The sequence below is a fragment of the Heteronotia binoei genome, chromosome 11, assembly GCF_032191835.1.
Source record: "Heteronotia binoei isolate CCM8104 ecotype False Entrance Well chromosome 11, APGP_CSIRO_Hbin_v1, whole genome shotgun sequence".
Lineage (NCBI taxonomy): Eukaryota > Metazoa > Chordata > Lepidosauria > Squamata > Gekkonidae > Heteronotia > Heteronotia binoei.
Genome location: NC_083233.1, coordinates 76,130,960 through 76,572,384, shown reverse-complemented (window position 1 = coordinate 76,572,384; position 441,425 = coordinate 76,130,960). Strand labels below are relative to the sequence as shown.

General features: G+C 48.7%; 8 protein-coding genes and 1 non-coding gene across 11 annotated transcripts; 6 read left to right on the top strand and 3 right to left on the bottom strand.

Moving 5' to 3' along the window:
* The first annotated feature begins 32,157 nt into the window (after positions 1–32,157).
* TMED2 (transmembrane p24 trafficking protein 2) lies at positions 32,158–51,425 on the top strand. Of its 2 annotated transcripts, XM_060249519.1 has the most exons (5): positions 32,158–32,472; positions 40,387–40,579; positions 41,751–41,771; positions 46,969–47,076; positions 49,518–51,425. In XM_060249519.1, the coding sequence occupies exons 1-5, from the start codon at positions 32,293–32,295 to the stop codon at positions 49,640–49,642; spliced, it is 627 nt and encodes a 208-aa protein (XP_060105502.1). In that variant the 5' UTR covers positions 32,158–32,292; the 3' UTR covers positions 49,643–51,425. The 2 variants fall into 2 exon arrangements, with proteins under 2 accessions (XP_060105502.1, XP_060105503.1); XM_060249520.1 differs by lacking the exon at positions 41,751–41,771.
* Positions 51,426–57,923: 6,498 nt separating this feature from the next.
* On the top strand, positions 57,924–87,146 carry DDX55 (DEAD-box helicase 55). Its single transcript, XM_060249241.1, has 14 exons — positions 57,924–58,065; positions 60,333–60,383; positions 60,498–60,584; positions 62,580–62,671; positions 62,862–62,924; positions 65,162–65,311; positions 65,501–65,690; positions 71,578–71,660; positions 73,947–74,078; positions 75,468–75,560; positions 77,010–77,124; positions 78,241–78,409; positions 83,653–83,936; positions 86,670–87,146. The coding sequence occupies exons 1-14, from the start codon at positions 57,958–57,960 to the stop codon at positions 86,835–86,837; spliced, it is 1,785 nt and encodes a 594-aa protein (XP_060105224.1). The 5' UTR covers positions 57,924–57,957; the 3' UTR covers positions 86,838–87,146.
* Positions 87,147–87,443: 297 nt separating this feature from the next.
* Positions 87,444–102,038, bottom strand: EIF2B1 (eukaryotic translation initiation factor 2B subunit alpha). Its single transcript, XM_060249243.1, has 9 exons — positions 101,998–102,038; positions 99,242–99,343; positions 98,738–98,874; positions 97,435–97,551; positions 96,497–96,609; positions 94,323–94,391; positions 93,263–93,338; positions 90,442–90,567; positions 87,444–87,603 (listed from the first exon to the last, which is right to left on the bottom strand). Exons 1-9 carry the CDS (start codon positions 102,008–102,010, stop codon positions 87,448–87,450), a joined length of 909 nt encoding a protein of 302 aa, XP_060105226.1. The 5' UTR covers positions 102,011–102,038; the 3' UTR covers positions 87,444–87,447.
* A 163-nt stretch (positions 102,039–102,201) lies between these two features.
* GTF2H3 (general transcription factor IIH subunit 3) lies at positions 102,202–128,350 on the top strand. The gene is made up of 13 exons (XM_060249236.1): positions 102,202–102,432; positions 107,092–107,171; positions 108,455–108,561; positions 109,437–109,603; positions 109,865–109,927; positions 111,932–111,961; positions 115,758–115,786; positions 115,893–115,967; positions 120,092–120,145; positions 121,370–121,438; positions 123,649–123,784; positions 123,888–123,924; positions 126,651–128,350. The coding sequence occupies exons 1-13, from the start codon at positions 102,423–102,425 to the stop codon at positions 126,718–126,720; spliced, it is 927 nt and encodes a 308-aa protein (XP_060105219.1). The 5' UTR covers positions 102,202–102,422; the 3' UTR covers positions 126,721–128,350.
* A 10,958-nt stretch (positions 128,351–139,308) lies between these two features.
* TCTN2 (tectonic family member 2) lies at positions 139,309–167,073 on the top strand. The gene is made up of 18 exons (XM_060249822.1): positions 139,309–139,473; positions 140,827–140,931; positions 144,188–144,261; positions 147,567–147,777; positions 149,035–149,135; positions 151,434–151,630; positions 153,928–154,051; positions 154,167–154,299; positions 157,299–157,364; positions 157,449–157,553; positions 159,022–159,099; positions 159,384–159,458; positions 160,661–160,772; positions 161,500–161,603; positions 163,693–163,849; positions 164,899–165,024; positions 165,419–165,507; positions 166,806–167,073. The coding sequence occupies exons 1-18, from the start codon at positions 139,404–139,406 to the stop codon at positions 166,919–166,921; spliced, it is 2,043 nt and encodes a 680-aa protein (XP_060105805.1). The 5' UTR covers positions 139,309–139,403; the 3' UTR covers positions 166,922–167,073.
* Positions 156,432–156,503, bottom strand: TRNAA-UGC (transfer RNA alanine (anticodon UGC)). Its single transcript has one exon. It is a non-coding gene; the product is annotated as a tRNA-Ala (tRNA).
* Positions 167,074–169,520: 2,447 nt separating the features above from the next.
* Positions 169,521–233,713, top strand: ATP6V0A2 (ATPase H+ transporting V0 subunit a2). Its single transcript, XM_060250126.1, has 20 exons — positions 169,521–169,854; positions 176,293–176,371; positions 180,727–180,824; positions 182,863–182,997; positions 186,275–186,375; positions 188,716–188,842; positions 190,939–191,021; positions 194,647–194,740; positions 196,253–196,465; positions 197,503–197,653; positions 202,519–202,658; positions 205,826–205,983; positions 214,307–214,394; positions 216,595–216,713; positions 217,967–218,180; positions 220,323–220,442; positions 223,525–223,644; positions 227,891–228,011; positions 230,988–231,159; positions 232,438–233,713. The coding sequence occupies exons 1-20, from the start codon at positions 169,738–169,740 to the stop codon at positions 232,535–232,537; spliced, it is 2,550 nt and encodes an 849-aa protein (XP_060106109.1). The 5' UTR covers positions 169,521–169,737; the 3' UTR covers positions 232,538–233,713.
* Positions 233,714–238,076: 4,363 nt separating this feature from the next.
* On the top strand, positions 238,077–406,938 carry DNAH10 (dynein axonemal heavy chain 10). The gene is given in 80 exon segments (XM_060249163.1): positions 238,077–238,398; positions 245,152–245,226; positions 247,517–247,653; positions 248,088–248,196; positions 250,649–250,764; positions 252,174–252,387; positions 252,490–252,647; positions 254,627–254,857; positions 257,701–257,891; positions 259,360–259,558; positions 260,613–260,807; positions 263,256–263,426; positions 265,747–265,923; positions 266,602–266,778; positions 267,537–267,700; positions 270,100–270,251; positions 271,165–271,329; positions 272,767–272,974; positions 273,220–273,376; positions 275,623–276,099; positions 278,759–278,917; positions 282,794–282,910; positions 283,045–283,147; positions 284,085–284,263; positions 286,578–286,789; positions 294,756–294,912; positions 295,176–295,409; positions 295,507–295,629; positions 297,277–297,510; positions 299,181–299,404; positions 301,661–301,930; positions 302,492–302,675; positions 305,502–305,636; positions 305,840–305,992; positions 307,008–307,196; positions 308,305–308,451; positions 310,092–310,283; positions 319,378–319,496; positions 320,615–320,773; positions 327,029–327,164; positions 329,665–329,787; positions 330,176–330,310; positions 339,544–339,760; positions 340,207–340,326; positions 341,313–341,458; positions 341,878–342,030; positions 344,520–344,780; positions 347,587–347,727; positions 347,729–347,760; positions 348,869–348,980; positions 350,523–350,690; positions 352,681–352,863; positions 353,543–353,714; positions 355,902–356,105; positions 356,729–356,809; positions 357,112–357,309; positions 358,537–358,698; positions 358,973–359,147; positions 360,267–360,448; positions 361,775–361,911; positions 363,873–364,090; positions 366,934–367,155; positions 369,565–369,712; positions 370,921–371,200; positions 373,091–373,320; positions 374,419–374,692; positions 376,587–376,691; positions 380,116–380,270; positions 388,996–389,150; positions 389,240–389,423; positions 391,228–391,428; positions 393,369–393,578; positions 396,131–396,226; positions 397,964–398,135; positions 401,522–401,653; positions 402,294–402,505; positions 403,406–403,573; positions 404,411–404,591; positions 405,874–406,019; positions 406,556–406,938. Coding segments are annotated over 80 exon segments (13,959 nt in total). The 3' UTR covers positions 406,703–406,938.
* A 1,698-nt stretch (positions 406,939–408,636) lies between these two features.
* CCDC92 (coiled-coil domain containing 92) lies at positions 408,637–438,968 on the bottom strand. Of its 2 annotated transcripts, none has more exons than XM_060250122.1 (4): positions 438,926–438,968; positions 414,427–414,580; positions 411,771–411,812; positions 408,637–410,074 (listed from the first exon to the last, which is right to left on the bottom strand). In XM_060250122.1, the coding sequence occupies exons 2-4, from the start codon at positions 414,554–414,556 to the stop codon at positions 409,299–409,301; spliced, it is 948 nt and encodes a 315-aa protein (XP_060106105.1). In that variant the 5' UTR covers positions 414,557–414,580; positions 438,926–438,968; the 3' UTR covers positions 408,637–409,298. The 2 variants fall into 2 exon arrangements, with proteins under 2 accessions (XP_060106105.1, XP_060106107.1); XM_060250124.1 differs by lacking the exon at positions 438,926–438,968 and adding an exon at positions 435,087–435,108 and having other exon boundaries at positions 414,427–414,573.
* Positions 438,969–441,425: the final 2,457 nt, after the last annotated feature.

Below are 441,425 nucleotides of genomic sequence, written 5' to 3'. Positions count from 1 at the left end.
AGCAGCTGCAAGCGGAGGAGTGGGGAATCAAACCCGGTTCTCCCAGATGAGAGTCCACGCACTTAACCACTACACCAAACTGGCTCTCTGGAGGGAGAGGTGGAAAGAAAGCAACATTAACTTTAAATGCATTCTTCAAGCCGCTGGCTGGCTTGGCTTGGCGAAGCGATTTAAAGAAAGAAATGCCTTTTCTAAGTTGGCTGATGGGGCGGAGGGCACTCCGAGAGCCACACAATATGTGTGAAAGAGCCCCGTGTGGTTCCCAAGCCACCCCTGCACTACGGTGTTAGAAAACAGCTTTGTGTTTCGTGTGCTACGGATGTACATGGAGCCTCAACAGATCTGAACGGATCACTGGTTGCAGTCCTATGGCAACTTCCCTGGGAGTAAGCCCCATTGAATAACGTAAGAAATACTACTGAGTAGACCTACTTAGGACTACCACTCCCTCTAAGCGGTGGAGTCTTGTGATCAAAAATTCTACCTCATGAGCTACCGACATTAACGGTGTGAGCTACTGCATAAATTAGTTTGCTTTGGGGCCATTTTTCCTGAGCGAAGACAAAAATGTGAGCTGGAGGCGAAGGAACCATGAGCTAGCTCTCACTAACTCTGCTTCGAGGGAACACTGCTTAGGACTGCTTCATCTGTTGTCTCCCCTCTAAAATAGGCAATGATCTTTCTCACTCTCTCTTTTGGGTATTTTTGTGGGGGGGTTTCATGTGCATATGTGTGCGTACGCACCTGGAACTCATGGCGACCTCTGGTGACTGACCCCTCCTGGGGGCCTGGAGGATGTTCATGGAGGTGGCTGAATAAAGCCTGCCCATGCCTCCCAACTGCTGGTATTCCAAGGAGGTCTCGCATCCAAGTACCTGCCAGAGTTGGCCCTGCTTAGCTTCTAAGATCAGGCTTGCCTGGGCTTTCCAGGTCAGGGCGAATAGGCAATGCTGTGTCATCCCAGAAAGGGAGCCGATTCGCAGCTGAATCCTGAGTTTACTCAGAAGTAAATCCTCCAGACTGGCTACCAGGGCAATGTGCAGCCGTGAAGCCTGATTCTTCGCTTGCTACCTCGGGAGTAAGTCATGCTGGCTTCCCCAGGACTGAATCTTGGTTTTCATTCCCTTTCCTGAACATTACTATTTTTCCGGGGGTGGGGAGCAAGAAGGACTCTCTTTATTATAGCACAGTTTAAAGCAAAAGATGCTGTTTCCAGATTAAAGCTTAGTGGGACTCAATCTAATTAATGGTAGTGTGGGGTAGCAGAGTTCCCCAATGTGACACCCGCCAACTGCTTTTAGAAACTGGGTGGGGCCAGTCAGGGCCTTTGCCAGAAGGGCTTCTGATTGGCTGCTCCAGAACTGATAGGCTGTGCTGCTACCAGGGGTGGAATTTTACATGAGTTCCTTTGCATATTAGGCCATGCACCACTGATGTAGCCAATCCTCCAAGAGCTTACAAAAAAAGAGCCTTGTAAGCTCTTGGAGGATTGGCTACATCAGGGGTGTGTGGCCTAATATGCAAAGGACCTCCTGCTAGAATTCCACCCCTGGCTGCCACCGCTACACAAAGACCTTCTTTGCAGTCATGCACTGCAGCTGTGTGTAAGACAATATTATCGACGATTGTTTCATTTTTAAAGGCATCTTGTTACAACTCTTGTTAAACAGAGTTTCTGCCTGAAATGCTGAAGAGTTACTAGTAGACTTCCGCAAGATCCTGACATTTTGTAGTTGGCTCCGCCTCTCTCAGCAGCCATTTTGTGGTTGTGCCCACCAGCGTGAATCAGAACTCCAGAGGTGCCTCAAGGCTCAAAATGGCTGGGGACTTGGATTGGACTAAGGTCTGAGAAACCCAGGTTTGAATTCCTCACTCTCTCATGGGGGCTTGCTGGGTGACCCTGGGCCAGTCACACACACTCAGCCTAACCTACCTCGCAGGGCTGTTGTGATAAGGAAAAGGGAGGAGAGGAGAACATTTGATGCTTTTGTGTCCCCAATGAGGGGAAAGGCAGGGTGTTAGTGAAGTAAATAAAACCTCTGCTTGGATGGGAATATTGTGTTCAGGTTTGGGTACCGCGTTTTAAGAAGGATATAGACAAGCTGATATGAGTCCAGAAGATGGTGAGGGGTCTGGAGACCAAGTCCTATGAAGAAAGCTTGAAGGAGCTGGGCATGTTTAGCCTGGAGAGGACGCAGCTGAGAAGTGATATGATCACCATCTTCAAGTACTTGAAGGGCTGTCATATAGAAGATGGGGTGGAATTGTTTTCTGTGGCCCCAGAAGGCAGGACCAGAGCCAACAGGCTGAAATTAAATCAAAAGAGTTTCCAGCTCAACATTAGGAAGAACTTCCTGACAGTTAGAGCGATTCTTCAGTCCAACAGGCTTCCTCGGGAGGGAGGTGGTGGGCTCTCCTCCTTCCTTGGAGGTTTTTAGAGGCTAGATGGCCATCTGACAGCAATGTAGATCCTGTGAATTTAGGGGGAGGTATTTGTGAGTTTCCTAAATTGTGGGGGGGGGGGGTTGGACTAGACGACCCTGGAGGTCCCTTCCAACTCTATGATTAGAAGGAGAAGGAGAAAAATCAACAGAGGAATCCGGCTCAACATTAGGAAGAACTTCCTGACAGCTAGAGCAGTTCCTCAGTGGAACAGGCTTCCTCAGGAGGTGGTGGGCTCTCCTTCCTTGGAGGTTTTTAAACAGAGGCTAGATGGCCATCTGAGAGCCATGCTGATCCTGTGAATTTAGGGGGAGGCGTTTGTGAGTTTCCTGCATTGTGCAGGGGGTTGGATTGGATGACCCCGGAGGTCTCTTCCAACTCTATGATTCTATGAGGCTCAGAGCCTCCTTAGGAAATAAAGGATGCCTGCTGTGTGATAAATCTATTGAATGCCCTCTGCTCACCCCTGAAAAAGAGGATGAGGGCTCCGGATGCCCTGTCTGGTTGGATAGAAGGTGGGAACAGCACAGAAGAACGGCTCTTTCTCTTGGGCGGAAGGATGATCCTGGGAAAGGAATGGTTAAGTCAGCTGCGAACGTTCCGTTCTGCTCCCCTGCAGCAGCTCAGCTCCGGGAGGAATTAATTCCCCCCAGAGCAGGTGCTCCTCCCACAGCTTCCGAAGGAGGTGATGCCAAACAGAAATAGTTCTCTGTGAAATAGGAAGCTGTCTGCTTGGTCCTGCGGAGGCTTGCAAAGAGCTGCGTGAGGCACTGCCGGATGTACTGGAGTGAGCCGGTCGGCACCCTTGTCAGTTTTGGCATCCTGTCGGCTGGTACGGCCATGAGTCTCGATGCCGGGTGCCCTTCAGAGAAGGCGAGAACCCTCCCCTCCCTGTTTGAGCCGGCATGCAATTCTTTCTTAGGAGCCTTTTGATTTCCTGGCCAGCTCGCTGCTTCTATCCATAAGACACCAATGGGGAGAAAGAATTCAACAGGCCTAGATCCTAAGCCTGCATGGCAAAAGCACAAATCCCTTTGCTTTAATCCTAAACCTGCATGTCAAAAACGCAAATCCCTTTGCTTTAATCTTAAACCTGCATGTCCAAAACACAAATCCCTTTGCTTTAAGAACTGGTCTGTGATTGATATCAGGGGTGGCCAACAATGTTCCCTCTGAGCTGCAGAGTCTTGTGAGCAAAAATTCTACTTTGTGTGCTATTGGCATTCAAGTTGTCAGCTGCGGGAATTAAAGTTATGAGCTGCTGCGTCAATTAGTTTGCTCTGGGGCCATTTTTCCTGAGCTGAGGCAAAAACGTGTGAGCTGGAGGCTAGAAAATTGTGAGCTAGCTCACACTAACTCAGCTTAGAGGGAACACTGGTGGCCAAGCTTGCTTAACATAAGAGCCACACTGAATAAACATCAGATGCTTGAGAGCTGCAAGAAATTAACGTCAGATATTTGACGGAAGGAAGGAAGGAAGGAAGGAAGGAAGGAAGGAAGGAAGGAAGGAAGGAAGGAAGGAAGGAAGGAAGGAAGGAAGGAAGGAAGGAAGGAAGGAAGGAAGGAAGGAGGGAGGGAAGGAGGGAAGGAGGGAAGGAGGGAAGGAAGGAAGGAAGGAAGGAAGGAAGGAAGGAAGGAAGGAAGGAAGGAAGGAAGGAAGGAAGGAAGGAAGGAAGGAAGGAAGGAAGGAAGGAAGGAAGGAAGGAAGGAAGGAAGGAAACAGACAGGGAGGGAGCAGTGGAAAGAAAGCAACTTTGAATGCATTCTCCAAGCTGCTGGTCAATGGGGTGGTGGGGGATTTGAGAGCCACATCTACTTCAAATCTATAGATCACCGCAAAATCTTATTCTCCTGGGGTGGGGTAACGATTAAACTGGGAGTGGGGAGACTTGAATACAGGTCCCCCCTCAGGAACAAAATTCACTGATTTTCAGCCAACCCCCCTCGTCTCTCAGCCTACAGTACCTTGCAGGGCTGTTGGGAAGATAAAACGGAGCTGGGGAGACCTGCTAGCGTTGTTCTTTGATGAAAAGGCAGCATAAAAATGTGACAGTATCTTATACACACACAAATATTTGTGTGCGGGAGTATGGAAGGGAGCCCAACCAGTGTTCTAAGCTGAGTTAGCGTGAGCTAGCTCACGGATTTTTAGCCTCCAGCTCGCACATTTTTTGTCTTAGCTCAGGAAGGATGACCCCAGAGCGCACTAATTTATGCAGCAGCTCACCACTTTAATGCCAGTAGCTCACAAAGCAGAATTTTTCCTCACAAGGCTCTGCAGCTTCGAGGAAACATTGGGCCCAACATACCCAAACAAACCTCAAACACACATTTACAGACTTCAGCGGCTTTCTCCCATGTCGGAAGGCAACTGTTTGCTACAGTGGAAAACCCAGTTCCAAACAACTGCCTTGGCGCATCAAAGGGCGCATCATCCGAAGATACCTGAAAGCAGCCTAAAAAGGGAGAGACAGCCGCTAACAGTACACGGATCACACTTGCTCCAGGGAAGCGAGGCCATCGCCTCTGCTAGGGTCGTCAAGTCCAACTCAAGAAATATCTGGTGACTTTGGGGGTGGAGCCAGGAACAAGGGTGTGGCAAGCATGAATGAAGGCCGAAGGGAGTTCTGGCATCATATTTAAAGAGAGCCAGTTTGGTGTAGTAATGTGCAGACTCTTATCCGGGAGAATCGGGTTTGATTCCCCACTCCTCCACTTACAGCTGCTGGAATGGCCTTGGGTCAGCCGTAGCTCTCACAGGAGTTGTCCTTGAAAGGGCAGCTGCTGTGAGAGCCCTCTCAGCCTCACCCACCTCACAGGGTGTCTGTTGGGGGGAGAGAAGATATAGGAGATTGTAAGCTGCTCTGAGTCTCTGATTCAGAGAGAAGGGCGGGGTATAAATCTGCATTCTTCTTAAAGGGACTGTGCTCCTTTTAAATGCCTTTTATAGAAAATAATGGAAAATAGGGCACTTTCTTTGGGGACTCATAAAATTGGACCTCTTGGTTCAATCCTTCTGAAACTTGGGGGGTGTTTTGAGGAAAGGCACTGGATGCTATGCTAAAATGTTGGTGCTTCTACCTAAAAAAACAGCCCCTCTGGAGCCCCAGAAACCCACAGATCAATTCTCCATCATACCCTATGGGAATCGGTCTCCATAGGGAATAATGGAGTTCCCAGCAGACATTCCCCCCCCCCCCCCGTTTTCTGATGACCCTGAAGTGGGGGGAGAGCCTCCAAACCATGGGATCCCCTGCCCCCACCTGGGGATTGGCAACCCTAGCCTCTGCAAGGCGCAGCTACGCAAATCAGCAGGAGGCATTCGAAGAGCACACAAGGCAGTCCTTGGAGGAGCAGGGCTGTACTTGCCTTCATGTTTCTGGAACTCTTCTTCCGAGAAGTTGACATCTTTGTGAGAGAGGTTGGTCAGCAGCTGCTTGTTCTCCTCCTGCAGCTGAGCGATCTGGGTGAGCAGATCCTGGGCTTCCCCTCGCCACACGTCTTCCACCAGCTCCAGTTCCTGAGGGAAGAGCAGACCACATGCCCTCAGGGCTCTGGCACCTCTGATTCAGCAGTCGGTCTCCTACTCCGCCTTGCTTGCCCACTGCCCTCGGGGCTCAGCCTGCTGCGGCGGGGAGGGCGGGATATGAAGCCAATAAAGAGCCAGTTGGTGTAGCGGTTAAGTGTGCGGACTCTTATCTGGGAGAACCGGGTTCGATTCCCCACTCCTCCACTTGCAGCTGCTGGAATGGCCTTGGGTCAGCCATAGCTCTGGCAGAGGTTATCCTTGAAAGGGCAGCTTCTATCAGAGCTCTCTCAGCCCCACCCACCTCACAGGGTGTCTGCTGTGGGGGAGGGAGGGAAAGGAGAGTGTGAGCTGCTCTGAGACTCTTCGGAGTGGAGGGCGGGATATAAATCCAATATCTTCATCTACCTCACAGGGTGTCTGTTGTGGGGGAGGAAGGGAAAGGAGATTGTGAGCCACTCTGAGACTCTTTGGAGTGGAGGGTGGGATATAAATCCAATATCTTCATCTACCTCACAGGATGTCTGTTGTGGGGGAGGAAGGGAAAGGAGATTGTGAGCCGCTCTGAGACTCTTCGGAGTAGAGGGCGGGATATAAATCCAATATCTTCATCTACCTCACAGGGTGTCTGTTGTGGGGGAGGAAGGGAAAGGAGATTGTGAGCCGCTCTGAGACTCTTTGGAGTGGAGGGTGGGATATAAATCCAATATCTTCATCTACCTCACAGGATGTCTGTTGTGGGGGAGGAAGGGAAAAGAGTTTGTGAGCCGCTCTGAGACTCTTCGGAGTGGAGGGCGGGATATAAATCTAATATCTTCTTCCTCTTAAAATAAAATAATAAACATATAGGGTGGCCAGTGGGGTCATTTCGTAGAAAAAGATGCGCCGGATCTCATTCGCACAACTTGTTTGCATATGCCCCACGCCCCTGGCATCACTGGAAGAGGTACTCAATTAGATCCAGGGCTTTTTTTGTAGCAGGAACTCTTTTGCATATTAAGCCACACACCCTGATGTAGCCAATCCTCCAAGAGCTTACAGGCTCTTAGTACAGGGCCTGCTGTAAGCTCCAGGAGGATTGGCTACATCAGGGGTGTGTGGCCTAATATGCAAAGGAGTCCCTGCTACAAAAAAGCCCTCATTATATCAGCTCAGCATTTACCTTAAAATGCCTCTTGCATTAGAATTGTCATTATAAAACCTGACTCCCATCATACTTTATAAATGACTTTCTCCTATGTGGCCACAGTGGCATGAGGAAGATTTCCATCACTCTGCTTTATATGTTTTGGTTCTTTTCCCATTTTTTTTTTGTGTGGGGGGGATATTAGAAAATTTGTCCAATCTTAGAGTTCAGCAAAATTCTCACGGGGGGGGGGGGGTGTTGAACAATGGAGCCCAGAATCAAGTATTTGGGGGAGGGGGGAGAAAGAATGAGCACAATAACGTTTAGAGGTCCTGGAGCTCCACTCCTATGAGCTCCTGCCCAAAATGAGGCCTGCAAATCGCCCAGAATTACATATGAACACATGAAGCTTCCTTCTACTGAATCAGACCGTGAGTCCATCAAAGTCAGTATTGTCTACTCAGACTGGCAGTGGCTCTCCAGGGTCTCAAACTGAGGTTTCTCACGCCTATTTGCCTGGACCCTTCTCAGTTGGAGGGAGATGCCGGGGATTGAACCTGGGACCTTCTGCTTATCAAGCAGATGCTCTACCACTGAGCCACCATTCCTCCCCTAATTTCCACACACTGATCTCCACACGCAACACAGGCCCGTTCTTTGGAGAAAATGGCTACTTCAAAGGGTGCACTCTGTGGCATTATATCCAACTGAGATTCCTCCCCAGGTTCTACCCCCCCACCCTAATCTCCAGGAATTTCCCAAACCAGAGCTGGCAACCACAGGACACAGAGTGGGAAATCACTGTGTTGCACCTTTTGGAAGAGAGCTTGCTTGGCACTAATGTTGCCAAGTCCAATTCAAGAAATATCTGGGGACTTTGGGGGCGGAGCCGGGAGACTTTGGGGGTGGAGCCAGGAGCAAGGTTGTGACAAGCACGATTGAACTCCAAAGGGAGTTCTGGCCAATGGCCATTACATTTAAAGGGACTGCACACCTTTTCAATGCCTTCCCCCAGTTTGGAGACCCTCCCCCTGCTTCAGGGTCATCACAAAGCCGGGGGCGGGAAGAAACATCTGCTGGGCACTCCATTATTCCCTATGGAAACAGATTTCCATGCATACCGTATAATGGAGAATTGATCAGTGGTTTTCTGGGGCTTGGGGGGGGGGCTGTTTGTTGAGGTAGAGGCACCAAATTTTCAGCATAGCATCCAATGCCTCTCCTCAAAACACCCTCCAAGTTTCAAAAGGATTGGACCAGGGGGGTCCAGTTCTATGAGCCCCCAAAGAAAGTGCCCCTATCCATTATTTCCAATGGAGGAAAAGCATTTAAAAGGCGTGTGGTCCCTTTAAATGTGATGGTCAGAACTCCCTTTGGAGTTCCATTATGCTTATCACAACCTTGCTCCTGGCTCCACCCCCAAAGCCTCCTGGCTCCACCCCCAAAGTCCCCAGATATTTCTGGAATTGGACTTGGCAACCCTAGACAGGCTCAAGGTCACCCAGAAAGCTTCCATGAGAGCGGGGATTTGAGCCTGCGTCTCCAAAATAAGGTTTGTGGAGCACATATCGAGGCAAAAAGTAGGGCAGCACAGAATCTCATCCAGAATTAATTTTTAAACGCAAGAGGAAGTCTGTAATGAGTCTCTTTGCCCACCCCCAGAGCCTTCCTCATTCCATTCCCCTTTGATTTTAGGGGTCCGGCTCTCCCTGCAGTCCAGCCAATCCCCTCCCCGCCACCCCTCTCGCAGCCTCTCCCCTCTCCTGGCCCGGCTTTCAAAGTTGCTGAGCAGGAAGGAACAGCGCAGTCATTTCTGCTGAGCCAGCAGGAAGCAGCAAACCTGGGCGAAAACAGGCCAGGGAGCGGACGGGGCAGGGCTGCCCTCTATCCCTACATCCTTGTGTGACTGGAAAGAAAAACCACCAGGCTTTTCACAGCCTTGCTTGGCTCTCGAGTGACAGCACGGAGGGAATCCCATCAATAAATCTGGTTCTGCCATCTCAGAAAAAAAGATCTTTTACTAGAGCCGGGGTGACCAAAATTGCTTCATGTAGGAAAAGGAAAGGTCCCCTGTGCAAGCACCAGTCGCTTCCGACTCTGGGGTTGCTTTCACGAGGTTTTCAGGGCAGATGTTTGAGAGCTGCAAGGCATGAATGTCCGATGTTTGAGAGCTGCTAGAGGAAGGAAGGAAGGAAGGAAGGAAGGAAGGAAGGAAGGAAGGAAGGAAGGAAGGAAGGAAGGAAGGAAGGAAGGAAGGAAGGAAGGAAGGAAGGAAGGAAGGAAGGAAGGGAGGGAGGGAGGGAGGGAGGGAGGGAGGGAGGGAAGTGGAAAAAAGCAATTTTAAATGCATTCTCCAAGCAGCCAGTTGGTTTGGCTTGGCAAAGTAACTTAGAAATCCCTTCCCCAACCAGGTGGTGGGGGCTTTGAGAACCACACAATATCTGTGAAAGAGCCACATGTGGCTCCCGAGCCACAGTTTGGCCACCGCTGTACTAGAGGGTTGTCAGGTCCCGGGTGGACACTGGCAGGAGATGAGGGGTAGGGTTGCCAGATCCACTCCTGGAGATTTGGGGGTGGAGCCTGAGGAGGACAGGGACCTCAGTGGGGCACAGTGCCGTGGAACCCACCCTCCAAAGCAGCCATTTTCTCCAGGGGAACTGATCCCTGTAGTCTCGAGATGAGCTGCAATTCTAGAGGCTGCCATAACTTGTACAGCCAGAAAAGAGCAATTGACATCACCCCAGGATTGTGGTGCATTCCCTAGGAAGAAGAAGAAGATATTGGATTTATATCCCGCCCTCCACTCTGAAGAGTCTCAGAGCGGCTCACAATCTCCTTTACCTTCCTCCCCCACAACAGACACCCTGTGAGGTGGGTGGGACTGAGATGGCTCTCACAGCAGCTGCCCTTTCAAGGACAACCTCTGCCAGAGCTATGGCTGACCCAAGGCCATTCCAGCAGGTGCAAGTGGAGGAGTGGGGAATAAAACCCGGTTCTCCCAGATAAGAGTCCACACACTTAACCACTACACCAAACTGGCTCTCCTACACCAAACTAGGAGAGAAAGCTAGATTCTTGAGATTTCTGTTGAGGAAAAAAAAGTGTCCAAGGGAGGGCATGGCTCAGTGGCATGCCAAAGGTCCCAGATTCAATTCCTGACATCTCCAGTTAAGAAGTAGTAGTAGTAGTAGTAGAAGAGACTGGATTTATACTCTACCCTTTGCTACCCAAAGAAGTCTCAGAGCGGTTTACAATCTCCTTCCCCTTCCCCTCCAGACAACAGACACCCAGTGAGGCAGGTGGGGCTGAGAGAGCTCTCCCAGAATTGCTCCTGAGCAGAACAGCCTTGAGAGGACTTGTGGCTGACCCAAGGTCACTCCAGCAGCTGCAAGCGGAGGAGTGGGGAATCAAACCTGGTTCTTCCAGGCAAGAATCCACGCGCTTCACCGCTACACCAAACTGGCTCTCAGTTAGAACAACCAGGTGATAGGAAAGAACTTCACCTAATAGCCTGGAGATCTATTGCCGGTCTGAGTAGACAATATTGACTTTGAAGGACTGATGGTCCAATTCAGCGCAAGGCAGCTTTATGTGTCCCCGTATCTGTTTTGCATGCAGGCATCTCCAATTAACAGGACCAGGCAGTGGGTAATGAGAAAGACCTCTGCCGGAGGCCCCAGAGAACTGCTGTCAGTCTGAGGAGACAATACAGACCCTCATGGATCAAGTAGGAGGCAGCTTCATGGGTCTATAAAATAATTAATGCATAATTAATTCTTGGCACTCAGTACCACATTGCGGTAGGCTTTCATTTAGACGGTTTGAAAAGGATCTCAGACAAATTCATGAAAACGAGGCCCATCGATGGCTACAAGCCACGACCGCCAAACGGACCTTCCATTTCAGAGGCTGTTCCCGGGGGACCATGACAGGGGGAGGGGTTTTGCTTCTGTGCCCCTGCTTGTGGGAGCATCTCATTGGCAGCTGTAGGAGGATGCTGAACTAAAAGGGATCTTTGGTCCAATTCAGAGGTGGTCAAACTGTGGCTCGGGAGCCACATGTGGCTCTTTCACACATATTGTGTGGCTCTTGAAACCCCCAATGCCCTGTTGGCCAGCTTGGAGAAGGCATCTGTCTTTTTAAATCACTTCTCCAAGCCAAGATAGCTAAGTGGCTTGGAGAATGTGTTTAAAGTAGCTTTCTTTCCACCTCTCCCACCCTCCTTCCTACCATCTAATTCCTACCATCCCTGCCTTCCGGCTTTCAAACATCTGATGTTCATGTCTTGCGGCTCTCAAACTTAAGACTCCCGTTATACTGTCCCCCTCAGCTGCTTCATGCTAAGGACCGAAAAGGGAACATGATTCAGGAGATGTGGCTTTTCTCAGACGCAAACAGAGCCCTGCCTGAAATAATGTAAAAGAGCTCGGGGGAGGGGGCCGTCCCCTCCTCCCACACTCTCCTGTTTCATCTTTCCAGGATGTGAAGTGAAGGTTAAATTTAGCTCCGTTCCTTTTATTCATACGGCTTGTTTACAGACGCTGAGGCTCAGAGGTGATTGAGGGATTGTTAGCCCAGAACGAAACGCTCCGATTGCCGAAAAAGAAGTTCCAAATTCCTTAACGTCTTCTCTGGAGTGGTTAACACCACCTTACCAGAAATGACATCTGCCATCATACGATCCCTTGTCGTTCTGGGTGGGGCAAGTCAAGCTCCGCCCCCCTCCGCCCCATCTTTTCAGAACATGTTGACTCTTTCTTGAACCTGGTTCAAACATCTTCATTGCATAAAGAAGGATAAACAAATCCAGAGCCGTTTCTGCAGCTCTGAGAGCTTCAGTTGCAGAGTCCTGTTCTCTAGAGCAGCGGTCCCCAACTCCCGGTCCGTGAACCAGTACTGGTCCGTGGCCTGTTAGCGACCGGGCCGTGAGTTGTATAGTTACTTCATTATATATTACAATGCAATAATAGAAATAAAGTGCACAATTGTATCATCCTGAAACCAGTGTTCCATCTAAGCTGAGTTCGCGTGAGCTAGCTCACAGTTTTTTAGCCTCCAGCTCACACGTTTTTGTCTTAGCTCAGGAAGGATGGGCCCAGGGCACACTAATTTAGGCAGTAGCTCACAACTTTAATGCCAGTAGCTCAAAAAGTAGAAATTTTGCTCACAGGCCTCCACGGTTTAGAGGGAACACTGTTCCCATCATACTCTTTACATTACAGAAGAATTAGGGGGGGAAATACTGAAAAAAATTACTGAAAAATTAGGAAAAATGGCCCCAAAGCAAACTAATTTTGGCAGTAGCTCACAACTTTAATCCCAGTAGTAGCTCACAAAGTAGAATTTTTGCTCACAAGACTCCACAGCTTACAGGGAGCATTGCTTGAAACCATCCACATCTTCCCCGTCCATGGAAAAACTGTCATCCACAAAACTGGCCCCTGGTGCCAAAAAGTTGGGAACTGTTGCCCTGAAGTCCTTCCTTTCCTCCTCTTTGGGGGCTCTCTCAAATGAAGGAAAGTCCTTCACACAATGGATTATTAACACGTGGAACTCACTGCGACAATATGAAGGGATGGGCCACCAACGTCAACAGCTTTAGAAGTGGATTCCTCATTTACTAACTACTTGTAATTTTATCATGTCTTCTGGTACCTTACCCAAAACATGGAAGGAAGCGAAAGTTATTGTGATTCACAAGACAGGCAACGATAAATTAAACCCATCATCATATCGTCCAATTTCTATTTTGAATCACGATTTTAAATTTTTTTCTACCATTTTAGCTGAAAAAGATCATTGCACAGGACACTGGTAGTGACCAATCTGGCTTTATCCCGGGTCGTTCTATTAATGATAACGTTCATAGAACTCTCAATCTGATTCACTATTGCAGGTCATCTAAGAGCCCCTCGTTAATACTCTCGCTAGACGCTGAGACGTTAATACTCTCGCTCGACGTTCCCCAGAGAGTACTGAGGTCGGGAACTCAAAACCTTCTCACTATCTCCAGGCCTAAAGAAGTCCGTCTTAAGTCAACTAGAGACAGGGCCTTTTCCATAATGGCCCCTACATGGTGGAACCAGCTGCCGGAGGAGGTGAGGGCCCTGCGGGACCTTATTCAGTTCCGCAGGGCCTGTAAGACAACCCTCTTCCGGCTAGCCTACACCTAACTGGGAAGCAAATGTAGCTTACTAGACTCCTGTTAATTATATTGTATAAGATTTGATGTTAAGGTTTTAAGGTTTTTAAGGTTTTAAATGTTCTGACTTTTTAAACTGATTATATATGTAAATGTTAATTTAAATTCTGTTTTATCGTCTGCTGTGAGTCGCCCTGAGCCATCTATGGGAAGGGCGGGATACAAATCATAGAATAAATAAAAATAAAAAAATAAAGCGTTTGACAAATTGCAAATCCCCTTTTTGAAATCAGTTCTAAATTGTATGCAATTTGGTCCCAACGTTATGCGCTCCGTAGATGCCATATATAACGCGCCAAATGCCCAAATTTCTATTAAGCAATTCAGAACGGATAATTTAATTCTAGGTAGAGGTACTAGGCAGGGTTGTCCTTTGTGACATGCCGTTAGAGAAGACCCAGGAGTGGAAGGCATTGTTCTAAAAGACAGATCCCATAAAATTAGCCTCTTTGCGGATGATACTGTGTTTTATCTTAGTAATCCCCTCGTCTCCTCAAATGCATTAAAGACAATAAATTGATCAATTTAGTATTCATTCTGGATTTACAGTTAAATTTTTTAAAGTCTGAGGTATACCCTATAGTACTTTCACCCACAATGAAACAAACCGTTTTATCTCATTTTTCTTATTAGTGGGTGGAAAAGTCTTGGCAATATCTAGGGATTAATATACCGTTGAATCTTAAAGATTTAGCTCAAGCTAATTATTCTCCCCTTTTTCTTTCCATTAAGAATTCGCTTGCTGAATGGTCCAGAGGTGCCTTTTCACTGCTTGAGAAAATTGATCTTTTAAAATCTTTTTTATTACCAACATTTCTATTTTTATTTCAGAATTTGCCTATTCAAATTGATAAGAAGATGAAGATGAAGATGATATTGGATTTATATCCCGCCCTCCACTCCGAAGAGTCTCAGAGCGGCTCACAATCTCCTTTCCCTTCCTCCCCCACAACAGACACCCTGTGAGGTGGGTGGGGCTGGAGAGGGCTCTCACAGCAGCTGCCCTTTCAAGGACAACCTCTGCCAGAGCTATGGCTGACCCAAGGCCATGCTAGCAGGTGCAAGTGGAGGAGTGGGGAATCAAACCTGGTTCTCCCAGATAAGAGTCCGCACACTTAACCACTACACCAAACTGATAGATGTGATTTGTAAATGTGGCAAAAAGCCTTTATGGATTTCCCATGGAACTATAAGCACCACAGACTCTCCCTTTCTATGATATCAAAACCTACATCACTTGGAGGTTTGGGTGTTCCCCTCTTAGATAAATACTATGTAGCATCTCAACCGAAGTACATACTTTTATATGCGAATCCGTACTACAAATCGTCGTGGCTCAGTATTGAAAAAGTCTCGCTAGGCGAGGCGTTGTTACATGAGGTCATGTGGTTTGGGAAATTTGAAAGACCAAAAATGATTTTGAGCAACCCATTTTTAGAACACAATTAGTTTATGGAATAAATATAGAGAGATTTTAGCACCAGACACCTCTCCTTTTATGGCTTTTCTTGGGCAAACATTGCAACAAAACCAGTGGCAGAAAGACTGTGGAAAAGTTTTCTCGGAAGAACAATGGAACTCAGCATGGAAAAGCTCTCTATTTAAATCAAGATTCTCTTATGTTAGAATCCAGAATTTTAGAGTCTGGTCCAGATGATATTGCACAGCGTATACTATGTTTCGTAGCAAACTAATCCCAAACCCATGTTGTTAGAAAGGTTGTGGAGAAATAGCCACATTCAAACATTGTTGATAAAAGTATTTTGGAAATCTGTGCTAAAGATTGTTACGAAAATAATAGGTTGTGTTATCCCTCTAGAGCCGGAGTTGATTCTGCTGAATATATGGAATAAGAAACCGTGTTCTAAGTTGAAATTAGAACTACTTTCTATTTTATTAATGGCGGCTAAAATCAAGGTGGCACAATGTTGGAAATCTGATAAAGCTCCTAATATCCGTCAATGGTTTGATAAAGTCTGGGATCTCTTGATTCATGATAAGTTGGCATCCTGCATATTGAAATTTGAAAATCCATTATTAGCAGATAACTTTGTCAAAAAAATGGTTTGGGTTCCTTGCATACATAAATGAAAATCCGTCTTCCAGCTCATCTAATCCAACTAAATATCTGGATTACATCCTGTACTAATTGGTTCTTTAAATATGTTGCTAGTATGTAACATGAGTCAAGGTTTTGTATATGTATAATTTATTTATATTTAAGTTTTTTTCACTGTTTCTGTATGTCTTATCTCTGTTAAGTGATTTTTTTTAATTCTAAGTTAAAATAATAAAAATGTGAGTTATAAAAAAAAAAAGTGGATTCCTAAACTGATGGAGGAGAAGTTCATCTATGGCTGTTAAGCTATGAGAGTTAAATGGAAACCCCATGTTCAGAGACAGTGTATCTCGGAATGGCATTTGGGAAGTCTACCATGTGTGGCTGCTGCAGAAGATGGTGGACTCACTAGATGGATATGGCAACTGATCCTGCTGGGCTATTTTTCCACCCAGGGTTTCAGCAGAGTCTCAGTTCAGCCTCCAGGACTTCACCCCTTGAATTTGTCTTTAAAACCACAACTTAGATTCACAGTGTGTAAGAAGCCCCTTTGGTCGTGTGCAGAGTACACTTTCCCCACTGGTCTTCTAGAATTTAGGACATTTTGGAGATCATTGATTCATCAAGTTAAGAACATAAGAGAAGCCATGCTGGATCAAGCCAATGGCCCATCCAATCCAACACTCTGTGTCACACAACGGCCAAAAAACACAGGTGCCATCAGGAGGTCCATCAGTGGGACCAGGACACTAGAAGCCCTCACACTGTTGCCCCCTTCAAGCACCAGGCACCAAGAATACAGAGCATCACTGCTCCAGACAAAGAGTTCTCACAATACACTGTGGTTAATAGCCACTGATGGACCTCTGCTCCAGATGTTTAGCCAATCCCCTCCTGAAGCTGTCTATGCTTGTAGCTACCACCACCTCCTGTGGCAGTGAATTCCACGTGTTAATCACCCTTTGGGTGAAGAAGGACTTCCTTTTATCCATTCTAACCCGACTGCTCAGCAATTTCATGGAGTGCCCAAGAGTCCATGTATTGTGAGAAAGGGAGAAAAGTTCTTTCTCTGCCTTCTCTATCCCATGCATAATCTTGTAAAACTCTATCATAACCATAGAGTCAGAAGCAACCGCAAGGCACTTCACTTACACACACTTCTGGAATTCAGCTCGGGGTGGGGTGGGGGGCTTCCAGCTGGGAAGCCAACCCTGTGCATACTAGGGAGTAGAGCTCCAATGGAAATTGATGGGATTACTTCTGAGTAAAATGCATAGGGCAAGGCGGTAATGAAAGGAAGAACAAGAGACACCCAGGCACATCACATGAATGACAGCTGTATGATGCTTGGTGGTCAGTGATGAACACATGAGCCTGCCTTATACTGACTCAGACTGTCTGTCCATCAAGGTCAGTCTTGTCTACCCAGACTGGCAGCGGCTCTCCCTGGTCTCAGGCTGAGATCTTTCCCATCACCTCCTGCCTGGATCTTTCCATTGGAGAGGCTGGGGATTGAACCTGGCACCTTCAACAAGCCAAGCAGAAGAAGAAGATATTGGATTTTTATCCCGCCTTCCATTCTGAATCTCAGAGCTCCCAATCTCCTTTATCTTCCTCCCCAACAACAGACACCCTGTGAGGTGGGTGGGACTGGAGAGGGCTCTCCCAGCAGCTGCCCTTTCAAGGACAACCTCTGCCAGAGCTCTGGCTGACCCAAGGCCATTCCAGCAGGTGCAAGTGGAGGAGTGGGGAATCAAACCCGGTTCTCCCAGATAAGAGTCCGCACACTTAACCACTACACCAAACTGGCTCTCCCTCTGAGCCACAGCCACAGAAGGCATTCCATCCATGCTCAGAAACCCCCTCTTCTTTAGTGAGGTTGTGACGAGAGGTTTCAGGTCGGGAGAAACACCTCTGGAAACCCTGAATCTGCTCAAAAGGATTAGCAGAACAACGTTTGATTCCAGAGGCGCTTTTAAGACCAACAAAGTTTTATTCTGGGTATAAACTTCCGTGTGCAACCCCTGCCATGCTGTTTGTGGCAGAAATAACTCCCCCAAAAATAAAGCAAAGGCGTCTCAAAATCAGCCACCAGGTTAGGAATGACGGTGGGACTCGCTGTGCCAAAAAGTCACTAACTCATCGAGTCGACACAAATCCACAGCACTTCACTCACACACACTTCTGGAATTCAGCTGGGGGGGAATGGGGTAGGCTTCCAGCCGAGACGGCAACCCAGCGCATACTAGGGGGTAGAACTTCTATGGAAATTGATGGGATTACTTCTGACTAAAATTCGTAGGGCTAGGCAGTAAAGAAAGGAGAACAAACGACGGAGAGCATGTCACATGAGCGATGGTTGTGTGCCAAAAAGGAAGAGAACCAGAAAAACCTTGGCACGTATTCGCTCCACAAATTCCCCTTTGCTATTTGCTAGCTTGCATCCAGTCAGAATAATAAAACTTTGTGGGCCTTAAAGATGCCCCTGGACTCCAACTTTGTGCTGCTGATTCTGTCTAAGGCTTTGAATCTATACCAGGGGTGCCTCTTTCACACATATTGTGTGGCTCTCAGCTTGGAGAAGGCCCTTCTCTCTTGAAATCCCTTCTCCAAGTCAAGCCAGCCAGCGGCTTGGAGGAAGTATTGACGTTAACGTCGCTTGCTTTCCACCTCTCCCTCTTCCCCCATCCACTTGCCTGCCTGCATCACAGCTCTCAAACATCTGATGTCCTTGTCTTGCAGCTCTTGAACTTCTGACGTTTATTCCATGTGGCTCTAAGCAAGTTTTGGCCACACCTGATCTGTACCAGTTCGGTACATAAATGTCAGATGTTTGAGAGCCACAAAATAGGAGGGAAATAGATGGGGGGGAGGGAAGAGGTGGAAAGAAAGCAACTTTAACTTGAAATGCATTCTCCAATTTGCCAGCTGACTTGGCTTGGAGAAGTGATTTAAAAAGGCAAATGCTGATGGGGCAGTGGGGGGTTTTGAGAGTCACACAATATGTGTGAAACTGCCACAGCTTGGCCACTCCCGATCTATACAATCAGTTTGTGTGATCTCTGGATCTACCCAGCCAAGAAAAGGCAGGCCATCTGCCCCTGCTCAGAGGCTCTCTTCCTCTGGTCTTTCCCTCTGCCCATGCTCAGAGGCCCCCTTTCTCCAGCCTTTCCCTCTGCCCATGCTCAGAGGCCCTCTTTCTCCGGCCTTTCCCTCTGCCCATGCTCAGAGGCCCTCTTTCTCCGGCCTTTCCCTCTGCCCATGCTCAGAGGCCCCTTTTCTCCGGCCTTTCCCTCTGCCCATGCTCAGAGGCCCTCTTTCTCCGGCCTTTCCCTCTGCCCATGCTCAGAGGCCCCCTTTCTCCGGCCTTTCCCTCTGCCCATGCTCAGAGGCCCTCTTTCTCCGGCCTTTCCCTCTGCCCATGCTCAGAGGCCCCTTTTCTCCGGCCTTTCCCTCTGCCCATGCTCAGAGGCCCTCTTTCTCCGGCCTTTCCCTCTGCCCATGCTCAGAGGCCCCCTTTCTCCGGCCTTTCCCTCTGTCCATGCTCAGAGGCCCCCTTTCTCCGGCCTTTCCCTCTGCCCATGCTCAGAGGCCCCCTTTCTCCGGCCTTTCCCTCTGTCCATGCTCAGAGGCCCCCTTTCTCCGGCCTTTCCCTCTGCCCATGCTCAGAGGCCCCCTTTCTCCGGCCTTTCCCTCTGCCCCTCTTTCTCCGGCCTTTCCCTCTGCCCCTCTTTCTCCGGCCTTTCCCTCTGCCCATGCTCCGAGGCCCCCTTTCTCCGGCTCCCGTTCCCGGGCTGACCTTCTGGTGCTTCCTCTCCTTCTCGATGCGGTCGGCGCGCTCGAGGCGGAGGCGGTCGAGTTCGAGGCGGAGCTCGTCGAGCTCGGGGCTGAGGTGGCTGGCGCGGCCGACGAGGCCCTCGAGGAGCTCCAGGACGCGCACCACCTTGGGCATGAGGCGGCCCACCGCCTCGCAGCCGTGCGCGTCGATCAGCCGCTCGAACTCGTGGCCCACCAGCGAGGCCAGGTCGTAGACGTCCATCACCGTCAGCTCGGCCGCGCTCTTCTCCAGCAGCGACGGCGGCGGCGGCGACAGGGGGGGACCTCCGCCGCCCCCGCCCTCCATGGCTCCGGCGGCGGACGAGGAGCCCGGCAAGGACGAGTCCCTCATAGGCGCCCGGCCGGCCGAGCCCGACGCCGCGCAACCGGGGCCAACTCGGCGCGCTCCTGGCGATGCGCCCTCGGCGAGGCTCAGCGGCTGCGGCGCAGGCCTCGGCGAGGAGGAGAGAGAGAGAGGACACCGCAGCCAAGCCTGCCCGCCCCCCGATGCCCAACCCGCGGCGCTCGCTCCCCGCTTCCCTCCCTCCCTCCCGCTTGCCCAGCCGCGACTGCAGCTGGCGGCGCTCTGCGGAGCCTGGGAAAGGAAGGGAGGCGGGTTGGAAAAGAAGGGAAGAGGAGGGGGGAAAGGCGGGACGCACGTCCGCTGCGGCGGCGGCTGTTGCTGCTGCTGCTGCTGCTCCGGCTCAGGGATGCCTGGGCAGGGCTGGATGTACAATTAGGCCAAGTAGGCACCCTCAGGGGTGGCCCACGGTTGCTCTCCAGATGGTTTTTTTTCCTTTTGCCTACGACTCCCATCAGCCCCAGCCAGGGGAGGGACGGTGGCTCGGTGGTAGAGCATCTGCTTGGGAAGCAGAAGGTCCCCGGGTTCAATCCCCGGCATCTCCAACTAAAAAGGGTCCAGGCAAGTAGGCGTGAAGGACCTCCGCTTGAGACCCTGGAGAGCCACTAAAAGGGGAGGGACGGTGGCTCAGTGGTGGAGCATCTGCTCGGTAAGCAGAAGGTCCCAGGGTTTCTGTTCCCGGCATCTCCAACTAAAATGGGTCCAGGCAGATAGGCGTGCAAAACCTCAGCTGGAGACCATGGAGAGCCACTAAAGGGGAGGGACGGTGGCTCAGTGGTAGAGCATCTGCTCGGTAAGCGGAAGGTCCCAGGGTTTCTATTCCCGGCATCTCCAACTAAAATGGGTCCAGGCAGATAGGCGTGCAAAACCTCAGCTGGAGACCATGGAGAGCCACTAAAGGGGAGGGACAGTGGCTCAGTGGTAGAGCATCTGCTCGGTAAGCAGAAGGTCCCAGGGTTTCTATTCCCGGCATCTCCAACTAAAATGGGTCCAGGCAGATAGGCGTGCAAAACCTCAGCTGGAGACCATGGAGAGCCACTAAAGGGGAGGGACGGTGGCTCAGTGGTGGAGCATCTGCTCGGTAAGCAGAAGGTCCCAGGGTTTCTATTCCCGGCATCTCCAACTAAAATGGGTCCAGGCAGATAGGCGAGCAAAACCTCAGCTGGAGACCATGGAGAGCCACTAAAGGGGAGGGACGGTGGCTCAGTGGTGGAGCATCTGCTCGGTAAGCAGAAGGTCCCAGGGTTTCTATTCCCGGCATCTCCAACTAAAATGGGTCCAGGCAGATAGGCGTGCAAAACCTCAGCTGGAGACCATGGAGAGCCACTAAAGGGGAGGGACGGTGGCTCAGTGGTGGAGCATCTGCTCGGTAAGCAGAAGGTCCCAGGGTTTCTATTCCCGGCATCTCCAACTAAAATGGGTCCAGGCAGATAGGCGTGCAAAACCTCAGCTGGAGACCATGGAGAGCCACTAAAGGGGAGGGACGGTGGCTCAGTGGTGGAGCATCTGCTCGGTAAGCAGAAGGTCCCAGGGTTTCTATTCCCGGCATCTCCAACTAAAATGGGTCCAGGCAGATAGGCGTGCAAAACCTCAGCTGGAGACCATGGAGAGCCACTAAAGGGGAGGGACGGTGGCTCAGTGGTGGAGCATCTGCTCGGTAAGCAGAAGGTCCCAGGGTTTCTATTCCCGGCATCTCCAACTAAAATGGGTCCAGGCAGATAGGCGTGCAAAACCTCAGCTGGAGACCATGGAGAGCCACTAAAGGGGAGGGACGGTGGCTCAGTGGTGGAGCATCTGCTCGGTAAGCAGAAGGTCCCAGGGTTTCTATTCCCGGCATCTCCAACTAAAATGGGTCCAGGCAGATAGGCGTGCAAAACCTCAGCTGGAGACCATGGAGAGCCGCTAAAGGGGAGGGACGGTGGCTCAGTGGTAGAGCATCTGCTCGGTAAGCAGAAGGTCCCAGGGTTTCTATTCCCGGCATCTCCAACTAAAATGGGTCCAGGCAGATAGGCGTGCAAAACCTCAGCTGGAGACCATGGAGAGCCGCTAAAGGGGAGGGACGGTGGCTCAGTGGTAGAGCATCTGCTCGGTAAGCAGAAGGTCCCAGGGTTTCTATTCCCGGCATCTCCAACTAAAAAGGGTCCAGGCAGATAGGTGTGAAAAACCTCAGCCTGAGATCCTGGAGAGCTGCTGTCAGTCTGAGTAGACTATGCTGACTTTGAAGGACTGAGGGTCTGATTCAGTATAAGGCAGCTTCATACACACACACACACACACACATACTGGCTGTGGAGCCTTGTGAGCAGAAATTCTACTTTGTGAGCGCCAACTAGCATTAAATTGGTGAGCTGCTAGCACTAAAGTTGTGACTCTGGCTCCTGACCGCCGTCACCTTGTCCTCTCCCATCCCCAAGCGGCCCTCAACAAAGCCAAGCCGCCCCCCCTCTCCCCAGTGCGTGACTTGGCCTCCCACCTCATCCTATCCTGCCACCCTCCTTCCTGACATGGCCGGCACGCACTTATTCTCATAATTTTTTGGATAACATCACATTTTTTTTAAATACAATTAAAAATCAGTAAATTAAAAATGTGAAAAGTTTCAAGTTTGGCGCTCCAATTTCCCTAAATGTTTTAATAATGGGGAGGGGGGACGCTAGTGGGTGATTTGCCCAGGGCGCCAGAAAGCGTAGCACCGGCCCTGACGGCTCAGTTGCGGGCTGTGCATGGAGGTGGGGAGGGCTGCAAGCGAGGAGGGGGAAGGGGAAAGCCAGCCTGGGGGCCCCTAAAAGTATGGGGGCCCATAGGCCGGTGCCTACTTGGCCTAATTGTTAATCCAGCCCTGGGAACACTGGGCAGGGACCTCCGCGGGGTGCAACAATGCCAGCAAAGGGGCCACCCTCCCAAGCAGCTGTTTCCTCCAGGGGAACTGAGCTGTGGAGTTGGGAGAGGAGCCGGAATTCCAGGGGATCGCCAGGCCTGGCCTGGAAGTTGAACCAATAATGAAACAACTCAAGTACAGATAAACAATTAAACTTCATCATAGATTGCATACATCGTGTTGTCATATTTATACATTGTTTTATATATATATATATAAAACAATGTATAAATATGACAACACGATGTATGCAATCTATGATGAAGTCAGTCATGTCCAATAAGATTGCACTTTTCACTTTTGCTTGCTGGGGGGAAAGGGTAGATGACCGGGGAAGGCGATGGCCGACCAACCCGTAAGAAAGGTCTGCCGTGAAAACGTTGTGAAAGCAGCGTCACCCCAGAGTCGGAAACGACTGGTGCTTGCACAGGGGGACCTTTCCTTTCCTTGCTCTAAAAGGCAATACTACAAGTCCACAAGGCTTTCACAGTTCACTCCAGAACACGCCGCCGAGGCAACAGATCTTTTCCACAGAGCTTGCATCTTACACCAGTTCAATTCGCTTTCAGTTTTGCCGCAAAGGGCAATGATGCAATTCCACAAGGCTTTCAGGGTTCTCTCCAAAACACAGCTAGGGTTGCCAGGTGCATGCTGGAAAATACCTGGAGAGGGCGGGGTTTGGGGAAGGGAGGGGAGGGGGCCTCAGCAGGGTACAATGCCCTAGAGTCCAAGCTTCAAAGCAGCCATTTTCTCCAGGGGAGCTAATTCCTGCCAGCTGGAGAGTAGCTGTAAAAGCAGGAGACCTCCAGGCCCCACCTGGAGGCTGGCAACCCTAGGACACACTGCAAGAGGCAAGAAATCTTATCCACAGAGCTTATATGCTTACAGTCATTACTATCCGGTATGGTCAATTTCCTGGACCATTTGACCATACCGGATAGTAACGACTAAGCATATTGGGTACAAGCGATGGTTAGCATCAGCATGTAAACTGCATGAGACTTTTTGTAAGCTCGTAGAAGCCTTTGCGAAACGCGTGGCCAAGTACTGCCGCATTGCGTTCTTTTCACTGTGCCTTGCTGTAGGGAAGAGAAATTCTTGGAAGCTTTGTTCTCTGTGGACTACTTTACCTTGGGAACTCCTGCCTGCACCTCTTCCTTAAAAAAGTTTGGACATTGATTTGTTTCAAAGTGACTTCGGGTGTGGGTTTGTGGTCTCCTCGTGTATCATTTCTCATGTTAATATTGCAACATATGAACATATGAAGCTGCCCTATACTGAATCAGACCCTTGATCCATCAAAGTCAGTATTGTCTACTCAGACTGACAGCAGCTCTCCGGGGTCTCAAGCGGAGGTTTTTCGTGCCTATTTGCCTGGACCCTTTTTAGTTGGAGATGCCGAGGATTGAACCTGGGACCTTCTGCTTACCAAGCAGATGCTCCACCACTGAGCCACCGTCCCTCCCCTTTAGTGGCTCTCCAGGGTCTCAAGCTAAGGTTTTTCACACCTATTTGCCTAACCCTTTTTAGATGGAGATGCCGGGGATTGAACCTGGGACCTTCTGCTTTACCAAGCAGATGCTCTACCACTGAGCCACCATCCCTCCCCTGGAGGGACTGTTTTGATACTTTTCATATTATTTGTGTGTATTATTTAGGGTTGCCAAGTCCAATTAAAGAAATATCTGAGGACTTTGGGGGTGGAGCCAGGAGCAAGGTTGAGACAAGCACAATTGAACTCCAAAGGGAATTCTCTGGCCATCGCATTGAAAGGGACTGCGCACCTTTGAAATGCCTTCTTTCCGTAGGAAATCATGAAGGATAGGGGCTCATGGAATTGGACCCCCTGGTCCAACCTTTTTGAAACTTGGAGGGTACTTTGGGGAGAGGCACTAGATGCTATACTGAAAATCTGGTGCCTCTACCTCAAAACACAGCTCCCTCAAAGCCCCAGATACCCACAGATCAATTCTCCATTATTCTTTATGGGAATAAATCTCCACAGGGAATAATGGGGTGCCCAGCAGACATTTCCCTCCCCTCCCCCCTCTGTCTGATGACCCTGAAGTGGGGGGAGGGCTTCCAAACTGGGGTATCTCCTGCCCCCACCTGGGGATTGGCAACCCTGGTATTATTGCCTTTGGAGGCTGGTTTTCGCGGAGGTTTGTTTGACCCTCTTTTTCCTGCTCAACTGGGGATTGGCAACCCTGCTCCACCCCCAAGTCCCCAGGGATTTCCAGATCCACAGCTGGAAACTCTGTACATGCCTAGAAAACAGGGTTCCCAGTTCCCAGTTGGGAAACTGCTAGAGATTTGGAGATAGAGCCTGAAGAAGACAGGGACTTCACTAGGCTACAATGCTGTAGGGCCCACCCTCTAAAGCATCCGTCTTCTACAGGGGAACTGAGCTCTGTAGTCTGGAAATGAACCGAAATCACAGGGGATTTCCAGGTCCCGCCTGGAAGCTGGCATCTTGATTAGAAGAGAAGGAAATGCTTCGTCCTGCGGCTTGCGCAGGAACCTGCCTGCGGGGAGTCAAAGGAACAAAACTGCCCAAGTCAGTTGGGTCGATGGCGACGCTTCGTGGTTTTTCATCTTAAAAAGAGACGGATGGGATCGAAAGGAAACGCACTGGTCTATTTGTGCAGCTTGCTCAACCATGTAATGCAGTGATTTTAGATTGGCTCTCGGCTGTATAACAGGGGAAGGCGGTTCATTGAATTTCCCAAGCGGGATTTGGTTTGTCGCACGCAAAGGCTGTTTTCAGAAGGGATGCCCGATGCTCTTTGTGTTCTCTCTCATCCCAAAAGGCTACAGTGACTAGACCAGACGCTCGACTGAACAGCTTCCTTCCTCTTTGGGTCCAGGATTAACAACATCCACAAACGCTGCATTCCAGAAGGCGTCGGAGTCTATATTTAGGTGGAAGAAGACTCTGGCTTCTGTGGCCCTTTTGCTCCCAAATAACCATGCCCAAGTAATCACGCAGTCTTGTATTCACTTAGTAGTGTGCGCTGAAGCTACCAAGGAACTCCTTGAGTAAGCACAGTAAGATTAGGCAAATTGTTTTAACCAGTGATTCTCAAACTGTGTGTGTGTGGGGGGTGGGGGGGAGCTGCCTCAAGAGGAACTCATGGTAACTGAGGGGAGGGGGTTGAATATATGAACATATGAAGCTGCCTTCTCCTGAATCAGACCCTCCCCCCTCGGTCCATCAAAGTCAGTATTGTCTACTCAGACTGGCAGCGGCTCTCCAGAGTCTGAGGTTTCTCACACCTGTTTGCCTGGACCCTTTTCAGTTAGAGATGACAGGGATTGAACCTGGGACCTTCTGCTTATCAAGCAGATGCTCTACCACTGAGCCACCGTCCCTTCCCAAGAGAGGGAGGATTCTTAGGTACACTGAGCTTTGAGTGCCAAGATATCCATATGTCATGCCCCCCCCCCCCCCATTCCCAAGCAAGTTCCAGTGGCCAGGCTCTCGAGTTTATTTTCTGTTGGCCCAAGCAAGCCTGATCTTGTCACATCTCAGAAGCTAAGCAGGGCCAACTCTGGCAAGTACTTGGATGGGAGACCTCCTTGGAATACCAGCAGCTGGGAGGCATGGGCAGGCTTTATTCAGGCACCTTCCTTGATATCCTCCAGGCCCCCAATAGGGGGCAGTCACCAGAGGTCACCAGGCGCACATGCAAGAACGCACATACAGATACCCCCTCAAATAATTCCTTTTGAAACTTTTGCCAATTTTTTCCAAAATTTGTAGGGTTGCCAACTCCAGGTTGGGAAATTCCTGGCCATATTGGGGTGGAGCTCAAGGGATTCATAGTTTGGGGAGGAGACAGACCTCAGAGAGACAGAGTCCACCCTCCAAAGCAGTGATTCTCTTCAGGGGAACAGACCTCTGTCCTTTGGAAATCAGTCGCCACCTGGAGGCTGGCAATTCTAGATATCTGATTGGTTGTATTTATTTGTATTCTATACAAGCAGAGCCCACTGGGAGGCAAACTCCTAAAAGGCAGCACACATCGGAAAGCGCATTCCTTCATCTGTGGACGTGTTTGAGGCTTTCAATGTTAGTTTTAATCTGAATTTTAATCTTAATTGCACCTGTTTATGTTGCAAGCCACCCTGAGCTCTGCTTGCAGGGAAGTGTGGCATAACAAATATAAATAAATATCTATTACCTCTAATCCAGGGGTGGCCAACGGTAACTCTCCAGATGTTTTTTGCTTACAACTCCCATCAGCCCCAGCCAGCACGGCCAATGGCTGGGGCTGATGGGAGTTGTAGGCAAAAAACATCTAGAGAGCTATCATTGGCCACCCCTGCTCTAATCTGATCCTTAGAGGGACTGATTCTGCACTCTCAGGGGCTTCACTTCCAGCTAAATCACAAGTCACTAACTCATCTCACAAAGTAGGGTTGCTAATCCCCAGGTGGGGCCAGGGGACCCCCCAGTTTGGAGGCCCTTCCTCCACTTCGGGGTCATTAGAAAGTGGGGGGGAATATCTGCTGGGCACTCCATTATTCCGTATGGAGACCAATTCACAAAGGATATAATGGAGAATTGATCCATGGAAATCTGGGGCTCTAGGGGGGAGCTGGTTTTTTTTTAGGTAGATGCACCAAATTTTCCTCTTCGCATCCGGTACCTCACCTCAAAACACTCCCCAAGTTTCAAAAATATTGGGCCAGGAAGTCCAGTTCTACGAGCCCCAAAAGAAGGTGCCCCTATCCTTCATTATTTTCAGTGGAGGGAAGGGATTTAAAAGATGTGCAGTCCCTTTAAATGTGATGATCAAAACTCCCTTTGGAGTTCAATTACGCTTGTCAGAGCCCTGCTCCTGGCTGCACCCCCAAAGTCTCCTGGCTCCACCCCCAGAGTCCCCAGATATTTCTTGAATTGGACTTGGCAACTCTAACACAAGTCAAAATTGCAAAATATTTTTCCTCCTGCATCTCCGCCTCCTTTGCTCGGTTGGAGTCTCTAAGCTCTAGTGGACAGCTCAGTCAAAAACAGAGATTTCCCCCAGGCAGGAGGAGACCATCTCTTAACTGTGAACTTCCACCGATGAAACATTACCCAGCCATCTCGGAATACTGACCTACAATCTACCAAAGAAAGGCATTGTCAGCTCCCAGCAGAGAGACAAGTAGGTGGAATGTTGCCTGAAAGGGGACCTTCCCTGATCCACCTTGGAGTCTATGGGAGAAATGCTCTCTCACTGCCCCATCATCTCAGCCTGTATGGGGAACAGCTGCTGTTGTGTTCTCCTGTTCCTGAGCATGGATGCCAGACGCCTCTGGTATCGCAGATGGTCACAGAAATGTCCTGTTCCTCTTCAGAAATCAGTTGTCCCTGATCCACTGATCCTTGAACGCAAGCATGCAGCTATGCACACTGTGCCACTCTAAGCACAATTATTCTCTTCTATGTCCATTGATTCCAATGGACTTGGGTGTAACTCTGCCATGTAGGGTTGCCCAGTCCAATTCAAGAAAAATCTGGGGACTTTGGAGGTGGAGCCAGGAGACATTGGGGGTGGAGCCAGGAGACTTTGGGGGTGGAGCCAGGAGCAAGGGTGTGGAGCCAGGAGCAAGGGTGTGACAAGCATAATTGAACTCCAAGGGAGTTCTGGCCATCACATTTAAAGGGACAGCACACCTTTTTAAAGGCCTTCCTTCCATAGGAAATAATGAAGGATAGGAGCACCTTCTTTTGGGGTTCATAGAATTGGACCCTCTGGTCCAATCGTTTTGAAACTTGGGGGATATTTCGGGGAGAGGCACTAGATGCTGTACTGAAAATTTGGTGCCTCTACCTCAAAAAACAGCCCCCCCAGAGCCCCCGATACCGACGGATCAATTTCCCATTATTCCCTATGGGAATCGTTCTCCATAGGGAATAATTGCCCAGTAGACATTTCCCTCCCCACCCCCCTTTCTGATGACCCTAAAGCGGGGTGGGGAGGGCCTCCAAACCTGGGGATTGGCAACCCTCTCTCTCTCTCACACACGCACTTACTGGGTCTGGTTTCCCCATGACATCTGAAAAGAACAGGGGTACACTGCTCTCTCTCTCTCTCTCACTCACACACACACTCGCTCTCTTAGTTGCTCTGAAATGAAAGCAAACCAAACCGAGGGACTGTGTTGCTGACCTTTCCCATGAAGTACTTCCTGCTCAACTTTAAAGGCACACAGATGCACACACATTTTGAAACGGACCTGTTCGCAGGTTTCTAAACCTGACGGAGATCTAGAGGAGCATGGTGGCTGTTGGGGCGTGGCTTTCCCCACCGGCCATCTGGCTGGAGGCAGAGGGAAGCCTGTAAAACCGGGGGATCCCCCGCTGGGACCTGGGGAATGGGAAGCCTACTGCTGAGGACTGGCCAAAAAAATTCAGGTGCCAACTCAGGAGGTCCACCAGTGGGGTCAGAACTCCAGAAGCCCTCCCACTGTTGCCCCCCAAGTACCAAGAATACAGAACATCACTACCTCAGACTTTCTTCCATGGAGCCAGTTTGGTGTAGTGGTTTAGTGCACTTATCTGGGAGAACTGGGTTTGATTCCCCGCACTCCTCCACTTACAGCTGCTGGAATGGCCTTGAGTCAACTAAAACTCTCGCAGAGTTGTCCTTGAAAGGGCAGCTTCTGTGAGAACTCTCTCAGCCCCACCTACCTCACAGTGTGCCTCTTATGGGGGAGGGAGGCAAAGGAGATTGTGAACTACTCTGTGACTCTAGAGGTTCAGAGTGAAGGGTGGGGTATAAATCCAATATCTTCTTCCATGCAAACTTGAACAGGCTGTTACTTTTCCAAGCTTAGTGGCAAGAAAGGAGGAAAAGACACAAAGTTATGATCATTGTCTTCTACTGTTGCAATCAGCTTCTGCTCTTCTCTCCCCCTCCCCCTGCCCTGTAGCTTTCCCACCTGTTATCCTGGTGGATCTATAATTGTACTATGAATACATAAAAGCTGTTTTAAACAGAGTCACAAGACTGAGTCAATGCCTGCCCTGTCCAGCAGTGGCCCTCCAGGCTGTCAGGCAGAAAGACTTCCCCCCAAAACTTTTAACTAGAGATCCCTGAGGCTGACCCTCTGAATGTAAAGCGGGTGCTTTGAGAGTTTTCTCCAGCGCTAGTGCTACGTGAAGCATTTCACGTTGTTGTGAAGACTGGGCTACGTCTCTTTGACAAAAAGAATGATTTGAAACAGTATTACAGGCAGCTTTACTGTCAGAGGCTGTTGGCTACCCACTATATACAAAAAGCTCGAACAAAGAATGAAGCTTTAATGCAGCGTCTTTGAGAACGATAAGCAACCTTTGAAAAATCCAAACTGACAGCATGCAAAATACTTCGGCACTGGCACTTTAATTAACCTTCAAGTCGGAAACTGACATGATGAACGGCAATTAACTTTTAAAATGTTCTTCTTGCACGTCAACTTTCGTAATCATGAACTGTCATCTATTGCAAAGCGAGATGGTTTCGTGAAATGTTTCTTCAATAATGAATGGGCATTTATAAATTCATTTCAGTGCTTTTCGTTAATTTTCCACAGTTTTCTTAGTTTATACACAATCTGTTTCGTACTGTGGGGCTCTTGGTTTCACTTCAACCTGCAGGGGGGGTCTGGAGATCTCCCAAAATTGTAACTGATCTCCAGATGACAGAAATTAGTTCCTTTGGGGAAAGTGGCTGATTTGGAAGTTGGCCTGTATGGCATTCTACCCTGCTGAGCTCTCTCCCTTCCCAAAACCCCACCCTCTCCAGGTTTCACCTCCCCAAGATCTCCAGGTATTTCCCAATGTGGAGTTGACAACCCCACGACTCCTACTGAATTGCAACCCCTTCCTTTGGATGTTGTGCTAGCTAGGGATATACACTGGAGCAGGGCATTTTTGTAGCAGGAACTCCTTTGCACCTTAGGCCACACACCCCTGATGTAGCTAATCCTCCAAGAGCTTACAGGGCTCTTATTACAGGGTCTACTGCAAGCTCCAGGAGGATTAGCTACAGCAGGGGTGTGTGGCCTAATATGCAAAGGAGTTCCTGCTACAAAAAAAGCCCTGCACTGGAGCAATGGTGGCAATTTTTAAAAATTGTTCTGAAATATGTTCAAAAGAAGAAGAAATTAGATTCATATCCCACCCTGTACTCTGAATCTCAGAGTGGTCATAATCTCCTTTACCTCCCCACCCCCCGCAACAGATAACCCTGTGAGGTAGGTGGGTTGAGAGAGCTCTTACAGCAGCTGCCCTTTCAAGGACAACTCCTACAAGAGCTATGGCTGACCCAAGGCCATTCCAGCAGCTGCAAGTATAGGAGTGAGAAATCAAACCCGGTTCTAAATAATGAATCATCGCTTCGGTCTGCTAGGTACTTACTCTTTCAATTTCATAGCACATTTAATTCCAGTAGTCTAGTGCTAGTGTGTGTGTTTCTGCACCTGGAAGTCATGTCAAGCTCTGGTGACCAACGTCCACTGGGGGTCTGGAGGATATTAGCAGGTGACTGAATAAGCCTTCTCCTGCTTCCCGACTGGATATTTCAAGGATGGCCTCTTAGCCAGGTACTTGCCAGAACTGACCTGCTTAGCTTCTGAGATCTGACGAGATTGGGCTTGCCTGGACTATCTAGGTCAGGGTCAGGAGACCCAGTTTTGAATCCCCACTTGTGCCATGGAACCTTGCTGAGTGACCTTGGGCCAATCATATATTCTCTAAGCCTACCTCAAAGGGTTGTTGCGAGAAAAGGCGAATGACAGAAGCTGTTTTTGAACCTTGCTGGGGTGAAAGCCTGGATAGATATAAAACCCAACCAACACTACAATCATTGCACCACATTAGTGCATACTTTTTACAGCTGCAAGGTCTGTGCTGGAAAATACCTGATGGCTTTGGGGGTGGAGCCAGGAGGGGGCGGGGTTTGGGGAGGGGCCTTAGCATGGCGCAATGCCATAGAGTCTACCCTTCAAAGCAGTCATTTTCTCCAGGGGAGCTGATTTCTGCCAGCTGGAGATCAGTTGTAAAAGCGGGAGATATCCAGGCCCCACCTGGAGACTGGCAACCCTACTCATTCTACCGAAGATAGAATGGAAACTTTGGGTCGGGAAATTCCTGGAGATTGGAGGGTGGAGCCTGTGGAGACCAGGGTACACGGAGGGGCCTCACAATGCCCTAGAATCCACCTTTCAAGGCAGCCATTTTCTCCAGGGCAGCTGCCCCTCTGCCAGCTGGAGATCAGCTGTAAAAGCGGGAGATCTCCAGGCCCCACCAGGAGGCTGGCAACCCAACAGCGCTCTTAAGATTTCAGGCTGCTAAAACCTTTTCCAAGAGCCTTTTTTCCTGCTTATTCAGAAGAAAACTTCCTGGGATCTAATGCAAACTACCCCGCGCATGCGCACTGAAAGGCAACCTTCTCCCTGCAACTCCAAAGGACGCTGCTTAAGCTACCAACAGCCCTACAAGCCTTCCCCCCGCCAAACGACGGGCGGATTGACCCTCCAAGGCCGCCGTCAGCGCCCTATTTCCCCACCCCCTGTCTTTCTCCCGCCCCTTTCCGCCTCTCGCCCAATGGGAATGCGCCTCGCGGCTCGTCCGCCGCCCTTCCTCGCGCCGTTCCCCTTCAGCAGCCGCCATCGCGCTGGACGTGGCAACGAGCCTGCCGGCGGCCTATGAGAGTGGGCCCCGTGCCCCGGAAGGGGCGTGGCCTCGGCCGGAAGCCGCCCGTCCGCCGAAGTCGATTCGCCCGCTTCTTCGCGGCTGGCTCCGTCGCCTCCCTGCGCCGCTCGCTCGCTCTCTCCTCCCTTCCTTCCTTCCCTCCCCTTCCCGCCTCGCGCGGCGCTTCTCGCCCCTTCCCTTCCCTCCTGGCCGCCATGTCGCCGGTGCGGGCCGTGCTGGCGCTGCTGGCCGCGCTCTGGGCCCCGGCGGCCGGCTACTTCGTCAGCATCGACGCGCACGCGGAGGAGTGCTTCCTCGAGCGGGTCCCGTCGGGCACCAAGATGGGCCTCATCTTCGAGGTGGCCGAGGGAGGCTTCCTCGACATCGACGTGGAGGCGAGTCAGGGCGAGAGCTGGGAATGGGGGGAAGATATTTCAGCATTGGGAAAAGTGCAGAGAAGGGCAACTAGAATGATTGAAGGGCTGGAGCGCTTTCCCTATGAAGAAAGGTTGAAACGCTTGGGGCTCTTTAGCTTGGAGAAACGTCGACTGCGGCGTGACATGATAGAGGTTTACAAGATTATGCATGGGATGGAGAAAGTAGAGAAAGAAGTACTTTTCTCCCTTTCTCACAATACAAGAACTCGTGGGCATTCGATGAAATTGCTGAGCAGTCGGGTTAGAATGGATAAAAGGAGGTACTTCTTCACCCAAAGGGTGATTAACATGTGGATCTCACTGCGACAGGAGGTGGTAGCGGCTACAAGCATAGCCAGCTTTAAGAGGGGATTGGATAAAAATATGGAGCAGAGGTCCATCAGTGGCTATTAGCCACAGTGTGTGTATGTATATATATATATATATATATATGTATATGTCTGTGTGTGTGTACACACACACATACACATATTGGCCGCTGTGTGACACAGAGTGTTGGACTGGATGGGCCATTGGCCTGATCCAACATGGCTTCTTTTATGTTCTTATGTTATAAAGAGGAGGATACCCGCCAGGAGCCGGGCATGGGGGAGTGGGGAGGGGTCCTGAAGTGACTCCGTGGCTTGAGCTTGGTTTGCGCCAGGGTTCAGCCTCGCTGGCATCCCTTGTTAGGTGAGGCCAGCATGCTCCTGAGCCAGGGCAGAGGGCGTTTTTCTCACTGTTGAGTAGTAGCCAGCCTCCAGGTGGGGCCTGGGGAATCTCCTGCTTTTGCTACTGATCTCTAGTTGGCAGAGATCAGCTCCCCTGGAGAAAATGGCTGCTTGGAAGGGTGGATATGGCATTGTACCATGCTGAGAGGCCCCCTGCCCAAACCTTGCCCTCTCTCGGATCCACTCCCAAAGTTTCCAGGTGTTTTTCAGCACAGAGCTGTCCTCTCTACTGCTGAGCAGCTGCAGGGAATGTCTTCACACCTAGGAAAAGCTCTAGGCTGTGAGGAGATGCGATGGGGTGCAAATATGGGACTGTGGAGTCATTCTGTGAGAACAACGGAGAAAGCCCATTAGAAGGGTTTTGTGTCCTACCTAGGTCTCAGTTTTTCTCTTCGATGTGGGTTCATTTGCTCTCTTTGGACAACCTGTGTTCTCTATGCCCTGCTATCCTATATACACAACAAAGTGTACATGGGTTAAATCTTGTCGGGTTTTGCCCTCTAATACGTTTTCAGCACTGTGCTTTCAGAATAGGAGAAAATGTTCTTATTTGTTTTAGTACTTTTCTGCCCCACCTATTTTCTGAGGATAAGTCTACACTTTACTCTTATAACATATATCTGAGGTCGGTTTGGCTTAGAGAATGTGGTTGGTCCCACTTGGTGCTTGGGTGGAGATTTGAACTTATGTCTCTCAGATCCTAGTCTGACTGTCAAGCCTCTACACCGTATTGACTGCTAATGAAAAGTGACCTTGAACAAGTAGGGAGAGCACTCTCTACATTTTTTTAGTGGAGACAGCTCCTCATGTTCATGCACTAACAATGGGAAAGGAGACCAGAAGAGTTCTCTAGATCAGACTTTTCCAGTTTGGGGTTCCCTTGTCTTCCTTGGAAATTAAGTAGTGGTTGCAGGGTATGGAAAGAGGGGGACAACAGTAGTAGATTGGTAAGGACTGCCTTTGCTTTTAGTCTTCTAAATCACTTTTTCAAGCAAAAGAACTCAAGATGGTAGGTGAAGAAGATAGTGGGGCCAGTTTGGTGAAGTGGTTAAGTGTGCAGACTCTTATCTGGGAGAACAGGGTTTGATCCCCCACTCCTCCACTTGCAGCTGCTGGAATGACCTTGGGTTAGCCATAGCTCTGGCAGAGGTTGTCCTTGAAAGGGCAGCTGCTGTGAGAGCCCTCTCAGTCCCACCCACCTCACAGGGTGTCTGTTGTGTGGAGGAAGATAAAGGCGATTTTACGCTGCTCTGAGTCTCTGTCTCAGAGAGAAGGGTGGGGTATACGTCTGCAGTCTTCTCCACTTCTCCACATGCACCTGCTGGAATGGCTGTGGGTCAGTCATAGCTCTCGTAGGAGTTGTCCTTGAAAGGGCAGGTTCTGTCAGAGCTCTCTCAGCCCCACCCACCTCACATGGTGTGTTGTGGGGGGGGGGAGAAGATATAGGAGATTGTAAGCCTTTCTGAGTCTCTGATTCAGAGAGAAGGGTGGCGTATAAATCTGCAGTCTTGTTCTTCTTCTTATACCAGTGATGAAAATTTTATGGAAACCCACAAGTTGTTAAGAGTGGGGGAGAGAGAAAATTTTTAACTTGACAGCAACTGGTAAGAAGGAGGATGGGCAGGAGAGGGCAAAAAACATTGGGCTGGCTTATGGAAGAAAGGACTGTGAAGCATTTTGGAGTATCGGCATGAGTGGAAGAAAGAGACGCAGTGGAGGAGAAGGTTGGTGTGCAAGGTGTTTGGTAATCAGGTGTGCTTTGTTAACAAGGGCACATGGAACTTAAGATCTCCGGGTTGTTTGTTGTGCTTTGGGAGCAGGTTAGCCTTACATGACATTGACACTGAAAAGAATTTAGATGCTACACTGAGCTAAAAGGCTGGGCTTGTTTTGTTACGATTGACATAGGTGACCAAAGCTTCCCCAAGTGTCCCTGGAGTCTTTTCTCACCCCCCCCAATCTTGAATTCATTTGCTGAGCCTACTTTGGGCTTGTCTGTCATTATTCATCGGAGGGGAGGAGGCTTGAAGAAGAGAGGGAGGGCTGATTTGTGAAAGAATAGGAAGTGGGATTGTGAAACGATTGTGGGTGAACAGAGAGGAGGTTCTGCCAGGTGGCAGTTTATCTTACTGCCATGTTGTGACACTCAGGCAAGGGTTTACCTGTATGTGCCATGGAAAATTTGTCTTTGAATGAAAGAAACCGCATTAACTCTGATGTAGTAGAAAAGTTGGATTTGTGTTGGTCTGAAGCAGCAGAACAAATGTTGAGTCCAGTGGCACCTTTAAGGCCAGCAAAGAGTTCATGTGCAAACACGCTGTATCCAAGGAAGCTTCATTTGTCTTAAAGGTGCCACTGGACTCAACTTTGTAGTAGAAAAGAGCAGGAGTCCAGTAACATTTTAAAGACTAACAATTTGTGGCAGAGGGTAGCCTTTCATGGATCACTGCTCACTTCTTCACACTCATGAAAGCTCCAACCCTGCCATGGATTTTGTTAGTCTTTCAGGTGCTCCCAGACTATTGCTCTTTTCTGCTGCTACAGGCAGACTAACATGGCTGCACATCTTGATCTTAATTCTTATGTGTAGTTTTAGAAGGACAAAGCGTAGAAAAGATCCAGGGTATGTGTTGGGGGCAAGGCATGGAACAGAATGCTAATTTTTGGTGGAAGCAGCAAGACAGTTGGCCGGCATGTTGGCTATAGTTTCCTAAAATGCTCACACTTTCCCGGTTGGGATCACTTGAATTCTTTTTACCGTTGGGATTATCTGTCAGAATTGGTTTTTAAAAAGTGTCCTCCGTAACAGATTTCTGCTGCTAGTTATACTGAACAAGGAAACAAAAAGCAAAAAGCCCCACGTGAAACCAGCTTCTATATCAAATTACATAAACAAGAAAAACCATTCATATATAAATAATTGCATTTAACCCACATATATTACTTTCATCAAAACAACCATAATACTCAGTCCTGAGAACAAAAGGAAGCTCTCTGTTAAGATGTCCATTCCAGCTTGAATAAGCTCTCTACCAAGAGGTGTATTGCAGCTTGAAGAAGTTCTCCGCTAAGAGGTCTTTTATAGCTTGAAAAAGCTTTTTGCGAAACAAGGGTATTAGTACAACCTTGTCCCTTTCCTCTTTGAAAATTTGGCTGCATCCATTGAGAGACATTCATCATTTGGAAGATCACACCAGGATTACATGGAAAAGCTGGATAATTTTACCATATAAAGGAAAAGAACTCTTGGTGTAAATGCTTCCTTTTGTTCTGAGGACTGAGTATTATGGTTGTTTTGATGAAAGTAATATATGTGGGTTAAATACAATTATTTATATACGAATGGTTTTTCTTGTTTATGTAATTTGATATAGAAGCTGGTTTCACGTGGGGCTTTTTGATTCCTTGTTCCTTTCTGCCGTGATACTCTTTGCATGTTGTGCTCGTTGTACTGAAGCAGCTGAAAATTTGTGAAAAAGGCTTGAGATGTTCCGCTAGATCAAGTTTCGCAATGCTATCAGTGCTAATCTCACTGTACAGAGTGACATGGGGAGGCGCCGTGACCCTTGGCTGCATTTGCCTTGAAGGCCTTTTCCTCTAATGCTCCTCCTCTAACTCACGCACACGTTTGGGGAAATGTACAGTCTGCAGATAATTGTTGACCATGTGGGGGAACTGGAGCTTAACCGTATTGAATTTTATTATTATTATTTTTTTTGCACTACATGCGCAGCAAGTTGCTTGTCTTAAATGCCCTTTTACGTTATGTAAAACATTGGATACCAAGCTTGTAGATACATGCGCATTGAGTCCTGGCATGCAGAATAAGGTGGTATAGACAAAAGCACACTTCCTCAGATAACAGTGTGTTTGTACACAAAATCATATACCTTGAATAAAACTTTGTTGGTCTTAAAGGTGCCGCTGGACTAAATGGAGTTGGTTGGTAGAGAACTAGGTATTGCTGTTGCTGGTAGAAATAGGCATTGCTGGTCTCGTGCTAGAGACCAGAGAGCACTGAGGTCAGCAGGGAAAGACCTGTTGACTATCCCAGGGCCGAAGGAAGCAAGACTGCAGAGTACCCGCACCCGGGCCTTCTCTGTTGTGGCCCCACACCTGTGGAACCAGCTCCCAGAGGAAGTACGGGCCCTGCGGGACTTTGACCGTTTCCGCAGGGCCTGCAAGACCTTCCGCTTTAGTGAAGCCTTCACCGACTAAACACTGAGAGACTGCTTAAATGAGTCTGTTATCTGTCAGAATAGCACCAAGATGTTAATTTTATTGTTTTACTGTTTTTTAGAATTTTAATCAATTTTTATCTACTGTTAAAGTATTGTATCATTTGTTATATTGATTAATGTTGTTAGCCGCCCTGAGCCTGCCTCGGCGGGGAGGGCGGGATATAAATAAAAGGTATTATTATTATTATTATTAGAAGCAAAATCCTGACCCATGCAAGCAGAAAACTGGCACAGCAGGAAATGGGTTAAGTTGTATTTCTGTCTCCCCATCGTGCTGGTTTTTACTTATAGAGAGCTCTTTTTTTAACCTAGAGGTGCTCTCCAAAATGGTGCCTTCCAGCTGCAGACTGAAGCGGTACAGTCCTTTCTTCTTAAGCTGTTCGTGTCAGTCAGTCCCGTACTTTGTGCTCGGAGGGCTGTCGAGACTCAATATGGCGCAACACCCTGGTTATGTTATGGGCAGCCCAGGGAGATGCTTTTCTCCCTTCGGTGTCAGGCCGTTGGAAGGAGCATGTTGTAACTGAACATTTTTAAGGTCCTTCAGCTCTGGGACAGCTGCAGGCAGGATTTAGAGCAACCGCAATTAGACAACGGATTGGTTGGAAATGGAATTCTGAAGACTGCTAGCTGGGGCAGTTCCAAATACCTGCTCCGATCTCTCTGTGAGATGGCTTGGCGTTCGCTTTTTTCTGTGCGCTTGTGCACTGCCAATTAATCTGTGAAGCTGAACTGAGCCTTTGCGATACATGTTTCCTGCACAGTGTCTCTGCCCCTCATTGGAATGGTTCCTTCTGTTGCCCTTTGCTTATCAAGCAGAGCTATTTACTTGACACCTCAGTGTTAAAGCGTGCTTATTTGAGAACACGGGCCTCCGTTCAGGATTAAGGACACATGAGGAGCCCCGCTGGTTCTCAGACTCGCTTCACGCACTGGTCAGCCAGATTCTCCTGGAGCGTGACGTGGAAAGTCCAAGCGTCTTCCCTTCAACACTGATGTTCTGAAATAGACTGCGTCTGAGAACGGAGGTTCTATTAAAGTCTTCAAGTTTAATAGCCATTGATGGACCTGTCTTCTATGGGTTTGTCTTTAAAATCAGCTAAACTAGCGGTCATTACCATATCCCAAGGCAGCGGCTCCTACAGGCATTTGTACTATGTGGCAAAGCACTTTCTTTTTGTCTGACCTGAATTGCGTGCCCAGGAGTTCTAATATTACATTTTTTTGTCATTAACTCGCTGCTGACTTATGGCTTCCCTGCGGGGTTTTCAAGGCAAGTGATATTCAGAGGTGCTCTGCCATCACCAGCCTCTGTGTAGCATCCCCGGGCTTCTCTGGTGGTCTCCCATCCAACTCCTGACCTTGCCTAGCTTCTGAGATCGGGCTAGCCTAGCCTATCCGAGTTGGAGCATCTCGTATTATGGAGAGGGAGAAGAGATGTTTCTTTATCCATTCTCTTCTCCCCAATTTCATGAAATTGTATAATGCCCGATGTTGGTTGCGTTTGCTTTTTTTTTTTGGCCGGGGGGTGGGACACATGGTAGATTTAAAAAAAATAATAATCCAGTTTTAGGATTGACCTTTCCCCAAAGTTTAGATGTAAAACAATTTTTATTGGTAACATATGGTAAGAAATCTATATCTTACATCATTAAAAATTTATCTACCCCATATATTACTTTCCACCCACCCCTCTCCCCGTTACTTGACCCCCGCCAGTGTTATTTACTTAAAAAAAAAACAAATATTAAAGGTACCCTTAACTATTAAAACACAAATTTATATTCTTCTTCTTTTTAAAACTTAATCATTGTCAAAAATTGTCCAATGTCCTTTTATTTTCCACTCTTTTTCTATATATCTTCTAAACTTTTTCCACTCCGTCTTAAAAACTTCTAAATCATAGTCTCTTAATATTCTTGTTAATTTGTCCATTTCACTCCATGTCATAACTTTTATAATCCAATCCCATTTCTCTGGTATTTTTTCTTGCTTCCACAACTGCGCACAACTGCAAATTTTAGCACAACAGTTGGAGTCACTCACAGTACGCTCCTCAGGGGATGGAAGCTGCAGTCCAAGGAAGCAGACAGCAAGGAGATGCCAAAGTTCTCGCCGAAGAGGTTCTTGAACAGGGGTGGCCAAACTGTGGATCAGGAGCCACTTGAGGCTTTCACACCTATTGTGCGGCTCTTGAAGCCCCCACCATCCCACTGACCAGCTTGGAGAAGGCATTTGTTTCTTCAAATCGTTCTGCCAAGCCAGCTGGCAGCTTGGAGAATGCATTTAAAGTTAAAGTTGCTTTCTTTCAACCTCTTCCTCCACCTGTTTGCTTTCTTTCCACATTTCCTTCGTTCCTGTCTTGAGGTTCTCACACACCTGACGTCCATGTCTTGTGGCTCTTAAACATCTGACATTTATTCTGTGTGGATCTTACGCTAAGCAAGTTTGGTCCCCCGTGTTCTAGACCTTCTGGTAACTAGTGTTCTTAGAGGGTCACTTTGTTGGGGGAAGGCCAAGACTTCAGTGCTTTGGAAAAGTATTCTGGCAACTCAGCTTGCCACGAAAACCATTCCTTCTGCGTCCCACTCTTGTTTTAGATCGGCAGCTGTGGGACCAGGCGGGCATTCCTTCATGCCTGACCTTTCCCTGGCCTTCCAATTGCCAATTTCTTTCTTGAGGCTGAAAAGCCAGTGTAAGTTAGATGCAGATCAGGGCAATTGAAATCCTGCCTCTTCCCTTGTCTCAGTGCTTCTCCTTGGGGTGAGTCATGTCACAGACGCTGTAGCTGCGAAAAGGGAACAATAGAGGTCTATTTCGCTGAAGTTGCGTGGGAGGACTTGAGGACCGTCAAGCGCTGTGGGAAAGGGGCTGCTGTGCGACGCCGAAGGTGAGAGTAACCACTTCCCTCCTCTTTCTTTCAGATAACGGGCCCTGATAACAAGGGGATCTACAAAGGAGACCGAGAGTCCAGTGGGAAATACACCTTTGCTGCTCATATGGACGGGACATACAAGTTCTGCTTCAGCAACCGGATGTCCACCATGACTCCAAAGATAGTGATGTTCACTATTGACATTGGTGAAGCTCCGAAAGGACAGGATATGGAGACGGAAGGTGAGGCTGTGCAGCTCGCGTGGCTCGTTCAGTGTATCCGACTCTGAAGAAGGCAGTGTGAATGGACTGGGAAATGGATGTTTCCTTTCCGATCTGGTTCCAGCCTTTGGTTGTCCTTTCTCAGTCCCGTGGTCTGTGGAATAACTGGACTGGCAGCTCTAAATTCCAAGCAACCTTCTAGATAAACATTTGTGCAGGCTTTTAGGAGTTGGCCGTATAAGTTTTTCAGACCTCTGTAAAGTTGGCTTCTAAATGAGAGCCAGTTTTGTGTAGTGGTTAAGTGTGTGGACTCTTATCTGGGGGAACCGGGTTTGATTCCCCACTCCTCCATTTGCACCTGCTGGAATGGCCTTGGGTCAGCCATAGCTCTGGCAGAGGTTGTCCTTGAAAGGGCAGCTGCTGGGAGAGCCCTCTCCAGCCCCACCCACCTCGCAGGGTGTCTGTTGTGGGGGAGGAAGGTAAAGGAGATTGTGAGCCGCTCTGAGACTCTTTGGAGTGGAGGGTGGGATATAAATCCAATACCTTCTTCTGTCTTCTAAATGCCAACGGGTCTGTCATTTAAACTAGGTAACGGGGCACCTGACAGCATGGGGTTTCTCTCATATCTGTTCCTACAGCTGTGCCTCCCACCCCATCTGTCTCAATGTCTTCCAGCAAGTCCTGAACTGGAAGGGGAAGGTTCAGCTGCCCGCAGCTGATTGGATTGGCCAGCCTCTTTCTCCCAGCTTCTTCTTGATTGTTAAAGCATAGGGTTCCCCCTTGCTGCTCTGCTCCGCTGTTCTGTTGTTGTCAGCTCCTGATCTGGAAAAAGCACCTTTTGCTGTGGCAGGTGTGGACCATATCCCGGCCGTGGCCGCAGCCATCCAGTCGCTCGCGTGCCATCTTTCTGTAGCATTGCTGTAGATTTTCACAGATCACAGTGTGAGCAAGGAGGCATCATGCATCTTTCTTCCTGGGCCAGGATATTGCTTTCGTAGGAGAGTTCAAGCAGCGGGAGCCTGTCTGGCACCCTTTCCTGCAATTTACAGCTCCGGTTCAGTGCTTTCCACCAGCTGCCCAGGCCAAGCAAACACCCTCGGCAGCTTCCAGGTGTAAAAGATTGGCCCTGCATGAGTGACGTATTTTGCTCGTTCCTCTGTATCTCTTGCTCATTTCTCATGCTTTCCTCTAGGTGGTGGAGATACCTGGGATGGTACGTGTAATGCTCTGCTGGTGCTCGTGGGTCATGAGTTTGCTAATGGCTACCTGTGTGTGTGTGTGTGTGTTTTGCTAACCTAAGTTAATTGGCATGGCAGTATCCTACCCCAACAAAAAGTGCCCAAGCAACAACACCCCTTTCAGCTTCAAGTCCCTAAAATGTCAGCATCCAGAGCTGCTTGGGTGGAATTTCAACTCCCCCATGAATGAGCAGGCCATGCTGTGCGTCGCACTGATTCGGAAATAACCTTCCGTTTCATAAATAGTTTTCTGTTTAGCATTGAGGCTTCTGTAGGAGGAGTGCAGGTCCGGAGAAGAGAACAATTTCCAGGTACCTTTTCCATCTATTTAGTACATTTTTTTATCCTCTCCGTTTCCCATAGAGGCTAAGCCAGCTCGTAGGATTCCTCCTTTCTCTGTTCTATCCTCACAACAACCCTGTGAGGTAGGTTAGGCTGCAAGAGTGACTGGTTAAGAGTTATCTAGTAAACTTCCGTGGCAGCGTGGGGATTCAAAGCTGGGTCTCCCAGAGCCTATTATGAAACTAAGCGCTGCATCCCACTGGCTCTCCTGGATTTTGAATGTGCTGCTCTGGTTGGAAGATGGCTGCCTTAAGGTGATGCGGCTTGTCGCCAGGAGAGATACAAGCACCTCTCATGTCCTCAACACTTCCCCTTTTTGCATATTTCTGGGGTCTTTGTTCAAGAAAATCCTGGGCATTTACCCTGGGAGCCAACACTTGGGAGACTCAGCTCGCTGGATATTGGCCGGCAGTTGAAATCTAGAACCTGAGGCTGCCCTTTTCCCTCTGCCCTACAAGCCCTCTGTGATTCTTCAGGAGTCTAAATATCCACCCATCATACACTGCGTGGCAATCCCACTTTTACACATTTGACTTTGTGTGTGCGTGTAGGCCTTGGAGTATTTGAAGTGTATGTAAGGCTTTTTTAAAACGAATGGGTACCTGCATTGGATTTTTTTGAGCAGTTCTGCTCACGGTCTTGATGCAAGTGTGAAGACTCTTGTTTTTAACATTTGGTACTAGTTTCCCCACCCCCCCTCTAAAAAGAACTCCTTTGGTGTGCTTAACTGAATGTGCAGATCGTGAAGAAGCTTGTGCCTTTGTTTCCCCAAAGGGTGGGCACTGAAGAGGGTGGGAGTGGGTTTTTATCCCCTAACATGGTTCTGCACAAATGGTATATTGCAAAAAGAAAGGACTCACAACAGATATTTCTAACCTGCGTCATGGCTGGCTTATTGAAACCTCAGCAGCTCTCCCATTTTGGATCTCGGCATCCAAGGCATGTTCTGGTAGAGTTAAATAAAAAAAAAACACCTGCATTCACGTTTCCTTGTCAGAACTTCATCCAGATTTTCTTCCTTGAATTGATCGAGGAATTGATTGCCTGAGCATTCAAAGGATTGCTTGGCTTCTTAAACCAACACTCCAAACCTGGAATAACACAATTAATTTAGAGATCTTCAAGGGCAGGGATAGAGAGCAGGTCACACCTGTTTGTATATGGTGCCTGCTGCTTTAGAAGCACTGGTTATATAAAAGTTAAAATGCATACTAGCAGGGTGGAAAACAAGCCAGCCAAGTGTATAGCCTTCGTTACCCATCTTGGAGTTCTGTTTGCTCCTGACCTCTGTGTGCCTGGGAGAAGGGCAAGTAGTCTGCTCCTCCAAGAATGTTTCCATTCACACTCTTCAGTTCTTATCTAGAAAGCTGACTTGTTTCCCTCCGCCACTGAGTACTACCAGGTGCAAGGTCTCTCAGCGTCTGGAATATAGCTTTGATGATGCTATTCTTGACCCAGTAATTAAGAGTATAAGATGTTTAGCTTTAGGTTCAGGTGGGTAGCCTTGTTGAGTCCAGTGGCACCTTTAAAACCAACACAGTTTAATTCGGAGCGTCGGCTTTCTTGCACTCATATGCAAATTAAACTTTTTTGGCCTTAAAATAGGGGTGGCTAAACTTGCTTAACGTAAGAACCGCATAGAATAAATGCCAGTTGTTTGAGAGCCACAAGACGTGAACGTCTGATGCTTGAGAGCCGGTAGGTAGGTAGGTAGGTAGGTAGATAGATAGAGGATGAAGGAAGAGGTGGAAAGAAAGCAACTTTAAATGCATTCTCCAAGCCACCAGCTGGCTAGGCTTGAATAAGTAATTTAAAGAGAGAAATGCCTTTTCCAAGCTGGCTGATGGGGTGGTGGGGGCTTCGAGAGCCACACAGTATGTGTGAGAGAATCATATGTGGCTCCCGAGCCGCAGTTTGGCCACCTTTAAGACTCTTAAAGGTGGCACTGGACTCAGACTTTGTACTGGTTTTAGCTATACCGGGGGTGTCCAACGGTAGCTCTCCAGATGTTTTTTTGCCTACAACTCCCATCAGCCCCAGCCATTGGCCATGCTGGCTGGGGCTGATGGGAGTTGTAGGCAAAAAAAACTTCTGGAAAGCTACCGTCGGCCACCCCTGAGCTATACATTTCATATTGAGGCCTGACTAAATTTCACTGTGTGTTTGTCTGAGACCCAGTGGACGGACGCTTAGCTTGTTATTTCTGTGAGCTTGACGGCGGCTTCTTGAAATCTCATTGTAAGCAAACCTGTGTCAGACAGTGGAATATCAAATCAACCAGACTTTGAGTTGATACAAAGTTAAGGCTTTATTCGAAGATCCATAGCATCTGAAGGAGGGAAGATTGGAACTGATACAGTGTTGCATACTAAGACATGTCTTAAGGAATTCTACATCAAAGGTTGCTATGCAAAACCCACATTTCTAAACATTGCTGGGTCGAGGTGCAAGGTTTCACACGGTCATTCCCTCTTATCTCACTGTTGTCCCCGGCTTCTCAGGGATGGTTGAACTGCCATCCCCGGAGGCGCTTATCTTCAAAGGAAGGTGGCTTTTGTTAGTTTCAGGGAAAGGAATGTTCACACCAACTGTTAGTAACAATCTAGGTCTCTACTTTGATATGCAAGGTCTTTCTCAGGATTAGTAACGTGGGTTAGAAAATGGAGTCAGTTAGGCTAAGCATCTCATCACGTTTAGGTTGCAGTGTCTGACAACCTGGATCTTGTATTGTTTCCTTGGGATTTTTGTAAACCTGGACCTCCTGGCCAGAGTCTCAAACACCAGAGTCTGAGATAAAAGATGTCTTTACCATTTTTCTTTAAAAGTCCCAGACATTGGGGCGGGGTCCCCAGCCTTGTTGGACTCATGGTCGCTTTTGGAACTTTTAAGAACAGGTAGCAAACACCTGTGACAAAACAACAAAATGATTGCCCCCAAGGGGTGAGAGCAGTCACAGAATAACTGACATGAGAGCACAGTCCAAAAACGAAATATTGTGAGGTCCCCCCCCAAAAAAAAGATTGGATAAAATTGGATAAATATCTGGAGCAGAGATCCATCAGTGGCTATTAGCTACAGTGTATTGTTGGAACTCTGTCTGGGGCAGTGATGCTCTGTATTCTTGGTGCTTGGGGGGGCACAGTAGGAGGGCTTCTAGTGTCCTGGCCCCACTGATGGACCTCCTGGGTTTTTTGGCCACTGTGTGACACAGAGTGTTGGACTGGATGGGCCACTGGCCTGATCCAACATGGCTTCTCTTATATTCTTAAGTTAGGAGAGTGCAAGCCAAGCCTTCCCCTGTGATGGAGGCAGATGTTTCTGGATGGGTGCTTCTTGCAGATGCAGAGATTGTGCCTCCTGGGCTGTTTGAAGCACCTCTTGCTTCAAGGATGTAAAGGAAATCAGGCTTGGCTCTTTGATTGGAGGAATAAATCCTTTGGGGAAGAAGCAAACGGGCACCAAGAAAGATGTCACTGGGCCGCCACACGTCAATTAGCAGGAACACAGAATGTAATTAGTACCTAGGCACATATCTCGTAGGACAAACTGTAACAGATGTACCGTAATTACTCAAATGATTGTCACGCTGTGGAAACAGTACTTAATTTAATCAAAGCTCCTGCAGAGTTTGCAGATGGGAGCAGATACCCAGGCAAGGAAGCTCCTGTATACATGAAACCCCCTTTTCTTCACCGCCCCCCTCCATGGACTATATCTCTTTGTAGAGCATGAGCTTTGCAAGCCGAACATCTCAGATTCAGGCCTGGGATCTGTAGTGAAAAGGATCTCTGGTAGTCTCTGTAGCAAGTGAGAAGTATAGCGTCCAGATCACGTGAAGTGATGGTGTCGCTTTACTCTGCTCTGGTAAGACCTCACCTGGAGTATTGTGTTCAGTTTTGGGCACCACATTTTAAGAAGGATACAGACAAGCTGGAACGGATGGTGAGGAGTCTGGAGACCAAGTCCTGTGAGGAAAGGTTGAAGGTGCTGGGGATGTTTAGCCTGGAGAGGAGGCGGCTGAGAGGTGATATGATCACCATCTTCAAGTACTTGAAGGGCTGTCATAGAGAGGATGGTGTGGAATTGTTTTCTGTGGCCCCAGAAGGTAGAACCAGAACCATTGGGTTGAAATTAAATCAGAAGAACTTCTGGCTCAACATTAGGAAGAACATCCTGACAGTTAGAGCGGTTCCTCAGTGGAACAGGCTTCCTCAGGAGCTGGTGGGCTCTCCTTCCTTGGAGGTTTTTAAACAGAGACTAGATGGCCATCCGACAGCAGTGAGGATCCTGTGAATTTAGGGGGAGGTACTTCTGAGTTTTCTGCATTGTGCAGGGGATTGGACTAGATCAGGGATGGCCAACGGTACTCTCCAGATGTTTTTTGCCTACAACTCCCATCAGCCCCAGCCAGCATGGCCAATGGCTGGGGCTGATGGGAGTTGTAGGCAGAAAACATCTGGAGAGCTACTGTTGACCACCCCTGGACTAGATGACCCTGGAGGTCCCTTCCAACTCCATGATTCTATGAAGTGTTGGGTTAGGACTTAGGAAGGCTGCGGCCACTCACAGCGGGAGGGTTGTAGTTGAGCGGGTGAGCCACGTTCTCTGGATCCCAGACATCCTCAGGATCAGTTCCTGGTATCTCAAGGGGAAAAAAATCTTGGGTGACAGGAATGTAATCCAAAAATTGCAGACAGTCAAGCGTAAAGTGGGCAAGACAGACAGACTCGGTCTGAGGGAGCATCATGCCTTCCAAACTGCGTGGAGCTGAAGTTGGCGCTTGTGTGTGTGTGCGCACAACATGATGATGCCTTGTGTTCATACCTGCAGCTCATCAGAACAAGCTAGAAGAGATGATTAACGAATTGGCGGTGGCCATGACAGCCGTCAAGCACGAACAGGAGTACATGGAAGTGCGCGAAAGGATACACAGAGCAAGTAGGTGCCTTGGTTTGGGGCCTTCCGTTCAGCCACTGCTTGCAAATCTTTGGCTGGTTTTTAGCAATAAAAGGGGAGGAAAAGCCCCCTTTCTGTTTGAGGGTTTTAGGAAATCACTGTCTCCCCCCCCCCCCCCTTGGTATTGACTGAGTTACCCACTTAATGATGGAACGCCCATAGCTAAGCCTCTCCCAGGCTAGACTAGAAACTTTGCTCTTTAAAGGAGAAGCTGAGATTCTCAGGAAGCTGAATTCTGTGGCCAGTATCACGTTCTGTAGGTTTTCTGAACTTTTGCAGAATTGTAGAACAGACATCATCCTAGAAGTGCTTCATCTTAGCACCTCTGTTCCTTTTCCCCTCTGGTAGCAGCTGTTCTTTCTTAAGCATTGGGGCGTGTTTCCCAGGACTGGAGGGCAGGGGGAGTGCACGAAATCTTCTATTTCCTCGGCTGGGGGAGACATCTACCATTATCTGGTTCTCTCCTCCGTTGCAATTGGGGGGTGGGGAGGGGAGGCAGAATAATCAAGGTGGGCTCTTGGTCTCAAGTGGGACAAGCTGCCTGTTTCCTTTAGGTGTGGTTAGAACTTGCTGTCCCTCAATGTGGGCCGCTTCCTGAGAGCCAGTTTGGTGTCGTGGTTAAATGCACAGACCCTTAACTGGGAGAACCAGGCTTGATTCCCCACTCCTCCCCTTGCAGCTGCTGGAATGGCCTTGGGTCAGTCATAGCTCTCACAGAGTAGTCCTTGAAAGGGCAGCTTCTGGGAGAGCTCTCTCAGCCCCACCCACCTCACAGGGTGTCTGTTGTGCGGTGGGGGGAGGTAAAGGAGATTGAGACCACTCTGAGATTCAGAGTATAGGGTGGGATATAAATCCAGTATCTTCATCTTTCTTCTTTAGGGCTCACCTTGGCATACATTGATGGGAGGGTAACTCTGGCCCTAAAAGACTTTGTGACTTCTTGCCTTCCACATAACAAAGAGGTTCTCAATGCAAACAATCAGTCTTAGGATCTTAAAAAGTCAGTGAACATTATATGTGCCCTGGGTGAGATCTGCAGGGGCTTCCTTCAGTGTGAGAGGGCATGTCTTCCACTGGAAGAAGTTTAATGTTGTCAAGTCGCAGCTAACATATGGTCACCCTGCAGGGCCAGTTTGGTGTAGTGGTTAAGTATGTGGACTCTTATCTGGGAGAACCAGGTTTGATTCCCCACTCCTCCACTTTCCAAGGCAGCAGCTGATGGGAGTTGTAGGCAAAGAACATCTGGAGAGCTACCTTTGGCCACCCCTGATATAGGAGATTGTAAGCCGCTCTGAGTCTGTGATTCAGAGAAAAGGGCGGGGTATAAATCTTCACTCTTCTTCTTTCTAAGGCAGCTGGAATGGCCTTGGGTCAGCCATAGCTATTGCAGGAGTTGTCCTTGAAAGGGCAGCTGCTGTGAGAGCCCTCTCAGCCCCACCCACCTCCGAGGGTGTCTGTTGTGGTTGGAGAAGATATAGGACAGGGGTGGCCAACGGTAGCTCTCCGGATGTTTTTTTTTTTTTTTTGCCTACAACTCCCATCAGCCCCAGCCAGCACGGCCAATGGCTGGGGCTGATGGGAGTTGTAGGCAAAGAACATCTGGAGAGCTACCGTTGGCCACCCCTGATATAGGAGATGGTAAGCCGCTCTGAGTCTCTGATTCAGAGAGAAGGGCGGGGTATAAATCTTCACTCTTCTCCTTTCCAAGGCAGCAGCTGTTCTAAGGTGGTCTGCCGGGACCTGCTTCTACACAGTGACCCTGGACTTCCTTGGTGGTCTCCCATCCAAGTAGGAATCAGGGCCAACCCTGCTTAGCTTCTTAGAAGGTCTGGTGAGATCTGGCTAGCCTGGGCCATCTGGGACAGGGCTAAATAACGAAGAGCAACCAACTTGCGATAGCCGAGTAGGGTTTCCAAGGCAAGAGATGAACAGAGGTGGTTTGCCATTGCCTGTTTCTGCATAGCAACCCTGGATTTCCCTGGTGGCCTCCTATCCAGGTTTCACCAAGGAATGACCTTGCTTAGCTGTTGAGGCCTGTTGAGATGGGGCCAGGCTGAGCTACCCAGATCAGAGCATCATTGGGGATGAAACAGTTTAAAGCAGGTTTTTAGAAGATCAGAAGCGAAACAAATCATGCACAGGGAAACAGCAACAAATGCAGAACTTAAAAGAAATCCAGTAACACAGGGGTGGCCAACGGTAGTTCTCCAGATGGTTTTTTTTTTGCCTACAACTCCCATCAGCCCCAGCCAGCATGGCCATGCTGGCTGGGGCTGATGGGAGTTGTAGGCAAAAAAAAAACATCTGGAGAGTTACCATTGGGCCACCCCTGCAGTAACAGGCAGATCGATAAAAACAACCTTACTGGTGTATTTCTGTGCATACTAAATGGTTTCTTCCCGTTTCCTGTTTTCCTCCGACAGTTAACGACAACACAAACAGCCGCGTGGTGCTTTGGTCCTTCTTCGAAGCCCTCGTACTAGTTGCCATGACACTGGGACAGATCTACTACCTGAAGAGGTTTTTTGAAGTCCGGAGAGTTGTTTAATCAAACATTTGATTTCCCTTCCCCCCCCCCCCCAACACCCTCCCTCCTCTCCCTCTCCGGCGAACCCCAGATTCTCCATCCACCGTCTACCAAACAACTTGGTCGCAAAACTCGCTTCGTTTTATCCCTGCTTTCTGAACGATAAAAGTTTCTTCTTAGTTTAATTTTTTTATATATATATATATATAGAAAGAGAGAGAGAGATTAGGCAATATGTGCTGGGAGCTTTTTGCTGGAATTGGCAGTCGCGTTGCCCATCAAGCTGGCGTGAGTTCAACCAAATTGCATTGGTTTTTTTTTTTTTTAAAGCAGCACCGTGGGTTGTCTTTAAACTCTCTCCCTTGGTTCTTTTTTTCTTTTGGTAAACGGAATGCGTTTTTTGTCCAGGAGCAACGGTAGGTCCTGAGAGAATTGCTTTCCAGACCCTGTGGTAAACTCTTCACTGAAGGATTTCTTCCCTGCTTCACATGGGCTGCCAAGAAAGAAAAGGGAGGGGAAAACACCTAAAAAAAAGAAAACGGCGCTTCACCATAACAGGATCCAGCCAATGGCTTTGTTCAGGACACGCGTAGTAGGTTTGGGTAAAACCTCCCGCCTCCTTGACTGCAACCACACCGATTTGTGCACCGCATTTCTTTTAAAGAGATAAAAGACGCAGCATGCGTTCCCATCTGTTAACTAGCACTGTCTTGAGTTTGCAAATGGGCGAAAGGGGGAAGCCCCTGGGATCAAGCTGATGAAAGAGTAATCTCTCCCCCCCCCCTCCACTTGTCGCTCACTGATCCAAAGCTCCTCCCGTTTTTAGCACTACCGAAGAGCTGGGGTTCCGGAGCCCAGTTCCCGATGCCAAATTTTGGGGCTAGGGAGACGGGGAGATAGGATTATGCTATGCAGCCTGTAAGTTAACGAGCAGTCATTTGGTTATAGTTAGGATTGCTTCCGTCTTTTCTGAGGGACGTCCCTGTGCCTTTTACATGGCTGGGAGAAACACGACAGGGCTGCAGCACTTCCCTGACCGTGCATCTAGCCAGGAGCCTTTTGTGTGGCGAATAGCAGCACCGCAGGGAGATGTTCAACAGGTGCAGTTTCTTCTTGCGATGGCACTTCCAGGATGAGATTTTCCCCACCGGTTGAATTTCTCCCAAGTTGTGGTGCCATTTTTTTTTTTAAAAGCACAGGAGCCTCCTTCAAGAAAGGTGCCAGCAAGCCCCTTTTTGGCTATCACGAAAAAAACCCAACATATTTTTGTGCTTTCTCTCTGTACAGACACAACGCTGGCTTTCAGTTTTTGTACAGACTATTTTTCTCGCTTACCTGTACGATGGGTTTAAAAATCGCAGTGTCTGTTGACGGGAGCGGGTGATGATCCCAAGATTATGTTGTGGCTAATGTATATTGGACTGATGTATATTGGTTGTAATTCGGGGTGGGGGCGGGGGAATCGGGTTCTTTTCAAGATCGGGGCGAAGGGGCATTCTATTGGTTACGCCCCCGCCCCAAAAGTTTTGTACCAAATTTAATTTAATTAAAAATTGTTACAAGTTTTCACGGTCCAAGCAATCTTTTTCGGTCTCAGGCAGGCAATTTTAACAGCAGATCTTCAAATCGAGGGGGAGGGGTGTTATCTCTCCCCCCCCCCTCCCCACGTTACCGTGACTGTTGTATGCCAACTCTGTGTGCTGAAACACTTGGAAATTTGAGCTAGAAGATGTACAAGTGCTTGCAAGTTGAAATATGGCCAGATTCGGTAAATAAACACCTTCTTTTAAAAGAACGAAATAAATCGGAGCCTGATGCTTGTCTTGCATTTGAAAGGGCACACTCTCTGCGTTCCTGCACTCGCCCCCCCTCAACCGTTTTTTTAAAAGAGCAGTTTAAAGAAGAACACTGTCTGATGTTAATAATAATAATACTTTTTATTTATATCCCGCCCTCCCCGACAAAGCAGGCGCAGGGCGGCTCACAACATATTAATTCAATATACAGTAAAATCATATAATTCAATAAATACTACATTATAAAACCATTGTTGAAGGATTAAGCAAAGCCTCTTGTAATTAAGCCACTTCACAGCTGACTGAAGTTCCCACCACGAGACAGAAATCTGGAGAGCCAGTTTGGTGTAGTGGTTAAGTGTGCGGACTCTTATCTGGGAGAACCGGGTTTGATTCCCCACTCCTCCACTTGCAGCTGCTGGAATGGCCTTGGGTCAGCCAGAGCTCTGGCAGAGGTTGTCCTTGAAAGGGCAGCTGCTGTGAGAGCCCTCTCCAGCCCCACCCACCTCACGGGGTGTCTGTTGTTGGGGAGGAAGGTAAAGGAGATAGTGAGCCGCTCTGAGACTCTTCGGAGTGGAGGGCGGGATATAAATCCAATATCATCATCTTCTACAAAGTTTAATCCAAACTGAACCAGATGCTGGGATTGTTTGCGACTGGTACTCCAGATGAGTAGGAGGGCAGGATGGGTTGCATCGTGCTGAGTTCTCGTGGCCCTTTGTTACACATCCAGTGCGATTGCCACTTCAGGGTCAGGCAGCAGTTTTTCTTCGGACCAGTTTGGCCGGGGATCCTGGAGGGTTTTTTTTTTTTGCCATCTTTTTAACATGGAACAGGGGTCATTGGGGTGTGTGTGTGTGTATTTTCTGCACTGTGTATTTTGTGCAAGGCTTTTTTGTAGAAAAAGCGCAGCGGGAACTCATTTGCGTATTAGGCCACACCCCCTGACACCAAGCCAGCCGAAACTGCATTCCGGTGCATTCCTGTTTAAAAACAAACAAACAAGCTGCCTCATGAAGTGTTGAGCTCTCCTTTGAAGATTTTTAAGCAGAGGCTAGATGGCCACCTGACAGCAATGCTGATTCTCTGAACTTAAGCAGATCATGAGAAGGAAGGCAGGAGGAGAGACTTGTGAATATCCTGCATTGTGAAGGGGGTTAGATTCGATGACCCTGGAGGTCCCTTCCAACTCCATGATGCTATGTTATTTGGCCGCAAAAGCTGCTGCAATGAGCTCAATATTGACTGAAGTTGTGATGCTGAGGAATTGTGGGGGGAGCGTTGACCCTTAGCTGCTTTTTATCTTCCTGACTGCTGGTACACCCTCCCACTTTTTTCTGTACTGTAGTTTAAGGGGAGAGGTTGCATTTCTGGTTGGGAAATTCTTTTCACTAGAGCTGATTAGAATCAGATTTTTACGTTTGGAGATCTGAGCATGGGGAGCCATTGTGGTGTTAGAGTGTTGGACTAGGATCCGGAAGGCCCGGATTTGAATCCCTGCTTGGCCATCAAAGCGCACTGAGTGGCCATGGGGGCAGTCAAGCACTCTTCATAAAGCATCGGAGAAGCCACATTGGGTCAGGCCAGTGGCCTATCCAGTCCAACACTGTGTGTCACGCAGTGGCCAAAAAATCCAAGTGCCATCAGGAGGTCCATCAGTGGGGCCAGGACACTAGAAGCCCTCCCACTGTGCTCCCCCCAAGCACCAAGAATACAGAGCATCACCACTACCCTAGACATAAGAGAAGCCATGTTGGATCAGGCCAATGGCCCATCCAGTCCAACGCTCTGTGTCACACAGTGGCCAAAATCCAGGTGCCATCAGGAGGTCCATCAGTGGGGCCAGGACACTAGAAGCTCCCCCGGCACCAAGAATACAGAGCATCACCACTACCCTAGACATAAGAGAAGCCATGTTGGATCAGGCCAATGGCCCATCCAGTCCAACGCTCTGTGTCACACAGTGGCCAAAATCCAGGTGCCATCAGGAGGTCCATCAGTGGGGTCAGGGCACTAGAAGACCTCCCACTGTTGCCTTCCCCCTCAAGCACCTGCTTTGTAGGGAAGATAAACTGGAGGAGAGGTGAATGATACAAGCTGCTTTTGGGCCCCCATTGAGGGGAAAGAAAACAAGCATGCTGTCGAGCTGCATTTGACCTAGGCGATCTGGTCTGGGGGCATTCCAGGGAAGGGAGGAGCAGAAGCAGCATGCTGTTGTCTTCCTTCATATAGCAATCCCAGTCTCTTCTCTCTTTCCCCCCCATCAAGGTTATGGAAAGTAGCAGTCAACATCTTGTTGCTTTAAAGATGAGCAGACAGCTTAAAATACAAATTCCTAAACAGGTTGCCTTGGACAGGGAGAGCTGCCAGGGAGGGACGGTGGCTCAGTGGTAGAGCATCTGCTTGGGAAGCAGAAGGTCCCAGGTTCAATCCCTGGCATCTCCAAAAAAGGGTCCAGGCAAATAGGTGTGAAAAACCTCAGCTTGAGACCCTGGAGAGCCGCAGCCAGTCTGAGAAGACAATACTGACTTTGATGGATCAAAGGTCTGATTCAGTATAAGGCAGCTTCATATGTTCATATGCGTCTTCATTGGTGTTCCCTCAAAGCTGAGGGAACTAGCTCACGGTTTTTTTACCTCCGGCTGACACACTTCAATGTCCTCTGCGCTTCTTAGAGCAGGGAGGCAGAGTGTGGCTTTAATTTCAGTTGGACAGGTCTTCCATGCCCACAGTGATCCCCACAGAGAGAAAGAAAACCCACCTTAATTCTAATTGAATAAAGGGCCATGTTTGTTGTTGTTCAGTCACACTGTCGAGTCTGAGTCTTTGTGACACCGTGGACAAAGTCAAGCCAGGCCCTCCTATCTTCCACCATCCTCCGAAGTCTGCTCAAATTCGTGTTTGTTACATCAGTAACGCTGTCCAGCCATCTCGCCTTTTGCCACCCCCTTCTTCTTTTGCCTTCTGTCTTTCCCAGCATCACGGTCTTCTCCGGGGAGTGCTCCCTTCTCATTGGGTGGCCAAAGTATTTGAGCTTCAGCATCTGACCTTCCAGGGAACGGTCAGGGTTGATTTCCCTTAGGACTGACTGACTGGATCTTCTTGCAGTCTAAGGGACTCTCAAGAGTCTTCTCCAGGGAGTGCTCCCTTCTCATTGCGTGGCCAAAGTATTTGAGTTTCAGCATCTGACCTTCCAGGGAACGGTCAGGGTTGATTTCCCTTAGGACTGACTGACTGGATCTTCTTGCAGTCTAAGGGACTCTCAAGAGTCTTCTCCAGGGAGTGCTCCCTTCTCATTGGGTGGCCAAAGTATTTGAGCTTCAGGTTCAGCATCTGACCTTCCAGGGAATGGTCAGGGTTGATTTCCCTTAGGACTGACAGATTGGATCTTCTTGCTGTCCTAGGGACTCTTCAAGATTCTTCTCCAGCACCGCAGCTCAAAAGCATCTATTCTGCGCTCGGCCTTCCTTACGGTCCAACACTCACAGCCGTGCATTACTACTAGGAATACCATCGCCTTGACTATACGGACTTTTGTTGGCAGGGCGATGTCTAGGTTCTTTGGATTTCCCCCTCTGCAGCTGACCTCATTGGGGAAGGTGGCCCCTCAGAAAATACAGTCCCATCCCTGAATGTGCAAAGGGGAGAAGGCTACGGATTGCAGGGTGTTGTTGCTGCAAGAAGGATGTCTGCCCGTGGGTTTGGGGGAAGTGGTCCAAGTCTGCCTCTGGGTTTAATCTAAGAATAGCCTTTGCGCTAAAGGTAAAAGTGTGCTGTTGAGTCTCAACCGACTCACGATGACTTCATGGAATCGTTCTTATTTTATTTTTTTATTTATTTGATTCGATTTGATTTATACCCCGCCCTCCCCGCCGAAGCAGGCTCAGGGCGGCTTACAGCATAAAATCCCAGAAACAATAAAATTAATACGATTTAAAAATACACATTCGGTAATAAAATAACAATGATTAGAACAGTTAAAACAGACTATTACGTCGGTGCTATTCTGATGGCGACGGTCTTCCACAGCTCTTAAATACCGGTGCCAGTCAATTGTATGCCAGCTGGAAGAGGACAGTCTTGCAGGCCTTGCGGAACGGCACCAGGTTCCACAAGGCCCTCACTGCATCTGGTAGTTGGTTCCACCAGCAGGGGGCTATGATTGAGAAGGCCCTGTCTGTAGTTGATTTCACTCGGGCCTCCTTCAGCCCGGGGATTACTAACAGATTTTGTGATCCCGATCTAAGTACTCTCTGGGGAACATGTGGGGAGAGACATTCCCTAAGAATCATGGGATTCTCAACGCAGAGAGGGTTTAGCCTGGCTGTCCTCTGCAAAACAGCCTGTTGTCATCGGTGGTCTCTCCCCATCTTAAGTCCTGACCTTGCTTACCTTCCAAGCTCTGGTTAGTGTAGCTATTATGTCTACTGCAAACTTTGCCCTAGGTAGATCCAGGTGGGCAGCCGTGTAGGTCCGAAGCAAGAGAACAAAGTAGGAGTCCAGGAGCACTTTTAAGACCAACAAAGTTTTATTCAGAACGGAAGCTTTTGCATGCATGCAGACTTCAGACAATGAAATGGGGCACAGTGAGCAGAGCTACATGTAGCTGGTGGGCAGTGCTTAAGAAGAAGAAGATATTGGATTTATATCCCGCCCTCCATTCGGAAGAGTCTCAGAGCGGCTCACAATCTCCTTTCCCTTCCTCCCCCACAACAGACACCCTGTGAGGTAGATGAAGATATTGGATTTATATCCCGCCCTCCACTCCGAAGAGTCTCAGAGCGGCTCACAAACTCCTTTACCTTCCTCCCCCACAACAGACATCCTGTGAGGTAGATGAAGATATTGGATTTATATCCTGCCCTCCACTCCGAAGAGTCTCAGAACGGCTCACAAACTCCTTTCCCTTCCTCCCCCACAACAGACACCCTGTGAGGTGGGTGGGGCTGGAGAGGGCTCTCACAGCAGCTGCCTTTTCAAGGACAACCTCTGCCAGAGCTATGGCTGACCCAAGGCCATTCCAGCAGGTGCAGTGGAGGAGTGGGGAATCGAACCCTGTTCTCCCAGATAAGAGTCTGCACACTTAACCACTACACCAAACTGGCTCTCCACAAGAATGCAAAGTAGCACAAAGTCGGGTACCCATTCTGAGGGAGACTAGTGAATTAAAGGAGCTTGCCAAACACATTTTAGGAGATGATATGATTATCATATGGCAGTGTGTGTAATAGAGCCAGGAAAGCCTAAGATGGTCTGGCAGACAGAAGTTATAGAGCGGGGTGTCGAACTCATTTGTTATGAAGTTCAGATCTGACATAAATGAGACCTGGCCGGACTGTTGGGCCGGGCCATGTATATACTTATTTAAGATTAGGTAGCAGAGATATAAACTGTTTAAAGGACACAAACACAACTAAATATTTTTTTAAAAAAAATATGCCTAAAATATTAGCACTTGCTGGTTTTAAAAGTGCTTTATTTTTATTTCTCCCAATGGGATCCAGGGAACTAAGAAGCTCTGGCTCTTTCCCTCCCTCCCCAGTGGAGCAGGAGGGGCAGGAGCCTCAGCCAATGGAGAAAATCAAGGTTTTGCTCTGCAGCTCCTGTGCAATTGAGCAAGCCTGGCAAAACAAGCTGTGATGCAGAAGGAAGCAAGAGAGAAGGAGAAGTAAGCAGACAAGAGCCAGTTGTTCAGGGGCCTGATAGGAGCCCTCCAGGGGCCTGATTTGGCCCCCGGGGCCGCTCGTTGTACACCCCTGTTCTAGATCTTTTAGCATTATGCAGCACCAGGCAGTAAGCTAGATTTGTTTTTAAGGCAAGAGACGTTTCAAGGTGGTTTGCCATTGCCTGCGACATTAAGACTCAAGAAGAACTGAAGGTGAAATTAGATTAAAAATTCAGTTTTCTTCCAGGCCAGTCCTTACAACTATATTAAACGCAAACTTTTTAAATTTTTATTTATTTAACACTAAGCAGTAAGCAATCTAAACAAAAGAACCCCCACCCCGTGGTGACCCCCCCCCCCTTCTCTGGGTTATTTTGCTTAATGGCTAACCCAGGGCTGGCCCAGTGGGTGAAGGATGTAGGTTCGGGAAGGGATTGCTGTGCCCAGTGGCGCAGAGTGGTAAAGCTGCAGTACTGCAGTCCTAAGCTCTGCTCACGACCTGAGTTCGATCCCGGCGGAAGCTGGGTTCAAGTAGCCGGCTCGAGGTTGTCTGAACCTTCCATCCTTCCGAAGTCGGCAAAAGAAGTCCCCAGCTTGCTGTGGAGGGAAAGTGTAGATGACTGGGGAAGGCAATGGCAAACCACCCCGTAAAAAGTCTGAAAGCAACGTCACCGCAGAGTCAGAAACGACTGGTGCTTGCACAGGGGGACTACCTTTACTTTTTAAGAATGCGGAAAAGGTGTGCGTGCTGCTGCGGAACCAATGTTTCACAGCTTCCGTTTCCTGCCGGTCCCTCGACGGACGGACTACATTCCCGTGGGGGGCCTGAGAGCGACGGACACAGGTCCTCCCCGCATGTGAGTTGCCTGGGCAAGATGGAGGCGGGGACGGAGGAGTTGTGGGAGTCTCTGCCGGTCCCGCTGAGCCCCGGAGTCATGCGAGCCTTGAAGGAGCTGCGCTTTTCTCATATGACCCCCGTACAGGTAGGGCTTGGGAGGGGAGAGGAGAGGCGGGCAGAGTTGGGGCACCGACTCAGAGGCAATCTTTCTTCAGCTGCCTCCCCTTGTAAGTGGGATTCTAACTCAAGGGTGACCAAACTTGTTCAACGTAAGAGCCACATAGAATAATAAACGTCGGACGCTGGAGAACCGCAAGACAAGGGTTGCCAATCCCCAGGTGGGGGCAGGGGATCCCCAAGTTTGGAAGCCCTCCCCCCCCCCAGCTCAGGGTCATCAGAAAGCGGGGGGGGGAGGGGAAATGTCTGTTGGGTACTTCATTATTCTGTTTGGAGACCGATTCCCATAGCGTATAATGGAGAAATTATCCGTGGGGATCTGGGGGAGGGCTGTTTTTTGAGGAAGAGGCACCAAATCTTCAGCATAGCATCCAGTGCCTCTCCCCAGAATACCCTCCAAGTTTCAAAAAGATTGGACCAGAGAGTCCAATTCTATGAGCCCCCAAAGTAGGTGCCCGTATCCTTCATTATTTCCAGTGGAGGGAAGGCATTTAAAAAGTGTGTGGTCCCTTTAAATGTGATGGCCAGAACTCCCTTTGGAGTTCAATTATACTTGTCACAACCTGGCTCTCTAGAGGTTTCTTGAATTGTACTTGGCAATCCCATGCAAGACAAGGAAGGAAGGCAAATAGATGTGGGGCTGGGGAAGGGAAGCAACTTTAACTTAAATGCATCCTCTACTGGCTGGCTTGGCTTGGCTTGAAGATGTGATTTAAAGCAACAAATGCCCTCTCTCCAAGCCAGCCAATGGGGCAGTGGGGGTTTTGTGAGTCGCACAATATGTGTGAAAGAGCCATGTTTGGCCACCCCTGTTCTAGACGGCTACTAGACGGTATTGCAACTACTGGCCTGAAAAATTCAGAGTGTCAAATAACTCTTGAATGTCAGGAAAACTCTACTGCATATGCTCACCCCACCCCCACCCCCCCAAAAAAATCTGCAGGCAGAAGCAGACAGTCTTCCTCATCTAGGGTTGTTGTTGCCAATTCCAAGGTTGCCAGGTCTGTGTTGAAAAATACCTGGAGACTTTGTGGGGCGGGGGGTGGAGCTGGGATTGGTGGGGTTTGGGTAAGGGAGGGGCCTCGGCATGGTACAATGCCATCGAGTCCACCCATCCAAGCTGCCGTTTTCTCCAGGGGAGCGGATCTCTGCCAGCTGGAGATCAGTTGTAAAAGCGGGAAATCTCCAGGCCGTACCTGGAGGCCGGCATCCCTAAAGTGAAGCTTGGAAAGGAACCTCAGAGGGCATAATACTATAGAGTCCACTCTCCAGAGCAAGGAATCTCTGTAATCTGAAGATCAGTTATAATTCAAGGAGATCTCCAGGCCTCACCTGGAACTGGCAACCCAACTCCAGGTTGGGAAATTCCTGGAGATTTGGGAGCAGTTCCTGGGGCTGGTAGAGTTACCATTTTGTCCTTTGGAATTGATCTCTGTCATTTGGAGATGAAGTGGAATTCCAGGAGCACTTCAGGCTCTACCGGGAGGCTGCGTAAACCACAAGGGAAGAGCACAGGAAGTTGCAAACCAAGAAAAATGTGTTCTTTGAAAATGAATCACAACCCTTAAAGAAGACTTTCAAATTCACTAATCTTATTTATAAAGTGAAAATCGCTTAGAGAACTAAACCACTCTTTCAATAGAGCACTTAGAGTCATTCACAAAACAAATATATTTACATAAACAAAACAACAATAAAGAATACAGTATACAGTAGAAAAAGTCCATCACATAAGAGTCCATTAGGATGCCCTACTCAAAAGTAGTTTTTTTGTTGACGCGCAGACTTGTAAATTATCTCTGAGCATTGGTTCCAGATTATCGAAGTAGATTGATCAGAAGAGTTATTGATCGAAACAGTACTTCTCTTCAGTATTTGAATCCTTCTACAGAACATTCATAGCATCATTGAATATCCTATCTATTTTTGCAAGGAAAAGTCTGTGTGTCAACAAAAAACTACTTTTTTTGTTGACACGCAGAAACAGAAATAAAACATATCTTCATAGTGGTAACCCACATTGTCTACTGCAATAATTTCTCATTCAGATGTTGATCAGATCTATACTTGCCTAGCCTCAGCAGTTCTATAGTATTGGGTGTTCTTGACCAACTCATGTTTTTAAAGAAGGGACAAACCTTTAGCAGCATCCCCTGTACATCTTCAGCTTTTATAAAAGCGTGTTCTTCCTATATGGTCCCCCTTTTGAATGGTGCATTTCTCTCTTTCTTTCAGTCTGCAACTATTCCTTTATTTGTGACCAATAAGGATGTTGCTGCTGAAGCTGTGAGTATTTTGCTATTCCATTTGGCTTTGATTTTGCTCTTCTGTTACATGCACAGCTAAAAAAGTGCACAGCTAAAAAAAAAACCTTTCCTAGTGCCTCCTTTTCCTCCCCAGGTAACTGGCAGTGGAAAAACATTAGCTTTTGTAATTCCTATCATAGAAATTCTTCTCCGGCGGGAAGAAAAGCTCAAGAAAATGCAGGTAAAAATTATTTCTCTCTCTCTGCTGCTCGATACGTAGAAAAGTTGCCCAATGTGATGGATTAAACAGAGAACCATATGTAAGGCAGTTCACAGCAAAGTAGGGAGGGAAACTATGTCTGAACATACCAAAGCAAAGAAACAGTGAGACTCTGAAGCAAATGCCAGTGTTATGTAGTGGTTAAAGTGTTGGACTTGGAGCTGGGGAATCCAGGTTCAAATCCTCCCACTTGTGCCATGGAAGCTTGCTGGGTGACCTTGGTCCAATCACAACACTCTCAGCCTAACCTACCTCACAGGGTTGTTGTGTGGATAAAATGGTGGAAAGGAGAATGATGTCAGCTGCTTTGGGTTCCCACTGGGGAGAAAGGTGGACCATCCTTCCGAGGTCGGTAAAATGAGTCCCCAGCTTGCTGGGGGGAAAGCGTAGTTGACTGGGGAAGGCAATGGCATACCATTCCATAAAAAGTTTGCCGTGAAAACATTGTGAAAACAACGTCAACCCAGAGTTGAAAACGACTGGTGCTTGCACAGGGGACTACCTTTACCTTTTAACAGTGAATAAGTAAAGCAGATGCCTGACTGAATAAAAAGCTCTTTTGCCCGTTTACAAAATGAGACCATGGAAGAGCACCCAAAAAATTGCCGTTGGAAAGTTCCAAAGCAACCACACGCAAACAAGCAATCCCACCCGCTCCGGTTCCTGGTGGATGACAACTTCAGTTTCCAAAGGGGAAAAAAATCTCCTTAGCTGGGGCCTTGTGAGTAATACTTACGACCCTGGTGGGCCAGTAGTGGGAAATGTGAGCCCTGTATAGAGCTTTAAAGGTCAAAAGAGACACATTGATTTGGAACTTGAACCGAGCTGGTAGCCAGTGCAAATAATGCAGGAAGGTGTAATGCGTTCTTGTAAACTTACGTCTGCTGGTAGACTGACAGCAGCATTCTTTGCAAAGTGTCATTTCCATATAAAGAGCAGCCCCACGAAGAGCATCTTGCAGATGTTTGATCCGTAGGTCACAGAGGCATGAGTGATAGCAGCCTGCTGGGTGTTTGATCTTGGTGCTTTTTCTTTACCTCTGTGTGAGGCTGGGATTACTGGATTCTTCTAGCCACCAGCCAGACCTGAGAGCCAGTTTGGTGTGGTGGTTAGGAGCACAGACCCTAATCTGGGAGAACTGGGTTTGATTCCCCACTCCTCCACTTGCAGCTGCTGGAATGGCCTTGGGTCAGCCAGAGCTCTCTTATCTGGGAGAACTGGGTTTGATTCCCCACTCCTCCACTTGCAGCTGCTGGTATGACTTTGGGTCAGCTCAGAGCTGTTACCTTAAGAGCTCGGAGCTCTCTCAGCCCCAGGGTGTCTGTTGTGGGAGAGAAAGGGAAGGAGATTGTAAGATTCTGAGTGAAGGGCTGGTATAAATCTAATCACTTCCTCTCTCCCCCCCCCCCATGTGAACAAGAACTGTTAATGCATCATTTTAGCATTAGAATACTTTTCAAGTATCTGAAGTTGCTTAATTTACAGGCAAGGTAACAGTGATTTTCTGGCCAAGAGAGTTCTGAGATAAGCTCAGAGTTTAATCTTCTTTGCCATTCTCTGCTGCACCAGCTTTCTTACATTCCACTGAAATCTACAGGAAGAAGACGACTGCAGATTTATACCCCGCTCTTCTCTCTGAATCAGAGACTCAGAGGGGTTTACAATCTCCTACATCTTCTCCCCCCACAACAGACACCTTGTAAGGTGGGTGGGGCTGAGAGGGCTCTCACAGCAGCTGCCCTTTCAAGGACGACAACTGTGAGAGCTATGGCTGACCCGAGGCCATTCCAGCAGCAAGTGGAGGAGTGGGGAATCAAACCCGGTTCTCCCAGATAAGAGTCCACGCACTTAACCACTACACCAAGGAAGAGCATTTCTTCAGAATAGAAGTGTTGGCAGCCTCAAACCAAAGCCCTTTTGAAATCCGTTTCTCTCTTCGTCTGTTTGCTGTTGCAGGTGGGTGCGCTCGTCATCACGCCCACGAGAGAGCTTGCGACGCAGATCGATGAGGTGATCTCCCACTTCACAAAGCATTTCCCGCAGTTTAGGTAGGCGCGGCCTGATCAGTAAGACATTGGGTGCATTTGCACGCACTAATTAACGTGCTTTGCAACTGGATTTTTGCTGTGTAAGAATAGCAAAATGCGCTTGCAAACCGTCACCGTGTGAACGCATCCATTGAGCGTGCCTGTTTCTGCTTGCGGTGATTTGAGGTCATATATGTGCTATTTTTTTCAGCCAGTGCCTTTTAATTGGTGGGAAGAATCCCATGGAGGATATAGAAAAATTCAAAGAACACGGGTAAGTGACTACCGGTCAGTACTGCAGAGTGGGGCTGTTAGGCGATGGCTTTCTCTTTTGATTCTTCCTTTCTCACTCACCTACCCCACCTGTCTGGACATCCGATTATCTGCAGTCCTTGCTACTTGAATTTACTCAAAGCTTTGCTGGTTTGTACGCCCCGCATTGAACTGATCAATTCCTGTCTCAGTAGCACTCTTACTTATCTGTATCTTGAATTATTAGTTGATTATTTCTGTTTTTATCCTTCCCCTTCCCTGGCAATTAGGGCTCAGGGCAGTTAATACGAAATGTAAATAAAAACACAAATTAGGGTTTGTAGAATCTTTCGGGTTCCAGTGCCGTGTTCTACTGGAGAAAGTTTTCCTTCCAGACGTTTCGTTCTCAGCTGCGGAGAACATCCTCAGTGGCGTTGCAGCCGGAGCAGGCGCTCTGACCTTTATGGCTGCTGTGCATTGAGTGGGTGCACACTCAATTGAGTGGGTGCACACTCGATGCACAATGCACAGCAGCCAAGAAGGTCTGAGCGCCTGCTCCGGCTGCAACGCCACTGAGGATCTTCTCCGCAGCTGAGAACGAAACGTCTGGAAGGAAAACTTTCTCCAGTAGAACACGGCACTTGAGCCCGAAAGATTCTACAAACCCTAATGTCGTTACCAGCCGTGAAAACCTGAAATCTTTAAAAACACAAATATTCTGTAAAACAATGTAACGCGCTAGCAGACAGTTCGGGTGCTCAGTGTGAGTTACTCAGGCAGCGTGGGGGCATGGATGAGCATATGGATGAGTCCGTCAGGTATAGTGCACCCCCAGTTCCCTTGTGCAGCCTCCCCTCCCCAAATGGTAACAGTTGGTTTGAACCAGCTTCTGTCCCTAGGATGTAGAGCAGCAGCATAGTGCCGCTGGTCTCTTCCTGGGTCTTAGTGCTTGCCTGGCCTGGTTTTGACTTTACCCAGCTCCACACGAATAAATTTGGGATGAGTTTAATTTGCACTGGGATCCAAGGAGATAACTTCCAGCATGCTGGGGAATGCTGCGTGCTTCTGCTGACATCAGCTTTCATTAATCCCACATGCTGACAGTCCCGGGGAAAGGTTGAGAAGCCATGAGGTTTGGAAATACCTCTGTTAAATCAATCAAAAATAAAAATAGTTCTCCTTTTTTTTTTTGGCCTTGGGGCTCCTACGAAGAGGCAGCAGAATTGGGGATCCAAGGGCAGGGACGAAGGAGGGGGTGGTGGGAATGTTTGCAGAAAGAATCTGGTATTTTGTAGTTTAAAAAAATACCATTTTTTTCCCTCATGTCCAGGCCCGGTGGTAGGGGTGCCTGCGCCCCTAGGCCGGACTGCGATCCTCTGCCCCCCCCCGGTTATTTTGCATGCGCTGATGATGTCACAATGATGTCACTGCCACTCCCTCCCCCCCTACTTTGCTGAGGACTCCCGACCCTCGGGAGCCCTGGCAAAATCTGGAAGGGCCCCCAGCGCCGTTTGCAGGGAGGGCTCGAGAGGAGGAGCCCTCTATGCAAACGCTTCCCACGTCGCGGGAAGGCTGAGCAGGGCCAGATCGCTCCGTTTGCATAGAGGGCTTCTCGAGAGGAGCTCTCCATGCTAATTGCTAAACCACCTTTTTCCTCCGCCCAAATATCAGGCGGGGGAAAGAGCCGGCGCCGGGCTTCCTCTTCACTCTTGGGCTGCCTTTCCTGCAGGGGAGGCAGCCCGAGAGTGAAGCCGAGTCCTCTTTACTTTACTTTACTTTACTTTACTTCACTTCACTTCACTTCACTTCACTTCACTTCACTTCACTTCACTTCACTTCACTTCACTTCACTTCACTTCACTTCACTTTATTTGATGTATATCCCGCCCTCCCTACCGAGGCAGGCTTTCCTCTGCCCGAGTCTTGGTTGGGGGAAAGAGCTGGCACAGGGGCTCGTTCTCGCTCTTGGGCTGCCTTCCCCGCAGGAACTGGCCGAACTGCCTCTTTCCTCCGCCCAAGTTTCGGGCGGGGGAAAGAGGCAGAGCTGCGCCAGCTGGCATGTGAGGAGGGGGCGCCTTGTGGCACCCTGTAGGCCATGTGGCATCCGAGGCAGCCGCCTACATGGCCTGCTCCCACATGCCAGGCCTGCTCTTGTCATTGTTCTCCATTTCAGATTTGGGAAAAATTGGCTTATTCTCAGCCTGAGATCATGCTCTCCTATCAGACTGTCCTGAGATGCCACTTTGCTGTCCCCAACAGCGGAAACATCCTTGTAGCCACACCCGGGCGTTTGGTGGACATGTTCAAAAGGAAATCGGATGGGCTGGATTTGGCCAGATCCGTGAAATCCGTTGACGTGTTGGTCTTAGATGAAGCAGACCGGCTTCTGGACATGGGCTTTGAAGCCAGGTATTTGTTTGGGGAGCAGAGCAGACCTTCCTTGACCGGTTTGCGGGCGTTCGGTCCTCTCTTCCCGGAAAGGAAGGCAGACTGGCGGTACCTCATCTGGAAAAAAAACAAACCAGCCCCTTCCCCAGAAAACTCCCTGGGAATGGAGACGAAAGGCCATCTCATTCTGACACTTGTGTTTGCTTGCAGTTTAAATACCATTCTGGACTTTTTGCCCAAGCAGAGACGGACCGGCCTCTTCTCGGCAACTCAAACCCAAGAAGTGGAGAACCTGGTGAGAGCAGGTCTCCGGAACCCGGTCCGCATCTCGGTGAAGGAGAAGGGGGTGTCGGCGAGCAATGCCCAGAAGACCCCGACGCGGCTTCAGAACTATTACATGGTGAGGAAGGAATGTACTTCCCCCTCCTGTGCCTCTCATCCTCCGGGGTTATTCTTGACCCCATGACAGTAAAGAGTCCAGTAGCACCCCCCCCCTTTTTTTAAAAAGCTTGAAATTTTTATTTAGAAGAATCATAAGTAACATATAAACTATTCAACATAAAATGATGTTTAAATCAGTACAGAAGGAGAAATCCACAATCTTCTTCAGGGCTTTTTTTTTTTTTTTTGAGCAGGAACACACAGGAATGCAAATGAGTTCCTGCTGGGCTTTTCTAGCGCCAAAAAGCCCTGCGTGAAACAATGGTGGCATCGGGGTGTGGCCAAATATGCAAATGAGTTCCTGCTGGACTTCTTCGGCCAAAGAAGCCCTGATCGTCTTACATACAGTAGCACCCTTAAGACTAACAAATTTCATTGTGGCATAAACTTTCGAGAAACACAGCTCTCTTCGTCAGATGCATGGATACTTGAGGACGCCCTTGCCCTCTGGGTCAGACCATTAGTCTTTCTAGCCCAGCCTGGCTCCTCTGAGCTGCAGCAGCTGCTGAGTCTCAGTAAGGGAGTGGTCTTTCCATCACCCGATACCACTGAGATCTTTCCACCAGAGATGCTGGGAATTGTAGAAGATCCCAGCAAGTTCACATCACCCCCGTCCTCAGTATCTCGATCCTTTTGGAGGGTGAGAGAGAAGGGGATCCCAGAGCTGTTTGATTTCTTCCTTCACTGGGCACATATAGGATTATTTGCACGCAAAAACATCCATGCAGTCATTTATATTTATTTATTTAAGTTAGTTGACTCATATTCTGTCCTTCCCCGCGAGCGGGCTCAGAGCAGAGAACAACATAAATTTAAGTCGCAGTCGATACATACGTATTAAAACCATGAAAACAATGTCATAAAGCCATTAAAACCATAACGTGTTCTTTTGGACTGCCCTTTTTATAGCAGCCCACGTGCGAGGTATCTAGATGCACTGCTTTCTGACCATCAAGACCTTTCTGACAATGCCAAGGTTCGTTTTTTACTCCACGGGAAACACAGCTTTGTCACGACTCACGTCGCTTGCTTTTTACAGGTTGCGATCCAAAGCAGAGAGGCTTTGACTCATGCATAGCCTACTGCTATTTTATGTCATTTAACCTTTGCTGGTTTTTTCTAAGGCATTGGTCCGCCCTCTCTTGAAAAAAACGTCATCAGACCCGGCCGAATTGGCACACTACCGGCCGGTCTCAAATTTGCCCTTTTTGGGCAAAATTATCGAGAGGGCTGTGGCGGTGCAGTTACAGGAATTTCTGGAGGACGCTTCCGTCTTAGACCCATGCCAGTCCGGCTTCCGCCCGGGCCATGGGACGGAAACAGTCCTGGTCGCCCTCATGGATGACCTCCGACGACAACTGGATCGAGGCGGCTCGGCGGTACTGCTGTTGCTAGACCTATTGGCTGCGTTCGATATGGTCGACCATCGGCTGCTGACCCGTCGCCTCGCCGACGCAGGAATTCGGGGGCTAGCCTTACAGTGGCTCTCCTCCTTTCTTGACGGTCGGGGACAAAGGGTGGCAATTGGGGGGGAGCTGTCTCAGAGGCACCCACTTCATTGTGGTGTGCCCCAGGGAGCAGTTCTCTCCCCGATGTTGTTTAACATCTTTATGCGCCCCCTTGCCCAGATTGCACGGAGGTATGGGCTGGGTTGTCATCAATATGCAGATGACACCCAGCTCTATCTATTGATGGACGGCCGGGCTGGTGAGGTCCCTATAAACTTGGACCGGGCATTACAAGCCGTGGCTGACTGGCTCAGGCTGAGCGGGTTGAAGTTGAATCCGGCGAAGACTGAGGTCCTTTGCGTGGGCCGCGGCGGACCGGGAGGGGAGATTACCCTACCGGCTTTTGACGGTGCGCCACTGGTACCAGTGCGCAAAGTCAAGAGTCTGGGAGTGCTACTGGAATCCTCTCTATCAATGGAGGCCCAGATAGCCGCCACTGCTAGATCCGCCTTCTTCCATCTCAAGAGGGCGAGGCAGCTGGCTCCCTTCTTGGAGCGCAGTGACCTAGCAACTGTGATCCACGCAACGGTCACTTCGAGACTAGACTACTGCAATGCCCTCTACATGGGGCTGCCCTTATACCGAACACGGAGGCTTCAGGTAGTCCAGAACGCGGCGGCCAGGCTGCTGGAGGGACTACCACGGTGGGAACCTGCGCGGCCTGGGCTGTGGGATCTGCATTGGCTGCCGGTTGTGTACCGTGTTCGCTATAAAGTGCTGGTTATTACCTTTAAAGCCCTATATGGCCAAGGACCTGCCTACCTAAGGGACCGCCTCTCCCCATATGTGCCCCAGAGAGCACTGAGATCTAGCTCTCAGAACTTACTAACAATCCCTGGGCCAAGAGATGCTAGGTTGAAGGCTACTAGGGAGCAGGCCTTCTCGGTGATGGCCCCTCGTTGGTGGAACCACCTTCCAGAGATGGTGCGAGCCCTGCGGGACCTGAACCAATTCCGCAGGGCTTGCAAAACATTTCTTTTCCAGCTTGCCTTTGAGATGGAACCCGATTAATCTGACGTATGCACATCTAGCCATCTTATAGATATTATGATCACAGTATTTTAGCACCCATTTATATTTTATCTATTTTAAATTAATTTATTATATAATTGATATATTAAAATTGTTTACATTGTTTTATATGAATCATGGGATTTCCATGTCTGTTAGCCGCCCTGAGCCCGCTTCGGCGGGGGAGGGCGGGATATAAAAATAAAGTTATTATTATTATATTATTATTATTATATTCTATAGTGTCACTGTTGGTTTTAAAGTATACTGTATTTTTGTATTAATGCCAGTAAAGGTCTATGGCTACATAATAGCATAGGCGGCAGTTCTAATTGGGGGCGCTCCGTGGATCAATGCAGCTACGGGCCCAAAGGTGGTATTGTCAGTAGCAAGATGCTAGTATTATCCAGGGACCGCAGCCAGAATAATCTATGCCAAATACTGGAAACTACACGAAATACCAAGAAAAGAGGAGTTGTTACCTAAGCTTTTAGACTTTGCAGAGATAGATATACTATCTGCCAGACTGAGAGATGCCAGTCTCTGTGAAACTAAGAAAATACTACTGCTGTGTAAAAATATATTCTTATCTTAGTAGGAGCTTTGAGAGAGATTAATGATTATTGTGTTACTGAATGATGAGATGTATTTGCCGAGAATATTATAAGATGACTGATGATGATACGAAATGAACAATGTAGAAGTAGAAACACTACAAAATTTTAATTCCTGTACCCCACCCTTTTCCCTTTCCTTCCATTTCCCCTCCCCATTCCCTTTCACCTGAAAATCCAATAAATCTATTAAAACATGATAGTATTATCTAGGGCGCTTTTTTTGTAGCAGGAACTCGTTTGCCTATTAGGCCACACCCCGCTGGTGTAGCCAATCCCCGAAGATCTTACAGGGCTCTTAGTACAGGGTCTGTTGTAAGCTCTTGGAGGATTGGCTACATCAGGGATGTGTGGCCTAATAGGCAAAGGAGTTCCTGCTACAAAAGAAGCCCTGGTATCATCAGAGGAAGAGCGTTGGGGTTCTGCAGAGTGTCAGCAGTCCACGACAGCTTCCTGATCGCCAGAGTTCCCGTAAGGGAGGGTAGGGAAAGGCAAAGGGGGTACAGGGAGAAACAACGAGCAACGAATCGAAGGGCTGCAGCTGATGCCAGAAATTGGATGGGAAGGCATTGTGAGTGTCGGAGAAAGCCCCCCGGGAGACAGCTCAGGGCTGAAGCCTCAGGGAAAGAGTGGGTCCAATCCAGTGCCTCCTATGGCCTCCCCCCCCCCCCACTCTCGAAAGCACTCCCACGAGAGCACCTCTGCAGTTCTCTCTGTTCTCAAGTGCCAGCTCTGTGGAATTAAACAGCTCCATGCCAACTTGAGAAATGGCTGCCATGTGTAAGAACCTTCAGAATAGCAGCACAGTGTTCAGACAAGGAGGCAAAGCTTAAAAATCTACTTGTTTATTCAATCCCAGTTAACGCTATATAAAGGGGGATGTTTTTGTTCGATGAGGCCCCGTGGCGCAGAGTGTTAAAGCTGCAATACTGCAGTCCTAAGCTCTGCTCACGACCTGAGTTCAATCCTGGCAGAAGCTGGGTTCAGGTAGATGGCTCGAGGTTGACTCAGCCTTCCATCCTTCCGAGGTCGGTCAAATGAGGACTCAGCTTGCTAGGGGGATAGCGTAGATGACTGGGGAAGGCAGTGACAAACCACCCCGCAAAAACTCTGCCGTGAAAACGTTGTGAAAGCAACATCACCCCAGAGTCGGAAACGACTGGTGTTTGCACAGGGGACCTTTCCTTTCCTTTTGTTTGATATTTTAATGCTGCAAGCAAGAGGATCAGGGAGCGAAAGGGTTAAGAGAACTCTCTCATTTGGGTATGCTTGGCAGTTGGCGCCACTCGCTAATGGCTTAGATGTTATAATAATAATAATAAATTTTATTTCTATCCCGCCCTCCCCACCTCAGCAGGCTCAGGGCGGCTAACAACACTTTATAAAAACATACAATAATAATAATAAAACCTTTAAGTTTAACAATATAAAACATCAACAATAAACTTAATAACATTAAAAACCAGTTCAATAAATACAGTTATTCTGCGGTATAGTTCTTCAACCGCGTTGGCGGCTCCTTAATTTCTGATCTTCCTAACAGTCCGGGTGTGCAAATTTGAAAAGGACGGTCTTGCAGGCCCTGCGGAACCTCCTTGGTCCCTGCTAGCCTTCAGTTTCATCATTATATAGGGCCTTTCTTCTCTCTCTATCCTTGGCTTGGAGCTGTAGCAAGTTAACCTTTTTTGGAAGTTACTATTCGCAGTAAGTTAAATATATGGACATATGAAGCTGCCTTCTACTGAATCAGACCCTTGGTCCATCAAAGTCGGTATTGTCTACTCAGACTGGCAGCGGCTCTCCAGGGTTTTCCAGCTGAGGTTTTTCACGCCTATTTGCCTGGACCCTTTTAAGTTGGAGATGCCGGGGATTGAACCTGGGACCTTCTGCTTCCCAAGCAGATGCTCTACCACTGAGCCACCGTCCCTCCCCTAATACACCTTCGTGTAGGATGTGCTTCTATTTTTGCGAGTAAAATTTCTTTCTCTTTTCATCGTCGGGAGTCAGGTCATTTTCATAATTTGTTTGAACAGCGTTTCCCCCTTCCCTGGGGAAATGTGGAGGATCAGGGGCACTGTGTAAAGCTTCTGTGGCAAATTATGCCCCCCTTCCTCCACTTAATGCAATCTATTTTTGGTTTGCTCTTTTGATCGCTGCATGCTGCTGTAATGCTGCTTGGATGGCTCCCACTGTTCACAAGGCTTGGCTGCCCAAGACTTACATTTCCTGCTTTTAGTTATGTCTAAATCAGGGGTGGCCAAACTTGCTTAAGGTAAGAGCCACAGAGAATAAACATCAGATATTTGAGAGCCGCGAGACATGAACAGCGAGTGTTTGAGAGCCATGAAGGAGGGAGGGAGGGAGGAAGGAAGGCAAATAGATGGGGGGAGGGAGAGGTGAAAAGAGAGCAACTTTAAATGTCACTGGCTCCAAGCCACTGGCTGACTTGGCTTGGAGAAGTGATTTAAAGAGACAAATGTCTTCGCCAAGCCAGCCGATGGGGGGGGGGGGTGCTTCAGGAAAGGAAAGGAAAGGTCCCCTTTGCAAGCACCAGTCGTCTCCGACTCTGGGGTGACATTGCTTTCACAATGTTTTCACGGCAGACTGGTGGTTTGCCACACAAATACGCGTGAAAAGAGCCACATGTGCCTCCCGAGATGCAGTTTGGTCACCTCTGGTCTAAACCGTCTTTTCCCCTTTCATTTCCTTAAAGGTCTGTAAAGCGGATGAGAAATTCAACCAGCTGGTCCACTTCCTTCGTCACCACAAATCAGAAAAACACCTTGTCTTTTTCAGGTAATGCCTTTTCCTGGTAGAGGACCTGGTTGCGGGGGTGCCCTCTGCTAAGGCCTGGATTATCTCTGTGGCTTTGGTTCAGCGCAGGCAAATTTTATTTGTTTATTTATTTAACCTTTAGCCCTCCCTCCCCTGAAAGTGGGCTCAAGGCAGATTGGAAAGGAAAGGTCCCCTGTGTAAGCACCAGTCGTTTCCACCTCTGGGGTGACGTTGCTTTCACAACGTTTTTGCTGCAGACTTTTTACGGGGTGGTTTGCCACTGCCTTCTCCAGTCGTCTACACTTCCCCCCCAGCAAGCTGGGGACTCGTTTTACCGACCTCGGAAGGATGGAAGGCTGAGTCAACCTGGAGCCAGCTACCTGAACCAGCTTCCGCTGGGATTGAACTCAGGTCGTGAGCAGAGGGCTCCGACTGCAGTACTGCAGCTTTACTACTCTGTGCCACGGGGCTCTTACTTCAAGGCAGGTTACAACACAGTTAAAACACAAAACTGGTGACAAAGCAACGTTTTTCAAAAATCTACACATTTTTCAAAAATCTGCACTTCTGCAGTGGCCAGTTAGAAGCCTTGCTGAGCAAAAACCCCACCTGGTCCTGTTCACTTGCTAAACATATTTGGGGAGCAGGAAAGATGTTAGCAGGAGCCCACTGGAACCATGTTGGGGATCCCTGTGATAGGGGCTGATGGAGAGGTCACTTGGTGTGGCCCTCGGGGATTGCTGGGCTGAACCGAGTCATGTGGCAGCCTCCCTGGGGCCTGGCTGGCCAGCAAGGATCATGGGGCCCAGCCGCGCTGTGCAGCAGCCTCCCCAGGGCCAGGAAGGGATCACAGGGCCCAGATGTACTGTGCGGCAGCCTCCCTGGGGCCTGGCCGGCCGGCCAGCATTGCTGCAGGGCCTGCAAAAGTTACTGTCACAGTTCAGTTTGCACTTGATTATCCCAGAGGGTGTGGCCTAATATGCTAATAGTGTGGTCTAATATGCTAATGCTAAAGCCCTGGACCTATGGATTTGCCTAGGGCAGCGGGCCGGGTGTGTGCGTGCCAGCTTAGGCTCTCCCACATGACTTCAAATAGAAAAACAATTGCATTAATTTTGCTGGCCTGAATCATTCTCCCTTGGCGGAGCGCTGTTTTTTCAGTTGATAATTTTTTATGGCCCGTGAATGATGTTATAAATATCCATATGGCCCTTGGCAGAAGAAAGGTTCCCCACCCCTGCTCTAAGCTGAGTTAGCCTGAGCTAGCTCATAGAGTTTTAGCCTTCAGCTCACACATTTTTGTCTTAGCTCAAGAAAAATGGCCCCAGAGCACACTTAATTTATGCAGTAGCCAGTGTTCCCTCTAAGCTGCAGAGTCTTGTGAGCAAAAATGCTGCTGGCATTAGAGTTGTGAGCTCCAGCATAAATTAGTGTGCTCTGGGGTCAGCCTTCCTGAGCTAAGACATAAATGTGTGAGCTGGAGGCTAAAAATCTGAGCTAGCTCGCGCTGACTCAGCTTAGAGGGAACGCTGGCAGTAGCTCACAACTTTAATCCCTGTCGCTCGCAAAGTAGAATATTTGCTCCCCAGGCTCTGCGGCTTAGAGGGAACATTGGCTGTGACCAAGGTTCTGCAGCGTTTGAAGCTATGTTTTTTTTTTTTTTGAGACCTGCGTATTTTGTACTGTTGCTGGCAGAGGTCCTGTAGAACAGGAAGGAGGGGGACATTCTCTCCCACCCACAATATATCCCAAAGCCCAGCTGCCGAGAACTGAGCTTCTCTCTGTACTACATGCAAGAGCCTGGCTAATGACATTTTTGTCTTTGAGCTGTAGACTGTAACCCCCTCCCCCACAGCAGGCTTGGGGACTCCCAATTCAGATCAGGGTTAGACAGGGTGGGGTGGGGCTTTCCCTTCCTCCTCCCTTGCCGTCTTCCCAACTTCAAATAGTCCCCTGGGTCTGGTATTTGCCCTTTTTGGGGAATCATAGACAACTGCTGGTATTTTCTCTGTGTGTTTTTCCCTTTACTGGACAAATAGGAGTTCCAGATGGCTGCTGGAAGCTGGGAAAACGGCATCTGTGTGTGTGTGCTGGAACGGCACGGTTAAACTGCCTCTCTTCCTATCCAGTGTTTCTGTGGCCCTGATCTATGAGGTTTCAGTTTAGCAATAAAAAGTCACTTCCCAGACGTCTCTTCTGGGCTCTCCCAGGATCTCCTTCCCTCATTCTTTAGCCTCCAGGCCGTTGATAACATCAAACTGAGAACTCCCAATAGCTGACATCTTGCGGCGTGTCTTCTGCTTACAGCACGTGCGCTTGTGTGGAGTATTACGGGAAGGCTCTGGAATCTTTGATTAAAAATGCAACAATAATGTGCATCCACGGGAAAATGAAGCACAAGAGGAACAGGATCTTCACGGAATTCCGGGCGCTCCCAAGGTGAGGAGGCCCAGCGGGCGTGGTCTGTTCTCACAGGAGCCACAACGAGACAATAGGTTGGGCGAGAAGACTGTGTGAACCCTTGGTGCTGGGGTCCCTGGTTTTTTTTTGCAGCCTTTTCTCCCTTTCTCACAATAGGAGCACTCGTGGACATTCAATGGAATTGCTGAGCAGTTGGGTTAGAACGGATAAAAGGAAGTCCTTCTTCACCCAAAGGACGATTAACATGTGGAATTCACTGCCACAGGAGGTGGTGGCGGCTACAAGCATAGCCGGCTTTAAGAGGGGATTGGATAAGCATATGGAGCAGTAGTCCATCGGTGGCTATTAGCCACAGCGTATTGTTGGAACTCTCTGTCTGGGGCAGTGATGCTTTGTATTCTGGGTGGTTGTGGGGGCACAGCAGGAGGGGTTCTAGCGTCCTGGCCCCACTGGTGGACCTGATGGGGCCATTGGCCTGATCCAACATGGCTTCTCTTATGTTCTTATGTCTGGGGCAGTGATGCTCTGTATTCTTGGTGCTTGGGGAGGGCACAGTGGGAGGGCTTCTAGTGTCCTGGCCCCACTGATGGACCTCCCGATGGCTCTTGGTTTTTTTGGCCACTGTGTGACACAGAGTGTTGGACTGGATGGGCCATTGGCCTGATCCAACATGGCTTCTCTTATGTGACACAGAGTGTTGGATTGGTTGGGCCATTGGCCTGATCCAGCATGGCTTCTCTTATGTGACACAGAGTGATGGACTGGATGGGCCATTGGCCTGATCCAGCATGGCTTCTCTTATGTGACACAGAGTGTTGGATTGGTTGGGCCATTGGCCTGATCCAACATGGCTTCTCTTATGTGACACAGAGTGTTGGACTGGATGGGCCATTGGCCTGATCCAACATGGCTTCTCTTATGTTCTTATGTAGGAATTGTCCTTGAATGGGCAGCTGCAGCAAGAGCTCTCCCAGCTGCACCTACCTCACAGAGTGTCTGTTGTGGGGTGGGGGTGGGGGGGTGGGAAGGTAAAGGAGATTGTGACCGCTTTGAGACTCTTGAGATTCATAGTATAGGGCAGGATATAAATCCAGTATCATCATCTTCTTCCCCAAGGGAGGAGCCTCAGCCACTGGAGAAAGCAGGGAGTTTTGATCTGTAGCTCCTCTGTGATTGAGCAATCCTGGCAAAGCAACCTGTAATGCAGAAGGAAGCAAGAGAGGGAGAAGGGAGGGGGGGGGGCTTATTTGGCCCCTGGGCCACATGTTTGACATCCCTGGTCTAAAGTCTGAGACGCACTTGTATCTTAAGGCAACTGCGTCTCTTCTTCCTTAAAATATGTCAGTCCTGCCTTTTCCCCTGGCTCAAGGCAGCTCCTTAACGTTGCAATTTCTCCTTACTTCCTAGCGGTATTCTGGTATGCACCGACGTGATGGCCCGGGGCATTGACATTCCCGAAGTAAACTGGGTTTTGCAGTATGACCCCCCCAGCAATGCAAGGTATGCCTCCTTTTTCTTAAGACTGGATCTAATCCTTGAGATGCTGAGAACTTTATGGATTAAAAGAACGTAGAGATGGAGGCTTCCTAAATTACCGTGAGTAGGGGATACTTAGTTCTCCAGCATCCGGGTTTACAGGTGGGAGGTGCCAAGCCGGAGCATTTCAGATATTAATAAATTAGAGTCAGATAATGTGATAACATAGAGTCAGATAACATAGACCCAAGAGGGGTTTGGATAAGCATATGGAGCAGAGGCCCATCAGTGGCTATTGGCCACAGCTTATCCTTGGAACTCTCTGTCTGGGGCAGGGATGCTCTATATTCTGGGTGCTTGGGGGGGCGCAGTGGGAGAGCTAATCGTGTCCTGGCCCCGCTGGTGGACCTCTTGATGGCAGTTGGGTTTTTTTGGCCCCTGTGTGACACAGAGTGTTGGACTGGATGGGCCATTGGCCTGATCCAACATGGCTTCTCTTAGGTTCTTATGGGACACAGAGTGTTGGACTGGATGGGCCTTTGGCCTGATCCAACAGGGCTTCTCTGATGTTCTTATGTGACACAGAGTGTTGGACTGGATGGCCCATTGGCCTGGTCCAACATGGCTTCTCTTATGTGACACAGAGAGTAGGACTGGATGGGGCATTTGCCTGATCCAATATGACTTCCCTTATGTTCTTATGTGACACAGAGTGTTGGGCTGGATGGGCCATTGGCCTGATCCAACATGGCTTCTCTTATGTGACACAGAGTGTTGGACTGGATGGGCCATTGGCCTGATCCAACATGGCTTCTCTTATGTTCTTATGTTCTCTGTATAGGTAATATACAGTCAGATAATTAATACTAAAAGTTAAATAGTGACTCTTCTCTCTCTCTGTCCCTGGCAGACCTCCCTCTAAGCTGAGTTGGCGTGAGCTAGCTCACAGATTTTTAGCCTCCGGCTCACCCATTTTCATTTTAGATCAGGAAAAATGGCCCCAGAGCAAACTGATTTCTGCAGCAGCTCCCAACTTGAATGCCGGGAGCTCACAAAGTAGAATTTTTGCTCACAAGACCCCGCAGCTTAGAGGGGAAGTATCGGTTCCTAGTTCTCTTGAGAGGTGATACTCTCTCACAGGGCTTTTTTTTGAGCAGGAATGCACAGTAACGCAGTTCCGACTGGCTTTATGTCGGGGTGTGTGGCCTAATATGCAAATGAGTCCCTGCCGGGCTTTTCCCACAAAAAACTCTATGTGAAACAATGGTGACATCAGGAGGTGTGGCCTAATAGCCAAATGAGTTCCTGCTGGGCTTGTTCTACCAACAAAGCTCTGCTCTTTCACAGTGCTGAGCAGGGTGCCCCAGTTCTCTGACTCTGCATACAGTTGCTTAATATGGTTATCCTCTCTAGCAGTCTGTGTTGCTTGAACAATCTTCCTCTCGCTGAGATGTGTTTCCCCCACATTTTCAGTGCCTTTGTGCATCGCTGTGGCCGCACCGCCCGCATTGGCCACATGGGCAGTGCCCTTGTATTTTTGCTTCCCATGGAAGAGGCGTACGTCAGTTTCCTGTCAATTAACCAAAAGGTGAGTGGACCGTTTGCTCCTGATGGAGGCGCAGCCCAGTTTCCAGATATTACCTGTTCCAGTGACCATCTAAAAAGAGAGAATGGACTGTTTCAATTTCTCCTGCTTCTGCAGAGCTCTTGCTGGGAGTACAAATCGATGGTGCAGTCTCATTTGGAGTACTGTGTGCAGTTCTGGTCGCCACATCTCAAAAAGGATATTATAGCATTGGAGAAAGTCCAGAAAAGGGCAACCAGAATGATTAAAGGGCTGGAACACATTCCCTATGAAGAAAGGTTGAAACGCTTGGGACTCTTTAGCTTGGAGAAACGTCGACTGCAGGGTGACATGATAGAGGTTTACAAGATAATGCATGGGATGGAGAAAGTACAGAAAGAAGTACTTTTCTCCCTTTCTCACAATACAAGAACTCGTGGGCATTCGATGAAATTGCTGAGCAGACAGGTTAAAACGGATAAAAGGAAGTACTTCTTCACCCAAAGGGTGATTAACATGTGGAATTAACTGCCACAGGAGGTGGTGGCGGCCTCAAGCATAGCCACCTTCAAGAGGGGCTTAGATAAAAATATGGAGCAGAGGTCCATCAGTGGCTATTAGCCACAAAAAAAATTTGCCACTGTGTGACACAGAGTGTTGCACTTGATGGGCCATTGGCCTGATCTAACATGGCTTCTCTTATGTTCTTATGTTCCTTTCTATATGTAACCTTTTAAATTAGATCTTTAAATATCTTGAACCATCCTGTTTAATTTTTCAAAGACAGAAAATATCCTGGAATATTGTTACGACGCTTTGCTTTCTGCTCTGTCTTTGAAAAACGTATTTTTATTAATGTAACTGATTCCCCTTGTTGTATGTGGCTATTCATTAAATCTGGATTTTTTTGATTAATTTTTATTTCCTCTTTCCTCCTCTACTCAACCCTCTTTAAAGAAAATTTTAAAAAGAAATTATGCGGAGAAAACTTTGGCCTGCAGAAATGCACCTTGCAAAACGTCTTTCAGTATTGAAATGAATGCATGGGGGGGGGGTGTCACATTTCTGCTGGCTGCCTGAAGATGAGCAAACGTGTCCAGGGGCTTGTTTCAGAAGGCTGACCTTCCTCTCCTTCCGTAGTGTCCCATGCAGGAAATGAAACTGCAGCAGAACGTGGCAGACGTTCTGCCCAAACTGAAGTCTCTGAATCTGGCTGACCGAGCAGTGTATGAGAAAGGGATGAGGGCCTTCGTATCATGTGTGCAGGCCTACGCCAAACATGAATGCAGCCTCATCTTCCGGATCAAAGGTAATCCACACCTGCAGCCTGTGTGTTAGTGGCGGTTTAAAATCTGTCCTCCAGCAGAGACCGAAGTTCAATGGCAGCTGCGAGATTGCACCCTCTTCCTTTTGGTTTGGGGAAGGCTCATTCAGACAAGGCTGCTGGTAGGTTTCCCCTCCCTCTGACCAGCAGTTCCACTCCAGCAGTGCCTGTTTTTTTAAAAAAACCCTCTTCTTTCCTGGTGGGCTGTAGTAGCGGAAAGTGCCGTCAAGTTGCAGCCACCTTATGGCGTTCCTGTAGGGTTTTCAAGGCAAGGGATGCTCTGAGGTGGCTTGCTGTTGCCTGCCTCTGCGTCATGACCCTGGTGGTTCCTTGGCGGTGTCCTCCCAAACTAACTAACCAGGGCTGACCCTGCTTCTGAGATCTGACAAGACTGGGCCACTCCACTCCACTTTCCTTTTGTTGTCTGTTCTTCTAAGATTGTAAGAGAAGCCCTTTTACTTCATTAGCCACCACTTAATGAGAGCCATCAGTAGAGAACCAGTTTGGTGTAGTGGTTAAGTGTGTGGACTCTTCTCTGGGAGAACCGGGTTTGATTCCCCACTCCTCCACTTGCAGCTGCTGGAATGGCCTTGGGTCAGCCAGAGCTCTCTTATCTGGGAGAAAGGGATTTGATTCCCCACTCCTCCACTTGCAGCTGCTGGAATGGTCTTGGGTCAGCCATAGCTCTCTTATCTGGGAGAACCGGGTTTGATTCCCCACTCCTCCACTTGCAGCTGCTGGAATGGTCTTGGGTCAGCCAGAGCTCTCTTATCTGGGAGAACCGGGTTTGATTCCCCACTCCTCCACTTGCAGCTGCTGGAATGGCCTTGGGTCACCCAGAGCTCTCTTATCTGGGAGAACCGGGTTGGATTCCCCACTCCTTCACTTGCAGCTGCTGGAAAGGCCTTGGGTCAGCCATAGCTCTCTTATCTGGGAGAACAGGGTTTGATTCCCCACTCCTCCACTTGCACCTGCTGGAATGGCCTTGGGTCAGCCAGAGCTCTCTTATCTGGGAGAAAGGGATTTGATTCCCCACTCCTCCACTTGCAGCTGCTGGAATGGTCTTGGGTCAGCCATAGCTCTCTTATCTGGGAGAACCGGGTTTGATTCCCCACTCCTCCACTTGCAGCTGCTGGAATGGTCTTGGGTCAGCCAGAGCTCTCTTATCTGGGAGAACCGGGTTTGATTCCCCACTCCTCCACTTGCAGCTGCTGGAATGGCCTTGGGTCACCCAGAGCTCTCTTATCTGGGAGAACCGGGTTGGATTCCCCACTCCTTCACTTGCAGCTGCTGGAAAGGCCTTGGGTCAGCCATAGCTCTCTTATCTGGGAGAACAGGGTTTGATTCCCCACTCCTCCACTTGCACCTGCTGGAATGGCCTTGGGTCAGCCAGAGCTCTCTTATACGGGAGAACCGGGTTTGATTCCCCACTCCTCCACTTGCACCTGCTGGAATGACCCTGGGTCAGCCATAGCTCTCTTATCTGGGAGAACCGGGTTTGATTCCCGACTCCTCCACTTGCAGGTGCTGGAATGGCCTTGGGTCAGCCAGAGCTCTCTTATCTGGGAGAACGGGATTTGATTCCCCACTCCTCCACTTGCAGCTGCTGGAATGGTCTTGGGTCAGCCATAGCTCTCTTATCTGGGAGAACCGGGTTTGATTCCCCACTCCTCCACTTGCAGCTGCTGGAATGGTCTTGGGTCAGCCATAGCTCTCTTATCTGGGAGAACCGGGTTTGATTCCCCACTCCTCCACTTGCACCTGCTGGAATGGCCTTGGGTCACCCAGAGCTCTCTTATCTGGGAGAACCGGGTTTGATTCCCCACTCCTCCACTTGCAGCTGCTGGAATGGTCTTGGGTCAGCCAGAGCTCTCTTATCTGGGAGAACCGGGTTTGATTCCCCACTCCTTCACTTGCACCTGCTGGAATGGCCTTGGGTCAGCCAGAGCTCTCTTATCTGGGAAAACCAGGTTTGATTCCCCACTCCTCCACTTGCAGCTGCTGGAATGGCCTTGGGTCAGCCATAGTTCTGGCAAAGGTTGTCCTTGAAAGGGCAGCTGCTGTGAACGCTCTCAGCCCCACCCACCTCACAGGGTACCTGTTGTGGGGGAAGGAGATAAATGCGATTGTAAGCCGCTCTGAGTCTCTGATTCAGAGAGAAGGGTGGGGTATAAATCTGCAGTCTTCTTCTTTACTTATACCAGAGCATTTTTTGGTAGCAGGAACTCCTCTGCATATTAGGCCACCCGCCCCCATGTAGCCAATCCTCCTGAAGCTTACAGTAGACCCTGTACTAAGAGCTCTGTAAACTCGAAGAGGATTGGCTACATCAGGGGTGTGTGGCCTAATATGCAAAGGAGTTCCTGCTACAGATCCGATCTTTTCTCTTCATTGGGGAACCCAGAATGACCTAAAACGTTCTCCTCTCTGCCTTATCCTTACAACAGCCCTGGGAAATAGTCTGGCTGAGAGAGAACGTCTGGTTTGAGAGCTCTCAATGAGCTTCTGTGGTAGAATGGAGATTCGGACATGGGGCTCCAGGATCCTAGCCTGATGCTCTAACCTTGCTTTAAGGCTGCTTTTGGCAGCAAGCTGGTGACTAAAGGAAACCTCCACCTCTGAATCCCAGAGCCAGGAGGCAACATAAGGGGAAGGCCTTGGCCTCTACAGCCTGTTGTTGGCCACTGTGTGAGACAGGATGCTGGACTAGATGGACCCTCACTGGTCTGACCCAGCAGGGCTCTTCTGAGGGGAAGGCCTCAGCCTCTCTGCCCTGTTGCTGGCCCTCCAGAGGAACTGGGTGGCCACTGCGTGAGACAGGAGGCTGGACTAGATGGACCCTCACTGGTCTGACCCAGGAGGGCTCTTCTGAGGAGAAGGCCTCGGCCTCTCTGCCCTGTTGCTGGCCCTCCAGAGGAACTGGTTGAGGCCACTGTGTGAGACAGGATGCTGGACTAGGTGGACCCTCACTGGTCTGACCCAGCAGGGCTCTTCTGAGGGGAAGGCCTCAGCCTCTCTGCCCTGTTGTTGACCCTCCAGAGGAACTGGTTGAGGCCACTGTGTGAGACAGGATGCTGGACTAGATGGACCCTCACTGGTCTGACCCAGCAGGGCTCTTCTGAGGGGAAGGCCTCAGCCTCTCTGCCCTGTTGTTGGCCCTCCAGAGGAACTGGTTGAGGCCACTGTGTGAGACAGGATGCTGGACTAGGTGGACCCTCACTGGTCTGACCCAGCAGGGCTCTTCTGAGGGGAAGGCCTCAGCCTCTCTGCCCTGTTGTTGGCCCTCCAGAGGAACTGGTTGAGGCCACTGTGTGAGACAGGATGTTGGACTAGGTGGACCCTCACTAGTCTGACCCAGCAGGGCTCTTCTGAGGGGAAGGCCTCAGCCTCTCTGCCCTGTTGTTGGCCCTCCAGAGGAACTAGTTGAGGCCACTGTGTGAGACAGGATGCTGGACTAGATGGACCCTCACTGGTCTGACCCAGCAGGGCTCTTCTGAGGGGAAGGCCTCAGCCTCTCTGCCCTGTTGTTGGCCCTCCAGAGGAACTGGTTGAGGCCACTGTGTGAGACAGGATGCTGGACTAGGTGGACCCTCACTGGTCTGACCCAGCAGGGCTCTTCTGAGGGGAAGGCCTCAGCCTCTCTGCCCTGTTGTTGGCCCTCCAGAGGAACTGGTTGAGGCCACTGTGTGAGACAGGATGTTGGACTAGGTGGACCCTCACTGGTCTGACCCAGCAGGGCTCTTCTGAGGGGAAGGCCTCAGCCTCTCTGCCCTGTTGTTGACCCTCCAGAGGAACTGGTTGAGGCCACTGTGTGAGACAGGATGCTGGACTAGATGGACCCTCACTGGTCTGACCCAGCAGGGCTCTTCTGAGGGGAAGGCCTCAGCCTCTCTGCCCTGTTGTTGACCCTCCAGAGGAACTGGGTGGCCACTGCGTGAGACAGGATGCTGGACTAGATGGACCCTCACTGGTCTGACCCAGCAGGGCTCTTCTGAGGGGAAGGCCTCAGCCTCTCTGCCCTGTTGTTGACCCTCCAGAGGAACGGGGTGGCCACTGCGTGAGACAGGATGTTGGACTAGGTGGACCCTCACTGGTCTGACCCAGCAGGGCTCTTCTGAGGGGAAGGCCTCAGCCTCTCTGCCCTGTTGTTGACCCTCCAGAGGAACTGGTTGAGGCCACTGTGTGAGACAGGATGCTGGACTAGATGGACCCTCACTGGTCTGACCCAGCAGGGCTCTTCTGAGGGGAAGGCCTCAGCCTCTCTGCCCTGTTGCTGGCCCTCCAGAGGAACTGGTAGAGGCCACTGTGTGAGACAGGATGCTGGACTAGATGGACCCTCACTGGTCTGACCCAGCAGGGCTCTTCTTAGGGGAAGGCCTCAGCCTCTCTGCCCTGTTGCTGGCCCTCCAGAGGAACTGGTAGAGGCCACTGTGTGAGACAGGATGCTGGACTAGATGGACCCTCACTGGTCTGACCCAGCAGGGCTCTTCTGAGGGGAAGGCCTCGGCCTCTCTGCCCTGTTGCTGGCCCTCCAGAGGAACTGGTAGAGGCCACTGTGTGAGACAGGAGGCTGGACTAGATGGACCCTCACTGGTCTGACCCAGCAGGGCTCTTCTGAGGGGAAGGCCTCAGCCTCTCTGCCCTGTTGCTGGCCCTCCAGAGGAACTGGTTGAGGCCACTGTGTGAGACAGGATGCTGGACTAGATGGACCCTCACTGGTCTGACCCAGCAGGGCTCTTCTGAGGGGAAGGCCTCGGCCTCTCTGCCCTGTTGCTGGCCCTCCAGAGGAACTGGTTGAGGCCACTGTGTGAGACAGGATGCTGGACTAGATGGACCCTCACTGGTCTGACCCAGCAGGGCTCTTCTCATGTTTTTATATTGATTTTACACTGGGTGGAGATGGTCTTTTTGTTTTTCTTGAATGCGCATCTCTTTCACTGTTGGGTGACCCTGAGTTTCAGTGTTAGGAGAGGGATAACCTTCTTCCCTCTTTACCATTTGTATTTTTATGAGCCTCTCTTCCAATCTCTCATTTTCTGAATTTAAAAAGCTTTAGCCATTTATTTTTAGAATATTTACCTCCCGCCATTCTGTTGTAACTGCTCGAAGGGCAAGGGCTTCACAGAGAGCCAGCCCCGAGTTCTACCTGTGGCTTCTGATGTTTGTAGAACCCAACGGCATCGGTGTTTTTTTGCCTTCCTCCAGTCTCTCGTTTCCCATTTGCCCAGACCTGGACTTTGCCAGCCTGGCCCGAGGTTTCGCCCTGCTGAAGATGCCCCGGATGCCGGAGCTGAAAGGCAAGACTTTCCTGGACTTCGAGCCCGTGGACGTTGACACAGACTCGATTGCGTTCAAAGACAAGAACCGAGAGAAGCAGAGGCAGAAGCTGCTGGCACAGCCGAGGAAGGAGCAGGAAGGGAGGAGGAAAGGCGCCAGGAATCAGGCCTGGTCCAAGCAGAAGGCGAAGAAGGAGAAGAGGCGAAAACTGACGGCCAAGCGTCAGAGAGAGGAGGTGAGCAGCCCTCCTCTTGGCGGGGCCTTGCATGGGAGAGCCAGTTCGGTGTAGTGGTTAAGTGCGCAGACTCTTATCTGGGAGAACCGGGTTTGATTCCCCACTCCCCCACTTGCACCTCCTGGAATGGCCTTGGGTCAGCCATAGTGGTTAAGTGAGGGGACTCTTATCTGGGAGAACCGGGTTTGATTCCCCACTCCTCCATTTGCACCTGCTGGAATGGCCTTGGGTCAGCCAGAGCTCTCTTATCTGGGAGAACCGGGTTTGATTCCCCCCTCCTCCACTTGCACCTGCTGGAATGGGCTTGGGTCAGCCAGAGCTCTCTTATCTGGGAGAACCGGGTTTGATTCCCCACTCCTCCACTTGCAGCTGCTGACATGGCCTTGGGTCAGCCATAGCTCTGGCAGAGGTTGTCCTTGAAAGGGCAGCTGCTGTGAGAGCCCTCTCAGCCCCACCCACCTTACAGGGTGTCGGTTGTGGGGGAGGAAGGTAAAGGAGATTGTGAGCCGCTCTGAGACTCTTTGGAGTGGAGGGCGGGATATAAATCCAATATCTTCATCTACCTCACAGGGTGTCTGTTGTGGGTGGGGGAGGGAAAGGAGATTGTGAGCCGCTCTGACACTCTTCGGAGTGGAGGGCGGGATATAAATCCAATATCATCATCATCTTCTTCTTCTGCTGGGGGCTGTTTTATTAGCTCCTGGATCCTGCCGTTCCTCAAAGGTGCACAGTCAATATGAGACTCTGACTCCAGCTCACTCTGACTCCAACACACCCCTCACCTCTTCCCTGGCTAAAATCTAGGACCAGGTGGCCAAAGTTGCTTAATGTTAAGAGCCACGTAGAATAAATGTCAGGTGTTTGGAAGCTGAAAAACATGAATGTCAGATGTTTGAGGGGAGGGAGGGAGGGAGGAAGGAAAATAGATGGAGGGAGGGAGAGGGGAAGAAAGCAACTTTAACTTTAAACTGGAGAGCCAGTTTGGCATAGTGGTTAAGTAGGTGGACTCTTATCCAGGAGAACCGGGTTTGATTCCCCACTCCTCCACTTGCACCTGCTAGCATGGGCTTGGGTCAGCCATAGCTCTGGCAGAGGTTATTCTTGAAAGGGCAGCTGCTGTGAGAGCCCTCTCAGCCCCGCCCACCTCACAGGGTGTCTGTTGTGGGGGAGGAAGGTAAAGGAGATTGTGAGCCGCTCTGAGACTCTTCGGAGTGGAGGGCGGGATATAAATCCAATATCTTCATCTTCTTAAATGCATTCTCAAAGCTGCCGGCTGGTTTTGCTTGGAGAAGCGACTAAAAGAGACAAATGCCTCCAAGCTGCCCAATGAGGTGGGCGGGGGGGGGGAGGGACTTCGAGAGCCCACAGTATGTGTGCAAGAGTCCCACGTGGCTCCTGAGCCACAGTTCGGCCACCCCTGAGCTAGGATTTCATCTACAGTGCCAAAGCTGGCTGGCTTTCGAGATGGATGCAGTGTGGGACTCAAAGCTTTGGCTGTCTTGCATGCGGTTTCTAAACCGAGAGAAGAAGAGCCTGCTTCAATGGGGAGGGCGGGATACAAGATTATTATTATTAAAAACCAGGCAACAAAATAATCCCAGCATGAGAATAAATTTCCTTGAGCGTATGGCACTGAAGTCAGTAATTTTTGATGCTCGGTGGAATGCTTCCAGGACTGGCTTGGCAGAGAGATCTTCCGTAGGGGGGAAATACCGGGGGGGCATTTGAGAAGTCAGTGATGTGTCTGCAGGTGTCCTAAACTGTGTCACTTGGCCCCATAACATGAATGGGGGGGTTATTCCTTTGAGAAGTGGGTAGAGCCCACCTGGAGACTTTGGTTGCATTTGTCTGTCCTAGGACCAATAGTTATAGGCTAATCTAGTGGGGAGGCTGGGCTAAGACTGTCCCTTGGAGCAAGCAGATGGCTGTAAACTGACTATAAGAATGTAAGAGAAGCCATTTAGATCAGGGCAACGGTCCATCCGGTCTAACACTCTGTGTCACCCAGTGGCCCAAACCAGCAGGAAGTCCACCAGGGGGGGGCAGAACTCTAGAAGCCCTCCCCTTTCCCCCCAAGCACTAAGACGACAGAGCATCACTGCCCCAGACAGTGTTCCGTCTATGTCTTGTGGCTAATAGCCACTGATTGGGCCTCTGCTCCATGTTGTTGGAACTCTCTGTCTGGGGCAGTGATGCTCTGTATTCTTGGTGCTTGGGGGGGCACAATGGGAGGACTTCTAGCCCCAATGGTGGCCCTCCTGATGGCACTTGGGTTTTTTTGGCCACTGTGTGACACAGAGTGTTGGACTGGATGGGCCACTGGTCTGATCCAACATGGCTTCTCTGACGTTCTCCAATCCCCTCTTGAAGCTGTCTATGCTTGCAGCCCCACCACCTCCGGTGGTGGTGAGTTCCACATGTTAATTACTCTTTGGTTGAAGAAGTATTTCCATTTTTCTGTTCTAAACCCTACTGCTCCTTAATTTCATTGACTACCCGTGAGTTCTTGTATGGCGAGAAAGGGAGGAAAGCGCTTCTTTCAGTGCCTTCTCTATTGCACGCTTAATTTTGTAAAGATCTGTCACGTCACCCCTCAGTCATCGTTCCTCCAAGCCAAAGAGCCCCGACCTCTTTAACCTTTCTTCATAGGGAAGGCGTTCCCTTTAATCATTTTTGTTGCTCTTTTCTGCACTACTGAATTTCTTTCTCCCCTCCTTCCCCCCCCTAAAAAAGGGTTCAGATGTGGACGAGAAGGACCTGGAGGAGCTCCTGAATGACACCCGCCTCTTGAAGAAGCTAAAAAAGGGCAAGATTAGCGAGGAAGAGTTCGAGAAGAAACTGCTAAACAGCGAGAAGAAAGCTTGGACTGATGGTGCCACTGACTCAGAGTCTGAAGGATGAAGAAAAGGGTCTGTGACCGAGCCCCTAAGACAGACCGAAGCCCCTCGCTTTGAGACGGGTTTTTAATGCTCCGGTCTGGATTTCTGGTTTTTCCTCCCTCTGTTGCTCAGCTCTTTCCTAAGCAAGAGGACATTCCCCTGTGAAGACTTTGTAACCGTTCCACTTGTAGCTTTCCTTGCTTTTCGTTCCGCTTAGGTCTGGGGACTGTTTTGGGCTAGTGGCTCACTTGAATTTGTGCCTCTATACCAGGGGTGGCCAAACTTGCTTAACGTAAGAGCCGCGTAGAATAAACGTCAGCTGTTTGAGAGCCGCAAGACGTGAACGTCGGATGTTTGAGAGGTGGCAGGCAAGCAGATGGGGGAAGGAGGAGGGAAGAAGAGGAGGAAAGAAAGCAACTTTAACTTGAAATGCATTCTGCCAGCTGGCTCGGCTTGGATTCAAAGAGAGAAATGCCTTCTCCAAGCTAGCCAATGGGGCAATTGGGGCTTCAAGAGCTACATGATATGTGTGAAAGAGCCACACGTGGCTCCCGAGCCATGGTTTGGCCACCCCTGCTCTATACCTTGCCATCCGCCTGTCAGCACCATTTAGCACAGGAGACGAGAGTTGTTCACAGATAGAGTTTAATGAGTTCGTCGCTCACAGCAGACGGGGTCAGGACCCCGAGATCAGTGAAGAGGAGGGTGATGAGAGACGGGGAGGTGTAGTCCACGAAGGGGTGCTCCGCTGTCAGGTCCTCGCTTCTCTTTAGAGTGTCTGCTTTGTACTGGGGAAGGAAAGAGAGTCGTTTTAGCAGGGATGGTATTTTAATACGAGGCTTCCGTGACCCAGAATGGGGTGGGGGCAGGTGCCGGAGAGGACGCGACAAAGGCAGTTGCTGTCTCCTTAAAGGCAAAAAGGCGGCTGTGACAAATCCCAAGCATCTGGTTGCAGATTACACGGTCACATTTTAACTTGCTTGTTCAAATTACGAGTCTGCTTTCTAGCAAAAATGTGTCAAGACCTGGTCACACAATACAAATGCCAGTTCTCTGTGTACTCGTAGAGGGGGTCACCTCATTCAAGTCTCCCACATCAAGTCCAATATGTGCTTTTAACGGCGCAAGATAAATGTACTAGAAATAAGTTTGTTAGAAGAAGATGAAGAAGATGCTATTGGATTTAAATCCCACCCTCCACTCCGAAGTCTCAGAGTGGCTCATAATCTCCTTTCCCTTCCTCCCCCACAACAGACACCCTATGAGGTAGATGAAGATATTGGATTTATATCCTGCCCTCCACTCCGAAGAGTCTCAGAGCGGCTCACAATCTCCTTTCCCTTCCTCCCCCACAACAGACACCCTGTGATGTAGATGAAGATATTGGTTTATATCCTGCCCTCTACTCCAAAAAGTCTCAGAGCGGCTCACAATCGCCTTTCCTTTCCTCCCCCACAACAGACACCCTGTGAGGTAGATGAAGATATTGGATTTATATCCCGCCCTCCACTCCGAAGAGCCTCAGAGCGGCTCACAATTGCCTTTCCCTTCCTCCCCCACAACAGACACCCTGTGAGGTAGATGAAGATATTGGATTTATATCCCGCCCCCCACTCCGAAGAGCCTCAGAGCGGCTCACAATCTCCTTTCCCTTCCTCCCCCCCACAACAGACACCCTGTGAGGTAGATGAAGATATTGGATTTATATCCCGCCCTCCACTCCGAAGAGTCTCAGAGCGGCTCACAATCTCCTTTCCCTTCCTCCCCCCCACAACAGACACACTGTGAGGTAGATGAAGATATTGGATTTATATCCCGCCCTCCACTCCGAAGAGTCTCAGAGCGGCTCACAATCTCCTTTACCTTCCTCCCCCACAGCAGACACCCTGTGAGGTGAGTGGGGCTGAGAGGGCTCTCACAGCAGCTGCCCTTTCAAGGACAACCTCTGCCAGAGCTATGGCTGACCCAAGGCCATTCCAGCAGGTGCAAGTGGAGGAGTGGGGAATCAAACCCGGTTCTCCCAGATAAGAGAGCTATGGCTGACCCAAGGCCATTCCAGCAGCTGCAAGTGGAGGAGTGGGGAATCAAACCCGGTTCTCCCAGATAAGAGTCTGCACACTTAACCACTACACCAAACTGGCACTACACCAAACTGTTAGGACATGCCCAGTTGTCCCCACTGAAAATATGCATCAGTGAGACACACAGCCTCTCCCATTTTCATCCTTCTCTTATTTCTAGAAGCAGAGAAAAGCCTGGAGAGTTCCCCCTTCCCCATTTCATCCGCACGCCAAGCCTTATTAGCATGAGAGAATATGCCCTTGAAGCTCAATGGCGATTGGAACCCAGGTCTCCCTGGTCTCCTTTCAACAATCTGGGCTGCTCCACCATATCAGGTCTCCTTCTCCCACTCTTCCCCGAGTGAGAAAGCAATGGAGAGTTACAGCTTCAAAATGCAGAGAGTTCCAGGCCATTACTCAGCAAGAAAAAGGGGGGTCATGAATCAGCAAAAAAAAATGGGGCCAGGACCATCCTTCCCTGCCTCCCCCTGCTGCAGGCAGAGCTGTCTGGTGCCACCAACAGTGTCTGTCACACCGGGCTGCTATACAGTTTAAGCCTGCTTCCCTGTTCTTTTTGATACTGGGCAAGAATACACCACCACAGAGCAGAAAGGGCAGGGAATACCAGTAGCCCCAGGGCTTCGAAGAAACCTCCATTAACGATTTGTTTCAGATCACAAATAGAGCCCTGCTGGATCAGAGCAGCAGTCCATCTAGTCCAGCATCCTGTCTCACACAGTGGCCAACCAGTTCCTCTGAAGGGCCAGCAACAGGGCAGAGGGGCTGAGGCGTTTCTAAGAACAGAAGAGTCCTGCTGGATCAGACCAACAGTCCATCCAGTCCAGCATCCGATCTCACACAGTGGCCAGCCAGTTCCTCTGAAGGGTCAACAACAGGGCTTAGAGGCCAAGGCCCTCATAAGAACATCAGAAGAGCCTGGCTGGATCAGACCGGTGAAGGTCCACCTAGTCCAGCATCCTGTCTCACACAGTGACCAACCAGCTCCTCTGGATGGCCAACAACAGGGCAGAGAGGCTGAGGCCTTTGTAAGAACATCAGAAGAGCCCTGCTGGGTTAGACCAATAGTCCCAATAGTATTTGTGTGCTTGTGGGGAGGGGCACAGTGGAAGGGCTTCTAACCCCACTGGTGGACCTCTTGATGGCACTTGGGGTTTTTTTGGCCACTGTGTGACACAGAGTGTTGGACTGGATGGGCCACTGGCCTGACCCAACATGGCTTCTCTTATGTTCTTAGGTGACACAGAGTGTTGACTGGATGGGCCATTGGCCTGATCCAACGTGGCTTCTCTTATGTTCCATCCAGTCCAGCATCCGGTCTCACACAGTGACCAACCCGTTCCTCTGGCGTGCCAACAAGAGGGCACAGAGGCCAAGGCCTTCCCCTGATGTTGCCTCCTGGCTCTGGGGTTCAAAGGATTAGTGCTATAACCTTGTGACAAGTACAGCCTGGCCACTACGTTGCTTGAAGGTTTCTACTCGATTTCAAGCGACACATGTTGATTTCACAAAACTTGAGAGCCCTTCCTGCTGTCCCCACCCCTTTACCTTAAATTTATTAGGGACATCCTGTTGGTTGAGAGGGAAAAGTCTGACGAACTTGAAGCTCTCGGCAACCACATAGAAGGGCTTGTTCTGGGCCTTGGCGCAAACGGCCATTTGGTTGGTCCCAATCTGCAGAGGGAACAAATCAACATTTATGGTTAGGCCAAAGTTCTGAACAGTGCTGTTTTCTATCATTTTTTTTTTTTAAAGAGCCAATGAGAAAGATTTGGCGAAACTTCACACACGATCCTGTGGATTTTGGTTGGGGAGATGGTAGCCTGTGTCTTTTACTCTCGCACTGAAAGCATTTCCTGCCCCCTCACCCCCAGCTTACTTTGCTGTCTTTCAAAGGTTAATTTGGGGATGGGGGGGGGGGTGGACTGCGTAATGGAGGAGCCACATAGAATAAACTTCAGATGTTTGAGAGCTGCCAGACAGGAAGGAAGATGGACAGAAAAGCAAACAGAGGGAAGAGGGAGGGAGAGGTGGAAAGAAAGCAACTTTAAATGCATTCTCCAAACTGCTAGCCAATGGGGTGATGGGGGCTTTGAGAGCCACAATTTGTGTGAAAGAGCCATATGTGGATCCTGAACCACGGTTTGGCTACCCTGGTTTAATTGCTTCACCAGCATTTTGTTTTGAATCATGTGCACCTCTATTTTTTTTAAAAAATATAAAGGCTACATAGTCCTTAATTTTGCAAATTAAAATGTATGCTTGCTTCGAAGGAGAAGGGAGCGAGCGGTGGTTATGTTATTTGTGCATGCTAGAAACCCCACAGGATGTGAAGATGTGGTTCTGGCCACACCTAGCCCAGCTTCCTGAGAACCTCCGCTTTTGTTAGAAAGCATCAAGTATCTAGCTGCGACACCTTGCAATGGGAAGCTCAAAAAGGTTTCCAGTGTTCACTCCAATGCACTAATGGTTGACCAGGATCTGTAGTGGGGCTGAGGTGTCAGGAGCATGATTCAAAACAGCAATATAAATTATGCAAAATAGTAGAAATTATCCAAATATACTTAATGGACATCATGTATGCAGGTTGCTTTCGCAAGACTCCCTGCCCAGCAAGCAAGTTTCTAGAAATGCAACTTGATTGGGTATTTAGTTGAATCAGAATGTATTTACGTTCTAAATAAAACTTAGTTGGTCTTAAAGGTGCAATTGTCTACTGCTTTGTTCTATTGCTTCAGACCAACATGGCTGCCTACTGGGATCTGGGGATTTCGTTGTTGCTAGTGCTAGGAAAAATATTCTTGTGCTTAGGCTCTGCTTTATCACATTTGTTTCCTGTCTGGGAGCTTCCTGGAGTCATCTGTGTAGATAAGAACATCAGAGAAGCCCTGTTGGATCAGCCCAATGGCCCATCCAGTCCAACATTTTGTGTCACATAAGAACATAAGAGAAGCCATGTTGGATCAGGCCAATGGCCCATCCAGTCCAACACTCTGAGTCACATAAGAACATCAGGGAAGCCATGTTGGATCAGGCCAAAGGCCCATCCAGTCCAACACTCTGTGTCACATAAGAACATCAGGGAAGCCATGTTGGATCAGGCCAATGGCCCATCCAGTCCAACACTCTGAGTCACATAAGAACATCAGGGAAGCCATGTTGGATCAGGCCAAAGGCCCATCCAGTCCAACACTCTGTGTCACATAAGAACATCAGGGAAGCCATGTTGGATCAGGCCAAAGGCCCATCCAGTCCAACACTCTGTGTCACATAAGAACATCAGAGAAGCCATGTTGGATCAGGCCAATGGCCCATCCAGTCCAACATCCTGTGTCACATAAGAACCTAAGAAAAGCCATGTTGGATCAGGCCAGTGGCCCATCCAGACCAACACTCTGTGTCACATAAGAACATCAGAGAAGCCATGTTGGATCAGGCCAAAGGCCCATCCAGTCCAACACTCTGTGTCACATGAGAACATCAGAGAAGCCATGTTGGATCAGGCCAATGGCCCATCCAGTCCAACATCCTGTGTCACATAAGAACCTAAGAGAAGCCATGTTGGATCAGGCCAATGGCCCATCCAGTCCAACATCCTGTGTCACATAAGAACCTAAGAGAAGCCATGTTGGATCAGGCCAGTGGCCCATCCAGACCAAAACTCTGTGTCACACAGTGGCTAAATCCCCCCCCAAGTGCCCTCAGAAGGTTCACAAGTGGGTCTAGAAGCTCTTCCACTTTGCCCCCCACCCCGAAGCACCAAGAATCACTGCCCCAAACAGTTCCCATAATATGCTGTGGCTAATAGCCACTGATGGACCTCTGCTCCATATTTTTATCCAATCCCCTCTTGAAGCTGTCTATGCTTGTAGCTGCCACCACCTCCTGTGGCAGTGAATTCCACGTGTTAATCATCCTTTAGGTGAAGAAGTACTTCCTTTTATCCATTCTAACCCGACTGCTCAGCAATTTCATTGAATGCCCACGAGTTCTTGTATTGTGAGAAAGGGAGAAAAGTCCTTCTTTCTCTACTTTCTCCATCCTGTGCGTAATCTTGTCAACTTCTATCATGTCACCCCGCAGTCGACGTTTCTCCAAGCTAAAGGGCCCCAAGCATTTTAACCTTTCTTCATAGGAAAAGTATTCCAAACCTTGAATCATTTTAGTGGCCCTTTTCTGGACTTTTTCCAGTGCTATAATATCCTTTTTGAGGTGTGTTGGTGGCCAAAACTGTACACAGTATTCCAAATGAGGATGGTAAACGATGCTGGTAAAGCTGGCTGCTCTTACCAACAGCATTTTCTAGGACCAGTAAAATTCAACATTAAACACGCAAAGCTACCGGTAGAGATGCTTCACCACACTTCACCTTGTTAATGATGCCTCCGTTTTCGACAACGCCTTCTGCGCCGACTATTACCAGGTCGACCTTTTCCATAATATAGCTATTGAGGGAGAGGAGAAAGGGGAGAAAACCACAGTAATCAATTGTCAGAGTAGGGGATGGAAATCCCAGAGCCTCTCTGCTAGTGGAGGAGCTTTCCTTCAGCTGAGGAAGCCCTTCTCTGACTCAAGGCTCAGTGGGCTTCTTCCACTGGAAGGCACCGTTTCCACTAGCGGAGAGGAGCTCTGCGATCCGATCCGTGAAGTAGTTATCGTGTTTTGTCATCCCCAGAAGCCTGCATGCACGCACTGATCCTGCCCCAGATTCTACAGCTGCAAAAGAAGTCAGGGTCCGTCTTCAGTCACCAAACAGAAGGGGGTTGGGGCAACAGGGCATCAAGGCTCTTTTCTTTGTGAGTTCTCTAAGAGGTTTGGGGGCTCTTCTTTGAACAACCGACTATTCCCCTACACCAGTTCTCTCAGATGTCCTGGGATCCCTTTTTCATTGCAAAAGTTCTGTGGGAATGATGATACTAAAGATATTGGATTTATTGATGTTGGATTGAATCTTACAATCTCCTTTATCTTCCTCCCCCACAACAGACACCCTGTGGGGTGGGTGGGGCTGAGAGAGCTCTCCCAGAAGCTTCCCTTTCAAGGACAGCTCGGCGAGAGCTACGGCTGACCTAAGGCCATTCCAGCAGCTGCAAGCGGAGGAGTGGGGAATCAAACCCTGTGAGGTGGGTGGGGCTGAGAGAGCTCTCCCACAAGCTGCCCTTTCAAGGACAACTCCTACGAGAGCTATGGCTGACCCAAGGCCCTTCCAGCAGCTGCAAGCGGAGGAGTGGGGAATCAAACCCTGTGAGGTGGGTGGGGCTGAGAGAGCTCTCCCAGAAGCTGCCCTTTCAAGGACAGCTCTGCGAGAGCTATGGCTGACCCAAGGCCATTCCAGTGGCTGCAGGCGGAGTGGGGAATCAAACCCGGATCTCCCAGAGAAGAGTCCGCGAACTTCGCAACTACACCATACTGAATAAGTGTTTGCTTACCCAATAGCTGCATCCAGGATTACAGTCACATGGATACCAAGTTTAGTGAGGGCCTCTGCCATCTTTTGCCTGTGTTTAAGAAAGGAGGGGGGGGGGGGAGAGAGAGAACTCAGACATTCTGCCCAATTTCATATCTTGAAGCTATGTACGTTAAGAGCCAGTGTGGTGCAGTGGGTGGACTGTGGGACTGGGATCTTGTCGATCCAGGTTCGAAGTGCATCTCTGCCCTAGAAGGTTCCTGGGTGACCTTTGCTGCCAAGAGACTAGCTGTGCTTCATCGGGAACCCCCCGCAGAGGGAAGTGACATCCAGTTGGTCCGTTGGCACCACAAGGGCTTGGGAGGAGGCCCCTTTTCTTCCGCTTTCGTTGTGGGCTTCAGAAAAGGAACAAGCCACTCTGCTTGCTTCTTTCCAGAGCTGCAGCCCAGTGTAAAAGGAGAGAGAGACCCCTCACTTTCCTTTGAGTCTCTTGCTGCACAATCACAAATCAAGTACAAAGAGTCTGGGAATTAAATTTGCACACTGATTTTTTTTTTAAATCAGTTCTGACTATGTTAATACCAAAGAATCAGCAGTGCATTCTATACCAGGGGTGTCAAATATGTGTCCCAGGGGCTGAATCAGGCCCATGGAGGGCTCCTATCAGGCCCCCAAGTACCCTATTTTCAGTCCATAAGGCACTCCGGACCATAGGACGCACCTTCCTCCTGGGGGGCAATCCGCTGCCTCCGCCTCCGATCCTGGCGCTTCCCCCGCGCCTGCCTGCCTGGCTCCAGCTCTGCTTCCAGCAAGCGCTGGGATGGCTCCACACTGCCCCCAACGCACACCCAGCATTTCGCAAGCACCGGCTGCGGAGGGGGCAGCATGCTTCCTCCGTGCCTGTCTGCCTGGCTCCAGCTCTGACGCTTACAGCAAGCACCAGGATCGCTCCCTCCGCCCTCCGATCCCGGCACTTGCTTTAAGCATCAGATCTGGAGCCAGGCAGACAGGCACAGAGGAAGCACGCTGCCCTCTCCACAGCCGGCGCTCGCAAAGCACTGGGTTTGCGGTGGGGGCAGCGTGGAGCCATCCCAGTGCTTGCTGGAAGCAGAGCTGGAGCCAGGCAGGCAGGCGCGGGGGAAGTGCCAGGATCGGAGGCGGAGGCAGCGGATTCCCACCCCCCCGGAGGAAGGTACGTCCTATCGTCCCTTGGCTCTATAAGACGCACACACTTTTCCCCCAGTTTTTTGGGGGGGCGAAAGTGCGTCTTGTGGTCCGAAAAGTATGGTAACTGGCTGTCATCTACTTCCTTTCCCCTCTTCTCTTGCTTCCTTCTGCATAACAGTTTGCTTTGCAAGGCTTGCTCAATCACACAGGAGCAAAACCTCTATTTTCTCCATTGGCTGAGGCTTCTCCTTTGGAGATGGAGTGGGGGAGGCAAAGCTTGCTTTGCTAGGCTCTCTCAATCCCACAGTAGAGTTACTGAGCCAAGCCTCTCTTCCTTCTATTGGCTGAGGCGCCTCCCCCTCCTGGTCCCCTGGGGAAGGAAGGAAAGTGCCAGAGCTTCCTTTGTCCAGTTCCCTGGACCCTACGGGAGAAATACAAATAAAGCACCTTTAAGACCAATGACTGCTAATGTTTTAAGCATGTTTTAAGGGTTTTTAAAAATCTTTTGTTTTGTTTGCCTATGCCTTTTATAAAGTTTCTGTCTGTTACCTAATTTTAAATAGGTACACAAATGGTTCAGCCTGACATGGCCTGGTCCGAGAAGGTCTCATTTATTTCAGATTTGGCCCTTATAACAAATGTGTTTGACGCCCCTATTCTATACCAACGAAGTATTTGACTTTAGTGTTATATTGAATAGAAGTTAGTACTTGAATTCTGTGTTACATTGAATAGAAGTTCACACTGTGCCGTATTGATAGAAAAGTATGATTGTTTACGAAAGCTTCCCCCTTCCCTTTTTTAAAAAAATGTAACATTATGCCTTATTTGTATGTGCAGTTTAAAAAAGTGAAATTAATTTTTAAAAAGTTAGTTAAAAAAAAATCAGTAGAAGCCAAACCAGCCCAGTAAGTGTTACGTTGCCTGTGATCGCAGGGAGCCCTGCTAGCTGCTGAGTGAAATTCACAAAAGGGTCAGACTGTTAACTGGTTCACTAGCGAAAAAGTCAAACGTTTTCCTTATACTTGCCCTGCTTGATCTGGCTGCGATTCCGTGATGTAGACGCTAAAACGTTTCTTTGCTTCGACGGCATCTTCTAACACTTTCAGGACTACTTTGGAGTAAGCGTGTGTTAATATTCTCTGTGGAGGTAAGTCACAACGTTCCTCAGTTTATGATCTCAACTTGTTTTAAAAAAATAGTGACCACACATGCCACTAGTCCCAATTTTTTTTAAAAATGCCACTTATTTGTTTACTCAAGGAAGTTTTGTCAGAATACATGAGTTCTCTTTTCTGGGCCAGCCTCTTTTCACCACATCTTTAAGTCTCTAACAGTTTTTTGGAATCTCTGTGAATTGACTTCGCAGGCTAAATATGGCATCCAGTAGTGATTTCTGTATTACTCAATATGATATGATGATTGTGGTATTTAAAAAAAACATTCTTTTTCTTGATCCCATAAAATGGCACCTGGTTTCTTTGGCCACTGTGTGACATGGAGTGTTGGACTGGATGGATCATTGGCCTGATCCAACATGGCTTCTCTTATGTTCTTATGTGACACAGAGTGTTGGACTGGATGGGCCATTGGCCTGATCCAGCATGGCTTCTCTTATGTTCTTATGTGACACAGAGTGTTGGACTGGATGGGCCATTGGCCTGATCCAACATGGCTTCTCTTATGTTCTTATGTGACGCAGAGTGTCGGACTGGATGGGCCATTGGCCTGATCCAACATGGCTTCTCTTATGTTCTTATGTGACACAGAGTGTTGGACTGGATGGGCCATTGGCCTGATCTAACATGGCTTCTCTTATGTTCTTATGTGACACAGAGTGTTGGACTGGATGGGCCATTGGCCTGATCCAACATGGCTTCTCTTATGTGACACAGAGTGTTGGACTGGATGGATCATTGGCCTGATCCAACATGGCTTCTCTTATGTTCTAATCTGGGTTGACTTACCCCACCATCTTTGATAAAGGTGCGACAAAGTTGGGCAATTTTGTTTCTGGAAAGAGAGATTCTCCGGAGGAAAAGTTCTCCTCGTTCAATCATGATCTCTTTACATTTGGAATAATCCTGGAAAAAGAGGTAAAAGCAAGATTTGGTAGACAAAGACAGTGTCAGTACAACAGAAACGAGACAGGATGTGTATCACATGTCATGCTTAGTGTCTAAAAAGTGGAACTGTGATCAAGCCTATCTAGGAGATAGAATCATAGAATCCTAGAGTCGGAAGTGACCTCCAGGGTCATCTAGTCCAACCCCCTGCACAATGCAGGAAACTCACAAACACCTCCCCCTAAATTCACAGGATCTTTATTGCTGTCAGATGGCCACCTAGCCTCTGTTTTAAACCTCCAAGGAAGGAGAGCCCACCACCTCCTGAGATGAGTTCTCTGACCTGGAAGCCCTCCACCATTAACCCCAAATGCAAGGTATCCAGTGAGTTTCAGGTGGGCAACCCTGTTCGTCTGCAGTAGAAGAACAAAATTCAAATCCAAGGGTGCCTTAAAAGACCAACAAGGTTTTCTGGGTAGGAGCTTTTGGAAGTCAAAGTTCCCTTTGTCCGATGAAGGGAGCTTTTTGGAGAGCTTATACCCTGGAAAGCGTGTTGGTCTTTAAGATGCTCCTGGACTCAAGTGTTGTTTTGGTTTGGGTTACGTTCTTTCTAGGATGCAAGTCTAACCTCACTTCCGATATCTGATGAAAGGAGTTTTGACTGTCAAAAGCTTGTACCCTGGAATTTTTTTGTTGTTGATTTTTAAAGGTGCTGTTGGACTTGAATTTCGGTTCTGGTTACTCACTGTTGAGGGAAGGGCTCTTACAATTAGCTGAGCTGAAGCTCTGACGTTTAAAGCTTGGGAGATTCAATAAGGTGCAGTGGTTAGAATGCCAGTGGAGTGACTTGAATGCAAACCTTCGCTAATGCCATGGAACTCACTGTTGCGCTGTGCCAGTTGTTCATTCATTCATTCGCACTCTCTCTCTCTCACATACAGCTCTCCTTAACCTTACAGGATTGTCAGGAGGATATAATGGGAAAAGGAGAATCACCACGTATGCCACCCTGAACTCCTTAAGAGGAAGGATGGGATTAAAATGAGATCTGTGGGTATTAAACAATTCCTTTAGCGCAAAAGGGGTTGACGGCATTGTGTTGTACAGCCTTCCTAGCCCTACTCAACATTTCCACAGTGGCAACATTATAAGGAAGATGGTGAAATTTCCCTCCCCTCTTTTACAAGCAGCTGATAAAACTTACTGGATTCTCCAAGGAGGTGAGGCTGATGAATCTTAGAAAGAGTTCCCCTCCCGAAGAGACAGCCACTGAAGAATCAACACCAGAGAGGGTTTCTATTGCGTTTTTGAGATTTGCTCTCAGCCCCTGAATTGTTTCGCCTGACAAAAGGTGGTAAGAAAGACAATGTGTTCAAAAAGACCAAAAGATCCTTCAGTAAACCACTGAACATGAACATATGAACATATGAAGCTGCCTTATACTGAATCAGACCTTTGGTCCATCAAAGTAAGTATTGTCTTCTCAGACTGGCAGTGGCTCTCCAGGGTCTCAAGCGGAGGTTTTTCACACCTATTTACCTGGACCTTTTTTTGGAGATGCCAGGGATTGAACCTGGGACCTTCTGCTTCCCAAGCAGATGCTCTACCACTGAGCCACCATCCCTCCCCTCCACTGAATTCACTCTCACCTGCCCATCCCTTCCTCCTCAGTTCAATCCACACCACTCAGGATCACTATCCTACTTACCTTTGTCTCTCTTCAAGAACTCGAGCAAGACACGGATGGCGGCCACAGCAGAGGCAACGTCAGGATCTGTCCTCATCTGGGTTTTAAATGCTTCCACCAGCTCTGAGAAAAAGAGGGGTTGGGGGAGCAAGGATAAGAGAGAGCCTCTGAATATCAATGTAATCATTGTCCTGTCTCCCTCTAGGATTTGGCTTCTGTGCCCTGCCATCTATATTATTAACTCTGTTACACTATGATTAAAACCAAGGTCTTACAAAAGTCATAAAGCATTAAAAATGAAACTTATAATTAAAGTTAAGAAAAATCTCTCTTCGGTTCACAGAAACAAATCTGTGAAACTGTTCCAACCATTTTTATGAGAAATGTCGGATCACATCAAGGTTATCTGCAGCCTTCATTCTGAACAACCCAATTTATGAAGATACGGTCTTTTTCTAGTTCTTCCTTGGCCACCTATCTTTTTTCCTTTTGTTGAAGGTTGAATGTTTTTATGGTTTGCTTGTACTTGGATGGGCTAGCGTGTTGATTTTTTGTATGGAACTTTATATGTATTGTGTTGTTGTGCGTGGTAAATAAAAAATGGGGTGGGAGGAAAGGGTTGTCTGCAGCCTGAAGAGGAGGAAGACAGTTTTGTTTGATAAAATAAAACTGGAGCAAGTTCATACATTGGTGGGATCATTTCCTGCCCCCCAAAAGGGCAAAAAACTGATCCCCAACCCCAAGTCCAAAAGATCCCATTGGAATTACAGTGTATGAGTTGGGATTGCCAATTCCCAGGTAGGGGCAGGGATTGCCAATTCCCAGTTTGCCCCTCCCCCCACTTCAGTGTCATTATTGCAGGGCTCGGTACTGGGTCCCATGCTCTTTAACTTGTTCATAAATGATTTAGAGTTGTGAGTGAGCAGTGAAGTGGCCAAGTTTGCGGATGACACGAAATTGTTCAGGGTGGTGAGAACCAGAGAGGATTGTGAGGTACTCCAAAGGGATCTGTTGAGGCTGGGTGAGTGGGTGTCAACGTGGCAGATGCGGTTCAATGTGGCCAAGTGCAAAGTAATGCACATTGGGGCCAAGAATCCCAGCTACAAATACAAGTTGATGGGGTGTGAACTGGCAGAGACTGACCAAGAGAGAGATCTTGGGGTCGTGGTAGATAACTCACTGAAAATGTCAAGACAGTGTGCGTTTGCAATAAAAAAGGCCAACACCATGCTAGGAATTATTAGGAAGGGAATTGAAAACAAATCAGCCAGTATCATAATGCCCCTGTATAAATCGATGGTGCGGTCTCATTTGGAGTACTGTGTGCAGTTCTGGTCGCCGCACCTCAAAAAGGATATTATAGCATTGGAGAAAGTCCAGAAAAGGGCAACTAAAATGATTAAAGGGCTGGAACACTTTCCCTATGAAGAAAGGTTGAAACGCTTGGGACTCTTTAGCTTGGAGAAACGTCGACTGCGGGGTGACATGATAGAGGTTTACAAGATAATGCATGGGATGGAGAAAGTAGAGAAAGAAGTACTTTTCTCCCTTTCTCACAATACAAGAACTCGTGGGCATTTGATGAAATTGCTGAGCAGACAGGTTAAAACGGATAAAAGGAAGTACTTCTTCACCCAAAGGGTGATTAACATGTGGAATTCACTGCCACAGGAGGTGGTGGCGGCCACAAGCATACCCACCTTCAAGAGGGGTTTAGATAAAAATATGGAGCAGAGGTCCATCAGTGGCTATTAGCCACAGAGGCAAATTTTTTTTATATATATATATATATATAATTTTTTTTGCCACTGTGTGACACAGAGTGTTGGACTGGATGGGCCATTGGCCTGATCTAACATGGCTTCTCTTATGTTCTTATGAAAGCAGGGGGGGGGGGGAGGGAAATGTCTCTTGGGCACTGCATTATCCCCTATGGAGACTGATTCCCAGAGGGTATAATGGAGAATTGATCCACAGGTATCTACACCTCTGGTGGGGGCTGTTTCTTGAGATAGATGTACCAAATTTTCAGCAAAGCAGCTGGTGCCTCTCCTCAAAACACTCTCCAAGTTTCAAAAAGATTGGACCAGGGGGTTCAGTTCTATGAGTCCCCAAAGAAGGTGCCCCTATCCATTATTTCCAGTGGAGGGACAGCATTTAAAAGGCATGCGGTCCTTTTAAATGCGATGGCCAGAACTCCCTTTGGAGTTCAGTTCCAGTTGTCACAATCTTGCTCCTGGCTTCCCCTCAATGTCTCCTGGCTCCACCTCCAAACTTCCCAGATATTTCTTGAATTAGATTTGGCAATTCCAATCTGAGCTAAAGTTTGCAGTGCCTACGGTTTTAGAGACCAGCGAGATTTTCGGGGTCTCTCAGCTTTTGAGGGTCAAAGTTTCCTCCGTCAGGTGCCCTGGGAATCAATCTTATTCTCTAAAGCACTACTGGACTTGAATCTAGCTGTTCTTCTGCAGAGCAACATGGCTACTTTCTGAACCAAGTCCACATAAGTCATTGCAAGAGATACAGCAGCACCTACCTAGTAAATAAACAATACGAAGCATTTATGTTAATATCATTAATATAGGATTAAAGAAGTAATAAGCGCTGGCCAAATCTGCTCTCAGAGATGACAGACTTCTAAACCAAAGAAGCGAGGCTTTGAAACAGGCTGAGCCCTGACAACTCTTCGAGCGGAAACCAAATCCTACACAAGGGCCAAGCGAAAGCCCCCAATCTCAGACCAGCAGCAGGGGACCGCATTCCCAGGTGAGGCTCACCTGCTTCGTTCATGGTGGCAAAGAAGATGCTGCTCAAACCCTCACGCTTCCTGGGTACCTTCCTCGGAACTCTTAACACAGCGCCACGCCACCCGGACGGAACTCTTTCCGCGAGGCACCCACTTCCGGTGTATTAGCGTGAGGGGAAGCATAGAGCTAGGAAAGGCTAGAGGTAATATAAACTTCCGGTGAGGATCGAACGCCGTCGAGTCTAGGCATCGTCGGCATCTCCGCAGTGACACCTAAGTGGCGACTTCGAGCGGAGAAGACTCATTGGGAGACCGGAAATGTTATGACGTCTTGTTCTAGCTCTATGGGGGGAATGAGAGACGACCTGCTGGTGACGTCAACGGAGCGCGCCGGAGCCGTCCGTGACTTTATTAGCGAGCGACGGCTCCCTGGGATTGTGGGTGCAGCTGGGCACCATGAGTGGGGGTGAGTGGGGGGCGCCGGGCGAGGGATGGCGGTTAATTTCCAGTCGTTTTTTTTTAAATGGCGGAGAACAATATGAGTGACAAGAGTGACTGAGGACCAGTGTTCCCTCTAAGCTGCAGTCTTCTGAGCAAAAATTCTACTTTGTGAGCAACTGGCATTAAAGTTGGGAGCTCCTACATAAATTTTGTTGCTTTCGCATGCTCATGCTACTCAGATCAAGGGTTTGCTCAATTTGTTAATTTTACTATTCTGTCATTGTACCATTTTGCATTCTAAACCACTGCCTACCAGATAATTTTACTTCACTGTCATTGGTTCCTAAATCTGTACCATGTTGCATTCTGGGCCACTGCCTACCAGCTCTGTATGGCTTTGCTCAGCTTTGCTCACTGTGCTGGATTCCTTGTCTGATGAAGTGTGCTTAAGAGCACACGAAAGCTTACGTTATAAATAAAAATTGGTTGGCCTTAAAGGTGCAACTTGACTCCTGCTTTGTCCTACATAAATCAGTTTTCTCTAGGGCCATTTTTCCTGAGCTAAGACAAAAATGTGTGAGCTGGAGGCTAAAACTCTGAGCTAACTCAGCTTAGAGGGAACACTGCTGATTTCGTAGTTGAAGAGAGCATAGCTTATCCATTAGAAGCTAAATATCTGTTTATTTAGACCAAGGGTGGCCAAATTTGCTTAATGTAATTAATGTCGGATGTTTGAGAACCACGAGACGCAAACATCAGATGCTTAAGAGCCGCAAGACAAAGGAAGAAAAACATATGAGGAGGGAGGGAGATGTAGAAAGTAAACAACTTTAAGTGCATTATCTAAGCCACCAGCTGGCTTGGCTTGGTAAGTGATTTAAAGAAAGAACTGCCTTCTCCAAGTTGGCTGACAGGATGGTGGGGGCTTCAAGAGCTGCACAGTATTTGTCTGAAAGAGCCACATGTGGCTCCTGAGCCACAGTTTGGCCACCCCTGATTTATACCTTCGATTTCTAACCCACCTTCCCTTCTTGTAAAAACAGATTTAGATTAAAAGGCTTTCCAGATAATGCATTTCCTGCCAGCACTATTTTGGATGCTGCCCATAGACATGGATTAAAAAATCGCCAGCTAAACTGAGATGGGATAAAACAGTCCAGGGTCTCCTTTGAGACCAACAAAATTTAATTCAGGCTATGAGCTTTTGAGTGCACGCACACTTCTTCATATGTATCCAGGTACGTGTGCATTTGCGTGAAAGCTTTATACCCAGAATTAAACTTTTGTTGGTTTTAAAGGTGCCCCTGGACTCAAGCTTTGTTCTATTGCAGGGGTGGCCAGCGGTAGTTCTCCAGATGTTTTTGCTTACAACTCCCATCAGCTCTAGCCATTGGCCATGCTGACTGGGGCTGATGGGAGTTGTGGGCAAAAAACATCTGGAGAGCTACCGTTGGCCACCTCTTTTCTATTGCTTCAGACCAACATGGTGACCTACCTGAATCAGATATGGGATAAATCGTGGATCAAAGCTCCCATAGAGCCCTGCGTACTTCCCTGGCTTTTAATTAAAAAGGTATTTTTTGGTGTATAGAAAGGAACAGTATGGCTATTGAGAATCCCACCCAGGTTTTAAGATGTCTCAGAATAGCTAATCCAAGAGCAGTGTGAGAAAGTAGAACGCGCAGAGCTGCCTTAAACTAAAGGAGACCTTCGGTCCATCAAGGTCAGTAATGTCTACTCAGATCGGCAGCAGCAGCTCTCCAAAGGCTCAAGCCTTTCTTACTGCCTGGTCCTTTTAACTGGAGGTGCCAGGGAATGAACCTGGGACCGTCTGCATTTCAAACAACAGCTTTATGACTGCACCATGGCCTCTCGCCACATAACATCTCAAAGAGATGTCCAAATTATTTTTGATATGTTTGGATTTCCCCCCCCCCCCCCCCGGATACTGCTTTAAGCCAGATGTGGCTCCTAAGAGTACACTTGTGCCGCCTTGAAGATGACGTTGGTAACAGCCACGGTGTACATGCCTTTTGTTTGGCTTAGATTGGTGGTATTTACTCCATGGCTCGCAAAGAGCCACATTGGCACTGATTCTCAACTAGCAGAGCCATTTGCCTCTGAAGCCACCTCAATCGCACGAGTCCAAGAATATGTGATACAGCTGCGTGTGCATAAAATGTCGTTGAGTCAAAGCCAACTTAACAGCAACCCTGTAGGGTTTTCAAGGCAAGAGATGAACACCGATAGTTCACCATTGCCTGCCTCTATGTGGAGACCCTGGACTTCCTTAGTTACCTCTCATCCAAATACTGCCCAGGAATGACCTGGCTTAGCTTCTGAGTTCTGATTAAGTCAGGTTAGCTTGGCCACCCAGGTCAGGACATAAGATGCAGCCAATAATATGAAATGTATCATTTCAACTTTTAATAATGAGATCACTTCTGAACTTGCAGGGTTGTCTCTCCCCGCTACTGCTGAACCTGGGGAAGGGCCTTCCCTCTCTGCCTTCTCAGTGTGTTCTCAGCATGAGGCTCAGCAGCCGGACCCTGAGATTGCAAAGGCTTCCAAAGGAGAGCAAGCGGGCTCTGGAGAAAAGGCAGTAAGCCACCCCACACATCCCAACTGTAGTCATTTTGCTCATTTCCAGGGTGATTGCTACTACAGGGGTCCCCTGCCACCTGACCGTGGACCAGTCCTGGCCCGTGGCCTGCTAGCAACTGGGTCGCATAGCAAGGCAGAGCAGCCCCTCTGCCCACCTGGGACCTGGGCGGACGAAAGAGGTCTTGCTCTGAGGCAGGGAGGCAGTGGAAGTGAGTTCCAGGCTGGCGGAAGGGGCAGTGCTGCTGCAACCTTAACCTACCCCTCATTTATCGACCCGTCCTTAAATGAGAGGGGGCGGCAGATTGGCCTTCTGCCACCTGGCCACCTAGCGGGGAGGCAGCAGTAACAGCCCCAGTCTCCCCCCACCCATTTAAAGACCCCCATGGGGGGCAAAGACAGGGTATGGGGGGCAGCTTGGGGCAGCAACCCCCCCTCCACCGGTCCGTGGAAAAATCGTCTTCCATGAAACTGGTCCCTGGTGCCAAAAAGGTCGAGGGCCATTGTGCTACTATGATGGCTTTTCTATCCTCTGCGTTTCAATTTGCTGTCTTCTCAACAGCTGCTGGAGTGCTGGGATAGGAGTGTGAAGGTTGCTGGGGAAGGTGGGCCTTTAATTTCCATCCCCAGAGGTCCACAGCGTGGGGAGATTTTACCCTCCCTCCAGTTCCTCTGGCAGCAGCCGTTTCAATGTAGGAACCACCTGCCAGCCGCAGGCCCTGCTGGGCAATGGCTTTGTTGCCTACTACCCTGTGTCAAGACTCCAGCAGTTCAAAGAGCACAAACAGTCCACTTCATAAATGGTTGTTTATTGACGCATGACAGCATGTGTATAGGCAGGACCGACTTTGCAAAGACTGGCAAGGCGGGCTTTTTGCCCTGTTATACAGGGTATCTTAAACCGTTACATTTTCAAAAGAAAGAGGGAAGCCAGAAAGCGGGAAGCAGCAATCCCTCCCCTGAAGACATTCCCAGGCCTTTTTCGCAGATGCTCCTAATCTGGAGGCGTGACCTTGGTTTCCCTCTCAGACCAGTGTGAAGGAATTTTGATAATTGTTGCAAGGAGATAGACGCAGCAGAAGTGAAGAGACAAAAGTGAAAGCACTCTTACCAAACAGAAAAAAATGGCAAGGCACTTGACACCCCGAAACATGTGACAAGCAGTGTTCCCTCTAAGCTGAGTTAGCGTGAGCTAGCTCAACGTTTTTTAGCCTCCGGCTCACACCTTTTTGCCTTAGCTCAGGAAAAATGTCCCCAGAGCAAACTAGTTTATGCAGTGACCCACAACTTGGATGCCAGTAGCATTTTTGCTCACAAGACTCCACAGCTTAGGGGGAGTATTGGTGGCAAGTGCCCCATTGGGTGATGGAAGAGGCAATGGTGGCTGCTGCTGGTCAGTCGGCTGTCAGTAGATCAGATCTTTCAACCCACCGGTGATTGGAGGCAGAAGAACAAATATGACTTTTCTTTATAGGCAGTAATTGTTCACCTGCCTATTTTATTATTTATTTATTTATTTATTTATGATTTGTATCCCGCCCTTCCCACAAAGATGGCTCAGGGCGGCTCACAACAGATAATAAAACAAAATTTAAATTAACATTTACATAAATAAGCAGTTAAAATAGTCAAACCATTTAAAACCTTAAAACATCAAATCTTATAACAGTATCAGTAGCAAGAATCTAATAAGCTACATTTGTTTCCCATCTCAGTTTAGGTGTAAGCTAGCCGGAAGAGGGTTGTCTTACAGGCCCTGCGGAACTGAGTAAGGTCCCGCAGGGCCCTCACCTCCTCCGGTAGCTGGTTCCACCATGTAGGGGCCATAACAGAAAAAGCCCTGTCTCTAGTTGATTGAAGGGGGGCTTCTTTTGACCCAGGGATAGCTTGAAGGTTTTGAGTTCCCGACCTCAGTACTCTCTGGGGAACATGTGGGGAGAGACGGTCCTTCAGGTAGGCAGGTCCCAGGCTATATAGGGCTTTAAAGGTAATAACCAGCACCTTGTACCGGACTCAGTATGTTATGCCTATACGGAAGCCATTGACCTGTGTTTTCTGATGTGCACGTCTTTTGTTTTTCCAGAGGACGAACTGAATCTGCTGGTCATTATAGTGGACACCAACCCCATCTGGTGGGGAAAGCAGGCGATAGCGGGATCTGAGGTAGGGCCACACAATATTTGGGTCTCATAAGGCTGTTGACTATGCTGGGTTTCTTCATAACTCATGACCCTCCTGACTGTCCCACTGATCAAAGAAGCTGAACTGGCGTGAAAATGAAGGATGGCCTTTTCAGTGGCAGCCCCGCAGTTATGGAGCAGCCTCCCCAGGGAGGTTTGCCTGACCCGCCTCATTTTCAAGTATTTAGGAAGCAGCTGAAGACAGTTTTATTTAGGATTGCATTTGACTAGCTTAGTTTTTATTTCTTGGTAGTCCCAGGACTGGAATTCTAGCAGGAGCTCCTTTGCACATTAGGCCACACACCCCTGATGTAGCCAATCCCCCGAGAGCTTACAAGGCTCTTTTTTGTAAGCTCTCGGGGGATTGGCTACATCAGGGGGTGTGGCCTAATATGCAAAGGAGTTCCTGTTAGAATTCCACCCCCTGGGCAGTCCTAAGACAGATTTTAAACTGGTCTTTTTATTTTGAATAATAAGTTGTTTTGTTTGTATGGTAAGCTTTCATTGAGTTCTGCAAGGTAGAAAGGCAGCTAATACATGCATTAAATAAACAGACAACTGGATTTAGATGTGACAGTCCTAGTGGAACTTGAAATTTACTTTTATGATGTCTCTGCTGCTTTCAGAGTAACTTCCTTGTAGGGATGTAGTCCTAAGCACACTTACTTGGAAAATATGTCTTCCTGCACACTTGGAACTGATTTCTGGGTACACCTGGATACAGTTGAGCTGCTGGGGGTGCTTCGGAATTGCGGAAGGCACCCTGACCTGGATAGTCCAGGCAAGCCTGGTCTTGTCAGATCTTGGGAACTGTGGTTAGTACTTGGGTGGGAGACTGTCCTTGAAATACCCAGTCGGGAGGTGGGAGCAGGCCTTTTTGAGCCCCTTCCCTGAATATCCTCCAGCCCCACCAGAGATTGATATGACTTTTGGGTGCAGACGCACACATAAAAAAAAGAAAGAAGAATACAAAAAGAAAAGAAAGAAAGGAATTGAGGAAGTCTGTTTCCCACGCAGAGAGCCCGTTTGCACATGCAGCCTGGTCAGAATGAAATGTAGGGAGAGTGAAAGAAAATCTTCGCATAAATTCACAGCTCTGCAACTAGTGATCACTACACAGATGCTCGTGGTTCCTTAAAATAGAATGAGTCTCTTAAAAATTGTAATCTATCTTTAAAATATATACAAGTTGCAAGATGCTCTCTTTTTTTTTACCATCTCCGTGTGTTTTGCTCCCGTTAATCTATTTGTTTTCTTTTCTTGCAGTTTACGTTGTCAAAATGCCTCGACGCCGTCATGGTTTTGGGCAACTGCCACTTATTTATGAACCGTAACAACAAGCTTGCTGTGATAGCCAGTCACATACAAGAAAGGTATTGCAGTGTTTTGGGTTACAATAGGGTGGGCCCCCGGGACATAGCCTGGGGAGCAGGGGAGAGATGCGTGGCTGGGGGAGAGCAGATATAGTTAAGAGGGAGAAATTTCGGACTCCGATGCTCTATATTGTTGTGGCTGCCCAGGGCTTTTTTTTGTAGAAAAAGCCCAGCGGGAACTCATTTGCATATTAGGCCACAAACCCTGGTGCCAAGCCAGCCAGAACTGCATTCCTGCTTAAAAAAAAAAGCGCCGAAGTATATTAAAAAAAAACAAACCCAAATGATAACTCTGAATGCCAGATTCTAGGGAAGGCAGTGTATTGCACACTGCATAAGGAGGAACATCTTTTGAAAACAGAATGTGAAAGTAGGTGGGTCTTCAGTCCATTTCAGCAAGACAGTTGCTGGAGTTTGACTGCAGCCTTGCTGGTGTTCTCCCAAGATAATCCTATAAACTTGTGTAGCCGGCCTAACCTACCTCACAGGTTTATTTATTTGCCCCGTACATTGTCTGTCTTGTTTACGGAGACTTAGACTGGAATACGCAGCTTAAGTCAATGCATTCAATACGATGAGACATCTAATAAGCAATGGGCTACGATTACAGAAATCTGAACAAGCACAGACTATTAGGTTTCACTGAATGCAGCTATGATGCAGGAAAGTGGTGTTACGTCAGAAGACAAGAATGCAGGCGACAGCAGGTAATACGTGCAGCAAACAGAAATTTTATCTGGGGACGATGATATGTAGAAATGAACGGCACGCTCTCTCTGAAATACCTGTTGTTTCTCCGGAATCTGATTTCCCCATAAATATGTATGGTGAAGTTCTTTATCACTAAATGTACCTCGGTTTTCTGTTTCTCGCAGTCGCTTCTTGTTCCCGGGAAAACGCTGGGCAGCTGCCGATCTCTTTGGGGAGGCTGCAGGGAACACTCTGGAATCCAACATTTCCGGCAGCAAAGACGGGAAGTATGAGTTGTTGACCACCATCAATGAAACCATTGCGGTGGAGATAAAGGACCTCATAACCACAAGTGAGATGACTTTCTGGTTCAATGAGAGCCAGTTTATCCCGACCTTCTGCATCTCTTTCTTGCTTTCCTGGTTTTTTAGACTCCTCTTTGGGCAGGCTTCTCTAGCTGCCCAGGTGGTTTACCTGTGGACATCATGACGAGCAACAGAAGATGGCTTTGTGGCCCAAGGGAGGGGAAACAGCGCTGTTAGCAAGTGTGCAGTATTCAAGCCAAGGAATGAACTTATAACAGTTCTTTTCTTTTCTCTCCCTTTAATTGCAGCTGAACTTAAAGGCCAGCAAACAGAGACGTTACTTGCGGGGTCCCTTGCCAAAGCACTCTGCTGTATCCTTCCAATTTCCCAGATATTTTCATTCTTCAATGCACGAAGCTGTTCTCTGCAATTACTCTCGGCTGTAGGGAGTTTAGATAATATTTAATTTGTGAATCTCACAATGGTTCAGAATTTCATAAGAAAATAGTGTGGTGTGAGAGAGTCTTCTGCCCCCGGGGAGCTTATAGTCTAAATTTCCACAGCGGAGAAGAGAACTTGCCTTGTTGTGTTAGATGGCGCCAGAATAGAAGAAAAAGAATTGCAGATTTATATCCCGCCCTTCTCTCTGAATCAGAGTCTAAGAGCGGCTCACAATCTCCTTCTTCCCCTACAACAGACACCTTGTGAGGCAGGTGGGGCTGAGAGCTTTCACAGCAGCTGCCCTTTCAAGGGCAACTCTTACGAGAGCTATGACTGACCCAAGGCCATTCCAGCAGGTGCAAGTGGAGGAGGGGGGAATCAAACCCTGTTCTCCCAGATAAGAGTCTACACACTTAACCACTACACCAAACTGGCTTTCAGTTCTTCTACTTCGGTATTTACTCTGAAGTTCTTCTACTTTGATATTTACTCTGATAGGAGTTCTTCTGCTTCAGTATTTACTCTGATGGGCTTTCCATGGTCTCAGGTGGAGAAAGGTCTTTTCCTCCTTGAGATTAGGGAAGGGGCCGTGGCTCAGTGGAAGAAGAAGAAGATATTGGATTTATATCCCGCCCTCCACTCCGAAGAGTCTCAGAGCGGCTAACAATCTCCTTTCCCTTCCTCCCCCACAAGAGACACCCTGTGAGGTGGGTGGGGCTGGAGAGGGCTCTTACAGCAGCTGCCCTTTCAAGGACAACCTCTGCCAGAGCTATGGCTGACCCAAGGCCATTCCAGCAGGTGCAAGTGGAGGAGTGGGGAATCAAACCCGGTTCTCCCAGATAAGAGTCCGCACACAACCACTACACCAAACTGGCTTGTGCTTGGCATGCAGAAGGTCCCAGGTTCAATCCCTGGCATTTCCAGTTGAAAGGAGGTATTTCCAGTTGATAGGAGGTATGAAAGACCTCTGCCCGAGATCCTGGAGACCCACTGCCAGTCTGAGTAGACTATACTGACCTCAGTGGGCCAGCTGTCTGTTTCAGTGTAAGGCTGCCTCTTGTCTATTCCTGCCTGTGTCTGCTCTTTAGCTGGCGATGTTGGGGAATGAACCTGGGGGAACATAAGAGAAGCCAAGTTGGATCAGGCCAATGGCCCTTCCAGTCCAACGCTGTGTCACACAGTGGCCATAGAAACCAGGTGCCTTCAGGAGGTCCATCAGTGGGGCCAGGATACCAGAAGCCTTCCCACTGTCCCCCCCCCTCCCCCGCCAACACCAAGATTACAGAGCATCACTGCCCCAGACAGAGAGTTCCATCTATACTTTGTAGGTTATAGCCACTGGTGGACCTCTTTTCCAGATGTTTATCCAATCCCCTCTTGAAGCTGTCTATGCTTGTAGCTGCCACGACTTCCTGCAGCAGTGAATTCCACGTATTAATTACTCTTTGGGTGAAGAAGTACTTTTTAAAAAATCTGTTCTAAACCTAGTGCTTGTTAATTTCATAGAGTTCTTGCATTGTGAGAGAGGAGGAAAAGTGCTTCTTTCTATCTTCTCTGTCCCATGCATAATTTAATCTTAGTCTCCCCAGCACTGAATCAGGAAGGAAGTGGGCTAACCATTTCGACTGGGTTTCATTTGATATTTATTTAGAACCTTTTAATGCTGCCTCTCTAAGAACATGCCAGAGGAAGCTCACAAAGGACAAAGGGTTTCTGTTGGATCACGTTTTTGCCTGTTTACAAGGCAGTGATTAGTAACATCGACTTCTGAGGGAGAAAGGAAAAATGGTTACATCACATCTGTTAGGGAATGCAAGTAACTAATTTTCTTTCCGCAACAATGCTCCCAAGCGCAGGAGGCCCTGCTGTGATGTTCCTCAGATGTTCTCAAAAGTATCATCAAAACTTTGATTCCTGAACGTTGTGCGCCTCAGATATTCACAGAATAACTAAAGAGGGAAAAGGTACTGTGACTTTTAAATTGTCGCTGCGCTTTTGGAAATGGGAGCAAACGGAGAGACTTCTGCTCTCAACATTTTCCCGTGGTTTTTGGGGAGGGGGATGGTCAGTGTTGTCATAGTGATTCTGGGTCCCTGGGCAAAGCTCAAAGATGGCCTCTCAGAATCACCAGCCGCGGGGGTATTTTTCTTTTTCTTTGACCATTCTTTATTTCGGTTTGCTCACTTATTGTGATACTGCATTTAGCCTTGTATTGCGATGGCCGTTGGCCGCATACAATAAATTGGTTGCTGATGTTTTGCACCAGCTGTGGGAGTAGACTCACCTGCATTCCTCCCCCCGTGGGTCCATCGTCGCCCACTGCTGTGAGATGGGAGGGACTTGCTTGGAGCCGGCAAGTCTGAGCCAAGCTGTTCTCCGTTTCTCCTCCTCATTGGCCAACTGCAACTCCAGAGGGTGATGCCGGCCATGGCTGGAGGCTCCATGCGTTCGCATCTTCGCCTCACCTGTCACGGAGCCCGTTTCCCCTGCTTGAAGCTGGGGGGGTGGGGGGTCCACCTACCAAGTTTTCTGCCCACCTGCTCTTTCTCCCTCCACTGTGCGGGGGACAGGGCTGCCCCAACTCCAGAACTGGTGGTTGGATGGGAACTCCGTTCCTTGACATCTTTCTGGGAAGTCACAGAGTGCAAGAATTTTCTTTCTATTGGTCGTTAGGGGAGGGCATGGCTGTGGCTGCCACTATTCCAGAGGCGATGCCCATCCTTCACTGTCTTTGCTTCTTGAAGCTGTAGCATTACCAGGGCTTTTTTTGTAGCAGGAGCTCCTTTGCCTATTAGGCCGCACATCCCTGATGTAGCCAACACTCCTGGAGGTTACAGTAGGCCCTGCACTAAGAGCCCTCTAAGCTCCAGGAGGATTGGCTACATCAGGGGTGTGTGGCCTAATCAGGGCTTCTTTTGTAGCAGGAGCTCCTTTGCATATTAGGCTGCACATCCCTGATGTAGCCAATCCTCCTGGAGCTTATGGTAGGCCCTGTACTAAGAGCCCTGTAAACTCATGGAGGATTGGCTACGCCAGGGGTGTGTGTCCTAATCAGGGCTTTTTTTGTAGCAGGAACTCCTTTACATATTAGGCCGCACACCCCTGATGTAGCCAATCCTCCTGGAGCTTACAGTAGGCTGTGGAAGAAGAGCCCTGTAAGCTCTTGGAGGATTGGCTACATCAGGGGTGTGTGTCTTAATCAGGGTTTCTTTTGTAGCAGGAACTCCTTTGCCTATTAGGCCACCCACCCCTGATGTAGCTAATCCAGCTGGAGCTTACAGTAGGCCATGGAAGAAGAACCCTGTAAGCTCCTGGAGGATGAGCTACATCAGGGGTGTGTGGCCTAAAATGCAAAGGAATTCCTGCTACAAAAAAAAAGCCTTGTGCTTCACTAATAATAATAATAATAATAACAACAATATTTAATTTATATCCCGCCCTCCCCACCGTAGCAGGCTTAGGGCGGCTCACAGCATAAAAACTTCCAACAATCACAATACGTGTGATAGATCATTAATACATATTATAAATCATGCATTAAAATCATATATTACAAGTCAAACATTAAAACCATTTAAATCGGTTTGGAATGAAGGCGGCTGAAGGCTTCTACACCCATCACTTTAGGTGACTGGCCGAGGGGGCCCCCTCACTCCACTGAGAGAAGCAGGCAGGGTGGGACGGGGTCGCAAGGTAGTCTGAGAGGACGATTGTCTCAGCAGCGGTCAGGAAGGAGCAGCCAGCAAAGCCTTCACCCCCAGAACGGGACCCAGTGTAGAACTGTTCCTGTTTTTTCTCTTTCGGTAGCAAAATACCCATACATGAGTTAACCACGGTTAGTTCCCCGCGTGGGTTAAACTTGGCGAGGCCCCAAAATGTAGAGTGAAACCAGGGCCTTTTTTGGTCGCAGGAACAACTTTTGCATATTAGGCCACACCCCTGATGTAGCCAATCCTCCAGGGGCTTACAGGGCTCTTCTTCCAGGGCCTACTGCAAGCTCCAGGAGGATTGGCTACATCAGGGGCGTGTGGCCTAATAGGCAAAGGAGTTCCTGCTACAAAAGAAGTCCTGATTAGGACACACACCCCCTGATGTAGCCAGTCCTCCAAGGGCTTAAAGGGCTCTTTGTACAAGCTCCAGGAGGGTTGGCTACATCAGGGGCGTGTGGCCTAATAGGCAAAGGAGTTCCTGCTACAAAAGAAGTCCTGATTAGGCCACACACCCCTGATGTAGCCAATCCCTCAAGGGCTTAAAGGGCTCTTCGTACAGGGCCTACTGCAAGCTCCAGGAGGGTTGGCTACATCAGGGGTGGGTGGCCTAATATGCAAAGGAGGTCCTGCTAGAATTCCTTACAGGGCTCTTGGTACAGGGCCTACTGTAAACTCCAGGAGGATTGGCTACATCAGGGGGGTGTGGCCTAATAGGCAAAGGAGGTCCTGCTAGAATTCCTTACAGGGCTCTTCGTACAGGGCCTACTGTAAGCTCCAGGAGGGTTGGCTACATCAGGGGTGGGTGGCCTAATATGCAAAGGAGTTCCTGCTACAAAAAAAGCCCTGAGTGAAGCCATAGCCTAGCTTGCCAGACTGAACTCTTGAAGGCATGTGAGGGTGGCATCAGTGAGACCTAGTTGGTACCCTGCAGGCAGAGATGCTGAGGAGAGGGCAAAATTGACTTTAGCATCATCTGTTTGGTGCCTATCTGGCATTTAATGTGGTTGATGCTGACCAGGTTCTTAAAACCACGGTTTCACATCTTGGTTTGCAGCTAGTTCTGATCTAGGTATTTAGACATACCAGTTTAACCAGGGAAGAAGAAGAAGATGATATTGGATTTATATCCCGCCCTATACTCTGAATCTTAGAGTCTCAGAGAGGTCGCAATCTCCTTTACCTTCCTCCCCCACAAGAGACACCCTGTGAGGTAGGTTGGGCTGAGAGAGCTCTTACAGCTGCTGCCCTTTAATGCCCTTTGATGGACCAACAGTCTGATTCAGTATAAGGCAGCTTCATCTGAGAGCTATGGCTGACCCAAGGCAATTCCAGCAGCTGCAAGTGGAGGCGTGGGGAATCAAACCCGGTTCTCCCAGATAAGAGTCCGCGCACTTCACCACTACACTGAACTGGCTCTCCAGCCATGGTTACAAGTTCCAGTGTTCCTTCTAAGCTGAGTTAGTGTGAGCTAGCTCACAGATTTTTAGTCTTCAGCTCACACTTTTTTGTCTTAGCTCAGGAAGGAGGACCCCAGAGCATGCTAATTTATGCAGTCGCTCACAACTTTCATGCCAGTAGCTCACAACATTAATTCCAGTGGCTCACAGCTTTAATGCCAGTAGCTCACAGGTTTAATGCCAGAAGCTCACAGGTTTAATGCCAGTAGCTCGCAGGTTTAATGCCAGTAGCTCACAGGTTTAATGCCAGTAGCTCATAACTTTAATGCCAGTAGCTCACAGGTTTAATGCCAGTAGTTCACAGGTTTAATGCCAGTAGCTCACAACTTTAATGCCAGTAGCTCACAGGTTTAATGCCAGTAGCTCACAACTTTAATGCCAGTAGCTTACAGGTTTAAAGCCAGTAGCTCACAACTTTAATGCCTGTAGCCCACAAAGTAGAATTTTTGCTCACTAGACTCTGCAGCCTAGAGGGAGCACAACCATGGTTACATCTCCATACGACTTTAGTGGACAGAATGATTCCAGAGGATACTCTGTGGAATGGCTTGGAAGCGCTAACGTTCTCTTTTCTTTTCTTCTCCATTGTTTAGCCAGCCAAGAAATTAAGTCAAGGATTTTGGTAAGATGCTCCGCTTCCACCCCCAGTTCCCATAACAAATCTTGGCAACCTGCCGTCTCGGCTGAGCAGAGCACACGGACTAACGGCCGCCGCGTGTCTTTCTTAGGTCATAAAAGCCGCAGAGGACAGCGCCTTCCAGTACATGAACTTCATGAACGTCATCTTCGCGGCCCAGAAGCAGGTGATTTCCCCGGGCTGATTATACCCGCTGCCCGTAAACGCCCTCTTTCATCCTGAAGAGTTTCGCTGAACTTCATCCTGGAGTACCTGGGTCTAGTTATTTAAAATGATATTAACGTCATGCGGTCAGAGGAGGGTCGCTAGTGGAGTCAGGGGGTCTGGGAAACTGGCCTTACTGGAGAGCCAGTTTGGTGTAGTGGTTAAGTGCACGGACTCTTACCTGGGAGAACCGGGTTTGATTCCCCACTCCTCCACTTGCACCTGCTAGCATGGCCTTGGGTCAGCCATAGCTCTGGCAGAGGTTGTCCTTGAAAGGGCAGCTGCTGTGAGAGCCCTCTCCAGCCCCGCCCACCTCACAGGGTGTCTGTTGTGGGGGAGGAAGGGAAAGGAGATTGTGAGCCGCTCTGAGACTCTTCGGAGTGGAGGGCGGGATATAAATCCAATATCTTCATCTACCTCACAGGGTGTCTGTTGTGGGGGAGGAAGGGAAAGGAGATTGTGAGCCGCTCTGAGACTCTTCGGAGTGGAGGGCGGGATATAAATCCAATATCATCTTCTTCATCTCACAAGGAACGGTTGAAGAAACTGGAGATGTTGAACCTTGATGAGGGTGGCGGGGAGAGGCACGGCTCTATTCAGGGGTGGCCAAACTGTGGCTCTTTCACACATATTGTGTGGCTCTTGGAGCCCCCGCCACCTCAACGGCTGGCTTGGAAAAGGCATTTGTCTCTTTGAAGCGCTCCTCCAAGCCAAGCCGGCTGACAGCCCAGAGAAAGCATTTAAAGTCACTTTTTTTTCACTGCTCCTTTCCCCCATCTATTTGCCTGCCTGCCTTCACTCCCTCCCCCCCTCTCTCCCTCCCTCCCAGCTCTCAAAACATCTGATTTTCATGTCTTGTAGCTCTTAAACATCTGAGTGTTCATATCTTGTGGCTCTCAAACATCTGATGTTTAATCGATGTGGCTCTTACATTAAGCAAGTTTGGCCACCTCTGGCTATATTCATCAACTGTCTGGAGGGCTGCCCCATAGAAGAGGGCGAGGGCTTGTCCTCTGCTGCTCCAGAGAGGATTAGACCTAGTGGGCTTGATTGAGTGTTAGGTGTTGATTGAGCATTAGGAGAAACTCCCTAAGGGTAAGGGCAGTTTGAGTAACTAGCTAGGTGGACTGTCCCTTCCTGCAGGTCTTGGAGCGGAGGTTGGGCAACCATTTATCAGGGATGTTCTGATTTTGGATTTTCTGCAGTGATCAAAGCCAGATGGGTGTAGTGGTGAAGTGCACGGACTCTTATCGGGGAGAACCAGGTTTGATTCCCCACTCCTCCACTTACAGCTGCTTGAATGGCCTTGGGTCAGCCATAGCTCTCAGCCCCACCCACCTCACAGAGTGTCTGTAGTGGAGGAAAGAAATAAAGGAGATTGTAAGCCTCTCTGAGACTCTGATTCAGAGAGAAGGGTAGGGTATAAATCTGCAGTCTTCTTCTTCTTCTTCCAGCCAGTTTGGTGTAGTGGAGAGAGGCAGTTGGGTGTAGTGGTGAAGTGCGCGGACTCTTATCTGGGAGAACCGGGTTTGATTCCCCACTCCTTCACTTACAGCTGCTGGAATGGCCTTGGGTCAGCCATAGCTCTCAGCCCCACCCACCTCACAGAGTGTCTGTAGTGGAGGAAAGAAATAAAGGAGATTGTAAGCCTCTCTGAGACTCTGATTCAGAGAGAAGGGTAGGGTATAAATCTGCAGTCTTCTTCTTCCAGCCAGTTTGGTGTAGTGGAGAGAGGCAGTTTGGTGAAGTGGTTAAGTGCGTGGACTCTTATCTGGGAGAACTGGGTTTGATTCCCCACTCCTCCACCTGCAGCTGCTGGAATGGCGTTGGGTCAGCCATAGCTCTGGCAGAGGTTGTCCTTGAAAGGGCAGCTGCTGGGAGAGCCCTCTCAGCCCCACCCACCTCTGTCTCCTGAGAGCCAGTTTGGTGTAGTGGTTAAGTGCGTGGACTCTTATCTGGGAGAATCAGGTTTGATTCCCCACTCCTCCACCTGCAGTTGCTGGAATGGCCTTGGGTCAGCCATAGCTCTTGCAGAGGTATCCTTGAAAGGGCAGCTTCTGGGAGAGCTCTCTCAGCCCCATCCACCTCCCAGGGTGTCTGTCATGGCGGAGGAAGGGAAAGGAGATTGAAGGGTGTGGTATAAATCCAATATCATCTTATTTTCTATTGGGACCAGAAGGCCTGAGAGGCCGCTTCCACCTCTTAAGACTTGGTGGTGTACTTTGGTCTTAAGGAGAATTACAAACGTTTCTTCCAGACGGAGAATTGAACTCCCTTTGAACCCAGGTCTCCCCAGTGAGAGCGTCCTGTTGCCTCCCACTCAGCTGAACGAAACAGGAAGCCCTCCTCCCAGCCTAAGAACCTTTCTCCAACTTTAAGCGCTTTGTCACCGGAGGAAGAGCTGCTTCAGCTGGAGGAAGAACAAGACCTGTCAAGCAGCTCCTTGAAGACCAGCAAGGTTTTAAAGGTGTAAGCTTTTGAGAGTCAAAGAGACGTGTCCCTTGAAAATTTATACCCAGGAAATCTTGCTGGTGTCTGAAATGCTGCAGGACTTGAAGCTTCCTCTTTTACTGCAGAGCCGCTCCCTTGAAATTAAATTGAAGGAATGCTCATTAAGTAGGAAGGAGGCGTCAAACTTTGCTGAGCGAACGGATGGAAGACAGGCCACTCTGACTACTACCCAACACTAAATCAGACCGTCGGTTTATCTAATGTAGCATCGTCGGTTCCAATAATGACTGTCTCTTTCTAAGTGGAGGCATCATAGAGGCAAAGAATTGGAAGGCACCTCCAGGGTGTAGTCCAACCCCCTGCAAATGCAGGAAACTCACAAATACCACCCCCTAAATTCACAGGATCTTTGCGGTCAGATGGCCATCTAGCCTCTGTTTAAAAACCTCCAAGGAAGGAGAGCCCACCACCTCCCGAGGAAGCCTGTTCCACTGAGGAACTGCTCTAACGGTCAGGAAGTTCTTCCTAATGTTGAGCCGGAAACTCTTTTGATTTCACTTCAACCTGTTGGGTCTGGTCCTACCTTCTGAGGTCACAGAAAACAATCCCACACCATCCTCTATAGGACAGACCTTCAAGTGCTTAGATGGTGATCCTATCACCTCTCAGTTGCCTCCTCTCCAGGCTAAACATACCCACCTCCTTCAGCCTTTCTTCATAGGACTTATATGAACATATGAAGCTGCCTTATACTGAATCAGACCCTCAGTTCATCAACGCCAGTCTTGTCTACTTAGACTGGCAGCGGCTCTCCAGGGTCTCAAGCTGAGGTTTTTCACACCTATTTGCCTGGACTCTTTTTTGGAGATGCCGGGGATTGAAGCTGGGACCTTCTGCTTACCAAGCAGATGCTCTACCACTGAGCCAGCATCTCTCCCCTAGACTTGGTCTTCAGACCCCTCACCATCAATCATAGATTGGACCTGAAAGGGTGCATGCAAGGGAGTCTAAGCTTGACCGATTGGACTAGTGAGTATAGACGTGAGGAGAAATCTGTCTTGCCCCTGTGTTCTGATCAACTCACCTGCCTGCCTGCCCTTCCTGGGGATGCAAGCAAGAGAAGGAACCTTCCTTTTTTCCAGAGAAACAGAACAAACAACCAAGTGTATCCTAGACGGTGCCAAACAGAGAATGACTCTAGCAAAGATTTCAGGTTTTCACGGCTGGTAACATCATTAGGGTTTGTAGAATCTTTCGGGCTCAAGTGCCGTGTTCTACTGGAGAAAGTTTTCCTTCCAGACGTTTCCTTCTCAGCTGCAAAGAACATCCTCAGTGGCGTTGCAGCCGGAGCAGGCGCTCTGACCCTCTTGGCTGCTGTGCATTGAGTGATGCAGCCAAGAAGGTCAGAGCGCCCGCCAAGCTGCAACGCCACTGAGGATGTTCTCCGCAGCTGAGAACAAAACGTCTGGAAGGAAAACTTTCTCCAGTAGAACACGGCACTTGAGCCCGAAAGATTCTACAAACCCTAGAGAATGACTCTGTTGTGTTATATTACTGTCCACCGCCCCACACACACCTGCTCCCTTCTATAAAGTTAAATTTTTTTTTTTTTTTTTTGTTCATTTGCGTTTTCAGAGCATTTTGATTGACGCCTGCGTTTTGGACTCCGATTCAGGGCTCTTGCAGCAGGTATGATCTATGTTTGGTTGCTTGTTCATCTTCTTTTCACGCCTCGAGGAAAGAACGGAGCTGGGGGAAGGTGGTGGGGTGATTTGCAAAGCTAAGAACAGTACGAAGCCGCCCTGTCACGTCAACAGAAGCACCGCGGGTCGTTAAAAAAGAAAAACCAGCATAAAACTTCAAGACAGCAGGAAAACCAGCGCAGAAGAGTTTAAAAGCCAATAAGAGCAAGCCACCAGGAGGAAGAGATTTTAAAAACAGGAGGACAGTCAGCAAAGAGCAGCAGGGAACAGAACTGTTAGAGGCTCCCCCTTCACCCATCCCTGAAACACCTAAAGCCAGGGGTGTTTCACCCATCCCTGAAACACCTTGATCACTTCCGCAGGGCCTGCAAGACTACCCCTCTTCAAACAAGCATATATCGACTGCTGAATTGTTGTTAATTAAGGATCCGTCAACACGGTCCTGTCCAAGGACCTATGTCAACATGGAACCAATCAAATTGGCAGAAACTAGCATCAGAATGCCACCGCTGCTGCCGGATGAATTTAAATTATGAATTTTAAATACATTAACTGGTTTTTAAATGATGTTAAATTTAAGTTTTGTCGTTAAATTTAAAGTTTTTATATTGATTATTGTATATGTATGAGATGTTGTTAGCCGCCCTGAGCCTGCCTAGGCGGGGAGGGCGGGATACAAATAAAATTTTACTTACTTGCTTACTTACCTAAAGCAGGGGTGGCCAATGGTAGCTCTCCAGATGTTTTTTGCCTATACCTCCCATCAGCCCCAGCCAGCATGGCCAATGGTTGGGGCTGATGGGAGTTGTAGGCAAAAAAACATCTGGAGAGCTACCGTTGGCCACCCCTGAGTCCTAAAGCAAAGGAGCCTAGTGGGTTTCCCTTGGGGTGGAGGGAGAGTTTGCAACTGCACCCAGCATTGCATCTTGCTCCAAAAGCGTCACAAAACGCATCTATATTTGGAGAGTCGTTCTGAATGGAAGATGCTAATTAATATTCTTTAGCTTTGCCTATTTCTAGCACGCTCCATGAGAATCTTGAGATAAGCTTCTAGACATCAAAACGTTTCCTGGTAGCTGAGTTTGTTATCCTTCAGTTTTTGATTTTTGTTCACAATCGTGGGATCTAGGAGCTTGCAAAGTGGCATGTTGACGCCTAGCCCTGTTGGTGTGGTGCTGCCATTTTTTAAAAAAGAGGACCTGTTTTCCAGGCTTGCGATATTACTGGCGGGATTTACTTGAAGGTGCCTCACGTGCCATCTCTTCTGCAGTATTTGCTGGTGAGTGTCTCTTTCAACCCACTTTTATAACTGCGGCTGTTCAGAATTGCTAGACGGAAATTTAAAGAAACGTCGTTGAGCTGACGAGTACAGTTTTGTCGAAAACAGATCCAGGCGGGCAGCCGTGTCAGTCGGAAGCAGCAGAACAATGTTTCAGTCCAGGGGCACCTTGAAGGCCAACAAAGTTTCCTGCGTTTATTTGATTTCACTCATCAACGTTTTCTTTTGTTCGTCTCAAGAAGTGTGCAAGCACACGAAACCTTATACCTTGAGTAAAACGTTGTTGGTCTTAAAAGTGCCACCAGACTCAAAACTTTGTTTTGTTGAAAACAGCTAAAGCAGCGGTGTCAAACGTGGCTTGGGGGCCTGATTTGGGCTCCTATCAGGCCCCTGAGCAACTGGCTGTCATCTGCTTCCGTCTTCCTCTCTCTTGCTTCCTTCAGCTTGCTTTGCCAAGCTTGCTCGATCACGCAGGAGCTACAGAGCAAAACCTCTATTTTCTCCATTGGCTGAGGCTCCTCCCTTGGGGAAGAAGGGGAGGAAGGATAGCTTGCTTTGCCAGGCTCTCTCAGTTGCACAGCAGAGCTACAGAGCCAAGCCCCTCTTCCTTCTGTTGGCTAAGGCTCCTCCCCCTCTTCATCCCCTGGGGAAGGAAGGAAAGAGCCAGAGCTTCCGTTGCCAAGCTCCCTGGATCCCACGGGAGAAATACAAAGAAAGCACCGTTAAAACCAACAAGTGCTAATGTTTTAAGCATGTTTTAAGATTTTTTAAAAAAACTTTAATTGTGTCTGTGTCCTTTATAAAGTTTATATCTCTGCTACCTAATCTTTAATCGGCACACACATGGCCAGTCCGACACGGCCCGGCCAGACAAGGTCTCGTTTATGTTAGATTCGGCCCTCATAACAAATGAGTTCGACAGCCCTAAGTTAAAGTATGTTGAAACGGAGGGTTTTTTGCTCTTTAACAGTGGGGATATGGAAATAAAGTAGCCAGACCTTCCTAGCCAGACATTCTGGACGATTGACATTTAACCACTATGTCATTATGAGAAAGCTCAGTACAATCAATCATAACCACCCCCCAAGTAAAGAAAAAGAATTGGCAAAGGGCTTGTATCTGGATGGCTTTGCATGCAAAATGCTTGCTGTCTAGCACAGAAGGATCGCAAGAAAAGGGAGCTGGAAAGGCCTTTCTCTGCCTGGGAGTCACTGCCATAAAGTATAGAAGGTGCTGAGTGAGCTGAACCAAGGATTTGACTCTGTATAAGACCATCTTGTTCAAATCAGCCACAAACTATTAGCAACATCAGTTTTCATGTAAATCGGTAAGTTTATTTCGTTCTAATATTTTGAAGAAGATGATGATGATGATGGATGATATTGGATTTATACCCCTCCCTTCTCTCTGAATCAGAGACTCGGAGCAGCTTATGATCTCTTTTATCTTCCTCCCCCGCAACATACACCCTGTGAGGTGGGTGGGGCTGAGAGGGCTCTCACAACATTTAGAAGATGATGATGATATTGGATTTATATCCCGCCCTGCACTCCGAAGCGTCTCAGAGCGGCTCACAATCTCCTTTCCCTTCCTCCTCCACAACAGACACCCTGTGAGGTGGGTGGGATTCAGAGGGCTCTCACAGCAGTTGCCCTTTCAAGGACAACCTCTTCGAGAGCTCTGGCTGACCCAAGGCCATTCCAGCAGGTGCAAGTGGAGAAGTGGGGAATCAAACCCGATTTTCCTGGATAAGAGTCCGTGCACTTAACCACTACACCAAACTGGCTCTCCATTTACCCTTTCAAGGACAACTCTTACAAGAGCTATGGCTGACCGAAGGCCATTCCAGCAGCTGCAAGTGGAGGAGGGAAGATTCAAACCCGGTTTTTCCAGATAAGAGTCCGCACACTTAACCACTACACCAAACTGACACTCTGTGGTTGGTCTTCATTTTCATGGAGTATCCATGAAAATCTGTTCATGTCCCTTAGCTAAATGGAACTTCCATGTTCAACAGCAGTATATCAGCTGCTGGGGGCAAGCAACAGAGGACAGCTAGGCTCCCACAGCATCTGTTTGGCTGCTGTTGAAGATCATGAAGTGCTGGGCTGGCTGGACCCTCTGGCCTGTTCCGGTGACACAGCCCTTACAGGTCCTCTATCCAGTGACTGCCTCCCCAATCCTAAAAAAACCCCGTTTCCTGATTGCAGTGGGTGTACCTGCCTGACCAAGAGCAACGATCCCAGCTGATCCTGCCGCCCTCCGTCCACGTGGACTACCGGGCTGCCTGCTTCTGCCACAGGAACCTCATCGAAATCGGCTACGTCTGCTCCGTGTGCCTCTCGAGTGAGTTGATCCAGCTGCGTTTACGGGGCTTTGCTTGAGTAGTGAGCTTGACGTGAACGACCTGAACCAAACTTCCCTTGTTTTTTTTTTGCTTCTTTTCTAGTCTTCTGCAGCTTCAGCCCCATTTGCACCACCTGCGAGTAAGTGTCCCAAAGAGTCTGTGAGATGTCAAGAGTCTGTGATTGTGTGAACTCAGGCGGATTATGAAAAGGAGGGCAGGAAGGGTTGTATCAGTGCTGTGTTCTTGTGGGTCTTCCTTACACCCCCAGGGAAATGCTGCTTGCCACTTTGAAGTCAGTCAGTAACTTTTTCCCCAGGCCAGATTGCCAAGGGGCCCTGGAAGTTTTTGCCATCTTCTGGGCATGGAGCAGGGATCACTGGGGATGTATATGCGTGTGTGAGGAGAAAGTATTTGTGAGTTTCCTGCATTATGCAGAGGGTTGGACTTAGATGCCTTTGGAGGTCCCTTCCAACTCTATGATGCTTTGATTCTATGAATCCATCGATAGTTGGGTTTGGTACAAGTTTTATGGGTGGAACAGCCAATAGAACAGGCTTCCTCGGGAGGTGGCGGGCTCTCCTTCTTTGGAGGTTTTTCAACAGAGGCTGCATGGCCATCTGACAGCGATGCTGATGCTGTGAATTAGACAGATCATGAAAAGGAGGGCAGGAAGGGTTGCATCAGTGCTTAGCTCTCGTGGCCCTTTCTTACGCCCCCCCAAGGAAATGCTAATTGCCATTTTGAGATCAGGCAGTTGTTTCTAGGCCAGTTTGGCCAGGGATCCCTGGAGGTTTCTTTGCCATCGAGCAGAGATCACTGGGGGTGGGCGTTCCCTCTAAGCTGAGTTAGTGTGAGCGCGCTCACAGATTCTTAGCCTCCAGCTCACACATTTTTGTCTTAGCTCAGGAAGAATGACCCCAGAGCATAATAATTTATGCAGTAGCTCACAGCTTTAGCAGCGGCCCCGTGGCACAGAGTGGTAAAGCAGCAGTACTGCAGTACTGTGATCTGAACTCTCTGCTCACGAACTGAGTTCAATTCCAGCAGAAGCTGGATTCAGGCAGCCGGCCTAATGTTTGACTCAGCCTTCCATCCTTCCGAGGTCGGTCAAATGAGTACCCAGCTTGCTGGGGGGAAAGCGTAGATGACTGGGGAAGGCAATGGCAAACCACCCCGTCAAAAGTCTGCCGTGAAAACATCGTGAAAGCAACGTCACCCCAGAGTCGGAAGTGACTGGTGCTTGCACAGGGGACCTTTCCTTTAATGCCAGTAGGCCACAAAGTAGAAGTTTTGCTCACAAGACTCTGCAGCTTGGAACATTGCTGGGGGTGGGGGTGGGGGCAGTGAATTTCCTGCATTCTGAATGTCCTGAATTGTGCAGAGAGTTGGACTAGATTACCCCGGAGGTCCTTCCAACTCTATGACGCTATGAAGTAAAGGGCTGTGTCTGTTCTGTGTATCTGTAATCCTGCTCGGTATCCTGTCCATCTCCACTTGATAAAAGCAACACAGGTTGCTGGCCCTCAGTGTTAATGGCAAGAGGTACAGGAATGCCTTGATGCCCTCTAGATCCCACAGTCTTCTCCCCTGTCTTTTTGGCCCTGCAAGGAACTTAACTGCTCCCTCCAGACCCTCTTTTCCATTCCCTTTTGGATTGCCTTTTCACCTTGGCAGTCCTTAAAAATTCTAACCCCCTAGAACCTGGCTAAATGAGCTCTGAGAAATCTCTGATCAGCTTGTCCAGCATTAAGATTAAAAAGATGATGATACAGGATTTATATCCCCCCCTATACTCTGAATCTCAGAGCGGTCACAATCTCCTTTACCTTCCACCTCCCCCAAAATAGACACCATGTGAGGAGGGTGGGGCTGAGAGAGCTCTTAGAGCAGCTGCCCCTTCAAGGACAACTCCTACGAGAGCTATGGCTGACCCAAGGCCATTCCAGCAGCTGCAAGTGGAGGAGTGGGGAATCAAACCCTGCAAGGTAGGTGGGGCTGAGAGAGCTCTTAGAGCAGCTGCCCCTTCAAGGACAACCCCTATGAGAGCTATGGCTGACCCAAGGCCATTCCAGCAGCTGTAAGTGGAGGAGTGGGGAATCAAACCCTGCGGTGGGGCTGAGAGAGCTCTGACAGAAGCTGCCCTTTCAAGGACAACTCCTGCAAAAGCTCTGGCTGACCCACGGCCATTCCAGCAGCTGCAAGTGGAGGAGTGGGGAATCAAACCCTGTGAGGTAGATGGGTCTGAGAAAGCTCTCCCAGAAGCTGCTCTTTCAAGGACAACTCCTAGGAGAGCTATGGCTGACCCAAGGCCATTCCAGCAGCTGCAAGTGGAGGAGTGGGGGAATCAAACCCTGTGAGGTAGGTGGGTCTGAGAAAGCTCTCCCAGAAGCTGCCCTTTCAAGGACAACTCCTACGAGAGCTATGGCTGACCCAAGGTCATTTCAGCAACTGCAAGTGGAGGAGTGGGGAATCAAGCCCGGTTCTCCCAGATAAGAGTCCTCCCACTTAACCACTACACCACACTGGCTCTCTACAACAAACACACACCTGCCGCAGGTACAGTATTCAACCTGTTGTGTCCCCTTTTAGCTGATTTCTACTGAAAGAATGGCAGGGAGAAAGGTTTCATTTCCTCTCCACCACAAACCCCAAGGAAATCCCCCCCCACCCCCCAACACATTTTACTCTTAAAAGTATAATGAAAGGCAGTCACAGGTCTGCGTACTCTTAAAAACCAGTTTTAGAGGCAGCGTTATAAATTACACAGTTTTCTTTGATGGAGAGTTTTGGGGCACATGGAATAAATGCATGCCTGTGGGAAGCAGTAACCCATCCGACACCTCTTTTCTTTTAAACTCATTCCAGGACTGCCTTCAAGATTTCACTGCCGGCTGTCATGAAGTCGAAGAAAAAGAAGTTGAAATTAGCCATTTGATGGACGGATCATTGCCACGGAGGGCCGTCTGCCATGGGGCATTTTGCCGTGGCAAAGCTACGAGTGGTGTTTGCGGGATTCTGAAAAAAAGAGCAGACCCTGAGTTAAAATAGACCTACAGAGAGCTCAAGCTTTCGGGAGACTCGTGTAAGTTGGGTGCAGTTCATCTGCTCGACGCCCGGTGGGTTGAATCCTGCTGGGCCGTGCCATTAATGGCAGCACACAGAGGCCTTCTGCTAAGGGGTTGGATCCTTGCATGTCTGTACAGTTAACAGCGGGCCCCCCCCCCCTGCCCCCAGCACATGGAGTGTTGCAGGTACCTCTTACAACAAGACTCTTTGCGTTGGGGGAGACACCGCTGTTGGGGGAACAGACCGGTGGGGTCCTACCCAGGTGCTAGTCATAACTTGAGTCGTAAAATCATAGGGTTGAATCTTATAGCTGTTCTGCTGATGGGAGGAGAGACCGTCTTATCTGACTCTTTTCCTCGCTGAAGCCTCTTGGCCGGTGATTTTTCAAGCCCTTAGCAGTGATTTCCTTTCCTTTCCTCAGCAGGGCTGCTGAGGAAAGGAAAGGAAAGGTGGGGAAAGGTCCACTTCTGCTAGCAGGACAACTGCAGGATCCAGCCCGAATCTGCAGCTAGTTGAAATGAGAAGACACATATGAAGCCAGGGGCACAGGCCGGTGCTCCTCTGACATCGCATCCTTGGACTGACGGTTTAAATGATTACATCCTCATTCCCTCCCCTCCCAAGCCCTCTCCCCCTCCCCGTTTATTTAAGCAGAACTCTTAATATTTTCCAGAGTTCAGGCTCTTGAGCTGGTCCTGCTGAGCTCCTACGTGAATTAAGAGAACCATGGAGTTTTCAAAACTGGGCAACTGTGAGCTCATCCAGTATGGCTAGCAATCCCATCTTTCCATTTCACTCTCAATAGCAATAACTATATTTTGTTTGGGTGTGTTTTCTACTCTCCTAAACAAGTAGTCCAGTCATCCAGGTCTTTCGTTCACCCAAACCAGTAAGCTGAACCAATCCTAGGTTAATATCCTGAGACCATCAGAATCCACTGTGGTGTAAAACACCCTAATAATGATGATAGCTTATGCCACAAAAAGCCTTCCATGGGTCTCCCTTCCCGGACGCATTGGAAGATTTCTCTGCTTTCTAGCTGGTTCTGGAAAGGGCTCTGGAGTGCACTGGTTTTTAAGATTGCGTTTTGAAAATTGGAAACAGTTCGGTCTTCCCCTGACATTTCATACTGTATAGCTAACCCTGTCTCCTGTCTGGCTGATTATAAGGAAGGATCAGCCTGGATCTTGTGTGTACCTCCAAAAAGGAAAATGTGAGTTTCTTCAAACACTGACTTGTCTTCAACAGCGCCAAAGCGCTTGTCCTGTCTTCCCTGGAAAGACCGCCTCAGTCTGTTCTGCTTCCCGACTCTGAATCCAAAGGGATTCTGTTTGGTGGCCCCGTGGAACTGTTGCTTCCTAGAGACTATATATTATTAACCGGATACAATCTGTTTTCTTTAAGTCGTTAGTACTCTACCAACTCCTTCACTGTTTTCTAGCTAAATCCCATTTTGTTTCAGCACCATTTTGTAACTTAATAAACTGTTACTAAGAAAATCGATGAGTGAGTTGAAAAAGAAAAAAAAAATTCTTGTGTCCAAGGGCACTCTAGGCATCTTTATCGAAGGCTGAGAAGACTTGATATTTTTTTATTCACGGCGAATAAGCAGGGGTGCAGTTCTAACAGGAGCTCCTTTGCATATTAGGCCACACACCCCTGATGTAGCCAGTCCTTCCCTTGTAAACTCTTGGAGGATTGGCTACGTCATGGGGTATGGCCTAATATGCCAAGGAGCTCCTGCTAGAATTCCACCCCTGAGAATAAGTCCATCGATCAGCAGCCATAGCAACAGAGGAGAACCTCCACATCCAGAGGCACTAATCCTCTGAATCCCAGAGTCAGGAGGCAGCATAAGGGGAAGGCCTCAGCCTCCATGCTCTGTTGTTGGCCCTCCGGAGGAACTGGTTGGCCTCTGTGTGGGACAGGATGTTGGTCTGATCCTACAGGGCTCTTCCTGTGTTTTTGGCCTCTATGCCCCATTGCAGACAATCCAGAGGAACTGGTTGGCCCCTGTGTGAGAAAATGGTGCTGGACTAGATGGACTACTGGTCTGATCCAGCACGGCTTTTCTTGTATTCTTATCGGGGAAGGCCTTGGCCACTGTGCCCTGTTGTTGGTTGTACATAGGAACTGATTGGCCACTGTGTGAGACAGGATGCTGGACTAGATGGACCACTACTCTGACCCATCAGGGCTCATGTACTTATTAGAGAAAGGCCTCAGCCTCTGTGTCCTGTAGTTGGCCCTCCAGAAGAACTGGTTGGCCACTGTGTGAGACAGGATGCTGGACTAGATAGACCACTGCTCTGATCCAGCAGGGAAGGCTTTTATCTCTTTGCCTTGTTGTTGGCCCTCTGGAGGAACTGGTTGGCCACTGTGTGAGACAGGCTACTGGAACAGATGGACCATTGGTCTGATCCAGCAGGGGTCTTCTTAAGTTCTTACATGTTCTTACGTATTGCACTTTGGGCTTGGCATTCCTGAACACTAAGAAGATGGAACGTTCCATTGCTAGAAGAGGTTAATAGCGGAGAGGTAGCACAGCTCTTTTAACATGGCTTCCCATTTCACTTGCAGACAATTAACAGGATTCTGTACCCAAAAGAACACCCTCCCACACATACAAAGTACTGGCATCAAGGGTTATCTGGCAATCAATGCCAAATACACAAAGTTACCTTCAGATTTCAAGCTGTTGATTCCCTGGACTGGCTGCTGCACTGAGGGGTGTGCAGAGAGCCCGTCTGACCGAGAAGAGGCAGGTTGTTTATCCTTCTGGTCAGCTTCTGCTTGCTGTGTAGATACAGGGGTATGTTGGGTGGCCCAACACTTTGGAAAGAAAGGTCCAATACCTGTGGTTTAAAAACACAACAGGGCAGGGTTCAGATGTTCGCCTTGGTGGGCTAGGCCCCAGAGATGAAGCCACCCTTGCCTTGTTGGGACTAATTGGGGGGGAACCCATAAACCCATAAGAACTTCTAGAACCCTCTTGCTAAGCGGGTCTGTGTTTATTTTAGTGCCCATGAATTGTTAGCACGTTCCATTTAGATAGATAGATAGATAGATAGATAGATAGATAGATAGATAGATAGATAGATAGATAGATAGATAGATAGATAGATAGATAGATTTATTGTCATTGTTCTCAAAAAAGAAAAATGAGAGCAACGAAATGAGGTGCTCTTCCACAAACATACCAACACATCAACACCCACAAAAGGACATATACATAAACCATTTAAATACATCTAAAAACACATAACCATTCATAACCCTGCATTTAGCTTAACCACGGCACTTGGATAGAAGCTGCCCTTGAATCTATTTGTCTTTGCCTTCAACACTCTATATCGCCTACCTGACGGTAAAATCTCAAATAGCAAGTGGCCCGGATGTGAAGGGTCCCTTAAGATCATTTGTATCTTCCTTCTACATCCCATATCATACAGATCCACCAATGAGGGGAGAGAACATCCACAAATCTTCTGTGCTCTCACCATCACTCTTTGGAGCACCCTTCTCTCTGCTTCCGTGCAGCTCCCAAACCACACGCAGAGGCAATAAGATAAAATGCTCTCAATGGAACTACGATAAAAGGCAACCAGCAGACTCCCTGACAGTTGTTGTGATCTTAAGAGTCTTAAATAGTATAGTCGTTGCTGGGCCTTTTCCTCTAGAGCTAAAGTATTTGCTCCCCATGTTAGATCCTGTTTCATAGTAATTCCCAAAGAACACTTGGAAATCCAGAGTCTTTAACTTAACAGTGATCACAGTGCTTACAAAGTAAGTTCCATAAATTAACCTGGAGTCGCCAACGTGGTGCTCACAACCATCTTGTTTTTTCGAAAGTGAGTGGGCCAAGTGGGGCTCTTGCCTAGCAGGGCCTTCTGATTGGCCACCGAAGATCCAATCAGCTGTGCTGATGAAAACTCTGCCGCCCAGTGCAGCCATTTTGTGATTGTGCCCACCACCTTGTGTCAGAATTCTAAAGGTGCCCGCAGGCTCAACAAGGTTAGGGACTCCTTAGTTAGCCCTTAGACATTTTAAACACTTTTCTAGCCTTACACTCAGGCTAGCTAATGGGGGGATCCTCTTAATTAGTGAAGGATCCTTCAGTATTGGAATGACTGAAAATGCCACCTAAGCCAGGGGAAGTATAGGCAGACAGAAGCGGGTGAGTTAGATAGAGTTTGAAGCACGTCTCCTTTTAGGATACTTTTGCCAACCTCCAGGTGGGAGCTGGAATAGGGGAGAGACGGTGGCTCAGTGGTTAGAGCATCTGCTTGGTAAGCAGAAGGTCCCAGGTTCAATCCCCAGCATCTCCAACTAAAATGGTCCAGGCAAATAGGTGTGAAAAACCTCAGCTTGAGACCCTGGAGAGCCGCTGCCAGTCTGAGTAGACAATACTGACTTTGATGGACCGAGGGTCTGATTCAGTATAAGGCAGCTTCATATGTCCATATGTCCTGGGATTACAACTGATCACCTGGAGAAAATGGCCACTTTGGAAAGCAGGCTCTGTGACATTATACCCCATTGAAGTCCCTCTCTCAAACCCCACCTCCCTCAGGCTCCACCCCCAAAATCTCCAAAATTTCCCAACCTGCAGCTAGTAAGCCTAGGAGGCAACAGCTCTCACAGGTAATTTTTCTTAATCCAGTAGTTGTTCTGTCAATCTAAGAAGTTTTATTTCTGGGGAAATTCTTCCGTGAGGCAAATCAGGGCACCCTCTAGCCCCACTGTGGATACAGCTTTGGGATGCGCACGCCTACCGATGAATGGCCGCCCAGTTTTGGAGTCATCTTTCCCACAAGTGCCTGAGGGATGCTTAATAGGACATAATAGCTTCAAAGTTACCTCGGGTTCTCCCTTTTTTTGGTGGGGCAAAGGCTTTTGAGAAGGCGCCCTTTGCTTTCCCTGGAACGCTAAAAGCGTGAATGTCTTGACTTGCCTCAGGTACTGAATTCACTTTGCAGAACTTCGAAATCCTGCTTGCGGGGAGCTCTTGGGTGACAGCAGAAGGAAAGCCGACGGCTGCTTTGGAACCGGACTTAGCTCCTGTGCTGTTCCTACCGCTCTTACTCGAAGCGAGAGAAGAAAATTTGATGCTGGAGTAAATTCTTTGGGAGCCTCTTTCCGTGGGCAGGGATGACCCTCTTCTGGCAGAAACTGTGGGGGCAAGCCGTTTCTTCATCAGGAGGCTAAATTGCCTTTTCTCTTCGTTGAGTTGCCTCAACCGGGTCAACTTCTGATGTTCTAGTTTCTTTATTGTCTGGGGAAGAGAGAATAGCATCCTTTTTAAAAGTTTCAGGCTTCGAAGTGGCAGAAATTCTGTGTCATAATTATATCAATTTAAAAACAAACACTAGATGCTTATTTGAACAAGGGTGCCAGCCCCCAGGTAGCCCAAAAAACAAATACTGTGATATACTGGCTAATAATGTTTAGAGCCCCGTGGCACAGAGTGTTAAAGCTGCAGTACTGCAGTCCTAAGCTCTGCTCACGACCTGAGTTCGATCCCCGGCGGAAGCTGGGTTTTCAGGTAGCCGGCTCCCGGTTGACTCAGCCTTCCATCCTTCCGAGGTCGGTAAAATGAGTACCCGGCTTGCTGGGAGGAAAGTGTAGTTGACTGGGGAAGGCAATGGCAAACCATCCTGTAAAAAGTATGCTGTGAAAACGTTGTGAAAACAATGTCACCCCAGAGTCGGAAACGACTGGTGCTCGCACAGGGGACCTTTCCTTTTCCTTTCTAATGTTTAGAAAAAACTTTTTAAAAGTCATATAATCTTTTGTACACATGGTAAAGAAGTACAATATTACAGGAAAGGTCTGTCCAATGAGCACCTGGATATAGGCTCATTTTGTCAAAAAACTTTCTCAGGATTATTCCTAATTCAGGTTTATCAGACTCATGTTACAATTCAGTATTAATGCCCCCCGCAACGTCCTTTATTTTCTTCAAAATCTCTCATTCTGGAATAAACCATCACACAAAGGAAGTGGATAATTCTTAAGTTTTTTAATGAATGCTTTTAAAAAATATTGTTAATTGTTGTTAAGAACGTACCTCTCAGTACCACTTAAGTGCTTGTATTTATATTAGGAGCAAGCTAGTCCTGAATTTCTTCTCTAACCAGATGCAAAAGCCTTCTGGATTTTGCTGGCAAAGTGCCCTCTACAATATTTTTATTAGGAGCAAGCCATTCCTGATTGACGGCAAAATGCTCTCAATGTCATTTAAGTGTATAGTTTAGGAACAAGCCAGTCCTGTACCTCTTCTCTAACCAGCTGCAGAAGGCTTCTGAATTATGCTGGCAAATGCTGTCTTCAAGAAACTTGGAAACTGATATCCTGCACACAGCTGCATGGAATTACCTAGAATAGGTTTCTTTAAGTAGAGTCAGTTTCCAAGTTTTTTGTAGAGAACACCTGGCTTAGAATGGTAATGTGAAAGGGGCCATTGTGTCTTCTCCTTTGTAGTACAGACCATAGTTCTTTTTGCAGCTCTAACCAAGTTGTGTGTGTTTTATACTAAATGTCCGCTATCTCCTTCATAAGAGCATAGAAGAGCCCTGCAAGATTAGATCCATGGTCCATCTAGTCCAGCATCCTGTCTCACACAGGGGCCAACTAGTTCCTCTGGAGGGCCAACAACAGGGTAGAGAGGCTGAGGCTTCCCCTGAGAAGAACATCAGAAGAGCCCTTCTGAGTCAGACCAGTGAGGGTCCATCAAGTCCAGCCTCCTGTCTCACAAAATGGCCAGTTGGTTCCTCTGGAGGGCCAACAACAGGGCAGGGAGGCCAAGGCCTTTCTCTGAGAAGACCATCGGAAGAGCTCTGCTGGATCAGACCAGTGAGGGTCCCTCTAGTCCACCATCTTGTCTCACCAGTTCCTCTGGAGGGCCAACAACAGGGCAGGGAGGCCAAGGCCTTTCTCTGAGAAGACCATCGGAAGAGCTCTGCTGGATCAGACCAGTGAGGGTCCCCCTAGTCCACCATCTTGTCTCACCAGTTTCCTCTGGAGGGCCAACAACAGGGCAGGGAGGCCAAGGCCTTCCCCTGATGTTGCCTCTTGTTACTGGGATTCAGACTGTGACCCTGTGATTTCAGTCGGCACTGGGATTCAGAGGCTGACTGCCTCTGAATACAGAGGGTCCCCTCAGTCACCATAGCTAGTAGCCACTGACAGACTTCCCCTCAGGCCACAGGGGGGCCTGGGGAGGGCACTGCCCCCTGACTTCTAGGGGGCTCTCCAGGGTGTACCTTTTTTTTTTGTCATGAGTGGCAGCCAGAGCAGGGAGAGCTGAGCAGGGCACAGTGCACTGAAGCAGCAAAACAGCAGGTGGAGAGGAAGAAGGCAGAGGAGGGAGGTGGACAAAGCCATGTGGAATGGGCTGGGGGAGAGCAAGATGGAAGAAGCCCCCTCCCCACCCCCAGTCCCTTCTCGACTCCAGAGTTTTAGGGGTGGCTGCCTTGACTTGGTCACTTTCAAAGCCTCCAGCTTTTGCCCCTACCCTAGAAAGCTTCTGTGAGGCGGCAAACTCAACAGTGGATAAGAAAGGGTGCGCCCCCGGCTTTTTAAAAAGCCCCCTGACTTTTAAAATCCTGGCTACAGCCCTGCTTCCCTTCCATGAAACTGTCTAATCTTTTAAAGCTGTCTTTTTTCCTTTGGGCATCATTGCATCCTCGGGCAGCGAATCCCACATTTTAATCGCTTCAAAGCCAAAAAATCAAACAATCTGCGTGCTGGTTGTTAATTCGGTTGTTACCGTTGATTCCCTGCCTGTAATGTTGAAAAGAAGCCTGAATAAGTTCCGATGCTTCATTGAACATCCCCGATTACATGTTTGGCCAGCTAGCCGTTTCTCTCGCCGTCGGTAACCCTAGACAAACGATTAGGAAGCACTGAGAGCCATATCAGTGATCCCAACAGAATGAATTATTTGCTAGGCTATCTCCTGTTACCATTTATGGCTCTTTGCACCATGCCACGGGCAGGGTCACCTGTGATTGTGCTGCGGGGTAATTCTGCCAGACAACGAGAGCGGTCCTCTTACCGTTGTGAGGTTCTTCTGCTCCTTGAGAAACTTGTTCTGGACCCTTTGCGGCGCCGCCATCAAGTCAGACAGGCAGAGCGAATAGAAAGGGTCGTTCTTGTACAAGAAGGACAAGCGGATCCTCGGATCGGCATCCATGCTCCTTCCTCTGTTCGCCTGCTTGTTTGTTTGTTCCCTCTTTGTGTGTCTGTGAAAGGGACATAAAACTTCACCAGGCTAGCGATGCCAGCACATTCCTGCTCCGGGAACGGGGCGGAAGGACTGACGATTCCCGTCCTTTGGAGCCACTGAATGGGCTCGATGTAATTGCTTGGCAAAACAGAGCTCTCTTGTAGAGGGACGGGATGCGGCTTCACTGGTTTAAACCAGCGGAGTGGATCGCTTTCGGTCGGCGCTACATCAGCTAAACATTGATTTGGCCTTCTCAGAGGGAAGGTCAAGTGAGTGACCTCTAATGTCTCAGAACAAAACACAGATTCCTGGCCCATGAAGGATGCAAGGCACAAATATATATATATATATATTTGATGTTTTCTGCACTTGTGAATTCCTGTTCTTTTTTCTGTTCCACTTGAAGCAAATCAAATAGGATTGAAGCAAATCAAATAGGATTGGCCACTTTTTGTCATTCCTAGGCAACGTCCCGCATATAGATACAACAGTTTCCAAACTCCTGCCTGAAAGAAGAGCACCTGGGAAGGAAAGCATGCATTTCCTGGGTATATCTTTAACTTGTCTCTACAAACTGGTGTACTCTAGTTGGACATTAGTTTGGGTCTGTGACCCTGTGACCATATTCATCACCCATACTGCAGTGCGTGACTGCAGGAGGTAATAATACCGTCTGTCATGGTTGAACAGCCAAGATCACATATCCTTAAGAAACCAAGAATGTTAAAGTGAATTTCCTGGGCTGTTTTTCTCTTATCAGCTTAGCACTGAAGATCTTTAGACGTAGGTCCGGAATTGTTGAAGGCTCTGGCTAACATTGTTTTTGACATTGGAACGATGAGGTTGAGAAACTTTAAGGGCAGTATCAAAAACATGTATGTGTTTTATTTGGGGGTCGAATAATGAAGGTTTGATGAACCTGTGCTCCGTGAGTTTGCCTCGACCCTTTTGAAAAGCTCTACCTGTTGCTATAAAAACATTTACAAGAATCAGTCCCGGTTTTTTTATACCTACCTGTTAAATCACTGTCCTCGTTTCATCTCTTTTTTTTTGGGTCCTCTGTGAATTCCTCGTTTAAAATTTCGCTAGTGTGAAGGGCTGCAACTGCCCTTCTATTTATGTCCTGCACATACTTCTTTTCTTACAGAAATTCAAGGTCTTTCTGAGGTTCCGTTCTGCTATAACAACCCAGTCCTTTTCTTATCGGGTCGAGGCAAACAACCCAGTCCTTTTCTTATCGGGTCGAGGCAAACAACCCAGTCCTTTTCTTATCGGGTCGAGGCAAACAACCCAGTCCTTTTCTTATCGGGGTCGAGGCAAACTCACGAAGCACATGCTCCTTTGTTGGGCAGCCTAGCCACCCTAGCTGCTCACATCACCGCCACCAACAACTATGGCATGTGTGTGGTTTGTGGGGAGGGCAGTGGATGGTGGTGGTTCCAGCTGCCCACTTCTGGTGAATAGGGACACTCCTTTATGTGCATCTCTTAGGTAGGAATTTAAAACCCTCCCCTTTCAATTTCCTTTGCACTTTTCCCAGCAAACCTGGTATCATCCAGGTCTCCACAAGAATGCCCCTATCTTGAACTTAGCTCCATCTTCTTGTCTTTTCTATATATATGGGGGTAGATTCAGAATGACGTAACCCAGACACCCATTCTACATGCTGGGATATTTGGAACTGCTGGTATTGTATCACGCTCACGTTTTTCTAGAACAAAGTTTGAGTCCAGTGGCACCTTTAAGACCAACAAAGTTTAATTCATTATTTAATTATGAACATATGAAGCTGCCTTCTACTGAATCAGACCCTCGGTCCATCAAAGTCAGTCTTGTCTACTCAGACTGGCAGCGGCTCTCCAGGGTCTCAAACTGAGGTTTTTCACACCTATTTGCCCTGGACCCTTTTTAGTTGAGATGCCGGGGATTGAACCTGGGACCTTCTGCTTCCCAAGCAGATGCTCTACCACTGAGCCACCATCCCTCCCCAAAGTATGCTTAACATATATATGAACATATGAAGCTGCCTTCTACTGAATCAGACTCTCGTTCCATCAAAGTCAGTATTGTCTACTCAGACTGGCAGCGGCTCTCCAAGGTTTCAAGCTGAGGTTTTTCACACTTATTTGCCTGGACCCTTTTTAGTTGGAGATGCCGGGGATTGAACCTGGGACCTTTTGCTCACCAAGGAGATGCTCTACCACTGAGCCACCATCCCTCCCCAAAGTATGCTTACATATATATGAACATACGAAGCTGCCTTCTCCTGAATCAGACCTTCGGTCCATCAAAGTCAGTATTGTCTACTCAGATTGGCAGCAGCTCTCCAGGGTCTCAAGCTGAGGTTTTTCATGCCTGTTTACCTGGACCTTTTTAGTTGGAGATGCCGGGGATTGAACCTGGGACCTTCTGCTTACCAAGCAGATGCTCTACCACTGAGCCACCGTCCCTCCCTTCACGTTGGTATTAAAGGTTGCCACTGGACTCAAACTTTGTTCTGTTACTTCAGACCAACATGGCGATCCACCTGAATCTATCTTTGTGCTTTTCTAGTATATATTTAAGTAAACGAACAAATACCTCTGGTTCCAGCAGAGTAAATCAGGGGTGTCAGTCATGCAGCCCAGGGCCAAATCAGGCTCCTGGAGGGTTCCTATCAGGCCCCTGAGCAACTGGCTGTTGTCTCCTTCCTTCCCCCTCTCTCTTGGTTCCTTCTGTATAACAGTTTGCTTTGCAAGGCTTGCTCAATTGCACAAGAGCTACAGAACAAAACCTCTATTTTCTCCATTGGCTGAGGCTCCTCCCTTGGAGTGAAAGGGAGGAGAGGTATAGCTTTCTTTGCCAGGCTCTCTCAGTCGCACAGCAGAGCTACTGAGCCAAGCCCCACTTCCTTCTATTGGCTGAGGCTCCTCTCCCTCCTGGTCCCTTGGGGAAGGAAGGAGAAAGCCAGAGTTTCCTTTGCCTAGTTCCCTCGATCCCATGGGAGAAATACAAAGAAAACACCTTTAAGACCAGCACGTGCTAATGTTTTAAGTATGCTTTATTTTACGTTTTTAAACAAAATCTTTGTATTTGTGTCATTTATAAAGTTTATATCTCTGCTACCTAATCTTAGCAGCCCTGTGGCGCAAAGTGGTAAAGCTGCAGTACTGCAGTCCGAGTTCTCTGCTCATGATTTGGGTTTGATCCCGGCGGAAGCTGGGCTCAGGTAGCCAACTCAAGGCTGACAGCCTTCCATCTTTCCAAGTTCGGTGAAATGAGTACCCAGCTTGCTGGGAGAAAAGTGTAGATGACTGGGGAAGGTAATGGCAAACCACCTGCCATGAAAACATCGCATCGTGTCACCCCAGAGTCAGAAACAACTTGGTGCTTGCACAGGGGACTATCTTTACCTTTTACCTAATTTTAAATACACACACACACACATGGCCTGGCCTGGCCTAACATAGCTTGGCTCCACAAGGTCTTAATTTTTGTCAGTTCCGGCCGTCATAACGAATGAGTTTGACATCCCTGCTTTAAACTATGATCTCTCTCTCTCTCTCTCTCTCTCTCTCTCTCTCTCTCTCTCTCTCTCTCTCTCTCTCTCTCTCTCTCTCTCGGCTACTCTAACTAGGATATTCCTCAACTTCCAACCCCAAAAGAGGCTATTTGCATCAGTTTAAAAAAAAAAAAAAACAGCCCAGAAGAAGATGGGCACCAAAAAGAGTGAATGTCCTCTACTAAAAGGACATCAGTGATGTAACCCTAAACTAGCTCCTTCTGCAGGTGTAAACTCTGCTTAAACGCTGGGAGTTAGCAATCCACTTCAGATGGCATTGAGGGAGCCTGGGGAGCCTTCAGAGCTTCTGTGCTGCGATTGGCTAGAAATGACGCATCTCCCGATAAACGCAGCAGCCGGCCAACCCAAAGGAGCTTTTAATTTCATGCTGGCCAATCGGATTCATTTACTCCACTTGGTGCCGCCCTGCGGAGAGGCATTCTGGGAGTTGTAGGAGAACGCGAAAACGGCGCCTGCTCCACTGGAACAGCTGGGGGGGGGGCGATGCTAATTTTGTCATCTCGTGTAACTTTATTTCCAACAAACACACCACCACCCAGCCTTAAATGTGATTAGAATAGGGGAAAAGCACATCGGGCTTGTTTTTTAAGCTTTTTTCTTTTGCTCTTGGAGTCGATAACCTTGTTTTGGTCCCTGCCTCCCCCCCTCCGGCCGTCGTTTCCATAGCAACCGAGAGCCTGTTGTCAAGATGGCGGCGGCTGCGTCTTTAGCGGGCCTTTTCCCGCCCTGCAGCGCCTTTTAGCGGCGACGCTGCCCTGCTATGGGCTTTAGGGGGCTGCTTTGGGGGCTGCTGATGCTCTCCGGGGCTCGGGCCCAGGATGGGAATCCCGGTGGGTGACGGTGGGCTAAAGAGCTGCCCACCCTTTTTTGCCTCCCGTATCTTTCATAACCTTTGGACAGGCAGAAATGCAACAGGCGGAGCTGCTCCCAGCGGTGCATCCCTGTGCCTGGAAGAGCTTAGCCCAGGGGTGGCCAAACTGTGGCTCAGAGAATGCATTTAAAGTTAAAGTTGTTTTCTTTCCATCTCTCCCAGTCCCTCCCTCTCCCATCTTATTTCCTTCCTTCCCTTTCCCCATCTTCTTTCCTTCTATCTTTGTTCCTTCCTTCAGTTTCCTTCCCCATCTATCTTTATTCCTTCCTTCCTTTTTCTTCCCCATCTTCCTTCCTTCACCCTGGCTTAGTCTGTTTTATTCCTGTCTGTTGCATTGGCTTTCTGAGAGAAACTAGTAGTAGTTTCCGCTTTGTGGGAATGACATCTAGGATTACTCTCCCCTGTGCCTTTAATGACCACGAGGCAGGCAGAAATCCAATAGGTGCATTTTCCCCGAGTCTTGCATCTCCACATGAGGCACAAAGTGCAAGAGGCCTGCCAAGGAGGCAGAAGGTGATGATAACAACTTTCCAACCAAAAGTACCTCTTGTTTTGTACCTGCAGTGCTCCTGGGCATATAAAGGACTGAGTGAACATATGAAGCTGCCTTATACTGAATCAGACCTTCGGTTCATCAAAGTCAGTATTGTCTTCTCAGACTGGCAGCGGCTCTCCACGGTCTCAAGCTGAGGTTTTTCACACGTATTTGCCTGGACCCTTTTTTGGAGATGCCGGGGATTGAACCTGGGACCTTCTGCTTTCCAAGCAGATGCTCTACCACTGAGCCACCGTCCCTCCCCAAGATGGATAAATGGGATTCAGTTTTGGCTAGCTTAGTTTTTACCAAAAGTCTTGTGGTTTCAGGTGGGTTTGGACAGAATGTGGCCTGTTTCTTAAGGAAGGATGGTGCTTGTGATTCAAATCTAATATCTAATTCCAGGAATTCTGCACAACATCACATTTCAGATGCACGTGGCAGGAGTGAATGCCATGTCCCTTACATCTTCTGTCAATCTGGTTTCGGTTGCTGCTACTTGTTGAGCTGTGTGGACATGTGGAATGACACACGCTTGGCCTTATTGCCAACTCTTGAGTTATCATGTATAACAGACAATAAAATATTTCATATTCTCAAATATTTCCCTAAACCAAACCATCGTTGTAACTCTGAAAGCAGAAAAGAAACTGAAGAACAGCTGCCAGTCTGAGCAGAATCTATTTCTAGCACGGTCTGAAATGGAAATGTATGAGGCCGAAATATGCTTTGTATAGATGGGTGTATTTGAAATGTAATGCCGGTTTGTTCTTTCAGGTTTTCAGCCTTCATTTATCTACATGTCTGGGCCCGTGGTCACTGCCACTTTTGTTGGCAGCCCTGGAGATATTTTTTCTCTTTCTGTAGCAAACAATGAAACAGGTAAGATTGTTTAGAAACTGCTATTAAATGTGGGTGGAAATGGTTCAACTGCTTTTTTGCCTTAAAGGTCACTTATTTATTTAGAACAGGGGTGTCAAACATGCGTTCCGGGGGCCAAATCAGGCCCCCAAGCAACTGGCTGTCATCTGCTTCCTTCTCCCTATATTTTGCTTTTCTGCATAACAGCTTGCTTTGTAAGGCTTGCTCAACTGCACAACAGAGCTACTGAGCCAAGCCTCTCTTCCTTCTATTGGCTGAGGCTCCCCCCTCCCCCATCCCCTGGGGAAGGAAGGAAAGAACCACAGCTTCCTCTGCCCGGTTCCCTGAATCCCGTGGGAGAAATACAAAGAAAAGCACCTTAAATGAGTGCTAACATTTTAAGTTTTTAAAAAAAATATATTTAATTGTGTTTGTGTCTTTTATAAAGTTTATATCTCTGCTACCTAAATAGATACACACATGGCCTGGTCCAACCGGACACGGGCCAGCCCAACAAGGTCTCATTTATGTCAGACCTGGTCCTCATAACAAATGAGTTTCACTCCTGATTTAGAACATTTTTATGCCGCCTCTTCAGAAACCTAAGGTGGTTTACAAACTAAAAATATTAAAAACGGAATACTGAAAGATAAAGTAGTTAAAATCCAGCATTTAAAAATGCTCCATCCTAGCATAAAAAAATAGGAAATAAAAATAGACTACAAGCAATTAAAAAAACCCCTTGGTTCCAGCCTAAAATAGTTTTAGAAATCAACCTTTTAACAGTGAGTTGCTCGTGGGCCTAAGTAAAAAGATGTGTTTAAGCCTGATGCCTAAAAGAAAGCTAAGTAGGTACCAAGTGAACCTCAATGGGGCGGACATTCCAAAGGCAAGGTGCCACCACAGACAATGCCCTGCCTCTAAGCTCCACCCACCACACCTCTGAAGGCAGGAACACACAGTGTAGAGCTTGAAAGACAGATCTTAAGTGGTGGGCTGGATAGTATGGAAGGAGACAGTCCTTCAAGTACCCTGTCCCCCAGCCATTTAGGGCAGGGGTGTCAAACTCATTTGTTATGTGGGCCGAAACTAACATAAATGAGACCTTGTCAGGCCGGGCCAGGTGTGTCATAAAACGTAATTCCAGATAGTGGAGATATAAACTCTATAAGGAACACAAACACAATTTTTTACAAAAAATTTAAATAAGACATGCTTAAAACTTTTGCAATATTTTGTTTAACAGTCTCTGATAATTGACACCTCTTGCTCTGACATTGCATCAAAATATTTAGACTATGTCTGTGCTGTAGCAAACTTGAGTATGCTGTACAGGTGTTGTTCAGGTGTGTATCTGTAAGTTGCAAACCGACTTTTGATTTACTGACGCTCATTACAGAAATCTCACGGTCAGTGCTTTGAGCCTAAGACCCAGAAGAAAATACGAAATGGCTGGGCATTGCAAGCTTTTGTACATAAGTTGCTTCACGTGCTAGTCAACCAATGGAGAAAATAAAGGCTTTGCTCTGTAGCTTGATTGTGCAAGCCTGGCAAAACAAGCTGTGATGCAGATGGAAGCAAGAGAGGGAGAAGGAAGCAGGCAACAGTGAGTTGCTCGTGGGCCTGATAGGAGCCCTCCGGGGGCCTGATCTGGTCCCCGGGCTGCATGTTTGACACCCCTGATTTAGGGTCTCAAAGGTGACAAACAGTGCTTTGAACTGTGGCTAGAAACAGCCAGTACAGGGGAGCTATGATCCCTGTATCCCACCCCTGACAGTAGCCTGGCTGCTGCATGTTAGACAAGCTGAAGTTTCTGGACTGTTTTCCAAGGAATCCCTGACATAAAGAGCATTACCTACTCTGGATCACTGTGGTCAGATCACACTTTTCGAGGAACGGCTGTGGCTGTCGTGTCAGCTGAATCTGAGAGAAGGGACTATATGCCACAGAGAACTGGGCCTCCAAATATAGCCAGGACCCTGTAATGCCTCCATGTTCCTTCCGGGAGACTGTCGCTCCCTCCAGGATAGGCTGACTCAGTCCTCTAGCAGCTTTGTCGATAACCAGCAGCAGCGCCCCTGTCTTGTCTGGATTGAGCTTTAGTTTATTGGCCATCTCACTACCGTCTTCAGGCACCTATTCAGGACTTCCACAGACCCACCTGACTTAGTTGTTATGGAGAAGCAGAAGAAGAGGAAGATGATGATATTGGATTTATATCCCGCCCTCCACTTCGAAGAGTCTCAGAGCGGCTCACGATCTCCTTTACCTTCCTCCCTCGCAACAGACACCCTGTGAGGTAGATGAAGATATTGGATTTATATCCCACCCTCCACTCCACAGAGTCTCAGAGCAGCTCACAGTCTCCTTTACCTTCCTCCCCCCCACAACAGACACCTTGTGAGGTAGATGAAGATATTGGATTTATATCCTGCCCTCCACTCCGAAGAGTCTCAGAGCGGCTCACAATCTCCTTTACCTTCCTCCCCCCCACAACAGACACCCTGTGAGGTAGATGAAGATATTGGATTTATATCCCACCCTCCACTCCGAAGAGTCTCAGAGCGGCTCACAATCTCTTTTACCTTCCTCCCCCCCCACAACAGACACCCTGTGAGGTAGATGAAGATATTGGATTTATATCCCGCCCTCCACTCCGAAGAGTCTCAGAGCGGCTCACAATCTCCTTTACCTTCCTCCCCCCCACAGCAGAAACCCTGTGAGGTAGATGAAGATATTGGATTTATATTCCACCCTCCACTCTGAAGAGTCTCAGAGCGGCTCACAATCTCCTTTACCTCCCTCCCCCACAACAGACACCCTGTGAGGTAGATGAAGATATTGGATTTATATCCCACCCTCCACTCTGAAGAGTCTCAGAGTGGCTCATGATCTCCTTTACCTTCCTCCCCCACAACAGACACCCTGTGAGGTGGGTGGGGCTGGAGAGGGCTCTCACAGCAGCTGCCCTTTCAAGGACAACTCCTGCCATAGCTATGGCTGACCCAAGGCCATTCCAGCAGGTGCAAGTGGAGGAGTGGGGAATCAAACCCGGTTCTCCCAGATAAGAGGCCTTACACTTAAGCACTTCACCAAACTGGCTCTCCAGTTTGAGTGTGTGTCATCCAAGTAGAGCTGGGTTTGAGTGTGTGTCATCCAATGGCAAAGATAGAAACCTTCCTGGATGGTAATGTCTCCTAGTTACTACTCGGGTGAAAGCATGAGAGAAGATAACAGATTTAAAAGCATGCATTGTTTGATCTTTGCTTTCCTTCAGGGGTGTTACCTCTTGAAGACTGTTGTGAAAGAAACAGGACTGGTGATTGGAGTTTGAACGTCACATTTAAAGGGGTTAGTAAAAAACTGGTCTTTTTGTGCAAGTTAAACATGCTTGTATGTATTTCTTAAGTGCCCTCTTTGAACCAAAGTAGTTAGGGCAGGAGTGTCAGACACGCAGCTTGTGGGCCACTGGCAGGATCAGGTCACCGGAGGGCTTCTGTCAGACTTACAAACAAATCTGCTTCCTTCTCCCTCTCTCTTGCTTCTTTCTGCATCACAGCTTGCTTTGCCAGGATTTCTCAATTGCACAGAAGCTACAGAGCAAAGCCTCTATTTTATCCATTGGCTGAGGTGCCTCTCTTGGGGAGGAAGCTGTGGGGGAGGGACATATGAAGCTGCCTTCTACTGAATCAGACCCTGGGTCCGTCAAAGTCAGTATTGCCTACTCAGACTGGCAGCTGCTCTCCAGGGTCTCAAGCTGAGGTTTTTCACGCCTACATGCTGGACCCTTTTGAGATGCCGAGGATTGAACCTGGGACCTTCTGCTTATCCAGCAGATGCTCTAACACTGAACCACCATCCCTCACCTTTAGTGGCTCTCAAGGGTCTCAAGCTGAGGTTTTTCACGCCTACTTGCCTAGACCCTTTTGGTTGGAGATGCCAGGGATTGAACCTGGGACCTTCTGCTTACCAAGCAGATGCTCTACCACTGAGCCACCGTCCCTCCCCTTTAGTGGCTCTCCAGGATCTCAAGCTGAGGTCTTTCACACCTACTTGCCTGGACCCTTTTTGGTTGGAGATGCCGGGGATTGAACCTAGAACCTTCTGCTTACCAAGCAGATGCTCTACCACTGAGCCACCGTCCCTCCCCTTTAGTGGCTCTCCAGGGTCTCAAGCTGAGGTCTTTCACACCTACTTGCCTGGACCCTTTTTAGTTGGAGATGCCGGGGATTGAACCTGGGACCTTCTGCTTACCAAGGAGATACTCTACCACTGAGCCACCGTCCCTCACCGTCTTTAGGGAGAGCTTGCTTTGATACTCACCACGGTATTGCAAGAGTGCTAATACTTTAAGCATGTTTTATTTTAGTTTTTTTAAAAAAAATCTTTGTGTTTGTCTGTGTCTTTTATAAAGTTTATACCTCTGCTACCTGGCACAGGTTGCACTGTGAATATAGCGAGTATAGAGAGGCAGTGCGGTGCAGTGGTTAGAGCTACAAACTAGGACTGGTGAGATCAGTCCCTACTTTGCCACGAAGCTCACTTGGTGACCAGTTATCTCCTTTGAGCCTAGCCTGCCTCGCAGGATTGGTAGGAGGCTATGTGGAGAAACGCCACTTTAGTCAGTGGTGGTGCTTCATTTGGCAGGGGTCAGTAAATCCCTCAGCAAGCTTTGTAGCCTTCCCCTCACTCCCCCCCTCCCTTCCAGAGCCAAACCAACAACGCTAGGGGGAAAATCTCCTAGAGAGGCAGGAAGTGCTGTTGTTCCTTGCATGTGTTAGGCAGGAAGAGAAGGCAGATTTGAACGGGGGCTCGAGCGAGCATGTGGTGAGCAATGGAGGCTCCTGCCTGGGAGGGCCCAGGCAGGCAGACTAAGTAAGTAATTCACAAGACAGGGCAAGTTTAGATCAGGGCCAGCAGGACGCGTTTATAATCAACTTTTCTTTGTTATGCTGTTTGCTGTGGTGTGCTGTGCTGTGCTAATTTTGTAAATGCAACTGTTTTTGGTTTGTTTTTCTTTTCCTATCATTTTTACTGTTTAAATAAATATATTTTTACTGTTTAAATGCTGGCAGTCAATCTCTGTACCACCTAGATCCCCAGACCGCTTGAGACCACGCTGTGTTGAGAAGGGGGCCCCGGGGAAGGGGGAAGGCATGCAGTTGGATAAGGTGCCAATCCTCCAGGGGTGCCCCAAAGAAGCGCTGAGGTCTCTGTGAAACCCAAGTGCAGGGTGGCAGAGGACCTTGAGGCCTGGCCTCACAGCTGGAGAGGGGGATTGGGAGTCCTGTTCCTCTCAATCTGAACCCCGGGACTGAGCAGGTGGTGGCAGCGCGCCCAAGGGGCAGGAGGAGAAATAGCTCCCTCCAGGAGTTGGCGACTCCATAGGGAGCTGACGGGACCGGGCCTGAAGGCAGAATCGGGCCGGTTCCGCCACAGGCTAAAACAGGCTGGGAAGAATTGTGCACCACTGACCTGAATTACAAGAAGAATGGAATTAAAATGTGGAACACAGATGTGTATGTACAGTGGCAGCCAACTTACAGCCAACTCTACATGGTTTTTCCTTTCCCTTTTCTGTTATATGAAACTTAATACAACTTTTAGTTGGGTTTTCAAGGCGAGCGATTGAGCAGAGATGGTTGGCTACTGCCTTCCTCTGCAGCGTCTCCCTTGGCGGTCTCCCATCCACGTGTCAACCTTGCTTTAGCTTCTAAGATCTAACAAGATCATACCATCCCACGTCCCAGGAAGTGCAGAGAAGGGCAACTGGAATGATTAAAGGGTTGGAACACTTCCCCTCTAAAGAAAGATCAAAATATTTGAGACTCTTTAGCTTGGAGAAATTTCAACTGGGGGATGACATGGTAGAGGTTTACAAGATTATGCATGGGACAGAGAAGATAGAGAAAGAAGCACTTTTCTCCCTTTCTCACAATACGAGAACTTGTGGACGTTCAGTGAAATTGCTGAGCAGTCGGGTTAGAACGGATAAAAGGAAGTACTTCTTCACCCAAAGGGTGATTAACACACGGAATTCACTGCCACGAGAGGTGGCGGTGGCTACAAGCATAACGGGGATTGGATAAACTTATGGAGCAGAGGTCCATCAGTGGCTATTAGCCACAGCTTATCATTGGAACTCTCTGTCTGGGGCAAGTGATGCTCTGTATTCTTGGTGTTTTGGGGGCGGGGCACAGTGGGAGGGCTTTTAATGTCCTGGCTCTGCTGGTGGACCTCCGGATGGCGCCTGGGTTTTCTGACCTCTGTGTGACACAGAGCGTTGGACTGGATGGTCCACTGGCCTGATCCAACACGGCTTCTCTCATGTTCAGATAGGCAGTCCCATTTATAATTCCAAATAACTTCTTGCTGTCGCTGGGGACTGTGCAGCCCTTTGCCTACCTCGATGCCACAAGAGGTCAGATGTTTGGACATGAAGAAGGCATGTGCTCTTCAGAATACTGCTGTTGCAATGTGAGGGTGAGGGGAGCGGGGGAAACAATGAATCCATCCGCAAAAGCAAATTCCTGTATTACAGACGGTAGAAGAGTCGCTAGCTGGTGTTGAAAGTCATTTCCGAGAAAGCAGTGCGATGCTTAGGGTGTGCCTAAACCATGCGATGCTTAGGGTGTGCCTAAACGATTTCCTTTCAGAATGTTTCCAGAGTGACCGTGCTCTTGACCAGGAACCTGCAGCTCTGCGCTCCTAACCGCACCGGCTGTTGCACGGAGGCCCCCTGCTTGGTCGCTGCTCTGCAGGTTTCTGCGTGTCGAAACTCCACGGTGGTGGCTCGTCTGTCGATCCAAGCAGAGATCTATGCCAACACGTCCTTGGGGAATGGGACGGGGAAACCGGAAACCTTCGGTATTTGGATCTCTTGAGCTTATTTGGGCTTGATTGTGTTTGCGGCATGGTGGCTGTGCTCCGGCGGAGTCCGTAGGAGTGGGGTTTTTTTGGACCCGATGCTCTTTATGAAGCTAAGGCAGAATGGACATGGACCGAGAGGAAAGCCCAGGCCCCTACCCCCAGTTGCTCCTCCTTCCGCATGCCCCTAGCTGTGTATTGGTTACCCCCATCAGCTACCTGCCTCACGCTGATACGAACATATGAAGCTGCCTTATATTGAATCAGACCGTCGGTCCATCAGGGTCAGTATTCGTTACTCAGCCTGGCAGTGCTCTCCAGGGTCATAGTAATAGTCATATTTATGATGATGATGATGATATTGGATTTCTATCCCGCCCTCCACTCCGAAGAGTCTCAGAGCGGCTCACAATCTCCTTTCCCTTCCTCCCCCACAACAGACACCCTCTGAGGTGGGTGAGGCTGAGAGGACTCTCACAGCGGCTGCCCTTTCAAGGACAACCTCTGCCAGATCTAGGGCTGACCCAAGGCCACGCTAGCAGGTGCAAGTGGAGGAGTGGGGAATCAAACCCGGTTCTCCCAGATAAGAGTCCGCACACTTACCCACTACACCAAACTGGCTGTCTTACCATCACCTTCTCTTCCTCCCCCACAACAGACACCCTGTAAGGTGGGTGGGGCTGGAGAGGGCTCTCACAGCAGCTGCCCTTTCAAGGACAACCTCTGCCAGAGCTACGGCTGACCCAAGGCCATTCCAGCAGGTGCAAGTGGAGGAGTGGGGAATCAAACCCGGTCCTCCCAGATAAGAGGAGGCGCACTTACCCACTACACCAAACTGGCTCTTCTTTATTACAGTCATTAGACCATCCATGTACAGAAGATTAAAAAAAAATACAAAACAAAAGTTAAAAATTAAAAGTATGCATTCTTATATACAAGCAGAGAGAGATGAAGCATACCAATTATTCAAGTCCGGTATTCAAACCTGGTTAATGTACATCTTCCGCAGCCTCATAATCAACACACAGAACCTGGCAACTTGATAGGTGATTTTAGGGTTTATGTCCAGGGTCCTAAGCAGAGGTCTTTCACATCACCACCGCCTGGGGCTTTTTTAACTAGGGGTGCTGGGGATTGAACTTGAGACCTTCTGCATGCCTAGCAGAGGCTCTGCCACTCAGCCGTGGCCCCTCCTGCTCCTCTCGTTCCATGTTGCTTCGTAGACTTAACCAAATCCTTCTTTTCTGTGTAAACCAGACAACGCAACGATCATCCCCAATCAAGTGTATCAGCCGTTGGGCTCTTGTCCTTGCAATCTGACTGCTGCCGCCTGCGATATCCGTTGCTGCTGTGACCAGGTATTAATTCTATGCGTAGGGTTTAAAGCTTGGTTAGAAAACTTTATTTTAAAAAAAATATTAAACATCCTTAGGGAAAGTCTCCTCAAGCGCTCATGAAATAATTCGTTAGAAAACTGCGGTTGCCTTTTCCGTAGCCTTGGGGAAAGGAACAAAGCACTTTAATACAGTCGTCGTCGTTCAGTCGCACGATCAAGTCCAACTCTTAGCGATCCCGATGGACCACATCATGCCATGCCCTTCCACCGTCCTCCTGTTTGCTCAAATTCATGTTCGTTGCAGCAATGACACTGTCTAACCATCTCACCCTTTGCCATCCCCTTTTACCCTCTGTCTTTCCCGGCATCAGGGTCTTCTCCAGGGAGTGCTCCCTTCTCATTTGGTGGCCAGAGTATTTGAGCTTCAGCTTCAGCATCTGACCTTCCAGGGAACAGTCTGGGTTTATTTCCCTTAGGACTGACTGACTGGATCTTCTTGCAGGCCAAGGGACTCTCAAGAGTCTTCTCCAGCACCACAGCTCAAAAGCATCTATTCTTCTGCGCTCGGCCTTCCTTATGGTCCAGCTCTCACAGCCATACATTATTATTTGTTGTTGTCCAGTCGCACAGTCGAGTCCGACTCTTTGCGGCCCCGTGGACCAAGTCACCCCAGGTCCTCCTGTCTTCCACCATCCTCCGAAGTCTGCCTTAATTCGTGTTTGTTAAATCAGTAACAGTGTCCAGCCGTCTCCTCTTTTGCCGTCCCCTTCTTCTTTTGCCTTCTGTCTTTCCCAGCATCAGGGTCTTCTCCAGGGAGTGCTCCCTTCTCATTGGGTGGCCCAAGGATTTGAGCTTCAGCTTCAGCATCTGACCTTCCAGGGAACAGTCTGGGTCGGTTTCCCTTAGGACTGACTGATTTGATCGCCTTGCAGTCCAAGGCACTCTCAAGAGTCTTCTCCAGCACCGCCGTTCGAAAGCATCTATTCTTCGGTGCTTGACCTTTAATACAGATGGGCTTATAACATTAGCGCTGTGCCCTAATAAATTGACATCTGGAAATATGTAAAGATGGGGCAAGCAAGTGGAGCCACCTTCCCAGTGTCACTCTGTTTGCCCCGTTTTGTCTTAGTTAAGAAGCATGTGTTGGCTTTGCTCCTGATGCCTCTGAAACGCTTGGGGCTCTTTAGCTTGGAGAAACGTCGACTGCGGGGTGACATGATAGAGGTTTACAAGATAATGCATGCAATGGAGAAAGTAGAGAAAGAAGCCCTTTTCTCCCTTTCTCACAATACAAGAACTCGTGGGCATTCGATGAAATTGCTGAGCAGACAGGTTAGAACGGATAAAAGGAAGTCCTTCTTCACCCAAAGGGTGATTAACATGTGGAATTCACTGCCACAGGAAGTGGTGGCGTCCACAAGCATAGCCACCTTCAAGAAGGGGTTAGATAAAAATATGGAGCAGAGGTCCATCAGTGGCTATTAGCCACAGTGTGTGTGTGTGTGTGTGTGTATATATGTATATATATATATATATATATATATATATATATATATATATATATATATATATATATATTTGGCCGCTGTGTGACACAGAATGTTGGACTGGATGGGCCATTGGCCTGATCCAACATGGCTTCTCTTATGTTCTTTTGTGACACAGAATGTTGGACTGGATGGGCCACTGGCCTGATCCAACATGGCTTCTCTTATGTTCTTTTGTGACACAGAATGTTGGACTGGATGGGCCACTGGCCTGATCTAACATGGCTTCTCTTATGTTCTTTTGTGACACAGAATGTTGGACTGGATGGGCCATTGGCCTGATCCAACATGGCTTCTCTTATGTTCTTTTGTGACACAGAATGTTGGACTGGATGGGCCACTGGCCTGATCTAACATGGCTTCTCTTATGTTCTTTTGTGACACAGAATGTTGGACTGGATGGGCCATTGGCCTGATCCAACATGGCTTCTCTTATGTTCTTTTGTGACACAGAATGTTGGACTGGATGGGCCACTGGCCTGATCTAACATGGCTTCTCTTATGTTCTTTTGTGACACAGAATGTTGGACTGGATGGGCCATTGGCCTGATCCAACATGGCTTCTCTTATGTTCTTTTGTGACACAGAATGTTGGACTGGATGGGCCATTGGCCTGATCCAACATAGCTTCTCTTATGTTCTTATGTGACACAGAATGTTGGACTGGATGGGCCATTGGCCTGATCTAACATGGCTTCTCTTATGTTCTTATGTTCTTATGCTCCTCTCTGTTTGTGTGATTAATCCCTTTGTGTTTGTTTTTCCTTTTGAAGGAATGTACGCCAGAAATGAAAGACCTGTTCAGCGGATCGTGTTTTAGTGGCGTGTTTGGCGGGGACGTCAATCCGCCTTTTGACCAGCTGTGCTCTGTCCAAACTGGAATCAACACCCCAGACTGGTTTCCCTTCTTATGTGTGCACTCTTCCCTGGACAATACGCCTTTCCTGGGTTATTTTTACCACGGCTCTATGTAAGTATGGAAGCTCATCTGGGACAAGCGTGCGGGCATGCGGTTTTTAGTCTGAACCGTGCAGCGGCAGCGTGAATCCTTCCTCCCGCTCCAGAGCTGGAATGCTCTTTTAGGAATATGATATTTTGATCTTACCTGGGAGCAGGGTGGAATTCTAGCAGGAGCTGCTTTGTATATTAGGCCATACACCCCTGACATAGCCAAGAGTTTACAAAAAAAGAGCCTTGTAAGCTCTGGGAGGATTGGCTGCATCAGTGGGGTGTGGCCTAATATGCAAAGGGGCTCCTGCTAGAATTCCACCCCTGCCTAGGAGTAAGATTTTTAATGACCAGAGCAACTTAGCTTCAGGAATTCTGTAGCATCAGTTGCTCCGAAAGGATCTACTATGGTCCTATCCCTCATTTTCATTTTTTCACCAGAGGCTGAGTATTTCTGTTTGGTGATGGAGGATATCCAAACGGGTTTTGTTTTTGTTTTGTTAAAGGTTTGGATGGGGAGGAAGTGGTAAGAGAACAGCATTGTAGCTGCCTTCCCCATCAAGTCTCTTACTCCCTTGTGATCCCTCTCCCATATGCAGAAGATGACCAAAAAAACCCCCCTCCAGAATCCCTGGCTAAACTGGCCTGGAGAAAAATTGCTGGCTGACCCCAAAGTGGCGACCAGCATTTCCCTGGGCGTTGTAAGAAGGGGTCACAAGAACTTAGCACTGCTGCAACCCTTCCATGCTCTCCCTCTCATTATCTGCCTAATTCACAGGATCTGCATTGCTGCATTGGAGAGCCAGTTTGGTGTAGTGGTGAAGTGTGCGGACTCTAATCTGGAAGAACCGGGTTTGATTCCCCACTCTTCCACTTGCACTTGCTGGAATGGCCTTGGGTGAGCTGTAGTTCTCATAGGAGTTGTCCTTGAAACGGCAGCTTCTGGGAGAGCACCCTCAGCCCCACCCACCTCACAGGGTTTGATTCCCCACTCCTCCACTTGCACCTGCTGGAATGGCCTTGGGTCAACCACAGCTCTGGCAGCGGTTGTCCTTGAAAGGGCAGCTGCTGTGAGAACCTCTCCAGCCCCACCCACCTCACAGGGTGTCTGTTGTGGGGGAGGAAGGTAAAGGAGATTGTGAGCCGCTCTAAGACTCTTCGGAGTGAAGGGCGGGATATAAATCCAATATCTTCTTCTTCTGTCAGATGGCGATCTGACAGAGTTTGGTGTAGTGGTTAAGTGTGCAGATTCTTATCTGGGAGAACCCAGTTTGATTTCCCACTCCTCCACTTGCAGCTGCTGGAATGGCCTTGGTTAAGCCATAGCTCTTGTAGGAGTTGTAGGAGTCCTTGAACGGGCAGCTTCTGGGAGAGCTCTCTCAGCCGCACCCACCTCACAGGGTGTCTGTTGTGGAGGAAAGAGATAAATGAGATTGTAAGCCGCTCTGAGACTCTGATTCAGAGAGAAGGGCGGGGTATAAATCTGCGGTCTTCTTCTTCGTCTAGCCTCTGTTTAAAAACCTCCAAAGAAGGAGAGCCCACCACCTCCCAAGGAAGCCACTGAGGAACCGCTCTGTCAGGAAGTTCAGACAACAGAGATCAGTTCTTCTGGAGAAAATGGCTGTCTTGGCAGATGGTCTGTATGGTCTTTTGCCCTGCTGAGATCCCTCCTCTACCCAGTTTTTTCTAGCCTCCAGCGCTCCCATTTTTGTCTTAGGAAAAATGGCCCCAAGAGCAAACTAATTAAGGCAGGAGCTCCCAACTTGAATGCCAGTCGCTCACAAAGTTGAATTTCTGCTCACAAGGCTCCGCAGCTTAGAGGGAGTATTGCCGGTGCCCCCTCTTCCCATGCCCAGAAGATGGCCAAAAAAACTCTCTATGAAGAAAGGTTAAGGTGGTTAACAAGGAGGCGAGGACATTGGATTTATATTCCACCCTCCACTCCAAATCTCAGCGTCTCAGACTCACAATCTCCTTTACCTTTCTCCCCCACAACACCCTGTGAGATGGTTGGGAGAGCTCTCACAGAAGCTGCCTTTTCAAGGACAACTCCTGCAAGAGCTCTGGCTGACCCAAGGCCATTCCAGCAGCTGCAAGTGGAGGAGTGGGGAATCAAATCCAGTTCTCCCACATAAGAGTCTAAGCACTTAACCCTTACACCAAACTGGCTCTCTGGTTAAGGGTCTTTAGCTTGCAGAAATGACGACTAACCCTGCTGCCTCTGCAGTGTTTGCAGTGTTACATGCTTTGCTGCTTCTGGATCTGTCTAAAGTCACTCTTTCTGTATTTCACCAGTGTGCTTTGAAAATGTATTTGCAGCACATCCTCTGAAGCGTCTTCATTTAAGATTCCATTTCAGACCCTCCCAGGGAAAGTTACTGGTGGTTACAGACAAGGAGATCCAATTATGACCATGCAAGACGAGTATTTTTCAGTTCCTCAGGTGATAAGATCTTCTTTGCATGAACAGTCCCTCTGCTTCTTGTGGGGACTTGCTTTTAATACCTGGGAGAGAGAAGCTGCATGGAGATAAATTCCTGAAATTAATCCAATTGCAGCCATTCCTCTCTGGGCAGTGTGCGAGGGACGCCCCCGTTGCATTCCTTCAGGACTTTGCCGTTGAGTGTCTGGTTACTTCCAAAGATGAGAGGACCCTGCTTCCCAGCGTGCCCATAAACAGCGGCACTGGAGGTACGTTGCGTTCTGACAATACTAGAACTCGTGGACACTCAATGCAATTGCTGAGCAGTCGGGTTAGAACGGATAAAAGGAAGTACTTCTTCACCCAAAGGATGATTAACACGTGAAATTCACTGCCAAAGAAGGTGGTGGTCGCTGCAAGCATAGATAGCTTCAAGAGGGAGTTGGATAAACATACGGAGCAGAGGTCCATCAGTGGCTATTAGCCGCAGCGTATTGTTGAAACTCTCTATCTGGGGCAGTGATGCTCTGTATTCTTGGTGCTGGGGGGGGCACAGTGGGAGGGCTTCTAATGTCCTGGCCCCACTAATGGACCTGATGGCGCCTGGTTTTTTTTGGCTGCTGTGTGACACAGAGTGTTGGACTGGATGTGCCATTGGCCTGATCCAGCATGGCTTCTCTTATGTTCTTATGTGACACAGAGTGTTGGACTGGATGGGCCATTGGCCTAATCTAACATGGCTTCTCTTTTGTTCTTATGGCCAAGTGTGGCTGGATTGCTAGAAAGGGTTCTGTGATATTTTCAGACACATGAAGCTGCCTTACATTGAATCAGACCAATGATTCATCAAATGTATTTTATTTATTTACCATATTTTTCGGTCCATTGGACGCTCCGGACCATTAGACGCAGGTGCCTGGCTGGGGGACAAGCGGCGAGATCGCTCCCTCCGCCCCCACCGCAAACCCAGCACTTCGCAGGGAGCGATCTCGCCACTTGTCTCCCAGCCAGGCACGCAGGCACAGAGGAAGCACCCGCCCCCTCCGCAAACCCAGTGCTTCGCAAAGCGCTGGGCTGTGGAGTGGGCGGCATGCTTTCCCCCTGCCTGCCTGGCTTCAGCTGATGCTTACAGCAAGCGCCAGGATCACTCCCTCCACCCTCCGATCCCAGCGCTTGCTGAAAGCAGCAGCTGAAGCCAGGCAGAGGAAGCACCCGCCCCCTCCGCAAACCCAGCGCTTCGCGAGCGCCGGCTGTGGAGAGGGCGGCGTGCTTTCTCCCTGCCTGTTTGCATGGCTTCAGCGCTGATGCTTAAAGCCAGCGCTGGGATCGGAGGGCGGAGGGAGCGATCCTGGCGCTTGCTGTAAGCGTCAGAGCTGGAGCCAGGCAGGCAGGCGCGGGGAAGCGCCGGGACGGAGGCAGCGGATCGCCCCCCCCCCGGAGGAAGGTACATACGCTACCTTCGCTCCATAAGACGCACACACTTTTTACCCCACTTTTTTGGGGGGGGGAAAGTGCGTCTTATGGTGCGAAAAATATGGTATTTACTTTAGTTTTGTATCTAGCTCTCTCCACAAGGGCAGCTAATAACAGCTAAAAATTACATTAAACATCTAAAAATTACATTTACTAACAGAGCTTACATTAAAATGGCTAACAATGTAAAACTAAAAGCATAATACGTCACCATGATGCTGATCACAACTTCCGTGGTGGTTCAAGAGAGCCAATTTGGTGTAGTGGTTAAGTGTGCGGACTCTTATCTGGGAGAACCGGGTTTGATTCCCCACTCCTCCACTTGCACCTGCTAGCATGGCCTTGGGTCAGCCATAGCTCTGGCAGAGGTTGTCCTTGAAAGGGCAGCTGCTGGGAGAGCCCTCTCCAGCTCCACCCACTTCACAGGGTGTCTGTTGTGGGGGAGGAGGGGAAAGGAGATTGTGAGCCGCTCTGAGACTCTTCGGAGTGGAGGGCGGGATATAAATCCAATATCTTCATCTACCTCACAGGGTGTCTGTTGTGGGGGAGGAGGGGAAAGGAGATTGTGAGCCGCTCTGAGACTCTTCGGAGTAGAGGGCGGGATATAAATCCAATATCTTCATCTACCTCACAGGGTGTCTGTTGTGGAGGGGGGGGAAGGTAAAGGAGATTGTGAGCCGCTCTGAGACTCTTGGGAGTGGAGGGCGGGATATAAATTCAATATCTTCATCTACCTCACAGGGTGTCTGTTGTGGGGGAGGAAGGGAAAGGAGATTGTGAGCCGCTCTGAGACTCTTCGGAGTGGAGGGCGGGATATAAATCCAATATCTTCTTCTTCTTCTTCAAAGTCAATACTGTCTACTTAGGCCAAGCAGAGGCTCTACTACTCAGAGGTCTTTTCCAACACCTGCTTCCTGGTGCTTTTAACTGGAGATGCCAGGAATTGAACCTGGGACCTTCTGCATGCAAAGCAGAGGCTCTACTTCTGAGCCACAGCCCCTCACTAAATCTCAGTCTCTGTGTGGTCTCAGGCATATGTTGTTGGCTTTATTCTAAGGAGGAAGCTCCCCCAAGCTCTGTGGGAACTTGTGACTGACTCAAGGTCACATCAGCAGCTGCAAGCGGAGGAGTGGAGACTCAAACCTGGTTCTCCCAAATTAGAGTCTGCACACTTAACCACTACACCAAACTGGATCTACGCTGCTTTTAGGGAGGGACAGTGGCTCAGTGGTAGAGCATCTGTATGGTAAGCAGAAGGTCCCAGGTTCAATCCCCGGCATCTCCAAAAAAGGGTCCAGGCAAGTAGGCGTGAAAAACCTCAGCCTGATCCTTGGAGAGCCGCTGCCAGTCTGAGTAGACAATACTGACTTTGATGGACCCAGGGTCTGTTTCAGTATAAGGCAGCTTCATATCTTCATACACTTTAGTTGACTGTAAGAGAGAAGCAATACAAAGAAAAGAAAAAGCCTGGCTGCGCTTCAGAACTGTGTTAGATTTAGGTTTGGTTTAGGCTAAGAGTTTGCATGGACACACCTGTCAACCATGTGGTCTGCCCTGAGAACACCAGGGACTTCCCAAGGGATTAGATAGGGCTGCATTTAGTATCCGTATCCTTCCCCTTCTGCCTGCCTCTTCACCTGATTAGGTACCCGATGCGAAAAGACGCAGGAATTTGGCAGCCGCACAAATTTCCACATGTAGTCCCCAGCGCAGGAGAATCGTGGAGCGAGGCATGTTTTTGTTGTTTCAGCGCAAGCCTCTTCATTTTGCATTCACAATTTCTTTTTCTTGTCAGATTCCATCAGTCCGCTTGTGACGTACGAGAACAAGACAACAGATATAGGAAGCTGTGCCGGCAGTGGTAAATATGTGGTTAATATAAGTGTAAAAATATGCACAGAGATGTGAAACCGCACATTCCATGTGAACCGTATCTTGTTTTCAGAACCCGAAAGTGTGATATTTGCAGGAGTTTATACAGTCATATGGGAAGGTAGGAGAATAACGGACTTGGAGGTCTCCATCCTTTATGGAAAGATCTGCCCAGAAGGTACCTTTGTATGTCTTATGTATGCTTAGACAGATTTCCTTTTTCTAGCGCAGGAGTGGCCAAACTGCAGCTTGGGAAACACATGTTCATTTATTGATTTGATTTGATTTTTTTAGCCCGCCCTTCCCATAGAACAGGCTCAGGGCGGGTGTGTGGCTCTCAAAGTCACCACTGCTCCGTTGGCCAACTAGGAAAAGGCATTTCTCTCTCTAAATCACTTCGCCAAGCCAGCTGGCAGCTTGGAGATGAAGCAGAGAAATAACGAGGTCCGCACATTGCTGTGTTGAAACGAATTTACTTTGGCACCAAAGCAGAACTTAGCTGGCCATAAGCCTCCAAAATGACTAAGTTAAAGTTATTTTCATACAGACCGTTTTTATTCATATAGGCACTGGCTTATCTCACTCAACATTCTCCACCCTCCTGTCTCCATGCATTATCAGCTTTAACAAGAAGCTTCTCGGAGGCCTCTTTGTTATCTACTTTACAACCTTGAATTCACACCAATTCGGGCTGTATGGGCTCTAACGAACATTGCATCAGACATTCTCTTTTTGAAGGCATAAGCATGCTTTTATTCATTATTATAGGGGTATTCATTAATTATTCAGGGATCCCCCTTCAGAGAAGAAGAAGAAGATATTGGATTTATATCCCGCCCTCCACTCCAAAGAGTCTCAGAGAGGCTCACAATCTCCTTTACCTTCCTCCCCCACAGCAGACACCCTGTGAGGTGGGTGAGGCTGAGAAGGCTCTCACAGCAGCTGCCCTTTCAAGGACAACCTCCGCCAGAGCTTTGGCTGACCCAAGGCCATTCCAGCAGCTGCAAGTGGAGGCATGGGGAATCAAACCCGGTTCTCCCAGATAAGAGTCCGCACACTTAACCACTCCACCAAACTGGCATTTAAAGTTGCTTTCTTTCCACACCTCCCTCCCCCATCTATTTTCCTCCCTCCCTCCCACATCTGACGCCCTCCAACATCTGATGTTTATCCTATGCGGCTCTTACATTAAGTAAGTTTGGCCGCCCCTGTTCTGGCATGCACATTGTATTGCCTTGACCTGGATGGCTCAAGGGAGCCCGATCTCATCAGACCTCAGAATCTAAGCAGGATCAGCTGTCGTTGGTGCTTTGATGGGAGATCACTGAGGTTGTCCAGGGCTGCTGTATAGAGGCAGCCAATGGCAAATCGCCTCTTAACGTTTTCTACCTTGAAACTTGCAGGTTTGCCATCAGTTAGCTGTGACTTGACAGCCCTTCACGCACACACACACACACACACACACACACACTCACTTTATTGAAATGACGCTTTGGAATGATCAAATTGTTCAATGGGTGGGGTTAAAGGACGTGTCGTCGCTACAAAGCGCACAGCTGAATGCACGCGTGGTGGTAGCAGGGATTGCAAAAGCAACAATGGTATTCGTGTTTTTATTAAATGTTGACTGCATTTTTCCCCTCTAGACACCCTGAGGCAGAGGTTCACAGTAAACTTTGTGAGCGTGAATGCGACCAGCACAGAAGAATTGTCCGGGAATCCAGGTGAAATCTCTTGTTGGCTCATGTTGGAACAAAACGTCATGTTGATGTTCAGCAGTTTCCCCCCCTTTATTTATTTATTTATTTGGTAATACCAGCATCTGTTCAGTTGTTCCCTGCCGTATCTGCTTGTTAATGAGTGAACTGTTCTCTTTAGTTTTGACTGGAGTCCAGAATACCTTTAGAGTGTCATTGTGGGAGCTCCAATACAATTGGTCGGCGGCATCGCTAGTAGGAACGGATGACATTCTATACAATCCCACACCATGTTCTCTTTGTTTAATCAGGTTATCAAGTTGGAAAACCAGTCAGAGCTGCAAGCCTGAATTCTTCAGTTACCACTTTAAACCTCTGGAAGCCAGGTATGACTATTTTTTTTTTTTACATTGAATATTAGATATTCCCTAAGCATGCCTTAGAGTAAGGCTGACTGCTGCCACAGTAGTTTTAGCCTTCTGTTTATCTGGGTATGGTGAGACAATCCGGCCAGCAGTAAGATATGATTTATTAAGTGCAACTTTAAAATACGCTGCCTAACTTTTACCTGTGCGACCTATGAAGAATAAAAGGGCAATCAGAACAGATGGCTGTCCTGCATCTTCTTCAAAGACTATAGCAAACAAGCTCGCAACCCAATTACTAAGAAAAACTTCTTAATCATTAACCATAAATAATTTGCTCAAGTTTATATGTCTCTTTCTGTGTAAAAACACCACAAATCTTCAAAAATACATAAATGCGACAACAATGTCCGCACTTCAGCCCGTTTCCCTTCTGCTTCCTCAGATACCGCAACAAAAGATCATTTACAATTCACCGTCCAATATAAATATCAAAACTTCTCGAGTCAAAATCTCTGCTGACTTCTTCAGACTGCATCTTCTTCAGGCATTTGTTTATTTCAGGGCTTTTTAAAAATCAGGATGCACAGGAACGCAGTTTCAGCTGGCGCGGCTTCTGGGTGTGTGGCCTGATATGCAAATGAGTTCCTGCTGGACTTTTTCTACAGAAAAACTCTGTATGAAACAATGACAATGTCAGGGGGTGTGGACCAATATGCAAATAAGTTCCTGCTGGGCTTTTTCTACCCCCCCCCCCCCCGGTTTATTTCATGGCAAAAATGTGGGTCCTTCCTTTCTGGCCTTACAAGGGCCACCAAAGCAGCTAACAAAAACATGTGATGAAATCACATTTTAAAACCACTCAAATCAACACACATTGTTAGAACAACTAAAAACAGAGTTAAACTACATACAGGACAGAGTTTAAATATGCACAAACGGTTTTTCTCCAGTAGATCCAGGAGAGAAAAGCTGAGCATTTAAAACTTTTCCCAGCATGAGAATATTGTTTTAGATCTCCGTTAAGCTGGATTATGGCCACTCGGGTCACCTCAAGCGGAGCAGCAAAAGCTAAATTAAACCTCTCTCAGTATATGTTGGATTAATGGAGCAGAATCATATTTAGGTATCGTTATTGTTCATTTGAGTGCTTTCATTAAATATTGTGTGTAAAGCTGCAAGCTAGAAGAGACCAGGCTGCTACAAGGTTTTCTTTATTATAGATGGCCGCGGTCTTTGTGCGTCAGCAGATCTCACTCCCGTTTTGTTTGGACTGAATGCTGTTTCCGGATGCATTTTAGAAGTTGATCTCAAGGAGAACTGCAGTCAGTTAAGGTGAGCCGTGGCCACTTCTCTTTCCTCATTTGTGGCATATTTGAAGGGATGCTAGAACTCAAGTCCCCACACTGCGGGTAAGAGATCCGCCTCCTTAATTAGTAAGTGGCAAAGAGGTCCTTCATCTCCTTCTGCATTTTACTTGGGGCCAAAGTAGACAAGACCCTGGAGGAGGGATCACCCATGTCTTTATTTATTCTTCTCTAAATAATGGCCTTACTGGGGCGAACAGTACTCCAGGAGTTGCTGGAGGCCTGATTTAAATGCGATGCTGGGAAGCCAAAAGACCTCGCCCATGGGACTCTGCATTCACACAGTGCTCTGTTTCCACTGGGCTGCTGCCTGTGCCTTGTTTCAGGAAACGGATGCAAAGGGAAAGTTTAATTCTGTCTTCCTAGCCCAGCACTTTGGTCCTGATCCGAAATGAGGGAGAGGCCTTTTTTTTTTTTTTGCATAACTGTGCCCTTGAAATAAATAAGATTTCCAAGCCGGGTGGTGAAAGTTAGCTGTGCTGTGTCCAAGTGATTCTAACTTTGTGTCCTTTCTCCTCTCATTTCCTATTCGGGTGGAAGGAGCTCTTATTTCCCCTCCCCCAGAAAAATCTCGCAAGTGGTACCTAGGAGTGTCTGCAGTAGAAGCCACCACCCTGCCAATTATACAATTTCACAGAAATGCTTTCTTTGTTGTATTCCCCGGAGTCCTGTTTTAACACATTCACCTTTTGCAGGGAGAATGTGGCCGACAGACTGAATTCCTTGGTGCCGGCGAACCTGGTCGGGAAAAGAGGCAATTCCAATTCCAGCATCCCCGATGACTGGGTGGAAATCATACGTGAGTAGCAGCAGTAAAAGGACAGGTCCTCTTGTGGATCAAAAACTGGCTGAGTAATAGGAAGCAGAGAGTGAGTATAAATGGGCAGTCTTCGCAGTGGAGGACGGTAAGCAGTGGGGTGCCGCAGGGCTCGGTACTGGGTCCCATGCTCTTTAACTTGTTCATAAATGATTTAGAGTTGGGAGTGAGCAGTGAAGTGGCCAAGTTTGCGGATGACACTAAATTGTTCAGGGTGGTGAGAACCAGAGAGGATTGTGAGGAACTCCAAAGGGATCTGTTGAGGCTGGGTGAGTGGGCGTCAACGTGGCAGATGCGGTTCAATGTGGCCAAGTGCAAAGTAATGCACATTGGGGCTAAGAATCCCAGCTACAAATACAAGTTGATGGGGTGTGAACTGGCAGAGACTGATCAAGAGAGAGATCTTGGGGTCATGATAGATAACTCACTGAAAGTGTCAAGACAGTGTGCGTTTGCAATAAAAAAGGCCAATGCCATGCTGGGAATTATTAGGAAGGGAATTGAAAACAAATCAGCCAGTATCATAATGCCCCTGTATAAATCGATGGTGCGGTCTCATTTGGAGTACTGTGTGCAGTTCTGGTCGCCGCACCTCAAAAAGGATATTATAGCTTTAGAGAAGGTGCAGAGAAGGGCAACTAGAATGATTAAAGGGCTGGAGCACTTTCCCTATGAAGAAAGGTTGAAACGCTTGGGACTCTTTAGCTTGGAGAAACGTCGACTGCGGGGTGACATGATAGAGGTTTACAAGATAATGCATGGAATGGAGAAAGTAGAGAAAGAAGTACTTTTCTCCCTTTCTCACAATACAAGAACTCGTGGGCATTCGATGAAATTGCTGAGCAGACAGGTTAAAACGGATAAAAGGAAGTACTTCTTCACCCAAAGGGTGATTAACATGTGGAATTCACTGCCACAGGAGGTGGTGGCGGCCACAAGTATAGCCACCTTCAAGAGGGGTTTAGATAAAAATATGGAGCAGAGGTCCATCAGTGGCTATTAGCCACAGTGTATGTGTGTATATAACATTTTTTTCCACTGTGTGACACAGAGTGTTGGACTTGATGGGCCGTTGGCCTGATCAAACATGGCTTCTCTTATGTTCTTATGTTCTTACTTTCCTAGCATAGGTTGCTAGAACTGAGGTAGAAAAGAGAAAGAGTCCAATATCACCTTAAAGTAGGGGTGCCGAACATGTGGCCCGGAGGCCAAATCAGGCCCCTGGAGGGCTCCTATCAGGCCTCCGAGCAACTGGCTGTCATCTGCTTCCTTCTCCCTCTCTCTTGTTTCTTTCTGCATAGTAGCTAGCTTTGCAAGGCTTGCTCAATTACACAGGAGCTACAGAGCAAAACCTCTGAGGCTGAGGCTCCTCCCTTGGGGAGGAAGGGCCGGGGAGAAGGCAGAGCTTGTTTTTCTAGGCTCTTTCAAGCACACAGCAGAACTACTGAGCCAAGCCTCTCTTCCTTCTGTTGGCTGAGGCTCCTCCCCCTCCTGGTCCTCTAGGGAAGGAAAGATAGAGCCAGAGCTTCCTTTGCCCAGTTCCCTGAATCCCAAGGGAGAGATACAAACGAAGCACCTTTAACACCAAGTGCTAACATTTTAAGCATGTTTTAAGTTTAAAAAAAAAAATTCTGTGTCCTTTATAAAGTTTATATCTCTGCTACCTTATCTTAAATAGGTATACACATGGCCTGGCCCAACGTGACCTGGCCCAACCTGACATGGCCCGGCCCAACAAGGTCTCATTTATGTCAGATTCGGCCCTCATAACAAATGAGTTTGACACCCCTGCCTTAAAGACTGACGAGATTTGTAGCAGGAGATGAGTTCACTTTTTCAGCAGTGACTCACGAAAGCTCCTTCCCCACCACAAATGTTGTTAGCCTTCAAAGCGCTGCTGGACTCCTCTTTTCCGCTGCTACAGACAGACTGACACGGTGACCCACCTCGATCTAGAGCTGAAGTGTATCCCACCATGTTTCCTTTGTAAGAAGAGAATTAGCTACTGATGTTAACTTCTGCTGCAGCCATTTTCTCAGAGTAACATTCTCCCGTTTCTTCCTTATAACAGGCTCAGATACTTTTAACTCCAGCTCAAACGCAAGTGCTGGGATCTTCAAAGGCCTGTGCCCAAGAGTTCCTGCTCACTTGAATATCCACATTCTTACAGCTGTTGTGGGCGCAGTAGAAGGAATTCCACAGCAGGAAATACTGGGAGTGCAAATCGGGTATGGCAACTTCATATCACATGATAGCGATGTTAGACCAAGTTACTGTCATAACTTTTTGAACCCTCTCAAGGTTGCCTGTTCCAAAGAAGGCTCTAGTCCACAAAGCTTACCCTAAAGTAAAAGTTCGTTAGTCTTTAAGGTGCCCCAAAAATTCCTATTTATACCTCTTTTGTAATTTCCTTTGTAAGAAGAAGATGATGATGATATTGGATTTATATCCCGCCCTCCACTCAGAGTCTCAGAGCGGCTCACAATCTCCTTTCCCTTCCTCCCCCACAACAGACACCCTGTGAGGTAGATGAAGATATTGGATTTATATCCCGCCCTCCACTCCGAAGAGTCTCAGAGCGGCTCACAATCTCCTTTCCCTTCCTCCCCCACAACAGACACCCTGTGAGGAAGATGAAGATATTGGATTTATATCCCGCCCTCCACTCCGAAAAGTCTCAGAGCGGCTCACAATCTCCTTTCCCTTCCTCCCCCACAACAGACACCCTGTGAGGTAGATGAAGATATTGGATTTATATCCCGCCCTCCACTCCGAAGAGTCTCAGAGCAGCTCACAATCTCCTTTCCCTTCCTCCCCCACAACAGAAACCCTGTGAGGTAGATGAAGATATTGGATTTATATCCCGCCCTCCACTCAGAGTCTCAGAGCAGCTCACAATCTCCTTTCCCTTCCTCCCCCACAACAGACACTCTGTGAGGTGGGTGGGGTTGAGAGAGCAAGGACTACTCCTGCAAGACATATGGCTGACCCAAGGCCATTCCAGCAGGTGCAAGTGGAGGAATGGGGAATCAAACCCAGTTCTCCCAGATAAGAGAGCTCTGGCTGACCCAAGGCCATTCCAGCAGGTGCAAGTGGAGGAGTGGGGAATCAAACCCGGTTCTCCCAGGTAAGAGAGCTATGGCTGACCCAAGGCCAGTTCTCCCAGGTAAAAGTCTGCACACTTCACCACTACACCAGACTGGCTGATTATAGTAATCAGTTGCTGGTTGAGGTTTCCTTTTTAGAATAATACAGTTAATTCTCTTCCACACTTCAGTTTTTCAACAATAACTTGGCAAGTTCAGTGTCCACTTACCTTTGAAGAGGAAGCTGGCTTTCTTCCTATCTCAGCCTCAGTCCAGTTCATCAAAATACCTGCGCAGCCCCCTGTTCCAAAGACAAGGTAACCCTCGGATGCATGCAAGTGTTATAGTTCTGTTATAAAGATGTGCTGGTAATGGTATAAATAGAAAGGTGGGTTTGATAGGCTGAAAAAACAAGTAAGGTCATGAGTAGATTGGGACTACATAGGCATCACCAGCATGAGAACCAGTGTGATTTAGTGGCTAGGATCTGGGAGACCTCTGCCATGGAAATTTGCTCCAGTCGCTTTCTGGAGGGGAGAATTTGCAAGCTACTTTGCGTCCCTGTTGGGGGGAAAAGTGGGGTGTGTGTGAAGCAGATAAGAAACAAAAATTACCAGGCTCTTGCCAAGTGAATGCTGTCCCTTTTAGTTGTCCTGTCATTGATACTCTGGTCTGTTCTTAAGATTTAGTTTTGAACTGGGTTTTTTGCAGATTTCAGATCAATTACACAGAATTTGACTGCAGGAGAAATGACGTTTGCTGGCCAGAACTCTTTTATCCCCTCACACGCTTCTACACAGGTAAAAAACAAAACTATAATGGAAGTGAGATCTTGCTAGAGATTCAAATGGTTTATCTGTGGCTTGGGCAGAAGAATCTATGGGAAGTGCAGGGCTTTTTTCGTAGCAGGAACTCCTTTGCATATTAGGCCACACACCCCTGATGTTGCCAATCTTCCCAGAGCTTACAGTAGGCCCCGTAAGAAGAGTTCTGAAAGCTCTTAGAGGATTGGCTACATCAGGTGGGGTGGCCTAATATGCAAAGGAGCTCCTGCTACAAAAAAAGCTCTGGGGAAGTGTTCTAATCAGGGAGCTTGACCCATCTTACAACTTCGTTGTTTTTGAGATCCAGAGCTCCGACTGAAGTCGATGGGTAGTGGATTCAGGCCAGGCAACAGAAAGCACTCTTTCATATAATGCACAGTTCACTTAAAAACTCACTGCTGTAGGATGTGGTGACAACCACTAGCTTAGTGGGAATTAAAAGGGAAGAGAGGTCCATCAATGCAGGCTAAATGCAGGGGGCAGATTGGGAGGGGAGAAAGGCCCTGCCCCTACCCACTCAGTGGCCTGCCCCACCAAAGGAGGGAATGAGCACCTGCCTGGCGGATCCCAAGCAGGAGGTACCCTCTCTTGGCTGGCATACTGGAGCCATGCACAGAGAGGGATGGGCCAGGTGCTTTCTTTGCTGCTTTGGGTGTAGCCAGACCTAGGTGCCTCCCCCACATCTCTGGCTTGCGGTGCTGGCATATAGCAGGGGCGGCCAACGGTAGCTCTCCAGATGTTTTTTTTCTACAACTCCCATCAGCATGACCAATGGCATATAGGGCTGGAATGGCAGGGGGAGGCAGCCCCCTAAATCATCAGACCATCATGACTTTTTCCAGTGGCTTTAATGACCCATTTTCCTGTGTTGTAAGGGGGCACGATCTATATGAGCTACAATGCTACATTACAATGATCCAAATGAGACTTCTGTATCTGTATGAAGAATACCTCTGAATCCCAGTTCCTTGAGGGCACACCATTCCCCTACTGTGGGCTTCCTGGGGCGTTTGGTTGGCCACTAGGAAACAGGATGCTGAACCATCTGGACCTGTTGTTGGTCTGATACTGTAGTATTGCTGTTACGGTCTTAGGCAGAGGTCTCTCATATCACAGACTATCTGATTTTTAAAAACTGGGGATAACAAGGAATTGTACTTGGAAACTTCTACATGAAAATCAGATGCTTCACCACTGAGCCACAGCCCCTTCCCTAAATCACATCAAAGAATTCAAGTGTCCTGCTGCTAATCTCTGTTTCAAACTCTTGTCAGGTGAACCCTACTCCCATTCTCTCGCCAAAGGCCTGGTCCTGGTGTTCCTCATCTTAATTGCCGTCTTGCTGAGTGATCCTGGGAGAAGAATCTGTGGAGTATGGAATAAAACATAAATCTTCAACATAAAAAGAACTGTTTTGATACTGAGGGTTTTTTAGTATTGAATAAGTGGTACTGAATTTGTAAAGAAAGAGGATGTGTATAGTTTTATGAGTTTTTTTAATAACTGCAAATAATTGTAAAATAAAAAGGTTATGTATTTAAATGTCTCAGTCTTTGTGATACCACAATATTTCTTTTTTTGTTTATTTAAGAAAGGTCCAGGAAATTGGGGGGTGGGATTTCAACAGCAATATTGCCCAAGTATTTTTTTTAGACTTCTCATATAGATGGTAAATGTCTTTTAAGTAACTGTTCTGCTATTAATTTTATTCTGCGGAGCTCTTAATTGTAATTTTCTGGATTATTAGTCTACTGCTTTTAAGCTTCTACTGTCCTACTGTATTTTTAATGTTTTTAGTCCTTCAATTACTGGTTTTTACTAATTTTATTTATTTGTACCATAAGTTGTCCAGATGGTTTCTTGAATAGAAAGCTGGGGTACAGTTGATCTAAAGTAGAAACAAATTGTATTTAACACGTTAGACAAACACACACACACACTACATGTGGCCTGTTTGAGATGGTTCAGGGATTTGGCATGCAGAACTGCAAGATCTTGCGTCCAGAATACTTCTCATCCTTCACAGGCCTGGTTCGCACATGCTGGAGAATGAGATGGTAGGCTCCCGAGCTGCTAGCTTGGGCTGTCCCAGTTAAGGGGGATAGCAGAGGATTCCATTTTGGAATTCTTCCCAATGTTAAAAACTCCCAGCAAATAGAAAAACAAGACAGCCCTGGCCCCACTCAATGCACAGCAGCCAAGAAGGTCTGAGCGCCTGCTCCGGCTGCAACGCCACTGAGGATGTTCTCCGCAGCTGAGAACGAAACGTCTGGAAGGAAAACTTTCTCCAGTAGAACACGGCACTTGAGCCCGAAAGATTCTACAAACCCTAAAAACAAGACAGCAAGCTAAGTAGGTGTGTAGCAGGGTAGAATTTTTTTCTACCTGCTTTGCTAGCCTTCTTGCCTCAGGAAATTTACTATTGCAAAGGAAAAGTCCAAGCCGGAGCAGCGTAGTCCTCTCTATCATCCTGGGGTTTTGCCGTTTCAGTCTGCAGCATATGGTTGCCAACTGGGAGTTGTAAAATTCTTGGGAGATTTTGGGGTGAAACCTCAGGGAGGGCTCTTACCAGGATATAATACCATGGACTCTGCCCTCCAAAGTAGTAATTTTCCTCTGCTGTCTGGAGATCAGTTTTAATTCTGGGAGATTTCCAGGTCCAACCTGGAGGGAGCTGGCCAGGCCACTTCTTGCTCTTCCTGTTTAATTTAATTAAGTCCTGTGTAATAATTAAGAGGGCGGGGTTTTGGATGCCACCTGTGCCCAACTTGGACTTTCTATCTCTAACACACAAGATTTGTGCATCTTTGATTGGATGCTAACTAAACCAGGTTTGAGTCCAGGAGCTGTTTTACAACCAATGGAATTTAAGTCTGGGTATCAGCTTTCACGTGCATCCCACACATCCACCTTCAGATACATCTAAACAGGCTTCGTCCACCATTACATTCGTCCACTTTTTTTTGTATCAGGAACTTCTTTGCATATTAAGTTACAACCCCCCTGATGTCGCCAATCCTCCCAAGAGCTTACAGGGCCAACTGTAAGCTCTTGGAGCATTGGTTACATCAGGGATTGCAGCCTAATATGCAAAGGAGTTCCTGCTACAAAAAAAGCCCTGCATATAGGTGGTGGTGGGGGTTTAGTTGCCAGTAAGGGGTAACTGGAATTAAGATGCATTAGCCCTTCCTGGCAACCAACTCCCACCCTTCACGTAATGGCTGGCAAAGTCTGTCTCAATGTATCTGGAGAAGAATAGCTGTTCACAATACCTTATACCCAGCATAAAACGTTGTTGGGCTTAAAGGTGCAACGCTGGACTCCAACTCTGTTAACATAATACCATTTACTTAATGGCAGCGTGGACGTTCCATTCTCAAGAACTTGTCCCTGTTTTTAAAAACCAAAGCTGGGCATTCATATAAAACCAATTGTGGTGCAGAAGGAAAAAGTCCAGGAAACGTGGGATTCCGCCTCTCCCTAGGAGCGCGCTGGCTCCATCCCCCAGAGAGCACGAGACAAGCCGGGGTGCCTTCCGGTAGACTCGAAAGTCGCCCATTGGTCGGTCTTCCTCAGCGTCTCCATGGCGACAGCCTCACTGTTGGCATAGGGCCGGAAGGAAGCAATCACCGACCGGAAGTGCCATATGCCTGAGGCGTCGCGTAGCTCTAAATACACTTCCGGTTGCCACCTCTATGGTCTTTTAAATAACTGTTCTGTTATTAACTTTGTTCTACGGAGCTCTTCGTTGTAATTTTATGGATTATTAGTCTGCTTTTAAGCTTCTACTGTCTTACTGTATTTCTAATGTTTTCAGTCCTTCAATTACTGGTTTTTACTAATTTTATTTATTTGTACCATAATTAAGTCCTGTGTAATAATTAAGAGGGCGAGGTTTTGGATGCCACCTGTGCCCAACATGAACTTTCTACCTCTCTGGCAAGGCCGGAAGTGCCCTATGCCTGAGGCGTCGCGTAGCTCTAAGGACACTTCCGGTTGCCACCTCTATGGTTTGGCCCGGTGGCCGCCTCCTTCCGGCTCGAAGGGCTTCTGAGGAAAAGCCCGCAGGAGCGGCTGCGGCGGGTCGGCGGCCGGTTCCGCCGATGGACCCCGGCAGGGAGGACCCCGCCAGCCCCCGCGGGTGGCGCCAGAGGAGCCGGGCGACGAGGAGGCGGTGACCAGAGGGCCGGGGAAGCGAGCTCCGCCATGGGGTCCCTCTTCCGCAGCGAGACGATGTGCCTGGCCCAGCTCTTCCTCCAGGCCGGCTCGGCCTACGAGTGCCTCAGCGCCCTGGGAGAGCGCGGCCTGGCCCACTTCCGAGACGTGAGTGGGGCGGAGGGGCGGGGGTGGCTCCGTCAGTCAGCGCTCGCGTTTCGGTTCAGACGTGACGTGGCTGCTCAACTCGTGTTGAGCGCTCGCTGGTTCGTGCTCGGCCTGATGGCTGTTCACGGGTCGCCGCCCTGTCGAAGGAGTTGCGGATTGTGTAGTAACAGGTAGTCAGTCCCCTGTGCAAGCACCAGTCGTTTCGGACTCTGGGGTGACGCTGCTTTCACAACGTTTTCACGGCAGACTTTTTACGGGGTGGTTTGCCATTGCCTTCCCCGGTCCTCTACACTTTCCCTCCAGCAAGGAAAGGAAAGGTCCCCTGTGCAAGCACCAGCCGTTTCCGACTCTGGGGTGATGTTGCTTTCACACTGTTTTCACGACAGACTTTTTACGGGGTGGTTTGACATTGCCTTCCTCAGTCATCTACGCTTCCCCCCAGCAAGCTGGGGACTCATTTTACCGACCTCAAGAATGGAAGGCTGAGTCAACCTCGAGCCGGCTAGCTCTTGATAAAAAAAAAGGGTAAAGGTAGCCCCCTGTGCAAGCACCAGTCGTTTCCGACTCTGGGGTGACATTGCTTTCACGTTTCCACGGCAGACTTTTTACGGGGTGGTTTGCCATTGCCTTCCTCAGTCATCTACACTTTCCCCCCAGCAAGGAAAGGAAAGGTCCCCTGTGCAAGCACCAGTCGTTTCCGACTCTGTGGTGACATTGCTTCAACAATATTTTCACGACAGACCTTTTACAGGATGGTTTGCCATTGCCTTCCCCAGTCATCTACGCTTCCCCCCAGCAAGCTGGGGACTCATTTTACTGACCTCGGAAGGATGGAAGGCTGAGTCAACCTCCAGCCGGCTAGCTCTTGATTAAAAAAACAAAAGGTAAAGGTAGTCCCCTGTGCAAGCACCAGTCGTTTCCGACTCTGGGGTGACGTTGCTTTCACGTTTTCACTGCAGACCTTTTATGGGGTGGTTTGCCATTGCCTTCCCCAGTCATCTACGCTTCCCCCCAGCAAGCTGGGGACTCATTTGACCAACCTTGGAAGGATGGAAGGCTGAGTCAACCTCCAGCCGGCTAGCTCTTGATTAAAAAAAAAAAAGGTAAAGGTAGTCCCCTGTGCAAGCACCAGTTGTTTCCGACTCTGAGGTGATGTTGCTTTCACGTTTTCACTGCAGACTTTTTATGGGGTGGTTTGCCATTGCCTTCCTCCGTCATCTACTCTTCCCCCCCAGCAAGCTGGGTACTCATTTTACCGACCTCGGAAGAATGGAAGGCTGAGTCAACCTCGAGCTGGCTATCTGAACCCAGCTTCCACTGGGATCGAACTCAGGTCGTGAGCAGAGAGTTCAGACTGCAGTACTGCAGCTTTACCACTCTGCGGCACGGGGCTCCCTATTATGTAGAGGGGGACAGATGTGTGGGGGGAGCCCGAACCTGGTCCTCTGCCCCGAGAATGGTACAGTGTAAATCAAGGGTTGCTAAACTGTGGCTTGGGAGCCACATGCTGCTCTTCCACACACATTGTGTGGCTCTCAAAGCCACCACTGCCACATTGGCTGGCTTGGAGAAGACATTTCTCTTTAAATCACTTTACCAAGCCAGCCAGCAGCTTGGAGAATGGATATAAAGTTAAAGTTGCTTTCCTTCCTGCCTGCCTGCCTACCTACCTCCAGCTGACATTCATGTCTTGCAGCTTTCAAACTTCTGACGGTTATTTTATGTGGCTCTTACATTAAGCAAGTATAAATAGACAGCAGAGGGGGGGCATGAATGATTACATGCCTTTGCCCTCGGGTAGTGCTTTCAAGCGTTCCGAGCTGTTTACAGACTTAATCTTCTTATGTTTTGTACTGTAGCCTATTTATTTGACAGCGTTTTCCATTTAGTATTTGACAGCACCCGCTTTTCTCAACGAGGATTACAACTCTTTGAGTTAGATCAGTATGGGAGGTAGTGGTGGGATAGAGCTGAGAGAGAGTTGTTATTGCGAAGCTCCCTGATGAATCTGTAGCCAAGGAGAGATTCAAGGTGTGGAGTTTAGCCCTGCCATTATACCCCATTTTATGATGTAGTGTATAGGGATTAAGATGGTGAGAGGTCACAAGGAGGCCCAGCTTGTTTTAGTGGTTAGAGTGTTGGACTAAGGCAGGGGTGTCTCAAGCTTGTTCAATGTAAGAGCCACACAAAATAAACATCAGATGTTTGAGAGCTGCAAGACATGAATGTCAGATGTTTGAAAGAAGGAAGGAAGAGGAAGAAAACTGCAGATTTATACCCCACCCTTCTCTCTGAATCAGAGACTCAGAGCAGCTTACAATCTCCTATATCTTCTTCCCCCACAGCAGACACCCTATGAGGTTGGGTGGGGCTGAGAGAGCTCTCACAGCAGCTGCCCTTTCCAGGATAACTCCTGCAATAACTATGGCTGACCCAAGGCCATTCCAGCAGGTGCAAGCGGAGGAGTGGGGAATCAAACCCGGTTCTCCCAGATAAAAGTCTGCACACTTAACCACTACACCAAAATGGCTCTCCGGAAGGCTGGGGAGGAAAGGAGAAGTGGAAAGAAAGCAATTTTAACTTTAAATGCATTCTCTGAGCTGCTGGCTGGCGTGGCTTGAAGAAGTGATTTCTCCAAGTCAGCAAACGGGGCGGTGGGGGCTTCAAGAGCTGCACAATATGTATGAAAGAGCCACATGTGGCTCCCAAGCCTCAGTTTGGCCACCACTGGACTAGGGTCTGAGGGAGGCTAGACTAGACCGACATTCTGTCTAACCAGTCTTACAGTGGCTGTGAGGATAAAATAGGAGGGATAGCTCTGTGTGCTGCCCTCAGCTCCTTGGTGGATGGTTGGATAAAAATGGGCTAGACTGGTAGGTAGAAGGGAAAGTTTGGCTTTTGTGGCAAGAATGGAGGAGGCGTTTTGCAGACGTTGTGCCAGTGTGGTCCAGGCTGGAGGATGAAAGAATGGCTGGAGCCATTTCAGAGAGTGAAAGCCCTTTGGCTTACTGGGAATGAGGGTGAGAGGAGCGGAAGCGAGAGGTGTGGCAAGGATGTTTATATGTACACATTGCTTAATTTCCGTAAACCAGATGGTTGGCAGCTGATGTGTGAAAAGCGTCACAGCTCAAATAAAATAGCGTAGAGCTGTGGAGTGGCCTCATTTGGACTACTGTGTGCAGTTCTGGTTGCTGTATTTTAAAAAAGGATATTGCAGAAACAGCTGCCTTCCCTTAAAATCTGTCATTTATTCTATGTGACTCTTATGTTAAGTGAGTTTGGCCACCCGTGCGATAGAAGAGTGAGGTGCTTTCTGACCTCATGAGACAGGCCACTTCACCAGCCTGGCGACACAACAGAGAATGCCGGGGGCATGGACAGCAAAGCTGTCTCAGAGAAGCGTCTCGAGAGCAGCGATTCTGTAGATGCGTGACTCTCTAATAACCAGCTCCTTTAATTGTATTTGTAAACCTTTTAAGGATATGAAATAGAAACAAAAAAAACCTTTTTAGCACTTACAGTTTTGAAAATGATCTTGAATGGGATTGTACTGTGCGCTCTAGATGTTCAAGTACCAGAAGATGAATTTTTGAAAAAAAAAACACCATTAAATGCAGCTGGTGACCTTTGAGCAGCATGCTGGCACTCAGACCTTTGCGACTACTCGTCATAATGTCTTTAATTATAGTTTCTGGACAAACTGGGTTGGCTGTGTCCCCTTATTTCCACACCTTCTGCTTAGAGCCAGGTCTTAGGGCAGCAGCTTCTGCTTACACAAATGAATAATTCAATGTGGTTTTTAGTTTTCATCGCACTGTAAGGCTGTACTTCTAAGCATACTTGCCTAAAAGTAAGCCTTATGAATGTCAGCAGAAATTCTGATAAGACCAGAATGTAAGTGCACAGGCTGATAATTAGGTGTTGGTTGGGATCTGAGGTAGCATCTAGCTAGCTCCACCCACCTGTGAATCCAACATCTTGAGTGTATCATTTTTGTTCTAATGATGGATGTATCCCTTAAAATGTGGATGTATGGTACTTTTACCATACTTTTATCTTCAGGAGGGTAGCTGTGTTGGTCTGAAACAAAAGAACAAAGTTTGAGTCCAGTGGCACCTTTTAAGACCAACCGAATTTAATTTTGGGTATAAGCTTTCCTGTGCATGCTCAGTCAAATGATGTGTGCATGCACACAAAAGCTAATACCCAGCATTAAATTTAGTTGGTCTTAAATGTGCCACTGGACTCAAACTTTGTTCTATACTTTATTTGTTGGTTAAGCAAGGGCTTAGACTAGAGGATGTTAGAATTAGTGTGCTGTAGTGGATTGAAGTTTTGAAATATAGGTGTTCATTTCAGTTCTAATCTGATATAGAAATATCGGATTAGAAGAAGAAGATGATATTGGATTTATATCCCGCCCTCCACTCCGAAGAGTCTCAGAGCGGCTCACAATCTCCTTTACCTTCCTCCCCCACAACAAACACCCTGTGAGGTGGGTTGGGCTGGAGAGGGCTCTCCCAGCAGCTGCCCTTTCAAGGACAACCTCTGCCAGGGCTATGGCTGACCCAAGGCCATTCCAGCTGGTGCAAGTGGAGGAGTGGGGAATCAAACCCGGTTCTCCCAGATAAGAGAGCTATGACTGACCCAAGGCCATTCTAGCAGGTGCAAGTGGAGGAGTGGGGAATCAAACCTGGTTCTCCCAGATAAGAGTCCGTACACTTAACCACTACACCAAACTGGCTCTAGAATTTAAATGAGCACTTTTTCTTTTCTTGGATATCCCTTTTTCTACATCCCTTATATCCAATTTTAGATTGTGAACACCTTGGGTCAGGGATCTCTCTAGTGTTCTTTAAATCATACATGCCCCAGTGAACATTATGGTCTAGCACTCAACATCTGCTGACCGTCCCTGGCCCGAAGGACGTCCGACTAACCTCAACTAGGGCCAGGGCCTTTTCGTGCTTGGCCCCAGCCTGGTGGAATCAGCTCCCCTCAGAGATCCAGGCCCTTACTGAATTGTTATTTTTTTCGTAGGGCCTGTAAGACTGAGCTATTCCACCAGGCATTTGGTGGAGGCAGCGGGCGTCCTATCCCATCGGCTGACCTTATGCTGCGATACCACCTCTACTGAAATACTGATTTTATACTATCTGATGTTCAGTATGTTATGATGTGCCCAACTGAGCCGCCCAATTGTAGTGTCTACTTTTATTGGTTTGAATTGCTGTTTTACTGTTTTAGAATGTTGTTATCCACCCTGAGCCCGTTTGGGAAAGGGTAGAATATAAATTATCAAAATAAATTAAAAAAAAAATAAAAATAAAGTGCCAGACATGCTAAGTATTGTATAAAGAAAAAAAAAAGATAAATATAAGCAAATGTTTTCTTGAGCATTAATGTCATGAATGTGTCCACTGTTCAGAAAGCTAGTTTGGTGTAGTGGTTAAGTGCACAGAAACATATCTGAGAGAATTGGGTTCGAGTCCCTGCTCCTCCACACGCACCTGCTGGTATGACCTCGGATCGGTCACAAGTTCTCACAGGGCTATTCCTCTCAAACAGTTTCTGTCAGAGCTCTCTCAGTTCTGCCTACCTCAGAGGGTTTCTTTTATGGGGAGGAAGGGAAAGGAGATTGTAAGCCGCTCTGAGACTCCTTCGGGTAGCGAAGGGTGGGATATGTATCCAATCTCTTCTTCAGTGTGTGTAACCCACAGTTACGTGCACAGGTTTGCGAACAGTGGGGAAGCGGACAGCTCCCACTTTTAAATTCAGAACACTGTTTGTTCTGTGTTTTACCGTGTAATTTGCAAATGAAAGCTAAATCTAAAATTAAAATGTTTCAAACCTTTCACTCACACACGTCTTGATTTTTCTGCCATAATCAAGGTCTCTTGCCACAGTACAAAGAGCCATACATTTTGTTCCATTTGCCCATGTAGACTGTGAGCTGCTTTTGTGGACAGTAACCCCTTCCCCCCCCCCCCCACCCAATGCCATGCTGCAGTCCAGTTTTGAAACTGAGAGCAGTTTCCAAAGTAGTTCCTAATGCTGTGGAGGTGAGGCCTTGCTGTTCACAGGGAGAAAGCAAGCACTTGTGTCCTCAAGTATTCCCAGAGTCGCTCTTACATTTACAAATTCCCAAGTGCAGGAAGAAGTATTTCTCTTGGCAGGAAGAGCGAGGGGGCCAGTATCAGAATCCGGATGCCTTGCTTGTTCTTGTGCATCACCCAGCTCTGCATCTGTCAGAGTGAGTTCTCATTCACAAAAGTTTATGCTAGAAGAAATACTCGTCAGTCTCTGAGGGGGTCGTAAGATTCCTGTGCGTTGTTTTGGTCCTAGCCGGAACAGAATTTTTGTATCCAGAATGACTCCTGTTAAGCTTAACAGAAAGGAACTTGAGCTGGGATGAGTAATGCATCTCCTTCTTTTCAGCTCAATCCAAGCACCAGTGTGTTCCAGAGGAAATATGTGGGTGAAGTGAAGAAGTGTGAAGAAATGGAAAGGATACTCGGTAGGTGCATGCGCGTTTCCCCTGCTCCCTCATGTGCTCAACAGGCTGAAAGATGATGGGGGCTTCCCCACCAGTGGCCTTAGCTGACTTAGAGGTGGCCCTCGGGGCTGTTTTACATATGGCAGGGGTGGCCATATTTTTTTTTGCCTACAACTCCCATCAGCCCCAGCCAGCATGGTCAATGGCTGGGGCTGATGGGAGTTGTAGGCAAAAAAAAAACAGCTAGAGAGCTACCGTTGGCCACCCCTGACATATGGCGTTTTTTCCCACACTGAAAATTTCAGTAGAGGGTGGGGGGAAGTATGTCTTTCCCTTGCCTTCCAGCATGGTTCTGAGCCAGTGGGAGAGCGACTTGAGCTAGATTGCTCAGTAAATGCATGGCTGGAGTACGATTTAAACTAGAGATCCAGCGTGCGATCCACCAAACCACACACAGTTCAGGTTCTGCCTTGCTTCTGTGCAGCTTTCCAACCTTTAAGAAATCTGACCTGGATTCACTTTATTTACTTCAAAAAAAATATTACTACACCCTGCCATCTCCTAACCAGTGTTCCCTCTAGGCTGAGTTAGCAGGAGCTAGCTCACAGATTTTTAGCCTCCAGCTCACACATTTTTGTCTTAGTTTACTCTGGGGCCATTTTCCCTGAGCTAATTGATGCAGGAGCTCACAACATTTAACGCCAGTAGCTCACAAAGTAGAATTTTTGCTCAATAGTCTCTGCAGCTTAGAGGGAATGTTGCTCCTAACTGAATCTTCTGGGCTGAATTCATCTCTCTCGCTGTCTGGAGTCGTGCCTTGCCGCACCCCCCAGAAGTGAGACGTTCCTGTTGACACGGAATGACTGGAAAAGCTTGAACTCTGTGGCTCTGCCAAAAATTAATAATAATACAGCGGTATGTTGATTGCCTGTGCCTCTTTCCGGGGACAAACTGTTACTCTGACAGGAGTCAGTAAACAAGACCTTCCGTTTTGGGAGGACATGCGATCTATGGTGATAAATTGTAGATAACTACTTCCTTACCCTCTTATCGCTGAAATATTATCACAAAGCCTGAGAGACAAAATGCTGAACCCTCCCCAGCCAAGCCTCTCTTCATCTCTGATGTGGGGAGTGAGATGATTGGAAAAGAAGTGCCTGAGTGGTGGGGCAATAAGGTGCAGGAAGGTTCAGTTCCCTTCTGCTGCAGGCCCTCTTGAGACTAAGATCATGCACACGCCTCTCTCAAATTCATGATAAAGATGGCGCCATCTATTAGTCCATTAACTGAGAGCCAGTTTGGTGTAGTGGTTAAGTGCGCGGAGTCTTATCTGGGAGAACCGGGTTTGATTCTCCACTCCTCCACTTGCACCTCCTGGAATGACCCTGGGTCAGCCATAGCTCTCTTATGTGGGAGAACCGGGTCTGATTCCCCACTCCTCCACTTGCAGCTGCTGCAATGGCCTTGGGTCAGCCATAGCTCTCTTATGTGGGAGAACCGGGTTTGATTCCCCACTCCTTCCCTTGCAGCTACTGGAATGGCCGTGAGTCAGCCAGAGCTCTCTTATCTGGGAGAACCGGGTTTGATTCCCCACTCCTCCACTAGCAGCTGCTGGAATGGCCTTGGGTCAGCCATAGGTCTCTTATCTGGAAGAACCAGGTTTGATTCCCCACTCCTCCACTTGCAGCTGCTGGAATGGCCTTGGGTCAGCCATAGCTCTCTTATGTGGGAGAACCGGGTTTGATTCCCCACTCCTCCACTTGCAGCTGCTGCAATGGCCTTGGGTCAGCCATAGCTCTCTTATGTGGGAGAACCGGGTTTGATTCCCCACTCCTTCCCTTGCAGCTACTGGAATGGCCGTGGGTCAGCCAGAGCTCTCTTATCTGGGAGAACCGGGTTTGATTCCCCACTCCTTCACTTGCAGCTGCTGGAATGGCCTTGGGTCAGCCATAGGTCTCTTATCTGGAAGAACCAGGTTTGATTCCCCACTCCTCCACTTGCAGCTGCTGGAATGGCCTTGGGTCAGCCATAGCTCTCTTATGTGGGAGAACCGGGTTTGATTCCCCACTCCTCCACTTGCAGCTGCTGGAATGGCCGTGGGTCAGCCAGAGCTCTCTTATCTGGGAGAACCGGGTTTGATTCCCCACTCCTCCACTTGCAGCTGCTGGAATGGCCTTGGGTCAGCCATAGCTCTCTAATCTGGGAGAACCGGGTTTGATTCCCCCCTCCTCCAATTGCAGCTGCTGGAATGGCCTTGGGTCAGCCATAGCTCTCTTATGTGGGAGAACCGGGTTTGATTCCCCCCTCCTCCACTTGCAGCTGCTGGAATGGCCGTGGGTCAGCCAGAGCTCTCTTATCTGGGAGAACCGGGTTTGATTCCCCACTCCTCCACTTGCAGCTGCTGGAATGGCCTTGGGTCAGCCATAGCTCTCTTATCTGGGAGAACCGGGTTTGATTCCCCCCTCCTCCACTTGCAGCTGCTGGAATGGCCGTGGGTCAGCCAGAGCTCTCTTATCTGGGAGAACCGGGTTTGATTCCCCACTCCTCCACTTGCAGCTGCTGGAATGGCCGTGGGTCAGCCAGAGCTCTTTTATGTGGGAGAACCGGGTTTGATTCCCCACTCCTCACTTGCAGCTGCTGGAATGGCCGTGGGTCAGCCAGAGCTCTCTTATCTGGGAGAACCGGGTTTGATTCCCCACTCCTCCGCTTGCAGCTGCTGGAATGGCCGTGGGTCAGCCAGAGCTCTCTTATCTGGGAGAACCGGGTTTGATTCCCCACTCCTCCACTTGCAGCTGCTGGAATGGCCTTGGGTCAGCCATAGGTCTCTTATCTGGGAGAACCGGGTTTGATTCCCCACACCTCCACTTGCAGCTGCTGGAGTGGCCTTGGGTCAGCCATAGCTCTCTTATGTGGGAGAACCGGGTTTGATTCCCCACTCCTCCACTTGCAGCTGCTGGAATGGCTGTGGGTCAGCCAGAGCTCTCTTATCTGGGAGAACCGGGTTTGATTCCCCCACACCTCCACTTGCAGCTGCTGGAATGGCCTTGGGTCAGCCATAGGTCTCTTATCTGGGAGAACCGGGTTTGATTCCCCACTCCTCCACTTGCAGCTGCTGGAATGGCCTTGGGTCAGCCATAGCTCTCTTATGTGGGAGAACCGGGTTTGATTCCCCACTCCTCTACTTGCAGCTGCTGGAATGGCCTTGGGTCAGCCATAGGTCTCTTATGTGGGAGAACCGCGTTTGATTCCCCACTCCTCCCCTTGCAGCTGCTGGAATGGCCTTGGGTCAGCCATAGCTCTCGCACAACTGTCCTTGAAAGGGCAGCTTCTGTCAGAGCTCTCTCAGCCCCATTCACCTCACAGTGTGTCTATTGTGTGTGTGTGGGGGGGGAAGGTAAAGGAGATTGTGAGCCGCTCTGAGATTTGGAGTGGAGGGCAGGATATAAGTCCAATAAAGAAAGAGAAAGGAAAGAAGAAAGATTAAGAAGAACTGGGGCTTGGTGGTAGAACATCTGCTTGGCATGCAGAAGGTTCCAGGTTTAATCCCAGCATCTCCAGTTAAAGGACTAGGCAGTGGGTGATGTGAAAGACCTCTGTGTGAGACTCTGGTGGGCTGCTGCCAGCTGAGCAGACAGTACTAATTTTGATGGACCAAAAAGTCTAACTCCTTATAAGGAAGCTTCCAGGTGTCCAAACCTTTCTCCTGTCTTTTCTTCAAGGAGCTTGGGGCAGCGTACCTAGTTCTCCCCTCCTCCCTTTAGCCAGTTTGGTGTAATGGTTAAATGTGCAGTCTCTTATCTGAGAGAACCGGGTTTGATTCCCCACTCCTCCACTTGCAGCTGCTGGAATGGCCTTGGGTCAGCCATAGCTCTCTTATCTGAGAGAACTGGGTTTGATTCCCCACTCCTCCACTTACACCTGCTGGAATGGCCTTGGGTCAGCCAGAGCTCTCACAGAGCTGTCCTTGAAAGGGCAGCTGCTGTGAGGGCCCTCTCAGCCCCACCCACCTCATTGGGTGTCTGTTGTGGAAGGGAAAAGATATAGATAATAAGCCACTCTGAGACTCTGATTCAGAGAGAAGGGCAGGGTATAAATCTACAATCTTCTTCTTTTGCCCCCCCCTCCCCCCAACAGCTCTGAAATGGAGAAAGCAACTGATCCAAGATCCTCCGATCACCTTCATGGCTGAATGTGGATTTGAACTTGGGTCTCCCAGGGGCATCTGCTTGGCCACTGTGTGAAACAGCATGCTGGATCAGATGGACCTTTGTTGTTGTCTAGTTCTTTTTCATTGCATAGAAGTGTATCCCTTGAGTTAGGATTATTATTTATTTTTTATTTTTTAAAAAAAGGTTCTCTGCTATGTTTTTTTCCAGGATACCTGGTCCAAGAAATTAAGAAGGCAGACATTCCTCTTCCTGAAGGAGAAGCTACACCTCCCGCCCCTCTGCTTAAGCAGATGTTGGAGATGCAGGTAACTTCGGAGAACAGGAATATTTGGAAACAGGAGGAGCAGGGCACTTCTTTTCCTGTATTTGGCGGGCAATCTAGAGAGCTTGGCAGGCTCTGTGTTGTGCAGTTTTTCACTCCCCTTAGGAAGCTTAAAATTAGCATGTTAAGCTCATGGTGACCCAAATGAGGCAGGAGCGGCTGAGAAATGGCAGCTGTCCTTGTGGTCTTCATAGCTGAGCCGAGGCTTCCTGGTTGCCCAGCAGAGCAAATAGATCCATTTAGAAATATTTGCTCCATTACGGTTATCTTTTATTTGTGTTTATTTATACTATTCATAGTCTTTCTCAGAGGGGCTTTGTCAAGTCCCCAAGTCCTTCAATAAAAGAGGCTCTTCGTAATTTCAGATAAGCATTTTAATGGAAGGCCGCATGGTATACTTCAGACACTAGGTCGGTGAAGAAACTGACCTAATTGAACATATGGACATATGAAGCTGCCTTCTACTGAATCAGACCTTTGGTCCATCAAAGTCAGTCTTGTCTTCTCAGACTGGCAGCGGCTCTCCACGGTCTCAAGCTGAGGTTTTTCACACCTATTTGCCTGGACCCCTTTTTGGAGATGCCGGGGATCGAACCTGGGAACTTCTGCTTCCCAAGCAGATGCTCTACCCACTGAGCCACCGTCCCTCCCCCAAATATGGCACAGGTTATATAGGCAGTTAATAGCGCGCATGTAAATCTGAGCGCACAAGCATTTCAAACTACAGGGGTTAAACAATTACATCAACAAGCCTAGTGAGGTACAAAAAGAGATAGGGGTATTCGGAGGTGGGAGTCGTTGGCCTTGAAGTGGGTACAGCTTTAGGTTTCATTTCTCGCAGCTACATTCCAGCAGAGACGCATAACAGACTACAGCAGTAAATAAGGGACTTGACGGGCTTAAGGCAGTTTACACGGAGCAAGACACTACAGTCGACAAAATGGGACAATCAGTAACCCACGCATTAGGACAGGGGTGTCGAACTCATTTGTTATGAGGGTCAGATCTGACATAAATGAGACCTTGTCGGACCGGGCCATGTGTGTCGCAAAATGTAATGCCAGGTAATGGATATGTAAACTTTATAAAAGACCCAGACAAATGCAATAAGATTTTTTAAAAAAAAAAAACTTAAGACATGCTTAAAAGATTAGCACTGTTACAATATTTTGTTTTTGATAACTGACCCCTCTTGCTCTGAATTATTGCATCAAAATTTGGAGACAATGTCGGTGCTGTAGAAATCTTAAGCATGCTGTTCAGGTGTTGTTCAAGTGTGTATCTGTAAGATGCAAGCCTGCTTTTGATTTATTCACATTCATTACAGAAGTCTCATGGTCAATGCTTTGAGCCTGAGACCCAGCGGAAAACATGAAATGGCTGGGCACTGTGAGCTTTTGTACCTAAGTTGCTTCCTGTGCTGGTCAGCCAATGGAGAAAACAGAGGCTTTGCTCTGTAGCTCCTGTGTGATTGAGCAAGCCCGGCAAAACAAGCTGTGATGCAGAAGGAAGCAAGAGAGAGAGAGAGAGAAGGAAGCAGATGGCAGTGAGTTGCTTGCAGGAACCATTCGGGGGCCTGATCCGGCCCTTGGGCCACACATCTGACATGCCTGCATTAGGATTTTAGAAGTTTGGAACTGCCAGAAAGAACTGAAGCACAGCATAAGTATTCATACAGCACATTAAGCGGCACAGAAATTACACAAATAGGGTCCTGTTTGCCATAAGCTATACATAGACCACTGTTCTTAATCATTTATCCAAGCAAGTTTGTAAAAGCATTTTGTGCAGTGCACTTGAGCAGAAAAGCCCTCCTGAATAGCTCAGTTTTGCACAGCCTATGGAGAGTCAGGAGAGTAGAAGCCCTGGTGCTTATTATCTTGCAGCCAAATAACGATTTGAATTCAAGGGCTAGCTGTTGAATGCTGTCCGGCACTTCCTTGTAAGGAAAGGGTTTGCCAAAGTACAGCCCCAGGTTAGAAACGATGACTGTGAGACCTTACTGTCTTCCTTTGCTGCAGGAGCAGCTGCAGAAGCTGGAGGCGGAGTTGAGAGAAGTGACGAAAAACAAAGAGAAGCTGAGGAAGAACCTGCTGGAGCTGACAGAATATACCCACATGCTCCATGTGACGCAGTCCTTTGTCAGAAGAACGGAGGTGCTGCATGTGTATAGCTCTGTCCTGTTCATAACTCTTTACATTTGAGGGGAAGAGGCTTGGCTGTAGGCTGCTGGTCAGCTAAAAGGGAACCGTCTTGTTCCCAGGGTTCCCGGAGAGGGTGTTGTGCTACAGAGACTTTGACCTGACCCTACCTGGCGTTGCTGGTGTTCTTCAACAGGTGCTCAGACTCAGGGTCTCTGTATTGTGACTTTATTTGTTTAAGAATTTATAGGCCGCTTCTCCAGTTAAAGGCTCCAAAGTGTGCATATAGCAGAAAACCAAATCGTTACAATGAAAAAAACTGAAATAACGAAGACATACAACCAATATCCAATGACAGGTGAAACAGTGGGCGTTTTCGCACTGACCTTAATCGGCAGCGACGTCCCTCTTCACCACGCAGGATCTGCGCGGATTTCGCACCAATTGCTGCGGAGCACCCGGAAAAGCCGCAAAGTCCCGCGGCTTTTGCGTCGCAAATGTAAACCGCCAAAAAACAGTTTACATTTGCGACGCAAAAACCGCGGGACTTTGCGGCTTTTCCGGGTGCTCCGCAGCAATTGGTGCGAAATCCGCACAGATCCTGCGCGGTGAAGAGGGACGTCGCTGCCAATTAAGGTCAGTGCGAAAACGCCCAGTGAAAGGGGCAGATGCTGAAACGGCAAATGGAAATCAAAGTTATCGCAGCTTTGCTTGCCGTAAGGACTGCGGCCACACGGTTCTGGGGGGAGGAGTGGCTGTTCACATGATTCAGTTTCCTGTTGTGTTTGGTTCAGTGAGTTCATTCGTTTTATTCCTTTTTTTTTTTTGTCCTTGAGGTCCTTCCTTTAAGGAATTCAGCGCAGATGGTTCCTGCTAAGCCATCTAGTGGCCAGTATGGAAAATCAAACTTTTACTGCTTATCATGAGGCATCAGGCAAGGAATTAATAGACAATGTAATTAAACAGAAGACTGGAAGAGTCTGAATCGGGAAATTATGTTTTCTCAAAGAGAAGTTGAGAGCAATTAATAGAAGAATATGTATATAGTTAGAAGATGGGATAAAGATACGATAAATGGGAATGGAAAACGGGAATTGAACTGTTAAAGCCAATGGATTAGCTAGGAGGTGGTGGGTGTGCCCTCCCAAGACCTCCGACTGTAGAGATTTTGCTGTAATGGAGGTAACACTGTCCAGCTTTCTTTTGCAGGCACGAGAGAAGATAGTTAAAGTTTTAAAAAATTAAGTGTGAAAAGTGTGTGTGGAGAGCCAATTTGGTGTAGTGGTTAAGTGTGCGGACTCATCTGGGAGAACCAGGTTTGATTCCCCACTCCTCCACTTGCACCTACTGGCATGGCCTTGGGTCAGCCATAGCTCTGGCAGAGGTTGTCCTTGAAAGGGCAGCTGCTGGAACAGCCCTCTTCGCCCCACCCACCTCACAGGTTGTCTGTTGTGGGGGAGGAAGGTAAAGGAGATTGTGAGCCGCTCTGAGACTCTTCGGAGTGAAGAGCGGGATATAAATCCAATATCTTCATCTACCTCACAGGGTGTCTGTTGTGGGGTAAGAAGGGAAAGGAGATTGTGAGCCGCTCTGAGACTCTTGGGAGTGGAGGGCGGGATATAAATCCAATATCTTCATCTACCTCACAGGGTGTCTGTTGTGGGGGAGGAAGGTAAAGGAGATTGTGAGCCGCTCTGAGACTCTTCGGAGTGAAGAGCGGGATATAAATCCAATATCTTCATCTACCTCACAGGGTGTCTGTTGTGGGGTAAGAAGGGAAAGGAGATTGTGAGCCGCTCTGAGACTCTTGGGAGTGGAGGGCGGGATATAAATCCAATATCTTCATCTACCTTACATGGTGTCTGTTGTGGGGGGAAAGGTAAAGGAGATTGTGAGCCGCTCTGAGACTTCGGAGTGGAGGGCAGGGTATAAATCCAATATCATCATCTTCTTCTAAAGATGGTAGTCTGTGAAAGAAGTAAAGAAGTTTTGGAAACAAAAAAGAATATAATTATGATTAAAACAAGAATTAGGATAAGTGGTATGGGGATCGGGTGAGATCGGGTAAAGAAAGGAAATAAGATAAAGAGGAAGGCGTTTATTTATCTGTTGTTAGTATTCAGTTTGATTGGTAGAAGACAACAAAAAAATGAAGTGCGTTTATATGAGATGTATAAATATGTTGATAGATGCACACTTAATAAAAATATTTTTAAAAAAATTAATTTGAGTCCTTCTAGTAACAGATCTCTAAATTCTCAATTAATTGTAGGCATCTGTTTGTGGTTTTTATACCATGGTAGCCAATATAGGTAAATAAATAAAGCCAGTAAAGGTAACTGAACTGCACTATACCATGGTAGCATTGGTTTGGCTCGGAATGGAACGATGTGGCCTGTAGTCCTGTGAACATGGTATTAAATTCAAAAAACATTAACCATCGATGCACACTCCATGTGATGGAAGGAACCTAAATTCTCCGTCACCCTCCCAGTTGCAAAATATTAGTCCTGGAGTTGCAGGTTCCCAAATGGACATTGCAAAAGCAAAGAATAGCTGGATGCTGTTCTACTTCTGGCACATTATTTATTTAACTCATGTGTGCCCCACCTTTCTCCCCAGTGAAACCCAAAGCCGTTTCCTCTCCTCCCTTTTATCCTCACAGCCACCCTGTGAGGTAGGTTAGACTGAGAGTGTGCGACTGGCCCAAAGTCTCCCAGTGAGCTTCCGTGGCACAAATGGAGATTCGAACCTGGGTCTTCCAGATACTTAACTACTACATCACACTAGTTTTGTTTATCTGCACAAAGTGGTGGTGATGGGGATGATATTGGATTTATATCCTGCCCTATACTCTGAATCTCAGAGCAGCTCACAATCTCCTTGTCCTTCCTCCCCCACAACAGACACCCTGTGAGGTGGGTGGGGCTGAGAGAGCTCTGACAGAAGCTACCCTTTCAAGGATAACTCTGTGAGAGCTATCGCTGACCCAAGGCCATTCCAGCAGCTGCAAGTGGAGGAGTGAGGAATCAAACCCGGTTCTCCCAGATAAGAGTCTGCCCACTTAACCACTACACCAAAGTGGTCTGGATGGTGCTGCCTCCTTTTCTAAGCTAGAGGTGTTTTTAATGTCCCAGGTGCTTTTCTGCTTCAGATGTACAGGAAAAGTTTCCTCCCAGTTCTGCTGTTTATGTCTGAAGGCTGGCGAATTCAGTAGCGCTAGATTTATTTCCAGTATTCTGCTTCGATTGAGCATTCTGAAAATGCGATTTCTTTTTACTTCAACTTTTAGTTTGAGTCCTGTTTACAGACCAATTATGAAGAATTCCCGTCTTTAGAAAATGATCCTTTGTTGGACTACAACTGCATGCACAGGCTTGGCGCGAAACTGGGGTAGGTGATGATTGAGCACGAAGCAGAATAGAACTGTTGGGCACAGCTGGAAATCAGCACGATGCATTCTTATACGCTTGGCTTATTTGTTCGCTTCTGGCATTTTGATGTAAGAAGAGATCTGGCCCCCTTTTGGTTTTAAAAAAGGGATCGTTTCTTGGAATACGTAGGATTGTTAGTTTCCCATACTTCAGATGAGAAAAGGAATCTGTTTAAATCCTATTTAATTGAGGGGGACTCCACGCATATTTGTGTATATGCATGGATGTAGGTTATTTTGCTGGAAAGTTTTAGGACTTCAGATTAACAGCATCTCAGTACAGATAAGTGACACGTTAACTTTTAAATTCAGAAAAGAGTATGAGTCCAGTAGCACCTTAAAAGCTAACAACATTTGTGGCAGGTTATGAACTTTTGTAGTTGAAGAAGCAAGCGGTGACTCATGAAAGCGCACATGCTGCCACAAATTTTGTTAGCCTTTAGGGGGCTCCTAGACTCTTGCTCTTTTCTGCTGCTACAGACAGGCTAACACGGCTACCCATCTTGTTTAAATACAGTTCCATGTGTTGTTGGTGCTTGTTAACTGGGAATGCTTCCTCCTAATTAGTGTTATTAAACGGGAGGAAGGGAGAATAATATTTTAAAGATTCTTCTATAAATGCTGGGATCTTTTAGTCCCCTGGGAATAATTTATGTGATTTGAATGGCTTCGTTTTCAGAGGGAAGCCATGTTGGCCTGCAGTAGAAAAGTTAGATTTGAGTCCTTAGAGCACCTTAGAGACCAACAAGAGTTTCAGGGTGTCAGTGAGGCCTACGGGCTCCGGGGAAGCCTCAATCAGAGTAGCTACGGGGCCTACATTTCCCAGGAGCCTCGGCGGGAGGGTGGGATATAAATCTAATAAACTAACTAACTAACTTCTGTCCCTCTGATTGGATGGGCAGCAGTTTTGGAGGGAAAACTGGTGGGACCTGGAAGAAGAAGAACATTTCATATTTATACCCCGCCCTTCTCTCTGAATCAGAGAGTCAGAGCGGCTTACAATCTCCTGTATCTTCTCCCCCCATAACAGACACCCTGTGAGGTAGGTGGGGCTGGGAGGACTCTCACAGCAGCTGCCCTTTCAAGGACAACTCTTGCAAGAGCTATGACTAACCCAAGGCCCTTCCAGCAGCTGTAAGTGGAGGAGTGGAGAATCATACACCAACAACACATGGAACTGTATTTAAACTATATTGAAGGAAGGAAATAAAAGGCCCAGCTAGAGAGGGAGGGTTGTTCTCTCTGGAATGGCTGAGCTGGAGAGAGGCTGCAGCAGGAGAGTTCCCTCATCCAAAGAGGGGTGAGTCAGTTGAAATCAGAAGGAAGAGAGTGTATAGTTAGTCACATCAGGGCTTTTATTTTCTTTGCACCGCCTTTTCTTTTTCACTGTTGCACTAATAATTAGAACCACTTTTTGTTCTTGAGCACTTAAAATACACTTATTATTGTTATACTGCCTGAATCTTCATGTCTCTTTGGTCCCAGCTAAAAGGTGCTTGCTGAGAAGGAAGACGAGGGGTTGGGTGGGCGCTCTGGGCCCTCCCAGACAGACCTGTATCCAAGTGAGGGCAGCCAGTAGAGGCCCTCCCTGGTCCCTCGCTTGTGACAAAGGTAGCAGCTTTCGAGAGTTGTCTGACAAAGGGAGCTTTGGCTCTTGAAACCCTGAAATGATTGTTGGTCTCTTAAGGTGCTCCTGGACTCAGATCTAACTGTCGAATTGCTTTGGCAGTGTAGCATCGATATGTATCAGTGCCCTCAAAATATTTTAGCTTGCAAATAGTCTTTTGATCGTCTACCCATCCTCACCCAGTTCAGATTTTTCTTACAAACAAAGTAAATAAATCAAAGATTTCAGGTTTTCACGGCTGGTAACATCATTAGGGTTTGTAGAATCTTTCGGGCTCAAGTGCCGTGTTCTACTGGAGAAAGTTTTTCTTCCAGACATTTCGTTCTCGGCTACGGAGAACATCCTCAGTGGCGTTGCAGTCGGAGCAAGCGCTCTGACCTTCTTGACCTTCACTCAATGCACAGCAGCCAAGAAGGTCAGAGCGCCTGCTCCGGCTGCAACGCCACTGAGGATGTTCTCCGTAGCCGAGAACGAAACGCCTGGAAGGAAAACTTTCTCCAGTAGAACACGGCACTGGAGCCCGAAAGATTCTACAAACCCTAAAGTAAATAAATAATTGGAAGAACTGAGTGAACTTCGGGAGAGAGTTCCTTATCCAATAAAAATCCAAGTATTTAACTAATCACATTTCAGGGTTGCATCTGTATTATATTTTGGCTTTTTTAAAATGCAGATTTGTATCTGGCTTAATTCACCGAACAAAAATTGAAGCCTTTGAAAAGATGCTGTGGAGAGTCTGCAAAGGATACACGATTCTTTCTTACTCTGAACTGGAAGAGTGTCTTGATGATCCAGATACGGTGAGTAACCATGACAGATGAATAACGCAACGGTTCTATGAGGGACTGAGCCCTCCCTGCTTAGAAAATGTCTGATGGCTGCACATGTGTTCCTATGTGGATCTAATGGTTAACTGTTGTTAGTTTTCTTTTATTATGGCGAAGCTTTGCGCTGGAATGCCTAACCATGGCTCAGTATTAACTGAAGCCAGGGTATGAAACTGTGATCCAAGGGTTTGCATATCTATCTCTCGTTAGTGTTTAACTCTCGTTAGCGTTTAAGTAAGTAAGCACAAAAGTAGGCTTGAAACTCAACATCAAAAAAACTAAGATCATAGCATCCAGCCCCATCATACCTTGGCAAATAGAAGGAAAAGACATGGAAGTCGGGACAGACTTCAAATTTCTGGGATCCAAGATCACTGCAGATGGTGACTGTAGCCTTGAAATTAAAAGACGTTTGTTCCTTGGGAGGACAGCTATGGCGAACCTGGGCAGTATATCAAAAAGTAGAGACATCACCCTGCCAACAAAAGTCTGTATAGTCAAAGCGATAGTATTCCCAGTAGTAACGTTTGGCTGTGAGAGCTGGACCATAAGGAGGGCTGAGCGCAGAAGAATAGATGCTTTTGAAATGTGGTGCTGGAGAGGAATCTTGAGAGTCCCTTGGACTGCAAGAAGGTCGAATCAGTCAGTCCTAAGGGAAATCAACCCAGACTGTTCCCTGGAAGGTCAGATGCTGAAGCTGAAGCTCAAATCCTTTGGCCACCAAATGAGAAGGGAGCACTCCCTGGAGAAGACCCTGATGCTGGGAAAGACAGAAGGCAAAAGAAGAAGGGGACGGCAAAAGATGAGAAGGCTGGACAGCGTTACTGATGTAACAAGAATTTGAGCAGACTTCGGAGGATGGTGGAAGACAGGAGTTCCTGGCGTGACTTTGTCCATGGAGTCGCAAAGAGTCGGACTCGGCTGTGCGACTGAACAACAACAACAGTGTTAAATCTGCAAAGGCCAGATCGCAGGTATTTATTCATTCATTCAATTTATATCCTGCACTCCCCGCAAGTGAACTCATGGCGGCTAGCTAAGGGAATTTGCCTTGCCTCGCTAGTTTGCTTGACCATAAGATCTGTTTGGTGTGAGTCAGAGTACCCATTCAGGAGGCGGGACTTAGCTCAGGCACTTAAACCAGGTCACACCCCTGGCTTGTGTATAAAATGTGTGTGAGTGTATGCGACTGACATGTCTCTACAAAGGTCAAAAGGCCTGCCCTCTGTTTTCCTAAGCATCTCAAAACCCATGTGTCATGTGCATACTTGTGCTGTGCTTCAGTTTTTCTTTCTTTCTGGTGTTTCCAGACTTCTGGAATCCTAATGGCGTTTAGTGCATGTCCCATTCTGTCAATTGCATTGGCTCGCTCTGTGTAATCCACCTTGAGTCCCTGTGAGAATGGCAGACTGCCACTGACATAAGCTTTAAAACATAAGAGACCAGGGGCACTTTAAGACCAACCTTTATTCAAAGTACAAGCTTTCATGTTCATGCACACTTCCTCAGAGGTGCACAAAAGCTCACACTTTAAATTAAGCTTGGTTGGTCTTAAGTGCCCCAGGACTCACACTTTGTTCTGCTGGTTCAGACCAACATGACAGTCCACCTGGATAAATAAAAAAAGTTAATGGAAGAAGAAGAAGACAAGAAGATACTGGATTTATATCCCGCCCTATACTCTGAATCTCAAGAGTCTCAGAGCGGCTTACAATCTCCTTTACCTTCCCCCCCCACCACCACAACAGACACCCTGTGAGGAGGGTGGGGCTGAGAGAGCTCTCCCAGAAGCTGCCCTTTCAAGGACAACCTCTGCCAGAGCTTTGGCTGACCCAAGACCATTGCAGCAGGTGGAGTGGGGAATCAAAACCCGTTTCTCCCAGATAAGACTCCGCGCATTTAACCACTACACCAAACTGGCTCTTATTTGCCTAAATAAAAACTTTAGGAAAATCCTTTAAAACCACGTGTATCAACTACGTACGAGCAGTTGTTCCATCAAACGTTAGTAGATTCAGTAGCGGAGTTGTAAATCAGAGTTCAGCGCTGACAATTTGTTCACATTCCAGGGAGAACCTACCAGGTGGATTTGTTTCTTAATATCTTACTGGGGTGAACAGATCGGCCAGAAAGTTAAGAAGATATGCGACTGGTAAGAGTCAACATGTATTTAACCGTAGATATCGTACTTACTCATGTTCTGTGTCTTTAGCCTTACAGAGATTTTGTTGTTAGCTTAAACACTGAAAAAATTTGTTGTTGCCTTCAAGATCAAAAAGTGACATGAGCAGTGCTGATGGGGTACAGCCTCTGCCTATTCTAGAGAGAGGGCCTTGTGTGAGACACCCTGTGTCCTACTGACCCCTGAGAGCCAATTCACACATTGCATATTTAGGTACACACTTGAAATATTCGTTGCACGCCCCACAAATGTAACATGTGGATAATGTAAAACAAAGCAATTCTGGAATGGTGTGTTTCGTATCAGTAGAAAAGAGCAAGAGTCCAGGAGCACCTGAAAGTCTAACAAAATTCATGGCAGGGTGTGAGCTTTTGTGAGTCACTGCTCACTTCTTCAGATGCAGCTTGAGTGTGAGCCTGTTTGTCATATATTGAAATAAAAGAAGACTGCATATTTATACTATAATCAGAGACTCAGAGCAGCTTACAATCTCCTTGATCTTCTCCCCTCACAACAGACATCCTATGAGGTGGGTGGGGCTGGAGAGGGCTCTCACAGCAGCTGGCCTTGCAAGGACAACCTCTGCGATAGCTATGGCTAACCCATTCCAGCAGGTGCAAGTGGAGGAGGCAAATGACAATAGAAGGGGGTGACTGGATTAGGTGTGATATACAGAGAGAAAATAGGCATGGAGAAATCAGCATTGGTAATGAGACAGGAAACCAAGGTCTCGATTCAGTCCAGGTGGGTGCATTGTCTTGAGCTTCATTATCAGTTGCAATTCAGCAGTGTTTCATATTCATCAGACTGCTGTCTTGGCTTCTGGTCTCCATCAAGTATACACACATTCTCTGTTGGGTTTGCTGCCAAGTGTGTGGAAAAACTCAACATGCAGTTGAGATGGCTTTCTCAGCTGAAATGCTGAGAAAATGTGTGATGCTTTCTTTTTTAAGCCTAGCGAATGGTCTGCACACATGGGTTTTAGATTCCCTCCGGGCACTGGCTGCATTGCCACGCTTCCTGGAAGGCAGAGGCAAGCCTCTCTTTGCTCTTTTTATATTGTGGACAGTATGTGTGGGAAACGAAGAACTGGTCCATACTTCATTGAGGCCTTTTTGGTTCTGTGCGTCTGGTGTGCGTTTTGGTTCTCTGCCACTGGTGTGACTTGAATAATCTTTTTTCCTCTTTCTGGGTTTTCTCTAAGCATCAACTGCCAAACATTGTTGCACTGGTTTGTGTGACCTCTCAGGATACGTAAATGGAGGCTTTAGTTAGAGTCCCCATGTCAGCTCCAGATCTGATCCACCAGCAGTAAAAATACAGATTCTCTCTTTTGCTGGTTTTTCAGACATTCTTCTCTCCAGGAATGCTATCCACTCTGACTTAAATCTCCTATGGAATTTCCTAATACAGAAGATTTGGGGGCATGTTTGAGATGTCACGCTTAGATTAGTGTGGACCGATGAACTGAGTGTGCATGGTACAATACCCCTCCAGTGTAGTGGTGAAGTGTGCGGACTCTTATATGGGAGAACCGGGTTTGATTCCCCACTCCTTCACTTGCACCTGCTGGAAAGGCCTTGGGTCAGCCATAGCTCTCACAGAGGTTGTCCTTGAAAGGCAGCTGCTGTGAGAGCCCTCTCAGCCCCACCCACCTCACAGGGTGTCTGTTGTGGGGGGAGAAGATATGGGAGATTGGAAGCCGCTCTGAGTCTCTGATTCAGAGAGAAGGACGGGGTATAAATCTGCAATTCTTCTTCTCTTCCATAAATACGTATGGAAAGGGAAAGTTGGGAGTGGTAATATTTCATATTTGTCTACCATTATTCATCCTAAGGAAACACTGGCCTTCAAAGGCAACCCAGAGAGCAGCCTGAAAAGCATCGCACCAGCCTTCCCGGGCCCAATATCCAGCAAGGTTGATTTGTTTGTTTCCAAGGCACTAACTTGTCTTGTGGGCCCACTACAGGAACCGAGAGTTGCTTTCTTTCAATGAACATATGAAGCTGCCTTCTACTGAATCAGACCCTCGGTCCATCAAAGTCAGTTGTCTACTCAGACTGGCAGTGGCTCTCCAGGGTCTCAAGCTGAGGTTTTTCATGCCTGGACCCTTTTTAGTTGGAGATGCCGGGGACTGAACCTGGTACCTTCTGCTTACCAAGCAGATGCTCTACCACTGAGCCACCATCCCTCCCCTTAGGCCTATGAACATATATGAACATATGAAGCTGTCTTCTACTGAATCAGACCGTGAGTCCATCAAAGTCAGTATTGTCTACTCAGACTGGCAGCAGTTCTCCAGGGTCTCAAGCTGAGGTTTTTCACACCTATTTGCCTGGACCCTTTTTAGTTGGAGATGCCGGGGATTGAACTTGGGACCTTCTGCTTACCAAGCAGATGCTCTAACACTGAGCCACCATCCCTCCCCTTCAGTGGCTCTCCAGGATCTCAAGCTGAGGTTTTTCACACCTACTTGCCTGGGCCCTTTTTAGTTGGAGATGCCGGGGATTGAACCTGGAACCTTCTGCTTACTAAGCAGATGCTCTACCCCTGAGCCACCGTCCCTCGCCTTAGGCCTATGAACATATGAAGCTGTCTTATACAGAATCAGACCCTCGGTCCATCAAAGTCAGTCTTGTCTACTCAGACTGGCAGCGGCTCTCCAGGGTCTCAAGCCGAGGTTTTTCATGCCTTTTTGCCTGGAGCATCCTTTATCAGGGGATTCCGTGTGATCCAAGCCCTAGCTTTGCAGCACTGTGTTTTATTTCCTTGCTTTTCTTTTTTCAAAATCAACCACTCCCCCTACCTGTGCTTTCTCCATTGTGGCTCCTGGCTAGTGGAATGACCTGAACAGGGGGGGTGGTCAGGAAAGCTCCCACTCTCCTGGCCTTATGCAAACGATGCAGAAGTAATAGGGTTTTCTGCACAAGTAATAGGGTTGCACTGCACAAAAGGGATTTACAGATGTGCTTGGATAAATGGTTAGGGACTGTGGTACGTACTTCTCTGCTAGCTTATTATAAGTAAGAACATCACAAGAGCCCTGCTGGATGAGACCAGTAGCCCATCTAGTTCAGTCTCCTGTCTCACCCAGTGGCCAACCAGTTCCTCTGGAGGCCTTCATAAGAACATCAGAAGAGCCCTGTTGGATCTGAGCAGTGGTCCTTCTAGTCCAGCCTCCTGTCTCACACAGTGGCCAACCAGTTCCTCTGGAGGGCCGACAATAGGGCAGAGAGGCTGAGACCTTCATAAGAACATCAGAAGAGCCCTACTGAATCAGACCCCAGTGGTCCTTCTAGTCCAGCATCCTGTCTCACGCATTGGCCACCGAGTTACTTTTGAGGGCCAGCAACAGGACATAGGGGCTGAGGCCTTCCCCTGATGTTGCCTCCTGGCTCTGGCCCTTTTAAAGCTGTTTTTAGAATCCTGTTATGTAATTTCTGTCCCACTTAATGTGTCATATGAATTCTTATGGCAATTGAATGTCTCTTTTTTGCGATTGTACTGGCTTGCTCTGTAATCCGCCTTAAGACCATGCGAGAAAAGCAGCCTATAAATAGCATAAATAAAATATATGCATGTATATTTTTGCCAGCTACCACTGTCACATCTACCCTTATCCTAACACACCCGAGGACCACCAGACAGTTATGGAAGGACTCCAAGTTCGTATTCAGGATCTGCACATTGTGAGTAGGAAGTCTGTAGCTGTTCCTTATTTTTCAGCTGGAGAAGCCACAGAACATATATGTACATATGAAGCTGCCTTCTGCTGAATCAGACCCTCAGTCCATCAAAGTCAGTCTTGTCTACTCAGACTGGCAGCGGCTCTCCAGGGTCCCAAGCTGAGGTTTTTCACACCTATTTGCCTGGACCCTTTTTAGTTGGAGATGCCGGGGATTGAACCTGGGACCTTCTGTTTACCAAGCAGATGCTCTACCACTGAGCCACCATCCCTCCCCTTAGGCCTATGAACATATATGAACATATGAAGCTGCCTTCGACTGAATCATACCCTCGGTCCATCAAAGTCAGTCTTGTCTACTCAGACTGGCAGCAGCTCTCCAGGGTCTCAAGCTGAGGTTTTTCACGCCTACTTGCCTGGACCCTTTTTAGTTGGAGATTCCGGGGATTGAACCTGGGACCTTCTGCTTACCAGGCAGATGCTGTACAACTGAGCCACCGTCCCTCCCCAATGTCCACTTTCGTGGAAGACTATGCCTGTAAACTTCCTTTATTCTGCCTGCCAGTCTGTCAGACGGAAAGGGCTTTTCCTGACTCTGCTAGAAACTGCTTTCATCAAAATGGGCTTTCATGTAAGCCGGAGATGTTCACTCTCTGTATTCTTGGGATGAAAGTGGTCACTTCACATCCGGGCCACATCTGTCCTGACAATGTTTTACGTATATATGTGTATTAAATGCAAATGAAATGTAATATTAAAGAGTGGAATGGCTTCCTTCTTACCTTGTGGAGCCACATTCCAGGGGCTAGGCAAAGGCCACCATTTGCCCGTTCCTGATACTAGAACTAGTTAGAATGCAAAACCTGGTTAGAATACAAATAATGGGAGACTCTCGCATGGCTGGCTGCTGTGAATTTGCCCTTTATGGAGACAGTGTCCTTCTGCACTGTGTGATTTATTTAAAATATTTATATTTCACCTTTCTACATTGCCCAGGGCAGCTTGCGAATTATACAAATATTATACACGTGCTTTCTATCTAGGTGCATAAGTTATGCGGAATATTACCAGCCTATATGTAGTTTTATGCCTGGTAGCCAATGACATGGATCCTGCTTTTTGATATAATCTAATAATCCTGTGATTATGATATCGTTTTGCTTGGATGTGGTTTATTTAATGTAAAGTTTTTAATGTTTAAGCCGCCCTGAGCCCGCTTGCGGGATAGGGCGGGGTATAAAGCGAAAAATTAAATTAAATACGTTTTAAAACATAGATTAAATATATAAATCAAGTTTAACCTGCAACAAATATCCCTACTAGCTGCCAATCAGAGGTACTCCATTAGTTACTTCTGCCAAAGGCTCATTGCAACAATTCCACATTGCACCTTTTACGGCAGAGAGCGAGTGTGTACTGTATCTAGTGGGCTATTCCAAAGTTTGGGTGTGGCCACATTTTAAATCCTTTAAAAAAATCTTGTTTCACTTTTTTTTAAAACCAAAAAATCCCAAAGGTGCTGCATAAAACGGAAGATTACTTACGGCAAGTTTTGTGTAAAGCGTCTGAATCCATCTATACCTGGGACGTCCAAGTGAAGAAGATGAAAGCCATTTATCATGTGCTTAACCTGTGCAGCTTTGATGTTACCAACAAATGCCTCATCGCTGAGGTCTGGTGCCCAGTCGCAGATCTGCCTAACATGCGTCGAGCCCTTGAGGAAGGATCTGTAAGTCAATTAATTAGCTTGCGGGGTGGCTGTGTGGACATAGAGTTATGTTCCAGGAGTTCATGTCATGTGAATGTTGGATATATTTGCAGCAGAGGTAAAGGAAGTGTTGAGTGATTCACATGGATAGATTTGGTTGAAGCAGAAGAACAGCAAGGATGAAAGAGGGTTGACTGTAGTGCTGTGCAGACACTGGGAATGCATGTTAAGTGGAGGATTGGGGTCATAAGAACATAAGAGCCTGGCTGGATCAGACCAATGGGCTGTCTAGCCCAGAGGACCAGCAACAGGACAGAGGGGCCAAGGCCTTCCCCTGATGTTGCCTCCTGGCTCCATGTCTCAGAGGATAACAAGAGCCCTCCTGGATCAAGTAGTGGTCCATCTAGTCCTGCATCTTGTCTCACATAGTAGTCCCTCTGGAGGGTCAACCAGAGGGCTTAGAGGCCAAGGCCTTCCCCTGATGTTGCCTCCTGGCTCTGGAGTTCAGAGGATAAGAAAAGCCTTGCTGGATCAGACCAGTGGTCCCTTTAGTCCAGCATCCTGCCTCACACAGTGGTCAGACAGTTCCTCTAGAGGGCCAACAACTGGGCACAGAGGTCAAGGCCTTCCCCTGAGGTTGCTTCCTGGCTCTGGGGATTCATTGATAGACTTCTCCTCCTTGAACTACTCTCTAAAGGTGCTTATTCCTGTGGACATCATTACATCATGCTACAGCTGTGATGGTTTCCCTGTTTCCACAGGGGCACGTACACTTAGCATTCTGATCTGTTCATTGCAAAGCAAAAGTGTAGAGAGAATACTTTTCTGGCCTCTGTTGTGTTCAAGAAGGCTGTGGTCCAGATGTGAAAGTTGATCTGAGAACGATGCAGAAGTGTCTGATGGAGAGGGCCAAGGTGCTGGCATCCTGCTTGCTTGTAGTGTGTACGCACAGGACATCTGCATGGGATTGACATTTGGATGACAGAATGTGGAAAAGCAACTTATTTCCCCAGTTTGCAAACATTAATCTGTGTTGTTGTCGTTCATTCCAAAATCAGAGAGAAAGTGGAGCATCTGTTCCGTCATTCATCAACACGATACCAACGACGGAGACTCCTCCAACTTTGATACGCACCAATAAGTTTACTGTGGGGTTCCAAAACATTGTTGATGCGTATGGGATTGGGAACTACCGGGAAGTCAATCCAGGTAGGTGTCGTTGCATGTAGACAAGTATTTATTGAGAAGCAAGGTATACCTGGAACCACCTACCTGGTTCCTCCTGCCTTTCCAAATGCGTAAAATAGTCTTTTCCAAAAATGTTATGTTGCATCACAAAAGTATATTCGTTCAGCACTGCCACTGCGTATTTTATTACAATATTTTTTATACTAGCCTTTCTGCAAAGACCAGAAGTCAGCTTTCATGCTTCTCCCCAACCCCTTTCTATTTTATCCTCAATCAACCCTCTGAGGGTTAACTAGGCTGACAGACTAACTAGCCCAAGGTCACCCAGTGTGCTTTGTGGCCCAGTGTGGATTTGAACTGGTATCTCCCTAATCTCAGTCCAAACTTGCTTCGTGTGAGACCCACATAGAATAAACATCAGATGTTTGAGAGCCGCAAGACAGGGAGGCAGGCAAATAGATAGGGGAGGGAGAGGTGGAAAGAAAGCAACTTTAAATGCTTTCTCCAAACCTCCGGTTGGCTTGGCACGGAGAAGTGATTTAAAGAGACAAATGCCTGCTCCGAACTGGCCAATGTGGGGCAGGGGGGCTTCAAGAGCCACATGATGTGTGTGAAAGAGCCACAGGTGGCTCCTGAGCTGCAGTTTGCCTCAGTCTGACAATTTAATGTGATTTAATCATTAGACTTACAGCTTGCCCTTCCCTGCATTGCCAGTTTGGTGTAGTGGTTAAGTGTGCGGACTCTTATCTGGGAGAACCGGGTTTGATTCCCCACTCCTCCACTTACACCTGCTGGCATGGCCTTGGGTCAGCCATAGCTCTGGCAGAGGTTGTCCTTGAAAGGGCAGCTGCTGGGAGAGCCCTCTCCAGCCCCACCCACCTCACAGGGTGTCTGTTGTGGGGGAGGAAGGTGAAGGAGATTGTGAGCCGCTCTGAGACTCTTCGGAGTGGAGGGCGGGATATAAATCCAATATCTTCATCTACCTCACAGGGTGCCTGTTGTGGGGGAGGAAGGGAAAGGAGATTGGGAGCCGCTCTGAGACTCTTCGGAGCGGAGGGCGGGATATAAATCCAATATCTTCATCTACCTCACAGGGTGTCTGTTGTGGGGGAGGAAGGGAAAGGAGATTGTAAGCCGCTCTGAGACTCTTCGGAGTGGAGGGCGGGATATAAATCCAATATCTTCATCTACCTCACAGGGTGTCTGTTGTGGGGGAGGAAGGGAAAGGAGATTGTGAGCCGCTCTGAGACTCTTCAGAGTGGAGGGCGGGATATAAATCCAATATCATCATCTTCTTCATCATCTTCTTCTTCTTCTTTTTCTTCTTCTTCTTCTTCATAGCGAGGCTCGGGTTTAAAACGCCTTAATTTAAAACATCTCGCAGCCATCTTACACAGTTATCAAATTATCATGTCGACGCACATGAAACTCATACAGCATAAATATCATCAGTAACCCTGGCGTCCCCTGAAGCAAAAATAACTCCTGGCACCAGAGGTTTAGTTGTTTGCATTATAGAAACAGAACGCGGGGAGGCAGGGAAGAGTTCCCCAGTCTGCCAAGGGAGGAGTGGGATTGGGGAGAACCAGCTTATGCTGGAAGCCGCAGGTATGAGGCAAAGCTCAAGTAGTTCAGGGAATGGTCCGGCTCCAGGGTAAGACTTGGAGTAGCAGGAATGCGGTCGGCTCAGATCTTTCAAGCACACGTGACCTCAAGCAGGGATGCAGCCTGCAGCGCGAATAAATGCTGTTAAAACAGTTTTTACAGTGGACGAGGGGGACTTAGCTGAAAATAAAGATTTCCAGGCAGGCTGCTGTGAAGACCACACACCAGTGCTGATGCACATTCTCCTCTGTGTGTTTTATCTGTTTTGCACATCTGCGTGTGTCTTTCACTGAGCACTTCCTCAGTTATCAGTCACCTGGCTGGACCCCTTATTGAGCAGCTCCAAGGGGAGTTTCTCTGAGGAGGAGGGAGAGGGAGGCTACAGTTACCTGTTGTAGGAAACCACCTGGGGTTTTTTTGGCCACTGTGTGACACAGAGTGTTGGACTGGATGGGCCTTTGGCCTGATCCAGCATGGCTTCTCTTATGTTCTTATGTGACACAGAGTGTTGGACTGGATGGGCCTTTGGCCTGATCCAGCATGGCTTCTCTTATGTTCTTATGTGACACAGAGTGTTGGACTGGATGGGCCTTTGGCCTGATCCAGCATGGCTTCTCTTATGTTCTTATGTGACACAGAGTGTTGGACTGGATGGGCCTTTGGCCTGATCCAGCATGGCTTCTCTTATGTTCTTATGTGACACAGAGTGTTGGACTGGAGGGGTCATTGGCCTGATCCAACATGGCTTCTCTTATGTTCTTATGTGACACAGAGTGTTGGACTGGATGGGCCACTGGCCTGATCCAACATGGCTTCTCTTATGTTCTTATGTGACACAGAGTGTTGGACTGGATGGGCCACTGGCCTGATCCAACATGGCTTCTCTTATGTTCTTATGTGACACAGAGTGTTGGACTGGATGTGCCATTGACCTGATCCAACATGGCTTCTCTTATGTTCTTATGTGACACAGAGTGTTGGACTGGATGGGCCTTTGGCCTGATCCAGCATGGCTTCTCTTATGTTCTTATGTGACACAGAGTGTTGGACTGGATGGGCCTTTGGCCTGATCCAGCATGGCTTCTCTTATGTTCTTATGTGACACAGAGTGTTGGACTGGATGGGCCTTTGGCCTGATCCAGCATGGCTTCTCTTATGTTCTTATGTGACACAGAGTGTTGGACTGGAGGGGTCATTGGCCTGATCCAACATGGCTTCTCTTATGTTCTTATGTGACACAGAGTGTTGGACTGGATGGGCCTTTGGCCTGATCCAGCATGGCTTCTCTTATGTTCTTATGTGACACAGAGTGTTGGACTGGATGGGCCTTTGGCCTGATCCAGCATGGCTTCTCTTATGTTCTTATGTGACACAGAGTGTTGGACTGGAGGGGTCATTGGCCTGATCCAACATGGCTTCTCTTATGTTCTTATGTGACACAGAGTGTTGGACTGGATGGGCCTTTGGCCTGATCCAGCATGGCTTCTCTTATGTTCTTATGTGACACAGAGTGTTGGACTGGAGGGGTCATTGGCCTGATCCAACATGGCTTCTCTTATGTTCTTATGTGACACAGAGTGTTGGACTGGATGGGCCTTTGGCCTGATCCAGCATGGCTTCTCTTATGTTCTTATGTGACACAGAGTGTTGGACTGGATGGACTATTGGCCTGATCCAGCATGGCTTCTCTTATGTTCTTATGTGACACAGAGTGTTGGACTGGATGGGCCTTTGGCCTGATGCAACATGGCTTCTCTTATGTTCTTATGTGACACAGAGTGTTGGACTGGATGGGCCTTTGGCCTGATCCAACATGGCTTCTCTTATGTTCTTATGTGACACAGAGTGTTGGACTGGATGGGCCTTTGGCCTGATCCAACATGGCTTCTCTTATGTTCTTATGTGACACAGAGTGTTGGACTGGATGGGCCTTTGGCCTGATCCAACATGGCTTCTCTTATGTTCTTATGTGACACAGAGTGTTGGACTGGATGGGCCTTTGGCCTGATCCAGCATGGCTTCTCTTATGTTCTTATGTGACTCAGAGGGTTGGACTGGCTGGGCCATTGGCCTGATCCAACATGGCTTCTCTTATGTTCTTATGTGACACAGAGTGTTGGTCTGGATGGGCCTTTGGCCTGATCCAACATGGCTTCTCTTATATTCTTATGCCCCAAAGCCTGCTTGTGTTCCTTAGCAACTGGGCTGCATTGAGCCAAAAAACAAAAGCACTTTGTCAGTGTCTTAAATAACGAAGTAGGAGTCCAGGAGCACCTTTAAAACCAACAAAATGTTATGCAGAATATAAGCTTTCAGATGCATTCATACTTCAGACAAAGAAATGGGGTACAGCGAGCAGAGCTGCATATAGCTGGTGGGCAGTGGTTAAGAATGCAAAGTGGTACAAAGTTAGAATCCAATGGCAAAAAAGTGAATTAACAAACTGAAAGAACATTTGGTCTGGATGGCGTTTGCGTGGGAAACCAATAAAACGGTAACATGTCAGAATGGGAGAATGACGGTGAGACCATCGTAAGGCAATAAATTGCTCAACGCGGCTGCCCCCGTGGATTTTAAATAACAAAGGATCCAGTAAGACCTTAAAGACTGACAAAATTAGCGGCAGGGCATGAGCTTTCATGAAGAGCAAGAGTCCCCCAGAGCCAAAGTCCCATTGGTGAAGAGCAAGAGTCCCTTTAGATTACTCATGAATCTTATACATGCCACAAACGTTAGTCTTCAAGGTGCTACCGGACTGTGGCTTTTTTTTCTCCTGTTTGGTGTAGTGGTTAAGTGTGTGGACTCTTATCTGGGAGAACCGGGTTTGATTCCCCACTCCTCCACTTGCACCTGCTAGCATGGCCTTGGGTCAGCCATAGCTCTGGCAGAGGTTGTCCTTGAAAGGGCAGCTGCTGGGAGAGCCCTCTCCAGCCCCACCCACCTCACAGGGTGTCTGTTGTGGGGGAGGAAGGGAAAGGAGATTGTGAGCCGCTCTGAGACTCTTCGGAGTGGAGGGCGGGATATGAATCCAGTATCTTCATCTACCTCACAGGGTGTCTGTTGTGGGGGAGGAAGGGAAAGGAGATTGTGAGCCGCTCTGAGACTCTTTGGAGTGGAGGGCGGGATATAAATCCAATATCTTCTTCTTCTTCTTCTGTTGCAGACACACTAACACAGCTGCCCATCATAAATAGCAAAGGTTGCCTTCTGTAGAATTCTGATTTAGCACATATCAAAATAGCTGTTCTGATTCCCCCCCCCCTCTCTCTCTAATTTTGAAGCTCTTTTCACCATCATCACCTTCCCGTTTATATTTGCCGTCATGTTTGGAGACTGCGGCCACGGCTTCCTGATGTCCCTCTTTGCTCTGTTACTGGTCGTGTTTGAGAAACACCCACGACTGATGCGATCGCAGGACGAGGTGAGGAAGGCTCGCTGTGGGTTTACAACCGATGTTTCTGTTTCTGGGCTTCCTGCGAGCGGGAATCTTGCTCCCCCACTCTTACCTGGAGAGCCTGTTTGCGAGGCTGTAGAACAGAGGAAGAGAGTTTGGTACCTCGGCCCATGTTTGGAGAAAGAGTTCCCACTTGCAGTGGTGATGCATGAACTGTATGGGGGAAGGTGGGTGGGGGGAGATTTCTCTCGATACTGGAACGTGGGCTCACCCACTGAAATCCAGGACAGGCAGAGAAGAAAGGAATTCGAGAACAGAAATCAGGAGCAGAGGTGTACACACAGAGATAATAATAATAATAAAATTTTATTTATACCCCGCCCTCTCCGCCAAGGCAGGCTCAGGGCGGCTTACAGGCATGGCAAAGCCATTGAACAATAAAACAGTTATACAATTCAATAAAATTACAATTTACTATTAAATTTTTACATAATCTAAAACAATCTAAAAACAGTCTAAAATATCTCGGTGTTATCTCAGTTATTAATATTTGTGATGGTGTGATGTTTATTTCAAGCTCCATCTTGAAGGGCTAGCCGGAAGAGGGCGGTTTTGCACGCCCTACGGAATTGACTAAAGGTAAAGGTAGTCCCCCTGTGCAAGCACCAGTCGTTTCTCGACTCTGGGGTGACGTTGCTTTCACCACGTTTTCATGACAGACATTTTGCGGGGTGGTTTGCCATTGCCTTCCCCAGTTTTCTACACTCCCCCCCCCCCAGCAAGCTGGGTACTCATTTTACCGACCTCGGAAGGATGGAAGGCTGAGTCAACCTGGAGCCGGCTGCCTGAACTAGCTTTCGCTGGGATCAAGCTCAGGTCGTGAGCAGAGGGCTCCGACTGCAGTACTGCAGCTTTACCACTCTGCGCCACGGGGCATGCACGGTACACAGAGATAGACACACACAAATTATAAATACTGAAGACACATGAAAGAGCCAGTTTGGTGTAGTGGTTAAGTGTGCAGACTCTTATCTGGGAGACCTGAGTTTGATTCCCCACTCCTCCACTCGCACCTGCTGGAATGGCCTTGGGTCAGCCATAGCTCTTGTAGGAGTTGTCCTTGAAAGGGCAGCTTCTGTCAGAGCTCACTCAGCCCCACCCACCTCACAGGGTGTCTGTTGTGTGTGTGTGGGTGGGGGGAAGTAGAGAAGACTGTGACCGCTCTGAGACGCTGAGATTCAGAGTATAGGGCAGGATATAAATCCAATATCATTATCATCTTATACTGAATCAGAGCCAGGGCTTTTTCCCCTTGGGGGAACGTAGGGGAACAGAGTTCCAGAACCTCTTTGTGGAAACAGAATTCTCAAATGTTTAAAAGTGCATGGGGGGCACTGGTGTATTTCTCAATTTCCCTCTTGAGAGTTCCGGGGGGGAAAAGCCCTGAATCAGACTGTCGGTCCTTCAAGGTCTACTCAGGCTGGCAGTGGCTCTGCAGGATCTCAGGCTGAAGTCTTTCACGTCACCTACTGCCTGAGCCCCTTTAGCTGGAGATGCCAGGGATTAAACCTGGGGCCTTCTGCATGCCAAGCAGATGCTCTTTCACCATGCCCCCCCAACCCCCCAACCCCCATGTTTGTTATGAAATATATATCCTTTTTAGGGTGCCATTAGTGGTGGAAAGTGCTGTCGAGCCACAGCCAACTTATGACCGCCCTGTAGGGTTTTCAAGGCAAGAGACGTTCAAAGGTGGTTTGCCTTTGCCTGCTTCTGCGTAGCGACCCAGGGACTTCCTTGGTGGCCTCCCATCCAAACGCCGACCCTGCTTAGCTTCTGAGATCTGACAAGATCAGGCTAGCCCAGGGCCATCTTGCATCGCTGAGTGCCAGAGCTGGTTTACAATAACCAAGTTATGTACATGCACACGAGGATACAGTTCATGCAGCTGTGGTCGTCAAGCCCTACTTGTAAGCTGCTGAGAGTCATATGGTTTATAGAGAGCTGGAAGAGTGTCTTTCTCGCTGTCTAGTTCAAACCTTCCCCCCTCCATTGCAGGAAATTTGAAGCTGTCACCTCCTTGACTGATGGCTGCCCAACTTGTTCCCTGGTAAGCCCCAGGGAGGGAGTGTCCCCCTCTGCTCCGTTATTGGTTCCGTTGTCAATCGTCCTTTACCATGTCACACAAAGGGTCTGGTATCTACTGCTTCAGAGTCAAGTACTCTACATCTGCTTGGTTAGTGTCGCTGAAAGGGCTCTGGTCTGGTCTGGTCCAGCAGACCAGCTCTTGTGTTTTTAAGCCCCAGGCACCCTGTGTCATCGAAAGTGGGGTTGCCCCTGCTTGCACAGACTTGTATACCAGATCGCCAGGGAGCCCCCAAGCTGCGGCGCAACAAATGCTGCGCATTAAACATCAGTTTCTTGTCAATTGGGAACGAATTCAAAGCTTACGTATCGAACAGAATTGGAGTCCAGTAGCACCTTCAAGGCCAAGTGTTTTATTGCGAATGTAAGCTGTTGTAAGTGTGTAAAAACATACTTCATCAGACAACAGTATGGGATGGAATGAGCAGTCCCACATATAGAGAGAGTGGGCAGTGAATTAGTATGCAAGATAGCGAGAATGTTTTTAGTAGACTGAAAGAATGACGAGTTGGGGGTCCGGCAATCTTCGGTTTGGGTTGACTGGGCAGAAAAGAAGAAGAAGAAGAAGATATTGCGTTTATATCCCACCCTCCACTCCGAAGAGTCTCAGAGCAGCTCACAATCTCCTTTACCTTCCTCCCCCACAACAGACACCCTGTGAGGTGGGTGGGGCTGGAGAGGTTCTCACAGCAGCTGCCCTTTCGAGGACAACCTCTGCCAGAGCTATGGCTGACCCAAGGCCATGCTAGCAGGTGCAAGTGGAGGAGTGGGGAATCAAACCCGGTTCTCCCAGATAAGAGTCCACACACTTAACCACTACACCAAACTGACTCTCCACACCAAACTGACTGAAAAAACAGCAAAGGTTGAATTGGAGACTGGTGTCAATGTCATTAGGTCTCTTCATTGTGAAGAATAATCAATTAGAGTCTGCTATAACGTTCCATCAGTCTCTAAGGCATGGGTTAAAATCACAGCATTTTCCTAAATCAAATGTTCTCGTCTTTAAAGTTCACCTGACCCTGACAGGTCCCGTGCTTTACTGTTTGCAGATCATGAAAATGTTCTTCGAAGGGCGATATATCATCTTGCTGATGGGCTTGTTTTCAGTGTACACTGGCTTGATATACAATGACTGCTTTTCAAAGTCGCTGAATATCTTCGGCTCCCACTGGAACGTTTCGCAGATGTTTGAACAGAAGGCGTGGAAGTAAGTGACTCTTGCGTAGTCCAACCTGGTATTGAAGCAGCCCGCTGTCTTTGGATAGGAAGCTGTTGACTGCATATGTGTGTGGAGCGCCTTATCCTTGCCCTGGCACACATATACACTGATTATATAGTTGCCGTTCCAGTGATTCATTTGACTTCTCAGTCCCTTAGAAGAGGAAGAAGACAACTGCAGATCTTCTTCGTGGTCTCTGTGCATTCACACATATGGGTAATCCGCAGGATTGGCCCCGACCTCGGAGAGTTCAAAGCAATCTTGATCGTAGATCTGGCGCGCCTCCCACTTGTCCTGGGAGGAGACAGCTACTGCGCATGCCTGGACAAGGGGGAGGTGCTTAGCCACTCAGTTTCTTCCTTACCGCCGACCGGATCGCATGCCTTGGAGAGGCACACCGTCCAGACTCCTGCGTGCACTGCAGCCAATTTGGTAAACAGGCCCGCAAGAACCGCGCCGCGAGACTCAAGAGCCACCTCATGGAAACCTCACTCCGACCGGCCATGCCGCGTGGCGGACAACAACAACCCGCGCCATCTTCCCCACACCTCGTGGGAGAGGCGCAGTCGGCAGCTTCCGTGGCACAGACTCCCTGTAAGCCTAAGACCGGCAAGCACTCTAAGAAGTCGGACGACCCCAAAAAGCGCCGCCACTCCGATTCCGCCCACTCGGACCCGACGGGTAGCACTAGCTCAAAAAAGCATAAGACCCGCCCTCTCGACTCGGCCTCGAACCCGACCACCAAACCGAAGGCCCCGAACCCGACCGCCACTGCCTCCGGATCGATGCCGAAGACTCCGACGTCGAAGTCGACGGCAACACCGTCAATCACTCCGTTGGAAATCATCCGCATCTCATCAAAGTCGCCGTCCATTCCGAATTCCCCACCAGACCAGCTGCTGGATTCGCACTCTACCGCATCCGTTAGGACCCACACTCTCGACCCCACTAAATTCATAGATCTCTCACAGCCGATAGACGCCCACGCGCTCACCAGAGAACCCTCGACCCCGAGAGATCCCCTGACTAGACCTCGATCTCACAGTCGCAGACGCACCAGGTCCCGCAGTCGCCGACACACCAGGTCCCGCAGTCGCCGCCGTACCAGGTCCCGCAGTCGCCGCCGCACCAGGTCCCGCAGTCGCCGCCGCACCAGGTCCCGCAGCCGCCGACGCTCTCGCAGCCACCGCAGGGGGAGACACTACTATTACTCCCCATCGAGATCTAGGTCTCCATCCCCACGGCACCGAAGACGGCACCGACGATCACCATCCCACGATCGCCATTACCACAGCTACCAAGAGTCTCCGCGCTACCGAGATCGCACACACAGACTCCAAACTGCATCGATCGAATCGCTTCACCACCATGACGACCCTACGGACCTCGGCGCCGAACCGAAGCTCCCGTCACCACTAGAATCCCTACACACGGCTCCCAAGACAACACCTCAGCCCGACCTACCTCAAGGAACCGACGACGGATCCGAGGAGGAACTCTCCGACTCCGACCACTCTTCGGGTTCGGACCTACAATCCCCAGACTCCGACATAGCCAAGCCAGCAGACTTATCACCGTCTGAAGGCCCAAGATCCTACCTCGACCTTGTAGCAAACATGGCAAGCTCGCTAAATCTAAAGCTCAATACAGACGCTCCCAGAGTCTCGGACGTCGTTTTTGATCTAGTCCACGCGGATCTTCCATCCAGCTCTTCTCTCCCAATGCTCCCCGTTCTACTAGAAACACTCAAAGAGGCATGGGACAAACCGGCATCGGTACCGCCAACATCCAAGAGGGTTGAAGCGCTGTACAAGATACACGCACCTGATTCCAAGTTCCTGTTCACCCACCCGGCTCCGAACTCGATCATTGTACATTCGTCCTCGAAGTCGAAGCAGACTAGACACCCGGTACCACCAGAACGGGAGGGCAAAAAACTCGACACGATCGGAAGAAAGATTTACGCCCTCACTACAGCCACAACCAAAATCCTCAACTACATGGCATGCTTCTCCGCATACACCCACAACCTGACCACCTCCCTCGCCGCATTGGTACCATCCCTGCCCGAGGCATCCCAAAAGTCAGCCACCACCACCCTGCAGGAGATGGCCAGAGTAACCAAACAGCAAATCAACACTGCCCGTCACGCTGCACAGTGTTCCTCCAGAACCTTGGCCTCAGCCATAGCACTCCGCAGACACGCGTGGCTCAGGTCCTCCTCCCTCCAACCAGACATCAAATACAAAGTTGAAGATTTGCCCTTTGATGGCCTTGGCCTGTTTAGCTCCTCTACAGATGACATCCTCACATCTGTAGACGATGGCAGGAAGAGGGCAAGACGACTGGGAGTCTCCCAACCTCTGACCCAAACCAATCGACAAAGGAACTGGAGGTCCAACCAATACAAAGGGAACAGATCCCCACGGCAACAGGAACCATGGAAGCGCAAACCACCGCAGTCCAAACCTTCCTTTCAACACAGACGCCAAACAACCAAGAAACCTTCAACCACACCCAAACCGTCTCTCTGACCTCCCTGCCCCGAGCCGTCCAGTCTCCCTCCATCAGCCAAACCCATCAACACGACTACAACCATTCTACACTGCCTGGAGGACCATAACATCGGACGCCTGGGTCCTCGCCATCATTCAAAGAGGCTACCTAATAGAGTTTACGTCCACTCCAAAGCACCACCGGTTCCTCACCACACCCCCGTCCGCACCCCTGCAGACGGAAATCGCGTCTCTGCTGGACAAAGGCGCGATAGAACCAGTCCCACCCCAATACCATCGCACCGGCTTCTACTCCCGGTACTTCCTGGTGCCAAAAAAGGACGGAGGACTCCGACCCATTCTCGACCTCCGCAAACTCAACCTACACATAACCTACAAGAAATTCCGTATGGTCACGCTTCAGGCAATCCTCCCGCTCATCCCAGAACGAGCATGGATGGCGTCCATAGACCTCCAGGACGCCTACTTCCACATTACAATCAACCATCATCACAGAAGATTCCTCAGGTTCGCCATAGGGAAGCAGCACTTCCAGTTCTGCTCCCTTCCCTTCGGTCTCTCCACAGCACCAAGGGTCTTCACCAAGTGCATGGCAGTAGTAGCAGCCACATTACGCCAGCAGCAGATATCAATCTTCCCGTACATAGACGACTGGCTGATCGTCGCCCATTCCAGGGAGCAACTACAACTGGACGTCTCGACCACCCTCTCCACCCTGGCCACCTTAGGCCTCCTAGTCAACCTCTCAAAATCCAAACTAGTCCCTACCCAGAGGATCCAATTCATAGGAGCAGACATCTCCACGCTCTCGCAAACGGCTTTCCTACCTCAGGACAGGGCACTCGCCATAATGTCACTGGCCAACACTATCATCGCCCAGCGCTCCCAAACAGCGCTCACCTTCCAGAGAATGCTAGGCCTCATGGCAGCAACCACAGCAGTTCTGCGGTTTGCGAAGCTGCACATGCGTCCCCTCCAAATGTGGTTCGTAAGAACTTTCCGCCCTCACACACAACATCAATCCACACTGCTCACCCTTCCACTACACATTGTACCATCCCTCAAATGGTGGACCAAGGAACGTCACCTCTACAAGGGCATGCCATTCAAGCAGACACCGCCCTCGGTGATTGTAACCACAGATGCCTCCAACTGGGGATGGGGAGCCCACTTGGAAGACCTCACGGTGCAGGGCCAGTGGACAGACTACGAACGCTCTCTCCACATAAACTGCCTGGAGCTCATCGCAGTGCACAAGGCTTTGCGGTCCTTCCTCCCATCGCTAAGGAACCAGCACGTCCAGATCACCTCCGACAACATCGCCACAGTCTTTTACATCAACAGGCAGGGCGGCACCGCCTCCGTCAGACTCTGCAAGAGAGCCCTAGCCCTGTGGCATTGGAGCATAAGCCAGGGCATCTTCCTCACGGCCGTACACCTACCAGGGGCCGAGAACACCCAGGCAGACGCCCTGAGCCGCCACTCCACCAACAACCACGAGTGGTCTATCAACAGCCGATACATCAGACAGATATTCAGCATCTTCGGACAACCGAAGATAGATGTATTTGCTTCACCGTCAAATGCCCAATGCACCCGCTTCTACATGAGAGGTCCTCCATCCCACCTCTCCAGGGGGGATGCCTTCATACAAACTTGGAAAGGAACACTCCACTACCTCTTTCCGCCCATTCCACTTATCACCAGAGTTCTACAGAAGATTCAGGTAGACCACACAAACTGCATCCTCATAACTCCATGGTGGCCGCGCCAACCCTGGTTTACGACCTTGCTGCTCCTGTCCAACAATACCTTCATCCAGCTCCCTCAAACACGGGATCTCCTCTCTCAACAGGGCGGCAGGGTCCTTCACCACAACCCGGCATCGCTCAAATTAACAGCCTGGAGAATCAGTTTCTAGACTTCCCTCCGGAGGTCCGTCAGGTCCTAGTGAACTCCAGAAAACCATCTACTAGGAAATCCTATCTATTTAAGTGGAAACGCTTCTCACACTATGCCTCACAGCACAACTTCGACCCCAACCTCGCCACTATACCTCAGGTACTAACTTACACCCTAACGCTCTCCAGAGCGGGTCTGTCGTATTCTTCCCTGAAGGTACACCTGGCAGCCATCTCTGCCTTCCACCCCCGCATCGATGGCACAACGGTATTCTCTCACCACGCGACCAGAGCTTTCCTCAAGGGCATCATTCGCCTACACCCACCAATCAAACAAGTTCTACCCACCTGGAGCCTGTCCCTAGTCCTGAGCCAACTCATGAAACCACCCTTCGAGCCCATGGCCTCCATCCCACTACACCTGCTGTCATGGAAGACGGCACTACTTACGGCCCTCACCACAGGCAAGAGGGCCAGTGACATCTGCGCATTCAGAGCAGACCCACCGTATACGATATTTCATAACAGTACGGTGGTCCTCCGACCTGACCCGACCTTCCTACCCAAGGTCGTCTCTACCTTTCACCTAGGAAGACAGTCCACTATACCAGCCTTCTTCCAGCACCCCGCGGACGCGGGACAAAGGGCACTCCACAACCTGGATGCACGGAGAGCCCTAGCCTTCTACATAGACAGAACCCGCCAAATCCGTAAAGACCCTAGACTCTTTGTCACCTACGCTACCCATAATAAGGGCAGCAGAATATCTACTCAGAGACTCTCCAAATGGATTGTTGCTGCCATCGAACTCTGCTACCAGCTGGCAAAACAACCAATCCCTCAACATATACGAGCCCACTCAACCAGAGCCGTGGCTACCTCGTCTGCCTTCATGAAAGGCATCCCTATAGAGGACATATGCGCTGCAGCCGTCTGGTCCTCCACATCTACCTTCGCCTCGCACTACGCTCTCGACGTCCGTGCCCGGCGAGATGCCTCCTTCGGACAAGCAGTGCTACGATCGATCTTCGACTAACCACTGTGAGTACCACTATCATTACGTTACGCTCTAACCCTTCATGTTCTTACAGGTCCAGCACCCACCTCCGAAGAAATGGCTCGCTAATCACCCATATGTGTGAATGCACAGAGACCACGAAGAAGATGGACAGGTTTCTTACCTGTAACTGGTGATCTTCGAGTGGTCATCTGTGCAATCACACAGACCCACCCAGCCTTCCCCGCTGCTGGAAGCTAGTAAGCACAGTTATTTCCACCTATCCGGCGGCGGGAAGAAACTGAGTGGCTAAGCACCTCCCCCTTGTCCAGGCATGCGCAGTAGCTGTCTCCTCCCAGGACAAGTGGGAGGCGCGCCAGATCTACGATCAAGATTGCTTTGAACTCTCCGAGGTCGGGGCCAATCCTGCGGATTACCCATATGTGTGATTGCACAGATGACCACTCGAAGATCACCAGTTACAGGTAAGAAACCTGTCCATTTATACCCTGCCCTTCTCTCTTAATCAGAGACTCAGATATCTTCTGAATGCATGCATAAGTTTTCCCACAAGGCAGAAAGGTAGTTAGCAAGGCATCTTCTGAATGCATGCAAAATCAAGACTGGTTTACTGGAAAATAAACTTTGACTGACATTGTAAGACACAATATGCATTAGTGGAATGGTGTCCTATCAGAATATGAAGCAAAGTCCACGAAGTACAGATGGAGCACTGTCTGGAGCAGTGCTGCTCTGTCTTCTTGGTCCTTGGGGAGCCACAGTGGGAGGGCTTCTGGAGTTCCGGCCTTGCTGGTGGATCTCTTGATGGCGCCTGGTTTTTGGCCACTGTGTGACACAGAGGGCTGGACTGGATGGGCCATTGGCCTGATCCCACATGGCTTCTCCTGTGTTCTTAACTGTGCTTTATCAGAACAGAATGGTAACTAGTCACAATAGTGATCTGCGATTATGGGTTTTGCTTAGTCTGGCCACTTCTGCACATTAAACATCATCTAATCTCCTGGTTTAAAAAATGAACTCTGTGTATGTCTTCTCTAGCATTTATCTTACTCACATCTTAAACCAGCCAGGATAGTCTTTCTCTGTAGCCTCTCATTCATTACAATGTATGATTGCTCTTCTGTTTACTGGCAGTTTTAAGTTACCAATTGTAACTAGTGGCTTTTGTGTATTGTATTTTATCATTTGCACTGTAATCCATCTTGGCAGCTGATAAATGTTTTAAATAAATTTATGGAAACAAGATCTGAGACCATGGAGCTGGGCCCTTCTCTTGTGCTCACTCTGTGTAACTCCCCATCCAGTGAGATCTGCCAAGCTTTAGACCTTAATTTAGTTTCCACTGAGAGATGAAGATGCCCGTGTTCTTGAGAGTCTTCCCCCCTGAATTCAGAGGGTGGCCCTAAAAGTTTCACCTCTTTACTGTCCTTGTTTGATGTAGTGGTTAAGTGGACAGACTCTTATCTGAGAGAACCGGGTTTGATTCCCCACTCCTCCACTTGCACCTGCTGGAATGGCTTTGGGTCAGCTGTAGCTCTCACAGAGCTGTGCTTGAAAGGGCAACTTCTGGGAGAGCTCTCTCAGCCCCACCAACCTCACAGGGTGTCTGTTGTGAGGGAAGAAGATACAGGAGATTGTGAGCCGCTCTGAGACTGATTCAGAGAGAAGGGCAGGGTATAAATACGTCTTCTTATTTTTATTATTATTGATGTTAATATTCTCGATTAAAACAATTTTTATTTGGTAACATATGGTAGTTATATCCAATACTAATTAAATATTAATAAACACTTATTACCTTCCCCATACATTACTCTTTTTCATCCACCCCTCCCCCCATATCTTGACCCCCGCCAGTGTCAATTAAAATACTATTATCAAAAGGTAACCTTAACTTTAAAAGAATCTTAATAATAATAAAAAAACTATATATCATTTTTCAAAAAGATACACTTTTCATATTCTTAAATAAACCCAACTCAGTTATTATAGTTCATCTTCGTTCTTCTTCTAAAACTTAATTATTATCAAAAATCACCCAATGTCCTTTTACTTTCCATTCTTTTTCTATATATCTTCTGAATTTATCCCAGTCCATTTTAAATCCTTCTAAATCATGGTCTTTTAAGATTCTTATAAGTCTATCCATTTCACTCCATGACATAACTTTTTTCAAGCCAGACCCATTTTTCTGGTATTTTATCTTGCTTCCATAACTGCGCATACAATGTCCTAGCAGCTGAAAGCAAGTACCATATTATAGTTATATCTTCTTTTGGAAATTTTTCCATTTGTAATCCCAATAGGAAAGTCTCTGGAACTCTCTTGAATTCATATCCCAAGATTCTAGAAATTTCTTGTTGAATCATTTGCCAAAACTGTTTTACTCTTTCACAAGTCCACCACATATGGTAGAAAAAACCTTCATGTTTTTTACATTTCCAACATCTATCTGGCATCTTATTATTCATTTTTGCCAATTTTTTAGGAGTCATGTACCATCTATACATCATTTTAAAACAATTTTCTTTAATATTATAACATGTCGAAATTTTCATAGAGTTCTTCCACAAGTGTTCCCATGTTTCCATCTGTATTTCTTTATTTACATTAATTGCCCATTTTATCATTTGAGATTTTACTACTTCATCTTCAGTAGACCATTTCAATAATAATTTATATAGTTTTATTATTGATGTCAATATTGAATCTTCTTCTGTGTTCTCGCTATATATTTTAGTAAGCTATCGTTATTCTAGCTTTGAATATTTTAGTAAGAAAACAACTTGTTAAACATAAAATGAGAGGAACGTTTTGTGGTAAAGTGTTAAATAAACGCCTCTTAAGTCCTGTTTGTGACTTTTATTGTTTTGTAGACCTGAGGATTTGAAGAATCATCATTTGATGCTGAATTCAGCTGTGGCTGGAGTGTTCAAAGGAGCGTATCCTTTTGGGATAGACCCGGTGAGTGTTTGTTTTGACAGTTCTATTTCTGCTGCCAATGAGCCTGTGAGGTTGTCTCCAAGGTCCCAGTGAACCGAATGAACTTCAGAAGGGAGTTCTCCCCTGCCTTCCCCACAGCAGCCTCCTGTGCCCCCAGAATGCTGCGGTGAAGGACTAAGAAGATCCACCAGAACAGCAGACCATGGAGGAGGAGGAGGAGAAGACTGTAGATTTATACCCCGCCCTTCTCTCTGAATCAGAGTCTCAGAGCGGCTCACAATCTCCTTTATCTTTCCCCCCCACAACAGACACCCTGTGAGGTGGGTGGGGCTGAGAGAGCTCTCAGTCACTGGTCTAGAGCCTCTCTTTCAAGGACAACTCCTGTGATAGCTATGGCTGACCCAAGGCCATTCCAGCAGGTGCAAGTGGAGGAGTGGGGAATCAAACCCAGGTCTCCCAGATAAGAGTCTGTGCCCTTAACCACTACACCAAACTGGCTCTCATCTTCAGTCAGTTCACCCTTCTTGCTGCAGCCCCCTGCTGTGGGCCATATTTTTACAGAGGGTCCCCCAGCCCTCAAAGAGTAGATTGTGAGGAAGGTGGGCTAAGCTGTGTTTCTACATCTTTTTTCCTGTCACGGGAAGCTTTGATTTAATCCTTTGTGATTTTTTAAAATAACTGTCTCTTTAAGTTTTTAAAGCCACCCCTGCCTTAGAGGCAGCTGGTTTTGGTGATAGCCTTCCTGCAGATCCCCACCAGCTGAGAGAAGAAGGTGAAGCGCTTACTTTAAATGTTGCTGTGTCCCCCTTACAGATTTAACAGTTTCCCCCCAGGGAGGTTCCAATTCAGATTCTCCTCGCTGCCTCCGGTGTAGCCAGATTGGCCTTTCTGTTCTTTCAGGGGTACAGCTGAGGGTGCCAAAAGCTTCTGCTCTGTAAGAGAGGCTCTAGACCAGTGGCTCTCCACTGTTGTGTGTTCTGGCAGCACCCGCTCGCTTCTTCCCCAAAGCAAGGAGCCTGTCTTGGAGAGCCAGTTTGGTGTAGTGGTTAAGTGTGCGGACTCTTATCTGGAAGAACCGGGTTTGATTCCCCACTCCTCCACTTGCACCTGCTAGCATGGCCTTGGGTCAGCCATAGCTCTGGCAGAGGTTGTCCTTGAAAGGGCAGCTGCTGTGAGAGTCCTCTCCAGCCCCACCCACCTCACAGGGTGTCTGTTGTGGGGGAGGAAGGTAAAGGAGATTGTGAGCCGCTCTGAGACTCTTCGGAGTGGAGGACGGGATATAAATCCAGTATCTTCTTCTTCTTCTTCATCATCTTCTTCTTTGTTCCGCTTCAGTGGAACAGAAGGTGGTTTGAAAGACCTTGGGAGGCATCACCTTTGTGGTTGCAGGGAACACCCATTCAGAAATATTTATTTTACTTCTTTCGTACTCTTCCTTTCTCCCTAGTGGGGACCCAAAGAAGTCCCCTTACCAGGGCTTTTCTTGCAAAAAAAAAAAAAAGCCCAGAAGGAACTAATTTGCATATTAGGCCACACCCCTGACATCACCGTTGTTTCATACAGGGCTTTTTGGGTAGGAAATGCCCAGCAGGAACTCATTTGTGTATTAGGCCACGCCCCCTGGTGTCACTATTGTTTCACATGGGGCTTTTTAATAGAAAAGGCCCAGCAGGAACTTATTTGCATACTAGGCCACGCCCCCTGACACCAAGCCAGCCGGAACTGCATTCCTGTGCATTCCTGCCCCCCCAAAGCCCTGCCCCTTACACTGTTTTCCTTCCTCCATTTTATTTTCCAAACAGCTCTGTGAGGGAGGTTAGGCTGAAAGAATGTAACTGGCCCAAGGTCACCTAGTGAGCTTTTGTGACGCAAGCGAGGATTTGAACCCGTGTCTCCCAGATACCAGTCCAGCGCTCCTAACCCCCACACCGCATTGACTCTCCCAAGAGACAGCTGCCTCACAATAACAGGATGGATCCTCCAAAGATTTTGTGAATAACCCCCATCCCAACATGGCAGCCCCTTTCTCAAAACTGAAAAAAATTCTTCGGGCTCAACTAGGTTTGAGTATCTCTGCTATAGAGTATTTGTGGAAAAGCTGCACAGAGTGCGAGAGCCGCTGCCACCTTCAAATTCTTGGCTATGGTTAAAATCCGCCTTCAGGACTGATGTCCAAGACAAAGGGATAACCTTGAATGTACATGTGCGCTTTCCCTTCCAGATCTGGAGCCTGGCAAGCAATCGGCTCAGTTTCTTAAATTCCTTCAAGATGAAAATGTCTATAATTCTTGGAGTGATCCACATGACTTTTGGAGTTGTCTTGGGGGGATTTAACCACTTGTAAGTATGGAAGCAGGCCCATACAATTGCAGCAATGCTTTGTGTGCCTTCTCTTTTTGTTTGGGGTGGGAATGGCTTGAAATTGCTGTAGGAGAAACGCAGCAAAGGCTGCACATTTTCACATGAGGTTTGTTGAGCATGTGGTCTTCCTGCTTCCCCCGCCCCTCCATAAGAGATACTGAGATCTAGTTATCAGTCAGCCACTCCTGATACAGCATGAGCATTCACATGACACATTAAACAGGACAGAAATTACACTAATAGGATCCTACTTAAAATAACCTATGCACAGCAGTATAGGCGAGTGCCATCCAAGTAAGTAGTAATCCATTTTGAGCAGTGCAGCCTGAACTACCTGGGCAGAAAAGCTTGGAGAATTGTCAACTGAAGGGTGACATGATAAGAGGTTGACAAGATTATGCATGGGATAGAGAAGGTGGAGAAAAGAACGAAATTGCTGAGCAGTCGGGTTAAAACAGATAAAAGGAAGTACTTCTTCACTCAAAGGGTGATTAACATGTGGAATTCACTGCCACGGGAGGTGGTGGCGGCCTCAAGCATAACCTGCTTCAAGAGGGGATTGGATCAACATATGGAGCAGAGGTCCATCAGTGGCTATTAACCACAGCGTATTGATGGAACTCTGTCTGGGGCAAGTGATGCTCTGTATTTTTGGTGCTTGGAGGGGCAACAGGGGAAGGACTTCTGGTCACACTGGTGGACTCCCTGCTGGTACCTGGTTGTTTGTTTGTTTTTTGGCCACTGTGTGACCCAGAGTATTGGACTGGATGGGCCATTGGCCTGGTCCAACATGGCTTCTCTTATGTTCTTATGTGACACAGAGTGTTGGACTGGATGGGCCATTGGCCTGATCCAACATGGCTTCTCTTATGTTCTTATGAATAGTTCAGCTTTCATAACAAATCCCAAGAAGACTGAGAGATTTCCCGACCTCTTTGGGCAGGCCATTCCCCAGGGCCAGAGCCACAACGGAGAAATGAGGTCTATGGGCAGTGGTTGGTTTTTGTCTGGTTGCAGATTGGCTTCCTCCAGAAGTCTCTGCCGACATGATTAAAGTTGTTGTGGCAGATCATAGAGAGAGAGAGAGCCATTGGCATATAAGAGGGGCCAAGGCCATGAAGGGTTTTGTATGTGATAGCCAACACCTTAAATTACTGAATATGAGAAATGCATTTCTGCTATGATTAAAGCAAAAAGTCTTCAAACTTTTCCTTTCTCTTTTTTGCCATCAGGTATTTCAAGCAGAAGTACAATATGTATTTGGTTTTCATCCCTCAACTTCTGTTCCTGCTGTCCATCTTTGGGTACCTTGTGTTTTTGATCATCTTTAAATGGCTGGCTTGTACCGCCAGCGACCCGGAGCCTGCTCCAAGCATTCTCATTCACTTCATCAACATGTTCTTGTTTCCTGCTGCGGAAGAAAAGCATCTTTTTTTCCAAGGACAGGTTGGTAATCATTACGATCTGAAAGGCAGCGTTCTCAGACATCATTCTTTCCTTTTGCCCATCTCGATTCTTAATAGTTCATGATTTACTGAAGGGGAAAGTTCACTGCTTTGGCTTCCATTTCAGCCGGAGCATTAAACGAGTGCTTAAATTTCTCCTCTTAAAAGGGTCTAATTTTGCACATGGTTGATACTTGTTTTTAGGAACGGGGTGGCAGCAGAGAGAGAAGTGAAGTGGGGACAAGGCATTCATAACTATGGTAGTACTTAGGGTTACCAGATGTTCTGGTATGAATGTGTCTGCTTTTTTGGTGTCCATCCTTATCTGGGCCCTTTTAGAAAACTGACGAAAATGTCCTCTTTTTGGGTTAGAAAGTTAGGAATGTTCCTAGTTAATAGTGATTCTCACAGCTTAAATAATGAGTGTATTTAAAATGAGATTTGTCACAGCGATCACTTGTTTGAAGTAGAAGATGATGATGATATTGGATTTATATCCCACCCTCCACTCCGAAGAGTCTCAGAGCGGCTCACAATCTCCTTTACCTTCTTCCCCCACAACAGACACCCTGTGAGGTGGGTGGGGCTGAGAGGGCTCTCACAGCAGCTGCCCTTTCAAGGACAACCTCTGCCAGAGCTATGGCTGACCCAAGGCCATTCCAGCAGGTGCAAGTGGAGGAGTGGGGAATCAAACCCGGTTCTCCCAGATAAGAGACCTCTGGCTGACCCCAAGGCCATTCCAGCAGGTGCAAGTGGACGAGGGGGGATTCAAACCCGGTTCTCCCAGATAAAAGTCCGCACACTTAACCACTACACCAAACGCAACAGAGCTGGGAAATATGTCCTCTTTGTTGCTTTTCAAAAGATGGCACCCTAGTAGTATTCTAGTCGGCTTCATGTTTATGCCATGTATTGAAACAATAAAGTCAAGGTAATCAAGCTGATAAGTCAGCCAGTTGTTATGCAGGGTTCCCGTTCTGCTAAGAATCCACACATATCTGATTCCTGCTGTGTAACTTGAGATTATCGTGTGCTGAGATATTTTCGTTGCATCCATTGGTTCTAGGGAGGAAAAGCAGAGGGGTACACCTTCCTGATGGATGTTTGGTGTTTTCTGACCATCCCTGGCCCAAAGGACGTCCGGCTTGCCTCGACCAGGGCCAGGGCTTTTTCAGCCCTGGCCCCAGCCTGGTGGAACCAGCTCCCTACAGAGGTTCGGGCCCTGCCGGATCTGTTGCCGTTCCGGAGGGCCTGTAAGACAGAGCTGTTCCGCCAGGCCTATGGCTCAGGCAGACGGACGTCCTCATTCTATTACCATCAAATTGGCCTCCCAACACTATTGCTTAAATCGGGACAATACAGCTGACATTATTGGACACCAAAGCTGTACTTAAATGATGTGTCCACACCATTCCATGCCTCTCTAAGTCAACTCTGAGCTAATGGAGAGCCAGTTTGGTGTAGTGGTGAAGTGTGCGGACTCTTATCTGGGAGAACTGGGTTTGATTTCCCACTCCTCCACTTGCACCTGCTGGAATGGCCTTGGGTCAGCCAGAGCTCTCTTATCTGGGAGAACCGGGTTTGATTCCCCATTCCTCCACTTGCATCTGCTAGCATGGCCTTGGGTCAGCCATAGCTCTGGCAGAGGTTGTCCTTGAAAGGGCATCTGCTGTGAGAGCCCTCTCAGCCCCACCCACCACAGAGGGTTCTGTTGTGGGGGAGGAAGGGAAAGGAGATTGTGAGCTGCTCTGAGACTCTTTCGAATGGAGGGCGGGATATAAATCCAATATCTTCATCTACCTCACAGGGTGTCTGTTGTGGGGGAGGAAGGGAAAGGAGATTGTGAGCCGCTCTGAGACTCTTCGGAGTGGAGGGCGGGATATAAATACAATAACATCATCATCATAATGGCTTAATTAGTTTAAATCTTAATCTGTTTTAACTGCTCGGTTGTTTTATTGTTTATTTGTTGACTGTTTTACTGCTGGTTTGATTGTTTCATTGTGTTGGAACCTGCCCTGAGCCCATTATGGGAAAGGGCGGGCTATAAATTAACAGAAATAAGTAATTAAATAGTGTTTGCAGGAAACTAATTTTAAAAGTTTTTTTCCTTTCATTTTCCCTTCCTGCCTTTCTGAAACAGCTGATTGTACAGAGACTCCTGCTTGCCATTGCTGTGCTTTCAGTACCTGTGCTGCTTTTTGGAAAACCACTTTACTTATACTGGTTGAACCACGGACGCAGAGGATTTGGACCGTACAGAGTACGTATCGGGATGAAACAAGCAGCAGCAGTTGGGTCCTGGGTTGGCGGGAAAATCTCCTTTTAAAAATAGGGCCAAATTCTGCAATCGCCAATAAACAGTTAGAAACAGATTGCAATTAAAAGGAAAGACACCGCAGTTTGAAGCCCTGGTAGCCCTGCAAGATGGCTCTGTAAGCCGAAAAGCAGGTATTAGTGCGTAATAATAACGTTTTCTATGCCGCCCCGTGGCACAGAGTGGTAAAGCTGCAGTACTGCAGTCCAAGCTCTCTGCTCGCGACCTGTGTTCGATCCTGGCAGAAGCTGGGTTCAGGCAGCCAGCTCGAGGTTGACTCAGCCTTCCACCCTTCCGAGGTCGGTAAAATGAGGACTCAGCTTGCTGGGGGGAAAGCGTAGAGGACTGGGGAAGGCAGTGGCAAACCACCCCGTAAAAAGGTCTGCCGTCAAAAGGTTGTGAAAGCAACGTCACCCCAGAGTCGGAAACGACTGGTGCTTGCACAGGGGAACTACCTTGACCTTTTACCCAAGAGCCCCGTGGCGCAGAGTGTTAAAGCTGCAGTATTGCAGTCCTAAGCTCTGCTCCCAACCTGAGTTTGATCCTGGTGGAAGCTGGGTTCAGGTAGCCAGCCCAAGGTTGACTCAGCCTTCCATCCTTCCGAGGTCGGTAAAACGAGTATCCAGCTTGCTGACAGGAAAGCGTAGATGACTGGGGAAGGCAATGGCAAACCACCTCGTAAAAAGTCTGCCATGAAAACGTGAGAGCAACATCACCCCAGGGTGGGAAACGACTGGTGCTTGCACAGGGGAACTACCTTGATCTTTTTACCTTCAATATGTTTTCTGCAGCAGCAGATGCAAAGTGTCATGTTCATGTTTGTACCTTTAGGCCTGAACTCACCCCGTAGTCACACTGTTTTAGATGGATGGCCGGCCTTCCGAGATGAATTAAGGCTAGGAGCGGTTGGTCCTTCCTATTACTAGGAGCTCTGTGCTCTGCAGAGTAGCCTTTGGCAGGCGTTCGTGACGGTCAGGAAGCCACCGCCCTTCCACTTCCCCGTCTGGCTGTGCAGCTTGCCGATTGGCTGCCGCTCAAGGCAGTCATTATGCCTTTAAGTATATATTTTTTCCTAAACTGCCTTGGGGCTACTATGGAGAGAAAAAGAAGTTCCTAAATATTTTAATTAATTAATCACAAATTAGTATGCTGCTTAGGATATTTAAAAAAAAAACTACAGATAAAAATCTTGTAAAGTTGTTACTTTAAAGATTGATTGATTGATTGGATTTAATCCCGCCCTCCTCGCCGTAGCAGGCTCAGGGCGGCTCGCAACAATAAAAACATTTAGAATTCTAAACTTTAACAGTTAAAACATTGAACAGATTAAACAGTAAGCAATTAAAACAGATTAAAACAATTTGGTGCTAGTGGCGTTAATTTCCAGTGTCTTCAGCCCTCTTGGGGATCCTCATATACTACTATCAGTTGAAGGCGAGTAGAAACAGAGTTGTCTTACAGGCCTTGAGGAACTGGGCAAGATCCCGCAAGGCTCTTACTTCTTCCGGGAGTTGGTTCCACCAATAGGGAGTTGCTATAGAGAAGGCTCTCTCTGGTGGTCTTCAATCTTGCCTCCCTCAGCCCCGGGATCAATAACAGGTTCTGTATCCCAGATCTAAGTACCCTCTGGGGAACATATGGGGAGATGCTTGATGACTCATGCAGAAAGGCAGCAGGTAGCCTCCTCTGAGGGTGGCGGATTCCCTGTTCCTGCGTATTTTAAGAGCAAACCTTTAGAGTTACGAGAGGAACAATGTTTAATTTGTAAACCAAAGCATCTTCTGCCTATCTGAAGTTTGGGAGACACCAACATTAGCACACAGGTATAAGCGCTGGAGAGTTTGAACAGATTGTATATCATATATAACGGGTGGCCAACGGTAGCTCTCCAGATGTCTTTTTGCCTACAACTCCCACCAGCCCCAGCCAGCATGGCCAATGGCTGGGGCTGATGGGAGTTGTAGGCAAAAAAACATCCGGAGAGCTACCGTTGGCCACCCCTGACATATAAGTTCTTGATTGGGCTATATTCCTCAGGGGGTAGATCACGTACTACATTTCCCTCCTATATTTCCTCCAAAGCAATGCATGTGATTCCTCACATTTTATCTCATGGGAGTCCTGTCTGCGAGTACCTGGCTCACAACATCACCCAGTGTGCTCTGTGACTTGAGCAGGGATTTGAGCTTTGCTTTATCAGCCCTAACCGGGCGCTAACTACTGTACATTCATGTATCATGTGCAGTGTTCCCTCTAAGCTGAGTCAGCGTGAGCTGGCTTGCAGATTTTTAGCCTCCAGCTCATACGTGTTTGTCTTAGCTCAGGAAAAAATGGCCCCAGAGCAAACTAATGTATGCAGTCGCTCACGATTTTAATGCCAGTAGCTCACGACTTTAATGCCAGTAGCCAGGGCCGGCGCTGGGGTTTTTGCCGCCCCAGGCAAGGCTCCTCCCGCCACCCTCCAGTGTGGGAAGGCCTCCAGAATTGGCCCAAATTGGGCCCTGTTTGCACGGAGGGCTCCTCTTGAAGCAAACGCCCCTCCCTGCTTGACCCTCCCGCAGTGTGGGAAGGCCAAGCGGGGACAGATCACTTGAACCTTCCCTTCCCCAGCACCCTCGGAGGACGCTGGGGAAGGGAAACGCTGCTCGGGGGAACTCCTCCAATCCCTCGGAGCCAAGAAAAAATGAACTCAGGGACGGTGTGAATAGGGAGGGCTGGTTCACCCGCCTAGTTCTCCAACTCTCACGCGCCGGCCCTGCCAGTAGCTCCCCACTTGAATGCCAGCAGCTCACAAAGTAGAATTTTGGCTCACAAGACTCTGCAGCGTAGCGGGAACATTGGTCCTGAGGACGCGATGCTCGTGAGCATTTCCGTAACCGATTGACTGCACCCGCCGCGATCCGCCTTCGTTCAGCTCTTGTGAGGGGACGAGTTTTGCAGCGCAAACCAAAATAAATGGACCGAGCGACGAGGCGACCGCTGCTCCCCAGGCGCTTAGAGGTCACCGCTTAACCTTCTCTTCCCCCAGAATGGTTACCAGTTGGTTCGAAAAGAAAGCGAAGAAGAGCTCGCTCTTTTGAGGACTCACGATATCGAAGAGGGAGCCAGCTCTCTGGACAGCAGGCACAAAGAGGAGGAGAAGAAAGAGGTAAAGGCAGGGAGGGGCGGCATTTGTTTTTGCCCCAGCTGCCTGCAGTTCAGGGGGAAGTCAAAGGAGTCTTATTATAAACGTCACTTCAGTGGGTAGTGTGTTAGTCTGCAACTCTGGAGGGCCAGTTTGTTGTAATGGTTAAGTGAGCAGACTCTTATCTGGGAGAACCGGGTTTGATTCCCCCACTCCTCCACCTGCAGCTGCTGGAATGGCCTTCAGTCAGCTATAGCTTCCATAGGAGTTATCCTTGAAAGGACAGCTTCTGGGAGAGCTCTCTCAGCCCCCCCCCTCCCCCTCACAGGGTGTCTGTTGTGCATGGGGAAGGTCAGGAAGATTGTGACCGCTCTGAGACTGAGATTCAGGGTAAAGGGCGGGATATAAATCCAATTTCTTCTGAGAGACAGTTTGGTGTAGCGGTGAAGTGCGCGGACTCTTATCTGGGATAACCGGGTTTGATTCTGCACTCCTCCACTTAACAGCTGCTGGAATCGCCTTGGGTCAGCCATAGCTGTTGCAGGAGTTGTCCTTGAAAGGGCAGCTGCTGTGAGAGCCCTCTCAGCCCCACACACCTCACAGGATGTCTATTGTGGGGGGAGGAAGATAGAGGCGATTGTAAACCCCTCTGTCCTTGAAAGGGGCAGCTTCTGGGAGAGCCCTCTGTCCCACCCACCTCACAGGATGTCTATTGTGGGGGGAGGAAGATAGAGGCGATTGTAAGCACCTCTGTCCTTGAAAGGGGCAGCTTCTGGGAGAGCCCTCTCAGCCCCACCCACCTCACAGGGTGTCTGTTCTGGGGGGAAGAAGATATAGGAGATTGTAAGCCCCTCTGTCCTTGAAAGGGGCAGCTTCTGGGAGAGCCCTCTGTCCCACCCACCTCACAGGATGTCTATTGTGGGGGGAGGAAGATAGAGGCGATTGTAAGCACCTCTGTCCTTGAAAGGGGCAGCTTCTGGGAGAGCCCTCTCAGCCCCACCCACCTCACAGGATGTCTATTGTGGGGGGAGGAAGATAGAGGCGATTGTAAGCACCTCTGTCCTTGAAAGGGGCAGCTTCTGGGAGAGCCCTCTCAGCCCCACCCACCTCACAGGGTGTCTGTTCTGGGGGGAAGAAGATAGAGGCGATTGTAAACCCCTCTGTCCTTGAAAGGGGCAGCTTCTGGGAGAGCCCTCTCAGCCCCACCCACCTCACAGGGTGTCTGTTCTGGGGGGAAGAAGATAGAGGCGATTGTAAACCCCTCTGTCCTTGAAAGGGGCAGCTTCTGGGAGAGCCCTCTCAGCCCCACCCACCTCACAGGGTGTCTGTTCTGGGGGGAAGAAGATATAGGAGATTGTAAGCCCCTCTGTCCTTGAAAGGGCAGCTTCTGGGAGAGCCCTCTCAGTCCCATCCACCTCACAGGGTGTCTGTTGTGGGGGGAGGAAGATAGAGGCGATTGTAAGCCCCTCTGTCCTTGAAAGGGGCAGCTTCTGGGAGAGCCCTCTCAGCCCCACCCACCTCACAGGGTGTCTGTTCTGGGGGGAAGAAGATATAGGAGATTGTAAGCCCCTCTGTCCTTGAAAGGGGCAGCTTCTGGGAGAGCCCTCTGTCCCACCCACCTCACAGGATGTCTATTGTGGGGGGAGGAAGATAGAGGCGATTGTAAGCACCTCTGTCCTTGAAAGGGGCAGCTTCTGGGAGAGCCCTCTCAGCCCCACCCACCTCACAGGGTGTCTGTTCTGGGGGGAAGAAGATATATGCGATTGTAAGCCCCTCTGTCCTTGAAAGGGGCAGCTTCTGGGAGAGCCCTCTGTGCCACCCACCTCACAGGATGTCTATTGTGGGGGGAGGAAGATAGAGGCGATTGTAAGCACCTCTGTCCTTGAAAGGGGCAGCTTCTGGGAGAGCCCTCTCAGCCCCACCCACCTCACAGGGTGTCTGTTCTGGGGGGAAGAAGATAGAGGCGATTGTAAACCCCTCTGTCCTTGAAAGGGGCAGCTTCTGGGAGAGCCCTCTCAGCCCCACCCACCTCACAGGGTGTCTGTTCTGGGGGGAAGAAGATATAGGAGATTGTAAACCCCTCTGTCCTTGAAAGGGGCAGCTTCTGGGAGAGCCCTCTGTCCCACCCACCTCACAGGATGTCTATTGTGGGGGGGAGGAAGATAGAGGCGATTGTAAGCACCTCTGTCCTTGAAAGGGGCAGCTTCTGGGAGAGCCCTCTCAGCCCCACCCACCTCACAGGGTGTCTGTTCTGGGGGGAAGAAGATATATGCGATTGTAAGCCCCTCTGTCCTTGAAAGGGGCAGCTTCTGGGAGAGCCCTCTGTCCCACCCACCTCACAGGATGTCTATTGTGGGGGGAGGAAGATAGAGGCGATTGTAAGCACCTCTGTCCTTGAAAGGGGCAGCTTCTGGAGAGCCCTCTCAGCCCCACCCACCTCACAGGGTGTCTGTTCTGGGGGGAAGAAGATAGAGGCGATTGTAAACCCCTCTGTCCTTGAAAGGGGCAGCTTCTGGGAGAGCCCTCTCAGCCCCACCCACCTCACAGGGTGTCTGTTCTGGGGGGAAGAAGATAGAGGCGATTGTAAACCCCTCTGTCCTTGAAAGGGGCAGCTTCTGGGAGAGCCCTCTCAGCCCTACCCACCTCACAGGGTGTCTGTTCTGGGGGGAAGAAGATATAGGAGATTGTAAGCCTCTCTGTCCTTGAAAGGGGCAGCTTCTGGGAGAGCCCTCTCAGCCCCACCCACCTCACAGGGTGTCTGTTCTGGGGGGAAGAAGATAGAGGCGATTGTAAACCCCTCTGTCCTTGAAAGGGGCAGCTTCTGGGAGAGCCCTCTCAGCCCCACCCACCTCACAGGGTGTCTGTTCTGGGGGGAAGAAGATATAGGAGATTGTAAACCCCTCTGTCCTTGAAAGGGGCAGCTTCTGGGAGAGCCCTCTCAGCCCCACCCACCTCACAGGGTGTCTGTTGTGGGGGGAGGAAGACATAGGAGATTGTAAGCCGCTGTGAGTCTCTGATTCAGAGAGAAGGGCGGGGTATAAGTCTGCAAGTCTTCTTCTTCTTAGGTGCTACTGGACTTGACTCTGTGGTGTAGCTTGTTAAACTCTTTGGGATTTTCAGGCAGGCAGCTATGCCGGTCTGAAGCAACCAAACAAAATTTGAGTCCAGTGGCACCTTAGTCCAGAGAAGTTTTATTCAAGATACGGACTGTTGTGTGCATGCACACTTAGCCTTCGATACTTCGTGGTTTGTAATTTGTAAATATATTTCCTTCCCTGTATTTCCCTTTGGAATCCAACGGAAAGAAATGGCAGCCGTATAAACCAAGCTTGTTATTTCCTGTTTGGTTCTTGACTCTGTGAAATATCCTCGTTGTGCGGCATGCTAACTTGCTGCTCACCAGTGTTCCCTCGAAGCTGAGTCAGTGTGAGCTGCCTCGCAGTTGTTTAGCTTCCGGCGTGCCCATTTTTGTCTTAACTCAGGAAGCATGGCCCCAGCACGCACTAATTTATGTAACAGCCAAATCACTCACTCACAACTTCCTCGCCCATTCCAGCAAATCATTTTTTGTGTGTGTGTTGCAGAGGGCAAGGGTGGCTCGAAGAATACACAACAAGACTTCCACATGGCTGCAAATAGTTGCAGGGCAAAATGTTTGCCTTTTCTGTAATTCTCTAGCAGGCAAGAAGCTTTCAATTCCACCCCAGTCCTCTGCTCGGGGTTTAACACAGGGGTGGCCAAACTGGGAGCCGCGTGTGGCTCTTTTGCACGTATTGTGTGGCTCTCAAAGCCCCCACCACCCCGTCGGCCATTTTGGAGAAGGTATTCCTCTCTTTAAATCACTTCTTCGAGCAGGGCTCACCCTGCCATTAGGCAAACTTGGCAATTTCCTGGGGCATCAGCCTTGAATTGGGCCACCCCCCCATGCGACTTGGTGACATTATCAGTGCCCGGGGAGGGGGGGCGCCTGAGGTCAGCCTTGCCTAGGGTGCCAGACAGTCTAGGGCCAGCCCTGTCTCCAGGCCACGCCAGCCAGCAGTTTGGAGAATGCATTTAAGTCAAAGTTGCTTTCTTTTCACCTCCACACTCCTTCCCCATCTATTTGCCTGCCTGCCTGCCTGCCTTCCCTCCCTCCCTCCTACATGTGGCATTCATGTCTTGTGGCTCTCAAACACCTGACGTTTGTTCTTTGTGGCTCTTAACGTTAAGCAAGTTTGGTCATCCCTGGTTTATCGCTTATAAGGCTCACTTACACGTTCTCTTGTTTCAGTTCATCTTTATAGATGTGTTCATGGATCAAACTATCCATACCATCGAGTACTGTCTCGGGTGCATCTCCAACACTGCTTCGTACCTGAGGCTCTGGGCTCTCAGTCTGGCCCATGCCGTAAGTATCCCCCAGAAGACCTTGGGCTTTGTTTGGAGCGGGTGGAGTCTTTTCAGAAACGTTTTCTGCTGATTGTTGAATGCACAGAGTAATATATGATGTATTCTGCCCAGAAGCATGAAACCTCCTCCCGCATATACTGCTCTGGAAAGAAGTGGTTTCACTGTCCACTTACAGCAGTGCACATGTGGTTGAGGAAGGGAGCGTTCCTTCCATTTTATACCAGCCCTCAATATTCTTTATTCGCTAATATTTATTAATATTATCTATAGTCCACCTTTCTCACCGGGACTCAAGGCAGCTTACACAGAATAAGTCACTAGGAGTGTGCCCCCCCCCCCCCAAATCAGTATTTTGTGGGTTCAGGTATATTGGACCTGGAAAATATCAGTATTTGCTGATATTGGTAAATACTTGGGATCAGTGTTCCCTCTAAGCTGAGTTAGTGTGAGCTAGATCGCAGATTTTTAGCCTCCAGCTCACACATATTTGTCTTAGCTCAGGAAGGATGACCCCAGAGCACACTAATTTACGCAGCAGCTCACAACTTGAATGCCAGCAGCTCACAAAGTAGAATTTTTGCTCACAAGACTCTGCAGCTTTGAGGGAACATTGCTTAGGATTGCCATTTGTTTTTTTGGCTCCACTATACCCTGGAGAGACCATAGTCAATGGTCCCCGTAGGCCATCATAGAGAATCATCCAGGGATATCTGGGCTCAGGGGGAGGGGCTGTTTTTGAGACAGAGGCAACGGATTTGCAGCATAGCTGCTGGTGCTTCTTCCCCCACAAACTACCCAAGCTTCAAAGAGATTGGAACAGCAGAAGGTGACCCCATCCTCCATTGTTTCCATTGGAGGGGGGAAAGGTGTTTAAAGGGATGTGGTCCCTTTAAATACCTTCTCTAAGCTATGGTGTGCCTCTGTGCTGCAGTGAGTGAACTCCAAATGCATATAAAGGGATTGTAGCCCACTTAAATGCCTGAGGGTTCACTCTGAAGGCATTTAAAGGGACTGAGTGCCCTTTAAATGCCCTGTAACTGTGGCTATGCAGTGGCTGCAAATAATTCTTAATTTTTTTTGGGGGGGGGAGGTTCTTGGCAGCTGTTTTTGGATAGCCAAATCACCAGCCCTCTTGGTGATCAGCTGGGAAAAAAGCTATATTTATTGGGTATTTTTTTCAGCTCGGTTTATACTTATCCCTATAAGTCAGTACCATCAACCAGGTGGAACTTCCAATAGATAGTTCCATAGGATGGGACACGTAGAAATCTGGATGCAACCAAAGGTGAAGCAAAGCATTAGCATTAACAAGACACATTAAAGGAATGCAAAATGACGTTGTAAGAGCCTCCTTACAGCAACAGAGTACGGTTTATACGCAGCAGTATAGTCTGTCCCTAGCCCTTTACCCCAGGCTCCTTCACGAACAACATTGTTACAGTTCAGTCCTGTTTTCTATACTAAAGAGAGCATAGTTTGGTGAGAGCCAGTTTGGTGTAGTGGTTAAGTGTGCGGACTCTTATCTGAGAGACTCGGGTTTGATTCCCCACTCCTCCACTTGCAGCTGCTGGAATGGCCTTGGGTAAGCCACCGTTCTCGCAGGAGTTGTCCTTGAAAGGGCAGCTGCTGTGAGAGCCCTCTCAGCCTCACCCACCTCACAGGGTGTCTGTTGTGGGGGAGGAAGATAAAAGAGATTGTGAGCCGCTCTGAGACTCTTGAGTGGAGGGATCATCATCATCATCATCTTGAATAAAACAGGAGAGGGGGGACCTTTCCTGACCTCATCAGGCAAGGCTGTTCCATAAAGCGGGGCACCACAGAGAACGCACCTGTACGAGTAGCTGTAGATTCTGCCCAGGGAGCAAAGCTGTTGCAGCAGGCCAGTGGCGGGGAGGAGGTCCTGCAGATATGAAGGATGAAGGCTGCAAGGGGCTTTGCATGGGATAGCTAGTCCCTTAAATTGAGCCCGACAATTGATGGTTGGCTCGCCCACTAGGCAAACTAGGCGGTTGCCTAGGGCGCCAGGAGGGTGGGGACACCACATTGAGCTCCCTCCCTCCCAGAGCCCCAGGCAAGCGCCTAGTTTGCCGGTCCCACCCACCCCTCCTTTTCCTTCCTTTCTCTTCCCGTCCCTTCACCTCCCCCCTACCCCCGGCGTGATCACAGTGCACCGCGCTTGGGCCCTGCTGGCCGTGACGTGGCGTACATCTTATCTTCCAAAGGACGCTCGGCTCCCCTTCTGCATCACGGCTGGAAGGGCCCAGGTGTGGCGTGCTGTGATCGCACAGGGGGGTGCGACAGGAAGGAGGGGCGCCTTGGGAGGGGGATGGAACGTGGTGCTGCATTGGGCCAGCAGTAGGAGTAATATGCCATGTGCTTGCATAGCATGACAAAGCAGATGGACTGCTTAGAGCAGGGGTGTCAAACTCATTTGTTATGAGGGCCGGATCTGACACAAATGAGACCTTGAGGGGCCAGGCCATGTCGGGTTGGGCCGAGCCATGTTGGGCTGGGCCATGTGTGTACCTATTTAACATTAGGTAGAAGAGAGATAAATTTTATAAAGAACACAAACACAAATATATTTTTAAAAAAACTTAAAACACTCTTAAAACATTCAGCACTCATTAGTCTTAAAGGTGCTTTCTTTGTATTTCTCCCATGGGATCCAAGGAACTGGGCAAAGGAAGCTCTGGCTCTTTCCTTCCTTCCCCAGGAACTTGGAGGGGGGGAGCCTCAGCCAATAGAAGGAAGAGAGGCTTGGCTCAGTAGCTCTGCTGTGCAATTGAGAGAGCCTGGCAAAACAAGCTATTATGCAGAAGGAAGCAAGAGAGAAGGAGAAGGAAGTAGATGACAGCCAGTTGCTCAGGGGCCTGATAGGAGCCCTCCGGGGGCCTGATTCGGCCCCCAAACTGCATGTTTGACACCCCTGGCTTAGAGTTCACTAAAATCAGTGTTCTAAAAACCTTTTTTTCCAGAGCTCTCTGAAGTGCTGTGGGCCATGATAATGCGGGTGGGCCTCCGCGTGGACGCCTCTTACGGGATCCTTCTCCTGATTCCGGTTTCAGCTTTATTTATGGTTTTAACAATATTTATCCTTCTGGTCATGGAGGGTCTCTCAGCTTTTCTACACGCCATTCGACTTCACTGGTATGTATTTCTTTCTGGTTTATAATCGTGAAAAAAGGGTGGCATACAACAAAAGCTTCGGGTCTTTCGTGCAATATTTAAATTTGGTGTAATGGTTAAGTAGGGCCCCATAGCGCAGAATGGTAATGCTACAGTAGTGCAGTCAGAGTCCTCTGCTCATGACTTGAGTTCGATCCCAGCAGTAGCTGGCTCCAGGTTGATTTAGCCTTCCATCCTTCCAGGGTCGGTAAAATGAGTACCTAGCTTGCAGGGGGGAAAGTGTAGATGACTGGGGAAGGCAATGGCAAACCACCCTGTAAAAAGTCTGCCATGAAAACATTGTGAAAGCAACATCACCCCAGAGTCGAAAACAGCTGGTGCTTGCACAGGGGATTACCTTTACCTTTTTTAGTGGCTAAGTATGCGGACTCTCATCTGGGAGAACCGGGTTTGATTCCCCACTCCTCCACTTGCATCTGCTGGAATGGCCTTGGGTCAGCCATAGCTCTTGCAGAGTTGTCCTTGAAAGGGCAGCTTTTGGGGGACCTCGCTCAGCTCACAGGGTGTCTATTGTGGGGGAGGGGGAGGTAAAGGAGATTGTGACCACTCTGAGACTCTGAGATTCAGAGTATAGGTGTGGGATATAAATCCAATATCAAAAGAAAAACTAGACATATTTTATAATGCAAGAATTTTTCCATAGCATATTTTTTAGAGATGGTTTGAAACTTTCCATTTTGTGTAGGTTCTGTATATTTATTTACTTCATTTCTCCTCCATGAGGACCCAAAGCCACTTACATCCTCCTCTCCTCCGTTTATAGTTTATCGCAGAATTGATTGTACATAAAATTTAGAGCAGGGGTCCTCAAACTTTTTAAATAGGGGGCCAGTTCACTGTCCCTCAGACTGTTGGAGGGCCGGACTGCCATTACTGTACAAGGCCGCGGGCCGTCAGTTCTCCGTCTTCTGCATCTCTCTCCCTTCCCCACACCACACACCCCGGCCTGGGAACTCACCTCACCTCGGTATCGCCTCACACTCTGTCTCCGCCGCCTCAGCCCAGTGCCGGAAGTGTGTGTTGCTAACGCGAGTTTAGGTCGAACGTCACTTCCGGTCTGATTTTGCCATAACCCGGCGGGCCACATAAACGTCCTCAGCGGGCCGCATCTGGCCCGCGGGCCGTAGTTTGAGGACCCCTGATTTAGAGCATGTTTGCGTGGCAATTTTGGTGGAGGAAGGATGTGCGTGCATGACTCCCTTTATTTCTAATGCGTCTTTTCGTTTGTCTTCTTTACAGGGTAGAGTTTCAGAACAAGTTCTACAAAGGTGAAGGATACAAGTTCACACCTTTCTCTTTCCAAGGCATTTCTTTACATTTTAATAAAGAGATTACATAATTTCCGTGCTGTAGGCACTCAGTCTGTTGTCTGTAAAAACTATCATGTACCTAGATATCATTCTTGTACAGCCCACTGTAGAAAATCGCATTTTCCCCATTGATTGCCTTATAATGCAGCCAAATACCTTTGTAATATGAATATACCTCTTTCACTTGAATTTTGCAAGTATGGGACCTCTTGTGAGCGGGCACAAAATATTAACTTATTCTCCCCCCCTCCCCCTCCCCCTCCCCACAAGCACGCACAAATTAACTTAAAAACATCTCTCTGTTAAGCATCCAATTGCTGCTCCTAAAAATACTATAGGTACTTTAAAGAGTGGCTTAGTGTCTTGAATAAACCTTTTCTCTCAGTACCACTAACATTACAGCACCTTTGTGAAAGATCATAGCTAAGCAAATCTGGAAGCAGTTTAGAAAGTAGTGTATGTTTTCAGTGTTTTCTAGGGAATTCCTAAGACTTTTCGTTATAGCATCTTAAAAGTTGGTATATTTTTCTGTTCAGACTTCCCTCTGATATGAACAAGAATTCAGTTTTGACACTGCACATTTTTGGCACTGAAAGATGGGAAAGTTGCCCTGTGTTTTCTGTAAAGAGCTTGAAATTTTTGGCCCTGGTTCTCTTTACGAGATGCCTGCTTGCTAGAATATAGGAAAATATCGATTCTGGGACCAATGCCCGAGATTTTCTTGCAGAGTGTTAAAGATTTTAGTCAAAAGATTCTAGTTGTAATTCTAGACACTTGCTTAGCTGTCAGTCATTTTCTTGAAATGAAGCAGATGCTTCAGTATTCCCCTCCCCCCCAGTATTACAGCTTAGATTTCTAGCATCTTGTTTGCTGAATTCAAATGGCAAGACTACTTGAATTAGAATAGGTTTTCTTAAGACACTCCTTTTGTACACACATCATTCCACCAACGGAAGTTGATATTTGCAAAATCGAGTTCTGATTTTTAATTTGCATGTTGACACGGCAGCCGATTTGGTTGCATATGAAACTTGTCTATGCTCAGTGAAGATAAGGACCCTTTAAGGGTTTTTTTTTAAGTATCAACTAAAACAGAGGTATTTTGCCATAAACAATCTTATGTAAGTGCCAACAGAATAATTTTGATCCTGTTTCTTTTGTACTCATCTTAAATAAAAGCTAACTCCTTACCTGAGAACAAATAACTCGGCATGTTTCATTACATCTCCTAATGAAGTCAGTTTGCGCTCTCGTGCTGGTGAAACACCAGAGGATGAAGGTGGGAGGGGGCACACAGAAGAGGGTTGTAGTGGAACAAATGACGAAAAAACTGTATGTGAACGGATGAAGGAGAATCGGTTGCAAGAACTTTTGGGTAGGGAGTGGAGGTAATCAGGGATTGTTTTGTAAAAAAAAATAGGTGGTAGAGCTTATTAGCATAACTCATTAACATATGCCACTCCCCCCCCCCCAACCTGATGCAAGAAAGGAGAGCCCCAGGAGAGTGAGGCCTGCTTGGGCTGGCTAGACATCCAGCCAGCCCAAGCAGGCCTCGCTCACCTAGTGCTCTCCTTGGTGTCCCCCCCCAACAGCCAAAAGGCCAGCAAGCCACCCGCCGCCCAAAATCACATAAGAAAGGGTGGCACAGGCTTCTCCAGGGGTTAATGAGGGCTGCTGGGGGCATGGCAAAGCTCCTGGTGGCTGCCTGCTGTCCTAATCCAGGGATTGTTACACAGCTGCATCTACTATTCGATGGAAAAGGTACAGGTAGGAGGGGAGGAGGGCTGTCAGAAAGGTTCAGGAGCTGAGCTCCTGTGAGTTCCTGCTGAATTCAAGGCTTGGAGGTAATGATCATGACAAGGTATAATAGTGCAAACTGAAAAGGGGAGCGGCTGTGGCTCAGGGGCAGAGTCATCAGCTTGGTATGCAGAAGGTCCCAGGTTCAATTCTCCCTCTACGCTGTGGACTCTTGTGAGCAAAAATTCTTCTTTCTGAGCCACAGGCATTAAAGTTGTGAACAAGCGATTTGACTACTGCACAAATTAGTTTGCTCTGGGGCCATCCTTCCTGAGCTAAGACAAAAATGTGGAGGTTAAGGAAGATGATGATGATATTGGATTTATATCCCACCCTCCACTCCAAAGAGTCTCAGAGCGGCTCACAATCTCCTTTCCCTTCCTCCCCCACAACAGACACCCTGTGAGCTGGGTGGGGCTGAGACAGCTCTCACAGCAGCTGCCCTTTCAAGGACAACCTCTGCCAGAGCTACGGCTGATCCAAGGCCATTCCAGCAGCTGCAAGTGGAGGAGTGGGGAATCAAACCCGGTTCTCCCAGATAAGAGTCCGCACATTTCACCACTACACCAAACTGGCTCTCCCTGTGAACTAGCTCACACTAACTCAGCTTACAGGGAACAACGTCCTGGTTCAGTCCCTGGTATCTCCAGTATAAAAGATGTAGTGATAGGGGATGAGAAAGACCTCTGCCTGAGACCTTGGAGTGCCGCAGCCAGTCTAAGTAGACAATAGTGACTTTGATGGACCAAAGGCCTGATTCAGTATAAGAGGTTTGTCTCTCTCGGCTTGACTTCGCGAACGAAGATTTAAGAAAGGTGCAGTAGTCCATGTCTGCTGCAGGCTCGCTGGTGGCTGACAAGCCCAATGCGGGACAGGCAGGTCCAGCCACAGTGGCTGCAGGGAAAAAAGAGGTTTGTAAGAGGGAGTTAAGGGGCCATACACTGTGAGGAGAGAGATCAGGGTGAGGATTCATTCCCTCTGCTATATTATGCCTGTTTGGGCAAACGTCATATTTGCAAATGTCATATTTACCTCCTTTCTTCTTGGTGGTGTTAACCACCACTTGAAAGTTAAAAAAAAAAAGGTAAAGGTAGTCCCCTGTGCAAGTACCAGTCATTTCTGACTCTGGGGTGACATTGCATCACGAGGCTTTTATGGGGTGGTTTGCCCTTGCCTTCTCCAGTCATCTACACTTTCCCCCCAGCAAGCTGGGGACTCATTTTACCGACCTCGGAAGGATGGAAGGCTGAGTCAACCTGGAGCCGGCTACCTGAACCAGCTTCTGCTGGGATCGAACTCAGCTCGTTTGGAGAAGTTGTCTCTCTTTAAATCTCTTCACCAAGCCAAGGCTTGGGGGAATGCATATAAAGTTAAAGTTGTTTTCTTTCTTTCTCTCCCTTCTTACTCCATCTATTCCTTCCTTCCCTCCTTCCTCTCCCCAAACATCTGATGTTTATGTCTTGCAGCTCTCAAACATCTGACATTTATTCTATGTGGCTCTTACATTAAATAAGTTTGGCCACCCCATTTTATGTACTTAATTCTGGGTCTAAGGTTGGAGCAAGAGAGCCAGTTTGGTGTAGTGGTTAACCGTTAAGTGTACAGAGAACCAGGTTTGATTCCCCACTCCTCCACTTGCAGCTGCTGGAATGACTTTGGGTCAGCCATAGCTCTCCCAGGAATTGTCCTTGAAAGGGCAGTTGCTGTGAAAACTCTCAGCCCCACCCACCTCACAGGGTGTCTGTTGTGGGGGGAGAAGATGTAGAAGATTGTAAACCACTCTGAGTCTCTGATTCAGCGAGAAGAAAGGAAAGGTCCCCTGTACAAGCACCAGTCGTTTCCGACTCTGGGGTGACGTTGCTTTCACAATGTTTTCATGGCAGACTTTTTATGGGGTGGTTTGCCATTGCCTAGCAGCCCCGTGGCGTAGAGTGGTAAAACAGCAGTACTGCAGTACTGTGGTCTGAACTCTGCTCACGACTTGAGTTCGATTCCGGTGGAAGCTGGATTCAGGTAGCCAGCCCAAGGCTGACTCAGCCTTCCATAAGAACATAAGAGAAGCCATGCTGGATCAGGCCAGTGGCCCATCCAGTCCAACACTCTGTGTCACATAAGAACATAAGAGAAGCCATGTTGGATCAGGCCAATGGCCCATCCAATCCAACCCTCTGTGTCACATAAGAACATAAGAGAAGCCATGTTGGATCAGGCCAGTGGCCCATCCAGTCCAACACTCTGTGTCACATAAGAACATAAGAGAAGCCATGTTGGATCAGGCCAATGGCCCATCCAGTCCAACACTCTGTGTCACATAAGAACATAAGAGAAGCCATGTTGGATCAGGCCAATGGCCCATCCAATCCAACCCTCTGTGTCACATAAGAATATAAGAGAAGCCATGTTGGATCAGGCCAGTAGCCCATCCAGTCCAACCCTCTGTGTCACATAAGAACATAAGAGAAGCCATGTTGGATCAGGCCAGTGGCCCATCCAGTCCAACACTCTGTGTCACATAAGAACATAAGAGAAGCCATGTAGGATCAGGCCAACAGCCCATCCAGTCCAACACTCTGTGTCACATAAGAACATAAGAGAAGCCATGTTGGATCAGGCCAATGGCCCATCTAGTCCAACACTCTGTGTCACATAAGAACATAAGAGAAGCCATGTAGGATCAGGCCAGTGGCCCATCCAGTCCAACACTCTGTGTCACATAAGAACATAAGAGAAGCCATGTAGGATCAGGCCAGTGGCCCATCCAGTCCAACACTCTGTGTCACATAAGAACATAAGAGAAGCCATGTTGGATCAGGCCAGTGGCCCATCCAGTCCAACACTCTGTGTCACATAAGAACATAAGAGAAGCCATGTAGGATCAGGCCAATGGCCCATCCAGTCCAACACTCTGTGTCACATAAGAACATAAGAGAAGCCCTGTTGGATCAGGTCAGTGGCCCATCCAGTCCAACACTCTGTGTCACATAAGAACATAAGAGAAGCCATGTAGGATCAGGCCAACGGCCCATCCAGTCCAACACTCTGTGTCACATAAGAACATAAGAGAAGCCATGTAGGATCAGGCCAATGGCCCATCCAGTCCAACACTCTGTGTTACACAGTGGCCAATATATGTGCGTGTATATGTGTATATATATACACATACACACACACATATATATACTGTGGCTAACAGCCACTGATGGACCTCTGCTCTGTATTTTTAAAAGCTGGCTATGCTTGTAGCTGCCACCACCTCCTGTCTTGCAGCCAGCTCGAGTGACTCAGCCTTCCATCCTAACGAGGTCGGTCAAATGAATCCCCAGCTTGCTGGGGGGAAAGTGTAGATGACCGGGGAAGGCAATGGCAAACCACCCCGTAATAAAGTCTGCCATGAAAACGTCGTGAAAGCAACGTCACCCCAGAGTCGGAAACGACTGGTGCTTGCACAGGGGACCTTTCCTTTTCCCTGCCTTCCCCAGTCATCTACACTCCCCCCCCCCCCCCCCCAGCAAGCTGGGGACTAATTTTACCGACCTCGGAAGGATGGAAGGCTGCGTCAACCTCGAGCCGGCTACCTGAAAGTCCAGGGAAAGAGCGGGGTATCAAAACCTGCAGCCGCCTCCTCCTTCAACCGCAGGCTGTTGCAATTCCTTCCTTGCCGCGGGAGGCGCTCGCGGCGTATCCGGGCTCGAGGTGGTCGCCATGGCGACGGGCGAGCGTCGGTTAGGCCGGGCCCGGGCCTACTGCTGCCGCCGCCGCTGAGGGGAAGGCATGGACGACGTGCGGGTGGAGTGGCTGGGAGAGCGGCTGCGGGCGACGCTGAACGTGGCGGAGGCGAAGCCCTTCGAGGAGCTGCTGAGCCGCGACGACGGCGAGCAGGCCGACACCCTCCTGCGCTTCCTCAACCGGCGCGCCGCCGCCGACGAGGGCGAGGCCTCCGCCCTCCTCCTCCGCCAGGAGCAGCGCCTCGACGAGATCGAGGTCGAAATCGGTGCGGCCGCCTCCTCAGCTCGGCTCGGGCCTGTTTCGTGGCAAGCGGAGGCCGCGGAGCATGGGCAGAGCGCCGCCCCCGTCCCCCTCTCTCGCTCCCGGGGTGGGGGAGTGCTGCCTCTGAGCATGGGCAGAGCGCTTTAGCTGCTGCTGGGCCGGGCGGTTAGCCCCCTTGCTCGGCCTCGCTGCCCGCTGAGCGTTGGAGCATGGGCAGAGCAACGTTCCTTCTAAGCTGCGGGGTCTTGTGAGCAAAAATTCTACTTTGTGAGCTACTGGCATTAAAGCTGTGAGCCACTGGCATTGAAGTGGTGAGCTGATGCAGAAATTAGTGTCATCCTTCCTGAGCAAAAATGTGTGAGCTGGAGGCCAGTTTGATGTCGTGGTTAAGTGAGTGGACTCTTATCTGGGAGAACCAGGTTTGACTCCCCACTCCTCCACTTGCAGCTGCTGGAACGGCCTTGGGTCAGCCAGAGCTCTCTTATCTGGGAGAACCAGGTTGGATTCCCCATTCCTCCACTTGCACCTGCTGGAATGGCCTTGGGTCAGCCAGAGCTCTCTTATCTGGGAGAACCAGGTTTGACTCCCCACTCCTCCACTTGCAGCTGCTGGAACGGCCTTGGGTCAGCCAGAGCTCTCTTATCTGGGAGAACCGGGTTGGATTCCCCATTCCTCCACTCGCACCTGCTGGAATGGCCTTGGGTCAGCCAGAGCTCTCTTATCTGGGAGAACCGGGTTTGATTCCCCACTCCTCCACTTGCAGCTGCTGGAATGGCCTTGGGTCAGCCATAGCTCTCTTATCTGGGAGAACGGGTGTGATTTCCCACTCTCCACTTGCATCTGCTGGAACGGCCTTGAGTCAGCCAGAGCTCTCTTATCTGGGAGAACCGGGTTTGATTCCCCACACCTCCACTTGCAGCTGCTGGAATGGCCTTGGGTCAGCCAGAGCTCTCTTATCTGGGAGAACCGGGCTTGATTCCCCACTCCTCCACTTGCACCTGCTGGAATGGCCTTGGGTCAGCCAGAGCTCTCTTATCTGGGAGAACCGGGTTGGATTCCCCACTCCTCCACTTGCACCTGCTGGAATGGCCTTGGGTCAGCCATAGCTCTCTTATCTGGGAGAACCGGGTTTGACTCCCCACTCCTCCACTTGCACCTGCTGGAATGGCCTTGGGTCTGCCAGAGCTCTCTTATCTGGGAGAACCGGGTTTGATTCCCCACTCCTCCACTTGCACCTGCTGGAACGGCCTTGAGTCAGCCAGAGCTCTCTTATCTGGGAGAACGGGTGTGATTTCCCACTCTCCACTTGCACCTGCTGGAACGGCCTTGAGTCAGCCAGAGCTCTCTTATCTGGGAGAACCGGGTTTGATTCCCCACTCCTCCACTTGCACCTGCTGGAACGGCCTTGGGTCAGCCATAGATCTCTTATCTGGGAGAACCGGGTTTGATTCCCCACCTCCACTTGCAGCTGCTGGAATGGCCTTGGGTAAGCCATAGCTCTCTTATCTGGGAGAACCGGGCTTGATTCCCCACTCCTCCACTTGCACCTGCTGGAACGGCCTTGGGTCAGCCATAGCTCTCTTATCTGGGAGAACGGGTGTGATTTCCCACTCTCCACTTGCACCTGCTGGAACGGCCTTGAGTCAGCCAGAGCTCTCATATCTGGGAGAACCGGGCTTGATTCCCCACTCCTCCACTTGCACCTGCTGGAACGGCCTTGGGTCAGCCATAGCTCTCTTATCTGGGAGAACCGGGTTTGATTCCCCACTCCTCCACTTGCACCTGCTGGAACGGCCTTGGGTCAGCCATAGCTCTCTTATCTGGGAGAACCGGGTTTGATTCCCCACACCTCCACTTGCAGCTGCTGGAATGGCCTTGGGTCAGCCAGAGCTCTCTTATCTGGGAGAACCGGGCTTGATTCCCCACTCCTCCACTTGCTGCTGCTGGAGTGGCCTTGGGTTAGCCTTAGCTCTCTTATCTGGGAGAACCGGGTTTGATTCCCCACTCCTCCACTTGCACCTGCTAGCATGGCCTTGGATCAGCCATAGCTCTGGCAGAGGTTGTCCTTGAAAGGGCAGCTGCTGTGAAGAAGAAGATATTGGATTTATATCCTGCCCTCCGCTCCGAAGAGTCTCAGAGCGGCTCACAATCTCCTTTACCTTCCTCCCCCACAACAGACACCCTGTGAGGTGGGTGGGGCTGAGAGGGCTCTCACAGCAGCTGCCCTTTCAAGGACAACCTCTGCCAGAGCTATGGCTGACCCAAGGCCATTCTAGCAGGTGCAAGTGGAGGAGTGGGGAATCAAACCCGGTTCTCCCAGATAAGAGTCCACTCACTTAACCACTACACCAAACTGGAGAGCCCTTTCCAGCCCCAACCACCTCACAGGGTGTCTGTTGTGGGGGGGGGAAGGTAAAGGAGATTGTGAGCTGCTCTGAGACTCTTCGGAGTGGAGGGCAGGATATAAATCCAATATCATCATCATCATCATCATCATCATCATCATCATCATCATCATCATCATCATCATCATCATCATCATCTTCTAAAAAATTGTGAGCTAGCTCACACTAACTCAGCTTAGAGGCACAAAGCAGGAGTCAAGTTGCACCTTTAAGACCTACCAAGTTTTATTTAGAAGGTGAACTTTCATGTGCTCTCTAAGCACCCAATCTGGACTACAACTAGGATATACGTGTCCTTTTGTGATTTAGCTAGATTTGCAGAAACACCATTTGGCAGGGAATTTTATTACCTTTTGTGGCTATCCAGACCAAATGGCCAAGCCAAGCCGTTTCATGTGACCATGTGATCCGTTAGTTTGCCCTCTTAATCAACAAACTGCATGTATTCCAGGCACAGTACCTGATCCCCTTGTCGGATGAAATATGCTTAGAGAGCACACAAAAGCTGACGTTCTAAGTAAAACTTGGTTGGTCTTAAAGGTGCCACTTGACTCGTGCTTTGTTCAACTGCTTCCGACCAACACGGCTGCCCGCCTGGACCTATCATCTTAGAGGGAACTCTGGTGCAGACTATCTCCTAGTGTGCCGTAACATTGTCTCTGTGACCTGCCTTGAATTACAGGAAGTAACGAGAAGGGTGTCTGTGGCAGCAGTGGCCACACTGCTGCTCGGGTGTCACGTGTGGCTCACACATATTGGGCACTTTCACACACACGAAATAACACACTCCCAATCCACTTTCAGTGCACTTTGCAACTGGATTGGACTGTGTGAAATGGCAGAATCCACTTGCGAATGGACACTGAAGTGGATTGAAACTGAAATATTCAGCATGTGTGAAAGTGCCCATTATGCGGCTCTCGAAGCCCCCACTACCCCGCCGGCCAGCTTGGAGAAGGCTTTTCTCTCTTTAAATTCTCCATGCCAAGCCAACTGGCAGCTTGCAGAATTCATTTAAAATGCTTTCTTTATACTTCTCTCATCCTCCTTCATCCCCCATCTATTTGCTTTCCTTCCTTCCAGCTTTCAAACTTATGACGCTCGTGTCTTGCGGCTCTCAAAACATCTGACATTTATTACGTTAAGCAAGTTTGGCCAACCCTTGTCTATGAGCATGAACTGAGAGCCCCGTTACGAAAGCCTTAGCTACAATATACTTCAAACACGTTACAAGGTTTATTCACGCAACTTTTTACCAACACGCTTGTGTCCTTGTAAGTTTTTTCAGTCTTTCAAAGTCCATTTCATTCCAAAAAAATCCATTCCTGGATGCCAAATTTGATGAAAGGTACCAACTCTTGCTGGCCGGTATAGCTTCTACTCGCAGGAAGTGCCGTTGCGTGCAGATTGTGAGTGGAGCGTGAAGCCAATGAGAGCGGTTGCCTGAGCACGGGTTCCTAGTACAATAACGCAGCCTGTTGAAGTATAAATGAAACATGGGAACAGCCGGAATCGTGTTGATGCCCCGGGTAGACAGCGGACTGCTGCCTGAAGAAATTTGATCTACGGTACTTCCTGCGAGTAGAAGCTATACCGGACAGCAGGAGTTGGTACCTTTCATCGAATTTGGCATCCAGGAATGGATTTTTTTGGGGGGGGGAATGAAATGGACTTTGAAAGAATCTGAAAAAACTTACAAGGACACAAGTGTGTTGGTAAAAAGTTGCGTGAATAAACGTTGTAACGTAAGTGTTTGAAGTATATCGTACAAAGCTGTGGTTCTGTGTGTTTAATTATCTGTAAGCTGTGGTTTCCTGTGATATTTGCTCAATCCCCAGTTGGAGGCAGGGGATCCCCTGTTTGGAGGCCCTCCCCCTCTTTCAGGGTTATCAGAAAGCGGCTGGAGGGGGGAGGGGAATAATGTTCGCCGGGCACTCCATTATACCCTATGGAGACCAGTTCCCAGAGGGTATAATGGAGAATCCATCTTTGTGTCTCTGGGGCTCAGGGGCCCCCTGTTTTTTGAGGCAGGGGCACCAGATTTTCAGCGTAGCATCTGGGGCCTCTCCTCAAAACATCCCCTGCCCAAGTTTCAAAAAGACTGGAACAGGGGGTTCAATTTTATGAGCCCCCCCAAAAAGGTACCCCTGTCCTCCATTATTTCCATTTGAGGGAAAGCGTTTAAAAGGCTTGCCATATCTTTAAATGTGATGGCCAAAACTCCCTTCAGAGTTCAGTTGTGCTTGTCACACCCTCGCTCCTGGCTCCACCCCCAAAGTCCCCAGATATTTCTTCAGTCAGACCTGGCAACCCTAGGAACTGATCTTTGTATTCCGGAGATTAGCTGTAATTCAGGGAGATCTCCAGGCCCCCCGTTATTGTGGAATAATGAAAGAGGGAATACATTGGAGCACCTACAGAGTGCCTTGCCTTCTTCATATGTAACCGATTTTGCCTCCTCCTTCCCCAAACCCTTGCCTGAAATTCTCACCATACACTGAGGAAGAAGAGTGCCTCTGGAAATACTCAATGTGGCCAAACTGCAGCTCGGGAGCCACATGTGACCCTTTCACACGTATTGTGTGGCTCTCAAAGCCCCCACCATCCCGTCGGTTGGCTTGCAGAAGGCATTTCTCTCTTTAAATCACTTCTCCAAGCCAAGCCAGCTTGGCAGCTTGGAGAATGCATTTAAAGTTAAAGTTGCTTTCTTCCCATCTCTCCCTCCCTTTCCTCATCTATTTCCCTTCCTTTTTCCTTTTCAACTCTCGAACATCTGACATTCATGTCTTGTGGCTCTCAAACATCGGATATTTATTCCGCTTGGCTCTTAACGTTAAGCAAGCTTGGCCGCCTCCGTTCCATGTGATGTGGGTTTTCAGATAAATTTTTGAAGGGAAAAATCCAAACTTAAATTACGTTAGCAAAGCATTTTGAGTAATGGTAGCAAAAAAAAAAGAGGCAAGCACAGCCAGGATGAAGAGCTGGGCTTCGACTGTGCTTTATATCCTACCTTAAGAACCTCTGGCATGACTGACGGGGAGTAGAGGGAAACGGTAGGCATGGGCAGAAAGGTAGCGAGACTTGCAAAAATGTGCACCATCACGGCTACAAGGCGACATATTGTCGGTGGGAACACGTGTGGCCTAGGCTGCGGGAACTGCACCGGCTGCCAATTGTATACCGAGTTCATTACAAGGTGCTGGTTATTACCTTTAAAGCCCTATATGGCCGAGGACCTGCCTACCTTAGGGACCGCCTCTCTCCATATGTTCCCCAGAGAGCACTACGATCCAGCTCACAAAATCTTCTGGAAGTACCTGGGCCAAAGGAGGCCAAATTAAAAACAACTAGAGAACAGGCCTTCTCTATAAAGGCTCCCCAATGGTGGAACCAGCTGCCGGAAGAGGTGCGGGCCCTACGGGATTTTAATCAGTTCCTTAGGGCGTGCAAAACCGCCCTCTTCCAACTAGCCTTCTAAGATGGAACCTGGCATAAGCATCTCGCCATCTTTAACACAACTGAGATAGTAGCACCACTAAATTGTATTCTTTTAGACTGTTTTTAGATTATTTAATGTTAATTGTGAATTGTATTTAATTGTATTATCCTGTTTTTATTGTTATAACATGGCTTATGCCATGTCCTGTAAGCCGTCCTGAGCCTGCCTCGGCGGGGAGGGCGGGGTATAAATAAAATTTATTGTTATTATTATTATCTTAAGATCTTGCCAAAACAAATTTGGGAAGGAGTACAGCAAAGCAGGGAAAGCCATGGGAAATTATGTTTGGGGCAAACCCTTCATGTGGAAGCAGCCCAAGGGAAAGCGAAAGATGTTACAAAGAATATTATTAAGAAGTTTGAAAATACCGTTACATGACAGTGTTGAGGACGTGAGAAAATGTTTGTCACTGTTTTAGATAAATGTGACTCCCAAGTATAGTACAAATTGCCGTTTATCCAGAAAGGGATTTTGCGTGTCTTTAGCTTTGTTTAACAAGAGCCCCCCGTGGCGCAGTGTTAAAGCTGCAGTACTGCAGTCCTAAGCTCTGCTCACAACCTGAGTTCAATCCCCGGTGGAAGCTGGGTTTTCAGGTAGCCAGCTCAAGGTTGACTCAGCCTTCCATCCTTCCGAGGTCGGTAAAATGAGTCCCCAGCTTGCTGGGGGGAAAGTGTAGATGACTGGGGGAGGCAGTGGCAAACCACCTCGTAAAAAGTCTGCCGTGAAAACATTGTGAAAGCAGTGTCTCCCCAGAGTTGGAAACGACTGGTGCTTGCACAGGGGACCTTTCCTTTCCTAACTTTATTTGGTCTCAAGTTTTGTGGGTTTTTTAATTGACTCTGAGATGATCCTCCACTGATTTCACCCACCTTGCATGGTTGGAAGAGGCATGCTTTTTCATTGGGCTGCTGTGTAACTGAGGTCTGATCTCCCTCTCTGCATCTTCCCATAACAGAAGTACCATATGAAGAAGAGGAAGAGGAAGAGGAGCAGCTTGGGGCGACTTCCTCCATCTCCCTGGCATCTGGAAGTGAGTATGGAAGGAGCCTGATGAGAGCTGGCGTGGTTAGAGGGTCAGATTAGGATCTTGGGAGACCCTGGTCTGAATCCCCACTTCTATCGTGAAAGCTCCTTGGGGGACCTTGGGTCTCTCACAGATATTCAGCCTGGCCTTCCTCACAGGGTTGTTGTTGTGAGAGACTAGGGGAAGGGGGAAACAGTGTTGTGGGCCGCTTGGAGTCCCAGCGGGGGAGAAAAGTGGCATATAAATAAGCAAATGCAGGAAATCCAGTGCGGTGAGGAAAAACCTTTCTAGTAGCTTGGGATCCGTATATGGAAATAATAAGAAGGGCCCTACAGATGGAGAGTTGGTTTTTGTTGTGTTGTTATTTTGAGGCTCAGAAGCCGGCCTGATCCTCGCAAGCCACTTGAGGGACAGTGCGAATCCCTCTGTTGCTTGCTGCTACTCCAACCAAGTTTTATTCAGAATGGAAGTTTTCATATGCACGTGTACTTCATCAGGCGATGGAATGGGGTGCAGTGAGCAGAGCTACATAGATCTGGTGGGCAGTGGTTAAGGATGCAACGTGGTACAAAGTTAGACTCCCGTGGCAAAATAGTGAAATTAACAAATTGAAAGAACATTTGGTCCGGATAGCATTGGCGTGGGAAACCAATAAAATGGTAACATGTCTGAATGGGAGAATGAGGCAATCAGTACTGTCTGCTAATGGCTCTATTGCTTGCAAGTCTGAGTTAAACTGAGGACACGTCCCTCCCAGAGGTGTTCCTGTACTCATATGACAGCTTCCGTTCTGAATAAAACTTTTGTTGGTCTTAAAGGTGCTCCGGGACTCCTACTTTGTTCTGTTGCTTCAGACCGACACGGCTGCCCACCTGGATCTTGCTAGCTAAGAATGGAAGCCGGTGGCAAGAGGGCCATCTGCCTCGTGGTGCCAGAGAAGGGCATAAGCATTGTGTGAGACAGGTCTGAAGGAAGGAAGTTCCTTGTAGAAAACAATCTACACTTCAAAGGGATAGAGGCAGAAGAGCATATGTGTATGAAGGAAGGGTCAGTGTGACTCTCTAGCTATCTGCTCTGTCCCCACAACGTGTGGAGGCTGATACAAGGGACAGCACCTTCACTTCCAACATGTGAACATATATGAACATATGAAGCTGCCTTATACTGAATCAGACCCTCGGTCCATCAAAGTCAGTATTGTCTTCTCAGACTGGCAGCGGCTCTCCAGGGTCTCAAGCTGAGGTTTTTCACACCTATTTGCCTGGACCCTTTTTTGGAGATGCCAGGGATTGAACCTGGGACCTTCTGCTTCCCAAGCAGATGCTCTACCACTGAGCCACCGTCCCTCCCATGTTGGACCCACAGCTGCTATTGACTCCTTACTCTGAGGCTGTTTTTTTTTAAACTTTTCCACAACTTTATTGAAAATACACAAAATACAACTATAGACAATTTGTCAGTAAATCAATAGATTAGCATAAATACGCTCCCTTTGCAGGGTAAATATCACAAAAGAAAAGAAAAAGGATTATAAGGAGCTTATTTGAATACGTACAAAATACCCAAGATAACCAAGGTAGCACAGTTAATTATAATTGTTTTGAGGTATAATTTATAGTTCGTACTTCCGTTCCTTCGATCTCTTTACCATAAGTGTAAAGCCGAAATAATATCAGGAATTTCACTTTGTTCTTGACGGTATTTCAAGATAGGAAACCACAATGCCACAAATAAATTTGAATCTGGATCCTCATAACTTTTAGACAGGTCCGTTAGTTTAGCCATAGTGTATAAATTCCAACTCTGAGGTTTTTTTGTAGCACCTTTCTGTAGCACCTTTCTCTTCAGTTGCAGGCACAGGCTGGCAGCCTCCACCTGCACTGGGTGGCCTTCCTCTGCCCCCGCTCCCTCTGGGGAACTGGGACTAAGAGCTGAGCCCTTTTCCCAGGCTGTTTTGGCCCAAATGACCACAGCAGGGAAGAAGACCCAGACATCAATGCCTTATTCTGGAGAACCAGTTTAATGTAGTGGTTAAGTGCGCGGACTCTTATCTGGGAGAACCGGGTTTGATTCCCCACTCCTCCACTTGCAGCTGCTGGAATGGCCTTGGGTCAGCCATAGTTATCACAGAGCTTGCCCTTGAAAGAGCAGCTGCTGTGAGAGCCCTCTCAGCCCCACCCACCTCACAGTGTGTCTGTTGTGGGGGAGGAAGCTAGATTGTGAGCCGCTCTGAGACTCTGAGATTCAGGGTGGAGGGCGGAATATAAATCCAATGTCGTCTTCTTTTTTTTGTCAGAGAGAGATCGGAAAAGCAAAGCATCTCTGGCTGAAACTGTGGGGAAACGCCAGTCTTCAGTGGCCTCCGTTCAACCCAGCTTGGCTGATATAGAGCGCGAGCTGGCCACGGGGATCTCCGCAGTTCAGACATACAAAGTAAGTGGTTAAGGGCACAGACTCTTATCCGGGAGAACCGGGTTTGATTCTCCACTCCTCTACATGCACCTGCTGTTGTGACCTTGAGTCAGTCATAAGGTGTTCATCTCAGCAGCAGTTTCTGTTCAAGCTCACAGGGTATCTGTTGTGGGGAGGGGAAGGAGATTGTAAGCCGCTCTGAGACTCTTTTGGGTAGTGAAGGACGGGGTATAAATCCAGTCTCCTCCTCCTCCTCTTCCTCCCTGGGTGTAGGCATCTTTTGTGGGTATCAGATGATTGCCAAAACGGGATTACCTGTCAGGCACATCATCTTCCTGAGGCTATCTCAGGTGGATATGCTCTCCCTTGCAGGTCTGAGAGCAGAAAGCTGGCTGAAACTAGCCACACATCCTTTTTCTTTCTGAGGCTGTGAATTTTGTTCTTGTCTATTTCAGCAAATAATAAAGCAGGAAGTTTATAACCTGTATTATCATGTGGCTTTGGATGACGTCCCAGAAGAATTTGTGGAGACTGAGACGGTGTTCTTTCTCAGGGACACTGCAGGTATTTTGCATGGTGATTTATGATGGAGTATTTCCACTAAAAACCGCTATGAGCTAGGGGTGTGTGTGTGTGTGTTTGTGTGTGTAGAGGGGGGCTTTTTCAAGATAGGCTCAAAGATTACCACAGAGGCCTGGAAACCAATTCCACGCCTTGATTTTCCAGTACAGCAATTCAAGATTTGCACTGGTAGCTCCAAGAACTTTTGGAAGAAAGAAGGGGACATGTTTGTGGAGATGGAGATGGAAATTCTTGCATCATGCAGTGTCTTTCCCCCCCCCCCCCCGCCCTCCTTCAGTCCTATTTCTGTTCTCAGACTCCCAGTCCTGGCTGACGGCCATTCCTTCTCCTGTTCGCACCAGCATGGTGCAGTTGCTAAGAGTGTCAAAGTAGGATCTGGGAGATCCAGGTTCAAATCCTTATTTGTGCCATGGAAGCTCACTGGGGGACCTTGGGCCACTCTCTCAGCCTAACCTGCCTCACAGGGTTGTTGTGAGGATAAATTGGAGGAGAGGAGAACTAGGAGGTAAATGGCTTTGGCTGCTTATCAAGGAGAGTTAACTAAATAAATAAAATGCACCCAGCATCATGTAATCCACCTTGAGTCTCAGCAAGCCAGTGTGGTGTAGTGGTGAAGTGTGTGGACTCATATCTGGGAGAACCGGGTTTGATTCCCAACTTCTCCACTTGCAGCTGCTGGAATGACCTTGGATCAGCCATAGCTTTCACAGGAGTTGTCCTTGAAAGAGCAGCTGCTGTGAGAGCCCTCTCAGCCCCACCCACCTCACAGGGTGTCTGTTGTGGGGGGAGGAAGATATAGGAGATTGTAAGCTGCTCTGAGTCGCTGATTCAGAGAGAAGAGCAGGGTATAAATCTGCAGTCTTCTTCTTCTTCAAGTGAATAAATATGTCCTTTCCTCCCTTTTCTTTTCTCAGTCCCCCAGTCTTTATCCAATAAAAATGCCCGCCGTCCAGCTTCCTGTGTGTTATCAGCTGCAGCGGTTAAAGTGTCAGGCACAGATCTGGAAGACCCAGGTTCAAATGCCCATTCTGCCAAGGGAGGCTTGCCGGGTGATCTCAAGTTAGTCACCCCCTCTCAGCATCCTCTTTTGCACAGTGGTCAACAACAGGACATGGAGGTCTTCATAATATGAGAAGAGCCCTCTGCTGGATCAGAGCAGTGATCCATCTAGTCCAGCATCCTGTCTCACACAGTGGCCAGCCAGTTCCTCTGGAGGGCCAACCACAGGACAGAGAGGCCAAGGCCTTCTTAAGAACATAAGAAGAGCCCTGTTGGATCAGATCAATGATCCATCTAGTCCAGCATCTTGTCCCAACCAGTTCCTCTGGAGGGCCAGCAACAGGTTAGAGAGCCCAAGGCCTTCCCCTGATGTTGCCTCCTGGCTCTGGGATTCAGAGGATCAGTGCCTCTGATTGTGGAGGTTCCCCTCCATCACCATGGCTAGGAGCTACTGACAGTTTTATCCCTCCATGAATCTATCTATAAGAACATAAGGAGAGCCCCGTTGGATCAGGCCAATGACCCATCTAGTCCAGCGTCTCGCCTCACAGAAGGGCCAACCAGTTCCTCTGGAGGGCCAACAACAGGGCAGAGAGGCCAAGGCCTTCCCCTGATGTTGCCTCCCGGCTCTGGGATTCAGAGGATCAGTGCCTCTGAATGTGAAGGTTCTCCTCAGCCGCCATGGCTAGTAGCCACTGATAGACTTACCCTCCTTGAATCTATCCAATCCACCTCGAAAGCTGTTTATCCCTGTGGCCATCAGTGCATCCTCTGGCAGCAAATCCTCCGTTTTAGTCACTCTTTGAGTGAAGCCGCGTTTCCTTTTGTCCGCCTTGAACCTACTGCCCATCAGCTTCCTGGGATGCCCTCGAGTTCGAGTCTTCCGGGAGAGGCAGCGACAAACCACCTCTGCTTTTCTCTCTTATTTTGAAAGCCCCTTAGTAGGCATCGCGATAAGCTGGCTTATTCATTTATTTCACTGACGTTATAGTGTGACTTGAATGCACTTAAACCCCTTCCAGACCTCCCAGCAATTAACACAGAACACAGAACAATGGTCACATTCAACAGCCAGTTTCCTTATCACTACCCTTCCAGGAAGCTCCACCAAACAACGGGCACATCCACAAACCAATTGCCCTTTCATCACACCCCCTCCAGCCTAGAAATAGCAGCTCTCCAGCAGCCCTGGCCCCACTCAATGCACAGCAGCCAAGAAGGTCAGAGCGCCTGCTCCAGCTGCAACGCCACTGAGGATGTTCTCCGCAGCTGAGAACGAAACATCTGGAAGGAAAACTTTCTCCAGTAGAACACGGCACTTGATCCCGAAAGATTCTACAAATCCTAATGAATGCACTTAATTCGCTTTCGTTCAGAAGCGCTGGGCTAGAATACCTCTTTAAGTAAACGTTTTTGTTTTTTTTTTACTGCTCAGAAACCGTTACTGAGCCTAACGACTTGACTGAAGCTAACGATGTCCTGCCAGAATTACTGGAATATGGCATCCTGAACGGTAATACCCTGGTGATGCTCAAGCAGATCTTCGCACTGGTGAGAGTTGAGGTTTTTTGTTTCTTTAAATCACACCTCAAAATGGGGTTTCTTTGTTGACCCAGGCTCTGCGAGTTCAGAGGCACAGAAACCACAGGCCTTTAGCTTATTCGGAGGGCAACTGGCTGCAGCCGTGAGAATCACTCTGAGCAGGGACTCAGGAGTTATCCTTAGGGGGAGGTTCAAGAGAAGCTCAAGCGGGAAAAACCATTGAAGAAGAAGATGAAGATATTGGATTTATATCCCGCCCTCCACTCCGAAGAGTCTCAGAGCGGCTCACAATCTCCTTTCCCTTCCTCCCCCACAACAGACACCTTGTGAGGTGGGTGGGACTGAGAGGGCTCTCCCAGCAGCTGCCCTTTCAAGGACAACCTCTGCCAGAGCTATGGCTGACCCAAGGCCATGCTAGCAGGTGCAAGCGGAGGAGTGGGGAATCAAACCCGGTTCTCCCAGATAAGAGTCCGCACACTTAACCACTACACCAAACTGATTGGCTTTATTTGTAGCAGAATGCAGAAATAGTGATTGTTTATAGCCAAAGGCCATCACAAAAAAAAAATAAAGAACTTGATGATTAAAAAAAGACTAAAAGCCTCGTAAAAAGAAAAATCAGTCGCAAGATAAGATATAAAAGCAAGTAATATTAAATTACAGAAATGCAATTACCATTAGGCCCTAATTAATTAAAAATATCAATATACGATAAAAGTATGGTCCTCTAAAATAAAACCAGTTAGTCATAAGATTTACTTACTGAAACTGGGAGCAGTGGCTCCCAGCCTTTTTAGCACCAGGGACCGGTTTCGTGGAAGACAATTTTCCCACAGACTGGGGGGAGCAGCACTGAGTTTTTTGCCGCCCCAGGCCACCCCCCCCCCCCCGCCTGCACCCTGCTCCTGGGGCTGCTTCTACTACCTCCCCACTAGGTAGGCAAAGGGGTAGGCGAAGGTTGCTGCCGCGTTGCCCCTTCCACCCGCACGGGACCCAAGCGGATGAAAGAGGTGGCGTGGCCTTGCTCTGAGGCAAGGGGAGGCAGCTTCGGGGTGAGGCCATGCTGCCTTTTTCATCCACCCGGGTCCCGTGTGGGCAGGGTCAGCCCTAGCTAGCATTTGGATGGGAGACCTCCAAGGGAGTCCAGAGTCGTGGCCTGGGGGCAGACAGTGGCAACCCCCCTCTGAGCGTCTCTTGCCTTGAAGACCCCGCAGGGTCACCGTAAAGTCAGCTGTGACTTGACAGCACTTCCCACCACAACTGGATATCATGTCAAAGGTGGCCCCTTTTTAAAAACACTTGAGCGAGGCTCTGCTCTCAGAAGCTGCACAACCGTAAAGCTGTATTTAAAGTTCTGAGCGCTTTTAGGAGGCAGAGATGAAATGGAAGGAGGAAAAAAAAATCTGTTTGTCTTTCAGGTTTATTTGCCTGCCATGTCCTACAACCCATACGAGGCAGAGTCTGTTTCTCACCCAGAAGCCAAAAAGGGCGAGGGTGACGATGCTCCTGTTGTCGCAAAGAAGAAAGAGAGGCCGGTAGAACTAGAAAGCTTCCAGATCCTCAGGAATGAGTTCCTAATGAATATGCAGAAATTCCTAGACCACATTCAGAGAACCATACAACAGATTGAAGGCAAGCTGACAGATTTCATGCCCGAGGCCATCTCCTCCCAGTGTTTCTCTTGGTAGAACATATGGCTAAATTTAAAACAACGACCGCACTTTCTTCCAACAGGGGAGATAAAGTTAGAAATGCCAACCATTCTCCTTGACGATGATGTGAACGACCTGGCTGCTGATCAGGAAGTGATTGAAGTACTGGAGCAGCTGGCAACAAACTGGCTTCTTCTCATATCCTCAGCAGATGAGGAGCTACAGAAGAAGGTCCCCCAGGTAATATCACTAGCACGGGGGTGGCCAAACTTGCTTAACTCAAGAGCCACATAGAATAGATGTGGAATGCCTGAGAGCTAAAAGACATGAACATCAGATGTTGGAGGGGAGGGAGAGGGGGAGAGAGAGAGAGAAAAAGAAAGAAAGAAAGAAAGAAAGAAAGAAAGAAAGAAAGAAAGAAAGAAAGAAAGAAAGAAAGAAAGAAAGAAAGAAAGAAAGAGAAAGAAAGAAAGAAAAAAAGAGAGAGAGAGAGAGCGAAAGAAAGAAAGAGAGAGAAAGAGAAAGAGAGAGAGAAAGGAAGAGAGAGGAAGGAAGGAAAGAAGGAAAGAAGGAAGGAAAGAAAGAAAGAAAGAGAAAGAGAGAGAGAAAGGAAGAGAGAGGAAGGAAGGAAAGAAAGAAAGAGAAAGAAAGAAAAAAAGAAAGAAAGAGAGAGAGAAAGGAAGAGAGAGGAAGGAAAGAAGGAAGGAAAGAAAGAGAGAGAAAGAAAGAAAGAGAGAAAGAGAGAGAGAAAGAGAGTGAGAAAGGAAGAGAGAGGAAGGAAGGAAGGAAAGAAGGAAAGAAAGAAAGAGAAAGAAAGAAAGAGAGAAAGAGAGAGAAAGGAAGAGAGAGGAAGGAAGGAAAGAAGGAAGGAAAGAAAGAGAAAGAAAGAAAGTAAGAAAGAAAGAAAGAAAGAAAGAGAGAGAGAGAGAGAAAGGAAGAGAGAGGAAGGAAGGAAGGAAAGAAGGAAGGAAAGAAAGAAAGAGAAAGAAAGAAAGAAAAAAAGAAAGAGAGAGAGAAAGAAAGAAAGAGAGAAAGAGAGAGAGGAAGGAAGAGAGAGGAAGGAAGGAAGGAAAGAAGGAAGGAAAGAAAGAAAGAAAGAGAAAGAAAGAAAGAAAGAAAGAAAGAAAGAAAGAAAGAAAGAAAGAAAGAAAGAAAGAAAGAAAGAAAGAAAGAAAGAAACTTTAAATTTGTGATTGAGCAAACCTGGCAAAGCAAGCTGTGATGCAGAAAGAAGCAAGAGAGAGAGAAGGAAGCAGATGATATTGAGTTGTCTGATAAGAACCCTCTGGGGGTCTGATCCAGCCTTCAGGCCGCATGTTTGACACCCCTGCTCTAGTTGCTTCCTAGTCTCCTTGTCCTCCCCCATGCCTCTCCTTTCTCTTGCTCTCTGTCTCAGACTGTTAACAGTATCAAGCAAAGACACACGTACATATAAAAGTCAACACAAGTAAATCAGCTGCAGAAATTCAAAAAGGAAGAAAGGAGTTGGACAGAAGCTCTGATCGATATTATTACACATTATTAGTGCAGAGGATATAAAAGAATAATACATCCATTAAAACCAATTAAACAATTTTAATCCCATTAAGGAGGAGACTGGAGAAACCAAATTGAGCATCTTTAGTACTAGCATGTATGGGACTCCAAAATTCCTTAAATCTCTTCAAATTACTTCCATGATTGTTGGCTCTTATCCACCCGTCTTCTACCCAGAGATACTAAGAACTTGTTTGTCAGTCTATCTGGTACACTTGTATCCCGCATGTATAATTCTCATTGGTGCCGCCATTTTATTCTGGTTTTTACTGAACTTTGTCAAACCCCATTTCCATTACCTAGTTCTTCAGGCTAGGTATGTTCCTGGCTTTCCAGTACCTAGAAATTCTAGCTTCCGCAATTATGTGCAAAAAGCTATTGTTTATTTCGGCACCTATTTTTAAAAAGCTAGTTAATAAAAATGTGGCTCAAAAGGTATCCTCTCTGCCAAAATGACATTGTCGTGTTCAAAATGCATCCTCAAAAACTCTTCACCAAAGGGCAAGACCGTCGGCGATAAATTAAATCTGCATCAATCCATGTGCAGCAGACAGCCGCATGCAAAAGCGGTTTGGTTTACAGGTTGGTGGAAAGAGATCAGGTGGCTGCCCAAGCACCGTCTCTGGGCAGGGGTGTCATCCTTCCTTCCAAGAGCGTCTCATGCCGCTTCCTGTCGCTTGCAGGGGAATGGGCCGCTGGCGGAGATTGACCTGTGGCGCGAGAGAAACGCTACCCTGAGCGCCTTGACCGAGCAAGTCAAACTGCCCACAGTCAAAAAAGTCTTGCAAGTGCTGGACATCGCCAACTCCGGGACGGTCGAAAGCTTGCAGGTCGCAATCAACGAGCTCTGCAAGCACCATGTGGAGGCAAACGACAACGTGCGGTTCCTTTCTACCCTCCAGCGACACTTAAAGGTATGTTTTGCTTGGCCTTAGAACTTTTGGTCCCTGACCTTTTGGGGCCTGTGGGATTCTAGCGGGAGCTCCTTTGGATATTAGGCCACGCACCCCTGATGTAGCCAATCCTCCAAGAAGTTACAAGGCTCTTTTTTGTAAGCTCTTGAAGGATTGGCTACCTCAGGGGTGCGTGGCCTAATATGCAAAGGAGCTCCTGTTAGAATTCCGCCCCCGAAGGTGCCCATGGGGACTCTGCTGTAGATGCAGTCTTTTAGAAGGAGGAGGTCAGGACTCAGCAAGGTCCAGAGTCCCGTTCTTGGACACACAGAGCTTAATCACCAAAAAAGCTGTGCTTTTTTTAAAACATAAAAATATACTTTATTTAGTAATAAAGCATCATAACAATGAAAAGAAAAAAAGAATGCAATACAGTACAACAACCCCAAAATTGTGTACCGGGTTCATTACAAGGTGCTGGTTATCACCTTTAAACTGCTATATGGCCGAGGACCTGCCTACTTTAGGGACTGTCTCTCCCCATATGTTCCCCAGAGAGTACTGAGATCTAGCTCACAAAATCTGCTGACCATCCCTGGGCCGAAGGAGGCCAAATTGAAAGCTATGAGGGAGAGGGCCTTCTCGATTACAGCTCCCCACTGGTGGAACCAGAAGAGGTACGGGCCTTGCGGAGCCTCAGCCAGTTCCGCCGGGCCTGCAAGACCATCCTCTTCCAGTTGGCTTTTTAATGTGGAATTATTGTACCATCGCCATGAAAACTATGTTCTATATCAAGATGGTAGCACCAAATCAAATTGGGGTTTTAAACGGATAGTTTAATTGCTGTTTTAAATGTAATTGTATATTTAATTGTTATGAAATTGGGGTATTTTGTTGTTGTATTACTGTAACGTCGTATTTTATGCTATGTAAGCTGCCCTGAGCCTGCTTCGACAGGGAGGGCAGGATATAAATTAAAAATTATTATTATTATTAAAAAAGGCAAATGCATAAATAGCAAATGGGACAAGTTTACAAATATTAATAACCTTGAGCGAGAAGGAGAGGAATATTGTCACAAGAATCAATGCCAGTGAAAACAAACCAATAACCTCTTTGAGGCCCCATAAGAATAAATACATACCTAAAAAAATAAGAGACCACATGCTCAGCAGTGGGAGATCCTGAGCCAAAAAAAAGGGGGGGGGGAGGGAAGGGAGATAGGAAAATTAAAAATATAACCGAGAATTATGTGTATAGTTAAAACCTGTACCGTTACATATTCCTTATGCAGCTCAACCCTGCAACAAATTGAGAACAGACAGGAAACTGTCATAAGGGAAGAGCTAACGGGGGCAAACTTAGATCCAGGTGGGCAGCCGTGTTGGTCTGAAGCAGTTGAACAAAGTAGGAGTCAAGTGACCTTTAAGACCAACCAAGTTTTATTCAGAACAAAAGCTTCCGCGTGCTCTCTAAGCACACTTCAGCAGACGAGGGGATCAGGTGTTGTGGCTTAGTATATAGACAGACTTCGTATATAGGCAAATGGCTAAACAACCACCAGTTTCAGGGTATTTCAGCATTTGAACAACTGAGGGATGAGGGTGGAGCAAAAAGACCTGAGAAAGATGCAGAAGAAACAGTCATCACCTTTGTGGCGATTCATATTGCTCTTGGCACGCATCTCTGGTACATTTAGTCCATTACTGCTTATAGCCAACCTTAGCTAAACGGCTCAGGAGGTGGCTTTGATAAGGGAACAGGATTGTCGTCTTTTCTGCTCTCTGCATTCCTCCTCCTTTCCAAACCTGCGCGAGGCATGCTTCCTCTTCCTCGGTCTGCAGCAGATCCCTGCTCAGGGCTAGCTCCTCCACTCCACCCTTTCGCCCAACCAGGAAGCGTCCTGGAGCTCTGCCTCAGGCACTGCTACCTCCTGGGCTGTCCCTTCCCCTGGGTAGAGCTTATAAGAACATCACAGAAGCCACATTGGATGGGGCCAGTGGCCCATTCAGTCCAGCCCTGTGTGTCACCCAGTGGCCTGAATCCAGCTCCACCTACCTGTCAGACTCAAGTTTCTCTCCTGCTCAGAGGCTGAAGCTTTACCTGGCCTGTTTTGGGTGCATCCTGGCTGGGTTGAAGCAGGTGGCTTGCCTCAGCTGAGACAAGCTGCAGTGGCAAGTCTGGGGGGCTCGTGTCGCTGGGCATCCGCTCGGTGTCTCAGCGAGGAAGTTGGGCTAGAAATGAAGTCAAAACTTAAACCTCTGGCATAAAAAGTTTTGGAGTACTTACATAATGACAAAGATCTCTGATAACATCAATCAACTTGAACGTCCTCTCTTATCTTTTACTTTCTCTGCTATCTGGTTTCCTATTTCAGAATATCTCATGTCGCGAGAATCTGTTCCTAATATAATCAATGACCTTTCCTTATGGTAAAATTTTATCTCATCTCTGCTGTTAGCACTTACAGTATGGCTTCCTTTAGTTCGTAGTCAATAAGTTCAAATATATGGTATATGTACATTTTCATATGAAGGCTAAAACTGCGTAATCAGTTTTAATGAGTAAACTACGGTATTTATTACTTATTATATGTTTGGTGCATGATCGTACTACATAATATGTATGACCTGTGTATCTGATTATTTAAATGCGATAAAATATATCTGAAAGTAAAGAAATGAAGTCAAAATAAACACAACAAAACAAAAGTGTCCGGAGGGTGGGCCAGCCCAGGTGACCAGCCCAGGGGGCCTTGCCCCTCTCTCAGCTTCGGGGCTGTACCTGTCTTTGCGGTCCATCACCCAAACCTCCTGCTCCCACCTGCTAACCTTCCTTCGCTCTCTTTGCCACTCGCCCAACAGAACTTGGCCCATGGCACTGGCTTCCAGATCGTCTTGGATACGATCCCTTCACTGATGAACGCCTTGAGGATGGTGTGGATCATCTCACGGCACTACAACAAAGACGAGCGCATGATCCCCCTCATGGAACGGATTGCCTGGGAAATTTCAGCCCGGGTCTGCAAAGCTGTGGACCTGCGGACTTTGTTCAGGTGGGCGGCGTTTCCCTATCGAAGTTAAGACACGGGGGACGTTCTGTCATCTTCCTGGGTGGGGGCTTTGTAGTGGTGGTTGTGACACGGTGCTTAGACCGCTTGGACGTAGTGGTTAAGTGCACAGACTCTTATCTGGGAGAACCGGGTTTGATTCCCCACTTCTCCACTTGCACCTGCTGGAATGGCCTTGGATCAGCCCGAGCTCTCTTATCTGGGAGAACCGGGTTTGATTCCCCACTCCTCCACTTGCACCTGCTGGAATGGCCTTGGGTCAGCCAGAGCTCTCTTATCTTGGAGAACTGGGTTTGATTCCCCACTCCTCCACTTGCAGCTGCTGGAATGGACTTGGGTCAGCCATAGCTCTCTTATCTGGGAGAACCGGGTTTGATTCCTCACTCCTCCACTTGCACCTGCTGGAATGGCCTTGGGTCAACCAGAGCTCTCTTATCTGGGAGAACTGGGTTTGATTCCCCACTCCTCCACTTGCAGCTGCTGGAATGGCCTTGGATCAGCCAGAGCTCTCTTATCTGGGAGAACCGGGTTTGATTCCCCACTCCTCCACTTGCATCTGCTGGAATGGCCTTGGGTCAGCCAGAGCTCTCGTAGGAGGTATCCTTGAAAGGGCAGCTGCTGTGAGAGCTCTCTCAGCTGCACTTACCTCACAGGGTGTTTGTTGTGGGGGGGGGAGATAAAGGAGATTGTGACCGCTCTGAGACTCTGAGATTCAGAGTATAGGGCGGGATACAAATCCAAGATCTTCTGCCTTTCCTGCATACCAAGTGGGAGCCAGCCTCAGACATACATGCTCCCCTATCCCTCCCCTCTGGCATGAATTCCCCATTCCTCCCCTTGTCCACTTTAACCATGATCCACAACAAAGGTATTAAGCATGCTCCTTCTGTGCAGTTTCTGCGTCATTTAATGTGTCCTGCTTTGTTTCAGCTCTCTTTTCAGATTTCTGCTTGCTTTCGCGTTTCTCTAATCCGAATCCCATCGCATCACTTATTAGGAAGTCTCGTGCCGTTAATCAAATTCAGGGCTTTGTTTGTAGCAGGAGCTCCTTTGCATATTAGGCTCCACCCCCCTGATGTAGCTAATCCTCCAAGAGCTTACAGTAGGCCCTGCAAGAAGAGCCCTGAAAGCTCTTGGAGGATTGGTTACATTAGAGGGGTGTGGCCTAATAGGCAAAGGAGTTCCTGCTACAACAAAAGCACTGATCGCATTGATTGACGCGGTGTAATCTGCCTTTATGCTCGGTGAAAAAGATGGATTGTAAACAACATACTTTTCAAAGAAAAGATAAATAAATAACATGGAGCCCAATATAGTTTCTTGATCGTCTTGTTCTGGAGTTCCTCTGATGTAAAGCCACCTTCGACTCAGAATATATTGGGTTTTTAAAGTATTGGGATATTTCTTTTCTTTTCTTGCATTGTGAATAAATTTGTCCCTGTGCTCTTTTTAGAGAAGACAGGCATATGGCAAAAGCCAAAATGATCGATGCCAAACGGACCCTCGAAACCTGGAAGGCATCTTACTTCGACATCCGTGCCAAAATCGAAGCTTCGGGAAGGGATGCGCGGTGGGAATTTGACAGGAAGCGGTTGTTTGAGAAAACAGACTATATGGCCGGCATCTGCCAAGACTTCTATGATGTGTTACAGGTGACAGCGTGGAAAGAAGACTATTTGTGGTCTTCGCCTAGTTCCTTGGGATTAATATGTATATGGGAATGCAGTGCAGCAAAACTAAGCAAAACCAGAATGCACTACATATAATTATGCCACCTTGAATATTGTAGTATGTTACTTAATTCAAACCTTTGTCTCATGGGCAATGCTCACGATCCCCAATAATTTTCAATAGCATCAAAGATCAGCTCATACACCATAGACCAAGCTCTCCTGATGTGGCTGAAACACAGGTGGAGACGCTCAGAAAACTGTCCTCACAGTCCCAGTCTTCTAATCAGTAGACAAAAAAAAAAATTCCAACGGGACTGTAAATGAGATATCAGTGATGTCCAATATGGTAGCAAATGACAAAGTGTATCCAGACTTTAGCCCTGTTTCTTAAATCTTCTTCCCGGTCCTGCTTGTTTCCCATGTTCAACTGGAGATAGATCGAGATGGGTAGCCACAGGGATGGAATTCTAGCAGGAGCTCATTTGCATATTAGGCCACACCCTCTTGAAGTAGCCAATCCTCCGAGAGCTTACAAGGTTCTTTTTTTGTAAGCTCTTGGAGGATTGGCTGCATCAGGGGGTGTGGCCTATTATTCAAAGCTCCTGCTAGAATTCTACCCCTTGGTAGCCATGCTGGCCTGTCTGTGGCAGTAGAAAAGAGCCGGAGTCCAGCAACACCTTTAAGACTAACAAAATTTTATGCCTGGGTATGAGCTTTTGCGAGTCTGAAGAAGTAAGCAGTTTTTTGTTCATCTTTAAGGTACCACTGAACTCTTGCTCTCTTCTTCCGGCACCACTGGGCTTCAAGGGGCAATTTTCCTCCCCAGCCAAAACAACTTCAGGAGGAGCCAGGTTACTTTCTTCAGCTGCTTTACGGCTTTTCCTCAATCCCAGACTCCCTAAACTTTTTAGCTGTTTTCAGTTACCGCCTCCGGGATTCCTTTTGGGGTCTGTCTCAAAAATAAAGCAGACGTTTAAAAACCTAGTAAAATAGCATCTGCTTCCGCGTGAATAACATTTTCTGGCCCCCACAGGTCATACAGGAATTTTACAACATCTTTGGTCCTGAGCTGAAAGCCGTCACCGGGGATCCGAAGCGCATCGACGAGGTCTTGCGTCGAGTCGATGGCCTGGTCACCCCTATGGAGATCCTGATTTTCGAGCCTTTCAACATAAGATGCTCAACTCAGTGGAGACTTGTCATGGAAAGCTTTAAAGCAGAAGTTCTGGTAAGGGGGCCAGATGGGGCCATGGAGGACGGCTCCCTCAATAGCTAATAGCCATCAATGTTCCCTCTAAGCTGTGGAGTCTTGTGAGCAAAAATTCTACTTTGTGAACTAGAATCATAGCATCATAGAGTTGGAAGGGACCTCCGGAGTCATCTAGTCCAACCCCCTGCACAATGCAGGAAACTCACAAACACCGCCCCCTAAATTCACAGGACCCTCATTGCTGTCAGACGGCCATCTGGCCTCTGTTTAAAAACCTCCAAGGTAGGAGAGCCCACCACCTCCCAAGGAAGCCTATTCCACTGAGGAACTGCTCTAACGGTCTGAAAGTTCTTCCTAATGTTGAGCCGGAAACTCTTTTGATTTAATTTTAACCCCTTGGTTCTGGTCCTACCTTCTGGGGCCACAGAAAACAATTCCACACCATCCTCTATAGGACAGCTCTTTAAGTACTTGAAGATGGTGATCCTATCACCTCTCAGCCGCCTCCTCTCCAGGCTAAATGTCCCCAGCTCCTTCAACCTTTCCTCATAGGACTTTGTCTCCAGACCCCTCACCATCTTCGTCGCCCTCCTCTGGACCCGTTCCAGCTTGTCTACATTGACCATGAGACAAACTACTGGCTTTAAAGTTGCGAGTGGGCAATTTGGCTACTGCATGAATTAGTTTGCTCTGGGGCCGTCCTTCCTGAGCTAAGACAAAACTGTGTGAGCCAGAGGCTAAAAAACTGTGAGCTAGTTCACACTAACTCAACTTAGAGGGAACACTGCTAGTCATGATGACTAAAGGGAACCTCCACGGTCAGAGGCCGTAAGCCTTGGAAGCTTGAGCAGCATCAGCAGGGAAGGACATCGGCCACTGTGCCCTGTTGGTTGACCCTCCAGGGCAACTGGTTGGCCACTGTCTAAACCAGCATGCTGGAACAGACGGTCCACTGCTCTGATCCAGAGGGCTCTTCTTATGTTCTTAAGCAGCAATTGATTCATTTGTACTTTTATAAGTTCTGACTAGACTCACATTTCTTTCTTCTGGCTTAAACTTTTGTACATTAAGCCCTACCTACAGTCTTCATCCATTCCATTGGCCTGTTAAAAGACAGAAATGTGTGCCTTGGTGTTGTGGAGGAGAGAACAGTTATATAGTCAAAACCCTTGGAGAAGCTTGGAGGCTATTTAAAACTACAATCCTAGAAGCTTGGATAAAATATATACCACAAGTTAGGAAAGGCACAAACAGGTATAAGAAAAGGCCTGCATGGTTAACAAACAAAGTAATAGAAGCTGTAAAAGGTAAGAAAGACTCCTTTAAGCGGTGGAAAGCTAGTCCAAGTGAGATTAATAAAAGGGAACACAGGCTGTGGCAAATCAAATGCAAGACTGTGATCAGGCAGGCAAAAAGGGACTATGAGGAGCATATTGCAAAAAACATAAAGACCAACAATAAAAATTTCTTCAAATATATTAGAAGCAGGAAACCAGCCAGGGAGGATTGTGAGGCACTCCAAAGGGATCTGTTGAGGCTGGGTAAGTGGGTGTCAACGTGACAGATGAGGTTCAATGTGGCCAAATGCAAAGGAATGCACATTGGGGCCAAGAATCCCAGCTACAAATACAAGTTGATGGAGTGTGAACTTGCAGAGACTGACCATGAGAGAGATCTTGGGGTCGTGGTAGGTAACTCACTGAAAATGTCAAGACAGTGTGCAATTGCAATAAAAAAGGCCAACGCCATGCTGGGAATTATTAGGAAGGGAATTGAAAACAAATCAGCCAGTATCATAATGCCCCTGTATAAATCGATGGTGCGGTCTCATTTGGAATACTGTACAATTCTGGTCACCGCACCTCAAAAAGGATGTTATAGCATTGGAAAAAGTTCAGAAAAGGGCAACTAGAATGATTAAAGGTTTGGAACACTTTCCCTATGAAGAAAGGTTAAAACGCTTGGGGCTCTTTAGTTTGGAGAAATGTTCTGTGGGGTGACATGATAGAGGTTTACAAGATAATGCATGGGATGGGGAAGGTAGAGAAAGAAGTACTTTTCTCCCTTTCTCACAATACAAGAACTCGTGGGCATTCAATGAAATTGCTGAGCAGTCAGGTTAAAATGGATAAAAGGAAGTACTTCTTCACCCAAAGGGTGATTAACATATGGAATTCACTGCCACAGGAAGTGGTGGTGGCTACAAGCATAGCCAGCTTCGAGAGGGGATTGGAAAAAAATATGGAGCACAGGTCCATCAGTGGCTATTAGCCACAGTGTGTGTGTGTATGTATATATATTGGCCACTGTGTGACACAGAGTGTTGGACTGGATGGGCCACTGGCCTGATCCAGCATGGCTTCTCTTATGTTCTTATTGCCTTCCTGTGCTACTGATTAGTGAAAAGGAGTGTCCCTTAATAACTCCCATGTCTCCCCCCTCCCACTTACATTATGTGATTTTTAGGATATAGAAAAAGAAGCAAAGAACTTCATCGATGAGTCTTTCAAGACTCTCCGTTCTGCAGAAGCTGCTTTTGACATGCTCTTAAACTTCAAGCACATCCGCTCTCGAGAGGCCATTAACAAGCAGATGATGATGAAGTTCAATGACATCCTGACACAGTATTGCAAAGAGGTATTTTTCAGGCGCCCTTAGACATTTGGAGGCTCTGCGTGGGAAATAGGAGCACACATTCCGGTTTCTCCCTGAGTTCCTGGCGCACCATCCTGCCTTGCTTGTTGAGGCGTCCTTTCCATTAATTGTACCGGTCAGCTGCATTCTGCTAAGGGCTGCTCCTAGTAGTGAAGTTGACCAGCTTCCGTGATTAACAGTTGGTGCAACCTTTACGTTGTACTCACAGGGAAGTGACTCATGCTTCAAAAGGCTAAACCAGAGGTGGCCAAACTGTGGCTTAAGAGCCACATGTGGCTCTTTCACACATATTGTGTGGCTCTCAAAGCCCCCCTGCCCCATCAGCTGACTTGGCGAAGGCTTTTTAAATCACTTATCCGAGCCAAGCCAGCTGGTAGCTTGGAGAATGTATTTAAAGTTAAATGCATTTAAAGTTGCTTTCTTTCCACCTCTCCCTCCTTTCCCCCATCTATTTCCCTCCCTCCCTCCCTTCTGGCTGTGAAACATCTAATGTTTATTCCATGTGGCTCTTACTTTAAGCAAGTTTGGCCATCCACTAAACCGTCCACTCCTGAATCCCGTTAAACACTTCTGAAAGCTAGAAATCAAACATGTGAATATAGCAGGTGCTAACTCTTGTACTTGGCATTACAGACACCGTCTAATAGGTCTTGTAAAAGAGAGCTGTGTTACAAATCCTCCATTCCAGTAACCTCAAGACAAGAGCTGGGGGGAGAATTCTTTGCAGAACAAAAAAATAATAATCATCTTGAATTCTGGAAAAAGCTGTTGTCCCAAAACAGCGGCACAACCTGAGGGGAAATAGCAAGTCTGAATCCCACACACCATCGAGGGATTTCCTTCTTTCCTTCCTAACTTGCATCCATCTTGGTCTTTGAGCCATCTACATAATCCAGGACTTTTGTATGAGAAGCGTGTGACACAGGGGCAGTTCTGTGAACATTCCTACAATCTCAGAATTGGGCAGTCTTATCATAGGGCCTGGTGTTATGGACCAAATATTCATTCTGGAAGTCAGGCCTCTAGGCAGAAAATTCTGGGTGGAGGGGTCCCCAAGGTAAAAAATTTGGTGGTGGTGAGGTGGGGGGGCCGCGGGGCCAGATGGCCCCGTTTGCATGGAGGGCTCCTCTTGAGGAGCCCTTCATGCAAACTCCACCCCTGCTGGGCTTTACCGTGGCGCGGGAAAGGCCAGCAAGGCCAGAAGAAGAAGATGTTGGATTTATATCCTGCCCTCCACCCCAAAGAGTCTCAGAGCGGCTCACAATCTCCTTTACCTTCCCCCCCCCACAGCAGACACCCCGTGAGGTAGATGAAGGTATTGGATTTATATCCCGCCCTCCACTCCAAAGAGTCTCAGAGCGGCTCACAATCTCCTTTACCTTCCCCCCCCCCCACAACAGACACCCCGTGAGGTAGATGAAGGTATTGGATTTATATCCCGCCCTCCACTCCAAAGAGTCTCAGAGCAGCTCACAATCTCCTTTACCTTCCCCCCCCCCACAACAGACACCCCGTGAGGTAGATGAAGGTATTGGATTTATATCCCGCCCTCCACTCCAAAGAGTCTCAGAGCGGCCCACAATCTCCTTTACCTTCCTCCCCCACAACAGACACCCCGTGAGGTAGATGAAGATATTGGATTTATATCCCGCCCTCCACTCCAAAGAGTCTCAGAGCGGCTCACAATCACCTTTACCTTCCTCCCCCACAACAGACACCCTGTGAGGTAGATGAAGATATTGGATTTATATCCCGCCCTCCACTCCAAAGAGTCTCAGAGCAGCTCACAATCTCCTTTACCTCCCCCCCCCCACAACAGACACCCCGTGAGGTAGATGAAGGTATTGGATTTATATCCCGCCCTCCACTCCAAAGAGTCTCAGAACAGCTCACAATCTCCTTTACCTTCCTCCCCCACAGCAGACACCCTGTGACGTGGGTGGGGCTGGAGAGGGCTCTCACAGCAGCTGCCCTTTCAAGGACAACCTCTGCCAGAGCTATGGCTGACCCAAGGCCATTTCAGCAGCTGCAAGTGAAGGAATGGGGAATCAAACCCGGCTCTCCCAGATAAGAGTCTGCACACTTAACCACTACAACAAACTGGCCCTGTTTGCACTGAGGTCATGCAAACGCCACCCCCCTGAGCAGCAGCAGCCCTGGAGGCCCTCCAATGGAGGGGCCCTACAGGGGGAAGGAGGTTTTTCAATAGCGGGGCCATGCCTCCCTCCTCTCCATGGCGACGGGCCTGCTGGAAGTAATATTTCTGATAAGATGATACAGAAGTACGCTTGTTTGTTTGCAGCTCGATCAGATCAACACCATATTTGTCAATAACCTCGCCAACCCTCCTCTGTGCAAGAACCACCCTCCGGCGGCTGGAGCAATTTATTGGGCACGATCCCTTTTCTTCCGCATCAAGCACACCATTGTGCGATTCCAGGAAGTAGAGGAGCTGTTGGCCAGTGACCGCGGAAAAGAGGTAGCTCGGAGTTTCATTGCTTCTTAATAATAAGCATTAGAATATTGGTAACTGAGACCGATTTCCCACTAGCCTCATGCCTCTCTCACTCTCCTCTTCTCCACAGGGCCTCTGTCGGATTTCACACTGTCTGCCCCCGGGGCTGCAACTCACCCCGCCTCTTTCACGCAGCAGACAAGATCCTCTAAAAAAAAGCAGTTTCTGTTTGTCGCGCGAGAAAGGCAAAGCTGGTTGCAGCCCCGGGGCAGATAGTGCGAAATCCGACGGAAGCCTTGCGGAGAAGAGGAGCGTGAGAGCGGCGTGAGGCTAGTGGGGAATCGGTCTGAGCGTTTCATTGGAGTGGGAAAATCTCAGGGCAATTTTCCCGTTAATTTATATGAAAAACCACAGGGACTTTGGAGGATCTGGAATAACGTCGTTTTAGAGCGGGAAGAAGCTAAATACTTTCTGTGCGTTTGAAGAACGAAACATTGAGGACACAGAATAGTGTAACGCAGGGGTCGCCCAGCTTTTTGAGCTAGCAGGCGCCACTGGAATGATGACCCCGCCGTGCTGTTTTGGCATCTGCCGCAGCTTTAAAAAAGCCCGCCACATCGATCAGATCTCCAGGGGCCGATGAGGGAACATTAACTCGTTGCTTCAGAAGTGGTGTTTCCAGCTTGACTTTATTTATTTCAGGTGAGACACAGATACCTTGAGGTGGCAAAGAGGATGAAGGAATACGAGGATATGAAGTATGACCAGTGGAGAGAGACAACGGAAGAGAGCCTCCCTATCCTGTTGAAAAAAACCCTGCTTGCTAAAATTCACGCTTCCGGAGCTATTATTCAGAGTAACCCAGAGGGCTACGATCCGGTAATTATAAAACCTAACCCAGAGGTGTCGAACTCATTTGTTATGAGGGCTGGATCTGACATAAATGAGACCTTGCCGGTCCGGGCCGTGGGTGTCATAAAATGTAATGCCAGGAAGCAGAGATACAAACTTTATAAGGGACACAGACAAACAGAGAGATTTTTTTTAAAAATAAAACAAGATTAAAACATTAGTACTCGTTGGTCTTAAAGGTGCTTTCTTTGTATCTCTCCCATGGGATCCAGGGAACTGGGCAAAGGAAGCTCTGGCTCGTTCCTTCCTTCCCCAGGGGACCAGGAGGGGGAGGAGCCTCAGCCAATAGAAGGAAGAGAAGCTTGGCTCAGTAGCTCCGCTGTGCAATTGAGAGAGCCTAGCAAAGCAAGCTTTTCCTTCCCCCTTCCTCCCCAAGGGAGGAGCCTTAGCCAATGGAGAAAAATGGTTTTGCTCTGTAGCTCCTGTGCAATTGAGCAAGCCTGGCAAAGCAAGCTGTGATGCAGAAGGAAGCAAGAGAGAGGGAGAAGGAAGCAGATGACAGCCAGTTGCTCGGGGCCTAATAGGAGCCTGATTCATCCCCCGGGCTGCATGTTTGACACCCCTGAAACCCATCTCAGACTTTTGTCTGTCCTTGGGAACAGATGCGTGTAATAGAAAATGTTTTAAGTTTCATGAATCTGTGTATCCTTTGATGACGTCCTTCTCGTTTTGTCGGTTTGACACGTTGCCCTCCTTTCCATTGCGGTTGGCTTCGCGGGATGTAGACGACACGTGCCGACGACATGGCAGAGAAAAATGCACGTTTCACAGTCAACTTTTCCCCCAAGCTTCGAGGGATCATCAATGAGACAAAATACATGGAGCAGCTGGGGTTCCCGATTCCCGAAATAGCGAGGAACGTGGCATTGCAAGAGGACAAATTCCTTAGGTGAGCCTTTGGTGTGAATTTGCTCCGACCTGAAAGAGATGTCATGGGAAGCTACTGGCGTGCCATGCTGCTTTGTGGGATGGGAGTGCTATGACTGGGCTGTTGTGCCAGTCCTAAGGAGGGGAGGGGGGAGTGAGAACTAACTGGCCCAGCCAAGCTGTGGCCTCAGGCAGTGGCAAACAAGATGATACTGAACTAAGATAAAAACCAAGCAGTTTCTGACAGCTCTCAAAGAGCAGAGGTCCATCAGATCTGCTCACGACCTGAGTTTGATCCCCAGCAGAAGCTGGGTTCAGGTAACCGGCTCGAGGTTGACTCAGCCTTCTATCCTTCCGAGGTCGGTAAAATGAGTCCCCAGCTTGCTGGGGGGGCGGGAAAGCATAGATGACTGGGCAAGGCAATGGCAAACCACCCCACAAAAAGTCTGCCATTGAAACACTGTGAAAGCAACGTCACCCCAGAGTCGGAAACGACTGGTGCTTGCACAGGGGACTACCTTTACCTTTATAGATGGAACCAGGGGTCGTTTTGTAGAAAAATAGGTGGTGGAGCTCATCCTGCAGTTGTTATGCAGCTGCACATGCTATTCGATGGACAAGGAGGTGGAACTCTTAGAAGGAGAAGGTGGAACTCTCAGAAAGTTTCAGGAGCTGCGCTCCTGTGAGCTCCCGCTGAATCTGAGGCCTGGATGGAACACTCTGCCTTGGGCAGTGATGCTCTGTATTCTTGGTGCTGGAGAGAGCAACTGTGGGAGTTCTGCCCCACTGGTGGACTTCCTGATGGCCCCTGGGTTTTGGCCGCTGTGTGACACAGAGTGTTGGACAGGATAGGCCATTGGCCTGGTCCAACATATGAACATATGAAGCTGCCTTATACTGAATCAGACCCTCGGTCCATCAAAGTCAGTATTGTCTTCTCAGACTGGCAGCGGCTCTCCAGGGTCTCAAGCTGAGGTTTTTCACACCTATTTGCCTGGACCCTTTTCTGGAGATGCCAGGGATTGAACCTGGGACCTTCTGCTTCCCAAGCAGATGCTCTACCACTGAGCCACCGTCCCTCCCCCACGGCTTCTCTTATATTCTAGTGTTCTTAGGAACCAAAGCCGAGCCAAGCTATACAGGACCTGGACAGCTCCCAGTCCAAAAACCCAGGAGATGGACATTGCCTTAACAAACTGAGTATCTCAACAGTGCAAGCCGCTGACAGTTTAATCCTATGAAGAATTATTCATAGAAGAGTTAAAAGCATAGACAGCTTCAAGAGGGGATTGGACAAACATATGGAACAGAGGTCCATCAGTGGCTAGTAGCCATAGTGTATTGCTGGAACTCTCTGTCTGGGGCAGTGATGCTCTGTATTCTTGGTGCTTGGTGCTTGTGGGGGGCAACAGTGGGAGGGCTTCTAGTGTCCTGGCCCCACTGATGGACCTCCTGATGGCACCTGGGTTTTTTTGGCCACTGTGTGACACAGAGTGCTGGACTGGATGGGCCATTGGCCTGATCCAACATGGCTTCTCTTATGTTCTTATGTCTGCGGCAGTGATGCTCTGTATTCTTGGTGCTTGGGGGGGGGCAACAGTGGGAAGGCTTCTAGTGTCCTGGCCTCACTGATGGACCTCCTGATGGCACCTGGTTTTTTGTGAGTGTTTTTTTGGCCACTGTGTGACAGAGTGTTGGACTGGGTAGGCCATTGGCCTGATCCAACATGGCTTCTCTTATGTTCTCTCTGTGCCCATTAACTTCAATGCATTAGACTGGCACAACTCTGAGTAGGGATGCACTATGAATGTCCAGCCAGGCTTTTCCCCTTTGCTGAGAACTACATAGAACTGAGTGGCAGAGCCCTCATTTGGAGCCTTGAATGCTGGAATTACTGCAGATGGCCTTCAGATACACACTCTGCTGAAAGCCTGGAATGAAGTGAAGGGCAGATGGGAGAAGTGACAGAGACATAGATTCTGTTCCTCGCTTGACTTCGAGGACAGAGTCAGAAGTTGACGCCTTTTCTTCTGGCTGGCCTCTGGGGTGCTCTTCAGGTTGGACCATAACCTGGCCTGAGGTTCTGTGGGATTTGAGAGGCGGAGTTCAACTGTGGGCCCACATCTGTATCTTGGTTACGATCGAGTTGTTTTGTAGAAAAAAAGGTGGTGGAGCTCATCCAGGGATTGTTATGCAGCTGCCCCTAACTATTCCGTGGACAAGGTGGGAAGGAGGATGCGGAACTGTCAGAAAGGTTCAGGAGCTGCATTCCTGTGAGCTCCCGCTGAATCTGAGGCCTGGTTACGATACTCCTGCTTTTTGACCTGCCAAACGCAGGCGGTTGATCAAGTCAGACACATTAAATCAACTGCTGGTTGCAGTGGCTCTTAGTGGTTTCCTTGTGCCACTCTCTTGCCTTAGATATACTGATGGCATAAAGCAGATGTTGGAGCACTATCACAGATTAATATCAAAACTGAATGAAGCAGAGTCCCAGCTTCTGGATGAACAGATACAAGACCTTTGGCGAGTTTTCAGGTCTGGCTATAAGAGGCTCAACTGGAACTCATTAGGTAAGAGAGCTTATGTTATAAACATTTTTTCAAGCAGTCTTTGTGATTGGAAACCTTCCAAAGTATGTCACGTCACCCTCTTTTATTATTCCATCCCATGAAAGCAGGTGTGCAGTTATTCTAGTCCAGACCATAATTCATGTTGCATTTCTTTCCAGTTTTGTTCCTCAGTTTCCTACTTCTAGTCTTCGTGCTTTTCCTAGATGTACACGCCTTCCGTTCCCAGTATTACACACCCAGTTTTTTTTATTTTTTTCCTTGTCCTTTAAACAATACTGAATTTGCTGGACTGCACATGTGAGAGTTGTCCTTGAAAGGGCAGCTGCTGTGAGAGCCCTCTCAGCCCCACCTACCTCACAGGGTGTCTGTGGGGGGAAGAAGATATAGGAGATTGTAAGCCGCTCTGAGTCTCTGATTCAGAGAGAAGGAAGGAAAGGAAAGGTCCCCTGGGCAAGCACTAGTCGTTTCCGACTCTGGGATGACGTTGCTTTCACAACGTTTTCACGGCAGACTTTTTACGAGGTGGTTTGCCATCGCCTTCCCCAGTCTTTTACACTTTCCCCCCAGGAAGCTGGGTACTCATTTTACCGACCTCGGGAAGGATGGAAAGCTGAGTCGGCCTTGGGCCGGCTACCTGAACCAGCTTTCGCTGGGATCGAACTCAGGTCGTGAGCGGGGCGTTCAGACCACAGTACTGCAGCACTGCTGCTTTACCACTCTGCAGCACGGGGCTGCTTCAGAGAGAAGGGTGGGGTATAAATCTGCAGTCGTCGTCGTCTTCTTTCTTCTCCCTTGTAGATTTAACCCCAAGAGATGCATTAAGGAGACGGTGCACAGACCGGTTTACCTGATCAGTGAACAAATTAACAGTTAAAAAAGAAATAGTGACCCTGGGTCTCTTTGCTCCTCGCAGGTATCGGCGACTATATTATCCGGTGCACGCAAGCCATCGGGAAGTTTGAATCCCTCGTCCATCAGATTCACAAGAATGCTGAAGACATGACCAATAAGCTTCTCTTAATAGAATCAACCAATCTGTTCAAAAGCCCTCCTTCCACTGGCGAAGATACGCTTCCTGGTATATTTTAGTAATTACAGTGTACATATATTGTACATATCACTGGCAGCATGCAGTAGATACTAAATGTAAATACAGATTTGCATTTCCTCCAGGGGAGCGGAGTCCTGCCAGCTGGAGATCAGTTGTAAAAGCGGGAGATCCCCCAGGCCCCACCTGGAGGCTGGCAACCCTAAATACGACATGAATTTTAGCTGCATTACAGTAATATTGGAACTTCTATTATATTTTCAAGCTGCTAAGAGGTCGTTAACATTTTTAACGTATTGCCGAATGTTTAAGGTGGGGGCCCGCTTGCCATTGGGCAAGCTGACACCCTGGCTAGTCCGCCACTGTTGATCTGGTCCAGCAGGGCTTCTCTTGTGTTCGTTAAAGCATGAACAGAAAACCATTCGTTTGCTCTCTGATGGGGGATAACGATTAAATGAACAAGGTTTCTGTGTTTGTCCCGAGAACGTGAATTTGGCTCACGTAATGTGCAATGGATTACTCACAAGGAGCAGCAATGTTAGCCTCCATCCCAGCCCCATAGCTAGGGGCCACAGGAGGAGAGGTCAGAGGGGGGCCATTGGGGAGGGGCCCATGGGGGTTACCGTAAGTGCAGGAAGCTGGAGAGGCTGGGGGCTATCTCTCTCCCTTCTGTGTGATTTAAAGAGCCTGTCGATCAGCTGATTGGCGGGCCCTTTAAATGGCACGGGAGAGGCAGGGGCGCAATTTAAATCTCACAGGAGAGGGTGGCCATGGGAAGGGGGTGAGGGGCCCCCAAAACCTGTCAGGGGGCCAGGCCTTGTGGGCCCTCGATTAACTATGGGCCTGCTCCATCCTGCTGCTCCATCGAGCTAACAAGTGCCAACCCTTCCAATCTGTTGGGGAGAGAATTGGGACTTTTGCTATTGTATTTTTTTGTTTTTTGCTTGGTATCCTTGAACCACAAGGAAAGGTGGGATACAAATGTTTTAATAAAGACAGTATTTTCATTGCAAAACCGCGATGACTTCTTGTTGTTGAAAGCAGTGCTGGCCTTGCTATAACCATAACACAAGAGAAGCCATGTTAGATCAGGCCAGTGGCCCATCCAGTCCAGCACGCTGTGTCACACAGTGGCCAGAAAACCCAAGTGCCATCAGGAGGTCCACCAGTGAGACTAGAAGCCCTCCCACTGTGCCCCCGCAAGCACCAAGAATACAGAGCATCACTGCCCCAGACAGAGAGTTCCAACGATAAGCTGTGGCTAAGAGCGACTGATGTGGCTAAGTGCCACTGCTCCATATGCTTATCCAATCCCCTCTTGAAGCTGTCTGTGCTTGTAGCCGCCGCCACCTCCTGTGGCAGCGAATTCCATGTGTTAATCGCTCTTTGGGCGAAGAAGGCCTTCCTTTTATCGGTTCTAACCTGACTGCTCAGCAATTTCGTTAATCTCGCTGCCCACCTTAACAGGCGTGAAGGAGTACTTCCAGTATGTCAAGCACGAGAGATCCAGGGACGTGGAGCACATGGTCCGCAAGTACATCGCCATTGGGCCGCTGCTCACAAAAATGGAGGGGCTTGTCTTGAACACCAACTCGGGCAGATCCCCGAGGCTGGCTCATTACTACGCCTACTGGGAAAATAAAGTTTATCAGAGCTTGACCAACCTAGTCCTCAAGTAAGTCTGTTTCAGCACCATTCCCCCCTCCCCCCCCGATCTTTAGCATACTTTTTATTGCAGTGTATTGTTTCCTGTTTGTTTATTTATTGTTCTTGCATTTTTTTGTAATTTTTATTTTGCCTTGGAACCCTATTAGGGAGATAAGCAGGGTAAGAAGCGCCTGAATAAATTGAAGAACAAAAGAATTTGTCTGTTCTGTGCTCCGAGGAAACCGATTTGATTGCCTCTTCTCCTTTCTGCAGAAATCTGCAGTCTTTCAATGCGGCGGTGTTGGGGAACACCCCACTGTTCCAAGCCGAAACGATTCTGTCTGCTCCTGAAATCATTCTGCAGCCGAACGCGGGTGAAATTGAAAAATTGTGTGTCCACAGCATCCGAGATTGTGTGGAAATTACTAAGGTGAGAATTCCACTTTTGCTTGTTACCAGATCTGGGGAGAATGTCTGTTCCCTCAGTTCATGCACAGATAAGTGGGGTCTACTTATGATTATTATTTGCATAGTGTATTAGGAATGTTACTGAAAGATGGTCCATCTCTGCATGCCTGCGTTCTACATCATTGCAGTCTAAATGCAAACTTGAAGCAGCTGGAGCTCATCGAGCTATAGATTTCCAGCTCAGAAGAAGTCGTATCAACATGTGAAGTTGCGTTGTGCCGTTGGTCCAACAGTGTGTGATTTGGAAGGCCGTACTCTCACTCAGCCACCATTCCTCAGTGCTCCAACTCCCCTCAGATAGGGAGAGGGGGAGGTGATGGCCATCTCCTGGGCAGTGCTCCCTCTAAGCTGTGGAGTTTTATGAGCAAAGATTCTACTTCATTATGAGCAAAAATTCTACTGGCATTAAAGCTGTAAGCTGCAGCATCAGCTAGTTTGCTCTGGGGCCATCCTTCCTGAGCTAAGACAAAAAAATGGGTGAGCCAGAAGCTAAAAAAATGACGCGCTAGCTCCAGGGTCGGTTCACCCACTAGGCAAACTAGGCGGTCGCCTAGGGTGCCAGAAGGGTGGGGGTGCCGAATTGGGCTCCCCCCTTCTGGTGGCCAAGACAACTGCCTAGTTTGCCTTTCCCCCCCTCCCTTCCCTTCCGCCATGCTCCGCCCACCCCCCGAAGCTCGCCGTGACGAGGCCGGGCCCTGCTTTCAGAGGGTGTGGACGATGGAGCATAGCGCTGCAGAGGGAGGGCAGGGGGCACCGGGGGGGGAGCGCTGGGCAGGGAGCCTGCCTGGGGCACCATGCACCCTAGGGCTGACACTGGCTAGTGTGGCTAGCTCACACTAACTCAGCTTGGAGGGGACATTGCTCCTGGATCCTCCTCCACTCTGCTCCTCACGCTCCCGATTCGCTCTCTGCCCCCACTCCGGAGGGGTATATAGCAACCAAACAGAGTGACGTGAAAAGGTAGAGCAGGAAGAGAGAGCCACACAGGCATTCACGTTTAATCAACCTCAAATCCTTAGAAATTCAGTTATTTATATAACAAATCATTCATAGAAAATACAGCGTATCACAAAGTGCAAAGATAAACTACTCCCGAAACAACCAGTCCTATATTGATGTCCGACAGTTTGTTCCTTGAGAATGGAGTCGGGAAGTGGCGTGCAATGCCGTGGAAACAGAGTCCAGTGCTCCAGTTCTTCTCCGTTAGCCAATATCTGGACGGAATGCAGCAAGGCAGTAAGACGCAACAGGGATGCGCTAAATGTCCCGTTTCGCGCGAGGCTTTGACGAGCTGCATAGATAAAAGTTAAAAATCACTAATACATAAATTCTGCAATTTCTGAAAATGGCATACATAATACTTGTAAATATGAATGATTTTGTTATATAAATATTTGCATTTTTAAGGATTTGAGGTTGATTTAACGTGAGTGCCTGCGTGGCTCTCTTCTCCTGCTCCACTCCGGAGGAGAGCAGGCGTGACACCTTCTCGTCAGCCTCTGTCTGGGGAGGATTAAGTAGCTCTCAGGAAATGAGAGCAGCAGTTCAGGAGCCTCTGTGCAAAAGCCCCCAAAGAGGTGGAAAGACAAGAAAAAGGTGGCTCAGGAGCATGAGGAGGAGGGGGGGAGCAGGCGGTGAGGAATTAGCAGAGCCTTGCAGGAGCTTCCCTCCTTCCCTGAGTTGCTGATACCGCTGACCAGTGTTTCCTCTAAGCTGAGTTAGTGTGAGCTAGTTCAGTTTTTTAGCCTCTGGCTCACACATTTTTGTCTTAGCTCAGCAAGGATAGGCCCAGAGCAGTGTTCCCCCTAAGCTGAGTTAGCGTGAGCCGGCTCGCAGGTTGTTAGCCTCCAGGTCACTCTTTTTTGTCTTAGCTCAGGAAGGATGAGCCCAGAGCACACCATGCGGTAGCTCACAGCTTTAATACCCGTCACTCACACAGTAGAATTTTTGCTCACAAGACTCTGCAACTTAGAGGGAGCGTTGAGCAAACTAATTAATGCAGTAGCCAAATTGCTCGTTCACAGCTTTAATGCCGGGAGCTCACAAAGTCGATGTTGTGCTCACAAAACTCCATAGCTTAGAGGGAGCACCTGCCCCTCCTTGCAGTCCCCATCCCCCTCTCCCAGTCCCCTGTTCAGCCAGCGTCTGCAACTCCACCACCCCCCCCGCCCAACGGTGCTCACTGACGCCTTTTCGCCCGCCCCGCAGCAATTTGTCCGCTGGATGCACGGCACCTGCGTCGACTGCCCGCCGCAGCACACCGACGACGAGGAGCTCATTGTGGTGAGCTTCTTCAACGACATCTCCCAGAACGCCCAGGTCATCGAGCAGGCCATCCTCATCACCCAAAACATGCACAAGCTGATGATCTCGCTCACCAAGTACCTCAACCGCTGGAAGAGGTACCGGCCCCTGTGGAAGCTCGACAAGGCCATCGTCATGGAGAGGTTTGCCGCCAAGAAGCCGGCCTGCGTCCTCTTTGACGACAAGCTGCAGTTCTACATGAGGATCTCCCAGGAGGTGGTGCAGCAGCCGCTGGTCAAGGACGAGCAGTGCATCCGGCTGCTGCTCGGGCCCCTGGCCTGCACTGTGCAGCAGAACGCCAAAGGCTGGATGATGTCGCTCGGGAGGCTGCTCAACGAGTCAGCCCGAGAGGCCCTCTACAGCCTCCAGGAGGACATCGAGGTAGGTGGCGACGCCTTGGGGCAGGGAACTGTTGGCCTTGAGCAAGTTCCCTTCCCTGAAGTCGTGAGGTAATAACTTGATTTGTTTGTGCACGCTGACGCCTTAGGTAGCTTAAGGTTACTGACCAATAGATCGGTCAGCATGTATTTCCCGCCAGAGCTGGGCGAGAGTATGCATCGTTAGCTTGTATTGGGATGCTTCGATTGACCATAAGAGAAGCCATGTTGGGTCAGGCCAGTGGCCCCTCCAGTCCAACACTCTGTGTCACATAAGAACATAAGAGAAGCCCTGTTGGATCAGGCCAGTGGCCCATCCAGTCCAACGCTCTGTGTCACATAAGAGAAGCCATGTTGGATCAGGCCAGTGGCCCATCCAGTCCAACGCTCTGTCACACAGTGACTAAAAAACCAGGTGCCATCAGAAGAAGATGATATTGGATTTATATCCCGCCCTCCGCTCCAAATCTCAGAGTCTCAGAGTGGCTCACAATCTCCTTTTTCTTCCTCCCCCGCAACAGACACCCTCTGAGGTGGGTGGGGGGGCTGAGAGGGCTTTCACAACAGCTGCCCTTTCAAGGACAACCTCTGCCAGAGCTATGGCTGACCCAAGGCCATTCCAGCAGCAGCAAGTGGAGGAGTGGGGAATCAAACCCGGTTCTCCCAGATAAGAGTCCGCACACTTAATCACTACACCAAACTGGCTCAGGAGGTCCACTAGTGGGGCCGGGACACCAGAAGCTCTTCCACTGTTGCCCCCCTTCCCAAGCACCAAGAATACAGAGCATCACTTGCCCCAGACAGAGAGTTCCATCTATACCCTGTGACTAATAGCCACTGATGGGCCTTTGCTCCATATATTTATCCGATCACCTCTTGAAGCCATCTGTTGGGTAAGCAATACATTGGGGCTGGACTGCAGATCAAGGACTGAGTTGCCTTTTATGGTGTTGGAGAATCTCTAGTCTTTCCTCACTTGAGGTTTAGAAGTCTGAACATGAAGGTGGAGAGTAGCCAGACAGGATATTTTCCTGCATCATATTGTTTGTTATTTTCAACTCCAAGTAAACCCTCCCTTTATTAGAAAGTAAAGCTGTCGTTTAAAAGCCAATACGTTTGCTTTGCTGCGTTTTTTAAGTCTTTGCTACATTTACTTTTAACCCTAATGGGAACTTGACATGTGTTCTATTGGTCACTTAATATCATTCTAAATCATGTCTGGTGTTCTATGCTTGTTTCAGATGTCTGTAATCCTAGTCCCAGGGTCACCATCTTGGTGTTTGCTGACACCTTTCCTGGTTTTCCTGGTTTCTTGGTCCATTGGTGGACCTCCTAATGGCACCTGTTCTTTTTGGCCACTGTGTGACACAGAACGTTGGACTTGGTGGACCATTAGCCTGATCCAACATGTCTTCTCTTATGTTCTTATGTAACACAGAGTATTGGACTGAATGGGCCATTGGCCTGATCCAACATGGCTTCTCTTAGGTTCTTATGTGACACAGACTGTTGGACTGGATGGGCCACTGGCCTGATCCAACATGGCTTCTCTTAGGTTCTTATGTAACACAGAATGTTGGACTGGATGGGCCACTGGCCTGATCCAACATGGCTTCTCTTACGTTCTTATGTGACACAGAGTGTTGGACTGGATGGGCCACTGGCCTGATCCAACATGGCTTCTCTTATGTTCTTATGTGACACAGAGTGTTGGACTGGATGGGCCACTGGCCTGATCCAACATGGCTTCTCTTACGTTCTTATGTGACATAGACTGTTGGACTGGATGGGCCACTGGCCTGATCCAACATGGCTTCTCTTATATTCTTATGTGACACATAATGTTGGACTGGATGGGCCACTGGCCTGATCCAACATGGCTTCTCTTATGTTCTTATGTGACGCAGAGTGTTGGACTGGATGGCCCATTGGCCTGATCCAACATGGCTTCTCTTATGTTCTTATGTGACACAGAGTGTAGGACTGGATGGGCCATTGGTCTGATCCAACATGGCTTCTCTTATGTTCTCTTATGTTCTTATGCCAGGTGGGGCTTTTGCTCAGCAAGGCTTCTGATTGGCCATTGGGGATTTGATCGGCTGCACAGACGTTTTAAAATGCTTTGGCAACAGTGGCCACCACAGCACGAGAATCATCATAAAGTAAGCTGTGGCGGCCATTCTGCGTCCGGCTCTGCTTTCTGTGGCAGCCGTTTTGTGCTGTTCCAAAATTCCAGAAGTGCCCACAGCCTCAAAAAATTGGGGGACCCCCTCCTACTTCTAGTACACTATTTATTACTGCTCTCATCCTGGCAATCACCTCAGCTCACTCAGTGCAATCCACTTTGAGTCTCTGCGTATGAAAAAGGTGCAGCTAGTCCCCTGATGAAGGGAGCACTGATTCTGGAAAACTCATACCTCCAAAACTGTGCTGATCTCTAAGGTGCTACCAGATCTGAATTCAGCCCTTCTTCTGTAGACCATCACAACTTTCCCTTCTGAAACTATGAGAAATGTGGCCTCGGAAGAGTTTCATTTGCATCTTGTTCGGCGTTTCTGAAGTCCTAGGGTTACTCCTGTACAAATGAATAGTTAAGTAAAAACACAGACCGTGGAAATATTAACCACTAAGCCTTCCTCTTAAAAACGAACGCTTCTTTCTAGAGATTGACCCAGAACCTCAGGACATCTCCCAGCACACTAGAGGACCTCAAATTTGTCCTGGGTACTATTGCAGAGATTAAACGCATGTCTCTAGAAGTGGAACTCAAGTACCTGGATATTCAAGAGCGATACCGAACCCTCACAATGTACAACATTTCCGTAAGTGAATTTTTTTTAAGTCTGAGGGTTCGTTTGAGGTAGAACAGAACTTCCCGGAATCCCTCCTGTAGGGTTTCTTTCTTTTAGTTGGTTTGTTTGAAAACAAATCAGCCAGTATCATAATGCCTCTGTATAAATCGATGGTGCGGTCTCATTTGGAGTACTGTGTGCAGTTCTGGTCGCCGCACCTCAAAAAGGATATTATAGCATTGGAGAAAGTTCAGAAAAGGGCAACTAAAATGATTAAAGGGCTGGAACACCTTCCCTATGAAGAAAGGTTGAAACGCTTAGGGCTCTTTAGCTTGGAGAAACGTCGACTGAGGGGTGACATGATAGAAGTTTGCAAGATAATGCATGGGATGGAGAAAGTAGAGAAAGAAGTACTTTTCTCCCTTTCTCACAATACAAGAACTCGTGGGCATTCGATGAAATTGCTGAACAGACAGGTTAAAACGGATAAAAGGAAGTACTTCTTCACCCAAAGGGTGATTAACATGTGGAATTCACTGCCACAGGAGGTGGTGGCGTCCACAAGCATGGCCACCTTCAAGAAGGGGTTAGATAAAAATATGGAGCAGAGGTCCATCAGTGGCTATTAGCCACAGTGTGTGTGTGTGTGTATGTATATATATATATATATATATATATTTGGCCGCTGTGTGACACAGAATGTTGGACTGGATGGGCCATTGGCCTGATCTAACATGGCTTCTCTTATGTTCTTATGTTCTTACGAAATCAAACCTGGTTTGCTCTTAATCACCACATCATGCTGGCTCTCTCAAGGCAGGGGTGGGGGAACCTTTTCTCCTGCAAGGGCCATATGGAAATTTATAACATCATTCGTGGGCCATAAAAAATCACCAGCTTAAAAAAACAGTGCTCCATTGAGGGAGAATGATTCAGGCCAGCAAAATTAATGCAAATAATTGTTTTTCTATCTGAAGTCGTGGGGACAGCCTAATCTGGCGCACGCACGCACCTGGCCCGCCCCCCTAGGCAAGTGCATAGCTCCAGGGGTTTTTTGTAGAAAAAGCCCAGCAGAAACTCAGTAGCATATTAGACCACATCCCCTAATATTAGCATATTAGGCCACACCCTCTGGGATAATCAAGTGCAAACTGAACTGTGACAGTAACTTTTCCAGGCCCTGCAGCAATTCTGGCCATCCAACCAGGCCCCAGGGAGGCTGCGGCACAGTACATCTGGGCCCTGTGATCCCTGCCTGGCCCTGGGGAGGCTGCTGCACAGTGCGGCTGGGCCCCACGATCCTCGCTGGCCAGCCGGGCCCCAGAGAGACTGCCACATGGCTCGGTTCGGCCCAGCAATCCTCGAGGGCCACACCAAGTGACCTCGAGGGCCGTACGCAGCCCTCAGGACAGAGGTTCCCCACCCCTGCTCTAAGGCGTCTAACAAAAAAGGGAGTGGAAGCCATCAATAAAAGAATGTAAAAAATGTTTCAATATTGCTTCTTGTAGCATATCAGGGTTTTGTACTGTTTGAAAGCCCGTCACGGACCTAATACGCTGTCAGATGCATACTGGGGTGTGTGTGTAGGGCTTGCTCTGGGTTACACTCGGCTCAAAACCTGGCCCTTCGGATGACAGGCTAATACGCTGTCAGATACATGCTGGAGTGTATGTGTAGAGCAGGGGCGTCGAACTCCTTTGTTATGAGGGCCAGATCTGACACAAATGAGACCTTGAGGGGCCAGGCCATGTCGGGCTGGGCCATGTGTGTCCCTATTTAAGGTTAGGTAGCAGCAGGGCTTGAATTCAGCAGGAGATCACAGGAGCACAGCTGCTGAACCCTCCAGCCAGGGTCTGCATGCAGTGGGGAGTTCTCTCCCCATTGCACACAGATCCCAGGGCATATGCCAATGAGATATACTACTGAGCTCCTGCACCTTTTCCCCTACAAAATGACCCCTGGATAGCAGAGAGATGCATTTTATAAAGAACACAAGGAAAGGAAAGGTCCCCTGTGCAAGCATCAGTCATTTCCGACTCTGGGGTGATGTTGCTTTCACAACATTTTTACGGCAGACTTTTTATGAGGTGGTTTGCCCTTGCCTTCCCCAGTCATCTACGCTGCCCCCCCCCCCCCAGCAAGCTGGGGACTCATTTTACCGACCTCAGAAGGATGGAAGGCTGAGTCAACCTTGGGCTGGCTACCTGAACCAGCTTTTGCTGGGATAGAATTCAGTTCGTGAGCAGAGAGTTCAGATCACAGTAGTGCAGTACTGCTGCTTTATCACTCTGTGCCATGGGGCAAACACAAATATATATTGTTTAAAAAACTTAAAATATGCTTAAAACATTAGCACTCATTGGTCTTAAAGGTGCTTTCTTTGTATTACTCCCCTGGGATCCAGGGAACTGGGAACAGGAAGCTCTGGCTCTTTCCTTCCTTCCCCAGGGACTGGGGGTGGGGAGCCTCAGTCAATAGAAGGAAGAGAGGTTTGGCTCAGTAGTGATTGAGAGAGCCTGGCAAAGCAAGCTATTCCTCCCCCCCTTCCTCCCCAAGGGATGAGCCTCAGCCATTGGAGAAAATAGAGGTTTTGCTCTGTAGCTGCTGTACAGTTGAGCAAGCCTAGCAAAGCAAACTGTTATGGAGAAGGAGCAAGAAAGAGGGAGAAGGAAGCAGATGACAGCTAGTTGCTTGGGAGCCTGATAGGAGCCCTCCAAGGGCCTGATTTGGCCCCCGAACTGCATGTTTGACACCCTTGGTAGAGCTTGATCTGGGTTAGACTTGGCTCAAAACCTGGTCTTTTGGATGTTGGGCTTGGTGAAACGCCTACTGGCTGAGCTGTCATCCAGGTCTGGTGAGAGGCAGACTGAACCCTTTTTCGACTTTTTCAACTTGGCCTAGTGGCCCAACCACTACGTTGGGAAGGGGCTGCAGTTCACTGGCAGAGCATCTGCTCGACATGCAGAAGATCCAGGTTTCAGTCCCTGGCATCTCCAGTTCAAAGATCTGCCTGTAGGTGATAGAATCATAGGGAGGAATCCCAGGGTCATCTAGTCCAACCCCCTGCGCAATGCAGGAAATTCACAAATCCCTCCCTCCCCCACACCCAGTGGCCCCTACTCCATGTCCAGATGATGGCAAAAACCCTCCAGGATCTCTGGGCCAAGCTGGCCTGGAGAAAAATTGCAGCCTGACCCCAAAGTGGTGAACAGCTTTTCCCTGGGTGTGTAAGAAAGGGAAAGACCTCTGCCTGCAACCCTGGGGAGCTGCTGCCAGTCTGAATCAGTGTTCCCTCTAAGCTGAGTTAGCGTGAGCTAGCTCACAGATTTTTAGCCTCCAGCTCACACATTTTTTGCCTTAGCTCAGGAAAGATGACCCCAGAGCACACTAATTTATGCAGCAGCTCACAACTTTCATGCCAGTAGCTCACAAAGTAAACTTGTTGCTCACAAAACTCTGCAGCTTAAAGGGAACAGTGGTCTGAATGGTCTGAATGACTTTGATGGGCCAAGGGTCTCATTCAGTATAAGGCAGCATCGTATGTTCAACCACCTTGGAGTCCTTGGAGACTGACGGGCCAGCTGTGGAGTGAGATGTTACACGGTAGACATGTGTCTCCTCCCCCTTTTTTTTAAATGAAAAGCAACCCTGAGAGGGTACAGGTGTGAGCAGTGGAATGGATTGAGGGGAAAAGAGGAAGAGACTGCTTAATCCCTCCCTCTGCTAATTTTTCTGCGCCCCCCCCATTGATTCTCCATTCTTAAGATAAACTTCTCTGCATTTTTGTCAGTCTTCTGCTCTAAATCACAGACTCCCGTGACAACTTTTTCCTTTTAAAAAAACCATTAGAAGGTTGTTAAATGTACACGCGCCGTGTTCTGAACAGTTCACACGATTTAACTGTAGACAACAGAAGAAGAACGGAACCTGGTGAATATTATCAAGGAAAAGTGGGAAAACCTTTTCACCGAAGCGGCCGTGGTTGATCACAGCCTCTGGGGGATCAAAAGGACGTTTACTGAGGTATCAACATTTTTATTGTGATCGTTAAGTGCTGTCAAGTCACAACTGACTTATGCAGCAGCTCCTCGAGGAGTTGTTACTCACATGCACTGGAGAAGGAAATCCCAAGCTAACTTGGGTCCTGTTCCCTTTAGATCACAAGGGAGCAAATTGCAAACTACAGTAAGGAGATTGCAGATTTCTACCACAGGTTTGTTACAGAAGGGCCAGGCTCCGTTGGCGAGAATCTCGATAAAGGTAAGAATAGAGTTGCCAGGTGGGACCATCATGCCGATTGGGGGGAGGGAGGGGTGTTCCAGGAGTGGGCAGTGATTTCATTGTGTTGGTGACTTTGGGGGGGGGGGGGGCGGCAACGCTTCCTAGGCAAAACTCTATGGTGAAATTGGCATCAAACCATAGAGTTTTGCTCCAAAACCAGAGTGTCACTGTGTGACATCCCTGACATGACGACTCACGTCCACATGACATCGGTGTGTTGGGGATGTTGTGTGGCAACGTTGCTGTTTGGGGGGCTGGGTTTTCTCTGCCGGCCAGGTGGCCGGTGGCAGGCAGAAGACCCCAAAACTAGGGGATCCCCCACCCGGAATTGGGGAGCGGCCAGTGGCCACCCTAGGTAAGAAGGTGTGTGCTTGGTGCTTATTTCACTTTGAAGAAACGATGGAAAGCATTTCTCAAATGGAACTAAGATAGGGTTTCCAACTCCAGGTTTGGAAATACCTGGAGATTCGAGGGCGGAGTCTGGGAGGGTGGGGTTTAAGGAGGACAGGGGCCTTGGTAGGGTATAACCCATCTTCCAAAGCAGTGATTTTCTCCAGGAGGGATGGAATAAATGTTTAAATAAACAATAAAGAAATAAGCAATCAGTATAGTCTGGAAGAGCTGTAATACCTGGAGGCTGGCAACCCTAGGTAAGAAACATGTGGCTTTTCAAACCCTCTCCTTTGAGGAGGCAAATGTCATTTGGATCAGCTGTATATACAGCAATGAAACTCATCGTTCTGGTTTGCCTCTTTGTCTCCTGCTGTTCTCAGTTCTAGCCACTTTTCTAAGCCAATTCCAGTCCCCTTAAAGGTTTCTCTTATGGGGAATTGGGTTCTCTAGATCTTAGAACGAGCTTTGATTGTCTTTATTCACTGCTGTCTTGGTTGTGAGTGTTCATTGCTGCCATCTGCAGGAGTAGAGCTGATGGTCGTTTTTGAAAAAGAACTGGAGAAACATGAGAAGAATCGCCAGGAGCTGGCGAATGCTGAAAAGCTGTTTGACCTTCCAATCACCATGTACCCTGATCTAATGAAAATCCAGAAGGAGATGAAAGGCCTGAGGCAGATTTATGATATCCATAAGATGCAAAAAGTAAGTCAAAGACAAGTCTTTCCTCCCTCCCAAACAGTCTTCTTTCTAAGCTGTTAGTGCGAGCTAGCTCGCAGTTTTTTAGCCTTTGGCTCACACATTTTTTGTCTTTGCTCAGGAAAGATGCCTCCAGAGCTGCATTTTTCGGACCATAAGGCGCTCCGGACCATAGGACGCACCTTCCTCCTGGGGGGCGATCCACTGCCTCCACCTCCGATCCTGGCGCTTGCTTTAAGCATCAGAGTTGGAGCCAGGCAGACAGGCACGGAGGAAACACCCGCCCCCTCTGCAAACCCAGCGCTTCGCGAGCGCCGGCTGTGGAGGGGGTGGCGTGCTTCCTTCGTGCCTGTCTGCCTGGCTCCAGCTCTGATGCTTAAAGCAAGCGCTGGGATCGGAGGGAGTGATCCTGGCGCTTGCTGTAAGCATCAGAGCTGGAGCCAGGCAGACAGGCACGGAGGAAGCACGCTGCCCCCTCCACAGCCGGCGCTCGCAAAGCGCTGGGTTTGCGGAGGGAGCGGGTGCTTCCTCTGTGCCTGTCTGCCTGGCTCCAGCTCTGATGCTTAAAGCAAGCGCTGGGATCGGAGGGCAGAGGGAGCGATCCTGGCGCTTGCTGTAAGCGTCAGAGCTGGAGCCAGGCAGACAGGCACGGAAGAAGCAAGCTGCCCTCTCCGCAGCCGGCGCTCGCGAAGCGCTGGGTTTGCGATGGGGGCAGCGTGGAGTGATCCCAGCGCTTGCTGGAAGAAGCTGGAGCCAGGCAGGCAGGCGCGGGGGAAGCGCCGGGATCAGAGGCGGAGGCAACGGATCGCCCCCCCCCCCCCGAGGAAGGTACCTTCACTCCATAAGACGCACACACTTTCCCCCCCACTTTTTTGGGGGGGAAAGTGCGTCTTATGGTCCGAAAAATACGGTACTTTATGCAATAGCCAAATCACTCGCTCACAACTTTAATGCCAGGAGCTCACAAAGTAGAATTTTTGCTCACGAGACTCCGCAGCTTCATTTCATTTTATTTGATTTATATCCCGCCCTACGCCACCGAGGCGGGCTCAGGGCGGCTCACAACACAGAAATTCTAACAATAGGATCTAAGAATTAAAATACATAATAATTTACATAATTAAAACACTAAAATCAATTGACGATCAATGTCAGTGTGCTATCTTCCAATCTTCCTTCAGAATATTTCAATGCCGGTCAGTTATAAGCCAACCGGAAGAGGACAGTCTTACAGGCCCTGCGGAACTGTCCAAAGTCCCGCAGGGCCCTGACCCCCTCCGGTAACTGGTTCCACCAGCAAGAGACTGAGATTGAGAAGGCCCTATCCCTAGTTGACTTCAGCCGGGCCTCCTTTGGCCCAGGGATTACAAGCAGATTTTGAGAGCCGGATCGCAGCACTCTCTGGGGAGCATATGGGAAGAGACGGTCCCTAAGGTAGGCAGGTCCTAGGCCATATAGGGCTTTAAAGGTAATAACCAGCACCTTGTACCGAACTTGGTATATTATTGGCAGCCAGTGCAGTCTCCAGAGCCCCGGCTGAATGTGCTCCCGTCTAGGGAGCCCTAATAACAGCCGAGCTGCGGCGTTCTGCACTAGCTGCAACTTCCGAGCTTAGAGGGAGCATTGCTCCCAAACCCTCCCTTTCTCTCTCTCTCTCTCTTTCTGTCTCCCCCACTCCCTCCCTCCCCCTCTGTCTCCCTCTCCCCATCAATGCGGGCTTGTTCCTGTTCCCCCCTGTTGTGCCCTTTCATTGATCGGAGTACACAGGGCTTTTTTTGGTAGAGAAAGCCCAACAGGAAGTCATTTGCATATTACACCACACCCCCTGATGCCAAGCCAGTCAGAACTGTGTCCCTGTGCCTTCCTGCTTTAAAAAAAAGCACTGGGAGTATATGAAGTGGATAAGCTGGGAAGTGAAGGAAAGAGAGGCTGGGAAAAGGATTAAAAGTCTCCACCCCTTTCCTGTCCATCAAATTTGGTGGCTAGTCCAGTATCAATGAGTTGCATGAAACTAACTTCTGCATGTGCATCACCAGACAAAAAAATGTGGGGTGCAATTTGTTTGTTTGTTCCTGCTTGTTCCATTTCTTCTTCTTGTCGTTGGAACTTATGACGGAAGTGGTCAGCCTCAGCCATATGTCACCTATAATTTTTTTGCTCAGGTGAGCAAAGAGGATGTTTTGGTGTTGTGTAATATTCACCTGGGCCAGAGTGGCTGATACCTGCTGGGCTTTTTCCCCCTAAGTTGTTTTAACCTTGCTTTCCAGTCCGTTTGCGCATTTGGTAAAGATGTTTCTCGCGGTCTGTTTCCTTGTTCCAGGATGCTAAAGAGGAATGGTCTCAGACTCTGTGGGTGAACCTCAATGTACAGGTTCTGCAGGAGGGCATCGATGGGCTTCTGAAATCCCTGAGGAAGCTACCCAAATATGTCCGCAGCAGTCCTGTCGCTTATCACCTGGAAATGAATATGAAGGCCTTTAAGGAGTCCATTCCTTTGCTGCTGGATTTGAAGAATGAGGCATTAAGAGAGAGGTTTGATTCTGGGTTTCTCACATATGGTTTTGGAGTAAAGCTAAAAAAATGTCACTAATGTGAACCTACGCAAGATTGTAGAACAAACTTTGAGTCCCGTCTACCTCTAAGACCAGCGTTTTTATTCCAAGTATAAGCTTTCATATACAAGCACCCTTCTTCAGATACAAACCGTGGAATAAAATGTTCGAAGAAGTGTGCTTGCACACGCAAGATTATACTTGGAATAAAACTATGCTGGTTGTAAAGCTGCTACTGGACGCTAACTTTGTTCTGCTGCTTCAGACCCACACGGCTGCCCACCCAGATCTGTTTATCTTGCTGATGTTCTGTTCTGTGGTATCCTATGAAGGTGTAGGTAAAGCTGCCCAAATGCTCTCTCCTTCCTCCCCCTGCCCTCAATGCAGGCTCCTTCCCATTCTCCCCTGTTGTGCCCTTTCATTGATTGGAGTATACAGGGCCTTTTTTTGTAGCACTCACCTTCTAGCTTTTCCCCTCTTGTCTTCTTAAGGATGGCCAATGCATGTTATGATTCACATGGAAATAAAAGCATTCTTCATGCAAAAAAACCTCCATGATGGCTTGCACTCGGGGCTTTTTTGGTAGCAGGAACTCCTGTGCATATTAGGCCACCCACCCCCCCCGATGTAGCCAATCCTCCAAGAGCTTACAGTGCTGTTAGTACAGGGCCTGCTGTGAGCTCCAGGAGAACTGGCTACACCAGGGGTGTATGATCTAATATGCAAAGGAGTTCCTACTACAAATAAAGCCCTGCTTACACTTAATGGCTAATATCACTCGAAAGCCATGGGAGGGAGATTGGCTTATGCCTTTCCTAGGCGTGTCAAACCGGTAACCATGGTGACCCCAATGGGGGCAAGCATCACCTTCCCCCAGTCCATGTCAAGTCAGTAAAACATCATGGGGAAAGGGCTTAAGCACCCTCTCCCTGCAGTACTCCTCCCCACCAGTTCTCTTCCACAGATGTTCTCTTTGCTCCTGCCTTTGTATGGCTTGCTGGGTTTGGGACCATACAGTTGCCAAGGAAGCATGTAGATCTTCTTCGTGGTCTCTGTGCTCAGCCACGACCCCTAGCTCGGAGAATTCAAAAGCTTGCCTCAGGCATTTTTTCCAGCGCATTCCTCGCCCGTCCTGGGGAGTAGACATGCTCTGCACGTGCCTGGGACGGGGGAGGAGCGAGCCACCCACTCAGTTTCTTCTTTACCACCGCTCCGTCAACACCGCTTCTCGTTGAGCTCCATCTTTCATTATTCCCTCAGGCCTTCCCTTCCTCTTCGCCTGGTATTGTTCTGTTCCTCCTTCTTCTTGGATCTTTCTAAAAAAAAAAAAAAGGACTTGTTTTTTTCTACTTTGGATTCCCCCCCCCCTTTTTTCCTCCCCCCACTCGGCCCTCCAGGACGGGCTTATGGAAGGAAAGGACAAGATCACTTTTAAAAAGTGCCTTAGGTGTGGGACTAAGATCCCTTTGACTGATGGACACTGTTTTTGCTTGTTTTGTTTGGGGGAGTCCCATCGTGTAGAGACTTGTGTGCATTGCAGTAGTTTTGGGAAACAAGCTAGAAAAAACCGCGCGGCTAGACTGAGAAGCCATCTTCTAGAATCTTCCCTTCGCCCTGATATGTCCCACGGGTCCGACTCCGGCACCTCAATACCAGTTGTAACGGACTCGGCCTTGTCGGTTGCTTCAGTGGCTTCGGCTCCTAGGAAGCATAAATCCGACAAACATTCGAAGCGGGCTACGGACACTCAGCAGACTCCATCCAAGAAATCTAACAAGTGCTCGGACTGCTCCTGATTCACGCCCTTTGGGTTCTACTTCCACTTCTTCGACTCGAATCCAAACACCTTCCGCGACGGCAGTACCCTCAGGTTCGATCTCTGCCTCCTCGACCGGAGACCGAACACCTTCCGCAAAAACGGTGCCCTCGGGTCCGAAGTCGAGCTCCTTGGGTTTGAAGTACGGGTCCGCGGTTCCAAGCCAGTCCATGATGGCATCCATGCCAACATTACCGCTGGAACTTTCAATTCCAACTGACGTGATCTCTGACACTACTTCATCCGCTGTAATTAAAATCCCTTCAAGATCACCATCCATCCATCCGGATCTTCCTGAGGAGATTCTTGAACTCATACCAAGTGACTCGTCCCAATCTCAGAGTTGAGTCTTCAATTTGAATATCCTCGACACCCACAGTTTTTGAGACATGGCAATCTCTCCGCGTTATAGGGAGTCATCAGTGCTGGTCTCCAGGGGTTTTCAACCCTGTTGGTCTCATTCTCCACAGCACCAATACCCTCTGGCTTACAGAGACATGACCACCGGCGTTCGTTCTCGGTCCCAGGTTCGATAATCTCTTTCACATGATGCGGGCTACGTACCTCGTTGGTACCATGGTTCACCTCAATTCCTCCATGATCATTGGCAAGCCGATAGCCCATCCCCATCTAGGTCTCCATCTCCTAGAGCGCATGGCCGTCGACACCATCACCGCTATTTCTCCCGCTCTCCATTCTCGGAAGGGTATTATTCGTCATTGTATCTTCAGTACTACCCTCGGTATCATGGTAGTCCATCTCGATACCAGCACAGTCCAGCGAGACTGCCTCTAATGAGATGTCGTTCTCTACTTAAGCATCGGTCACCTGGTTCAGCTCCGGAGCCTGTGAATCCACCTCGACTTTCTCCAGTTCAACCTAGTTTTTCTCTGGTTCAACCTACCTTACTGGCTCAACCCGTTGAACCTCTGGACAAGCACCCTGAGGACAAACACCCTGAGGATGCATATTTACCGGATCCTCATTTTAGTAATCCTCAGGCCCCAGATGAGTCCGACACTGATTAATCAGATCGCTAATCGGAAGATGAGGCCCCAGCCTCTCCTACTTCAGATGTTGTTCCCCCTTCGGATTTCTCACCATCTGAAGGCTACAAAGCATATCTTGACCTGATCTCTAATATGGCCAATGCTCTCAACATTAAGCTGTCTACAGATCTGCCCAAGGTATCCGGCATTGTCCATGACCTTGTTCAAGCAGACCTTCCTGCTGGCTCTCATTTGCCAATGTTGCCGGTACACTTGGACGGTTTCTGAGAGGCCTGGGACAAGCCTGCCTCCATCCCTCCCAATGCTCATCGCTTGGAATCCCTGTATAGCAGGGGTGGGGAACCTCTGTCCTGAGGGCCATATGCGGCCCTCGAGGTCACTTGGTGTGGCCCTCAGGGATTGCTGGGCTGAACTGAGCCATGTGGCAGCCTCCCCAGGACCAGGCAGGGATCACAGGGCCTAGATGTGCTGTGCGGCAGCCTCCCTGGGGCCTGGCTAGCCAGCCAGAATTGCTGCAGGGCCTGGAAAAGTTACTGCCACAGATCAGTTTGCACTTGATTATCGTAGATGTTGTGGCCTAATATGCTAATGAGTGTGTGACCTTATATGCTAATATTAGGGGATGTGGTCTAATATGCTACTGAGTTCCTGCTGGGCTTTTTCTACAAAAAAGCCTGGAACTATGCATTTGCCTAGGGCTACGGGCCATGTGTGTGTGTGTGTGTGTGTGTCACATTAGGCTCTCCCCACATGACTTCAAATCAAAAAACAATTATTTGCATTAATTTTGCCAGCCTGAATTGTTCTCCCTTGGTGGAGCACTGTTTTTTAAGTAGATAATTTTTATGGCCTGCGAATGATGTTATAAATATCCATATGGCCCTTGGCAGAAAAAAGGTTCCCCACCCCTGCTGTACAGGATTCACACACCAGATTCAAAATTCCTTTTTACCCACCCACCACCTAACTCAGTGATTGTCCATTCAGCTTCAGAGTCTAAGCAAACAAGACATACTGCTCCTCCTGACTGGGAAGGGAAAAAGTTGGACACTCTGAGTCGTAAGCTCTACTCTGTGACTACTACAACTGCAAAAATTCACAATTACCTTGCTTATTTCTCCGCCTATGCTTTCAATCTGACCAGCCAGCTGACCTCTCTTGTTCCATCTCTTCCTGAGTCCTCCCAGAAATCCACGGCACGTCTTCTGCACGAACTCTCCAGAGTGAGTAAGCAGCAGATAAATTCAGTATGCCATGCCATATTCTGCTCATCTCGTTCCATGGCCGTGGCGGTCGCTCTTTGTCGCCATGTGTGGTTACGCAGCACATCCTTACAACAAGATATCAAACACAAGATAGAAGACTTACCCTTTGATGCTCTAGGTCTATTCAGTACCACAACCGATGAGATCCTTACATCTGTGGATGACAGCAGGAAATGTGCGAAGCGCCTGGGAGTGTCACAGCAACCTTCACAACAACAGTATCGTTCCCGTAACTGGAAACTGTCCTATTTCAAATGCCCTAGATCTCCAAAACAATCCAAGTTTTGGAAGCGCAAGACCCCCACCTGCCAAGCAGGCTTTCCAACACAAGCCTCAGTCACATTCGTCTAAGAAATCTACTCAGACTCCTAAACAGTCCTTTTGACTCATCCGACACCTTCCCTTCGACAAGACTTCACCCCTACGTGTAAGCTTGGGAATCCATCACCACAGATACGTGGTCCTGAAGGTCATAAAGCACGGATATGCCATAGTTTGATTCACCCCCTCGATTTCATCATTTCGTTCGAACTCCTGCTTCTCCTTTACTGGACACAGAGCTCCAGAATCTAGAGCCTGTTCCCAGCTACCACTGCAGAACAGGATTCTATTCCAAGTATTTCTTGGTCCCAAAGAGAGACGGTACTCTGCATCCTATAATGGATCTTCGAAAACTCAACACCTTCATCCCACACAGAAAGTTCTGTATGAGAAGAAGAAGAAGATATTGGATTTATATCCCGCCCTCCACTCCAAAGAGTCTCAGAGTGGTTCACAATAACCTTGCAGTCGATACTTCCTCTCATCCCTCAGAGATCATGGCTAGCGTCCTTAGACCTTCAGGTGCCTACTTCCATGTGACAATTTGCCAGCATCACAGAAAGTTTCTAAGATTTGCCATCGGTCGTCGCCATTTTCAGTTCAGAGCTCTTCCCATTTGGTTTATCGACCGCCCCGTGTTTTCATGACGTGTATGACTGCAGTCGCTGCCATTCTCCGTCAACAAAGAATTTCTGTCTTTCCTTACACAGACGATTGGCTCCTGACCACTCTGTCTCCATATCGGCTGAAGAAGGACATTTCATTCACCCTGGAACTTCTGGGTTCCCTGGGCCTTTGCGTGAACTGGACAAAATCGAAACTCGTGGCCTCTCAAGAAGTTCATAGGGGCTCGCCTGTGTACGGTTCCACATCTGGCATTCCTTCTGGCAGACCGCAGTCTTCAGTTGAAATCCCGGGCAAGGTCTATCATCTCTTCTCCAGCACAACCAGCCCTAGCAATACTGAAAATGCTAGGCCTTATGGCAGCGACCACCTCGGTTCTCAAATATGCTAGGCTCCGAATGCGGCCTCTTCAAATGTGGTTTTTACATACCTTTCGACTACATCGTCATCACCAACTGTCGACTCTGCATGTTCCACTCAAAGTCAGAGACTCCCTACTCCGGTGGACAGAGGATGCCAATTTGATCTCAGGCAAACCTTTTCTACCGTCTTCCCCCACAGCAATAGTGACGACGAACGCTTCAAAGCAGGGTTGAGAAGCTCACTTCGAAGATCTTACTGTCCAAGGCACTTGGACAACCAGGGAGAGCTCACTCAACATCAACTGCTTGGAGCTATTGACAGTAGACCGGGCTCTACTCTCCTTCCTCCCGTCTATTCGGGGATTGCACGTTCAAGTAGCATCTGACAATCTCACAACAGTCTTCTACATCAACAAGCAAGGGGGGACAGTATCGGCGACTCTCTGCGACCTAGCAATCTCCCTGTGGACCTGGTGTATTGAGAACGGTATCTTCCTCACAGCCATCCATCTACCTGGTGTTGACAGCGTTTGGGTAGACGCTCTCAATCGGTCCTCCACAGACAACCACGAATGGTCTCTGAATCGCAAGTACCTCCTTCCTGAATTTTGGTACTCCTCTAGTGGATGTCTTTGCCTCACCAGCCAATGCGAAGTGTTACAGCAAAGTTTTACAGCAGAGGTTTTCAAGATGTCTTTCTCCGCAAATGGTTGGGCAGTCTGCTTTACATTTATCCGCCAATACCCCTCCTCACCAGGACCCTTCAGAAAATTCTTCACGATTGGTAACACCATGGTGGCCTCGGCAGCCATGGTTCACCAGACTACTCGTTCTCTCTCGCAACCTCCATTACCAGTTCCCTCTGACCAAGGATCTGTTGTCCCAACAGAACGGGAAAGTGCTTCATCACAATCTGGCCATGTTGAAACTGACAGCCTGGAAGATCCACTTCTGATACCTCCTCCTTCAGTTCGAGAGGTTATTATCAGTGCGAGGAAGCTGTCTACTCGCTGCTCCTACCATTATAAATGGAAGTACTTCTCTATTTCTGCCTCCCTACACCATTTTGTGCCCCAGTCTGCATCGATTTCGAACATACTGCATCAATTTCGGACATATTCTGACTCTCTGCGACTGGTCTAGGATTTTCCTCACTCAAAGTCCATCTGTCTGCCATATCAGCCTATCACCCTCCTATTAATGGGCAGACTGTTTTCTCTAATTCCATTACCAAGTCATTTTTGAAATGATTACTTCATGTACATCCTCCAGTTAGAAACTTCCTTCCTTCCTGGAGTTTGTCCTTGGTTCTCTCACGCCTTATGCAGCCTTCATTTGAGCCTATGGCCTCTATTTCTCTTCAGTTACTTACTTGGAAGATTGCATTGTTGGTAGCCCTAACTTAGGGGAAGCGGGCTAGTTACATTTGCGCTTTCTGCGCAGACCCACCATATACCGTCTTTCATAGAGACAAGGTGGTTTTACGCCCAGATCCTACCTTTCTCCCTAAAGTTGTATCATCGTTTCATTTGTCTAATTCTACAGTTCTACCCTCCTTCTTTCAGGATTCTAAGGAAGTAGGCCAAAAGGCGTTACATAACTTAGATGCCCGCAGAGCGTTAGCCTTCTATCTGTCTGGGACTCGCCCTTTCTGGAAGGTACCCAATCTTTTTGTGGCCCGAGGGAAACCCAATGAGGGCACAAAAATATCAACACAACGCCTCTCCAAGTGGGTATCGTCTGCGATTTCACTATGCTACAAGCTCGCTAAACAGCCCTTACCTTATCCTCTGAAAGCTCACTACACTAGGGCTGTGGCCTCTTCGTCAGCTCTCCTTCATGGGGCATCTTTAGAGGACATTTGCGCAGCTGCCGTGTAGTCCTCCCCATCGACATTCATCTCACATTATGCACTGGACGTTCGTACAAGACGAGAGATGCCTCTTTCGACCAAGCAGTTCTTCGTTCTGTTTTCCATTAAAGCCTTGTTCAAAAAGGTCTCCTACGGGTATGATATTTTGGAGTTGGGTTATTTCATGCCAGCACCCTCCAGCCTACTACTAGAGACAGCTTGCTAATCACCCATGTGTGGGACTGCACAGAGACCACGAAGAAAATAAACAGGTTGTTTACCTGTAACTGATGATCTTCGAGTGGTCGTCTGCAGTCACACATGTCCACCCAGCCTTCCCCGCTGCTGGCTCAGTTTATTCTCTCTGCGTTCAACCCGTTTGAACCTTTCTGCCTACCTTATTCTCTTGTCAGTAGCGGCTGGAAGAAACTGAGTGGGCGGCTCGCTCCTCCCCCTGTCCCAGGCATGCGCAGAGCATGTCTACTCCCCAAGATGGGCGAGGAACATGCTGGAAAAAACACCTGAGGCAAGCTTTTGAATTCTCCGAGCTAGGGGTTGTGACTGAGCACAGTACCCATGTGTGTGACTGCACAGATGACCACTCGAAGATCATCAGTTACAGGTAAGGAACCTGTTTTTATGCCTTCAAGCAGTGAACCAAAAGTCTCTTATTGTCAACCCGTCAATTAATTTCAGGCACTGGAAAGAACTGATGAACCGAACCGGGACCCATTTTGAAATGACAACCGAAACGTTCACCCTTGAGAACATGTTTGCCATGGAGCTGCACAAGCATTCTGACGTTATCAACGAGATTGTGAGCTCTGCTGTCAAAGAGCTCAGTATTGAGAAGGTAAATTCTCTCTCTGCCGGCAGCCAGGCCCAACTGTCGCAAATTTAGATTGGAGTCCCTTCGCACCTTAGAGACCGAGCAGAGTTTTGGCAAAGTTTTCGAGCTTTGCTGAAGGCAACTCTTAACTGTTCTGCTGCAGACCAACACAGCTCTGAAATGATCACTCTTAATACACTGACAGCCAGAATCAGAATGATGAATTTGAGAATATAACCCTTAGAGATGCTGAACGTTCTTTTTGCCTTTTTAAAATTCCGTCATAGGGCGTGAAGGAAATAGTAGAAACCTGGGAGAGTATGAAGTTTACGGTGCACAGGTACTTCAAAGGCACCCAAGAACGGGGCTTCATTTTGGGCTCCGTCGATGACATCGTTCAGATCCTGGACGACAATGCCGTCAACCTCCAGAGCATTTCCGGGAGCAGATTTGTAGGGCCATTCCTGGCGACTGTCCACAACTGGGAGAAAACCCTCTCCTTGATCGGCGAAGTAATCGAGGTAGAGAAGAGGACGGGGGTCTGCTGAGCTTGCGGTTTTGTGGTCCGCTCGGTTTAATTCACCCGCCCTTCACTGGAATTCTGTTTCCCTTCCTCAGGTCTGGATGATGGTTCAGCGGAAATGGATGTACTTGGAGAGTATCTTTATCGGGGGAGACATCAGATCTCAGCTGCCTGACGAAGCGAAAAAATTCGACAACATCGACAGGATTTTCAAAAGGGCAAGTTGCTGGCCTGAGTTTTGATAGTTTTGAGAGCTAGCTTGGTGTAGTGGTTAAGTGTGCAGACTCTTATCTGGGAGAACCACGTTTGATTCCCCACTCCTCCACTCGCAGCTGCTGGCATGGCCTTGGGTCAGCCATAGCTCTCACAAGAGTTGTCCTTGAAAGGGCAGCTACTGTGAGAGCTCTCTCAGCCCCACCCATCTCACAGGAGGGTGTCTGTTGCGAGGGAGGAAGATAAAGGAGATTGAGAGCTGCTCTGAGACTCTTGAGATTCGGAGTGGAGAGTGGGATATAAATCCAGTATCATCATCATAGGGGCTTTGGGAGAAGTGCAGAGTGATGATCGCATAACACTTATTACATTTGGGAGCACCTTTCGGTATTTCAGTCTAAAATAACCGACACATCATTGAAAATATGGTCTGATCAATAAAATTTAAAAGCCTAAATAAAACCATGCAAAGCAAGTCAGATTATTTTTGTTTTCAAATGATTTGTATCAGATAAATGTTTTTTTCCTTCTTTTGAGAAACATCAAGTGATGGGGAAGCCTAGCAGGCAGGCAATCTGTTATTTTGGGGCAACCCATGAAAAAGCCCTGCTCCCGGCAGATAGTTAGTTTATTCAATTTATATCCCGCCCGCCCTGCTCAAGCAGGCTTAGGGTGGCTCACAATTTATAATAAAACAACAATATAAACACATTAGGTTAAAATGACAGTCAGGTGCTAACTATGATACAATTAAGGAAAGGAAAGGTCCCCTGTGCAAGCACCAGTCGTTTCTGACTCTGGGGTGACGTTGCTTTCACGACGTTTTCACGGTAGACTTTTTACGGGGTGGTTTGCCATTGCCTTCCCCAGTCATCTACACTTTCCCCCCAGCAAGCTGGGTCCTCATTTTACCGACCTCGGAAGGATGGAAGGCTCAGTCCACCTTGGGCTGGCTACCTGAACCAGCTTCCATGGGATCGAACTCAGGTCGTGAGCAGAGAGTTCAGATCACAATATTGCAGTACTGCTGCTTTACCACTCTGCGCCATGGGGCCATTAGATACAATTAAACAATATAGTAAATAGATACACAGATGGCATTCAGTGGTCTTAAAAGATATCCATTCAGATCTAATGTCTTCGGAGATAGCAGCCATTTCATTTCATTCTAGTTGACAACTAACTGTCAGACGCAAGCTGAAATAGCACTGTCTTACAGGCTTTGCGGAACTGGGCAAGGTCCCGCAAAGCTCTGACATCCTCTGGAAGTTGGTTCCACCAATGAGGGGTGACAACTGAGAAGGCTCTTTCGTGCATTGTTTTGAGTCTTGCCTCCTTTGGCCCGGGGCTCGATAGCAAATTTTGAGTTCCCAGTTGAAGTTCTTTCTGGGGAATGTGGGGAGAGGCAGTCCCTAAAGTAGACAGGTCCTTCAGCTGCCCTGAGCCTGCTTTGGATACAAGTCTAGTTAATAATAACAATAATAATAACAAATAAATAAAGATAGACAGATAGCAGTCCAGCATACATTAAAAGTGGTGCCTCAGCCTATAGGCAGATCCTAAAGCGCGCGCAATTCAGAGCACACCACCCTACCGTTAACAGGATAATTCATGATCAGTACTCCCTCAACTCCATGCCCTTTTGCCTGCAGATAATGGCGGAAACAGTCAAAGAGCCGGTGATAAAGAAGTGCTGCGAAGCTCAAAACCGCCTCTCAGACCTACAGAATATAAGCGATGGCCTGGAGAAGTGCCAGAAAAGCTTGAACGACTACCTGGACTCCAAGAGAAATGCTTTCCCCAGATTCTTCTTTATATCAGATGACGAACTGCTCAGCATTCTGGGCAGCAGCGACCCACTCTGCGTACAGGAGCACATGATAAAGGTATCCTTCTGTAACCACATTTGACCCCTTCCGCTTCCTTCTTTTCCGTGTCAGTGGGCAGTCTCTGCACCTAGGGCCTTCCTTGAGATGCAGTGCAGCTGTCGCCTTCTGGTATCCGAGGGAGCAAGAAAATTACCCAGCATCCTCAGTTCTTCAGAGGGGCTGTAGCTTAGCAGCAGAGTGTCAGTTTTGCAGACGGAAGTTCCCAAGTTCAATCCCCGGTGTCTCCATTTAACAGGATCCAGTAGTAGCGGACGTGAAAACTCCACTGGAAACCATGGAAAGACATTGCCAGTCAGAGTATAGGAGAAATACCTTAGTAGATCCAAATTCTGCGCTAGACCTTTAATCCTGGTTCAGCCCTGTCCCAAAACTGATTTTCTACACTAGAATCATAGACTCACAAGAGTTGGTTTCTACGATTCTAGTGTTGAATGTCAGTTTGAGGACAGGGCTGAACCAGAACTACAGGTCTAGTGCCGAATTGGCCCAATAGTTTAACTCAGACCAATTTCCCACTAGCCTTATGCCCCTCTCACGCTCCTCTTCTCTGCAGGGCTTCCGTTGGATTTCACACCATCTGCCCCGGGGCCTTTTTCACATGGCAAACAGAAACTGGTTCTTAGAGGATCTTGTTTGCTGTGCGAAAGAGGCAGAGCGAGTTGCAGCCCCGGGGCAGTTAGTGTGAAATCCGACCGAAGCCCTGCGGAGAAAAGGAGAGTGAGAGCGGCATAAAGCAAGTGGGAAACTGGTCTCAGTCTAAGGCAGCTTCCAGTGTCTGTATGTCCTACTTTAAGCAAACAGTAAGTGAATTTAAGTGAGCCGTAATTAACTAAATATTTTGCCCAGATATTGACTAAAGTCGTGTGTGAGAAATGGTGACATATATGAGGACATTATTCCTATTAAAGCTATTCCAAATGCTTATGCCCACTGTGTTTGCAAATATTGGCCCCTGCAACAGCTGTGTTAGACAAACCATTTCCCCCCTTGAGTCTAGTGGCACATTTAAAACCAACAAGCTGTAATCTTCCTGACGTTTTGTGGCTGGGCCCACCTCCTCTGGCAGCCGTTTTGTGATCGAGCCCACCACCCTGAATCCATTACCCCCTCCCCCCCCTTGTTATACCCTAAGTTTGCAAACAGCGTACATTTCCTCTCCTTGTTGATAGATCCAGGTGGGCAGCCGTGTTGGTCTGAAGCAGTAGAACAAAGGAGGAGTCAATTGGCACCTTTAAGACCAACAAAGTTTTATTCCGAAGGTAAACTTCCTTGTGCTCCAAGCACACTTCATCAGATGAGGAATCAGGTACAGTGAGCAGAGCTACATATAGCTGGTAGGCAGTGGTTTAGAATGTTTAGCATTCTTACCTTCTGATTAAAACTTTGTTGGTCTTAAAGGCGCAACGACTCCTAGTTTGTTTCCTCTCCTTGTTATACACCACCACTGGTGGAGAAGGGTTACCAGTCACTCTGTAGGAAGGGCCGTACTCAGTTTAGTAGGGTCTTCCCGTTTCTGGTGGGAGGCCAGCAGCCAGACCCTACACGGCCTGCTGCGCGGAAAGAGGTTTTGTAAGTTCTGCTCTTCTTAAATGTTAAGAGCTGGTGATGCAGGAGTCCTTAGTGATTAAGACCATGCTTAAGTCTTCTCCTTTCGTGATGTATCTCAGATGTACGACAACATTGCTTCTCTCCGGTTTCACGAAGACGACAACGGCACGAAGATCGCTTCCGCCATGATCTCCGCCGAAGGCGAAGTGATGGAGTTCCGCAGATCCGTAGCAGCCGAGGGTCGAGTGGAGAACTGGATGACTGCTGTGCTCGCTGAAATGAGGAGGACCAACAGGCTGGTCACGAAAGAAGCCATCTTTCGGTACTGCGAGGACCGGAGCAGGTGAGGTAGTCAAACGCAGCATGTTAGGCAGGCAGCAGATTGGATGGAGTTGTCGCTCAAAGAGATTTTTTTTTCCATACCAGCTCTCAAGACTGTGCTAGTTCACCACCCACCTGCATTTCCAAGCAGAATCAGCTTGGGACATTTAGCCCGGGTTATTGTAGAAGAAGAAGAAGAAGATATTGGATTTATATCCCGCCCTCCACTCCGAAGAGTCTCAGAGTGGCTCACAATCTCCTTTACCTTCCTCCCCCACAACAAACACCCTGTGAGGTGGGTGGGGCTGAGAGGGCTCTCACAGCAGCTGCCCTTTCAAGGACAACCTCTGCCAGAGCTATGGCTGATCCAAGGCCATTCCAGCAGGTGCAAGTGGAGGAGTGGGGAATCAAACCCGGTTCTCCCAGATAAGAGTCCACACACTTAACCACTACACCAAACTGGCTCTCACAGTGCTGGAGGAAAGCGCTGCCAAGTCCCAGCCCATTAAAGCAACCCCTTAGGGTTGCCGAGGCAAGTTGAAGAAGACTGCAGATTTATGCCCCACCCTTCCTTCTGAATCAGAGACTCTGAGTGGCTTACAATCTCCTGTATCTTCTCCCCCCACAACAGACACCCTGTGAGGTGGGTGGGGCTGAGAGGGCTCTCACAGCAGCTGCCCTTTCAAGGACAACTCCTGCAATAGCTATGGCTAACTCAAGGCCATTCCAGCAGCTGTAAGTGGAGTAGAGATGAACAGAAGTGGTTTGCCATTGCCAGGACTTTTTTTGTAGCAGGAACTCTTTTGCATATTAGGTCACACACCCCTGATGGAGCCAATCCTCCAAGAAAAGAAGAAGATGAAGAAGATACTGGATTTATACCCAACCCTGTACTCTGAATCTCAGCGTCTCAGCGTCTTACAGTCTCCTTTACCTTTCCCCCTCCTCACAACAGACACCCTGTGAGGTAGGTGGGGCTGAGAGAGCTCTCCCAGAAGCTGCCCTTTCAAGGACAACCTCTGCAAGAGCTATGGCTGACCGAAGATCATTCCAGCAGCTGCAAGTGGAGGAGTGGGGAATCAAACCCAGTTCTCCCATATAGGAGCCCATGCACGTAACCATTACACCAAACTGGCTCTCAGGGCTTACAAGGCTTTTAGTACAGGGCTACTGTAAGCTCCAGAAAGATTGGCTATATCTGGAGTGTGTGGCCTAATATGCAAAGGAGTTCCTGCTACAAAAAAAGCCTACCATCACCTGCCTAAGAACATAAGAGAAGCCATGTTGGATCAGGCCAGTGGCCCATCCAGTCCAACACTCTGTGTCACACAGTGGCCCAAAACCCCAGGTGCCATCAGGAGGTCCATCAGTGGGGCCAGGACACTAGAAGTCCTCACACTTACCCTTCCCAAGCACCAAGAATACAGAGCATCACTTGCTTTGTCAGCTCTATGCCTCTATGTGGTAACCCTGGACTTCCTTGGTGGTCTCCCATCCAAGTACTAACCAAGGCTGACAGTGTTGGGCTTCCAAGAGCTGATGAGTTCGGACTCGCCGGGGCCATCCAGGTCAGGGCTATAAACACCACAAGGGTATATATGCGGTGGTGGTGGAGGAGAGAACCATCAGTCGCAACCGACTATGCCGACCCCATAGGGTTTTCAAGGCAAAGGACATGCAGTGGTGGTTTGCCCTTGCCTGCTTCTGCGTGGCGACCCTGGGCTTCCTCGGTGGGCTCCCTTCCAAATACTGATCAGGGCTGATCCTGCTTAGCTTCTGAGAGCTGCTAACTCCTGTTCAGTGTATGGTCCACTAAGACCCCTAGATCCTTTTCACACATACAGCTGCCAAGACAAGTTTCCCCAATCCTATAATGATGCGCTGGATTTTTCCTACCTAAATGAAGAACTTTACATTTGTTGTTGTTGTTCAGTCGCACAGTCGAGTCCCAACTCTTTCCGACCATTAACATTTTTTTAATTTGTCTTAGCCCAGTTTTCTAGCCTGTCGAGATCAACCTGTGTCCTGTCCTTGACTTCTGCTTGTATTTTGGCCTCCCTCCCAATTTAGTATCATCTGCAAATCTAATAAGCGTTCCCTCATCCAAAACATCCATCCATCTTCCACTCATGGTGGATACCCTAAGCAGTCCATATAGCTCCAGTCCATATATCTCCGGACGACTGAATACTGCAAGCGTAACCCAGATTGAAATTTTCAGACATGAAATGTCCTACTACGCTTAGTTCTGCATCGGTGAGACACTCTTTTTCCTTAGAGTTGACTGGATGCTGATGTATCAAGGCATGATGGTGCTGGCTGCCAATCAAGTGTGGTGGACTTGGGAAGTGGAAGATGTCTTTCGGAAAGTGAAGAGGGGAGAAAAACAAGCCATGAAGAATTACGCCAAGAAAATGCACCAGCAAATCGACTCACTGGTCACGCGAATCACCAAACCTCTAAACAGGAACGACCGGAAGAAATACAATACGGTTCTCATCATTGATGTCCACGCGAGGGATATAGTTGACACATTTGTAAGAGACAGGTAATCGCAAGTCAGTTTTATTGCACAGTAGAGAATCAATGACACTCTTGTAGAATCTGGTGTAAAGCAGAAATTCCTGGGGTCCCAAATAAGGTCCTATCAGTGCTGATCCTCCTAATTTTTCTGCCTGTCTCCTGTTCATCTTTTCCTCTGTGCTCTCTGCTTGTGCTGCTTCTCTCACCACCATTGATAGCATGCTCTGTTGACATAAGCTTCACAGACGTCTGCATACTGTTGCTGGATTTATTTTGTACCCTCAGCAACACAAACCCCAAACCCAGAAACTTTACCCTATTTTACTCAACTTTACCCTCGTTTCTGTCTGCTCTCCTGACCTAGATTCTCAACTTATACTGCTAGCTGAGAGCTTATGCTGTTAGCTGAGAGCAATATGGATGCAGAAGAGCTTAGAACTCTTGTTGTCGGTTTCATAAAGAGGGCCAACCCAAGAAAAAAATCCTGCCACACATACTTTGTACCCAAGACATGAAAGCCCGTCGCTTGTTCCCGCTTGTTCCTGGGAGCTCCTGCAGCCTCCTTTCTCTCTCTCTCTCTTTTTAGCATAATGGATGCCCGTGAGTTCGAATGGGAAAGCCAACTGCGTTTTTATTGGGACAGAGAGCCCGATGAACTCAACGTGCGGCAATGCACCGGCACCTTTTCCTATGGTTACGAGTACATGGGCTTGAATGGGCGGCTAGTCATCACACCGCTCACGGATCGCATCTATCTAACACTCACGCAGGTAAACTGTGAGCTTTTCCTGTGAATTAAGTGTCCTTGAACAAGCAGATTAAAAGCCTGGAATGCCTAAAGCAAAGTTCTGCCTCCTGCTTCCTTCACTGAGCACCTTGGCACCAAACACGGAATCTCCTCGTGCCTTAACAGAGAGGTTTTATATGATTTCTTATGTGCAGTCTTTATACCTTTAAATCCAATATATAATTGGTATAAATCCAATTTCTTCTCTTCTTCCTCTTGAACGTATGAGCATACGAAGCTGCCTTATACTGAATCAGACCCTCGGTCCATCAAAGTCAGTATTGTCTACTCAGACTGGCAGCGGCTCTCCAGGGTCTCAAGCTGAGGATTTTCACGCCTACTTGCCTAGACCCTTTTTGGAGATGCCAGGGATTGAACCTGGGACCTTTTGCTTACCAAGCAGATGCTCTGCCACTGAGCCACCGTCCCTCCTCTTTTTTATCTGTTTCTTCTAAGTAGTTTTTAAAAAACCTCTGGTTTTACATTGTTTTTGCTTATATCTTTCTGCCTCTCAGAGTTTGGAATAATTTCCTTTAAAAAACTTCTGTTGCATTTAAAGTTAATATACTGCGCTTCATTTGCTTTTTGCAGTATTTAAGCATTAATTGATTAATTGTTAATGGGCTGCAGTATTTAATTATTAATTAATTGCCGTATTTAAGTATCAATTGATTAATTGTTAATTGGTTGCAGTATTTAAGTATTGGTTAATTAATTGCAGTGTGCAACTATTAATTGATTGATTATTATCTGGTTGAGAGCCAGTTTGGTGTAGTGGTTAAGCGCACGGATTCTTATCAGGAAGAACCAGGTTTGATTCCCCACTTCTCCACATACACCTGCCGATGCGATCTTGGGTCAGCCACAAGTTCTCTCAGGGCTGTTCTGTTCAAGAGCAGTTCTAGGAGAGCTCTCTCAGCCCCACCTACCTCACAGCCAGTGTTCCCTCTAAGCTGAGTTAGTGTGAGCAAGCTCACTGTTCTTAGCCTCCAGCTCACACACTTTTGTCTCAGCTCAGGGAAAATGGCCCCAGAGCAAACTAATTTATGCCGCAGCTCACAATTTTAATGCCAGTTGCTCACAAAGTAGAATTTTTGCTTAAGTGACCCCACAGCTGAAAGGGAACATTGCTCACAGGGTGTCTGTTGTGGGGAGGGGAAGGAAAAGGAGATTTGTAAGCCACTCTGAGACTCCTCTGGCTAGCAAAGGGCGGGGTATAAATCTGATTTCTTCTCTTCTTCTTCCTCTTCTTTATCTGTTTCTTCTAAGTAGCCCTGGGTATTCTTTGAAGCTGGAGGGTGAAGCGGAAATTGCCCAGTGGATAGATAGATGCCTGACACAGAATTCTTGCTCCTAAGCTAGCAAGACAAGCAACCAGTACACATTGGGAAGCAACAAGGGGAGCCACCCCATTGTGCTTCTCCTCTGGAGAGCCAGTTTGGTGTAGTGGTGAAGTGTGTGGACTCTTATCTGGGAGAACCGGATTTGATTCCCCACTCCTCCACTCGCAGCTCCTGGAATGGCCTTGGGTCAGCCGTAGCTCTGGCAGAGGTTGTCCTTGAAAGGGCAGCTGCTGTGAGAGCCCTCTTCAGCCCCACCCACCTCACAGGGTGCCTGTTGTGGGGGAGGAAGGTAAAGGAGATTGTGAGCCGCTCTGAGACTCTTTGGAGTGGAGGGCGGGATAGAAATCCAATATCTTCATCTACCTCACAGGGTGTCTGTTGTGGGGGAAGAAGGTAAAGGAGATTGTGAGCTGCTCTGAGACTCTTCGGAGTGGAGGGCGGGATATAAATCCAATATCCTCATCTACCTCACAGGGTGTCTGTTGGGGAGGAAGTTAAAGGAGATTGTGAGCCGCTCTGAGACTCTTCGGAGTGGAGGGCGGGATATAAATCCAATATCTTCATCTACCTCACAGGGTGTCTGTTGGGGGGTGGGGAGGAAGGGAAAGGAGATTGTGAGCTGCTGTGAGACTCTTCGGAGTGGAGGGCGGGATATAAATCCAATATCTTCTTCTTTTTCCTTTCGAGCAGAACCCATACCAAGTATCCCGAGCCCAAATCAGGAATTGGGAAGCCTGAAGATAGATAATAGCCCTTCCATAGACCCCAAGGCAGTCTGGAAAAGGGAAAACGACTCCTGGTGTGTTGCTGTGCCCACCTGCACCACTAAAGTAATAATAGATAAAGTAGTAATAGATAGGCAGACAGGCAGGCAGGCAGTTTGTTAGGTCGCTTCAAAAGCTTGCTGAACCTGTTTGACCAGAGGCAGCGGAGGGAGAAAAGGAGAGCCACAAGAAATTTTTCTCCCTGATACTAGGACCTGAGAGCATCCAGTGAAGCTGATGAGCAGCAGGTTCAGGACAGACAAAACTTTACCCAGAGGGTGCTTGAAATGTCTGATTCGCTGCCAGAGGATTTAGCGGTGGCCAAAGGAATAAACAGCTTCAGAAGAGGATTTGATAGATTCGTGGAGGATACCAGTGGCTCCTAGCCGTGGTGATTGAGGGGAACCTCCACATTCAGAGGCACTGATCCTCTGAATTCCAAAGCCCAGGAGGCAGCATCAGGAGAAGGACTAGAACTCCTTGCCCTGTTGTGGATCCTCCAGAGGCCAGTGGTTGACCGCTGTGTGAGACAGGATGCTGGACTAGAAGGACGATTGATCTAATCCGGCAGGATTCTCATAAGACAAAACTTCCCCAAGCCGAGTGCTTTCTCAAATCTCTTTAAAATTTGTTATCCTTGGTTGATGGAGAAGCAGAGCAGCTCTTTCTTTCCTAGCCTCATTGGATTATTTTCCTCCAAAGGCTTTGTCCATGTACTTGGGTGGAGCCCCGGCAGGCCCGGCAGGAACAGGGAAGACAGAGACCACCAAAGATCTCGCCAAAGCCCTGGGCTTGCTTTGCATAGTCACCAACTGCGGAGAAGGCATGGATTTCAAGGTAAGGACCTCGGCGCTGCCTTTTCCGCGGCGCCCTTTTTGTTGCGATAGGAAGGTGCCAGCCAGCTGTCCTGTCACTTACGAGATGCAACAGACAAGAGCGGGGCCTTGACCATCCTGTGACTCTTGACCACTCCCCTAAAAGAACAATATGGCATCACTATTCAGAAATCCAATGCTTTGAATTCTCCTTTTGCCTTTTAGGCAGTGGGCAAAATTTTTTCCGGCCTCGCCCAGTGCGGCGCTTGGGGTTGCTTTGATGAATTTAACCGGATCGACGCCTCCGTGCTTTCGGTCATTTCCTCGCAGATCCAGACCATCCGGAACGCTCTGATGAACCAACTGAAAACGTTTCAGGTACAAAAAAGCAGAAAGCTGGCTTTGGATGCGAGGCATGAAGAGTTGGGGTTGCGTTTATTCACGTGCACAAAGACATGGGTCACGGGGAAGGGCTGGGGCTCAGCAGCGGAGTGTCTCCTTGGCATGCAGGAAGTCCCAGGTTCAGTCCCCAACACCTTCTGTTAAAAGGACTAGACAGGTGACGAGAAAGACCTCTGCCAGGGACCTTGCAGAGCCCCTGCCAGTCTGAGTAGACGATACAGACATGGATGGACCACTGGTCTGATTCAGGATCAGGAAGCTTCTTGTGTCCCTGGGATGTTCTTTGTGGCATGCCTCCATGCAGGGACCATTTTGTAGAAAAATAGGTGGTGGAGCTCATTAGCATAACTCATTAGCATATGCCCTTCCCCCCCCCAGCCAAAAGCAACCCAATGCAAGAAAGGAGAGCCTCAGATGAGCGAGGTCTGCTTGGGCTGGCTAGAGATAAGAAGAAGATGATGATATTGGATTTATATCCCGCCCTATACTCTGAATCTCAGAGTCTCAGAGCAGTCACAATCTCCTTTATCTTCCCCCCCTCCCCAACAGATAACCTGTGAGGTAGGTGGGGCTGAGAGAGCTCTCACAGAAGCTGCCCTTTCAAGGTCTGCGAGAGCTATGGCTGACCCAAGGCCATTCCAGCAGGTGCAAGTGGAGGAGTGAGGAATCAAACCCGGTTCTCCCAGATAAGAGTCCATGCATTTAACCACTACAACAAACTGGCTCTCAAAAAGCCAGCCCAAGCAGGCCTCGCTCGCCTGGGACTCTCCTGGGCTACCCCCGCCCCCGTCAAAAGGCCAGCAAGGCACCCACCACACAAAATCCCATCAGAAGTGGAGAAAGGGTGGTGTGGGCTTCTCCAGGGGTTAATGAGGGCTGCTGGGGGCGTGGCAAAACTCCTGGTGGCCGGCTGGCTGCCCAGCGCTCCTGTGAGCTCCTGCTGAATTTGAGGCCTACCTCTGTGTGACGTTGACTTGAGTCTGTGTTTCAGTTTGAAGGGCAAGAAATTTCTCTGGATCCTCGAATGGGCATTTTTATCACAATGAATCCTGGCTACGCCGGCCGTACCGAGCTCCCCGAATCCGTAAAAGCTCTGTTCAGACCCGTGGTTGTGATTGTGCCTGATCTCCAGCAAATCTGTGAAATCATGCTTTTTTCTGAGGGGTTTCTTTTGGCAAAGGTAGGCATCGCAGAGGGCTTACTCACACATCCCTTGATTATTCTATACTCCAGTACTGGCACATGGGATTTGGAAGCTGGATTGCACTGGAAAATACTGTGCTCAGGGTAGTATAAAATTCAGTGGAAGTACGGAGATTGTCCAAGATCTTTCCAAAATGTTGGGCTTGCCTTGTACCCAGGGCCGGCTCTATAGGGCATAGCGCTCCAGGCAGCCTTGCTGCCCGTCATCGCCCTCCATCCCCGGCGGCGCTGCGTTGCATCTGCCCCCTCCCAGCACCACCTCTTCCTCCCTCCCTCCCTCTCTATTTTAATGCCCGGAACCACGGTAAAGCACCGCATTTTAGGGTTCTTGAAAGGCCTCTCCCCCTCCGATGATCAACTGATTGGCTGGTCAAAGTGCGCCGGAGGCTGGCGGCTCCTATGCCACCCCTCTGGCGCGCTCACGATCAAGAGCCCCGGAACACGGCGCTTTACAATGGTTCCAGGCATTAAAATAGAGAGGGAGGGAGGAGGCGGCTGGGGAAGCAAATAGGCATTTGCCTAGGGGGCAAGGCGGGGTTTTGGTGCCCCCGGCCTCCCGGCGCCCTAGGCAATTGCCTAGTTTGCCTAGTGGGCAAGCCGGCCCTGCTCGTACCAGCACCAGCTGTGTGCGCAGCATGGATTCATACATGCATTGTGTGGCACACATGTGGGGATCAACACATATTGCATTTAAGAACCGCTAACTTATATTACTGTAGAACTAAGTTTGTCCAGTGGTACCTTTAAGACCAACAAAGTTTTATTCAAGCGATCAGCTTTTGTGTGGATGCGCACTTCCTCAGATATATTGAAATGGAAGTTACCAGTCTACACACAGAGGCAGAGAGGGAGCAGCAAATTAGCAATAGCATAATAAAACGTGTTTGACAGATGAAAGGACCAAACTGGAATAACAAGCAGTTCATATGGTCATAATTTGTTTGGGTTTAATTCCCAGGGGGGTGGGGGCATAGTGAAGTAAATTAATATATCAAAATCAGAGATGGATGGTCAGATGTACCCTTTTCAAATGTAACTGTGTCTTTTATTTTAAAGAAGTTTCCGTGCTTTTTTTTGTGCACCAGATCCTGGCCAAAAAGATGACAGTGCTATACAAGTTAGCAAGAGAGCAGCTTTCTAAACAGCACCACTATGATTTCGGGCTTCGAGCTTTGAAATCGGTATTGGTGATGGCTGGAGAACTAAAGAGAGGATCGGCAGATCTCAGTGAGGTACGCCCTGTTCTGATCCATCACCCTGGAAAACCAGAAAATGGTGATGCTGAGGCCCTGTTCCCATTGATGTGACCCAAAAACCAGCCCAGGTCCCACAGACACCAGATTACTCTACTACAGAACGGCCTCACTGGCGTTTAGCCGGCAACATTGTGCCTGTTGTAACATTGCAATGTGATTAAGGTGTGAGCAGGGCTTTTTTTGTAGCAGGAGCTCCTTTGCATATTAGGCCACAAACACACACACCCCGATGTAGCCAGTCCTCCAAGAGCTTACAGTAGGCCCTTTACGAAGAGCCCTGTGAGCTCTTACAGGATTGGCTGCATCAGTGGGGTGTGGCCTAATATGCAAAGGAGTTCCTGCTCCAAAAAAAGCCCTGGGTGTGAGACATGAGATGAAGTTATCATGTCCAAAGATAATGTGGAAGATCCATGATCAGGATCTCCCATGTTAGTTTGTTTGTTTGCAAAGCACCTGCATTGAAATGCTAATTTGATCAAGGGGACAACATTTGAGAAGGCAGTGGTTTCTTCACTTTTTACTTTCCGGGGAGTTTTTAACATAGAAAAATGAGTAGGGATGGTGCAAATTTATCAGCAAATTTGTTCACCTGTCAGATTTACCTTATTTGACACAATCGACCTGTGAGCCAATCAAGGATAAGTTGAACCATTGCCAAACAAATTTGTAATGGCCTGTTGTTCAGAAACTGATTCACATCTGATTGAGAGATCAGATGGGAGCTAGGTTCTGATTCACCACCCCCAAATAGCTACATCGTGAAGTTTCAACAAAGAAGAGGAGAGAGAGTTTCGCTTCCCTTTCCTCCAAGCTGAGTGGGGACAGATGCAGTGTTTTTAAACTCTGCATTGCAAAAGGGAGGAGAGAAAGAGCTGATTTCTCTTCCTCCCTCTGAGCTGCTCAGGAACAGAAGCAATGCTTTTGATTTTTGCATTGCAAAGGAGAAGCTGGACAGGTACCGAAGCTTTTAACCTCTGTATTGCAAAACAGGAGCAAGAAATGTTTTCTGTCTTTTTCTCTGTTTCCATTGCTATTGAAAATTTGATAATACAACTGTAAAATATAACTGATGGGCAACATGAGGCCAGGCCCGTAGCCAGAAAATTTTAGGGGGGGGGGGCGGCGGCCCTGGGGCCCAGAATGAGGTCACATGCTTTTAAAAAATATAAATAAAAAGGAGAGCAGCAGCAGCAGGCGCGCTCCACCGCTCTCCTCCACAGGCTGCCACCCCTTCTGCAAACTTAGTTGAGAATAAAAGTCACAATTATAAATCTTAGGACACCTTAACGACAGACTAGCCCACTTAGTTTGGCATAAGCATTTGGGAGCCAACCACGAGAGCCGTGGGGGCCGCGAGAGCAGCGGCAAGAGCAGGGCAGCGAGAGTGATGGGGAGAGCAGCAGCGGCAGGTAGAGCAGTGGTGGCAAGAGGTGCAGGGAGAGCAGTGCGGCCAGAGCAGCTGGTGGCGGGGAGAGCTGCAGGGAGAGCAGGGCGGCCAGGCCCCCCTGTAGCTATGGGCCTGCATGAGGCTCAACCAGTAGAGTTTTTCTTCAGAAAGTAAATTTAATTAATGAAAACAATATTAACATATGTCTTTTTTAAAAAAAAAACACAAGGATGTGGTCCTGATGAGAGCCCTGCGAGACATGAATCTCCCTAAGTTTGTCTTTGAAGACGTTCCTCTTTTCCTTGGGCTGATCTCCGACCTGTTTCCTGGACTGGACTGCCCTCGAGTGCGTTATCCTAAATTTAACGATGCCGTCGAGCAGGTGTTGGATGAAGGAGGTTACATCGTCCTGCCGATCCAGGTACCCAAAAGAGGGGAAGGATCCTACACGCACAGCTAGAGCAGTTCCTCAGTGGAACAGGCTTCCTCGGGAGGTGGTGGGCTCTCCTTCCTTGGAGGCTTTTAAATAGAGGCTAGAGGGCCATCTGACGGCAATGGTGATTCTGTGAACTTAAGGACGGTATTTGTGAAGGGCAGCATTGTGCAGTGGATTGTGGACTAGGTGACCCTAGAGGTCTCTCTATAATTCTGTGATTCTATGAATGAGGTAGAATGGCATCTTGAAAGTCAGGCTGTGACTCCTTGGCATGTTCTGTGCTGCCCAGACAGCAAGCCTCAGTGTTAAGTGAGCATCATATTAGTTGACAGAGGGATGGAGTTTGACCTCCTTCCATATGGGGTTTTGCTCAAATATCTGTGTTGTACAGTCTCACCAACCCAACTGTATGCTGCTCTCCTATACCTTGGACTTCCTTGTCTGTGCCCTTAGTATGTAGCTACGTTGCTGCCGAGGGCTGTTAAGCTTAAACTAGGAGCCTCAGAGCTTGAGGACCAGAAAGATCTTCTTCGTGGTCTCTGTGCAGTCCCACACATGGGTTTTCCCGTCAGGACGAACCCTACCTCGGAGATTTTAAAAGCTAGCCTAGGCGTTATTTTTGGCGCGCACTCCCTCTCGCTCTGGGGAGCAGGCATCCACTGCGCATGCCTGTAGCGCGAGGGAGGCGCCCCACCCACTCAGTTTCTTTCCAACCGCCGCCCGGGATAGTCTTACCTCGCTGCGCTCCTCTTTTACCTCAAATATCTAGCCTCCGTTTCTTCAAGTTCCCTCTTTATTCCATTCTCTCGCTATTTTCTTATATTCTTATCTTCTCCTGAAAAAAAAAAAAAAAATATATATATATATATATAAATATCTTCCCCGCTTTTACCTCAGACCTCCCTTCCCCCCCCCCCCCGGGCGTATGGAAGGAAGAGACAGTAAAATAACCTTTAAAAGGTGTTCGCGTTGTAGGGCGAAAATCCCTACATCGGACGGGCATTCGCTTTGCCTATTCTGTTTGGGAGAAACCCATAAAGTGGACGCCTGTGCGCATTGCCTTCAATTCGGCAAACAGGCGCGCAAAAACAGGGCCGCTAGACTAAGAAGCCACCTAATGGAGTCTGTGCTTCACCCTCAAATGTCACAATCTTCGTCAGCAAGTAAGTCGCCCCCCCTACTTACTCCCCAAGGGGACGGCGCACGGTCGGCAGCTTCAGTGGCCATTGTTCCCAGCAAGCATAAGTCCGGCGATGCCGCGAAAGCCGGCGACGGCGCAAGAACGTCAGAACAAACGGCCGCGGCGACTAAACCGAAAGGTGGGAAGCACACTAAGAAACACAAGCACTCCGACCCGAAGGGCACGAAGGATTCGAGAAAACCGTCCGATCCGAAGGCCCCGCGTAAACCGACCGATCCGAAGGACCCGAAGAACACGAGCGACTCGAGGAAATCTTCGGAACAACAGAACGAGCCTGACAGACAATGTGAACCCTCCACACCCGGATCCGATACCCATGAGGTGGCCACCCCGGCTACGGAGTCACCGCACCAGCAGATGGAAGAAGTTATTCCGATTCCGTCCCGATCTCCCTCCCTGCAAGGATCCATACCAGACCCTCCGCTGGAGCCGATTCGAGACCCGCTGCAGTGGACTCGACAGCACATCAACCCTAGATCGTTCCGCGATATGTCGAACCCCATCCAGTACAAACATGACGCCTACAGGTATTTTGATACGCATCGGTTCCCAGCCAGATCACCCAGCATCGAGAGACATCGGTACCATCATACACGGTTCCCGGAGAGATCCCCTAGTAGAGGGAGGGATCGCTACCGCTACAACCCGAGATCTCGGTCTCCATCCATGTCCCCGAGGAGACGCCATTATGCTTCAAGATCTCCTTCTATGGATTCCCATGCATGTTGCGGCTACCACCACTCTCGGTACCGTGACGATTACCACAGGAACCAATCCAAGGAAGCGACTCCTGCCCAACGGAGCAAGCAACTAACAAAACAGCCATCTCCGACTCCTTCCACTTCGACTTCTAAGCTTAAAGGTACGACTCCGACGAGACCTAAAAGCACGACTCCAACCAGACCGGACCCACCTGAACCCGAACCTGATTCTGATGCCGAATCCGACGCACAATCATCGGACTCGATACAGTCGATGTCCCCTGGGTCCCCTGCCTCGGATATAGCCAAACCCGCGGATTTGTCACCTTCCGAAGGGGCAAAGACATACCTGGACTTAATTGCCAACATGGCCTCTGCACTCAACGTTACCCTTACCTCGGATGCACCCAAGGTAACAGACGTGGTACACGACTTGGTGCACTCAGATTTACCTGCTGGTTCCTTTCTGCCGATGTTACCGGTCCACCTAGAAGCCATCAAAGAAGCTTGGGACAACCCAGCCTCCATTCCCCCAACTTCAAAACGAATTGAATCCCTGTACAGGATCCAAGCACCGGATTCGAAGTTTTTATTTACCCATCCAGCACCGAACTCTCTGATAGTTCATTCTTCCTCCAAGTCTAAACAGACCCGCCACCCGGTACCTCCTGAGAAGGAAGGCAGGAAATTAGACACCCTAGGAAGGAAAATGTATTCCATCTCTACGGCAAACGCCAAAATCAACAATTACCTGGCATACTTCGCCGCATATTCCCACAACATCTCCTCACAACTGAATACGCTCGTCTCTGCCCTGCCTGAACCCTCCCAGAAGCAAGCCTGCAAGCTGCTTCAGGAACTGAACAGGATCTCAAAACAACAGATAAATACCATCCGCCACTCTGTGGGGTGCACTTCAAAGGCGATGGCTGCCTCAATTGCCCTAAGGCGACACGCTTGGCTTCGATCCTCTTCGTTGCAACCCGATCTTAAATTCAAAATCGAAGACCTTCCCTTCGATGGCCAAGGTCTCTTTAATGCCACAACGGACGATATACTGTCCACCGTAGACGACAGCCGCAAACGAGCAAAAAGGCTCGGGGTAGCGCAACAACAACAACAACAGCAGAGCTATAAGCCCAGACCATGGAAACCAACGCCTTTCAAACGTTCCAGATCTCCTCGACAATCTGAATACTGGAAACGTAAGGCTCCTCCTCCAAAGCAATCCTTTCACCAGAGACAGCAGAGGCCACAACCACCTAAAAAGGCTGCGTCTTCATCAAAGCAGTCTCTTTGACTTTCTACCAATTCAACACGTCTCCAGACTTCTTCCATTTCACGACAATTGGCGACAAATAACCACGGACAAATGGGTTCTGAACATCATTTTGAGAGGTTACTCCATAGAGTTTCAAACACCACCAACAAAACACCATTTTATTTCCACCCCCCCATCCCCTTCCCTTCAGGAAGAAATAGACACCTTAACAGCCAAAGCGGCTATAGAGCCTGTCCCAAACCAGTACCATCGGACAGGATTTTATTCTCGGTACTTCCTAGTCCCGAAAAGGGATGGGGGACAGCGTCCGATTCTGGATCTAAGAGCCCTAAACAAATTTATCCGTCACAGAAAATTCAGAATGATCACTTTACAATCGATTCTGCCATTAATCCCCAGAAACTCTTGGATGGCACTGGTAGATTTACAGGACGCATACTTCCACCTGACAATACACCAATGCCACAGAAAGTTTCTGCGCTTCGCCGTGGGCAACAACCACTACCAATTCCGAGCTCTACCCTTCGGACTCTCCACGGCACCACGGACATTCACGAAATGTATGGCGGTAATTGCAGCATACCTCAGACAACGCGGAGTTGCAACCTACCCATACATAGACGATTGGCTCCTCGTGGGAGCTTCAAGGGCACAGTTGATAAAGGACATTTCAATGACACTTGCGCTCCTAGCAGAACTGGGCCTCCAGGTCAATCAACAAAAGTCACACCTTACCCCGACTCAAGACATCCAATTTATAGGGGCTCGCTTGTGCACCAGGGACCACAAAGCGTACCTTCCCGTAGACAGGATATCCTCCATTCAGACGCTGGCCGCACAAATAATCCAACAACCCAAACAAACGGCTTTCAACATTCAGCGCATGTTAGGACTTATGGCAGCCACGACAGCAGTTCTGACTCATGCAAGACTACACATGAGAACCCTACAAATCTGGTTCGTCCGTGCATTTCGACCCCAACGCCAATCTCAAGGAACAGTCCTCACTGTTCCAAATCACATCCTCCCTTCACTCGAATGGTGGACAGTACGAGCTCACCTGCTTGCAGGAATGCCATTTTTACGGCCAAGCCCATCAGCAGTAGTTACAACAGACGCCTCGAGGTGGGGCTGGGGAGCCCATCTCGACATACTCACTGTCCAGGGGCAATGGACACCGTACGAACAGTCGCTCCACATCAATTGTTTAGAGCTACTAGCTGTTCACAGAGCGTTAAAGTCGTTTCTTCCATCGCTTCAAGGCCGACATGTGCAAATCGCCTCAGACAATGTGGCGACGGTTTTTTATATAAACAGGCAAGGCGGAACTGCATCCACCCGCCTTTGCAAAAGAGCAATGCACCTTTGGCACTGGAGTATTGCTCACAAGATCCACCTCACTGCGGTACATCTTCCTGGCGTACAGAATGTTCAAGCGGACAGGCTGAGCAGATATCCCATCAACGTCCACGAGTGGTCACTCCACAGGTCATACCTTCTGCCAGTATTCCGGAAATTCGGAACTCCCTCAATAGATGCGTTTGCTGCACCCGACAATGCGCAATGTGCCATCTTTTTTATGAGAGGTCCGCCCTCACAACAGTCTGCGGGGGATGCCTTCATACAGACATGGACCGGTCCACTACACTTCCTCTTCCCTCCTTTCCCGCTGATAACACGGTGCATACAGAAACTTCAACTGGACAACACAGATTGCATTCTAGTGACGCCATGGTGGCCACGCCAGCCGTGGTTCACAACCCTCCTCTCTCTGTCAAAAAACACTTACCATCACTTCCCTCTGGCCCACAACCTCCTGTCCCAGCAGAACGGCAGGGTCCTCCATCACGACCCGAACAGGCTTCGCTTAACGGCTTGGAGGATATGTTCTCAGACTTTCCTGAAGGAGTAAGACACGTCCTCCTGAATGCAAGGAAACCATCAACAAGAAAGTCATACTCCATGAAATGGAAAAGGTTTTCCATTTACGCTACCAAGCATAACTTCAGACCTTCCTCGGCTTCCATACCTCAAATCTTGGCATATACACTGCATTTGTCAGAAAAGGGCCTCACGTACTCCTCTCTAAAGGTGCACCTTGCAGCAATCTCAGCTTTTCACCCACATGTACAGGGTCGAACTGTCTTCTCACACCCTGCTGCGAAATCCTTCTTAAAAGGAATCTTACATTTGCACCCACCATTACGGCAAATGTACCCTAACTGGAGTTTATCACTAGTGCTCAGCCAACTAGTAAAACCCCCTTTCGAACCTATGGCTACAATACCACTTCACCTCCTTTCATGGAAAACGGCACTATTAGTCGCACTCACCTCTGCTAAGAGAGCAAGTGACATTTGTGCGTTCAGAGCAGACCCACCTTACACCATCTTTCACCACGATAAGGTGGTGTTACGGCCAGATCCTGCTTTCTTACCCAAGGTGGTTTCCGCATTTCATTTGCAAAGAGTCACTACCTTACCTGCTTTTTTCCAACGGCCCGCAGACAAGGGCCAAGAAGCTCTACACTGTCTAGATGTGAGAAGAGCACTCGCTTACTATATAGATAGAACGGCATCGTTCCGTACGGACTCAAGACTTTTTGTCGCCTACGGCCGCCTTCATAAAGGAAAAAAGATATCTACACAGAGACTGTCAAAATGGTTGGTTGCTGCTATAGAACTGTGCTACAGACTCGCAAAGCAACCAGTCCCATCTGCCATACGAGCTCATTCTACGAGAGCTTTGTCAACGTCATCTGCCCTTGCCAGGGGTGTATCCATGGAGGACATTTGCGCTGCTGCCGCTTGGTCCTCCCCTTCGACCTTCGCCATGCACTACGCTTTGGACGTCCGTGCTAGGCGAGATGCATCCTTCGGACAGGCAGTACTCCGCTCCATCTTTGACTAAGGAGCCGGTCCCAGCCCGGTGAGTACTTGCTTACCGTATAGCCTGTTATGTGCTGACTGTGTTGCACTAACCTTTGCATTATTCTTTTCTCCAACTCTAGTGCCAGCACCCACCACCTTGCAGGTCAGCTTATCAGTCACCCATGTGTGGGACTGCACAGAGACCACGAAGAAGATAAACAGGTTACTCACCTGTAATTGATGATCTTTGAGTGGTCATCTGTGCAGTCACACACGCCCGCCCAGCCTATCCCCGCTGCTGGCTACTCGTCTTATATAACCGCTCACATACTATGTCAGCGGCGGGGAAAGAAACTGAGTGGGTGGGGCGCCTCCCTCGCGCTACAGGCATGCGCAGTGGATGCCTGCTCCCCAGAGCGAGAGGGAGTGCGCGCCAAAAATAACGCCTAGGCTAGCTTTTAAAATCTCCGAGGTAGGGTTCGTCCTGACGGGAAAACCCATGTGTGTGACTGCACAGATGACCACTCGAAGATCATCAATTACAGGTGAGTAACCTGTTTTTACTTGGGGTGGTTCGTGCTCAAGACTGTTGGACGTTGATTCAGATTTGCATTAGAGCACGGACAGAGTGCCAAATAGAATTGCACTAATCCTGATCATTTGCACTAACCTGCCTTAACAAAGTATTATATATGTGTTCAAAGGATCATGTTTGCGGTGTTATATTTGCTGAGCTCACCTTAAGAGTATTATAGGGCCTTTTCTATGATTTTGGTTCCAAAGTCCTAACCAGGAACAATGGGCTACTGTTAGATACGAGAGGAAGTCTCCCCTTTAGCAGAGACTCGTTATCTCCATTTTGTTCTGTGAACATCTTTCGGTGGAAAGTAAGCTATCTTTCTACCTCCGGGAGTCACCGGGAGCCTATCTCTTGGAGAAGGTCAAATCTCCCTGCTACAGCAGGAGCTCTGCGCTTACTCATCCTGGAATTGGGCCAGGAGGCCTACATTGGAGTCGAACAGGGAAGGGGGTGAAACCGCAGATATGAAGTATGGGGAAGTGGGGCATGGGGGTCCAGATTAGTGGCCCCCGGGTCATATCTATTCATCTCTCGCTTCTAAGTTGGGATATGAGACTTATTTGACCAATGAATGTAATCAGAATGTCAAAGGTGAAGACCGGTGTAGCCAGTCTGTGAGTTGGCCTTTGTTTACAGAAAGGTATAAGATGTTGTGACTATGGGGAAGAATTTTGAAGGAGAACGGAGAAGGGGGTTAAGGGTTTGTTTCTCCTTCCCACATTCAGTGTGAGAAAAAACAGTAAAAGGAATCTGCAAATCAACTCTTCTGTGCCTCTGTCATTTGGAAAAGCCCCTCGATTGGAGAGGAGGGGGTTTCGTCCATTTGCAACAAGACCCAGAGCCCTTTTCTGGCACAGAAGGGCACTGAAGTGTGCCACTATTCCATGCAGTTGGCAGACATTATGAAGCCCCTAGATTGGCCTGGCCTGCTATATATATTAGAAGTCTTTCTGGCTGACAGAGCAGTATGCAGGACCATCGTCACGGTGGGGCATCTCATGGTCACACTCCCAACTTTCTAGCCACATCCCACAAGTTTTCATTCAAGAAAACCCAGTGAGCTCTTGCCTCTTGGACAATCAGATAGGCATGGGAGGGGGGAGGTCCTTTTCTTGCAGAAGTGTGTGTGTGTGTGGGGGGAGACAGTGAGCTCATGCCTCTTTAACACACCTCTCAGAGAGGTAAGGGGAGCCAGAGAAGTCTTCTTTTATCATCCCCCCCAGATTTCCAAACACCCCACCACCCAAAATTATCTGGCCTATGCCCCTTGCAGTATGTTCTACCCCAGGGGTGTTAAACTCTTAGTTATAAGGGGCCGGATCTGACATAAATGAGACCTTGTCAGGCCGGGCCATGCGTACCTATTTAAGATTAGGTATCAGAGATATAAACTTCTTAAAGGACACAGACAAACATGACTAAAGATTTTTAAAAAAAAAACTTAAAACATTAGCACTTGTTGGTCTTAAAGGTGCTTCTTTTTGTATTTCTCCCATGGGATCCAGGGAACTGGGCAAAGGAAGCTCTGGCTCTTTCCCTCCCTCTCCAGGGGACCAGGAGGGGGAGGAGCCTCAACCAATGGAGAAAACAGAGGTTTTGTTCTGTAGCTCCTTTGCGATTGAGCAAGCCTTGCAAATCAAATTGAGATGCAGAAGGAAGCAAGAGAGAGGGAGAAGGAAGCAGACAAGAGCCAGTTGCTCGAGGGCCTGATAGGAGCCCTCTGGCGGTCTGATTCAACCCCCGGGCTGCATGTTTGATACCCCTGTACCCACTGCACTTTGCCACTGGCTTAGGGATTCGTGGCTGGAAAACATTCTTCTGCAATCTGGATTCTAGTGCAGCCATACACAGCTCTGCTTTGGCCCCAACAACTACTGTTACACAGTCTAAAAGCTAGCTAGGCTTTTAGAAAGGCACTACAGAGGTGTTCAGAGACCCTTTCTGAGACACGTCAGAACCTGTCACTTCCCATAAATACAGCTGACTTCCAAGTCTGGGAAACTTTCAAACCCTTTTTGAGCTCTTTTAATGGCAGTGAGAGGTCCTCAGTCTTTTATGCTCCACTCAGTTACACTCTCAGTCCTTCTTCCTCTGAAGAAACAGGGCTGAGGTGTGGGGTCTTTTAAAGGATGTACAGAAAATTAATGCCGTGGCAGTTATGGAATTAAGACCTCATCCAAGTTGACTTCTAGGCCCATGACCTCTTTGTACCTTAGCACATGCTGAAAGAATCTATAACTCACTTGTAAGTAACTAGCTCTTTGCAAGCATTTTACAGGAGATGGAAACATTGATTTTGAGATATAACCATTGTGTTTGATGGATACGCAGAAAATCAGTGGGTCACCTCTGGTCTTACCTCCTATGAAACGAAGCTTTCTCAATTCCTGGTAGACAAATTTACAGCCAGTCAGTTTAGCAAACAGAAGTATATTTTGACGGCAGGTGGACAAAGTCGTCCAGATGTACGAAACGATGCTGACACGTCACACCACTATGGTAGTAGGACCCACAGGAGGAGGCAAGTCTGTGGTCATCAATACCCTGTGCCTAGCTCAGACAAAGTGAGTACACATCATGAATGCCAGTTGTAATGTGCTTATTGTACACTACTGTTCTCTGCAAGGCCAGAGTCTCACCAAAACAACTGGAGAATGAGGAGACACTGCTCTACTTGGCCATCATCCTTCTTAACTGAACCAACGTGAGAGCCAGCACAGTGTAGCGGTTAGAGTGTCGAACTAGGATCGGGGAGACACAAATTCTGGTCCCCACTCTACCATGGAAAGTTGCTGAGTAACCTTGGACCAGTCACCCACTCTTTGCCTAACCACCCTCATAGGGTTGTAGATCAAGATAAGCATACCATAAGAACATAAGAGAAGCCATGTTGGATCAGGCCAATGGCCCATCCAGTCCAACACTCTGTGTCACATAAGAACATAAGAGAAGCCATGTTGGATCAGGCCAGTGGCCCATCCAGTCCAACACTCTGTGTCACAGAAGAACATAAGAGAAGCCATGTTGGATCAGGCCAATGGCCCATCCAGTCCAACACTCTTTGTCACATAAGAACATAAGAGAAGCCATGTTGGATCAGGCCAGTGGCCCATCCAGTCCAACACTCTGTGTCACAGAAGAACATAAGAGAAGCCATGTTGGATCAGGCCAATGGCCCATCCAGTCCAACACTCTGTCACACGGTGGCCAAAAAACCTAGGTGCCATCAGGAGGTCTACCAGTGGTGTCAGGACACTAGAAGCCCTCCCACTGTCTCCCCCCCCCAAACACGCAGGTGGTTTGGTCTGATGTAAGCACTGCTTCCCCAAATCTTTGTGCACTCTGCTAACTAAAGAAGGATCTAGACCACCAGAACCAGTAACCTTCCCAAGACTCCTGGGCCCTTGCGCTTTGCAAAAGCTCATGCCCTGCCATGGATTTTCTTAGTCTTTAAGTTGTACCTGGACTCTGGCTCTTTTTTGTTGCCATAAGAGTTGTTACAAGGGTAAAATGGAGGAACGGAGAATGCTATCAGTCCCCAATCAGGGAGAAAGGCGGGATACAAATGAATTAAATAGATGTTGCGATTTGCTATGCAGCGTATCTGTTTGTATTGGATAAAGGTGGATGGATTATTTTGCAAGGGTTTCTGTTCCTAATTGCACCTCTGATGTTCCATTAGACTAGGGTTACTGACCAAGCTTTACACACTGAACCCCAAAGCCATGAGCGTCATTGAGCTGTACGGTATCCTAGACCCCACGACGCGAGACTGGACAGATGGAGTTTTATCCAATATTTTCAGAGAAATCAACAAGCCCACCGACAAGAAGGAGAGGAGGTAATTTGTGAAGGCTCAAACGTGGCATTTGCAGGGCTTTGATAGCTTTCGATCTTCTTCGTGGTCTCTGTGCAGTCCCACACATGGGTTTTCCCGTCAGGACGAACCCTACCTCGGAGATTTTAAAAGCTAGCCTAGGCGTTATTTTTGGCGCGCACTCCCTTTCGCTCTGGGGAGCAGGCATCCACTGCGCATGCCTGGAGCGAGAGGGAGGCGCCCCACCCACTCAGTTTCTTTCCAACCGCCGCCCGGGATAGTCTTACCTCGCTGCGCTCCTCGTTTACCTCAAACGTCTAGCCTCCGTTTTTCTTCACTTTTCCCCTTTATTCTATTTCCCTCGCTATTTTTCTTATATTCTTATACTCTCTAAAAAAAAAAAAGCATAAATATCTTCCCCGCTTTTACCTCAGACCTCCCTTCCCCCACCCCACCCCCGGGCGTATGGAAGGAAGAGACAGTAAAATAACCTTTAAAAGGTGTTCGCGTTGTAGGGCGAAAATCCCTACCTCAGACGGACATTCGCTTTGCCTATTCTGCTTGGGAGAAACCCATAAAGTGGACGCCTGTGCGCATTGCCTTCAATTCGGCAAACAGGCGCGCAAAAACAGAGCCGCTAGACTAAGAAGCCATCTTATGGAGTCTGTGCTTCACCCTGAAATGTCTCAATCTTCTTCTGTGAGTAAGTCGCCTCCCCTCCTGACTCCCCAAGGAGACGGCGCACGGTCGGCAGCTTCAGTGGCCATTGTTCCCAGCAAGCATAAGCCCGGCGATGCCGCGAAAGTCGGCGACGGCGCGAGAACGTCAGAGCTAACGGCCGCGTCTACTAAAACGAAAAGTGGGAAGCACACTAAGAAACACAAGCACTCCGATCCGAAGGGCCAGAAGGATTCGAGGAAACCTACCGATCCGAAGGACCCGAAAAAATCTACCGACCCGAAGGACTCGAGAAAACCTACCGACTCGAACAAATCTTCGGAACAACAAACAGCCCACGAGCCTGACAGACAATGTGAGCCCTCCACACCTGGAACCGATACCCAGGAAGTGACCACTCCGATTACGGAATCACCGCATCAGCAGACGGAAGAGGTTATTCCGATTCCGTCCCGATCCCCTTCTCTACAAGGATCCATACCAGACCCTTCGCTGGAGAAGATCCGAGACCCGCTGCAGTGGACTCAACAGCACATCAATCCTAGATCGTTCCGCGATATGTCGAATCCCATCCAATACAGACATGACGCTTATAGGTACTTTGATACCCATCGGTTCCCAGCCAGGTCTCCCAGCATCGAGAGACATCGGTACCATCGTACGCGTTTCCCGGAGAGATCCCCTAGTAGGGGGAGGGACCGCTATCGCTACAACCCGAGGTCTCGGTCTCCATCTATGTCCCCGAGACGACGCCACTACGCTTCGAGGTCTCCATCAATGGATTCCCATGCTTGTTGCGGCTACCACCACTCTCGGTACCGTACCGATTACCACAGGAACCAATCCAAGGAAGTGACTCCTGTCCAACGGAGTAAGCAACTAACAAAACAGCCATCTCCGACTCCTTCCACTTCGACTTCTAAGCTTAAAGGCACGAGTCCAACCAGACCTAAAAGCACGACTCCAACCAGACCGGACCCACCGGCACCCGAACCTGACTCGGATGCCGAATCCGACGCACAATCATCGGACTCGATACAATCAATGTCCCCTGGATCCCCTGCCTCGGATATCGCCAAGCCCGCGGATTTGTCACCTTCCGAAGGGGCAAAGACATACTTGGACTTGATTGCCAACATGGCCTCTGCACTTAACGTTACCCTCACCTCAGATGCACCCAAGGTAACAGACGTGGTACACGACTTGGTGCACTCAGATTTACCTGCTGGGTCCTTTCTGCCGATGTTACCGGTACACCTAGAGGCCATCAAAGAAGCTTGGGACAACCCAGCATCTATTCCCCCGACTTCAAAACGAATTGAATCTCTTTACAGGATCCAAGCAATGGAGTCGAAATTTCTATTTAGCCATCCAGCCCCGAACTCTCTGATAGTTCATTCTTCTTCTAAATCGAAACAGACTCGTCACCCTGTACCTCCTGAGAAGGAAGGCAGGAAATTAGACACCCTGGGAAGGAAAATGTATTCAATTTCTACGGCAAATGCCAAAATCAACAATTATTTAGCATACTTCGCCGCGTATACCCACAATATCTCCTCCCAACTAAATACGCTCGTCTCTGCCCTACCTGAACCTTCCCAGAAACAAGCCTGCAAGCTGCTACAGGAGCTCAACAGGGTTTCAAAGCAACAGATAAATACTATCCGCCACTCTGTGGGGTGCACTTCAAAGGCGATGGCTGCCTCAATTGCCCTAAGACGACACGCTTGGCTTCGGTCCTCTTCGTTGCAACCTGATCTTAAGTTTAAAATCGAAGACCTTCCCTTCGACGGCCAAGGTCTCTTTAATGCAACGACAGACGATATATTGACCACCGTGGACGACAGCCGCAAACGAGCAAAAAGGCTCGGAGTAGCGCAACAACAACAACAGCAGAGCTATAAGCCCAGACCATGGAAACCAACGCCGTTTAAACGTTCCAGATCTCCTCGACAATCTGAATACTGGAAACGTAAGGCTCCTCCTCCGAAGCAATCTTTTAACCAGAGACAGCAGAGACCACAACCACCTAAAAAGGCTGCGTCTTCATCAAAGCAGTCTCTTTGACTTCCTACCTTTACCAATTCAACACATTTCCAGACTTCTTCCATTTCACGAGAACTGGCAACAAATAACCACGGACAAATGGGTTTTAAACATCATTTTGAGAGGCTACTCGATAGAGTTTCAAACACCACCAACAAAACATCATTTTGTCTCAACTCCACCATCCCCTTCCCTTCAGGAAGAAATAGACACCTTAACTGCCAAAGCGGCTATAGAGCCTGTCCCAGAACAGTACCATCGGACCGGATTTTATTCCCGGTACTTTCTAGTTCCCAAAAGGGATGGGGGACAGCGTCCGATTCTGGATCTAAGAGCCCTAAACAAATTCATCCGTCACAGAAAATTCAGGATGATCACCTTACAATCGATTCTGCCCTTAATCCCCCGAAACTCTTGGATGGCACTGGTAGATTTACAGAACGCATACTTCCACCTGACAATACACCAATGCCACAGAAAGTTCCTGCGTTTCGCCGTGGGCAGCAACCACTACCAGTTCCGAGCCCTACCCTTCGGACTCTCCACAGCACCACGGACATTCACGAAATGTATGGCGGTAATTGCGGCATACCTCAGACAACGCGGAATTGCAACCTACCCATACATAGACGATTGGCTCCTCGTGGGAGCTTCAAAGGCACAGTTGATGAAGGACATTTCTATGACACTTGCGCTCTTAGCAGAACTGGGCCTCCAGGTCAATCATCAAAAGTCACACCTGACCCCAACTCAAGACATCCATTTTATAGGGGCTCGCTTGTGCACCACGGACCACAAGGCATACCTTCCTGTAGACAGGATATCTTCCATTCAGACACTGGCCACACAAATAATACAACAACCCAAACAAACGGCCTTCAACATTCAGCGCATGTTAGGACTTATGGCAGCGACGACTGCAGTTTTAACACACGCGAGACTACGCATGCGAACCCTGCAAATCTGGTTCGTCCGTGCGTTTCGGCCCCAACGCCAGTCTCAAAGAACCATCCTCACTGTTCCAAACCACATCCTCCCCTCACTCGAATGGTGGACAGTACGAGCTCACCTGCTTGCAGGAATGCCATTTTTAAGGCCAAGCCCATCAGCAGTAGTTACAACAGATGCCTCGAGGTGGGGCTGGGGAGCCCATCTCGACATACTCACTGTCCAGGGGCAATGGACACCGTACGAACAGTCGCTCCACATCAATTGTTTAGAGCTTCTAGCTGTTCACAGAGCTTTAAAATCGTCTCTCCCATCTCTTCAAGGCCGGCATGTACACATTGCCTCAGACAATGTGGCGACGGTTTTTTATATAAACAGGCAAGGAGGGACTGCTTCCACCCGTCTTTGCAAAAGAGCAATGCACCTTTGGCACTGGAGTATTGCTCACCAGATCCATCTCACTGCGGTACATCTTCCTGGCGTCCAGAATGCTCAAGCGGACAGGCTGAGCAGATATCTCATCAACGACCACGAGTGGTTCCTCCAAAGGTCATATCTTCTGCCAGTATTCCGGAAATTCGGAACCCCCTCAATAGATGCGTTTGCTGCACCAGACAATGCACAGTGTGCTATCTTTTTTATGAGAGGTCCGCCCTCACAACAGTCTGCGGGGGATGCCTTCATACAGACATGGACCGGTCCACTACACTTCCTCTTCCCTCCTTTCCCGCTGATAACACGGTGCATACAGAAACTTCAACTGGACAACACAGATTGCATTCTAGTGACGCCATGGTGGCCACGCCAGCCGTGGTTCACAACCCTCCTCTCTCTGTCAAAAAACACTTACCATCACTTCCCTCTGGCCCACAACCTCCTGTCCCAGCAGAACGGCAGGGTCCTCCATCACGACCCGAACAGGCTTCGCTTAACGGCTTGGAGGATATGTTCTCAGACTTTCCTGAAGGAGTAAGACATGTTCTCTTAAATGCGAGGAAACCATCAACGAGAAAGTCATACTCCATGAAATGGAAAAGATTTTCCATCTATGCTACCAAGCATAACTTCAGACCTTTATCGGCTTCCATACCTCAAATCTTGGCATATACACTGCATTTGTCAGAAAAGGGCCTTACGTACTCATCTTTAAAGGTGCACCTTGCAGCAATCTCAGCTTTTCACCCGCATGTACAGGGTCGGACTGTCTTTTCACACCCTGCTGCGAAATCCTTCTTAAAAGGAATCTTACATTTGCACCCACCATTGCGGCAAATGTATCCTAGCTGGAGTTTATCGCTAGTGCTAAGCCAACTAGTAAAACCGCCTTTCGAACCTATGGCTACGATACCGCTTCACCTTCTCTCATGGAAAACGGCACTATTAGTCGCACTCACCTCTGCTAAGAGAGCAAGTGATATTTGTGCGTTCAGAGCAGACTCACCTTACACCATTTTTCACCACGATAGGGTGGTGTTGCGGCCAGACCCTGCCTTCTTACCCAAGGTAGTTTCCGCATTTCATTTACACAGAATCACAACCTTACCTGCCTTTTTCCAACGTCCTACGGACAAGGGGCAAGAAGCTCTACACTGTCTAGATGTTAGAAGAGCACTCGCTTACTATATAGATAGAACAGCATCGTTCCGTACGGACTCCAGACTTTTTGTGGCCTACGGCCGCCTTAATAAGGGCAAAAAGATATCTACACAGAGACTGTCAAAATGGTTGGTTGCTGCTATAGAGCTGTGCTACAAACTCGCAAAGCAACCAGTCCCATCTGCCATACGAGCTCATTCCACAAGAGCTTTGTCAACGTCATCTGCCCTTGCCAGGGTGTATCCATGGAGGACTTTGCGCCACTGCCGCCTGGTCTTCCCCTTCGACCTTCGCCACGCACTACGCTTTGACGTTCGTGCTAGGCGAGATGCATCCTTCGGACAGGCAGTGCTCCGCTCCATCTTTGACTAAGGAGGCGGTCTCGGCTTGGTGAGTAATTGCTTGCCTTGTAGCCTGTTATGTGCTGACTGTGTTGCACTAACCTTTGTGTTATTCTTTTCTCCAACTCTAGTGCCAGCACCCACCACCTTGCAGGTCAGCTTATCAGTCACCCATGTGTGGGACTGCACAGAGACCACGAAGAAGATAAACAGGTTACTCACCTGTAATTGATGATCTTCGAGTGGTCATCTGTGCAGTCACACACGCCCGCCCAGCCGTCCCCGCTGCTGGCTACTGGTCCTATACTACCGCTCATCTACTATGTCAGCGGCGGGGAAAGAAACTGAGTGGGTGGGGCGCCTCCCTCTCGCTCCAGGCATGCGCAGTGGATGCCTGCTCCCCAGAGCGAAAGGGAGTGCGCGCCAAAAATAACGCCTAGGCTAGCTTTTAAAATCTCCGAGGTAGGGTTCGTCCTGACGGGAAAACCCATGTGTGTGACTGCACAGATGACCACTCGAAGATCATCAATTACAGGTGAGTAACCTGTTTTTTCCTTCTCCCCCGGTTTTCGTCCATGTCTCCCGGTAACAACCCCTGATCCAGCAGCCTAGGAGCGTTTTGGGGACGCATCACTGGGCAAGAAGTGTTTATGCTGACTTTTGCGCACAGGTACATTTTGTTTGATGGCGATGTGGATGCTCTCTGGGTCGAAAACATGAATTCGGTGATGGACGATAACAAGCTGCTGACCTTGGCGAATGGAGAGCGAATCAGGCTCCAGACTCACTGTGCCCTCTTGTTTGAGGTAAGAAAGCCCCATGGCCGGTGGGGAAACCAGAAAATGTGACTCTCTAGAGCAGGAGTGGTCAAACTGTGGCTCAGGAGGCACGTGTGACTCTTTCACACATGTTGGGTGGCTCTCAAAGCCCCCATCCACCCCGTCAGCCAGCTTGGAGAAGGCATTTCTCTCTTTAAACCACTTTGCCAAGCCAGCTGGAGGCTTGGAGAATGTGTTTAAAGTTGCTTTCTTTCCCCCCTCCACTCCATTTATTTTCCTTCCTTCCTTCCTTCCTTCCTTGCTCTCTTCCCTCCGTCCCTTTCTTCCTCCCTCCCTTCCTCCCTCCCTTCCTTCCATCCTTCCTTCCTTCCTTCCTTCCTTCCTTCCTTCCTTCCTTCCTTCCTTCCTTCCTTCCTTCCACCCTCCCTTCCTTCCTCTCTTCCCTCCGTCCCTTTCTTCCTTCCTTCCTTCCTTCCTTCCTTCCTTCCTTCCTTCCTTCCTTCCTTCCTTCCTTCCTTCCTTCCTCTCTTCCCTCCGTCCCTTTCTTCCTCCCTCCCTCCCTCCCTCCCTTCCTTTCTTCCTTCCTTCCTTCCTCCTCCCTCCCTTCCTTTCTTCCTTCCTTCCTTCCTTCCTCCCTCCCTCCCTCCCTCCCTTCCTTTCTTCCTTCCTTCCTTCCTTCCTTCCTTCCTTCCTTCCTTCCTCCCTCCCTCCCTTCCTTCCTCCTTCCTTCCTCTCTTCCTCCATCCCTTTCTTCCTCCCTCCCTTCCTTCCTTCCTTCCACCCTCCCTTCCTTCCTTCCTCTCTTCCCGCCGTCCCTTCCTTCCTTCCTTCCTTCCTTCCTTCCTTCCTTCCTTCCTTCCTTCCTTCCTTCCTTCCATCCATCCATCCATCCATCCATCCAAACATCTGACATTCATGTCTTGCAGCTCTCAAACATCTGACATTTATTCTGTGCAGCTCTTACGTTAAACAAGTTTAGCCACCCCTGGTCCAGAGGGACCTGCCTCCATTTTGGTCTTGGAGGGTGTGGTGGTTGTAGCTCCTTTTTCCTCTTACATATTTATTTTGTTAACCTTAGGACAGGTCCTTCTGTTACATATGGGTCCAGGTAGTCATCCTTCCAGGTAGCTTATGGTGTCCCACCTGCTTAGTGTGAACCATATTCCGTACTTCCATATCCCTGCAGGGGTGGAGGCTGTCCTGGTGCAGGTTACTCCTCTCACAATTCCATTTTTAGTCCATTCCCAGTTGGAAACCACAATCTCTGGGCTGGCCTGCTCTGAAGCAGCAGAAGGTTCCCAGATACCTGCTGCCAGGAGATGGTGGCACCAACTCACAACTGAAGGTCTGATGATCTCCCTCAACGGGAGAATGTGTCAATATCCTTAAGTTGCTATAACTTCCTGGTAGGCAGGAACAAGCCACTGCAAGGGTCCTGAATGAGACTTGGCCCAGGAGAACAGGTCTGTACAATCTGGTGAAAGGGTGAGAGGTTTCAAATCCTCACTGCCACGAAGCTCACTGGCTAGTCTCCTGGCCTAACCTCCCCTGCAGGGCAGTTTTGGGGAATGAATGCATAGACTAATATATTCCTTCCTGATCTCCTCGGAGGAAGTGAGGGGTGTGAATGGGAAATGTCACAGGATCAATGGGTCTCCCCTGAGAAAAGTTCACTACACCAAAGCAATGCAGATGTGTCGGGTTGGTGGGAGCTCGCTATTTCTGTGGGCAGAACATTTTTTTTGGGGGGGGATCCAAAAGCAGACTGGCTGAAATACTGATTTCGCACTCACCTTACGCCACTGTCACGTTTGTCTTCTCAGCACGGCTCCCTTCTGATTTCACACTATCTGCCCTGGGGCTGCAGCAAGCGCTGGTGTTTTTGCACAGCAAACAGAAACTGGCTTTTAGCGGTTTCTGTTTGCTGCATGAAAAAGCCGACGCTTGCTGCAGCCCTGGGGCAGATAATGTGAAATTGGAAGGAAGCCCCGCTGAGAAGACGAATGTGAGAGCGGCAGAAGAAGAAGATGATACTGGATTTATATCCTGCCCTCCATTCTGAAGAGTCTCAGAGTGGCTCAGAATCTCCTTTACCTTCCTCCCCCACAACAGACACCCTGCGAGGTGGGTGGGGCTGGAGAGGGCTCTCACAGCAGCTGCCCTTTCAAGGACAGCCTCTGCCAGAGCTATGGCTGACCCAAGGCCATCCCAGCAGCTTCAAATGAGTGCGAAATCAGTACAAGTGTTAGACCAGGGAAGGAGGAGTTGGCAGAGTGGCAAGCACTGACATTTCAGTGGCTGCTGATCTTTCCTTTGCACTGCAGACTGGCTGCGGTGGGGGTGTCAGCAGAAGCAAGGGACAGGTTGTAGTCTTCAGGGATTAGTTCAAGTTGAACGAGCGTTTCCGATCCCTGCAAGACGTGCACATAAAGATCTTGGGTCTTTTGTGTTGCGTTTGGCATTGATACCCGAAACCACTCATTAGCAGCACAGGATTTCTTGCAAACTTGCACAATTTCCTTTTTAGGTTGGAGATTTGCAGTACGCCTCACCTGCAACAGTATCGCGCTGTGGGATGGTCTTTGTGGACCCCAAGAATTTGAAATATAAACCTTTTTGGCAGAAGTGGCTGAACCAAAGGAGCAGCAAAGTAGGGAACGGCTGCTTACTCTGATCTTTGTGCGTGTGTGTGTTTGCATGTGTGTGCCTGGAAGTCATGGCAGACTTCTGGTGTCCCCTTCTAGGGCTGGGGGGGGAAGGACATTCAGGGAGTTGACTTGCTGCCTGCAAGTAGAAACAGATTGGGCCCCTGATGCCAAAATCTGGAGGGGACAGGAACAGGGAGGGACAAATCCATGGCTTTTTTTCAGCAGGAATGCACAGGAATGCAGTTCTGGCTGGCTTGGTGTCAGGGGGTGTGGCCTAATAGTCAAAAGAATTCCTGCTGGGCTTTTTCTACCCCCCCCCCCCCCCAAAAAAAAGAGAGCCCTGGATAAATCAGCTCAGAACTTTGGGATTCTTTCTGTTTTGTTTCTCAGCAAGAGCAGCTTTTGCTAGATCGGCTGTTCGGGAAATATATCCCCTACCTGATTGACATGATTGTAGAAGGAATCGTTGACGGTCGGCAAGGGAAGAAACTGAAGACCATCGTTCCACAGACAGACCTGAATATGGTAAGAGAGCCTGATTTTGCAGAAATACAACGCATTTGAAGTAAGTAATTCCATATCTTTAGTAAGGACTTCAAAAAATGTTAAGATTTTCTGCAAGCAAAATAGGTGTTGGGAAAACTCATACAGAGAAGTGAGATTTGAGATCAGGTCCCCAGGCATGAACCCATTTAAAAAATTTTACAGGAAGAGCAGGATTCGAGACACAAAGAAACACAGCCCCAGTTACCTAGGAAATCCACCTCAGCTCGGGATGGTGTATGTGGTTCTCCCTTTTGTCATTTTTGTCCTCACAACAACCTTGTGAAGTGGGGTGGATTCTGGGCCTAGGCAGTCACAGGGAACCTTTCCTTGCCCATTTCTCCCCTTGCTTGAGACCTGAAAGGAGGTTCTTACTGGGTGACAAATTGCAGCGGCTGTGTGAAAACCCATGAATCTTCTTCGTGGTCTCTGTGCAGTCCCACACATGGGTTTTCCCGTCAGGACGAACCCTACCTCGGAGATTTTAAAAGCTAGCCTAGGCGTTATTTTTGGCGCGCACTCCCTTTCGCTCTGGGGAGCAGGCATCCACTGCGCATGCCTGGAGCGAGAGGGAGGCGCCCCACCCACTCAGTTTCTTTCCAACCGCCGCCCGGGATAGTCTTACCTTCGCTGCGCTCCTCGTTTACCTCAAACGTCTAGCCTCCGTTTTTCTTCACTTTTCCTCTTCATTCTATTTCCCTCGCTATTTTTTCTTATATTCTTATACTCTCTAAAAAAAAAAAAAAAAAGCATAAATATCTTCCCCGCTTTTACCTCAGACCTCCCTTCCCTCACCCCCCCCCCCCCGGGCGTATGGAAGGAAGAGACAGTAAAATAACCTTTAAAAGGTGTTCGCGTTGTAGGGCGAAAATCCCTACCTCAGACGGACATTCGCTTTGCCTATTCTGCTTGGGAGAAACCCATAAAGTGGACGCCTGTGCGCATTGCCTTCAATTCGGCAAACAGGCGCGCAAAAACAGAGCCGCTAGACTAAGAAGCCATCTTATGGAGTCTGTGCTTCACCCTGAAATGTCTCAATCTTCTTCTGTGAGTAAGTCGCCTCCCCTCCTGACTCCCCAAGGAGACGGCGCACGGTCGGCAGCTTCAGTGGCCATTGTTCCCAGCAAGCATAAGCCCGGCGATGCCGCGAAAGTCGGCGACAGCGCGAGAACGTCAGAGCTAACGGCCGCGTCTACTAAAACGAAAAGTGGGAAGCACACTAAGAAGCACAAGCACTCCGATCCGAAGGGCCAGAAGGATTCGAGGAAACCTACCGATCCGAAGGACCCGAAAAAATCTACCGACCCGAAGGACTCGAGAAAACCTACCGACTCGAACAAATCTTCGGAACAACAAACAGCCCACGAGCCTGACAGACAATGTGAGCCCTCCACACCTGGAACCGATACCCAGGAAGTGACCACTCCGATTACGGAATCACCGCATCAACAGACGGAAGAGGTTATTCCGATTCCGTCCCGATCCCCTTCTCTACAAGGATCCATACCAGACCCTTCGCTGGAGAAGATCCGAGACCCGCTGCAGTGGACTCAACAGCACATCAACCCTAGATCGTTTCGCGATATGTCGAATCCCATCCAATACAGACATGACGCTTACAGGTACTTTGATACCCATCGGTTCCCAGCCAGGTCTCCCAGCATCGAGAGACATCGGTACCATCGTACGCGTTTCCCGGAGAGATCCCCTAGTAGGGGGAGGGACCGCTATCGCTACAACCCGAGGTCTCGGTCTCCATCTATGTCCCCGAGACGACGCCACTACGCTTCGAGGTCTCCATCAATGGATTCCCATGCTTGTTGCGGCTACCACCATTCTCGGTACCGTACCGATTACCACAGGAACCAATCCAAGGAAGTGACTCCTGTCCAACGGAGTAAGCAACTAACAAAACAGCCATCTCCGACTCCTTCCACTTCGACTTCTAAGCTTAAAGGCACGAGTCCAACCAGACCTAAAAGCACGACTCCAACCAGACCGGACCCACCGGCACCCGAACCTGACTCGGATGCCGAATCCGACGCACAATCATCGGACTCGATACAATCGATGTCCCCTGGATCCCCTGCCTCGGATATCGCCAAGCCCGCGGATTTGTCACCTTCCGAAGGGGCAAAGACATACTTGGACTTGATTGCCAACATGGCCTCTGCACTTAACGTTACCCTCACCTCAGATGCACCCAAGGTAACAGACGTGGTACACGACTTGGTGCACTCAGATTTACCTGCTGGGTCCTTTCTGCCGATGTTACCGGTACACCTAGAGGCCATCAAAGAAGCTTGGGACAACCCAGCATCTATTCCCCCGACTTCAAAACGAATTGAATCTCTTTACAGGATCCAAGCAATGGAGTCGAAATTTCTATTTAGCCATCCAGCCCCGAACTCTCTGATAGTTCATTCTTCTTCTAAATCGAAACAGACTCGTCACCCTGTACCTCCTGAGAAGGAAGGCAGGAAATTAGACACCCTGGGAAGGAAAATGTATTCAATTTCTACGGCAAATGCCAAAATCAACAATTATTTAGCATACTTCGCCGCGTATACCCACAATATCTCCTCCCAACTAAATACGCTCGTCTCTGCCCTACCTGAACCTTCCCAGAAACAAGCCTGCAAGCTGCTATAGGAGCTCAACAGGGTTTCAAAGCAACAGATAAATACTATCCGCCACTCTGTGGGGTGCACTTCAAAGGCGATGGCTGCCTCAATTGCCCTAAGACGACACGCTTGGCTTCGGTCCTCTTCATTGCAGCCTGATCTTAAGTTTAAAATCGAAGACCTTCCCTTCGACGGCCAAGGTCTCTTTAATGCAACGACAGACGATATATTGACCACCGTGGACGACAGCCGCAAACGAGCAAAAAGGCTCGGAGTAGCGCAACAACAACAACAGCAGAGCTATAAGCCCAGACCATGGAAACCAACGCCGTTTAAACGTTCCAGATCTCCTCGACAATCTGAATACTGGAAACGTAAGGCTCCTCCTCCGAAGCAATCTTTTAACCAGAGACAGCAGAGACCACAACCACCTAAAAAGGCTGCGTCTTCATCAAAGCAGTCTCTTTGACTTCCTACCTTTACCAATTCAACACATTTCCAGACTTCTTCCATTTCACGAGAACTGGCAACAAATAACCACGGACAAATGGGTTTTAAACATCATTTTGAGAGGCTACTCGATAGAGTTTCAAACACCACCAACAAAACATCATTTTGTCTCAACTCCTCCATCCCCTTCCCTTCAGGAAGAAATAGACATCTTAACTGCCAAAGCGGCTATAGAGCCTGTCCCAGACCAGTACCATCGGACCGGATTTTATTCCCGGTACTTTCTAGTTCCCAAAAGGGATGGGGGACAGCGTCCGATTCTGGATCTAAGAGCCCTAAACAAATTCATCCGCCACAGAAAATTCAGAATGATCACCTTACAATCGATTCTGCCCTTAATCCCCCGAAACTCTTGGATGGCACTGGTAGATTTACAGGACGCATACTTCACCTGACAATACACCAATGCCACAGAAAGTTCCTGCGTTTCGCCGTGGGCAACAGCCACTACCAGTTCCGAGCCCTACCCTTCGGACTCTCCACAGCACCACGGACATTCACGAAATGTATGGCGGTAATTGCGGCATACCTCAGACAACGCGGAATTGCAACCTACCCATACATAGACGATTGGCTCCTCGTGGGAGCTTCAAAGGCACAGTTGATGAAGGACATTTCTATGACACTTGCGCTCTTAGCAGAACTGGGCCTCCAGGTCAATCATCAAAAGTCACACCTGACCCCAACTCAAGACATCCATTTTATAGGGGCTCGCTTGTGCACCACGGACCACAAGGCATACCTTCCTGTAGACAGGATATCTTCCATTCAGACACTGGCCACACAAATAATACAACAACCCAAACAAACGGCCTTCAACATTCAGCGCATGTTAGGACTTATGGCAGCGACGACTGCAGTTTTAACACACGCGAGACTACGCATGCGAACCCTGCAAATCTGGTTCGTCCGTGCGTTTCGGCCCCAACGCCAGTCTCAAAGAACCATCCTCACTGTTCCAAACCACATCCTCCCCTCACTCGAATGGTGGACAGTACGACCTCACCTGCTTGCAGGAATGCCATTTTTAAGGCCAAGCCCATCAGCAGTAGTTACAACAGATGCCTCGAGGTGGGGCTGGGGAGCCCATCTCGACATACTCACTGTCCAGGGGCAATGGACACCGTACGAACAGTCGCTCCACATCAATTGTTTAGAGCTTCTAGCTGTTCACAGAGCTTTAAAATCGTTTCTCCCATCTCTTCAAGGCCGGCATGTACAAATTGCCTCAGACAATGTGGCGACAGTTTTTTATATAAACAGGCAAGGAGGGACTGCTTCCACCCGTCTTTGCAAAAGAGCAATGCACCTTTGGCACTGGAGTATTGCTCACCAGATCCATCTCACTGCGGTACATCTTCCTGGCGTCCAGAATGCTCAAGCGGACAGGCTGAGCAGATATCTCATCAACGACCACGAGTGGTCCCTCCACAGGTCATATCTTCTGCCAGTATTCCGGAAATTTGGAACCCCCTCAATAGATGCGTTTGCTGCACCAGACAATGCACAGTGTGCTATCTTTTTTATGAGAGGTCCGCCCTCACAACAGTCTGCAGGGGATGCCTTCATACAGACATGGACCGGTCCACTACACTTCCTCTTCCCACCCTTCCCACTGATAACACGATGCATACAGAAAATTCAACTAGACAACACAGATTGCATTTTAGTGACGCCATGGTGGCCACGCCAACCATGGTTCACAACCCTCCTCTTTCTGTCGAAAAATACTTACCATCACTTTCCTCCAGCACAGAACCTCCTGTCTCAGCAGAACGGCAGGGTTCTCCATCACGACCCGAACAGGCTTCGCTTAACGGCTTGGAGGATATGTTCTCAGACTTTCCTGAAGGAGTAAGACATGTTCTCTTAAATGCGAGGAAACCATCAACGAGAAAGTCATACTCCATGAAGTGGAAAAGATTTTCCATCTATGCTACCAAGCATAACTTCAGACCTTTATCGGCTTCCATACCTCAAATCTTGGCATATACACTGCATTTGTCAGAAAAGGGCCTTACGTACTCATCTTTAAAGGTGCACCTTGCAGCAATCTCAGCTTTTCACCCGCATGTACAGGGTCGGACTGTCTTTTCACACCCTGCTGCGAAAGCCTTCTTAAAAGGAATCTTACATTTGCACCCACCATTGCGGCAAATGTATCCTAGCTGGAGTTTATCGCTAGTGCTAAGCCAACTAGTAAAACCGCCTTTCGAACCTATGGCTACGATACCGCTTCACCTTCTCTCATGGAAAACGGCACTATTAGTCGCACTCACCTCTGCTAAGAGAGCAAGTGATATTTGTGCGTTCAGAGCAGACTCACCTTACACCATTTTTCACCACGATAGGGTGGTGTTGCGGCCAGACCCTGCCTTCTTACCCAAGGTAGTTTCCGCATTTCATTTACACAGAATCACAACCTTACCTGCCTTTTTCCAACGTCCTACGGACAAGGGGCAAGAAGCTCTACACTGTCTAGATGTTAGAAGAGCACTCGCTTACTATATAGATAGAACAGCATCGTTCCGTACGGACTCCAGACTTTTTGTGGCCTACGGCCGCCTTAATAAGGGCAAAAAGATATCTACACAGAGACTGTTAAAATGGTTGGTTGCTGCTATAGAGCTGTGCTACAAACTCGCAAAGCAACCAGTCCCATCTGCCATACGAGCTCATTCCACAAGAGCTTTGTCAACGTCATCTGCCCTTGCCAGGGGTGTATCCATGGAGGACATTTGCGCCGCTGCCGCCTGGTCTTCCCCTTCGACCTTCGCCACGCACTACGCTTTGGACGTTCGTGCTAGGCGAGATGCATCCTTCGGACAGGCAGTGCTCCGCTCCATCTTTGACTAAGGAGGCGGTCTCGGCTTGGTGAGTAATTGCTTGCCTTGTAGCCTGTTATGTGCTGACTGTGTTGCACTAACCTTTGTGTTATTCTTTTCTCCAACTCTAGTGCCAGCACCCACCACCTTGCAGGTCAGCTTATCAGTCACCCATGTGTGGGACTGCACAGAGACCACGAAGAAGATAAACAGGTTACTCACCTGTAATTGATGATCTTCGAGTGGTCATCTGTGCAGTCACACACGCCCGCCCAGCCGTCCCCGCTGCTGGCTACTGGTCCTATACTACCGCTCATCTACTATGTCAGCGGCGGGGAAAGAAACTGAGTGGGTGGGGCGCCTCCCTCTCGCTCCAGGCATGCGCAGTGGATGCCTGCTCCCCAGAGCGAAAGGGAGTGCGCGCCAAAAATAACGCCTAGGCTAGCTTTTAAAATCTCCGAGGTAGGGTTCGTCCTGACGGGAAAACCCATGTGTGTGACTGCACAGATGACCACTCGAAGATCATCAATTACAGGTGAGTAACCTGTTTTTTTTCCTTGGTTTCTCGCCCATCTCAAAGCGTGTGTGTTTGTTGAGTGCAGTCAAGTCACTCCTGACTTGCGGTGACCCTATGAATTAACAAACTTCAAAACAGCCTATTGTTTCATTTTGGATTGTCCCATTAGAGGGTTTTCAAGGTATGAGGTTATCAGAAGAGCTTCATCATAACCTTTTTTCTGCACAGTACCAGCCAGGGTTAGCTGAAGCGACACTGCTGTTGTCTACCATAGATCCTCCACAAGGGTCACCTTCCAATACTCCTGCCGTCCTGTAGCTTCTCTCATCAACATTGGAAGCATTCAGGGCATTTTTGAGCAAGAACCCACAGGAATGTAGTTCTGGCTGGCTTGGCATCAGGCCAATGATATGCAAATGAGTTCCTGCTGGGCTTTTTCTACAATAAAAGCCCTGTTTGAAACAGTGGTGATGTCAGGAGGTATGCAAATGAGTTCCCGGTGGGCTTTTTCTGAAAAAAAAAGTGCTGTGTGAAACAATGTCAGGGGGTGTGGCCTGATATGCAAATGAGTTCTTGCTGGGCTTTTTCTGCCCAAAAAACCCTGAAAGCATTTGCTCTCTTCTGCTGATGTGGTCACTGATGGTGGTAGATGTGTCTGCGTCTGGTTTTTTTCAACTATGACAGTTCCACTTTGCTAGGATTTTAGCCTACCTACAGAGTCTAATCCAGGGGAGTCAAACATGCAGTTCAGGGGCTGAATCAGGCTCCTGGAGGGCTCCTATCAGGCCCCTGAGCAACTGGCTGCCATCTGCTTCCTTCTCCCTGTATCTTGCTTCCTTGCGCATAACAGCTTGCTTTGCAAGGCTTGCTCAATTGCACAGGAGCTACAGAACAAAACCTCTGTTTTCTCCATTGGCTGAGGCTCCTCCCTTGGGGAGGAATAGCTTGCTTTGCCAGGCTCTCCCAATCGCACAGCAGAGCTACTGAGCCAAGCCTCTCTTCCTTCTATTGGCTGAGGTTCCTTCCCCCCAAGTCCCTGTGGAAGGAAGGAAAGAGCCAGTTCCCTGGATCCCATGGGAGAAATACAAAGAAAGCACCTTTAAGACCAATGAGTACCAACGTTTTAAGCATGTTTTTAAGTTTTTAAAAATATATTTGTGTTTGTCTGTGTTCTTTATATTTATATTATAAATATCTTTGCTACCTAATCTTAAATAGGTACACACATGGCCTGGCCCGAAATGGCTCGGCCCAGCCAGACACGGCCTGGCCCAACAAGGTCTCTTTTATGTCACATCCGGCCCTCATAACAAATGAGTTCGACACCTCTGGTCTAATCTCCTTAATGGAACCCCCTTCCCACATGAAGATGGGCTTTCAAGAGGAGCAGGGTTGGTCACAGCCCATTCTCAGTATATTTTTCTTGGGACTCAGATAGTGAGTTGCACTCTTCTACCCAGAAGAAGAGTCAGGCTGTAAGCCTGATAATATACTTCTTCCAAGCCCTTCTTTGCCACAGTCCTATGGACTCGCCGGAGTTCAGTGCTGCTTTCGATATGACAACACTTATGACCGACACTAGGCAATTTTTGAATATTAATTTCCACGCTGAAGTTCTGTTAGCCCATGAAGTCCAGACGAAGACCCTGGGTGCTTTCTATTTCTCCGTTTCAATTTTTAGAAGTCTTCGACAGTGGCATAAGCTTCAAAATTGTATTTGGATGCTAAATACATCCAAATTTGGCATCCAATTTGGCGGCAGCCAGGCTGTTATTGGGTTTCTCTATGCGGGACCAAATACAGCCGGGGCTGCGGAGGCTGCACTGGCTGCCAATAGTATTCCAGATTCGCTACAAGGTTCTGGTTATTACCTTTAGAGCCCTATATGGCCGAGGACCTGCCTACCTTAGGGACCGTCTCTCCCCACATGTTCCCCGGAGGGTACTTAGATCTGGATTGCAAAACCTATTGTCAATCCTCAGGCCTAGGGAGGCGAGATTGAAGGCTACCAGAAAAAGAGCCTTCTCAATTGCGGCCCCCCACTGGTGGAACCAACTCCCAGAAGATGTCAGGGCCTTGCGGGACCTCGCCCACTTCTGCAAAGCCTGCAAAACAACATTATTTGGCCTTCAGCCAAACTACATAGATGCCCGATATTACTGAATGCACTGTATTAATTTTAGCGTCAAAAATTGTTTTAAAATTGTATTAATTCTTTTAAACTATTTTAAATTGTTTTAACTGCTTAATTGATAATTGATTGTTGTAATTGCTTGTTTACTGTTTTATTGTTTAATGTTAAAATGTTGTTAGCCACCCTGAGCCTGCTTCGGCGGGGAGGGTGGGATATAAGTACGTAAAATAAATAAAAAATAAATTAAAAAAGGAGGAACAATGCCAGCTACAGTTAATGCTATTACTTCCTTTCCAAAATCTCTAAATTCTCCCACGGATTCCAGTCTTATATCTAACCGAAAAGCACCCGGGATCTTCATCTGGGCTTCATGGGCTAACAGAACTTCAGTGTGGAGATTAATATTCCAAAATTGCCTAGTGTCGGTCATAATTGTTGTTGAATTGCATACACCATCACTCCATTGCTATTGCATTGTATTGTTCCAGTGCTGCTCTCAGCCAGGTGTTTCTTTTATCAGCTCACAGACTTCATAGCAGCACGTCTGGGAAATAATATGTTTGCCTCAGGGGGGCTGATGATTCCTCTGTGCTTTCAAAACACAGGTGACGCAGTTGACTAGGATGCTTGATGCCCTCATAGAGCAAGAAATAGATGACCCTGACGTGCTCGAGTGCTACTTCTTGGAAGCTTTGTATTCCTCCTTAGGAGCCGCCCTCCTGGACGCAGGAAGAGCAAAATTTGACGATTTTGTGAAGCGTCTCTCCTCTATGTCAACTGTGAACGATGAGATGACTCTAGCCAGACCTGGGGAGCTGCCAGGTATGGTAGTGCCAATGCTGAAAGGGCAGGGTTTATTTTTGGGAGGGACCCTTGAACTTTCACCCACTCCATGATGGACTAACAGACCTTCCTACTGCAGTGACCCGTCTCTTCAGTCAAGTTTTGTCTCCTCTTCGGGACAGGAGCAGTTTGATTGGTGTTCCTCAAGGAAGGAAGTAGTCTCCCCCCCCAGCCCCAAAGCATCCTGTCTCCAGCAAAGAAGGAAGCTTCTCAGCAGTTCTCTTGAAACCCAGGAATGCAAATCAGTCTCAAGATTACATGTATCATAAAAGTCTCCAAAGACTAAATCCAGTGTCTCCATAAATTTTGCCCCATGATAATGCACAGAACGCTTTGCTTCTGGCCATCCTGCTTTAGATCTTGGTTAGTGCTCACCTCCAGCGGCTCATCTGCCACCCTTCATTTATTTCTAATTTGTCTTTCAGGGCAGCTACCAACTTTGTATGACTTCCATTTTGAAGGAAAGATGAAGAAATGGGTGCCTTGGAGCAAACTGGTCCCTGAATACGTTCACTCACCCGAAGTGAAATTTATTGACATCCTGGGTAAGCGTGAATTAAGCTGGCATACTTTGGAGGGAGTAGCCAATTGAAACTTTTGAGCACAGCATGTCCTTTCTGAGGCAGGGTGCCTAGAAGCCTTGCTGTGCGGCTTTATGGGCCAAAAACCCCAGGTGGACCGGTGGCCTTCTCCGTCAAAGGGTGGGAGTCATTGGTGTGACCTCAGGGCCAAAGTAACAGCTGATGTTACCCCAGGAGCAAAAGAGATTTCAGTGTCTTTCTAAGAGTTTTATTGTCTTCCAGAGTTTTTTGTCTTGTTGAATAATTCCTTGAGTACTCTGTTTGAAGGACTGTTGTTTTGTACTTATTTAGTGAGATGTGGATTGAGTAACTTACCAGTACTTTGCTACTGCTGGAGATATAGGATTTGAACGTTTTGTATTAACAGAGCAACTGTGTATAACTTCACATTTACTGTTGTACAATATATATAAAGTTCACTGTGAAATAAGATATTGAATTGTATGAGGAGTGCATTTTCCTGTGTTTTATATAAAGGTAGGTAAAGGTAGTCCCCCGTGCAAGCACCAGTCGTTTTCGACTCTGGAGTGACGTTGCTTTCACAATGCTTTCACGGCAGACTTTTTACGGGGTAGTTTGCCATTGCCTTCTCCAGTCATCTACATGTTCCCCCCAGCAAGCTGGGGACTCATTTGACCGACCTCGGAAGGATGGAAGGCTGAGTCAACTTGGAGCCGGCTACCTGAACCAGCTTCTCCTGGGATCGAACTCAGGTCATGAGCAGAGGACTCCGACTGCAGTACTGCAGCTTTACCATTCTGTGCCAAGGGGCTTTTCCAGTGTTTTATATAGCTGTGTAGTATCTTGACACAGGAGCCCATTTTTGCTATTAAGAACAAGGCCCCATTTCTGTATCCTTCATTTTCACCTTTTTCATTCCTGCAGGTATGTAAACATTAAGTAACGTGTATTCACACTCTCTCCCTCTTGCAAATTTCCTCCCCTTTCAGTTCCTACAGTGGACACAACCCGCACAAACTGGCTGCTGGGTCAGATGGTCAAAATCAAACACCCCGTCGTCCTGGTTGGAGAATCGGGTACTTCCAAGACAGCGACGACACAAAACTTCCTCAAGAATCTAAACCCAGACACAAACGTAAGGGTCCAGATTTTTAAACCTAAGCAAGCTGCCATGTTCTCAGATGGAGAAAGGTCCTCGTGTGAAAACACCCTTTTGCCATTCGTGGCGTTATCTGTGAATATTCTAAATGACGATCAGGTCTTCAACAACAGCTGGTTTTTCTTGTCCTCTACTAAAATTCATTTGATTTGAGAATTAGTCTGTTTGTCGCAATCTGCTGCATCTTGTCACAGTCTGCTGTCGCGTACAAGCTGGTGTATCAACTCCGGGGGCTGCTACCAGGAAGGCCCCGCCAAGCTGCCACGTATCAACAGTGCATTTATTGAAGTGTTTATATTCCACCTTTTCTTGTGGTTTAAGGCAGCTCACAATAATAAGCATCCGCGTTGCTGCGTCGGAAGGCCTTGCTATCAAAAATCACCTTTCCTTTTCAGGTGCTGCTGATCATTAACTTCTCCTCTCGCACAACCTCCATGGACATTCAGCGAAACATGGAAGCAAACGTGGAGAAGCGGACGAAAGAAACCTACGGGCCCCCCATGGGGAAGCGCCTCCTTGTCTTTATGGATGACATGAACATGCCCAGGGTAAGGCCTCAACCCGGCTGCATCCTGGAGTGTATTTTTTATGTCTCAAGAGAGTAAGTGACTAGAGAAAGGGAATGCCAGGTACATGCCAGGAATATAAGAACCAATGTTCTGGATTAGAGCAAGGGTTCATCTAGGTTCAGCACCGTTTCCAACAGTGCCCCAGTGTATGTCATGGGATGTTCACAGGCAGGACATGATGCCCAGTCTTTGACCCCAGAGTTATACCACTACTCCCCAGCTTGTCTGAGCTAAAGCAGTTGTCTTTCATTAACACGTCAAATCTCTTTTTAAAAAGCTGAGCTGGTAGCTATCCCTACATGTCATGGAATTCATTACGAGAAGTCATTGTATGTATAGTGTGAGGCTTTCCTTCTGCCTTTCTGTCCTGTCTGCCGGACAGGTGCAAGACAGGATTCAATAACTTACTGCTGTCCTTCATTTCCACCCTCGGGTCTTCTGCATTCCCTCGGGTCTTCTGCTGAATCAGCCACAAGCTCTCACAGAGCTGTTCCTCTCAAGAGCAGTTTCTGTCAGAGCTCTCTCGGCTCCTCCTGCCTCACAGGGTGTCTGTTGGGTGGAGGGATAGGGAAAGGAGATTGTAAACCACTCTGAGGCTCTTTTGGGTAGTGAAGGATGGGGTATAAATCCTCCTCCTCCTCCTCCTCCTCCTCTTCTTCTTCTTCTTCTTCTTCTTCTTCTTCTTCTTCTTCTTCTTCTTCTTCTTCTCTGACTAAACAAAGCAGCTGAGATTATTGTACTGTTACTTATATTGTGAATGGTTTTGCCAGCGCTACTGTTTTGATGGGTGTGGTCCTTGTTGACATGAGCCACTTCCACCTGGGAATTTTCGTCCTTTGTGGCCAACCGGGTGCACCTGCGCGGGGCAGGGAGGAGCTTCCGCATGATGTCATTCTTCTTCTGTTGCTCCAACACAGCTCTGAAGTGGCTGTGGGCAAACCAACCATGTGGGGAGGAAGTGGAGCTACGCATCACTTTCAGAATGGTGCTATTCAGTTTCATGTCTCTTTAAGGCAGGGGTGTCGAACTCATTTGTCATGAGGGCCGGATCTGACATGAATGAGAACTTGTTGGGCCAGGCCATGTCCGGCTGGGCCATGTGTGTACTTATTTAAGATTAGGTAGCAGAGATAGAAACTTTATAAAGGACACAAACAAATTAAATATATATATATTTAAAAACTTAAAACATGCTTAAAACTTTAGCACTCGTTGGTCTTAAAGGTGCTCTCTTTGTATTTCTCCCATGGGATCCAGAGAACTGGGCAAGAAGCTCTGTTTGTTTCCTTCCTTCCTTCCTTCCTTCCTTCCTTCCTTCCTTCCTTCCTTCCTTCCTTCCTTCCTTCCTTCCTTCCTTCCTTCCTTCCTTCCCCAGGGGACTGGGGGGTGGGGAGCCTCAGCCAATAGAAGGAAGAAAGGCTTGGCTCAGTGGCTCTGCTGTGTGATTCAGCAAGCCTGGCAAAGCAAGCTGTTATGCAGAAGGAAGCAAGAGATAGGGAGAAGGAAGCAGATGACAGCCAGTTGCTTGGGGGCCTGATAGGAACCCTCTGGGGGGCCTGATTTGGCCCCCAGACCACATGTTTGACACCCCTGCTTTAAGGCCCTTTGTGGGCTTCCCCCCACTTCACAGCTGAACCACGGTGCTTTGGACACTGGATTAGCTGTGAAGGAGGAAAGGGGGTTGTGCAGTGTTGGGGAGGGGCATGATGGGTGTCAAGGAGGAGGGGAGAGGCAGGGAGCGTTGCATGCAGCCTACGAATGGTGCACGCAGATGCTGTCCCTGCTCATTGTTTGCTCCCACTTCTACAGTGGTCATGGTTTTAATTAGGTTTTTAAAAAATGCCTTTGCGGGGGGTGGGGGGGAGGGAGAAAGCAGATTTAATGTTCAAATAAATAGTATGACATTCAAATCGGAGGAAAAGTGAGGAGACAGAATTGGGTAAATGTACCCCGACCCCCTTCCAGTGATGCAAGCCAGTAGCAGAGGAAGGAGAAGGATATGATTTTACTGGATCCTCCGGTGGGCACGGCTGCAGTGCCCCTTGCTATCATGGTGTTTGTGGGTGAGTCTCTCCCGACCCCCCCAGGAGGGCTTTCAGAGCAAACAACAGGCTTCTGTGGAGGTGGGAAAAGATACGCTCCATCAGCTCCTTCCTTGCTGGATTCATAGAATCATAGAGTTGGAAGGGACCTCCAAGGTCATCTAGCCCAACCCCCTGCACAATGCAGGAAGCTCACCAACCCCTCCCCCTAAATTCACAGGATCTTCATTGCTGTCAGAGGGCCATCTAGCCTCTGTTGAAAAACCTCCAAGGAAGGAGAGCCCACCACCTCCCGAGAAAGCCTGTTCCACTGAGGAACTGCTCTAACAGTTCAATCGATTCAGTCACATTCTTCATAATAACGTGGCAGCGTGTTGGCAGTCCTGTCTCCTGTGTCCACATGTTTACTTCCCTTTTTGTCCAAAGGTTGATGAATACGGCACCCAGCAGCCAATTGCCCTGTTGAAGTTGCTCTTAGAGAAAGGCGCTCTCTACGACCGGGGCAAGGAGATGACCTGCAAATACCTTCGTGACCTCGGCTTCATGGCTGCCATGGGCAAAGCTGGGGGAGGTCGGAATGAAGTGGACCCAAGATTCATTTCGCTCTTCAGCGTTTTCAACGTTCCTTTTCCTTCTGAGGCATCCCTGCATTTGATATATGCCTCCATTCTAAAAGGCCACACTTCGGTAATCTAAAGCGTTGATCTAGATAGATGGGTGCAGGGCTTTTTATGAGCAGGAACGCACAGGAACACAGTTCCAGCTCGCTTGGTGTCAGGGAGTGTGGCCTAATATGCGAATGAGCTTCTGCTTGGCTTTTTCTACAAAACAAAGCCCCAGATGGGTAGATAAAATCATTGTACTTTCTGCTGTTAAACCACAGAATATCCATCTCCTTTAATAGAGACAGAACGTACCTTTACTCATTGGTGCTTGTTACTTAAGAGAATGAATCTCTTGTTCTTTAAGAACATGAGAACATAGCAAGGGCCCTACTGAATGAGAGCAGTGGTCCATCTAGTCCAGCATCCTGTGTCACCCAGTGGCCAACCAGTTCTGGAGGGCCAACAACACGGCAGAGAGGCTGAGGCCTTCCCCTCAGAAGAGCCCTGCTGGGTCAGACCAGTGAGGGTCCATCTAGTCCAGCATCCTGCCTCACACAGTGGCCTCAACCAGTTCCTCTGGAGGGCCAACAACAGGGCAGAGAGGCTGAGGCCATCCCCTCAGAAGAGCCCTGCTGGGTCAGACCAGTGAGGGTCCATCCAGTCCAGCATCCTGTCTCACACAGTGGCCTCAACCAGTTCCTCTGGAGGGCCAACAACAGGGCAGAGAGGCTGAGGCCATCCCCTCAGAAGAGCCCTGCTGGGTCAGACCAGTGAGGGTCCATCTAGTCCAGCATCCTGTCTCACACAGTGGCCTCAACCAGTTCCTCTGGAGGGCCAACAACAGGGCAGAGAGCTGAGGCCTTCCCCTCAGAAGAGCCCTGCTGGGTCAGACCAGTGAGGGTCCATCTAGTCCAGCATCCTGCCTCACACAGTGGCCTCAACCAGTTCCTCTGGAGGGCCAACAACAGGGCAGAGAGGCTGAGGCCATCCCCTCAGAAGAGCTCTGCTGGGTCAGACCAGTGAGGGTCCATCCAGTCCAGCATCCTGTCTCACACAGTGGCCTCAACCAGTTCCTCTGGAGGGCCAACAACAGGGCAGAGAGGCTGAGGCCATCCCCTCAGAAGAGCCCTGCTGGGTCAGACCAGTGAGGGTCCATCTAGTCTAGCATCCTGCCTCACACAGTGGCCTCAACCAGTTCTGGAGGGCCAACAACAGGGCAGAGAGGCTGAGGCCTTCCCCTGATGTTGCCTCCTGGCTCTGAGAGTCAGAGGATTAGTGCCTCTGGACGTGGAGATTCCCCTCAGTCTCCATGACTAGTATCCATTGACAGACTTTTCCACAAATCTATCTAATCCCTGTTTAAAGCTGCGTTTTCCTATGGCTGTCACTACATCCTCTGGCAGTGCCTGCCACATTTTAATTCTCTCTGTGTCAAGTATCTGAAGAAATTAGCAGTAATTCACCACAAAGCTACCACAAATTTTGTTAGTCTTTAAGGTGCTCCTGGACACTTACTTTTCCACTTAGCATTTGCCATCTTGACCCTACTGTCCAGCAGCTTAATTGGATGCCCTTTAATTCTAGTATTTGGGGAGAGGGAGAAAGATATCTTTTTGTCAACATGCAGAATTTTATAAACTTAACATAAGAACATCAGAGAAGCCATGTTGGATCAGGCCAGTGGCTCATCCAGTCCAACACTCTGTGTCACGTAAGAACATCAGAGAAGCCATGTTGGATCAGGCCAGTGGCCCATCCAGTCCAACACTCTGTGTCACATAAGAACATAAGAGAAGCCCTGTTGGATCAGGCCATTGGCCCATCTAGTCCAACACTCTGTGTCACATAAGAACATCAGAGAAGCCATGTTGGATCAGGCCAGTGGCCCATCCAGTCCAACACTCTGTGTCACATAAGAACATAAGAGAAGCCATGTTGGATCAGGCCATTGGCCCATCTAGTCCAAACACTCTGTGTCACAGAAGAATGTAAGAGAAGCCATGTTGGATCAGGCCAATGGTCCATCCAGTCCAACACTCTGTGTCACATAAGAACATCAGAGAAGCCATGTTGGATCAGGCCAATGGCCCATCCAGTCCAACACTCTGTGTCGCATAAGAACATAAGAGAAGCCATGTTGGATCAGGCCACTGGCCCATCTAGTCCAACACTCTGTGTCACAGAAGAATGTAAGAGAAGCCATGTTGGATCAGGCCAATGGCCCATCCAGTCCAACACTCTGTGTCACATAAGAACATAGGGAAGCCATGCTGGATCAGGCCAATGGGCCCATCCAGTCCAACACTCTGTGTCACAATGGCCCATCCAGTCAACACTCTGTGTCTGGCCAAAAAAACCCAGGTGCCATCAGGAGGTCCACGAATGGGGCCAGGACACCAGAAGCTCTCCCACTGTTGCCCCTCCCAAGCACCAAGAACACAGAGCATCACTGCCCCAAACAGAGTTCCATCAATATCCTGTGGCTAGTAGCCACTGATGGACCTCTGCTCCATATGTTTATCCAATCCCCTCTTGAAGTTGTCTATGCTTGTAGCTGCCACCACCTCCTGTGGTGGTGAATTCTATAAGCTTCTATAATGTTTCCCCTTAGTAGTCATTTTTCTAAATTGGAAAGTCCCAGACTCTTCAGCCTTTCTCATAGGGAACATGTTCCAGCCCCGTCCCTCATCTTGGTTGCCCTCCTCTGTTCTTTTTCCAACTCTGCAATGTCGTTTTTGAGATACATGGACCGGAACTCTGAGGTTAGGTAATCGGTTTTAATCGCTGCCTGCGACAACTGTCCAAAAGTAACTGTGTCTGAATGCTGGATTAATTGGGACAGATGTTTCAGGCAAGCATTTGAGATCCTCCCTGTCTTGTGTTTGCAGTCTTTTAACGAATCAATCGCTGCGATCGCTGAGAAGTTGACAGCCTGCACTTTGGCACTCTATGACATGATAGTCCGGGATCTTCCTCCGACTCCTTCCAAATTCCATTACATTTTCAACTTGCGGGATCTCTCCAGGGTTTTACAATGGGCTTGTTCAGACCACCTCGGAACGGTGAGTGTGTTGGGATGGGGCCTGTTGCTGGCTTGTTGCTGTACTCCCAGGTGTTTCATTTGATTAGAGCAGGGGACCCCAGCGTAGCATCCACGGGTGCTATAGCCCTCACCAGCATTTTCTCCTGGTGCCCACCAACTGTTTTTAGAAGGTGGGCAGGGCCAGATGGGGCTTTTGCCCAGGGGGGGCTGCTAATTGGCTACCAGGGAGGTGATTGACAGATTTTAAAAAGGTCGCTTCAGCAGCAGCTGCACCACTGCACAAGGATCTTCACAGCGTGACTGAACGCAAGCAGGGCATATGCAAGAAAACATTTTTAAGCATCTTCATTTTAAAAGGTATTCTGTTAAACAGTGCCTCTATCTGAAAAGTTGACGAGTTACTATTAGAGTTAGGCGTGACCTCACTCTTGGACATTTTGTGGTTGCATCTGCCATCCTGTGTCAGAATCCCAAAGGTGTACTGGCAGGCACAAAAAGGTTGGGGACTCCCAAATTAGAGGATGCTGGCTCAAAAGACATTATTCGCAGATTAGAGGGGGCAAACAGTTCGCAGATTCTGACCTCGGTATCCCATGTAATCAGGGCCGGCTCGCCCACTAGGCAAACTAGGTGATTGCCTAGGGTGCCAGAAGGGGGGGTTCCAAATTGGACACCCCCCCCGGTGGTCAAGACAACCGCCTAGTTTGCTTCTCCTCCCCCACTGCTGCTCCTGCTGCTGCCACCACCAGCCCCCTCTCTTCTGCCACGCTTCCCCCCCCTCGGCTTGCCGCAACGAGGCTGGTCCCTAGTGGCTTCAAGGCAGTCGTGTGTTTTTTGAAGCCAGCGCTGGAGGAGGCTTCGCTCCCCCTCACTTCCAGTTCCGGAAAGGAGTGGGGGGAGAAGCCTCCTCTCATGCTGGCTTCAAAAAACGCGCAGCTGCTTCGAAACTGGTAGAGCCCAGCCTCGTCGTGGCGAGCTTCAGGGAGGGGAGCGCGGTGAAGGGAGGGTGGGGGCGGGGAGGTGCCGGGCAGGGAGCCTGACTGGGGTGCCATGCGCCCTAGGGCCGGCACTGCACATAATCTTATAAGTTGCTTGGCTGTTTTCATTCCATCGTTGTTCCAATGCAGGTTCCAGACAGTGACCCAGATGGTGAGAGCCTGGAGGAATGAGTGTCTCCGGGTTTTCCACGACAGACTGATCAACGAAACAGACAAAATCTGGCGAGTCCCTTTCTTTCTGGTTCTCGTAGCTTATTATTAGTTGGGTTGGTTAAAGGCAACTGCGTTCTCAGTTGTTTCTCACCAGCAGTGACACTGTAGGCCCAGCTGGCACCTCTTCTGCTTTGGTTTCCTTCTTTCCATCCAAGGGACTCTGCAGTTTTGCACTCGCAGGTAGTTGCTGAAGCATCTTTGCTTGCAGAATTCGAAAGGTGGAGAGAAAGTGGTTGCTTCCATTGGTTAGGCAAAAAAATAGGACCCAAAGGACATGGAGAAGAAGAGTAGGCTTTTATGTACCGCTTTTCTAAAGGACTCAAGGTGGCTTACAGTTGCCTTGCCTTCCTCTCCCCATAGCAAGCCCCATGTGAGGTAGGTGGGGCCGAGAGAGTTCTGAGAGAACTGCTGAGGAAGAGCTGGTTTTTGTACCCCCCGCTTTTCTCTACCTTGAGGACTTTCAAAGCGGCTTACTATCTCCTTCCCTTCCTCTTCCCACAACAGGCACCTTGTGCAGTTGGTGGGACTAAGAGAGAGCACTGAGAGAACTGTGACGGACCCAAGGTCACCCAGAAGGTTTCATGTGGAGGAGGAAGGGCTGCTTCTGCTTCTCTGGTTTTCTATTTCCAGGGAGCTGTCTGGCATGCCACTGTCCATTCTGCTCCCTTTTACCCCCACCTTATTTGCCTGCATTGTGTCGATCGGGCTTCAGCTAAAGGGAAAAAAGGGGGAGGGGAAATTAGCTTACAGAAGCCTATGGAAGTTTATAGAATCCTGGAATGGGTGATGTTGGGAGTGGCGTGATTTCCAAATTGGTCGATCCATCCTGTGATTTCTTGCAGGCCCCCACCTTATAACTGTTATAATTTCAGACGATGTGTTAGTTGTAGAATCTCCATTGAACACTCTCATCGTCACTGAACAATCTTGCTTGCTGTGACTCCGCTACCCTAGAAAACCAGTTTGGCATAGTGGTTAAGTGTGCGCACTCTTATCTGGGAGAACGGGGTTTGATTCCCCCACTCCTCCACTTGCAGCTGCTGGAATGGCCTTGGGTCAGCCATAGCTCTGGCAGAGGTTGTCCTTGAAAAGGCAGCGGCTGGGAGAGCCCTCTCCAGCCCACCCACTTCACAGGGTGTCTCTGTTGTGGGGGAGGAAGATAAAGGAGATTGTGAGCCACTCTGATTCAGAGAGAAGAGCGGGGTATAAATCTGCAGTCTTCTTCTTCTAAACAGTATTTGGAGACTTCAACAAATCTGGCAAGGCTCTAGCTTCATGGCAGAATGATTTGATACAGACGGTCCCAGGTTCAAGTCCCAGCACCTCCAGAAACAGGTTTTAGGTACCAGGACAGGGGAAAGTTTCAGCCGATACTGACATTGCTGTGCGAGTTGGACCGATGATTTTATTTGGGGCCAGGAAGCTTTTTTTGCGCTCTTATGTTTGTGAGGGTGAATTCAGCAGATGTTTGTTCAAGAGCTCTTGCTGAGCCAGAATGGACAGGATCGATCCTAAATGTGAGACTTACGTTGCATGAGTTGACAATTCCATTCTTTCGCCATCTCAAAAGGTCCAGGGCCACATAAAGAGCTTAGTCGAAGATAATTTCAATGATGACGTCGAGCAGGTTATGAGAGACCCTATCCTCTTTGGAGACTTCAGAATGGCCCTGAACGAAAGCGAGCCTCGTGTCTATGAAGACGTCCAGGACTACGATGCAGCCAAAGCTCTCTTCCAGGTACTGAGTACAAATCACAGGGAAGGGTGTTCATTCTGTGCATAACAGAAGAAGATCTGGATTTATATCCCGCCCTCCACTCAGAGTGGCTCACAATCTCCTTTATCTTCCTCCTCCACAACAGACACCCTGTGAGGTGGGTGGGGCTGAGAGGGCTCTCCCAGCAGCTGCCCTTTCAAAGACAACCTCTGTGAGAGCTATGGCTGACCCAAGTCCAACCCAGCAGGTGCAAGTGGAGGAACGGGGAATCAAACCCGGTTCTCCCAGATAAGAGTCCGCGCACTTCACCACTACACGAAACTGAAGGCTTGAGTGGACTTTGAGCCTGCGGATAGTCAAGTGTGCTTGGTAACTGTGAGAATGAGAAACCTTTACTGTAAATAATACTAGTTTCCAGTGGGCAGCCATGTTGGTCTGAGGTAGCGGAACAAAGTTTGAGTCCAGGGCACCTTTAAGAACAACGAAGTTTTATTTAAGGTATAAGCTTTTGTGTGCACACTTCTTCAGATACAGCGAAACAAGTTGTCCTCAACATATAGGTAGAGAGAGGGTGAGATGGAGGGTTAGTTGCCAGGAAAGGCTGGTTAAGTTAGACACAAGATGCATGAGTAATTGGGTGATTATAGCTGAGGCTGGATTAAAGTGGTTGGTAAAATTGCGGCTAGCGGTGAATTGGCATACGAGTACGAGAGTTAACAAACAGATGTGAAGACTGAGTTTTAGTCCAGTCCCATCTCCAAGATCAACAAAGTTTTATTTTGGGTATAAGCAAGAGCTGAGAGACATAGCATGTGTTGATGCATGCTTCTTAGATATGTTGAAACAGATTTCCTCAAGTGTTACATGGGAGGGGGGCGGGGGTTAGTTGCCAGAAAGGGCTAATTAGAGTCATGAAAACTAAGCGATAAATACAGCTAAGATTGGAATGGCACATTTTGTAGGACTTGTACCTCGAAGAAGACGACTGTGGATTTATACCCCACTCTTTTCTCTGAATCAGAGTCTCAGAGCAGCTCACAATCTCCTTTACCTTCCTCCCCCACAACAGACACCCTGTGAGGTAGGTGGGGCTGAGAGAGCTCTGACGGAAGCTGCCCTTTCAAGGACAACCTCTGCCAGAGCTATGACTGATTCCAGCAGCTGCGAGTGCAGGAGTAGGGAATCATAGCTTCTTGAACTGAATCGAGACTCTTCTGCTATGAACCAAGGATTTTGAAATCCTATAATATCAGTAGAGTATCAGTTGATATTCACTGCTGTTAAGTCCATGATATGCTCTGCTTTGGACAGCACTGGCTAGCCTGATGCTGGAAGCTAAGCAGCATCGGCCGTGGTTCATACTTGGATGGGAGGCCACTAAGGAAATCCAGGCTTGCAAAGGAAAGGAAAGGCAGAGAGAACCACCTGGACATTTTTTGCCTTGAAAACTCTATGGGATTGCCATAAGTCAGTTGCAGCTTGATGACGCTTTCCACAGCCGCCTCCATTATATACTGGCGACGATGCAAGCCCCAAGTAACCATGCTGTAGGCATTCATAAGACGGCATTCAAGGAGCCAGTTTGGTGTAGTGGTGAAGTGTGCGGACTTTTATCTGGGAGAACCAGGTTTGATTCCCCACTCCTCCACTTGCACTTGCTGGAATGGCCTTGGGTGAGCTGTAGTTCTCATAGGAGTTGTCCTTGAAACGGCAGCTTCTGGGAGAGCTCCCTCAACCCCACCCACCTCACAGGGTGTCTGTTGTGGGGGAGGAAGATAAAGGAGATTGTGAGCCGCTCTGAGATTCAGAGTGGAGGGAGGGAGGGATATAAATCCAATATCTTCTATCTTCTTAAGAGAACAACACATATTTTCACAGTCTGAAAACGTACCTTTTCATGTTTCTTTCACCCGTCCTCCTCGGTGCACTGTTGTCATGCTGCACGAATGTCATGAAGGAATTATGGGAAGCCTGCTCCAAATTTGCCATCCCTCCTTGTGTTTTCATGCAGGAGATCCTTGAAGAGTATAATGAAATTAACACCAAAATGAACCTGGTGCTATTTGATGACGCTCTAGAGCACTTGACCCGCATTCATCGTATCATAAGGATGGACCGAGGTCACGCTTTGCTCGTAGGGGGCTCAGGAAAGCAGTCCCTAACGAGATTGGCTGCTTATACAGCAGGATGTGAGGTCAGTGGCTTTTTTTTTTTTTAATCCAGCCATCCTTCCTTCCATCCATGCATCAGATTTTCACCTTGCATCCTTCCTAAGAGAACACACAATAGTATTAAGAAGAAAAGTAATGGAATGTGAATAATGAAACACTAGAACCAAAGGGCCCCAACTTTTTTGAGCTTGTGAACACCTTTGGAAATTGTGTGGTGGGCGGAGCCACAACATGGCTGCCACAGGAAGTGGAGCCAGACACAAAATGGCTGCTGTAGCTTACCTTCAGTCACACAGTGAAGATCTTTGTGCTGCGGTGGCATCTGCTGCCAAAGCAATATTTTTAAAAATCCGCAGAGCCGGTAAAATCTCCAGTGACCAATCACAAGCCTTGCTGGGCAAAAGCCTCACCTGGCCCTGCCCACTTCCTGCAAACTCTTTGCTGGCTTCAGAAAGGCTGTTGGTGGACACCTCGGCACCCACAAGGACCACATTGACCCCTGCGCTAGAGGTACCCCTGCGCATCTGTAGCCCTGATAATGTGCCTGAGCAAAATAGCCTTGTGTCGCTCCTGGAGGACCGTTAGGTTTTGACTCTGGTAGACTTCTGGAGGGAAAGCATCCCAACTCTAGTGAGTCCCCCACCCCCACCCCAATCAGTGTGTCGTCTTAAAGCAACACAAAAATTAATATTTCATCTTTAGATCTTTGAAATAGTGCTGAGCCGAGGATATGGAGAAAACAGTTTCCGGGAAGATCTGAAAACTTTGTATACGAAACTTGGGATTGAGAATAAGACGATGGTTTTCCTGTTCACGGACGCTCACGTAGCCGAAGAGGGATTTTTAGAGCTCATCAACAATATGCTAACATCTGGTAACTCGAGCACGGGGAGCTTTGCTTCAGCTCTCCCACTCTCAGAAATGTGAATAATTAAAGCAGGCAACTTGTGAGGACAGAGGGAAAAAGAGATAAGGACAGCTGTACCTGACATTGTATGTAGTAATACAAGTTAAGAGCTGTAAAGGAGTTCACAAGAGCAAAAGTATCACAGAGTCTTCAGAATCCCCTCTCTCTCCTCTTTCTGCCCCCTCTGCTGTCGCTATTCTGGCCTGAGGACATCAAAGGCCCATGGAACTCTCCATGGTGCTGAATGTTGGAGGTACCAGGAAGATAATCTCTCCTCAGCCCCCTTATTAGTGATAGTGTCTCCTCGGGTCTGCATTGGCCTATACACACACATACTCCATTAGACCGCCCAGCTTATGTTGTGTAGTCAGATGCATTCTGTTTCCATGTTTATTGGTATACTGTGGTTCCATTATCAGAATCCCACTTTCTGGCTCCTTTCTGCTTCTTCCTGCTGTAGCAGGGCCCGTCTACAAGTGGGTTGTGTTTCTTCTCTGGAAGAGAAGACGGTTGTTTCTTTGTGGTTCCTGTGCATCACACAGTTGCCTGTGCAGACCCTCGATTCAGAAACTTATGGAGGTAGCACTTAGGTGGGGAAATCCATTCCTCTCCCCTCAGAGAAGAGCTTGGACTGCGTATGCCCAAAAGGGTAGGAGTCATACCCCCTCAGGCTCTTCCCTCTGTCTCAGTTCTCAGCCTGCCCCAGACAACAGGGTCGGGCAAGGAGCATCCTAAGAACATCGCAGCATAAGAGAAGCCATGTTGGATCAGACCAAAGGCCCATCCAGGCCAACACTCTGTGTCACATAAGAGAAGCCATGTTGGATCAGACCAAAGGCCCATCCATGCCAACACTCTGTGTCACGTAAGAACCTAAGAGAAGCCATGTTGGATCAGGCCAGTGGCCCATCCAGTCTGATCCAACACTCTGTGTCACATAAGAACATAAGAGAAGCCATGTTGGATCAGGCCAGTGGCCCATCCAGTCCAACAGTCTGTGTCACATAAGAACATAAGAGAAGCCCTGTTAGATCAGGCCAGTGGCCCCTCCAGTCCAACACTCTGTGTCACATAAGAACATAAGAGAAGCCCTGTTAGATCAGGCCAGTGGCCCCTCCAGTCCAACACTCTGTGTCACATAAGAACATAAGAGAAGCCCTGTTGGATCAGGCCAGTGGCCCATCCAGTCCAACACTCTGCGTCACATAAGAACATAACAGAAGCCCTGTTGGATCAGGCCAGTGGCCCATCCAGTCCAACACTCTGTGACACATAAGAACATAAGAGAAGCCATGTTGGATCAGGCCAGTGGCCCATCCAGGCCAACACTCTGTGTCACATAAGAACATAGGCCAGTGGCCCATCCAGTCCAACACTCTGTGTCACATAAGAACCTAAGAGAAGCCATGTTGGATCAGGCCAGTGGCCATTGGTCTGATCCAACACTCTGTGTCACATAAGAACATAAGAGAAGCCATGTTGGATCAGGCCAATGGCCCATCCAGACCAACACTCTGTGTCACACAGTGGCCAAAAAAAACCCCAGGTGCCGTCAGGAGGTCCACCAGTGGGGCCAGGACACTAGAAGCCCTCCCACTGTTGCCCCCCTCCCCAAGCACCAAGAACACAGAGCAGGGGTGGCCATACTGAGGCTTGGGAGCCATATGTGATTCTTTCACACATTTCATGTGGCTCTCCAAGCCCTCACCGCTCCATCAGCCGCCTTGGAGAAGGCATTTCGCTCTTTAAATCACTTATCCTAGCCAAGCCATTTGGTGGCTTGGAGAATGCATTTAAAGTTAGTTGCTTTCTTTTCACATATCTCTCCCCCCCCCCCCACCCCGAAATCTATTTGCTGTCTTTCCACCTTTCTTATGCTCCTCCTTCCTTCCTGTCTTTCTTGTGGCTCGCAAACATCCGGTGGCTGTTTATTCTTCGTGGCTCTTACGTTAAGCAGGTTTGGCCACGCGTGATACAGAGCATCACTGCCCCAGTGATCCTTTGGTAAAGCAGTCTCAAGCACCGCGAACCGCCTTTAGTTAAATCAGTGTGTTAGTCTGCACCCATCAGTGTGATGTACAAAAGCCGCAAAGAAGAAAACGTTGGATCCTCCCTTCTCAAAACTCCTCTGTTGTTGTTGTTTTTAAAAAACAGGAATGGTTCCAGCCCTTTTCCCAGATGATGAGAGAGAAGGTATTTTGAGTTCAATTACAGGTGAAGCAATGAAAGCTGGAATTGCCCCAGCCAAAGAGAGCGTCTGGCAGTACTTTGTAAACAAGAGTGCCAACAACCTTCACATTGTCCTCGGGATGTCCCCCGTTGGAGATACACTGAGGACACGTTGTCGAAATTTTCCAGGTACCCACGGGTAGCTTCTTTCTGCATCTGGATAGTGGAAACATGAATTTTCAAGAAATGGATGCGGTGCATTAATTGATTCCCCACTCCTCCACTTATAGCTGCTGGAATGGCCTTGGGTCAGCCTTAGCTCTTGCAGAGCTGTTCTTTCAAGAGCAGTTTCTACCAGAGCTCTCTCAGTCCCACTTACCTCGCAGGGTGTCTGTTGTGGGGGAGGAAGGCAAAGGAGATTGTGAGCTGCTCTGAGACGCTGAAGTTCAGAGCGAAGAGCAGGGTATAAATCTGATATCATCGTCGTCTTCTTATGGAGTATGAACAGAGCAAGAGTCGAGTGGCACCTTTAAGACGGACAAAGTTCTATTCGGAATGTAAGCTTTCGTGTGCTCTATGCGCACTTCATCAGCGCACGAAAGCTTACCTTCTGAATAGAACTTTTGTCTTAATGGTGCCGCTTGACTCTTGCTTTGTTCTGCTTCAGACCAACATGGCTGCCCACCTGGCTCTATCTGTATGGAGTACGGAGAGAGAAAAGGGACAACTGGAGAAGGAAGGATTTGGTATCTGCTCCCCACCAGTTTTCAGGCAAGGAGGCTCCTTTACGTTCTTCTTGTTTCCCTTTCAAGGTCTCGTCAACAACACGGGGATCGACTGGTTCTTGCCCTGGCCAGCTCAGGCGCTGTATGCAGTTGCCAAGTTCTTCCTGGGTAAGTCACATTCTCAGAATCCGTTGGGAATCTGCGATGTGCGCAAAAATGCTTGGCCGGAGGGGTCGGGGGGGGGGGAGAATGGACAACGCATGTGGCTTGAAGGGCAATAGTTTGAATGCACAGCTAAACTATAAGAGGCGAGCGGGTCTGGATTTCTCCCAGCCAGTTAGCACCTTACAACGCCCACTTGTTGTCCACTTTAAATCGGAGCATTTGTGCGCAGTGGGATTTTGACCGCCGGGCACTCCTGCTCGATGGCCCTCTGCTAACTTTGCTTCTTTGAAAACCTTCTTTACTAGGAGGGAACCCTCGGATACCGACGGAAAACACAGACTCAGTTATCGAGCACACCGTCACGGTGCACGACTCTGTCGGGGTCTTCAGCAAGAAGTTCCTCCAGAAGCTCAGGCGCAGCAACTACGTCACCCCCAAAAATTTCCTCGACTTCATTAACACGTATGCCAAGCTGCTGGAAGAGAAGAATCTGTTCATTTTGGGTAACGTTGGTGTTTGTAAACGCTTTTTTTTGCAACTCTCCCGTCAGCTATCAGAAGACAGGCAACAATCCATTTTAGGGTATAAATGAGGCTGTAAGTAAAACGTGGCCCTCACCTGGGTGTTCCAGGCTAGCCTGATCTCATGATATCTCAGCTGCTAGGCAGGGCCAGACCCGGTTAGTCTTTGGATGGGAGGCCAATGAGGAAGTCCAGGGTTGCTACGCAGAGGCGGGCACTGGCCAACCAGTTGAGCTCACCTCGGCGGGGAGAGCGGGATATAAATTGAATGAAATAAACAAACAACCACCTCTGAGCATCTCTCACCTCGAAAATCCTCACCGTGTCGGTTGTGACTTGACAGTGCTTCCCACCACCAAGTAAAACAGGCTCAGAGGGGCTCCGTGGCGCAGAGTGGTAAAGCTGCAGTACTGCAGTACTGTGATCTGAACTCTCTGCTCACGACCTGAGTTGTATCCCAGCGGAAACTGGTTCAGGTAGCCGGCTCAAGGTTGACTCAGCCTTCCATCCTTCTGAGGTCGGTGAAATGAGTCCCCAGCTTGCTGGGGGGAAAGTGTAAAAGACTGGGGAAGGCAATGGCAAACCACCCCGTAAAAAAGTCTGCCTTGAAAACGTGAAAACGACGTCACCCTAGAGTCGGAAACGACTAGTGCTTGCACAGGGGACCTTTCCTTTTCCAGAAAAGACACAGAATACCGCCTACACAACTCAGCATCCTAACCGTTGTGATGCTTTTAAAAAACAAATAAGCCAGTTTGGTGTAGTGGTTAAGTGCCTGGACTCTTACTGGGGAGAACGGGGTTTGATTCCCCACTCCTCCACTTGCAGCTGCTGGGATGGCCTTGGGTCAGCCGTAGCTCTGGTAGGAGGTTGTCCTTGAAAGGGCAGTTTCTGTGAGAGCTCTCTCAGCCCCACCCACCTCACAGGGTGTCTGTTGTGGGGGGGATTGTGAGCCACTCTGAGTCTCTTGAGATTCAGACTGAAGGGCGGGATATGTATCCAATATCGTCATCATTGACCATATACCTGGTGGAACATCTCCATCCTAAAGGCCTTGCAGAATTGTCTCAGGTCCCACACGTCACTTAAGGTGCTGCTGGACTTGAACTTCTATTGTGATTTGCTGTCACCCCCTGCTCAGTCGCATCTCAGACTGTGATGGCCTTTGTCCATTTGCAATGAATAACTCCTCCCTCTTGCCTCCCCAAGCTCAGTGCAAACGTCTGGAGGGCGGTTTGGACAAACTGAAAGAAGCTTCAATTCAGCTGGATGAGCTCAACCTGAAGCTCGCCGAACAGAAGATCGTGTTGGCAGAGAAATCCGCCGCGTGCGAAGCCCTGCTTGCAGAGATCGCCTCCAACACAGCGATTGGCAAGTGTTGCCTACTTGCGACTCTCCCTTCCCTGGGTCTCGGCATACCCGCCCCATGGAACAAGTGGGTGTCTTTGGGGTCAGGCTCAGTGGTGAGATAGAACCTTTTCCAAGAATTTTGGATGACTGAAAGGTGTTGCCCCCCCCTCCCCCTTTTCCAGCTAACTCACATCTTCTCAGTTCTCACAGCCTCGGCAAACGTGGCAAAAGCTCGCTGACAGCTTTTGCAGGGAGTCGTTTTTTCCCCTCACTCCCAACTTCTCGCCTTCCTTAGCTGAGGAGAAGAAGAAGCTGGCCGAAGAGAAGGCCATTGAGATAGAAGAGCAGAATAAAATCATCGCCGTGGAGAAGAGGGAAGCAGAGACAGCCCTGGAGGAAGCTCTGCCCATCTTGGAAGCAGCCAAGCTGGAGCTGCAGAAGCTCGACAAGTCGGATGTCACAGAGATTAGGTGTGGGGAGGGGAGGGAGCTGTTATGGCAGACTCTATCCCAGGGGTGTCAAACTCATTTGTTCTGAGGGCCGGACCTCACATGAATGAGACCTTGTTGGGCTGGGCATTTCGGGCTGGGCCATGCCGGACCAGACCTTGTGTGTCCCTATTGAAGATTAGGTAGCAGAAATATAAAACTTTATAAAGGACACAGACAAACACAAAGATTTCTTTAAAAAAAAAAACCTCTTAAAACATGCTTAAAACATTAGCCCTCGTTTGTCTTAAAGGTGGAGAGCCAGTTTGGTGTAGTGGTTGAGTGTGCGGACTCTTATCTGGGAGAACGGGGTTTGATTCCCCACTCCTCCACTTGCACCTGCTAGCATGGCCTTGGGTCAGCCATAGCTCTGCTAGAGGTTGTCCTTGAAAGGGCAGCTGCTGTGAGAGCCCTCTCAGCCCCACCCACCTCACAGGGTGTCTGTTGTGGGGGAGGAAGGTAAAGAAGATTGCGAGCTGCTCTGAGACTCTTCAGAGTGAAGGGCGGGATATAAATCCAATATCTTCTTCTGCTTTCTTTGTATCTCTCCCATAGGATCCAGGGAACTGGGCAAAGGAAGCTCTGGCTCTTTCCTTCCTTCCCCAGGGGACCAGGAGGGGGAGGAGCCTCAGCCAATAGAAGGGAGAGAGACTTGGCTCAGTAGCTCTGCTGCACAGTTGAGAGAGACTGGGAAAACAAGCTCTGCCTCCCCCCTCCCCCGAGGGGAGGAGCCTCAGCCAATGGAGAAAATAGAGGTTTTGCTCTGTAGTTCCTGGGCAATCGAGCAAGCCTTGCAAAGCTAGCTGTTATACAGAAGGAAGCAAAAGATAGGGAGAAAGAAGCAGATGACAGCCAGTTGCTCAGCGGCCTGATAGGAACCCTCCGGGAGCCTGATTTGGCCCCCAGGCTGCATGTCTGACACCCCCGCCCTATGGGAATTGGTCTCCATAGGGATTAATGGAGTGCCCAGTAGACTCCCCCCCCCCCCGATTTCTGATGACCTTGAAGTGGGGGGAGGGGCCTCCAAACCGGGGGATCCCCTGCCCCCACCCGGGAACTGGCAACCCTCGGCTGAGCCCCTTGCCTTTTGGCCCCTTGCAGGTCCTTTGCCAAGCCTCCAAAGCAGGTGCAGACGGTCTGTGAGTGCATCCTCATCATGAGAGGCTACAAGGAGCTCAACTGGAAGACGGCCAAAGGGATGATGTCCGAGGCCAACTTCCTGCGATCCCTCATGGAGATCGAGTTTGATTCGATCACTCAGGGCCAAGTGAAGGCCGTGCGAGGTAGCTTGCTCCGGGGGGATGAATCCGGTGCCTTTGGGGACTGATAGCGCGTCTGCAAGCAGCCCCGTGGTGCAGAGTGGTAAAGCTGCAGTACTGCAGTCCGAGCTCTCTGCTCGCGCCCATTTCATAAGAGACCCAGCCCAAAATTCTGCGACAATGTTCTCATGCTATGCTGTGGGTATTTTTTTTCTCTCTGCTGTTTTAGTGGTACTCTGGCACTGGTGTCGTGGTTGAGAGTGAGGACTCTAATCTGGGAGAACCGGGTTTGATTCCCCACTGGGTCTGCGAGTCGAGAGCATCCAGGTTTATTTTTTGATTCCCCACTCCTCCATATGCAGCCGCTGGGTGACCTTGGGTCAGTCTCTCCAAGCTGTCCTCTCAAGAGCCGTTCTCTCAGCCCCACCTGTCTCACAAGGTGTCTGTTGTGCGGAGGGGAAGGGAGGGAGAGAAGAAGAAGACGACTGCAGATTTATATCCCGCCCTCCACTCCGAATCTCAGAGTCTCAGAGCGGCTCACAATCTTCTTTACTTTCCTCCCCTGCAACAGACACCCTGTGAGGTGGGTGAAGCTGAGAGAGCTCTTACAACAGCTGCCCTTTCAAGGACAGCTCTGCAAGAGCTATTGCTGACCCAAGGCCATTCCAGCAGGTGCAAGTGGAGGAGTGGGGAATCAAACCCGGTTCTCCCAGATGAGAAGAAGACGACAGTAGATTTATACCCTTCCCTTCTCTCTGAATCAGAGTCCCACAGTGGCTTATAATCTCCTTTATCTTCTCCCACCACAACAGACGCAACAGAGGTGGGTGAGGCTGAGGGAGTTCTCTCAGAAGCTACCCTTTCAAGGAGAACCTCTGCCAGAGCTATGGCTGACGCAAGGTCATTGCAGCAGCTGCAAGTGGAGGAGCGGGGAACCAATCCTGGTTCTCCCAGATAAGAGTCCACTCACTTAACCACTACATCAAATAAGCCACTCTGAGTGAACAGGAGGGTATAAATCCAATCTCTTCCTCCTCCTCCTCCTTCACATCTCCAGTTTAAAGAATGGGGTTGTAGGTGATGTGAACGGCCTCTGGCTTGGACCCTGGAGAGCTGCTGCCAGTCTGAGTAGACAATCCTGACTTTGAAGGACTGGGGGGGGGGTTCTGATTCAAAATTAGGCAGCTGCAGGTCTCCCCTTGTTCATGAGTCCACTGATCCAGCCAATTCAAACATTCACCCCTAAAAATTAAACTTTTGGGTGATGCCGCTATAAGCGCTTCATTCGTTTTAACTCCTCCCTCTGAAATTACACTTCAGGGTTTTGTTGGTTTTCTCTTTTAATTTGAGGGCTGCTGAAAACCTTGAACACTACTACGGAAGAAATGGAAGCTGTCAGCAGAGCTGGCTTGGGGATGCTGAAATTCGTCGAGGCCGTCATGAGCTACTGCGATGTTTTCAAGGAAGTGAAGCCCAAGAGAGAAAAGGTATGAGGCCGGGGCTGGCGAGGAGGAGACGGAACATGTCATTTCTGGTAACCTGCAATAGACTTATATCGGTCTCTACCAGTTTAATATTCATGGTAATTCCCCGAAGAATTTTGAGGAGTGAAATTTGGCGAGAGTGCTGTATGTTCCTTTTCAGATGCCCCATACCCCCGCTCGCAAAACTCCAGCTCCCAAGCAATGTATAATATAGTGGGTTCAATGCAAGGAGGAACCGCGGTTGCGGTGATCATAGCTCTCTTTATTCGTTACAGCTTAGTAATGGCTGAACTAGAAGGTTGCTTAACTGGGTCAACGGGGCCAACTATATACAATTTGAGGTTCCTGCGCTACGACGCCATTGGATCGTTCAAACCAGCAGAGGGCCCGTGATTGGTGTAGGGCAGGGGTAGGGAACGTTGGCTCTCCAGATGTTTTTTTTTTTGCCTACAGCTGCCATCAGCCCCAGCCAGCATGGCCAATGGCTGGGGCTGATGGGAGTTGTAGGCAAAAAAAACCATCTGGAGAGCCAGTGTTCCCTACCCCTAGACGCTGTAAGGCAGAGGGGATTTGGATCCCACTGCCCCTTGTTCCCGAGTCCCCAAGCTCAGTCCTAAAGGCTCCAATGAGCCAGGCAGGAACACAAGCAATAGTAACATTAGTCTGCATACACAACACAAGGCTAGGGCTTTTTTTGTAGCAGGCACTCCTTTGCATATTAGGCCACACCCTTCTTATGTAGCCAATCCTCCAAGAGCTTACAGGGCTCTTAGGACAGGGCCTTAGGACTCTTAGGACTGTAAGCTCCAGGAGGATTGGCTACAGCAGGAGTGTGTGGCCTAATATGCAAAGGAGTTCCTGCTACCAAAAAAGCCCTGGGTCCCTCTAAACTGTGGAGTCTTGTGAGCAAAAATTCTACTTTTTGAGCTACTGGAATTAAAGATGTGAGCAAGCGATTTGGCTGCTGCATAAATTAGTTCTCTCTGGGCCCATCTTTCCTGAGCTAAGACAAAAATGTGAATTGTGCGCTGCTAACTCCGCTTAGAGGGAATCCTGCTCCCAAGGTTTCCTATGCCAATGAAATGATTATTAACTATGGCTACTAATCATGGGGAATAACAGAAACCTCCATATCCAGAGGCGTGGTGTCTTCTGAAACCCAGTGCTAGCAGGCAACGTCAGAGAAAGGCTTTGGCCTTAATTAGTTGGCCCCCCAGAGGAACTGATGGACCACCGTGTGAAACAAGATGCTGGACTAGACGGACCACTGGTCTGATCCAGCAGGGCTCTTCTTAACATTCTTATGGCTAGCAGGCTATGCTGGCGGTATCTTTTTCCCCTGCTGTTTTAGTGGTACTGTGGCAGGACAGATTGCCCACCAGGCAGAGACAGGCAGATGAGTTCCTGCTTTGTGTAGGAAAGGCCTCATGTGGGACAATGGTGGCATCGGGGTGTGGCCTAATATGCAAATGAGTTCCTGCCTTTTGTGGGGAAAGCCCCACATGAACCAATGGTAGCATCAGGGGGTGTGGCCTAATATGCAGATGAGTTCCTGCACAACTTTTCCCTACAAAAAAGCCCTATGTGAAACAATGGTGGCACCAGGGAGTGTGGCCTAATATGCAAATGAGCTCCTGCCTTTTGTAGGAAAAGCCCCATGTGAAACAATGGCGACACCAGGGGGGTGTGGTCTAAAATGCAAATGAGTTCCTGCTGGGCTACAAAAAAAGCCCTGCTCCTAAGGAACTAGAGAACCACACTGCAGCAGGAGGCAGTTCAGGCCCAGGACCACAGCAAGTTGGATGGACTGGTTTGGGGGAGGCATGCGGTCCCCAACAGAAGCTGCCATTTTGGTGGGATCTCATGATGACTTCTACGAAGCTTCCTGGCACTAAGCAGCGGTAGAGCCCCAAAGGTGTGTTGACTTCCACTTCTGCAAGGTGCTTTTTTCCCCCTCCACGCAGGTGGCTAGACTGGAGCGGAATTTCTTCTTAAGCAAGCGCGAGCTAGAGAAGATCCAGGCTGAGCTGCTGGCCATTCAGAATGAGCTGAAAGCTCTGAGTGACAAATACGACGCGGCCATCCGGGAGAAGCAGCAGCTCCAGGAAGAAGCGGAGATTATGGAGCGGCGGCTCATTGCTGCCGACAAACTCATCTCTGGCTTGGGATCTGAAAACATCAGGCAGGTGGAGAGCCCCCTGAAAGGGCTTTTAGGGGCTGGTATACTTTTCTAGTAAAGCTCCATACAGCTGGCTATACGTTTGGGGACAGAATCACAGTAATTAACCTTCTCCGCTTGCATTCCCAGCTAGATAGGATCCCTGCTACCTTGCCATTCGTCTGTGGCTCAGCAGGGGAACTCTGTTCCATTCAGATCAATTTAGCTCAGTTAATAATAATAATTTTTTTATTTATATCCCGCCCTCCCCACCGAGGCAGGCTCAGGGCGGCTCACAAGACATGGTACATACCATGATTACAATAAAATACAGTTAATGCAATAAAATACAATTAAATTACAAATTCATAAATTAAGTTAAGTAAATAAATTAAAACCAGTAGAAATTGAAGGTGCTACAGTTCAATACATATACATATATAAAGATGGCTAGATGTCATTGCCAGGATTCCACCTTAAAAGGCAAGTTGGAAAAGGACGGTTTTACAAGCCCTGCGGAACTGATGGAGGTCCCGCAGGGCTCGCACCTCCTCTGGCAGCTGATTCCACCATTGGGGAGCCATTATCGAGAAGGCCAGCTCCCTTTTTGTTTTTAGCTTGGCCTCCCTTGGTCCAGGGATTTTCAGAAGATTTTGAGAACTAGATCTCAGTGCTCTCTGGGGAACATATGGAGAGAGGCGGTCCCTAAGGTAGGCAGGTCCTCGGCCATATCTATTCAGATCTATTTCATATGAGCTGGATAACAAATCTTCTCAGTATTAAGGGTTGGTGGGAGCTTGAGAGCTATTTCCAGAGTGAGATTAAAGAAATTCAGAAAGTGAGTGCAGAGTCTTTTGGAAGCCTTGGAAAAGAGAAAGAGGGAACTGGGTAATTCCCTCCTCCTCCTTAAGTTCACCTCCGACACAGCTCCGTTTCAACTTTTTGCTCTCAGCATCCCCTCCTTCCAACGGTCCAAAATGAGACAGAAAGTAAACATAACTAAAAGAACTTACAGTCCGACAGAAGCATCACAGAAGCCATTTTCGTCATGCAGACTTAAAGATTGTAGAAAGGAGAAGCCGGTATTCAACCCCGGTGCCATTTAAAAATGGCGATTGGGACGGCGAGGCTCACGGCAATGGGGAGGGGGGGTCCGGGAATCAGCTGTTGCTGACGATCCCACTCCACCCCGTCAAGCCGCCCGCCTTCTCAGACCCTTCCCGGGTCCCAGACTTGAGTCCGCCAACAAGACAGACCGCTCTGCTGCCCTGATTAGAAAGCAGCCGTCGGGAGCTCGGCCACAGTCGCTTTCTATAATGGGTCGCCAAAACCGGAAGCCGTCAGGGGCTGGTATATTTTTTTGGGAGGAGGGAAGATGGCACAGTATTAATCAGATCTTGGAAGCTAAGCAGGGTTGATAACTTGGAAGAGTGACCACCAAGGGAGACTCTACAGAGGAAGGCAATGGGGGAACCATCTCTGTTTCTCTCTTGCCTTGAAAGCCCTTTGATGGGGTTGCCATAAGTCAGTTGCAATTTGTCAGCACTTATGTATGTATATGGGAGGTCCCTACAGGCCAGTGCTTGGATGGGAGAGCACCAAGGAAGGCTCTGCAGAGGACGGCCATGGCAACCAACCTTGGCTTCTCTCTTGCCTTGAAAGCCCTTTGATGGGGTTGCCATAAGTCAGTTGCAATTCGCCAGCACTTAAGTACATATAAGGATCTGGGAGGTCCTTTAAGGTCAGTACTTGGAAGGGAGAGCACCAAGGAAGGCTGTGCAGAGGAAGGCCATGGCAACCCACGTCGGCTGCTCACTTGACTTGAAAGCCACTTGCTGGAGTTGCAATAAGTTGGCTACAACTTGACAGCACTTGACACAAATGCATTTATCTTGGGCTGGGTGTGAATGGGTCTGGAGTTTAAGCTCCCAGGAAGACAGAATTTCCAAACATGAGGAGATAATGGGGTGCAGATAATGATTTAAGAGTTTTTGTCAGACAGCAACCCCTTGATCCCCCAGTTTGGTGTAGTGGTTAAGTGTGCAGACTCTTATCTGGGAGAACCGGGTTTGATTCCCCACTCCTCCACTTGCAGCTGCTGGAATGGCCTTGGGTCAGCCAGAGCTTTTGTAGGAGTTGTCCTTGAAAGGGCAGCTTCTGGGAGAGCTCTCTCAGCCCCACCTACCTCACAGGATGTCTGTTGTGGGGGGGTGGGGAAGGTAAAGGAGATTGTGACCACTCTGAGATTCAGAGTATAGGGCAGGATATAAGTCCAATATCATCTTCTTCTATATAGTTCTTAAACTTTTTAAAGTTTTATGCAATTTTGAACCTGGGTTCAGGAGTTGCCTTTGGGAAAGCAACTGGGGAAAAACATGCACACCCAGAAGCAGTTTCCCCATTGGCACACCTTATGCCACATACACTGTTTTCCAAGCATTGTTGAGGCTTTTCCCCCTCTCTTTCATGAGGACATCGCCTCCATAGAATGGCTTGCCTTGTGCGCACTTGAGTGGGAATTGGATGTCTGCAGCCTTGCTGTCTGCTTTGGAAGCCCTGTTTTCACCCTGTTGCGGGAAAAACTGAAATTGGTCCCCTTGGATCAACAACCTATGTCCATTTTTACGGTTTGAAGCACCTAGAAATCGCTGGAAGGCAAAGTTTGTAGAGCTAGCCATTAGAAGAAAAGTGGGTCAGGAGCAGAGAGTTATCTGAGGACAATTTTAGATTTAGAAAAAAATGATTCCGGCAGAAAAAAAGTTGAAGTTAGTTGGTGGGAACAAATCAGATAAGGAGAAGGTTATAAACACAGTGTTTATGGGATATATAAAAAGAAAACCCCACCTCACACCCGTTGCCTTGACCAGGTGGACCAACGATTTGGAGGAGCTCAAGAAGCGGAAGGTGAAGCTGCTGGGAGACTGCCTGCTGTGTGCCGCCTTCCTGAGCTACGAGGGCGCCTTCACCTGGGAATTCCGCGACGAGATGATCAAGAGGGTGTGGCAGAAGGACATCCAGGAGCGAGACATCCCGCTCAGCCAGCCCTTCCGACTAGAGTACCTGTTGACCGATGACGTCGAAATTAGCAAGTAGGCCAGAGCATGTCCCTCCTGTGCCATGCTCCCTTGTTTAGGTCATAAGAGCCTGGCATTCTGTCTCACATGGAGGCCACCCGGTCCTTCTGGAGGACCAACAACAAGACATAGAGGCTGAAACCTTTCCCTGATAAGAACATAGGAAGAGCCCTGCTGGATCACAGCAGTGGCCCATCTAGTCCAGCATCCTGTCTCAAGACAGTGGCCAACCAGTTCCTCTGGATGGTCAACAACAGGGGGAGGGATGGTGGCTCAGTGGTAGAGCATCTGCTTGGTAAGCAGAAGGTCCCAGGTTCAATCCCCGGCATCTCCAACTAAAAAGGGTCCAGACAAGTAGGTGTGAAAAACTTCAGCCTGAGACCCTGGAGAGCCGCTGCCAGTCTGAGTGGACAAGACTGACTTTGATGGACCGAGGGTCTGATTCAGTAGAAGGCAGCTTCATATGTTCATATATGTTCATAGGCCTAAGGGGAGGGACGGTGGCTCAGTGGTAGAGCATCTGCTTGGTAAGCAGAAGGTCCCAGGTTCAATCCCCGGCATCTCGAACTAAAAAGGGTCCAGGCAAGTAGGTGTGAAAAACCTCAACTTGAGACCGTGGAGAGCTACTGCCAGTCTGAGTAGACAAGACTGACTTTGATGGACCTAGGGTCTGATTCAGTAGAAGGCAGCTTCATATGTTCATAGAGGCCGAGGCCTTCCCCTGATGTTGCCTCCTGGCTCTGGGTTTCAGAGGATAAGAAGAGCCCTGCTGGATCAGACTAATGGCCTATCTAGCCCAGCATCCTGTCTCAACACAGTGGCCAGCCCGGTCCTCTAGATGAAAGGTCATTGAGGCCACGGCCTTCCCCTGATATGGCCTTCTTGCTCTGGGATTCAGGGGCTTAGAGCCTCTGAATGTGGAGGTTCCCCTCAGTGTCACCATGGCTAGCAGCCATTGATAGATTTATCCTCCATGAATCTACCTAATCCCCTTTTAAATCGGTTCATTCCTGTAGCCATCACTACAAATTCCACATCTGGCAGCAAATTCCACATTTTAATCGCTCCCTACATGAAGTAGTCTTTCCTTTCATCTGAACAGAACCTACTGCCCACCAGCTTCATTGATCCTCTTTGCTTCCATAATTTATCTTATTCTGATGGGTTCCGGAGTGATACTTGGCCTCCTATCAGTTTTTGGACTGCCTGTAAAAGTTGTTTTTTGTGTGTGTACCAGTGTGGTAGGAAAATGATGCCCCGGGGTCAGAATTTGGCCTGCAAGAGCTTTTCATTCATACCTCAAAGTAGTTTAGCAGTTTGTTAGGAGCATCAGCCGTTTGAACTGTAACATAGGCTAGTTAGCTGAGATCCCTGAAAAAATGGTTCAAGAGCTCGTGGGCCTTGAAGAGCAACAGACTGGGACAGAGGGACATGTCTGGGCCAGTGTTCCCTCCAAGCTGAGTTAGCGTGAGCTGGCTCACAGATTTTTATCTCCAGCTCACAGATTTTTGTCTTAGCTCAGGAAGGATGACCCCAGAGCAAACTAATTCATGCAGCAGCTCACCACTTTAATGCCAGTAGCTCACCAAGTAGAATTTTTGCTCACAGAACTCTGCAGAGTTAGAGGGAGCATTGGTCTGGGCCTTCGCTTTTGTTTAGAGCAGGGGTGGCCAAGGGTAGCTCTCCAGATGTTTTTTGCCTACAACTCCCATCAGCCCTTGCCATTGGCCATGCTGGCTGGGGTTGATGGAGTTGTAGTCAAAAAACATCTGGAGAGCTACCGTTGGCCACCCCTGGTTTAGAGGGGTTAGATGCACTTCTCATTTCTGGTGCCAGGCACCTGCCAGCACTGGAAACAATAAGAACCAGAGTCCAACTGAAGAGAGACCGCCCAGATGTGTCTCTTGGGCTGAAAAATTCGCCCCCTCGGAACGCAACGGCTGTTTTGGCCTCCATTGCTCTAGTCCAGGGACTCCAGCCTTTCTTGAGCCTGCGAGCAGCTTTGGAACTCTTCTCCTTGACTTGCCACAAAATGGCCGCCCCGACTAACCTTCAGCCATGCTCTGAAAATCCCTGTACTGTGGCAGCAGCTGCTGCCAAAGCGATGTTTTTAAAAATCTGCCCAGCCATTCAGATCCCCAGTGGCCAAAGAAAAGCCTTGCGGGACAAAAGCCCCACCTGGCACTGCTCACTTTCTGAAAACACTTGGTGGGCCCCGAGAAAGTGGGGGCACCACGATGCCCACGGGCACCACAGTGGTCTGGCCTGGTCCCCTCCCTCGCCGCGTGGCTCAAGCACCCGTAAACTCCTGCTTATTGCTGGATAGATCGTCTGCTTCAGGGTTCCAGAGCCCGCAGAGAGGAAGAGGGGAGACCCCCTTGCATTGCAGGCCATTCCCCTCTCCTTGTGTTGCGTCCATTCCAGGTGGGGGTCCCAGGGCCTGCCTCCCGACGAACTCTCGGTGCAGAACGGCATCCTCACGACGCGCGCCAGCCGCTTCCCGCTCTGCATCGACCCGCAGCAGCAAGCCCTGAACTGGATCAAGAGGAAAGAAGAGAAGAACAACCTCCGGGTAAGACTCGCTTCTCCAGCTCGCTGCTTTTTGATTACTCCCCAAACAAATGTCCCATAAAAGGAACAAGCGACTGGTGTCCCTGTGCCGCTTGAGCTTGTCAGTGGTCTGGGATGCTGGCCGCCGCAGGGCTTTTTTTTGTAGCAGGAACTCCTTTGCATATTAGGCCACCCCCTCCCGCCCCATGTAGCCAGTCCTCCTGGAACTTGCAGTAGGCCTTGTAAGAAGAGCCCTGTAAGTTCTTGGCGGATTGGCTACATCAGGGGTGTGGCCTAATATGCAAAAGGAGTTCCTGCTACAAAAAAAAGGCCCTGCTGGCCAGCATAAGCAAGTGAACTTGTAAAAAGGTCTGGTTGCTTGAGGCCCTGAAGAGAGGGTCTTCCCAGGTAGCTCCAGGGGTGTCTGTCTGTCTAGTTTTTTGCCTTCTGCTTTTACAGAGCTCAGGGCCACATAGAAGGTTCTGCTCTCCTCTGTTCCCACCCCCCACAAGTGACCTTGAGGTAGGATAGGCTGAGAGAGAGAGCAACTGGGTTCAGGTAGCCAGCTCCAGGTTGACTCAGCCTTCCATCTCTCCGAGTTCGGTCAAATGAGTCCCCAGCTTGCTGGGGGGAAAGTGTAGAGGACTGGGGAAGGCAATGGCAAACCACCCCATAAAAAGTCTGCTGAGAAAATGTTGTGAAAGCAACGTCGCCCCAGAGTCAAAAACAACTGGTGCTTGCACAGAGGACTGCCTTTACTACCTTTGAAGGAGAACCTGGTAGATGAAGGGGCTGGGTTTGGAAGCACAGTGAGGGTTTGTCAAGATCCCTTGCCATTTTCTGGTTGCTGATGTGCTTTCACTTTCCCCTTCTTAGCTTGCATTGCACCTATCACTATGTAACAGTTATCACATTCCTTATGTCTAGTCTGAAGGGTTACCAGGGGCAACCAAGGTCGCTCTTCTAAGATTATGTGCACCTGTGGAAGGGCCTGGGAAAGACTTGCGGGGAGGGATTGCAGCTTCCCGCTTTTCTTTAAACTTGTAACGGTTTGAGCCACATCTATATGAGAGGGTTAAAAGCCCACCAAGCCAGTTTTCGCAAAGCCCATCCTGTCTTTAGCTGTCATGTGTCAATAAATATCCCTTACTTGAAGTGGACTGTTTGTGAGCATTGAACTGCTGGGTCTTGAGAATGGTTCTCATCTGCGTGTCTCATCCTCTCCACCAGTCGGCTTCCTTCAATGACCCCGATTTCCTCAAGCAACTGGAAATGGCCATCAAATACGGGAACCCTTTCCTATTCCATGATGTGGATGAATATATCGACCCCGTGATTGACAACGTCTTGGAAAAGAATATCAAGAACGTCCAGGGCCGAGTATTCATCATTCTCGGCGACAAGGAAGTTGACTATGATTCCAATTTCAGGCTGTACCTGAACACCAAACTGGCAAATCCTCGATATTCTCCAGCAGTGTTTGGGAAGGCAATGGTGATCAACTACACAGGTGAGCAAATGCACAGGGCCGGCAGATCGCGCAAGGGGTGTGGCGGTGTTGTTTTGCTTTGGGTGGGGTATTTTTGCAAGGGATTTAACACTGTTTTCAGTTCTACGGCTTCACCAGCAGGCTCCGCCAAACTGTATTGAATTCTCGGGGCGAACACTTTTGAGTACAGAAAGGGCACTTGGGAAGGTCTCTAAAAGACACCCCTCCCCCAGAAAAAAACCTTGCCCCTTTTTGCCCTGGTTTAAGTCTTGTTCATTATCTCTCTTAGCAGCTGTTACGTTCCCCCATCCCCAGTGCTGTTGTTGTATACATGATGCAGCTGATCAGGGCCCATGTGATGATGTCACAGCATTATCTAGCCAACCAGGTTTGGCTACATAATGACATCACCAAGCCGAATCAGAATGAGAGCATTCGTCCCTGCCCTCACTTTGAACAGGTCAACGTATCCATCCAGTTTTGTAAGCTTTCTTAATTATCTCTAAAACAGGGGAGGGAGGGACTGGTTTGGGAGGGGTGAATTTTTTTTCACAAAACGTGCTCCCCACTGCCCTCACTGCAGTACACCCCTGTCTCTGGGTGCAGCTAGGAAGCAGCATTTGAAGAACTTAGGTGAACTTAGGGTTACCAGATGTCCTCTGTTTAGAGGACGTGCCCTCTTTTTGTAGAGAGCCAGTTTAGCATAGTGGTTAAGTGCGCGGACGCTTATCTGGGAGAACCGGGTTTGATTCCCCACTCCTCCACTTGCACCTGCTGGAATGGCCTTGGGTCAGCCAGAGCTCTTGCAGGAGTTGTCCTTGAAAGAGACCTCTCAGGGTGTCTGTGGTGGGGGAGGAAGGTAAAGGAGATTGTAGGCCGCTCTGAGACTCTTAAGATTCAGAATGAAGAGCAGGATATAAATCCAATATCATCATCTTGGTGTCCATTCTCTTTTGAGCTCTTTTAAAAAAAAAAACTGATGCAAATGTCCTCTTTTGGGGGTTGGAAGGTCAGGAATATTCCTGGTTAGTGGCAGTTATCACCGCTTAAATAGTTGGGGCATTTAAAAGGAGATTTGTCATAGTGATCACTTTTTTTTTTGAAGTAACCAGTCGGGAAACGCTCCCCCTTTTTTGCCTTTCAAAAGGCGGTAACTCTGAACTGCTTTCTCTAACCTAATGACTGTAGGTTCTCCAGGCTCAGCAGCTCTGTTCTGCCAACAGCGGTGCTTTGCCCTGATTCGCAGAGTGTCTCTTTAGGCTCCTTATACTGGGTCAGTGGGACCAAGCCCAAAATCTGCAAGCAGATGGTCACTGAAGTAAGAGAGAAACGATTGTAGATGCTCGTTATTCCTGAAGTGTTTTAATGCTAAAAAGGTTTTTTCAAAACATCCCTTCGAATCCACACTTCTGAATCAACCCATTTCGGCCGTTGGCCTTTGACTTTTGCTGCATGCCACAGAAAGCAGCTAATAACTGGCTCCTGGTTGCTTCATGTCAGTCTGTAGGACCAATGCGGTCCCTTATTGCCGGAGTGCTTTCTCAGAGGTGGGTAAGAATGTCCTTAGCAAGGCGCAGGCTTCCATTGGCTCGTGCTGGCATGGCTTGAAATGGACATGGAGCTGACAAGCGTTCCCTGTAAGCTTTGTGTGTGAGCAGCTGCTCCGTAACCCAGGAAGCCCTGCTCAAGTAGCAGTCTGGAGCCGCGCAGAATCTTGCCCTGCCCATTGCCCGGTTTATTCAGCTGACCTGTATCCCCTGCTGTAGGAGTAACATTTTCCCAGTTGTCTTCTCTGCCTGCTCTGCCTGGGAAGATACAAGTGCGATGTCATCATTGCAAGAAGACATTATTGGAGAATTGGTCATCTGCTAAGTGTCCTGTTGTTAAATCACCTCCCCCTCCTTCCCCCAGTTACTCTGAAAGGCTTAGAAGACCAGCTGCTCAGCGTTATTGTGGGGTCTGAAAGACGTGAACTGGAAGAGCAGAGGGAGCATCTCATCCAGGAGACGTTTGAGAACAAGAACTTGTTGAAGGATCTGGAGGATTCCCTCCTCCGGGAGCTGGCCACTTCCACCGGGAACATGTTGGACAATGTAGACCTGGTGCACACTCTGGAGGAGACAAAAGCCAAAGCTAACGAGGTACGAGCAACCTGCCTGGCCCCAGGAACCTCCCCGTCATCCCGCTGCCTTCCTTCCCCAAGGACCCCTTTCAGTATGATTGCTCTGAATTAAGATTTTAGTATCTAATGGAAAAACTAAGGAGCAGATCCACCATGGACGCCAAGGGGAAAGTCTTCATTCCCTCACATGGTGGCTTTCCTAGCGTCATTGAGTTTGTGGCTAAATGGTAGATCACCTCTTTATATACAGAAAAGCACGGGAAGTTGCCTGATACTGAGTCAGGCCATCAGAGTCAGGATTCGTCTGCTCAGACTGGCAGTGGCTTTCCAGGCAGAGGTCTTTCCCATCACCTACGAGCTGGTTCTTTCAACTGGAGATGCCAGGGGTAGAACCTGGGACCTTATGCATGCCAAGCAGATGCTCTACCACTGCTCTCAAGAACATAGGAGTCCACTATCACTTTTGAGACCAACCAAGTTTTATTCAGAATGTCAGCTTTGGAGTGCACGCAGACTTCATCAGACAGTGGGGTGGGGTACGGTGAGCAGAGCAGAGCGGTGGGCAGTGGTTAATCATGTAAAATAGTACCAAGAATCCAATGGCAAAAGAGTGAAATTAACAAACTGAAAGAACATTTGGTCTGGATAGCATTAGCATGGGAAAACAACAAAGGCAGAAATGGAGAATGATGGTGAGATGATGCTAACCATCATTCTCTGATTCTGCCTTGGTTGTTCTCCCACGCTAATGGGAAGTGGAGACATTTGCGTGTTCCAACAGAGCAGGCCAGTGGCCCAAAGCCAGTGGCCTCTCCATCTCCTCCTCCATTTTCTGTAGCCCATTGATGCCCAGGCTGTCTGATGGAGGAGAGGGCTCTCCTTCCTTCTCCTGCAGAGACGCTGGCCATGGGCAGTCCACCAAAGGAGGGAGGGGGCTGAGAGGCACCTGGACCACACCCTGCAAGTGTTTTTACCACCACAAGCACGTGAGCGAATGTGTTGCATTTCCACTCAGCTCAGATGTTGTTTCACTGCTGCTTAGATCCTCGCAGGCTGTCGCGACAGCCGCAGCTTCTGCGTCTGGTTGAATTAGCTTCCCCCTCTGCCTTGCAACCAGGTGTCGGAGAAGCTCAAGCTGGCTGAGAAAACCGCAGCAGACATCGACAAGCTTCGAGACGGCTACCGCCCCGCGGCCAAGAGAGGGGCCATTTTGTTCTTCGTCCTGTCCGAGATGGCCCTTGTCAACACCATGTACCAGTATTCCCTGATCGCCTTCTTGGATGTCTTCGGCCTCTCCCTTCGGAAATCCATCCCTGACACCATCCTCGCCAAAAGGCTGCGGAACATCATGGACACCTTGACGTTTAACATCTACAACTACGGCTGCACAGGTTTGTCCGACCGAAAGCTCCTTACGTGGAGACAGACGGAGGCACAACAAGATTAGAGAATCCAGCTGTAGGAGAGAAGGGCTGAAGACAAGAGTCTGGCCTTATGGTGGGCAGGAAACCAAGTCTAGAGCTTGAGAAGCAGTACATGAAGTAACTGGTTAGGATAGGTCTTATTTCTGGCCCATCAAGACTCATCTTAAGAAGGGTAAATGGGAATGATGGGTGTGGCATGCTTAGGGCTTTTTTGTAGCAGGAACTCCTTTGCATATTAGGCCACACACCCCTCCTACATCAAGGGTGTGTGGCCTAATAGGCAAAGGAGCTCCTGCTACAAAAAAAAGACCTGGGCATGCCTCCTAAAGACAGTGCCTCCGTCTACAGCTGCAAAATATAATGGGTGGAATCTTGGTCCAGAGCTGAGGATGCCATGCCTTTTAGCTCCAGGCGATCTTCTCTGTATCAGTTTTATTGCTAAAAAAACTCCTAGCATCCATCATGAATCTCCTGTGTGCTGTGAGGGATTCTGGGGCGCGATCTAGTCTAGCCATGGGCCTTACTCTCCCTCTGCATTCATTGTTATTTATTTGGACAATTGTAGTTCATGTCTGGGGAGGGAGGGTGGCATGGTATAGCCCGGTCTTATCAAATCGCAGAAGCTAAGCGGGGCCGGTTCTTGGAAGGGAGACCACCAAGGAAGACGTTGCAGAGGAAAGCAACTGCAAGCCACCTCTGCTTCTCATTTGCCATGGAGTTGCCATAAGTCAGCTGCGACTGGACAGCACTTTGTGTGTGTGTGTGTGTGAAGTGCTGTCTAGTAACTTCCAACGTACGGCAACCCTATGAATTGTTGTCCTCCATCTTGTTAGCAGCCTTGCTTAGGTCTTGCAACCTGAAGGCCATGGCTTCCTCGGTTGAGTTTATCCAGCTCACGCTGGGTCTTCCTCTTTTCCTGTCTTCATCTTTTCCCGGTGGCTCTTCTCACAATGTCACCTAAGAAGCCTCAGTTTAGTCATTTTAGCTTCCAGGGAGAGTTCAGGCTTGATTTGATTTCAAAGGCAGCGGTTTAAACGCACACAAACACACGGCACATTTGGGGACAAATGGTGGCTTGCAAAATGCAAAACCCCAGACGTTGCTGCTTTCTGGACAATGACGCTCCAATATCCTGGGCTGTTGATGGTTTCACCCAGAGCCGAGAGTCAGCCCTGCAGCTTTCACCAGAGGCCTGCATCTCCTGCCCATGCCAGGCTTCAATACCTGCAACAGAGGAGGAGCAGAAACTCAGCCCAGAGCTCATTCAGCTGTCAAAGATGTCCCTCACCTCCAAGAATGGAACCCTCCACCAATGAACTTTTTTTTTTTTGGATTTATATCCCGCCCTCCTCTCCGAAGAGTCTCAGAGCGGCTCACAATCTCCTTTACCTTCCTCCCCCACAACAGACACCCTGTGAGGTGGGTGGGGCTGGAGAGGGCTCTCACAGCAGCTGCCCTTTCAAGGACAACCTCTGCCAGGGCTATGGCTGACCCAAGGCCATTCCAGCAGCTGCAAGTGGAGGAGTGGGGAATCAAACCCGGTTCTCCCAGATAAGAGTCCGCACACTTAACCACTACACCAAATTGGCTCTCCCACACCAAACTGGACTCAATGAAGTCCTAGGGAAGCTGCTTTTCAGAAAAGCTGGCCTGCCTTTGCCGATTTCCTCGGCCTTCTAACCTTCTCAGGAGTCTCAGGGTTTCCCCAGCCAGGGACTTAGATGCAAGGCAGACTTTGACAGTCTGGTGGGCGACAGGGTTGGTATCAGAATCTTGAGAATTGGCTCAGGCCCTCGGTACGTCTGGATAGATTTTTTTTTTGTCTGTCTAGAAACTGAGAGTGTTGTGGTTTCATTCACAGGCTTGTTTGAGAAACACAAGTTGCTGTTCTCCTTCAACATGACGATCAAGATCGAACAGGCTGATCACAGAGTCCCTCAGGATGAACTGGACTTCTTTTTGAAAGGTAGTGGAAGATACTGTCTAGTACTCAAAGCTAGACATGATCATGTTATCGGGTACAAAAAAACTACCGGCTCGCAGTGCAACTTAGACCATAAGAACATCAGCCTAGTGGTCCATCTAGTCCAGCATCCTGTCTCACACGGTGGCCTCAACCAGTTCCTCTGGAGGGCCAACAACAGGGCAGAGAGGCTGAGGCCTTCCCCTCAGAAGAGCCCTGCTGGGTCAGACCAGTGAGGGTCCATCTAGTCCAGCATCCTGTCTCACACAGTGGCCTCAACCAGTTCCTCTGGAGGGCCAACAACAGGGCAGAGAGGCTGAGGCCTGCCCCTCAGAAGAGCCCTGCTGGGTCAGACCAGTGAGGGTCCATCTAGTCCAGCATCCTGTCTCACACAGTGGCCTCAACCAGTTCCTCTGGAGGGCCAACAACAGGGCAGAGAGGCTGAGGCCTTCCCCTAAGAAGAGCCCTGCTGGGTCAGACCAGTGAGGGTCCATCTAGTCCAGCATCCTGTCTCACACAGTGGCCTCAACCAGTTCCTCTGGAGGGCCAGCAACAGGGCAGAGAGGCTGAGGCCTTCCACTCAGAAGAGCCCTGCTGGGTCAGACCAGTGAGGGTCCATCTAGTCCAGCATCCTGTCTCACACAGTGGCCTCAACCAGTTCCTCTGGAGGGCCACCAACAGGGCAGAGAGGCTGAGGCCTTCCCCTCAGAAGAGCCCTGCTGGGTCAGACCAGTGAGGGTCCATCTAGTCCAGCATCCTGTCTCACACAGTGGCCTCAACCAGTTCCTCTGGAGGGCCACCAACAGGGCAGAGAGGCTGAGGCCTTTCCCTCAGAAGAGCCCTGCTGGGTCAGACCAGTGAGGGTCCATCGAGTCCAGCATCCTGTCTCAAACAGTGGCCACCCAGTTCCTCTGGAGGGCCACCAACAGGGCAGAGAGGCTGAGGCCTTTCCCTCAGAAGAGCCCTGCTGGGTCAGACCAGTGAGGGTCCATCTAGTCCAGCATCCTGTCTCAGACAGTGGCCTCAACCAGTTCCTCTGGAGGGCCAACAACAGGGCAGAGAGGCTGAGGCCTTCCCCTCAGAAGAGCCCTGCTGGGTCAGACCAGTGAGGGTCCATCTAGTCCAGCATCCTGTCTCAAACAGTGGCCTCAACCAGTTCCTCTGGAGGGCCACCAACAGGGCAGAGAGGCTGAGGCCTTTCCCTCAGAAGAGCCCTGCTGGGTCAGACCAGTGAGGGTCCATCTAGTCTAGCATCCTGTCTCAAACAGTGGCCACCCAGTTCCTCTGGAGGGCTACCAACAGGGCAGAGAGGCTGAGGCCTTCCCCTAAGAAGAGCCCTGCTGGGTCAGACCAGTGAGGGTCCATCTAGTCCAGCATCCTGTCTCACACAGTGGCCTCAACCAGTTCCTCTGGAGGGCCACCAACAGGGCAGAGAGGCTGAGGCCTTTCCCTCAGAAGAGCCCTGCTGGGTCAGACCAGTGAGGGTCCATCTAGTCCAGCATCCTGTCTCAAACAGTGGCCTCAACCAGTTCCTCTGGAGGGCCACCAACAGGGCAGAGAGGCTGAGGCCTTTCCCTCAGAAGAGCCCTGCTGGGTCAGACCAGTGAGGGTCCATCTAGTCCAGCATCCTGTCTCAAACAGTGGCCAGCCAGTTCCTCTGGAGGGCCACCAACAGGGCAGAGAGGCTGAGGCCTTCCCCTCAGAAGAGCCCTGCTGGGTCAGACCAGTGAGGGTCCATCTAGTCCAGCATCCTGTCTCACACAGTGGCCTCAACCAGCTCCTCTGGAAGTCCAACAACAGTGCTTAGAGGCTGAGGCCTGCCCCTGATGTTGCCTCCTGGCTCTGGGATTTAGAGGCTTAGTGCCTCTGAATATGGAGGTTCCCCTCAATCACCATAGGTAGTAGCCATTGATAGACTAATCCTCCATGAATCTATCTAATCCTCCTTTAAAGCCATTCATTCCTGTGGGCATTGCTGCACTCTCTGGCAGCAGATCCCACAGTTTAATCGCTCTCTGTGTGAAGCAGTATTTCCTTTTGTTCGTCCTGAACCTCCTGCCCATCAGCTTTGTTGGATGCCCTCGAGTTCTAGTATTTGGGAAGAGGGAGGAAAAAATTATCTTCGCCCACTCTCTGTACCCCATGCATAATGTGACAAACTTCTATCATGTCCCCACCTTAGCTGACTCTTTTCTAAACTGAAAAGTCCCAGACCCCTTCATCCTTTTCTTGTATGACAGATGGAAAGTGAACAGTTCCATTCTTTCTATTTTTAAAAGTTTTATTTGTTTCAAAAAATAGAAGGGAATAGAGAATAAGAGTACATTTTAATCTTGTTCTGCATAAAAAAGGCTTTCAAAAAACATAAGTCTGCATCTGCAGTATTTTGTTATAATACATAAATTGTCAGTTGTTATTGTCTCTAAATGATGCATCATCAACATTATAGAATTTTATGTTATAAATCTTTTAGTTAAAATATCTATTGAATTTAACAAATCTAATAAAGGCAACCTTGTAATACAGCGCAAAGGAAAAAAAAGATATGAGTTCACACCAGAGAATCTTAAGAGTCTTGAGTATCTAGCCAGGCATAAAATTTCATCCAATATTTTCTTGCTTCTTCCTTAGATTACCCAGCCACCAGCTGGGACAAAAAGTCCAGCTCAGCTGTTTCCAGATTTTTTTCCCACCAAGTCCCTTCTCATGGGACAATTCCATTCTTTATCAGATTAATAACTTATACTTACATCTGAAGTTGTTTTGTTAAGCATGTGGCCTGATTATTTTACTTCACGTTTAAAATCTGAGGTTACTGCTTTATTGTTACGAGCTGGTAAAATTACTTTAGGACGTCTTTGGAAGACTGATAAAAGTTCCTTCTTTGAAGCGGTGCTAGGAAAGCATTTGGGGCATTTTGGTTAATGAGAAGGTCACTTCTCAATCTATGGCTGCTGGGAATGGACACTTCTTAGTAATACCTTTCTGGAAAAGTGGTTTGACTTTTTCTCGTATGTTAATGAACACCCTTCTTCTTCTTGTTCGATGCCTTCCAAATACGTTCATTTTATGTTGTATTAGTGACTGTAATAGGAAACCCTTTTAAAATCTAGCTTTGGTGGACCCTATTCTACTTTGTTCATGGTTTATTGTTTTATTTTTAAATGTGGTTATTTGAGATTATCTTACTGTGTTTTATATTATATCAATAATTATTAGATAATATGTTCATGTTATTGATTGGGGCGTTGCCATACCCTGTCGGTTGGTTTTTCTTTTTGCACTTTAAAAATTTCCAATAAAAAAAATTTAAATTGGAAAAAAACGACAACTTCTGCTTACTGTCCGAATTAAGTATGTAAATTGCGGGGGGAGGCCTTTTGTAAATGATCTGTGGTGCTCATTCAGTTTCCCACCCCGTCTCAAGGCAATCTTTCTCTGGAGAAGAGTGCCCGGAAGAAGCCGTGTGCTTGGCTTGCCGATCAGGGCTGGGAAGACATCATCCGTGCTGCGGAACTGTTTCCTGAGAAGTTTGGGTCTCTTCCGGATGACGTGGAGGATAATCCAGATGAGTGGAAAGCTGTGAGCGAGATTCTCCGTCTTGAATGTTCCCCTTGGAGGGCTGCTGCCTTTCCCTTGGCAAAGTCAGGGCTGGCCCTAGACTGTCTGGCACCCTAGGCGAGGCTAATTTCTGGCGCCCCACTGCACTGATGACATCACTGAGTCACATGGGGGGGCGCCCCCAGAAGGTCAGTGCCCTAGCCAATCGCCTAGTTTGCCCAGTGGCAGGGCTGGCCTTGGGGTAAAGTACAGGGATCAGTGGCTTGGCTTATGGGTCCTGCCTCCTACAGGCTATTATTCACAGGGAGATGAGAGCTCCAATGAGACACCAGGCCTCTAGTCGCAGGGCTTTATTTTTGGAATGTCTTCCCACCAGCAGTTGTGCGCGTGTGAAGTGCCATCGAGTCACTTCTGACTTATGGTGACCCTAGGAATTAACGATCTTCTTCGTGGTCTCTGTGCAGTCCCACACATGGGTTTTCCCGCTGGAACGAACCCGACCTCGGAGAATTCAAAGCTAGCCTTAAGCGATATTTTTGGCGCGCACTTCCTCCCGCTCTGGGGAGCAGGCATCCACTGCGCATGCCTGGAGCGGGGGGAAGGCACTCCACCCACCAGTTTCTTTCCGACCGCCGCCCGGGATAGTCCTTCCTCGTTGCGTCTCCTCTCAACTAGCCTCCTCAGCCGTTTTTTCTTCGCTACCGCTCAACGTTTTTCCTCACTTTCTCTTCTACTTCACTTCACTTCTGTCTGGTATAGTAAAAAAAAAAAGAAAAAAGAAAAAGAAGAATATATATATATATATATATATTATATTTCTTCCCCTTTATCTCTTCCCCTTTCCTCCTTCCCCCCCCTTCTCCCCGGGCGTATGGAAGGAAAAGAAGTTAAAATCACTTTTAAGAAGTGTACCTGTTGCGGGACTAAGATTCCCTCCTCAGACGGCCACTCGTTGTGCTTGATTTGCCTGGGTGAAGCTCACAGAACTGATACTTGTACTCACTGTGCCCAGTTCGGCAAACAAGCTAGAAAGAACCGCGCCGCTAGACTGAACAGTCATTTACTGACGACATCTCTGCGTCCGGCTATGTCTCAAGTTTCTGAGCCTCAGAAGTCTCCACCTTCCCTCACACCTCAGAGGGTCGGTACGGCCCAGGCAGCTTCTGTGGCTCTGACTCCCAGGAAGCTTAAGCCCTCAAAGCACCCGAAGAAGCACCACGATTCCAAGAAAAAACACGGTGAATCGACGGGAAAAGAGAAATCCTCTTCGCCGCACCAGAGGGCTTCCGACGCGAAAGCCGCCATAGCGGTCTCTTCGCTCCGAGTGCTCACGGCTCCAACGCCGCCTCCAGTCCTGACTCCGGCAGATGCCATCGAATCCGAGGTCATCCGGATTGGCTCTCGATCACCATCGATACAAGAATTCCTGCCGGAGGAGCTTTTGGCGAAGGAACCAACTCAGCCATCTACACAGCTACTACAACAACAGCTCGACCTCGATTCCTTCCGGGACGTGACTGTCCCTCGTACCTACAAAGACGCTATGGTGTCTCCCCTCCGCTTCGACTCCCCACGCCATCGAGACCATGCACCCGATAGGCGTCACGGAAGATCACTCTCTAGGGACAGACATTTTGCGTCCCCTATAAACAGAGACAGACTGAAACACCGGTACCAGACATCCCCATACAGGGAGAAGAGCACACGATACCGTGATCGATCCTTCAGTAGGGACGAAGGGAGTCGGTACCATAGCAGATCACGCTCTCCATCCCGATGCTCCTACCTGCGCTATACACCGTCAAGATCCCCTTCTATAGAATCTTACCGCACCCGTAGGCCCCGTGACCCACGGTACCAGGATGTGGGACATCGGGAACGGTACCACGACCGGTATCAACGACATGACTCGACCAGGTACCAACAACAGGATCTAGCACGGTACCAACAGCAAAAGGACTTGGGCCGGTACCAGCCACAGGATTCAGCACGGTACCAACACCAGCAAAGTCCACCACGGTACCAACAGCACCTGTCCTATCGTCATTCCGAACAGACAGTATCGCCTCGCCATCGGGTCCCAGTCTCTCCTACACCGTCAACATCTAAGCAAACCGACCAGCAAGCCAAACTACCCTTGCCACCGGAACCCCTTACACCGAATCCACAGGATCCACGGGATGAAGACGAGTCGGACCTTGAGGCTTCAGATTCTTCACAATCCTTATCACAACCAGCCTCACCAGCCTCCGACATAGCCAAGCCTGCAGATCTCTCTCCCTCAGAAGGAGCCAAGTCCTATTTGGACCTCATAACCGACATGGCCACAGCCTTGAACATCAAGTTGACCACTGACCTTCCTAAAGTTACCAACGTCGTCCACGATTTGATCAACGCAGACCTACCTGCTACCTCTTCATTGCCCATGCTTCCGGTCCATCTGGAGGCACTGAAGGAGGCTTGGGATAAGCCAGCCTCTATACCACCAACGTCTAAACGTGTTGAGTCACTGTACAAAATACACGCTCCAGAGTCAAAATTTTTATTCAACCATCCAGCGCCTAACTCTATGATTGTACATTCGTCATCGAAAACTAAACAAACAGGCCACCCTGTACCACCAGAGAAAGAGGGGCGTAAATTGGATACACTAGGGAGAAAGCTTTATTCAATCTCCACAGCATCAGCAAAGATCAATAAGTACATGGCTCACTTCGCGGCATATGCACACAATATTGCAGCACAACTCACTACTCTAGTGCCATCGCTACCTGAAGCATCACAACGACAGGCCACCAAGTTACTAAGGGAGCTTAATCGCCTTAGCAAGCAACAGATTAATACTGTTCGCCACTCAGTCGGATGCACATCCAGATCGATGGCGACCGCAATAGCTCTTAGGAGACACGCCTGGCTTCGCTCGTCCACCTTACAACAGGACATTAAGTACAAAATAGAAGATCTCCCATTTGATGGGCAGGGTCTATTTAATGCCACCACGGACGATATCCTTACCACCGTGGATGACAGTAGGAAAAGAGCAAAGCGACGGGGGGTAACCCAACAGCAACCTCAAGGCAACAGGCAGAGACCTTGGAAAACCCCCTTTTATAAGCGCACTAGATCTCCAAAGCAATCTGATTACTGGAGAAGGAGGGCACCCTCTGCAAAGCAGCCCTTCCAGCAACGCCAAAGACCGCAACCTTCTAAAAAGACCACTCCCCCAAACAAGCAGTCTCTTTGACTTCACCCCCTCCACTCCCAGGCTCCTTCCCTTCCTACCGACGTGGCAGTCCATAACAACGGACTCTTGGGTACTGCAAATTATAAAGAAAGGTTACCTCATAGAGTTCACTTCACAACCAAAGAACTCGCACTTCCTTGCAACCCCTCCCTCACAGGCTCTACAAGACGAAATCGACATCCTTCTGGCCAAACAGGCCATAGAGCCAATCCCCCCCCAATACCATCGCACGGGGTTTTACTCCCGGTACTTTCTGGTACCAAAGAGAGACGGGGGCCAGCGCCCAATCCTGGACTTACGCAGACTGAACAAGTACATACGTCACACAAAATTCCGCATGATTACCCTACAGTCCACACTGCCACTCATTCCCAAGGACGCATGGATGGCGCTGATAGATCTTCAGGACGCGTACTTCCATATTACCATCAACAGCTGCCACAGAAGATTCCTGAGATTCGCCATGGGGAATGCCCACTACCAATTCCGGGCACTTCCTTTCGGCCTTTCAACCGCCCCAAGGGTTTTCACAAAATGTATGGCAGTGGTAGCAGCGTTCCTCCGTCAGCGGGGCATAGCCCTTTACCCCTATATAGACGATTGGTTGATGGTGGGAAGCTCGGAAAAACAGCTCAGAGAGCACATTCAAATAACCCTTCACCTCCTCGCTACTCTAGGGTTGCAGGTCAACCATCAAAAGTCTCAACTCTCCCCCTCGCAGACAATACAATTCATCGGGGCATATCTATCCACCACAGACCACAAGGCCTACTTACCTATAGACAGGGTTGCGAATATCCAAACCCTGGCCAACAATATAATCTTCCATCCGACACAAACAGCCCTCGTGTTTCAGCGCATGCTAGGTCTGATGGCAGCAACAACCGCGGTTCTCTCACATGCGCGGCTTCACATGCGGCCTCTACAACTATGGTTTGTCAGAACTTTTCACCCACAGAGGCAGTCACAACGGACGTTACTCTCAGTTCCCAACCACATTCTACCATCCCTACAGTGGTGGACAAGTCAGCACAACCTTCTACAAGGAATGCCCTTCCTGAAACAATCACCTTCAACTGTTGTCACTACAGATGCGTCGAGATGGGGGTGGGGAGCCCACCTCGACTCTCTGATGGTCCAGGGACAGTGGACAGCGAACGAAAAGCTCCTGCATATCAACTGCCTCGAGCTCCTTGCTGTTCACAGGGCACTAAAATCCTTCCTGCCATCTCTGCACGGTCGCCACATACAAATAACATCAGACAATGTGGCGACTGTGTTCTATATCAATCGACAAGGAGGGACTGCATCCTCCCGCCTCTGCAAGATGGCTCTACGCTTGTGGCATTGGAGCATCGCTCACAATATCCATCTGACTGCAGTGCACCTACCAGGGGTGCAGAATACGCAAGCAGATACTCTGAGCAGGATGACAGTAAACGATCACGAATGGTCAATCAAGAGGAAGTACCTCCTCCCTGTCTTCACTATGTTTGGTGCCCCAACCATAGATGTCTTTGCGTCCCCGGACAACGCTCAATGCGACATTTTCTACATGAGAGGCCCTCCCTCCTCCCTGTCACCAGGGGATGCGTTCCTACAAACATGGAACGGTCCACTTCATTTCCTTTTCCCACCGATTCCGCTCATAACAAGGACAATTCAGAAGTTGCAGTTGGACCACACGAGCTGTATCTTGGTCACACCTTGGTGGCCACGCCAGGCGTGGTTCACCACTCTGCTTCTCCTATCAGACAATACCTATCACTGCTTCCCGCAGGTACAGGATCTTCTGTCACAACAGAAGGGCAGGGTCCTACACCACAACCCCTCAGTCCTCAAATTAACAGCTTGGAGGATCAGTTTTTAGGGTTTCCTGACGACGTCAGACACATCCTTTTAAACGCCAGGAAACCCTCTACTAGGAAATCCTACACAGCTAAATGGAAACGCTTTACCCAATATGCCATGCGTAATAATTTCCACCCTGCGTCCTCCTCCATCTCGCAGATCCTTACTTACACCGTCTCTCTCTCGAAATCTGGTCTTACTTACTCCTCACTTAAGGTACATCTAGCAGCCATCTCTGCTTTCCACCAGAGCATAGAGGGCCGTACAGTGTTCGCACACCCTGTTACAAAATCTTTCTTGAAGGGAATCCTTCACCTTAAACCTCCGACAAGGCAACTTTACCCTACATGGAGTTTATCTGTAGTGCTCAGTCAATTGATGAAGCCCCCCTTCGAACCTATGGCGTCTATCCCTTTGCACCTTTTATCGTGGAAAACAGCCCTGCTAGTGGCGCTCACCTCAGCTAAAAGGGCCAGTGACATCTGCGCTTTTCGATCAGATCCGCCCTACACTGTCTTCCATCATGACAGAGTGGTTCTGAGGCCGGACCCAAATTTCTTACCCAAAGTGGTGTCACCTTTCCACCTTCAAAGTGTAACAACCTTACCATCTTTCTTCCAACACCCCTCGGATTCGGGACAAAAATCTCTCTATAACCTCGACGTGCGTCGAGCCCTTGCCTTCTACTTGGACAGGACTGCTGCATTTCGCAAGGATCTGGCATTGTTTGTTTCCTACGGAACCCACAAGAAGGGACAGAAACTCTCTATACAGAGACTGTCTAAATGGCTGGCTATATCACTTTGTTACAAGTTAGCTAAACAACCAGTTCCAGAACCTCTAAAGGGACACTCTACTAGGGCACTAGCCACATCCTCCGCCTTTGCGAGGGGCATTCCCATTGAAGACATCTGTGCAGCAGCAGTATGGTCTTCGTCGTCCACCTTCGCCACGCATTATGCCATGGACATTCATGCAAGGCGAGACTCTTCCTTCGGGCAAGCCGTACTCCGCTCCATCTTCAACTGAGCTGCCATGCTCTCCCATGGTAAGTGGGAGTACCTGACTGTTCCGTTATATATAACCTAACCTCTGAAATTTCTCTTTCAGAAACAGCACCCACCTCCGTGCAGGTTAGCTCATCAGTCACCCATGTGTGGGACTGCACAGAGACCACGAAGAAGATAAACAGGTTGCTTACCTGTAACTTATGATCTTCGAGTGGTCATCTGTGCAGTCACACACGCCCACCCATCCGTCCCCGCTGCTGTTTCTGCGATTTCACATCCCTTAGACTCTATTGCACGTAACAGCGGCTAGAAAGAAACTGGTGGGTGGAGCGCCTTCCCCCCGCTCCAGGCATGCGCAGTGGATGCCTGCTCCCCAGAGCGGGAGGAAGTGCGCGCCAAAAATAACGCTTAAGGCTAGCTTTGAATTCTCCGAGGTCGGGTTCGTTCCAGCGGGAAAACCCATGTGTGTGACTGCACAGATGACCACTCGAAGATCATAAGTTACAGGTAAGCAACCTGTTTTTCTCCAAAATGTCCTTTTGTTAACAGCCTTGCTCAGTCCTTGGAACCTGAGGACCCTCGTGGCTTCCTCTATTGAGTCCATCTCTTTCACGTTGGGTCTTCCTCTTTTCCATCTGCCTTCAGCTTTTCTTACCATTGTTGCCTTTTCCAGTGGTTCTTCTCATATAACATGAACGAAGTTAGAGAACTTCAACTGAGTCATTTTTGCTACTAGGGAGAGTTAAGGCTTGATTTGATTTAGGACTCACTGATTGGTCTTTTTGATAGTCCACAGCAGGGCTTTTTCGGTAGCAAGAACTCCTTTGCATATTAGGCCACATCCCCCTGATGTAGCCCATCCTCCTGGAGTTTACAGTAAGCCCTGTACTAAGAGCCCTGTAAGCTCTTGGAGGATTGGCTACATCAGGAAGGTGTGGCCTAATATGCAAAGGAGTTTCTGCTACAAAAAAAGCAGAGTAGTTCATGGCATATAAAAACCTCGCTTTCCTGTAGAGTTATATACCAGAATCTCTAGTATCCGGTCACTTTCGTATGGGTTACTCACCCTGACTTGGATGCTATTGGGAAGCAGGTTGTTTTTATCCTTCCTTCCCCACAGCATCCTGATACTTCTGTGCCCTTGTCCACAGTATCCATAAAACTCTCCTCCAACACCTCCTTTGAAGTTATGAATCCACTTTCTTCCTCTCAGCTGTCTTCCATTGTCCAACTTTCACATCCATCCATTGTAGTGGGGAATTTTACGGCATGACATCTTGATCTTGCTTGCCAGTGGCACATCCTTACAGCAGAGTAGTTCATGGCATATAAAAACCTCGCTTTCCTATAGAGTTATATACCAGAATCTCAAGTATCCGGTCACTTTCGTATGGGTTACTCACCCCGGCTTGGATGCTATTGGGAAGCAGGTTGTTTTTATCCTTCCTTCCCCATACTTCTGCGCCCCTCCTGGGTCTGTCTGTCTTCCTTCCTTCCTTCCTTCCTTCCTTCCTTCCTTCCTTCCTTCCTTCCTTCCTTCCTTCCTTCCTTCCTTCCTTCCTTCCTTCCTTCCTTCCTTCCTTCCTTCCTTCCTCCCTCCCTCCCTCCCTCCCTCCCTTTTTATTTATTTATTTATATCCCGCTCATTCCATACAGACTCAAGGCGGCTAACAGCATAAAATAGTAAACAAAAGCAATATTAAAACAATGAAACAATCAGATAAGTAACAATGGGGCTACTTCAGGCAGATCATATCATATTTTCTTTCTCACGCGCCCAGATCCTGGGCAGTTAGTAATGAAAGCGCTGTGGATCCAGATGTGGTGGCAGGCCTCTCCCATTAGATGTTATATGCTGGGGTGGCCAGCGGTAGTTCTTCAGATGTTTTTTGCCTACAACTCCCATCAGCCCCAGCCATTGGCCATGCTGGCTGGGGCTGATGGGAGTTGTAGGCAAAAAAACATCCAGAGAGCTACCGTTGGCCATCCCTGTTATATGCCCTCTGATGTTATGTCATTTCTCATAAACTTATTCAGACCTGCTTTGCTGCAGTGTTTGGGGTGGCACCCATGTGGGTGAGAAAGTCTCAGTCCTCCCAGTCCTACCCACATCAGATCAGCCCCATTTCTCCAAAGGAAACATAGTTCCCCCCACCCCACTACAACCAGAGGGCTTTTTTTTTTTAAGTCAGTTAAAAAACTTCCTTGGAGGTTTTGAAACAGAGGCTGGATGGCCATCTGACAGCAATGCGGATCCTGTGAATTTAGGGGGAGGTCTTTGTGAGTTTCCTGCATTGTGCAGAGGGTTGGACTAGATGACCCTGGAGGTCCCTTCCAACTCTATGATTCTATGATATATTGTTACATTATAGTGAATTTGCCCATCAGATTTGTTAAATTCCCACCTGTCAGAATTCCCCCCCCCACAAAAAAAGTAAGTCTCTTGCCTCCTCTGTTACTAGAGTGGTGGGGATGGAGGTGGGAGACCATGGGCAGCCTGCCTCATAGAAGCTTTGTTGCTCCTGTGTTGGGCACCCCGCTAGCTTGTCCGCTTTTGGAAAGCACTCTTGCCACTTCTTTGGGAAGCGACACCAAGCAGGTGTTCAGCACTGTGGTGTTCTCTCTCACCTTTCCTCCCCAGTGGTATGATATCGATGCCCTGGAACAAGTCCCTTTTCCCATGGACTACGGGAAGCGCCTCACCAACTTCCAGAAGCTGCTGCTCTTGCGTTGCTTCCGGGTGGACCGCGTCTATCGTGCGGTGACTGACTACGTCACTCACACCATGGGAGTGAAGTAAGTGGTTTCCCTTTCACCTTGTTCCCCGTAGAAAACCAGATCTCTGTGCCACGCTTCGGTACAATCTCCCCTCCCCTCCTCCCCAGATACGTCCAGCCTCCGGTGATCAGCTTTGAAGCCATCTTCGACCAGAGCACCCCGAATTCGCCCATTGTGTTCATCCTGAGCCCTGGCTCCGACCCTGCCAGTGACCTGATGAAGCTAGCAGAGCGGACGGGCTTTGGAGGGAATCGGCTCAAGTTTCTGGCCATGGGCCAAGGGCAGGAGAAGGTGAGCTGGGGCTGAACAGTTCAGGTTTCTGGGGACCGCTCCCTGGGTGCATCTCTAGGCACGGGGACTCCGCAAGGCTCTGGCCCAACCGCTTTTTGTCTGCTCCTGACCGCAGGGCTTTGCGTGCTTCCAGTTCAGCACTTAAGCTTGAAAGGGTGGGAGGCAGGCCTGATTTTGGGCAGGAGCTCACAGGAGCAGAGCTCCAGAACCTCCAAATTTTATTGTGCTCTTTCTTTCTTACCCCTCCCTCCTAATTCGGCGCCCCCCTCCCTGCACCCTAGGCGAATGCCTAGTCTGCTTAATGGGCGAGCCGGCCCTGCCTAGAGGTGCAAAGGCTCGGAAAAAAACTGGAAAAATTTGAAAAAAAACCCAGGTTTTTTCCATTTTTTTTCCTGAAGCCTTTTTGTGTGGGTTTTTTTCCGAAAAATTGAAAAAAAGGAAAAGAAAAGAAAAAAATTGATTATGGAACATTTAATTTAACATGATGAATAAAATATTTTAAGACAAAGTGGTTCAAATATTTTCCAAATCATTTCTAAAAAATATGTATGGTATCAGATTATTCTAATTTCTGTGCACTGAGGACAAGCAAGTCCTAGGTCACGCCGATTCATTGAAACTTAGTCCTACACTCCCTTCTGTACACTCCTCCCCCTCTTCAATTCTTTTTATGAGAATGAGGTTTTTATTTTTATTTAATACTGTGGAGAGGAAATATGAATAATTGTTAACTTCTTGATTTTTAAACATTGTTTTGTGGAGGTTTTTTTTTGTCTGTTCCACATAAACTAGTAAACGGTTCAGGAGAGTGTTGCTCCATTTGTTACATTTGTTCCTAAAGGAACAGAATGACTTTCAATCTGGAAAAGAAAAAAAGAAGTGCTAATGTAGCATTTTTTCAATTTTTCTGAAAATTTCTGTTCCCCCCCCCCCCAAAAAAAAAACGGGAAAAACCTGGGGTTTTTTCCGAGCTTCAAAATTTCCGGAAATTTTACGTCTCTAGCCCTGCCTGCACTATTATTTTTTTTTTCTGAGAATGGTCCAGTGTCCGATTTTAAGTGGTACCCAGTAATGTGTTAATCTTTAGAAATCCTAGCCCAGGGTACCACTTGATCACTGTGAGAATTTTGCAGGACTCCTAAGATTGGCCAAATGTTCTAATATTTCCCCCCACAAAAAATGGGAAAACAACCCAGACATAGAAAGCAGACAGATGGAAATCTTCATCCTGCCTCTGTGACCACAGAGGAGAAATAAATTTAAAAAGTATGATGGGAGTCAGGTCTTATTATGACAACTATAAACTCAAGAAGCATTTGAAGGTAGATGCTGAGCTGATATAATTTAGTAGACCCTCCGGTGACGTCAGGGGTGTGTGGCATATGCAAACGAGTTAAGCAAATGAGTTGGGCTAATGAGCTCCGGCACCTCTTTTTCTACAAGACCCCTGGTGGAAAGCAAACATATTGTGCTGGGAAAACGTTCTGTGCCGCATCCTTCTACGTGGACTGGGCCACTGGCACACAGAGAGTGTGGGGATTAGCAAAGCAGTGGCACAGACATGCAGTGTCCATCTCTATGTGCTCCCACAGCTTGCCGCAAAAAGCTCTGCGTACTTAGATGAGCAAGCAGACTGCTGTTCTCTGGCTCACATTTCCAGGATTCAAAATGTCAAGAATGGAGTAAAGGTGGCCCTCTTCACCTGTGGGTGTTCTCCACCCTTTTGCTGGAGCCTTCTGGATTCCTTGATGCCACCGTGAAACTGACACATTCCTTTTTTTTTTTTTTCAAATTATCGCTCCAGGTGGCGCTGCAGCTGCTGGAGAACGCGGTGGCGCGCGGGCAGTGGCTGATGCTCCAGAACTGCCACCTTCTGGTGAAGTGGCTGATTGATTTGGAGAAGGCGCTCGAAAGGATAGTGAAGCCACACCCGGATCTGCGCTTGTGGTTGACAACAGACCCTACCAAGGGGTTTCCGATTGGGATACTCCAGAAATCTCTAAAGGTACAATAGCACTGGGATCATCTGGGATGGAGCTTGCTGGATGTACTTCACTCAGGGCTTTGATCTTGACAAGGGCTGGCCTGAGGGCTTCCGTATGTATCTGCAAGAGGGTTAGCGAGCGCTCTCACAGAGGTTGTCCTTGAAAGGGCAGCTTCTGTCAGAGCTGTCTCAGCCCCACCTACCTCACACGGTGGCTGTTGTGGGGAGGGGAAGGGAAAGGAGATTGTAAACAGCTCTGAGTGGGTAGTGAAGGGCGAGGTATAAATCCTCCATCACCATCATCACCATTCTCCTTTTGTAAAAACCCCCCAAATCTCAGCTGCTATGCCCACAAATTGTTTTTTTGCATTGTTAGTTTAGTTTAGTTTTTTTTTTCTGCATGGTTTTCAGAGCCAAGGACAATGGAACTCACTGGCTAAACAGAATGATACACTCTCGTTTGTTTGCTGTTTTCTCCCTGTCTGAAAGCATTAAGCCCACATCTCTGCCGAGCTGGGCCTCTGTGTCAGTGGGGCAGACGATCCGACAGAGAAGATGACGGCATCCAGCTGGTCCCTGTCTGAGGCTTTCATCGCCTCCCAGCTGACCTGATTCTTTTTTAAATCGCAGACTGGAGGAGCTGCAATAATGCCCTTTCAACAAAAACTCAGCTTCTCCTTCTGTAAACCCCTCCTGCGAATTTAATCACATCATCAACCAGATGCCGAAGCAGTAGAGCAACACCACCCACTGCCATAAGGCTGCACTTTCCCACTCCAGTGGTGTCCTGCAAACGGCCTGCAAAACCGGTTGGGGCTGCAACAGAGAAAGGATGCTTTGCATGCAGAAAGGCCCACAGACTCGGCCCCCTGTATTCCTCCACTGAAATGACTTCAGCAGAATAACTTGGAAAGACCCTTGCCTGAGTGAGACCTTGGAGGATCAGAGAAGCACCCCCGTGCTCAGTGGACTGGCTCAGCATCTGACAAACACACAAATGGGTTGTTGTGATTCTTTGGGATGCAATGAATATCCTCCCATGGCTAGCAGGAGAGGAGGGGTGGAAAACTGCAAGAAGACAAAAACTGTAGTCAGCATTAGATCAAGATGGGTAGCCATGTTAGCAAAAGCGCCTCCCCTTCCACAAATGTTAGTCATCTTTAAGCTGCTACTGAACTCCTGCTGTTTCTACTGCTATGGTCAGTATTGTGGTGCAAGGAAAAGAGACAAGGCCAAAGATGCAGACAGTGGCTTCATTTTTGTAATGAACTTGCACTGAAGAAGAAGAAGAAGAAGGCCGTAGATTTATACCCCACCCTTCTCTGTGAATCAGAGTCTCAGAGTGGCTTACAATCTTCTTTAGCTTCTTCCCCCACAGCAGACGTCCTGTGAGGTGGGTGGGGCTGAGAGAGCTCTCACAGAAGCTGCCCCTTCAAGGACAGCTCTGCAAGAGCTCTGACTGATCCAAGGCCATTCCAGCAGGTGGAAGTGGAGGAGTGGGGGGAAATCAAACTTGGTTCTCCCAGAGTCCACACACTTATAAGTGCAGATTTATTGTATGTGGCCATTGGCCATCACAATACAAGGTTGAACACAGTATCATTAAAAGTATCATAAAAAGTGGTCAAACAGAAATAAAGAATGGTCCCAGAAACATACAGAACAATGAGTTAAGTCAGTTATAATGCAGCAATTACATAACCACAATTTCTGTGAAATTTCAGCAGGGACTATGGACATAGACAACAGGGCCCAACACACAGGCTGAAAGGGAAACAGTAATGGTATGCTCATGCTACCATGAAATGATATGTTTTACATCACGCTACGTTAAATAATATTCTTACACAGTAGAAATCCAGATGCAAAGCGCATTATTTAGTGTAGTGTAAGCATACCATACGTTTGGGTGACTGCCCAGCAAAACACACAAGTCATCTTCCTTTTCTCCCCTGTGTTAGGTGGTCACCGAGCCCCCCAATGGGCTGAAGCTGAACATGAGGGCCACCTACTTCAAAATTTCCCACGACTCTCTCGACCAATGCCCGCACCCAGCCTTCAAGTCCTTGGTCTACGTCCTCGCCTTTTTCCATGCCGTGGTTCAGGAGAGGAGGAAGTTTGGGAAGATCGGCTGGAACGTGCCTTACGATTTCAATGAATCAGATTTCCAGGTGAGCAGTTAAACTGCTTTCTCCAGGGACATCTTGCTTGGGAAGGGGCAACTCCCGGTCCTGCCGCTCCCAGCTCTGGTTTCTGGTTTCCGCTGTAGGTTCCATTCTGTAGAAGTCTGGCTTGTGTCCTGGAGGCTTTTGCTTTTACTGTCCATAATTTAAACAGGCCACTTGCCTGCATACACGTCTCACAAGAGAACAGCCCCCCCCCTTCCACACAACCTGTGGGCAAGAGTGCTCCCCGTCCAATAAGCAGCACACTGCAAGTCCTGTAGCAAAAGGAATCTTCTTCTTCTTCTTACTATTATTGTTATTATTCCGCCATTCCCCCATGGGGGCTCAGGGCGGAGTACATCCATACAGATAATAATAAAATCAGAATAAATTACAATGAAACCACAATAAAATCAATTACAATAACTAGTGAAGAGTCCAGCAGAATGATGTGGTAGGATGGTGCCGTAGTGTGCTACTGTAGTGTACCACATTATTAAAGTACAAATACTTAAAGTATTTAAGAATAAAGGGTTCTACGCAAGGAGGAGACGCGGTAGTAGTGAACGTAGCTCTCTTTATTCAGTACAGCATGGTAATGGCTGAACTCTTAAGACCGGCTTACTGGGCCAACTATATACAGTTCAAGGTTCCCGCGCTGGGACGCCATTGGATCGTTCAAACCAGCAGGGCGCCTGTGATTGGAGCAGGGCAGCAGGGCTTTGGATCCCACTGCCCCTTGTTCCCGAGTCCCCAAGCTCAGACCTCAAGGCTCCGATGAGCCAGGCCGGAACCTGGTTAATAGCGTCATTAGTCCACATGGACAACATTAAGAGAAAGCATGCATAGAGAGTGAAAGACTCTCATGGAACCTGTCAGCTTTCCAAGGGATACAGGAAACGCAGGCCGTTTTATACCTTTACTGCCTTCATCCCAAATTAAACAAACAACCGCGATTGGCTACCCAAGGGGTGGCTCCATGTACTTCAGAAACACCCCTCTGGATACTTCTGCTCACCTGCCTCTTGTGGTTTACAACTTCAAGAGGGCACATTCCTTTGTCCAGTCCAGGGTGCTTGCTTTGCTTTTTCCCCCACCCGCCTCTTAAAATAACTGGTTGCCAGGAAGCCTAAATATAATATAGTGGGCTCAATGCATAGAGGAGATGCGGGTGCAGCGATCGTAGCTCTTTATTTGAGTTACACCATGGTAACCAGTAGCTAAAGAAGACTGCCTAACTGAGCCAACAGGGGCCAACTTTATACAGTCCCTGGTTCCCGCGCTAGAACACCATTGGGTCGTTTGAACCAGCAGGGGGCCTCTGATTGGACCAGGGCAGCAGGGATTTGGATCCTACTGTCCATTGTTCTAGAGTCCCCAAGCTCAGTCCTCAGGGCTCCAATGAACCAGGCAGGAAGCCTAGTGAGGAACATACACAAGAGTCCACATATGCAACACTCAACTTAAAGCTTTCTGCAAACGCATCAGCTTGCAATTAGAACAATAGCTCCTTTGAGAAGTTAATTACCTACTTCAAGGATGCTGGTGGCTATCTTGTGTTTGGACACTACTGGAATTAGGGAAAGAAAAGGAAAGGTCCCCTATGCAAGCACCAGTCGTTTCCGACTCTGGGATGACTTTGCTTTCACGACGTTTTCACGGCAGACTTTTTACAGGGTGGTTTGCCATTGCCTTCCCCAGTCATCTACACTTCCCCCCCCAGCAAGCTGGGGACTCATTCTACCAACCTTGGGAAGGATGGAAGGCTGAGTCAACCTCGGGCCGGCTACCTGAACCAGCTTTCGCCGGGATAGAACTTAGGTCGTGAGCAGAGAGTTCAGATCACAGTACTGCAGTACTGCTGCTTTACCACTCTGCACCACGGGGCCACTACTGGAATTAAAATGAACTCTAATACAGATTCTTATATGCCTGACCAAAACGTCTCTCGTATTCTGATGTGGTTCTAAGCGTCAAATATGATTTCTTCATGTGTCTCTGGGTTGGTGACGTCAACTCAATATGCAAATAAGTGATCTTGTCCATCACTCCCCCAAATATTGAAGTGTCTACCCGACCTTGCCCTTTCAATATTCATCAGATCCCTGAATGCATCCCCACCCCCCAGGCTTTGATCTGCACTGCAAGCCCCGCCCCCCACCCCCATTTGTGTGAAGAAGGCGGCCCTCTTTGCTGTAGAGAGCCAATTTGGTGTAGTGCTTAAGTGTGCAGACTCTTATCTGGGAGAACCAGGTTTGATTCCCCACTCCTCCACTTGCAGCTGCTGGAATGGCCTTGGTTAGCCCATAGCTCTCCTAGGAGTTGTCCTTGAAAGGGCAGCTTCTGGGAGAGCTCTCTCAGCCCCACCCACCTCACAGGGTGAGGAGATAAAGGAGATTGTGAGCTGCTCTGAGTCTCTGATTCAGAGAGAAGGACGGGGTATAAATCTGCGGTCTTCTTCTTCTGTTACTTTCACAAGCAGATTCTGCAAAGATTGAGCAGGCTGAAGGTGAGCAGTCCCTAACATTCTTGTTTCCCCCACTCCAACAACCACCTAGGTCTGCATGGAAATCCTCAATACTTACTTGACCAAAGCATACCAGCAAAACGACGACAGGATCCCATGGGGGAGCCTCAAGTATCTCATCGGAGAGGTGAGCGAGTGCTCTGCGGCGAGGAGCGAAAGAAGCCTCGGGCGTGGTGGGCTTGAAGGGCGAGCCCGGGGGTGCGCTCCATCTGTCGAGGCTTCTGGGGCCTATGCCCTTTCGTCTCTTCAGAAACAAAGGATGTTATCGCAGCAGAGGAAAGCCTGACATCTGGCAGCTGCCTTCTGTATTAATTTTTAAAGTGAACTTTTAAAGCAACAGTAAATGTGAAGTAAATGTGACACTAAATTGTTCAGGGTGGTGAGAACCAGAGAGGATTGTGAGGAACTCCAAAGGGATCTGTTGAGGCTGGGTGAGTGGGCGTCAACGTGGCAGATGCGGTTCAGAGTGGCCAAGTGCAAAGAAATGCACATTGGGGCCAAGAATCCCAGCGACAAATACAAGTTGATGGGGTGTGAACTGGCAGAGACTGACCAAGAGAGAGATCTTGAGGTCGTGGTAGATAACTCACCGAAAATGTCAAGACAGTGTGCGATTGCAATTAAAAAAGGCCAACGCCATGCTGCGAATTATTAGGAAGGGAACTGAAAACAAATCAGCCAGTATCATAATGCCCCTGTATAAATCGATGATGCGGTCTCATTTGGAATACTGTGTACAATTCTGGTCACCGCACCTCAAAAAAGCATATTATAGCATTGGAAAAAGTGCAGAAAAGGGCAAGTAGAATGATTAAAGGGTTGGAACGCTTTCCCTATAAAGAAAGGTTAAAATGCTTGGGGCTCTTTAGCTTGGAGAAACGTTGACTGCGGGGTGACATGATAGAGGTTTACAAGATAATGCATGGGATGGAGAAAGTAGATAAAGAAGTCCTTTTCTCCCGTTCTCACAATACAAGAACCTGTGGGCATTCAATGAAATTGCTGAGCAGACAGGTTAAAACGGATAAAAGGAAGTCCTTCTTCACCAAAAGGGTGATTAACATGTGGAATTCACTGCCACAGGAGGTGGTGGCAGCTACAAGCATAGCCAGCTTTAAGAGGGATTGGATAAAAATATGGAGCAGAGGTATATATATATAAAAATATGGAGCAGTATATATATATGTGTGTGTGTGTGTATACACACAGACACATATATTGGCCACTGTGTGACACAGAGTGTTGGACTGGATGGGCCATTGGCCTGATCCAATATGGCTTCTCTTATGTTCTTAAGTTTGTGCTTGCCTCCTCTGCCTTCTCAGTTTTCATGATATGTGGTACGTCAGACTTTTTCTCTGGACTCAAGAGCGCTAAAAGGCTATCCTTAAAAAAGAAAGAAAGAAAAGATGGTGCTATCCCATGCCGCAGTAGCAGAGGACAATGGGTAGAAGGCTCTTGTAGCCTGACAGCCATGTCTTATGCATAGTGGGTTCAGGGCGGCACCCAAGGAAAGTTCACGTGAGGGCTTTTTTTGTAGCAGGAACTCCTTCGCATATTAGGCCACACACCCCTGGTGTAGCCAATCCTTCAAGAGCTTACAGGGCTCTTAGTACAGGGCCTACTGTAAGCTCCAGGAGGATTGGCTACCTCAAGAGGGTGTGGCCTAATATGAAGATGTGTTCTTGCTACCGAAAGAGCCCTGAGTGACACAATAGTCCATGTGCCTTGCAGTGCACAATCCTCAGAACATTTTCCTGGGAGCAGGCCCCACTGAATAGACCTGGGTAGAATTCTGAGTAGGCCCACTCAGAATCGCTTTCTTAGCGTTCCCTAAAGGTTCCCTCGCTCTGTCGATTTCCAGGTGATGTACGGGGGACGTGCCATCGACAGCTTTGACCGGCGCATTCTGACCATCTACATGGATGAGTATCTGGGGGATTTCATCTTTGACACCTTCCAGCCCTTTCATTTTTTCTGCAACGACGACGTTGACTACAGAATCCCCGAAGGGACTACGAAGGATGAGTTTGTCGGTAAGCCAAAGTGTCATTTAGTCCTTCTGTCTGCCTCGTATCAGTGACTCAGAGTAGCTCATGCCGAGGTTCACGGACCAGATGCACACCTTCTGCCAGGTGGCTGCCCTCCAGCCCCACAGGGATCATGCATCTGGGTTTCAAAGCCTAGTTTACTATAATGGCTCCGAGATGCATTTTATCTCTTCAGGAGCCAACAGCATATCATCACAGATCTAGTGAACTATGAGTGGACTAGACACCATGGGAGCGCTTTGCCCCCTGGCTTTCAAGGGTCTCAGGAGCAGAAGCTCAGGGGGCTGCAGTGGGAAAGAAAAGGCAGTGACTGCCTCTGCAAACTCCACCCCATTTGCAGACCATCATTTCCAGCAGTTGTATGTAGACATTCGGGGCTCCTGCCCTTTTCAAGTATATACCGTCCCACTGGATGGTTGTGTGCAAGCATAGCTGTCTGGTGGATTGTAGCCCTTGTGCCCTGGCCTGTGCTAATATGACCTCATTAGATCTCTGACAGTAACATAAGAACTTAAGAGAAGCCATGTTGGATCAGGACAATGGCCCATCCAGTCCAACACTCTGTGTCACGTAAGAACATAAGAGAAGCCATGTTGGATCAGGCCAATGGCCCATCCAGTCCAACACTCTGTGTCACATAAGAACTTAAGAGAAGCCATGTTGGATCAGGCCTGTGGCCCATCCAGTCCAACACTCTGTGTCACATAAGAACATAAGAGAATCCATGTTTGATCAGGCCAATGGCCCATCCAGTCCAACAGTATCACATAAGAACTTAAGAGAAGCCATGTTGGATCAGGACAATGGCCCATCCAGTCCAACACTCTGTGTCACATAAGAACATAAGAGAAGCCATGTTGGATCAGGCCAGTGGCCCATCCAGTCCAACACTCTGTGTCACATAAGAACATAAGAGAGGCCATGTTGGATCAGACCAATGGCGCATCCAGTCCAACACTCTGTGTCACATAAGAACATCAGAGAAGCCATGTTGGATCAGGCCAGTGGCCCATCCAGTCCAACACTCTGTGTCACATAAAAACATCAGAGAATCCATGTTGGATCAGGCCAATGGCCCATCCAGTCCAACACTCTGTGTCACATAAGAGAAGCCATGTTGGATCAGGCCAATGGCCCATCCAGTCTAACACTCTGTGTCACACAATGGTCAAAATAAAAAAAAAACCCCAAGTGCCATCAGGAGGTTCATAAGTGGGGCTAGAAGCCCTTCCACTTTGCTTCCCCAAGCACCAAGAATACAGAGCATCACTGCCCCAGACAGAGAGTTCCAACAATACACTGTGGCTAAGAGCCACTGATGGACCTCTGCTCCAGATGTTTATCCAATCCCCTCTTGAAGCTGGTTATGCTTGTAGATGCCACCACCTTCTGTGGCAGTGAATTCCACATGTTAATCACCCTTTGGGTGAAGAAGGGTGATTATCCGTTCTAACTCGACTGCTCAGCAATTTCATCGAATGCCCACGAGTTCTTGTATTGTGAGAAAGGGAGAAGAGGACTTCTTTCTCTACTTTCTCCATCCCATGCATTATCTTGTAAACCTCTATCATGTCACCCTGCAGTCGACGTTTCTCCAAGCTAGAGAGCCCCAAGCGTTTCAACCTTTCTTCATAGGGAAAGTGTTCCAACCCTTTAATCATTCTAGTTGCCCTTTTCTGCACTTTTTCCGGTGCTATAATATCCTTTTTGAGGTGCGGCGACCAGAATTGCACACAGTACTCCAAATGAGGCTGCACCATCGATTTATGCAGCCTTGGTTAGTTCTTGGATGATAGACTGACAAGGAAGTTCAAGGTTGCTATGCAAAGGCAGGCGATGGCACACCACCTTGACAGCGCTTTCCACCACCCGGCTTCTTCCTCAATCTGCCGTGACTCGGCAGCTAGACCAAGTGCTTCTCATCAGATATGGATATTTTGGAGCTTCTGTCTGAAGCGTATGTCCCGTTGGTTTTGCCCACTATGGCTGAAGTCACACCTGATCATTTAAGGTGTGACATGTGCATCCTAGAGAGAGCTGAAGGATGCTTCATTTTGCATTGCTCCAGAAGCCGTGGTAAAGAGGTTTTCTTGTGTTCTTTTCCCCTTAAGGCTCTGCCCCTGCTTTTTAATGGGTTATTGGTTACCTAAAATGAGGGGAATTGCATGATTTCTGTAGGGCAGCGGTGGCCAACGGTAGCTCTCCAGATATTTTTTTTGCCTACAACTCCCATCAGCCCTAGCCAGCATGGCCAATGGCTGGGGCTGATGGGAGTTGTAGGCATAAAACATTTGGAGAGCTACTGTTGGCCACCCCTGCTGTAGGGTACTGAAGCTAATTGAAAAGCAAAAAAAATGATGACGAAATTGAAACTTTGCATTCCTGCTCTAGTATTTCTCAAGACCACCTCTCATTTTTAGCGTTGATACGAAATGAATTTTTTTTTAAAGTGAATTATGCATTTTGCAAGTTCTCAAAAAACCCTGCAGCTCAAGTCAGACTTATAGAGTTCCTGAATGCGACTGCTTTCATTTAATCAGAAACAGAATCTGATTTCTTGTCCTGTTTTTGAGACACATTAAACTGTTTTCTACTGAGTCAGACTGGTATCTCTCAAGGTCAGTATTGTCTACCCAGACAGGCAACAGCTCTCCAGAGTCTCAGAAGCAGAGATTTAACAAATCACTTTCTACATGACCCAGTTCCTGCATTTGCCAGGAACTGAACCTGAGACCTTCCGTGTGCAAAGCAAATGCTCTTCCACGGAGCCACTGCCTCACATGTAGAAGAAGAAGATATTGGATTTATATCCTGCCCTCCACTCTGAAGAGTCTCAGAGCGGCTCACAACCTCCTTTACCTTCCCCCCCACAACAGACACCCTGTGAGGTAGATGAAGATATTGGATTTATATCCCGCCCTCCACTCCCAAGAGTCTCAGAGCGGCTCACAATCTCCTTTACCTTCCTCCCCCACAACAGACACCCTGTGAGGTGGGTGGGGCTGGAGAGGGCTCTCCCAGCAGCTGCCCTTTCAAGGACAGAGGCTCAGAGAGGCTCACAATCTCCTTTCCCTTCCTCCCCCACAACAGACACCCTGTGAGGTGGGTGGAGCTGACAGGGCTGTCCCAGCAGCTGCCCTTTCAAGGACAACCTCTGCCAGAGCTATGGCTTACCCAAGGCCATTCCAGCAGGTGCAAGTGGAGGAGTGGGGAATCAATCCCGGTTCTGCCAGATAAGAGTCCGCACACTTAACCACTACTGGCTCTCCACACCAAACTGGCCTTTCTTTCATCCGTCTGGTCTTCAGACTCTGGATGAATGCACGTGTGCACTGACCCACAGCCCTTCCTTTCGTGTTCTCTTTATACAGAAGAGATAGAGTCCCTTCCTCTCGCTAACACTCCAGAAGTGTTCGGCCTCCATTCAAACGCAGAAATTGGATACTACACGCAGGCTGCTCGGGATATGTGGTCGCACCTTTTGGAGCTCCAACCACAAACAGGTATGACAGCTGAAGTCCTAAAACTCTATCGAAAGCTTCCACTTCCGTCCTTCCCGGCACAGAACATCACCTTGAAACCTTGGAAAAGGATCCTTAATAGGAACCACTCACCCCTATTAGCAAATTGTTTTAATGTGTTCCCTAGAGTGTATCCTCTCTTCCAAAAAGACATCCCCTTTTTGGACTAATCTCTCCAAGTGCCCTTAGAGGGCGATTCTAATCCAGTTATGTGATCATGAGAAATTTATGGGTGGATCTAAAATGGAGGGCGGGGAGAGGGGATTTCTCCCACCGCTATATCCTGAGTATTGAATTTTATAGGACAACTCATCTTTCAGACCTATTCAGACGTCTGAAGTAGATTAAGGATTACATGAGCCAAATGTAATATATTAAATGGTCTTGTGAATATGCCTTTAAAACAGAATCGATTTTGGTAACCGATAGTGCACTCTTCAACCCATTGACTACAGTGGATTTAGAAAGATAAAATTCTGCTTTGGAATTGCAGTGGAAAAATTGAACTGGAAGCTCTTTCTTAAAATCAGCCCAACAGTCCAACATTTGCCGTGTTGGATTTTGTGCAAACATCAGAGTCTAATGTGGGCTCTTTCAACCTCTAAAACTGGTTTTATTTCAGGTGAATCGGGTACCGGGATCAGTCGAGACGAATACATTGGGCAAGTGGCCAAGGACATAGAGACCAAGATGCCTGCTGTCTTTGACCTTGATCACATAAGAAAGAGTTTTGGGACAGACATTACACCGACCACGGTGGTGCTCCTACAGGAACTGGAACGCTTTAACAAGCTCATGATTCGTATGACCAGGTCACTGGCTGAACTGCAAAGGGTAAGGAAATCTCGTAAGAACATAAGCAGAACCCTGCCGGATGAGACCAGTGGTCCATCTGGTCCAGCATCCTATTTCCCACAGTGACCAGAGCCCTGCCGGATGAGACCAGTGGCCCATCTAATCCAGCATCCTGTCTCCTAAAGTGACCCGAGCCCTGCTGGATGAGAGCATTGGTCCATCTAGTCCAGCATCCTGTCTCCCAAAGTAGCCAACCAGTTCCTCTAGACAGCCAACAACAGGGCAGAGAGGCTGAGGCCTTCCCCTGAGGTTGTCTCCTGGTTCTGGGATTCAGAGGCTTAGTGCGTCTGGATGTGGAGGTTCCCCTCAGCCACCAAGACTAGTAGCCACCGATAGACTAATCCTTCGTGAATCAGTCCCCTTTAAAAACTGTTTATGCCTGTGGCCATCACTACATCTTCCGGCAGCAAATTCCACATTGTAATCACTCCGTGGCTCAGCAGTAAAGCATCTTCTTGGCAGGCAGAAGGTTCCAAGTTCGGTCCCCGGCCTCTCCAGTTAAAAGGATGTGCTGAACATATGAAGCTGCCTTCTACTGAATCAGACCCTCAATCCATCAAAGTCGGTCTCGTCTACTCAGACTGGCAGCAGCTCTCTGGGGTCTCAAGCTGAGGTTTTCCACGCCTACTTGCCTGGACCCTTTTTAGTTGGAGATGCCGGGGATTGAACCCGGGACCAAGCAGATGCTCTACCACTGAGCCACCGCCCCTCCGGCAGGGCTCTGTGATGGGAGGGGAAAGACATCTGCCTGAGACCCTGGAGAGCTTCTGCCAGCCTGAGCAGACAGTACTGACTCTGATGGACTGAGGGTCCGATTCAGCATAAGGCACTCCTCTCCCCCTTGGGCAATGAGCTGTAACAAGACTCCTCTCCCACCAGGCCTTGGCCGGAGAGGTTGGAATGAGCAACGAACTGGACGAAGTGGCCCGGGCTCTTTTTAACGGGCAGATCCCAAGTATCTGGAGAAGGCTGGCTCCCGACACCCTGAAAACCCTGGCCAATTGGATGATCCATTTCCGGAGCAGGCACAACCAGTACACGGCATGGGTGAGTGAAAGGCGAGGGGGTTTATTTCAACCCGCCCTCCGCGTGTGCCACGTGAAGAGCAAAAAGCGCACGGAAATGCAGTGTGCTTAAAACGCACCGTTATTTCGGGAGAGCTTCTGACGTTCTCTGCTTCCCTACGTTTTATCTTCACGACAATCCTGCGAGGTGGGTTATGCCGCACACGACGGCATCGTGGTCAGGCAAGGGGCTCCCTGGCAAAAAACGGGGACGTGAATTCGGGTCTGCCACTGCCGTCTGTCACTTTAATCCACATGGCAGAGGACAAATGTCCTATAAATGTTGAAACCAGGGCTTGAGCTCCTTTGCATATCAGGCCGCACCTTCTGATGCAGCCCATCCTCCAAGAGGCTCTTCGTACAGGGCCTCCTGTAAGCTCCGGGAGGATTAGCTACATCAGGGGGGTGCGGCCTGATATGCAAAAGGAGTTCCCGCTACAAAAAAAGCCCTGGTTGTAACCAACATTCCCTCTAGCTGCAAAATCTTGTGAGCAAAAAATCCTACTTTGCGAGCTACCAGTATTAAAATTGTGAGCTACTGGCATGAAAGTGGTGAGCTGCTGCATGAATGAGTGTGCTCCGGCGTCCTCCTTCCGGAGCGAAGACAAAAATGGGTGAGCTGGAGGCTGAAAACCTGTGAGCTGGCTCACGCTAACTCAGCTTAGAGGGAACGCTGGTTGTAACCCACCTTGAGCCTGCTTGCAGGAAGGGCGGGATAGAAATCCAACTAACAAACAAGCACTCACTACGTCGCGCAGTGGCCGATTGCGCCTGTGATTATTTGGACCTGGCCAAGAAACCCTGGAGTTTGCCTTTGCAGGCGGAGGAGAGCGAGCCCAGCGTCATGTGGCTGTCCGGACTGCACATCCCCGAGTCTTACCTCACGGCGCTTGTCCAGGCCACCTGCAGGAAGAACGGCTGGCCTCTGGATCGCTCCACCTTGTATACCCAAGTGACCAAATTCAGGACGGCTGACGAAGTCACCGAGCGCCCCGGGCAAGGTAGGGCTTCGGTTCGAGCTTTGGGAGGTTCCCCTCGGATTAAAGACGGCCTGGAGCCAAGAGCCCAGCTGCGTCGGTAGCAGCTTTTCCTATTTCAGTTCACATCCTTTCTTAGCAAAGTGAGGGCTTCCCTTTGGCAGCCCCCCCGCCCCCCCAGCCCCATAGCAGTCACAAGCAAACATGGCAACCAAGCAGAGCTTCTTCTGCAGGCATTTCCCAGCAAACTTTGGGTTCTTAATAGTTTTGCTGGCTTTGTTATTTTACGTGTCGTGCCTGGCTTAGTGCTCCAGTACAAAAGCCAGAAGCTGTTCCAGGAATTAGATCCAGGTGGGCAGCCGTGTTGTTTGGAAGCAACAGAACGACGTTTGACTCCAGTGGCGCCTCCAAGACCAGCCAAAGGTTAATTCTGGGTGTGCGCTTTCATGTGCATGACCCCGTCTTCAGATACCTGCGCACGAAAGCGTAGACCCAGAATTAAATGTTGTTGCTCTCTGAGGTGCCCCGGGACTCACACGTCGTTGTTCCGTGAATTGTTCACATTTAGAAACTTTAGCTAAAAGCGAAAGCAATTAATTACGTTTTAACTTTTCAAATTTGTTTCATCCTAACGGTAGACCAATGTATTTTTGCAATCAGTATAACTCGCCGCTGGGGAAGGGAGGGCGGTACAGTTGTTAGAGACACGTGGCAGCCGCCGTCCCCCAGATTAGCCTGATCTGGTCAGAATGTGGAAGACACGTGGGGCCGGGACTTGCAGGGGAGGCGCCCAAGAAAGCCTGGAGCTCCATGCGGCAAGCCACCTCTGCTCATCTCTTGCCTCGAAAATCCCATGAGGTGGACCTACCTGGCGTTGCTGAGAGTCACCTGGGACTTAGTGGCGCTTTTTAAAATCAATACTATTTGGCCAGCGTTCGACTGAACAGTTGAGCACTCCTCGAATAAAATGCCAGAAACTTCCACAGTGTCTTTATGCGGCAAGTACAGGGTATCTTAAGGAACCTCTATAATTCAATACATTGTGAGCTTTATGAAGTAACATGTTTGAGGCGCTAGAAAGTATTCATTACCAAAGCGGGTAGAAAAAGCCCAGTGGGAACTCATTTGCATATTAGGCCACACACCCCTGACGTCACCATTGTTTCACACAATGCCCAGCAGGAACTCGTTTGCACACCCCGATGGCAAGCCCGCCGGAATGGCATTCCCACTTAAAAGAAGCCGTGTACCAAAGCATGGCTTCCCCCATCATCATGTCATTTTGGTCTCCCCCCCCTCTCCCCAGGGTGTTTTGTTTCTGGCCTGTATCTGGAAGGAGCTGACTGGGATCTGGAAAACGGCTGCCTCATCAAGAGCAAACCCAAAGTACTGGTTGTCGACTTGCCCATTCTGAAGATCATCCCCATCGAGGCCCACCGGCTCAAGCTACAGGTACGAGCAGCCAAGAGCAGGTTTCGGGGCTTCCTTTAACCGGCAAGGGACCTGCAACCAGTGCCTTTGGGAACCTTGTCCCTCCTGTCACCAAACGCGCACAGCTGCTTTTCACGGTCAGTCTCGTGATTTCAGACGGGGCTGTAGGTGCAGTCATCCTCCGCCTCACCCCCCCCACTTCCTGAGAAATCTGTTGCCTTTCAGCACTCGTCGGCTCACCCTTCGTAGCTCTGACACGCACCAGAACATCACAGCTGTGAGCGAGCTCAGTGAACACCACCAGACGCTTCTCTCTTCTTGTCGTATTTGTAATTACACGAGCGCGCCATTTCTTGTGCAGCCGTATGTCTATCTGGAGTGTCGTGAGCTCTTCCCCCGTTTCTGTTCTGCAGAGCAAAAAACCTGCCCTGCATAACAGCTCCCCTTGGCGACGGATGTTCCTTGGCCAGCCAGTGCGGTTCCAGCGAGCTGACACTTTGGATCCCCTCGATGATGCTCAGTAACGCTTTTTGACTCTGTCGCTTGCTTCCCCTTAGAACACCTTCCGGACACCCGTGTACACGACATCCATGCGGAGGAACGCCATGGGAGTGGGCCTCGTTTTTGAAGCGGATCTTTTTACCACAAGGCATCTTTCCCACTGGGTACTGCAGGGGGTCTGCCTCATCTTGAACGCTGATTAGCGGGTGGCCGTAAAAGCACTGCAGTTTTGCTACCTCTTCCGTTGGGGACACCCGTCCCCCCCTGGCCTGCCTTGGTCACACCCCTAGGAATCTCCTTGTTTCGAAAGGTTCTGAACTCACGTCGCACAGACGATTTTACTAAAAATATTTTTAAGTAGCGCTCCTTTGTTGGTGTTTATTTAAACACAGTTGTATAACGGTCTTTTGTTTGGAAATAAAAGGTTTTTAAAAGCTTACAGAAGTAGCACTTTTTGGTCGGAAGATGTAGTGGATGTAAACAGGGCTGTTTTTGTAGCAGGGACTACTTTGTGTATTAGGCCACACGCCCCTGATGTAGCCAATCCTCCAAGAGCTTATGGGGCTTTTAGAACAGGGCCTACTGTAAGCTCCAAGAGGATTGGTTACATTGTGGCCTAATATGCAAAGGAGTTCCTGCTACCAAAAAAAAGCCCTAGATGTAAATAATAGGATTTCTTTGAACACTCTTCACCTTGGCTGATGTCAAGGAGTATTCCCAGTGAAATCAGACACAAGACGTCCATTTATTTGGGATCACGGGATTGTATGAAAGGATTAGAGCATTTTTAATTTTACAGTACAGTTCTCCCAGCTATCTCAGCTTGCTTTCCATCACCGGACACGGGAATAAATAGAAGATATAGATAAGTGATCAAAACCAGTGGCGGCTGATGCAATACATTTTAAAATGGGCGTCTGCTTAAAAGTTTTTTTTTAAAAAAATCCCTTTAGTAGTCTCTAAGAGAGACTTAAGTGCTTCCTAGCAAAGAAGAATCCCAACGCATAAGGACAGATTCAGACGATAAATGAACCCAGGAGCCCACAATGGGTTAGAGACACCCAAAACATCATGCACAGTTAAGGAGAGTGTGGGAAAGGTGGCTGGCCGACGTTATGGGGTTTCCAGTAGTGTCAGGAATAAACTTAAGAGGGTCCTAGGGACAATGAAGGCCTCCTTTTTTGCAGTGCGTTGGCAGCAGACTTCCTGAACAAGACTTACGTTGAGCTACCGGCAGGATTCCCACTGCAAAGAACGGTGGCTTCCAGCTGGCAGTCTTGCTTTTCAGCCACGCAGCCTTGTCCATTTAAAGAGGTGCCAGTGGAAGTGGGGGGCGGGGGGAATGGCTCTCTGAATTGGCCCCATGTCCAAGAGGCCAGCCGCTGAGCCCAACACTATTCGGATTTCGCCACATGCCATGCTGTGTTAAGGCCCAGAGCGAAGCACGCAGCTCTTTCCAGTAGGTTAGGTTAAGAGCCCAGCTGAAAGGCACGTTTTAAGCCAGCGACATTTTCATCCCAACAGAGACGGGAATTGCTCTCCGTCTTTACCAGACAATGGGGGGGGGGCGTTTTTACGCTTACCTGACAAAGGCCGAAGGGACTCCTTGGCTTTCTCAGTGACTCGTGTGGCCAGCAAGTGGGTTCCACTCTCTGCTTTGACTCCACCTCAGAAAAGAACCTCTTTGTGAACAGCCGCTTTGCAGAAACAGCTGTGGGTCGAGATGGCCTTTAGCCATCGTCGGTGATAACAGTGCACGCCTGTGCAGTTTAGACAAGCTAAAACAGAAGGCTCCCTTGGGCAATCGAAAGGGAGTCAGGTTTCAAAATGAACCTCTCGTGATCTGTCCGCAAAGCAACTACCTGTGCTCCTGGCTGGACCAAAGGTGGCAGAATCACCCCCCCCCCCCAAAAAAAAGGTGGATGCACCTCTCCCTACCTTATTCTGACTGCCCCCTCCCCACCTGCAGATGTAGCCATCGATCACACCAACCTGGGCCCTTTTGGGTCCAGTGGGCGCCATAAAAACCCACCTCCTGTTTCAGGTAGTTGAAAGATTTGGCCCCTTCTGGCCTGTTACTGACTGCGATTGCCAAGACTCCCGTACATCGAACAAAAGGACACAAAACAAGACGAGCGAGGGTTAACAAAATAGAGTTTGTTGGGATTTAGTAGCTCTAGATAAAAATGTAACAGAAAACAATGAACACTGTGATCAGGACCAGGCGACGGATGTGGGGGAGGTGTGCTCAGCCGATCTGATTCTTCACACGCAAGCATCTGCATGGGGGTCAGCTCTCGCCCCCCCCCCCGCTCCCTCCCCACCGAAGGATTTGTCTGGACTGTGTGTGCGTGTGGAGTGATACATACAGGGGAGACCGGAACCACAAGCGGCCGATACGCAGTGCTGCGAGGTTATCGGGAGGCGGCCGGGTCTGTCGTTGCTACGGATTAATAGTGCAGACCGTCGCCCAGGGCACCTGCCCGCAAAGTGCGTTTAGACTAAATGACAGAGCATCAGAAGCAAGCAGTCAGGTGGGCAGGCACCTGAGTTTGGCCACAGCGTTTCGTTAAGCAGAGACTCTGCGAACAAGGACACGGCCGGAGCGGGGCGGTGGGGTTCCGCCTGAAGGAGGTTATCCTAGTGATGGGGGGGAAAAAATTTGGCATGCAGGGGGGCCGTTCGAGAGGGAGAAAATTAAATTTACTGCAGATGCAATTAACCCTATTTGTGATCACAGTGCGTAAGTCAGTCACGCGCAACCGCCCCCCCCAAAAAAGGCCCCCCAAAACGGTTGGCTTAAACAGTTCTGTCTGTCCCCGAATGCTTTCGGACCACTTTGCTCCCGTTCACCTGATCCACCGCTAGCGTCTCGACCTCCGGCGGGGCCTGGGGGGGCGCGACGTGGTGGATGCGGTGCGCCACCCCTACGTGAGCCTTGTGCTGCTTCTCCCGCGCCGGGCTGTGCGGCTCTGCGCAGGGGCGCTCGGAAGGGATGGGCGGGATGACCAAAGGCCTCTCTTTGATCAGGTGGATCTCGGCCGCTTCCCTGGCCAGTAAAAAGGGGGTGGGATCCGGCATGGCATCCAGGGGCTCTCGCAAGAGCAGCTTCCGGCTCTCCGACCCTAACCGGTAGGCCTCTTCGAATTCGGGGTTGAGCGGAGCAGACAGGCTCTTCTTCATCCGGCGCCGGGGAGTGTCGGGGAGCTTCTCTTTGGGAGGGGCCGGCTTGTAGCTGGACAGCACGGGGCTCCCGGAAGGGGAGCTGTCGGAAGTCCCGCTCGAGCTCATGAGCTTTTTCTTCGTCGCGTGCAGCTGCGAGGTGAGGTAGGCAATGGTGCTCGCCCGCTGCTCCAGTTCGCTCGACAGCATGTTGAGCTTATGGCTTTTCATTTTGAGCTCCTCGAGGTACTTCTTCTCCCTCTCCTTGATGGTGTTCTCGAGGACCAGGATCATGGCGTTCTTTTGCTCCAGCTCCTTGAGCAGCTCGCTGTTTTCGGCCTCTTTCGCTTTCAGCTGCGCCTCGAGCTCCTCGCACTTTCTCTTGAGTTCTTCGCTCCTCGAGCTCCCATTTTCTGAAAGAGAAGAGAAAAAGGGAGGAGTTTCACACCCAGCCCAGTCTTCATCGTCGAGCATTGCAGCCCTGTTTCTCAAGATTTATCTTTAGTGCTAACAACTGGAGTGAATCTACAAGACTGCAGAAACACATGTGAGTTCAGAAAGCCCCATGTGGCCCCTTCAGCCATTTGCAACCAGAAGAGAGAGATAGATCACTGGTGTGCATCGGAAGAAAATGGCTGACATATTACTGTCTCTCAAGCAAAAGAAGGCACACTCTTGGCCCGCCAGCATATCGGAATTTTTCAAACACGGAAGCATGAAAACACCCACCATCTTACAACCAAAGAGTCTCTGCCTACAGCCTGCCAGACTATGGGCTGCAACAGGGCTTTTTATGGAACTCCTTTGCATATTAGGCTACACCCCCCTGATGTAGCCAGTCCTCCAAGAGCTTGCAGTAGGCCCTGTACTAAGAGCCCTGTAAGCTCTTGGAGGATTGGCTACATCGGGGTGGGGGTGTAGCCTAATATGCAAAGGAGTTCCTGCTACAGGAAAAGCCCTGGGCTGCACTAACACCAGGACTTCAGAAGGAGAAGAGGGGGAAGAGACCCGCCCTCTCTCGCTCGAGCTCAAGGAAAGCAGAGAATGAGTAAAGAAAGGGAGGCGCAAGATGCGATTCCAGCAGCACTTTTAAGCCCAAAAAAGTTTTCCCGAGATGTAAGCTTCTGAGAGTCGGCTCCCTTCACCAGGTTAGTTGCAGAGTCTGTTTGTTGGTGCATGAGACCGAGGGGGAGAGAAACAACTCGGTGTGGAACAGGCAGGATCAAAGGCAGGCGAGAAAGCAGCAGCAGAGGAAGTCCTGGGGGCACCGTGGAAATGCCCTTCTAGGCCAGGGGTCCCTAACCCGCCAGAAAGTGAGTGGGGCTAGCTGGGGATTTGCCACGCAGATTAAAAGGCATCCTGTTAACTCAAGCTTCTGCCCCAAATGCTGAAGAGGTACTATCCAAGTTGTACAGGACCTCAATCCCTGACATTTTGTGGTTGGTTCCGCCCACTACAGGAGCCATGTCGTGACTTGGCCCAGTGCCAGAATTCCAAAGATGTTGGGGACTCCTGTTTTAGGTAGTGGAAAGATGAGGAAGTTCAGTGCAGAGGGGTGGGGAGTGGTACAGTCTGCGATGCTACAAAGTTTACGAAACAGAAGGGATTAATGAGGCAGTTTAGGGGCTAACGTGAGAAGAACAGGCTCCGCAAAGCTCTGATTTTAACAGCTCTCCAGCCCGGGAAGAGAAAAACTGGCAAAACGATTAACTAAAGGAAACAGGTTGCAATTCAGGGTTACAGAGACTGAGTTTCAAAATGCAAATTTACAAAAAAAGAAGCAGCTGACAATCGAGCCAACTGGGAGTGAAGGGGGCACTTCTCACTGTGACCGTCAGGTTGAGCTAACAGAATCAGCACATCCTTAGCAGATGAAATGAGCCCCGCCTGGAGCCGGTGGGCACAAACAGCAAGCACCACTGGCCCCCAGAGCCTCACTCTGGTAGTCTTGGCAACCCACCGCTGCACCAAAGTTTACAGATTCCCCATGTGCTTTTTCTGTCACTCTGAGAACCGAAACGAGAATGTGCTGAACGTTATTTCCTGGTGTTGCCCACCCCGACCCCGACCCCACCCCAGAAACAGCCGGGAACTCTCGAGTTCCTTTACCTGTCAAGTCTGAACTTTTGAGAGTCAACTCATATGTCAGATCTGAAAGACAAAGAATGGTTTAGGAAAATGCAGAAAGATCACTTTCATATTAAATAAATAAATAAATAAATGGAACATTCCCCCACCACCACCCGGGACACACTTTTGAAAAGAGACTTCACAGCAGGGATGTCAAACATGCGGCCCAGGAGCCAAATCAGGCCCCTGGAGGGCTCCTATCAGCCCCCCCCCCCCGAGCAACTAGCTGTTGTCTGATTCCTTCTCCCTCTCTCTTGCTTCCTTTGGCATCACAGCTTGCTTTGCCAGGCTTGCTCAGTTGCACAGGTGCTACAGAGCAAAACCTCTATTTCTTCTGTTAGCTGAGGCTCCTCCATTGAGAGGATGGGGGGGAGGGAGAGCTTGCTTTGCCAAGAGCTACTCAGCCAAGTCTCTCTTCCTTCTATTGGCTGAGGCTCCTCCCCCTCCTGGTCCCCTGGGGAAGGAAGGAAAGAGTCAGAACTTCCTTTGCCCAGTTCCCTGGATTGCACAGGAGAGATAGAAAGCAAGCACCTTTAAGACCAACGAGTGCTAATGTTTTAAGCATATTTTAAGTTTTTTTTTCAAAAAACCCCTTTAATCGTGTTTGTACCTGTTCTAACTAATCTTAAATAGGTACGCACATGGCCCAGCTCGACATGCCTGGCCCAACAAAGTCTCATTTATGGCAGATCTGTTAAGGAGTCCCTTACACACACTCAGTGATTATCCTACTTAAAGGTTTACTGTAAAGATAAAATAGAAGCACATCTAAGTATGAAGTATTGCATGATGGAGACAAATACCCAGAGAAAGTCTCTGCACCTTTGCCCCCGACTAGCACACTCTGGCTGATGGGAGAATGAACTAGAAAAGGTATGCGGGCAGCACAAAGCTCCTCCATATCCCTCAACCCCCATATCTGAAAAGCCAGTGAATGCTGGGCCAGTCCTATTCCCCAGCAGTCTGTGACCAAGAGAGAAATCTTGGGGTCATGGTAGATAACTCACTGAAATGTCAAGAAAATGGTGCGATTGCAATAAAAAAAAGGCCAGTGCCATACTGGAAATTATTAGGAAAGGAATTGAAAACAAATCAGCCAGTATCATAATGCCCCTGTATGAATCGATGGTGCGGTCTCATTTGGAATACTGTGTACAATTCTGGTCACCGCACCTCAAAAAGGGTATTATAGCATTGGAAAAAGTCCAGAAAATGGCAACTAGAATGATTAAAGAGTTGGAACACTTTCCCTATGAAGAAAGGTTAAAACATTTGGGGCTCTTTAGCTTGGAGAAATGTCGACTGAGAGGTGACATGATAGAGGTTTACAGGGTTGTGCACAGGATAGAGAAGGTAAAGAAAGAAGTCCTTTTCTCCCTTTCTCACAATACAAGAACTCGTGGGCATTCAATGAAATTGCTGAGCAGTCACGTTAGAACTGATAAAAGGAAGTATTTCTTCACCCAAAGGGTGATTAACACATGGAATTCACTGCCACAGGAGATGGTGGTGGCTACAAGTATAGCCAGCTTCAAGAGGGGATTGGATCAACATCTGAAGCAGAGGTCCATCAGTGGCTATTAGCCACAGCATACTGATGGAACTCTGTCTGGGGCAGTGATGCTGTGCATTCTTGGTGCTTGGGGGGGCACAGTGGGAGGACTTCTAGTGTCCTGGACCCACTGGTGGACCTCCTGATGGTACCTGGGTTTTTTGGCCACTGTGTGACAGAGTGTTGGAGTGGATGGACCATTGGCCTGATCCAACATGCCTTCTCTTATGTGCTTACACAGATCCCTTCTTCCAGTGCTCACAGCACCACTGTCCATTCTCAGGTCTTGTGCCAAAACTTTGAAATGGGCTTCCAGAATCAGTATGGGAAAATTCCATGTTCATTCGCCTTCTGGAAGGCTTCCAAAACTGCATTGTTCAAAAGGGCTTTTTTCTCAGGCCTGTCCTGGTGATCAGATACGGCAGGGGTGGCCAACGGTAGCTCTCCAGATGTTTTTTGCCTACAACTCCCATCAGCCCCAGCCAGCATGACCAATCTGAGATCGATTTTGCACTAAGGCTTGTTCCAGGTAGAGAGCCCTTTTGCCCCTGGCGCTTCTCTCTCTTTTCACACAAGCTGCCGCGAGTCTATAAGTCGGCGTGCTGCTTTTCTGGGGCAAGCAGAAACCGCTCGTAAGATGATCTTGCTTGCTGCAAGGAAAGCGGCATGCCAACTCGCACCTCCATGGCAGCTTGTGCGAAAATAGATAGAAGCGATGGGAGCAAAAGGTCTCCTCAACTGGATAAGCCTAGTGCAAAATTGGTATGATTCAGAATGAAGAGCGGGGTATACGTCCACTCTCTTCTCTTTCCCTCTTCTTCTCTAAGCCTGCCTGCTTCACTCAACACCCACGTTACAGAGTGACTGGGGTTGCTGAGGAGCGGAGCAGAGACTGACCACGTTGGCGACACCTCCACAGCAGGACAAACTTCGAGCTCCCCGACTGCTTGACCGACCTTGGGAAATGGTGCCAAAGGTGCCAGGGCCCTGGGGCAAGGCGGAGCAAAATCAACTCGTGGAGAGGAAAGGAAGAGCCGAAGCTCCTGCCTGGCTGAGACTGGAGACGGCCTCTTGGCCCAGTACCTGTGCAGTGCTGCTGCAGCCGCCGGATTTCTGCATGCAGCCCCTTGAGGGTGTTGGCGTGCTCCCGCTGGAGAAAAAGCAGGTTCTTCTGGGCACTGTGCAGCTGGTTCTCCAAGTTTGATGCTGCCATCCTGACATCCAAGGAACCTGAGGGGTGAGATACAGCACCATGGATTAGGACCAAATCCTGCTTCTTTTTCTTTCATTGAGCAACGCCCAGAATGAACCACTGGCCTTTGGACCGTTTAGGCATAAGAACTGTGGCTCGCCGGAAGAACACGCAGAAGGGTTCCAGGTTCAGTCGTCAGGTTAAAAAATGTCTCTGCTAGAAATTGTGCAAAGGCGCTGCCTGTCTTGGGGGGACAAATTTTGGGGAAGGGCTACAACTCGGTGATAGAGCTGCACATCAAAGAAGTGCAGGTCCCAGATGCGATCCCTGACCTCTCTAGAGCAGGTATTTGGAAAGACCCTTCTCTGCCTGAGAACCTTAAGAGCTGCTAGCACAGGCCTGGCCAAACTGGGGTTCTGGAACCACCGGTGGTTCTTTCACACATATTGTGTGGCTCTCAAAGCCCCCACGGTCCCATAAGGCAGTTTGGAGAAGGCATTCCTCTCTTTAATTCACTGGCTTGGAGAATGCAATTAAAGTTGCTTTCTTTCTACCTCTCCTCCCTTCCCCCATCTATTTTCTTTCCTTCCTTCCTTCCTTCCTTCCTTCCTTCCTTCCTTCCTTCCTTCCTTCCTTCCTTCCTTCCTTCCTTCCTTCCTTCCTTCCTTCCTTCCTTCCTCCCTTCCGGCTCTCAGACATCTGATGTTCACATCTTGAGGCTCTCAAACATCTGAGGTTTATTTTATGAAGCTCTTGTGTTAAGCAAGTTTGGCCACCCCTGTGCTAGCACTTATCAGAGTAAACGCTATTTTCGGACGTGGCCCACTGGCCTGACTTGCTACAAGGCAGCTTCCCAGGATCCCAGAAAAGGGCTCAGGGGCTCCTAATGAAATGGATAGGCAAGAGATTCAGGACAGACTAAAGAAGAGGAATCTATTCTCATTGCTAAAAGACATGGAATCCCCATTTGGAGGAGGACAGAAGTCCCAGCTACCTGAACATACTATCTGCTGATGTTTAAGAATTTGAATCAGGCAGATCACGAGAGGGAGAGAAGAAAGGGCTGCATCCCTGCTGAGTTCTCGTGGCCCTTTCTTACACCAGCAGGGAAATGCTGATTGCCACTTTGGGATAGGCAGGAGTTTTTCTCCCGGCCAGTTTGGCCACGGATCCTGGGGTTGTTTTTTCTTTGTTTGCTTGTTTGTTTTTTATTTCAAGCAGGTTTACAAAAGAACATATAATTATCAACTTAAACTTGCTATATTAACAGAACATTAAACATTAATCTTTGCTTCTTTACTTCCTTCCCCCCCCCCCCCCATCATCACTATTATTGCGACGCTTGACTATTATGGAAAGGAAGGTTGTTGTTTTTTGTTCTTGCCGCCTTCTGGGCCCGGAGCACAGGTCACTAGGTCTGGCGGGGGGAGGGAGTTGTGAGTTTCCTGCATTGCGCAGGGGGGTTGGACTAGACGACCCTGGAGGTCCCTTCCGACTCTAGGATTCTAAATACTCTTTCCCACAGTGCCTTTGTTGACATTTTCAACTAGCGCTCAGTCCCTCCGTCCCTGGCGACGGCCGAAATCCCGGAACACCATCGTCATGTGTGGGAGATTAGGGGGAGAGCAGGAAATACCACCAGGTGCTCATATGTGTCAAGTTAATACATTAAAAAGCTTAGCACCAGACAGACTTCAGGACACGAAATCCCCTTAGGAGGTCAGAGTTTCAGAAAACTTTCCTCCTCTGGTATGAACTGCCATTCACTGCCCAGAGCTACATTTAGAGAGATGATCCTCTCCCGAGACAGGAAAGCCCCCTGGATAAGCCCATCTGTCAGAAGGTGACAGCAAACAAGCATTCCCAGGACCAGCAAGGCTTACACCGAAGAGCCGTGGAACCCTGCTGCAGTTGTCAAGGATTTTGCCTTTTGTTCCACCGTCCGCCTGCAGAGAAGCTAAAGAAGTTTGCCATCACAAAGTTCTTGCTTCCAGCAGCATCTCACTCCTCGACAGAGCGGATTGTCTCTGGGGGACAGGATTTTAAGGACCATGGGGCTAGCTCACTGAGACAGAGAATCACAGGAACATGCAGAGGAAAAGATACTCCAAAGGAAACTTGTTTTGCCCCTCTGATTTGACAGACCTGGAGTCGGCAGGAACAGTCGGCAGGAACTAGGCGATCTCTTTGTGGAGGGCGTACTGGAGGCCTGGTGGCCAGGGCTTAGCCTCAGACTGCTAGACCAGGGTGGCCAAACTTGCTTTATAGAAGAGCCATAATATTCTATTATGTCTAGAATAATATTATGTATTATTCTAGACATAATAGACATTTATTATGTCTAGAATAAACATCAAGAGCTTACAGCAGGCCTTGTACTAAGAGCCCTGTAAACTTTTGGAGGATTGGCTACATCAAGGGGGAGTGGCCTATTATGCAAAGGAGTTCCTGCTAAAAAAAGCCCTGGCCACAAGCCACAAACGTCAGAGTTTGAGAGCCATAAAACAGGAAGGAAGGAAGGAAGGAAGGAGGGAGGGAGGGAGGGAGAGGTAGAAAGAAAACAACTTTAAAATGCGTCCTCCACGCTGCTGGTTGGCTTGACTTGGAGAAGTGATTTAAAGAGACAAACGCCTTCTCCAGGCTGGCCAACAGGGTGGAGGGGGCTTTGAAAGCCACACAATGTGTGTGAAAGAGCCACATGTGGCTCCCAAGCCACAGTTTGGCCTCCCCTGTGTTAGACAGAAGTCACAAATATTCAGATCTTCCACTGATGTCCTGCCCATAGGAAGGGAAGGTGGATGGCCACAGGGATTGGGAACTTTAGGCAACAGTCCCAACCAGCAGAGGCTCAGTTGGTCGATTAAGGGGAGGGGTACTGCTGTCACCTCATCTACATTCAAGACGGAAGCTTCCCAGAGCCAATTAACAACCCTGGAGAAGCATCTGAAGAAGAAGAAGAAGATAATGGATTAATATTCCGCCCTCCAATCCGAAGAGTCTCAGAGCGGCTCACAATCTCCTTTCCCTTCCTCCCCCCCACAACAGACACCCTGTGAGGTAGATGAAGATACTGGATTTATATCCCGCCCTCCACTCCAAAGAGTCTCAGAGTGGCTCACAATCTCCTTTCCCTTCCTCCCCCACAACAGACACCCTGTGAGGTGGGTGGGGCTGAGAGAGCTCTGACAGAAGCTGCCCTTTCAAGGACAACCTCTGCCAGAGCTATGGCTGACCCAAGGCCATTCCAGCAGCTGCAAGTGGAGGAGTGGGGAATCAAGCCAATGAGCAGTGACTCCCGAAAGCGCCTCCCCTTCCACAAATTTCATTAGTCTTTCAAGTGCTTCCGGACTCTTGCTCTTTTCTATTGCTACAGACAGACTTAACCCGGCAACCCATCTCGATCTATGGACAGCCCCTGCTGCTTTCAAGCTCAAAGCCCTTCAGTCAGTCTCTGGTCAATAGGATCACAAGGCTCAGCAAAAGCACAAAAGCAAAGCCCCCGTTAGAGCGGTCGCCCTCCGGCGACAGGGGCCGTCTTGTGAACACCGATGCCAAAACGCGCTCCCTGTTAAAAGAAGCGGCGCAGTCCTCGTTATCAAACACAGCGCGCGCATCTCTGAGCTGCTTCCAAGCACCGTCTCCTCCACAAAAGCCCCCCAGGATGAAGGGCCCCTTTTAAGCAGGCTGCTCAGTTCTGTTAGTGGCCTTCAGGCACCATCCTCCGCTATCGATATTCCCTGCTACATTAAGTCTCCTGAAGGAGCCAGGCCCGGCTGCGTGCCTAAAAGCCTCGCTGCGTCATCTGACTCTTTAAGTGCTCCCTGAATCCCCACCGAGGGGGTGTCCTAGCGGGAAAGGCGCTCCCCTTTCCTAGGCATGGCACGGGGCGCCCGTCCAACCGGAGCCGAAGACGGAGGATTTCTGACCGCCTAGGAGGTGGTTCTTTCTGTGCAAGTGGCACAGAATTAATTTTGAATCGATCCCCCCTGAAAGGGGTTGCGTGCCCCCTCAGACTGCCCCGTCCATTACCCTGGTAGTGTTTCCAGTACGTGCCAACATTTCTTGGCTCCTACAAAGAAATTAGCTCATTGAAACCCTTCTTTGCAAAGGGCAGGCTGCTTGCGCTCGCAAGTTAGCTTTGGGGCTGATGCAGCCCACGGTCATTTGGAAATCTGAAACTGTTTACTGGGCAGAGAATACAGACCACTGCACCAAGGAGGCACTTCCAGGGTCAGGGGGAATTCCAAGGGTCCCATCTGCAGGCAAAGGATCCTGGGACAGGACAGAGACCAGGCTTTTTGCACTCAGGACTGGAGGGGTGACTGCAGCCAGGAAGAAGACGACGACGACTGCAGATTTATACCCCGCCCTCCTCTCTGAATCAGAGTCTCAGAGCAGCTCACAATTTCCTTTCTCCCCTTCCCCACACAACAGACACCCTGTGAGGTGAGTGGGGCTGAGAGGGCTCTCACAGGAGCTGCTCTTTCAAGGACAACTCCCACAAGAGCTATGGCTGACCCAAGGCACTTGACCACCACACCAAACTGGCTCTCACGGGGACACAGGGAGTCTCCCAAGGAACAAGGGGAGGGACAGTGGCTCAGTGGTAGAGCATCTGCTTGGTAAGCAGAAGGTCCCAGGTTCAATCCCCGGCATCTCCAACTAAAAAGGGTCCAGGCATGAAAAACCTCCGCTTGAGACCCTGGAGAGCCGCTGCCAGTCTGAGTAGACAAGACCGACTTTGATGGACCGGGGGGGTCTGATTCAGTAGAAGGCAGCTTCATATGTTGAAAGCAAAGCATCTTTTCCCCTTGGGCACTACGCCTGCACCCAACGCAGCACTTGTGCTGGCAGCAACAGCCTCTCTGGTCCTGTGCCAGCATTACTACCATGAAGCTTGCCAACTGTTTCACAGAGAGAGAGAGAGAGAGAGAGAGAGAGAGAGATCCATGAAGATCCTGCAATACTCGGAGCAGATGGAGGCTCACAGTGCCATCCTAAACAGACTGGCATCCTTAGCATTGATTTAGGACTGAGACAGGATTAACTCTGAACTGCACTGACTGTTCAGCACCACCACACAACCTTCTCAGGGATCTCTGGAACTGAGACAGGGAAGTGCTAATTCTGTGAGATATCGAAGGCAGGATTTTAAACTGCCCCCCAAAAGTCCATATAGTCAGAGCAATGGTATTCCCAGTAGTCATGTATGGCTGTGAGAGTTCATAAGGAAGGCCGAGCGCAGAAGAACAGATGCTTTCGAGCTGTGGTGCTGGAGAAGAATCTTGAGAGTCCCTTGGATAGCAAGAAGATCACATCAGTCAGTCCTAAGGGAAATCAACCCTGACCGTTCCCTGGAAGGTCAGATGCTGAAGCTCAAATGCTTTGGCCACCAAATGAGAAGGGAGCACTCACTGGAGAAGACCCTGATGCTGGGAAAGACAGAAGGCAAAAGAAGAAGGGGATGGCAAAAGAGGAGATGGCTGGGTAGCATTACTGAAGTAACTAACATGAATTTGAGCAGACTTCAGAGGATGGTGGAAGACAGGAAGGCCTGGTGTGACTTGGTCCATGGGGTCGCAAAGAGTCGGACTCGACTGTGCAACTGAACAACAACAACATGTGTGGCAAGTATGTAAACAGGCAACAGATTATTAGGGAAAGGGTGTGGAAATGATATCTGTCAAATTGGAGAGACTCATTGCCTAAAAACCAGAGATCCTCCTGTTAAATGTGCAGTTTATATGCCTAAAAATCTTTAAGTAGTAGCATACTTATGATTACCGCAACTGGACTGGTCTTTGCTAGGAAGTGGAAGCAAAGAAACACAGGCCCAAAATTCATGATTGGCTGAGGACAGAAAAAGAGACCTATGAATTTGTTGAAACGTATGGCCTGCCAGCAAAATAGAGATATTTCCAGGTTACATTCATGGTCGTCAAGGGCTGTGCAGAGAATGAAGGCCAGGGCAGCAAAGCATGAGAAAGAGTTTGTAATTCCACATCTAGATTCCAGTCCAGCAGCACTAGAGAGACCAACAAGATTTTGGGATACAAGCTTTCAAGAGTCCAGGCTCCTTCCTTCGACACACCCAAAACCTTACTGGTCTCTAAAACGGCACTGGATTAAAATCTAGCTGTTCTACTGTGGATCAGTCAGTCAGTCAAGAGAGCCAGTTTGGTGTAGTGGTTAAGTGTGCGGACTCTTATCTGGGAGAACCGGGTTTGATTCCCCACTCCTCCACTTGCAGCTGCTGGAATGGCCTTGAGTCAGCCATAGCTCTGGCAGAGGTTGTCCTTGAAAGGGCAGCTGCTGTGAGAGCCCTCTCAGCCCCACCCACCTCACAGGGTGTCTGTTGTGGGGGAGGAAGGTAAAGGAGATTGTGAGCCGCTCTGAGACTCTTCGGAGTGGAGGGCAGGATATAAATCCAATATCATCTTATTATTATTGCGGCGTCAAGCCATTTGCAGAAATATAAAATACTGGGAGCAAATGAAGTACAAAATTATATATATGGGTCTCTTGTAAGGAACTCAATTACATAACAACTATATTAAAACCCAATTAAATATGAGAGAGAAGATAAAACCATAACCCAAGTTATTATTACAGAATTAACCAACTTCTCCTGATGCTGCAACAAGCTACCCAAAATTTGGCCACGGACTCTGTTAGTAGACCGATTTTCATCAGCCAATGAAACCAGTATTCCAAACCTGACCTACCTACCGTATCTCCTACTAGGAGTATGAAATACTTATCTCAAACTATTTTGTACCAGTTGCACCTAAGTAACTTATGTTCAATGGTTTCTAGTTCCCCAGAATTACACTGACACATTCGCTGGCCCTTGGGGACTCTTTGAACCTGTGGAACTCTCTGAAATTATAATTTCCCGTGGTTTTCATGGTACAGGTAGCCATGCTGGCCTAGTACTTTATTATGTATGGTGTGTGTGTGTGTATTTATTGTACTGGATAAATATTTAATTTTTTAAAAGATCGGCGCCACCACATAATAGGATACATGAGCTATTAGAAACCGGGCTGGCAAGGCCTTAGAAACCGGGCTGGCAAGAGTTTGGGAAATGCACTCTCCTACATGTCTTCCGATAACTAAAAGCAGGCGCAGTGAACTTGAGTTTAACGCAGCAGTCAAGACGAGTTCTGGCTCCACCTCTTGAGATTCTGCCCTTGAATTCACTGCAGAGACTCCAGCTGGCGCAGGACGCCACACTTCAGCTATTATCAGCAGCTGGCTGGCTAGTCTGCATAGTACACCCAGGGCTTTTTTTGTAGGAGGAACTCCTTTGCATATTCGGCCACACACCCCCTGATGTAGCCAATCCTCCAAGAGCTTGCAGGGCTCTTCGTACAGGGCCTCCTGTAAGCTCCAGGAGGACTGGCTACATCAGAGGTGTGTGGCCTAATATGCAAAGGAGTTCCTGCTACAAAAAAGCCCACCACAGATTACATCCATTCTGCAATCACTCCATTGGCTGCCCATCAGGTACTGGATTCAGTTCAAGGCGCTGGCTATGACATACAAAGCCCTTCATGGCCTTGGGCCCTCTTTTCTTCAGGACCACCTCTCCTAGGCTCTCCCACAACAGCTTCGCTCATCTGAGCAAGGCCTTCTGCAGGTGCCACCTTGAAAATGGGCAAGATCAACAACTGCTCATTCGTGTACATTCTCTGTTGGGAGTTCCCGTCTTACTTGAAAAGGTCAGGAAGGCCCCAACGCTTTTGCAAACTATGCAAAACGGAATGGTTCAGGAAGGTGTTTTTCTACAGAGAACAGGACTGTAAGTATGTCATGGACCACCCCTGGGTTACCACAGGAGGGTAAGTCCTCATCGGAGAAGGTGGACCTGCCCCCGAAACCCATCCTGGTGGACATATCCTGGGAGGTGGGCTTTTTGGTGGGTTCCCAAAGGGCATCAGCACCAGCACTACCCCAAGCCAGCAGGGCCCTTAAACCAGGAGGCCCCAACATAGACCCACCCACTGCTGGATCCGCCATGGTCTCCCTCATAAGAACATAAGAGAAGCCATGTTGGATCAGGCCAACGGCCCATCCAGTCCAACACTCTGGGTCACACAGTGGCCAAAAAAACCCAGGTGCCATCAGGAGGTTCATCAGTGGGGCCAGGACACTAGAAGCCCTCCCATCGTTGCCCTCCTCAGCACCAAGAGTACAGAGCATCACTGGCCCAGACAGGGAGTTCCATCAATATCCTGTGGCTAATAGCCACTGATGGACCTCTGCTCCATATGCTTATCCAATCCTCTCTTGAAGTCATCTATACAAGTAGCTGCAATCACCTCCTGTGGCAGTGAATCCCATGTGTTAATCACTCTTTGGGTGCAGAGAAGGCAAAGAGCTCGAGCTGAGGCCTGCACCAGGCACAGGAGCATACACCTAGCTGCCTGGAGTCTCCCCTCTGCCAAAGGCAAACCAGTAAGTTACTGCAGGATCTGGGCTCTGCTATTCCTCAGGAGTAGAGGAGCTGACTCAGCTTGCAAGATGAGCCTAATGCTGCACTCAGCATCACCTGCAGGGACATTCCCTAAATAAGCCTGCAGAGAGTCTGAGATCAATGTGCTTGCAGTGGCTGATGAACCTACTAGTTGTTTGAGCCTGGTGAACCTTGCTGCCTTTGGACCTGGTTGCTGAACCCTCCATGCCAGGTACTGTTGCTGTGAAACTCTGTGGCTGTCCAAGACTTTGTCACCAACCTCATGAGGTCAGTGTAATGCTTATTTTGTGTTTACTATGTGTGTTAACTTGTTTTACACTGGTATGATACCGTTTCCTACATTGTTTAACACAGGGGTGGCCAAACTGTGGCTTGGGAGCCACGTGGCTCCCAAAGCCTCCACCACCCTGTTGGCCGGTTTGGAGAATGCATTTGCAGTTAAAGTTGCTTTCTTTCCACTTCTCTCTCCTCCATCTATTTGCTTTCTTTCCATCTTTCTCACAACCCTTCCTTCCTATTTTGTGGCTCTTGGAACATCTGATGTTCATGTCTTGTAGCTCTCAAACATCTGACTTTTATTCTGTGTGGCATTTATGTTAAGTAAGTTTGGCCACCCCCCCCGGTTTAACGTATGCGTGATATTCTATGCTTTGCTTTGGATTTCAGTAAAACCTACTCCTGTGACACTGCTCGTTAGAGGTTTCATCCTGATTCCCTTGGCTTATACAGTGTACTGCCCCTTGAGTCTCGGTGGAAATGACTATAAATAAAACGCAGGGAGGCCTAATTTCTGAACAGTTTCCTGCTTTGGGAAAAGCGACAAAAGCCAAACAGATTCCAGTTTTGAGATGTCTTTCATCTGAAACAGGCCAGTGTTTTGGAGGCGAACAGAAATATTTATTCTCATGGGTGAGTTCTAATCCATTGTATCAGCTTTGCGAAACAGCGATAAGAGTAGGGAATAGAGGATCTGAGGATGAAGAAAGTGTATTTAATCAAATGATAGCCAGGCAGATAAATAAAACAGTGGCTTGAAACTCGGTCAGCTGAAGGTCTGCTGTAGACGTTGTTTATCTGGATTTCAGTAAGGCTTTTGAAAAGGTTCCACATCCTTGTTGACAAGTTGGTAAAATGTGGTTTGGATCCTGTTACCGTTAGGTGGATCTGTATGGTTGACAGATCGCACCCAAAGAGTGCTTGCGAATGGTTCCTCATCCTCTTGGAGAGGAGTGACAAGTGGAGTGCCTCAGGGATCTGTCCTGGGACCTGTTTTGTTCAACACCTTTATCAATGATTTGGATGAAGGAATAGAGGGAATGCTTATTAAATCTACAGATGAGACTAAATTGGGAGGGGTTGCAAACACAGAAGACAGAAACAGGATACAGGATGACCCTGACAGGCTGGAAAACTGAGCTAAAACCAGTAAAATGAATTTTAACAGGGATAAATGTAAAGTTCTCCATTTAGGTAGGAAAAATCCCATGCATGGTTACAGAATAGGGGAGACTTGTCTTAGCAGTAGTTTGTGCGAAAAGGATCTAGGGGTCTTAGTGGATCATATGCTGAACATGAGTCAACAGTGTGATGCGGTGGCTAAAAAGGCAAATGCAATTTTGGGCTGTATCAACAGAAGTATAGTGTCCAGATCATGTGATGTGATGGTATCGCTTTACTCTGCTCTGGTAAGACCTCACCTGGAGTATTGTGTTCAGTTTTGGGCGCCACATTTTAAGAAGGATATAGACAAGCTGGAACGGGTCCAGAGGAGAGTGACAAAGATGGTGAGGGGTCTGGAGGCCAAGTCCTACGAGGAAAGGTTGAAGGGGCTGGGGATGTTTAGCCTGGAGAGGAGGCGGCTGAGAGGTGATATGATCACCATCTTCAAGTCCCTGAAGGGCTGTCATATAGAGGATGGTGTGGAAGTGTTTTCTGTGGGCCCGGATGGTCAGACCAGAACCAAAGTGTTGAACTGAAATCAAAAGTTTCTGGCTCAACATTAGAAAGAACTTCCTGACTGTTAGAGCGGTTCCTCAGTGGAACAGGCTTCCTCGGGAGGTGATGGGCTCTCCTTCCTTGGAGGTTTTTAAGCAGAGGCTAGATGGCCATCTGACAGCAATGAAGATCCTGTGAATTTAGGGGGCGGTGTTTGTGAGTTTCCTGCATTGTGCAGGGGGTTGGACTAGATGACCCTGGAGGTTCCTTCCAACTCTGTGATTCTATGCTCCACCTACTGAAGCTGTAGACCACCCAAATACAGCCACCTTTTATTGGTGGTCTGACATGCAAAATTTGAATGATTTCTAAGTTTGAACATCCTAACACAGAGAATGGGTGTAGTCGGGGCTTTTTTTGTAGCAGGAGCTCCTTTGCCTATTAGGCCACACGCCCTTGATGTCGCCAAGAGCTTACAGTAGGCCCTGAAAGAAGAGCCCTTTAAGCTCTTAGAGGACCTCTTAAGCTCCACAGTTGATGTCAATGGGACCTCTGCACTACAGCTGTTATCTTTAATACTTGCTTGTGGATTTCATGGATGCATCTGGCTGGCTGCTACAAGAGGGAGAATGACTTAAGGGGAGGGACGGTGGCTCAGTGACAGAGCATCTGCTTAGTAAGCAGAAGGTCCCAGGTTCAATCCCCAGCATCTCAACTAAAAAGGGTCCAGGCAAGTAGGTGTGAAAAACCTCAGCTTGAGACCCTGGAGAGCCGCTGCCAGTCTGAGTAGACAATACTGATTTTGATGGACCGAGGGTCTGATTCAGTATAAGGCAGCTTCATATGTTCATATATGTTCACCCAGAAGAGAAAATGTGGGACCGTCCTCCTAGGACTTTTCCATGGTCTCAATCCTTCTTCAGCCTGGTCTCTTTGGGAGGGACAGTGGCTCAGTGGTAGAGCATCTGCTTGGGAAGCAGAAGGTCCCAGGTTCAATCCCCGGCACCTCCAAAAAAAGGTCCAGGCAAATAGGTGTGAAAAACCTTAACCTGAGACCCTGGAGAGCCGCTGCCAGTCTGAGAAGACAATACTGACTTTGATGGACCAAGGGTCTGATTCAGTATAAGGCAGTTTCATATGTTCATATATGTTCATATGTTCTCTTTAAAGCTGCTTTATGGAGCCACGGTACATAAATGTTCAGGGACGGTGGCTCAGTGGTGGAGCATCTGCTTGGTAAGCAGAAGGTCCCAGGTTCAATCCCCGGCATCTCCAACCAAAAAGGGTCCACGCCAAAATAGGTGTGAAAAACCTCCGCTTGAGACCCTGGAGAGCCGCTGCCAGTCTGAGTAGACAAGACTGACTATGATGGACCGAGGGGGGTCCGATTCAGTAGAAGGCAGCTTCATATGTAATGCTGAGCTCGATGGACCTATGGTCTGATCCAGCAGAGAATTTTTCAAAACATTTTTTTTTTAATATATGAAGCCAGACTCTGAGTCTCCCTAGCTTGGAATACTCCACCACGGCGGCTCTCCACGCTCAAGCCAGGGGCGCTTCCTACCCAGCTGGTTTATCTACGGGGGGCAGTATGAAGCAGCAGCCCTTCCCCGTTCTTTCCTGACCGTGACAACTGGTGAGAAAACAGCACAGAACTATAAAACGAAGTTGGGGCTCCTTTAAGACTAGAATTCTGGGCTTTTCTGTGCATGCACACTTCATATTGTTGGACTTATTGTTCGGTTGCTTCAGAAAAACATGGCCGCCCACCTGAGTCTATTGGCACAGAATTTGCGATGAAGCCAGGTTCTGGGAGTGTGCGGTCACAGCTCAGCTGCAGAACTGTTTTTCTCCCAGCTGACCTAGCCTGTCCTTTGTCCCCACCCCCCACCCCACCCCCGTTTCAATCAAAGCATCCCAGAAGTTGCCAACTGCTTCTTAAGCAAAACAGCAGATCCAATTTCAGGGAACTGTCTGCCAAAAATTCCTTTTGAACGGTCTCTAAAATGTATCAAAGCTGGACACAGCCAAAAACGATCCAAGGAGTCATCCATATATCCATCCTCGCTAAAACCATAGAAAACCAGCAAGATAATCCGAAGGCCGCAATGCCTCTTAACGGACAAAACACCTGCCCTGTTGGATGGCCGTAAATATGCCGGGTGGGTAGGAAATCATTAACTGGCTACCTGCACAGGTGTGGCTTCACTGAGGCCGGAGGGCCTGCAGAAAAAGCCGGTATAAACTTGAAATGTAATTCACTTTTAGACAGAGAGCTGAAGTACATCTCAGCATCCAGCCACAGTCCAAATCAACGTTTGCACCTGTAGTGATGCTCAGCAGGTATTAATTTCAGGAAAATTTCACCTTGCCTTTCTGTGCAAGATCCTGATAGATGTAAGTCGAGTCTGGCCCGTCCCATAAAATTGTCATGCAGGATAAAATGAGTGGATGGAAGAGTCTTTAAACCAATAAAAAACCTAACCCCGAAGGCTGAATTACCATAGTTCTGGCTGCTGTTGGATACCTTCTTTTCAATAAACTAAATGACTATCCTGAGCTTGGATGGGGAACAATAATTAACAAATACAATCCTCTCTCCAGTCTCCCAGAAATCTGTAGTTTTTTAGCAATTCTCTTTCATGGCAGCTCTCTCCAAATCAACTCCTCCATTTCTTAAGAGAGTGAAATTGCTCCTGGGCAAACATCAACCAAACTGGATGGAATTAACACGATTTGACAGATTGGGATCCAACCAGGCGGATGCTATAATCTCCAGCCAAAATATAGCCATCATTTAGAGCAGCTATAGAAACTCAGAGGGAGAAAAGGATACCCATCAAATTTAAACTGCATTGAGAGGGCAATTTAACTTGAGCAGCTACAAGCAAGTATGGGATCAACAGTTTAAAATGGAAGGTAGTCATTTTGCCAGCATTGGAAAAACCCCAAACACCAAGTCACCGTGTTGTCTAGAAATTCCATTGTGGTGCCTCGTCTTTTGTAGCAATTGTTTTATTTGTAGTGTCTCTCTGTGCAAGTTCAATACTTATCATTTCACATCGTGTTTTGTTGTGCGACACAAAAGCCGGCACGCATGAATTTCTTACTGCTTGTACATACGGAAACTTAATTTTACACCATTTGGTGTCGATGGACGAATTTGATTCTTAACCGGTTACTGGCTCCCAAGATTCAATTAAATAGAGCTTTATAAAGCAGTGATGGGGGTTAGGAGGAATTAGGGACTCCTGCTTTATGTAACTGGCAAAGGAAGCCCCAATAACTTTGCGCTAACGCAAGTACGCGCTGACGGCCACCTCTGCCAAAATCCAGAATTATTCCAGCCAAGGCCTCCACCATCTGCTTCTACCACCACCTCCTTTCTGGCCGGATTAAAGGGAAGGAGGATAGATATCTGTCCCCTGCAACAAGAGAAGCCACATTTGCTCCCAGCCTGGGGTGCCTGTGAGAAAGAGTTGTGCATACAGATAACTGATGAAGTGGGAATAATGGGGAGGGGGGGCGTAAAATAATGGACTTGAAATCTTGCTGACTGCTGGGAGGTGGGAGCCTTGGTCTGTTGTCCCACTTTTGAACCAGTGAGCTGTGTATATATACGAAAGACATCTGTACTGCTAGCTTAAGAGGGCTCCATTACTCTTTCAGTGCGACCCAAAAATCTTGGCGTTTTTTTCAAATTCACTGCCACAGGAGGTGGTGGCGGCCACAAGCGTAGCCAGCTTCAAGAGGGGTTTAGATAAAAATATGGAGCAGAGGTCCATCAGTGGCTATTAGCCACAGTATGTGTGTATATATAAAAAATTTTTTGCCACTGTGTGACACAGAGTGTTGGACTGGATGGGCCATTGGCCTGATCTAACATGGCTTCTCTTATGTTCTTATGAGGTTTCTTAAAAATTAAAAACACAGCAGAGCATGAAAACTCCCAGGCAGGTGGTGCCCAGATGCTGTCACTATTTTTCTTCCTACCAGCCATTGCAACGTGACCTTTAATACATTCTGTCAAGACGTTATTTCACCGCTGAAGATACAGGTATCCTTTGAAAAAGGTAAAGCCAGCCTTCCAGAGAGCTTGTTCTTTCCAGAAGAATATTAACCAGACTCTCCCCCCCAAAAAAAATTTAATTTTAAAATACGCTGAACTGCTCATCGTCTTGCCCCTTCCCAGACAGACTAGTCTAGTCTCCCTTCAGCCAACCTCTGAACCTCTCCCATCTTAATTTTTAGTTATTTTTAGTGACTCTGACAAATCACGGCTATAGAAGCAAGAAAGAACAATGATGAGGAGGCTGTCTTGCCAGCAGCGGAGATGAAGGCTCAGAAACCTAGAAGAGAAAGCAACACACACACATGGTCATCTATGTCCAAAACAGGGGGCATGCTGCTGGGAACTAAGTCCTCCATCTTAGACCTGGAAGTCTAATCATACAGACAGGAGGGGGATGGGGGGATAATATGTAGTTATGCCTTCACTTGCAGTCTGACATGGCTTACCAGCAAGGACCATCCTACCACATGAGCATATGCTATCTCTAATACTCCCTCTTCTTAGCTGTGAAGTCTTGTGAGAAAAATTCTACCTCCTGAGCTACTAGCATTAAAGTTGTGAGCTCCTGCATAAATTAGTTTGCTTTGGGGCCATTTTTTCCTGAGCCAAGACAAAAATGTGTGAGCCAGAGGCTAAAAACTGAGCCAGCTCACACTAACTCAGCTTAGAGGGAACACTGTTAGTGAGCTACTGGTATTAAAGTTATGAGCTACTGCTCTGAGGCTATTTTTCCTGAGCTAAGACAGAAATGTGTGAGCTCAAGGCTAAAAAGCTATGAGCCAGCTCATGCTAACAGCTTAGAGGGAATACCGTCTACCTCATTCTTCCACATTCATAGCCCAGAACTTTCATACTGACAACCACAATCTCAGCAGAAAGAAGTGTTGTGTTTTCAAAGACTCCGCATGAAAACAACAAAACTGCATCCGACTCCCTCCAGATCCGCCATCCTAAAATTTTTTTTCTATGAAAGTGAAGCTTAAAAAAATAGTCTGCATGTAGCAAGCCAGCATATCAGACAGAAAAATATAGCCATCCCTTATGTGCTACATTACTACATGCAGGGTGATATGCTGTTGTTGCTATTTAACTTATTTATGCACCACTTTCTTCCTCTCCAGTGGGGAACTAAAGCAGCTTATATCTCCTCACCCTCGTTTTATCCTCATAACAACCTTGTAAGGTACGTTAGGCGGAGAGTATGTGACTGGTCCAACATCACTCGGCAAACTTCCGCAGCAGAGTGGGGATTCAAATCGGGGTCTCTTCAATCCTAGTCTGATATTCTAACCGCCAGGGAGCATTAAAAAATATTCCCTCCCAAGAGAGTACAGTTGCAGAAGTCTACCACCTTGCCCTGTGTAATCACAGGTTGAGCAGTTCCAATTGTTGTTGTTAAGCTGGGAACAGGATAAGAAGCAAATGCATTATGTGGTGGTCCTCTTTCCCCGTCTCCTCTCCAGTTTTTGCAAATCAGGAGCTAATTTATGAAAATGCTCCTTGGAGCTTTTGGATTATAGCTAAACTAATCTCTCTCCTAGTTTGTGTTCTTAAATTTTCAGGGTTTTTTTTTTTAATGCTTTGGATTGAAATAGATTTCCAACAGCCCGATCAAACGCAGCTCTTCTGAGCGGTTCCACAGGAAGTTAAAAGCTGTGACATCTGCAGGCGCTTAAAATATATTAAGAGTCACCAGCAAAAAACTGCATCCATAAGGGAGCTGTCCGGTGGGTACCCAGCTGCCCAAACACTCCTGAAAATTTAATTGAAGCTGGTTTCAGTCTGCTGGTTTCAAAGATGCGGCAAGGACGCCCCACCCCTTGAAGTGCTTCTGAGCAGCCCTGAGTGGCTGAATTTTTTAAAGCGCCTATTTATAGCCCACTTCTGACATCCCCTCCAGTGCAAGTTACTTTAAGTGAGTGCCTTTGCAGGAAGAAAATAAAAAGGGGAGGGGGAAGGAGAGCCATTTTCAGAGAAATGAGGGGGGTGGAGGGAGAAATGTTCTTTGAACTACGTCTAGTGTTGAAAGAACAGGGTCACCTTCTCTCTTTACGCCCAGTTAAAGCGTGGTTTGCAAAGACTCTTTTTGAAAGCAACACATCTCTATTGTGCTCTGTGTCTGATCTTACAAACTCATCTCAAGAGGGGCATGATGCTCTTTTGGGTGCCCTTTGGTACCATCTCTTTAAATCATTTCCCGGGGCACAAAATGAAGAAGAAAGCAAGCAGAAGTTCCAGGGGGTACTTTTTTGCCAAAAAAGACCTAAGCATCCATGAGCGGTAATTTAGAGCAGGCCTCAGATTCAGTGGGAGCTCACAGGAGCACAGCTCCTGAACCTTGCTGAGAGTTCCACCTCTTCCTTTGGAAAATTCCACCTCCTTGTCCATTGAATAGTAGGTGCAGCTGCATAACAATCCCTGGATGAGCTCCACCACCTATTTTTCTACAAAATGACCGCTGATTTAGATGCAAAGACTGAGGGGAGGGGGATTCAGACTGGTGCCAAAGTGCTAAGCAAGAGAACTGGACTCCCCTCCCCATCTTTTAAGCACTGAAAGAGTGTGGGGGGAGGTTCTTCTGTTTTCTAATTAGGGGGATTGTATGGGAGAGGAAAGAGAAGAATTAATATCGCGGCCCCTAAGCCACCAGTCTATCAGAAAGTGGTCTGACAGAGGCCTTGCGGGAGATGTGAGTTCACCAGGTTTTGTAGCCTAAAGCTAGTTTGTTCAGTTGGACAAAAGAAACAAGGCTATACACCCTGAGTAGAAAAGAGAGGCACCTGTTCTACCAACTTGAATTCTTTTAAAAGCTATTGTTTAACTCCTGCTTAAGTCTTCCTCCACTGTTTACACAAAGTCACTGTGGCGAGATGCAAAGCAACCTTGTGTTGACAGAAACCACTCATTTCCTTGCCCCTCTCGCTGCCTTGATGCAAGCGCCACACCTACGGCACTGTCCAAAGCAGGCAGACACTTTGCTACCAATGTGGTATGGCACCGTGCCACTGGCTTACAGCATAGTGCGGACAAGCCCTCGAGAAATGCCAAGTTTGGCTGTACAGCAGACAGAACCCAACAACCTGCTAGAATACCTCACCCTGACTAGCACTTAACTCTTTAAAAAACAAAGTCCAATCAAATGCTTCTCCTCCTGGGAATCAAAGAGATAAGACACAGCAGAGTGGGTTTCAGGTGCCCGTTATTCCCTCTTTCCTTATCATATTCTGGTACAGACAAGGTACCATCCATGAGCAGGTGTCCCTGCATGGCTTTAGCAGGGAGCCTTTAGGCGAGAAGAAAAGATTGGATTTATACCCTGCCCTCCCCTCCCTGGAGGAGTCTCAGAGTGCCTTTCTCTTCCCCACAACAGACTCTGTGAGGCAGGTGGGGCTGAGAGAGCCGCTCTTGAGAGAACAGCTCTGAGAGAACTTGTGATTGAATCAAGGTCACTCCAGCAGCTGCATGTGGAGAATCAAACCCAGTTTTCTCACGTTAGAGTCTGTGCACTTAACCATTACACCAAACTGGCTGTCTCCTTCTCAATTTCAGCCGCTCCACCTGCAATAGAGAAGCAATTCCACTGCTCTGCTTTATAGGGCTATTGTAAGAATTACAGGAAGGCAATACATGCAAGGTGCTTTGAACAAAAAAGTGTTTTCTAAATGTTAAGCATGATCGGGAATACGAAGATTTTGCTTGCGTTTTGCTTAACCGTGACAGATAAGTGGGGAATAGAGCATCTTTAAAGCGCTGACTGTATTGGAGAAGAAACGAGTTCAGGTTATCCAGTCCTGTGGCAGGGGGCGAGGGACCTTCTGCCCACTAACAAAGGGTAACCTGTCCTACTTGGCCCCACCCAATCCCTACCTCCCGTCATTCACCACCATTGTTCATGGGGGGCAACACAGCAGGAGGGACTGGAGCGAGACAACAACTGCAAAAACGTTCCAGTCTTCCACGGTCTGGTCCCGAAAAGCATCCACACGCTTGTGAGACACAGCAGGGAAGTTGCTGCAGTATGATGGTTTTAAAAAATGTGCATTGCAGCAAGCAGGGGAAGGAAATGCCTGCAGAAGAAGCGATGATATTAAAGCAGAGTCTTTTGCTGTCCCCAATGCATTTACCTGTTCTCTGAATTATTAAAAGGACCTCAAGGATACCAGGAAGCTGCTGCGGTCGTCTATACCAACAATAACAGACTCTGTTCTAATCGATAGGATCTCAGCATTCCCTTGGGGCTTCAATTTTACCGACCGAGCCATTTCACCTCTGTCTTCCAGAGCAAATGCCACACGCCCCGTGCAGCCAGCCCAGGGCACAAACAACATCTGTTCATCGCCAACTTCAATAAGAACATAAGAACATAAGAGAAGCCATGCTGGATCAGGCCAACGGCCCATCAAGTCCAACACTGTGTCACACAGTGGCAAAAATGTTATATACACACATACACTGTGGCTAATAGCCACTGATGGACCTGTGCTCCATATTTTTATCTAAACCCCTCCATATTTTTATCTAAACTAAATATGACAAACTGCAAAAAACCAAGCACAGTCCTCCGGCATTACTGACATAACAACACCTATAGTGTTCAAAGTTGACCTCTGCGAAAGGCTCACCATTACTTACGCGGTCAGCTGCAATGCCTAGGAGAATTACTTCTCTGAATGCAGTTTGCAAACTTGATTTGTTCGACCCCCCTCGGCAATTCCGATGTCTAGTGAAAAGGGGAATGGCGGACCAAGTATGTAATGTGACGCATGCTCTGACAAATTTATTCCATTTAAGATCAGAAGAGAAGCCATGTTGGATCAGGCCAATGGCCCATCCAGTCCAACACTCTGTGTCACATAAGAACATAAGAGAAGCCATGTTGGATCAGGCCAATGGCCCATCCAGTCCAACACTCTGTGTCACACAGTGCCAAAAAACCCAAGTGCCATCCGGAGGTCCACCAGTGTGCCCCCCCCCCCCCGAGCACCAAGAATACAGAGCATCACTGCCCCAGACAGAGAGTTCCAACAATAATAACATTTGTTTTATGGTTCTTTGGAATACTCTTCAGAAGTGGCAAATTCTCCTTCTGACCAGCTGGCAAGAATGAAGCTTAAGAGATGGTTGTTTCTGCCCATCCTCCAAAAGCAAATGTGTGCTATTCAGTACTCTTTAGCAGCAATAAACTCTTCTCTGTCCCTGTCTATGCAATAATAGTTTCACTGAAACGATTACAAATCCCATTTGTTCTTTCAGATAAGTTGTCCTGATATCTGTATTTTTTTCTTAAAAACCTCTCTCGATAGCAATAATCAAAATGATTAGGAAGTTGCTACAATTCAATGTCTAGCACCCAGTTCTATCAGTTCTTGCATGCTTATAACCCCTCCCTTCGACATGGCTGCCCCACCTTTCACGTTAAGGATATTCAGCAACAAGGACAACGACAAGCTTCCAGGGTTTTTTCCCAGTCCCACAAAACAAAAAAAGAGAGCACAGTTTAGTTTGTCGAATAAGTTAAATGCTCTGAATACATCCAACTAGTTTCACGCTGGAGATGCACGAAACTCTGTGTTGGGGGAGGGGGGAAGAAGCAGAAGGACAACAGATAAAAGAACAGGGATTTCTGACAGCCAATAATTCTCTTTACGAATTCAGCCTCACAGAACCATCCTCCAAATCATTGCTTTCTGTTTAGAGTCCAACAAACAGCACTCAAAGAGGGGCGATGCAGCCCCGTTCGAAAGCCAAACGCAGCACTATCACAAGGGTTCATCGCTGCTGCGTAAGACCAGACAGAAGTACCTCCAGCTCTGCGCTCCAGCCCCGAGAAGAAGGGCAAATCTCTTGGATCTTCTATCCACCTGCAATGCGGACCAAAACCTTCCCGCCCGGCCTCAGGGCTGCCAGAGCCCCTCTTTTAACGCCTTCCTTTATTCTACCTTTGCGAGAGAGCGCACGGAGGCAGCTGGAACGACAAGACAGGAATAATTTCAAGTTTCCCAGCCGTCTGCGGCTCCGATGATGCAACGCAAACCAAAAGAATCCACCCACATTTCTTTTCCCACCTTCGATCTAAGCCGAGGAAGGGTGCCGAACCACGACTACCGGCTGGGAGAGAGCTTCGCTCGGCTGGTTACCATTTCCACCAGGGAGAGGCTGACTGGCCGGGCTGGTGCTGAGATTGCAGCCCTCCTTCTCCCCAGGCACGCAAGAGCCCTTCCATCCTCTCTCTCAGCTCGCCCGGCCACGCTATGTGACTGCTGTAACGGGAGATGACGGCGGCAAGAAGGTCACCTCCCCCAGCCGCCACCCCACCCCCCCAGCTAAACCCAGCCGGCACTGCCCTTCGGAAGCCCTCCTCTTGTTAAGCTGAAAGGGAAACTGGATCTGATGCTAATTCTCCTGCAAACGCCAACCCCACCGGCACAGCAAAATTAGATTTCCTCTCTAGGATACAAATAGGACCGGAGCGGGGGAGACAGGGCTCTTGGCTCAGGGATGGAATTAGGATGAGTTCAACAAACACTTTTGCTGACAGGTTCATGCCGGTCAGAGGCGGTGGGACAGCGACTCGCTTGCTCTGTTCCTACTTGTCCCCCACCCCAATTCTAAAAGGGCCCTGAACCCATGCAGTGTGAGGGGGTGGGGTATGTGTGACAGCAGTGAAAATAAGTTCCTGAAGGAACAAAGAGCAGAAACGGCTGCTTGTGCTGCCCATGAAAAAGACCTCAAGATGGCCCTTATGGGAAGCCAGTGACCTTGAGGTAAGGCAGACCCCCAAGAGGTGGGGTGCCTCCTGAGTCCTGACCTGGGGAAGGAGGGAGGGAGAGGAAGCTACCCTATTGCCTCCAGAATGGAAACCAGCCTTTCAGTCCCTCCTCTTTTTGCTGTTTTGCCGCAAAGGAACTTCAAGAACAGAATGGAGAGGGAAACTGCTGAATTACAAATTATTATGAAACTTGGAATAAACACCTCCCCAGGACTGAACAGGGATATTGTTTTTTTATCTCATTACATATACTAAATCAATTTTCAGCAAGTATAGCTATATATCCACAGTATACCAATGTATTTCTCTTTTAGAATAGTGTATCAGAATGATGTTTTTTGTATTGACATACTCAAATAGGGATACTGGCTGTTTATCTCATTACATATACTAACCCTCTTCCCCTATATTTTAATGTGTTCTTTTTTCTAAAGGCAAACTAGAATTATTTTTATATGTGTGTTGCCTGTTTAAATCAAACCCTTGAGAAACCTATGCCCTCATTTTAACCCACAGCTCACATTACAACAGACTCTCATTTATTGCAATTCATACCCAGGATACTTAATGGGTTTAGTACACGGACATCCATCTGCTATTCCAACTTAATTCCAACTGGAGAGCCAGTTTGGTGTAGTGGTTAAGTGTGCGGACTCTTATCTGGGAGAACCGGGTTTGATTCCCCACTCTTCCACTTGCACCTGCTGGAATGGCCTTGGGTCAGCCAGAGCTCTGGCAGAGGTTGTCCTTGAAAGGGCAGCTGCTGTGAGAGCCCTCTCCAGCCCCACCCACCTCACAGGGTGTTTGTTGTGGGGGAGGAAGGTAAAGGAGATTGTGAGCCACTCTGAGACTCTTCGGAGTGGAGGGCGGGATATAAATCCAATATCTTCATCTACCTCACAGGGTGTCTGTTGTGGGGGAGGAAGGGAAAAGAGATTGTGAGCCACTCTGAGACTCTTCGGAGTGGAGGGCGGGATATAAATCCAATATCATCTTCTTCTTGTGTCAGCCCAGTTAACCTAAACTAACAAACACCAATTTGTGACTCTTTTAATCTGCTAAAAAAAACATTTCCATGACTGCATACTAACTCATTGCCCGCTTTCTCTATATTTAGGACTGCTTGCCACTCCATCCTATAGTATAGTCTGGAGTGTGCTTCTACCACACGAAAACTTACATTCTGAAATTCGTTGGTCTTAAAGATGCAACTTGACTCTTGCTTTGTTCTACTGCTTCAGACCAACACGGCTGTCCACCTGGATCTATCCTCTTTTTATGGGAAGAGGAGCGTCTTGCTTGTTCCGTATAGAGGGGAGTTACCATAACTCTTCAAGATGTCCTTATCTTTTTGGTGCAAAGGAATTGACTCGCTTCTTCCTTATGAATAAGAACTCCCCATCACTACTGTGGTCACTTCCCCCAAGTTTCCCATGCAGAGATGGCTACACCGGGAGGGGCCAAACTTGTTTAACGTAAGAGCCACACAGAATAAACGTCAGATGTTTGAGAGCCACAAGACATGAACATCAGATGTTTGAAAGCCGCAAGACAGGAAGGCAGGCAAATAGTTTGGGAGAGAGGTGGAAAGAAAGCAACTTTAACTTTAAATGCATTCTTCAAGCTGCCAACTGGCTTGGCTTGGAGAAGTGATATGACTTCTCCAAGCCAGCCAACGCGGTGGTGGTGGGGGGGCTCTGAGAGCCACATAATATGTGTGAAAGAGCTACACATACCATCCGCACTATACCATCCAATCTTGAGACAACTCTCCTCTCCCCCCCACCACCACTTGTTTAGTCTCCCAACCACTGGGGGAGGGGCAGAAAAGGATACTAATTCCACATATGGAGAGAAGCTTGGGCAGGCGGGGGGAGGTTTACATAGCAAGGGAGCTGTTTAGGTTCCTATTTTCCTGTCCGCAGAAGAGAAATGTACCAAATATTCCATAAACACATCTGTATCACTTAGCCGCCCTGAGTCTGCCTTGGTGGGGAGGGCGGGATATAAATAAAGTTATTATTATCATCTATGCATGTCCTATATTCCTGTCTGCACAGGAGCCCATCTAACAACTGAAGCTGTTATTATTCAAAGTCTGAGTTCAGTGGCACCTTTAAGACCAAAAAAGTTTAAAGCTGTGTTTAAGCTGTCCTTATTCAACAACAACGATACTATTGTCTGAAGCATCTTCAAGACCAACAAAAGTCCCAGGGTACAAACTTTTTGAGATTGTTTAATCTCCCTGTATTCTCTTCTGTGTGCATGTGTAACATTTTGCGTTATTATTACCATCATCATTATTATAATTACACTTGCCAAATAAGGAGAGCAATGTCTGAGACACCCTTTAACCAGTTGCCATCCACACCAAATCCAGGAGATTGCTGTCATTTCATTACTCTATGAGGGGGAGGAAAAGTTACTAACTAGGGTTGCCAATCCCCAGGTGGGGTCAGGAGATCCCCCAGTTTGGAGGCCCTCCCCCCACTTCAGGGTCATCAGAAAGTGGGGCAGAGGGAAAATCTGCTGGGCACTCCATTATTCTCTATGGAGACCAATTCCCATAGGGTATAATGGAGAACTGATCCACAGGTTCTGAGGCTCTTGGGGGGGCCTGTTTTTTGAGGCAGAGGCACCAAATTTGCAGCAAAGCATCCAGTACCTCTCTTCAACCCCCCCCCCTCCCCCAGTTTCAAAAAGATTAGGCTGGGGGTCCAATTCTTTGAGCCCCAAAAGAAAGTGCCCTTATCCTTCATTGTTTCCAAGGGAGGGAAGGCATATAAAAGTGTACAGTCGTTCTAAATGTGATGGCCAGAACTCTCTTTGGAGTTCAGTTCTGCTTGCTCCTGGCTCCACCCCCAAAGTCTCCTGGCTCCACCCCCAAAGCCCCCAGTTATTTCTTGAACTGGACTTGGCAACCCTAAAGCTAACCTTCCACATGGGGGGGGTGTTTCCTTGCCTCCAAATCCCCGCCCCCCCTCCCTGGGGCCCCTCCCCCTGAGGGGAGCGCGAGCCACCCTGGCCCACAGCGGCCCCCTCCCCCTTCTCGCGCGCGGTGCATGCTGGGAGGGACGAGGGGGCTGAGGCGAGGGCAGGGGCGAGAGAGGGGGCTTCTTCGTCTACTCACCCGAGGGGCCGCCGCCGCTGCTCCCCCCGCCCCACTCCACTCCAGCTGGGGGGCGGGCGGGCGGGGGAGGGGAAGGGAAGGGAAAGAGCTGCTCCCCAGCGGGAGCGCGGCGGAGGGAGGGGGGCCCAGGCCGTGACGTCGAGGCCAGGGCGACTGCGCAGGCGCGGAGGCTCAGGTGCAGCCGCGGCAAACAGCAGCTCCGTCGCCATGGCAACCGGGCCGGCGCTTCCACCCGCGGCGGTTGGCTGGGCTTCTCTCCCTCTTACCCCGCCCTCTCCCTCTAAGCCCCGCCCATCGGGAGGGGAGGGAGAAGAGGCGGAGCTTCCGCGGCGGTCCAGGGATGGCAGGTGCTTGGGGTGCAAGCTCCAGGGCGGGAAATCCCTGGAGGTTTTGGGATGGAGGTCTGGGAAGGGGCTCAGCAGGGTATAATGCCATGCAGTCCATTCTCCAGTGCAGCCAGTTTCTTCAGGGGAATTGAACTTCGTTGTCTGGAGATCAGCTTCAAGTTTCAAAACGATTGGATCAGGGGGTCCAATTCAATTCTGGGATATCTCCAGGCCCCGCCTGGAAGTTGGCAACCATATATTCAGGGGCAGTGTCCACACAACCATGCTTGGAGGAATCTTGCTTAGGTCCCAGGAAGTATTCTGCTGGATATTATTGTTATTGCTGCTGTTGTTGGTGTAGCTGCATAAAGTATCCTAAGAGCAAGATTGCTGTACAATTGATTGTGAATGGATCAGCCCTGAAGCCAGGATTTGAAGAATTGAGGAGCCCTGATTTTTTTTTCAGGGGGCACATAGTGGCCCCAACCTCCATGGTCTTCTCTCCTACCACCACTGAGGAGGAAAGCTTTCAGCTTGCTGCCATACAGCCTCCCCCCTCCCCATAGTTGCCCCAAGGTGATCCCTTTCCACCCCTCTTCCAGCAACTCTGGTGGGGAGGTTTAGATACGTGCCGCACAGTCTCCTGCCCTTACCTGTAGCATGATCCAGCTAGGCAACCCCAGAGGGACAAGGCGGAGGGGGAGTGGAAGGCGCCACCAAGTCGCAGCTGACTTCTGGAGCTACAAGACCTCCGATTCGGATTTCTTCCTGTCGAGGGCGAGCCGAGGCTGCCCAAGCGCAGCTCCCACCCTTGCTTGGGTGGCCAGCGAGACCAGGCCAGAAAACCCCTGCAGGCAAACATCACCCCTCCACTGATCACCAGCCCCGGATTGCAGCCGGGACCTCCACCTGTGTGCACCAGCCTACCCTACCCTGCCATGTCTGCCTGCAATGGAACCATCCGCTCCTTATCCCCGCTGCCCCACTTGAGGGCCAGAGCAGTCTCTTCTTGCAGGTGCCCTCTAGCCCAGCATCAACCCAACGTGGAGCTTAACTTCCAGGCCCTAAGCAAGCAGAAGCAACTGTGTATGATCACGTGCCCTAAGCAAGCAGAAGCAACGGTCTATGATGACGGCAGAATGGAGAAGGATCCAGCCGAGGCACTGGAGACTGGTTAGGGGCCCCAAGTCAGGGGGCCCCGTCTAGCAGTCAGGGGGCTGTGCCCCCACAGGCCCCCTCGTAGCTACGGGCCTGGATTGGATACTGCTACTATTGCTTCTTATTAGTAGTAGTAATAGTAGAGTTAGCAGTGTTCTTGTTATTTATGTATAAATCATCTCTGTCGCGATCTAGCAGGTGATCCTTGGGCTGATCACATCCTAGTACGTTCTACATTAAACTTGCTTTGAAAAGGGCTATTTTTGTCAGGGACTGGGATTGTATGATCTCCGTGCACTGCCTTCCCATCTGTTCCCAGGCCCCATTGAAAGTGCTGGTTCTGAGGTTGAAGGCCCAAAATGGCTAGGAGCTAGGCTGCCTGAAGAAGCGTCTCCTCCTATATTAGCCTGCCTGCCAGTTAAGATCTGTCTCGCAAACTGTGCTCTCTGCGCTGCTATCCAGAGATAAGAAGAAGAAGAAGATATTGGATTTATATCCCGCCCTCCACTCCGAAAAGTCTCAGAGCGGCTCACAATCTCCTTTCCCTTCCTCCCCCACAACAGACACCCTGTGAGGTAGATGAAGATATTGGATTTATATCCCGCCCTCCACTCCGAAGAGTCTCAGAGCGGCTCACAATCTCCTTTCCCTTCCTCCCCCACAACAGACACCCTGTGAGGTAGATGAAGATATTGGATTTATATCCCGCCCTCCACTCCGAAGAGTCTCAGAGCGGCTCACAATCTCCTTTCCCTTCCTCCCCCACAACAGACACCCTGTGAGGTGGGTGGGGCTGAGAGGGCTCTCCCAGCAGCTGCCCTTTCAAGGACAACTCCTGCGAGAGCTATGGCTGACCCAAGACCATCCCAGCAGGTGCAAGTGGAGGAGTGGGGAATCAAACCCGGCTCTCCCAGATAAGAGTCCGCACACTTAACCACTACACCAAACTGGCTCTCTGATAAGATGCATGGCAACTAGAAACAGGGCATTTCCTGTGGCGGCACCTCAGTTTTGGAATACC

What these genes read in the sequence shown, in the direction of transcription:
- GTF2H3 (XM_060249236.1), top strand. An exon ending in AAAGGACCTCATAACCACAA is followed by an intron (nt 109,604 to 109,864) that starts GTGAGATGACTT and finishes CTTTAATTGCAG; the next exon opens with CTGAACTTAAAGGCCAGCAA. An exon ending in CTCTTCTGCAGTATTTGCTG is followed by an intron (nt 121,439 to 123,648) that starts GTGAGTGTCTCT and finishes TCCTGATTGCAG; the next exon opens with TGGGTGTACCTGCCTGACCA.
- ATP6V0A2 (XM_060250126.1), top strand. Translation starts at nt 169,738, where the DNA reads ATGGGGTCCCTCTTCCGCAGCGAGACGATGTGCCTGGCCCAGCTCTTC. An exon ending in CTACCGGGAAGTCAATCCAG is followed by an intron (nt 197,654 to 202,518) that starts GTAGGTGTCGTT and finishes CTAATTTTGAAG; the next exon opens with CTCTTTTCACCATCATCACC. An exon ending in CACGCCATTCGACTTCACTG is followed by an intron (nt 231,160 to 232,437) that starts GTATGTATTTCT and finishes TCTTCTTTACAG; the next exon opens with GGTAGAGTTTCAGAACAAGT.
- CCDC92 (XM_060250122.1), bottom strand. Translation starts at nt 414,556, where the DNA reads ATGGCAGCATCAAACTTGGAGAACCAGCTGCACAGTGCCCAGAAGAAC. An exon ending in GCTGCAGCAGCACTGCACAG is followed by an intron (nt 411,813 to 414,426) that starts GTACTGGGCCAA and finishes TTTGTCTTTCAG; the next exon opens with ATCTGACATATGAGTTGACT. An exon ending in CAAAAGTTCAGACTTGACAG is followed by an intron (nt 410,075 to 411,770) that starts GTAAAGGAACTC and finishes CTTCTCTTTCAG; the next exon opens with AAAATGGGAGCTCGAGGAGC.
- TMED2 (XM_060249519.1), top strand. Translation starts at nt 32,293, where the DNA reads ATGTCGCCGGTGCGGGCCGTGCTGGCGCTGCTGGCCGCGCTCTGGGCC. An exon ending in TCCTCGACATCGACGTGGAG is followed by an intron (nt 32,473 to 40,386) that starts GCGAGTCAGGGC and finishes TCTTTCTTTCAG; the next exon opens with ATAACGGGCCCTGATAACAA. An exon ending in TGGTGGAGATACCTGGGATG is followed by an intron (nt 41,772 to 46,968) that starts GTACGTGTAATG and finishes TCATACCTGCAG; the next exon opens with CTCATCAGAACAAGCTAGAA.
- TCTN2 (XM_060249822.1), top strand. Translation starts at nt 139,404, where the DNA reads ATGGGCTTTAGGGGGCTGCTTTGGGGGCTGCTGATGCTCTCCGGGGCT. An exon ending in TGAACGTCACATTTAAAGGG is followed by an intron (nt 144,262 to 147,566) that starts GTTAGTAAAAAA and finishes ATTTCCTTTCAG; the next exon opens with AATGTTTCCAGAGTGACCGT. An exon ending in AGTATTTTTCAGTTCCTCAG is followed by an intron (nt 154,052 to 154,166) that starts GTGATAAGATCT and finishes ATCCAATTGCAG; the next exon opens with CCATTCCTCTCTGGGCAGTG.
- EIF2B1 (XM_060249243.1), bottom strand. An exon ending in TCGCAGCCAGATCAAGCAGG is followed by an intron (nt 94,392 to 96,496) that starts GCAAGTATAAGG and finishes TCTTAAACACAG; the next exon opens with GCAAAAGATGGCAGAGGCCC. An exon ending in ATGTCCCTAATAAATTTAAG is followed by an intron (nt 87,604 to 90,441) that starts GTAAAGGGGTGG and finishes TTCCTTCCCCAG; the next exon opens with TACAAAGCAGACACTCTAAA.
- DDX55 (XM_060249241.1), top strand. Translation starts at nt 57,958, where the DNA reads ATGGAGGCGGGGACGGAGGAGTTGTGGGAGTCTCTGCCGGTCCCGCTG. An exon ending in GAATTCCGGGCGCTCCCAAG is followed by an intron (nt 74,079 to 75,467) that starts GTGAGGAGGCCC and finishes CTTACTTCCTAG; the next exon opens with CGGTATTCTGGTATGCACCG. An exon ending in GACCCCCCCAGCAATGCAAG is followed by an intron (nt 75,561 to 77,009) that starts GTATGCCTCCTT and finishes CCACATTTTCAG; the next exon opens with TGCCTTTGTGCATCGCTGTG.